This window comes from Sus scrofa, chromosome 4, assembly GCF_000003025.6.
Source record: "Sus scrofa isolate TJ Tabasco breed Duroc chromosome 4, Sscrofa11.1, whole genome shotgun sequence".
Classification (NCBI taxonomy): Eukaryota; Metazoa; Chordata; class Mammalia; order Artiodactyla; family Suidae; genus Sus; species Sus scrofa.
The window spans coordinates 117,092,484-117,632,711 of NC_010446.5; the positions used below are offsets into that span (position 1 = coordinate 117,092,484).

General features: G+C 40.4%; 5 protein-coding genes and 4 long non-coding RNA genes across 14 annotated transcripts; 3 read left to right on the plus strand and 6 right to left on the minus strand.

The window, feature by feature from the left end:
- Positions 6,510-176,501, minus strand: LOC106508363. Of its 4 annotated transcripts, XR_002343568.1 has the most exons (10): positions 176,315-176,501; positions 161,164-161,206; positions 156,843-157,024; positions 114,873-115,118; positions 108,491-108,578; positions 55,557-55,955; positions 55,021-55,088; positions 20,945-21,538; positions 17,916-18,331; positions 6,510-6,691 (listed from the first exon to the last, which is right to left on the minus strand). It is a non-coding gene; the product is annotated as an uncharacterized LOC106508363 (long non-coding RNA). The 4 variants fall into 4 exon arrangements; XR_002343566.1 differs by lacking the exon at positions 156,843-157,024 and having other exon boundaries at positions 55,021-55,955; XR_002343569.1 differs by lacking the exons at positions 156,843-157,024; positions 161,164-161,206 and having other exon boundaries at positions 55,021-55,955.
- On the plus strand, positions 176,547-215,320 carry DPH5 (diphthamide biosynthesis 5). 2 transcript variants are annotated; one of them, NM_001243679.1, is made up of 8 exons: positions 176,547-176,677; positions 176,906-177,063; positions 182,920-183,044; positions 190,302-190,410; positions 201,916-202,036; positions 206,979-207,018; positions 208,518-208,621; positions 210,362-211,240. In NM_001243679.1, exons 2-8 carry the CDS (start codon positions 176,929-176,931, stop codon positions 210,583-210,585), a joined length of 858 nt encoding a protein of 285 aa, NP_001230608.1. In that variant the 5' UTR covers positions 176,547-176,677; positions 176,906-176,928; the 3' UTR covers positions 210,586-211,240. The 2 variants fall into 2 exon arrangements, with proteins under 2 accessions (NP_001230608.1, XP_005655518.1); XM_005655461.3 differs by having other exon boundaries at positions 176,554-176,695; positions 210,362-215,320.
- Positions 227,746-303,900, minus strand: SLC30A7 (solute carrier family 30 member 7). Its single transcript, NM_001136211.1, has 11 exons — positions 303,752-303,900; positions 303,442-303,543; positions 288,573-288,686; positions 284,327-284,414; positions 283,544-283,670; positions 274,766-274,909; positions 271,046-271,096; positions 267,627-267,762; positions 242,444-242,534; positions 236,234-236,383; positions 227,746-227,954 (listed from the first exon to the last, which is right to left on the minus strand). Exons 1-11 carry the CDS (start codon positions 303,829-303,831, stop codon positions 227,907-227,909), a joined length of 1,131 nt encoding a protein of 376 aa, NP_001129683.1. The 5' UTR covers positions 303,832-303,900; the 3' UTR covers positions 227,746-227,906.
- LOC110260373 lies at positions 228,043-232,906 on the minus strand. Its single transcript, XR_002343570.1, has 2 exons — positions 230,242-232,906; positions 228,043-230,205 (listed from the first exon to the last, which is right to left on the minus strand). It is a non-coding gene; the product is annotated as an uncharacterized LOC110260373 (long non-coding RNA).
- EXTL2 (exostosin like glycosyltransferase 2) lies at positions 304,118-328,224 on the plus strand. 2 transcript variants are annotated; one of them, XM_013988168.2, is made up of 6 exons: positions 304,118-304,907; positions 305,125-305,289; positions 307,460-307,537; positions 320,008-320,435; positions 321,555-321,625; positions 324,467-328,224. In XM_013988168.2, the coding sequence occupies exons 3-6, from the start codon at positions 307,533-307,535 to the stop codon at positions 324,953-324,955; spliced, it is 993 nt and encodes a 330-aa protein (XP_013843622.1). In that variant the 5' UTR covers positions 304,118-304,907; positions 305,125-305,289; positions 307,460-307,532; the 3' UTR covers positions 324,956-328,224.
- Positions 404,431-418,728, minus strand: VCAM1 (vascular cell adhesion molecule 1). The gene is given in 8 exon segments (NM_213891.1): positions 404,431-405,365; positions 408,877-409,143; positions 411,099-411,365; positions 413,873-414,139; positions 415,405-415,716; positions 417,738-417,772; positions 417,775-418,015; positions 418,568-418,728. Coding segments are annotated over 8 exon segments (1,614 nt in total). The 5' UTR covers positions 418,632-418,728; the 3' UTR covers positions 404,431-405,204.
- LOC106507457 lies at positions 426,643-433,655 on the plus strand. The gene is made up of 3 exons (XR_001303460.2): positions 426,643-428,213; positions 428,358-428,543; positions 430,689-433,655. It is a non-coding gene; the product is annotated as an uncharacterized LOC106507457 (long non-coding RNA).
- LOC106507458 lies at positions 433,770-459,049 on the minus strand. Its single transcript, XR_002343571.1, has 4 exons — positions 458,844-459,049; positions 457,265-457,363; positions 449,842-450,241; positions 433,770-434,000 (listed from the first exon to the last, which is right to left on the minus strand). It is a non-coding gene; the product is annotated as an uncharacterized LOC106507458 (long non-coding RNA).
- Positions 524,113-531,269, minus strand: GPR88 (G protein-coupled receptor 88). The gene is made up of 2 exons (XM_005663636.3): positions 527,888-531,269; positions 524,113-527,470 (listed from the first exon to the last, which is right to left on the minus strand). The coding sequence occupies exon 2, from the start codon at positions 527,399-527,401 to the stop codon at positions 526,250-526,252; it is 1,152 nt and encodes a 383-aa protein (XP_005663693.2). The 5' UTR covers positions 527,402-527,470; positions 527,888-531,269; the 3' UTR covers positions 524,113-526,249.

Here is a 540,228-nt window from a genome sequence, read left to right on the forward strand (position 1 = left end):
TGTACCATAGCCAATATCTTATGGTCATTAAATGCTCCAAAGATTTTTGTGGTAGAATGTGTTCTTTTGGCTAGCTTAGAGGTCCTTCCCCCCTTTTCCGTCCCTAGCACCCCACTTTTCCTTTGGCAAACCACCCGCTTCATTCCACATGCCAGGACTGCCAATCAACTGACCCAGCTCCCTTGGCCAAGCAGTGTACCTGGGAACTGAGCCAGACCAGGCTGATTCTTCTGGGATTTGAATCTTGAGTGGGGTGACTCAAGGTCAGAAAACATTTGTAGCCAAGACTTTCTGATGGTGGAGCCCTGAAGAAATCATCCATTCTTTCTTGCCATCTAGAACCCCACGCATAACTGAATTATCCCATATATCCTTCCAGTAAAATCCCCTTATATTTAAACGTGCCTGAATTGACTTCAGTTACTTCTGACCAAAGAATCCAATATACTTACCCATATAAATAGATTGGAGAATGTACTGAATAATTACTAGACCTTTAAAAATACATCTGTTGAGACTGGCAAGGATGAGAATTTATTTTTTCTAGAGTCAGGCAAAAGTTGACTCTTTGGGGCACAAAAACACAGTTTAAATGTATATGCAAAAAACATAACATCGCTTAATGCATTGAGAAAAATTGTATTCTTTTTTTTTTTTTTTTTTGTCTTTTTGTCCTTTTTAGGGCCATACCCACGGCATACGAGGCTAGGAGTCTAATCAGAGCTGTAGCCACCGGCCTACACTAGAGCCACAGCAACACCAGATCCGAGCCACGTCTGTGACCTACACTACAGATCACAGCAACACCGGATCCTTAACCCACTGAGCAAGGCCAGGGATCAAACCCACAACCTCATGGTTCCTAGTCAGATTCGTTAACCACTGCGCCACGATGGGAACTCCAAGAAAAATTGTATTCTTAAAAGAAATCATTATTTTAAAAAGGAAGTACAAATAGATTGGTCTTTTTATGTGAAACTATTGATGACCAAATAAATTCTGTAATGCATATAAACTTTTGCCTCTAAAACGACATACTTAGGGCAGAAATAAAGTGAGTCACTGCCATAGTCCCTTCACTAAAAAAGGCCATATACGTATATACATGTATGTATGTATTTATGTGTGTGTGTGTGTGTGTGTGTAGTCACACACACATATTTGCATCTGTACAAAGTTATATCTATGTCTTCTACTTTTAGGCACCCCTTCCTTGAGCACGGACAGCTTAAGTATCATTTCCAGCCCTTCCATTCTGATGACTCCTCAGGGCTGTCGCCATTTCTAACTTACAGGGAGGAAGCAATCCAGATCCTGGTGTGCCTTTTTCAACATAACTCTGATCACTGGCTTCCGATTTTTAAATTTCTGGGTTCCTAGAATGTTTAAATAAATCAGGAAAATTTTACAAACTTCAGAATACAGTGTCAATGGTGAAAATATGGCCAAATAATAAGTAACACTACTTGATGAATTTTTATAGATAGTGCTCTTATAGGTCATTTTCAAGCCTTTTTGCAAATATTATACCCATCAGCTTCTGAGCAAAAAAAAAAAAAAAAAAAAAAAAAAAAAACAGAATTTACTCAGTAGATTCAATAAGAAGAGTTTAATGAAGCGACTACTTACAGAGGTTGTAGCGCAAACAAGGGGAAGCTGAGACAGCCAGAGATTAGCAAGAGCAGAAAACCATTACTGCCCCTAGAACCTAAGGGCTAAAAGATGGGGACAGTGTTACCAGAGCCTCACGAGAAGTTAAGGGTCGAGGAAACGAGGTCACCCAGCTGATGCCAAAGATGTCACAGGGAAGCAATGAGAGAAGGCAGAATTATCTTGCTCCTTCTTTCTTCCCGTTTTCTGATCTACTGAACCCGAAGCCAGATGGCAAGAGGGTCTTGGCAATGCAGTTAGGAGGAGAAAGCAAATCCTCGGGGTACAGAGAAGGCAGGGGAGGAGGGTGCATATGGCTGGGGGAAAACCGGAGAATAACCAGCCACATACGTTAACTCAAAACAGAACAGGCTCCGAGAGATTAAGTGCCTCATTAAATTTACACAACTCATAATCCCTGATCTGACTTAAATACCAGTGTCCAGACCCTTCAAAGCTAGTGCTTTTTCCAGTTAGTTAATGGTTTAGATCACAGCGTGGGTAAGAGCCTGGCCACAGCAGTCAGTCAGCCTGAGTCTGAATCCGGGCTCTCTCACTACCTGGGGTGTTGGGTAATTCCTCTGAGTCTCCATTTACTCATCCACTACTGGGGATAAAACACCTACCTCATAGACTTGACATGAGGACAAAAATCCTGCTTATAAATGCCATGGGTAATGCTTGGCATAGGAATTCTAAGTAACATGAAGAGCTACCATTTATTGGGCTCTTGATACACTACTGCCTCCATAAAAGAACCTTAAAGTGAGTCCTAAGACCTCTCATTTTCCCGATCTGGAGGCTTAGAGAATGATTTGCGTAAGGTCACCATCTAACACCAGTGCTGAGATCTGATTTTTAAATCCCACGCATCTACTCCATCATACAGTTCCAAAATGGGGTTCCAGCATTTTCCTGGTGGGGGCTCAAGCCAGAAGCTTTTAAAAACGTGCCTAAACGCACTTCTTCTTGAACTTTTCTAGGTGGGTGCAACGAGGGGGACACAAGTTTTATACCCTTTTCTGGTTATAGCTCTCACTAGCTTGTTGTATCCGTTGTTGACAGTTCAGAGCTAGGACCAGCGATATTACTGTTTTTTAAATAAAGCCAGAGTGCCCTTGAGGAATATGCCTTTCACCAGGGGATGATTGGTTTGGAATCCCGATGCCATTATTTATCATCACGTGGAGCTGATTTGCAAGGAATATATGGCTTTGATGCTTGAGGATTGGCTTTGCGCCAAGAAGTCATTGTTGGGGATTCTGGCTGTTTGATGTTCAGAGGCAGTCTGCTGGGGAGTTGCCTCGGCCTATTAATAGGAGTTCAAACACAGTGTCACGAGCTCAACTGGGAGGGCCTGGAAAGAGAGGCCCAAATAACAATTCTGAGAGCCAGGAGGTGTTGTTGGACAGGATGGTGTGACCTCCACACCACGATAAGGACTCCTGAAGGCATCTGAAACATGCCAGCGGTTCCTCTGCACACCCAGTCTCGCTCAAATGCCCTTTGGGGCACTGACACAGCATGACACGTCACAACTGGGTGCCCCTCTTTCCCACAGGGTAGAGTTCCTTAGAGGCGGGGATTATTTCATTAATTCAACAAGCATCCCGCGAGGCTCTCCTGCCACTGCCAGACATTGTGTGAGGAGCCAGGAGCCGTATTCATCTTTGTACCCAGCACCTCATCCAGGGGCTTGCACATGGCAGGCATTCAGTAAGTGCCGTGGGTAAAATATGACCCATGGAGGGAACTAAACACAAACACTGTGGTCATGGTCCCTTGAATGTGTTTTTTCAAAGTTTGCTGTACTACTCAGGCTCTTTGAAATAGGAAAATCAACTTATGGCAAATACAACAACTGTTTAATACATTTCCATTTATCTTAGGGTGAAAGCTTAAAGCATTCCGGTGGATTAACTATCCTGATATTTAATAGTCAAGTCTGTATGTGATAATATCAATTAAAAAATAAACTCAATACCTAAACAAAACATAAATCCTTCCTGGAAGATGAAAAGGCAATGTGTCTCTCGCAGGTGTCGTTAAGCAACCATTTACTATTGTACAGGTTCTAACGGTACCTGGGGTTAAGAGCTTGGATGAGTAAATTCTCTTCCTCTTACTGATATCTATTTTTTTATATTCAACTGCTGATACATAATAATGAGGAGACCCCTAGACTACAGTCAACCATTTTAAAAAAAATCATTATGGTAAAAGAAAGGAATCCCATATTAAATGAAAGTTTTTTTGTGAAACAACAGAAACTATGACTAAATAAACATAAAAGAAATTCGTTCGAAAGATAAGGAGGGAGTTCCTGCTGTGGTGCAGTGGATTAAGAACCCGACTGCAGCAGCTTGGGTCCCCGTACAAGTGTGGGTTTGATCCCTGGCCCCGGTGCACTGGGTTAAAGGACCCGGCGTTGCTGTAGCCGCAAGCTACGACAGCTCAGATTCAACCCCTGGAACTTCCATATGCCAGGTAAAGAATGTTTAAATGGTTTCTGTGATATGGAACTGGAGCCCACATGGGTTGAATAAAACATAGAACAACAGCCCAGATGCCAGGGCACAGGTGAAGGAAGGATAAGGTCCCCAGAGATTCTGAAGCAGGAATTTGGGTTTTGCCTCTTGATAAGCCTTATCCACTGAGAGAGTCAAAAGAGACAATGGCCATTAGATATATTGGGTGATTTTAAAACAAATACAAATTATATTGTTTGTTATAATACCTAATTCTAAAAATTTAATGTACAGAAATTCCCATTGTGGCTCTGTAGCAAGGAGCCCAACTAGTATCCACGAGGACGCAGGTTTGATCCCTGGCCTCGCTCCGTGGGTTAAAGATCCAGCATTGCCATGAGCTGTAGTGTAGGTCACAGATGCAGCTCGGATCTGGTGATGCCATGGCTGTGGTGAGGCCGGCAGCTGCAGCTCCCATTCGACCCCTAGCCTTGGAACCTCCACATGCTGTGGGTGCGGCCCTAAAAAGACAATAAATAAATAATAAAATAAATAAATAAAAACATAAGGATCTTGAGACAGAGAGATGAACGTGGATTACTTGAGTGGGCCTAATGGGCCCTTACAGGAAGTGGCAGAGGGATCAGATTCATTACAGGGATATTTGCAGGTGGAAGCAAGAGGTTGGAGAGCTGTGAGGAAAGGGCAGGAGGAGTGCAGACAGCATTTGGAAGCAGGAAAAAGCAGGAAAATTCTCCCCTAGGGCTTTCAGGAAAAACCAATCCTGCTAACACTCGATTTTTGCCCCATAAGACCCAATGTTGGACTTCTGACATATGGAATTATAGAAGAATAAATTGTGTTGGCTTAAGCCACTAAATTTTTGTTCGTTTGTTTGTTTGCCATGCTTGTGGCATGTGGAAGTTCCCAGTCCAGGGGTTGAAACATGCCACAACAGTGACCAGAGCTGCAGTAATGATGATGCCTGATCCTTAACCCACTGGGCCACAGGGAACCCCATTGTTTGTTTGCTTTAAGCCACTAAGTTTTTGGTGACTTATTATAACAGCCATAGGAAACCAATGCAAAGGGGAAAGGGGAATCCTAGCTATTCAAACTTTCTAGTAAAAAACAAAATTCAGATAAATAGGAGACTTCAGAAAAATGGAAGTTAGGACACAAAAACTCTTCATATTTATTGGTTGAAGTTCTAGATCACAAAGACACTTCATATTTATTCACGGTGGTTCTTCAGTATTGTCAATGCAACAGTGGCTTGCTTATTCTATCAGCCAAATTTTTTGATACTGGGATTAACGTGGTGGTATTTCGGACTAACTCAAGAAGGCATGCATTTCTATGATCTAGGACAATGCCTAGTGGGCCTATAAGAAAGAGGGTATATCTATTAACAAATACAAAATAAGGACAAAAATTAGGTAAAAATACTCTGTACTATGATTAACTGTCAACAGGCTTTGATGAACTTTCTTATATTGTTAAACTTCACTCACAGTGGTTGAACTCATGGGAGGTACTAGTTTGAGCATGTAGGAGACACAAAGGAAGAAGATAAACTACTTAAATTTCTGTATTTTAAAATAATTCAAAAAGCCAGAGAAATTAACAATGAAATTGACCATTTAAACAGATGGTCTTTTTTTAAAGTATGTGTTTCAATATTTGTCCTTTAAAACAAGATGTATTTAATAAGCGATTTGGAAGAAAGAATACTTCTCATTCTATTATAAAATTTCTTCCTCTTCTCCCCTTGCCAATCATTACAAGTTGTCTCTCCCAATAAGAATTCCTAGTCATCTTAAGATAGCCAGCTTCCCTACCCCCATCTTCTCAAAGAGAAACCTGTATAATTGTGATTTTTTTAATCCAGTGTGATATCAAAACCCTGTATCAAAATCAGTTGGATCACTGAAGGCAAAACATATTTCTGGATGCCAACTGTCTCCCCTCTTATCCAACGCCCTGGTTATGAGTAAAGACGTCCAAACAGACTTTTGCTACCTAAGGTAGCCAAATTAGGAGTAAACAGTTTAATACTTAAAATAATCAGTGCATTGCAGTGACAATAGAGGGTTTAGTTCTTTTAAATTTGAAAAACTAAATACAAAGAAATACAATATTGTGTCATATGGAGATAAAGGAATGAGAAGCGTGTCAGTTGTACAGATGTATCATATAAAATGAAAATGTGTAGGAGTTCCCTGTAGCCTAGTGGGTTAAGGAACAACGTTGTCACTGTTGTGGCTTGGGTCACTGTACTGGTATGGGTTCGATCTCTGGCCCAGGAACATCCACATGCTGCAAGTGTGGCCAAAAAAAAAAATTAATAAAATAAAATAAAATGAATAAATAAAAAGTTTAGCACTTTCGAAAGAAAAAAAAAGTTGATAGAAAATGTACTTTATTTTACATTAATGAATTTTTGGTGCATATACAAAAGAAAGATCAATTCCAGTTTTGTATTTTCCTTTCCATAATGGGTAGGTGAGATGAGTCAACTTTTTGATATTTACCGAGGCCATATCCTCTTATTTCAGAAACCAATTAGACACCTGATTGAAAGAAAAAGAAATTTAGGTTACATTTGATTGACAAAGTCACATAAAACCCACTGACTTATATAGTGTCTTTAAAGAGTCAAAGGCAAATCGTAAAACACCTAATCACATCATTGAAAAAGTCAGAATTTATGAAGAATACAATAATCATTCTAATTTCTCTGAGCAAAACTTGACTGACCTGTTTTTGCTTTTAGTGAATCTTGGAAGCAAGAGTTTAGCCTTGATGGAATTATTATATATTAATATATTTCAATGGAATGAAAATGATTACTTTCTATGGTAACAAAGTTAACAATTTATAACTCTCATGTGACTCGACAGACTTGAATTTTCTAGAATTAGGAGCAACCTCTGGCTATGCGGATTCTCACTTCCCAGAGTTGAGATTTACTTTTTTTTTTTTTTTTTTTGTCTTTTAGGGCTGCACACACAGCATATGGATGTTCCCAGGCTAGGGGTGGAATAGGAGCAGCGGCTGCGAGCCTATGCCACAGCCATAGCAACGCCAATCGGAGCTGCACCGCAGTTCAGGGCAATGCCAGATCCTTAACCCACTGAGCAAGGCCAGGGATCAAACCCACGTCCTCATGGATAATAGTCGGGTTTGTTACTGCTGAGCCACAACAGGAACTCCTGAGATTTACCCTCTGTTCCAAAATCAACTAACTGGAGGCACGTAGAATAGATTAGGAGCATCAGTTCCATTGAAGGGTGAAGCCTGAAGCTGAGTCTCGCTGTGGATAGTCTGTGTACCTGGTGACCTAGAAGTAGGCCTGGGTGCAGGGAGCCTCTGCATTTATTATTATTATTTGCAGACTTTTAAAAAAATTAATTTTTATCAAAGTAGAGCTGGTTTACAATGTTGTGCCAATTTCTGCTGTCCAGCAGAGTGACCCAGTCAGACATGTACATACATTCTTTTTCCCATATTATTTTCCATTTTAATGCCCTCCTTGCATTAGTGCCTCCCTTTCCTTGCCTAACGCTCCGTCTACCACCTGGGACTAGAGCTAGATCCTGAATATCCACTCTGCAATTACCTATCTCTGATCAATCAATGCTCTCCCTCAATCCTGCCCTCCAGGTCCCCTGGCTATTGAGTTATATCAGGAATGGCCAGAAAGCTGCGATGCTATAGCCCTCCCTGATTTCAGCACTGTGTCCTCCTCATCCTCCTTCATGGAGTTTTAGGAGCTATGACAGAGTCCTGCAGAAGACCCAGTTGGAGTAGAGTAACTTGGGAATTCCTGTTATGGCTCAGAGGTAATGAACCCAACTAGTATCCATGAGGACGTGGGTTCAATCCCTGGCCCTTCTCAGTGGGTTAAGGATCTGGCGTTGCCATGAGTTGTGGTGTAGGTTGCAGACATGGCTCAGATGTGGCATTGCTGTGCCTGTGGTATTGGCCGGCAGCTGCAGTTTCAATTTGATCCCTAGCCTGGGAACTTCCATATGCCACAGGGGCAGCCCTAAAAAGCAAAAAAAATAAAAAATAAAAAAAAAAATAAAGCAGAGTACCTTTACCAACCCAATCAGGGTGTCCCCCCAGAACATTGAATCCCCCCACAATTCAATCTGGGTGAATCGTGTCCCCGCCCCCCAAAGTTCATACATTGAATTCCTAACTCCTAGTACCACAGACTATGACTGCATTTGCAGAGAAGGTCTTTAAAGAGGTAGCTGAGTTAAAATGAGGTCCTTAGTCTGGGCCTTAACCTCACCTGACCAGTGTTCCTATCAGAAGAGGAGATTAGGACACAGAGAGGATGCAAACCCACAAAGAGAAGACCTCGAGGGGGCACAGGAGGCCACCGCCTGTCAAGGAGAGAGGCCTCGGGAAAAACCAAACCTGCCAACACCTGGATCTTGGACTGCAAACCTCCAGAACTGTAGGACCATGAATTTCTGTTGTTTGAGCAATTCCAGTCTCTGGAGTTTTGTGACAGCAGCCCCAGCAAACTCTTGGAATGGGAAAGTTGTAAGAATGACCCAAAGAGAGTTATCGGTAAACCTGCAGAGACAGTAAGTTAAAAGTGGGATTGTTCTGGACAATTCAGGGGGAATAGTCAAACAAATGCTAAGCTCTAGACAGCCCGCCCCGAGGAGAGGATGGGAGAAAGGAAGTGGGAGGAATTCCAGGCTCAGGGAGCTCTTGAGGATCCAGTAACCTGGGTATGTACTAATCCTCATGAGATTTATATTTTCAAAGCCCGCTCTGGTATCATGTGGCAGAGGGACTGCCGAGTATGGAGGGGGAGACCAGAGCATCAGGCTGTTGCAAAGGCCTTGAAAAAAGATGATGAGATCTTGCCTGACATGTGGGAGTTATGGAGGGGTTGGTGGGAGAAGACATGCAAGGAATACTAAGAAAACCGAACTAACAGACCCTGGTCACAGAGTACACAGAGGGGACAAGAGACAGGTCAGGAAAACAGCTTTGGTGTGGAGAACTTAGGCAATGAAGGTGCCATTTACTAAGACAGGAAATAAAGGAGAAAGATCAAGTTTGCAGAGGAGCTTAAAGCCCTTTCAAAAATGGCTAATAGTGATCCTGGGTATATAATTTTTGGGCTCCCATTCTAGACTATGGAATGTAATACAGTTGGGGTTGACTAAAATTAATCATTTGAAATACTTGTTAAAGTGGAATAAATCTCCAACTCCTGTTTGAAAAGATCAGTTAATTTAAACAATCACTTAAAAATGTACCAACTATGACTCTATATGACTCGAAACTACATCCATCAATAGTTGACCTCTTTTTTCTAAGAATTCTCCTCTTCCTTGGCTCCATTAAAAGCCAAGGTTCTCCTCCTGGTGACCCTCTCTGCCTCTCACTAGTTTCTGCTACTCCAACATCCTCAAAGGAAACCATTCCTCAAGTCTCTGCCATCATCCTTCTCTTCTTCTGCACTTTCTACCAGGCCATCTTCTCCACGCCTACATCTTTGACTGTCTTCTCTGTTCAGGAGACTCTGAACATGGATCTTCAAATGACAGATGTTTGTTTCGGTTCAGATGCCCATCTAGCAATTCAGTCTCACGTGTTTCAAAACAAACCTAATCTTTCCTAAGTTCGCCTTCCTGGTGACGTCCCTCTTTTTGTGAATGGCAGCATGATTGTAATGATAACATATATTGAAGCATCTTATTACTCAAGGAACCATAAGAACACATCTCCTCACTGGAAAATGGATGTGGTCTATCCATGGTCAGTGGAGACAATGTTTGGCTGTATTGAGTTTTGGCTGTTTGGGTGGCAGGAAGATTTGGTCGGTCAACCTTGAAACCAGTTGTTGACTGGCTTCTTGGATGATCAGTCATTGAGATCGTCCCTTCGTCGTGAATCATCAGGTTTCAGTAACTTTATCAACAGTCATTGATTCATTGATTCATTCAGTAACTTTATTAATGAGTCATCCATCCATTGATTCAGTCAATAAATAGATGTAAGGAGCCTGTCTGCTACCCAGAAGGCACTGGTAGGTCTGGGGGGACACGAACTAGCCATATGACTATTGTCCTCAAGTTGCTGCGCTTCTGGTGAGGGAACTAACATGAAAACTGATTATTTCAGATGTGTGGCAATTGCCTTAATAGAAGCACCTACAGGGAGCTCCAGCAAATCCTTAGACAAGAAGCAGGCTTACCTCTCACTATCCCAGGCCTACCATATATTCATATTTTATATTCATATTTTAAAGAGTATGTTAATAAATCCTCATATTTCTCAGGGGGAAGGTAAAGATAATGTCTAAAGTTGATTAATTAAGAAGTAACAAAACATATTATTTAAAGATATGGAGCTAACCACTGGAAGAACTAAAAATAGAAAAAATTCCAAATGATTTCCCTGGGAAAATAAGAGATGGGTGAGGGAGCTGGAGCAGGGACTGTGCTTTCATTACATACACTTGGTTCTATCCTTCTATCTGATGCCAGCACTTTCGAAAAATAAGAAAAATGGAAAGCTCGTTTAGGTCTTTCTCTTCGGGCCTTTCTTCTGTCCATGGCTTTCACAACTAGCCCTCAGTTTTTGGAATGGAGAACGAACACATTGACTCAGGAGCTCCCTGGCCCACTGTGTACAATTCTATGCATCTCAATATATTTGTGGCTTGATTTCCACGTGTCAGGCAGGGGGATATGGTGGCGGGTAAGAGGGGCGTGGTCCTCGCTCTTACGGAGATTACACAGGTGGAAAGGGTGAGTAGAAACAAGTTGCTGTTCAATTTTGACCTCCTCTCCTTCTGTATTTAGTCAGCTGAGTAGCATGACGTGCACTAGTGCCAAGGAGTCATCCGAAGTGTGTGAGCAGTTAGGGAGGTTTGAGCCCCAGGATGGAGCACCACCATGATGCTGGAGGAGAAGCCATGAGGATATAATCCTGATCCCTGAATTCTCTTACAGGAATATACACAGTTAACAGTTTCCTGCCTCAGCAGATGGAATCAGGCACAAGTATAGGGGAGTGTTTAAGGGTACAGACTCCAGAGCCAGATTGCCCAGCTCAGAATTTCAGTTCTTTCACTCGTGAGCTGGAAGCATCAGTTACCAAACCTTGATGGGGCTACAATCCCTCCTCTCTGTCAAGAGAATAAAAACCGCAGCTACCTCATGATTGTAAGAAGTCTCTTATCTCAATTATTTAGAAGAATGGCTGGCAGAGTAAATGTCCAATAAAAGTAACATTATTATTGGGTACACCTGGATACTTCAAATGATTAAAGAATGATACTCCAGGAGTTCCCGTTGTGGCGCAGTGGTTAACAAATCCGACTAGGAACCATGAGGTTGCGGGTTCGGTCCCTGCCCTTGCTCAGTGAGTTAACGATCCGGCGTTGCCGTGAGTTGTGGTGTAGGTTGCAGATGCGGCTCGGATCCCGTGTTGTTGTGGCTGTGGCGTAGGCCGGTGACTACAGCTCCGATTCGACCCCTAGCCTGGGAACCTCCATATGCCTAGGGAGCGGCCCAAGAAATAGCAAAAAGACAAAAAAAAAAAAAATGATACTCCATACCATTCTTCATAGTGATTAGCAATGGGATCCTGCTGTGTAGCGCTGGGAACTCTGTGTAGTCCATTATGATGGAACATGTAATGTGAGAAAAAAGAGTGTATACATGTAAGTGTAACTGGGTCACAATGCTGTACAGTAGAAAAAAATATATACATAAATAAAAGATAAAAAAAATTTAAAAAGAATGGTACTGATATGAATATTTTATATCCATGTGTACATTGGTTTTTAATTTTAGGATTCAGCATTCTTATCACAGAGTATATGTTGATTCGTCATTTACAAATGTAACTGTTTGTTTGTAGAGGGTCGCCAAGGCCCAGAAACAGATCTGGAAAGATACACGTGATGTGGTTGATGGTAATCCCCTTGTTGGAGAAGTAGATTGGAAATGGTGAGGAAACCTTTAGATTTTACCAATTGTTTGGTTTCCTTTTTACGATGAAAATATATTCACTAATTTAAAAATAATTTTGTAAAGGTCAGAAAAAAATGTTCTAGTAAAGAAGTGCTGGCAGTGTGTTGGAGATGTGAAAGAAGGTATATTTACATTCAGATAACATTTCTACCTTCACTGGTTGAAAACTCAGTATGCACTAAGCACTGCACTAGGCTCTTTAGTGCAGACAAAGTACATGTAGACTCACTCAGTTTCTTGCAAAGGCTCATTGCCCTCCTTTTGGAGCTGGTATGACATGAATTTGAGCTAGAACTTTGGTTTCAATCAGAGTATTTAATCATGGCGGGCAATATAAGCAAAAGCAAGGGGGAAAGAGAGTGTGGGAAATAGTCATGGAACAGCAAGCAGTTGAGTTTGGACTGATCACAGAGTTTTGGAAAGAGAGTGTTGAGTTAGGCTTGGAGAGGTAGGTTGGACTCAGTGTGCCGAGGGCCAAGGAGAAGGCATTTAGCTTTATTTATTCAAATGGGTGAGAATCACGGAATGATTTTGAGTAGAGGACCAATACAATGTCATAAGAAGAATATTTTTGTATTAGTATGTAGGATGGATTCAAGTGAGCTTCTTCATGGAGTTTAAAATGGTCCATTTAAGAGAGAAGGAGAACCTGACCTAGTGGGTAATAAGGAAAATAGGTAAAAGAGATAGATAGAAATAACGTGCGAGAGATACAAGAAACTAACTGGCTGGAAAAATTCAAATACTGGCAAGACATGTAGAGAGGAGGGATTTACAGGCTATTTCAAAGCTTTCAGGAGTACCTTTTTAGTAAAAACAAAAAGGTTGGTAGATATACAGTTCCCCAATGATACTATTCACAAAAACCAGGAAGTCACCAGGAAAGCAATCTAAGGAGAGTGACGGGTTTGTGTCCAGACGTGTTGAGACTGAATTGCTAGATGGGCATCTGAGCTAAAACAAACATCAGTTGTTTGAAGAGCAATGTCCAGAGCCTCTTGCACAGAGAAGACAGTCAAAGACATTAGCATGGAGAAGATGGCCTGGTAGAAAGTGCAGAAGAGGAGAAGGATGATGGCAGACACTTGAGGAGTGGTTTCCTTTGAGGATGTTGGCATGTTAGAAAAACTAATGAGGAGTTCCCGTCGTGGCGCAGTGGTTAACGAATCCGACTAGGAACCATGAGGTTGCGGGTTCGGTCCCTGCCTTTGCTCAGTGGGTTGACGATCCGGCGTTGCCGTGAGCTGTGGTGTAGGTTGCAGATGCGGCTCGGATCCCGCATTGCTGTGGCTCTGGCGTAGGCCGGTGGCTACAGCTCCGATTCAACCCCTAGCCTGGGAACCTCCATATGCCGCGGGAGCGGCCCAAGAAATAGCAAATAGACAAAAAAAAAAAAAAAAAGAAAAGAAAAACTAATGAGAGACAGAGAGGGCCACTGAGAGAAAAGAGGAGAACCAGTGTCATGCCTGTAACGGAACCAAGAAAGAGAATCCTGGAGAAAAAAAGAGAGAGAGAGAGAGAGAGGTCAACAGTTTCAATGCAGCAAGAGAGTTAAGGAAAATAAGAACTCAGGGGGTTGCTTCCTTCTCTGTCACCAGGAATGCCTTAGTAACAAACAGGCAGTTAGAATAGCCCATGAGCCTGAAGCACACCTGACGCAAGTCCCCACACATCTGTCTTTTTTTTAGGGCCACACCTGCAGCATATGGAAGTTCCCAGCTAGGGGTCGAGTCGGAGCTGCAGCTGCTGGCCTATGCCACAGCCACAGCAATGCAGGATCCGAGTTGGGTCTGCAACCTACATCGCAGCTCATGGCAATGCCAGATCCTTAACCCACTAAGCAAAGTCAGGGATCGAATCTGCATCCTCATGGATACTAGTGGGATTTGTTACCGCAGAGCCACAGTGGGAGCTCACCCACACATTTTCAGGATGGATGGAAAAGTCAAGTCAAGAAGAAAATATGAAGATATAGCTGGAATAGACTCAGAATAAAGATAGAAAAAGGTCTGGAATGAAAACAGGGCCATGGCTACATGAAAATCTGATTACCCAGAGCTGGGACATTTTTCTTTGACCCGTGTCCCATAAGACCTTGTTAGGAAGAATATATTGAAAGCCCTGTATGCCTCAATCTGTGAGTCACATAAACCAATGACTGCAGTGGAATGTTGGGGGCAGGGCAGATTTCCTTTAAAAAGCACAGATTACATCCTTTTCCTACTCCATCACTTTCCATAGCTCTTTGCTGCCTGTATAATACTTTCTAAACTTCTTCTCTTGGCAGTGAAGAGCCCCCATAAATCGGGTCCCTCTCAATATTATTTTTCACTGTTTCTCAGAATAAATCCAGGCTGGTCTACTCACTGTCTTCCCAATTTCTTTTCACACCCACACCTGCACTTTTGCTGATACTATTTCCCTTGCATAGAATAAACCTTCTCTTCTCTGTTCCTTTGGTCTGTTAAATGACTAAGGCTTAAATCAAGTACTCTTCTCTGTGCAGTTTTTGTTTGTTTGCGTGTTCGTTTGTTTGTTTTTTACAATACAATTCCTATGCCATTTATTTTGGGACGACTCACTTGGCACTTGGATGTTATCTGCTAATTTGTTTGCTATTATACTTTCTTTATATTATAAGTTTTGTATTTTTCTTCCTTTTCCTTTTTTGGCTGCATCTGTGGCATGTGGAACTTTCTGACCCCAGGGATCAAACCCCCACCACAGCAGTGACCCAAACACCATTTCAGTGACAAAGTCAGATCCTTAACCACAAGGGAACTCAAGGTTGTAAGTTTCTTGAGGGCAAATTTTTTTCAATTTGAAGAGCATCTAGCATAATATTATTTTCCAAATTCAAGTTGCTTTGTTCTGTTTGCTTTTTAAGGCCACACCCGTGGCATATGGAAGTTCCCAGGCTAGGGGTCAAATCGGAGCTACAGCCACCAGCCTATACCATAGCCCCAGCAATGCTGGATCCAAGCTGTGTCTGTGCCACACCACAGCTCACAGCAACACCAGAATCCTGATGCACTGAGCGAGGCCAGGGATAAAACCCCTATCCTCATGGATACTAGTTGGATTCATTTCCACTGTGCCACAACAGGAACTGCCAAATTCAAGTGTTCTAAAATTGATGTATCTAAGTGTATATTCTGATGAGTATTGAAAAACATATATACCTGTGTCTATGTACCCACTCTCCCAATCAAGATAGACAACATTTCTAGCCATGTCTACTGTCTCAGTAGACATCTGGCTCAGCTTCAGGAGGAAGAGGCAGGACCAGAAGGGTGAATCGTAAGTTTGAGGCCAGCTAAAGGGATTGATTGGATCATCTGATAAAGTGAAAGGCAAATACTAAAGTCAGATGATGCAGTATTTTGTATTGAGCAAGTCTGGGATTGTGCAACCTGTGGATTACTCAGTCAAAGTTCAGTGACTGACAGGCAGCGGTGGAGACCGAGGCCCCAGGGTGGCCATGCCAAAGCCAGCTATGATCCTCTAGCTGGGACAAGCTGACCTCAAAAGAACTCTAGGAAGTTGAGGGTTACAGCACAGGCTGCTCCAACCTGAGGATCCAAGGTGATGAGATTTCTGGGAGCTTCTTTATTAAAAACATTTGCTCAGTGACAGACTGCTGATAAAAGGGATCCCTTGGCTGACTTGAATGTTTGGCTGCTTTATGAGTAAAACATCCCACTCGATTTCCCAAATGGGAATTGCCTTCGACTAAGAACATGCGAAAAGGCTGAGAGACTGATCCCAGCAGAATTAACATTATACTATATTACCTCTACCTTAAAACAGAATTTTTTAAAACATAAATCAGATCAAGCCATTCACCTGTGCAAAACCTTGCACTAGCTTTCCAAATTACAAAAGAAATCCAAAATTCTTAACCATGACCAACAAAGGCCCAAGCTGGTCTGGTTTTGCATCTACGCTCCCAGCACTGGCTTCACTTAAACTGCCCCTTCCTACTGGTTCTTAGACGTGCCAAGTCATTCCAAGACCTTTGCACTTGCTGTCCTCCTTTCCAGGGATGCTATTCCGCAAGCCCTTTGCTTTCAGGCATCCACACTTTGTTCAGCTCTATCAGCTACTTAGAGAAGTCTGGCCCAATATTTCTATCTTTCCCTTGCCCATTTTATTTTTCCTCTTAGTCCTTCTCAGTATCTGAAAATACACTGTAATTTAAATAATTTACCTGTTTATGGTCTGTTTCCCTCACTATAATGTTGGCTTTTATAATCTTTCTGCTTCATTGTTATGTCCCTGTGACTAAAGCAGTATCTGAGCATCTTCAAAACTCAATAAATACTTGTTGGATGAAGGAACGGGTTTTCGTATCTTCCGAATTAAACACCACACATATCATCTAGCCCAACACGCTTGTTTCATAGAGGAAGAGACCTATCACCTGAGGTGAAGGGGTGAAGGTTATCTTGGGACTACTTCTTGCTCTTGCTCCAGAACCCTTCAGCAAACCATGCAGCCAGTCATCTTCCAGCCACACTCTTTTGTGCCTTGATGTGATTGGCAATGCACAGTAACTAAAAGGTATTAGTCAAAGGCCCTTGTCTTTTACTTTCTACCTCTCTGGGGTCTCTCCATCTCCTCTCCCCCTCCTCTCCCTCCGCCTTTCCTTCAGGTAATCCTTTGAGTTACACTCTTGGCCCACCTTCCCCACTGGCCCCCTAGGTAGTCAAGTCCATTGCACCTGTATGCTAATGAATCAATACCTCCAGCCCAGATGCCTCTCCTTATCTCCAACTCACATGCTAACTCCTTACCAGACAGCTCTGTCTAGATGCCTCTGGGCATTACACACTCAGTATTTCCAAAGCAGAATTTATTCCCCATCAAAGCAGCTCTTCCGCCAGTGCTCCCTATCCAATGAATGAGGTTATCCAACCTGGCAAACTTCTCGCACTCTGTTCCCCTCAAATAATCCTAAGGAGGTGTTGATTCCACTTCCCAAATATTTATTGCATCTAATTCTGTCATTTTCACTGCCTCTAATTTTATTTATACTTCTCATCAATTCTTACATGGATGAATATAAAATTGCCTAATTATTTTTCAAGATGCAGTTTGCTACCCTTTAATGAGGCATCAAATCAATTTAGTGGGTCATAACAAGCTTTTTTTTTTTAAATCTCTTATTTCTTTGTACAAGGCAGAAATTAGCAGGATCAAAATTAGTAGGAACACAAAGGCATTTACTGGCAGCTTTTCCTTTTTTGTAAAGGTCAAAGTACTCAAAACATTTCAAACGAGCACAAAGACACATCTAATAGAGAAAGCCTGTTCCCTGCCCCCATTCACTTAAACTGAGTGGAGAAATGTTTTGTATCAACAGCACTCAGTGGATAGCAACATCAAATATAGTGGCGATTTAGTTTTAATGTGATTTGCATATGCATTATGATTGTTTGAAAGACATTTCGTTTCTCTGCAATGTTATTCCCTGAAATTCATATTCATCGTGCTTCCTGACCCAAAGGGGTGAGCTCCTTGGAGTAAATCCTTCTCCCACCCTAACCATTAGCTCTAACCGCCATCTTGGATTTGAAAGTGAAATTCAGTACTCTTGCTTCAGAGTGGTCAGTACAGTTTTATGTTCTACTTCCATGGTCTAGTCAAGAGCTAAATTTTCCACTCATTATAAAATTTTCTCCAGCATCAGTTAGTCCAGTATTCACGTCTCCCTCAAATTTTTCCCCTTTCTGAAGCAAGTTCTGAATTTGGACAGTTGTTCCAAGCCTCGCCCTACCTGCTTTGTAGACCAGAAGGAAACACTCTTCCATTTGTCTCAGTGTCTTCCTGTCCCAAGCACAGCCAGGCAAACAAGCATCTCCAGGAAAGGTATGGACTCCTTGCAGCAGGGGAGCATCCTGTCGTCTCCAGATCTACTTAGCCTGCCAGTCCCAACCTCTGGGCCAGTCCAAGCCTGTGGCCACATGGGGGACTGTCCTCTGCACCCCATGGCCCAGAAAGACCATTAGAATGAGGACCATGACCAGATGAGGAGACTGAGGCCATGGAGAGAAAGGAAGGTGGCTTCACTTTTGTGGTGGAGGTGGGGGGGGGAGGTCCTTGCTCCCAGGTGGCTTGTGCCTGAGGTCTTATGTCCCAAACTTCCCTGTGACATGTCTCCAGCAGCTTGCTCAACTTGCCAGAACTCAAATTCTTAAAAACATGAAACAGAATGAAACAGAGAAGAAAATATCTGAATGCAGCGCATGCAGGGAAGTTCAACCGTTTTGTAGAGTTGTGTATATTCAGGGTGTACAATGTAACACTGAATTGAAGGATTCCATTCTAATTTGTTACCCTGACTTCATACTTGATGCCCTCATATTCACTCAGGTGCAAGAGCTTAAAATCTGGAATCTCTAAGCACTGCATACAAAGACAGACCAAGCTGGGTTGAAAACCTGCCTCTGCTATTTAATGATGTTGTGATGGTGGGAGAGTTATTTTAACATGGACCCCGGGATATTCTCATCTTTAACGTGAGAATAATAACATCATGTATTCAAAGTTGCAGGGCAGCCCCATGCAAGCCTCTTTGAATCATTTATCTCTAATCTTTGCAAGAATCTCAAGTTATTTATTTTTATTCTCATCTTTTTTTTTTTTGTCTTTTTTTTTAAGGTCTACACCCACGGCTTATGGAAGATCCCAGGCTAGGGATCGAATCGGAACTGCAGCTGACAGCCTATGCCCCAGCCACAGCAACAGGAACCTTCATCCTCAAGGATACTAGTTGGATTTGTTTCTGCTGTGCAGCAATGGGAATTCCAAGAAGGGCTTTTAAAAAATTGGGCAATGGGGACCTGCTGTATAGCACAGGGGACTCTGCCCAATATTCGCTGATAATTCACATGGGAAAAGAATCCGAAAGAGAATGGATATATGTGCATGTATAACTGAATCGCTTTGTTGTACCGCAGAAATGTTCACAACATTGTAAATCAACTCTACGGCAATAAAACCTTTTTAAAGAGATTACAAAAATAAAAGATTAAAAATTAAAATAAATAAATAAAATAGAAAATCGTTCTTTAAAGGGCTCACAGGAAGCTGCCTACTTAGTCACCAGAACAAGCCGCTCCCTTCCACGTTTTGTTTACTCTTTCTGCTTTCCCTATTTATTGTTTGAAATTGATTTTCCATTCCTCTAGTGAGCACCATGTTCCAAGCAGACCTGGGAAATTCAGTTTATATACATACTACCTACTTATCAGCTATTTTAATCAGGAGTGACTGGCTGTGAACACGGACGCTCGGCAGGATGGAGAAGCATTCGGTAGGACAAATGAAGGGTGGAGCACCTAGACTTGGAGGGGACAATCCTGAGGGTGCTTTGCATTCAGCAGCCCATCCCTGCAGCGTGGAAGAAGTGGGAGGAGCCATCGCCTCAGACCTTTGCAGTGGTTGATATGAAAGAGTCACACAGGACTTCTCTTTGACGTATTGGAAAAAAAAACCCCAAAAAACAAAAAACAAACCGTGATATGAGCTATAGCATTACCTGGGTTTAACTGATACTTAAAAACTACCCCCTGTTGTTATCATTTCTTGCAACTAAGCTCTATTGTATCTGAGCTACAACCTATGAGAAAACCCTAAGAGGAAATCCCAAGAAGAACAGAGTTTTCAATTTTCTTTCTTTCACCTTCTTTGCTTGTGAATCAAATTAGTATTAAAGGCTCCAGAACAAAACCAGTACTACTCATATCCTGTTTAGGTAAGCCAAATGACATACATGTTTATTCAGAAACCAAAAGTTCCTTTCACTTTTATTATTTTCCACACTAGTATTTCAAAGGATCCTAGACTCTTCCTCAAAGAAATGGGAATTTGACAAATGAAATTCTCTGGTCCATGACCTGAAGGGTTAATTTTTTAAAAAATTCTCTGAAAAATGATCAGATCCAAGACACAATACACAAAAGGGACCTTTAAAAACATCATCACAGTATGAAAACTAGACAAAACATTAGACAAGAAAAAGACAACTTGTGCTGTAACACACAGAAACCTCCCGGCTGCCATAATATCCTCAGCCAGCACAAGATAACAGGATTCTATCTAGTGATGTGTGGGAGTTAATATGTAGAAAAGAAAACAATGGCTTATGGGTAGTGGAGGCACAACGGAAAAATTCATACATCATATCATACTTGACAGGAAGAGACTATGGATCAGGTTTAATCCCCTGTAACTTATTCTAAGGCATATGGTACAGGGACTCTGAAATGAAAAGCGTCCTCTCTTAGGTTATTAAATGTCTGAAATAATAAGCCAGAGATTAAGACATGGAAAATAGTCACCCATTCCTTCGGCAAAATAATTTATAGGACCTCAGCTATGTGGAACCAAAGAAAATGAGGAAAATACAAAAGCACACACATTAAAAAAGTAAAACATATTAATGAACTTGACAAAAATTATCGTCAGATTAAGCACATGCTGCTTTGAAGGAAGTGAAAATATGGCTTGTCAGCCAGGCCAGAGTGAGGTGACATGGCACAGAGAAGACGCAAGGCCAGAGCACCTGAAAAATGTGCACTGAGTGCTCCCTTCGTGTATATCATGGTGCTGTATGTGAAACGATCTTTCTTAAATAGTTAAAAGATGTTATTTTGTAACATTCTTGGGTTTGCATTTTTATATACACAATCAAATAGTTCTGAGATTGGGATATAATAATATTTTAAACTATTTTTAGCTTTAATCCTGTTTAGACATTATAAAGAAAACTAAATGGTAACGTGGAGCAATTGCTGAACTAACCTGGGTTACAAGCAATTTATGGAAGACAAAAGCGTTGTGTTGTATACACGTGTAAATGATTGTACGTGCGTGCACACAGGTGCGTGTGTGTTGAGGGGGGCAGCGTCCAGTCTAAGTGTATTAGAGGAATTCGGCAGATCCCGTCTCGTCGTCTTGTTCAGCATCTCAAAACAGCCACTCTTCAGCTTGGTTTTTCAGGTTATTTGGCCACCTCTTTTGGCAACAGGAGAGCCTTTTATCAAGTGTCTTATTTATATTCCCTTACGTATAAGCTTGTTGGCAGCTAACAGATCATTTGCTTTGTGTTTATAGCTTCAGAGGAAAATGGCTTTGGTTACTAGCAGAGTTTTAGTCTGAGGCACAATGAACAATTATGCTTAAAAAGCTGAGCATCGGTTTCACTGTTGATATACACAAAGCATGTGGTATCACATAATTACATGTGAGGTTTTTTATGTGTAGCAAGTTTGATCACATATAAAATCATATAAACTCTGACTTAATTGAATGTTTCACATCTATTCTCCAAATAATTATGATGAGTAAAGAAGCCAGACAAGGAAGCTCCCTTGTGGGGCAGCGGGATCAGCGTTGCTGCAAAAAAATAAAAATAAAATATAAATAAAAGTAAATGAAAAGCCTACATGCCATTTGACTACATTTGTATACAATTCTAGACAAAGTAACGTCATCTATAGTGACTGAAAGGGGATCATTTGGGGAGAGAGCAGGGAAGGGAGAGAGGGAGGGATTATGAGGGACCCAAAGAAAGTATTGGGGTGCTAGAAAATTTGTTACCTTGATTGTGATGATGGTTTCATCGATATATGCATAGGCTAAAACTTATCAAAACTGTATAGTCTAAATTCTGTGCAGGTTATTGTACATCAGTTATATCTGAATATGGTTTTTTTAAAAAAAACAAACTCCAATCTTTTTTTTTTTTTTTTTTTTTTTTGTCTTTTTGCTATTTCTTGGGCTGCTCCCTCAGCATATGGAGGGGCATATGGAGGTTCCCAGGCTAGGGGTCTAATTGGAGCTGTAGCCACCAGCCTATGCCAGAGCCGCAGCAACGCGGGATCCGAGCGCATCTGCAACCTACGCGCCACGGCTCACGGCAACGCCGGATCGTTAACCCACTGAGCAAGGGCAGGGACCGAACCCGAAACCTCATGGTTCCTAGTCGGATTCGTTAACCATTGCACCACGATGGGAACTCCCACAAACTCCAATCTTAACTGGCAGTCACTCCTTTCTACAATGAACTGTGGCAATGTAACGCCTGTATATCACACCCATCTGGGGATTAAGGTGAAAATTCAAAATAAGAAAGCAGAACCTAGACGTACAGTTGCCAGGAGGACAGGTCCGTCTTCAATGCTGTATCTGGAGGTCCCGTCTCCAGTGACTTACTGCTACACATTTGTCCAGCAACACTGAACAGTCTGCGTTCATCATCACAGAACCAACAACCATCCAAGTCCTCACAGAATACGATTCCCTGTGGTCTCTCAAGAAGCTAACATTAGATCATGTCTCAGAGGATTGTAACTGCATAAACCATGGGGCAGATTTAGTAGCTTTTATTGACACGGGAAATGGGGATGGAAAGAGATGATACAAGGACAGGAAAGGCAGCTTGCTATCTTTATTTTACCATCAATATCTGCAAGAAGGGAAAAGGATTTTGAAAGATAGGAACTTGGTAGTCAAAGCACCCCTGCCGTCCATTGCATATTTCAAAACTATAAATTTGATCATGTCATTCCTGCTTAAATATCTTACGATGGCTTTCCTACTAGCCACTGCCGGTAGGAAAAGCCCTTAGTGTGTTTTACCAGGAGCTCAGGATTTGACCCCTGTCCACTTTTTTAGCCTCAGCACATCTCTCTGTCCCTCACCCCAACTACAGCCGTTCTGAATGCCTTATTCGTCAAAGCTTTTCATGCTGTAATGCACTTTGGGTTCTCCAGGAAGCAGGCTCAGGCAGGGTTTAGTGTTCAGGATGTTTATTAGGGAGTGTTCTTGAGATCAACACCAGTGGAAGGGAGGGGGCGGAAGCAGGATTGGGAAGGAGGCGACATCCAGCCATGACGCAAGCCTGACAGCCTCAGCCAGTCATGTGGGGTGCTATGAAACCAAAATGACCCAACAGAGCTGGCAGGTGTGTGTAGGGAGGATGTGACCTTGGGCAAGGAGGCTCTCTGCAGCTGAGGCAATACCTGAAGACGTGGCCAGCTCTTGTTAGAGCCTGCGGAATCAAGTCCACCCTTAAAGGGCATCTGGGTAGGGCATTTGCATGTTCACCGAAACATAGTATTTACCTTGTGTGAAACCCTCTTCCCTTCCAGTTCACCTAGGTAATTTCTGCTCATCCCTCAGACGTCAGTGTAATTAATTCTCACTTCTTCAGAGAGGGATTCCCAAATTCCCGAACGTGATCGGCTTCTATATCAGGTCACATTTTTTTTCGTACCATCCTTGTCATAATCCTTATTATACTTATTTGTGATTAGTCTCTAATTTCTGTTTTCTTCTATACAGTGGTATCTCCTGGAGGGCAGAGACAACTTCCATAGTATTCACCTCTGAGCCTCAATGCCTACCACAGTGTTGGCACATAGTAGTTGCTCAATAAATATTGACTGAATAAATGGATGATCCAAGGTTTAAAGACCATTGCAAAGATCAAAGGCTCTTACCAACACATCTGTTTTGACACATGCTAAGACTTGCTGCCTTATGATGTCAAGGCGAAAACTTCATTCCAGCTCTATAGCCAAACTGCTCAGTCCTTTAGTCCTAGTTGGATCCCATCCTAGCCATGTGACCCTGGATAAGTTAAGTAAACTCTCTAAGCCTCAATAATAATTATGATAATGATAATAATTATAATCGATAATAATGACAATACTAGCATAATAGTATATTCCCCGTAAGGCTGTTGGGAGGGTTCAATGAAATAATCTATGTAGAGATTTTATCAAAGCCCCTGAAATACAGTGTGGCATCAGTAAAAGTTAGCTGTACTTGCTCTTATTATTATTTAGCTTTTAGCTGTAAGTTGAAAATATACTTTAAAAATGAGAAAAAAATTAGGAATAGATTTTTTATATTTGCTATTAAAAATGCACCCAAATAGTAATTTTTTGAAAATTAGATCTTTGTTAGATTTCCCTACACTTAGCCTGCAGTTTAGAATTGGTTTTTATTTTGTTTTATGTATAGAAGATGGATACCTTCTCATTACTTAGGGTCTTCCAAGGTTTTAAATAAGGCTGTTCCTGTCCTGTCACACAACCTAGGAATTTATAACTCAGTGTGTGCGTGTGTGTGTGTGTGTGTGTGTGTGTGTGTGTGTGTGTGTGTGTGTGTGTGTGAGAGAGAGAGAGAGAGAGAGAGAGAGAGACAGGGGAGGCAGGGAGGGAGAGGGAGATACTTTTGCCTTTGTCTGAAATGCCTCTTCATACCTTAGGAGATTTCTATCCGAATTGACTCATCAGTTCAAGAAACACTTCCTGGACAAAGCTTTCCCCTGCTTCTTCCAGGTTGCTCCTGCTTTTACCACTTTTACCCTAAGCCATTTCCATACCTGGATTTTTATTCTGAACCGCCCCCTGTTACATCTCCTTATTAGATTGTGAGTTTCCTTCCTTTTTTTTTTTATTTTTATTTTTTTAGGACCGTACCTGAGGCCCGTGGAAGTTCCCAGGCTAGGGGTCAAGTCAGAGCTGCAGCTGCTGGCCTACACCACAGCTGTAGAAACACAGGATCCAGGCCTACACCACAGCTCACAGCAAGGCCAGATCCTTAATCCACTGAGTGAGGCCAAGAATTGAACCCACGTCCTCATGGATACTAGTCAGATTTGTTTCCACTGTGCCACAACGGGAACTCCTAGATCCTGAGTTTCTTAAAGGCAGGTCTTCTTCATCTTTTATATCTGGCACATGCAGACACTCAATAAATGTTTGTTAAATTGGTTTGAATTAGAAGAAAAACACCAGATCACTTCAGAAGGATACACATGATGAAGGGGTTTAGATATGCTCAGAAAACATAGAATTTAATAAGCTAGAGATCAAATATTTTCTTTTTAATGTAAATATAACCAATACCCATCTTGGTAGAGTATATTCCAAATGTGAGTTCTTTATTTAATTCTGAGTGTAAAGATTAAGAGAACACAATATATCATGATGGGTCAATAACATAGTAGGAAAGATGATAAATTTAGAGAAAGTGAGGTACTTTTCTGGGTGCCAGGCAAAAGAAACTGAAACCACTGGCAACCACGAAAAGGTTAACAGCAAGAGTTGAACTCAGGATACAAAGGCCACAGTGAAATAAACAATGCTATCCAGAAAGTTTTACAAGTTTATAATTCACTGAAAATGCTATTCATTAGTCAGTTTTGAAGAATGAAAAGTAATAGCGAAAAGAACAAACTGCTTTTCTGGAAATGCCTCATTTCTTTACATGTCACAGTAATTTAACTTTTTCTTTTTTATTATTCTTAACGGTTCTTTCCATTTCTCGAAAATCTCATGCACTTTACAGAACTGGTATTTGCTGAGGTTTGTGATTACAAGACCTTGCACGCAAGGACTCCAAGAGCTTATCTTCAATCTTAATGAGATGCCTCGAATTATACTCTGAACTTAAAAAAATTGTAACGGGATATGTTTGAGCTATTATATATAAGAGATAAAAGACCGATCTGGGGAATTTAGTGCTGAGAATACACAGTGCCTACAATTAATAGGAACAAATTCTGAAATCTGACAGTGCTTGCATAATTTAACAATAGTTCGGTAAATCATTCTTTCCGCTTGGAAAAGATATGAAAGGTGATGCTGTTACAAAAACTCCACTTAGAATAGAAATCTTTTTTTTCCTATGGAAATAGAATTGATTTACAAGGTTGTATTATTTTCCAGTGTATAGCAAAGTGATTTATTTATATGTACATATATATGTATACACATACATATTCTGCTTTATTCTTTTCCATTATGGATTATTACAGGATGCTGAATATAGTTCCCTGTGCTATGCAGTAGTCTCTGTTGTTGATCTATCTTATATATAGTAGTTTGTAACTGCTAATCCCAAACTCCTCATTTATCCCTCTGCCACCTCTTTTCCCCTTTGGTAACCATAAATTTGTTTTCTATGTCTATGAGTCTGTTTCTGTTTTATAAATAAGCTCATTTGCATCATATTTTAGATTCTGCATGTAAATGATATCATATGATATTTGCCTTTCCCTGTCTGACTTAATTCACTTAGCATGATTATCTCTAGGCTCACCCATGTTTCTGCGAATGGTGTTTTTTCATAGAATATAAAACATTGTGTATATTGTGTTTATCCATAGCAGTGTCTGTCTTCCTGATAGATTTTGAGAACATCAAGGAAGAAAATACACCTTATTCATCCACAGCACCTCGAATGGTGCATAAAACATGGAAGATGGGAGTTCCCGTTGTAGCTCATCAGATTAAGAGCCCAACTAGTATCCATGAGGATGTGGGTTGGATCCCTGGCCTCACTCAGTGGGTTAAGGATCTGGTGTTGCTGCAAGCTGCGGTGTAGGTTGCAGATGCAACTGGGATCTGGCCTTGCTGTCTCAGAAGAGAAATGTCTTTGAAATCTCACCCTTCTTCACCATTCTCAATTCTGTGCTACACTCTCAAGGTCAATTGCACCGGCACCCTCACTGGTCCCAATACTTCGATCTAGTCCTGTCTCTCTTCCTTCCTGCCTTCAAGGATTCCTTTCTGCACGGCACAGGGAGAGGAAAATGTTCAGGAGTTAACTATCCCCAAGGACAGTATCGATGATTTAAAATGCACTATCTCTGATACCATATATGGTGGAACTCTATTGCTGTAGTATTACTACATCAGGAGATTAAGGGAGATTTAAAAATTGATTCTAGGAAACATGGCTGTTGCAGTACTGGTGGTGACATTTAAACTCCCCTCTTTCTGACACTGGCTATCTTCACTCACTTGCTGGTCATGTCATCTTTTTGTTGAAAAGATCACTACTGAAAAAAAAGTTTTTATTACCGCCTCTCCCTTTCTTACAGAATAAAATATAAACTCTTTGACTTGACATACAAAGAAAAAGACATCCTTCCCAGTACGCCTCTGCTTTTCCAGGCGTGTTTACTTCTCCTCCTATAGCATATTGTAAACTCCAGCAGGTCTGGACTTCTCACAGTTCCTCAGACTTGCAGGCCATTCCCTGACTCTATGATTTGCATGTGCTTGTTTCTATCTGGAATGACCTTTCTCCTTTTTGGCCTAGCAAGTTCCTATTCGATCGTCAAGGCTCAGCTCATGTGCATGTCAATAGGTTGGAGACTTCCTTGACTTTTCCAGACTGCTAAATTGCTCATCCCACAGAACACGCAAATATAATAACATTCCACACCACGCTACAATCCAGTGGACAGAAATCTTGTGTTTCTGACTCTCTGGCTGTGAGATCTTCAAAGCTGTAAGCCCTGTGTTTATTCAAATTGGTAACTGTCCTGGTCCGTTTGGGCTGCTATAAAAAAAGTGCCAGTGACTGGTAAACGCCAGACATTTATTTCTCACAGTTCTGGAAGCTGGGATGTGCAAGATCAAGATGCCTTTGATTTAGTGCCCGGCAAAAGCTGTTGTCCTGGTTTGCAGCCAGGCGCCCTCCTGCTGTATCCTCACCTGACAGAGAGCGATCGGCTCTCCTACGCCTCCTATGACGTCACTACTCCCATTCATGAGGGCTCTGCCTTCACAACCTCATGACCCCCCAAAAGTCCTACTTCCAAATACCATCACGATGAGGAGTAGGTGTCCGCATGTGAACAGGATACAATCATTTAGTCCACAGCAGCATCTCTGACACACGGTTCTTAATTTTAACTGAAGAAGAGTGGTAGGATTAAATGTGGTCCTGAAAAATGAAATTTTCCTGACCCTCCCCCTTTTTATCCTCCGAATGCAGCTTAGAAACAAGCTTATTGATGCACGCTATCCACTTACATGATTTTAAACATGTGATTGCTTCAAGAGGCACTTAGTAAAATCATTAAGAGGATACAATTAGCAAAGAACGAAAACCATTAAATCCAAATAAACAAAGCAATGGTAATAATAGCTAATATTTATTGCTCAACTACCATGTACTAGGAAGTGTTCTATTCCTTTTATGCGCAAGCTCATTTAATTCTCACAAAAACCCTATTAAGTAGTTATTGCTGTTGTAAGTCCCTTTTAAAATTTAGAAAACCGAGGTGCAGAAAGGTTCCCCAGGACTACACAGAGCTAGTAAGTGGGACAACCCACAACTGTGGGTACAATTTGAACCCAAGTAGTCTTGTTCCAGAGCCGTGTTCTCAACTCCCATACTACATGAATAAAAAGCCATGAAAAAACAGGTGACTAAGATATCTTTTCAGAAAGATTCAATGATCCCATCTCTGTTTTAATTCTTAGGGGAAAGATTCATATCAGAAAGACCTATGTACAAATAACCAATAAAGCTGTTTAAGACTAAATTAAGCCATAGAAAAGTCTATAATGTTTCTGTAGAGTGTGGTTAGGGAGGCCAAGTAAGACTCAGTTGTAACCCTAACACCATACACAAAAATAAACTCCAAATGGATTAAAGACCTAGATATAAGACCAGACACTATCAAACTCTTAGAGGAAAACATAGGCCAAACACTATCTGACATAAACGACAGCAATATCTTCTCAGATCCACCTATCAGAGTATTGACAATAAAAAGAAAAATAAACAAATGGGACCTAATCAAACGTCAAAGTTCCTGCACAGCAAAGGAAACCCTAAACAACACAAAAAGACAACCCACAGAATGGGAGAAAATCTTTGCAAGTGAATCAGCTGACAAGGGATTCATCTCCAAAATTTATAAACACCTTCTGCAGCTCCATACCAAAAAAACAAACAACCCCATCAAAAAATGGGCAGAAGATCTAAACAGACAATTCTCCAAAGAAGATATACAGATGGCCGAGAAACACATGAAAAGATGTTCAACATCACTCATCATTAGAGAAATGCAAATCAAAACCACTATAAGGTACCACCTCACACCAGCCAGAATGGCCATCATCCAAAAGTCTACAAACAGTAAGTGCTGGAGAGGGTGTGGAGAAAAAGGAACCCTAGTACACTGTTGGTGGGATTGTAAATTGGTGCAACCACTGTGGAAAGCAGGATGGAGATTCCTCAGAAAACTCAAAAGAGAACTACCATTTGACCCAGCAATCCCACTCCTGGGCATCTATCCAGAGAAAACCACGACTCGCAAAGACATGTACTCCGATGTTCATTGCAGCACTATTTACAATAGCCAAGACATGGAAACAACCTAAGTGTCCATCAACAGAGGAGTGGATCCAGAAGATGTGGTATATATACACAATGGAATATTACTCAGCCATTAAAAAGAACGAAATACCAGCATTTTTAGCAACATGGATGGACCTAGAAACTGTCATGCTAAGTGAAGTCAGCCATACAATGAGACACCAACATTCAATGCTTTCACTGACATGTGGAATCTGAAAAAAGGACAGACGGAACTTTGCAGAACAGATGCTGACTCACAGACATTGAAAAACGTATAGTCTCTGGAGGAGACAGTTTGGGGAGTGGGGGGATGTGCTTGGGCTGTGGGATGGAAATCCTATGAAATCAGATTGTTATGATCATTATACAACTACAGATGTGATAAATTCATTTGAGTAATAAAAAAAATGAAAAAAAAAGACTCAATTGTAAGAACTGAATTGAAAGAATGTAACAAACACTGATTTATCAAGGAAGCCTCTACAAACTATATGTCTAACACCATGGTACAGGATTTCGGTATATAAAAGAACAATAAAACGGGACTCCTGTCCCAAAGGACACTTATTGCAAAAAAATGTGACCTCTCATACACAAAGTAATTAGAGAATAAATAATAAAATATTTGTGTGTGTGTGTGTGTCTTTTTAGGGCCTCACCCATGGCATATGGAGGTTCTCAAGCTAGGGGCTGAATCAGTGCTGTAGCCGGCCTACGCCAGAGCCAATGAGGGATCCGAGCCATATCTGTGACCTACACCACAGCTCACAGTAATGCTGGATCCTTAACCCGCTGAGCGGAGCCAGGGATCGAACCCCTGTCCTCGTGGATACTAGTCGTGTTCGTTAACTGCTGAGCCATGACGGGAGCTTCCTAGATAATAAAATCTTAAATTTTGTGGTTCAGAAATAAGCAATTATGAGAGTTCCCTGGTGGTGTAGCTGATTAAGGATCCAGCATTTTCACTGCTGTGGCTTGGGTAGCAGCTGTGGTGCAGGTTCAATCCCTCATCCTGGAACTTCTGCATGCAGAGAGTGTAGCTAAATAAATAAATAAATGCAATTACAGAACAGCAAATATATGTTAAATAGTCAAGTTATTTATTTTTAAAAGTAATTTTGAAAGTGAAACTGGGCATTCTTTTTCTCAAATGCTGCCAGAATCATTCCACCAACAGAAGTTTTATAAAATTACTACTACTATAAAATTCCATAGAAATTAAGCTTAAGAGACAAAGAACAAAACTGAAACGCAAAGTTCTAGGTTGAATTTTCATTTAAAAAAAAAAAAAACCCAACAAGCTTTGTTTTAGGGTATGAGTTAAATGGAATAGCATTAGGAAAACTGCCTCAGGAAGTCAGAACACAATATAAATCAGTCAAACTTTCCATACCTTTCTAATCACAGGAAATCTTAAAATATCCCTCCATTCTGTCTGTGTGTGCAGCAAAGCAAAGTCTCTGAGACATTCAAAATATTTTCTAAGGTAGAGATTAAATTTTTTATCACATTAAAGTAACAATCTATACATGAACATTATTTATATATGTCATTCCAAAGAAGGAGTGTACATTATTCAAGATAGAAGAAGTCTTTCTAAAATGTAATGAAAGAAGAAAAAAGCAAGAAAAGTAGAGTTAACTAAAGCAAAGGGAATGAAAGAAAACAAGATCTTTCCTGGCCATTCAGTGCGAAAAAGTTTCAAGCTTGTTGGGCTGATAATTAACTGCAGAAACAGAACTAAATAGCAGATTTTCCATTGGGCAGCTGGACATGTAGAGAAGAGTGGACTTAAGGGGCCAAAGAACTAAGAGAGAGACCAGGGAAAATAGAGGCGGCCTTGAGACTACAAGATTAAAAGAGAGCTTGGCCAAAAATATCCTGGCCCTTAGATCTTGAACTTAGAAATTGAGAGAGATGTCCTGGATTAATTATCTCATGGCCAGAAAGTTTGGCATCACTTGCTTAATTAGGCATCTCAAAAGGGTCAGTGCAGGCATTAGGTCCTCAACCTCTTGAGAAACCTGGCTAAAAATATTTAATATCTTTGAATAGACCTCTATGAGTTAATCTTATTTCCCAAATTAATTACTAAGGTTTTGCCTTTGCATATTGTTTTATACTTGAACACTCTTTATAAAATTATTCTCAAATTGTTTTCATAGGGATATGTTTATTTCTGTGGATGTATGTGTTTATTTTCCCCCAAATAAATCTCTGTAACTTGTTCCCAAGAAGGTGACCATCCAGCTCTTCCTTCCCTGCATCTCCTCCCTTGCATCTGGGCTGGTTTATAACAGCTTTGCCTAATAGACTTCAGTGAAAAGGATGCTGCGTGACTTCCCACACTGCCTCCTAGGCCTTGAAGCTTCTGCTTGGGTCTCTTGGAATGCTCGCTCCTTAAGTTGTCATGTGGTGTGAAGCCCAAGCCAAGCTTACAGAGCACCCGCTTGGAGAAAAGAAAGATGGAAATGCCCAGTAGTCCCCAGCTGTTGCAGATCTTAGCTGAGCAGGAGACATGGGAGTAAAGAAGCTTTCCCAGAACTCCAACCTCAGCTGTCAACTAATTGCAACTGTTTGAAGAACCCCAACTGAGAAATGCCCAGCTCTGTTTGGGCAGAAAAGTGAAATGTAATAACAGATGATTACTTTAACCTACTGAGGTTTTGGAGTGATTTATTTTTTTTATTTATATTTATTTTTTATTACTCAAATGAATTTATCACATCTGTAGTTGTATAATGATCATAACAATCTGATTTCACAGGATTTCTGTCCCACAGGGGGTGATTTATTAACACAGCAATAAATAACTGGAATAGGTAATAAACTTTTGAGGACTGATCTAATACTTCTTGATTTATTTATAATACTTAGTATAAAGTTCAGCACCATCCTATCATTCTGCTATGTAACCAATTCTATATAGCTATCATATATTTAACTGCACAATACCACCATACTCTCTTTATTTCATTGGGCGCAAAAATAAGTTGTTACATTTTGTTGAAATTTGTAAGCACTATAAAATAGTGCAATAAATGTGGTATACACATGAGTAGAATCCAGAAGTTTATGTTAATGAAAAGGGATCATGTATTCTTTTTAAAATGCAGACGTTATTTTTCAGAGCAGTTTAAGGTTCTCAGGAAAACTGAGTGGAGAATACAGAATGTGACCACATACCCTTCCCCCCATATATGCAGAGAACTCTCCCAGGTCAAGATCCCGCATCAGAGAAGTACCTTCGTTACAATGGATGAACCTGCACTGACGTATCATTATCACCCAAAGGCGTAGTTACATTATGATCATCCTTTGTGTTGTACATTCTATGAGTTTGGGCAAATGTATAATGACACGTACTCACCATTAAAGTATCATACCGAATAATTTCATTGCCCTAAAAATCCTCTGTGCTCTGTCTACACATCCCTGCCTCCCCTCTAACCCTTGCTAACAACTCATCTTTTTATGGTCTCCATAATTTCGCCTTTTCCAGAATGCCAGAGAGCTGGAATCATATAAGATAGAGCCTCTTCGCATTGGCTTCTGTCACTTAGTAATATGCATTTAAGATACTTCCAGGTTTTTAAATGGCTTGATTATATATTCTTTTTGGAAGAAAAATAATGTCATATTTTCTGATTCCTCATTTGTTCTTTAATCCTTTAAAATCTAGCTTCTATTCTCACTGCTCGGTGGAACCGTATGTTCTTAAAGGCCTTCTGAGTCACCAACTCCAGCCTTTTCTGTAACACTGAATATTGTTGTCCAATGTCTTCTTAATCCTTTTCCTGTGGCTTTGTAAGATTATTTTTATTCTTCTTCTCTTTTTCTTTCTGCTCATTCCTTCCTACATACTCTTCAAGGGTAGTGCTTCCTCAAAAGGCTATCCTTGGCCTTCTCTATACTCTGTATTACCATCGCCTCATGTTTCTCTCATACTCATTATCTTCTGTCTAAAATATCGAAGCATAATCTTTGATCATCTCTCTTGCTTCTTACCTTAAGCCAGTTACCAAAACCTATCAATTCTCCTTACATCTCACAATTGCCCTTTCTTTCCATTTCTTTAGCCTCTTTCCTGCTTGAGGACCTCATTAACTCTTGTTTAAATAATGGCTTTTTCCATTTTTCAGTCTCTTTTCTACTTGATGACCTCATTAACTCTTGTTCAAATAATGGCCATAGAGTCCTAGCCAATGTATCTCTGCCTTAAGCCTATTTTCTTAGTTCATTCTATTCAGTCCTGCTAGATTAATTTTCCTGGACTGCCTTGCCGATTAATGTCTGCTTCTATGTCATTTGAAATACAAATGGGTACTTATTATTTCATAGTAAAATGCTGGAATAATTAATGATAACTGTTATTTTAGTACATAGTTATTAACAACTTATAAATGGATAAAGAGTTAAATTGAGATCAGATAAAATTAATCAAATGAAACAAAATGACATCATATTGAATAAATTGAATATCCAGAGAAAGTGACTTAGATGACACAAAGAATGCTGTATCTTTTTTGAACCAACAAATATTTATAAAATTATAAATTATAATGCAAGGCAGAATTATAGATGATATATTCTATCAAAACTCTAATCTTTTTAATATGCTTGTGTACTGGCATTCTAATTTTAATAAGAATTTTGTTATCTTATTCCATTTAGGCCATGAGTGTTTTATCAAAAGTCCTTTTTGGTATTATTCACATCTTGAGAGTTTGTTTTATAAAGCAGAATTTTATTCCCTTAAAATTTTCTCAAAATACAGAAAAAGCTACAAACTCATGTACAATGCACATGCTATCTTTGAGCCAAAATAAATCTTAAAAAAAAAAGTTGAGAGAATTAGAAAACCATCAAGTATTCAAAATACATTTACCAATTTTTAAAAGAAGTAAATATCTAATTTGAGTTTGAGGATATGGTAGTTGCCATTTTTATAGACAATGAAGAATATTAGAGTATTTATTTTTTTTTACTTTTTAGGGCCACACCCACGGCATATGGAGGTTCCCAGGCTAGGGGCCAAATTAGAGCTGTAGCTGCTGGCCTACACCACAGCCACAGAAACACCAAATCCTTAACCCACTAATCAAGACCAGGGATGCATCCTCATGCATTCTAGTCAGATTCGTTTCCATTGAGCCCACGATGGGAACTCTGAGATTTTTTTTCCAAGTAGAAGTCTTAAGTACAAAGTTCCTTCTAGAAACTGTATCAATGAAAACTTTGTTTTCTTACTTGTAGTTTGCCTTACCTTACACAAAAAGATTAATGGTAATATTTAATGTTACTTCAGCTTTTTGAGCCTCAGCATTTTGGAATGAAGAACCAACTAGCAACAATTTTTAATAGACAGCATTGTGGATCAAGGATGAATTCAATTGTACAGGGAATATAGCCAATATTTTATAATAGCTTTAATGGAGTATAATCTATAAAAAAAAAATGGGGGGGGGGGAGCATGTGGCATACAGTGGTTTTGGTGGGATCTCAGTTCCCAGACCTTGGGCTTCAGAGGGGAAAACACTGAGTCCTAACTTCTAGACCACCAGGGAATTCCCTAAAAATTTCGCATCACTCTATTGTATACCTGAAACTAATACTGTAAATTAGCTATACCTCAATAAAAAAAGAGTGACCAGACATCTCAATTTGTCCTTGACAGTCCAGGTTTATGCCTATTGTCCTTGTTAGTGGAATCCTTTTTCATTATTAAACGTTTCTTAGTTTAAATAATAAATTATATTGCCACTTGCAGCAACATGGATGTGCCTAGAGATTATCATACTAAGTGAAGTAAGTCAGAAAGAGAAAGACAAATACAATATGACATCGCTTATACATGGAACCTAAAATATAACAGAGATGAACTTATCAGTGAAACAGAAATGGACTAAATGGACACACAGACTCAGAAAACAGACTCGTGGTTGCCTGAGGGGAGAGAGGATGGAAGAGGGATGGAGCAGGAGTTTGGGATTAGCAGATGCAAACTATTATATACATAGAATGGACAACAACAAGGTCCTACTCTATAGCACAGGGACCTCTATTCAATATCCTGTGATAAACTATAATGGAAAAGAATATTTTAAAAAGTTTGTGGAATTCCCACTGTGGCTCAGTGGATTAAGAACCTGACATGCTCTGTCATAAGTACAGTAGGAAAAAGAATTGGGAAATAACAATTAAAAAAAAAAAAAGAACCTGACATAGTATCCATGAGGATATGGCTTCCATTCCCGGCCTGGCTCAGTGGGTCAAGGATCAGGCATTGCCATAAGCTGCAGCATATGTCACAGATGTGGCTAGGATCCAGTGGATCTGGCACTGCTGTGGCTGTGGTGTAAGCCAGCAGCCGCAGCTCCAATTTCAATCCGTAGCCTGAGAACTTCCATATGCTGCAGGTGCGCCTCTAAAAAAAAAAAAAAAAAAAAAAAAATTTAATTTTGAAAAGAATGTAATTTTGCTGTACAGCAGAAATTAACATATTGTAAGGCAACTATACTTCAATTTAAAAAATAAAAATTAAATAAATAAACAATATTGTCACCCTACCCAAGAGACATGTTAATCAAATGACCTATGTTGGCATAGTTTGGATATTGATTCAAAAAAATCAATGGTAATAGAACATTTGAAGGCTGAAAAAATAATCATACAAAAAAGGATGATTTCAATTGCACTTTGCTTTACTTGCTTGCTGAGAGATTTCTCCCTCTCAGTCAACAAATAACAGTGAATTTGACTGAAAGAATACTAATAGCATAAAAAAGCAGTAAAGAAAATTTATCATGCAGTGGTCAACACTGAAACAAATGTAAGCATCATCTGTTAAGCATCATTCTTCCCCATTTATGATCTGAAAATTTCAGAGGCAAAACTAAGAACTATTGTTCCTAGAATCCCCTTCCTAGATGGTTCTGGGTGGAGTCTTCCAGCTGCAGGCACTTAGGTGACACTGGAATGGGGAGGAGCAGAAGCGATGGCTCTCCTAGGGCAGTGACAGACATGCTGGCTGACAGTAGACCCGAGGTTCACAGCAGCCTTTGGATGAGTTCCTGCAAATTACCCTCTTTGGTCCCATAGACAATTGAGATGGCTCGTGGTGGCTACTGGAGAATTATCTGATTTGGTGCTGCAAGCTTATAGGGTTTGTAGGAGCTTGTCCTGGAGAATCTTGAGAGAAACAAAGGCTTCCCAGAAAGTTCTTGAGGCCAATGACCTTGGCAATGCAAACTGAGCTGATCTTTAATTTCCCAATCCTTCCAATGATTGTGGAAGCCTCTAATTCCCATGTTAAAACCCTTCAGATTTAGTGTACATAGAGCAGCTTCTGTTTTTCTACCTGTACTTTGTTTCAAACAATGTGGAGGTTACTATGCATTGTCCACACTGTTTTGATAGGGTGTTCAAAAAAGTCCTGTGCATTGTAATATAGTAATAGAATTATTAGCCAAAACCAAAAAAGCATATTATATATGAGAGATTTTTAGGCTCCCCTGTACTTATGTAACATGTTAAGACAAGATAGAGCTGTAACATTTTAAAAGGATGTTTAAACAAAACAAAGTATTAAAAACTTTTACATAAAAATATTAACATAGCAGCTCTTATAAAACTAAATATTGGCTGCTTTCAGAGAAAGTAACTCATGTGCTCAACTCTTCTGAAGAAATAACAAAACTGATGCACCTCAAGAAAGCGAATGTTTCTTAGATAACATGTGCTAAATATTCTCCTTCATTTTACTGTGGATTTAAACTTTTTAATCTTTCTCGATTTGTACTATAAAGTGCTTTCTAGACAGATTCTAACAACCCACACTGCTACTAACATTGTTTGAGAATGTATTTCACTATATCTTTGCCTATATCATATTTTTAATTTTTTAACTAGTAAGATTTCCATAGCATTTTAAAGAAAGTTGTTTCTCTTGGCCTTTGAGTTGCTGGCATTTGTAATATGTCTTATCTGGGTAAGAAAACACACTTCTAAAAACTAGGAAACATGATATTATTTTTGGTTCTGTTGTGGATTTTTCAGTGGCCAAATATTTGTGTTTTTCAATTTAAAAAAGAAATAAAAAAGGACTGTTCGTCCTGACTCTCCTTTCTCAAAATAGTAGCACTTAAAAAATAAGAGCAGGGAACCCTCTTGCACTGCTGGTGAGAATGTGAACTGGTACAGCCGCTATGGAGAACAGTTTAGAGATACCTTAGAAATCTATACATAGAACTTCCATATGACCCCGCAATCCCACTCTTGGGCATATATCCGGGCAAAACTCTACTTAAAAGAGACACATGCACCCGCATGTTCATTGCAGCCCTATTCACAATAGCCAGGACATGGAAACAACCCAAATGTCCATCGACAGATGATTGGATTCGGAAGAGGTGGTATATATACACAATGGAGTACTACTCAGCCATAAAAAAGAATGACACAATGCCATTTGCAGCAACATGGATGGAACTAGAGACTCTCATCCTGAGTGAAATGAGCCAGAAAGACAAAGACAAATACCATATGATATCACTTATAACTGGAATCTAATATCCAGCACAAATGAACATCTCCTCAGAAAAGAAAATCATGGACTTGGAGAAGAGACTTGTGGCTGCCTGATGGGAGGGGGAGGGATTGGGAGGGATCGGGAGCTTGGGCTTATCAGACACAACTTAGAATAGATTTACAAGCAGACCTTGCTGAGTAGCATTGAGAACTTTGTCTAGATACTCATGTTGCAGCAGAAGAAAGGGTGGGGGAAAAAATGTAATTGTAATGTATACATGTAAGGATAACTTGATCCCCTTGCTGTATAGTGGGGAAATAAATAAATAAATAAATAAATAAATAAATAAATAAATAAATAAAAATAAGAGCAGAGGAGGAAAAAAAGGAGCAGAGAAAGCTGATAAATTTAAATATGCTAAATTGATAGTGAATATTCATTTGTTTATTCCTTGGTTCTACACTTGTTGAGACCCATTAGATGCCAGGCAGGTGTAAAGAATCAGGGCTGATTTCAGAGATGTCACCCTTGTCGGGGGGTGGGGTGGGGGGACACAGACTAGCAATCAGATGACAGTACAGCTCCACAAGTCTATCCAAAGCACTGGGGCCACAAGAGTTTCAGAACCAACATCCTTTGCAGATTTTTAGAAAGGTAAGACAATACATGTTACAGGTAACACATAACACCTCCATGGAGCCTGGGGGAGCTTCCTATAAACAAATATAGCAACATTTCTGTAGTAAAACATTATGAATAAACTCATGCCCGTTCGGTCAGATTTTGCCGCCGGTAGGTTTTGGAACGCGTTATAAAATAAACTTTTGGCTTTCATAACTTTGTGGACTTTTGGAATTGCAGACAAGGGACCATGGACTTGAAAAAGGGCATCTTACTTTCTAGGCTAGAAGTAGGAACAGAGTACTATGGGAGTGCATAGGTATGGCACCAACCCAGTCTGGCAGAGGATGGGGAGGTGAGTGGAGGGAAAATAGAAGTTGGCTCATAGATGCCAATAAAATGCAAATAATTTACTGTATTCTTGTTCCTGGGAGATGTGAGAGAAGTTGAGGAAGGGATTATCTATCACCTGATGATGAACTCCCAGAGACTGCTTTTGAGTTTTCTTCCTTTATTGTCGTGTTGCAAACTGTCAGATACTTCTTGCTATGTTAACAGAGTTAACAATGAAAATGCTATCCTCTGGATTATTCAAATCCCTTATGGGAGTTCCCGTCGTGGCGCAGTGGTTAACGAATCCGACTAGGAACCATGAGGTTGCGGGTTCGGTCCCTGCCCTTGCTCAGTGGGTTAACGATCCGGCGTTGCCGTGAGCTGTGGTGTAGGTTGCAGACGCGGCTCGGATCCCGCGTTGCTGTGGCTCTGGCGTAGGCCGGTGGCTACAGCTCCGATTCGACCCCTAGCCTGGGAACCTCCATATGCCGCGGAAGCGGCCCAAGAAATGGCAGAAAGACAAAAAAAAAAAAAAAATCCCTTATGGATAGAATAAGATATTGCAAACAACATGTGGAAATAGCGGGACTTCCTTTAAACACTCAACTATTTCTTGCATGTCTATGCCATAGTTCAAGGTGTTTGCTTCTTTGTTTGTTTTTTAGGACAGCACCTGTGGCATAGGGAGGTTTCGAGCCTAGGGGGTCAAATTGGAGCTGTAGCCACCAGCCTACACCACAGCCACAGCAATGCCAGATCTGAGGTGTGTCTTTGATTTACACCACAGCTCACGACAATGCCGGATCCTTGACCCACTGACTGAGGCCAGGGATTGAACCTGCATCCTTATGGATACTGGTCAGATTCGTTTCCACTGCGCCATGACAGGAACTCCAGTTCAAGGTGTTTTTATACTTTCTTACACTGTTCTCTCTCTCTCCGGTCTCTCTGGTCCCAGCTCTATCTTACACCACTATACAGAACTGATTATCCCAGTCCCGTGCCTGAAAACCTTTAAGAGCTCCAATGGAAAAAAAAAAAATCTATATTGCTGTCTATGTCTCTCACTCAATGTGTGCTGTATAGACCAGGAATGGGTCATCAACTTACAAAAAAGACTTGGGTAGGACAAATACAAAAAGGCTTTTTGAGGATGGCGAACTCGATGGGAACAGGCCAGAGCAGGCACATGGGATAAATGCCAGCGCTCAGGGGCGAGGTATGAAACGAGCCAAGACAGTCTGGTCAAGAGCTCATGCTGAAGATGCATCTTGAGACTGAAGTGTGTGGAAAGCAGATCTAGTGCTAGAGTCCCTTTAACAGGGGCCTAAAAAATATCTCAACACGAGAACTGTTTGTACGTGAAGAGTCACTTCCAAACATTGACTTGTCTGGTGCTTATTTTAACCTTCCACTTCCCCAATCTTACTTGCACAAATTATTTGCACTATTTCTTCAAGGTAGCTTTTCCTAAATAAATGCAAGTTCAGGACCTGACCAAGTAACACATTAGTCAATCAAAAGTACCATTGAGAATCTATTCCAGAAGTGCCTCATAGAGGAGAGAAATTTTGAGCATAGTCATTAGAAAATAAATTCAGGGGGATTTGCACTGGTATAGTGCAATTTACTATATTGTCTTATCATCCTACTGGGAGAAAATATTTTTAAAAATTCTAGAAACCTATAAAATAATTCAATAAATATACCTTTAAAATATTTAAAAGTTTTAGGGCATTCCTTTGTTTCTGCCCTGCAACATATTTACAAATACAGAGTACAACACATTAGCTATTCACTTGTCCTAGCTGGGACAAAGTTAGGGGACTAAATAGAAAAACCTCAAAAATGGTCATTTGAATTCTATTATGACTATGCAAACCAGAGGAGGCTGGTTAAACATGAAAAATGCAAAATCCATTTCATTTCTTGTTCCAACTCTATCTCTAATATGAGGGCAGGGAGAGAAAGAAAGGCATCTAATAATGTCTTCCCATTTCCTTCTCATGTGCCCTAAAAGATGGCAATGCCTCCCACCTACAATGTTTACCTAATTGGAAATTTATTTCAGTGACAATTTAAAAAAATCTGTTCCATATAGAACCTCATTTTCCTGAGGTAAGACTGATATAAACCTGAGATTGTGAGTATATTGGGGTGGGGGAGGGATAAGGAGGAACCACCCTGCTTTGTGTAACATGGCACTGCACTCCCTGAAATAACCTTATATTTGAAGACTATTATAGCCTTGCAAGATAGGTTTTAAAGATTAGTTAAAAAAAAAAAAAAAGGCTTAGAGGTGGAACTACTAGTCTGCTATGGGAAATGCAGTTCATAGAAGGCCCAGGCAAAACCAGAATTCAGATCCCTGACTCCTTGCACAATTTGCTTTCACACTATATATGATAGGAACTGCATTCTCTCAAAGGCATTCATCCATTCTCTAATGCAGTCACTCAAACAAATCTTTATTCAGAGTTGATTTAGGCTTTATTTAATAGTACCTATTAAATGTCAGACACTGCACAGGAGATACAGCCATTAACAAGTCACACAATAATCCCTGATCTTACAGACTGCAGTAAAGTGGGGGAAGATAGAAAATAGACAAGGGGCATAAGCAAACTATATAATCACTTCAAAGGTGGAAGTACTGTGAAGAAAAATCAAGCAAGAAGGAAGCCAAGACACAAAGCAAAAGGAGACTGTGTATTTAGATAAATTGGTAAGCACAATCACACGGGAAATGGCATTTGAAGAAGGATGTAAAGGAGATGAGAGACTGGATACATGGCCATCCATGAGAAGAGCATTTTGAGAAGGGAAACAGGTGCAGAAGCCCCCATCTGAGACTGTGTTTAGCAGGTTCAAGGAAAACCGGGAGGGCCATGTGGCTGGAGCAGAGGAGGTGAGGCAGAGTGTAGGAGATGAGGCCAGACTGCGTAGGGCTTGTCTGGTTTTCCCTCCAAGTGAGGTTGGAAGCCAGTGGAGAGTTTTGAGCAGAAGACTGACAGGATATAAATTATGTTACAGTTGAATCATGTTGGCTGATCTTGGAGGATAGTCCGGAGATGCCGCGGTGAAAGAAAGAAGGCTTGTTAGGGCTTTTCGACAATAATCAAGATGAAATGTGGGAGAGGCCAGGGTTACAGAAGAGAAAGTGGTGTTACGTGGTTATTTCTAGAGAGATTTTGAAGGCTGAGTCAACAGGATTTCTCCATGGCTTGGGTATGGGTGTGAGAAAGAAGAAGACGCGGCAAGGGTGACTCCAAAGTATTTAGCTGTGCAACTGAATGAAAGCATTTTCATTTACGGAAATGGGGCTGCAGGAGCAACAGAGTCATGAAGAGACCAGTGTGTTCAGTCCTAGACATGCAGAGTTTGAGTGGGCACCCATGACATCCAGGTAGAGACCAAGCCAGGGAGTACATCCAAGTTTGGAGTTCAGGTGGGAGGTCTGGATGGGAGCTGTAACCCGGGGGGTGGGGTAGGGGGGTCGGGAGCATTACATGCTAGTCAAGCTCCGAGGCTGGGAGAGGTCACCAGGGAAGCGATTACAGAGAAGCACCTAGAGAACTGAGCTCCTGAGAGCTCCAATGTCTAGATATTAGAAAAAAGACGAAGAGCAGTCAATGGAATGCAAGAGTCACTATTTCAAATGCTGCTGCTTGCTTAACTGAGATGAGGACAGAAGGCTGGCCACTGCATTTCGCAACGTGAATGGCACTGGTCACCTGATCAAGTGTAATGTCAGTGCAATGTTTGTTTGAGAGGAGTGGGTTCAGGAGTGAGGGGTGGGGGAGAGGATCTAGAAAGGGCCAGCTGTCAGTTCCTACATACTTGCCTTGGATATTTCTGTGTGGTCGTTAGGTACAAGAAATGTTTTAGTAATTAGGACAATAGCCCTTTATATTATAGGCCCTGGACTATGCACTTGCTATATTTCAAAAAGAAGAATTCCTGGCAGCAAACTGTTGTTCACAAACGAGCAAAGTGAAAGAGGTTAAGTAACTTTCCCAAGATCCCATGTGTGGTAAGCAGCAGAGCTGGAATTTGAATTTAGGTCTGTTTGACTTCAAGCTTTCATCCTTCACCACTGTGTGACAATGCCTTTACATAGCCACGTTACGTAGGCAATTACATATGAAGAGGCCACATAAAAGTGATTCTTTCCTGAGGTTACACGCTGGCTTGAAAGAGGAATGCCGAAGGTGAAGGAGGGTCCTCTCTCATTGTTGGTCAAAGCATTCTTCATCTCAGGCGTAACAGGCAGAATTGAACAGAGCTGATCATTTTGGCTGCCTGCAAGCTCTCAGCAGGCCCCTATATAGGAAGCCCTTTTTGCTAGAAAATGGCTTGATGAGCCAATTTGAGCCATATTATTAAATTCAAATGATTCCATTGGAAAGAATTTAGTCTTACGAGCCTCAATGAAAAAGGAGAACCAAGGTATGTCTATAAACCCAATGCACCCAATACAAAGAAAGAGAGTGGGTTTTTGGGTTTTTGGGTTTTTGGTTTTGCTATGTGGTTGTCTATTTGCATGAAGAGCAGTGATATTTACCCCTTAGCAGAGAAGGTCTGCGGTAAACTGGAAGGGACACATCTCATAACACCCTGCAGGCCCACTCCCTGTCCACACCAGCCATTCGCTTCCACTGGGATTCTAATTTACCTTCAGACTCAGCTACTGAACCTTCTGGCTTGGGCCCAGGGGGATATGGGTCACATCAAACAGAAGTGTGATGGAACTCTGTCTGGCTAGCAAGAGAAACACTTGAATATCTTAATTGCCTCTGCTGTGAAAGCCAGAGCTTTAATTTTTGTTGCAGCTTGATCCAATATTAAAGAAAGAAAAAGACGTTAAAAGTATCAAATAGACTTTGCTTGGAACTACTGAAGAAAATATATCAGCTGATTTCGTGTGTGTGTGTGTGTGTGTGTGTGTGTGTGTGTGTGTGTGTGGTATTGGGGGCAAAACACTGCAATTCAATATGACAATCATAGAGGAAGACAAGAAAAACAGAAGAGCTAATGAAAACATTTGGGGAGTTCTCAAGAGTTTACAAATGAATGAGTATTTCCAGGAAAACAAAATCACCCTTGATCACACACTTTTATTTATATCGAGGTTATAGCGTAGAATTAAAACTGAGTCCCCCTAAATCTGTGTTTCTCTGCCAAATTTATCATTAACCTCTGTATCTAACACTTCATCTTCTTTCATGCCCCATTCCTGTTCCCATCAAAGGAATATGAGGACTATCAAAGAAAAGGGGGGGTTGAAACTGAGAAGGACCCTGCAGGGCCCTTCAGGGAACAAAAGTCCCAGTGTGTCCCCTGCGTCTTGTCTGTAGTAAAAGGATTGAGTCTTCTAGGCTTTCCCGAGTTGCAAAGAGCACACTCAAGCAGTTACTAATTAGGGAAGAGATGGGATGCAGGGACAAAAGAAAAGCAGTTAAGTAAGAAAAGTAATAGTATCAGTTCAGCAATAAAGCCGGAATCCTAGTTCCTCCTCAAGGAATATATATAACAACCTGACACGCATCTTGGAGTCGTTCTGCAGGAACTAAGACCCTCACCCGGGGAGATGACAGTGACCACAAGCATGTAGGCTCCAGGCTGGTAAGAAACATCACCCTGTTACCTCACCACCAACCAATCAGAAGAAAGCCATGCACGCTGCACCCTCACCCCTTTTAAAAACCTTGCCCTGGGAGTTCCCGTCGTGGCGCAGTGGTTAACGAATCCGACTAGGAACCATGAGGTTGCGGGTTTGGTCCCTGCCCTTGCTCAGTGGGTTAACGATCCGGCGTTGCCGTGAGCTGTGGTGTAGGTCGCAGACACGGCTCGGATCCTGCGTTGCTGTGGCTCTGGCGTAGGCCGGTGGCTACAGCTCCGATTCGACCCCTAGCCTGGGAACTTCCATATGCCGCGGGAGCGGCCCAAGAAATGGCAAAAAGACAAAAAAATAAAATAAAAATAAAAATAAATAAAATAAAATGTTAAAAAAAATAAAATAAAAACCTTGCCCTGAAACTCACCAGGGAGTTTGGGTCTTTTGATCACGAGCTGCTCATTTTCCTTGCATGGCGCCTTGCAAGTAGAGGCTGTATTTTCTTTCACTGCAACTGGGTATCAGTTAACCGGTTTTGCTGTGTGTCGGGTGAGCAGACTCAGGTTTGGTTCAGTAACAGAATCTACTGATCAGGCACTTGCTTTTAGTTTTATAGAAATAGAGGCTTACCGTAAAACCTTTTGCATTTGTAAAATACTATTCTCGGTTTTACTGTTTTGTTTTGGTTTTAGTTACACACGTATAAGGAAAGAAATTAAAATACTATAACAGGAGTTCCCGTCGTGGCTCAGCAGAAATGAATCTGACTAGCATCCATGAGGACGCGGGTTCGATTCCTGGCCTTGCTCAGTGGGTTAAGGATCTGGCATTGCTGTGAGCTGTGGTGTAGGCCAGCAGCGACAGCTCCCATTAGATCCTCTAACCTGGGAACCTCCATATGCCATGATTCGGCCCTAAAAAAAAAAAAAAAAAAAATTAAATTAAATTAAATTTAAAAATATTATAACAGTGTAAACTGGGAGAAGTCTCCCTGCCTGCTGGGCCCTCAATTCCTTTCCTCAGAAGCAACCAGTTTCTAGTTTCTTATGTATCCTTCCACATATATTTTATGAATATATCCACATTTATTAGCTGTATCTTCAGAATAAAAATAACTGGTTCTGACCTGATATTTTTCCTTTAGTTTTTCACATTTTGTGGAATTTAGTCTAGTATCACACCCCATTCTGAAAAATAAATAGCATGACTTTTTTCTTCTAACAATGTTCAAACAATTCATAAATACTTAAGTTGCACTTTTATCTTAAAACGTTTACTTCACAATCTACCATCCGATATGCCTGACATTGGTAGACATCAGAAATTTGAGATCAGTACTTGCCCAGACAAAATCCTGGAATGTTTACTGAATAGTGTTCTTGCACTCGCTGCATTAAGTGTAAAATCAAAACATGGTGAGAAAACAGTGCTTATTCATTTAACACTGGGCCTGTGATAGAGTCTGCTTTCCTGAATGCACGTAACGGAAGCTGTGTCAGGTGACTTGATGACTTGATGCCTAAGTCTTTCTTTATGTAGTCCTTACATATTTTTATGAATCCAAGGAACAATTTGATATGAACCTGAAATATGCAAAATGGAGGAGAAGAATAAAAATGAAGTTCCCGTATCCTTTGAAACTGAAGTTTCTAGCAGTTTCCAGCGTGGTTCAGTGCAAACGAATCTGACTAGCATCCATGAGGATGCAGGTTCAATCCCTGGCCGCACGTGGTGGGTAAAGGATCCAGCATTGCCGTGAGCTGTGGCATAGGTCACAGACATGGCTCAGATCTGGTGTTGCTGTGGCTGTGGTGTAGGCCAGCAGCTACAGCTGCGGTTTGACCCCTAGCCTGGGAACCTTCACATGCTGTGAGCTCAGCCCTCAAAAGACAAAAAAAAAGAAAAAGTTAAGCTTCCACTTGAGGCGCAGAAATACGTGACACTTTGTTGACCCTTTCATTTTTTCACGGGGTGTCATGAACATGTTTCCCTGACTTACCTGGATGTTCCAGCATGTTCAGGTCTGGCCAGAATTTTTTTCATACTTCTTTGCCAGCTAGAGAACATTTGGATGGTTCGGGACCTTCCCTCTGGCTAATGGTCAGCAGTCTTCCAAAATGTCTTTACTTTTTTAACAATAATCCAACTTTTTTAGGGCCACACCTGCGCATATGGAGGTTCCCAGGCTAGGGATTGAATCGGAGCTGTAGCTGCTGGCCTATGCCACAGCCACAGCAACGCCAGATCCTTAACCACTGAGCAAGGACAGGGATCGAACCTGCAACCTCATGGTTCCTAGTCAGATTCGTTTTCGCTGTGCCACGATGGGAACTCCAACAATAATCCAACTTTTGAGGTCTTGAGAAAGGATGAAATGCGACCTGTTAGGAGGGATCCTTGAAATAGAAAGATTCACCATATATATGTTATTGATTTCATAATATTCATGTGAATTAATTGTGAATTTTTACAAATTTAATGTGAGAAAGGGCAAAACACAGCTCTTGTAATGAGTTAAAATAACAGATTACATTTACACTGAGCTGAGGCATTTCAGGAAAATGTGCACAGAGCCCTTTGACATATAGGACTTCCTCTCACTCCGACGTCCTTGCTACCCCCTCCCTAAAACAAGACGCCATTGACCTCATTTCTTTCTGAAATGGCTCTTTAAAAAAAAAAAATGCAATTGCTTCTCACAGAAAACATATACTATATAGCTACATGATAAAAACTCAACTACCAATGTACATAAAATACACACTGAATTCAACTTAAGAAAATTTCCCCAAATAGTCACATAAGTTGTTTGGGACCAGACAGACAAAACAATAGCTGACTGAATTTTTCCCCTTTCACCTAATCGTTTTTGGTCATGGAAAGACATAGGCAGAGCTCGGCTGAACACCCATCTTTCATTCTCTGCAGCTCCATTCAAGGATTCACCCTGCACAGAGTGTGCTAGAGTAAGGAAGTTCAAATTGACATTAGGAATAATGCTAGTGGCGGTAGCATTTTAGCTGGAAAAAAAGAATTTCTGGGATTCTGGAAAGTTGTCTATAGAACTGAAAAATAGGATGATTTGGCAGCGCATTAGCATATTAGGACGAAAAAAGATCAGGAACACAAACTGAAGTAAAACAAAAAGATGGAACTACTTATAATAAATGAAAGAGAAGAAAAGACAGTCATAACTGAATGAAGATTTCTATTTTCTGGTGTCATATATATAAAATCAAATCTCCCACTTAAATATGCTAGAGGACTAAATAGCTGGTTGGCTTCTGCTCTGCTCTAAATCAAAGACAGTGTACATGGCAAAGGAAAAGCTTGTAATTACTGTTTCCTCTCTTTATAGAGTATGGGTCATTGCATTTCACCTCTCAAGAGAAAAAAGTACCAGATTTATGAGGGCTCTTTCCTCCTCACCTCATCCCTAGACCCAGTTTAAGCCTTAATCCTCATCTCTTCAAAGAGTACAGCATTTCAATTCATTTCAAAGCACTGGGTTGGTGCTGATGAGACTGGGACCAAAATTAAAAAAAAGAGATTAGCTATGCTGAGATAAGTACTGCAAGAGCAGTGAACCGACCAGCCAGCCTATGTAGAAGTTGCCTACTGCTGTTTACAGGAAATTGTACAAAGCACAGTACTGGAACAGAGGAACGGGGCATACGTCATAGGCTTTGAAGATGGAGAAAAAATGTCTGTGTCAAATAAATTAAGGATCCCCCCACCAAAGGAAACAGAAATTAAGACATTCAAATATATATGTTTCACATACACATGCACAAACTGAGCACATAAAAAGAACTCCTTAAAACCTAATTTAAAATAAAAAATAATACAAAGCTATATTACAGCAGTTGTAGCGCTTTATTCCTCTACAAGAGATAATAAACTTTATGCTGTGCCCATGACAGCAATGACAATTAACTGTTCCAAAGACCTGACCACTAAACACTTTTTTGAAAAATATGAAAATAATTACATCAGCATATGGACTCTGGAAAATTTCTTCTCCGGTAATAAGGTCAGATGGACATTTCCTGTTTCACATTTCTAGTACACGTTGTCTCTTAGACAATAATAGTGTGAAACAATAGTTTGGCATGGGTTCAATGCATACTAAGAAATGCCCTGGCCCTTGAAACCTGGGATGAGTTCGACTCAAATGGCAGAGATCTCAGTGACGACAAGAAAGGCAGACTGTCTGGGGCGTGGTGGCCCTAGAGAAGAAGATTCAAGAAGCCCATCTAGACTTCATCTTTGATGTTTCTTGACCAGCGAAGAGTTCTTTTGTTTTGTTTAATGTGTACATTTACACAGATAGCAGTTAGGCTCGTGTCTGCATAACCTGGCTTAAAAAAACTGTGTGCGAGTTCCCGTTGTGCCTCAGCAGGTTACGAACCTGACTAGTATCCATGAGGATGCGGGTTCCAACCCTGGCCCTGTTCAGTGGATTAAGGATCTGTTGGTGCCATGAGCTGTGGTATAGGTCGTAGACGTGGCTCCGATCTGGCATTGCTGTGGTGTGGCATAGGCAGGCAGCTGTAGCTCCAATTCAACCCTTAGCCTGGGAACTTCCATATGACACAGGTGTGGCCCTTAAAAAAAAAAAAAAAATTGTTTGCCAGGCAAAACTGCAATACAGAAAAAGAATGAATGAGCAATTCCTCCTGAATTGCTAACCAAGACTGGCCCCTGCTTCTATTGCTCAACCTCCTGTTCCTGCTCTAAACAATTAATCCAGGTGACATGAGCTCCTTCCTGATCCTCACCAAACTCCGCAACCACTGGAAATCCTGAGCCTATCTATGGGCCTTATCACTCCCTTGAACCCCATGAGACAGAGCCACCCAGTAATGGGCCCCTCCTAAACTTGGTGGTTCAGGCACCCATCTTCTCTGATGCCAAACTGGTATCCTCAATACATTCTGGCATCAAAACCACTTGTGAGAATATTTAGGCCAGTCATTTCCAATGACATCTCTCATCTCTAATCCTCTGCTACTCAGTGATGGACGGTAGGCGGAGAGAACATTCTAAATAGAGCAGAGGATGCAGAGGGGTTAACAGGTGGACCAGCATACAGAATTAGGAGCGGCAGAATCTGAGCCAAGAAGTTACAAAGCAGAAGGACAGTGGGGAGGAGGGTGGCCTTCCACCCAGTGCCAGAGGATGACAGGGATGCAGGGATGGGAAAGCTGGAGGTCATCCTGGACCAGTGCCCCTCTTTCACTCGCCACACACCATTCGTCCCCAAGTCTTCCTCTTTTTTATTACAGGAAATAAGACATCTGCTGTTTTCTCTTTCTTTTCTTCCTTCCTTTGGCTTTTTGGGGCTGCACCCATGGCATATGGAAGTTCCCAGGCTAGGGGTTGCATCAGAGCTGCAGTTGCCGGCCTACACCACAGCCTCAGCAACGGGGGATCTGAGTCGCATCTGCGACCTACACCACAGCTCATGGCAATGCTAGATCCTTAACCCACTGAGCAAGGCCTGGAATTGAACTCTTGCCCTCACGGATACGAGTCAGGTTTGTTTCTGCTGTGCTACAGCGGGAACTCCTCTGCTATTTTCTTTTTTCCCCAAATAATAAAGTTTTATTATTTATAAACAATACATATCTATTTTTAAATTTCAAAACAATATAGAAAGATAGAAAAAGTAAAAATCATCTCCATCCTTATGACCTAGAAATATGCACTGTTATAATATTTTGTTGGAAAGCCTGATAGATAGCTCTGCAGACATGCACACTTCAAAACACACATATAGACAAATTTACAGAATGTGAGGCATGTTACACATGGAGTTTGGTAACATTCAGTTTTCATTTAATAGGTCACAGATAGCTTTCTATTTCAATAATTATCTATACACACAATCATTTTGAATGGTTATATAATATTTCACCAATGAGGATATGCCATAATTTAACAAATCTTTCATTGAAGGAGACTTTTTTTCAGTTTTGACTCTTATGACAGCCCAGTTACTAATACTTTGTACATATATACATGCTATTATGAGAGTTTCTTTACTAATGTAATAATAAAATAGCTCTCGTCTCTTTATTTCTATTTTTTGATCTTCGGTGAGGTTTTAACATTGTGTAGGCCATTTACATTCTTTGATGAATTGCTGTTATTTTTCTTATAGTCATAAGAGCTCTTTAAATATTAGGACTATCAGCCTTCCTATCTTTAATACCATTCATGTGTCACAAACTTTTTTTTTCCAGTTTGTCCCTTGCTTTACAAACTTAATTGTATTATGTTTTTGCTGAATCGTTTAATTTTTACATAGTCAAACTTCTTTCTTGGTTCAGCGCTGCTGGTTTAATCTCCTAACATTCCTCCGAGCACCAGCCTAAATCACATGGTTTATCCCCTTTCACCCAGATAACCATAACAATCTGAATTGGTCTCCTTGACCTCTGCCGCCTAGAATCTATACTCCATACAGCAGTCAGAGAGTTCTTTTTAAAATGAGAATTTGGCCAGGTCCCTTTTCTGTCTAAGACTATTCAATGGTGAGTGTCCCAAGTTAGGTATTCATATAGCTCTTCTAAGAGGCAATCAGATAACAAATAACCATAGCAAATGTTCCTGGGGCATTATTTATTTGTGAAGATTTTTGAAGAAAGAACGTTATTCCTGTTTTAAGAAAAACACAGGAGTTCCCTTGTGGTGCAGTGGGTTAAGGATCTGGCATTGTCACTGCTGTGGCTCTGGTTACAGCTGCAGAGCATTTTTGAGCCTTGGCCCAGGAACTTTCACATGCTACAGGAGCAGCCAAAAAAAAAAAAGAAAAGAAAAAGAAAAAAGAAAAGAAAAGAAAAATATATTATGGAGCAATGTGCAACATTCAAACAAATTTTTCAGATAAACAAGACTATTTCAAAGACATTAGTATTTAGGTGGAAATGTTTAAAAGGCAATGGATATACGGAGGGTAAACCCTTAATGTGTGGGGAAGGGAGTGTCTTGCGTTCATCAAAATTCATTGCCTTTTCCTCCTGATCACATAGATTTCCCAGCCTCCTTTAATGCTTTTTTTTCTTTTTTGTCTCTCTCTCTGGTTTTTTCTTTTTTCCTTTTTTTTGGTCTCTTTAGGGCCACACTGGAGGCATATGGAGGTTCCCAGACTAGGAGTCAAATCGGAGCTGTTGCTGCAGGCCTACACCAGAGCCACAGCAAGGCCAGATCCAAGATGCACCTGCAACCTACACCACAGCTCACGGCAACACCGGATCCTTAACCCACTGAGTGAGGCCAGGGATCGTACCCGCAACCTCATGGTTCCTAATCAGATTCGTTTCCACTGCACCACGACGGGAACTCCCCTTTATGCTTTTTTTTTTCCTTGCAAATTTTTTCCTTATTTAACTTTCCATAAAAATACAGATTCCTAACTGCGTAGTCTCATAATTAAGCAGTGACTACCACACAGGAGGAGCCCAACAAATGTCAAAGCCTTTAGTTTTCAAGTCCCATGTCACAACCATGTCAGTCTGATTCTCTCCTTCTGGACGGAATTCCAAAAACTGGTTTGATTCACATCACTGATTCCTGCCAATCACCATGTGATTGACTTCTGGTCCATGAAGGTGGAAGAAATTACAGTGATCATATGATTTAGTGTCCAAATCAGGACACTGGTAAGAGGGAAAGAGGACACCATTCATTGTCGCTTTAGGAATTAAGGCATAAACTGGGGCATATGGTGATCACTCCGTGAAGCGTGTCACCCCGGGGGTGGGTCCAAACCTAGCTCCCTCCTCTCCTCTCCAGCCTCCTGACAGATGTGGAAGATGCTGGCAGAAGAGTCAGTGCCCTGGATAGAGCCAGTGGACGGAAAGCTTGCACTAAACTATTCCAAGAATGAGAATACCACTTCCAGCATTTCAAACCATTGTAGGTGTCGGCAGTTCTTATCCTGACTAGCACGACGTAAACACAACGCTTTCCATGATATGGCCTTTCTCTAGCTCTCCAACCTTAACTTTCATCATTCTCTAGCTTGAATTTAAGCTGTAGCAAACTGAACTGCTTGCTCAAGTGCTTTTTTTTTTTTTTTTTGCCATTTCTTGGGTCGCCCCTGCAGCATATGGAGGTTCCCATGCTAGGGGTCGAATCGGAGCTGTAGCCACCCGCCTACGCCAGAGCCACAGCAACGGGGAATCTGAGCTGTGTCTGCGACCCACACCACAGCTCACGGCAACACCGGATCCTTAACCCACTGAGCAAGGCCAGGATCGAACCCGCAACCTCATGGTTCCTTGTCAGATTTGCTAACCACTGACCCACTTGGGAACTCCTCAAATGCTTTTAAATACACTTCTATGTGACAGTCTCTCCCACTAATCAGGAGTTCCTTGATGGCAAAAATTAAGTCTTCATTATTTTTGTAGCAAATCACTACCTGGCACATGGTACTTTTCATGAATAGCAGTTGCATGAAGAAATATTTAGCCAAGTAAGAAGTAAATCTTTTAACAGGGGCTACTTCAGGACCGGAATTAAAACCATCAGAACTATACACCACATGGAATATCTTATATCTTTGAAGACGTGTATTCAAATGCAAGATTTTGGAAAAATGAGCGACACATTTTTGTAGCCCTAAAATGCAAATGCAAAAATATTCTTCCTCTTAGCCTTCAGTATGCCTTTATCTTTGCCTCCCACCCCCGCATCCCGTTTCTCCCCACATATACAAACACACAGACATTCGCTCATGTCCTGGGGGAGTTTCTGACTTAATCAACAATAGGAGAATAATTTCAGAGGAAAAGAAAGAATTAAGATTCCAAGTTCAGATCCTCATGCTGGCAAATAATCCCTACACGAGGTGCTTTTGCTCAGCCGGGGGATTTATCACTCCTGCTTCCCAAGATGATTAAGAGTTGATGTACCATTGATGAGGATATACACAAGAGCATGCTATCAGCTCAAGAAAGGGGCTTTGCCTGAATGATTTAATTCACATTAATAGTCGTTAAGCGGCACACAGAGCATAATGCCCTCTCTGCTCTAAGAAAAGGAGGGGCTTTCGCCACCTAGATTATGAAATATTGATTAATTCATGTATGCTGACATCCATCTAAAAATGAAATCATTCAATCTGTCACTCCTTCCCCCATCCACATACAAAGACATAATAGCCGTCCTGAGAAGAACAAAAGCAGAGCTGAGAGGGTGAAAATGAGGAAGGAGTATAAGGATAGAGAAGAAAAATACAGTGCAAGCGAAATATGTCAAAATAGGACCACAGACACACCAAAGTGACGCACAGTCTCTCTCACAGACACACACGCACAATTCTCACATACACGCATAAAACACCCACTCTACTAATTAATGCAGCTTTGCTTTCGTGCCAAATATTGGGGAAACATTCATTAGAGAGAAATCTCGTTAATCCATTTCCCAGTTCATTAATTATGCATCAATGCCAAGTTTTTGTTGGCCTCACATAAGACAATCCTGTTGCAACGAAGATCTGATGCCGCACATTGCACAACAGTTACGGGGCTTTCCTGCCTCTGTGGGAGGGTATTCAGTTCATAGGCTGTATACCTTTGTGTCCTCTAATATGTATTCTGGGATTATGAAATGTCCTTGAAGCTGACTACAGTTGTTTCTTAGCTCATACTGCATCCATTTCTGTTACACACATTAGGAATTCTATTCAGCTAGCAAACAAGCAATGCAACAGTACATTGTGAATGGTCTCAATGCCCCTGAATTGTACCCTTAAAAATGGTTAAAATGGTACATTCAATGAGATGTAAAACTTAATCAGCATTCAAAAAAATTAAAGCAAAGGAGAATACCTATAAACTTTTGAAAAACTTGGTATAGGGAGATTATAGATGTAAAAAAAAAAAGAAGTTTACAAGTTCTCAAACAGCCTCAAAAGACCTCAGAATGTATTTCTTATGTTCAGAGAAAATACTAGGAGATGAACTTCAGAGCCCAGATACTTAAATGTGCTATTTGTAAAAGAAAACAAGGATGTCTGAATGGCCTTGTCAACAAACATTAACTGAGCAACCATAAAATTCTTAGCACTACCTACTAAATTCTTGGAGCTACCTACATCTAATTGTGTCTAGTCTTCTAACATATTCACAGCTCCCTCTGTCCCAAGGACAAGTTAACTTGTTAGACTTGGAGTAGTGAGCAGATAAAAGTTATGGGCTGCTTCCATTGATGGCTAGGTTCACTTTTTTTATAGTGAGTCCGTCTCACTTTTGAAGAGTGCGCCAGATGCATAAATTGCCTCGTACTTATTAAAGAGGTGTTACTCTCTTGGTGAGTACAACGGTAAATGTCAACGGACACGGTACCCTTTTCTCAACCTTTGTATCAAGAAATCCAGGATAATGGGAGAAAAAGAATGTCGATATATGTATCTGTGACTGGGTCACCTTGCTGTACAGCAGAAACTGTCAGAACACTGTAAACCAGCTATAATGGAAAAAAGTAAAAATCATTTAAAAAAGAAATCCAGTATGAAATGTTATCATATCCTATCTTCAAGGTCCAAACTGACTGACGCTAGAGTATGGAAAGGAATTTTCTACTCACCTCTCTGAGTCGTGTGATACGACTGAATTTATTGCAACAGTTGTGCAGCATCAACAGGAGGTAAAATTCTGGCCAGTAAATGAAAATGAGTTTTGAAAGAAAACATACAAAAAGATACAATAAAAACTTGAAGAATTATCAGATTCTTTGTCTACTTTTTCACCGTGGAAATATTAGTAATTGATATTTTTATTTCAACAAAAGTAAATCATTACACTCCAAAGAAGGCTGCACACAACACAACAGATTGTTAAATCCCTTTAGTCACTTTTCCTCAAGCTTCCTTATTTTAAAGTCTTGATTTTATCTAGTATAACTACTGAACACACTGATTGACTGAAATTCTCTTCACTGTATATCTGATTGTGTCTGTATTTATCCAATCAGCCTTCCAGGGGAGGGTGTCTGAGATCAGTCTAGCCTGAAAGAGGCCAGGAAAGAAGACAGGTGTGCCTCTTGCCCAACACCATATAACATGTGGAATGCGAGGCAAAGCATCAAAGGCCATCTGAAGGAGACACTGCTCAGAGAAGTACCTGTCAGTGTCCAAACGTTCATCAAAGAAGGGGACCAAGTTCATTAATGAGATCCTTGCTGGGAAGAAGCTTCACCTGGGTCATTTCAACTGAGCCTTGAATCAGGTAGTTATCAGTGGTATGCACAGTTTACAGATGAAGACAGGACATGAGAATGTGACTCCACTGCAGAAAGAGCATCTGAGGCTTGATCTCCACTCACTGAGTCACCTAGAAGCAAGGTCGTTGGTCCAGATGGAGGAGCCAGTCTACGGATGTATTTATTACCTGCTGACTACGTACAAACCCGGCTCCTCGGAGCAGCAGCAGTAATAGGAGCTGCACTCAGGCTGAGGGGATGATGGGATCCGGGAGGTGTTGGTGAACCTTTTGAGCCATCAATTTCTCCCTGAAGAGGTCCTAGAAGAAAGGCAGTGGGAAGTTATGGTCAAGTATGAAACTCCATTAAGCTTTTCTCTGATAAATCTCCAAATTATTTTTCAGTGAAAGATTACAGAGCAATTTGGGACATGTAACTCAGAAGCAATGAAAAGAGTTCAAGTAAATTTTCATTTAAAAAAAACAAAAAGCCTTCCTTCCAGAGCAACCTAACCTATGTATTTGCCTAGAGCTTCTTAGAATATGCATCTATAAAAATAAAAGCTAGAGGCTTTATTGCTGTTGATCCTATCTCATTCCAGCAAAAAGCAGTAACTATTCATCGATAGTTACAGCAAAAAGCAATAACAATTCATCAATCAATAAATACACAAACTCATTGTAAAACAAAAGCCCCAAAACAACAGAAAAAATAAGTAGAATTTGAAGATGTTAAAGCCTAATTCACTTCACATTTATCTCACTGAGAATGCATTTCTAATAACATTATATTTACAGTTCAGTCAAATAGTATAACTTTTAAAAAATTAACAGTATGTTAAAGGAATTATAATGATGACTTGTTCCAGAAGAAGTTTGTTTACAGGAAATTATTTAAGTTTTAAAGTTCAATTTATATAAATATTTTTGAAGTGAAACATGATAGGGTCATTAATAAAAGATGTTCAAGCATAAACATATATTAGAATAAAATTCCATCGATTGAAATGGGATGGAAACCTAAGTTTAAGAGGGAAAATGATGTAAATATTTATAAAGAAAGGTTATGGTAGGGGTATTAAATTGCGATGGTACATAGATCACACCAGTTATTTTTTAAAAAGTAACATGACACTTTAATTTTTAAATAAAATATTCATATGAGAGAAATCATGACCTTTGCAACTATCTGCACTTACAATAAAAATGTTTAGCTGGAACAATGTGCAAGAAGAACACATTTTTTTTTTTTTCAAAATTCTCTTAGGCTATATGTGAACAGGAGAGTTTAAAGACCACTGTGCTGCAAGAACACTTGCCTAATATTTGTACAGGAAATGTAGACATTTCTAAAATCTCTTGCAGAAGGCAGAACATCATATGCTGAGAGTGCAACATCATAGCAATTTATTCCTAAAGCAAACATAACCTTCTGAAATAGCTGTGTCTCAGCCAACACCTGCTATAGTTGTCTCCCTGGTTCTTCTTCATCTACATCTTAAAACCTACCCACCAGCTCATCATGCACGTCAGGGAAGAAATGAGAATGTGGGAAGCTGATGCAACATAATCCCACAGTTTTTTGTGATTTATAGTGATAAGCCACACTATGATAAATGGTAATTCTTTTATAGAATAAAGGCACACACATACATATGATCACATAATCCTTGACCCCCAGCAAAACTCCCTGGGCTGACATGAAGGATTATATTAATTTTCCAGGAGTTGCTTACAATGACTAATCAGGAAGTTGCTTACCCTCATGGAATGGCATATATACCTAAATAAAATAGGCTGACATTGTACACAGGAACAACAGCACATAAAACAGGAAATGACAATCTCTTGGCATGTTTTCATTTATCTTTGGGGCAAAGTGAAAATAACCCAGCAAAGTTAAAACGGAATTAAATTTTAAGGAAAATTCGGGGGGGTGGGGTGAGTCTTTAAAACAACGTGGCTGGGGCTTTTTAGAACATGCCATTCTGCTACAAAAGTGTTCAGAAAAAGCTTTACAATCTAAACACACTGAAACTCCCTAGTGTAAAACACTCTACGCTAAATTATGGGAAAAGCCAATGTCGTATCAGCACCAAACAATCGCCCGGCATCAGAATGAAAAGAAGGAAATGCTGCTCGGAAGAGCTTGCCAAGGCTCAAGAAAAGTAGAACAGTTGCAGAAGACGGATTGGTTGTGAGTAAAAGACCCAAAGGATGCATTCGAATTTGTGTCGCCACTTAAATTTTGAAATAGATTATTATCTTCAAACTTTGGATAAACATGGCTTCATTAGAGAAAAACACAGAGAAAGAGAGAGAGAGAGAGAGAGAGCAAGGGAGAGAAGAAGGGAAAAAAGGCTTAACAAGGAACAGTGAGACATGCATTTTAATTTTTAGGTCTCTTTCAGTTGATACATCCTATAACCCACTACAGGTGTATGAATGTTTTCCCTGTTTCCTTCTTGCTGGGAGGTAAATACCAGGTTAAGTGTAAACAGTAGATCTGGGCACCCCCATCGTAAATACGTGATTGCCAGTGTGTTTCTTTTGCAGTCTTCAGTAATCCACTGTAATCTTTTGCTTTTAACACCTTGACGGCTTGAGTATACGGTGGAAAATTTTTTAATCACAATTTCTTGACAATTTCATATAATGCTGCGGTTCCCAACCTTTGTGAATATAATGCTTTTTAAGCTTGTCATGAGGGAAACGTTCAAAAAACACAGAGTTAAAAGGAAGGCTCTACTAAAGTACATGTATTCATCGTGTCGCTTGAACAGTCCTCAGCTCATGACCAATCTTATCTCGTCTATAACCCACCCACTCATTCCACCCCATATTATTATTGTTGAAGCCGATCCAAATTAGGAGATGCTCTATTTTTATTTTTAATATGAAATGTCGAAGAGCCCTCCCCTATCACATTTTGGGGGTGCATTCTTAATAATACTTGATTGAAATCTGCATGTACATGCGAATTATTGCCCACCCCACTCCTGCTTCTTTGCGATGGCGCTGCACCACCTTCCCCATCTAAGGTTCTGTGGCCCATGGCAGGGAAACCCTGGGCCCAGTGGAGACACCTGGGGACATCACTAAGAAATGTGCTTATTTACAGCACCTTTACACACACGCACAACACAAATTTTTCACGAATACACTTGTCATTACGGGTTTACAAGCAGATTGGGAAAGAGAGTATTAGAATCCTTAACAGAACTGTGTCTCCCCTTTATCCACTAAACGGAGCATTTCTCTGCTAAAATAGAACAAAAGGCTAACACAGGCCACTGCTTTCCAAAAGTTGTTACTCCCTAACAGCTGTTTAGGGGCTTTTATGACCTTGATGTTACCTAAGAAAAGAAGTCCAGATCCTTGTGGGCTGCGCATCTTTGCACAATACAGCTTGAGAGCTGGCATGCTTGTTGGCAGTCTCCCGCAGAAGCTAAGGAATACATGAGCAACGACTGGCTTCACACACTTGGGAATGACAATTGCACACCGGAGGCTGTGATACACGCGTGCATTTCCTTTGTATAAAAGACCAATATCCAATGCTATGAGCCAGAACTTCTCTTACATATGAAACTCACTTTTGTAGGAAGAAAGAAAAAGAAAAAAGCTTCCTTTTTTCTCTCTGTATAAGAGGGATAATTTCTTTAGTCTTCTTAGTAAAGCCCCCCCACCCCCACCAAATCTTTCTTGATTTCTGCTCAAGGCATACAAGTAGAACTGATTAATGCTTACAGGGTTCACATATTTAAAAAAGAGTGCACTCAGTCTCATGATTATATCATTCAGAGCGTGTGTGACTGGAATTTATTGGTATGAATTTAATCCAGATCAATCTTAAACTCCTAAACTTTAGGGTTTAAACAAACAGAATTATCGCCACTAAATCATGCTTGATGCTGATTGTAGCTATATAAAGAGAAAGTTATAGTAGTGTTACATTTAAACTTTATTAGAGAAAAGTAATCGTTTCCACTTGAATTCTTTTCCTAATTTCATGGACTATCCTGTCTTGTAATTATAAATCTCTGAAAAAATATATCATCACTTAAAGATTCCAATTTTGGCTTTATTTTTCTGAGCATGTCCCTTATGGAGCTAAGCAAATAGAATACAAAAGATAACGAAGTCTTGAGTTTTGCTTACATAGCACAATGTTTTTCTAAAACATAGTTCAAACATGGAATAAGATAATCTAGTTTTCAACCAGGGAAATTATTATCTGCTGCATATGTACCGTACTAATTAGATTAGGCCCAAATCCTAGTAGTTTGCATAATTGTATTTAATTTGCCAGAGGGGTCAAATTAGCACATTGGACCTCTAATAAGAGGTAATGCTGCTTAGTCAGAAAAGCATATCACATTCTAAAGAAACTGAAATGGGTCTGTAAACTTTAGAAGAATAAAATGTAGTCTTCTTTTCAGAGGCCCAATTTGAATAGAACCCCCCCCCAGAAATGCACCTGGCTAAATATATATAATCATGAATATGGTTAAACATTAGTTAGTTGCTCACTTATTTCATCTCCTTCCTCCTTAATGTATTTTTTTATTGTTTAACTAACCTATCATTAAAATGTAAATTTTCAGCCACTGAGCTTTTGCCTCATTCTTCTTTCTTATTGTATTTCCTTCTGGGATTAATATGTTTTCTCTGTATTAAATATTTTTTCTTTTTGATTATGATTTCAATTCTCCTTTGTGCAAGGATGGAAGAAACTTGATCTCTACCACTTTAGGATATTTTTTTCACTTTTCACCTCCACTCCTCAGAAAAAGGGTACTCTATTAACAAAATCGCTATGTCAAAAAAAAACCAAAACCTGTGGAAGAATGCTTAGAATTTATTTATAAGGGAGAGAAGGGGATAATCAAAACTGTGTAAGAAGGAAAAAAACTTTCTGTGCAGGAATCTAAAGATATTTTGATAAAACCACATCCTTCCATATTTCATTGGAAGTTACTTTACTCGAGCAAATTTTGTGGTATTTGGTATTAAGCTCAGCCAATCTGAGCTAGTTGGTATTCCACCAGCCACCCTGAAAATCATGTCAGTTATAAAAAGCCAGGTCTACCACAGAATTCTGGAATATAACAAGTTTGGCCCAGTTCTAGGGTCGTTCTTGGCTGGTATAAACCCTATCTAAGGCAGCGATGCAGTCAAATGTAGATTATCACCAGAATCACTCAAGGCACCATTGACAACATACAGGTTTTCAGAGGACCAACCCAGATCAACTGAATTGGAATCTTATCAATGAGGGTTATGGAGGTCGGCTGAGGCAGAATGTTAGAATCAGAATTTTTTTGGAAGTTCCCCAGAGGATTTGTTTCGGCACATGCACACTTGGGATATGGGATGACTGGCCAATGGGCACCTGCTGTATAGCACAGGGAACTCTGCCCAATATTCTGTGATAATCTATATGGGAAAAGAATCTGCAAAAGAATGGATGTGTGTACATGCATAACCGGAGCGCTTTGTTGTACAGCAGAAATTATCACAACATTGTAAATTGACTATCCTTCCCTAAAACTTGAAAAAAATGAAAAAAAAAGTTCCCCAGAGGATTTTAAAAAGATAGCTTCATTGATAGATAATTTGCCTAGTATACAATTCACCCATTTAAAGAATACAATTCAGTGGTTTGTAATATATTCACAGATTTGTGCAGTCATCATCACTATCAAGCTTATTTCTTTGGGCCGCTCCCGCGGCATATGGAGGTTCCCAGGCTAGGGGTCAAATCGGAGCTGTAGCCGCCGGCCTACGCCAGAGCCGCAGCAACGCGGGATCCTAGCTGCGTCTGCAACCTACACCACAGCTCACGGCAATGCCGGATCGTTAACCCACTGAGCAAGGCCAGGGACCGAACCCGCAACCTCATGGTTCCTAGTTGGATTCGTTAACCACTGCGCCACGACGGGAACTCCAAGCTTAGATCATTTTTATCAACTCTAGAGGAACTCTAGCTACTCTCCTATTCTCCTCCCATCCCCACCATTTCTGGTTCTGTAGATTTCCCCACTATGGACTTTCAAACAAATGGAACCAGACAATATGTAGAATTGTGTGACCGGCTTCTTTCTCTTAGCCAAATGCTTTCAAGGTCCATCTAAATTGTAGCATGTCTTAGTATAGCATTTCTTTCTATGGCCAAGTAATATTCCACTGTATGAATATATCACATTTGCTGATGAACATTTGGGTCCTTAGAAGATTTCATCATTAGCCATGTTTGGTAACTAATCATCAAATGCTGATCTCAGGACAGTTTCAAGCTCTCCTCACAAAGTAGCACTGGGTCCTACCCGCCAGGAGGGAAGAGAAACAGACAGAAAGACAAGGCTTAGGGTGGAATTCTGGCTCGGCACTTTTGGTCATAGGACCTGGGCAGTGTCCCTAAGTCTCTCCACTTCCTTTTCTTCATTTATAAAATAGGAATAATGATTTCTCCTTCATAGAGTTGTTAAGAAGATACATGAGGCAATCTACAGCTACTGTTTTTATTTTCCTTGTCAGACTAATACAAAACAGCCATTTCTATACAGAGTTAGAGAAGTTCAATAGATTATTTCCATCTAGGAAATAGATTATTATACATGATATAAGCTTCTTTTATTATAAATAAAACAAGTTATAAGAAAGTAAAAAGACAGATTGGATGATGCGATTTCTCTGCTTTTTTATTTATTTATTTATTTTTATTTTTATTTTATTTTATTTTTTTTTTTCTTTGTTGTTGTTGTTGTTGCTATTTCTTGGGCCGCTCCCGAGGCATATGGAGGTTCCCAGGCTAGGGGTTGAATCGGAGCTGTAGCCACCGGCCTACGCCAGAGCCACAGCAACGCGGGATCCGAGCCGCATCTGCAACCTACACCACAGCTCACGGCAACGCCGGATCGTTAACCCACTGAGCAAGGGCAGGGACCGAACCTGCAACCTCATGGTTCCTAGTCGGATTCGTTAACCACTGCGCCAGGACGGGAACTCCTCTCTGCTTTTTTAAAACGAGAGTTAAAGTAATAATAGAAGTCTGTGTTTTCATTTGGAAAAAAAATAATTGCTTCTATTTAAGAGTACGAACAGATTTTTATTATTTCATTGCATTTTCAAAATCCACATATTTTGTATACTCTGTGGACCTCTGAACATTCTAACCACGTAAGTGCATGTAAGTATATGTACACACACACACACACACACACACACACATATAATTAACACTTCCTGAACTCTTCACAAATGTCAGACAATGTACTTTCTGTGCATTAATAAACTTAACCCTTCCAACAACCTTACATGGTCAGCTAACGTGGTCAAGAATCCTGATCTGGATCATAAAGCAGGTGAGTAGCATAGCCCAAGTTCTTAACCATGAATGATGCCCGTAGCAGTTTTTCTTTACGTGTTTGTGTGAAAGATAAGGGAATATTGTTCGTGATCTACAGAAGGATGTTTCTTACAGCTTGAAGCAGGCTTTAGCAGCTACTACTGAACTCCTCTTAATTTATGGATGAAAAAGAGAGAGCGAGCAAGGCATTGAAATGACCCAGTACGGTCAGTCCCAGTCCCTGGTTCTCCAGTCTAGTGTCTTTGCATCACCCCACACGGTCCAAGTACCAAGATCCATTTTTGTTTTTAAGAGCAATGTCCTATGAGCACGCCAAGCCTGATCAGGGGAACCTCTGCTGCTGTGTCTACCTTGAGCCCACGCCTCATTCTCTGGCTGGAAAACTACCCATTCTTAAAGTCTGGCTCCAAGGTAGCCTCTTCTGTGACAATTCCTTTCCTTTTATAAAGTTCAGTCCCGGCTCCTTTCTTTTTGTTCTCAAAGTATGTTGCCCACTCTACACTGTTACACGTTGAACACTGTTTAAAGATCAAAACTAAAAAATGTGGCATTGCGACGTTTACTTGTTTTCAAATTGGGTTCTGTGGGGCCCCTTCACCAGACACCCAGGGATTCAGGAAGGAAGGGGCTCTGGGCTTCACACTCTAATTCATCAGAGTAGTTCTGCTTTTATCTATTTGGTTTATTTTCATCTCAACTTTGATCTATTTGGCTTACTTTCATGCCCATAATGAGTTCATTGACAAGAAAGAAAAAATTTTGAAAACCATGGGTAGAGTTTAAAACCTTGAGCTTTGGAGACAGACAGGCCTGATTTTTAATCTCAGTTATATTAGCTCAGCCCAGTGGTACAATCTCGGTTTAAATATTTAGCCCTTCTGGACTTCAGTTTCTGTGTCTGTCATACAAGGAGAGGGCTATCGCCCCTACAGTGCCAAGTAAGGGGTAAATGAAATATGTACAGTAGAAGAGTGCCTGATACATTAAGGTTCTATAAGTTAATTTCTTCCCCATTTATTATAATTATTTCTTTATTATTCTTGTGTTACCCTGTAGGGTCTTTATATTCTTTTTATCTGATACGGGGCCTAGTTCAAAACAGGCACGCAACCCTTACTTACTGAATGGAGGGAAATGTGATGGGTATGAACTCGTTAGGATCAATACTGAGGTTAGAGGCGGATTATAAAGAGCTCTGAATGCTATACCAAAATATTAAACCAAAAGTTTTGAAAGGTAAAGGTGTGATCAGCTTTATTTTTTTTTTCTTTTTAGCAAAACATAATTATAGTACAGTGACTCAACAGAAAATGCTGGGGTGTAGTTTGGCTTAGTAGTTAGCAGTGTGGAATCGAACTTCGAATCACAGCTCTATCACTATGCGGGTGTTGCTGAAAAAGGGAAGCAAATACCATTTTAATGAAATGGCCTATCATTCCAAGAGTGGATCTAGATTTCGTTTTCTAAAGGATTTTCTTGAAATAACATTTGTTGCAACCAAATCTGAACTATAATATTGATTTAGAACCGTAATATCCAGCACGAGGTCATAACTGCCTTGTTTAATGTGGTTGACAGTCCATATGGAATTCTGTCCATTTTTTTTATAAATATTCCATCCTGGATTAGATCTCTGCTTACGATTATTATCTGATCACAGTTTCCATTAGAATTTGTCTGTGTCTGACCCCACAGGACTGCTAAGCCCAGCTTTTCTTTGTTTGTTATCAGATGAAGAGGAACAGCGCACAACTGGGAATCAATTGTATAACTGGATAAGGTCATCTTCCCTTTCTCCGGGCTTCTCTGTCCCCTTCCAGGGGCCCTCGCTGCCTTTTTGTCCTCCAACTCTCTTCCTCCATCAAAACAGGAAAGAGTGTGATATCCTCATTTAGAGATAAAACTGATCCAGATATTTGTATTTTTAAGCTCCTTATCTCTAATTGTGGAATGAAAGGATTTATCAACTTTTTTTTTTTTTTTGCTTTTTTTTTTTTTTAGGCCCACACTCAAGGCATATGGAGGTTCCCAGGCTAGGGGTGAAATTGGAGCTGCAGCTGCCAGCCCACACCACAGCCATAGCAATACAGGATCTGAGCCGCATCTGTGACTTACACCACAGCTCATGGCAATGCTGGATCCTTAACCCACTGAACGAGGCCAGGGATTGAACCTACAACCTCATGGTTCCTAGTTGGATTCATTTCTGCTGAGCCACAATGGGAACTCCTATTAACATTTTTAAGTAATTTTTTTTTTCTTTTAGGTGAACAGAGTTAGTGGAAGAGAAATGTAGGATTAAATGCTGACCCTGAAGGCAAAACAATTTCAGCTGTATTAGGGTGCTGTGTGTTACAGGAGGGGGAAGTTGGGGTGAGAGAGGTTTTCGTGGAGAAAGATGATCAGAAAGATTACCAGGCTATGGAAGAATCTCTCCTTTATTCCCAGTTTTCTCTTCTTTTAAGGCTAATATCTCTCCTTTCATTCTTTGGCTGAGAGTCTCATATTTGGGGGTTCTAGAGTCCATCCATCCATAAAAAGCAGAACCTGAGACATGAGTTAAGTGATCACACTTTGGGGGGGGTGTGATCGCAGGGCAGTGGGAGTGAGGGAAAGGAAAGGTGAGCCTAGAAAGGAGGAGAGGTAGCACGCGGTGACCACGCGGGCCACCGCTTCGCAACAAGCCATGGAGAGACAGACGGATCACTTGTTAGGTTCATCTGTGCAACCACACGGGGAAACTCTGCCTGAGAAGGAATGGGAGGGAGCGAGAGGAGAGAATGGACCTGTCTGGCTCCCTCCGGTTGCTTGGTTTCCATTATTTCAGGTTGACCCCACTAGGAGTTCATCCCTTTGTACTTCTGCACATAACAGCTGACTGATCAGGAAGCCAAATCCTATGCCCTGGGTGAAAGGTTTCATTTGAGCTCATAAACGGCAGAAGCAGCCAGAGACTCTGAGCATGTGGCTGGTTACCTTGCTGCAAGGTGGTAACCAAAGTGGAGGGTCAGTACTTTCAGTGATGCAATAAGTCGGGTCCAGCCAGCAGGACCATGTGAGGCACAGGGTAGGTAATACTATAGAAGCTTTAAAGAAATAGTGATGGCCTAGAACACAAGGTGGGCAAGGCCAGTGGAATCCAAGGGGATATATAAACTATGTCATGTATTTTTTTTTCCTATTTTATAAAGATCATAAATTCCTCTAGGCCTATGTATTTGGTTTTGTTTGTTTGTTTGTTTGTTTTTAGGCTGCACTCGCGGCCTATGGATGTTCCAGCCTAGGGGTCAGATCAGAGCTACAGCTGTCTGCCTATACCACAGCCATAGCAACGTGGGATCCAAGTACTATAATACTACATGCTGTATCGTAGATGAGTTTAACCTCAAGGAGTACTATAATTTCAAAGACAGCTGGCAGGGAAGGGCAAGAAGCAGGATTGAGCAAGACAGAGGAACCGTTCAGCATTCAAACTGAAGGAGCATGTTGAACTAGAGCTTAGTCACAGACACAGCTAAGGGGATCCAATTTGCCTGGGATATGGCAGCGATGAGGATATGAAAAATCAGGTGGCTCCATTGGAAGTGAGTGATATGCAGCATGCCAACCGGAGGCTGATGATGTAGGAGATAAGATCCAGTTCCCAGGAACAGAGAACAGAGGATCAAAGATTCAGCCAACTGGATGGGGGTTCAAAATAGGTGTCCGTTCCAGGCAGGGAACTGGAATAAATGTATGGGAAACCAAGGCAAAAGGACTCATAGCTGGGCTAGATGAACGCAGCAGGAATTTTACAAATGGATATGGTTCTTATTAGTATTTGTATGAATGATAATAATTTGTAGTCAATATTTATTACATACACTAGCTACTTCCCTAAATTATATCGCTTAATTTTCTCAACAGCTCTCTTGGAGGGATACTTTTGTTATTTTCTGTTTTACAGGTAAGGAAATCAAGAGCCAGCAAAGTTAAATAACTTGCCCTTGGTCACACAGCTAATGAACAGGAGACTAGGCTCTAACCAGAGGAGTCTGCTTCAGAGCATATGCATTCAACCACCACTTGAAAGTATTAAATAAAAGAAGCCTGACAAAGTTCTTAGCAGAGTTCTAGTCGTATCGTTAGTGCTCAATGAATATTATCAATTATCATTGTTATTGTTGGGAAGTGTTATAATAGAAGTGGCACTATTAACTCGAGCAATAGCGGTCATTGTCACAGCAGTAGCTTGAACGTGGAACTTGGGGTCAGCTAATGAGACCTATTGCCTGTTTTAGTTCACAGGAAAGAACTGATGAGATGGGAACTGTTCCAGGATATGGAGGCTGAGAGTCAGGTGTGAGGGAGAAGAAGATACAGGGACCCAGAATGCCGAGCAAATTTAACAAATTTAATTGAGAGGTAACATAGTTAAAAGCATGGACCTCAGAATCACAAAGACCCGTGTTCTGTTATGTATTAGCAGTGAGACCTTAGACTCAACAGATGTGAGCTTCAAATAGTCGTACCCAGCCAAGTACATGATATATAGTAATCATTCAATAAATGCTCAATTAACTCACTGCTTCATTTCCATTCTTTTCCACTGAAAAAAAGCCCAAACAAACAAAAACAAAAACTATCCCATTAAGAGATCACGTTGTAGCACAGAGGAGACGAATCCCACTAGCATCCACGAGGATGCGGGTTGGATCCCTGGCTTTGCTCAGTGGGTCAGGAATCCACTGTTGCTGTGAGCTGTAATGTAGGTCGCAGACCTGGCTGGGATCCCACGTTGCTATGGCTGTGGTGTAGGCAGGCAGCTGTAGCTCTGATCTGACCCTCAAAAAATAAATAAATAAATAAAACGTATCCCATTACACAGCTGCTATTAAACTCCTAAAATACCAAGGCAAAGCCATCCCACTGAGTGCAGCTACTTTTATAACGGATATACTTTGTCACCCACATCCACCTAACATTTCAGGAGCCTCCGAATCTGTGCTCAAAAACGGTAGCACGACTAATGAAAAACGTGTGATGTGCTATTCCTGCCATCCCGATTCTATGCTGTTATAGCAGGTATTCCTGTGTTGCTCATTTATCCTTGACAAGGAGGAGGAAAATTTGAAGAAAGGGCTTCTCCCCCCCCCCCCAAAGAAAGTCAGTTTTAAAGAAAACAGTTCTTATTTTAATTAAACATGAAAATAAACATATATTAAAAGGAACAGGTCATCTCTTTCACTGGTACCTTTTCATTAGGAATTTGAATTTTATTTCCTGGGACTCAAAAGGAAATAATGCCGGGATGTATGAAGGAGGGAGGAAGGCACTGACAGAGAGAGGGACGTGGGGGCGGGGAGGAAAAGAGCATTACTGCCACCTCTCGCTCACTTCTCTAGAACTGAGACAGCGTGGAGGAAACTGGGCACTCGCTTGCCAAAGGTTCACGTGGTCTGACTTTTGTTTTTACTTCCATGACCTTTAATGGCTCTCAAGGCAGCCAGACCAGCTTTACATATACAGCGACACTATGGAAACCACACAGATAAGCAGTTTGGGGTTTGCATGCTGTGTTGACTTTGGCCCTTGACAATGATACACATATTTTCCTGTTGGAGCGCCCGAAGGCTTTGTTCTCATCTCGAGTTGCTTTTCTGTTTTATTCAGCTTCCAGATTGCTTCATGATGACGTGAAAAATGCATGTGTTTTTAAACGTTTTGTTTGCTTGTTTGCTAAGTGTTGTTCTATTTTGTTTTGGAGTGCCTTGTGTTGATGTTGCTTTACCGAAGTGGGAAGGGTCCTGTTCAAGCCTGGAAACCCACAGTCTGTCTACTGCTTAGCCTCTTGAGGAATACAGACCGAGGTGTGAGGAAGGCATCTCTGCAGTCACCTGCTTGCAGATGTTTCTATTTCTTTTCACCCAGGGGTTGCAGAGAGCCCTTTGACATCCGTGATTGTCTCTCAACCACTGCCTTGTACCCTTCTGGCAAGAGACCACGTGCTTCAGTTAGTTCACACCCCCTGTATCATTAAGGACAAAGTATATATGCCTGGAACTCTAAAGAGAGACATCTCAAAGACAGCAGTTTAAAAAAATCTGATATATATTCTATTTAAATGGTTGCTATGGACTGAATGTTTATGTCCCCCCAAATTCCTATGTTGAAACCTAAATCACAACTGTGATAGTATGTGGAGATGGGGCTTTGGGGAGGTAATTAGGTCATGAGGCTGGACTCTTGTGAATGGGATTAATGTCTTTTATGAGAGAGAGAGACAGAGAGAGGAGAGAGAGATGGGGGCGGGCTGGGGGGAATCTTTTAGCCATAAGACGATAACAGCAAGAAGGCAACTGTCTACAAGCTAGAAAGCAGGGCTTCGACAGACACCGAATCTGCTGGCCCCTTGATCTTAGACATCCTAGCTTCCAGAACTATGAGAAATCAATACTTATTGTTTAAGCCATCCATTCTATGATATTTTTTTGGCTGCACCCACAGCATATGGAAGTTCCTGGGCAAGGGATCAAACCTGCATCTCAGCAGCAACCCAAGCAGCTACAGAGACAGTGCTGGATCCTTCACCTGCTGGGCTACAGAAGGAACTCCCATTCTATGATACTTCTTTTTTTTTTTTTATGGCAGACTGAGCTAAATAAAACAGTAGCAAAATATATACAACAAAATTTACTATTTAACCGTTTTTAAGGGTTCAGCTCAGTGGCATTAAATACATTTATATTATTGTGAACCATCACCATAATATCTCCAGAACTTTTTCATTATCTTAAAAAGAAACTCTGTCCCAGTAATTAGTAATTACTTTCTAATATCCCTTCTTCCCAGCCCCTGATAACCACCTTTTCGATCTCTGTGAATCGGACTGCCCCAGATACCTCCGATAAGTGGAATCCTACAATCTGTCTTTTCCTGTCTGGCTTATTTCACTTAGCATAGTGTGTTCAAGGTTTATGCTGTACCATGTGTCAGAATTTCATTCATTTTTAAGTCGGAGTAATATTCCATCGAGAGTGTATCCATTCCCCTGTCAATGGACCTTTAAGGTGTTTGCACTTTTTGCCTATTGTGAACAATTCTGCTATGAATGTGGGTGTCCAAATATTTGTTCTAGTCCGTCCTTTCCATTCTTTTGTACATAGACTTAGAAGCACAATTGCTGGATCATATTGGTAATCCTATGTTTAATTTTTTGAGGAACCGCCATAACGTTTTCCATAGCAGCTGTACCATTTTGCATATCTACCAATGGTGGACAAGGATCCCAATTTCTTTTCACCCTCACTAACACTTGCTATTTTCTGCTTTTTTGATCATAGCCAACTTGGTGGGTGTAAAGTATCTCATTGCTATATTTTATTTTATTTTTATTTTTTTGTCTTTTTGCCATTTCTTGGGCTGCTCCTGAGGCATATGGAGGTTCCCAGGCTAGGGGTCGAATGGAATTGGAGCTGTAGCTGCCGGCCTACACCACAGCCACAGCACCGTGGGATCCGAGCCACGTCTGCCATCTACACCACAGCTCAAGGCAAAGCTGGATCCCTGGCCCATTAAGCGAGGCCAGGGATCAAACCTACATCCTCGTAGATACTCGTCAGATTCGTTTCCACTGTGCCACAATAGGAACGCCTATATTTTAATTTTTGATAAAATAAAGTTTCCGGCCTAAATTTCTAGATGTTTTTACAAAAGATTTGGAACTCATGACTGCCAGTTTTATAGCAAAAAAGAACATTTTTACAGAATTGTTAATATGGTGCCATCTTATTTGAGTGAGTGAGTAGCTAAAGAACTATTAGCTAAATAGCTAAAGCACCAAGCAGGATAAATAAGCAAGAGAACTAGGTTTATAGACACACCTTAGTAAAATGTACAGGATGTCATGATGAATTGGTGACATATTGGGTATATTGAGGAGGCAAGAACATAAAATCTTTTCCATGTTTCTAACATGGACAATTGAAAGATGGTAGTTCTGTTTACAAAGATTTGAAAATCAGGGAATTATAATAAAGCGCCAGCCAGCCAGCCAGCCAGCCAGGGCACCATGTTCAGTACGCAACTGAGTCTAGCAAACAAGCAAACGCTGAGGAAAAGGGAGAGATGTTGGTATTTTCAGCTTCTGGAGATGCCGGCAGCCTGGTGACTTCAGCCGTGTGCAGGCTGAGAAGGGACCGCAAAGGACAGGTCGGTGGGATACGCCAGTCGCTGAGGGCGGGCAGAGGAAGAGTAAGAAGGAACAATTCCAGAGTTATAAGAATGGGTCCCCTGGAAACAGGCAGAGAAAGATTTTGGCCAAAAGCATCAAAGCTGTAGACAGATTGGATAAATACATAATGACAACTGCCTGCGGGACTTAGCACCTAAGTAACCGCAGGGCACACCCCACAGGGCAACTTCACAGCCAGGTGAAGGGGGAAGCGGATGAAGCAAGCAGAGCACAGGCTTCCAAGAAGCTTGGGAATGAGGAGAAGGAGAAATTCAGGGTGGCAGCTTGAGAAATGCACTTCTTTGTTTTTTGAATACTGAGATAGAGCTAAGCCTGTTGATAGGCTAAAGGTAAGGAGCTAAAGGAGAGGAAGAGGCTAAAGGCACAGGACAGAGCGCAGCCGATGGATCCAGGTCCTGGAGGAGGTGGGAGGGAATGAGGTCCAGAGCCTGGGTTGGCTGGATTAGGATCAGGGCTTGAAACCTCTCTTTTTGGAATAGGTAAAAGAGGCAAGGTTACAGTACATGCAGTTGTGTTTATGCAGAAGTGGGAGGAAGGGCAGGACCTTAAAAGCACTCATGCTTGATACAGGCTTTGTGAAATAGGAAGTAAAGTCACCTACTAAGAAAAGGTGTTATTTTTGAATAGGGCAGTGTACATTGAATGAGATGAGTTAAAACTATACAAAGGAAACTAACATAATTGTTCAGGTGTGAGTTTATTTGGGACTTAAGTGGAGTGACGGCAATATGGTTGGAAGAGAGATGTGGACATGATACTCCTTTTTCTCACTTAGTATTATTTTTCCTCTGGTGCACAAATCCCAAAAGACAATACCTATGTCATGGGAACTGCCACATGATACTAATGTTTTAAAACATTCAGGAGTTCTGGCTGTAGCACAGTGAGCTAAGAATCCAACTGCAGTGGCTCAGGTGGCTGTAGAGATGTAGGTTTGATCCCTGGCCTGACACAGTGGGTTAAAGTGTCTGGGGTTGCTGCAGCTGTGGCATAGATCACAGCTGTGGCTTGGATTCAATGCCTGGTCCAGGAACTTCCATGTACCTTGGGTGCAACCATTAAAAAAAAAATGAAAAACATAAGCAATAACATGGGTCCCTGACATCAACCTTGGTGATGACTTTTTTTTTTTTTAATCTGCCTCTAAAAGCAAAAATAAATAACTGGGACTATGCACAACTAAAAAGCTTCTGCACAGCAAAGAAAACTATCAACAAAATGAAAAGGTAACCTACCGAATGGGAGAAAATATTTGCAAGTCATATCTGATAAGGAGTTAATATCCAAAATATATAAAGCACTGATACAACTCAATAGCAAGGAAACAATCAGATTTTTTTAAATGGACAGAAGATCTGAATAGACATTGTTCCAAAGAAAACATACAGATGGTCAACAGGTACATGAAAAATGCTCGGGATCTGTAATCAGCAGGAAAATACAAATCAAAACCACAATGAGATTCACCTCACACTTGTTAGAATGGCTATTATCAGAAAGATACGAAATAAGTGTTGGAGAAGAGGAGGGGAAAAAGAAACCTTTATGCAGCGTTGGTGGGAATGTAAATTGGTGCAGCCTCTATGCATAATGGTTCGAAGTCTCAAAAAATTAAAAACACAACTACCTTGTGATCCAGCAATTCCATTTCTGAGTATTAATCTGAAGAAAACAAAGAAAATGAAAGTACTAACTCAAAAAGATGCATCCTCATGTTCACTGCTGCTTTATTTATAATAGATAAGATATGATAATCAAGTCTCCATCCATGGATAAATGGATGAAGAAAATGTGGTCTCTGCAACTGGCCAATAAACACGGGGAAAAATGCTCAGTATCATTAATATATATATAAATAGAACATCCAGAGCTAGAACAAAACATTCTTGGAGCAAGAAGACTCTCTAAAGATATGCTGTTAGACCGCAGAGATGAATATCAATATTAACTTGCCCTACCTATCTCAATCTGTGAGCTATCCATCTTAACATCTTTTTTTGTTTGTTTATTTTTTGTCTTTGGTCTTTTTAGGGCTGCACCCGCGGCATGTGGAGGTTACCAGGCTAAGGGTCAAAACGGAGCTATAGCTGCCGGCCTGAGCCACAGCAACACCGGATCCAAGCTGAGTCTTTGACCTACACCACAGCTCAAAGACTGAATCCTTAACCCACTGAGCAAGGCCAGGGATCGAACCCATGTCCTCATGGATGCCAGTCAGATTCGTTTCTGCTGAACCATGATGGGAACTTTTCCATCTTAACATCTCACACACACACAAACACACACACACACTCTCTCTCTCTCTCATGTGTGTACATACACATGGGAAGCAGAACAATTGACTTGGGAGTAAGGACACAAAGGAGCCTGACCAAAACCTCTTTGTAAACCAGAAATAAAGATCATAATTAAGAAAATATTACTTTTTAAAATACTGTATATGTAATATAAAATTTACCATGTTAACTATTTTAAAATACACAGTTCAGTGGCAGTAAGTACCTTCACATTAATTATGCAACCATCACCACTAGGCATCTCTAGAACTTCTTCATCATCCCAAACTGAAACCCTATACTCATGAAACAATAACGCCTCATTCTCTATCCCCTAGTCCCTGGCAATCTCCACTCTACTTTTTGTCTCTATGAATTAGGCCATTCCAAAGATCTCATTTAAGTAGACGTATACAATATTTGTCTGTTTGTTTCTGGCTTATTTCTCTTAGCATGTCTTCAAGAGTCATCCATTTTGTAGCATGTACCAGAATTTCATTCTCTCACTTTTTTTTTTTCCTTTTGCAGCTGCATCTGTGGCATATGGAAATTCCCAGGCTAGGGGTTGAATTGGAGCTGCAGCTGAGAACTACACCCCAGCCATGGCAACATTGGGTCCAAGCCACATCCACAACCTCCACTGCAGCTTGAAGCAACGCAGAACCTTTAAGCCACTGAGCCAGGCCAGGGATCAAACCTGCATCCTCAGAGACACTATGCTGGGCTCTTAACCCTCTGAGCCACAGTGGGGACTCCAGAATTTCATTCTCTTTAAGGCCGAAGTAAAATTCACATTTATGTGTATAGGCTATTATGAACAATGCTGCTATGAACTGAGTGTACACATATTTATTCTAATCCTTGCTTTCAATTCTTTTGGATGTATTCTAGAATTGGAATTATAGGATCATATGATAATTCCACGTTTAATTTTTTGAGGAACCACCATGCTCTCTTCCGCAACAGATATACCCTATTATATTCCCACCAGCAAACTTTAATTTCTCTGCATATTTGCCAACACCTGTTATTTTCTATTTGTTTTTTTTAATAATAGCCACCCTAATGTGTGTGAAGTGGTATCTTACTGTTTTAGTTTGTTTCGCTAATGATTAGTGACATTGAGCATTTTTTAAGGTGCTTATTGGCCATTTGTACCTTTGCTTTGGGGAAATGTCTATGCAAGTACATTGCCCACTTTAAAACTGGCTTGTTTTAGACATATGCACCCACATGTTCATTGCAGCTCTATTCACAACAGCCAAGACATGGAAACAACACAAATGTCCATCGACGGACGATTGGATAAGATGCTGGTGTATGTACACAATGGAATACTACTCAGCCATAAAAAAGAATGAAATAATGCCACTTTACAGCAACATGGATGGAACTAGAGACTCTCATACTGAGTGAAGTAAGTCAGGAAGAGAAAGAAAAATACCATATGCTATCACTTATATCTGGAATCTAATATAAGGCACAAATGAACCTTTCCACAGAAAAAAAAATCATGGACTTGGAGAATAGACTCATGGTTGCCAAGGGGGAAGGGGAGGGAGTGGGGAGGTTGGAGAGCTTTGGGTTAACAGATACAAACTATTGCCTTTTTAATGGATTAGAAATGAAATCCTGCTGTGTAGTGCTCAGAACTATGTCTAGTCACTTATGATGGAGCATGATAATGTGAAAAAATAGAATGTATGTGTAACTGGGTCCCCATGCTGTACAGTAGAAAAAAAAATTGTATTGGGGAAATAACTATTAAAAATAATAATAATAAAATTGGCTTGTTTGGTATTTTGTTGTCATATTCTGGATATTAATCCCTTATCATATGATTTGCAAATGCTTTCTCTCACTCTGTGGGTTGCCTTTTCGAAAAGCCACTGGCCTATACCACAACCACAGCAACGCCATGTCTGCAGCCAACACCGCATCTCACAGCAACACCAGAACTTTTAACCCACTGAGCGAGGCCAGGGATCAAACCCACCTCCTCAGTTAAGAATCCACTGAGCCACAGCAGGAACTCCTGCCTTTTCAATCTTATCAAGCCTGTAGCCACCATACGTTTATCAAACATCTTCATGATACCAAATTAAAGAAAAGGCACACAGAAAAGGCACTTGAGACTTCTTTTTAATTTTTCATAAAAATATAAAAATAAATTTGCTCTTTCATTCATTAATGTATTCAATAAACATTTATTGAGCCCAAATTTTGCCAGGTCTTTCCTCCCATAAGGCACTGGTGGAAGACTATGAAGGAACCCCTCTAGGGATCTCCTTATTAGGACAGTTTTTCTGCAGTCGACATGCTCTAAACCATTTGTCCCAGACTATTGATGCCTCCAGGCTCTGGCTTCCTGGATCTTCTTGTTCTGATAATGGTATATGGTAGGCTAAAGAGAAAAATGGCCAAGAATCAAAAGAACATAACTGGCTTCTATCATGATAACTCCTGGACAGGAACTTTTGCTGTTGTCAGAAACAGTGACATTCAACTAGCACTGAAAATCAGAGAGAAAACTAGCTTATATGTTCACCCTTGCCACTATCTGACCTAACTGCTTGATAGTCTCTTTACCCTACACAGCTATACTACACTAGGCATGAGCCATGCCCCTTCTTTCCACAATATCAAAAAGTTCCCATAAAAATCTGGGTGTCCAGGGAGTTCCTGCTGTGGCTCAGGGTTAACAAATCTGACCAGCATCTGTGAGGATGCAGGTTCAATCCCTGGCCTTGCTCAGTGGGTTAAGGATCTTGCGTTGCCGTGAGCTGTGGCATAGGTCACAGATGTGGCTTGGATCCCGCATTGCTGTGGCTATGCATAGGCCAGCAGTTACAGCTCCGATTGTATCCCTAGCCTGGGAACCTCCACATGCTGTGGGTGCAGCCCTAATTAAAAAAAAAAAAAAAATCTGGGTGTCCAGCTTCTGTTGAAAAAGTAGGAGATCTAGTGAACCTGGACCCAGGTTCTCACATCTCCAGAGTTGGAACACTTGCTTTAAAGCAATGCTTCCAAACCTTTTAAGGAGAGACCCAAATTAAAAAAAAAAAAAAAAAAAAAGACAACAAGTAAATAGCATACTGGGGTCACCAGAAGAAGCTGCTTGATGGAGGCAATGAATTGGATTTCTGGCTACTTCCTCCCACCAAAGTACCCCCAAAGACTGTTGTTATCAACATCTAGTCACATGGGTCACCCATTCTGGTGAGCTACGAACACTGAATGTTTCTAGGCAGAAGAGTGAAATGACCAGCACTGCATTTAAAAAGAGAGCTCTAGCAGTAGTGTAGAGAGCAGACAAGAGGCATCAGATCAGTTACAAGTTTTCCTAGATGAGTGTAGGGAAATGGCTAGGAAGGCTTGTCACAGAGCATCAGAAAAAGAGGGACAGAAAAGAGGGACTCTAGAGACTTCTAAAGCTAGAATCAAAAGACTTGGTGCCAGTAACAGCTTCAGACTTTCCTTACCGCAGGAGTTTACGGGTATAAGTGAAGTCTAATTGGTGTGTGCCAAGTGAATGACAAAAAAATTTACCTGGAGCTCATGTTGTCTTAGAAACTCAAATGTAAGCATGATAAAAAAGCAGCCAGGTCTTCTATCAACTTTAAATGCTTCAGAAGATGGTAGTCCTATGAGAGGCAACTTGATAAGCAACAGGATTTAAAATGTTTAAAACTTATTAAAAGTCTGATAAACAGATTTTCATTTGAGATGTTTGATGTCTTATATATCTTCATAAACCCTGGCTTATGAATATAGGGCTTTTTTTTTTTCCTCCCTTCATCATCACATTTTAGCCTTATCTGATCAAAAGGGTGGGGTTCATATTCCACAACAACCACTAAGCCTCAGCAGAAGCATGGTGTATAAAAGTGAGTTAGGTATGTGGCAGTGAGTATAAATCAAGCAGGTTGCGTCTTGTGCTCTTGTAGTTGATGCTGTGAACATGAACAACCTAATTAAAATACATTCACTAAATTCTGCTGCTGCATTATGATTTTTGTCACCATGGAGGTAGCCTAGGTGTGACTCTTTTTTTCTAAATAAAACTGCTGAGGGGATTTCCTACCTCTTTCCTCCTTTACTCTCTAAAACAGAAGTTTAGAGATTTTTTTTTCTATAAATGATTACATGGGTACTTTGAATTTTAAACTACCTTTTTCTAATGAAAATCCATATTTCATGAAAATATGGTCAGATTTCCCTGAACTCTGGCAGTTAGGAACTCAGGGGACCGTCAAAGGGCAGACTGCAGCTTAGGAGGAGAAGGACTGGCCACACTCTACTATTCTGTGCTGTGCTGTTATCTGGGACAGGCAGCTGCTTTGAATTTTGTGCACAGTTCATTGGAAGACTACAAAAAACACCCTGAAGTCAGACAGAGAGCACATCCATCAAGAGAAGGGGTTTGATCTACTGCATATCTCACTAGGAGTGGGGAAAAAACAGGCAGGAAAATAGAGTGGTTGCAGAGAGATTCCCACTCCACTTTGGTGCAGGAAGGAAGCCTGGCCCTCAGAGACCCAGAAAGGAAAGCAAGCAGCACTAGGTGGATCCTCGCCCATAGTCTGCCACTGCACACAGAGAAGCAAACTTGCATGGCTATCCAGCACTGCCTCCTCGAATAAAGGCTACTGTGAAGATGTGTTTCTATGCCAGGCTGATTGTGGTGGATCCCCCTGTGATCCATGAATCAGAGAGGAGAGGGGCCCTCCAAAGAGAAGAAAGCATGACGTTGAGCTTCCCCAGCCAAGGCCAATGTCCAGAACAGATGTACTCACGGTCCCCAGAAGCACACATCCTGTCCAAAAGGGGTCTGAAAAATCAATAGGGGCCTTTAAAAATCTAGTACTGATCTAATGATCACGTTTACCCTTGGATTTTCCAAGTGTGCCAAGATGATGCTTTTTATTAAAGTATCCAAACTCAGTCCTAAAATAATTTCATCCAGGCCTCAGGATGGGATTAATTTCTATCAGAAACCTTTGGTACAATAAACTTTCCACACAGATTCCCTTAGAAGGAGTGAGATTTTAGATGCACATTCATAAACAGGGAGTATATAATGAGTGATGCCACAAACTGTCATTGTATCCTAACCAAATAACAATTTCATTGCAATAGGAATTCAAGCTCAGTTTCCCCCTTATTTTTTGGTCTATTTACAGCATGACCTAAAAGCATATTAGACATCATAACCAATAATACAAATAAAGATCTGATTTGAAAAAAAAAAGAGAGAGAGAAATAAGATTTAATTTGCACTTTTTCTTTTTTTTTTTTTTTTTTTTTGGCCTTTTTTAGGGCCACACCCACGGCATATGGAGGTTCCCAGGCAAGGGCCAGTCTACACCACAGCCACAGCAACATGGAATCCAAGCCGCATCTGTGACCTACACCACAGCTCACAGCAACGCTGGATCCTTAACCCACTGAGCGAGGCCAGGGATCAAACCCACAACCTCATGGTTCCTAGTTGGATTCGTTTTGCCTGCACCACGACAGGCACTCCTAGTTTGTACATCTTTAAATTTTTCGTATTGGGCCTTTATATATTAAATCATGGAAGACAATAAGTGTAATTTTTATTAGAAAAATAAGACCTATGATATGAGCAAATTGAGTGATATCTTTTTCCTGATGAATCGAGAATTATCTGTTGCACATTTCACCCAGAAAATTAGGCTATTTCTACTTTTGTTTTGATATGACGCATATAATCTTAAGTTAAACTTGGTTAAAATTATCATGTGTTACTGTATATATACCTTCACTGGTAAGCCTTGTCATTTGTGGTATTTTTGTTTCTAGTTGTGGCCTTTTCTTTTCTGCCTAGAGAAGTTCCTTTAGTATTTGTTGTAAAGCTGGTTTTGTGGTGCTGAATTCTCTTAGCTTTTGCTTATCTGGGAAGCTTTTGATTTCTCCTTCAAATCTGAATGAGAGCCTTGCTGGGTAAAGTAATCTTGGTTGGAGGTTTTTTCCTTTTATCATGTTAAGTAAATCATGCCACTGCCTTCTGGCCTGCAGAGTTTCTGCTGAAAAATCTGCCAATACCCTTATTGGGGTTCCCTTGTATGTCATTTATTTCTTTTCCCTAGCTGTTTTCAATATTTTCTCTTTGTCTTTAATTTTGGTCAGTTTGATTAATATGTGTCCCAGGGTGTTCCTCCTTGGGTTTATTTTATATGGTACTTGTTGTGCTTCCTGGATTTGAGTGAGTGGTTCCTTTCCCGTGCTAGGAAAGTTTTCGGCTATTATCTCTTTGAATATTTTTTCTGTCCCTTTCTCTCTCTCTCTTCTCCTTCTGGCACCCCTATAATACGGATGTCGGTGTGTTTAACATTGTCCCAGAATTCTCTGAGACTCTCTTCATTTGTTTTCAATCTTTTTTCTCTTTTCTGTTCTGCATCAGTGATTTCCACTAATCTGTCCTCCACCTAGCTTATTCATTCTTCTGCCTCCTGTATTCTGCTGTTGACTGCTTCTGATGAATTTTTTATTTCAGTTATTGTATTTTGCATCTCTTCGTGTTTAACTTTTATATCTTGTACCTCTTTTCTCAGTGTTTCCTGTAAATTATCCATCTTTGCCTCCAGTTTATTTCCAATGTCTTGCATCATCTTCAGCATCAACAGTCTAAAGTCTTTTTCCTGGAGGCTGAGAATCTCCTGATCACTTAGCTGTTTTTCTGGGTTTTTTTCTTTCTCCCTTATATGAGTTAGAGCTCTCTGTCTTTTCATTTTTATAGGTTTTTGGTGTGGTGACCTTTTTACAGATAATACAGTTGTAGCCTCTCTTACTTCTGGCATCTGCCCTGCCTTGTGGCTGAAATTGGTACAGGGGCTTGCTGTAGGCTTCCTGATGGGAGGGACTGGTGCCCGCCCACTGGTAGGTGGAGCTGATTCCTATCCCTCTGGTGGGTGAGGCTTTGTCTCTGGGTGAGGTTAGAGGCAGCTGTGTGCCCTGGGGGGGGGGGGGGGTCTTTAGGCAGCCTATTTGTTGATGGGCAGGGCTGTGATCCCACCAGAATTGTTGTTTGGCCTGGAGGTCTCAGCACTGCTGATGGGAGGGGCCAGATTTTCCCAAAATGGCCACCTCCAGAGAAAAAGGCACACTGATGAATATTCCCAAGAGCTTTGCTTCCAACATCCTTCCCCCCAAAACAAGCCACATTCACCCCTGCTTTCCCAGGACGTCCTCCAAGAACCACAGCCAGGTCTGACCCAGATTCCCAAGGATACCCTGCTTTGCCCTGGGACCCAGTGCACATGAAAGTCTGTGTGCGCCTTCCAAGAATGGGATCTCTACTTCCCCCAGTCCTGTGGAGCTCCTGGGCACCAGCCCCACCGGCCTTCAATGCCAGATGCTCCAGGGGCTCTTTCTCCCAGTGCCAGATCCCCACATGTGGGGGTTTGATGTGGGGCTCAGAACTCACTCCTGTAGGTGAGTCTCTGTGATACAGTGACTTTCTAGTCTGTGGGGCTTCCCACCCAGGAGGTATGGGGTTGTTTATATCGTGAAATCACCCCTCCTGCCTCTTGATGTGGCCTCCTCCTTGTCTTCTGGAGTAGGATAAAATTATCATGCATTAGGTAACTCCACAGCTTATAACTGTGGTGACAGTTAGGGGGAAAAAATGACCAAAGGGGAATCTGAAATATTAATGTAAAATGGGAAAACTCTGATTTTTTAAAGTCTGCAAATAAGTCTGAAAACTTTTATTTCAACTAATTATGTCAAGCTTCTTTTTCAATACAGCTAAATTCATAGTTTAAAAAAATAGAAATACACATATTAAGATTTGGTATAAACTTTAAAAACTTTTTTTAACCAGTCTATCTGGGAAACAAGTTGTTCTGATTGAGTTCATTTTCTATTTTAGTGAGAAAAATAAAACATTTTTGTTTTGATCTACATGGCGGAAAACTTAGCTGAAACATGCTAATTTACTATCTTCCCTTAGTAGGAAGCATATGACTACCATAAGTAAACGATTTGCTGAGGGTTTTACTTTTCTCCTTTATTAATTCATTCATTTGACAAATATTTATTGAATATCAGCTATGGGCCAGGTACTGTGTTCTGGGCAAAAGCTCTATTTGATGGTCATTATACTGCTATGGAAATATGAATAACAGGGTTCAATGTGCAGCAATTCTAAGTTATACCTTGGAATGTGCTCTTAAAAATTCCTATCAGCTCGTTTTTGATAATACAGTGATTTTGCTTAAAAGTTTACAATGTCCTTCTTCTGCATGCTCTTAAAATAGAATCTGCGTAACTAAAGTTTCTGGTTAATCACACTTTTATTGCCGTTTAAGATAATCGGTACAGCGACAACCGCAATGTTATGGGAACCAGAGATGGTTGACATGTGCATCCCACTACATAACCAGCAGTCTTTCTTCACTGTCTACATGAAAAGGCTGCTTCAGACAGAAAGCATATGCAGTGTGACACAGAAACAGTACGGCTTCAGGAGCCAGACCAGCTTGGGTCCTTTGGTTAGGGGATAAGTTTCTCCCTTTGGCTTTAGTGCCCTCGACTGAAAAATAAAAATAATGTCCAACCTAGTGTTATTCTGAAGATTGGAGAAGATAATTCATTCATCAAATGTTCCTCAAGTGCCTTATCCTGAGTGCCCTCAAGAATCACAATGGGACCTTAAACAGAAGAATATCACTCTGGCTGCACTATGGAGAATGAATGAGGGTAAGGTTAAGAGTAGAGGGAGGGAAATCAATTAGGGACCTGTTATTATGTAGAAACAAGTGTAGTTTTCATTGAAGGAGAGGCAGTGAGGAGAAAGAGAAGGAAATGAGTTTGAGCATTACTAAGAAATTAAGAAAGTGGTATCAACAGGAGAGGGTGACAGCCGCATGTGGATGGTGAGAGTATAAGATATAAAGGAACACCTAGGTCTCTTACTTGGTTAGGTATCTGAGTGAATGGTGACGCCATTAACCAGGAGAGAGAACAATGGAAAAGCAGCAGATTTTGTGGGGGAAAAAATGGCAGATTCTGTTCTAACCAGGTAAAATCTTCTGAGGTAACTACGGGACACCCCAGTAATGACACACAGCTTGTGGTTAGAAATACAGGTCTAGGAGAAAATGCAGGAGAATACGACACAGGATAGAAGCTCAATGATCAACAGCTGCTACTGAACTGACCTCCAATAGATGAAGCACATCTGCTTCCCCCCCACTGGTCTAGAAACATCCTTAGTCCAGGGACCATGAGCTCTCTTATAGGGCAGTCTAAACAATTCATCACTTGGAAATTATTTGCAACTACTCTAGTGCTACCTGAAGAATCTATCTAGATTCTGTCTCAGGCTCTTCGCTGTCAGAAAGCTGTTCAAGAAGAGCTGCTCTATTGTCCCCTTTACAGTGGTCCATATATGTGCTGATTTGCCACTGTAATTTCTTAGAACTTCAAACTTTTGAATCTGTATTTCAAGATAGGCTTAAGATATGTACGTACACTGGCTCATTTTGGTTTTCCATACAGCTATTGAGTGTAACATGTAGAAGTCACATAGATATACTTCATAATTGGGGAAGAGCATTAGAGCCAGAGAAAAACACATTCAGCCCTGGAGAGAATGAGCTCGGGCCCTTCACGACCAGTGTGGAGTGATGGCACAGTGGTATGAGACAACCCTGAGGAGATGAGCAGGGTCAGATCCTGCAGGGCATGTGCAAAGATCCAGAGGAAAGAGCATCGCTTGCCCAGGAAATTGAAATCGCAGACCTTCCTAGAGTAAAGAGGTGAGCTGCAAAAGCATTGGGCTCATATCTGGAAGGACCTTAGCAGCCACATCAGGAAGTCCAGACTTTATCCTGGCATTAATGGGAAGTTACTGAAGAGTTTCACAGATCACCGTAATTGTCATGTGGAGAATGGATTGGATGAGGCAAGAGTGGTAGCAGCCAGGAGGCTCTTACAAAATGCCAGGAGAGTTATAATGGTGGAGCATAATTGATGCCACAGAAGCAGGGGAAGGAAAGAAGTGGAGACATTCAGGAAATAGTGAGCAGGAATAATTTGCAGACTGGTGAATATCTGGATGTGGAGTGTCGGGAGAGGAAGGAAGTAAGCCTGACTGCCACCCAGGTTCCCGGTGGGGGCAACAAATGGTGGCACCATCCTACTCTTCACTTTTTTTTTTTTTCTTCTACAGATCTTTTCTCTTTTCTTGACCTGGGGTTGCCATTGCTCTATTTTTCTCTGCCATTGCTGTTTTCCATAAAAATACGTATTTGTCACTGGTTGGTTGATAATAAATGTAATATTGAAGAAAACCCAGTTCTGCTCTTGCTGCTGTGTCTTCCACTGATGGAAGAAGTTTTACCCCCAAGGATTCAGTGACAAGTGACAAGTTGAGTCTGGGAAGGAAGTGCATCCACAGCAGCTGCTCCACCTGCAGGGAATAACAATTATCCTCGATAATGAGGGTGGTCTCATTTCGTGTAGGGAACGAATACCAAAGGGACTCAACCTTATTCAATTTTAGTTCCCTACTCCTTCTGCCAAGCTACATAGATTCACTATTTCTTTGAAAGTGATTACGAAGTCTATTTCTTTCATCTTACGACTATAAAAGTTTACAAACTGAGTTGCCATGTAGAGAGACTCACCAATTCTAGGATTTGATTATTTGACATTGTAAGCATTTCTAATTTCTCACACACTGACCACTAGCCTGAGCCACAACTTTCTGTTTAACAGGTAGTTTAAAAGCTATTGTGGCTTACCACAGCACCTTGAAAGGGTTTTTCTATTATTATACTGAAGCCTATCATCTGATATGTTCAGAACTATACCCCCCCTTTTTTTTAAAATGTAAAAGAGTATTAAATTCAGTCATCCTGAAGCTCTTGCTTTTAATTTGTTGGTAATTCTGCTTCAGACAGGATGTACTTCATTTGAAAAGAAAAAGGCAATAAAGGAACTTCCAGGAGTTTATTTCTTAGAAACCATTTTAAGAAGCAATAAAGATTCATTCCTTTTTTTTTCCTAAGAATGCAGAATAGTTTTTAGTAAATGCTATAAAGAAAAGGTGCACCTTTTCTTTGAGTTAAACATCAATTTAAGTTAAAGACAACACAGTACTTCAGGCTCTCTTTGCTAATAACTGATGGTATTTGATCATTTTTAGTGAGGAAGGAAAATATGAAAGGGAGACTTCATGTGAGCCAAGAAATAGAAACAAGTGTATTAAATTAGGCAAGTCTTCCCTGTACAAAAGCGTTTTAAGGAACAACAACAAAATCTATGTTTTTAAGGAGACAGCCTAATTGAAAAGCAGTCTTTTGCTTTCCTATTCAGTTGTGGGAGAAAAACAATGAAAAAAAAACATTTAAGTCCAATATGCTGTGTGTTTTTATTTATTTGTTTATTTCCAGGAAGGATGATGCTAGGGTTGCTGAAACCAGAAAAAAACAAGTTTTTCTTCTGGGCATCTCATGCCTCATCTTTTTCAGGAAGTAGTTTCCATGATGAAAATAGTACATGTTCCAGACTCCCATATCACTGATAGACACAGTCAATACCTAACAGGTTAGCCTCATCATTATTAATGCTTTTTGCACTTTCGGCATTCTCTCTACATGATAGTACCTTGAATGTTTGGTGGATTTTTTTTTTTTTTCTTTTTGGCAATATAAGGCAACACCTTAATGTACTTTACCTCCACTGACAGCAAATATTTTGCTTTCAGAATCCTTCTACTTTTTATCTCTGCTGGGTTACATTGGAACAGAAAATTTCACACTTGCTAAAAGTAACACATAGTGTAAATATCACAAAACGAAGTTCTTTATTTGGCAAAGAAACCTTTCTAAGTGTGCAATAGCTAGGATCCAGTTTAAATATATTATGTTATTTATAGCTTCCATGTCACTTGGCTTTGTCTCCAGAGGATCGAACAGTAGAAAAGTCCATGTGCCCTTAAAATATCTTGTTATAAAGAAATAATTCACAGCCAAAACGATTTCCTCCATTTTAGTTGTTATCATTAGAGTGTATGTTAAAGTGCTATGTACGAATAATTATCATTTTCTTTCTTTTTATGGCCACATCAGAGGCATATGAAGTTCCCAGGCCCGGGGTTGAATCCGAGCAGCAGCTGCCAGCCTACACCACAGCCACAGCAACATGGGATCTGCGCTCTATCTGTGATTTACACTGCAGCTTGTGGCAGCGCTGGATCCTTCACCCACTGAGCAAGGCCAGGAATCGAACCCTCATCCTCTCAGACACTATGTTGGATTCTTAACCCACTGAGCCACAACGGAAACGCCTATCCTTTTCAATAGGGTACTTTCTTTATAGCCTTTTTATTGCTGATACTCAGCAGCGACTAGATGTCTATCTGCTCTTTAGAAACACTGAAGATGGGATCCCTTGCCCTGAAAAGGAGGTTTAACGAGGTAACCTTTACTAACATTCTGCAAAAACATGGAGATTATAAGATTTTCATGTATCATTTTATTTTCCAAACGGTCCTCTGAAGTGGAGGGGCTTTCATCTTATAGCTCCAGAAAAGAGCTGTAACTTTTTCCACATCATATTCCTTGTCAATCTGGAACCTAAACCTTTGTCTTCTGACTTTCCCTCTTTACAGAATAACCAGAGGATCTTATGAACTTGTCTTTCTATTATCTGAACCTTCTTAGCTGACCTCTCACCTCCTAAATTCCTGTTTGTTTGGTTGGTTTTTTCTTTTTCTCTTTTTTTTTTTTTTTTTTTTTTTTTTTTTGGTCTTTCAGGGCCATACCCATGGCATATCGAGGTTCCTAGGCCAGGGGTCGAATCAAAGCTGTGGCTTACACCACAGTCACAACAATGCCAGATCCAAGCCACACCTGCGACCTCCACCACAGCTCACAGCAACTCCAGATCCTTAACCCACTGAGCAAGGCCAGGGATCGAACTTGCATCCTCATGGATGCTAGTCAGATTCATTTCTGCTGAGCCACGACGGGAACTCCCGGTTGGTTTTTTTTCTACTGGCAAGGCTACTTCTATAATATGCTGATAGAGGTATGAAGCTGAGCTAATCATCTGACTGTAGATGAACCATCAAAGCAAGCCAGCGGAAACTATAAAAGATAGAATTTAATCTTCAGTTTAAAATCTGCATGGTTAACGATGCAAGTACATGATTTATCACATTTACTTGTGATCAGTGAATTAAATCCTCATGACAGTTAACACCATACATCCTTTTGATAAAATAGCATTACATGTTGGAGTTCATTACACCAAATTTGAAATTGAAACATGTAAAAAGGGGTTTCCACAATCAAATGAGGAGTAAGGGCATCAAAATACATTGTAGGATGCTGGTTAAATATAGTTTGAGCATAATTGTACGCATGTAAACTACTGAGGAACCGTAAGTTATCTTTCCCAACCTAAACATTATCATAACAAACAGTAGTGCTATTTTAAGCAGAACTTTCCTTGTTAGGAATTAGTTGTTTTACTATCCCAGAGATATATCTGGAACAGGGTCTCGTTCACAATAACTACTCAATAAATATTTGTTTAATGAATAAATAAAGGAGTCTCAAGTTCTGAAGAGAAGTGTGGGAGGCAGACAGAGATTTGAGGATCATAGCTAAAAAGGAGGGAGCTGAATCCATGCCAAACGGATGAAAGAAGAGTGAGGAGTTCTGAAGAATACAGAGAAATAAGTATGAACTTCCGTAGGAAGGGATAAAATTATTACTATGATTATATCATGCCATCTATAATTGGAATTCAGTAGGGTAATCAGAGCAAAAGAAATATATAAACATCGGAGTTCCCGTCATGGCTCAGTGGTTAACCAATCCGACTAGGAACCATGAAGTTGTAGGTTCAAACCCTGGCCTCGCTCAGTGGGTTAAGGATCCGGCATTGCCATGAGCTGTGGTCGCGGACATGGCTTGGATCTGGCATTCCTGTGGCTCCAGCATAGGCCGGCGGCTACAGCTCTGATTAGACCCCTAGCCTGGGAACCTCCGTATGCCATGGGTGTGGTCCTGGAAAATACAAAACAAAAAACAAACAAACAAAAAAAACCTGTCAGACACAAGCAATAATTTAGAAAACGTAAAGGAAATTGTGTTATAGATAATAAAACTATATAAATAAATGGAAATAAATTTTACAAAAATACACAGGACTTCAATGAAAAAAACTACAAATCTCCACTAAAAGACACAAAAGAAAATGTGAAAAATGAAGAGCTAACCCTAAAATAGACGATAAACTTTGCAACCGAAATTCTGACAGCCCACTCCACACCTATTAGAATAACAAAAATCCCAAACACCAACATCACCAAATGCTGGCAAGGATATGGAATAAAAGGGACTCTCATTCATTGCCGGTGGAAATGCAAAATGGTTTATCCACTTTGGAAGACAGATTGGCAGTTTCTTCCAAACTACATAAATTCTTACCATATGATCCAGCAATTAAGCTCCTTGGTATTTACCCAGGGGAGCTGAAAACTTACATCCACACAAAAGCCTGCACACAGATGTTTACAGCAGCTTTATCCATAATTGCTAACACTTGGAAACAATTAAGATGCTCTCCAGTAGGTGAATGGATAAATAAACCGTGATACATCAGACAATGGACTGTTATTCAGGGCCAATAGGAAATGAGCTCTTAAGCCATGAAAAGGCATGGAGAAAACGTAAATGTGTATCAAAAAGTGAAAAAAGGCATCTGAAAGGGCTTATGTACTCCACTATTTCGATAACACGATATTCTGGAAAAAGTAAAACTATGGAGACAGTAAAAAGATCAGTGGTTTTCAGGAATTAGGGGGAGGAGATGAATAGGCAGAATACAGAGAATTTTTAGGGCAGTAAAACTATTCTGTATGATACTGTAATGGTGAATACATCTCACCACGTGTGTGTGTGTGTGTGTGTGTGTGTGTGTGTGTGTGTGTAATCCCATTTGGATTAAAAATATGTATGCACAGACGTGGTTTGAAAAGAGATAGAAATGATTCTCTCTGAACCATGGGATTACAGATGAGCAGGAGGAAAGGGTTCTTACATTGGCCGCTTCACATCCTTCCCCACTTCACACTTGCATAAACTATATTTATAACTTCAAAGATAACTCAAATGACCTTGGGAGTGTTATCTACAGAATCTGATGCGAGATAGATAGGTGCTAGACAGAGTAACAAATTACAAAGCACTAAAAGGTTGATAACACAGGCAAAGCTAGACATAAAAATTCAGATGATGAGCCTAGGTTTTTCCATTCCCCAGTTCACAATAACAAAAAACGTAAAATCTAAGGAACACTGTCCAATGGTGACGATGATGACGACACGAGTGACTGCCACTGAGTGATGGCCTATCCTGTGCCAAGTGTTGTGCCAGATGCTTTACATATTTTATCTCATTTAATCCTCACAATCATTTAAGGCTTTATAAATGAGGAGACTAAAGTTAAGAGAATATAAGTATTTTGCCCAAAGTCACAAGCTTAGTAAGTGCCAGAGCCAGAATTAAAGTTGAAGATAATCAGACTCCAAAGTCCATGTGCTTTTCCTTCCAACAGCAGAGCTGGCTCTCAATAAAACAGAAATAGAAGGAGCCATTAATTAAAAACATACCCTGAAAGAAAACTAGATTTCTGATAGTAAGAAATTTGGCATATCTGGCTGAACAGTATTTAATCTTAACTGTAATAAGCATAGCAAACTCATCTCCTATCATACAATTCAGCCACAGCTTTCCATGTTTCGACTTGAGCTGCACAGCAACTCTTTTCAATAATCTGGCCTCCAGGCCACTGTATCAACTGAAAATGGAAAAGCAACGTAAAATCACTTTCACATCAGCAAAGGGCTCTCAACTGGAAAAAAAGAGAATTATCCTATCCTGCATGCGTGTGAGAAGATTACATATTTGCACTCCTCATTCCTCCAGAAGAGCTAATCCAAGCTTCATTACTGCCAAGCTTCTTAACATTTACATACACGATAGGTTTGTTACCACTTATTACTGGATTCAGCAGATTACACACAAAATGTGCAAAGACATGATTAAAAATCTTTGATCTTTTAATCAAAAGAATAAGCATGATTAACTCATTTTGGCAAGTGTGATACATATACTTTATTATAATACTATTTTGCATTTGAGATTACTATTACTATAATAATTATTCTTCATTAATGTAGGATTGTTGCTATGAAATTTCATTGTGGCTCTAGGCAGTAATATCCTTTCTAGAAAACTGGCTAAATTTGTTGTGAATTTAATTTATAAAATAATCGTATTTTTAATAAAATACACATTTTACCATCATGGTATTTGATTCGGTAAATCTTGTAGACAGAAAAAAAAAAATCACTATGTAAAGTGAAAATCACTTTGTAGAGCGAAAGATCTGCAAAATGAATAAGAAAAAGAATTAAGCTTCAAATTCAAAATCCCGTTGTATTTCTGTTAGTATTAATTTTGGGAAGCAAGCAAGAAAAATACCTCCCATATCTTATTGCTTTCCTGCTCTAATAAGGGAGATAGATTTCTACTTAAATAATTATAACGCAAAGAAGGATGCCCAATAGTGTTGCAACAAAAGAAGAAGCGACATGATAATTATGCCTAGAAGGATCCTGGAAGACTTCATGGGAAAGACGTAATTTGAATGAATCTTTGATGAAGCGGGAAGGAAAGGAAAGGGGTAGAGTAGGATGTAAACGGCGTAGAGCCGTGAATGCCAGCCGGTCTCAATGGCGAATCTGTATTCTGCAATAAACTGAAATCTACCGTATTTTGAGCTCAGAAGCAACATGATGAGGGCTATGATAGGAGTACTCTCGAGGGGGCTGTGAAGGGGACATAATAGTAAAAGAAAATTATGGGTGCAAAACCAGTGGTGAAATGAATTCATGACTGGTCTTTCTATCCCCTCCCAGAGGGTTGTCATGAGCCTCTCCAGGCCAGATAGCATGTCTTGCACAACTTTATATTCCCTAAGCCACACTTATTTCACAAGTGCTGCTGAGTACATGGATGAGAGGGAATGGGTTCTTGTATTATGCAAACAGCCATGGGAATGAAAAATAACAGACAGACAGTAAACTGAGGAGGTGACATTGTGAAGAGTTGTTAACGGGTTGGATGTAGATGCTGAGGGAGACAAAGGAATAAAATCATTACTCAGTTTACCCTGATAAAAATTTACTGGGTACTTACTATGTGCCAGGATGCAGTAGATATTAAATATACAAATACAAATCAATATATGGTTCTTACTACAAAAAAAAAAAAAAAAACCCTAGGGGTAGCAGTTAAGTGAACAGATAATATAGATAAATAATATGAAATAATTTTGTTCATATATATATATACACACATACATACATACGTATATATACATACACACACATACATACGTATATATACATACACACACACAATACTATGTGTACAAAGTTCACAAATAGCAAAGAAAATAAATTCTTTTGCTTGGAGAGAGCGCGAGAGGACTCCACTGAGCAAATGGTGGTTGAGAATAAATAAAACTTTTCAAGGTAAGGAGGTGCAGAAATCCATCTTACACAGGGGAATTAACATTTTTAAGTATGTGGAATCTCAAAAATTTTTTCTCATATGTGTGTCTGTGTGTTTGTATGTGTACATATATGCATACGTATTTTGGTATTGCAACAGCATAAATTACAACACGGAACCGGGAACTAATGGCAAGTGAGTTTGGAGAGCTGGCTGGGGGTAACATATCTCTGCATTGCAAAGTAAGAGCTTGAACGTCATTCTGTGTGTAGACGGGAGTCAGTGAAGGTTTTCAAGCTGCAAAGCAGCTGGTAGGTCCACTCATCAGTGAAAGGCAGATGAGAAGCATGTTGATGAAAGCTCGGCGAAGGAACAGGGAAAGGGGGATGGAGGCGGCGAGAAGACCATGGTATTTATTGGTAAAGAGGTATCTGCAACAGGTCAGATGAAAGATTGTGAAGTCCTACTAAGACAGTGATAACAGAGAAAGAATAGAGTGAAAGAAAAGGATATTTAGGTGATAAAATTGAATAAATTCAGGGACATGGTATGTGAAACAATCAACTCCCAAGTGTTTCTGATTGAATCACCAGGTTGAGTGTTCTGCCACCAAGTGAAGACCCAGTTTGGGATACGCAGAGCCTGAAGCATCTGCGTCCCTGAAGCATCTGCGTCCTACCCGTGGGAATATTTCCGTAGACAGTGAAATTTATGTCTGTGACTTCAGGGAAACATTAGCCCTAGCATTCAAGTTACACAACATGACACTGTTAACCAAGGTATGGAATACAGTTTAGAGATACTTAACAGTTTACAGTGAAAATTATACTTGTCTTTTTTGTTGCGTTTGATTTACTTGGTGGAATAAACCATGTGGATATGTCCATAAGGAATTGAGAAGTATGGCACTTCCATACTGTGAAATACTATGCAGTGTTTTAAAGAATTAGATAGCCCCACATGTGTCAGTTAGGAAAGATACTCATGGCTTGTTAAAAGAAAAAATAGTAGATGTAGAACAATATTTAATGTGATCCAACTTTCATAATAAAATATATGTGTAAATACATATATCTATGTTATATACATACATGTAAATACAAAGAATGTATATGAATACACACATATATACATAGAAAAAATGTATAGGAGAGGGGAAGACAACTGATCTTTTACTGATTAATTCACCATGTTCTTTGTATTGTTATAATGCAGAGTCAATGCTTCTGCTTTAAGTTCTTTTTAGGGTTAATAACAAAAAAGCTGTAGAAGAAAATAAGATTATTAAGGGAGAGTACAGACAGAAGAAAGAAGAGGGCCAAAGGCAGGACCCTGAGAAATGCTCGAAGCACAAATATAATTTGAGAGTCAGATAGAAAGGGGAAAAAAGGACTGAAGGATACCTAAGGGTTAACAGTCAAGAGAAGAGTACTTAGCTAGTTGGTGTTGAAGACTTCAAAAAAAGGTGGACAGAATGATGACCTGAAAGCAGTAAATGGGGTTGGGACATTGACAAGTTTTGATGAAGCAGGTTTTTGAGAGCGGGGTCAGATTGCATTGGTGAAGCAAGAGATTAAAATGAGAACACAGAGGTAGCCATGCAGTCAGTTACCAAGGAGAAACTAGAGCATGCTTGCAATCTAAGGCTGGGAGGCAGCATTTCCAGAGAGGTTGGAAACACAAAAGGGAGACAGAGGAACTGTGCCGTTTCATCAGACATATTTAAATTTCTTTTTTAAAAGAAATAATTCTGTATACACTTTCGTATTTAGTTACAAAATCAAGTGTGCTTTTCTTTACATTGACTTTTGATTATAAAGCATCACATCGAAGGGCTTTTACAACTATGTTTAAAATTCCCAACATTGCCTTTTGACAAAAACAGGAACCGGAAAGAGGTGGCTGGGCAGGCTCTCTGTGGTCTGACGCACGCTGCCTGCCGGCCCAGACAGCCAGAGTATGTGTTGTCTTGGTTCTCATGAAACACGGTTTTCTTAGGTTGGATCAAACAATCTTCACTGTTCAAAGTGATAGCAAGTGTTAGAATAAACCACAACAACGGAACCGTTGGCAGTGATATAACCCCACCCAAAGGTTGGTTCTAAGATATACTTGTGAACACTGCTACTGCATGTAGAGTAGACTTCTTTGCTAGGGTTAGATTATTTTTCTGCAAGTGGTTCACATCTTGACTAACACACACACACACACACACACACACACACACACGAACACTGAAAACAGCCATTTATATAGAACATATCTGGTTATACATGTGGGGTGCATGTAAGAAAATTTTAGTCCTTAGAGAGTTTCCTTCCTCATCATCCAAGAAACTTACCAACATCGTCATGTGTTTAGGAGATGCATGTTAATTTGAAATTTTAGATGGTGACAGCCTAAAAAAGGGAAAACCTATAGCGAGTACCTCTTAGGGGAGATGGTAGAGCAGAAAAGCAAAACCTGCATTCTAAATCTAACTCTAAATGACTTTTAAATTATTTGTGGAACTAAATTTAGATTATTTACCATTTGGGATTATACAGACTGCTGGTAGAAGGTTGACTGTATTTTTTTTTTTTTTATTTTCCCACTGTACAGCAAGGGGGTCAGGTCATCCTTAGATGTATACATTGCAGTTACAGTTTTTTCCCCCACCCTTTCTTCTGTTGCGACATGAGTATCTAGACATAGTTCTCAATGCTATTCAGCAGGATCTCCTTATAAATCTATTCTAGGTTGTGTCTGATAAGCCCAAGCTCCCGATCCCTCCCACTCCCTCCCCCTCCCATCAGGCAACCACAAGTCTCTTCTCCAAGTCCATGATTTTCTTTTCTGAGGAGATGTTCATTTGTGCTGGATATTAGATTCCAGTTATAAGTGATATCAGATGGTATTTGTCTTTGTCTTTCTGGCTGATTTCACTCAGGATGAGATTCTCTAGTTCCATCCATGTTGCTGCAAATGGCATTATGTCATCCTTTTTTATGGCTGAGTAGTATTCCATTGTGTATATATACCACCTCTTCCGAATCCAATCATCTGTCGATGGACATTTGGATTGTTTCCATGTCCTGGCTATTGTGAATAGTGCTGCAATGAACATGCGGGTGCATGTGTCTCTTTTAAGTAGAGCTTTGTCCGGATAGATGCCCAAGAGTGGGATTGCAGGGTCATATGGAAGTTCTATGTATAGATTTCTAAGGTATCTCCAAACTGTTCTCCATAGTGGCTGTACCAGTTTACATTCCCACCAGCAGTGCAGGAGGGTTCCCTTTTCTCCACAGCCCCTCCAGCACTTGTTATTTGTGGATTTATTAATGATGGCCATTCTGACTGGTGTGAGGTGGTATCTCATGGTAGTTTTGATTTGCATTTCTCTTATAATCAGCAATGTTGAGCATTTTTCATGTGTTTGTTGGCCATCTGTATATCTTCCTTGGAGAAATGTCTATTCAGGTCTTTTGCCCATTTTTCCATTGATTGATTGGCTTTTTTGCTGTTGAGTTGTATAAGTTGCTTGTATATTCTAGAGATTAAGCCCTTGTCAGTTGCATCATTTGAAACTATTTTCTCCCATTCTGTAAGTTGTCTTTTTGTTTTCTTTTTGGTTTCCTTTGCTGTGCAAACGCTTTTCAGTTTGATGAGGTCCCATGGGTTTATTTTTGCTCTAATTTCTATTGCTTTGGGAGACTGACCTGAGAAAATATTCATGATGTTGATGTCAGAGAGTGTTTTGCCTATGTTTTCTTCTAGGAGTTTGATGGTGTCCTGTCGTATATTTAAGTCTTTCAGCCATTTGGAGTTTATTTTTGTGCATGGTGTGAGGGTGTGTTCTAGTTTCATTGCTTTGCATACAGCTGAAGGTTGACTGTATTTAACGCAAAGGTATTCTATCAAATTTCCTCCCTAAAACAAATCTTACCTTGAATTATAAGTCTTTTTTTTTTTTTTTTTTTTTTTTTTTGGTCTTTTTTGCCATTTCTTGGGCCACTCCCGCGACATATGGAGGTTCCCAGGCTAGGGGTTGGATGGAGCTGTAGCCGCCAGCCTACGCCAGAGCCACAGCAACGTGGGATCCGAGCTGCATCTGCAACCTACACCACAGCTCACAGCCAATGCCGGATCCTTAACCCACTGAGCAAGGCCAGGGATCGAACCTGCAACCTCATGGTTCCTAGTCAGATTCGCTAACCACTGCACCACGACAGGAACTCCAAATTATAAGTCTTTATAGAAAGCACAAGTTGCTGTCATTGAAGCATTTAGTGTGTACTTAACTATAAAAAAAAATGCCCCCCCAATAAAAACTGTCTAAAATTCCTGATGAATATTTTCTGTGGCAGTCTCACAGATGGCTGGAGTTTAGAGTTTATCATTGCACAAAGAAACAAAATTGGAAAAGATAGAGTGAGGAGGTTATGGAAAATCTTGCAGGAAATATTTAACATTTTGGGGTTTTGACAGGCACTGCTTACCATCTTTAAGGTCGCAGCACACACACACCCCCGTTACTATTGGACTTGTTCGTATTTCTATTAACACATTTATTTTATTATTTTATAATTATCACTCATGGCACTCTCTCTATCCCAGATTATGGCAATCTGAAGAGCACGAAAAATGTCTTTGTTCTCAAATCTTTTCATCCTAGTGCCTAGCACAGTGAGGAAGCTCAATAAGTGCTCAGAGGAGTAAATGAACCGAAGAATACGTGCTGTGTGACCACGTGTGATACCTATGCACAAGACTGTGAAAAGTGGGTTTAAAACAAAGAGATGTTTCCAGATAAAACTGGCAGGGCTGCACTCTGGACTCTCTCCCATGACTCTACTTTTTTTTTTTTTTTTTTTTCTACCTTGAAATTAGGCTGATACGCATTTTGGCATTGCCTAAAACATCCCTATTTTTAGTCCTGACCCCCAAAGCAATTTGGACCATGAGAGCCAACACTGAGGAATGGTCTATGGGTCAAAGGCTGACGCAATGGAACAGCGTGGGCCAGAGGGAATAAACTCTCTGTAAGGAGAAACACTGAGACTCACAGCTGAATCAACCAAAACCGGTGTTAAGCCTTCGAGGCAACTCCTAGGCAAGACGTGGGAGCGAAAGGCAGTTTGTATTCTAGAAAAATGCAATAAGGTAACAAAAACTGGGGAGAGCAAGAGAGAAGAGGGCCCAGAACTTGAGGTGTGATGAGGGCTGCTGTCCTGAAGTTCGGTGCAGCTGGGGTCACAGGCATAACAGGGTCGGCACAAGCACCCTTTCGACTTGGTGTCTAGAGTTGCCTAAGGTCCCATCTTCATTCCGTGAAGCATGCTTCACTCACTTACTAAAGAAACTTGTTTTGTTGCCCATGGTGTTCCAGGAACTCGATGAGTACAGTGAGAAAACACAACTGCGAATGAGCCACAGTCCCTAATCCCGGTCCCCAAAGAAAAGCAGACTTATGAACAAGTAATGTGAGTAAACAATCTAGGGAAGTATGTACAAGTGTTATGGGAGTTCAGAGGAAATGCCTGCATTTACTTGGGGATGGTGATGGCTGGGAGGGAGGGTCTTCAGGAAAAAAAAATCAATAAAACAACATCTGGAAGGCTGGAACAGAAGCACAGCAAGCAACCTAAGAGAACAAGAGTGATAGAAATATGTAGAAAGACTAACTAATTAAAAATCAGCCTAGGAGTTCCTGTCGTGGCGCAGTGGAAACGAATCAGAATACGAACCATGAGGTTATGGGTTCGATCCCTGGCCTTGTTCAGTGGCCTAAGAATTCAGTGTTGCCGTGAGCTGTGGTGTAGGTCGCAGATGCAGCCTGGATCTGATGTTGCTGTAGCTGTGGTGTAGGCCAGAGGTTGTAGCTCCAATTGGACCTCTAGCTTGGGAACCTCCGTATGCCATGGGTGTGGCCCTAAAAAGAAAGAAAAAAAAATCACCCTATTAAAATCTGAGGTACATGAAAAAGCAGGATATATACAGAATTTACCTAGTTCAGGTAAGATGGGGTGAAGCAACAGTGATATATGGCTGAAATAGTAGCCAATGGCCTAAACTTGATAGCCTGTGGGACCTACTAAAATTAATCAAAACTGGACAATAAGTGAGGCAGTAAGAAATACAGAAGTCATGAATTTGAACGGAGACACTGGCAAGGGGGAAGGGAAAGGCATGGATTTAAAAAGCGATTTGGGAGTTCCCGGCATGGTGCAATGGTTAATGAATCCGACCAGGAACCATGAGGTTGCGGGTTTGAATCTTGGCCTCGCTCAGTGGGTTAAGGATCCGGCATTGCCATGAGCTGTGGTGTAGGTCGCAGACGTAGCTCGGATCCCACACTGCTGTGGCTCTGGCATAGGCCGGCAGTAACAGCTCCGGTTAGACCCCTAGCCTAGGAACCTCCATATGCCGCAGGAGCGGCCCTAGAAAAGGCAAAAAGACAAAAAAATAAAAATAAAAAATAATAAAAAATAAAAATTGATTTGGAGGAAGGATGGACAGAGTTTGGAAACCTGATCGCCTGAGTTGGGTGAGGCGTGGGACAGTCATAAAAGTCCTGGGTTTCAGGAGCGGGTGGCTAGATTGGATGGTGAAACACGGATGAAGACTAAGGAAACAGGAGGAACAGAGCAGTGGAAGAGATGAGTTTGGTTTCGGACATGTTCAGTTAGAGTTCAAATTCAGTATGTCCAAAATTAAACTCACGGACATGGAAAGTCATATGAAGAGGCCAGTAAGTACTTGAAATATGATCAGGTCACTCCTTCGACTTCTCTGCTCTGCCAACATCGTGGATGCCTTCATGGCTTTTGATTCTGACAAGCCCAAGTTACACATGGCTCATTCACAAATGTTCATCATATATTTTGCTCTTCAAAGAGAATATGCTGGGTTTTTTTTTTTTTTTTCTTGTTCGATGACTATAGTGTTTGGTGAGAGGAAGCATAAAGTCCCTTCTAAATGTTCTGATCTCTATGTTTGGGTCACATTTATGCCTTTAACAAAATTCTAAAATCCCAAAATAAGAAAATGTGAAAACATATATTGTTGCTTTTCCCAATATAAGTATAAAAGATATTCTTTTTTTTTTTTTTTGGCTTCCCAGTATACTTATCTCCAGGTTCCTTTCTGGGAAGTTAACTGTGTGTAGTTTCAATGTCGGAATTGAGACTTGGGCAGCCTAGCACATAAGCTAGGTTAATCAGATGCTTTCTCTTGGGATTTTGTATTTCAGGAGCAATGCCAGGGTGGGGGGACAAGGGCAGTATTGCGGTGGCACTCTGATCAGTGGTGAATGGATGTGGGGCTGTTTCTGGCTTTTTGACTCTAGTGACCTTTTGATTCCTGTCTCTTTCCACGCTTCCCATGCTCCAGTCTTTTGTTCATCATGTGAGCCTGACATCCTCTCAATAAACCCCCTTTGCGTCAATTAGCCAATTAATTTCTGCCACTTTTGATGAGAAACATCATATTAAGTCATTCAACTAAGAAGAAAATACTGGATATTTATTTCCTAACTAATTGAAATAATGATTGCTACTAATGCCATTGAAATGTAGTCCAGAATCAGAAGAGATCTCAAAGTGAGTTCTTTTGAAAAGAGAACTTTACTAATTTATCTTTAATTCATAGTTAGACACTTTCCTTCCTATCTGTCTAGTTATAGGATCTTTATAGTAAGTCAAACATAGGCAGAATTTTTCTAATAAAATCTAAGTCGATGGAGGAGTAATTTCCATAGTTTTTTTTCATTTAGTTATATATGTGTGTGCGCATATCTATCTATCTATCTATCTATCTATCTATCTATCTATCTATATTTGCTTTTTAAGACCCCACCTGGGGCATATGATATGGAATTTCGCAGGCTATGGGTCAAATCAGTAGGCTACAGCTGCCGGCCTACACCACAGCCACAGCAATGTGGGAACCAAGCTGCGTCTGCAACCTACCCCACAGCTCATGGCAACACCAGATTGCTGGACTGAGGCCAGGGATCGAACCTGCGTCCTCATACATACTAGTCAGATTCATTTCCGCTGGGCCACAACAGGAATGCCTTTTTTTTTTTTTTTTTTCATTTAGTTCTAAGTGGTCAAAGACCTTTTTTCTGCAGGTTATCACCTGAACAGGAAAGATAGATTATTCTTATTAATTTGGTAACATTTTATTGAGTGGTTATTGTATGCACAGCAATGTGCTAAATGTTAAAAGGGTATTTATTCTCTTTCATCCTTTTGTATTGAAAAGCATTCAGCCTGTTGATGCTTAGATAGTAAGTTCCTGTCCTTACAGAGCTTACATTCTAGTGAGAGAGACAGGGAGGAAAAAGATAAAAATAATAACAGTAAGTTACAGTAAATCATAGTAGGTACTAGGAAACACACAGATGAGCCGCTGAGATGAGCCCTACCTCAGATACAGTGGGCAGATAAGGCTACTCAAAGGATGGGGCTGAGACTAGAGGGTGAGAAGAGGCTGCTGCACAGAGTGTGGGGAAGCCCATCCTGGTGTCCTCAATTGCCAACGGTGGGACTTGGGGCAATTTAACCTCTCCGTGTCTTTGTTTCCTCATCCGTGTCTTTGTTTCCTCATCCGTAAAAGGTGAAGCAGGATAGTAGGTATTTCACACCACGGTTGTGGAGGCTAAACGTGTGCGTCTTCAGAGGGTATTTAGAACAGGGCCTAGCATGGAGCAAGAGCAAAATAAATCCTAGTTATTCCTGCTAGTCCAAAAGAGGGACTGGCATGTGCCAAAGCCTGAGGCAGGAAAGATCTTTGGCAGATGAATTAAAGTGAAGCAAGATGAGAGTGGCTAGAGCAGAGAAGGCAAGGAGGTGAGTGGCCCAAGATGAGGCTACAAACATAGATGGGGTCAGATCATGCAGGCCCTTGGGGTTCATAGTAAAGAGTTTGGATTTTTTTTTTTTTTTTCTTAGTGAAATCCGAAGCCACTGAAGAATTTAAGCTGGAGATTGATGTCACTGGATTTGTGTTTTAAGATGATCCCTTTACCTGCTGTGTGGAGAACAGCCTGGAGGGGGCAAGAGTAAAGAGAGAGTGACCGAGCAGACAGGAGGATGCGGTACAGTGGTTGGGGCGGGAGATGGATGATGGTGGCTGGGCTGAGGTGGAGGGAGGGAAATGAGGAGAGTGGTTTCAAGATATACTTTGGAAACAGACTGGGCAGTATTTGTGAATTAAGTGAATTAAGAGGAAAGAGAAAACAGGGGGGAGATCAAGGCAAGGCTGCCGTACACAGCTGTGCAGAATGTTCACGCCTGAGTGTGCTGAGCTGACATGGGCATATGAACGCTGACATCCAGCAGACACTTGGTTCACAAAGTCCTGTCCCCTGGCATGGGTCGCATGTCCTTGCAAGGAGTGCCTTTTTCTGATTTCTACAAAGGCAGTCCGTAGGCTGGGAGCAGTCCCACACTTTAATTCTGGCTTGGGTACTAGGTAAATGATGTTGCCACTATAAGAAATGAGAGCACCGGGAGGGAGGTGAGAAAAAATCAAGAGCTTTGGCCTTGGCGAGGTCTCAGAGGTCCCCGAGATTCCAAGTAGAGATTTTAGATTGGTAGTTGGCTGCTTGATACTGATCTTCTTTGACCTGATCTTGTTATTTCCCATAATTTGCCTGTAGATGGGATTTTACTCAACAAAATCATTATTCACAAATAATGGCAATTTTATTAATTCCTATCCAGTCTCTGTGTGCATATATAATTATATTTTAATATATTATGATTATAATATATAAAAAAATGCATATTCTTTTTGCCTTACTGCACTTGCTCAGGCCTCCAGAGTAAGGTTAAATATAAAGAATGTAGGTGATCATCCTTGCCTTATCCCAGGTCTCAGAGACAAAGTTTTTAGTCTATCTCCATTAAGTATAATGGCTAATTGTTTCTTTGTCAAGACCCTTATCAGATTAACAAAGTTATTTTCTATTCCTAGTTAACTAAAATTTTTTTAATCAAAAAGAATGTTAGGAGTTCCCGTCGTGGCGCAGTGGTTAACGAATCCGACTAGGAACCATGAGGTTGCGGGTTCGGTCCCCGCCCTTGCTCAGTGGGTTAACGATCCGGCGTTGCCGTGAGCTGTGGTGTAGGTTGCAGACGCGGCTCGGATCCCGCGTTGCTGTGGCTCTGGCGTAGGCCGGTGGCTACAGCTCCGATTCAACCCCTAGCCTGGGAACCTCCATATGCCGAGGGAGCGGCCCAAGAAATAGCAACAACAACAACAACAACAAAAAGACAAAAGACAAAAAAAAAAAAAAAAAAAAAAAAAAAAAAAAAAAAAAAAAGAATGTTAAAGAGTAGATCAAGAAGATGTGGTACATATAAAAAACAATGGAATATTACTCAGCCATTAAAAGGAATGAAATACCTTCATTTTTAGCAACATGGATGGACCTAGAAATTATCATGCTGAGTGAAGTCAGTCAGACAATGAGACACCAATATCAAATGCTTTCACCAACACGTGGAATCTGAAAAAAGGACACAATGAACTTCTCTGCAGAACAGATACTGACTCACAGGCTTTGAAAAACTTATGGTTTCCAAAGGAGACAGTTTGGAGGATGGCGGAGGCACTGGGGCTGTGGGATAGAAATCCTATAAAATTGGATTGTGATGATCATTGTACAACTATAAATAAAATAAATTCACTGAGTAATAAAAAAAGAATGTTAAATTTCATCAGATGTTTTTTCTGAATCTATTGAGATAGTCATGTTTTCTCTCATAATTTCCCTTTCTTCCTCATAATATCCTTGAATCTTGCTGAGAGGGTTATGCTGGTATCATGAAGCGGGTCACTCACTTTCCATCCTTTGGGACAAGTTGTATTAGAACTGATTCATCTCTTCCTTAAGTTTTTGATAGAATTTATTGGTGAAGTTATCTGAACCTGGACTTTACTTTGTGGAAAGGATTTTGAATATGGATTCATTTTCTGTAATAGTTATAAGATTATTCGGATTTTTCTATTTTGTCTCTTTCATTACTTTTAGAAAATTACGTTTCCCCAGGAATTTGTCCATTCCATCTAAATTTTCAAATTTATTGACAAAGTTGTTAATGATGATGATGATAATGATATTCTCTTACTATCCCTTTAAAATATGAATTTGTGTCTTCTCTCTCTTTTTTCTTGGTCAGTCTAGTCAGAGGCTTATCCCAAAGAATCATCTTTGGGGCATGACTGCTAATGGTACAGTTTCTTTTTGTGGTTCTGAAAATGTTTGGAAATTAAATACTAGTGATGATGGTACAACTCTATGAATACACTAAAAAATCACTGAATTGTACGTGTTAAAAGGATGAATTTTATGCATTTGAATTATATAATACAGCTGTTATTAATATATATGTAAATATTAATAATAATAAAATGATATGACCAATATAACCTGTATATTGAAGTGAAGTTTACAATGCTTGCCTACATCAGGGCTTCTAATAATATTGTTTGTCTTAGTTTTTTACACTGTAATGTTCTCTCTACCACACAGCTGTTGGCAAATAAACCACATTTAGTATTGTCAAGAAGGTAAGATTTAACGTGACTTCTTTAAAACTTTAACATTTGAAATAATAACTATTAATTTCCAGAGAATACGGGTACAGGTTCTATCCATAGAGACCAAACAAATCTAAGGAAAGTAGGTCACAGAACACAATCTGATTCAAACTTGGCACTAAATGATGCAATGTTTTTTTCTTCACATAATCATGATGTTCTAATCATTCTGTGATTCTGACCTTTAAGTCAGTGGGTAGTCTATTATTACTTGGTAGCTGCTGAATCCAGAGTCAACATTTTGGAAGCTAAAGAATGCCCATCTTCTTTCAAAATTCTTTGGCTTACTAAAAGCTGAGCCTAGCTAAAAGCTCTTGCCAAGGTTTAGTTATTTTATGCATATGAACTAAAACAACAAACAGAATATAATTAGCAGAGGATTAAAAAATAGAGAATATATTTCTTTTCTAACATATTACACATGTAAAACACACTGAATATATTTGACATTTAAAAAAATGATCTTCAAGCATATTGTAATCTTAAATTATAGATCAGATTTTCTTATTTCTCGAAATGTTCTTTCTTTTTTCTACAGATGGTAGACCAAAATACAATTTGTCATATTAGAAATGTAATATTTTAAGAACTCCAATGACAAAGTATCTGTTCTATCTACAGGCTATCAATAAGATACATTTCTTGCTTCTGAAAGATATATACAATCCATTCAGGAGCTATTATTCATTTATATTAGCAATATATAAAGTGTTCAAGTAATTTTAAAATATTATCAGCTTTTCTAGGATATTGATCACCTTTCCTTCACATCCAAAGTTTCTTTTTCTTTTTCTTTTTTTTCAGGGCTGCACTCATGGCATATGGAGGTTCACAGGCTAGGGGTCGAACTGAATCAGAGCTGTAGTTGCTGGCCTACACCACAACCACACACTACCAGCTCCAAGCCGTGTCTTCGACCTACACCACAGTTCTCAGCAATGCCAGATGCTTAATCCACTGAGTGAGGCCAGGGATCAAACCTGCATCCTCATGGATACTAGTTAGATTCATTTCTGCTGAGCCACAATGGGAACACCCAAAGTTTCTTTCTTAACAAAAAAAAAATTCCCAAGAAACATAAAATACCAAGAGATGATTAGAGGTACATATAAAAACCTTTAAGGTGATTTGAAGTCTTGACTCAACTCTAAACAAATGTAATTTCACTTTTACTGACGAATGTGTAGCTTCAATATAGTGATTTACTTGATATAGTAAAATAATATATTTATTTGGTATAGTCTTTGGAAAACTAGATACTCTAAAATGGTCTCCAACGACGATAAGGTTCTTTTTTTCGAGGCATATTGACGTACAATATTATATAAGTTTCAGGTATACAATATGGTGAGTCACACTATTTAACGGTTATACTCCATTTATAGTTATAGGAGTTGCCATCATGACTAAGCAGTTAATGAACCCAACTAGCATCCGTGAGGATGCAGGTTCAATCCCTGGCCTTGCTCAGTAGGTTAAGGAAGTGGCATTGCCGTGAGCTGTGGTGTAGGTCACAGATGTGGCTCAGATCCTGCAATGCTGTGGCTGTGGCGTAGGCCAGCGGCTACAGCTCAGATTGGACCCCAGCCTGGGAACCTCCATATGCCGGGGGTGTGGCTCTAAAAAGGCAAACCAACCAACAAACAAAACCATTTATAGTTATAAGACACTGGCTGTACTCCCTGTGTTGTACAATATATCTTTGCAGCTTATTTATTTTACACATAGTAGTTTGGACTATAAGGTTCTTAACACTTAACAATTTAACACCCTTTGGCTATGAGAATGAAAAGAATTAAGTTCAAACGACTTAAAATGCAGGTGCATGTCGAGGAATGGAAACCCAAAATGACAAATACAATTTCAGATTCAGTAACCTATGTCCTTTAAATAACTTTTGCTGTGAGATGTTAAAGTACTGTGAGAAAATGGAAGTGTGAAAAAATGGTTTATTAAATATTCATTCTTGAAACTATGCCTTCATGCATTCAATGATGCATAAAAAACCTTTAGTGTCAGACCCAAGAGAAAATCCTTCTGACCCCTTACAGACAAATGACTTGTATACCTATTTTATAAAAATTCCTACACATTAGCAAAGAAACGTACACAAATCAATAGAATAATGTGTTTTAGGTATGGGCTGGCAATTCACCAAAGAAGTACAAATACAAAATATACGTATGAAAGAATGCTGAACCAGCTAAAACATATGTTAAAATAAATATGGTATTTTTTTCTGATCGCATTAGAAGAATGTAAAAGAGTGATACCAACAACTGTTGGACAGGTGTGAGGTATGGGGAAATGAGCTTTCTGTTCTGGATGGAAGTATACATTTGTACAAACTTTTGGAGTGTAATGTAATTTTCCTTATTAAAATCTTAAAAGCCTATATCCAATTACTTAGTAACACTACTTCTAGGAATCCATCTTATAGACACGGTTACATGAGAATGTAAAACTAAAATAGAGCGTGGTCATTACATCATTGTTAGTAACAGCTAAAATTTAGGAACAGCTCACATACCTACTGATGAGCGAATGGTTGAGTGAACGAAGAAGCAGACCTAAAACACCTGGAAGCATTTAAAAGAGCACCGCTGGAAATCCAGCGCACTGGCGACACTCTTTTTCTCAGCCTGAGCAGTCGATGCCTGGATGTTCACTACGCACGTATTTATTTGCATATATAACTGTACATGCTTTTGTAAACCATTATCTATTAAGATTTATTTTGTGCTAATAGATAAAACTTTAAGAGTAAACAAGACTGTAGAATTCTTCCTTTCTAGCAAATAAAATTCACTTTGGGAGATGGAAGGCATTCGGGAGTTCCCATTGTGGCTCAGCGGAAACGAATCCGACTAGGAACCATGAGGTTATGGGTTCAATCCTTGGCCCCGCTCAGTGGGTTAAGAATCCAGCATTGCCATGACTCTGGCATAGGTTGGCGGCTACAGCTCTCCTAGCCTGGGAACCTCCGTATGCGGCAGGTGTAGCCCTAAAAAGCAAAAAAGCCAAAAAAAAAAAAAAAAAAAAAAAAAAGATGGAAGGCATTTTAAAAATTCTAGGGTTGCTGTGGCTCTGGCATAGGCTGGCAGCTACAGCTCCAATTAGACCCCTAGCCTGGGAACCTCCATATGCCGCGGGAGCGGCCCAAGAAATGGCAAAAAGACAAAAAAAAAAAAAAAATTCTAGGGAACAATTACAACATTCTACATAAGGAGGGATTAGGATGAGTGTCATAAAATATATGATATTTAACAATTCAGAGAAGGTAGAAACTGTTGGACTATGAAATAATTGCAGGAGTTTTTATGCCTAAAGAAGTCGGGTCTGCAAGAGTGGGAAAGAATCAAGGGATCATAAAAGAGGACCCTTTATTTTTTGTTTTTAACAAATTAAATATAATTAGGATTCTGGAGTTCCCGTCGTGGTGCAGTAGAAACGAATTTGAATAGGAACCATGAGGTTTCAGGTTTGATCCCTGGCCTCAATCAGTGGGTTAAGGATCCGGTGTTGCCATGAGCTGTGGTGTAGGTAGCAGACATGGCTTGAATCTGGTGTGGCTGTGGCTGTGGTGTAGGCTGGCAGCTTAGTTCCAATTAGACCCCTGGCTGGGAATCTCCATGTGCCTCAGGTGTGGCCCTAAAAAAAAAAAAGCAAAAAAAAAAAACCCAACAACTAAAAAATATATATTTAATTATGATTCTATTTTACTTTCTTAGAACTGCTGACAAATCATTATAATTGTCAAGGTAAAATTTTGGAGAGAAAAAATATTTATAACACTCAGTAGAAAGGTTGCTAGTTTTTGTTTTGTTTTTAAACTACTCATGTGATAATTTTGGTTTTTTTGTTGTTTTGTTTTTACTTTTTTAGGGCCACACCCATGGCATATGGAAGTTCCCAGGCTAGGGGTCAAATCGGAGCTACAGCCACAGCAATGCCAGATCCAAGCCGCATCTGCAACCTACACCACAGCTCATGGCAATGCCAGATCCTTAACCCACTGAGTGAGGCCAGGGATCGAACCACAACATCATGGTTCCCAGTCGGATTCGTTTCTGCTGTGCCACAAGGGGAACTCCCACATGCGTTAATTTTGAAAAAATCTTTTTTAATTTTGAAAAACTTTTTTTTAATCCAGGCCAACTGAATGATAAGAATCCTTTCCTTTGGAATTCTTTTATGCAGTAATCACTATTACTTAATTACAACTTCTCTGATTTTAGTTAGACACAAGCCCAAACAAACATACAGATCATGTGATTACTAATTATCTTACATACATTTTTCTAGTAAGAAAGGTAGAGGTCATTGATTGATCAAAGGTTGTCTGGTAACATTCAGGACTTCTGACTTTCATTTCAAAGCTTCATCACACTCAGGTTATCAGAGCATGGAAATACGAAAGTGAAAACGCTAAGAATCCGGACTTCAAATGAATAATGGGACATAGAGAAAGAGCAGGGGACTCCCAATTCCTCAAAATGCAAATATAATTTGCACCAGGAAAAGCCCTTTAAATAAAATACTTCATGCTGTACAAGAGGAAAAGGAAGTTGTATAAAAATTGACTATTAAGGAAAATTTTAGTTAGAGGCAGCTCTAATGATGGAGCTGCAAGGAAGTGGTTTCAGAATATTTCCTTTAAAAAAAAAATAGTGCAGGAGTTCCTGTCATGGCTCAGTGGTTAATGGATCCAACTAGGAACCATGAGGTTGAGGGTTCGATCCCTGGCCTTGCTCAGTGGGTTAAGGATCCAGCGTTGCCACGAGCTGTGGTGTAGGTCACAGACGCGGCTCGGATCCCCCGTTGCTGTGGCTCTGGCCAGTGGCTACAGCTCCAATTAGATCCTTAACCTGGGAACCTCCATATGCCTTGGGAGCAGCCCTAGAAAAAGCAAAAAAATAAAAAAGTAAATAGTACAGCAACTCATTTTATTATCCTTAATAAGTTTCCTGGGCCTTATTTCATGTCTACCCAGAAATCTTCTATGAGTATTTAAATTTGCAGGGATTCTTAAAATCCTGTAAATCCATCCTTCCCACTACATGGCAGGAAAAGAGTGGGTGTATAGCATATTGTGGATAGGAAAGGGTAGGAAAGGGAATAATAGATAGGTTTTAGTGCCAACAGACCGAGAACTTGTTCCAGAATAAATGCCTGGAAGGAATCCAGAATTGCGGTCATCAACATTCAGTCCCTGTTCCACACAAGCAAAAAGGAGCAAACCATACCGTAAGAAAAGCAGACAAATTAAAGGAGAAACTATGAGAGACCCCCTAAAATGATTTCTTTTTAAAGTGCATTGGAGAAGAGCTCAAGGTCAGATTATTTGAAAATATAGATTATCCTTCTGATGGTCTATGGCTGCAGGAAAAGCAATAGAGAGCAGTTACCTAAACAGTAATATAGGAAGTAGAGGAAAAATATTGTTCACTAAGGTTGACCGTATAGGGGTTCCTCAGGAAACTGAATAATACTGAAATTTGGGTGCACTGGGGCATGAACTTCAATGCAAATTGCACACTAAAAAAAATCAGCTTCAACTAGCTAGGACACTCAAAATCGCATTTGGGTCTTTTATGCACGTAGAGTTTTCAATTAGGCTTATAGTGTTTTGGTCAATGATGACTTTTTAGAAGACTGGACATGATACATCCATCATTATCCATTAGCTAGGTCAAGAGTATAGGTAACAACCAGTACTTCTGTTTTCTTGACCCGACAGAGTGTTTTAAGTTAGATATAGTCTTTATCTACTATTTCTTCCAATATTGCCTTCTTCCCAGAGGGAGAAACAGTACCTTATTTAACACACAATAAAATCTTCTCAGCTGCTCATGCTCTTCTCTCAGTTGCGCAGTTGTGGATGTGAAAAGGACATCCTGTGGTCTACAAGACGAAAAAATTATTTATCAAACTTGGCCAATAAAAGGAAAAATAATATGCTTTATGATGAGGCTTAAAATGATGGATCAACAATACGATAAAAATCATAAAGAAAGCCAGGGCCAGGAAACTAGTTCACTCTCTAGTTTTGTGATCTTGTCCAGATGACACTTTCTGGGGCTCAATTTTGTCATTTATGTACTTACTTTAACAGTGGTTTTGAGGAACTGGATGAGATTAATATCTGAAACAAACACAAAACTGTATACGAAAACGGGCTATTACGGACTCTGCGTTCTATCTTATTACTTGTCAGTTAGCATGTAAACGCAGCCTCTTATGAAGACAACTGGACCTAGAACCTGAATTTAAACTTCTCTGGTCCTTATTTTTTTGAACTATAAATAAGGAGCAGTGCCACATGGGGTTGCTTTGGTGAAATGCTATTGATAAGGGCTAGTTATTTGTGGCAAATAACAAGCTTACAGGCACTTTCTTAGAAATTCCAGATTCAATATCTGTATTAGCTAAGATTAGGTTTGGGAGCAAATGACAGAAACAATAGCTTAATAAAGATAGAAATTTATTTTTGCCTCATGGAAATGCTCAGGAAGTGGTTAGTGACTGGCATGATGACCGATGCCTCCAGTAACCCAGGATCCATTCCATTCATCTTGTTCTGTCCTAGAAGGCTTCAACCTCACAGTCCAATATGGCAGCATCACAAACAGAAAAGCAAACAGGGAAGAGGGCAAAAATAAAGGGGTATACACCTTGCTATCTCATGAAAAATATTCATGAAAACTGCCAGAAGACACTTCCACTAGCATGCTAATGGCCATGCCTGGTTGCAAGCTAGAAATAGAGTGTCCAGTGCAATTGGTCACAAATCTGAGCTCCTAAAACCATAGGACAGGGGATAACTATCAGTCTCTGTCATTTTTTCATTTAATTTAGATAGTTATTTTAGTTTAGGAAACTTTTTTCCTTGAATGGGTAGAATGAGCATGGGCTAAGATATATGCCAGAAAAGTGAAAAAAAAAAAAAAAACCTGTTTGATGAGTTTTTATTATTATCTTTTTAATTGTGAAAATTAGGAAGCTCCAGTAACTTAAAAGGTTTGAAATGCTGATTATTTTCTAATCATTTTGTAATTAGGATTCCCATACTTCTGAATATCTAAAATCTTATTTTTGTCTTCACATTGACCTAAAACATACTAAATAAGATGAAAAATAATTTAAGCCTAGATAAGAAGAATATGAAAATTCTCAGCACATATAAAAGAATCGCCAGGGGGAGGCAATGTGAAGTGTGGCAAACTTTATAGACTTTGTAAAGAAAGTCTTGGGATGAAAGCCCATCATTCACTCACTCACTCATTCATTCATTCACTCACTTATTCATTCATTCATAGCAGTTACTGCTGTGATGTGTGTGTGTTTTAGACAGTGTGTTTTAGGCATGGAATGAACAATTTCCTTAGGGGGACAGGAATAAAACCTACAATTTCATAAATAATTCAAATTACAAGTGTGGTAATTCAAAGTAAGAGTTAAGGATACCCTGAACATCTGAAAGCGAGATCTAACAATTAAACAAAATAAGGACAATTTATATTTACTAGTTGAAAGTTCTTTTACACTTAAAAGTTTAGATATACTGTTAGGTGAAAAAAAGTTACAAAATAGTGGTGGGCAGTATGATCCAATTCCAATTAAAAGACTGCACTTCCAAATTGTAACAATATTATTACCCGTATATAAAGCCACAGGAAAAAAATTGTATGACTATACTGTGAACTATCAACAGAAATTATCTCTGGTATTTTTGTTAGGTATTTTTATAATGATTTAATTGTTGGCAATGGGCATATGTATTACTTTTGTGCCCAGAAAAGTAAATAAATAAAAATGCAGTTAAAAAATAAAATTTAGGGGCGTTCCCTTCATGGCTCAGTGGGTATTGAACTCGACTAGGATCCATGAGAACGTGGGTTCGATCCCTGGCCTCGCTCAGTGGGTTAAGGATCCAGCATTTCCATGAGCTGTGGTATAAGATCACAGTTGCGACTCAGATCCTGCATTGCTGTGGCTGTGGTGCAGCTCCGATTTGATCCTAGCCGGGGAACTTCCATATGTTGCAGTTGTGGCCCTAAAAAGCTAAAATAAATAAATAAATAAACAAAATAAAATAAAATTTAGGAATGTAAAACTGACTGCAACATGAGTCTGGCACCTGGAGTTGACCTGCATCTAGTAAATGCTCAGTGAGGGTTTTTATTACATTGATAGAAAAATCTTAACAAACAAACAAAAGAATAAATATTCTTCAAGAAAAAGGAACTTTTAAAATATATTTAGTTTCTTTCTTTCTTTTCTTTTTCTTTTTCTTTTTTTTAATGGCTGTACCTGTGGCATATGGAAGTCCTTAGGCTTAGGGGTTGAATTAGAGCTGTAGCTGCTGGTCTACACCACAGCCTAGGCAACATGGGATCCGAGTCCCTTCTGTGACCTATGCCACAGCAACACTGGATCCTTAACCCACCAAGCAAGGCCAAGGATTGAACCTGTGTTCCTCATGGAAACAGTATCAGCTTCTTAACCCACTGAACCACAATGGGAAATCCTAATTTCTTTTGTAGTAAAAAGTCAAGCTTTGGTATCCAACATTAAAGACAATTATATTTTTCCATTTACAAAACAGAGAAATTCTGATTTCTCTTAGTTTATAGAAATACTGAAGGAATTAAAGATGATTTTGGCTCTCACAAAATAAACATACACACACAGAGTATTTATTATGAGCAAAATACTGCTTAATGCTTTGGGGAAAAATCTCAACAAGAAGTAGTTTACTAATTCAACAAATATACACTGAGTACCTACTCTGTACCAGGTCCAAATTGAAAAAACATAGACCCTGGGCTTCAAAATATTTCTAATTTAGTGATAGACACATAAATTGCTTTCTAAATATACTACTAGAAAAATCAAATAAATGTAGGCAAGTTTTATTTATTTTTTGTCTTTTTAGGGCTGCATCCAGGGCATACGGAAGTTCCCAGTCTAGGGGTGGAATCGGCCTACACCACAGCCACAGCAACGCCAGATCCGAGCTGCATCTGGGACCTACATCACAGCTCACGGCAACGCCGGATCCTTAACCCACTGAGAGAGGCCAGGGATCGAATCCGTGTCTTCACGGCTTCTAGTCGGGTTCATTAACCGCTGAACCACGAAGGGAACTCCAAATGTGGGCAATCTTTAAACCTAGATCGAACTCTAACATGCCAGCACGTGCACATTCTTCGAGAGTGTCACACAGGTAGACACTTTACTATGAGGAACACCAAGGGCAAAAAGCTTGAATGGCTTTCTCCATTATAAAAACACGGAAATACCGAAAAATAAATCTGAGCGGAGGACACCAGACAAAGGAGAAAGACAACTTTTGCTCAAATAGCCATCATACTTATAAAGTGAGACGGCTCTTGTTTAAAAAGTCACTTTCCAATCTTTACGTAATGATCCTGGATTGTGAAATAGTTTAGCTGCCGACAATGTAAACTGTTGCAGAAAAAGTCCTTCTCATATCTCACAAAAGTTCTGCTTTTCTCTTTTTGTCAGTTTTTCTAGTGGTGACTGTGGTAACCAAAGAGAGCCTTAGATCCACCGTGATAAGATGGAGTGGTTATTTTTCTTTATGGGCAATCAGGATGGGCATTTATATGAGAGCTCACTAATAAGCATTTTCATCATCAGTGTAATAAAACTCCTTTGTAAAGGGTTTGGAGACAGAACTAGCTCTCACTAAGACATGCACTCCTTTATCCAACCAACCCTTTTCCATCACCTACAATAGGCCAACTACTTGCTGGGCTCTGACCTATGGGAAATGAGGAAGGCATAAACCAGGCCCTTGAATTTACATAGAGGCTCACTGTATAGGCCACCAATTTCCTATAAGCTGGCATTCTACGGCTAAGAGAATTAGCCATACTGTTGATCATATAATTATTCATTTAATAAATACGTACTGCGCTCCCTCTAAGTACCAAGAACTGTGCTATTCCTAAAACAGTACGTAAAAACAGCTGTGGTCGCTGACCTACAAGAGCACATAGTCTGGTTGAAGCACACCGAGGCAGAAATTATTAGTTTCCTAAATAATTTCCATTCCCTCTTCTTCCTCTCTAAAAGAAGCCTAATTCTTTACAGGGAGCAGTATCTCCAGCCTCCAAGAAAGGATCATGATTAGTTTAAATCAAGGATTCTCAAACTGCATGCTCAGTTTTCAAGGGTGCCAAAGCAAATTCACTGGGGGCACGACATAGTTTAATTTTCAAGGGAAACACAGCGGGACTCAACATCTGTTGGACAGCAAACAGATTACTAGTTTAGGTACAGTTTTCATACTAGATCACTACATTGCTTTAGACTGTGCCATATTATTGCAAAGTTGGGTTTGCAGTGGTTGCTGTGACTAGAAAACAAAGAAACTATGGCAGGAAAAGCATGTAGCACAAGAAACGGCATGCTCGAATCTGATTCCAATGTTTGAGAAGTTGTGGAGCCCCCCAAAAGTAATAACACCCATTAATAAAATGTGATTATTTAAAAATGAAAAAGATACTACTTTTCTTTCACTTTATGGGCACACTTTATTCAACTGGCTACCAAGTCGTAAATGGAACTTTTCTGTGTTTCTTTTGGCACCATGAAAAAAATCTGCCAAGACCCCCAAGGGAGCAGCAAACCAAGAAATTTAGGGAAACATTGGTCAAAGCCAATCATGTAAATCCTGTTTCCTGTTTCCTTGGCTTCCTTACATCTAGAGGTGACCATCTGACTCAATTCTGGCGTATGCAGAAAACTGCTCGAGGGCAGAGGAAGGAAGGTGCCGAGAGCCTTTACGGGAGGATAAGAGGGGACAATGACTAAGACTGGGAGTTGTCCTTCAAAAGTCCAATTCCTTTAGTAATAAAATCCTACAAGGTCCAGCTACAGACCACATGTCGCTCCAGCCTCCTTTCCAGATACATGTGAACAATTGCCTAAGCTCTGGCCAAAGGCACAAGAGCAGAAGTCACGCGTGCAAATTCTGGATCATACTCTAAAAAGGAATTGGGTGTGCCTTCTACTTCTTTTCCCCTTTTCTTGCCAGGGCCCAGAGAATTTAAACAATTGGCCTCAAACACACGTAGGTAATATCGGCAGAACTGAGACGAGACTTGGAGTCTTCCTTATTTCTAATCCACTGTTCTTTCCGTCTGCGACCCTCTGCGACCCTCGCTGAGGTCTTAGGCACCCCTGCTGTAACTCTATGCATGATATGCGATATGTTAGTACAACACAGTCTCTCTGGTATATGATGCTGTATCCTTTTTTTTTTTTTTTTTTTTTTGTCTTTTTGTCTTATTGGGGCATATGGAGGTTCCCAGACGAGGCGTCTAATTGGAGCTGTTGCCCCCGGCCTGCACCACAGCCACAGCAATGCCAGATCTGAGTCGCGTCTGCGACCTACACCACAGCTCACGGCAACGCTGGATCCTTAACCCACTGAGCAAGGCCAGGGGTCGAACTTGCATCCTCATGGATGCTAGTAAGATTCTTTTCTGCTGTGCCAGGACAGGAACTCCAACGTGGTATTCTTGATTCAAAATAATAGAGGATAAATTCACATTATTATAATGCATACACCACGGCACTCTGGTTAATAAGCAAGATTTAGTTTGTGGGTCAACTAAGTTTCTTGACCTTCTTTTTTAACCTTAACCTTTCTAGTTAGGACTAAACCCTCACTCATGGTATCTTCCCTCTTCAAGGTGCAGGTCTGGTGAGACTTGGGTAATTTCTATGATGAGAATCAGCAAAGAGGCAGAGCTTAAGCCGCTGCTCTGTGAATGACGGTTTCTCTTTAATTGAGGCGGAAACATGAAAAAGTGGCATAAAGACAAATGGACATAAAGGCAAAAGGACACTTAAGGATAGACATGAATCACAAGATTACAAAATAGCAAAAGAATTTATAAAAAGATTAACAGGGACTGAGATATCACATCTGGGACAGCTGACTTTGCAACTAAGTCACTGGGAGTTGTATCAGAAAACATCTAAAGGGATTTCAAAACACAATAAAATTGTATTTCTTTAAAAACATATTGTATTTTTCTGCCATCTGCCATGCTCAGAGTCACACTACATTACAAAATTATTTAATCCCCTAAAAATACAAAAAAGAATGGTTGACTCTCCAAAAACAGGATAGTGACGGAAGGTGCCTACAATACATACCTATGTATGTACTCCCAGCCGCCTACAGGACATCAGACAGGACTGTGTAGTGTTGGCAAAGCCATAGCTCCTGAGTTACAATGCTGTGGTGCCCCAGAGATTCTCATGTTTCATGGCACTGCCCTCGATGGCGTCTCCCAAGAGACAGTCATACTCATATCTTTTGGTCATTCCAGTATCATGAGCATCACATTCTTGCAGTGCGTATACCACAGCTTCACTGAAAAAACCACCCTTAGGAGGCACCTTGGAGAACAAAAAAAGGAAGATGATGATCACAACATTTTATGAGAGGGACATTTTTACTGCTGTTTCCTATTAACTTTGAGTCCCTAAAGCCATGTGAATGAGTTCTTTGTGTAATTAAAACTTTTTTTTTTTTTTTTTTTTTTTTTTTTTGCTTTTTAGGGCCGCGCTAGTGGCATGTGGAGGTTCCCAGACTAGGGGCTGAATCGGAGGTATAGCTGCTGGCCTACGCCACAGCCACAGAACTTAGAATCCAAGCCGTGTCTTCGACCTTCACCACAGCTCATGACAACACTGGATCCTTAACCCACTGAGGGAGGCCAGGGATCGAACCCACAACCTCATGGTTCCTAGTCAGATTCATTTCTGCTGTGCCACGATGGGAACTCCCCTAATTAAAACTTTAAAAAAAAAAAAATATGAGGTTGTGGAGCTCCCACTGTGGTGCAGTGGGTTAAGTTTATGGTGGTGTCTCTGAGGCATCCCAGGTTTAATCCCAGGCCTGGCACAGTGGTTAAAGGATTCAGCCTTGCTGCAGCTGTGGTATAGGTCATAGGAGAGGCCTGGATTTGAACTCCAGACTAGAAACTTCCATATGCTATGGGCCCGGCTGAGAAAGAAAAATAAAATGTGAAGTTGAAAATTATGTATGGTGAGTTTATCTAACATCTAACTGAAAAAAATTAGGGACATTCTGCCTATACTGTGTAAGCTAAACATATAAACAAAATAAACATCAGACTCAATGAAAATGTAGGAGAAATACAAAGATGCATGAAAAAGACACTTTAGGAATTCCTGTCATGGCACAGCAGAAACAAATCTGACAAGGAAACATGAGGTTTCGGGTTCGATCCCTTGCCTCGATCCATGGCTTAAGGATCTGGCATTACCGTGAGCTGTGGTATAGGCCGAAGATGCAGCTCAGATCTGGCATTGCTGTGGCTGTGGCATAGGCCGGCAGCTATAGCTCTGATTTGACCCCTAGCCCGGGAACTTCCATATGCTGCCAGGTGCAGCCCTAAAAAGCAAAAAGAAAAAGAGACACTTTAAATGAAAAGCACCTTATTTCATTTCTTTAGGTTATGTCTTAGTTCTGACTCATTTCTGAAAGTGGCTTAGTGTATGCCTACTCATTGTCATAAACTGAAGCAATCCTACTGGAACAAGAAGGAATTCTGAGTGAAGAAATGAAGAAAAGTTTGATAACCAGGCTGAACATCAAGAGCACCAAGAAGCTGGAAATCTGGTCTAAGAATCCTATCACCAATTTTCTGCCCCCTCTAGGTTCCCATTTCACACTTCTTACATTTTGAAAGACAGAGAAGACTCCAGAAAATGGCCTCATTTTCCCCTCAAAAACTGTTCTGCAGCATGTGGTTTGTTTTTTGTCTCTGGTGCCTTTCTTTAGGCTTGCTAAAGTGTTGCACACCCTGTGGCATTCAACATTTGCCAAATGACGTATGAGATGCGTCGGGATATAAGACGGAGGGAAAAAACCCTCTATTTAATGATCAAAGAAAAATAAATACAGCAGTAAAAAATTCTTTACTTGTAATATATCAATGAATATCCTATAATAAGTACCCAGGTAATATAATTTAGTATCAAGAATAAGACAATTATATAATGAGACATGAGATATGGGACTCACCAAAATATTCTATCCTTAAGCTTCTATCATTATCGTTTTTCTTCAAACTCATCCAAGTCTTCAAGCATTGTTTCTTCTACTCTCTCCCTGTTTTTTTTTTTCTACCCTCTTTCCTTTCTTCAGTCCCAATCCATTTCAGAGCCCATGAATTATCAATCCCTCTTTTGCTGGTATCTCAGTTTCTCCTGTCTTATTATGCAGGTTGATAGAGTTACACTTCGGTCGGGCCCCATCTCACCATAGCAAAGCATTGGATGGGTGGATGTTTTACAAATTTAGCAAAGCAAAAGTACATTTTCAGATTTTCAGAGAGAGAGAGAACTCACGTGTGCTCAGATTAAAAAGAGAGCTAGACTCATTTTACAATTGTTCTTATACCCCCCTCCCCAAGGTGGACCTAAATGGAGACCCAGTTTCTCCTGCCCCAGCCCCCTCTGCTGTGTGTCAGGGCTGAGTGTTGTTTGATCTCTGTATGGGGCATATTTGATCTGATTGGTTTCAGGCAGGATACCTTATCTGCATGGGAAACAGGTTACATAGAGGTGGGGTGAGGAGTGGGCGACATTCCTTCCCTACCAGGATGGTCAAGGTGGGGGAAGGGGCATTACGGTGAAACAAGGCCAGAGGCTTTTGGGTTTAATCTCCTTGAAGGGGACTTGAAGCCTCTAACAATGTTACACCCATCTGGCTGTCTATACTGGCCTTCTCTCAGTTCTTCAAATGTGCCACACCCTTTCCCATTTCACGGCCTTTGCACATGTGGCTTGTTCTGCCCAGAACACTCTTTCATGTCCCCAAATTTCTTTAGCACCGCGCCCTGCCCCTCGCCTCCATCTAACTAGTTCTTCATTCTCTAGATCTCTTTGTGCACCTCACTCAGGGAAGCTGTAGTCGACCCTTAGCTTAAGTTATATCCTTTTAAACATGCTGCCCTGACCCTTGTAAAGCCTGTGACACTTGAAATTAGTTATCAAGTCTTCATTAATGTTGGATTATAACCTCTAGTAGGGCGGGTTCCAATTCTGTCCCAGTCATTGCTAGATCCCCAGCACTGTTTTCTCATTTGATCCATGTTAAACATTTGATAAACATTTTTTTCCATGAATAAATAAACAGAAGGAAAAAGAAACCCCATACAGTCAGCTAGAATGATCATTTAAGGATTTACAGTGGAGGCAGACTTGTGAAAGAGGCTTTGAAAAAATGGACACAATAGTGAGAGTAATTGGTGCTGAGGCTTGGAGACAAGAGAGAGCCGGAGGGTGCTCAGGGAAGAGGGTGCTCAGGCAAGAGTGGACCGTTCATGGTGGCTGAACAGTATGGACCATACAGGAGAGTAGGAAAAGATCAGATTGAAAAGGAAGGTCAACATAACAGGGTGACAGAAGGCCTGTCTTAAACACAAATACTTAATTTTTTTTTTATTTTTTATTTTTTTGTCTTTTTAGGGCATATGGAAGTTCCCAGGCTAGGGGTCGAGTTGGAGCTGCAGCTGCAGGCTTATGCTACAGCCACAGCCATGCAGGATCTGAACCACAGCTGTGACCTGCACCACAGCTCATGGCAACCCTGGATCCTTAACCCACTGAGCAAGGCCAGGGATTGGACCTGAGTCCTCATGGATACTAGTCAGATTTGTTACCGTTGAGCCACGATGGGAACTCCTTAATTTTGTCTTTGATGATGAGACAATGACGACTCAGGTACACAGGCTAAATGAAAGGGGGAAGAGAATGCATGAAGGAAACTTCTTCAGGAACTCAGTGAGAGTCCAGGCAAGAAATAACAAACCAGACAGCGGATTGCAGAACACAGGTGGGAAAAGAAAGAGCAGTGATAAAAAGAATTACATGTATAAGGTAGATTCTGAGGAGAAGGACTAAAATGTTGAACTAAAACTTTTGGGGAGAGACAAGGAAAAGAGGTAAGCCAGTGTGCGTCCTGGGTTTCTGTAAGAGTAACTGAAAAAACAGTGAAGCCAGGAAAGTTAGGACAATCTGGTTTGGGGGACGGTGAGGGAAGGAAATGATGAGTTTATTTTTTAACATTATTGAGCTAGTTGTTTTTTGTTTTTTTTTTTTTAAACTCACCTAGAATAAGTAGGTGAGTGAACACTGTAGATTAGTGCCTGAGGATTAATGAAGACCTTCTGTTCTTATGAGATTTTATGATTACAGTTCTGGTAATTTCCTTAGTCTGTTTTGTTTTGTTTTGTTTTTAACATGGTTTTGTACCAGGGGGTGCTTAAAGCCATAGGATAGACATAGTGTGTTGCCTTGGACAAATAACGGTGCAGAAAATTTGAGGCAATAATCACCAACCCACTTCATCCCTTTCCCTGACTTAAACATATTTTTATGTTAAGACAAACAGAAATGTGTTAGAAGAGAAGGCAAAATTCACATGGATTTTTTAAATGACACTCTAAAATTCAAAGAAATGTTATGCTTGGCCAACTGCTTTAGGGTCTATTTTCCTTGCCCCGATCCCCTCACCCCTCATTTAGAGTTTAAGTAAGTTGTTTAAATAGCTTGTCCACATCCATTATAGCTAGTAAGTGGTATGGCAAGAATTTTAAACTAGATCTCTTTCAAGCCTGCACTGTTAAAACTACTTCACTATATACTATTTATTAATTAAATGGTATTTGAGTTTTAGTTAATATTATATTTAGCATCACTCACCAAGCAAATGACAACATAATGCCAAATACTGGAAGTTGGTATTTTTCCACAAGGAATTTGCAGGGTCTCCAAGAATGCAATCAGAGCAAGTGATTTTTCACAGTGCTTGGGAGAGAGTGCAGATGGGCTCATCAAAAGGATTAGTGTGCTCTTTCCTAGCCTGCTGACCATTAATTATATGGGTATGCTAAACATTCTTTTAAGGCTCAAACTATCTTTCAAACTTTTAAAATGTAAAGCTGACATCGTTTTCCCGTTCAGAACCTTCCAAGCCTAGTTTAGAAAGTCTTTCCTAATCTGGTTCCAAACTATCCTTCAACAATGAATCCCCACACAATCAGCCTCAAATACACTAGACTTTCCAACAAATTAAGACAATTGAAAATCTTCCTGGAAAAGTAACTTAAGATTAAGACTTCAAGAGTTAGTAAGAGTTGGATAGCTGAAACATGAGAGCAACCTAAATGTCCACTGACAGATGAATGGAGAAAGAAGATGTAGTAGGTATGTACATATGTATATATCTCTATGTATATCTATAGATACATAAGAATGGAATATTACTCAGCCATAAAAAAGAATGAAATAGGAGTTCCCGTTGTGGCACAGTGGTTAACGAATCCGACTAGGAACCATGAGGTTGCGGGTTCAGTCCCTGCCCTTGCTCAGTGGGTTAACGATCTGGCATTGCCATGAGCTGTGGTGTAGGTTGCAGACGCGGCTTGGATCCTGCGTTGCTGTGGCTCTGGCGTAGGTCAGTGGCTACAGCTCCGATTCGACCCCTAGCCTGGGAACCTCCATATGCTGCGGGAGCAGCCCAAGAAATAGCAAAAAAAAAAAAAAAAAAAAAAAAAAAAAAAAAAAAAAAAAAAAGAAATAATGCCATTTGAGATTATGAACTAGGAAATATCATACTAAGTAAAGTAAGGCAGACAGAGAATGACAAATACCACATGATATCACTTACATGTGGAATCTAAAATATGACACAAATGGAGTTCCCGTCGTGGCGCAGTGGTTAACGAATCCGACTAGGAACCATGAGGTTGCGGGTTCGGTCCCTGCCCTTGCTCAGTGGGTTAACAATCCAGCGTTGCCGTGAGCTGTGGTGTAGGTTGCAGACGCGGCTTGGATCCTGCGTTGCTGTGGCTCTGGCGTAGGCCGGTGGCTGCAGCTCCGATTGGACCCCTAGCCTGGGAACCTCCATATGCCCCGGGAGCGGCCCAAGAAATAGCAACAACAACAACAACAAAAAAAGACAAAAGACAAAAAAAAAAAAAAAAAAAAAAAAAAAACATAAAATATGACACAAATGACCTTATTTACAAAACAGAAAAAGGCTCACAGACATTGAAAACAAACTTATGGTTACCAAAAGGGAAAGAAGTGGGATAGGAAGAAATTAAGAGTTTGAGACGAGCAGATACAAAATACTATATATAAAAAAGATAAACAACAAGGGAACTATTCTTTTTTTTTTTTTTTTTTTTTTTTTTTTTTTTTTTTTTTTTTTTTGTCTTTTTTGTCTTTTGTTGTTGTTTGTTGTTGTTGTTGCTATCTCTTGGGCCGCTTCCGCGGCATATGGAGGTTCCCAGGCTAGGGGTCTAATTGGAGCTGTAGCCGCCGGCCTACGCCAGAGCCACAGCAACGCAGGATCCGAGCCGCGTCTGCAACCTACACCACAGCTCACGGCAACGCCGGATCATCAACCCACTGAGCAAGGGCAGGGATCGAACCCGCAACCTCATGGTTCCTAGTCGGATTCGTTAACCACTGCGCCACGACGGGAACTCCTTGGGAACTATTCTTAATATCTTGTAATAAACCATAATGGAACTATTCTTAATATCTTGTAATAAATCATAATGAAAAGAATATGAAAAAGAATATATGTATATAGTAATATGTATATAGAAATATATATATATATACACACACACACGTACATATCTGAATTGCTTTGCTGTACACCAGAAACTAACACAACATTGTAAAACAACTACGCATCAATAGAAAGAAAAAGTTAGTTTTGGTCAGAATGAAAGGGGCAACGGGGTTGGGAGGGAGAAAGTTCCAGGTAAGAACAGGCAGAAACAACATCATGTGGAAGAAAGAGCCAGGCCCACTGAAGAAAACTCATTGAAGGAAGAATGGTGGAGATGAGACTGAAAAGGCAGATGCCAGAGGCCTAAAAAAGGACATTGTAAGTCACTTGGGACATGGGCCTTCCCTCCAAGAGCAATAGGAAGTCAAAGAAGGGTACTGAGCAAGGAGAGACGTGCTTGTTAGACCTTCACTTAAGAGCGTTCCCTCTAGACAGCACTTGGAAACTGACCTCATACCCCCATCGCTGCTTTCAGATGCACAGCCTCCACTGGCTTCCACAGGTAAATGTGAAAACAGAGTAATGGATTTATCTCACAAAATTGTAGTTAAAATTCTCAACAGATTTGAAAACAGAGTAATTAGAAACACAAAGGTTTTCCTCTCAAAGACTGGGGGGAGGGGTGCGTGTTAGTGTGTTTTTATAAACTTTAGTAACTGTAACAAGAAAATTACTTTGCAGCACTTCATTTTTAAAATGTTGCTCAATGCATGACATGTGATATTGTCAAGCCACTTCATAATCTTTTTTAAAAAGTGCTTGTTTGAATACACAAATATGATCAATGAACACCAAATTATATAATCACCATGAGAAGTTACTAGAGTTTTCATCATGGTCTCTTGGCTTTTCCTCTGCTGATACTGGCACCAAAGAAATTAGGTTATAACTATTGTTTCTTTTTGTGGTTGAAGAAACACTTCCAAGTTCAGAATGAATGGAGTTCATTCAGAGGCCTTGCAAATGGGCTGTGGCCCCTTATTATGCATAATAGGCCCCAGAAAGGATATTTAGAAGAAAACCAACTTTTACTTTTAAACCATTGACAAGGTCCTCCCATTTTAAAGGAGTTCTACACACTGGATTTACTTAGGTTTATCTGTTCTTTAATCACAATTTCTATAGAAGAATATTAAGGATGCGAGAGGAGGCAACTGATTATTTTTTAATTAGAGGGTAAATCACATGTTGTTTGAAACGTAAATTACAGAGGACAGAGGAATTCCCAATAGACTAAGCCTGACACAATGACAGGAAATAATATCTGAGAAGAAAATAAAGAGAAAGAGAGCTTTTGGTGGAGAGGGCAAGTCCCTGTGAAAGGAAAAAAGGTGAAAAAGTCATGCATCTTTCAATAAACCTCATTTTTTTTTTTTTTTCCCATTACTGTTGTCCCTGAATACATCAGGGCTTTGCAAACTTTTTTTTTTTTAACTGATTTTTAAAAGGCAAGACAAGACACTACATCAGTTGGGAGAAGAGGTTGTAACCCGCTTCCTCCACACCCTCTTGATACTCACCATCAATCCTTTGTGTGGTCTTGGCTTATGCAGTATCCTGTCTCATTATGACTGGACTAAGAAGAGTCAAACAACTGTCATCAACAATACAGTGTCACACTGAATGTCTCATATTTTTCTTAAATGTATTCATTTTGTCAACTTCGTCTTTTTTTTTTTTTTTTTTTTTCCCTATTCAACTACAGAACAACCTCTTGGAGCTGCCAAGTTCACAGCTGTCAAATTAGCAGAGAAGAAAACTGTAATCTAATGCAAGGGCTTCAGAAAAAGAGCCAAAAGATTTTAATCTGAGAGCAAAGGAATTTCAAATTGTTTCTACCCCAAGTTCAATATTTAAAGCTTCCCTAGTATTTTTTTTCAGCAAGGGAACTAATTTGTTCCTAGATTGGCTCAGGGGTGGATCTCTCTTGGTCACAAAGTAATTTGCAGGTTGGACTACAAAGAACACACAGAAACCTGATGAAAAGAGAGTAAGGAGATAGAAAGGAGGTGGGTTCTTGGCGTGTGCTAGCAGGGCAGCCTGCATTTCCGAGCATGCATCCAGGGGCTGGCTGAGGAACCTGTGTCCTCTATTTTGCTCACCAGCAGGGGATGGGCAATGCTCTCACACATTGCAATTTTGAAGCATGTAACGGGAACTCTTCTTAATGGAGATACTAAAGATTAAAGAACAATTCTTTGTTTTTTTAACAATGATTGATTGATTGATTGATTGTCTTTTTAGGGTTGCACTGGAGGCATATGGAAGCGCCCAGGCTAGGGGACAAATCAGAGCTGCTGCTGCTAGCATATGCCACAGCCGCAGCCACACCAGATCCGAGCCGCATCTGTGACCTACACCACAGCTCATGGCAACACAGGATCCTTAACCCACTGATCGGGGCCAGGAATTGAACCTGCATCCTCATAGATACTGCTCAGGTTCGTTACTGCTGAGCCAAAACGGGAACTCCTAAAGAAACAATTCTGAAACTGAATCATTTGGGGAAGAAAAAAAAAGAAAGAAAGAAAACTGTTTAAACCAAGTGAAACCACCTCTGCCAGAGCTTGCTGAAAAAAGGAAAGCTCCTTTTTTCCCAAGAGCTCTTCAAGGGCTAAAAGTTGCAGAGAGATAATTGTTAATTAATCCCTTCATGTTTTCATTAAGTAAATATTTATTAAACTTGCCACATATCCAGAGTTGTGTTTTTATTATATAAATGTTATACAATGACTGTGCATGTATTGTAAGCATTTTATTTTAATTTTTTAATTTTTTTTTTTTTGTCTTTTTGCCTTTTCTAGGGCCGCTCCTGCGGCATATGGAGGTTCCCAGGCTAGGCGTCTCATCGGAGCTGTAGCCGCCGGCCTACACCAGAGCCACTGCAACGTGGGATCCGAGCCGCCTCTGCAACTTACACCACAGCTCGCGGCAACTGAGCAAGGTCAGGGATCGAACCCGCAACCTCATGGTTCCTAGTCGGATTCACTAACCCCTGAGCCACGACGGGAACTCCAGCATTTTATTGTATAACAATAATCTATAATTTCAGTAGAAGTAATGGTAGTCTACCTCACTGGGTTGCAGAGCAGATAAAATGAGGTAAGTATAAAGTGCTTATAGCCATATTCCCAGTGCATTATAATTGCTCAGTATATGGTCACTACTGATATTACTGCCACTATGGAAGCTGTTCTTATAAAGCTTTATTTCTACATCCAGCTACACAAAGATCTTTTAAAGGAGAAGCCAGAGGCTAAATAGTAACTGAGATTTGAGTAGGATCTGGGGCGGGGGTGGGGGGTGGGGGTGGGGTGGAATAAACTTTTGATCCAGAGGTATTTATAAGGTCTTGAACCACCCCGAGACTTAGATTTCTTGTAGGTTCCTTAATTCCTGAAGTTTGTGAAGAGACTTGTACTTTCAAGAATTCAGGCTTTGACAGTGAATCAGGGAATTTGAAAACTGGCTCCTTGACTTAATCTGTCTATTCCTTAAGTTCTTTTGTGTGTAAAATAAAACTAATAGTTCTACCTACATCTCAGAGTTGTTGCGAGGAGTTTGCAGATACTCGGCTCTGGAGTATAATTACACATATTCAAAATTCCTTAATACCGTGACCTGTTTGACAGCTCTCCTCCGTCTTTCCCAATTCCTCCTTTATTTGCAAAGGTCTAGGATGACTCACTCTACAGTTACAAGAGCCAAGATGTCCATGCACCTGACTTCAATTCCTGGCATATCCCAGAGCCCACAGTTAATACTTACATGTACCTATTCGTACCCTGTATTGCCCTCTAGAGTCAAAGTGAAAAAAGAGAAAGAGAAGTTGTGGTTTCTGCATTGTTATTAGCAGTTAAACAATAACAACAACATCAACCCAAAATAACTCAAATAGGAGTTCCCATCGTGGCGCAGTGGAAACGAATCTGACTAGGAACAATGAGGTTACGGGTTTGATACTTGGCCTCACTCATTGGGTTAAGGATCCGGTGTTGCCGTGAGCTGTGCTGTAGGTCACAGATGTGGCTCGGATCTGGCGTTGCTGTGGCTGTGGCGTAGGCCAGCAGCAACAGCTCCAATCAGACCCCTAGCCTGGGAACCTCCATATGCTGTGGGTGCGACCTTAAGAAAAGACAAAAAGACAAAAAAAAAAAAAAAAAAAAAAAAAAGAACCTTAGAAAAAAGGTTAAAAATATCATACACACTACTGTATATAAGATAACTAACAAGAACCTACTGTATAGCACAGGGAGGGCTACTCAATTCTATGTGGGGAAAAAGAATGGATATGTGTGTATATATATTTGACTCACTTTGCTGTAAACATGAAGCTAATGCAACATTGTAAATCAACTACACCCCCAATAAATTTTTTTTTAAGTTACTAAAGAAAAGTAATTGGTTCTGGCTTCTGGAACAGAGGAAGGAAGAAAAGTTATGAGACAATAATCTGTTATATTCTACAGGGAGTAGAGATACTTTGGTCAAAGGTAAAGAAAATCGGTTAGATTATTCCCTAGAAAATGACAAGAAAACTGAGGCTCACCAAAGTTAAGTGAAGTAAGGACCAAAACAACAACAGTAATAACGACAAAATCCCCAAAAGACAAACAAAGAGTGAAATGAGAGCTCCACATAGGTATGTGAGGGAATGCTGCTTATTATGCCAACTTTGAGACGGGGGGCGGGGATGTATCGCAATATCCCAAACTGGAAATACGAACATATTTTCTGAGCAAAAATGTGCCTGACGTGGTGACAGTCACTTCAGGACACACGTGGCGTATCCTGTGTGGCAATGTACCACATTCCTTTCCACGTGAAATATCACAGGGAATCACTTTGTTTCAAAGGAGAAGAGCCCGAGAGACAGTTTTAAATAAACCTCTCTGTCTTAGTTTCCTCATCAGTGAAGTGAGCATGATAATAATAGTACTATTAGTAGCACCCCACCCTCTCCTAAGTTCCTCATTGAATGAACTTTCGACTTAAGCAGGTTTAAAATTTACAGAATAGATTCTCATAGGATATCATTCACTTTCCTCTTGTCTCTCTCATGCTCTTTTTTACACACACACACACACACACACACACAAATAGGCTTCATAAATTATTCCCCCCAAACAAGCAAGTTATAATACACACCCAGCACTGAAATAGAAGCTAAAGTGTATTTTATCGGGGAAAAATCAAAGCTCTTTGCTACATAAAATGCATAAGGAAATGCATCGATAGTTTTCATTATAAAAATACATTGTTTTAAAATACCTCTCTTCTCAAATTTTCTGTTAAGGTTAATGGAGCCATGTGACATATAAGTTAAAAGAAAAGCCAAGTATCTTGAGCCATTTAAAGTATAGTGACTTCAGAACAGTGATACTATGATCATTTAAAGAATGTTACATTGTGTGCACATATTCTGCCTTTTGTATTTAGAGGAGAGAGGATAAGCTCAGGCAAGAGGGAAATCTTTCAAATAAATTTGGAAATCAGAGAAAATTGCCTTTATGCCTCTTCTCACATAGATTAGAAGGAACCATTGGAATCTATTTCAAACAAATCCAAAGTCTCCTCATATATTTGTACTGCAAAGACCGAAATGTCTAACTTGTCACCTCAGAGCAGCAGATAGCTTAGGAAAACAAACACATTTATTTTTCAGCTTTGAGTTATAAGTGACAAATAAAAACTGTATCTATTTAGATTATACAACATGATTTTTAAAAGGTGTACAATGTGATAATTTCATATATTATACACTGTGGAATAATGACCATAATCAAGTTAATCAATACATTCATCACCTCACATAGTTACCTTTTGTGTGTGTGTGTGGTGAGAACACAGGTCTACCCTCTTAGCAAATTTCATATGCAATACAGTATCATTGACCATAGTTATCATGCTGAACAATGGAGCCTCAGAACTTACTCATCTTTTAACTGAAACTTTGTACCCTTTCACCACCATCTCCCCACTCTCCCCTAGGTCCTGGCAACCACCATTTCACTCTTTCACTCTATGTATTTGACCTATTTAGATTCCACAAATATGTGAGAGTACACACTCTTTGACTTCCGGTGTCTGGCGCATTTCACTTCGTATAATGCCTCCAAAGTTTATCCATGTTGTTGCAAAAGGTGGAATTCCTTTTTTTTATGGCTGAAAAATCTATCTATCTATCTATCTATCTATCTATCTATCTATCTATCTATCTATCTATCTATGTAGCTAGCTAGCCATCCATCCATCCATCCATCCATCTAATTTTCTTATCTGTTCATTGTCGACAGGCAGAATGTTTCCATATCTTGGCCACCGTGAATAATGTAGCAGTGATCACAGGAGTGCAGATATCTCCTCGGAGACAGATTTCATTTCCCTGTAGACAGACCCAGAAGTGGGATTTCTGCATCACATGCTGGTTCTACTTTTAATTTTTGGAGGAACCTCCCTACTGTTTTCCATAATGGCTGTATCAATCTACCTTTCCAACAGCAGTGCACGAAGGTCCCATTTCTCCACGTTCTCGCCAACGCTTATCCCTGGTATTCTGATAACAGCTATCCTAAAACCTGTGAGGTGACACCTCATCGTGGTTTTGACTTTCATTTTTCTGACAATTACTGACATTGAGCCCCTCTTCATATACCTGTTAGCCATTTGTGTGTTTTTGTCAAAATGTCTATTCAGGTCCTTTGCCAATTTTGAAACCAGGTTATTCATCTTTTTGCTGTTAAGGTGTATGAGTTCCTTGAGTATTTTGGATACCAATCCCTTATCAGATACATAGTTTGCAAAATATTTTTTCCCATTTTGTAGGCTGCCTCTTCATTTTGACTGTTTCCCTTGCTGTACGATTTTTAGCTTGATACACTCCCAATTGTTTATTTTTGTCTTCAATGCCCATGCTTTCTGTGTCATAATAAAAAACAAAAAAATCATTGTCTACACCAATGCCAAGAAGCCTTTTCCTTATGTTTTTTCTTCTAGGAGTTTTATGGTTTCAAGACCTAACATTTAAGTCTTTATATTAAGTTGATATTTGTGAAAGGTGTAAAATAAGGGTCCAATTTCCTTTTTTTGCATGAAATATACATTTCTTTTAGTGTCCATACAATGCGGAATTGAGCCGTGTGGTGCTTAAAAACAAGAACTCTGGTGCCAGACAAGCGTGGGTTCTGGAACTCACTGTGTAAATAGGGATGAGGTTTTTAAACTAAATGCTTAGCATAGTTCCTGGCATTTGGTAAGCGTTCAATAATAGTAACATATATATATCCATATAAATATATGTGCACAACAATGTTAGATTTATAAAATAAAAATCTTCTCAGAAAAGACTTCAGTGAGGAGTTCCCGTCGTGGAACAGTAGAAACTAATCTGACTAGGAACCATAAGGTTGTGGGTTCGGTCCCTGGCCCTGTTCAGTGGGTTGAGGATCTGGCATTGCTGTGAGCTGTGGTGTAGGTCACAGATGCGGCTTGGATCTGTCATTGCTGTGGCTGTGGCATAGGCCAGCAGCAACAGCTCCAATTATACCTCTAGTCTGGGAATCTCCATATGCTGTGGGTGCAGCCATGAAATGACAAAAGACAAAAGACAAAAAAAAGAAAAAGAAAAAAAGAAAAAAAAAGACTTCAGTGATAAAGGAAATAATAAAAATAAGAAGTTATTTATCCCTGAAGTTTCTTTACTAGAGAAACACATAGAGAACCATAAAACTCAGATCTTTTATGCAGCTTTACGAATTAAGACCTGAATCACTTAGGCATACAGAAAGGGCTAGATAAATGCCAGGAAGATGCTACATTGCTAGAGAGTAGTTCTTTATATTATTGTTTAACTATTTTAACTATATTATCCCAACTTCTTATCAGTTCAAATGCAGTATTAAATGTTATGTTTTATCTTGCTCTCCACTTGATTTTAAAGGAATCATAATGCTTAACTGTAGGATTTGGCATTATTTGTTACTTTTTACCATTTTTATATACTTGATGATGAGCCAGACACTCAGTTTAGCTTCAGTTACATGATTGTAAGATTTCTTTTATCACACAATTATTCTTTCAAAATTGAATGTGCATGTACAAATGTCCAGAGTGTAGACAGCTGTGCAAACAAAAAGAATTCTATGTATCAGGACAGGTGCTCTTATTATCCCACAAATCCATAACACAAGTGTTCAGTTATAAAGGATTTGGAGGAAAAAGACTTAGTAAACATAAAAAAATAAATAAATATCTCAGTAGTAAAACGAAGCAATGAATTTCAATTTATTCCATGCACAAGAATCAAAGAAAATTCAACGAAAAGTTTAAAGAAAATTATAGGAGGTGGTTCACTGCTATGGCAACATTTTGATACCACATAGTAATACCTGACTTGGGCTAGCTAAGAAGCCCAAGGTCCTGCTTCAAAGTATTACTCAGAATGACCTGGTATATTTGCAAAACCTAAGACAAGAGCTACTGCAGGGAAAGGACCATCCTACTCATGGTTTTGCCAGTACCTCTCACAAATGAGGCATGCATGAAGGTGCACGACCTACGGAAGCCCTACACCTACTGGAAGAAAAGCCGCACTGCACCATGGTCTATCTGCATCGTCCCACAGGCTTAAAATCAATGACCGGGTGATCAAAAGTAGTGCTTCTCAGGAAGGGGTGATACTGTCCCCTAGGGAACATGTGACACTGTCTGGAGTCTTTTTTGGCTGTCACACTGTGACAGGGGGCTGTCATCTAGAGGGTACATCTTAGGGATGCTGCCAAATATCCTATAATGCACAGGTCAGCTCTACACAACAAAAACATATCTGGCCCAAAATGTCAATACTACTCAGGTTAAGAAACGCTGATCTAGAAGTTAACTGAATATTCATGATAGCATTAGACAGTCATCCAGAGCCAAACCTACCAAACCTTACCTTGTTTAAATAAAAAAAGCTTCATTATACAGTTGAGCAGTCATTTTCCAGAAGAAAAAAAAAAAAAAACCAACTGAAAGGAAAATGTGGAAGTAAAATGAAAAGCCTTCCATTTTCTCTCAACAGAGAGACAAATTTCCAGACATCTTTGTATTTATGACCACATGTGATAGGTAGAAACTGGATGAGCGCAAGGCACCAAGGTATGTTAAGATGTATGGCATCTCATTTGTCCTAGAAAATATACTGACTTTGGTTAGTGAGACATTTACAAAGGTCAGATATGGAAGGGCTGGGGTCACACTCAACACTGGCATAAGAATACTGAACTGGGAAAGGTAAAGGCAATACGACAGTGGAGGTAGTTAACATCTTCTGAGTGCCTCCAGGTGGCCAGGTACTACACTAAGTCGTTTACATGAGTTTTCATTGAACTGGTGAGCTACTGGCTTTAGAAAAGAAGTGTTCTAGGCGTTCCCATTGTGGTTCAGCGGTAATGAACCTGACGAGTATCCATGGCGTAGGCCAGCAGCGTCAGTTCCGATTTGACCCCTAGCCTGGGAACTTCCCTGTGATGCGGGTGAGGCCCTTAAAAAAACAAAAAGAAAGAAAAAGAAATGAAGTGTTTCAGTAAGAACATTATTTGCTCATTTATATATAATTGTGTTATAATTTCTCTTTTACACGTCCCTCTCCTCCTCTAGACTGTCTCCTGGAGTACTGGGTCTCTTGTCTTATTCATCACTGTATCCCCAAGGCCTAGCACATTATCACAAAACTGCATTCACTGGAAGTCTGTGACAGAAGGGTCTCACTGCTCAATAAAACATAAAGCTAAGGAGATGATCTAAAACCCCCCAAATCCTGAGAAGAGAGGTTGTCACAAGTCCAGCCTGTGAGCTCCTCCAAGAGCAGGATATCTTATTTATCTTCGTATTTACAGTTACCAGTGAAGAGTCTATCATATGATAGCACTTGGAATATTTTGAATTGAATTTATCTTGAGATTCTAACTATCTTCAAAAGTTCTTCCAGGACAGGTTAAGGTGATCTACTCCTTTACATGGGTCCTGACTCAGCAAATACAATCACTCCTTTTTCCACCGCTACCTCTTTACTGCTCTTGTGTGGTTCCTGCCTTTTACATGTGTAGTTCTGATAATAACAATTAATGGCACTCAGAAAAGGTCAAGGGAGGAAAGTTGGGCAGTTGCTTTGTTCGGTTATATATTTTTCAGGATGAGATGCAGAGTGGTTATAGAAGTAAAGACAAATATTATTTTCTAAATCTAACACAGATCTCGACAGCCACCCAATTAGATTGCTGCCTTCTCTGGGGAGCCATCCTGTGTGGATACTTGAGGAAAAAGGAAGAAAAGAAGCAGAAGGCAGTTAAATGTGCTAAGGCAGAAACTACACGTCTATTTTGGGCATAACATTCATGCCACCTTCCATCATTCCTTCTGATTTTTTCATCAACAAAGACAAGAATTGTATCTCTTCTGTGCCTTAGCTGCTCCAAAAAGTTCTCACAAAACCTCAAAAATCAAGCATATTGGCATAATAGCAGCAACTATAAAGTATTTTCTCGCAGTTCTTTTGATCGAGAAAAGATGTCTTCTTCTCTCTCTTCATGGACTAATTATGTATGAAATACTTTCATATGCACCCTTGCCTGTCATACACCTCTGAGAAAGTTATAGAGAGAAGTTTCTGCCCTCGGAGCTTTTGTGTATGAGAGGGAATGAGGGAGACCAGACAAGAAGGTTCTCTTCCCACCTTCTAACTGTCACGATCAAAACTGATATATAAATTATTATTGTAACCAAGCGATTCTGACAACAGCATAGGTCCGACCACATTGAATAGAAAATATATGCCCTCAGAATATGGACTGGGTGAGTAAACATAAAATGTAACACCGTCCAACTTCTTTCCAACACAAACCGATTTCTGTGTTTACTTTCCATTTATAGATGGGAAAAATAGGGCCTCTGGGACAGTCTCTGGTCACTCCGAGTTAGTCTCCAACAGCAGAGTCCTTCTCAGTCGGCTGCGCAACGAGTGGAAAGACCCCAACTGGGCTGCCAGCGAGCGGCAACACATGCAAAGCACTTGTAGTCCTTCTTGTTTTCCTATTTTTCCTGTTTTCACTGGCAGAATTTCTCCTCTGCCCAGAACAGAGCTGCAAATGAAAGCAGCTGCCCCAATGGAAGAAGTTCAAAGACCAGGGAAGAAAGAGAAAGGAGGTGGGGTCAAATGAGGAAAACAACTGGGGACAACAAGAAGCCTCTTGGCAACTCTGCTGGGTACAAAACTCTAAAACAGAAAACATACCAACGGACAAATGGGCAGGTGGCAGCCAAGGGCAAAGTGATGTACTCATGGGCTTTCAAGTGACAATAACTGAGTAATATATTTTTACATAGACTCGCAAACTGTTAATGCTCCTAGAGCAAGAAGTATTTCTAAATATTTTCCTCTGAACTTTTGGTGGTCACTTTTTGGGTTCCTGTCATGTAGTCATTCATATTTCTTAATCATGTCACAGATGGAAATTTATTTGAAAGCATTGTCTGAATTTCTTCTTTTGGTCTCATAACTTAAAGGTTATCAAGAAAATATAGGTATGGTTATTTTGGAATCTGACTTCAACAGGTACATTTAGAGAAAATAGTGTATATCCCAGCATTTTTTTTTTAAACTGCAGGGTTTAGTGCTTCATTAGATATTAAACTTTAATCATAAAATTATTATAAGAGGATTATAGTTAAAATATTACAATTAATGACTCTTTTGAGGAAGAACTTGAAGTAAAACAAATAGAACTTTTGGGACATTTCAGAATGTATTTTAAAAAATATCAAGAATATAAAAACACCCCACTGTATTTTAGGATTTTTAGAAAACTTTGTATGCAAAGTAATTTTATATACTTTTAGTGCCAAACATATTTGAATTACAGCATGTTGGAATTCCAAAACAGATTGGAAAACTCGATGGAGTGCACAGATTCTGGGAAGCAGCTTGTTTGAATATATTTGCAAGTTCAAATATCTACATTTTTTAGCATGAAAACATTCCCATTTCTCCTTTAAGGAATATATTTACAAGCAAGAACAACTGTGAAATAGGACGTACAAATATTTAATCTATGTAGAAATTTCAGGAACGTAACTGTAGAACAGCAAACACTTTTTACAGACTGACTGCCAAATCTAGAAGCCTTTTCTTTCAGTCAACACTTTCCCACCATCGTGGGAACCATTGCTCATTAACAACCAAATTGTTTTCAGATGCTGTGCTATAAGGGGTTTCCTTAGAAACCCTTTGGTAAAAGACTGTGGCTTTCTTCCATAGAAATCTCAGCAGTGAAAAGGCAGATTTTCTGGCATAAATCAAACCCAATTTCTAGGGTTCACTAAACCCTTTCTCCTCAAAATAATGTTTTGTGACTTGTTCTTGCAGTTTATAGTACATGCAGGAGAGCTGGTGTGAACCAGTTTTAAATGAATTTTATGCCACTTCTTTTTGTCATTCAGTTGAAATCACTTCCAGGGCCTGTTATACCTTGATGAATATTTGATTGCACAACTGATGAACAAAATAGTATGTTTTACTATATGGTAAAACCTGAAAATGTTTGCCCAGGTGAGTTAATCTTTGCATTGTTAGGATAATATCTTTTCTGATTTCAGAGTTGTTTTTACATATATACCTTTAAGAAAAAGAGATTGAGCAACAGAGTTTGTGTGTGTGTGTGTCTTCTTCTTCTTCTTCTTTTTTTTTTTTTTTTTTTTTTTGGCTGCACCTGCGACCTGCAGCGTATGGAGGTTCCCAGGTCAATACTTCTTACTTTGTGCTACCATCATCTATCAATTCAATAAATATCTAACAAGTAAATGCTAGGTACCAGGCACTTGCCATATCCCAGTACAATTATTTATTTGCGAATCTGCTTCACTTGTTTAACTGTGAGCTCTTTAAGGAAAGAGCATTCATATATCTTTGTTTTCCCAACTTGCACAATTCCTGCAATATAGTGGGCACAAAATATATGTTTGCTGAATAAATGATTGAAGTAAACTAAAATTTCTAGCTAACAGAATAGGCTTTCTGCTGTTTGAAAACTATCTATAACATACCATAGGTTTATAACAGTATTGACCCTGATTTGCTAAAAACTTCAGCACAACATTTTAGAGATGTGTAAGATAAAAATCTGAGGAATGCCAAGCTGTTGTAAGTGTGGCCACGAGAGCCCCTGCCAAGCAAGACTTTCCCAAGATTGACTTAATAAACTTATACAATGATCCACTTAATTTCAAAAAATAATTTAAAACAGCAATCAGTCTACTTAATTAGGTAACAAGAGTCTTGTGGAAATTTGATTTGGGGGTATTTGCATTTAAAAATGCAACCTTTGGAGTTCCCATTGTGGCTCAGTGGTAATAAACCCGACTAGTATCCATGAGGACACAGGTTCGATCCCTGGCCTCACTCAGTGGGTTAAGGATCTGGTGTTGCTATGAGCTGAGGTGTAGGTCCCAGACACAGCTCGGATCCTACGTTGCTGTGGCTGTGGCATAGGCCGGCCCTCCAATTCCACCCCTAGCCTGGGAACCTCCATATGTCACAGGTATGGCCCTAAAAAGAAAAAATAAAATAAACAAAATAAAAATAAAATAAAAATGCAACCCTTTGCTTTCAAAGGTATCTTCCTGGGAATAAACGCCCCAAATCCCTACTTCAACTTGTAAAATCCTATAAGATGTGCCACCCTGCTTGCCCCCCTCTGACCCTCCTGTTTTTCCACCCTTTCTTCCTTTACTCCTGCCAGACCAACCTCTTTGCTTTTCTTTGAACGTCCAAGCAGTTCTGCCTTGGACCTTGGTACCTGTCCACTTTGCTTGGACAGCTCCTCCTTAGACCCCCTCAAGGCAGACCCTCTCTTTCCTTCAGGTCTCTGCTCGAAAGTCATCTTTTCACCGTATCGCCAACAGCAGGCTCACACCCTCCACTCCCAATCACTCCCTGACTTCCTTATCCTCTTCTAAATTATTCATTACACTTATCATGATCTGACACACTGTGCATGGACTTTTTTTTTTCTTTGTCTTTTGGTCTCTCTCCCTACTAGAGGCGAAACTCTACAACCTAGGTATTTTGACTACATCCTCAGTAATAAGAAATAACACCTTACATATCGAAGACACCCTATAAACAGCTGTTGAGTGAGTGGATCTGATCAATCTAACAATAGCTGTATTCAGCATTTACTCTCTATATTATGCTGTGCTTAGGACTATGGATGACAAATAAGGCAATAGAAAGCCCCTAAATTTGCGAGTTCAGAATTTACTATCTTCATGATGTGATATGTACTCTGAAAGGGATTCAAAAGTCCAAGCCGACCTAGTATAACTGTACTGCTATGTTTTTCTGTCCTCCCAAATTGTCTGGCCTCAGAATCGCTCTACTAGAAAAGGCATTTTTGTGAAGACTAGCAGAATTCTAAGTCTTTCATAACTTTCTGTATGAAAGCAGTAGGGGTGAAAGTAGAGACATGATTCCTCCCTCAAGGTAGTTTTAAATTAGTTGGGGATCTCAGAGTGAAAGTACCATTTCCTCCATAGAATAATGCTTGTGAGAAAGTCTCAAGCATAGATAATTATTTCTAAGTGGAAAAAAATTATTTCTAAATTTCCTTTACATTAGGAAACACATTTCATAGATTAGTGAGGAAACTTTTTTAGGACCCCATCTGCAGCATATGATATGGAAATTCCCAGGGTCAAATCAGAGCTGCAGGTGCCGGCCTACACCACAGCCACAGCAATGCCAGATCTGAGCCGCATCTGTAAACTACACCACAGTTCACAGTAATGCTGATCCTTAACTCACAGAGCAGGGCCAACGATTGAACCCATGCCCTCAGGGATACTAGTTGGGTTTGTTACTGCTGATCCACCACAGGAACTCCATGAGGGAAATTTTCATTTTATAAAACCATTTACAGAGAGGAATTAGTGGATGTAGTGTGTTTGGTCTAAGTCATCAAATGCAAGAAAAAACCAATTATTATAAGGTAGCCAAGAAAAAGAATATAAAAAATTCTAAGACATTTAAATCTCATTAAAAGAAATCAGTTGCCCACCTGTTCTAAGTAAAAGCATTTAGCTGCCTTCTTTCTTTCCCTACTTCTGATAATTACACAATGAATCTCAAAATTTCCTGTGAAATATTGATGTATTAAGTTAGAAATAACCAATTATCTGATTTGGGTTTGTATCAGATGTTATCATATACTATAATCTCATAAAAATGTAGTAAAGCTCTCTAATGGCTTGCTTAGTTTATCATAAAAGAGAATAGCCAATTAGTTAATTCTTGAAGTTATTTTTTTTCTTTTCCATTATGGTTTATTGCAAGATATTGAATATTGTTCCCTGTGCTTAACAGTAGGGCCTTGTTGTTTATTTTATTTTATTTGTATTGATTGATTGATTGATGGCCACACCAGTGGCGTGCAGAAGTTCCCAGGCCAGGGACGGAAGCTGTGCCACAGCTATGACCCAAGCCATAACAGTGACAATGCCAGTTCCTTAACCCATTGAGCCATCAAGGAACTTTGATTCACAATGTTTTGATTTCTGCTGTACAGCAAAGCGATTCAATTGTACATATATATATTTTTTTTTAATATTCTTCTGCATTATGGTTTATGACACTGAATATAGTCCTCTGTGCTATACAGTAGGACTTACCCCCTCTATGTATAATAGCTTACATTTGCTAACCCCAACCTTCCACGCCATCCCTCTCCCAACTCCCTCCCCCTTGGCAACCACAAGTCTGTACTCCTTGCCTGTGGGTCTGTTTCTGTATTGTAGATAGGTTCATTTGTGTCATATTTTAGATTCCACATATAAAGGATATCATAGGGTATTTGTCTTTCTGATTTACTTAGTATGATCTCTAGTTGCATCCATGTTGCTGTAAATGGCATTTTTCATTATTTTTTATGACTGAGTAGTATTCCATTGCATATATGTACCTCATCTTCTGTATCCATTCATGCGTTGTTGGACATTTAGGTTTTTTCCATGTCTTAGCTATTGTGAATAGTGCTTCTATGAACATAGGGATGCATGCATCTTTTTGAATTATAGTTTTGTCTGGAAATATGCGCAGGAATGGGACTGCTGATCATATGATAGTTCTATATTTAGTTTTCTGAGAAACCTCCATACTATTTCCATAGTGGTTGCACCAATTTACATTCCTACCAACAGTGCAGGAGGGTTCCCTTTTCTCCACATCCCCTCTAGAATTTATTTGTAGACTCTTTAATGATGGCCATTCTGACCAGTGTGAAGTGATACCTCATTGTAGTTTTGATTTGCATTCTTCTAACAATGAATGATGTTGAGGATGCTTTCATGTGCTTATTGGCTATTTGTATTTCTTCTTCGGAGAAATGTCTATTTAGGTCTTATGCCCACTTTTCTATTGGGGTATTTGGTTTTTCATTATTGAGTTGTATGAGATATTTGTGTATTCTGGAAATCTAACCCTTGTCATTCACTTCATCTGCAAATATTTTCTTCCATTATGTAGGTTGACTTACTGTTTTGTTTATGGGTCCCTTTGCTGTTCTTCAAGTTATTACACTGTTCCTTGCCTGTTAGATCCAGTTATTAACTTAGTTCTCCTGACTTTTCCAGCATTTTTTTTCATAGCATTTAATCTCTCCAAACATACACACAGAGGCATACCTATGCATGTGCTTGCATGCATGTGAACAAATTTGAACATATACACACACTAGAAAAATTATCTTGGTCAAAACCTATTTTTCAGCTTTATCTATGACAGTATATAAACCTGTGATTTAAACCCTTTGGCTTCCTTTCCTAGTCTCTGAATTTCTTTTAAGGGGTGGAGTGTTCTAATTTGCAAACCTAGCATTGCTTATCATTTGAAACTGGCTTGGCATTCTCACTTGGTACTTACTAATATATTTCAAGAACTCAGCATGTGTGTGTATGTGTGTGTGCAGATATGTTGACACTTCAGCAACAAGGGCTAGAGGTATAGGGGAGAGATCTGGACCAGGATGACCAATTCATCCTGCCTCAGCTGGGATTCTCCCAGTACACCACTGAAATTCTCATTTCCAGTAATCCCCTCAGTCTTGGCAAACCAAGACAGATAAACCTCATGGGTGAAAGGCTGAAGGAAAATTAACTGACAAGAGCCTGCTCTTAGGGCAGTCTAGTGAGCTACTTACACCCAAAGGTATGGTCACTACAGATGTGACTCTGAGAAGAGTCCGGGCCAATGAAGTCTAATTTAATCAATGACAGAGGATGGGCAATGCCTATAGACAGAAGTAAGAACTGGAGAAAAAATAAGCTGGACTTGGGTTAATGTGGCTGTATGGGGTATCTATGGAACACAAGGCATAAAGCTGCTTAGGCTCCATTAACTTGGTTATCCTAATGGTATGAAATGTTCTCTGACCTGCTGGCAATGAATTTGCGAGTGAGCTTCCAGTTATACCTGTGAAATACACTGGAAGATAGAGATGGATGAAAGAAGTCTTGAATAGGCTCAGAGTTACATAGTGAGGAAGAGGCTACATTTTAAACCTAGATCTTTCTGATTCCAGGGCTGTTGCTCAGGAGTTTAAGTAAAGGTTATAATATAAATTCTATTCATGAAAAGTCATTGTGTTATAGCAGTTGTGTCCATGTCGTTTCCTGTTTCCCAGACTGCTAAATTCTATAGGGGTAAATGCTGTTACTTATTTATCTTTGTATCTCTTAATGAGCAAAATACTTGTAAGAAAACAAACTTTCGATAACTGTTACTGAATTAAATAGAATTAAATGAGACTTGCATATCCCTATCTTGCTCCTTTCACTCTGTGTGTTTTTGCTTTGCCCAAAGGAATGTCCTTCAAATTCTTTTCAACCTTCAAAGTCCAACTTAAGTTTCTGAATCTTTACTGAGGTCACAGAAATCTCTCTCTTGTCTGAACTCCACCTCAGCATTTTATCTTTTCATGCATTTAAATCTTATTATTCTCAAAGGTATCACTGGCTCCTTTGTATCCTTCATTGTTATGCTTACCTCGGACAGTCAATCAACATTGGTTACTTGAAATCCAGAAGCAAAAAGACTGTCAATACATCTTTACTCTTAATCAATCAACAATTCAAAACAGGAATGAACATTCAAAATAGAAAAAGAATTCTAAACAGCAGCCAGACATTCCTATAGAATGTAGGTATACAAAAGAATTCCTTTTTTTTTTTTTTTTTTTTTTTTTTTGTCTTTTTTCCTTTCTAAAGGAAACCAAATGGGAACTCCCCTTTGGTTCTTTCTGAGGAATTTATTAGCTCCACTACATCTAAAACATAGGGGCTGTCAGAGTATTAATAAACTTTTTTTAAAAAAAGAAAGCATTTACTCATAAAAAGAAATTCTCAGCATTTTCTAAAAGAAAAATATTAATAAACAGCTACTATAAACACAGTTAAAAATAGAATACTTGCAATAAAAATGAAAGAAGACCAATTACTTTTGGGGAGCTACAGTGCAGCAAACCTAGTTATAAAACTCAAGTTCAGAGCCTCATTATTTCTAAGTGAGGGACTGGGGGAAACAGATGAGACAAGAAACATAAGAACCATGCTACTGGAGTTCCCGTCGTGGCGTAGCAGAAACAAGAAACCATGAGGTTGCGGGTTCGAACCCTGGCCTTGCGCAATGGGTTAAGGATCCAGCGTTACCATCAGCTGTGGTGTAGATCACAGACGCGGCTTGGATCTGGCATTGCTATGGCTGTGGCATAGGCTGGTGGCTACAGCTCCAATTAGACCCCTAGGCTGGGAGCCTCCATGTGTTGCAGGTGTGGCCCTAAAAAGACAAAAAATAAAAAATAAAGAACTATACTACTTACTAAGTATAAAAGTAAAAAAAAAAAAAAAATGACAACTTTCTACTTTTGAATCAAGACAAGACTTTTGCTTATTAGTTTTTGTTTTGCAGTCATGAAGATTCTATAATGCAAAAAAGGCTGGATTTTTTTTTTTCTCAAGTCTTTAGTAAATCCATTTTATAAGGCTGGGAAAACTTAGCATGTAACTGATTTTTGTCAGTATCAGATAGCTATGAAAAAGAATCACACCAGATACATGTTCCTGAGTCACCATTTTTAGTGTTTAAAAAACCATTTTTTTCTAGTTCAAGATGATAGTTCTGAATGCTAATTCCAAAACCTTACAGTCTGTATGTGATATGGAATGACTGTGCATTTAAAAAAACAAATGGTAAAAGCAGAGGCAGAATTACTGTGAAGCTAAGGAAGCACAAATTATAAGGCTCCTTTGCACAGTCCTTCTCCAGAGCACTGAGAGGGACTCTGGCAATGAATTCAGTGATCATACATTTTCATACAATTGATAGAAGTAAGACATATTAACTACAATTAGTTAAGACCAGTGTCTTTTCATGATGATTTCTCTATCACCTTACCTCCTGGTTGGTGTGTCAGAGTAGCCACATACATCTTAGAACTCAGTTAAGATGAGGTTGGTCCTGCTGAATAGCATTGAGAACTATGTCTAGATACTCATGTTGCAACAGAAGAAAGGGTGGGGGAAAAACTGTAATTGTAATGTATACATGTAAGGATAACCTGACCCCCTTGCTGTACAGTGGGAAAATAAAAAAAAAAAAAATGAGGTTGGGTTTGGGATATATTTAGCCAGAGTTTAGTGGGATAGGATTACACGGTCTGCAGAGCTTTATGTATAAATATACTATAACCAGCCAAGTAAGTTCAAGACGAGCTTCCAACAATACTCTTATCGCTCAGTGTACTGACTCATCCATAATCATGAACCCTAGATGGAGGTCAAATGTCACATTATGGCATGAACATGTCTTATAATGCCTGGTACTAAAGGTATATAACTAAGTCAAGAAGAAATATGAGAGGTTTTCTCAAATTTGACAACAATCTTAAAAATTTAGAAGACACTATTAACAAGTTTAATAATGAGTTGTAAACTGAAAAAAAAAGTTTTTCTTCTATCAATAATAAAAAAGACTTTTGATTAATTTCAAAGGGTACTGTCCTCCCATTGTAAACACTCAAAAACGAGACAAAGTACATGAAACATGATTTTCAGATATTGCACAAAAAATAGTGCCGAATTGTGATGTCTGAAAGAAGGGTCATGCATTAGTAGTGAGGCTAAATTAGTTCCAAAATAAAGCCCCACCATAATAAAGCTTAAAGGCAAGATTTGAAAGGATAAAATGGATGTGCTTAACTGCACACCAGAACAAATCCATCACTCTTTAAAGAGAGGCAACCAAATCTAGTAACCAACAATAAAATCCAGTACCCAATTATAAAATTCACAAGGCTTAGCATCCAGTCAAAATTACTAGGCATGTAAAGGAGTGAGAGATTATAACCCATAATCAGTAAAAAGAATTAGAAACATACCTAGAAACACAGCACAGACTGGAGGGAAATATTTACATAAGACGTATCAGATGGAGAAATGTTACCCAAAATATACAAAGAACTCCTTAAAAACTCAAGAATAAGAAAAAAATCTAATTTGAAAATTGGCCAAAGACCTTAATAGACACTTGCCAACAATATATATAGACCTAAACAATATTATTTACCAACTTGACCTGACATAGAAACATTAGAATGACACTATCAAATGTGTATTTTTAAAAAAGAAATGAATACAGAAAGAAACTAGAGATGGAAAAAGACTGGAGAAGAGAGATGAGCTGGGCACTTGCTACAATGGTCCAAGCAAGAAGATGATACAGATGGCAGGACTGAAGAAGCGTCAGATTTAAGAGACATTTTTGAAGCAGCAGTTAGTAAGAGTGCTATCAGTATCAGAGGTAAAGGAAGCCAAGGATGAATCCCAGGTTTCTGGATTGGCCAGGGGGAAATAAAGCGGAGCCATTAACACAGAAATAAGTATAAAAGGGAGGCATATATTGTGAAAAAAGAGCAGAGATTTGAACATGTGGAGATAGGTATTTTTGTACATCCATACAGCATTATATAATAGCCAAATATAGACCTTTAAATACTATCATCCTTCCTAAAATATGCTTTGATCGTCACTCCATGTCTTCAAACTTTCCCACAGCTTCTCACTACGTGCAGGACGAAGTCTAAATGTTTCTCTTGTTACTGAAACTTCTCCACAATCTGGATCTAATGTACTCTGTAAGTCTTTACTTCCACTATTCCCGTTATTGCCTGTTATAGTCATTCTCAAAATGTAGTACTTGGACCTGCGGCAGCAGCAGCAGCCCCTAGAAACTTGTTAGAAATGAAATTTCACAAGCACTACCTGAGACCTATACATCAGGGATCAGAAACCATGGGGGTGAGACCCAGCAATCTGTGGTTTTAATAAGCCCTCTTGGTAATTTCAATGCATGCTAAAGTTTAAGAACTACTGATGCATAGAAACTCTAAAATCCAACCAAAATGGGCTACTGGCCATTCACCCAAAATGCTCCTCTACTGTCTCTGACTTACTCTATATTCAATTAAAAGACTTGCATCAGCAGAGCAACTGTCCAGAGACAATAGATTATTAACAGCTGATGAAGCACACATTATTCACTTTGCTAAAAGTACCCATTTTCACATTTATATAATCATTTAGTATTCCATTCAAGTATTATTTAGGTCAAAAACAGTTTTCTGAAAAACTATGTTAGCGAAATCTACACAATACCACATACAAACAAGTCACAGGCATAAAACAGATCTTAATTTAGACGAGTGTGTACCTAGTCAAAGAAATGACAGTACAAAGGATTCCTACAGTCCCTGTGATAGCAGCTGACAGCCTAAGCAGCTCATTTTGGTTAGATAATATAAGAGTGACTTCCCACTAGCTCATACTTACAGCAAATGCCTGAAATGGTTCCAGCCTAAGCATAGATCAAAGAGTTTCTTTTCTTTCCTCTCTTCTTAGTTTCATTGGAATTTGAAAATGACAGAACTTTTCTTTTCATTGGGTTGCTTTAAAAAGAATAAGATAAATTGTGAGTCTGCCCTTTCCAGAAACCGGGAGCATACATAGCAAGTGCACTGTCGCACAGGCAGATGGTCTGGGTTCAAAGCCCAGTGTCATCACTTGCCAGGTGGGTATTCTTGGGTGACTTAACCTCTGGGTGTCCATTTTCTCAGCTTTGAAGTGGTGATTTTAAGAATTCAGTAAAGTAGAGTTCCAGTCCAACATAGCAACAGAGACACCTGAACTCATCTCTTCTTAAGAACGCTCCAAATCTACAGCCACACATGAAGCAATGCTCTCCTTCAGAAATCCAGAAATCAGCTAACTCCTACCCACTGGGCAAATGAGAAAATACCCTAATAAAAATGGGTAGGAAAGGCTGAAACACACCCTTGCCATAAAGCACACCCCAGCACAGTGACATACAATCGAGAGGGATCTCACAACTCCCAGCTTGCTCCTGAAGTGAGGGGTTTGGATCCCATATCTAGTGCTACAATTTTTGAGACTTCCACTCAAGGAAAGGGCCTTTTAAAGACCTAACTCTCTTAACAACTTTCAAATGGATAATACAGTATTGTTAACTACAGTAACCATGCTAGACATACCATCCCCAGGGCTTCTTTATACTATAGGTTTGTACCTTTTGGACACTTTAAAACATTGCATCCACTCACCACCAATCTGTTATCTGTACGAGTTCTTTTTAAAAAATAGATTCTTATAAGTGATATCATACAGTATTTCTCTGACTTATTTCACTGAGAACAATGCCCTCAAGGTCTATCCACGTTGTTGTCACAAATGACAAGATTTCCTTTCTTTTTATGGCTGAATAATATTCCAGAGTGCATGTGCACACACACACACATTTTCTTTATCCATTCATCCCTCAGTGGACACTTAGTTGTTTCCATGTCCTTTTTGGCTATAATTGAAGTGAACATAGGGATACATATATTTTTCTTAGGAATTTACTTTCCTCCAGATAAATACCCAGAAGTAGAATTGCTGGATTATGTGCTAGTTCTATTTTTCTTTTTTGTTTGTTTATTTGAGGAAATTCTATACTGTTTTACATAATTGCTGTATCAATTTATATTACCCTCTCCGACCATACAAAAGCTCCCTTTTTGCATATCCTGACACTATTTGTTATTTCTTGTCTTTTTGATAATAGCCATTCTAACAGGTGTGAGTTGATAGCTCATTGTGGTTTTTTACTTGAATTTCCCAGATGATTAGTGGTTTAGAACATCTTTCCGTGTGTCCGCTAGTCATCTGCAGGTCTCCTTTGAAAAAATGCCTATGTAGGTTTCTGGCCATTTTTAATCAAGTGGGTTTTTTTGTTTGTATATGTTGAATTGTGTAAGTTTGTATATTTTGGATATTAACCCCTTATCAGATGTATCATTTGCAAATATCTTCTCCCATTCAGTAGGCTGTCTTTTCATTTTGTTGATTGTGTCCTTTACTGTTCCAAAGTGTTTTTAGTTTGATTTAACTTCATTTGTTTCTGCTTTTGTTTCCCTTGCATAGGGAGACATATCCAAAAAATATTGCTGAGACCAATGTTAAAGAGTGTGCTGCCTATGTTTTCTTCTAAAAGTTTAATGTTTTTAGGCCTTAACACTTAAGTCTTTAATCAGTTTTTATTTTTGTATATACTAGAAGAAAGTAGTCCAGTTTGATTCTTTTGCATGAATCTGTCCAGTTTTCCCAATACTATTTATCGAATACTATTTATTCCTCATTCTATATTCTTGCCTCCTTTGTTGCAGATTAATTCATCATATAAGTGTGGGTTTATTTCTGGGCACTCTATTCTGTTGATTTAAAAAAAAAAAATTGAGGGGGATCTCCGTGCTGTTCCATTGATCTTTGTGTCTGTTTTTGTGCAGTTTTCATAGTTTTGATTACTGTAGCTTTGTAGCATAGTTTAAAATCATGGAGCATGATATCCCCAGCCTTGTCCTTTTTCAAGATTGCTTTGGCTATTTGGAGGACTTTTGTATTTCCATACAAACTTTAGAATTATTCCTTCTACTGTGAAAAATGCCTTTGGTATTTTGATAGGGATTACACTGAATCTGAAGATTGCCTTGGGTAGTAAAGTCATTTTATAACATTGATTCTTCCAATTCATTAGTACAGTATATCTTTCATAGATATCTATCATCTTCAGTTCTTTTCATCACTATCATAGCTTGCTGAGTACAAACATTTTATCTCCATGATTAGATTTATTCTTAGGTATTTTTCGATGACATTATAAATTGGATTGTTTTCTTAATTTATCATTCTCATAGTTGTATATAGCACTACAACAGATTTGTATGTATTAATTTTGTATCAGGAAACTTTACTGAATTAATTTATTAGTTCTAATAGTTTTTTGTTGGTGTTTTAGGGATATTGTATATACAGTACTATGTCATCTGCAAGCAGTGACACTTTTACTTCTTCCTTTCCAATTTGGATTCCTTTTATTTCTTTTTCTTACCTGATTGCTATGGCTAGGACTTCCAATACTACATTGTATAAATATCACAAAAATGGGCATCCTTTTCTCATGCCTAATCTTAGAGGAAATGGTTTCAGCTTTTTCTCATTGAGTATGATGGTGGCTATAGGTTTGTAATATATGGCTTTTCTCACGTGGAGGGATGTTTCCCCTAATCTCCTTTGCTGACAGATTTTATCATAAGTGGATCTTGAATTTTGTCAAAACCTTTTCTGCATATACTGAGATGATTATATGATTTTTATTCTTCAGTTTGTTAATGTGGCGTATCACAGTGATTGATTTGCAAATATTGAACAATCCTTTTATTCCTGGGATAAATCCCACCTGATCATGGTGTATGATTCTTTCAATGTACTGTTGAATTCAGTTTGCTAATATTTAGTTGAGGATTTTTGCATCGTGTTCATCAGTGATACCGACTTATAATTTTCTTCTTTGTGTGTTTGTCTGATTTTGGTATCAGGATGATACTGGCCTTAAGGAAAAATTCAGAAGAATTTCCCCCATCTTTATTTGTTAGAATAGTTTGAGGAAGATACATGCCAACTGTTTATAAATGTTTGGTAGAATTAAACTGTGCCATCTGGTCCTGGATTTTTGTTCATTGGGAGTTTTTTTTTTTTAATTACTGATTCAATTTCATTACTGATAATCACTCTGTCCATATTATCTACTTCTTCCTGATTTAGTTTTATGATCCTGACTATGTTTCCAGAAATTTATCCATTTCTTTTAGGTTTTCCATTTTATTTGCATATTTGTTCACAGTAATCTCTTACGGTCCTTTGCATTTCTGTACCATCTATTGTAACTTCTCTTTCATTTCCAATTTTTTTTTTTTAATTTAGGCTCTCTCTTTTTTTCTTGATGACTCTGGGTAAAGGTTTATTGATTTTGCTTATCTTTTCAAAGAAACAGCTCCTAGTTTCATTGATATTTTCTACTTTTTTTTTTTTTAAGTCTCTACGTCATTTATTTCTGCTCTAATCTTTACTATTATTTCCTTTCATTAACCTTGGGTTTTGTTTTTCTTTTTTCGAGTTACTTTAAGTGTAAGTTTAGATTGTTTATTTGAGATTTTTGTTTGTTTGCTTCCTGAGGTAGGCTTGTGTTGCTCTAAACTTCTTGATTTCCTTGCTGACCCATTGGTTGTTTAGTAGCATATAATTTAGAATTGTTATAGCTTCCTTTTGGCTTTATCTCTTTATCACTATGTAATGTCTTTATCTCTTGTTACAGTCTTTGTTTTAAAGTCTATTTTTTCTGATACAAGTATTACTGCCCCAGCTTTCTTTTCATTCCATTGCATGGAGTACTTTTTCTATCCTCTTAATTTCAGTTCCAGATGTTGTCTCAGAGATCTTTTAAAGTATCCTTATTTTTTTAAATTATTTTTTCTTTTCTGTTCATTTTCAGTGATTTCCACTACTCTTCCGGTTTACTGACCTGTTCCTCTGTATCATCTAATCTACTACTGATTCCATCTAGCGTATTTTTCATTTCAGTATTTGTATTCTTAAGTTCTGTTTGGTTCTATTTTATATTCTATAACTCTTTGTTAAACTTCTCATTGTGTTCATCCATTCTTCTTCCAAGTTTGTTGAACATCTTTATTTCATTACCTTGAATTCTTTATGAGGTAGGTCGTTCATCTCCATTTCATTTAGTTCTTCTTCTGGAGTTTTGTCTGGTTGCTTCATTTGGAACATATTCCTCTGTCTCCTCATTTTGCCTAATTATGTTTATTTCTACATGTTACGCAGGTCAGTTATATTTCCCAATCTTCAGTAAGTGGCCTTATGCTTGGCTGTGTGGGCCCAGCAGCACACATCCCTTTGGTCATCAGAACTATATGTTCTAAGGATACCCCCTAAGTGAACTGTATGAGCACTACTACTATGGGTGTGCTGGCACGTGGAGCTGGCTCCTGGCTTAGTTGCTTGCTAGGCTCTGACTTATGCAATGGCAGCTGCCTGCTTGTGGATAGGGAAGGGTCCTGGCACAGCTGCCTATGGAGCCATGGTGGCCCAGGGTTGGTACCAGCATGCTGGCAGCCAGGACCAGATTCTGATGTGGCTCACTACATGGCCTGACGGGGATCCAATGCTGGTGCAAGCATGCTAATACATTAGAGGAACTCCGAAATGCTGCTTGCCAGCACCGTAGTAGAACAAGCTCCTTAAAATGGCTGCATCTATCATCTGTATCCCCAGGGGAGATCCTTGTTGCTTCCTGCATCTCCAGAATGTTATCCAAGATCAGCAAATGGGTCTGAATCAGGCTCTTTTCAAATTATTGTCTTTGTGTGAGGACCGGGAACGTGAGATTTTGCAGGCCCCCTTTAAGAGTGGAGTCTCTGTTTCCTGTAACCCTCTAGCTCTCCTTATACAAGCTATGCCAACCTTCAAAGTCAGCTAGTTGAAGTCAGGCTTGTCTTCCAAGTGTAAGACCCCTGGGTCGGGGAGTTCAATGTGGAGCTCTGACCCTTCTCTTTATGGGACAATCTCCTTAATTGTGATTATTTTTCTGTTTGTGAGTTATCTACCTTGGGATATGGGTCTTGACTATTCTCATATCTCCACCCCTCCTACCCATCTCACAATGGTTCCTTCTTTATATCTTTTTTTTTTTTTTTTTTTTTGTCTTTTTGCTATTTCTTGGGCCGCTCCCGCAGCATATGGAGGTTCCCAGGCTAGAGGTCGAATCGGAGCCACCGGCCTACGCCAGAGCCACAGCAACGTGGGATCCGAGTCGAGTCTGCAACCTACACCACAGCTCACGGCAACGCCGGATCCTTAACCCACTGAGCAAGGGCAGGGACCGAACCCGCAACCTCATGGTTCCTAGTCGGATTCGTTAACCACTGCACCACGACGGGAACTCCACTTCTTTATATCTTTAATCTTTTTGTTTGTCTTTCTTTTCTTTCTTTCTTTCTTTTCTTTCTTTTTTTTTTTTTGAGACATTCTTTTTTTGCATATATGACATATATATGAATGATATAAACATGTATAAAATTAATGGATAAAGAAGATTTTATATATACGCATGCACTACTACACAGCCATGAGAAAATAGGAAATCATACTATTTGCAATGGCATGGATGGAACTTAAGGGCATTATGCTAAGGGAAATAAGCCAGACAGGAAAAGACAAATATTGAATAGCATCACTTATATTTGGAACCTAAATAAAAAAGGCAAACTTACAGAAAGTAGAAGAGCGGTTGAAAAGAGCTGGGGAGGTGGTGAGGGAAATAGGGAGAGGGTGGTTAAAAGGTATAAACTTTCAGCTGTAAGATGAATAAGGTCTAAGGATCTAATGTAAAACACGTGACTACAGTTAACACTGTATTCATTATTGAAATTTGCTAAAAAAAACAGAACTTAAATGTTCTCATAAAAAAGTTGAGTAATGTATGTTTTAACTTACCAGGTGTGTGGAGTCCTTTCATAATGTATACATATATCAAATCCCCACAATGTATAAATATTTCATAATTTCATGTTTATTACACATGAAAGCTAAAATTTGAAAGAATTAAATAAGTTAATATATAAAAATGTATGTAACATTTTTTAGAACAGACCCTGGTATATAGGATCCACTATATATTAAAGATAATTATTTTTATTTTGTTGTTTTGGGCTCTGGGTAATCCACTGAACTGCTCTGAGGAGTCATTTCTTAATCTGAAAAAAGGGCACAAATAGATGGCTGCTATGGCCTCTTACTACTCTAAATGTCCATGTTTATGAGTCTTAATATTGCAAAATATAAACCATATGTTATCTCAAGAAACCTATTCTGTTAGATTTTCATTTAAAATTATTGTTATTTAATAAAGCTCAATAAGACTGTAAAACAGTATAAAATATTCTAATTGGAGGATATGGCGTAGTGGTTAACGAATCCGACTGGGAACCATGAGGTTGTGGGTTCTTTCCCTGGCCTTGCTCAGTGGGTTAAGGATTCGGCATTGCCGTGAGCTGTAGTGTGGGTCGCAGACATGTTGCTGCGGCTCTGGTGTAGGCCAGTGGCTACAAGCTCCGATTCGACCCCTAGCCTGGGAACCTCCATATGCCATGGGAGTGGCTCAAGAAAAGGCAAAAAGACAAAAAGACAAAAAAAAAAAAAAAAAAAAAAATTCTAATTGGAAATAGTGTTTTATGGAATTCTTGCCATTGAAAAAAAGTTGAGTAAATCTGTAAAATAAAACCTAGAAAGGGAGTTTTTATAAATAAACGTATAATCTTAATATATTTAGTCTCTATAGGTGTTTGTACATGGATTAATTTGCATAAAGGAATAAAACTAAATCAGGGTCCATAGAAACAAAGCCATTTCACTATCAAGAAACTTCTCTTATTTAAGCTCTCCTCTGTCTTGGGAAGACTCCCACAGAAATGATATTGCACTGAATCTCACCATGTGGAGAAAACTGAAATGGCACTTAACGCTGTCAAAGCTTTGAACTACACTGGCCGTCACAGACATACACATCTTGTTATTGGCTAGGATCCAACCATGTAAGTACAGTTATTAAAATAATTATTTTTCATATGCTTACTCTTAATACAGTAGGAAATTATAGGTTCCAACCGTGATATGCCGAAAAAGGTGTCTCTGTAAGAAAACTCTAGAACAATTTGAATTCAAACATGTTTATGTTGATTACATTCAATTTTAATTACGAGTGATTCTTTTAGCATTTGCTTTGGAAAATGAAGAATCTTTTTGAGAAATATAAAACTGACGTATACAATGAGAAAACAGACAAAACAATGTAAAACAGTGCACACTATTTTAAAGAATGTATGATTAATAACAGTCATTTGTTTCTCAAGCTGTTACTGGAACGGCAAAATAGAGTCTGCTCTCTTATCTCAGAGAAGCAGTTGTCCTGTCATCTTTCCAGCTAACCTCCCACCACTGTACTCGATAACCTTCCTTTCTGACACCCCCACTTAGGCCTAAACACTATTCTTCATTTTTATGTCTACATCTGTTCTGTGGCTATATCTCTATTTCTGACTCTATCTTTATCTAATTTATCACCATGTCTCTCTTTGTCAATGTTGTTTTTGCCTCAAATTACAATTCTATTTTTCTTTTAGCAAGAAATTTCTGGGGTGGGGGAGGGTGATATCCACTTTAAGCACTTACTAACTTATTTCTTTGGGCCTTCGGTATAGCTTCCTACTTTACTTTATCTCCAGAGTAACTAGAGTTCTTTGTACTGGGTTGAATGGTTTCCACCCCCAAATCTCAGGCCCACCCAGTACCTGTGAATACGACCTTATTTGGAAATAGAGTCCTTGCAGATATAATCAAGTGATGGTTGGAATACACTAGATTAGAATCAGGCTTAAATCCAATGACTGATATCCTAATAATCAGAGGGGAATTTGGACATAGAGACACAGACCCTCAAGGGAAAAGGACCATGTGAAGAAGGAGGCAGAAACTGGAGGGATGCAGTGATAAGCCAACAATGCCCAGGACTGCCACTAACCACCTGAATTGGAAGAGACAAGGAAGGATTTTCCCCTAGAATCTTTGGAGGCAGCAGGGCCCTGCTGACACCTTGATTTCAGGCTTTTGTCCTCCAAAACCATGAATATGTTTCGGTTGTGTTAAGCCACCCAGTTTGCAGTAATTTGTTACTAGGAAACTAGTGCATTCTCTTAATTACAAAATCCAGCAGTCTCTAGTCCTCAATTTCCTTGACTCAAGGAAGGCTTACCTGTACCTTTTACAGTAAAATTCCTTCACTGGATCTGAAGAAATCCCACTGACATCTTCATGAGCTCTTTTCCCTCGGTTTTCACCTTACTACGGGCTTGCCTACTATGGGTACCCTCAAACTCTGTCTTTCTTTTCATTTTTTCTCCCACAGAACGGCTCCTACTTTTGTGGTTTCAACTACTGCTTCTATGTAGATAACTTCCAAACCTAAATTTTCAACTCTTCCCTATCTTTTGAGCTTTAAATCTTATATTTTTCAAGATTTGAAAGTCTTGTAATTTTTAAAATATGTATCATTTTTATGGGCATTTTTTATAGTAAGAGTCACACAGCCATTTATATGTGCCAAGCACTTGACATACATCAACTTGCTAATATTCACAATGACCTTATGAAGCCGTTATCATTCCTGTGCCACAATTTAAAGAGGATAAAGCTGTGAGTGGTTAAATAACTTGTCGAAGGTCCCACAGTCAGTAAGTGGTGGAACTGGGATACAAGCCCACACAGTTTCACTCAGTGCAGTGAGTCTTAAGCATTTAGGCAACTCAGGCCCCTTGGAGGATTTAATGAAAACTATGGTCATATTCCACAGAAAAATACACAGATTCCCATAAAATTTTTGTGAGTTCATGCATGTCTTAGAAGGCTATGTGTGGATCCCAAGTTAAGAACACTTGTATTGGAAAGAACTGAATCACTACAAATGTACTAGTAAGAAGGGAAAAAATAACAGGATTCAATAGTCTAATTTGATTTATTAATTTGATTCTCTAGGAAAATATAATTTATGCTAGAGGCAGAAAATTAGTAATTCTTTGTGGTAAAGAAAACGGTGACCAACGTATTCATTCATTCAACACAAACGTAATGAATGACACCCAATCTAGAAGGCAGGGCATAGCATGTAAAAAAATAATTACAATATAATGCAATCGTTATGACAAGAAAAAAAACCTTTGTGGATCCGTGGATAATGACATAGAAGAAAAAGACAGTGGTAAACAAGATTAGGTTAGAAAATCATAATTAGGGGAAAAAAGACAATCTAAGAGATGATTAGAGGTTCTAACCTAAAGAAGTGGAAGAAATAAGAAAGGAGTAGATTCAAGAGTTTCTAAGGAGGGAAGTTCCCTTGTGGCTCAGTGGGCTAAGGATCTGTTGTTGTCACTGCTGTGGGCTCTGGTTACAGTAGTGGCTCAGGTTTGATCCCTGGCCTGGGAACTTCTGCATGCCATGGGCATGGTCAAAAATAAAAAAGGTTCTAGAGAGGAAAAAACTGTCCAAGTTTAGGGACTGATTGATGTATAAGATGAGAGAAAGAGGAATCAAGAGATGGCCTTAACTGAGAGGAAAAAAGGAGAAAGGGGGAGAAAAAAATTTCATCTGAATATGCTTGGTTTAAGACGGGACTAAGGCAACAATGTAGGGATGCCTACCAGTCGGAAAAATAATTGAGTTCAGATAAGAGACTGGGATAAATATTCTGGGGTCAAAAATATATTATGGACCTAGTTGAAGAAGTAAAATGGATGAATTATACAGAACATGAGAAATAAAATGACAAAGGGATCCATAATCAGTCAGAGTCCTCTAGAGAAACTGAATCAGTAGGAGGTGTGTGTGTGTGTGCGTGTGTGTGTTTGTGCATATTAAAGAGATTTATTTCAAGGATGGGCTCATGCGATTGCTGGGGCCTGGCATTCTGACACCTGAAGAGTAGGCAAGTTAGCAATTTTTAGGGCAGGCAGGCCAGCAGGCTGGCAACTCAGAAATTCAGGCAGACATTGATGCTGCAGTCTTGAGCCAGAATTTCTTTTTCTCCAGGAAACCGTTTTTGCTCTTAAGGCCTTCTTACTAATTAGATGAGGCCCAACCACGTTATCTCCTTAAAGTCAACTGATTATAGATGTTAACTACAAAAATACTCAAAATGTACAAAAAAACTCTGACAGTAGCATCTAGATTAGTGTTTGATCAAATAACGGTATATAGCCTAGCCAAGTTTACACATACAACTAACCATCACAGGAGGGAAGACAGCACCAAACAGTCAATGGAAAAACAGGTCTGTAAATACCAACAGGGAGTCAGAGAAGTAGAAGAAAGGAATCACAGAAGCAAAAAAGAAGAGACCATCAAGAAGATGATGAAAAATGCCAAATACTATGCAGGAGTCACATGCCAAAATCTGTTTACAGAACTTGACATTTAATGGTCCACTGTGACCCCGGTAAGACCTGTTCTGGGAGAATTTAGGGAAGGGAGCAAAACTGCAGTGTAGTGAAAAATGAAAGGGAGTTGAGGAAGTAAGCCCTGATTGCAGTACATTAGTAGAAACAATCATTGAACTGCTCCAAAAAACATTTTCCCCTTCCTTGAGCTGGGACCTCCCCACTACGAAATTATTTGGGTCTTCCCCAAGTCTAACCTCACTCCCTGGGGGGCCACCTGGCAACAGGTGCAGTCACGGCTATTTGGATGCCAAGCATTATTGGAAGTTAACTTCGTGTCGCAGATGACAAAGTAGACATTATAATGGAAATTCTGGTACTACTTTTAAGAGATATAAAAGCATCCATAGAAAAATTTTAACTTTTTGTAGAAACATGCAAATGTATTCATTATTAAATATTAACTTAAGAATAAAATTGGTACTCTGAGCTTTTCGGGTAGCAGAAAGGATTCAATCTGTGACACGTCTGCTTTTGTTTATGGTCATACTTTAAAATGTGGCTGTCTAAAGCTAAGTACACATAATAAAGAAGGCACTTATAAGAAATGGGCCCATAGAATTATTTCATTATTATGGTTAAATGGAACTTAAGTTGTTTCTTTATCAAGGCAAGTCTTAGTTTGTCTCTGATGAAGTCAAGGAGGAGCACTGACTTCTAAATACTGGAATTTCTAAGTTACTGGAATTTCACAATTGTTAGAAATTTGGCATATAATTTTCATATGTATTTGATAAAATAATAACCTTATGTGTGTTTCTTTACTAATAATATAAATACAAATTATTTGGGTCTCCGCAAGAGTAAAAGTACTCTCAGCTGGGCTTCTCCCAGTATTCAGGAGAAAGGCTATTGGATATGTAAGTTAAAACCAAAATTTTATAAAACATAGTTTTTAACACTGCTATTGCAACAGAGGATCTACACTTATATACATGGTTTTACTGTTGATGAAGGCTTTAATTCAGTAAACATTTCTGGCATGCCTGATGTGGTGCAAAATGGGATCGGCGGTGTCTCTGCAGTGGCAAGGACCTAAGATCGATCCCTGGCCCAGCTCAGTGGCATGAGGATCCAGCACTGCTGAAGCTGTGGGTATAGGTCACAACTACAGCTCAGATCTGCTCCCTGGCCTAGGAACTCCATATGCCATGGGGCAGACAAAAAAGAAAAAAAAAAAAAAAAAGAAGTAAATATTTCTGCAGACCCAATATATGCAAATGCTTCAGTAAATGCGCTGTCCCTTATTTGTTTCCCATTTAAAAGTAATAGATACATGACTAAATCAAATAAAATTACTTTTAAAAAAAGGAAGAGAAATGTTTTTGAAGGCAACAGTGAAAACAAACACTATCCAAGAGCACAACCAAGAGGAGGCCAAGTGTCCCTGTAATAAAGAACCTGGGAATTCCCACTGTGGCACTGTGGAAACAAACGCAACTGGTGTCCACGAGGATGTGGGTTCGATCCCGGGCCTTGTTCAGTGGGCAAGGATCCGTTGCCGTGAGCTGCGGTAGTGCTGCCATAAGCTGTGGTGTAGGTCAGCAGCTGTAGCTCTGATTTGCCCTGAAAAGTCACTCTTAACCTCAGGCTCTTGGTTATTATCAGTTCCTCCACGTTAAACAAATGGGTTTAAGTGAAAGCTTTGAATTTCTTTCTATCTACCTATCTATCTATCATCTATTTTTCTGCCAAGAAAAGTTGATCATTTTTTTAACCTTTTCTGTTAAACTTTTAACCTTTTTTAACCTTGTCTTACCCATAGTAAGTCAAAAACTGTATGTCTATTATATGTAAAATACCGTGCTATACATGTTGTAAAGAGGGAAGTGTAGTCAGCAGCATGAAAAAAATAAAATATAATCCCGCCCCTTAAGAAAATTATTAATTTGTTTTGTTCCTTTAGCTTGAATTCAGCCAGGTCTAAAATGTGCTTGGCATTGGAGAGGAAGAGAAAAGTAAGACACCAATCTAGTCCTCTGGCTTTCAAAGATTCACACCTAACTCAAGATCTGTTTATTGATCTGACAGAAATGAATTTAAGCACATTAAAGCTGAAGGACCCATAGACAGGCTGGACAACACAGTACTTAAAATCTTCAGCACCAAATGGAGTCAGGGTTCAAATCTAGACCTAAACACTCTGAATTTTAGCTTCCTCATTTCTAAGATAGGCAATATCACATTATCTCATAAGGCTGTATGAGAAAACAATTAAATGAGAAAACTTATTTCAAAGGTTCTAGTATGGCTCCTAGAATAGGACAGAAGATTTTTTAAAGTTAATGACTATTACTACTAAAGCATCTAGTCTAAATCTCTCATTTACTTGATGAAAATGCTGAAACTCCAAAAGAATGCCTAAGGCAAGTGAGCAGACAAGTTACGTCTAAAGCTAAAGCTAGTGATCAGACATGTTAGGGCTGTAATCCAGAATGATTTAACAGAGGGGACAAAGATTCACTCTGAGAGCTAAGCATTTCCAGAAAGCCTGCTAAGGCTTATTTTGCAATAGTCTAAGCATTCAAAATTTTTAATCAGACAGCACTGCTTTTACTAAAATAATAATAAGCCACCATTGTCCTCACTACCTTTTCAAGGCCTGCGTAAATATCGTTTTGCTTAAATGTCAGCACATACCATAATTCTGTATTTTCACTAGAATATAATTTTTTAAAAGCTACACTTACAGTGAAATCCACCTGTTTCAGTATGCTTACAATGTTTTTTTTGTTTGCTTTGGTTTTTTTGGCCACACCCACGGCATGCAAAATTCCTGGGCCAGGGATCAGACTCACTCCATCACACTGACAACTCCAGATCCTTAACAGCTAGGCCATCAGGGAACTCCAATTGCCTTTGATTTACTTTCTCTTCTTTTCTGTTTTTCTCCTCTGTTACTCTTTACCACAATATAGGAACACAGTCCTTTGCCCTGCCTTTGAAGAATGTACTGCACTAACTTACCTTCCCTCTTCCCCCTGGTTCTTCTGTTTTCAGTACTGATGAATCCCATTGGTAGAGCTGCATCTGATCTACTGATCCATGGGCCAGTCCATGACTTTCATAGTACCCAAGGGCAAAAAGGAGCTACAGAGATTCTGGAGGGACCGGAGTCAGGCAGTGGAAGAGTCATCCGAAGGGGCATCCTAGAAGACAAGATGCTGAGGCCTCACGGGAGTGATCATTCCATTAGACTCTGTTGTTCTCCAGCCTGTGAATCTTAACTATGCTGCTCTTCCATCCCTCTCTTGCTGATCTCTGAAATGCGGGTCCTATGGAAAGAGCTTAAGTTTTGGAATCAGTTCAAATCTGGATTCCACAACTTACTAGCTTTGTATCTTTGATTAAACTACTTAGCCTTCCTAAACCTTAACGTACTTCTCTGTAAGAGACCTCATTCTTCTTTACCAGAATTACGGTAAACAGAAATGTTTTCCTCAGTCCTAGTGAGCTGTTCTAACAAATGGTCAAATCCAAGGAGGGAGTTGTGGGAACCTCTGGTTCACAGCCAAGCCAGACAGAAGTCGTTACGTAGTTTTATAATAAGAAATATACTTATCTGGTCTTTGTCCACTGTTTCTGGCACAGAGCCCCTGAAACCTTGCAATTCCTTATATAAGATCCATAAGGGCATCTTTTGCTGTAATATTTGGCTTTTTGTCATCGAGTCCTGAAATAGCTCCAAAACCATAAATGTGACAGGAGTGTCTTGCTATTCCCAAGTCCCTTTCAATCTCACCTGAATTTATGTTAATGAGGTGACTTTTAGAAATCCCCTGAGGATGGGGGCTGCTTGTCAGGGGAGCTACCCATGATCAGGCAGTTGCAACTTTCAAGCCTACCACTTGTTTTCTGCAGAGGGGCTGAAGGTTGGATCAATCACCAATAACCAATGATTTAAACAACTGTGCCCATTTAATGGGGCCTCCACAAAAACCCAAAAGAAGATGATCTGGACAGCTTCTGGGTTTGTGGACACAAGGTGATGGCAGGGGAATAGTAAGCCAAGAGCATGAAGGGCGGTACCCTTCCCATACACCCTGCCCCAGGCATCTCTTCAATCTGGCTGTTTCTCTTATAATAAACCAACCATCTTGTAAGCTCTATGAGCTACTCTAGCAAATTAATCAAACCCAAAGAGAAGGTGGTGAGTGCCTCCAGTCTATAGCCACTTGGACAGCAGCATAGGTAACAACCTGGACTTGTGACCAGCATCTTAAGGGGGGGCAGTCTTGTGGAACTGAGCCCTTAACTGAGCCTTTACCTTATGTCCAGGTAGATAATGTTAGAATTGAGTTAAATTTGTGGGATACCCAGTCGGTATCTGCTGAGAAGTGAAGAACTGCATGGTGTTGGAAAAAACACACACTGTACCTGGGGACCTACTACTTGTGACTGGTGTCTAAAGTTGGGGGCAGCATCACAAGCCTGAGCCCTTATCTTGTGGAGTCTTTGCCAACTATCCAATTAGTTTCAGAATTGAATTGACTTACAAAACACTCTGCTGGCTTTGGAGGATTGTCTGCTGTGGGAAAACCCCCTCAGAGAAAGTGTCAGAAGAACTGAGGTAGTATCGTAAGAGTAAAGTAGAAACAGGGAGTTTTACCTCTTAGTAAGATTTAATTTTTTATTCATATATATATATTTTTTAATATCTTCCCTCAATCTGTAGGTTGACTTTTTTTTTTTTTTTTTTTTTTTTTTTTGTCTTTTGTCTTTTTGCCTTTTCTAGGGTCGCTCCTGTGGCATATGGAGGTTCCCAGGCTAGGGGTCCAGTCGGAGCTGTAGCTGCCAGCCTACACCAGAGCCACAGCAACTCGGGACCCGAGCCAAGTCTGGGACCTACACCACAGCTCACAGCAACGCCAGATCCTTAACCCACTGAGCAAGGCCAGGGATTGAACCCGCAACCTCATGGTTCCTAGTCGGATTCATTAACCACTGAGCCACGACTTTTTATTTTCTTAACAATATCTTTGGATGAGCAGAAAATTGTAATTTTGAAGTTTTGATTTATCAATTGCTTTTAGGTTGGGTTTATATAATTTTTTTAAAAAAGCATTGCAATTGTAGATAGCAGTGATTATTTCTGAAGTAAATCAGCCATCAGACATTTTTATCCAACAAACTTTTATTAAATATATCCCATAGGTACATTCCAGTTGGCGCGATACAAAGAAAATACATAATTCCTGCTGTCAGGGAGTTTACAATTTAGGAAAGACCCAGACACCATTATAGTAGAGTTTATCAGGTTATAAAAGAAACAGGAAACACAGCAATGCCAAATGAGTAGGTGAAGAAGAAAAGCAGAGGCTCTGAAGGAGTGATACCAGGACTGAAGTATGAGAGCTGGGCAGGGAATGGCCGGGAGGAAGGTAGGAAAGGGAGACAGGACAGCATGGAAGGCGGAGAGTGGAGTGCTCGCCGGGACCTGATGCAAAGGTGAAATGCACATGGGTGAGGTAAGAGTTGCAGCTAGGGAGAAACACAGGCCAGAACATAAAATGCCTTACATACATTGTGCTAAGAAGTTTGGATTTTATCTTGACTGTATTGGGGAAGCACTGAAGGATTTCAAGCAGGGGAATAAAATAATAACAGATGTTTCAGGGAAAAAAATTGGAGCAATGTTATAAATAGATTAAATAGATGAGATTGGAATCAGTGATAAGAAGTGATAAGGTGATTCTAAACGAAAATGTTTAAGGGCTTGGAATTAGGATAGAAAGATGGAATTAGAATCAAGAGACACTCAGGAGGTAAAACTAGATTGGATTCCATTGATTTGAGGGGGTAAGCACTTAGGGAGGCATCAGAGTTTGGTCTGGATTGTGCTTCTCTCCATTAAAGGGAATTCAGGAAGAAAAGCATCTATGGTGGGAAGAGTGGAGCTCAGTTTTGCATACACTGAGATGATGAGAAACAACTAAGCATAGCAGACACATGGTTGAATATATGAGATGGCAGGTCAGTAAAGTTACTGCAAGTCTAAACACAGACATGAAGGTCATACTTTAACAATGATTCTGGAGTCAGGGGGATGAATAAGATCAGCCAACTGGAGTTGGAGAACAAGGAAAGAATAAGACCAAGAATCCCCAAAACACCACCATTTGAGGAGTAGAGGGAATTGGAACATAGAATTTTAAGAGAAAATGGTGTTACAAACCAAGGAAGGATCAACAGAGTTGCAGAGAGCTAGCAGCAGAATGTATGCAGGTCCTTAGAGACCATGGTTTCACTTTAGCAGGGATGGAAGTCAGTGAAAATGGATTATGAAAATAGCAGAGATGTGGGATTTGAAATGACCTCTGACTGTCTTTTCAAAATGATGGTGTGCAAAAGGAAGGGAAAGTATTGGGAAATCGCTGGATGGGGCAACAATGAAAGGACAGTTGTTCTGATTACTTTTAAGATGGATACACTCTAATATGCTGAAGGGAAAAAGCCAGCAGTGAGGGAGTAGCTGAAATGATGGACGAGGATAATGGATGAAGCAAGGGCTCTATAAATGGGGGAGAAGAGATCAAAGGAGACTAAGGGAAGGGAGTAGAGGGGTACATGTTCAACAAACAATATGAGAGATACTGTACTCTGAGCGGGAAAAAAATAATGGTAGGAAAGGCAATACAAAGAGAAAACTTAAGTTACAAGTCAAACTACTTACAAGGAAGTACGCCTGGTAATCTGAAAAATGATGCAAAACAAGCCATAATTTATGTACATTCTCTACAGAGGAATGATATATATAATATCAGGCCCAGATAAGTATTATTTCCATGCCTTGTTTCCTTTTCCTGATGAAGCCAGGAATTAACTACTGTAATACATAAGTATTACATACATAATACATAATACATAAGTAGAGATTCTGTTTCTGCTGAGTATGCAGAGGGCACGGATATACTGCAGGGGTGTATTTACATTTTAAACTAGTACTCGCTATTCATTTTTCTCTGAAAAGTTTCATAAAAATAGTCCACAAAAACTGACTGAATTCAAATTTTCAATAGAACTTTGGCAGTTTTCATGGAAAAAACAACAACAAAACACTTTGAAATGATAGTGTTACATAGGTGGCTAGAATCATCACAAGGTGAGTGACTCATTTCTGCCTACCGATGCCACAGGGCACCTGATTCAAGTTCATGTCCAGAAAATAGGCTTCAGTAAGGGAACTTATAAAAATGGGGCTCACAGGAATCCCATTAACTCGAATGCTATGTGCAAGACAGATATTTCCTTATGTCTTCCCAGAATCTAGGTAATAATACCCACTTACCTGTATGGATTGTATGGTCATCGAGTAACTTTCAAGTTGGTATCTGAAAGAAGAGATGTCCTATTTAGGAATAGGTACCCCCTACTTCTCCCCAAACACTAATAAAGTTGACAAAATGACACGCAACATTTTGTATACCAGAAACAGGTAAATGTAGTTAGTATGAGTCCACTGTTAAGAAACTGGTATTCTGGGTAACCTGGAAAATCCAGTTAACATGTTTGCCAGGCTGAAGTTCATCCGCAACAAACTGGGGACAACACCCCACCAATATAGCCCCCTTAATCTGTGACATAAATAAACTGGTTATCTGGTGACCAGTCAAGTGTCCAGAAAGGGTTTCCTTGTGTTACCTAGATATTATAAAAAGAAGAGAATTAGACCAAGCTATTAGAGAATCCAGTTCAATTAATCTCTTTCTCCTCTGTTCTCCCACCATATACTGCCTCTACCTTTATTAGAGCGTGTATCACTGTCTATTATCATTTTATCCCTATGGAACAGAGCTATTTATCTTGGTATTCCCACCTGAATGTAATCTCTAGAGGGTACAGACAGTAACTTACGCTTCTCTTTTTCCCTAAGAATACAGACATTCAATAAGTATTTGCTGCATTGAACCAGGAACAATTAAGATCAATTAGGTAATACAGAGCTTCACATTAGTTGTGAAAGTATTAAGCTAAATCTCTGCAAGTGTGGACACCCAAGAACTTGTAAGAATCTGTCAAAAATGTGATTCAACAGAAATAGGTATGTCTAGCTCTCAGGGGCTTTTGGGGAGAAAGATGTAAAATATTCCAAGTAATTTGGAGAAGTTAGTAATAACCTCAGCTCTCTATGTCTGTTTATTCCTGTGTCCAGCTGGTTACAAAAGGGGAACAAAATATCCCACAGCTCATTCCCTACTTTAGTTGAGTTTAATCAAAACTGCATTGCATGTTTACAATAACTAAGTTATGACAGCCCTGGAAAGAAAAACTAGATGAGAGCTTTTTAAGGATCCATTTCTTTGTGGTTTTAAACATTAAAGAGAATGCAGAGTGCTATTAACTTAGGTCTGAATTTATTTTATTTTCCTGACATTTGACATAAACTTCTTCTTTTTATTTATTTATTTTTTAGTTTCATTTTTTTGTCTTTTTGCCTTTTCTAGGGCCGCTCCCACGGCATATGGAGGTTCCCAGGCTAAAGGTCAAGTCGGAGCTGTAGCCACCGGCCTAGCCAGAGCCACGGCAACTCGGAATCCAAGCCGCATCTGCAACCTACACCACAGCTCACGGCAACACCAGATCCTTAACCCACTGAGCAAGGCCAGGGATCAAACCTGCAACCTCATGGTTCCTAGTCAGATTCGCTAACCACTGAGCGATGACGGGAACTCCAACTTCTTCTTTTTAATGACCACACCTATGGCATATGAAAGTTTCCTGGGTCAGGGGTTGAATCTGAGCCGCAACGGCAGCAACACTGGATCCTTTAACCCACTGTGCGGAGCTGGGGAGCGAACCGTCACCTCTGCAGCGACCCAAGCTGCTGCAGTTGGATCCTTAATCCACTGCGCCACAACAGGAACCCTTGACATAAACTCCTAAAAGCAAGAAACAGGTTCCAGTTTGGATCAACATCAGGTTTTTAATCAATCTCTGTCTTCTCCTCCTCCTTTAATGATGATCATGGTAATCCATGTGGATTTATATAATCAATGCATCTCAACTTATTTTGCCATTGAGGACACTCAAGACTGATTTTTACTTCATGCACAAGTCACTACAATAGTTTACCAAATCACCTCCCTGTTTCTAGCCTCTCCCCTCTCAGTTCCGCTAAGCATATTTACTTAACTGCTCTTGTTAAGCAGCCTTTCATTCTACAAACATTTATCCAGCATCAATTATGAACAAAGCACTGATATGGGTGTTACAGAGGAGATAAAGACAAATAAAACAGTGCCCTTGCCCTTCAAATCTGCAGTCTAACTAAAGAAATAACAAGCAACAGTAGTAAACATTAAAGGATAAGATTCCTACAGAATAAAGTAGAGAAGGAGTATTCCAAGTGGATGTGACAACACTGAGCAATGAGTGGCTGTGAAAGCTGGGCAAGTTAACTGGAAGCAATACAGCAGATGAGACCACATAATTAAAGAGGACTATAAACAGTGGGCAGGAACCTCAGCACATGCTGTCCAATGGAGACCACTCTTTAAAAGTGCTGTTCCAGTACATAATGATATGGCACTTTAAAAGAAAAACAAACAAACAAAAAATCAAGTAACACAAGATCCAGGGTACCTGTCCAAGAAGTGGTACAGCAGGTGGACAATAGTGTAAGAAATAGAGAACTGGTCAATGGACCACTACGTGCAGCTGGGCAGGTCATATGTAGTCCACAGGAATGGTATTTGCTAAAGCTGTTCGGTGCACACCTGTTCAAAAGTACTCAGTGGCCCTGACAGTTTCAGACAGGTAAGTACTTAACTCTGTGTGTGTGTGTGTGTGTGTGTGTGTGTGTGTGTGTGTGTGTGTGTGTATGCGTGTGTGCAGGTGGGAGGGGTGTCTAGTTCTGCAAAAAAGGAGCTCATTTACAGGGAGGTGGGTCTAAGGGCAGGACATGGGTCCCAGGGCAAGAAAGCAAGTCTCTCAGAAGACTGAAATCAGTTGTATAATCCAATCTCTTGAAATAACAAGGCAGAAATACAGGTCCTGATGAACCGGGTATAAGCAAGGAATTCTACTACTGAATTCTAAATACACAGAGTCCACAAAGTAGCCCAGGTAACAGGAAAGTGAAAAAATGATGCAAATATCAAGATTAGTATGACTCTGAGTGTAATTTCTATGTAAGAATGCTTGCAACTTCGCTGAGAAAAGATTGGCCCCAGTCTCATACCATCATGCCCCAGACACCCCCAACTTACTGATGGAGTTTAACTGGCCAGAGAACAAAACTATTAGGAAGTCAAACATGCAATGCATCATAATTCAAGGAAAAATTGTTTGTCTTTATTTTTAAGATATTAATACCACTTTAGCCTCCTTTCATTACAAACAACACTTCAGTTACACTATAAAGTTTTAAAACTTTGAGCTTTAGCCTAGAAATGCATGTTTTCTGAGTACAAACATACAATGGCAAATGTATGTTTTTTGGCAGGGGAGGGGGAAGGGAGAGAAGGACCCTGAAGGGCAGGGACTTGGACACAGAGAAATTGTGCAAAGCAGCTGCCCAGAGAAAATCTTTGGTAACAACACAGCTAATGTTAGTTGTGCCCTACACAGCAGGCCTTCCAATATACACTGTACTTACATTATCACATTTAACCCTCAGGAAACACCTAAAGGTAGTAGTATTTCTAAGAAATGAATGGTGACTACGTACCAAACACTGTTCAGAGCAATTTATACGTGGTTGCACTTCATTTCATACAAAAGGCAGTCCTATGAGATAAGTACCTTTATTATCTGCATTTTACACATAATATATCTGAAGACTCCGTACCTTCCCTAAAGCCACCGTGCTGGTAAGAAGAGCCAGAAGTCAAGTTCTGCAGTCATGACTTCAAAGCCCAGGCTCTTCATCACAGCTTTTAACTGCTTCTGAATTGGTATTCATAGAGTAAACAATATCTTTGATGCTACTGTTAGAATTTCATCGAGTGTGTATTATTTAATGAATGTCCAAAGAGGAGCGATAACCAGAAGCAAAGATAAGATTAAAATAGATTCTATTTGAGTCTGGACCTCAACAAGCCATTATTTTCAGAAAATTTAATGAGCCCTGATAATGAAGTGTTGGAAAATTGCTGAAAAGAAACAATGCCATTCAGTTACAATAGAAAACTTTACTGTTAAACAAGCAAAAAAACCAAATAAACAAAATAAAGTAAAACGTAAGGAAATAAGGTTAGGGTGAATCATATCCTATGCCCGGGATTTAGAAAATGCAAACCAAATCCACTACAAGAAAATAAAGTTTGTGGAAACTCTGCAATTTGATATAGACAGGGGTTTAATTTTGGTTTTAAAAGTTTCTAGATTTATCGTAGAAAAAAACAAACAAACAAAAAGTCTCCAAGTATTCTAAGTGACCATAATACTAAGTCTGAACAACTCAAGGTCTGTGCAGTATATTAGTAGACACATTTAACAACTTCTGTGATTTTTTTTAATTACTTTTTTTTTTTTTTTTTTTTGGCCTTTTTAGGGCCGCACCTGCGGCATATGGAGGTTTCCAGGTTAGGGGTCAAATAGGAGCTGTAGCTGCTGGCCTACACCACAGCTCACAGCATCTCTGTAACCCACTGAGCAAGGCCAGGGATCAAACCTGCGTCCTCATGGATGCTAGTCAGATTTGTTTCCGCTGAGCCTATTCTGGTTATGCGAATTTCCAGGCTTCAGGAATTACTGGATTACTCACTGGGTCATATTAAAATGTGTTAAAGGAGGGTAAGAAAACAGGAGGATGACGGCAAAGGCATTTACTGGAGTTTAGAACCATGAAAACAAAGCAAAGCCCACAATGCAAAGGGCCCAGGTTGATTCCTGGTCTAGTCTTCTATATTCCAACCCACTTCAGGAGAAGTAAGTTTCTGAATTCTACAGTGTGTTTTAGCTAAAAGAATCCATTTCACTATGATAGCAAAACAAGTCCAAATTCACACAGATGCTCAAATAAATGAGCATCCTGACGACAGGGATTCTCTCTGGCATATCAATATTCTTTAGGCACAATAGTCGCATTTATTCCCATTGAAAGAAAGCATCTAAATTTGTAAATGGGTTTACTTATAAGTACCAATTCAGCATTTAAATAACACTGTGATGTTGTTAAAATGTTTTTGCTTTAAAAAAGTAAATTTAGGAGTTCCCATTGTGGAGCAGTGGAAAAGAATCCGACTAGGAACCATGAGGTTGCGGGTTCGATCTCTGACCTTGCTCAGTGGGTTAAGGATCCAGGGACGCCGTGAGCTGTGGTGTAGGTCGCAGACATGGCTCGGATCTGGCATTGCTGTGACTGTGGCATAGGCTGGCAGCTGCAGCTTCTATTAGACCCTTAGCCTGGGAACCTCCATATGCTGTGGGTGCAGCCCTAAAAAGAGAAAAGACAAAAAAAAAAAAAAAATAGTAAATTTACCATACACAAATTTACACAATGTCATGTGACAACCATATCTCAGGAGAGCTGAGGAAATGTTGGTATAAGTAAAGCAAAGAGATTAGAAAAATGATAGTGTTTGCTATTGTTAAAACTAAAAAATAAATTTGCTTAGAAGTGTTTTCAGCTAATACTGACTTTAAAACACGTTCAATCCAAGGTCAGTTCCAAACTGAATCTTCAAGGGTAGGCAGGTAGGTGGGAGTTAGCCAGGTGAGGGAGAGAGGAAGTGGGAGTCCCAGGGGAAAAGAAGAGAAGAAGCTGTTCCAGGCATGTTCAGTATAAGCAAAGAATATCAAAGAGAAACAATACAGTGTGTATGGAGAACGTAGCAAGTCTGGGATCACCAGAGACGAATGCTCAACCTGAGAGATGAGGCTGGGAAATTTATTACTTAAAAGCTGAAACTGAACTACATAAGCTATAAAGGGAATCTATTTTCATCTGTAAAAGAAAGTTCCTCTCTTCTCTTTCAATATGACATTTTCTATTTTTTCATGAGCAAATTATTTTTACCTATTTCAATATTTTAAATCAGCTTTTTACTGAAAGATAGTTTATATACAGTAAAACTCATCAATTTTCAATATACAATTCAGGGAGTTTTGACAAATACATAACCCCCACTACAATCAAGACATAGATGATTTTCATCACTTCCAAAAGTCCCCTCAGCCACTTGCAGTCAGTCCTTTCTCTCATCCTTGGCCCCTGGCCAGCATTGATCTACCTGCCACTAACTTTCCGCCTTTCATAGAATTTTATATAAATGGATCATATGATAAACAAATAAACAACAAACAAAACCCTATTTTCATCCAATGCAAAATTGATATTGTTTATTAATATTAACTAAAACTAAAAAAATGACTCAAGAAAAAATAGATTGCATGAGGTGATACACAATTATAAAGGAACTGCATACTAAACCACGATGAGTTGCCAATACACACCCACTAAAATTCAAAGGCCTCACAATACGAAGTATTGGCAAGGATGGGGAGGGGCATGAACTCTCATCCAGTGCTGATGAGAATGTAAATTGTATAAACACTCTGGAGAACTCTTTGGTATCATCTACTAAAGTAAAACCACATGCATCCTATAACCGAGCAATTCCAATTCCTGGGTATATATGAACAGAAATGAGTGCTTATATCCAAAAAAAGACAGAGGCAACTATGTTCATAGCAGATTTATTCATATTGACCCCAACTGAAAAAAACCCCTTAAATGTGTGATACAATCATACAACAAAGTATCATTTAGCAAGCAAGGACAAAAAGAATTACTGTTACACAAAACAACATGGATGACTCTCATAGAAAATTGAACCAAAGAAGCCATACATAAAGGAATACACACATTATGAGTTCATTTTTACAACAGACAAACTAAAATATGGTACTAAAGGTCAGATAATGGTTACCTTGGGTTGAGGGGGCGGTTAGCTGAGTGGGGACAAAAAGGAAGCCTCCTGGGATGCTGAAAATGCTCCATATCTTGATATGGGTGATGGGTATATGGTTGTTCATGTATGTGAAAATTCATCAATTTGTATATAAACATACAAATTTTGATTTTGAGAACTTTACCGTATGGAGGCTAAACCCAATCTGCCAGGCACTCTTTTACTCAGCTTCCTTTCTGCTGAGCTTATGTTGTTTTATGCAGCAGTAGTTCATTCTTTTAATTGCTGTATAATACAGTATAGTATGAATGTACCACAATTGTCTTTTTAATTGTTATTGGGTATCTAAAATGTTTTAAATTAAGTTTTTAGATCTCAAGTGATTACTTTTTCTGCTCATCAGTAGATTTTGTTTACTAGAATCCTAAGAAACAAAGTCCATCTGTATTGTAGCCATCTTCTACTTGCAGTATTAACATATTGCTTGGCAACATTTATTTGGTGCCAATCAAGTCTACAGTGCTAAACTCAACAACAGAATGACAGAAACAAAGTCAGTTTTTCTCAGAAAGAGTACCTCAGAGTATAGTAATAATGTTTGCTTAGGACAATCTTGTGAATCAATAAAGTAGTCTATCTAGAGGACTGGTCTATGATGAACTGTACAATGATTTCGCAGAACTTTTGTGAGTGAGAAAAAAAACAATGAGAATCACTCTAGGTGAGAGATCAGGCTGATTATCACATTACAAACAGATGGACACTAGAGAGCTATAAAATTAATTTCAAATTCCATATGTGCCATGTTGATTGAGTTTTTACTAATTGTCTGACATGATGCTAAGCCTTTTATAGGTATTCTTTCATTTACCCTCACAATGATCTGATGAGGGACAGTATTTTTTTGGGGGGGGGGCGCTGCCCCATAGCATATGGAGTTCCCAGGCTAGGAATCAGATCCAAGCTGCAGCTGCAACCCAAGCCACAGCTGAGGCAATGCCAGACCAACCTACTGTGCCTGGCTGGGGATCAAACCTGCCGATCCCACTGTGCCACAGTGGGAACTCAAGGGATGGCTTTATTATCTCTATTTCACACGAGACAACTGAGGTTTAGAAAGAGAATGCAGGAGTTCCCGTCGTGGCGCAGTGGTTAACGAATCCGACTAGGAACCATGAGGTTGCAGGTTCGGTCCCTGCCCTTGCTCAGTGGGTTAACGATCCGGCGTTGCCGGGAGCTGTGGTGTAGGTTGCAGACCCGGCTCGGATCCTGCATTGCTGTGGCTCTGGCGTAGGCCGGTGGCTGCAGCTCCGATTCGACCTCTAGCCTGGGAACCTCCATATGCCGCGGGAGCGGCCCAAGAAATAGCAACAACAACAACAACAAAAAAAAAAAAAAGAAAGAAAGAGAATGCACAACTGAAACTGCATCAAGCCCCTGTGTCCCTGTCTTTGGAAGTAAAAGGCTTTTATTGTAGTTTCCCAGGCCTCTTTTTAAGTCTCAAAAAGCTGGCTCAAGAGTTAATGATTAGGAAATGCGAAGATGTTGAAACAAACAACAGTTGTTGGGGTAGGAAAGTGGTAACAATTCAGACTGTAAATCCACCACAGGGCAGAATCAAGGAACTCCCAGTCTCCTGACATATATAAAGGCCTGACACATAGTCCTAAGCTATGTTTTTATGGGAAGCAAACCCCCACCAGATGAATATGCTGACCACAAGCACACAGACCCTAGACTGAAGGAAATCAGAAGGTTGATGACGCTTGAAACTTCTCTTGGATGCCAACCAGTTAAGAACTGGGCCAGAACTGATCACCCTGCAGCTCCCTCCCCTACACTGCCTTCAAAACCGCTTCCCTGAAAGCCATCAGGGAGGCTGGGTGTTTTGAGTGTGAGCTCCCTCTTCTCCTTGCTTGGCCTCCTGCAGTAAACGCTGTATTTTCTTCCACTACAACACAGTGTCAGCAGATTGGCTTTACTGTGAGGGGATGAGCAGATCCAAGTTTGATTTGGTAACACAGTAAACAGAAACACCTAAACTTAAACCAAGATCTGAATAACACCAAAATCTGAGGTTTTTCTTTTCTTTCTTTTTTTTTTTTTTTTTTGGCCTGTGCCCACAGCATGTGGAAGTTTCCAGGCCAGGGGGTCAAACTTGAGCCACAGCAATGATAATGCTGAGTCCTTAACCACTAGGCAACCAGGGAACTCCCCCAAATCTGAGTGTTTAACCATTATGCAAACTTCTCTTTATATAGGTCTTTCCTTATAAGTAACTTAGAACACATGACCATATGTAGATATGTACTCATTCACTCAATATGCATCTATTGAACATATTTGCCAACACCGTTCTGTTTGTTTCACATTAGTAAATTGAACAGAATAGCAAAATTCCTGCCCTTGTGGTGCTTATATTCTAGGAAGACATGAACAATAAAGATAATATGTGAGTAAATTATACAGATCTGTTAGAAGGTCAACATGTGCTATGGGGGGAAAGAGCAAATGAAGTGATTGGAAGGGCCAGCTTTACATAGGGTAGCCTCGCTGAGGAAATAAATTTTGGGCAAAGACTTCAAGAAAGTGGAGCCAGAGCCACACAGATATCTGCGGGGTGTTGACAGTGGGGAGAATAGTAGGAAGTGAGGTCAGAGAAATAGATGAGTAGTTTAGGGAGGGTGTGTGTGGGGATTGATAGACCACGTCTAAAACTTTAACTTTTGAGTAAAAGAGAAACCACCCTCCTTCTACCAAATTTCAGCTAATTGAGATGTTTCCCTCAATAAGTCTTTAAAATTGTATTATACTTGATTTACAACGTTCTATCAATTTCTGCTGTACAACAAAGCAACCCAGTTTCTCTCTCTCTCTCTCTCACACACACACACACACACACACACACACACACACACATACACACACACACACACACACACACACGTATATATACACTCTTTTTCTCTTATTATCCTCCATCATGTTCCATCACAAGTGATTGGATATAGTTCCCTGTGCTATACAGCAGGATTTCATTGCTTATCCATTCTACACGTAATATTTTGCATCTACTAATCCCAAACTCTCAGTCCATCCCACTCCCTCGCCTTCCCCCTTGGCAACCACAAGTCTGTTCTCCATGTCTGAGAGTCTGTTTCTGTTCTAGAGATAGATTCATCTGTGCCATATTTTAGACTCCATATGTAAGTGATAGCATATGGTATTTGTCTTTCTTTTCTGACTTACTTCACTTACTATGAGAATCTCTAGTTCCAACCATGTTGCTGCAAATGGCATTATTTTGTCCTTTATGGATGAATGGTATTCCGTTGTGCATAGGTACCACATCTCCTGAATCCATTCATCTGCTGATGGACATTTAGATTGTTTTCCATGTCTTGGCTATTGTGAATAGTGCTGCAATGAAAACAGGGGTGCACACATCTTTTTGAATGAAAGTTTTGCCCAGGAGTGGGACTGCTAGATCCTATGGTAGTTCCATATTTAGTTTTCTGAGGAAACTCCAAATTGTTTTCCATAGTGGTTGTACCAATTTACATTCCCACCAGCAGCATAGGAGGTTCCCCTTTCTTCACTAAATAAATCTTAAAAGGGCAAGATGTAGTGTTTTAAGCGTAGAAAAAAGAAACTATGTATCCCTGATTCCACATTTTAGCAATAAATTTTGGAGGAAGGAATTGTCAAGTATAAAAATTGGGTTAGAAACAAAGAAGAAAGTTTACACACACAAGAAATATCTTGTGAGCTACTTTACACAAAAACATTGGGCTGTAGGCGACCTTCTTATAATCAGTTCTCACGCTGCTCTTTCAATCTATTAAGGTAGGGTTAAAGACAACAGTAAAAATAATTCCATGTTTTTTCATGGAAAATAGCTATGGATATGAAAGCTTTTTTAAATAATTATGCATTATACATGATCACATAATGCAAATGTATAGATGAATAAATAAGATCACTGACTAAAGAAACAATGACTTTTTTCCCTCAAGTAAGCCAATACACAATAAAGTAACTCAAAATGTTTTCTTAGTAAATATAACTCCTCCTAAAGCAATGCTCTTTAATTATAACATATTTGTGAAATGTTAGAAAACAATGACAATCAATTCAGAGTCTCTGACCTCTATGAATATTTATCATATTTTCCTCTAACAAAGTGGCAATCTCTGGGAATATGTAGCTTAAGAGTCCAGCTTCACAATGAAATAATATTTGCTATTTGCAATAAGATCAGATGGAGTTTACCCAGCCAGTAGTCCTGATGTCTTCTTTTCAATAGACACACAACAAACTCAAGTAGGAAAACTGGAGGATGATTTCTTTCAGATGTAAGGTAATTACAATTTGCTCATAATGTAATTCAGTGACTCAACTATGCTATCATCACCTTAACACAGAGCTACTATATGATGTGTTTATGACAATGGATGGAAAAGCCATCAATATTAACTTCTCGTGATTATCTGCATCTCTTTTTCACATTTTATGACTACCACTTAAGGGCTCAAATTAGATATAAGAAAGAATTTCTAATAGCCAGGGTACTAAAAATAAGAACAAAGGTAATAGAAACATCTTAAAGATCTTTTAGGAAAAGCATGAACATTCACCCTTAGGGATGATTTGATATTATTCTACATGAAAGAAGAAATAGCAGAAAACTATGCAGGCCTCATCTACCCTTGTTCTTTTCTTCTTCTATTTTCTCTCTACAATCATAGTTCTCTATAACCACCACTCTCTCTTGTACTAAGTATAAAATTTCAAATTTGCTACGTTATTAGAAATAAACACGTATTCTACTTGCTCTCATTATTATCAAAATAATGTTACACTGTTGATTGAAAATTAATCTGAAACTGTCTTAAAGCAAAATTCTCAAGGCCCTGTCTAAATTAGGTGAAGAAATGATATTTAATTAGCTATATGCTTAGGTATGTATGCTGTGTTAATCTGTTACCTAAACAAGGGGGTTATCTTTTACGTAAAATGAAATCATGTGTTATTTATGCTTACAACTCCCTTGGAAATGCAACAATAGTAACAACATGGATTAACGGCTGGGTGGATGGATATGTTATTGAGTAAATACAGCAAAAATATTAAAACTGTAAAACCTAGGAGGTGGCTATATGGACATTTATTGTAAAATTGTTTCAACTTTTCTATATTGTTTGAAATTTTTAATGATAGATTGTTGGGGAAAATGCAATCATATTTGAAACATTTTAAATGGCAAGGGAGAAACCAAATCACACAGAATAACTCTGCAGAAAAAGATGAGTCTTCGAGTTACATCTGTTCATCTGTTGAGTTGGAGAGGAAAAAAGATTGCACCTTTACATTATCTACCTCCAGAAAAGTCCTCCAAATTCATCCTCCTACTGCGAAATAAAGGCAAACAGAAAAGTTTAAGAATTCTATAATGAAAGTAAGCTCCTTTGACTAAATTTTGGAAAGTCAAACATGAAATTACTTCTGTATCTAAAAATACAATTCTTTTCTACTCAGAATAACTTCTATTTCAATATAGATTTCCTCAAAGGAGATAAAGCCTTCTTTTGGATTACTAATTATTCTTATTGGAAATGTCCTTTCCCTGTGAAAATCTAAAAACAAAAACATGTTAAAAAAAAAAAATGACCAGTACAGGGAGTTCCCGTCGTGGGGCAGCAGAAATGAATCCGACTAGTATCTGTGAGGATGCAGGTTCGATCCCTGGCCTTGCTCAGTAGGTTAAGGGTCTGGTGTTGCCATGAGCTGTGGTGTAGGTTGCAGATGCGGCTCAGATCCCCAACTGTTGTGGCTGTGGTATAGACAGGCAGCTGTAGCTACAATTCAACCCCTAGCCTGGGAACTTTCATATGCTGCAAATGCAGCACTAAAAAGCAATTAAAAAAAAAAAAAAAAACAGTACGTTGGAAAATTCACCTGCTAAATAGTATGCATGGAAGTATATGTGATGTGTGTCATAAGGCTTTCAACATAAATGACTTTCTAAAGTGTGCTAAGCAAGGCATGTTTATGTTTGATAATCCTGTCAACGATTTTTCGGTAATCATCCAGAGCATACCACTCCCTGCATTTCATAAAGACAGAAAAAGACATCATAAGAAATCACCTAGCTATTAATGGGTAAATAATGGTCTAGTTAACATTTATTGAATACCTGCTATGTGCTGAAAACTGTGCTAAGCCTTAAGGATGAGAATATGAGTAAAATACAGTTCCTAATTCCATTAAATTGATGGTTTTGTAAAGAGAACATACGTAAAAGAATTACAAAATACTTAAATTGATGATAAGTCCATGTATGAAGTGTTACTGTAATGAAAAGAAGATACCTAACCTAGCCTGGGGATCTCTAGGGCTGCTTCCTGAGTTTAGTCTTCAAGAATGATAGCAGTAATTTAGGCAGGAGAGAATGGGAGCGGGTATTCCATGTTGAAGTGGCTGCCTGACTAAAGGCAGCGAGGCACAGAGCAGCATGCGTGGGCGCAGGGGTGAACTGCTAGAGGAAAAGCTCATGGGATGTATTGGAGACAGTTGTCACATCATGGGTGATTTTGTGGGATATGTTAAAGGAGCCTGGACCTTCTCTTGGCCTCAAAAGGATTTAGAAGGGGAATGACATTTTCAGATTGTTTCTGAGCTAGATCTCCCTGGCTCCTGAAAGAGGGATGTATGTGAGGGAGACATGCTGACAAGCTGCAGGAGTGACATAACAGGACCTGAACCAAGACCGTGATGGCAGGTGTGGTTTCTACCAAGAAAAAAACAGCATGATTGTCAAATTAAAATGTGAGGTGACTTCCAGGTATCTGGCCTGGATAAGCGCCTAGAGATGACAGTGTCTTCCAATCAAAGCAGATAACAGAGGAAAAAGCCAAGTTGAAAGGTTAAAAGATGGATTCAGCTTTGGATGTGTTAGATTTGACATGCCTCCAGGTTATCCAGATGCTTTCCAGCAGAAAGTTAAATACAGGATGTTGAGGAGGGGTCTGAATGGGAGGTTGAAATTTGAGTCTGCAAACTATTAAAGGTAACTGAAATCATGAAAGTGAATAGTCAAAGCTTTGTTTTTGTTTCTGACTTTAGCCATTCTAATAGGTGTGTAGTAGTTATCTCATTGTGGTTTTGATTTTGATTTCTCTAATGTCTAATGATGTTTGGCATCTTTTCAAATGCTTATTTTTCTATTCATGTATCTTCTTTAGGGATGTGCTCAATTTTTTTTCACATTTAAAAAATTGGGTGTTTTCTTGTTATTGTGTTTTGAGAGTACTTTATATAGTCTCGATGTAAGTGCTTTATCACACATATGCTTTGCAAATATTTTCTCCCAGTGTATGGCTTCAGTGTTTTTTTGAAGACCATAGCTTTTATCTTGTTGGGGTACAATCTTATCATTTTTTTTTCTTGCATCATGCTTTTGTATTGCACTTCAGAAATATTTGGAAGTAGGTCACCAATATTTTCCCCTGTTTTCTTCTGGAAGTTTTATGTTTTCCACTTACATCTATGAGACATTTTGAGTTTAATTATGTACATTGTGTGAGGAATGGGTCAATATAATGATATTGGATAGAACGGATCATTAAGAGTGTACGGAACAGGAGTTCCCCTCCTGGCCCAGCAGAAACAAATACGACTAGGAACCATGAGGTCGCAGGTTTGATCCCTGGCCTCGCTCAGTGGGTTAAGGATCCTGCATTGCCATGAGCTGTGGTGTAGGTCGCAGATGAGGTTCCGATCTGGCACTGCTGTGGCTGTGATGTAGGCTGGCAGCTGTAGCTCGGGTTCAACCCCTAGCCCGGGAACCTCCATATGTCGAGGGTGCGGCCCTAAAAAGAAAAAAAAAAAAAAAGAAAGAAAAAAAGAGTTTATAGAACAATAAAGTCAAAGACTGGACGGAATTCGGGAAGAAGAGATAAAGCCAAGGCCAAAGGAAGCAGAGTTGAGCAAACAAGACACAAGCCATTGTCGGAGAAACACAAGGAACACTGAGTAATCAACGCTATCTTGGATGAGGTCACTAGTGACCTCAGGAAAAGCATATTCAGTCAAAACAAATAATTTCGATATTGGAACTACTTCTAACCAACCACTTTAAGAATTCCCCGTGGAAGCACTAGGTCTACATTTGAAATCCCTTAGCATTCTTAAAGGTCACTTCTCTGGGCACAGGAGGGTCTGGGCTTCCCGGCACTGACAGTGAGGATGACTGAGGCAGATTCCAGTCACGCCACTTGGGGCACTCCAGAATGAGGGCCTGGGGACAAACCCAAGGAATCACTGCCCCGCTGGGAAATCAGAACCGACACTCATCACCAGGTCTTCCAGGCTGTCACCTCACCAGGGAGGCAGCTGGTTAAAATACAGTCGAATGAAAAGGCGAGGATGGGAATGTGTGCACTTGGGCAATCCCGGAGAAAATTAGGGAAATTCCTTCCTCCCGCCCCCCCTCCTGCGTCTGGAGGAGACGCGGAAGGCGTGTGGGCTCCTCGGCCCAACCTCGCGGGCGGCTCTTCAAGGGTAAAGAGCTTCTGCACTTACCGGTCCCAGGCTGGGCATGTTTAAGCTAGGGGGATAGTGGGCCGGCCTCGTCCCTTCCCAAAGGCCATGCTGAGGTCACTGATCAGACTCCCCCCGTCCGGCTGACCTTACGCCTTCTCACCCCAGCAGCCTACGTACGGGTCATTCCTAGGCGCGGCGAGTCTCCCCGCCCAGAGCCTGTGGGAGCCACCCTCCCAGCTAGTCGTAAAGTGCCGCGAAGCGCCGGCGCTTTACGGCACCGTAGGTGAGGGCGACGGCGTGGATCCCTGCTCAGCGCACATCCTCTGCCTGGGCACTGCTTCTGGGGAGCAGCGGCTATTAGGGAGTTGGGAAGACAGGGCCCCAGCTACGATTCTCCCAACGGTAACCATCTGTCCCTAGGTTTGTGTAACAAGAGAGAAGGCGGTTAGGGTTGTTTAAAAACACTCCAATCCTTATTTAAAAGGCGTGAGATTAGGTTCTTAAACCTCCCTCCTGTGATAGGCGGTCCCTCCCCGAGCTGTTTGGGTTTTCGTCTTGGTGTTCACCTCTAGATTTTTGGTATCGTCGGTGTAGCTGGCACTTGATTTTCTTGTTCATTTCGTCCTGCAGTCGCCCTCCCCCTGGACTTGGAAATGCTTTACATGATCGGTTTGGGCCTGGGAGATGCCAAGGACATCACAGTCAAGGGCCTGGAAGTTGTAAGACGCTGCAGTCGAGTGTATCTGGAAGCCTATACCTCAATCCTGACTGTAGGGAAGGAAGTGCTGGTAGGTGCCCAAGGCTTTCCAGCCTTCTAGGAAGAACGATATCTAACAGCTGAGTTTTAGTATGCTACGCCGTACCGACTTTTTCACGTCTGTTGGTTTAAACCGATTAAAACACATCCCGTACTCGTTACGAATCTGGGTATTACAAAATTGGGAGTCATACACCAACCAAGTGATTTGGAAAAGGAAAGGGACCTTTTTTTACTCTACAAGTCTAATTGTGTGGCTTTTTCCATTAAATAGGAAAGGAGAATTGCTTTACACTCCTGGGGATGGTTATCAGAATCCGCTATTTCATGAGATAGCCAAGAAATCCTTTCTGAGTTGAATGCTAATGAGGTGCTTATTCAGCCTTAATGAGTTGGTTATGTATTCAGGAATCGAGCTGAAAGCTTATCCCTTTGAAGTATTTCCATAGAGAACGGTAATCTCCTTTCTGTCTGTATCCTATCCTGAGAGAACTTACCTTTAAATAGACATCTCCCAGTTAAGGCTTATACCCATACACTTGGGTGTATTGAGTGAGCCTGGATCTTAGTAACCAGGGAATTTGCTAGTGTATCAAACATTTACCTGGTTCTGGTTAAGGGCTCAGTAAATTTTGGAGGAAGGGTCAAGTTCAGGTTCATTGTCAAATTTCTTACAGGATTTTAGCATAGTGTCTGGCACAAAAGTGTTCAGAAACATGGTTCGTTAATAGATATATTTCCAAACATCACTATATCTCAGTTTCTTCATTTGTCAAATGGAGATAATAGCTAGTTGGAAGGCTATTAATATTATATCATTTCTTAAGGTGATGTATTTGAAAGTGCTTTGCAAATTGAAGTGCTAACTAAATGTTAATTTTGGTTAAGACTTTTTAAAGTATTTTTTTCCCCAAAAACATACTTGTAGAATTATTACCTAAAGGGTCAGGATCTAGGGCTGGGCCCAACCTCACCTACAAGTAGATTATGTGTACTTTGTTAAAGTGCTAGAATTCTGGAGTTCCCTTCGTGGCTCAGAAGTTAACCAACCTGACTAGAATCCATGAGGATGCAGGTTCAATCCCTGGCCTCACTCAGTGGGTTGGGGATCCCGCTTTGCTGTGAGCTGTGGTGTAGGTCACAGATGCAGTTTGGATGCCGCATTGCAGTGGCTGTGGCTGGCCTTAGCACAAGGCTGTGAATTCTACCCTTAGCCTGAAAACTTGCATATGCCTCAGGTGCGGCGCTAAAAAGCAAAAAAAAAAAAAAAAAGTGCTAGAATTCTGTTCCTCCACAATAATAAGTGCTAATGTTTTTTGAACACTTCCTATGTACTGTTTTAAATCCTTCACGTGTAGAACAGGTTTATTTTTCTGTAAGTATTGTTCACATTCCTATAGGCACAGAGAAACTTACCCCAGGTTATACAGATAGTGAGTGATACAGCCAGAGTATGAACCAAAGCAGTCCTCAGTTGAGAGCCACCACTTGTGACCCATCTGTGTCTCTGTACTCTTAGGGATAGATAATAGCTTCACAAAATAAGACCTCACAGAACACCCACAGAGAAGTTAGCATTCAGGTAAAGTGGTTCAGTCCTGGGTGTTAAGGTATAAACAAGTACAGACATGCCTTATGTAACTCCGTGAACTCTCAGAACCCCTTTATATTCAGCTACTTCCTTTTTGCCTTTAATTTCTAACTTTTTTTTAGACAAATTAATGTTAAAAATTGTTGAGAGGCGCTCATACAGTCTGGTCTTAATAACTTTGGATCATTATTACAGAGTGGAAAACGATGGGAAAATTCTGTTTTCTGTAATGAATATATACTTTTATCACTAATTACACAAAATAACTTTTTATATAGACGGCACAGATGGATGTTGCTAAAAAAATTTAGAATTCATTTGTTCTTATATTGAAAGTTATTATTTTCAAATTGCCAAAAAGGTGGTATTATTTGTATGTTCTCTATTATTCAAAACTGCTGTGTTCTCTATCATTCAAAACTGTTATGTTCTCTATTATTCAAAACTGCTTAGGATTGTGATTGGAGGGACAGGAGAGGACAGTAAAGAACTTTGCATTGAGAAAAACCAGGCCATCAGCTCTGACCTTCATTAACTTCATATTTACCCTTACCCTAAATCTGAGTCTGTCTTCCCTCCAGTCTTAGAAAATGACTTGTAAGATGAGGTTTTCCCTCTGTTCAAGTCTAACACCATTTAGATGGGTTTTTCCCAAATTTCTTCTCTTTTCCTCTAGAATTTTACTCCTATCAATTAGTCTTTCTTCTTTATGTTTGATTTATATTAACATCCTTCTCCTCTCCTCCTAAAACCTCATTCAGATACAGTTGATCCTTCAATAACTTGGATTTGAGCTGCACAGATCCACTTGTATGCAGATTTTTTTTCCAGTAGTAAATACTATAGAACCACTTGATCTGGGGTTGGTTGAATCTGCAGATGTGGAGGAACCACAGATAGAGAGGGCTGACTCTAAGTTATACTTAGATTTTTGATTTTGATGAGAGTTGGCACCCCTGACCCCTGCAGTGTTCATAGTCAACTGTATTGTCCATTCTGAAAACTCTTTTCATCCTCTTTCCCCCATAGTTATTATCATTTCTATCTCTTTTTACAAAGCTTTTTGAAATAGCAGTATACTTCATTGTTCCCCACTTCCGCTCAAGTCTCAAGACTCCTACAAGCTGACTTCCATTCCTCTGAAACATGTCTCTGTTTGTTGAACAGTTATCTAGTAGCTGAGAACCCCAGAGGATAATTTTGAATTCTTATCTATTTTACTTATTTTGATATGGTTGACTACTTCTTGAAACTGGCTTTCAAGACATGACTTTCTCTTGGTTTTAGTCCTACTTTTTTTTTTTAATTCTCCTTTGTAAGTTCCTTGTTTCCGCATTCCTACTTTATTATTACTATTTTTTTTTTTCCTTTGGCTGTGCCTGTGGCATGTGGAAGTTCTCAAGCCAGTGATTGAACCCAAGGCAAAGCAGTGACAACCCCATATTCTTAACCACTAGACCACCAGGGAACTCTTCCCCATATCTACTTTTTGTTTTGTTTTTAAGATTTTGTTCTTGCATTTGTTTCTATATGCTACTTTGAACCTCTGTTCTTCTGTGTTTTGACTAGGTAATATATTAAATAGTTCGAAATTCAAAAGATTCTAGAAGGTATATACATCACAAGATTTCTATCTCAATTCTTTCTGGAGGCAGTTATTTCTAATTTCTTGTATATCCTTCCAGAAATAGCCAAAACTAATTTTAGCTTTTAGTTTTTACCCTCTTTCCCCATATATAAACTCCACAAACTTAAAACCAAGATTGAAATGTCTTCATTTTCACAAAAGGAGAAGATTAGGGCTGAGATTGTACAAAAACTGCCTAGTCAGTTATTGAATAATATATAGTATAAGTTTAAAATCATTTGTGAAATGGTGGTGCCTGATTTTGTGTTTTGGCTTTTTTTTTTTTTTTTAATCTCCTTTTTTTTTCTCTTAAGGGCCACACCTGCGGCTTATGGAGGTTGCCAGGCCAAGGGTCAAATCAGAGCTGTAGCTGTTGGCCTATGCCACAGCCACAGCAGCACAGGATCCCAGCCATGTCTGTGATCTACACCACAGCTCATGGCTATGCCAGATCTTTAACCCTCTGAGTGAGGCCAGGGATCTAACCTGCAACCTGACATGGTTCCTAGTCGGATTTGTTTCTGCTGTGCCATGACAGGAACTCCCTTAATCTCTTTTCTTGACCCTGCCTAGCTTCCATGTTCGCATAGCACATTCGGTGTGGTAGTTAATTCCTCATGAGACAACATCTCCATAGGGCAGAGTCATGTGTGTCTCTTTCACCACTGTTTGCCAGCATCATGCATAGACCTTGGCATGGCGGTTGTGCACAGAAGTATTTTTCAACTGAGTGAGTGAACAAGTAAATAAATAAATAAGTAGTTAAATTAAAAATAGGGTGGTACCCATCTCTTACTGCTTTTATTATCTCTTCCCTTTTTCAAACATTTGATTATATTGAGGTGTTCTCTTTAAGGAAGATTTTATTTTTTATTTTTTAATATATAATATTATAACTTCCTACCCAACAATAATAGCATAAATATTCTTCTCAAGTGTACAGGGGACATTTTCCAGAATAGAGCACATATTAGAGCACAGATTGAGTCTCAACAGGTTTAAAAATATGTCTCATATAAATTACCTTTTCTGAACACAACAAGTGAAGTTAAGAATCAACAATAGAAATAAAACTAGAAAATTCACGAATTTGTAAAAATTTATAAACAACCCAGAGTCTACTCTTAAATTACCAATTGATCAATAAAGGAAGCTTTTTTAAAAATAAATATTCTGTCATATCAATTAGATAGTGAAATACTTTTCTTGGGTTAGGATAAGTGATAAATGTGGAGTGATGCATGATACAGGTCTTGAAGAGAGCGGATTTTCTGTTGTTAAGTCATTTATAAAATATTGGTTACGACTGCTGCTAGCATTAAGCTGGTAGCATGTGACTCCTTGATCTTTAAGAAATGTTAAAAGTTCAGAAGAAAACGTCGTTTTTTCTGATGTTTGATTTTCACAGTAATCATGTGTGTGCTCTTACGTATGTGAGTATGAATATTCTGCAACTGTTAGGTCAGCTGGGACAAAATTAAAGCAAGGTATATAAAAATGAATGATTAAGAAAAGCTTTGTAGTAAAGTGAAAATAAAACATTTTTCATCTGTAAGAACATTGTCACTGAGACATTCTGGGACATTATCTCTAAGAACATATGCAGAGAAAAGGAAAGGATCTTTTTTCACATTTGGGGAAGTTTCTGGTTAAGTATTTGTAAATAATTATCACAGTTAGAACTATAGCCTTTATCTTCAAATGCTTAATTTTTTGTTGATTTACTCATTTGCTTGACAAATATTATTAAGTAGCATATACTCTTCCATTATAGCAGTCTTCATAGCTTTTGAATATGACATAATCCTTAGGACTAAAATAAGCTCAAGTATGTAAGAGATAGTGTTATTTATTCGTGCATCCACTTTTACCTTATTTGAATTATATATTACTGAATAGGAAATCAGTTATAAGATTCATGATCTTGCTTAATGGCTTACCACATGACCCTTCGCACACTAGCTCACTCTTACTTATGTGCTGCTGCTCCAGTTAAGGTCAGCCTCTTGGGTTTGATCTTTAGAGTTGAACTTCTGGGGATTTGTTCACAAACCGGTTTGTATGGAGACTTCCTATATATTGAGAATTCTTTTCTTTCTCCTGCCTTTTTTTAGCAGGAACTAGGAAATACAGTTTTAAATGAGTCTTTCCTGCAATTATAGAGATAAGTTTTCTGGGTCTGTAAACAGCTATATCTTAATTTTCTATTATTTCTCATTGAAATTACTTTTATTTTAGTGAGAAACCCATAGGTTTTTCTCAAGGAAAACTTAATAAAACCAGTTACCAAGTATGTTTATAAATATTGTTTAATATGTTTATTTTGTACTGTTGTGTTTCTGAAATAAGGCTCAAGCATACATGTTCTCTCTTCATCCTTCAGTGTTAAGCCCCATTCTGTTAGACCCAAATTTAAAGCTTAATTTAAAATGCAAAAAGCCTCAGATGTTAGGAGGTCTACCTTCTCTTGGGATATTAAGATAGCCCCACAGACCGAGTTTAATTACAACATGATACAGAATGTTAGCTCACTGATGAGTCCTATTCCATGGTCTGTGTTTGGATGGTTGCCAAGATTTGCAGCAGCCCCAGACAATGGTGGTTTTGTGTGTGAGTGTGTTGAAATGGTCACCTGCTGTCTCATTTTTATATTGGACTTAAATCTATAGGAAGAGTTTTATGGAAGAAAATTGATTCTTGCCGATAGAGAAGAAGTGGAACAGGAAGCAGATAATATTTTAAAGGATGCTGATATCGGCGATGTTGCATTCCTTGTAGTTGGTGATCCATTTGGGTGAGTCAAAGCAGATATTTTGAGCTTTAATTTATTTACTTTTTTAATCATTAAGAATTATTTTATTACATTTAAAACTTTATTTTCTAGGTTCTGATAGAGGCCTCTGTTTACCTAGGCTCTGTCTAAAATTTTGTAGTTTAAGCCTATGTTGTCTGAGATTAATGAAGAAAATTGGCTTGGAAAGGTTGTCGTAGTCATCATGTATCACTTACATTGGTTATCAAGTGTCAACTCTAAAGTTTATATTGTTGCTTCTGCCTTTTTTTTTTGTTAGAAAGTCACTTAGGGCACTAAATAACTTAACAAGCGTATCATTATTACATTAGCAAGACTCGAACCTGCTATTTATTTTGCAGGTAAATGCAAGTGCTTTGTCCTAGGGTTTTTTCTTTTTACTTTTTTAATCATCTACTATTTCACAATACTGTTGAAACTTTACTTGCCTTGAATTTATTATTTTTATCATTTCTCAAGCCTCAGATTTCAGTTTCTTATGTCCATTGGGGGCTCCGTTCTTCCCTATTACTAAAATGATGGGCTCCTGCTTGTCTCATCAGGCATCATCAGTCTCTCATGTCAAGCCAAACAGAAGAATTCTTTGTCTCCAGCTGCTGACCCAAGATTTATGTCACATATTTAAGAAACATAAGGGCAATTAAATCACTATGAGCCCACCACCAAGGATATTTTTCAAAACAATGGAGTTACATGTGCATATGTCTGTCAGAAAGAAAGTAGTTTTATATCAATATGAGGTGCCAGAGATTATGTATCATTATTACACTTGGTTGCAAATGGTATCCAGTCACTGACAAAGTCCAATAGACCAATGCTGCTTGCAGGCTGGTGCCAGCCCACACACTTACTAGTCCATGATGCAGTAACAATGGAAATTGAGGTTAAGCATTTAGAAACTTTTATAGCAATTTTACAAAGTACTTTTGTCTCTGCTGAAACTAATAATAAGAATTTGGAGCTTGTATTTTGTGTTATTTTGTATTTTATTTTCTAATAGTTTTTTTTTTTTTGCATTTTACATGACAATTAAAACTTAAAAAAAATTGTCGTTTTGCTACATTTTGAGAAGCACTAATATGTTTTTTGTTTTTTTAAATTAGAGTATAGTTGTTTTACAATGTTGTGCAATTTCTGTGGGTCAGCAAAATGACCCATTCATACATATATATATATATATATATGTATATATATCTGTATATATATACATATCTGCCCCAAGAAACTGGATATGGTTCATTGCTTATCATTCTAAATGTAATAGTTTGCCTCTACTAACCCCAAACTCCTAGTCCATCCCCCTTCCTCCCCTCTCAAGTCTGTTCTCTATGTCTGTGAGTCTGTTTCTGTTTTATAGATAGGTTCATTTGAAAAGCGCTGTTATTGATTTTTCTTTTACCAAGCTCTTCATTTATTTCCTTTTCTTTCCACTCTGGCAGCCACTATTCTACTTAATCCAAGCTCTCATTATAATAGTTTAATATAGTAGCCTTTTACCTGGTCCAAGAGAGTGTCTTAACTCATTATCTATGTTGTGGTCAAACTCATATTTGTAAATCCATAATTTAAAAATCTTACCCAGGGTCAAAATTAGACTGTTATTGGCTCCTTTATTGGCCAGACCTGAAAAATACTGTCCAGTCTGCTCTTTTGCTGGGGTCCTGCCACCCTTGTACTGAAACCCACATTCACATCACCCAGTTGGCAGCACCCCAGTCATCATGCTTTCTTACCATCACACATTTGTTCACACTGTTTCTTTCATCTGTAATACCCTTTGCCCTACTTCTGTCAGAAACCAAACTATTTTTCAGAGCCCAACTCAAACATCACATTCTGTGTGAGCTAGTTCCTAATTACCCCAGTCAGAAGTTACAGCTCTCCCTAACTGCTGACATGCCATTCATATTAGTTTTTATATATTACCTCACAAAGTATTTTTATGTGTATATTTCCTCTTTAGATTTGTAGGCTGTCCTTCATGTTTTTATCTCCCTGGCTTTCTTCACAATTTTTGGCTTAGAGTAGACATCAATTAAGTATTAAGTGAAAAAGTTGTTAATATTTTGCCTGAGGTTGTGACCGAAGAAGACCAGGTGTCTTCTTGACTGACGTTTATCCATTTAGCTAATGTCTTGTGAACACCTATCTCATGGCCAGCATTCCTACATGCTGAATATGTATTAGATGACTAGATGTGGGGTTTACAGTTTAGTAAGGGAGGCTGACATCAGCTGAAGGAAAAAATAATAAATTTATATCAGCTGAAGAAAAAAAATTTTAAAAGATATGTCTGTAAAGAGAAAAAATAGGGACTATAGGGGACAGATTTATTTATGCAGAGTCACATGGAAAATTCTTTATGTGGAGGTGACATTCAAGCAGGTATCTGAAAAGGAAAAGCAGAAGGAAGAGCATCCTAAGCAGAGGGAACAGCAAGTATTCTACAGAGGGAACAATAGTAATTACAGACCCGAAAGGCCAGAGTGATCGGAACACAGTGAGTGTAGGCAAAGGGGACATGAGGAGCAGTGAAAGAGGTAGGTGGGAGCGAGACATCTGAGGCCTTGGAGGGAGTAGGGATTTTGTTTGAAGTACAGTGGTAAACTTTGAGAGGATTCGAAGCAGCAAATAGTCACAACCTCATTGACATTCTTAAAAGTTCACTCTAAATGCTTGGGCGAATGGATTTCTAGGGTGGCTCTGGTGAAAGCGAGAAAAAGACAAACTGGGAAAAATTTAGAAGGAAAAATGCTGGTAGATAAGGAGAAGGAAAGAGGTAAGTCTTCAGGGATTCTGGCTTCATAACTAAGTAGTTGATGGTGCCATTTCTTGAAATGATGAAAGCTAGCAGGGAAAAAGGCTGGGAGAAACGAGAATTGGTTTTGGACCTGTTTTAAACTTAGGATGTCATACAGACGATTTGGTATCTGTTACTGGAGTTCAAGGGAGGATTGATCCTGGTTATATGACTTTTTAAGTCATCAATATATAGATAGTATTTAAAGCTAGAGGAATGGAGAGAATCACTTTAGTTAAAGAACAAGAGCAAGAAAAGAGGACCTAAGATGGATCAGTCTCTAGGAAACTGGCATTTCATGGTCTCTCAAGAACAGAGGAGGAGGAAAACCAATAGAGTGTGCTGTCACTGAAGCTGAGAGGAGAATGTTTCAGGAAAAGAGTGCTCAGGGGAGTTCCCATTGTGACTCAATGGAAACAAATCCCACTAGTATCCATGCGGATGCAGGTTTGATCCCTGGCCTTGCTCAGTGGGTTAAGGGTCTGGCGTTGCCCTGAGCTGTGTGGTGTAGGTTGCAGACGCGGCTCGGATCCCTCGTTGCTGTGGGTCTGGCGTAGGCCGGTGGCTACAGCTCCGATTCGACCCCTAGCCTGGGAACCTCCATATGCCGCGGGAGCGGCCCAAGAAATAGCAAAAAGACAAAAAAAAAAAAAAAAAAAAAAGAAAGAAAATGAGGATAGAAAAGTGTATAAATTTAAGGGCACCATGTTTGGAGTTAGTTTTGGCTTTATGGAGGAGTTGGTGCTTGAGCAAGGTCTGGCTTAACACATGAAGATTGTAGGGTAGGCTGAGGGGGTAAGGGGTGGAAGGGAAACCTCAATGTAAATGAAAAAACTGAGGCCCCAAAAAAATGCCAAGATACTCAGAATCCTTCAGTGATTGCAAGGCCTTAAATTTTTTAAGTTTATCTACTTTTTCCTTCTTTTTGACTATGGCTGTACCAAGTTGTAAAGCTTCTCCATTTGTAAATGTTTTGCAGTATTCATTCTTCATCTCTTTGCTCATGCTTTTTCCTTAAAGCAGACTGTTTTTCCCAGTTTCTGTTTCATGAAATAGATTCTGTAAGACCCAGCTCAGATGCCACTTCTTCCACGAATCCTCCCATATTTTTTTCACGAGTAAGTGCTTTTTTAAAAAAAAAAATAAACTTCTAAACAATTAATTTTCCCTATGTTAGTGACTAATCATATATAACCTTGTATTCAGATTCATGTAATATTTATTATACTTTAGTTTTTTTTATCCCCCCGGATTACTGTTGGGATATAGAAGTTGGAGCCAGTGTGGTAAGAAATACGTAAATTTTAATTGGGCCTTAAGGAATTAAAATTTGGATTAATTAAATTGGTAAACCAGGAAGGGAATAACACCAGAATGCAACAAGGCACTGATAGTCTTCCTTACATATGACCCAAAAATGTACTTTGTTTAATTTTAATAAAAAATTACCTTATTTGAATAAAAGAATCAAAAAGAAGGGAAAACTGTTTAGTCAGTCTTTTTTTTCTAATTTTTAAAATCTTCTAATATTTTAAAATTTAATGTTTTTAAATTTTTATTTTAAAAATATTTAAAATTTGTAAAATGTACCATTTTTGAATGCACAGTTCAGTGGCAGTAAGGGCCTGTATCACATTGTTTGCTATGCATCCTTCAGCATCATTCATCTTCATGAGGAAGATAACTGAAAGCGAGTTAAGTCAGTTGATGTAGGTTTCATCTTTTCCCTTTTATCTAGGTTATTAAAAGGAATGTGGGAGTTAATCACATAAAGAATGTAAATGACTAAAAAAAATACTGCATCAGATCTGATTGTCATGTGAGAGATGAAAGTCTTTCTATCCCCATAAAGAGCAATTGAACAGGGTCATCATTAAACAAATTCCTTCTAAAGATGGTTCTGTTTTGATTCCATTCTATATTTTAATATGCTCTGTAACTATATGTATTTTATAATAAATGAACACATAATTTTTTTAATATTTATGTTGTGTGCCTTTTCCTTCATGGCATATACGCACATACACACGGATGGACTTTTAGTCAGCTTTCTCCTATATGCCTTAATATGGGTCATTTGATTGCTTCCATTCCATGTAATTAATGTCTTTGAACAATATCCAGTAAGTGTCAGCATTATTATCATTAGTACATTTCCCCCTTCCTATCATTTTCCCGTTCCCCTATTTTGGACTATATTCTAATGGTAGAATCTCCAATATAGGTTTATGATATCAAAAAATAATCAAAAATTTGGACATAGACATTATCACGCATGTATTGTCAAAGTACTGTTCAAAAGGATTGTACCAGTTTATAGTGTTTCCATTAGTTCATGGGAACACCAGTTTTGCCATTTTTCTTGCAAATATTAGTGAATTTTCAGATCAGCAGCTATACTTCTGTCAAATATGGAGGTACCATACCTGCAAATTAATGTCGTAAAATAAAATTTGAAAATAAATATACTAAACCTTATACATTTAGATTGGTCACCCTTATGTACTTTATTGATTCCATTCATCAAAGCATTCTTTTTTTTTTTTTTTTTTTTTTTTTGTCTTTTTTAGGGCTGCACCTGTGTCACATGGAGGTTCCCAGGCTAGGGGTCTAATCAGAGCTACAGCCGCCAGCCTACGCCACAGCCACAGCAACATCAGATCCTTAACCCACTGAGCGAGCCAAGGGATCGAACCCACAACCTCATGGTTCCTAGTTGGATTTGTTTCTGCTGCGCCACAATGGGAACTCCCATGAAAACATTCTTGAATTTCAGAGCAACTCCAAGAATGTTATTAAGAAACATTTATTGCTATTTCTGGGCATGTGACACTAGAAACATGTGGGTGTGTATAAGTATATGTGATTTCAGGTAGAATCACATCCCTGGAAATAGTAATAAATTCGTTTTTATACATGTCAGTATGTGCACACACACGCACACACATTTTCCCTGTCACTAGAATGAAGCATCTTCATGAGCCGTGGACTGGGAAGAGTGCCTGGGGTGAGAGCGTTCAGCCCGTGTTTCATACTCATTTCTTTCTTTTTTTATGAAGCAGTGTAATCTAGGTGATTGTGATGATAAAATAACAATTTGTCACAATTTTTATAGAAATCCGAGGGGCTCATTTAATCACATTTATAGCAGTTTCACAAAATCAAATCACTTTGCCGGGTCATTAAGTCTTCGTAGTACACCAACCACATCTGGTCATTTTAAATGAACTTGTGATAAAAAGAGATGTAATTTTAAACCAGGTTTTGTTTTGTTTTTTCCTGGTCATCTATTTAAATAACTCATCAAGTAACTAATTCAGTTTTTCTTAACTCACCAAGTAACTAATTCACTTTTCCTTCAGTATTAAGTAGTAAGATTCTGTTGAAAGTGATATTAAAAACCTTTACAGCTGGCATTTGCATTATTTTTTAAAAGCTTACTCTAAATCAAATTGATGATTGTTTTTATAGTAGTTTTTATGTTATGTGTGAGATTAAAAACAGACTTCCCTGGTGGGCATTTGTCAATCTGTTTCTGAATGCCTCTTGGGCTGAAAGCCCTTGATCTTCCTACTTTGTATGCATCGACCAGTTGACAGGTTCTGCTTGTTTGTTATAGTATCTCAAACATGCTAATGTTGCTTTCCCCAGTAGAGCCTGCAGCTTTCATCAAGAGGGAAAAAGGCCTTTAATAATGCAGTTCTAAATTGATGTGGGGTTCCATTTCACAGTATCCATATTTATATTTACATGTGTTCTCTCTTTACTTCATCTATCTAATTATAATCATTAGCTCTATCTCAAAAAAGGGAAGGCAGCAGGCAGAATAGGCAGGTACATACGTATACACACCGTAATTATAACCAGACTGAAACAGTTATAAATGAAATGGCTCCCAGACAGATGTAAAATCCAGTTAGGATTATATCGGCCAGAACACTATTGTAAAGACAAATATCGACAGGCAGTGAACATGTTCTATAAATTCTGCCTTATACAGAAACAATGCCTTTAAAATAGAGCAGAAATCAAGGAGCAGGTCTCCTTGTGCCATAATTTGGAACTCTACAACAGTAACATTAAGGTTTAAAGGAAACCTAAGAGCAAAAAGTTTGAGAATTGATACTCCAGTTCAATTGCTGAGCTTATACAGATGTCTTGCTGGTATGAACAAGAAAAAAAGCGAATTAAATCTTCTTTTTTCTGTAGCTGCCAAGGCTGCTTTAAGAGTGTTTGAGGTGCAGTTCAGCATTGTGAAGGGCATATGTAAATTTACACTTTTCTTGCCAAAGAGCCCAGATGAAAACCTTGGTCAGGTATCCCAAAGTATTTGAGGAAAAGCTTGACCCTTTGACTTGCGCTCATGAGACGTTACAGCTTTACAGTCTGAGAAAGTCAGCCTTCGTTAGTTAATCCAGCCTGACCGTTTCTCACTGCAGGGCTACAACACACAGTGATCTTATTCTGAGAGCAACGAAACTGGGAATCCCTTACCGAGTTATTCACAATGCTTCCATAATGAATGCTGTGGGCTGCTGTGGTTTACAGGTAATATTGCAGAAGAATGGTATTTTTTTTAGTGACATTTAGCAAAAATGTTTTATTTTCCTGCAAATTCCCATAGGTTTTATTGTATTTCATGAATTATAAGGCAGTATTATTTTATGTAAGACTGTATGTTAAGTTTTTTAACAGTGTATTTTTTATATTAATTTTCCTGTAGCTTAGAATTTTTTCCCCCCTCATTGGAATACATCGTTGAAATTTAGAGAAAGCTTTTAAAATTGTATCCAACTTGTCATACAGAAAAAGGGACTATAGCCCAATTAAATTGGTTAAGTATTCCTAAAATCTTTTTTCTTTATTCCAAATGACTTACTCTGTGTTGCTGAGGCCCGTGTTTTTCTACCCAGTATTGTTTTCTGGGCCATCAAGAGCAGTGTGATATAGCAGTCTTAAAGCAGTCTCTTAAAGATCTAAAAGCCAGTGGTATTGGCTTTTAAGCCAGCTTTGCAATTACTGATGTGTAAAGTTAGTTGTTTTTAACCCAAAAATCTTAGTTCTGAGGAGTTAAAAGAGTTCCCTATAGTTGTGCCAAGATTTTCCTCCAAGCTGTTGGCATTCACTTTCCACATTTGATGTTTGTGTTCTGATACTCACACATGTACAATCCATGACAATTATGCCTGCTTTATGGCCACCAGTTTTTAAGACTTCATTGACTGTTAAGATCTATTCCTATTTCATATATATCATAATAGATAAACAATTTACGTCTTAGAACTTGCATAATAAGATATTTTCCAATGTCTTCCTGGAATACATAATTTAAAATAACTGTTTACAGCAAAAAGCTACATTTATCATTGGTACCCAATGCTGCATCTGTGGCTTTAGAGGGATCCATATTTTCTTTATTGCCTGAGACGGGTAGCTCACTTTAATTCTCTAGTCATGGCCAATCATCTCAGAAATTACTGCCTTTGGTTCTCAAGAACCAGAGAGAAAGTATAAATGATTGACCTTTCAGTATTTATTACTTACTCTTAGTTGTAACTATGTTTAGATTGGCAAAGAAATTTGCCATCGATTTTGTCTTTTAATAAAATGCAAATGCATACTTTAAAAAAAACCTTGCCAATTCAGATCTTTTTTACACTTAAAATTGTTTCTGAATGTTTCAGTGTGATAATAAATTGAAGTCTTGACCCTCAGATTCTCAATTGATTCTTAGTCCAGTATTCTTTCCTCTAGATAATGCTACCTTTCACCATAAGAATGATTGCCAGGAGAAAGGAAAAAAGAGAGGAATAAATTATTTTATAGACTAAAATATTTTAACCTTTAATTAATGGACTGTATTTACTTTTTCGTGTTAGTTTTATTTTTATTTCTGGTGAAGAACATTTCCGTCATGTTTTGTTCTATGTTACGATAATTATCGAGTATTTAAAGTCTTTTGCTTTTTAAGCATTAAAATTTTAAAAAGATCCTTATCTTCATTATGTAAATCTATTATCCAGACTGGCTCACGCTAGACTAGGGTGACACTGTCCCGATGATCCTACATTGATAGAAGGTATAGTTTATTGCTCTCATGTTTAAAATGGATGAAGGTATTCGAAAGAGAATTTATATGAAAAGTGAGTCTCCATACATATAAGCCCCTAAGACCATACCTACATTTGCATATTTTTTTGGGCTTTTTTTCAGCTTCGTATGGATTTCTTTAAGCAGCCACAAAAGTATTGTTTTCCCATCTTGGTTCTCTTCTCTGATCTGGATATGACTTACCCCTTGTTTGAAAAACAGGAAGTGCCTTTCTGTTTTTTGTCTTCTATATTTATGAAATCTATAAAAGCATAATTCTTGTACCACTCAAGTTATACCTATCCCAGAAGAAGGAGGTAATTTTTTTTTTGTCTTTTTGCTATTTCTTGGGCCGCTCCCGTGGCAAATGGAGGTTCCCAGGCTAGGGGTCGAATCGGAGCTGTAGCCACCGGCCTACGCCAGAGCCACAACAACGCGGGATCCAAGCCGCGTCTGCAACCTACACCACAGCTCACGGCAACGCCAGATCATTAACCCACTGAGCAAGGCCAGGGACCGAACCCGCAACCTCATAGTTCCAAGTCAGATTCATTAACCCTTGCACCACAACGGGAACTCCAGAAGAAGGAGGTAATTTTTATTTTTTTGTATCATTTTCTAAGAAAGAAGGCGTTAAAAATGATCATATGTGTGGCACACTTAAATTTTAAAATAAATGTTTGGGTATCCTGCATAATGCAGAAATTTTGACCAAGTGTTCTTCCTTATAATAGTCTTTTTCTCTTTACTATTTGGACTAGCTTTTATGGAAAAAAATAATAACCTATACCAGTGGTTCTCAGACTTTGGTATTCATCAGAATCACCTAGAGGGATTATTAAAAGTTTGCTGGGCCTTCCTTTCAGATTTTCTGACATAGTAGATTTGGGATAGGGGTCTGAGCATTTGCATTTCTCACATATTCTCAGGTGATGCTGAAGCTGCTGGTTCAGGCACCACACTTTGAGGACCACCAACCTAGACAGATAAGAAAATTCTTAGAAAGTTAAAAACTGTACTGTCATTCTTTTAGTATGGCAGAATTGGAAAGGTAGATTTTAGTTCCCAGAAATATGCTTGCTAAATGTAGAATGTTAACAGCCTACCTTGCCATACTCTCTGACGCAATTTTCTAAAAGGGAAGTGGGCACCACTTTGAAAGGCGTTCTGTCACCTCTGTGAAAAGCTTTCCCTTGGGTTCAGAAACAACTATCCAGTTATTGAACAAAATCTTACTCTGGGTAAGGTGACAGATCTGAACAGTATATTCTTTTCAACATCTTCACCTTAGGTTAAAGGGCACTAGTTTGAAATTCCTAACTTGAAAATGGGTGCAAATGTAACTATCAGTTTATCGGTCCTTTTAAGCTGTCTTTTTGTTTTTGTTGTTTTCTAACTCAGCATAGAGAGTTTAGAATTGACCATTGAGTATTTTTTATTAACTAAAAAATTTAGTTTATTTAGTAATTTAGTATGGTTTCTTAACCAGCAGAAAACTCTTGATTATCAGTATTAATGAAGGTAAGTAGTTACATAGACTAACAGTTCTACACACATACAAACATACATGCATACATACATCCAATTGGTATGCATTCTGTTATAGGCATGCTGTAAAATATAGTTCCTTAACCACAACCCCCAGGTACCTAATGAAATTTTTGTTGTTGCTGTTAAATGAAGGCTGCCAAGTTGGAAATTGTAATGAGGAGTGATGATCCATTTATTTAACAAATACTGTTTGCCTTCTTATTGTTTGCCTACTAAGTTCCTTTGAATACAGTGATAAACCTGACCAAAGAGCTTACATTCTAGTAGGAACGAGAGGAAATAACAAATTAAAAAAATATATGTCAGATAGTGGTAAGTATAAGAAATTTAAGTAGACTGCTAGGTTAGAGAGTAACTTGGTCACTACTGTAGTTGGTGGTCAGGGGAGGTCTCTCAGGGGTGACAGCACTTAAGATTAGATATGAGTCAAGAAGGGACAACCATATCCCAGTCAAAGGGAGCAGTTCGTGCAAAGATCCTAAAGCGGAAGTGAGCTTGGCTTGTTGAAGGAACCAAAGGAGAGCTTACTGAAGAGCAGCAGACAGGGAAAGAGTGATCTGCCCTTGGACAGGTGGGTGTAGTTGGATCACCAGGCCGTCTAACCCAACATCGTGAGTTTGGATTTTATTCTAAGTGGTGTGGACTAACTGTATTTAGAGGAGTTTAAAAAGTGCAAATATTTGATCTGATAAGTGTTTTAAAAAGATGTATATCTGGGAGTTCCCACTGTGGCTCAGCAGAAACGAATCTAACTAGTATCCATGAGGATGTGGGTTCGATCCCTGGCCCCCTCAGTGGATTAAGGATCTGGTGTTGCCACAAGCTGTGGCATAGGTCACAGATGTGGCTCAGATCTAGCATTGCAGTGGCTGTGATGTAAGCTGGCAGCTGCAGCTCCATTTCGACCCCCTGCCTAGGAACTTCCATATGCTGTGGGTGCAGCCCTAAAAAGACAAAAAAAAAAAAAAAAAAAATCTCTGGCAGGTATGTGGAGATTGACTTACTGCTGCCAAACAAGACTGGAAATGAGGAAATCAATTAGTAGCTTACTGCAGTCTTTTAGAGAAGAGATGCTGAGAGCATCTGCATGAGAGGATGGGGTATAAGAGAAGAGCCAAAGAAGTGGAGCAGTGCCTGTGAGAGAATTGACATTTAGGGAGATGCAGAGAACCCTTCGTGCCTTACTGATAATCCTAGGAAAGGAAGGGGGCTCTGTATGCTAGTAGATGCTTTCCTCCCATCCCCACTACCACAGTTATCACATCCTCACCCCATGGACTTCTCCGTGGGTCTGGACTCAACACCACTGCCCAAGTGTTTTCTTCTTGTGGGTGGAAAGAAGTTTTTAGAGAAGTTGCCTCCTCTCCTAAGAACCCTGGGCCTTCAGGACCATCATCAATCAGAGTCGATTATGTAGGAGAGCGGGATTGGGTTTGTCTTACTCCCAGACTCTTGAAGGCATGGGTGTTTCCCTGAAGCCTTTCCTTTTGTCTTGTAAAGAATTAGTAGTGCCAGCATAGACATTAAATGTGTGTACATTAAGTGAAAGAAATGAGGCACAGAAGACCACATATTTTACGATTCTTTTTACATGATGTGGCCAGAAAAATCTGTAGAATCAGAAGGCAAATAGTGGTTGGCAGGGGCTGGCAGTGAGAACAAGGATTAACTGTAAATGGACAATAAGGGATCTGATTGGAGTGATAAAATTTTTCTAAAAATGTGTATGATGATGGTTGCACGACTTTGTGGATTTGCTAAAAATCATTGCATGTACACTTAAAATGAGTGAATGTTATGATATGTAAAATGTGCCTCTATTAAGTGGTTTAAAAAAGAAATTATAAGAAGTTTGCTAGATGGCCAGGAAGGTAAAAGACTTTCCCAACAGAGAGACATGTACAGGTAAAGCCAAGAGTCTTGGAAGCACTTTGAGGAATCTGCAAGGTGTTAACAGAAGCACGGGTGAATCCCTGCATACATACCATGGGAACCTTGGCTATCTAGAGATTAGGTGACACAGGTCTTACATGTTTATGTTGGGTAAAAACTGATTACATACTGGAAAGAATTAGTAAAGGAAAACATAATGGCTATAAGAGAAAAGGTTTAGAGTTTAACTGCAAAGTAAAAGGTAGTATTTTACTTTTTGCTCAGCAGGTAACTAAGGCATTCATCTAACTTTTCTGGATCTTAAGTTTCTTAACTCCAAGAGGATGAGGGGAGAACAGGGAGTAATGCTTTCAAAACTAGTGGTTTTCAGAGTGCACCATGACTTATGAAGATGCTTTAAGGTCCTGCAGATAAGGAAGTAATTGACACCAAAACACAAAAAATAACCCCAAAGAGCCCAATCATATTTACTCATAAACGTCAGTGATATTCTGTGTAAAAATACATTTGGAAAAAGTTTTGACACTAAAATGTATGAAAAATACTAAACTAGATAAGTTCTAATATCCTGTAGATTTGGAAGCTAAAAAAATACTGGCCTGTTTTCCAACTTTAGGCAAAGGTTACCTAGACCAAGATATATTAGATACTCAAATTTTCATTGAGTTAATTTTAGAATTTACCACTAATAATATTAGTTATTAACTTGTATACCCTAAAATCGTGTCATTTGAAAATTTCTAAGTAACGAATATTTCTAACACTTGGTTATATTTTGAAGGTTTTTCTTTATCTTTTTTTTTTTTTTTTTTTTTTTTTTTTTGGTCTTTTTGCTATTTCTTTGGGCCGCTCCCGCAGCATATGGAGGTTCCCAAGCTAGGGGTCGAATCGGAGCCGTAGCCACCAGCCTACGCCAGAGCCACAGCAACGTGGGATCCGAGTCGAGTCTGTGACCTACACCACAGCTCGGCAACGCCAGATCGTTAACCCACTGAGCAAGGGCAGGGACCGAACCCGCAACCTCATGGTTCCTAGTCGGACTCGTTAACCACTGCGCCACGGCGGGAACTCCCTGAAGGTTTTTCTAACCAAAGAAAAATCCGTTTATTGGTGGTGGTATTTTGACATTCTTCATAATATAAAATCAGGATTTTTCTCAGTACCTAAAAGACAAGAGGAACAACTCCTTTTCTTGAAATCTTCAAGTTAAGCATTTAGCAGCTTAATCATGGAAAATCAGAATTGCTTTTATTTATTATTGTTTCTGCTTTTGAAGAGCCATTTAAAAATAGCATTTTTTTCTTGATGATGAATGACGTATATACTCAAAAAGTTAGGAAAATACGCTAAGTGTAAAGAAGAAAATAAAAGCATCCATCGTCTCACCACTTGAAGGTAACCATTTTGGTATAATTTCTTTTAATCTTTTTACTTATCTCTTACTATGTGGACATTCTCCTGAATCTGTCAGGTGTTAAACAGATCCTAAAATACTTTTTTTGGTCTGGTATTATTGTTCATCATTTGTGTGACAGAATATATTAATTATTTTCTAAAAATTTGGTGACTGAAATGATTTTGAGCCATTTTAAAGAAAAGTAAGACACTTTGATGAAACCAGGTACTAATGATTTCTTGGTTGACTTCAGGGAAGAAGTTGTCTAATTTTCTCATCATTATGAAATGCTTCTACTTTCTCTGGCTGTTGCATGAGTGATCTTGATTATTGCCATATGTTCCTCTGTTTATATAGTGCATTTCTACTTTGGGGAAAAAAATGTATATTACTTTCAAAAAGTAACAACTCATTTCCTTCCTTTTTTAAATGACACAACACTTATTGTGGTAGTCAGCGTTTTTGACCTTGTAGTAGTCCTTACTGTTAGTTTTCAAAAGCATTAAATTGGTTTTATTGTTGTCCAGGTACTATTGTAGAAACGATAAAACCTAATGATTACAAAGAACATTAAACTAGGTAATAAGGGTATCAGAGCTCTAAATTACTGTGTAATCTTAGAACAACTCCTCAATTAAGTTCTCTATTCTTTTAGTCACTTTGGAATTATTTTTGACGACTTGTTAAATCGTAGGCATATTATAAATTTTCTTCTTTCCATTTCCTTTTCTAGTCACTGTCTTAATAGTTACCTTACCATCATTCTCTTCCACTTTATAGTTTTCTGCTCGAATAGTATATGTCATTGTGCCATTCTTCTACTCAAACAGCTGTGGTAAATCTCCATCCTATAAGAGTGGTCAATTACTTGTATATGTTTGTGTGCTTACCATACTGTAAGCTCCTTAATTTACTCATCTTCACATCTTCCATGGTATTTTTGCAGTGCCATGCATGTAATCAATATGTAACATTTGCTGAGTTGAATGCTCATTTATTTATCTCCCCTCCCCACCTCCCACCCCTAGTTGAATCTTATCTTTGTAATTGTATGCTTTAAATTGTAATTCTTTCACTTAATTCATATGTGGGTTCTCTCATTTATACGTGAAAATACAAAGCCTGCAGCTCTCCTGTCTACATGGTCATTCAGCTTTATCTGTGTACCTAGTGAGTAGCCATGTGTATAATCTTTCTTACTGTCAGCAAAAATCAATGTTAAGCAAAATGCATGTGAAGATTAAAAACAAGTATTCTGTATAAAAGAGAAAACCAGTAACTCTTGATTATATGGTTTTGTGGTACATTTTTTTTACAACTCTGCTGGCTCAGCTTTGTTTTAACGCACAGATTTAACTGATCTGATTAGTATATAAAAGACACATGTGAGGCTTAATAGAGTTCTTAGCAAGTTAAATTTGCTGATTTTTTCATATCCAGAAAATAATATTTTTTGACTTAAAAATCACAAAATATTTTTATTTGAACAAAAATACCAAAAGCACTAAAACCTAATTATAAAATAGAGTTTACAAAGCATCTGTTCCTCCAAAAGAAAGGAAATATTGGCAGTGAGATGAGTCAAAAGACTATTAAGGTCACTCAGTCAAGTGATATTGAGAGCTCAAACTAAGGAGGGAAGAAAAGAAATAGTTTCTCCATAATTATAGAGCTAGAATCGACAGGAATTGGTACACAGGAGCATGTCAGGAATTACAGATGCTTGTTAGAGGCAAGTCAGGCAGTACCTGTTTGTAGATAGTTGCTTAATGCCATTCTAAACATTGCCCAAGATTTCCCATCTCTCTTATTTTGTTTACATCATCTCAGTCTTGCTGTGTTCAGCTTCTCCAGTCTTACCCATCCCTCTTATATCCTGTCTATTTGGAAGTTACATTCAGTTGCTCACTAGGTGGGGGGAATGCTGAATTCTTATAGTACTTCCAATATATACCTATTTTTTATAATTATTATTTATTGCCAGGTATTTTTCTTTCTTGTACATCTCTTCACTCTTAACTAGTGCCTTATGTATAACTAAGAAGATCAGTTTGAACTGAGTTTTTGTCTTCAATAGATAAAAACATGATCCAATATCAAGTTAGATAAACTACTCTCTCTATAACTTATGGAGGTTATAGGTTAAAACAAAAAAAGGCCAGTATTTGCCTACTGTTCTTGACAACAGCTCTTGTTATAATCTAAATGTAGATCTGCATCAATAATGGTTTGGGGAAATCACAGCACAAAGGCTTACATTTTTAGGATGGTAGGTTCTTAGACTTCTGCAATCTCTGTTCTCGTCACTGTATGATTTTGTTCCAGTTTCTTTTTATAGTTTACTGGTAAGTCCTTGAATTGTGAAACACAAAAGGACTGGTTCTTCTGTTCTTTGAGGTACTGGCATTTAAATGGTGAAACTCTTTGCATAATGTCCCAGAATTCATTGAAGAAGTTTGCACCACAGCCATGGAAATGGTTACAGTCTATAAATCAGGGTCCTAGAAAGAGATGCTTATGTGAGGTTTTCCTTAATCCCTCAAATTAGACAATTCAAAGACGGTTTTACACAGAGTGTTTCAGCTAGTGTTTATATGTGACTAGCATCTCAATTCTCTTTTAAATGATCCATCCTCTTCCTTTTGAGTGAAGAATTTGCCTCCGTGACTGTATTTCCATAACTGTTAAATATTGGAAACATATTTAAAACATTTATATATAGTTATATATACAATTTTCTTTAATGGTTTTCCCTTAAAGTTTTTTTTTATTAAATCAAGTAATGTTAATATTTCCAAATCTCATCAGAAGTGCTAAAAATTCTTTTTAGGATGTAAGCAGTTGAACTTGTCAGAATTAAATCATAGATGTAGTTTAAAATATTTGGTAATGTTTTTGAGCTCACTCCAGTAGGGAAAGCAGTTGGATTGTAGCAGAGCATTTTAGAACATCTTCATATCATCATTACAGACATTGTTGTTATATCATCAACTCCCTAACATTTATCGAGTCTTTACTATGGCACTAGGCATTCTACATATAGTGTCACTTAATCCTTAACGCAACACATTATTAGGTTTCTAATTATTATACCTATTTTGCTGGGGAGTTTCTCCTGAAAGTCACCCAGCTAGTTACCATGATCATCCAACTAGTAGGGACCAGAGACTTGACTCTAGAGCTTCTGCCTGCTAGTAAGGGCGTCAGTGAGGCTGCCTGCTTCCCCAGGGCCAGAGCTTTGCTTTGCTTCTCACTTTACACCTGTGCATAGCATAATGCCTGGCACATAGTGGATGGTTTATAATCAGTATTTGTTAGATAAGTTTGCCCTTTAAGAGCAATAACAGTAACAGGAAGCTGCCAACAGAACTAGGCTTATTCCTTATAGCCCAGGTGAATGTCTTGGAGGCATCTCACATTGGAACTCTAAATACATTTTAGCAGAGAAACCACGTTAGGTGTGGTTGGAAGATTCATACTGAATTCTTAGAGTTACATGGGTCTTTGCACACTAATCTGTGAATTTGATTGCCACTGGGCAGCATGGCTTCTATGGGAAAATACCTTTTCAGACAATTTTCAAGTGGACTTTGGGTATAAAGCCTATTACAAGGTAGGTTGAAGGTTGTGGCCATATGAGGAATATGATGACCCTTCCCTTGGGAACCCAAAGTCACCTTTATGAGTATTGGTGACAGTTTTTAGGATCTCAGTATATAAAAATTGGGAGAAGTTCAGCTTCTCAAGGGCTGGAGGACCCCAAATGCCCCCGCTTCTCTGTTTCCTTCCTATATGCCTCTTACAGCAGCTTCGGGACACTGAGAAGCTTGACAATGATAATCCCTTCTCTAGGCCAGTTTCTTTATTTTTAAAATTAAGAACTTTAGGCTTTAGCAAAGTCAGATGATTTCCTGAAGTCACGCAGCTGTTTCAATCACACAGTTAATTTGTAGCAGAACTCAGGATGTGATTTCCAGCATCTAGTGCTTTCCAGCACTATTAAAAATTCTTTCAGGCACTCTTTAAATTGAACAATTAAATCTTTACATAGCAACCTTAGAGTTATGTTTTACCATATATTAAATCTTTGAAACTAAAATGCTTTGTTCAGTGCCTAGGTAAGAACTAATATTAACATATCATTCACAGTTTAAATAACTTTTTACATGTTATTTGAGTCACACAACCCTGTGGGTAGGAAGGGCAATATGTTATCCCTGTGATGGAACATTATAGAAGATAGTATGAGAAAAAGAATGTATGTATATGTATGACTGGGTCACTTTGCCATATAGCAAAAATTGACACAACATTGTAAATCAGCTATTCTTTAATAAAAAAAATTTTTTTTAAGAGTAATGGCACACAGCTAACATGTTGCAGAACCAAAATTCAAAAGTAGATTTTTCTTAGCCTGAGATTTGGAGTTGGACTTATCTAAGTGAATTGGGCAGCCAGCCTGGAACCAGGCAAGCATCTTGATGGTGCAGCAGTCAAGCAGCCTGGCTGAGCCACTTGGGGGACAGAGGCCCTTCTGCTTGGACTCCATGGTGAGGGAACAGATAGTGGGTACAGTGAGGGGGTAGGTTTTGAGACATGGCTGCAGTGGGTAGACAGTATGTGAATTTTACTGAGACGTGTGGTGGACGGGGCCGCTTCCTGAGACCAAGATGGAGTTTCTTTCTCACTTCTAATTAGCCGTGTGACTTGGGCAACTCAGTTGATCTTTCTGAGCCTTGGTTTTTCATCTATAAAGTGAGGATAATATTAACCTTGTGAAACCTGCTATGATTGCCCAAAAGTCTTTTTTTTTTTTTTTTTTTTTTTTTGGCTTCTTTGTGCATTCTTTGTATTTTGGTATTTTTAGCAGCTACCTAGCTAAATCATAAACTAGATACATGTGTTCTTATACTGAATGCAGAAATACTAGACTCCTTCTGCTGAAGACATCAGAATGACTCCAGTTGCTGTGGATCAAAGAGAACTTTTTGCACCCTTTTTTGTGATAGATTTGGTCCCCAGTCCACCTCAAGTTTCATTCTCACTTTTTATTTTGGTTGTTATCTGTGAAATAGTAGTTAGCGAATCGTTAAGTCATTAACTTATGTTTTTATTTTTTCTAGTTGTATAAATTTGGAGAGACTGTGTCTATTGTTTTTTGGACAGACACTTGGAGACCAGAAAGCTTCTTTGACAAAGTGAAGAAGAACAGACTAAACGGCATGCACACGCTCTGCTTGCTGGGTAAAGGCCTTTGGCGTTTCCTCGGGGTCACAATGTGGGGTTGTCATATTGTTCTCTTTTTGATTTTGTGTGAAGGTGAACTTCTTCTGTGGGCAGCTAGCTAGAGATAAGAAAGGATACTTTATGTATGCCATGCTCTTTCCCCAAATACCACATGGCTATTCCTGTGTACATGCTATAGTTCATGCTGCAGCCCACTTATGCCCTTATGGAGCCCCTCCAGGTTCCATCTCTTACCTGTTTGTCCACTGAGATCCTGTTCCGGTCCATATACAGCAATTCAACAGACTTGTATGGAGCATTTATTCTTACCCATCCCATGTCTCCCTCGAGGTGTCCTTTGAATATGCAGTATTGATGCCATCAGATTATTGATGCTGTCATAGATGTGAAAGAGACCCTGGAGATCATCTTATTGAAGCCTGTTTTATAGATGAAGTTGAGGCCCAGAGATATTGAGTCATTTTCAGACGCTCAGAATTGGTTGCAAAATTGGTAGAATCCAAATAGCCTGCTAGTCACAGCTTTTTTCACCGTATTATGCTGCCAAATCCTATTTCCTGACAAGGGTGGAAAGAGCTTGGATTGCTGTCTTCACATACCAAAATGATGGTACTAACGGAGCTGCAGACGCAGTGGGCTGCTTTTGCCAGCAGAGGTACTGGAATTGTACTGATTCACATTCACTACAGTTCCTGCTCTACGGTATGTGTTACAAAGATCCTGTAGTCAAAGCTTTCATCTGTGACTCATGAACAGAGAAGAGCTAACTGGCATTTTTGATGACTTTGAAACAATATTTACACTTGGAATCAGAAGACAAAAATCTGAGTTCTGTATACTAGCTAGAGAGTGTTGTGAACCGTCTTTACTTTACCTTCATTTTTGTCAAATAGGAATAGTCTTTTCTTGCCTCAGGGTAGTGTTTAGAGCGGTATTTCTCAAATTATGTGTGGTGAAGGACTAGGTTTTGTTCTTTTATATATATGTGTGTGTGTGTGTGTGTGTGTAATATATATACACATATATAAAAGTATATATGTGTATATATATGTATACACAATAAACACATACTTATTTATTTCAAAATTTCCAATCTTCTGTGTCAAAGTCAAATTACTCTAAGTGTTTCTAAACTCTCATTCCTGTAGTTGCTTCACCGTTTTCTGGTAGCAGAATTGTCTCATACTGGCATCAGTCCTCGGATCACACATTGAATTGCACCATTTTAGTGGTACTGTGTGTGCAAGCCATCCAGTAGAGTGTCTGCCACATAATACAGAGTCAGGACAGAGTGAACCCATGATTTTGGCCTCTTTAGTAAGTACAGATATCTAGAACATTAGATAAGATTCCTCCTAGCTGAAAACATTTAGGTTATTTGTATAATATAACCAGTTCTCTGTTATTCAGTAATATATATAATTTTTGTATTACCAGAACGCTAATCTATATGTCTCTTTTAAAAGAAGACTATTAAAAAGTTTTACTCAGGGTTAGCATTTCTTATAGGATAGAAATTGGAGATTATCTAGAGCAGGGGTTAGTAAACTAGCCCCCATGGATCAAATCCAGCCTACTGCCTGTTTTATAAACAAAGTGTAATTGGAGCACATCCATGCTGCTTCATTTATGTGTCATCTGTGGCTGCTTTCATGCTACAATGGCAGTGATAATTATGAGAGAGACCTTGTGGCCCTCAGAACCTAAGATATTTGCTACCTGGCCCTTTATAGAAGTTTGCCAACTCCTGATCTAAAGTGAAGTTTTTCGTAATCTGACGTGGTACACCCTGTGTTCCCCAGCGCTTCTCTTCCCCATTGTCTTGCATTATTTCCTTTCAGTCTTACCATCCATGTGAATTGCTTTATCAACTGGTTGGTTTTCTTCCCTGCTTCATAAGAGCAAGGACTTTGTCATGCTCTTATCTCTCTTCCAAATGTCTAGAAGTCTGGCACAGTGTAGCTGCTCATTAGTGTTTAATGGAAGTTAATTGGTTGAAGTTTATTTTTAGTTTATTTTCTCAGACTTGATCTTACTACCCATTGGCACAGAAAATCTTCAACTTTTGCTAGTTCATTCAGTTCCAGCCAGAATATATTCCTTTTACTCCAATAACATTGACACCTGATTAATTCTAGATCGAGATCAGTCCATGAATGCTTCTCTAATATTGTTTTGGCTTATGCCTATATCTCACAATTAACTGGTACGAAAATATTTTCTTCTTTTAGCTTATTGTCAGTGTAATTTAGTAATTCATAATTAATGAATTGACTTTCTAGTTTTGTCTTTGGATTTTTCCATGTGGAAAGGTACTGGTCTTCCTTTTTTGTAGTTCTTACTGGCAAGCAGACTGTAACACACTTGTTAATTCACGTGGAATATGCCATTACATATATCCATCCTGTTACCTTGAACTTGGATCCAATGAAGGACAGCCATTAGGACTTTTATTAAAGGCAGAAGTAGAAGTATATGCAACTGAGGGACTGAGGGACTGAGGGGTAGATTCGTTGGAGCTCAGATTCTAAAGTGTGTGTGTGTTTTACAGCAGAACTGAGAGGCTTTAAAACAGAATGGAAAGAAAGGCCTTTTAAGAACTAAGCTACCTCTTAACTTCTTCCTGTAACATAAAAAATAGGGGAAGGGGGGAAAAATAGGATTTATTTTTTGGAAGCTTTGGAAAGGCGGTTAGAAGATCAATTTACAGGTATTTACTTAGTGTTTATGCCCACTGTGGAGTTAGGTTCTTCTGAAATACTAAGGAAGCATTAGACATGGGTCCTGCCCTCAGGGTTTTGAAATCTAGTTGGAACTAACATGCTGGTGTACTTGAAAGTTTATAGAACAATTAAGTTCTATTGTATGGAGAGGCAGGAAGGACAAACCAGAACTTTGGCTCTTGAACTCTAAGAGCTGCCCCTTTTCTTGGCTTTCCTGGGAAAAGACAAACAAGGTTAAACAATATATCTTCCTTGCTCCATTAACAAAAACAGGAACAAGGTGTGAAGTATAAGATATCATGATTCCAAATTCTCATCATTTAATCACCTGGAAATTCTCCTTATTTAAATTAGTATGTATTTATTGAATGCTTGCTATGGGCCAAGCCCTATAAGGGATTAGTGAGAATATGTCATGGTAAGAAACCATAGAGAAATTAAAATTTTCTTGCAAAGACAAGACTGATATATGTGATGTAATTGGAGATTAATAAGATATAGTATTAATAATATGGATATTTCAAAGAATAAAAAGGACTCGAAGGGAAGCCAGTAAAGGCTTTCTGAAGGAGTTGGGACTTACTCTACTTAAGGGGTAGATTAGTTAGGATGGGCTGATGGATGGAGGGTGGGTAGTAGAGCCATGTGAAAAAATTTGTTCAGTAGATATTTACGGAGTATCTACTGGGTACCTTGCATTATGATAGGTGCATAAAATAGGAGAATCTTATATTCTAGCAAGCAGAAATAGAAAGGAGTGATTATGGCCTGTGTGAAGACCAAGGAAAAGTATTAAGATCAGTCTGGCTTGATATTAAGTCACTAATGCAGTCTTATGTTCAGTTAAAAAGTATTTGCGTGTGAAAATTCTCCCCAACCCTCTTCATTTTTAAAAATCAAATTCTGTACAATGTATCATTTAAAAATGTAAAAAAAAAAAAAAACCTTGAAAATATCAAGTTAGAAACTTAACAATCACAAATAGCATTTCAGAAGCTCAAAGCAAATGAATTTATAAATGCGTTTAATTTTTAAAAAATACTGTAGCTATCATGTAATAGAAATCTGAGTTGACTTATATACCATTAATTGTGTCACAGGCCACATTTCAATAACATATAACTTTCTTTTTCCCCTTCTATATGCCAGACAAGTGGAAATATTAAATAATCAGTGATATTTTGAACCTGAAAAATATATTCACTGCTGGTTCTAAGAACATTTAGAAATGCAAATAAAGAATTATCTCTGGAATATCTCCCAAGCAAACTCTTTAGCATCCTTTAGAAGGAAAACTTTTATAGTCACTTAGGAAAGCTATAGATGTCTATCAAAAAGACCCCTAAGTTGCGCTATATTTATTTTTGCAAAAAGAAACTTTGGCTGAACCATTTGTTTTCAGTATATAGAACAGGAAGCAGCTGTTGCTCTTGCTGCTGTGTCCTGAGTTCCTGGGAGGATGTAAAGTGATTCTGCTTTTTTACCTTCTACCAGATCGTACCAGCATCAGTGATTAAAAAGTATAAGGAATCCAGTCTTTGTGATGCTTGCATTGTCAAGCTTTCTGAGAGCAGAGACTCTATGTGTTTCGGCTGCCCTGGTAGCCCCATGTCTGGCAGTCAGTGCTCAGGAAATTCCTGTTTAAGTATGAATATTGGTGTTAAAGTGTTTATTCATAGGTTACTAGGCATGTCTTATCAGTTACAAGAAAGCAAAAGTCTTTGCAAAATGTCGTGAGAATTTTCTTCTACTTGTGGTACAAACATCGAAGCTTATATTCCAGTGCCTGGAAAATATAGGTGAGAATAGGAGCATAACAAGACTTTTCATTGGGTCTATGCAGTTACCAGCAGATAGAAATGAACACAAAGACCCTCGATGAGCTGTGAGGTAGTGTATATGCGCATATTTACCTAACTCTTTCCTGTATCTTCTTTTCCAAGAGGAAACTGCAATTCTTCCAGGATGGTTTCAGGGCCAACATCATGTTTGTGTTCTAACTAATGACCTTTATACAACCACAGGCTTCCATTCTTCTCTGTTTCCATTACAAAGTGGCCAGATACACATGTGAGGGAAGGCTGTCACCAACTCTCAAATTAGCCATTTTGGAGACTTGAGAAAAATACTTACCAAAAATTTAGGCAACTCAGCTGAAGTTTACAATATGAATAAAGTGGTTACTTTAAAAAGATCTAATTTTCTACTTCCTACAGACATCAAAGTAAAGGAGCAGTCTTTGGAAAATCTAATCAAGTAAGTTCTTGTTCTGAGAATGCATGCATCTATTTTAATTGCTTGAACAATAAATTCTGTTTAAATGACAGGAGTTCTAACGATTGTTGAAAATCAGCTTTCATGGCTTCTTAGCCTTTTGGCGAAGATCAAGTGAAAACCAGTCAGCTTTCAGTAACTGCAAAACTAAACACTTTCAGTCTAATGAAATGATAGGCAGTCTGATAGAGTGTAAGTAGTAATAGACTTCATAGGTTCCGGACTCAGAATAGTGGTTGGCACCTAATAGGCATTCAGTAAATATTCGTGGGATGAGTTCATTGAGAGTCAGAAGACGTGGGTTCGAATCTTAGGTTGGCCTCTCTGGTTATGTTCTCTTGAGCAAGTTACATCCATTTCTGAGCCTTATTTTCTTCCTGTGTATAATGGGAGTAATAACCCTTTTTTTGCTTATAGATGCAGTGTCTTGTACAGTAGCTACTACCCACATGTGCCTAATGAGCGCTTTAAGTACTTATAGCTAATGTAACTCAGAAACTGGATTTATAATTTAAATTAATTTAAAACTAATACACAACTTAGTTATTAGAAAACATTTAAGTATATTTAGAACAATTCAATATGTAAATCTACTTTTACAAGTGTGAATTTTATGAAATCCGAGTACAGATCAAGTATTTCCAGTGAGAAGTTAGCATTTGAATCAAGATGTACCAAAATATAAAATACATTCCAGATTTTAAAGACTTTAATACAAAAATAATCTTTAATGATTTTTATAGGAATAAATGTTGAAATATAACATTCTGGATATATTGGGTTAAATATAATTAAAATTAATTTTGTCTCTTCTGTTATTGTGGATACTATGGAAAATTTTAAATTATGTTTATGGCTTGCGTTGTATCTCTCTTGAACAATGCCGACTGGCAGAATTGTTCTGAGAGACAATAACATAATCTATATGAACTCTTTTGTAAACTGTAAAAGCAGTGTTTTTATTGTGATCATTGGGTAAATGCGGTAGCCTTTTGAGACCTATGAAAGTACACGTATCTTACCCTCCAAGATTTTGAGATACTTACCACTTTAACTTTTCTTAGAAGGTGCGAAAAGAGGAATGAATCTGTGGTTTAAACGTGGTAGTAAAAATGAACACTGTATAACCTGATTAAGCTAGGGCGTAGAACAAGTTGCCACTTATTTTGAATTATTTTTGCCTAAGATAGCACTTTGAATAAAGGTAACTTTGACTTAAACATTTATCTTTAAGTTGTTGGGCTTTTATTTCTGCCAATATCTCAGTGAGGTGAGAGGCCATCTGAAGTAGAACAGTGAGAAAAGCTTAAGAAACTTCAGGTAAACAATCGCTGTATCTGTGCTTCAGTGTGTACTTGAAATGGGTAACGTGAAAGCAGCTTCACACAGAATGTACCATGGAAGCTGAGTGTACCTGGGGGAGCAATAGCGGTAAAAATGTGTCATGGCGAAGCAGAGTGGCATCCAGTTTTAACTTACAGGGGAAGGAAGATCTACGAACCGCCTCGGTATATGAGTGTGAACCAAGCAGCACAGCAGCTTCTGGAGATCGTTCAGAACCAGCGAATGAGAGGAGAAGAGCCAGGTACTTTGGGCCCTGCTTGACTCTCATGCTCCCCTGTGGCTGCGCTGGGATGGTACCACATCTGGCCCGCGCATGTGTTTGCCAGCCCCACTGGGGCCAGTAGTGTGTTCTCACTGTATTTTTTTCCTATCAATTTTTTTTACAACTTGACCTTAAATCTCATAGGCCAAAAGTTATACTGAAAGAAAATCAATGGAGTTCTTTCTAGTGAAATTAATATCATTCTAGAACGTGAGGATTTTTTTTTTTTTTTTTTTTTTTTTACGAACTAACTATTGGTCAGATTTTAAAAGCTGTTAATATTTTTACCAGATATTTTAGTAGAATATAAAACTTCCATTTTAGTCCAAATCTATGGTGAGCTCTATCCTGCCAAATTATACTTATTTTGCTTGTCCTCACCCTCAACATTGAAAGACCAGCTATGGTGTTCTTCAAGAGAAAGACAAGAGGATTTACCCTTATATCCTAGTATCTAGACACAGTGGATGTAGTATGTAATAAAATGTCCATTGTCAGTACATTTTTATTGAGAGGTTCTTAAAAATGAATCTGTCATTATATTCTGCTGTAAGGCATTGACTGGCTTCCTGCTTTGAGCACCTATTTATTGATAGAAGAGATATGGGAAGAGATTTTTTGTTTTTGTTTTTGTTTTTTTACAGCCACACCTGTGGCATATGGAAGTTCCCAGGCAAAGAGTCAAATTGGAGCTGCAGCTGTTCGCTGGCCTGCACCACAGTCACAGCAACACCTGATCTGAGCTGCATCCTCGACCTAAGCCACAGCTTGCGCCAACGCCAGATCCTCAACCCACTCAGTGAGGCGCCCTCACAGATGCTATGTCAGATTCTTCACACACTGAGCCACAGCGGGAACTCCCATGAAGAGATTATTGAGTGACCATTGATGATTTTGGTCTCAGTGGGTCTTGCTAACGTTGTGATCAAATAATCTGCACGGGTGCTTGGTATCCTAACTTTGTTCAGAGTTCCTTACATGCCTGCATGTCAATCAGGACAGCTTTCCCAACTAAACAAAACCACAAAAAGATTAGCCCTTCAGCTGTCAGACCAGAGTGAGTAATACTAAAGTTCACTAATGTTGGTTATTTTGAACTTAAAAAATGTAAGTAATGTCATAATGCCTATTACTTGGTAAGGGCTCTTTAGTTGACTAAATACTTTCATATCTGTAACTTTAGCCCTTAAACCACTATCTCTCTCACCATTTCTGAGAGATAGTATTCCATTTTTTTTAAAAAATGAAAAAACCGAAGTTTGTCACATAGCCACATGGCTAAGTACAGCTCAAATCTGTGCATTTATCCCATAATCCTCTGGTTTTTCCAATATATCTTGGTCGATGTGAACATATCTCAAACATTTTATTTAAAATATAAGTAATAAATATCATTCACTCAGAATGCTATGCAATAGGGTATGGATACAGGTAATTATTCATCAAGTCCTGAAAACTTAAACTAAGGTGAGCCTTTGAAATTCTGAAAGGGTAAAGTTAGGAAGTACTACTTCACTTTATATGTCATATAGAGCAAATAACTTAGAAAAGCCCAGGATAAATCAGTAGATAGTCTGTACTAAGTGATCAAGGAGATTTAAAGTATTTGAGCTTCTTTAAATACACTTTGGGTACTAGCATTGGTTTGAATGGATTCAGGACAGTGCATTTGCAGAACTGAATGGCAATGTCTTTTTTTTTATTTTTTATTTTTAATAGCAGTCACCGAGGAGACACTCTGTGTCGGCTTAGCCAGAGTTGGAGCTGAGGACCAGAAAATTGCAGCAGGCACTTTGCAGCAGATGTGTACAGTGGACCTGGGAGGACCATTACATTCCTTGATCATCACAGGAGGCAGCTTGCATCCACTGGAGATGGAGATGCTACGTCTGTTTTCCATACCAGAAGATAGCTCAGAATCCCAAAGCACCGATGCACTCTGAACTAGACATTTTCCACAGTTAGATGTTAATTTCAGTCATATATGCGTATACACATATTTGTACAACAACTCAAACAGGTCTTTTGGTTTACCTAATAAGTATAAAACAACTGACCAAGAAGAAAAATGTTGACTCAACAGTGCTTGGTTTCCTGTGGCAATGAGTTTTTTCCCTATGATATCACCAGCTGTTGCTGTTATTTTGGCAGTGTTTCAAGGAGCAGACCAAGTTGGAAAACTTGGAGATAGACATCCTAGACAGAATCATTTAGAAGCAGTTTTTGTTTATGAAACCAGTTTATATGAGGTGGAACTTTCTTAAAAAGACAGATGCCTTGACTACAAGGTAAGTTTTCTTGACAGCGTTTGGTGTTATTGCATATAAAGAGAGGTAGGAGGAATAAGCCCACACCCAGCAGTCCTGCTTACTTAAAGCTCAGCTGAGTACATACTACAAAATGACATCCTTTTGAATTAGCTTGTCTTGTTAAACTGACATCCTAATTATGTGCCTCATGTTCTGCTGTATTTCGGAGGTTTGTAAATGTTCAGCCAGCATGTACAGTTGCTCTTTGGTTTTAATTAGCATCTTTCTCATCCAAGCTGACAGATGGAAAAGTTGCTGACTACAAAATAAAACTTAAGTTTGAAGACAACAATGGATTAGTTAGATTTTGTCATAGCACTTAACAGTTAACATGCCTCTGTGTGTGTGCCAGTAGCCACATTCCTCTTTCTAGTTGTAAATCACACTCCATTTCTTATATTTCATGACAGTTTAAAGTTTTGTACTTTTTATCAGTTTGTGTAAGAAATAGCTTTGCTACATGTTAGTTTAATTGGTCTAACTCTGAGTAAAATCAACCCTTGAAAACACATTTGAACTGTGCAGGTCCACTTATGTATAGATTTTTTTTTTTCACGAAGTATATACTCCAGTACTCCACAGCCTGTGGTTGGTGGAATCCATGGATGCAGAACTGCAGATGTTTTCAACTGCATGGAGGGTCAGTCCCCCTGACCCCCCCATGGTGTTAAAAGTCCATCAACTGTGCTTCCGTGGTCCAATCAACTTATCTGACCTTTTTGTTCTGTAAATTTGTTGCAGGTTGAGCAAATATTCATCTGCTCTCTGGGAGCATCACTTAAGATTATTTTGAGTTATTTCATTTCATCTGAGATAAAAGAGATTTTTAATATATGTGAAATATTCTCCTTTCAATCTGTTGAACGCAGGGACAGAGGCAAACATTGAAGAATTATGAAATGAAAGCCTTTTAGTTTTGGTAGTGGTGAAATAGCTTGTAATGTATAAGCCCTCCCAATTATAAACTCTGGAAAAATATAATAAAGAACTGTCTGAAGGCATTGGCAGAATGACCATCGGCAGCCTGAGAACTGTGCTTAACATGACTCTTTCCCCAGGGCGTTCATCAGTCTGTCTGGTGAGACGGTGGCTAGAACTCAAGAGAAAGTTGCAGTCCTGATGACTTGAGGTGCTGGAGGAATTGGCTGCTAGAGGAGCTATAAATTGAAGGAGGAAACCCTAGACGTGAAGGTAGCACTGAGGGAGGAGCCTTTCAATCTGTGTATAATTTACTCGTAACTCTGCCTGACTCCTGCATTGTGCGTGTGCAGGGAAGACTCCAGTGAACCTGGCAGGAAGCCAGAGCTCGAAGGCTGAAAAGGCTGGGCAGAGATTGTGGCTCTCTGTTGCAAGAGAAAACAGAGTTTGAATCACAAGTTAGAAGGCTTGATAAGTGCCTTAGGCTTTCCATCAAATCCCTAGAGTGGTTGTGTATTAGCAGTAAAGGCTATGCCCAGGACCAAGGATTTGTGCTAAAACTAAAGACCAGATCTTTAACATAATGTAAAATCAAGCCTCCATAAAATCAAAGTGACTGTCCAATGATTTACCTGCCTGCTAGGACAAAGCTTATCTCTTCAAGTGCGTGATAACAAAATGAAGCAAATCTCAACAATGCCTAGAATATTATAAAATATTATGAGATATGCAGTGAAGTAGGAAAATATGACTTAACAGTCAAAAGGAGAAAAGCACACAGTGAAAAGAGATGCTGACATAATCCAAATACTGGAATTAGCAGACAAACTGTGTTTGAGGGTAAAAAGGAGAAGTGGTTGTAATGAACTGATATAAATGGGTCTCTCAACAGAGGATTGGGAACAAACAAAAACCCAAACAGTCAGACTTAACAACAGAATATGGATGACAAATGAATAGAAATTATCCTGTCTGAGGAATAGAGAAAAAAAGATTGAAGGGAAGAAAAAAAAGCACAGAAATTCAATGCCATGTGGGGCAATATCAAGCAGTTCAACGTATATATAATTGTATCTTCAGAAGAACAGAAGAACGTAGGGCAGAAAAAATAAGAGTAAGTAAAGGCCAAAATATTCCCAAGTTTAGTGATACTTTGAATGTACAGATTCAATATGTTCAGTGAACTCCACACAGAATAATTACAGAGAAAACCACACCTGACATATATATATGTATATATATGTATATATGTCATAGTTAAAACTGATGAAAACCAAAGGTTGGAGAAAATCTTAAAAGCCACCATGAGGGGTATTGGGGAACCCACAACATACAGGGCAGCAGTACAAATGGACTCTTTCTCATCAGAAACAGTGGGGGTCATGAGGCAGTAGAAAGACAAAAATCTTTACAGGAATTCAAAAGCAAAACAAAACCATCAATCCAGTGTTGCATATCCAGTAAAGATATCCTTTGAAAATGAGGACAAAATAATCTCCATAACAAGACAGTTTGCTGCTAACAGACGTGCACTCACTGCAAGGAAAGGTGAGGAAGGGCTGAAGTAAATGCCATCAGGGAGAAGGAAGGAAATGAGAGAGATGCAAGTATAAATGACTCTCGGGTTTCCTTGGCTTCATGTGTTTAAAAGACGTCTGAAAATTTAATATGGTGTTGTGACATGTATTTAACTAAAATATATGCCAACAATAACAAGTTGGATTCAAGGGAATTAAACAGTTTCAGGATTCTTATGTCATTTGAAGTAGGAGAATACTAACAATAAGTAGACTGATAAATTAAGGATGTGTACTTTAATACCTTGTCAACCACTATTTAAAAAAAAAAAAAAAACACATGCAGAATGAAAAAAGATAAAAAAAGTAGAGTTCCCTTTGTGGCTCAGCGGTTAACGAACCCGACTAGTATCCATGAGGATGTAGGTTCAGTCCCTGGCCTCACAGGTTAAGGATCCAGAGTTGCTGTGAGCTGTGGTGTAGGTTGCAGGCATGGCTCGGATCCCACATTGCTGTGGCTCTGGCGTAGGCCAGCAGCTGCAGCTCTGCTTCGACCCCTAGCCTGGGAACCTCCATATCCCTCGGGTGCAGCCCCCCCCCAAAAAAAAAATAAAAAAAGATAGAGGAATTGGAATTGCTGAGAAATATATGATTAACCAAAAGAGGGCAGGAAGGAAATAAATCTCAAGAAACAGGCCAAACAAAACAAATAGAATGGTAGATTTAAATTCAATCAAATCAATAATTGCTTAAATGTACATTAAGCAGTCCAATTAAAAGGACTAGATTTTTTTAAAAGCCTAACTATATGTTGTATACAAGAGTTAGACTTTAAATATAAAGACAGAGTGAAAGTAATTCTTTTGAGTGGAGACAAAACAGACCAAACAAACAGCATAAGCAAACAAGTGGCTATGTTAACATAAGACAAAAAAAAGACTTTGAAAGGAGTATGCTGGAGATAAAGAGGGGCTTTTCATTAAGAAGAAAGGGGCAGTTCATTCAGAAGACGTATCCTAAATGTGTGTGCTTTAAATGAATACCAGCTTGAAAATATTATGAAGCAAAAATGGACAGAACTGGAGATGTAGACAAATCCACCAAGTTGGAGATTTTAACCATCTTCTCTCAGCAACGGAAAGAAAAAAGCATCAGTAAAAATATTGATTTGGACACCACCAACCGCTTGGGTCAATTGATATTGATAGATCACTACAGCCAACAGTGGTGGAATAAACATTATTTTCAAGCACATATGAAAAATTCACCAAAGTAGACTATATGCTTGGCTGTTGATGACAATGGAATTAAGTTAAAAATTGCTGACAAAAAAAGATGTCTAGAAAAATCCCCTATATCTGGAAATAAAATAATACATTTTTGTTTTGTTTTTTGTCTTTTTAGGGCCTCACCCACAGCATAAGGAGGTTCCCAGGCTAGGGGTTGAATCAGAACTACAGCTGCCTGCCTACACCACAGCCACAGCAACACAGGATCTGAGCCACATCTGCAAGCTGCACCACAGCTCAAGGCAATGTGGGATCCTTAACCCACTGAGGGAGGCCAGGGATCGAACCTTCGTCCTCATGGATACTGCATCCTTGGGTTCATTACCACTGAACTCTGCACATTTATTTCTAATTGAATAAAAAAAAACACAAAATGTGAAGAATTTTAAGATGCACATTTATTTTTAATTGAATAAAAACAACACAAAATGTGAAGAATTTTAAGATGCACATGTAGCAGTGCTTTGAAATTTACAGCTTTAGAATAGAAAAGATTTTAAAATCAACAATCTGTTTTCATCTTAGAAAACTAGAAATAGAAGAGCATATAAAATACTAAGCATAAAACTGCCCATGAGCTAGCAAAACCAGTCCTAGGTATTGACTCAAAAGAAATGAAGACATACTGCCAAAAAAAAAAAAAAATAGTCCCTAAATGTTTATAACTTTGTACATTCATAGCCCTAAACTGAAACCAAGCCATGTGGCCATTACAGGAGAATAGATTTTAAAATTGTAGATTGACTGGACTATTACTTAGCAGTAAAACTGAGCTATTGACTAATTCAACAACATGAGTGTATTTCAAAAACATGTTACGTGAAAGAAACCAGACAAAAAAGTGTATTGTACAGTTCCAATTATATGAAGTATTGCAACTGGCAACAGTAATAAAAAGAAAATAGCGGTTACCTATGGAGAGAATGAAGAGTGACTAAGGGAACAGAAGGGATCCAGGGTAGTGGAACAGGGTCTGTATCTTGATGAGGTGTTTGTTGTGCAGAATTCATTCAGCTATATAGATTTAGGACCTGTACATTTTTCTGTGTTAGTATTGACAGATAAAATAGGGTATGCATTTCAGTTGACTTTCAGATAAACAATATTTAATACAAGTATGTCATTATTTGGGATGCATTTACACTAATTTTTTTAAAAAAAAGTTTATTTGAAGTTGAAATTTGAGTTCCTGTATTTTTATTTGCTAAATCTGGTGAGTCTAATCTGTATGTTATTTAACCTCAACTTAAATGAAATTGTAAAGTGAAAAATGTGCACCATTCATCAGCAGAAAAAGGATAAATAATACTGTTTTTGGTCTACTATCATGAAATCCCAGTGTTTTGCCAGTTAGATTAGAAACACTTAAACACTTCGTGCATTTGTTTGTTTGGTAGTTGTTATTCCTTTGGTATTATTATTTTTAATGCCATTTTAAACTATTGTAGAATGAAACCACTCTCATAATGTAGACACAGAATAGTCTATCACCCACAAAACTCCCTCACACTATCCCTTTATATTCACCCTCTGTGTACGTATTATCCCTGGTAACCACCGATGGATTTTTCTCTATAGTTCTGTCTCTTTGAAAATGTCAAATAAATGAGACTGGCTTCTTTCAGCAAAATGCTCTTTAAAATTCATCCAAGTTGCTGCATGTATCAAAAATCCACACTTTTATTGCTATAAGTGGTATTCTCGTGTATAGATACACTACAGTTTATCCATTCACTGAGAGAGATTGGGGTTGTTTCCAATTTTTAGCAATTACATATAGAGTTAGTAAAATATTCACCTATAGGTCTTGGTGTGAACGTAAGTTTTTATTTCTCTGGAGTAGATACCCAGGAGTGTGATTGCTGGGATCATAAGGTAAATGTACATTTAATTTTGTAAGAAATTGCCAAAATGATTTCCAGAGTGGCTGGGCCATTTTGCATTCCTGTGAGCAGTGTAAGAGTTCCCATTGCTCTGTATCTTTGCCAGCACTTCATGTTGGCAGTATTTTCTAATATTAGCTATTCTGATAGGTATGTTGTGGTGTGTCATCATAAGTTTTAATCTGTTTTCCTAATGACTAACATTTTTTATGTGCTTATTTACTATTTTTACATCCTGTTTAATGAAGCATCTGTTCATACCTTCTGCCCACTTGTAATTTAATTTGAATTGTTTGTTTTCTTATGGTTAAGTTTTGAGTATTCTTTACATATTCTGGATACAAGTTCTTTGTCCGATTGTGATTTTCCAATATTTCCTCCCAATCTTTGGCTTGTCCTTGTATTTCCTTTAACTGTGTCTTTGACAAAGCTAAAGTTTTTCTTTTCTTTTGAACATTAAAATTTTATTGACGTATAGTTGATTTACAATGTTATGTTAATTTCTGCGGTACAACAAAGTGTACTGAACTGAATCACTTTGTTGTAAAAAGTTTTTCACTTTGATGAAATCCAGTTGATCAATTTTTTTTCTTATATGGATCATGTTTCTATCACCCTGTGTAAGAACCTGTTACCAAACTCAAGGACATGGAGATTTGATCCCATGTTTTCTTCTAAAATATTTTAAGTTTTGCAGATTTACATTTAGATCTGTAATACAGTCTGTCAGTTTTTCTATGAAGTGTGTGTTTTAAATGGAGTTTCTTTTTTTTTTGGTCTTTTCTAGGCCCGCACCCGCGGCATATGGAAGTTCCCAGGCTAGGGGTCTAATCGGAGCTGTAGCTGCCAGCCTACACTAGATACACAGCAACTTGGCATCGGAGATGCATCTGCGACCTGCACCACATCTCACAGCAACGCTAGATCCTTAACCCACTGAGCAAGGCCAGGGATCGAACCCTCAACCTCATGGATCTTAGTCGGATTCGTTAACCACTGAGCCATGACCGGAACTCTGGTTCTTTTTTCTTTTTTGCATGTAGATATTCAATTGCTCCAACACTGTTTGTTTAAAAAGACTATCTCTATTGAATTGTCTCTGTACCATTGGCAAAAATGAGTTGGCTGTATTTGTGTTGGCTGTATTCGTGTGGATCTATTTCTGAACTCTTTGCTGTTCTGTTGCTCTATGTCTCTTTCCTTTCTATAATACCACACTGTCTTGATTACTTTAGCTGTGTGGTAAATCTTAGTTCCCACCGTGTTGCAGTAGGTTAAGAATCCGACTGCAGCAGCTAGAGCATGGGTTGCGGCTATGGCTCGGATTCAATCCCTGGCCTGGGAACTTCCATACTCAGTGAGTGCAGCCATAAAAACAAAAACAAAAAGAAAACGAAAAACAAGTAGTGTAATTCCTCTAATTTTATTCTATTTTCAAAATTGTATCTAATGTAGTTCCTTTGCCTTTCTGTATAAACATTAGAATGAGCTGTTGACATCTACATAAAGCTTGCAAATTTTGATTGTAATTATTTGATTATGTTGTGTGTACATGTAGATATTTTAGGGTTTATTCTTTTTGGAGTTTACTCAGCTTCTTGAATCTGTAGGTTTATGTCACCAGATTTGGGAGGTTACTAAAACCAGGCGTTGTTTCTTCAAATATTTTTTCAGCACTGTATGCTTCATCTTCATCACTGTATGCAGAGTCCTCTCTGGGACTCTGATAACAAAATGTTAAAATCTTTCTATTGTTCCACAGGTCTCTGAGCTCTGTTCATTTTTTTTTAAATCTATTCTCTCTGTTATTTAGTGTGGATAATTTTTATTGATATGTATTCCAGTTAATTGACTCTTTCCTCGGTCTTCTCCCTTCTGCTGTTGAGTTCATTTTTTTATATTTTTATTTTGATTATTGTTCTAAAATTTACATTTGGTTCCTTTTCATATCTTTAATTTTTGGTTAAACATTTAACATGTTAATTTTCTGTTTTACTATTTGTTGCAAGATTATTTGTGGTTGCTTGTTCAAGCATTTTTGTAATAGCTGCTTTAAAGTCTTTGTCAGATAATTCCAACATGGAAAAATGACAGATATCAAAGCTGGACGTTGAAAATTTTGTGGCACTTTGCCAAGTAATTTTGGCGTGCAGTTGGACATTTGAATTTTATGAGAGTCCGGGTCTTGTTTAGAGTCTATGATGAATAGCAATCTTTTTGTTTTAGCAGGCAGTGAACCTGATTAGGTGCAGGATGCAATTACCAGTTCACCTTCTGTGGACTATGGTTCCAGTGTTAGTTCAGTTTTCAAGGATTGCAGTTCTCTTTGAATCTATCTCAGATTTATGGGACCCAGTCTGGGACCTAGGCAATCTGGATAGTTTAGTTCTCAATCTTTTGTTATGCCAAGTAGGAGCAGATCCAAGTCATAGAGACTTAAGAGTGAATCTTGCGGTTCAAATTTATGGGGTTGCTTTCCTGAGCTCCTCCGTCTCCATGATCTCATGACTTCCTGCTTCCCTCGGCTCCCTTTTTATATCCTCTGGCCACAAACTTGGCTCTCTTTACTCTTCTCTGTTGCTGTGTCTCACACCTTCATGACTGGGCCTACATCCTGACCCATGTGGAGAAGGGGACAGAGGAAAAAAGCAACAGGGGTTTGTTCTGCCCTTTTGAAATCATAACTATCAGAGAAAAGTTCTCCTCTCTCAGTGACGGTCCTTGTGGGTTTCTATAGTTGCTGGGCACCATTACAGGGTTGTCCGGGGGAAGTCTTTGGAAGCCAGTGGGAAGTCTTTGCTCCAGCTACAAAAACTGCAGTTGTAGCAGCTTTGTCTTGTTTTGAAGTTATGAGGAAATCAGTATGTCCTGCACACAGGTTATTGCTCAAGGGGAAGTAGTGTGATGCACATACAGGACAGATAACCCCGGCAAAGTTGAACAACGATCTGATATAACTTAACGCCTAGGGTGGGAAAATAGTGATGGTGAATCAGACCTTATTTTCAATTTTCGAAGTGATTTCAATGTTTTCAAAAGTCCAGGCAAATGGCAGGGTTCTAATTGCCGTGAAACTGTACCTAGCTTAGATGCGAATTTTACCTCTGGTTTACTCACTCAGTGTTGCCCTTTAAAATACTACATTACCAGTCAAGAAATACTTTGGGGGATCCTTTATTTTCATATTTTTTTAATCCTTTGTCTTTAGTTACGACTATTGTACAAAGAGTGCAGTTTATTTTAAAAATCCATCCAGGAGTCCCTGTCACGGCTCAGTGGTAATGAACCCGACTAGTGTCCATGAGGACGTGGGTTCAATCCCTGGCCTCCCTCAGTGGGTTAAGGGATCTGGCGTTGCCATGAGCTGTGGTGTAGGTTGCAGACGAGGCCCGGATCTGGTGTTGCTGTGGCCGTGGCACAGGCCAGCGGCTACAGCTCCAATTTGACTCCTAGCCTGGGAATTTCCATATGCCGGGGGTGCAGCCCTAAAAAGACAAAAAACAGGCAGAACCATTTTCCAAAGAGGGGCTAAACTTCATGTTAAAAGCATAATTCATCTTTTTTTTTTTTTTTTTTTTTTTTGGCTTTTTAGGGCCGCACCCACGGCATGTGGAGGTTCCCAGGCTAGGGGTCAAATCGGAGCTGTAGCCACTGGCCTATACCACAGCCACAACAACACTGGATCCCTGACCCACTGAGCAAGGCCCGGGATCGAACCCGCATCCTCACAGAGACTAACCGCTGAGCCACCACATGAACTCCATCATCTGTTTTTTTTCAGCGAAGTTTGATTGCTTCAACTGTGCCAGACTCCATCCCTTTGATTATTATCACATAATACCCTCGTCACTCCCAGTGGTTTTAGGAATTTTTTAGACACAGTTGAATTGTTCATTTACATGTGCTAAGCATGAACATCATGGTAGATTTTGTTACATCCAGAAATAGAGCTGGAAAAGCTGACAGATTGTTTGAAAGAACTAGAATCCTATTAAAGCGGTGTTTTTTTCTATATAGAACGAAAATTACTAAATTGTCATTCTGTCTACATCTGCTGGACCTCCTTGCTCCTCGTAATGAAGTTTGCTTATGGCCGTATCGTGAGTAAGGAGATTGAACGAGGAGAGAAGAACAAGCGCTATGAGTTGCTGAAGTTGTTCAGAGGCGTCTGCATTTGATGAGCACTTGGAGAAGCACTCAGGATTCCTGAGCTGAAGGAGTAAAGGTGGAAACTGGGAAGCGTATTTTGTTAGTGTAACGGGAAAGGCTTCTGGGGGGTGGGGGGAGGGGGAGGAAGCAAAAACTAGATAAAGACTGGGTAGTGAACTCTTAGATTAAGTAACTTGCCTAAACCTGTATGTAAACAGAACCTATCTAGGGCATGTTGATAGGCCACTGTAGACTTGGATTAGGCCAGAGGCGAATTCCTGGGAACACAGGAAAGTCTGGGCTGGGAGTCCCTGGCAGGTGCTCTAGCTCTCACAGGTCAAAGTCCACTATGCAGAAGGGCCAGCAGAAGGTAATCAGGAAACCAGGGGAGGGGAAATGTTTTTAAAAAGGCCTGGACAAGGGTCTGATTCAGCAGAATTCCTTGTACTTCCTGCCCAAGACCAGAATTGTTTTTGTGGTGTGTTGAGGGTGTGTGTGTGCTGAAATGGAGGTCGCTAGAGCTGGGCTTGGAATAGAGGGGAAGCTCGACAGCTCCTCAGTGACGCTGCAGACAGCGATCAATGGAGCCCTGGAGCAGGGCAGTGGGAATGTACAGGTGAATATAAAAGACTTCCACGGAATGAGGAGGACTTTGTGAGAGGGGATTCAGGAAATGGGAGGTAGAAAAGGCCATTAGAGTTCTAAGAAGTCTGTAAGGAATTAAGATAGAAATTGGTAGTTGAAAAGAGAATTGGGAGTTCCCATCGTGGCTCAAGTGGTAACCAATCTGACTAGCATCCGTGAGGACGCAAGTTCGATCCCGGCCTTGCTCAGTGGATTAAGGATCAGACATTGCTGTGAGCTCTGGTGTAGGTCGCAGACACAGCTGGGAATCCTGTGTTGCTGTGGCTGTGGCTGGCAGCTACAGCTCCAATTCGACCCCTAGCCTAGGAACTTCCATATGCCACAGGCCAAAAAAAAAAAAAAAAAAAATTGCATGGGAAATATTTTCTCTTCGTTGATTTTGAGATGCTGGCAGTTCTGCCATGGTTGTGACAAGAAGTAAGCCATTGATGGCCTTTGATTAATGCACAAACTAGGGAGGCGAGAAACCCTATAACTAGGAGCTACAGAAATGTTAGGTTAGAAGCACATGTAAACCACGTGTGTATGACGCTAGACACTGTCTCAGGGAGGATAAAGCCCTCTGTGGCAGATGGAGAGTAAACTAGATTATGTTTGAGAAGGTGGGAGGGGGGATCTGGGGTTTTGTGGAGGATTTATTTAAAACAATTTCTTCCGATTAGAGGGAAAAAATTTGGAAGGATAATTGAGGGAAGCTCATGTCAGATGTTTTTGGTCTTCATTTCCTATAAGCTGAGATCATAGAGAATGAGGTGAGAGAATAATTTGGGGTTAATGGAAAGATCTGGAAATAAATACGTTGAGACTTGGACCCACAATGAAGCTCTCCCCCAGGTGAAGACCTTTCCAGGTCTCACACCATCTCTTCTCTCCGGATAAGTTTTGCTGTTTCTAGGGCCTGAGAATCATTCTTTCCCTCACATTCTGTATGTCTTCTAGAATCTATTCCAATAACTATTCAAATTCACAGTGTTCTTTTTCAGTTCATCAACCTAATGGACACAATTCAGGTAAAGATTTTTAAACAAATTTTATTGGAAGAATTTTGACACAATTTTTTATTCTTTTTAAATACATCTGAGGTTAAGCAAAATATATACATGAATGTCTTCAAGTAGAAAAGAGTGAAATATACATTTATGGGTTTGTGGTTAGGCAAATCATAATTGCTCTCTTTAGCACATCCAAACCAAATTACGACATGGTTGTTGACATTCAACCTAGCGTTGTCCTCAAACATTTGCTTATAAATGTTTTGATGCCATAATCTTCAATAAAGGAATCAAACCCAAATTCAAACTTGGCCATGTTTCAAAACCTTTAAAGACAGGGAGGTATAGTATCGTAGGGGTGTCTAGAATATTCTAAGAAGGGATTTGGCATTTTTCATTCACAGTATTTCTGATATGAAAGACCCCATTCTGTTTACTGATCACTTTCACAAAAGTTGGGGCAAAATATCACTTTGGCAGAAATATCACTGAACTTGCTGCTATTAGCGGAAAGCATCGAGATTGCTTGGCAAACTCTTGAAAGGACAGGTGTAGCTCAAAACAGAAGCTTCACTGAGTCTAATTAATGCATGATATGTGATACATAAAATTCAAATACTAAAATTCGAAAAAGCTTTTTTTTCTTCACTAGTAAAAATGGGAAGTTTTACATTGGTAGCAGCAATGAAAAAGAGATAGAAAATAAGTAAAGAAATATAGAAAAGCTTTACCAAAATTTAATATTTAGAGAGGCGGAAGATAAAAGCTATCCTAGGAATATTTAAATCACTTAATTAATACATGTAGTGTTGTTTTTATAGAAGCACCTTCAAAATACACCTTTGAAAGTTTTGGATAAAAATACATCTAGGATAAATGCAAAAGAAAGCATGTCACACACAAGTCCTTAAAGTAATAGGAATACGGCAATTTTCCATAGAACATAGTTTTTCATTTGGCGATACAAAAATATAAAAATCCAAGTGACCCAGGTCTCACAGTCCCAGATCTACGAAATTCTTGTCCAACAGCATGCAAAATGGAAAACATGTCTACACTCCCACTATTCCTGTATTAAAATAAAGGAGAAACTTATAGGGCTACTTTAAGGGAAAAAAAAGGCCAAAGTGAACATAAAGTCACTTATTTGTGCAAAAAAAGGCAAAGAAGAGCTGAGATAAACAATAAATTATAGGGTTTACCTATCCCAAGCTTCTGCTGGTATATCCACTGCTGTCTACAATACTGACCCACTGGTTAACCCTTTACTGAGCATGTAGGTGTCCATTCATGCTAACTTTAGTCAAGAGGATATATGAGACAAGACATTCTTTTTTTTACAGATTTTCCACCATGATCAAAATGATGAATAATAAATTTTCAAAGCCATGGAAAGAGTTCAAACTTAAGTATTATTAAGTTTAAGCACAGAGTACTAAGTATGAAATATATTTTTTCCTTTGAAAAAGTATCTATAAAATGTAGTGTTGTAAATCAAATCCTATGTATCCTTCTCAGGCAGCACAAAATTATGTATACTTCCTGGAAGACAGTTCTCTTCTAAGGGAATGTCTCTAGGCCAGTTCAGTTTCTCTTCACTCAAACTGGCACTGACGCCATGGGGTCAGTCCTTTTTAAGCAGCTTGCCCTGTGAGTGCCAAGAAAACTTTTTCCTGCTTTTTCTTTTTAAAGGTCTTACAAGTGCTTAAAGGAGCCCTGAACGCTCTTTTGAGCCTGCACAGGATACGCTGAACGGCCAAGGTAGTAACCTAAGAGAGCATCCAAAGAAGCAATGCGTCTGAACAATGTGTATCCAACAGCTCTTCCCTCCATCAGCTTTGTGCTGCTGCTTGTTCATGACTTTGTAGGAGAGTGTGTTTATATCTGATCTTTAAATCACTGTAGAATGACATACGAAAAAGGTCAGCTGTCACCCAAAAGTTCTGGATTTAGAGGCAGTGCTCTTCCACCTCTCCATCCCAGTCAAGTCATTTATATTCTCTCAAAACAGCTTCCTCCTCTGTAAAATGGGGTCAAGAAGTACTTCCTCACAAGACCGTTAGGAGAACCAGAGGATAAAATATGTATGAAAAAGACCTAGACATCAAAATCACAAAAAACCCTTTCTTTGCAGAAACAGGAGGATTTTAAATGTGGTAACATGAAAAAGGCCATGCAGAGAGCCAATACATACCTAAAAGTGAAACCCGCTCTTTCTTTCTTTCTGTATAATAAGTAGTTAGGAAATGGTTACACAAATCAAGACACACTCATCAAAGACACACATCCACTTGGCCTTTAAACAGAATTCCATTTCTCTCCAAATACTTTTTTTGATACCTAATTGTTCACTCCCTTGATTCTGTGGTAGAGAGCTGGATCACTAAGATCTTGGGGGATCCTGTCTTGAAACAGTCTCCTCTGAATGAAACTTTCATTGAATGTTCTTCAAAAAAATAATTTCCTTTTTTGCCAAAGTTCTTGTGAATTGGAAAATAGTTCCTGTTTCGAAGATAAATGACAGAAAGAAAAAAAAAGTAACTTTCTTAAGGTAATGCTTTTAATGAAAAGTTGAAAGTAGCAGTTTTTCACTTGCAGTTCTAATAAGACTTCAAAATTTTACCCTATTAAAATTTTTGTTTTGTTCTATACAACATTTAATGCCCAGTTTTACGCAGCTCTGAGAATAATGTTAAGAATTAAAGAGCTTTCCAGTAACTGAAAACTTAACGTAGCAGGAATGAAATAATACGACCTGTGAATTCGCTTGGTTTCTAAAAAGTACCAATTCACAGAATTTAAACACAGAAAGTAAGCAATCCTTAAATTGGATTTAGTCTTGGGCAATTAACAGAAAAACTTACAAGTTAAAAAAGTATCCAATGCACAGATGTCACCATTTTTAAAAAAAAATTAGGAACTGGTTGCGCAAGAGTAAAAAAGTAAAAAGAAGTAAAAAAATTAATTATATCATCCATAAAGAATACTCTGGAAATAATATACAAACTGTATATTTGGAGAAGTCTCCTTAGCAAGGTAAACATTCCTTGAGCAATAAAAACATGTCCTCCAGAAAATATTTTGTTTTTTAAAATATTAGAGATTTTTTTTTTCCCTTAAGAGTTGGCCCAACAATGGAGACATTCTAAATTTATTTTATAAGAATAATCAAAGAGTATCTCTCAGTGAAATGATCTACTTTAGCAATACATCTGTGCCAACAATATTGATAAAGTATTTCCTAAAAAAGAGATAGAAGTTGCTTTTTTTCCCCTTCTGCAAACAAAGGATTGAGAACATTTGATTAAAACATACATGTTAATGCCAACCTCCTAAAAAATTAAGAGTCTCATATTGCTCAAATGTTCTATATGTATTACTCTATCCCTTACCAAAGGAAAAACAACCATACTTAATGCACTTGTATATTGAGAGTGTAGTTAAATAAAGTGATGCATATTTTGATGAAAAACTTCACTTGGAATGGAGGGCTCAGTGAAAGGCAGAACTGGATCTGCAGTATGCACTGGTAAATTTTAGAGGCCAGCGCTCACATTATCTCTGTATGTGAAATGTCAATACAATTTCACATAATCAGATTTTAAGGGCACACATCCCAAATCCCTGCTTTCATCTAGATCTGTCATTTTCCACAAGATGCCAAAATCTACAGCGTATCCCAGGCTTCGATCAGGCTTGGTAGTGGAGTAGAAGTGACTACTCACACTTACAATGACAAAGCAGTACCATTATCAGGACACTTCCTTTTCCATCTCCCTCCTAAAACATCTTCACACTTGTTTCAGTTAAACACTTCCTATTGTAGGAATTCTTAGCTTTACAACTACCTGGCAGTAAGTAAAAATGTTTTGAAAATACTACTTAATCTGCAAAAAGGACTATCAGCAGTTCATGGCAATCTGCAGTGGTTTAGAAGAGCATGAAGAAAGAAGTCTATAGTTTTCCTAATACAGTATATTTCATAAATTGCAGATCAGAAACAGGGGGAAGGGTACTTTGAAACTTAAGACAAAATCAAGTGATTTCTGCCACATGTGAAAAAGTGCTTATTATTATTATTGATCTACATTCTTAACATTCATTTCCGTCCTGGAGGGTTTTCCCCCCAACAACTTTTTCCTTTCAGTTAAAAGGGAATATACATTGTGATTTTTAAAATGAAGTAAATGGGAAAATGTCTATTCAGATCACTCTTTCTTCATAAAATACAGACTATTTAAGCAGAATGTTTGAGCATTTGTCATCTCAAGTTGCAATTTTATTTTTCAAACACACAAGGACCTAGAAATCGACTTAGTTATTAACTCCCAAGATACCTGGGTTAGGAAGAGTTCTATATTACCACATTTACTCTGTACCTCAATACTTCAAACTCAATAAAATGCTGCTTTAGGACTCCTGAAAGCAACAGTATTTGTGTAATGCTTACGCAGGAAAACAAACTGTATGACTTGGCATTTGAAGAATGAGAAAGCAAAATAACATTATCATGACCCTTCTGCCTTCACTGTACATGCCTTTTCCTTTCATTAATAGAATCTATAAAAAAAAAAAAAAAAAAAGCAAGGATATAGGAAAGTTTATCATAGACCCAGTAGTTTTTGTAGAAATTTGGAATTTAGCAGATGTTTTAATTAAGTCAAAACACCTGTCTCTATAAAAAGCACTGGCAAAGTTTTGAAAACATAGTCCACAAAATAATTTAATGTAATAACTGAGTTTGATTTAAAAAGCAAAATAACACCTTTTATTTTTTTTGATGAGATAAAGCAATAAAAGGCAAATTTTTATATATCTAAACCTGTGCTGGAGGTACACAAAAAGACATGTGTATACACTACTAACAAGAGTCTTATTTTGTATAGATTACAGAATATCCATTAAAAAAAAAACATACGTGACCTTTGATGGTACATTTCTATGCTGGCAAATACATTTTCTGATACAAAGGCACTTTGAAAACCCAATATGGTTTGGTTCATAAGTTTGCAAGGTACAAACAATTTTACAAACATAGGATTATACTGAAGAACGTCAACAAGTGTGACATTACATACAAAACAGATTTCCATTTCTTTTTTTTTTTCTTTTAAATAACACTGGTTTTGTGGGAATGAAAGCAGTGGTTTCCAGCAGCTTCAGCGAAGACATTCCAGGTGATTAGAGGCCCACAGACTGAATTTCCTACTGGCTAGGATGAGGGCTGGGAGTGAGGGCATTTGAAATGAAAACAAACAAAAAACAAACAAGCAAACAGAAAATGAGGCCCTGGAACAAACTAGAAACCTCAGAAATCAAAATGGTTTGGAGGGAAGCACGCAAAAGACAAGACCAAAAGTCTAGGAGAGGTCCTCTTAATTCTGATCCCTTAGCTGTAAACTCCTGGCAGAGCACAAATGGCCGACTCTACCTGGTCTGCTGGGTGCTGGGGCGTTGTAGTGATGATTTCTTTATTTTAAAAATCTAGGTACAATGTTTTGGATTGTACAGTACCAGAAAAATTAGGTTTCCCCCCAAAAAAGCATCATTTCTTTTCATTTGTTACAGGGCTGCAAAGTCAATCTGTACATAAAGTTGTCTCACTCCGGCCTGAAAAGTTAAAAAAAAAAAAAAAAATTAGAAAATCAAACAAACCAATAACAGACTATACACTTCAGAAAAGTATTAAGAAAAATACTTTTTTTTTTTTTTTGAGAAAGGGAAGAATTATTTTTTCTATCTCTGGGAAAGAATTCTCCATTTTTATCATAAAGTGCTAATAATTTTATTTTGGAAACAAATATATTAATAAGTTGCAAAAGACGATTTTCCACTTAGCTCTACCCAAGAAAGCTATGCTACTAATTACCTGCCCTGCTCAAGTGAATTTTGGAAAAGTGAAGGTTATCCATCTACCATTATTTTGCTAAAGAACTCCACCACAGTGCTTGACTAGTTGGCTACATAAATCAATCCAGAATGAATTTATAGTCCAACTCCTCTCTTCATTTTTGGATATGAACTTGCTATTCCAGGACACTGCTCTCAAAATCATCCCCATTGCCCCCATAATATCAATTTTTCTATATTTGCTGTCTATAATTCCTTTACTTTCTCTTCTCTCTTTTTTGGAGAGTGGGGTATGCATGCAGCATGCAGAAGGCCCCAGGCCAAGGATCAAACCTTAGCCACTGAGGTTAAGGACACTGTATCCTTAACCCACCGAGCCACCAGGGAACTCTTTCTTTTCTCTTGAACCCATTTCAACCAAACTTTTGCTACCAACCGCTTCCCCAAACTGTCAAGGTCACCTCTAAATTGCTAGACCAGTGCTCAATTCTCAGTCCTCATATTAGTACTTTGTCTAAGCAGCAAGGTCACACGTGATCGCTTCCTCCTACTGAAACACTTCCTTTCTTGGCTTCCACTGGTTGCCCTTCTCACTTACCAATCTTTCTCAGTCTCTGTTGCTGGTCCTTCTCCTGTCTTTGAACAATGAACACAAAAATACCCAAAGGCTCGGTCCCCAGATCCCTTCTTTGTCTGCTCTTGTTCCCTAATGATCTCACCCGAATGCAGACATGCAGTACCATCTATATGCTCACACCTTTTGCGGACGGAACCTATCTACCAACTACTTGACAGCTGTACTTAGACGTTGGATCACTTCACAACACAGCCAAACTGATCACTATTTCCTCCCCTCGACCCTGTTGATTTTGTAGCTTCTACAGCCCAATTTCTTCCTTAACATTGCAATTTGAAGGCCTTTCTTTTCATCCAACCCATTAGCAAAACCTGTTCGCCTTATCTTCAAAATAATGTAAGTCCAGAATCTGCTCACTTTCCATCACCTCCACTGTTAGGCCCTGGCCCAAGTCACTCTCATCTCTTGCCGACATTTTTGTAATGGCCTTTGCTCTAGTTTTCACTCTTTTACCTTTGCGGTCTGTTTCCAGAAGAGCTACTATAGTGATGGCACTCCGTCACTCAAACCCTACAACAGCTCAGCTTCCTTGGCCTTTAGCCCAGGGTCCTCCCAATGGCCTTCAAAGCCTTCCCATGATCTGGCCCCCTTACCTCTCTGACCTCCTCTAACTCCTCCCTTTGTTCACTCTGTTCCAGCCACACTGGCCCTTCTGCCCGGAACAGTGTTGCTGGGACAGAATGCCACATGACATACTCCCTCTCTTGCCACATCTCTACTCAGATGTCAGTGAGTGAGATGATGAGAGATACATTATCTATCTATCTATCTATCTATCTATGTACAAGAAATGGTAAATGCCACAACACACCCATTCTCCCCACCCTGATCTCCCAATCTGTAACACACACCACTTTCTAATCTAAAACTAATTTGTTGTAATGCTGTTCATTATCACTCCAATGACAATGTCCTCTCTCCAAGATAAAAGGATTTTGCCTGTTTTTTCGCTGCTGATTCCTAGAACCTTAAGTACTGCTCAGCAGACAGTAAATGATCGATAAACATTTGTAGGATGAACTAAAATTCTACTGACATTCTTCTTTTAAGTAAAAAAAAAAAAAATAAAGTATACAGTTACAATAAGCACCTTCTTGTCAATAACCTAGATGAAAGGTAAATTAGAATATTTAAGAGAAAGGAAAATACAGAGTGAGGGATAAAATAATAATACCACCTTCTTACAGTAATTTCTGGGCTCCCCAAAGCATTACTTTCTTTTTAAATTTTTTTAAAAATTATAGTTGATTTATAGTGTCCCGTCAATTTCTGCTGTACAGCAACCAAACCATTACTTTCTAGCATTCAAGTCGGAGGGCTCTGCTCAACACTAATGAATGCCTGAGTCAGGAACTGCTTTAATGCACTGAAAAGCTGCATAGGCTCTAGCAGCTTTCCAGCGCAGAAAACATATTAGCTTTTTGGCCTCATTTAAAAAAAATAAATCCTTGCTATGGTAAAATTAAAATGCTCTGAAAATACATTTATTAGCACACACATTTTCAAGAGTCTTGTGGCAGAAAAAGGAACTTAAATAGCTGTATGATTTTTAAGCTAAAAATTGAAATCAAATGTTTTCCTAATTTTAAAAGTATTGATAAATACCAACCCTACTTATCCCACATAACTGTTATATATTATTCATCCAGTAATTGATGCATATTTAATAAATTCTTATGACACAGCAGGCACTATTATAAGGATCATGTGTGAATATATGAGAAAGGATTTTAAATGCTATAAAACACTATAAAAAACAAATTATTATGATTGCTTACAATTATACTTGATTTACTCAATCTAGATGGCTTCTGAAATAACTATACTTAGGAAGCCTCTGAAAAATTCTTGTGTATCTAATGTTAAGAGAAAACAACTATTGATCCAATAAATTGGCTTAATTTATTTTTTCTTTAACAAAATTGTAAATGAAAGTAAGATGGAAAAAATGGGTTGGGCTCCCATTATTATCTCTGCCACTCTCTTAACCCCAGCCCACAACAGTGAGGATGGTAATAAGAAAGGAGGTAGCCCAAGGCAATAAAAAAAAAAAAGGAGGAAAAACAAAGAGGCTAGGTAAATTATCTTTGCATAATCATGAGTTAATTACTCAAGCTGATGTCTTTCCCCTGAGGGCCTACTGCTTCATACAAAAGCTCAGTCCAACCGAAAAAGTCATTTTGCTTCATCCATCTGGCTCAATGGGTCAGCTTCAAGTTTTGCAGCTTCCCATTTTCCTTTCTCAATTTCCTTCAATGTGGAGAGAAAAATGGAATTTCCAAAGACTCCTTCAGTAAGTCATCTACTGCCTGAATGCAAATTATGTTTTCTACACAGTGTATTCACAGGACAGAGACGTGACAAATACTCTAGCAAATCAAAACAGTGCTTGGTTCCATTAAATATTTTACCACTGGGATGCCAGGATTCAGAGGCTGGCTGAGGGCTGTCCTCGAAAAAAGTGAAAACCATACGATACTTGTATCTCATGTCCTGAGAGTAATGTATAAACCGTAATAATTCAGTTAACACTTTTTAAAATTGGAAGACAGCTAGTTATTTTTAACACCTATGCTTCTAAGAAAATCTTGGTGTTGACCTGATGCCTCAGACTTAGAATGTGCTCAATGAATAATCACTGGTGTGGAAAGGAAAACCAATCAGCAGTAAAAACTTTAGAAAAATAAGCAGGAATGTGACTATAGAAAATTACTGGTCGGTCTGTATTCTCTACCAATTCTTAAAAACTACAGAAACTTTCTACTTTAGTTTTTGACTGAATGTATAATACGGATTTTTATCTCTTAAAAATGACGTCTTGAAAAACTGCCTACTCTTCCATGTGAAGACAGAATCATCTCAGAATGAGTGAAGAAGTGACTGAATATGATGAAATTATAAGTCATGAACAGTAACTTGGGTCTGGGTTCCTTTTTCTATAAACTGGGGGTAATATCCCCCCTGTCTGGTGACGGCAGATTAACATGTCAGGCGCCCATCACGGTGCTTGGAGGTGGGAGCTGTCAATGAAGCCGAGCTGCCGCTGTTATCATCTCCACCTCCATCACCCAACAGTGGACACGTAGACCTTGCAGATTAATTACAAACTGTCAGTACTTAGAAAATATTAAAACCCCCTACAAATAGGAAAGAAAACAGGGTGGAAAACCAGCCAGCCACCTGGAAAGGCACAGACAGCTTCTCCCACGCCCTCCCGCCCCCCTCGGCAGAACGAACCAGGGGGGTGAGGGCTGGGGTCAGAGACAGGAAGGGATTATGAACGCAGGCCAGGGTGGAGCTGGAAGGGTCTCAGGCTTGGGGAACTCCCACCTGGGCTAGTGAGGAGGCTTTGGGGTTCCTTCCTGGGCATCAGCGTTAACTTCTATTTTGAGGCTAGAGAACAGAGTGCAGTAAAACGGAAGCAGGAAGCAGGGGGTTTAGGACTTAGCGCGCACACCAGAAATTGGCAGAAAGGGAGAAAAGGTGACAGATATCAAGGTAGATGTTCTATCGGGGAGTAAACAACAGGTTAGTAGGCTGGACTGTCTTCTGGGCTTTGTGGAGCTGAAGAGGCTAACGAATCCCAGGAGTATTTAGATTTTTCTTCAAACATTGTTTCTAATAAGTGTATTCAAAAATTAACAGATGATATCAGCCAGTTTAAAACAAGAAACAGAAAATAATACATCGCCTTCTGAATCCAGACATCCATGTTCTCTTTCTGTAAATGATAAATCATTTTTAAAAAGCTAGTGCAAGTGGTGAAAGGGAGAAGGGACTTTGTCTATGCCAACAAAAAATAGTTGTAGTTTAAAAATAATCTTAGGAGTTCCCGTTGTGGCGCAGTGGTTAAGGAATCTGACTAGGAACCATGAGGCCTTGCTCAGTGGGTTAAGGATCCGGCGTTGCCATGAGCTGTAGTGTAGGTCACAGATGTGGCTCGGATCCTGCGTTGCTGTGGCTGTGGTGTAGGCCAGTGGCCACAGCTCCAATTTGACCCCTAGCCTGGGAACCTCCATATGCCACGGGAGCGGCCCTAGAAAAGGCAAAAAGACAAAAAAAAAAAAAAAAAAAAAAAAAAAAAAATCTTAAATTAAGGAATCTAAGTACCAAAGAGACTTACACCAATTCACAAGTATTGCTCTATATTCCTGACAGCAAGCCAACTGCCCTAGCCATTAATGATTAAGTGATTAACTATGGAAAATAAGAATAAAAAGACATGCCTAATGTATAGTTCTAAAACAGTCATAAAGGGTATAGCTTTATAAACAAAACAAAAAGTTATGATTCTCAAACTTACATTAATTTTTTCATGTAATCCCCATGTAAATTTTAACAAAAACAACTTTTTAACCAAAAAAATTCTTTAAATTCTCATTTAAGATCAGCTGTAAGAAAAACACTTTAAAATATCATGGAACCATAAAGTATAACTTGTTATTGAAAAAAATCCATCTTTTGGTCTTTGGGAACTAAGGCTACCAGTATTTCAAGTCTTTCTACAAGAATCAGTGTAATTTTTTTTTTCCTGAAAAATGGAGCAATTTGAGTTTTATTACTTCTCATAAGTAAAATCTATGATTAAGATGTAATTTTAAAATGTTTAAATATAAAAATGTAAAAAAAAATTTTAACTTAATTTTATGACTTGAAAATGTTACTGCAAAACCCCAGGATATTACTTATAGCATAATGAAGATGCCTGACTAGGGCATAAGCAGGAAAGGAAAATAAATTTTAATAAAAATTTTCAATTTTGCGTATGTTAGAACTAAAACAACTACCACGAAACAAGTTTACCGTCATTACATGTGTGGAATGAAAGTCATGAGTAGGGTGGCCCCCTTCTTCCCGCTGGGAAAAATGGGTTAAACCATTTCCACTGCACGCCTGAAAGGAGTCCCTGGTCTCTCCAAGGAATGAAACAGAGTTGGCCTGACCTCAGCCGATAAAAAGGCTTAAAATATTTTTTAGAGCTTAAAATTTTCAAAACCCAAATACAGTTTCCAAAGCCAAAGAAGCAGCTGAATAAACTTTCAACTTCAGCCATTTTCAAAGCCAAGATTTCTAAGGTTACCAGAAGAATCTCCCTCCACCTACTTCAATTACAACCTCAGCAGTTCTAAGCACAGACACAGCTGCCTGGGCATTTCTTAACCTAGAAATCGCATCCTTTTCAGAGGGAAAACTGGCACTAAGTGCCAACGTCTTAGGCGAGCATGAGGAATCCTAAAGGGAACAGCAGCTCACACTGTGAGGGTGCAAGGACAGGGTATAACTAGGAGAAAATCAGGGTGAAAGGAGAGATAAGAATCTAGAAACGACAGTGAAAAGCAAGGTTATTGTTAGCCACACTTTCCTTTCTGCCTCTGAAAAAGGGAGGAGGTGTGAGAATGATTCAGACTTACTGTGACAGTTTTGCATGCCGGTACAGACGTCTTATAGGGTCTACTAAGAAAAGACTTAATTCTTAAAAGTTCAGAGTAAATAGCGGTACCAAACATACTGTTTTGTAGTAGAGTAAGTCTTCTTGTTGCCTACGTTGTATGATTATTTCATTAATTATTCCAAAGGAACATAACCGTATATTTCTCTTTATTAGAAAGATCACTTAACTTATGCTAAGGTCCTGAATTTAATCTCTCTCTCTGTATATATATATATGGTCCTGAATTTAATCTTTCTTGATGGGTCTGGTGTATGAAGTACATGGCCATGGATGTATAGCAGGAGAGAGACTTGGCAGAAAGTTTAGGGTTTATGGAGTTCCCGTCATGGCGCAGGCGTTAACGAATCCAACTAGGAACCATGAGGTTGCGGGTTCGATCCCTGACCTTGCTCAGTGGGTTAAGGATCTGGCATTGCCGTGAGCTGTGGTGTAGGTTGCAGATACAGCTTGGATCCCGTGTTGGTGTGGCTGTGGTGTAGGCCAGTGGCTACAGCTCTATTTTGACCCCTAGCCTGGGAACCTCCATATGCCGTGGGAGCGGCCCTAGAAAAGGCAAAAAGACAAAAAAAAAAAAAAAAAAAAAAAAAAAAAGAAAGTTTGGGGTTTATTCTGGGGCAATGAGGAGCCATCAAAATTTTGACTTTTTAACTTTTTATTTTGAAAAGATTTCAAGTCAAAAGAATAGCTCAACAAATACTTATCTGTCCGTCACCTCTCTAAACCAATAGCTAACATTTTGCCTCATTTGCTTTATTTCTCTACATGTATATTTATTTGTAATCTTTTTACTTTTGCTAAAACATCTGAAAATTAGACATCCTCATACATTCCCACTAAATCCTTCAGCATGTATCTCCTAAGAATAAGGGCATTCTTCTATATCCACAGCACCGCTGTGATAACCAAGAAGTTTAAAACCTAGACAATTATATGAACTATTATGGAGTCCATATTCAAATGTCCTGATTACCCAGTGGTTTCCCAGTCCAAGAGCCAATCAAGGATCCTACACTGCATTTGACTGTGAAGTCTCCTCTCATCTGGAAGAATTCCCCACTGTTTCTCTTTTTCGTTTCATGACATTAACTGTTTGTGAGAAGCCAGGGTAAGAGTCCGCAAGCAGGCGTGTCGGGTTGTTTGCTAGGGACTGGATTCACGTTAAGCATTTGTGGCAAGAGTCACCACATAGGGATGCTTGCCTCTGCACCCCACCAGGAAGCATGGGTCAGTACAGACTTTGAAGGCATGGAGTTAGTTTCCTTATTAGCTTTATGTGTTACGTTGTTTGGGCAGCAGTGTGGACATCTAGATTTTTTTTTTGCCAAATATTTCTGGCGAACTAGACAAAAAAAAAAAAAATTGTGGTATCTCTCTCTCCTCAGATGTGCTTGAGATGACGTTTTTATTCTCCCACTATGTACACAATAACGTAATAAAGAGTCACTTATGCTTTATCAGTCACTGACTAGGCCTACTTAGGATGACATCCACAGTACTTAATATAATTTAGATACAGACATGCACTAATTCATGATTCCATATACAGAATTAGGAGAAACTCAACAGCATATTAAGCCATTAAATCACAAAGAAGTAGCTATGCCTCTGCTATCAACAAAAACGTTACTATAGCTTGCTTTTAGCTAAAGCCACTGACCAGGCGTTAGTCTTATTTTATTTAGAACTTCTAGCTTTAAATAGCATGTAACACATCTTATAAGGAGTTTCCTAAAGGAGCTCACATCCGTACAAAGACAGGCCAATAGGACTATCTTCATTAAAATAAGGATCTCCCAGATTTGATGCTGTGGTTGAAAAAAACCTTTTATGCTTACCTCACAGTGGAAGATACATACACGCAATATGTTAAATAGTAAATATTTTTAAAACTAGTAGATATGATAAATTCTAAGACCCTTAAAAATACTAAAAAAAAAAAAAAAATCATACCTGAGTAAAAATATTATGTGTTTGGCTTAAAATCCACCTGGCATCAGCATCAGGTGCTACTACTAATTTCAAGGTCCCAACATAAACATCAGAACATAAGGTCCAGAAGTGCTGTTCTTGTAAACTGTACACTCCTTGCAACTGCTGCACCTGAAATATCAAGAGCAGATGTTAACATCAAGTAAGTGCCAATTATTATGCAACATGGATTCCACCCCCCAGTGAGAAAAGCACACGGGGAGGGAGTGGGTTTGAAATGAACAACAAATACCCACTGGATACTTGTTCTGTGCTGGTCCCAAACGGAAACGAGCACACGAGGGCACTGCGGAGAGAGCGCGCCCAAGAGAAATTCACATTTTCAAATACAGCTGACCCATGAACAATGCAGGAGTTAGGGACACCAACCCTCCTCTCAGGTGAAATCCAAATCCAAGGATTCAGCCAACCATGGATCAGGCAGCACTGCAGTATTTTTTACTACTGGAAAAAATCCGCGTATAAGCAGAATGTGCAATTCAAACCTGCATTGTTCAAGGGTCAACCTTACCATCGATCAGAGGACAAATGTAAACACAAATGAGCTAACAAAGTAGGAAAAGAACAACAAAGTCAATTCAAAGACATAAAAAAAGGAAGGGACTAAAGGATGGAAATCAGTGATCCAGAGTTTGTGAAATGACACAATTTACAATATCAAAAAACTAGTTCTCTGAAAAGATTAATGAGCTAGAGGAGTCAGTGTCTCGTAAATATGGGGGCATATTTTAGACAGGACGATTCTTTGTAGTGTACAACTATCAGAAACTACAGGACCTTTGCATCCCCAGGACCCACGGAACTAAATGCCAACATGTACCCTTCCCCAACTCGTGTGACAATCAAAAAGGGAGCGATGTCGTTAAGTTTTTCCAGTGGCTTTCCACTGGAAACTTTCCCACAGCCTTAGGTTGCGAACCACTAGCAAGACAAACTCTGATGGAGGTAAAAAAAAAAAAATTCCATTAAACATAGTACAAGATGAAAAAGAAGAACAACTGTAAGTGACAGATTTTAAAAACCATAAAAGGGAATACTATATGAATGTATCAATATACAAAACATTACAACTGAGGAATCCAACCAACTTCTCACCATCTCTACTACTGTCAGCCTGGAGGAAGCCAGCATTATGTCTAGTGTGAATTAGTATCATACCTGATTAACTGGTCTATCTATTTCTAGCCTTGCACTTCTTCATCTTTTCTCAAGATAGCAGCCCAAAGAGGTCCTGTTACTTTAGGACCTCTTTGGTCCTAAAGATGCTTTCACTCCTCCGTCCAAAATCCTCCAGCAGCTTCCCATCTTAATCTGAACAAAACCCGCTCCTTCACAACGACTGACAAGGACCCGTGTCAGGTGGCTCCGTAAAATATATGGAGTTCCCATCATGGCACAGCAGAAGTGAATCCGACCAGGAACCATGAGGTTGCAGATTCGATCCTTGGCCTCGCTCAGTGGGTTAAGGATCCGGCATCGCCATGAGCTGTGGTGTAGGTCACAGATGCGGCTCGGATCTGGTGTTGCTGTGGCTCTGGCGTAGGCCAGCGGCTACAGCTCCGATTGGACCCCTAGCCTGGGAACCTCCATATGCTGCGGGTGTGGCCCTAAATAGACAAAAGACAAAAAATATATATATATACATATATTATATATATAATGATAAATATTATATGGTATATACATACTATATATAATGAATAAATACTATATTATATATATATAATGAATAAAAACAATTCTGGTGTTTACTTTGGCAGCACACATACTAAAATTGGAATGATACAGTAAGACTCTTGTGCAAGAATGACACGCAAATCCATGAAGTGTTCCATATTTCTGTGGTCATCATTTCACAATGTGTATGTACATCAAAGCATCACATTGCACACTTTAAATATGTACACTTTTTATTTATCAATGTTGCCTCCTTAAAGCTGGAAAAAAAAAATAAGGGAAGCTGGAAAAACAACAACAAAAACACAATTTCAAAAACCCGGACAAAAATGAACACATTTCTGTAAATACCGAGAATGCCATAATACAAGAGTAAAACTAGAAAATGTGAAAGGGCCTTAAAAACTGAAGAGGTAATAAAAATTATCTTTCATAAAGCCCCAGCCCTAAAGGGCAAACTTCTAAGAAGTGTAACATAAACTCTAAGTTTTTCCAGAAAACAGAAGAGAGATGCTACCTTATGTAAGAAATAATCTTGATCCCCAACCAGATAAAGATAGTAAATTATAAGCTAATGTCTCTTATGAATTAAATAAGCTAAATCCAACAGTTAATTAAAAAATAACATATCATGACTAAGTTGGGTTTATCTTAAGAGGGAAAAAATAAACATCAGAGACTCCATTACTGTTATTCTTTAATTAATGAAGGAAGCAAAGGAGAAAAATCGCATCGTCATTTCAGTAAAAACATTACAATTTTTTAATAAAATCCAACCCAATTTATGATTAGAAGGCCATGTCCTTAACTTAATAAATGCTATTTACCAAAAGTTTACAGAAAACATTTAAGGAAAAAAATGTTAGATGCATTCCCTTGAAGATCAGGAAAATCTTTACCAAGACGCCCAAATTGCTGTTGTTGTGGAATACTCTGCACTGATTTGGAGGAGCGGATCTGAGATCAGCACCCAGAGGTTAAAGACTCAGTGTAAAAAGATGTTTGCACCAGTGATGGCAACTTAAAAGAGAAAGAGGTTACTCTGTGCAGGCGTTAACTGCCGTCCCTGGAAATGGTGAAGAAGCTGGTGACTACCTGAATGTTGCGGAGGAGGAGATTCTTGCAACGGACAGAAGTCTGGACCAAGGGAACAGTAAGGTCTATTTGCATCCTGTGAGTCTCTGATCCTTAAGTAATCTATTTGGGATGTTAATCCCAAATAAGAAAAATGTGAACTTAGATCTATCAAAAATATGTACCTTTATCAGAAATGTGATGAATGTAGGATTACTTTCTGTACACTCTAAGACACTTGGTGGGAAATTTGAGACAACACCCACTGTTCCTTTTAAAATAACTGCTTTCACTGGGGAAAGAGGTCAAAAGGACTTTCTCTTCCTCCTTCAGGACTCCCAGGACACAGTGGTTTGAACCTGATGTCCTTCCACGTTTTTCGAAAGAGCATTCTCCTGGAAGGTGTGCTGGGAGTGAAACAACCACCTCACTGAATAGGTATCTTCTTCCTCTACAGAAATAGCAGCACAAGTACATTCTTGCAGTTACGCTAACGCACAGGTTGAAGAATGATTCCCATGGAAACTGGCTTTAACTTTCCTCAAATTAAAAACTGTGGCGTGTAGACAGAGATGAAAATCTGTGCTGCATTTCCCTCTCTGACAGTGTGGGGTAGTGGAAAGAGCATGAGCTTTAACGTCAGAGTGAGAGGGATTAGGATCCCAGCTCAGCCGCTAGCTTGGATGAGTTACTTAAGTTCTCTGAGCCTCAACTTTACTCAGTTTTCCTAAGGAAGGGAAGATGAAACCTACCCTGTATGGTTAATGTGAAGAACAGACACAATGGATGTAAATCCCCTAGTATAGGCGCCAGCTTACAAGAGGCATTCAATAAATGGCCCCTTTCTCTTCCACAATTGTGCTGACTGGTGCGACCGTAAAACCATAACCACGAATGTGAAATGGGCCACACTTGACTTTCCGTATCTCAAAAAAACTGTGCTACACCTTCTCTTCTTTCCTCTGGTCTCCGAATTTCTCTGCAGGATTACACCAGCCTCGTAAATCACAGAGAAAACAGAAGTAAACGGAAAATCCCTTATCCTACACCACCAGGCCCACGAGTCAAGCCTCGTCCATTTCGGCACTTTCTGCCTCTCTCAGGGAATACAGGACCCCTGGCTCCTGTCTACACGGTGCTTTGGGTTCTATCCTTTTTATCGTCTCAAGGAATTCATTCCTTCCACACCTAACCTCCTTCACTACCACAGCATCACTTTCTTCCTTTCAGTTGGACTGTTCCCATCAGTCACATACTCCAGGACTGCCCTGCGCGATACAGAGGTCCCTCGACACATGACGAAATACATGAAAAGGAAATGAAGTTTAAAAATCAGTTGCGCTGAGCCATACTTTACCTGCTCAACAGCCACGTGTTCCTTGGGACTCCCAGATTGGAAAATGTAAATTATTGAACATTTCCATTATTGGGGAAAGTTCTTTGGGATGCTGTTTCGTTTTGTTTTGAATTTAACTTTGTGGGAGTATAGCTGACTTAGAGGGATGTATCCGTTTCAGGTGTACAGCAAAGTGAATCAGTCGCACATATAAAGGTACCCATTCTTCCTCCCTCCCCGTATAGATGGTGACAAACTATTGAGTACATTTTCCTGTGCTACACAGTGGGTTCTCGTTAATCATCTCTTTTATACAGTACTAGTGTGTATGCATTATTTCCACCCGCCCAGTTCTTCCCTCCGCCCAATGGCTGGATGCCGTTTTAAAGTATTTGATTTTAAAAACAGATTCCCTCACTCTTGTTGCTACATTCATAGCCAAGCTAGCAGCTCACGTCTCTGCTCCCTTTAACAAAAACACTTCCTTAAAGAACTGTCTGTAACCACTATCTCTATTTTCCCAATCCCTTTCCCCCTTAGTTTACTCAAATCATGCCTTCTCCAAACTCTACTGAACAGGCTCTTATCAAGGCCATTCATGACAGTCATGATGCCAGCCACAGATCACTTCTCTGTTCCCACTTGGACTGCCTCACAGAAACATCTGGCACAGTTGATGACTTCCCCCTTTTTTAACTTCTTAGTGGTTTTCCAGCTCCCTTTCCCTGTCTCTCCCACCTGTGCTCTAAGTCTGGAGTTGAAAGTTGAGCTAAAGAATAGAGCTTAATTCCTCCAGGGTAATCTCTACAGTCCTAATGTTTTAAATGCTATTCATGTATTGCTGACTCTAAACTCCCTCTAGTTCTAATCTGTCCCTAAAATTCCAGATTTGCAAATCCAACTATTTAAGGGACCTTTCCCCTAGAGGTGGAGTAGGCTTTTCATTTTTAACACATGCAGAAGAGAGGTTTGGATTTGGGAGGATTTTCTACCCTTACACCTGCATCACACTCAACAAATGGTATTAGCACCTACCTAGCTGTTTTTTCTTAACACTTTTCCTTCTCCCTGCTAATATAACCCACCTCCAAACCCACATCCAAAATATCTACTTTGCTCCATGGTCACTGTTACCCCTGTAGTCCAAGCCATGATGTTTCCATGTAGATGATAACGGCCTCTTAACCGGTTTTCTTTGCTTTCATTCTCCCTAGAATTTCTTCTCTAATAGCAAGCAGAATAAATTTTAAAAAACAAATTTTATGACACTCTCCCTGCCTAAAAGCTCTGAATGCTTCCCATTGAATTAGAATTAAATCTAAACCTCTTAGTAAGACCAAAACCTCTATCTGACCTGGCCTCTGCCGCTTTGCCAACCTTTCCAGCCACTCTTCCCTTTATTTATTATGCTTTAGCCACAATGGTTTTTTTTTTTTCCTCCTGTTTTTCAAACACTAAATTAGTTCCAGCCACAGAACTTTTTGCATTAGCATTATTCTCTGCCTGGAACACTCTTCTCCAAGATTTTCATAGGTCTGGATCCTTCTTGACAATAAGAATTCAGTTTCCTTGAATATGACTACTTGCTAAATCGAATGTAATCATCCATGTCTACCACAGCACTTAGTTTTATTTCTATTATAGGAATCGTCACTGATATTTTCTTATGTATTTATTGTTTACTGCCTGGTTTTCCCACCAGAGCATAAATTCTTTGAGAACAGACCGTCTATCCTGTTCACTATTACACCCCTGTTACCTTAGAAGAATGTATGGCCTAAAGGCGGAGCTCACAAAACATATGTTGAATAAATGCTTACATCATCTGCTACTCATATTTATATTTTAAAAGAGCTGCTTGATTTCTAGACGAGGACAAAAAATTTCGACCACATTTTCTTTAGTGAAGTTCAATATTTTCCGATGATTTTATTCTGGTTTGTATAAATGGCATTCATGGTCAGCATTCAATCTTAGAAGAAATACTAAATTATATACACATGCTACCCATATTTGTAAAAGTTAAAACCCCTAATAGCTTGGAAACAACTAAAACCCAATGGTTTGGAAGCTTTGAAACTTACCCTCTGATAGCACTGAGGCAGAATATTTTCCAAAAGGGGAGGAGTTCTCTGCATTAATATTCCAACAGACTCTCTTAAAAGAGGAATAACACTATAGAAAAGGAAGACAACGCATTTATTAAGGTCGCATTCTGATCATTCCCATCCTGCAAGGAAGTAATACTATACCTCCTGACAGTAGAATATAATAAAGATTTATCAGAACAATGTAAGGAAAAAGGATCCAGTCATTGTTCCATACTTTCCATGTGACAAATGAGTTATTATTTATAGTAAAAGAGCTAGATACAATGTATCAATGCATGAAACACTAAACTTATATGACTGAATAGTATTGGAACATCTAAAAATCTAAACACAGTAGTTGTTCAACTGTCATTTAAAATATGACCTCAACCCAGCGCTGCCATGAACGGTGGTGTAGGTTGCAGACGTGGCTCGGATATGGCATTGCTGTGGCTGTGGCCTAGGCCTGCAGCTACAGCTCAGATTAGACCCCTAGCCTGGGAACCTCCATGTGCCGTGGGTGTGGCCCTAAAAAGACAAAAAGACAAAAAACTAAAAAATTTTTAAAAATTTAAAAAATAAAAAATGACCTCAAATGGTTTATTTCATTTCCATGAAATAAATTATTATTTATAGATATATTCATAGATAGATTATTATATTCTATATTATACAATCTATTCATAATAGATTACTCATCCCAGATAATCTACAAAGCATATTATGACGGGTCCTTAACATTTATCAAATATGTAAATGCATTTATCTGAACAGTACTGTTAAGGAAAATATTAAAAAATTAATACAGTATATAAGTCCATTTGCCCCAATATTTTTCCAATCAGATTATATATCAGTCTCCTTTGAATATTTAAAAACCATAGAAGCCTGGATAGAACCACAGATCTAGTGAATCAGCACCTCTAGTGGGCCCTAAAGTCTGTATGAACTGATGTAATTAGGGCTCTACTGGAATTTAGAAATTACCGCTTTTGGCTGTTTGGATGATTAAATGCACACGAAACAACAGTGTTATAGGGAGGGCGACTCTACTGCAATAGTTTTCTAAACAAGCTAGAGTCTTGGTTGTTTTCATTTCTGACCTAGCAAATGAGAATCTCTGAGAAAGTTGAGGCATCTCCGTTTTTAACAAGCTCTCCAGGGGAGGGTGGAGGCACTGTGCTATGCTAGGAGCAGAATGAGACGGAAGCCAGCAAGAGCTTCGTTCTACTTAACTAACATAACAGCTTAAGCCAGGACTCTCTTTTAAACTTGTAGAAATCTCAAAATCTCCAAAGTAGAACCCCTCCTGCCTATAGGGACAGGAGAGAGAGAGCAAAACAAAACATATACATTTGAAGGGAGGCAGAAGTTGAAATGTACCTTAAAAGATGAGCGGTACTTCTGCCAGATGGAAAGGAAAGAGAAGATACTGATGAAGACTCAAAGGACCAGGGATGATGCTTGTCTTGTCCACTATTATAGTCCCCAGGAGGCCTACTGAAGTGCTGGTCACAAAGTGGGCCCACAATCAATGTCTGTGGGTTAAACGAATGATATGATAGTAGATGGTTTAGACTTTAAAGAAAGGAAGGGCCACAGGGAAGAAACTGGGAGACAGTTCCCATACTTTGTGTCCTGTGCTAAGTACTTGGATAAGGAGGGTATAAATAGGAACAGAGACAAATAGGAAAACTAAACAGATAGTGAATGATATTGCGATAGTGAGAAACTGCTTTCCGGCTGGATACAATGAAGAAACAGTGAAGCAACACCAAGGGCAAGCCTAGAAAACTGACAGTACCAGGACATGGTGGTAATGAAGATAAAAGCTCAGTGTGGACAAGAGTTTAAGTCACGTTCAAACGAAACTATTCTTTGGTCAAATAGTGATTTACAAACCAAGAATAATTAGACACCATTCTTCTTTCTTCAAATGACCACAGCCACAGCATATGGAAGTTCCTGGGCCAGAGATTGCATCCGAGCTGCAGCTTCGACCTATGCTGCAGCTGCAGCACTGCCAGATCCTTGAACCCACTGTGCCAGGCCAGGGATCAAACCCATGCCTCGGCAGCATCCCAAGCTGCTGCAGTTGGATTCTTATTTTAACCACTGTGCCACAGAAGGAACTCCAGATACCGTTCTTAATTGCTTTTTCTCCCTGAAAACCCTCATGCTCTAAATCACCAAGTTCTCATGATTTCCCATTCTAAATATGTCTTGGCTCCATCCCTCCCCTTCATTCTATTACACAGGAGATTATTACAATAATCTCCAGACTTACTTGGATTATGACAGTCGCCTCCTAAGTGGTCCCTTGACCTATAGCCTTATTTTCGTAAGTCTACTGTGATAAGCAGCTTCAAAGGTGGATCCCAATGAGCCCTGCGTTCCTAATATTCATATGCTTGTATAATCCCCTCCCCTCTGGTGTGAGCTGACCTGCCCACTAGACTTGCTCCTAGTGAATAAAGTGTGGCCAAGGTGACAAGATCTCACTTCGCAGTTAAATGACTCTGGCTCCCATCTCGTTCGCCCTCATTTCCTGCTCTCGCCCTTGCTTGTTCAAAGCTGCCATTCTGCGAACTGCCCTATGGAGAGTCCCAGGGCAAGAATCAGAGAGACGTTTCTGGAGAGGAACTGAGACCCTCAGTGCAACAGCCCCAAAGAATACAATACTGTCCACATCCGATTCAGTGACCTTGGAAGGGGATTCTCCCCCAGATGAGCCTTGCAATGAAGACAGCCCTGGCTGACACCTGGACTGCCGTCTTGTGAGAGACCCCAGTTAGCCATGCCCGGGTTCCTGAACCAAGGCAAAGATAGTAATGTGTTATCTTAACTATGGGGTCCTGTGTAAGCTGCTTCACATCCATGGATATCTAATATAACCATTCTTTATAAAGCCACTAGACTAACCTATCTAAAATCGGTATCTGACTCTATCCCTTTCTCATTAAAAAAAAAAAAAAAAAAAAAAAAAAAAAATCTGTTAGGCATTCCCACTGTGGCTGAGCGGCAATGAACCCAACTAGTATCCAAGAGGATGTGGGTTTGATTCCTGGCCTCGCTCAGTGGGTTAAGGATCCGGCATTGCCATGAGCTGTGGTGTAGGTTGCGGAGGTGGCTCAGATCCCGTGTTGCTGTGGCTGTGATGTAGGCCAGCAGCTGTAGCTGTGATTTGACCCCTAGCCTGGGAACTTACATTCGCCGCAGGCGTGGCCCTAAAAAAAAGCAAAAAAAAAAAAAAAACAACAAAAAAAAAACTGTTGGGAGTTCCCGTCGTGGCGAAGTGGTTAACGAATCCGACTAGGAACCATGAGGTTGCGGGTTCGGTCCCTGCCCTTGCTCAGTGGGTTGACGATCCGGCGTTGCCGTGAGCTGTGGTGTAGGTTGCAGACGCGGCTCGGATCCCGCGTTGCTGTGGCTCTGGCGTAGGCCGGTGGCTACAGCTCCGATTCGACCCCTAGCCTGGGAACCTCCATATGCCGCGGGAGCGGCCCAAGAAATAGCAACAACAACAACAACAAAAGACAAAAAGACAAAAAAAAAAAAAAAACTGTTAAAAACTCCCTACTGCCCAAGGGATTAAGTGTAAACTCTTTCACATGGTATATTTTTTGATCTGCTCTCCTCTAGCTTCACATGTTAAGTCCTCTAGAGCAAACATATTTGCTGTTTCTTCCTCACAGTTTGGCTCATACCGTAGCCTCTGACTAGAACGTCCCTAAACTGCCCTTAAGTCTGGCTTCTAGTTCCTTCTTTAAAATAAATCTCAAGTGTCACCCCTTTCAGGGTACAAGCTATCGTCTCTGATCCCAAACTGTCCCCTGAACTGTACGAAATGTGTTCTCTGTGCTCCTGTAAAAAATGTGTGATACCTACAATAAGGTTGGAGGAAAAACGGGTGGAAGGCACTTAGAAACAGTGCTAAGGATTTTGACAGTGAAAGAACCCTAATTATTCCTTCATCTAACCTGAAGGGTAATGTCTGTTTCTATCTACCGTGCTGCTATTAAATAGGTGGTGACTCCCTAGATTTACAAAAAATGCAAAGAAAAACATCGTGGTAAAACAATAAGGCACAATTCAACTATTATGCCATTTTTCTTTCCTTCCTCCCTCCTTGTTTCTCAGGAAAAAGAAAGGATCGCTCATTGAATGTTTTTATATATTTAGCTTCAGTGGTTTTTATGTTTTCCTACTTTCCTTATTGTACTTAGAAAATGAGGCACAAAAATGGTTCCCCTAGAATAACTAAGAACAAAAAAAAAGTATTCTTTTCCTTGTGCCTACTACATTTAGCTATTTTGATAATTTCTTTTTCAATCTTTTATCTCAAGAAACGGCTAATAATGCCTGGAAATATCTGAGGTGGAAAAAAAAAAATCACTCGATTGGAAATCATGAGACTTGGGTTCTAATTCTGCCATTAAATAGCTTTAAACAAATAGTCTAACCTTCTGAGCATCAATCTTCTCATTTACAAAATGAGGAAGTGGATTAAATATCTAGGCAATTTCTTTCATCTTGATTTTCATTCAATAAGAAAAAAATAGCCAAGCTACAAGGAATGCTAGAGAGAGAAGAGACTTGGAAATGAAAGAAAATAGAAGTTGCTTTTTTTTTTTGGTCTTTTTTTGTCTTTTTACCATTTCTAGGGTCGTTCCCGCGGCATATGGAGGTTCCCAGGCTAGGGGTGTAATCAGAGCTGTAGTCACCGGCCTACGCCACAGCAACGCGGGATCCGAGCCACATCTGCAACCTACCCCACAGCTCACGGCAACACTGGATCCTTAACCCACTGAGCAAGGCCAGGGATCGAACCCGCAACCTCATGGTTCCTAGTTAGGTTCGTTAACCACTGAACCACGATGGGAACTCCAGAAGTTGCTTTTATATACTCCACAACAAGAACACAGGACAGCATCACCAAATGAGATATACTTTGCAAACCAATTTAATCCATTACTAATCAGATAATCCTGCAAATGACTTTTATTATGCAGTCAATACAAATACGCAATTATTCAGCACTATAATGCTTTGCTTGGCACCAGATTTTCTAGAATCAGATGGACTCTTACTCGAGTTGTGGAAATGGAGGGCTAGTGCACCAAAGTTAGCTAAGGACATAGCTAGTGAATAGAAAGGCTAGAATAATTAAAAACAGGTTTTTTGACTCCAATTTTGATAAGTAAAGTCAACAAACATTTACTGTCTGCCTACCATGTGCCAGGCACCAGAAATAAAAGGATAAATAATACACAACGCCTTACTTCAAAGGAATTCAAAACCACTGAAAAAGCCTGTAGAGGTCAATGGAAATCAGGCAACAAACACTTCAGAACCCACCATTTAGAAGAAAGCCCATAGGGAGTCAAAACAAGTGTCAATGAAGCTTACACTATTTTCATTTTCCATGAACTTTTGATGAACAGGTTTTTTTATTAGTATGTTGACAACTTACTTTTAAACATACTTCTTTTTTAGGCAAGAAATAGATTTATTAAGATAGAACACTTGTGAGAGATGCAAGTGGGCAGGTAAGAAGGCCTCTAAAGATACCTTTAAAAATAAAGACTAGATCTTGAAAAATAAAGTGGGGGAAAGGAATAGAAGAGAACATGGACTCGAAAGCAAGAGCAGGCACACAACTGAGCAATGTTTTACTTAAGCCACAGTGGTAAAATTCCACTTGGCAAATAACTTCAAATGTTTGTTTTGGATTACCAAGGGCTAGTCTAACTTTGCCCCCAAAGAGCTAAAACACAATAAATACAAGATAGTTGAGTCCAATCTATAATAATCCTTAAGGAGATGCTTTAAAACATTAAGGATGCTCCCTTACTGCAGTGTCTTAATAAGCTACCCCAAACAACCTTTGTTCAAATTTTTACATGTGTAACCCATGTGCGTCCCCTCTCAAAGTCTACTACTCTCTTTGTAAAAACAACAATAACAACGAGTACTTCCCTTTTTCTCCTAAAATTTACTTTCACATGTGGCTCTTAGTTTGAGGATTCTAGAACTGGGGAAATTCCATGATCACAGATATTGCACTATTAGAATTAATGGAGAATTTAAGAGATCATCCATTTTAACACTCAATTCCAAAAATGTGAGACAGATAAGTATTTTAATAAACATAATGTCAGAAGCAAGCATTTATTTAAAAATAACTAAATAAAAGATATAATTGATAATAAAGAAATAATATAGAGAGAGTGTACCAACTGAGGTTTTTTTCTGATTTTTTTGGAATGGTTGCTTACTTAGGTAGAATTATAATAAAATGTTTATATTCAACAGCAGCAAGCATTTCACCAAAGCACATGGAAGCATTACGCTAATTTTCTCCAATAATAATTTTAAAATATTGTTGAGAATTTTAGCGGTTGGAGCTATAACTAAGTCATGGAACTCAGGTGGGGAGAAAAAGATGCTTGCTAAATCACATGTGATAAGCAATTTAGAACAAAAGTCAATTTCTAGAATAATTTCATAGGTTATATAGTTTTATAGGTTATAAAAGTGTAAAAGAAACCTGTAGAAACTCTCTTTTTGCCTTTTAAAATTGTGTTTAGCTCAGGAGTTTGCACCCATATTTTTCTGATTATCTATCGTAATAGGGGATCATAAAACAGATTTTAGCATGGATCTATCTAGCCATAATGAAAGGATATGGGGAAAAAGACAAACTTAGCAAATTCCTGACTGAGCTAAGACTTAGAGCTGCATCCAAACCCAAAAAGTAAGCATTTGGAAACAATTAGAGGTTCACTTCTGGTTGACTAACTCAATTCTAGCTTTAACAATGAAATACCATTTTCCTAGCATACATAAAAAGAATGAGTCATTAGGCACATGAGTTTACCAGTAAAACATGGTAATAGCTTTATTCCTCAAAAGCTAAAGGTAAATCAAATTTATAATCATATAATCAGAAACATAAAAATTAATACGAAAGCTTAAATGCTACCAGGTTAAATAAGCAGCAGTTGGTTATTACTCCCTATTGCCAGGAACTTTGCAAAGGGAAATATATTCAAATCTTACTTCAAAAGCAGCATTTAGTGAGAGCTGCACTATTTCAACAGTAAATAAAATGATCTAGCAACAATTATAAACAAACCAAAAAGGGTATCTATTATGAAAGCTCTGGAAGAACAGACTAGTGATAATCGTTATGATTAACATTTTTATTAACAATAAAAAAGTTTCACCGTGTTGAAACTCTTTAGATTGAGAATAAATGTCTATTAATATTAATTAAAACATAAGTAGTGATTCAACTTTTTTGAACTGCCTTATGGGCTACGTCCTCCTACATATTATCAGCAGTTCTTACAAACCACAAACATAAAGATAGCTGTACTTTATAAGAGAACCCATAAATTTGAAGGTCTAGTGTATGTAATATACTCAAAAATGTTCAGCAGACAAAAAAGCCAAAGAAAATTGACCCTTAAAAGTAATATAGTCTATATTTAGACATGGGGATCCTAAGGCAAGTTGTAAATATGCAGTCATATTTGCACAAATACCATTATTCCATAGTAAAGAACAATTGCCCAGAATTTCATAAGCCTGCTATAGAACAGATAACCCAAAATCACAGGGATGGTGGCTTACCTTATAATTACACTGAGTTTCTGAAACGTATGGTTTAAATAAATCCATATTTACAGAATACCTACTTTACTCAATAATGGAGATGATAAGATACCCGAAAATACCCTTAGAACTTGGAGCTGAAGTCATGAAAAGGTCACCATTTTCCTTAAACTTCTGGAACTTAGTTATAACACTTAATGCATCTGGTCTTTGGACCAAGAGCATGAGTAAATAATGTCAAATTAGTAAATAGTGATGTTTTTGTTTAGACAACACTTAATTTTTAAAGTATTTTAATAAATGTTTTCGAATTTGATCCGCACAACAACCTTAAGTAACTAAGAAAATGTTGGAATCACAGATGTAGACAAGACCATAAGCGATCATTTAGGCCAATTCCTTCACATTACAGAGGAGAAAACTGTCTCAGAGAGATTAAGACAACCTGCTCTTTGTTAGACACTGGTGAGCAGCAGAGCTGGATGCCGGAATGCTAAGGCTCTCTGCACTACACCGCAGTGTCTCCTCAGGACTGAGTCCTCTGGATCAGAGACCACGTCATATCCTTTTATTTCCAGGGCCCAGCACAGTGCCCCGTGGAATATATTAAAGCTCTTGACACACGTCTGCTGAATAATCCATTTTAAAACTGCGAACATTAGTGGAAGATTATTAAAATGTAGAACAGCTCATGTTGACATGACTTTCAACCCTTAACAACTAAATAACAACAGTAAAAGAGCCCCTTAGTTCAGTCATTCCCCCAAAAAGCATCTCTAAAAAACAGAAGCAAAAGTATCTTATCCTCTATTCAAGTATAAGTTAGGAAGAATTACACGTAGGCAGGAGCAAGCAGCATTCCTAACTCTTGATGTGCAATTTACGATCTGAATAAAGTCTCTTCATTCTCATGAATAAGAAACGAAAATCATACCAGCAACATAAGCGAAAAAAATTACGAAGTGATATTACATATCCATGGAGAACAAAGGTGCAAAGAAATAAGAAAAATTAAGGGGATTCATGATACCACCCTGTCAAGAGGGAGGGAAATGGGGAGAGACGATGGAATTGAAAAAGTAAGAGAGTAAGGATCTCCACGAGATACACACGCCGTGTTTTGAGAGAAGTTTGGAATAAATCTTATTATTCTTATTAAATACGGTAACATTTGTATTGAAAGATAATGAGTCCTGGAGGAACCTCCCCACTACCTCACTGCAAACAGTGCGTAGGCTGAGACCGACAAAGGCAGGAGATGAAGGTCTGTACAGAGACTGGCATGTTTTAAAAGTATAGCAGTGAAGAAACAGGACTTCATTTGGGAAAAACGGATCAGATGGCAAGAAATATTTGTCAGTATTATCCAAATCAACCTAATTATCTGCTTCAGTGATCACAGCTTTTAACTCAGAACAAAAAGGCCTTAAGATCAGGAAAAATCCAAGAGGGATGGGACCAAAGTGCTGAAAAATATCTAGGTTTTTTAACAAGATTATAAGGAACCTGATCTAGACTGGGTCTGTTTAGTTATAAGTCCAGCAATTAACACTTAATACAATGCTTGCCATGGGGCAGGTCTGCTCTAGCCTTGAGGTATCTTACCCTATTTAATCTAATATAACAAACTATGAGGTAGGTATTGATCAGCCCCATTTTAAAGATGGAAAACTGAAGCTCAGGGATGTGCTCAAGGTCACACAGCTAAATGGTAAAAACAGGATTTGAACCCAAGGCAGTTTTGCTCCACAATGAATCCTCTTAACTGCTCTGCAAGACTTCTTGCAGTTAAGGCATCGCGGTGCTTTGTTAGTGCTGCCAAAGCACCTTGGCCTAAAGGAGAGTTCTGACGTTAGGAGAAGCTGATCTTGAGAGGGTGCAGGAAGCCTGGACCACAAAAAAAAATTTGAAAAGCTCAGCAGAAGATGAACAGTTATAAGAATATGAACGTTTTCTGCTCTCTGAGAGCTAACTGGTACAGTCTAAAGTTGAGGAGTTCCTGTGGTGGCTCAGGAGGTTACAAACCCAACTAGTATCCATGAGGATGCAGGTTCGATCTCTGCAGCTGCAGCTCCGACTGTACCCCTAGCCTGGGAACTTTCATGTGCCGCAAGTGTGGCCCTAAAAAGCAGGCAAGCAAGCAAGCTGAATAGAAGCAAACCCCTGACACCTAGTTTCTGTTCTAGGCCCATCCTCAATGATAATTTCCAAAGTTACATGTTTGTGAGAAGCAAACCTAACACAGGAAAAGCAAAGCAAAGGAAAAGGTGCTGTTGTTTGTTTACCCAAATTAAACTTAAAATATCACTGTGAGATTTTTTTATTGTAATATCATGAAGTAGTTTTCTAAGTATTACATTCATTGGATGCTGACTACATTAAAATATTGAGTAACAAACAAGTGCAGGCTATACCTAGCGTGGAGCATTTCAAATTAATTACACACAAATTAACAATGAACATTAAAAATGAATAATTGCAAGGGACTAGTTTTTTCTTTGGCAGAATAAATTAAATTAAAAAAGCTAAAATGCTTTCCACATTTTATTTATTTATTTATTTATTTATTTTAAGGGCTGCACCTGTGTCACATGGAGGTTCCTAGACTAGGGGTCTAATCAGAGCTACAGCTGCCAGCCTAGCCACAGCCACACCAGATCCAAGCCACGTCTGGAACTTACACCACAGCTCACGGCAACGCCAGATCCTTAACCCACTGAGCAAGGCCAGGGATCGAACCCTCAACCTCATGGTTCCTAGTCAGATTCGTTAACCACTGAGCCACGACGGGAACTCCTATACCACACTTTTTTCATCCATTCATCTATCGATGGACATCTGGGTTACTTCTACCTCTTGCGAATAATGAAGTGAACTGTGAATAATGCTGCAATGCCCATGGATATACAAATCTCTCCTCGTGATCCTGCTCTGAGTTCTTTCAGATATGTACTCAGAAGTGGAATTACCACATCACATGTATTTTTAATTTTCTGAGGCACATCCATACTATTTTCAATAAAGGCTGCACCATTTTACATTCCCAGCAACGGTGCACAAAAGTTCCAAATTCTCCATATCGCTGCCAACACTTATTATCTATTCTTTTTTATTTTATTTGGCTTTTTAGGGCTGCACTGCAGCATATGGAGGTTCCCAGCTAGGGGTCAAATTGGAGCTACAGCTGTGGGCCTACACCACAGCCACAGCAATGTGGGATCTGAACCGTGTCTGTGACCTACACCACAGCTCATGGCAATGCAGGATTCTTAACCCACTGAGCGAGGTCAGGGATCGAACCTGCATCCTCATGGATTCGTTAACCACTGAGCCACGACGGGAACTCCCTGTCTATTCTTTTGATAGTGGACACCCTGATGGGTGTAAAGTGAAGTCTTGCCATTTTTGATTTACACTTCCCTAGGGATTAGCAATACTGAGCATCTTCTCACATGCTTATTGGCCAGTTGTATACCTTCTTTGGAGAAATGTCTATTAGAATTCTGTGCCTATGCTTAAATTGGGTTATTTGGATTTGTCGTCGTTGAGTTGTACACCTTTCTTATATATTCTGAACATCAACCTCTTACAAGATATTTGATTTCCAATTATTTGCTCCAACTCCATAGGTTGCCTTTTAACTCTGTTGGTTTTTTTCTTTTGATGATCAGAAGGTTCCTAAGTTGGTAAAGTCCCATTTGTCTATTTTTTATTTTGCTGCTTATCTTTTTTGATTCATATCTAAGAAATCATTCCCCACCCCAACATCCTGAAATGTTTTTCCTATGTGTTTGTCTAGAAGTTTAATAGTTTTAGATGATACATGCAAGGCCCTTAATGCGTTTTGAGTTAATTTTTTTGTATGCAGGGTAAGGTAAGGGTCCATTTTCTTTTTTTTTTTTTTTTTTTTGCATGTGGATATCCAGTTTTCCAAAAGCCACTTGCTGAAGAAACTGCATTTTCCTCATGTGTACCTACGCACCTTTGTCAAAAATTATTTGGCTCCACACACACAAATGTTTGTTTCTGGGCGCTCTGTTCAGTTCCACTGGTTTATAGATTTATCTTTATGACAGAACCATACCACCTCAATTACGGTTGCTTTGTAGTATGTTTTGAAATTAGGGAGTGTGAGGCCTTCAACTTTGCTCTCCTTTTTTAAGACTGTTTTGGCTACTCGTGGTCCCTCCATATTCCATACAAGTTTTAGGATTTTTTTCTATTACCTCAAAAAAAAAAAAAAAAAAAAAAGAATTCCATTGGAATTTTGATAGGGATTGCATTGAATCTGTAGATCACTTTAGGCACCATACACATTTTAACAGTATTTAAGTCTTCTGATCTGTGACCATGAAATGTCTTTCCAGTCAGTGATATTTCCTTCGATTTCTTTTAGCAGTGTTTTATAGTTTTCAATGTACATGTCTTTTATCTCCTTGGTGGAATTTACTCCTAAATATTTTATCTTTTTTGATGACTATGGTTAATGGGATTGTTTTTAAAGTATCCTTTCATGATTGGTCATTATTAGTGTATAGGAATATGAGTTTTAAGTGTTGATTTTGTATTCTGCAACTTTGCCAAATTATTTTATTAGTTCTAACGGGTTTTACCCCCCCGCCCCAGTGGAATCTTTAGGGTTTTCTAAATATAATATAATATATATGTAAACTGGGATAATTATAATTCTTCTTTTCTAATTTATGTGCCTTTTATTTTTTTCCTGTCTAATTGCTCTGCCCAGAACTTTCAGTACTATGGCAAACGGTAGAGTTGATCTTTTCAAAAAACAAATTCCAGGTTTTATTGATTTTTTTTTCTATTTCTATTCTCTATTTCATTTATTTCTGCTCCAAATTTTACTTCTTTCCCTCACTGATTTTAGTCTGTTCTTCTCTTTCTAGTTCTTTGGGTTGTAAGGTTGGGTTGTTGACCTCTTTTTTTTTTCTTTTTTTTTTTTTAATGTACACATTTATTACTATGAACTTCCCTTTTCACACTGCTTTTGTTGAATCCCATACATCTTGGAATGCTACGTTTTTGTTTTCATTTGTCTCCAGACATTTTCTAAATTCTCTGGTGATTTCTCCTTCTTCTTCTTTTTTTTGGCTTTTTAAGACTGTGCTTGTGGCATATGGAAGCTCCCAGGCTACAGGTCAAATCGGAGCTACAGCCACCGGCCTACACCACAGCCCCAGCAATGCTGAATCCAAGCCACATTTGCAATCGACACCACAGCTCACAGCAACACCAGATCCCCAACCCACTGAGTGAGGCCAGGGATCGAACCCACATCTTCATAGATACTAGTGGGGTTCATAATCCATTGAACCACAATGGGAACTCCTGATCCACTGGTTGTTAAAGAGCATGTTGCTTAATTTCCACATAGTTTGGATTTTCATATTTTCCTTCTGCTATTGACTTTTAGCTTCATTCTATTGTGGTCGAAAAAAAATATTTTGTATACTTTAAACTTCTAAATTTTCTTAGGGCCTCTTTTGTGACATAAAATGTTATCTTTCTGGGAGAATGTTCCATGTGTACTTGAGAAGAATATATGTTCAGCTGTTGTTGGCTTAGGCCCAATGGGTTTATAGTGTTAAAATCTCTTTTTTTTTTTTTACTGAGCCTCCAATGATTGATTGGTATCTTTGTTGCTCTAAGGTAGAATATTGAAGTCTCCTACTATTACTGTGTTGCTGTCTCTTTCTCTCTTCCTTTCATGTCAAAGTTTGCTTCATATATTTGGGTGCTCTCATGTTAGCAGAATATATATTTATGATTGTTACACCTTCCTGGTGAACTGGTCCTTTTATCTTTATATAATGTTTTTCTTTGTGACAGTTTTTATCTTCAAGTCTATCTTGGCTGATGGAAGTACTATACATCACTGCTATATTCAGGTTGTTTGTATGAAGTATCTTTTCCACTTGTTCACTCTTAGTCTATGTGAGTCCTTAAAGTGAATCTCTTATAGGCAGCGTAAAGATAAATCTTAGTTTTTATAAATTCATTCAGCCAGTCTATGTCTTTGAATTGGTAAGTTTAATCCCTTTACATATAAAGTAATTACAGGTATGGAAGGACTTACTATTGCCATTTTGTTTAGTTTTCTGTCTATCCTGTAGCTTTTTGTCTCTTTTCCCCTCTTTCCCTCTCTTGCTGTCTTTGTGTTTTATTGATTTTTTTGGTAATGATATATTTTGATTCCTTTCTTACTTCCCTTTGTGTATATGCTATAGAGATTTCCTTTATGGTTACCATTGCATGTGACAAGCCGATTCTTTGTTGTTTTTTTTTTTTTTTTTTTTTTTTTTTTTTTGCTGCCTTCAAAATTCTCACTTTATGTATAACTTCTGACATTTTGACTATGATGTATCTCAGTGTGGGTTTCTTTAAATTTATCCTAGCCAAAGTTCTTTAAGTTTTCCAAAAGTGTATATCCACTTTTCTTCTCAGATTTGGGGAAGTTTGGGCCAATGTTTCCTTAAATAGCTACTCTGCCCATTTCTCTCTTTTTTTTTTTTTTTTTTTTAATTTTATTTTCCCACTGTACAGCAAGGGGGTCAGGTTATCCTTAGATGTATACATTGCAGTTACAGTTTTTTCCCCCACCCTTTCTTCTGTTGCAACATGAGTATCTAGACATAGTTCTCAATGCTATTCAGCGGGATCTCCTTGTAAATCTATTCTAGGTTGTGTCTGATAAGCCCAAGCTCCCGATCCCTCCCACTCCCTCCCCCTCCCATCCCATTTCTCTCTTTCTTTACTTTCTGGGACTCCTAACATGCATACATATGTTGCTCTGCTTGTCCACAAATCCCTCAGCCTCTCCTTATTTTTCTTCTTCTTTTTTTTTGCTCCTCTGCCTCAATAATTTTAAGTCTTGCTCCAAGTCCACTGATTATTTTGCCTGGTCAAATCTGCTGTTGAGTCCCTCCCATGAAACTTTCAATTCAGTTTTTGTTCTTCCTTTGTCTAGCTTTTCTCCATAGTTTCTCTCTTTTTGATGATATTCCCATTTTGCTCATGCACTATTTTCCTAATTTTATTTAGTGTCTATCTGTGCTTTCTTTTAATTAATTGGGTATCCTTATGATGGTAATTTTGAATTCTTTGCCTGGTAATTCACATATCCCCCTTTTTTAGGTCTGGTTTCTGGATATCTAATTGTTTCCATGGTTGGCTGTTTCTTTGTATGTCTTATTTTTTGTTGTTGGGATTTCAGTATCTGAGGAATCAGCCAACTCTCCAGACTCTGTGGTTTGGTTTTAAGCAGGGAGAGCTTTCTCTACATGGCCTGGCTGATGATTTGGGAGACCTCTGAAGTCTTTTCTGGACACGTGCCCCCTCTGAGCTTGTGCATGCAATTTCCTATTAGAAAAATTTGCAGGGCTTCTACTCGGGAGCTCCTCCTGGTGTCTATCTGCAATATTGCTGTCCTCTGGAGCTGTAGTAAATCACAGTCCTGGGGTTCCACCTAGTGTCTGTCTGTGGTACTGCAGACTATAATGCACAACTGATGACTGTTCTCAAGGATGCCCAAACAGCACTCTACCCTGTCAGTACTTGAATACAAGCAAGACAAATCTCTCAGGTACAAGCCTTCCCCTACTCGCCACAACAGCTCACTTTAAGGTATGTTAAACTTCTTTCCCTCCCCAGGAAGAAGATGGGAGTTGGGGGTTTCCTCTCAAATAGTCAACCATGTGCAGGCTTGGGGGGAAGTTGCAGTGGCTATAATGAGAGAAAGTCAGTGTCATGAATTTCCTACCAGGCTTCCATGTGGTTGGCTTCCCATTAGCCCAGTTTCTGGACTTCCCACAGAGGTGTTTGGTCAGTTTGTTGTGTTAAATCTCTATCTGCATGGAAGAAAGAGCGTCTAGGGCTTCTTATTCTTTTTTTTTTTTTTTTTTTTTTGTCTTTTTTTTGTCTTTTTGTCTGTTGTTGTTGTTGCTATTTCTTGGGCCGCTCCCGCGGCATATGGAGGTTCCCAGGCTAGGGGTTGAATCGGAGCTGTAGCCACCGGCCTACGCCAGAGCCACAGCAATGCAGGATCCGAGCCACGTCTGCAACCTACACCACAGCTCATGGCAATGCCGGATCGTTAACCTACTGAGCAAGGGCAAGGACCGAACCCGCAACCTCATGGTTCCTAGTCGGATTCGTTAACCACTGCGCCACGCCAGGAACTCCCTGCATTTCTTTTTTTGACTTATTTCTTTTCCTCTGAACTAAATGAACTTATACTTCTGCCCATTTTTTTCTATTAGGCTTTTAATTTTTTAAATTTACTTTTCATTTTTGAGATCTTTCTACACTAGGAAGGTTAGCCCTTTATGATATAAGCAGCAACTATTTATCCCAGTTTATTATGTTTTTTGACTTCTCTTACGGTGCTCTTTTCTCTATGCCAAAGTTCATTTTTTTTAATGTAACTTAATTCATCAATCTTTTTTCTCACTGATTCAAGGTTTTGAACCATACCTGTTCCCATAATAGTCCCATGTTGTAAAAATAATTCAGGCATGCTTTCTCCTAGTATTCTCCCATTTGTTAGTTCATGTTTTACTTTTAGAGCTCTAATCCATTTGGAATTTACCCAGGTATATAGTATGAAGTACAGTTCCAAATTCACTTCTCCACATGTTTATCCAGTTATTAGAAAGCACATCTTGCCCCCACTGATTCAAAATGCTGCCTTTATACCTATACAATTTCTATTTGCATATAAATCTCTTTCTGGAATTTCTAATCTGCTCCATTAGTATTTGCTTTTTCAGGCATATCATTATTTCAATTATAAAGGCTTTGTAGTTTTTAATCTTCTTTTTCCTTATCTCTAAAATTTACTTTTATTATCCCCTCTTTAAAAACAAAACAAAACAAAACAACAAAAAAAAACACCTGTTGGTATTTTTATTAACATAGTTTTAAATATATAAATGAGACAGCATGTTTGTAATGTTGATTCTTCAGAAACATGATAATTGACAAAAATGCCTCTTTTCAAGCCTACTTTTGTGTTAGAAGTGTTTAAATTTTTCCTCCTGTAAGTTTTACACATTTCATCTCTAGATTGTCTTTATTATTGCTACTGAAAAGATGTCATCTTTTTAAACTGTATCACTCAACTGGATTAAACCTATTATAAAGGGTACCAATTTTGTACATTAATTTTGTATTTGTAACTTTACTAAGTTATCTGTTTGTCATAGTTTTTCCACTAATTCTTAGGGGGATTAAAGAAATACAATAATATATTTTACAAGTTTTAAGCCTTAAATACTTTTTCTTATCTAATGTAACCATTTTATGATCACTAATACATTGTTCACAGAACTCGAACAAAATATTTTAAAGTTTGTTTGGAAGCACAAAAGACCCAGAATAGCCAAAGACATCCTGAAAAAGAAAAATGGATCTGGAGGAATCAGGCTCCCAAACTTCAGACTATACTACAAAGCAGCAATCATCCAAACCACATGGTACTGGCACAAAGAAATAGAAATCAGTGGAACAGAATAGAAAGCTCAGAATTAAACCCACACACCTACAGCCAACTCATCTATGACAAAGGAAGCAAGACTATACAATGGAGAAAGGACAGCTTGTTCAATAAGTGGTGCTGGGAAAACTGGACAGCCACATGGAAAAGAATGAAATTAGAACACTCCCTAACACCATACACAAAAATAAACTCCAAATGGATTAAAGACCTAGATATAAGACCAGACACTATCAAACTCCTAGAGGAAAACATAGGCCAAACACTCTATGACATAAATGACAGCAACATCTTCTCAGATCCACCTATCAAGAGTATTGACAATAAAAAGAAAAATAAACAAATGGGACCTAATCAAACTTCAAAGTTCCTGCACAGCAAAGGAAATCCTAAACAAAATGAAAAGACAACCCACAGAATGGGAGAAAATCTTTGCAAGTGAATCAGCTGACAAGGGATTCATCTCCAAAATTTATAAACACCTTCTGCAGCTCCATACCAAAAACACAAACAACCCCATCAAAAAATGGGCAGAAGATCTAAACAGACAATTCTCCAAAGAAGATATACAGATGGCCGAGAAACACATGAAAAGATGTTCAACATCACTCATCATTAGAGAAATGCAAACCAAAACCACTATAAGGTACCACCTCACACCAGCCAAAATGGCCATCATCCAAAAGTCTACAAACAATAAGTGCTGGAAAGGGTGTGGAGAAAAAGGAACCCTAGTACACTGTTGGTGGGATTGTAAATTAGTGCAACCACTGTGGAAAACAGGATGGAGATTCCTCAGAAAACTCAAAATAGAACTACCATTTGATCCAGCAATCCCACTCCTGGGCATCTATCCAGAGAAAACCACGATTTGCAAAGACATATGTACTCCGATGTTCATTGCAGCGCTATTTGCAGTAGCCAAGACATGGAAACCACCTAAATGTCCATCGACAGAGGAGTGGATCAAGAAGATATGGTACATATACACAATGAAATATTACTCAGCCATTAAAAGAAATGAAATACTGGCATTTTTAGCAACATGGATGGACCTGGAAATTATCATGCTAAGTGAAGTCAGCCATACAATGAGACACCAACATCCAATGCTTTCACTGACATGTGGAATCTGAAAAAAGGACAGACTGAACTTCTTTGCAGAACAGATGCTGACTCACAGACATTGAAAAACTTATGGTCTCCGGAGGAGACAGTTTGGGGGGTGGGGGGATGTGCTTGGGTTGTGAGATGGAAATCCTGTGAAATCAGATTGTTATGATCATTACACAACTACAGATGCGATAAATTCATTTGAGCAATGAAAAAAAGAAAGAAATACAATAATATATTTTATATAAAAGAAAAATCTCTTCTTTCCAAGTTTTAAGCCTTAAATACTTTTTCTTATCTAATGTAACTGGCTTATGATCACTAATATATTACCACACTTGCTGTGTTCCTTCTAATATTTCTAAGACTGTCTGCCAGCCCTTTCTTAACTAGGGATCCTCTTCTGAACCCCGAACACACAAAATGATCTGAGTGATTATTTCTCAATTCCCCTTAGTACAACCAGTACTTTCCTAGATGCAAAGGTGAAAAGTTAATAATTACACACAACTGCATGCCTGAGGGCATTAGGGTATTCTCTCCCAGGATGCTGGTTGAGAAAAGCTGTTAGTCTAAACAGTACTGATAAATGCTCTTACTAAAGATGACAGTTTTACATATGATTAAAAAATACAATTACTAATGCAATAATACTTCCATATGTTTAGTCTTAACAATACGGATACAAACACCTTAGGAATCTGTTAAAATCTTGGGAAATTGTTTACCTTTATCTTAGTCTCCAAAAGTATAGTTCGTAAATTATAACTACTTGAAAGGTAAAACCACAAAGGAAACTGTTAGGCAACACCCAAAACCATTTTTGAAAAAAAAAAAAAATACATAATTTCTCATATTTGTACCTATTTGAAGACATGGTAGCTTCTTGTTAAAACAATGTTTAACTTAATATAGGCTACAAATAATTATCCATTTAGCCACAAAGTCAACAAGACTTATCAAAGTTAGTATCTGATCCAATTCCTGAATTCATGAACAATGACAGTCACCTATGATCTAGAATATCAAGTTTATAATTTTGTTTCATTACATATTCTTTCCACTTCATACCTCAATTTATGCCCATTATCTGGCATTTATAAAGCCTGTACCTTAGTTTGCGTCAAAAAAAAAGTGGGCTATTTTTTTCTTCCATATGATAAGAAATAAACATATTATTTGAATAACTTTGCCCCTAACAAAAAGACAGTTTCTTAAAAAAAAAAAAAAAAAAGGTTTTCTTTGTATTTACAAATGATTACAGTGAAGGGTACAGAGCACCATAACACCATAAGAATATAACTTATGAGTTGAAGAAAACTGATTTAAAACAAAACAAAACAAAACAAAACAAAACCTCCAGCAAGGTTTCAGAAATGCCACACCAGTAACAAAGCTTATTTCTGCATCCTGTTTATATATTTCTTCCCATCATGCACAGGTACCTTTTATAAGTGAATCAAAAATCTATGTAACTTTTAAATCACAGTACAAAGTTACAAGTAATTGTTCAGATTTCTGTACTCTTAAGTTATCAATCCACTTTCCATTCCAATTCAACTTACTAATGGGGAAAAGAGGAGCAAAATTACATTGAAATCTGCTGTATTTTCAGATGATAAAAAATTATACTCTCACTATTATACTCAATATCCTGCTTTTCATTAGGAAACAAAATTCATCATGCTACAACCCAGTTTCATACAGAAGTTGATATCACCCTTTGCCTGTGTTAGAAAACGAGAGGGGGGAAAAAAAGTCTTTTTCTAGGAAATTATTGCCACTTGAATGTGATAATGCAACACTGGGCAGCCAAGAAGGGCTAGAGCTCTATTGCCATGGCATGTTCTCAACTGAGGAACATTTAGATCTAGAGAATGTTTATGTCTCTTGTTTGAGTGAATTGCAAATATATATAAAAAGCAATGGTAAAGAAAATTACTTCTCTATACTCCATTTTGTTGAGTGCTTGAAAGTTTTCATCTATTTCCTAAAATCAGCTTTGGCTAATTAGGCAAACTCTTAACCAATTTTATAAGCATCTCAAAGTCATCTCCTGACAAATATTTCATTATAATGTGAATATTTAAGTAAAATTAAATTTGCTTTCTTAACAAAAAACAGACAACTGGAATATCGTTATTTTGTACTTTGGCGCTACCTTGCTTTTTTACTGCCTTCCACTTAAGAAAATATGCTTTTTGTAAAGGCAAAGTCAGACTTGTTGATTTACCTCAGAAATACATGAGATACGAATCCTTTCCAATAATGACTCACTCTCCTGTGTGGCCCTGTATCATCTTGTCATGTATAGACCTGAATTAAGACCGAGCTACCTGATAAATCATCCCCAAACTTTACTGACTTAAAACAATAACTGTACCATTATCGTTCATGGAGAACCTGTGAAGGCTCTACTACCGACCAAGCTGAATAATCAGCACATGTAGTAGAAACTCAATAATGGGGGGGAAAAAAAAAAAAGAGAGACTGTAAAGAAATACCGTTAAAGTAATAATGGAACCTCTGGGTGTTGAGATCCTAACTGATCTTACTTCTTTACACTTTTCATCATTTCCCAAGTTTTCTATAATGACTATATATTTATTATTAGAAAAAGCTAAAAAAATCTTTTCTTACTCAGAATATAAATTTGTAGACATAATACAGATAAAAATGCTATATATGGAAATTATATATATATATGTATATATATATATATATATATATATATATGAAAAGAGGCTCGGAAGAGAAAATTTCAAATGCATAAAAATTTTAACATGGTTCTCTTGGCTGGTAGGACCACGTGTAATTTTTTCCCTTGTCCTTTTTCATACTTTACCAAGTTTCTTCATCAATGTAACTCTTTCCATAATTTTAAAAAACTACGTTTAGGTCTGCAATTTTGATTAAAGCCTTAGCCTCTCCTCTGAAGAGCCTGCATGAGAACGGGCTGCCCCGAGGACACCCCCCCACAGTATCCCCCCCCCCAACTCCCTGAACACTGGGACCTGCGGTGAGGTCAGGTCCTGCCGCCTCATCACTACCACTCTTCCTCCCACTTCCTCCCAGCGCGGCTCCTTTAAGGCCCATGATGCCAGATCATTCCACTCGCTCCCTGCCCTGTCCTAACTACCGGCAATGCAGTTCTTGATGGCCCCCTTGAGTCGCCAAAGGGTTTAGCGACAGGCTTATTCTCTCTCCGCCTCTCTCGTTTTCATTACTCTTCATTTAAATACCCATGTGGACAATCCACCCAACATGTGGCCTCTATGTGATGACCTTTTCCTGGCTCCACCCCTGTGATCAGACACTGGACCTAAAGATCTCAGTTTCAAGCCTCTCGCATAGCTGCCTGCGTCTAGATTTCTTCCCCCAATCCTTCTACCCTAACACGTCTCCCGGAACGCCATCCAGTCCACTAACCTCATCACTTTTCTTTTTCAGAGTCTATTTTCACCTCTAAATCTTAGTTTCCCACGACTGTCGTGCCTGACTTGCTCCCTGCTCATGCTGTCTGTACTCACCTAACAAGGCCCCAAACCTTTTAAATCCAGTGCTCTGCCTATTCTATACCTTTTACCAAGTAGCTGAACAAGACGAGGAAAATAAACTCACACCTGTACCGGTTGTTTTCACTTTAACTTCATGACCACAAACCTCAAAGTGAACCCTCGGTGTTGCCAGCGGTCACGCCGCTCCCCACTACAGCGAAAGGCCTTGAAAAGGAGCTGACTACAGTCAGCTCCTTTTCTCCCCCTCCCATTTTCTATTTTTTTAATTAAAAAATTTTTATTGACGCATCGCTGATTACAATGTTGCATTCATTTCTGCTGTACAGCAAAGGGATTCAGTTATACACGTACCTTGGCCATTCTTTTTCAGACTCTCTTCCCATATAGGTTATTGCAGGACATTAAGCAGTGTCCTGCACTCTACAGCGGGTCCCCGTTGACCATCCATTCCACATAGAATAGTGGGCATATTTCTCTCTGGAAGCTACTGTGATCAGGCTTTCATTCTCATCACTTCATCATCCTTCTGGGCATCTTACCTAAGTCACCAATTACTGGCCCAACAGCATTTACTGCGGTTGATTATTCCTTCCTGTTTGAAACACTTTCTTTATGGGGCTCCTAAAACAAGGCCTGCTTGTCTTTCCTCCCCCTCACTGGCCACTCCACTTTACTCTCCTCTGCTGGAATTGCTTCTTACGCCCCACGTCCCCTAACACTCAGGCTAGGGGACTCTCTAGATAGACAGACTCTCTCTATCAATCAATCCTCATTCTCTCGGCAAACTCAGCCAATCTCACGGCGTTAAACGCACACATAGCTGAGAGCACCCACATTCACATCTTTCATCCCAAGCCCTTCCCTTGTCACCTCATCTCAAGTGGCATCTCAGTCACTATCTTATCTATATTAACCCTCTGCACAATAACAGAGGCTTGATAGCCGAGCGGTTTATTGCTTAATTTGTTTGTGTCTCTCTCCTACTATAACGTAAGATCAAACCAGTGAGTACCTTGTCCTTTCGGCACCCTGGTGAAAAGATCTACTTGATAAATATTTGTTGAAAATGATTGGTGTAGTTTTTTTTTTTTTCTTTCTTTTCCTTTTTAAGGCAAAACTCGTGGCACATGGAAGTTCCCAGGCTGGGGGTTGAAATGGAGCTGCAGGTGCCCGGCTACGCCACAGTCACAGCTAGTTAGGAGCTGCATCTGTGATTCTTAACCCACTGAGGGAGGCCAGGGATTGAACCCACATTCTCATGGACACTATGTCAGATTCTTAACCCACTGAGCCACAATGGGAACTCCTGATGTGTGTAGTTTATAATGATATATTCCAGTAAAAAAAATTCTCTTGTTCTCTGTGTGTGTGCATCTTTATTTTTATTTATTTTTATTTTTTATTATTTTGTTTATTATTCATTCAGTCAGTCACTCTTTGTAGAACAGATGAGTGGGAATAGAACTAAGTAAGAATTCCTGATTTGGAATTAGAGGAAGTCGTTCTCTGAGGCTGAAAAAATATGAATTCACTTTAATTCAAACACAAAATTTATGAACTTTTGGCCTGGCAGAGTCACCTGCTGATTTTACAACAACTGAAGAACAGTTTTGCCTCACGAAGCTTAAGGGACACCATAAGACAGGCTCTTTCAAATAGAGGAAGTAAATGCCAGGAGACGACTAGCAGAGGGTGCTATAGGTATACTTAACCCAGGCAAAGAGGTGAAGAATCAGAAAATTCTTCCTCAAGGAAGTGCCATTTAAACTGAAACCTGACCTCAAGGATGAGCGGTTGTGATCTATGCACTTGCGGAGGTCAAGGGGAAGGAGAAGGACAGTTGGTGGAAGAGTAGTTTATTTTGGAGAGGAAACATGAGCAAAGCCCAGAATCCAGAGAGTTCAAAACATATTTTTGGGGAACTGGAAGTTACTTACTGTAGCTGGAGAGCAGACTATAAATTAAGAAGAGGTGAGAGAAAGACTGAAAGTAAGTGGCTATCAAGAGGAAACCCTAGTAAGAACTTCACACGTTATCCTGAAGGTAAGAAAGCCATGGAAGGCTTTAGAGCAAGATAATTTTTCCATGTACCTTCATCTTCATTAAAGAAAGATCACTTTGGCCACAGCGTGGAAAAGAATTTAGAGGGAGACAGAGAGTCCAACCTCTTCAAGCAACAAATCATAGGAGAATTAGATAGCTAATGACAGTGGAGACAAAACCAGAGGAAGACCTTACTCTAAGAAGTATTAGAAGCAACCAAGGATTATAACACGAAATAAAATGAACACTGAACATTGTTCATAAAGAGGCACAGATGTACGTTACCTAATCTCTCAGGGTTAAATTCATAGACTATGCAATATCTAAGGTGATTTTTCAAACAAGGATAGTAAGATTTCCGAAGATGAAGAAAAGAGATTCCGAGCTTCATAAAAGGCTTTTACATAGCAGAGTTGCTTCCTAGTACACATAATTTAAAGAAAATTTTAAAACAAGCTGCACATTTAATATGCATATTCTATTTTTAAGAAAAAACTCAAAAGCCTACATTTATGACGAATTTATGATTTATAAGATTTTAATTTCATTGTAATTTATTACGTCTGTTCTAGTCTATTCAACTACAAGCTATAAAAATCATCACCATCTGCTCTCGAGCAGGTCTTTGCTATCATTACCAAGACAGCTTTACTAGCAGTAAAATCACAGATAAATGCAACAAAAACAGTCCAACCAAGGCACAGGGACATACATAATTCAAGACCGATGATTAGTCTGGTAAAAATGAAAGTAATAATAAAATAAACTGACCTAAGTTTAAGCGACGGTAACTATCTATTAATTCAGAAGAGACTTATTGAGAATTTACACACAGCCACACTTACACTTTTTCATACACATTAGTACTGTGACAGGCAACACAGAGCCAAAGCACTCAAGACAGATCCTTCCTCAAGAAGTTACAATCTAGATAGGTGGATGGTCATGCATGTACTTCAGGAAGCAGTTTTACTAGACTTTATAAACTAAAAATAGCTCTAGGACAGATTTTAATATTCTTTTGCATTTGAGAGTGCAAAATACAGATCTCAAAGGAATAATATTAATTCTAACATTAATATAGTTTATATTTCCAGTGCTCGGCTCTATAGATATAGTGTTGGATTCAAGAAACTTCCTAGCGATGTGAATTACGGACAAAAAAGATTAATTACTAAATATCAAAAAGAAACATCAAAACCTAGGTAAACAGAAAAAAAATAGGAAGCTGAAAGGAAAAAAAGTCTAGGTAGGAATTTGTTAAAGATTAAAAAAAAAAAAGCCAACATAATAATCATTTAGATCTGTAGCTTAAGAAGCGTATTTATCACCTTTCATTTTTAATACTTAAAAGTAACATACCAACACTTACCTTACAACTATGAGGATGGCTATCAGAATTGAACAAATAGGATCCGCTATCATCAGACCAAAATTTTGCATCATGATGGCAGAGGCAATTACACCAATACTCCCAAGTGTATCTGCTAGAATGTGTAAAAATACACCTAGAAATAAAGCATAATGAGAATCAAAATAACATTTTCTGATCAATTGAAGATGCAAATGTATCTTAAAACTATATTCTTGATTTTATATATATAAAAAAACAAATACCAGTTTGAAAATCAGTAAGAATGCAGATTCACTGCTTAGTAAAGAAATAATAGTACCTCTGGGAATTGAAATAATCTTTTCCTTTTGAGAAAACAGCAGGGATTAAAATATTTCACTCATAAATTAAACTCACTCTTAATGATCCTTGATATTTTGCTCTAATACAAATGAAGAAGTAGGAGTTCCCACTGTGGCACAGTGGAAACAAATCCGACTAGGAGCCATGAGGTCGTGGGTTCGATCTCGCTCAGTGGGTTAATGATCCGGTGTTGCCATGAACGGTGGCGTAGGTCGCAGACACAGCTTGGATCCCTCACTGCCGTGGCTCTGGTGTAGGCCGGCAGCTGTAGCTCTGATTGGACCCATAGCCTGGGAACCTCCATAGGCTGCAGATGTAGCCCTAAAAAGACAAAAGACAATAAATAAATAAATAAATAAGTAGAGAAATAATCGACTTCAAAATGGTTTTGTGCACATTCATCTCCGGTTAAGAGTCCAGAAGTTAATTAGTAATTTGTTCGAAGAAAACCACATTAGCCTGAAAGAATCAGTCAAGAAAACATGGCTTATAACTACAAATATATGTATACACAGAGCCCTCTGCTGGTAATTAAAATGAGTACATTTTGAGACTAGAGTTTCCTATGGACCACAACTAATCCTGAGATACTTATTAATTATCCTGAACATACTGTTACCTAAAGTTGCATATTAAATTCAAATCTGATATGAAAGAAAGTAGATATTTGATTATTTTAAAGTGATGTAAATATATTTTGCACTTTTAATAATTAGATATTGACTTGGTAGGATACTGATATTCTAATTGCTCAAAAACCTAGATATATTAAACATTTAGTAATTGACACTTGACTAGAAAACCATTAAAAGAGTCAAAAAGTTTAGTAAACAATATTTTAAGAAATTAACTGACAAATTATTCAATATTTAGATATTTAAGATGTAAAATTTACCATACAGCAAAGCATTGTCTCAAACTTCATGTATCACTAAAAATAGAACATTATTCAACAGCAACACCTATTCTATCTAAAAAGAAATATCTAATATGTAAAAACTATCTACTTTAGAAATACTTGGTTTTTATATTATTATTCACTGGGCAATTAAAGGTAAACCAATTATTATGTTTTAAGTATAAAACATAGATTTATTCAAACTTGAAAATACTTTCTAATAATTTTAAAATGGACTACTAAAGAGTCCTTAATTGAATCTTAATACACTTGAATTGACTTTTAATACATCCTAGGAAAATATGATCCAATCAATCTGCTAATGTGGAATTTTATATCATGTATTAATACCAAATATAATTCATTCCTCAGTACCTAATACACTCTTTCATTTGCATAAGGTATCAACTTTTATAACAATTTCTCAAAAAGCTAATGGCTCTTTTTTTCTATAACAAAAATACATTATGTTAGAAGCATACTTGTAGAAAAAAATACTCCATTTCTCCATGGCATTTCAAATAGCAAAGAATTAAACAAATCAATAAGTGTCAGGACCAATTTAAATTTTAAAAATAAAACTGGAAAGAGATACACATGGAAGTGGATTGAGGGTCCCTAAGCTTCAAAACTCTCAAGGGATATTCAAACCTTTATATTCTTAATGTTTTGGTAGGATGAGAAATGAAAACAGCTCAAAACACTGAAAGGAAAAAGAAAATCCTTTGCTCTTGATTTTCCTTTGACTGGCAAGTCCCTGGCTTCATCTTATTTGCTGACTTGAAAACTGGTTTCATTTGCAACTATCATTAACTAACCCCTCTTACTTTCTAGTAACTAAGAAAATCACTAAAGAAACAAATCTAAATTAACACGTTTAACTTACATAAAAGCTGAAAGCCTTAAGGACTTAGTAGAACCTACAAAGTCTAAAAAACACATTTAAGCTTCCTGAAATAAGCTCCTCAGTATGGAGGAACACATTCACAGTGAAAAAATAAAAAGCAATAGCTATATCAAAAGATAGTGGAAAAAAATAAGTACAGTCAAAATTGGATCACAAACTGGTGAGAAAGTCAGACTGAAAAAGTTAATAAAGTTAATAAAAGCAGGGAGCTGGGAATTAGGAAACTTTGACAATGGAAACCCAGGGCCAAAGATGGGTTCACATTCCCCAAAAGAAACTACTACAGTTCATAAACAAGACTGATTTTTCCCTGGCCTGTAAAATTCTGTAATACATCATTTCATATGTAAGTGGCTGTTTAGGTGTCATTATTTGATGCCTATGGATATGAGATCTCACTTCTCATGACATTAAAAAAAAAAAAAAAGAAAGAAACTTTATTTTTGAGAGCGGTTTTAGATGTACAGCAAAACGAAGTAGAAGACACAGATTTCTCTTACAGCCACTGTCCCAACTCAAGCACAGCTTTACTCATCATCCTCCACCAGTGGTGTGTTTGTTACAACTGACACATCATTATGACCCAAAGTCCTCAGTTTACATTTGGGTTCATTCTTGGTGTTATACCTTCTTTGGGTGTGGATGCATTACATTTTAGCACTAAAGTTTTCCAAAACATAAACATATATTAAATATTATTCTCGGAAGAATTATTTAGTAATCCCACAAAGGCAAACATACTACTGTGGTGTTACTAGAGTTACTGACATGGGTATTTAATTATATTTAAGTAGTACAGTTTCAGAATATTTTAATCTTCTTATTAAATCTGAGAAAACAGCCCGGTGACAGTTAAAAGAATGTCTGCTAATAAACTTAATTTTAACATTTTAAACACAAACATTTTAAACACAAATATTGTTTTGGAAGTTCCTGCCATAGCTCAGGGGAAACAAATCTGACTAGCATCCATGAGGATGCAGGTTCAATCCCTGGCCTCACTCAGTGGGTTAAGGATCTGGCATTGCAGTGAGCTGTGGTGTAGGTCGCGGACGCGGCTTGGATCCCTTGTTGCTGTGGCTGCAGTGTAGGCTGGCAGCTACAGCTCCAGTTAGACCCCTAGCCTCGGAACCTCCATATGCCATGGCTGTAGGCCTAAAAAAGACCAAACAAACAAACACAACCCACAAACACCATTTTATATATTTTTCTTAAAGGAAAACTTCAGATAGACCAAAACTATGAAACCAGTTTCATAAAACTGAGAAATATACAAATTGCTTATCATACCTTGTAAAATCTGTCTACTGGGTCCTGTTGTTTCTTTTAAGGAAGGGCCATCTGTAGAGAGTTAAGTTAAATTATTTTAAAACATGTCTTCAATTCCTGATTCAATTTTTGCAATTCAGAGTACTTTTCATTCAAATGTATCGGGAAGGATGCATGACTATATAGCCACATCAGACCTACAAAATCATTTTTAAAATTTAATATGGTAATTAAATGAAGATAGACAGGAAATATCAAGATGCATCAACATTACAAAGTATTTATGAAATTATTATATTAAGAAAGGTGGTTAAAAAAACACAGTAAATTAAAAACATATCAGTCTTCTAATATTCATAACATATGTTATAGCATTTGCTACACCAATTTTACAACTGGAAAATCCAGAAAAAAAAAAAAAAAGACTGTTTGATATTCTAAGAAGACCAAGAAATGAAGCCAGGATGGCACCCAGGAAAACTGGACTATGGCAACAGTAGTTTCCCAATAGATTCCAGATGAATGTGGCCAGCTTTTCACACAGAGGAGATAAAGATATTTTTCCATTTTGCCTTTATTATGAAGAAATGAAAAATACGCAGTTTTTATACTTGAACCCTTGGAAGGTTATTAATCAACTTTAATCTCAATGGAGAAAATACAAGTGAGCAAGGTAAAGAGAGGTGTTAAACACAGCATGTGTTAAAAGGATCATCAGGAGGCCGACGCACTTTCTGATCATGACCAACGGAGCCACAGTTCTTGGCTCACAGCACCAAGGAGTGGACGGACCCTTACGACGGCAGCTTTGACAGAGCACTGTAACAACGCCAGAAGGAGTACAAACGCATAAGGCTACACAATGCTTTCTGTCTGAACATGGCACTGAGGTGTGGAGAGAAAGACAGAGCTGCCTTGAAAAGCCTGCTGGTAATCAGAAGTGTAACTGTTCTAAAAATCCAGCAACACCCCAGACTTGTCTTTACAAGGTTGGTTGGTCCAGATGAAGACAGTCATTAGTTTTTCTTTTCCATTACGGCTTTTTACAGGATACTGAAGACCGTTCCCTGTGCTGTACAGTGGGACCTTGCTGTTTATCTAGTTTATATATAGGAGTCTGTATCTCGTAATCCCAAACTCCCAGTTTATCCCTCCCTGATTCCCCCCCTTGGTAACGAAAAGTCTATTCTCTGCGTCTGTGAATCTGTTTCTGTTCTGCAAGTAAGTTCATTTGTATCTCTTTTTAGATTCCACATATAAGTGCTCGCATACGATGCTTGCTTTTCGCTGTCTGGCTAACTTCGCTTATTATGATGATCTCTAGGTCCATCCAGCTTAGTGCAAATGGTATTGTTTCATTCTTTCTGATGGATGAGCAGTATTCCATTGCGTGTATATACCATGTCTTCTTAATCTATTCCTCTAAAGATGGACATTTAGGAGTCTTTCATGTCTTGGCTAATGTGCTACAGTGAACACTGGGGTGCATGTATCTTTTTGGAGTTTTCTCCAGATATATGCCCAGAAATGGGATTGCTGGATCATGTGGCAACCCTATTTTTAGTTTTTTAAGGAACCTCCATACTATTTCCAGAGCGGCTGCACCAATTTGCATTCCCACCAACAGTAGGAGGGCTCCCTTTTCTCTGCACCCTCTGCAGCACTTGTCATTTGCACACTTTTCAGTGATGGCCATTCGGACCAGTGGTACCTCACTGCAGTTAGGATTTCTATTTCTCAGTTAGTACTGATGTTGGCATCTTTTCATGTGCCTATTGGCCATCTGTATGTCTTCTTTGGAGAATGTCTATTTAGGTCTCTGTCCGTTTTTTTGTTTTTGTTTTTGTTTTAAATTTCTTCTTTTCTGCCCATTTTTTTGGATTGGGTTGTTTTGGGGTTTTTTGTAATTGAGCTGTATGAACGGTTTGCATATTTTGGAAATTAAGCCCTTGTCAGTCATATTGTTTGCAAATATTTTCTCCTCATCCACAGTCTGTCTTTTCATTTTGCTTATGGTTCCCTTTGCTATGTAAAAGCTTGTCAGTTTGATTAGGCTCCATTTGTTTATTTTTGCTTTTATTTCTATTGCTTTGGGAGATGGACCTAAGAAACACTGGTAGATCTGCCTATGTTCTCTTCCAGGAGTTTTACAGTGTCACCTTTTATATTTAGGTCTTTAAGCCACTTGGAGTTAATTTTTGTGTGTGGTGTGAGGCTGTGCTCTCACTTCACTGATTTACATGCAGCTGTCCAGCTGTCTCAACATCACTTGCTGAAGAGACAAGACAGTCATTTTTGACATAATCATTTTGAAAGATATATTCTTCTTTTCCACCTACTTCTCCCTCTTGACCACAGAAGGGCTCCTTTTCACCTATCTTAAAGTTTATTTGTCCATAAACGAACAGAAAAAAAGAGTTCTAATCATCTCATTAAGATACGTATTAAATAAAATGCCTCTTTTTAATGATTATGTATATTATCAAAGATCAAAAAAGAACTATTTTGATTCGCTTTATACTAGGAAGTTATAATAACTCCATCCAAAAGAAATGTTTAAATGCTCTCTGTGTTCCTAAGAAATTAAAAAATTTAATTTATATTCATATTTTATTGCCAAGAAATGTAACAGATGATCAATTAAAGACAAGACAAATATACTCCATTTTGTAAATTTCTGGAAAGAAGAAATCAAAATAAGACTTCAAGGAAAAACAGGATGCTATAAAATATATAACTTTATATATTTTTGAATGGGTGATAGTGTGGATTCAAACCACTAAGGTACTTAGAGTCTATTGACCATATGCAATAGAGTAATACTGAAGTTCCATTCTAAAATATAACCTATACATTATCAGAAATTATATTCTTTGCAATTATTTAAACAAATAATTTTTTTAAGAAATCATCCTGAAAATGTGAGAAATACAGTTTTTCAAAATTATTTTGGGAGGCATGTCAACAAAAACTTAGGAAAGGTTTTAAAGCATACCCATGTAATAGTTACAAAAATACAGCACATTTTAGAGACCGAAAAAAATTAGGGGCTTAATAGTCAATCTCTAAGGCCTCTTTCATATGTTCAAATTGAAAGCTTTAAGATTCTGCCGATGTGGCAAATACTAGCAATGTTTATGCATGTAATTGATTTAAAGATCAATCAAACTATATCACCTAAGCAGCTTCTGTCTATTAATCTATACTCTAAACTGTTTAAATATAATTTTAAAATAAAATGTTAAGTTGATAAATACCTTATAACAGTACCCAATGCTATGTAAGTTATCATATCATAAAAATATATCATATATCATAAAGATTTCTAAGGGCAGATGAAGGTAAATATCAGCTGAAATCTATTAAAATTAAAATTAAAAATGTGAAAAAATAAAAAACCTCTATCATGTTTTTACAAGCCTATATATGTATGACACAAAAGGCCCCGCCACACTTAATTTTCATTTGCTAAAATGTAACTGTTCCTCATTCACTGACACTCATTTAAAATAGTGGTATTTTATGGTATTTTATTATCATATACTCACTGAAGACGCCTTATGCCAAGCGAATTTCATTATAGGCTAAAAATAAGCTAGCCCTGGGAACTAATTGGTCTGATTCACTAGAAAGGAAGCTGCCTGCAATATTTTTAACAGACTGTTTCAAGCAGGAAAATTAATCTACGTAATTTGTTTGTTTAGAATGCTGTCCATTTGAAAGTATTTAGGCTGTACTCACCATGAGCATGAAAGTGTCCGTGTCCATGAGTGTGGTCATGGCCATGTCCAGCACCATGTTTCAGTTCATGACCGTGGCAATGATCTCCGTGGCCATGCGCCTGCTCGAGAGCACCGTTAAAGAGGGAATGACTATGTCCATGGCCTAAAAACAGAGTGTCAGAACACAACATATGTAAAAATATATTATCCAAAGGTTACAATAATACTAATACTAGTGAAAAGAACTAGCTCTAAAACCAGATTCAATTCAATATACATTTACTTTAAAAAGTGCTAAAGGAATTCCCGTCCAGGCTCGGCAGTAGTGAACTCAACTAGTACCCATGAGGACGCAGGTTTGATCCCTGGCCTCACTCAGTGGGTTAAGGATCCGGCCTTGCTGTGAGCTGTGGTGTAGGTCGCAGAAGCGACTAGGATCCTGTGTTGCTGTGGCTGTGGTGGAGGCCAGCAGCTACAGCTCCGATTGGACCCCTAGCCTGGGAACTTCCATATGTGTGGGGGTGGCCCTAAAGACAAAAGATTAAAAAACTTAAAAAAAATAAATAAAAAGTGCTATAGATTCATTATAATACTGAGTTCCTAGTGTAGAGTACGGGAAGGAAATGAAAGCACAGAAGGAAGTAGTAGACTTACTGGAGATGGAAATAAGTGAGTAGTACACAGAAATATTTAAAGAGATTAAGTAAAGTTGTTCATTCATTCAAGTAGTCTTATTTGGAACATACTATGTTGCAGTACCATTCTAGGCACTGGCGATAAAGAAGTGAACACAGACAGATATCTTGACTAAAACACTGCTAAGTACTATTATATATACTAACAAAGATAAAACAATGAATGCATTTGGTCACCTTAAGGCAGAGGCAGGGACGGGGCTCCATTTGGAAAATGATCAGTAAAATTATACTAAAGCAGGAAGAATCCTTAGGAAAAGTACAAAATGGTGCAGAATCTTTTCTCCACAGAACTAAAAACTACTAAACCATCCAAACAAATAGATAAAAAAAAACTTCTACAAACCATTCCAAAGCACAGAAAAAGACTGGATGTTACCTAATTCAAAAATATCACTTATATTTACGAAACTCCTAAATACCAGGAAATCAAATTCAAATCAAATTCAGCATTGAATTATACAAGAAATCATGAATAATGAGGAGTCAACTTCCAAAATGATCAGGGGATGTTGGCGAACTAGTTCTCCTAAAGCAACAAAAATGTGGGGAACAACTAAAAAATTTCAGAATTCTAGTAATTAACCAAAACCACAAAACAAAGTGAAAATCATCTACCCAAGAAACTACCAAACCTCAGTAAGATAACAGGGTCTTGGAGTTCCCTTGCGGCACAGCAGGTTAAAGATCTGGTGTTGCCACTGCAGCAGCTTGGGTTGCTGCTGTGGTGCAGGTTGAGTCCCTGGCTAGGAACCAGGGGTGCAGCCAAAAACCAAAAACCAACCCAAACAAAAACAAACAAAAAGATAGCAGGGTCTTAATGTTTTTAACTTAGAGCTATTTCCATTCCACTTCCTGCCTCAGCTCAGTTGAAACTAGCCAAAAGCACCAGCTTTCCAGATATTATTCCTTTTGAAGCTCTGTTAAAAGCACCATCTCCAGGAATTTCCGTTGTGGCTCAGCGGAAACAAATCTGACTAGCATCCACGAGGATGCAGGTTTGATCCCTGGCCTTGCTTAGTGGCTTAAGGATCCAGCATTGCTGTGAGCTTTGGTGTAGTGGCAGACGTGCCCGGATCCTGTGTTGCTGTGGTGTATGCCCTCGGCTACAGCTCTGATTTGACCCCTAGTCTGGGAACCCCCATATGCCGTGGATGCAGCCCTAAAAAGACAAAAACAAAAAACAAAAACAAAAAAAAAACAAAACCCCACCATCTCCAGAATACATTCAAGGTTTTGTCCGAACTTGGAGTTCCCTGAAAAATATCTCTATTTTCAGTGTGGTAACTATCAGACTTGGAGCTCAGCTCTGAGAATTCAATGGCCACACATAGCAGAAAATGAATTAGTCCAAGGAAGTCGTACAACAGGGGGAAAACAAACAATCAAACAAACAAAAAACAATATCAGGAACAACAAAGTTTGAGAGAAGAGGGGGAAATAATCTGATACCAGAGCTGTATTAATATAAACTGGACAATTTTCAATAATAAGAAAAAATAAGACATGCAAAGAAAGAGGAAAGTATGCCACATATACAGGAAAAAAAACTAGCCAATAGCCTTCAGCCAGTCTGAAAGGGACTCAGATTTTGGACTTGATAGACAAAAACTTTAGATCAGCTATTACAAATATGGTCAAAGAACTAAAGGAAACCATGTCTAAAAAAGAATGTATAATAAGACTCACCAAATAGAGGAAACTAATAAAGAGACAGAAATTATAAAAAAGAACTAAACAGAAATTTTGGAGTTAAAAAAATATATTAACTAAAATAAAATATCCATTTTAGAAGGGCTCAACCACAGATCGGAGCTGCAATAACAGCAAACTTGAAAATGGATCAACAGAGATTATCCACTTTGAGGAGCAGAGGAAAGAAAAGAAAATTAAGAAAAATGAACAGAACCTTACAGACCTGTGGAAACATCAAGTATTCCAAATTGAGTATAAAAGGAGTCCCAAAAAAGGGAAAAGAAAGAAAAAATTTGAAGAAATAATTGCTGGAAGCTCCCCAAATTGGATGAAAAATATTAACATACACATTCAAGAAGCTCAGGAAACCCAAGTAGAATAAACTCAAATAAAGCCATATTTGGGGACATCACAATCAAATGGTTGAACACCAGAGAGAAATTTTTAAAGTTGTATAGCACGATAAAATGACTTACCATGTTCAGGGGACCTTGAATAAGAGTAAATGCTAACATCCCCACAAAAACCACAGAGACTGAAAGACGATGAGATAGCAAAATTAAAATAGGAAAAGAATCAACCAAGAACTCCATATTCAACCAAAGTCTCCTTTAAATATGAAGTAAAAAATTAGACATTTCCACATAAACAAAAGCATTCCCTACAAATAAAACAAAAGACAATAAACAGTAACTCAAATCCACACAAAGACAATAAACAGTAACTCAAATCCACAAAAAATAAAGAGCACCAGTAAAGGTAGAGAGGATAAATGTATTTTTTTTTTATTTGTACCTTCTTTCTTCTCCTGTATGTTTTAAAAGACAACTGCATAAAGCAATAATTATAAAACTGTATTGAGTGGCTTATAACATGAAAATGTGTAATTTGTCTGACAATAATAGTACAAAGATGGGAAGTGGGAATGGAGGTATATTAGAGCAAAGTTTTTGTGTACTATGAAGTTACAAATGATCTGAACTACATTGTTTTAAGATGCTACTTATAATCCCCAGGGCAACAATTAAGAAAACAAATAAAAAATATACAGTGAAAGAAACAAGAGAATGAAAAAGATACACTAGAAAATATCTATTTAATTTAAATGACAAGAATTGAGGAACAGAGTCATGATAAGGACAGGAGATATAGATAATATATATTAAAATGGCAGGTGTAAATCCTACCTTAGTAGTAATTACAGGAAATGTAAATTGTTTAAACATCCCAATCAAAAGGTAGAGATTTTCAGAATGGATGAAAAAAAAGCTCAGCTATATTCTATCTACAAGAGGTAAATGCTAGATTTAAAGGCACAAATGAGTTGCAAGTAAAAGGACAGAAAACAAAATATACCAATACCCCGCAAGCAATAAAGAAAATGGGGGGAGGGACCTGGAATGGCTATCATAATACTATAAGCCAGAAATTATTGTGAGAGGAAAAGAATATCTTATAGTACAGGTTCAATCCCTCCAGAAGATATAATGATTATAAAAATATACACACTGAACAATGTAGCTCTAAAATACATAATGTGAAAACTGGAGTTCCTATCATGGCTCAATAGTTAACAAGCCCAGCTAGTATCCATGAGGACACAGGTTTGATCCCTGGCTTTGCTCAATGGATTAAGGATCTGGCATTGCCATGAGCTGTGTGTCATGTAGGTCACAAGCTGTGGCTTGGATCTGGCATTGCTATGGGATAGGCACAGCAACTCTGCAGCTCTGATTAGAACCTCAGCCTGGGAACCTCCATATGCCATGGGTGTGGCCCTCAAAAGACAAAAAAATAAATAAATAAAATAAAATAAAATATAGAAGGTGAAAAGTAAAAAAAAATGGAAAAATAAACAATAATAGTTGCAGATTTCTCTTTTTTTAAATAATTTTTATCTTTTAGTTGGAGATTTCAATACCCCACTTTCAATATTGGATAGACAACAAGAGAGAAGACCAACATGGAAACAGAAGATTAAACACCTGTGAACAAATTAGACATCTACAGAACACTCCACCCATAAACAGCAGAATATATATTCTTCTCACATGCACACTGAAGAGTCTCTAGGAGAAATGAAACGCTTGGTCATAAAACAAGACTCAATAAATTTGAAATAATAAAAAGTATATCATTTCATCATGATGGAATTAAATCAGAAATCAACAACAGAAGAAAATTATAGAAATTCATATATATGAGAAAATCAAAAGATACAATCCTAAATAACAAATGGGTCAAAGAAGAAATCACAAGGGAAACTTAAAAATACTTTGAGATGAACAAAAATGAAAACATGACACTCCAAACTTTGGGTTTCTTTCTTTCTTTTTTTTCTTTTTTAGCCATACCCATGGCATACGGAAGTTCCCAGGCCAGGCATCAAGTCTAAGTCACAGCTGTGACCTACACCACAGCTGCAGCAACACTGAATCCTTAACCCACTGCATCCGAGTGGGAATTCCAAACTTCAGGTTACATTATAGCCATGCTTAGGAAAAAACTTATAGCTGTTATGCCTTCATTAAAAAATAAAATGAAATAAAATAAACAAAAACAAAAAACCCTCCAAAAAAACCTCAACTCAATAATCTAAAATAATCGAATTTTTTCCACCTTAAGAAATTAAAAAAAGATGAAAAAATGAAACCCAAAAGAAAGGATAAGAAAGTACATAATAAATATTATAGCAGAAAGAAAACGAAAAAGATGAGAAAAGTAATAGAGAAAAACCAATAAAACCAAAAGGGGAGGTTCTCTGGAAAAAATAACTATTCTGACCAAGAAAAAAATGAGAGAAGACAAAAATAACTAAAATCACTGCTGACTTTGTAGAAATTAAAAAAAGAAAAAATGGTGTATTTTTTAATGCATATCTATAAACAGTAGATGAAACGGACACATTCCTAGAAACACACAAAGTGCTGACACTGACTCAAAAGGAAAGGGAAATGAGACCAGACCTATGACAAGCAAAAAAACTGAATGAATAATTTTAAAACTGCCAACAAAGTAAAGCCAAGGCTTCACAGGTGAATTCTGCCAAACATTCAGGAAGTATCAGTACTTCACAAACCCTCCCTTTACCATGCCCCCCAAAAAAACAGAAGAGGAAGGAACATTTACCAACTCATTGTGTAAAGCCAGTTATTACTCTATCTGATACTGACACCAGCCAAAGATATTAACAGAAAACTACAGACCAATATCCTTTAAGAATATAGACACAAAAGTCTTTAACAAAATACCAGCAAACCAAGCCCAGCAATATAGCAATATATCAAAAGGATTATAAGCCATGGCCAAATGGGATTTATCCTAAAAATGCAGAGACGGTTTAATATCTGAAAATCAAGGAATGTAATATACCATATTAATAGAATATAAGATAAAACCAACTAACTGAGCATCTGATGAAGAAAAAAGTCATGAATAAAATCCAATTTCCTTTCATGATGACAATACCCAGTAAACCAGGAACAGAAAGAAAACTTCCTCAATCTCAAGCCTTAAGGGCATTTCTGGAAAACCCATAGCTAGCACAGCTAACATCATATTTAATGAAGAAAGACGGAATACTTTCACTCTAAAAAGAGGAAAAATGAAAAGAATGTCCACTCTTACTACTACTTCTATTTAACATTATAGGACCTGGCCAGGGCAATTAGGCAAGAGAAAAAATAGGCATTCAGACTGGCATTCACCATAGCCTTTAGTAGGTCACAGCAGTAACATCAAAGACCATCGATCACAGATTACCATAACAAACATAATAATAATGTAAAAGTTGGATATATTGTGAGAATTACCAAAATATGACAGAGATGTGAAGTGAGCAAATGCTGTTGGAAAAATTGTGCTGACAGACTTGTTGATGCAAGATTGTCACAAATCATCAATGTGTAAAAAACACAAAATCTGCAAAGTACAATAAAATAAGATAATGCTTGTATTTAGAAAATTCTAAAGAATACACTAAAAGCCTAGTAGAATAAGGAACAATTTTAGCAATGAGGCAGGACACAAGATTGATACATAAAAATGAGCTGTATTCCCATACTAGCAATGAGCAATCCAAAAATGAAGTTAAGAAAACAACCTCAAGTATAATGGCAGCCAAAAAAAAAAAAAAAAAGCCCTATGAGAAAAATTAACAAAATAAGTGTGACACATGTACCCTAATAACTACAAAACATTGTTGCAAGAAACTACAGAAGCTAAAAATAAATGGAAAGGCATCATCCCAGGTTCATGGATCAGGATACTTAACATTATTAAGATGACAGTAATTCCTAAACTGTTTCAGTACAATTTCTATCAAAATCCCAATTGCCTTGTTTGAGCAGATATTGACAAACTGATCCTAAAATTTACATGGAAATGCAAGAAGAGTCCCAGAACAGGCTAAATAACCTTTAAAAGCAATAAAGTTGGACAGTTCTCATGTTCTGATTTCAAAATCTATCTCAAAGCTACATTAATCAAGACTGCATGGTACTGCCATAAGGACAGACATACAGATCCAAGGACAGAAATCCAGGTCTTATTTTGGACTCTTAATTCACTGATGACAAGGGTGCCAAGACAATTCAAAGGAGAAAACTAATCTTTTTAATAAATACTGTGGAGGCAATAGATATTTATATACAAGAAAATGATACTGGGCCCTTATCTGACACCATTCACAAAAACTGACACAAAATGATCACAGACCTAAATTTTAACCCTTAAATTTAAGAATGGTTCCTCATGAGGAAATCCTTCAATGTAATTACTAACTAAAAAAAAAAAAAAAAAAAAAGATTACTTCAATAGACGCAAGAAAAAAAGACATATCCTCCACTTGATAAAGCAGTTTTGCCAGAAACAGACCACAAACATCTGATGCAGTGGTAAAACTTGAGTAGCATTCTTTTGTTAAAGCAATGGTTCTGAACCTCTACTGCACATTAAAGCTGACTGGAAGCTTCAAAACGTGCTGACGTTTGGGTCTCTTCCTCCAGAGATTCTGATGTAAACGTTCTGGCATTAGACCTGGGCATCAGTGTTTCTTTAAAAGTTATCCCGGCGATTGTCCAGGTTGACACAATGATACAAGCTCTAAGTATTTCTAATCAACATTGTGCTAGAGGTCTTAGCTATATAAATAAGACAAGCAGGAATAATAGTTTTCATTCTTAATAGTAAGAAAAACTTCTCAAATACCTAAAAATGAACCCAATGAAAAACATAAAGATCTTTATTCACGTGCCTAAGACAACTTAATAAAGGACACAAAACTTAATATGTCAATTCTCCACCATTGTCCACATAAGGACAATGCATTACCAATCAAAATCCCAAAACGACCTTTTCACAACACTTGACTTGCTAATGAAAAATATGAAATGAGTGAGATAGCCCAAACAACTGTAGGGGTTTTAAAAAAAAAAAAAAAAAAAAAGGGTAAGAGAGATGGGACTAACTCTATCAGATCCTAAAACATTAAGTTTGTGGAAATTATTCCAGAGTGATAGTGGGGCAGCCAAAGATAAACAGACTAGATCTGATACATAAGGCAATTTAATATAGGGTATGAGTATCCTCTTCTATGAATGAGGAAAAGAACAGATTAATAAATGGTGCTTATTTACACTGAGATGAAAAAAAGTCCTAACTTAAACCATTACGAAAATAATTACATATAGACAAAAGACCAGTGTAGACAGGAAAAAAATCATAAAGTCAAAAATTTCACAATATTAAATTATAAGAGAATGTGTTTATAACCCAGGGATGGGAAACTCCTTAAAGCAGAAAACATACCACAAAATATGTAAGACAGAAAAACCACACTCTTCCAAATTAAAAACTCTGGCATAAAAGTTTAAAGACAAGCCATAGACTGAGAAAAGATATTTGCAACACATAAAGCAAAGAATTAGTACACAAAAATATTAAAAATGTGTATAAATGGACTAACAGCAAGACAATAGAAAAACAGGCAAACAAACACGAAGGGGACAATTCCAGAGGAGGAAAAATCTTAACAGCCTAGAGACATACAGAAAGATTTTCAATCTCACTAGTAGTCAAAGAAATAACAAATAAAATAACATTTTTATCAAAATATCAGCAAAATGGTTTTAAACCCCAAATAGTTAAGTTTCAGTTTGGGTGACAGAATATTAGTACTTGCATTTTTTGCTGGGGGAAATGTGAATGAGTCATTTGGTGCAAATTGCTCATGTCAGCATAAAATAAAAACTACATATCCTGTGTTCCAGCAGTTCTACATACTGCAGCACATTGCAATTCAAAGCACTTTCTGTGATGATGGATCATGTAAAAATGCTCAATTTTCAAAAGTGAGTAATTATGACAGAAACTGGAAATGAAGAAACAAAGGGTTCTAACCATCATACCAGAGCCATGAGAATGTCCATGACCTCCATGCTTGAAAACAAATATTCCTACTAGGTTTACCACAAACCCAAGAATTGAAACAAGAAGCAGTCTCTCATGATGCACATCTGGAGGGGCTAAGGCTCTCTAGAAAACACACAAGACAAACAAGTGCATGGGTATACTTTTTGGCCAATCAACTGGTAAAAACAGAAAGCAGTTTTTTTACACGTTTAGTTTTTTTCAGAATTAAAATCACTCCAAAACAGTTAACAGGAAATAGAATCAGTACTTACATATGGCAGAAAAGGTTAACAATTGCTATTTTTAAATAAATACAAACATTTAAAAGCTTGCAGATCGGGACTAAAACCACCCTTCTTTGGAATCTTAAGATAGTGCCATGAATTTTAAGTCGATTAATCTTTAAATTTTCTCTTCACTTGTTTTAATGTACCAAATATTAAAGATTCACGAGCAATATCCTCAGACACTGGTTTAAGAACTCTTTCCAACAGACTTCACTCCCGGAATTGTCTACCGTTCACAAAGTGTCAATATTTTATTCACAGCTCATAAAACACTATTATTTAAGTGTTTTCAATTTCAAGTAGTTTCATATATAATTTTTCAACTATTTTATGTTCCTCCTGTACATACATAATATTTTATCTAATCCAAGACTGTCTTCAAATAAATACTTCGTGATAGTGTGAAAAAAGCTCTATTACATGTATCTTTAGTTAGTAAACATGTTCATTACAGAAATGTAATTTACTGACTCTAATTATTATCTACTATACCTCGACTCCTTCTGAGAAAATAAAAAAAGCAGTGAAGATCAAAAACAGGCCATTGACAAAGCCAGCCAGAACTTCCGCTCTAACATACCTAAAGAAGAGCAAAGTAAACAACTGAATTAGTAAGTTACTTCTTAAAAATCGAAGCATAAATTTACATATATTCAGAGGTTCTGAACCATATTATATGGTTATGAATGGCCAACAAAGTCCCAGTGTTCATAGTATAAGATGTTTTATTGTATATATATATATATATATATATATATATATATCGTACAATTGAGGAAATTAATTTACTTATGAGTTACGCTTAACAGCAGAATGCCATATAACACATGGGTTTCTACAAGCCAATCAAAAGTTCTTTTTAGAGTAAGGAGGTTTAGAGACACCTTTCACAGAAATGTAAATCTCAAGTTGCCACTGAAGAAGGAAGAATAATAGGACCAGAGACGTGGCAAAGAAGGAAGGACACAGAGACAAAAAGTAGAAGAAAAGAGCTTGATAAAGGCTTTTTAAATAACTTATTACTTCTTTCTTCTCTAAGAACTCCTTCTGCTTTCTACTTTGTACCTTTCAGCTTTCAAATCTTTGGGCAAGTGGAGGTGTGATCTGAAGGAAAGTAAAATTAATTCTGAATTATCCCAGAGACAACTTGAGATTTATATTTCTACCACTCTTCTGAGATTAATACATTTAACAAAAACTTTTCAATTACCTATTTTTATAATCAATTCTAGCTTCACATAATTCTAATTAAACTATTTAAAAAATACCTGTCTTTTTCTCCATGGACTTCTGAAGCTTTCTGCTTCCTACCTGTGTGAAGCATTGGGGAAAGATTTTATTTTTCCATGAGGTATACGTGGCTTAGTTAAAGTCATTAGAAACAACTTTAACTTGGCAGTTTTACATGTTCAGACATTATTCAAAGGGTGCTGTCAGCAGTTAACCACTCTGGCCCTTAAAAAATGTAACAGGAACATCAAAAACATGGCTTCTTCCAGCCTTTTGTTAATTTTTAGATAATACAATTTTTACTGTAAAAATATTTTTAAAGTAAAGAGAACAAACTCTTTAAAAACATACTCTACACAGTTACGTTGGAGCTTACCCTGTCAAGTACATTCCAACATAAGTATGTTATTTCTACACTGAGAAACAATGCATACTTCTAATGCATATACGTGAATTAAATCAACATATTATTTGTTAGAGCATATACTAAATTCCAGCGAATTCACTGCCTGCTTTCCATAATCCACACTTAGGAATTAATCTAGTAGATCAGTAGGGTTACTGCCCCCCAAATAAAAAGCACTTTCTTTTAACCTACCCTTCTAATCCCGCAGCTAATACTTGATTGAAAACCTTTTGTCCTTGAGTTCCACTAGATTTCAAGATCAAAGGCAGGAAGGTTTTTCAGGCATCTTTTTGTCCTTAATACTTAAGTTTAGTAGGTGCTCCACATATTCAATAAATTGTTGGGGATTTAATTAAATTTAATATATTTGCTAAATGTGGCTGCAGTATTAAAATGAAAAACCTGAGATCTTAAGACACAACTGCTTTTACAAATGACTATGTTTACTTGAATGGAATGAATCCTGAAATTAAAATGTATGATCCATTAATGTGCTACTGCCTATTTAAGTATGATAGCATCTGGATTCTTTAGCCAGGGCAAAGAAAAGATACAAGTATAGATACATACATATATAAGCATGTACCCAGGTATCATCTACCTATCAGCTGTCTACCACTTTTATTCTGGCTTTGGTATTTCAAAACTAGGAGTATGACAAGTCACAAGGATGACTTCACATAAAGAAATACCAAAAAGTCTCTGCTGCTTCTCAGATTCCTCCTATTATTTCTTCTATTGTGGTCAGTCTGCTATTGTGATCAGTCTGCTATTGAACTGAGGGTTTGGGGATTCACGAGGCTTATCCTATTCAGTGTCATTCTGATATACTGGCAGGTGTATTTTACTACTGTTGCTATGTACTACTATAGCAATTACTAACAGTTTCAAATGTTACATCAGCTTTTATTCCCTAATTCTTTTCTCCTCAAAGGAAAAAAAAAGCAAATAAGGAGAAGACAGGATAAACAAATTAAAAGGTGGCAAGAACTTACTCTCATATATTTTATTTAAAGTTCAATTAGTAAAACTTGCTATGGTACTGAAGGTATTCTAAGCTATTCCTAAAAACCATCTTAAACCAGGAAGTTATGCATTCTAAATAAAAAATAATAAATACCCTAAGAATTAAGGAACTGAGGAGAATTTTTATAATTGGTTACTGTTTATCCAGAAAGATTGCTTAATAAGATATTCTAAATAGATTTTTTATATACAATATGTATGAATTACTAATCTTCTAAGACAATATTATAACTTCATAAACAATCTTTCTTTAAAAATTCAAAATATACTTTAGAATCTTGATTATATAGTACCATGGAATAGGTTCTCTTCTGAGCTTTCAAGCTGTCTGGATTTACACAAAAACAGTATCTCCTGCTTTATACTATAAAAATAATATAATTAGTATTTTTTTCTCACTTTTTATAATTTTACAAGTAACTTTACCACTTTGGTTATACCCCCAAATCAGCAAGTTGTCACAGAATTTCACAAATCTCTTTTTTAGCAGTTGTCACAATGTATAGTTATCATGGTATTTTTACAGAACTGTTTCCCTATTGGAGCACAAGTTCCTCCAAAGTAGAAGCCACATCTTATTCATTTTTATACCATTAGAAGTAGCAAAGTATTCAAATCATAGTGGTTCCTTGATAAACATCCGAAGACACACGCATGTACAAGAAGCAGAGGGTGTGTGCTTGCTCGAGAACAAATGCAAAGCTAGGAAGAAAGAGGAAGGAGGTGGGGAGCACAAGTAGAAGAGAAAACCAGGGGCATAAGAGACAATGTGTTTAAGAGAATGGATGTGAAAAGAAGGGGGAGAGAGTGCGAGGAACAGGAATGGGAGCATCAAGGAAGGAGAATCAGTGAAAGAAGAGAGCCTGGTAAAGGGCAAAAAAAAAGGAACCACAACTGAAGAAGTTAAGGGGCAGAAGCAGGGGATAAGAAAGACCCCAAGGGATACAGTGGTACAGCATAGAGGGAGCAGAAGGGAAAGAATAAAAGATGAAGGGAGGGAGAAAGAGAGGATGTGGAAAGCAGAAGGGAGAGGAGAAAAAAAGAACATGGGCACAGACCCCAGTTAACTAGAAAGAACAAGAAAGGGGGGAAGGGAGTTAGGAGAGATGAGAGGGGGAAAATGAGCATGAGGATGGGGACCAGAAGGAAAGATGGAGTCCAAGTAGGAAAGATGCTAAGAAGGGAGAGAAGGCAAGAGCACACTGACAAGGGTGGGGGCAGGGGGAAGACAGAGGGCAGGAGTCAATTAGTAAGCAGGTGAGAGGGGAGCAGGAAAGGGAAAGTGGGTAGGAGAGAGAGAAGGAGGATACTAGTTCTAAGTTTTGCTTACAGAAAAATATAATTACACTGTAAAATATTCTATGAGCTGAAAACACTCAGGCAGAGTATACCAAATAATTGAAACTCCATTGCTTCCCCCGATCAGACTCTGTCTCTAAGGGTACTAGGACCACAGGTGAGACCAGATGTTCTGATAAGGTCCCTTCAGCATAAAAACACTCTCCAAATATTTGGTTAATTGTCCAAATTCATCAAGAGTATGAAAAGAAGTATTTTACATAAAAGAAGAGCTGAAGTGGTTAAGTAATATAAAATGATACTAGGAAATAATGATTTTATGTAAATTAACAGTGAAATATCATCCCAAAAAGAAAAAAGAGAAATATGAAACTTTTCATATATGAAACTTTTCCTTTCTCTTTCTCTTCTTCTTTAAAAAAAAAAAATAGGTTCAGGGTTGATAAATTCCCCTATCTAGTAATAAAACAATCTCACCCATAATTTTTTTGTAAAATAAAGGTGCAAAAGAACTTAGATGCAAAAAAAAAAGTATATACTGCATATTCCAATCATATATGTTCCCAAAACAGGTAAAACTAACCTGTGGATTTAGGAAAGTGGCTACTCTTGGGAAGGTGAATGGGAAAGAAAAGGAGGCATGAGGGGGTTGGTTTCAAGGGTTCAAGTTACACAAGCACAAGTACAAGTACATTCAATTGTGAAAATTCATTGAGCTTGAGATTATTATTTTCTGTATTTCTTATATTCCATAAGAACATTTTTAAAAAGGCTTACCCATAAGAGAAAGCATCATTATCTCTCCATTTTGAAATAACAGATGCTGCCAATCCAGCCAAAATGGCAGTGCTATCGAAAAACATGTGAAAAGAGTCGGAAATCAAGCCTAAGCTGGAAAAGAACAAACAGATTGGCATATTATAATAATAACCAAATAGTAGTCATCCTTCTCTGAAAATCTAAGATCCAGCCTGTGCTCATCAGGAACTAATCTTCTAAAAAGACAAACTGAAATATGATAGATAGAAAGATATTAAGGACAATTTTTAAGCATCTAAGAAGAAACCTTCATACCCTTGCCTAATGAAAAGCCCAGCAACTACTCAAAGAAGGGTTGAATAAAGCCATTGACTGCTGGGTGAGGGGAAGGAATCTGCCCACCCTCTGGTGACTAGCAAAGGTCAGCTGTCACTGAAGGAGAAACAGAAAAACAGCATCTACTACTGGAAGCAAAGCTGAAGCCAGCTTGGCTTACAAAGCAAAATCTGCTGTAGGAAGAGGAACAGTACCTTTGTGCCTTCTCTTGATATATGACTGTGGTGAGGGATGGGAAAGGAGACAGGAACATTAATAACACCCACTCTGACACTCAGGGGAAAGGGCCTATCTAGTACTGACGCTGCAACAGAAGAACAAAACACTATCCCCTGTTCCCCCAACCAAAGCCTTGATTAAAGTACAAAACAATACCAGTCCATCACTAAGAACCAAGCAAGGGTAGAGGGAAACTCCCTTGTGGCACAGATATACAGAGGGGCCTGTTAAAAGCTGAGTGTGAAGCAAGAACACTGAAAAAACCCTCCAGCACTCTAAATCTTAAGTTTAAGATGGCAAAAATCCACTGGAAAAATTTGAAATCTGTGGCTTGTTGAAATTAGTAATACCAAAACACAAAAATCCATTTCAACTATTGACCATATCAGTTCAAAACCCTCACACTGATGGCCTGACCAAAAAAAAAAAAGTGCACATTTTTGGGCATAAATACCATCAACCTCAGTCTCTACTGTTCTTTTAAACATAGTACCCACTACTCAATAAATATTTATAAGGCACACAAAAAGACCAAGGAAAAAAAATAATAAGACCCATTGTCAAGAGCTAAAACAGTCAACAGAATCAGAAGTAGAAAAGGCTCAGAGATTAGAGTATAATAGGGACTTTAAAACAAATATGATTAATATGTTAAAGAATGTGGTACAAAGTTAGAGAAAATTTATGAACAAATGGAGACTTTACAAAGAGCTAGAAACTACAAAATAATCACTTAGAAATGATAAATTTAAAAAAATCACAATACTGAAGATAAAGAATAACATACTTGGGCTTCTGAGCTGACAGGACACAGAAAAAAATCCATTAGGTCAAAACAAATTACCTAAAGTAAAAGTAAAACACAAAGAAGAAAAATAAAAACAAACAAAAAACAAAACAAAAACAGATCAGAGCATTCAAAACCTGCCAAAGCATCAAACAGACTGAAATACATATAGCTGGAGTCTCAGTAACAGAGAAGAATAGGGTAGAAAAAAACAGAGAAAATTCTTGAGAGTTTGTTTAAATTAATAAAAAACAAAACAAAACAAATGCAAATCACATATCCAAGGAGCTTAATGATGTCCAAACAAGGGACAAACCCTACATACCTCACAAATTGCTAAATACCAAACAAAAAGAAAATCTTTAAAATAGCCAAAAGAAAAATTGGATACAGAAAAACAAAGATAAGATTAATAGCATATTTCGCATCAGAAACTACTCAAGGCATGATGCAAGGAAGCAATGTCTTTAAAGTATTCAGAGAAAAAAAAGAAGAAAAATGGTGTCAATCTAAAATTCTATATCTAGCAAAATATCTTTCAAAAATGAAGGCAAAATATGGAGTTCCCATCGTGATGCAGAGGAAATGAATCCAACTAGGAACCATAAGGTTGCAGGTTCAGTACCTGGCCTCACTCAGTGGGTTAAGGATCCGGCATTGCCATGAGCTGTGGTGTAGGCTGGCAGCTGCAGACACAGCTCAGATCTGGCATTGCTGTGGCTGTCGTGTAGGCCAGCAGCTGTAGCTCCAATTTGACCCCTAGTCTGAAATTTCCAGGTGCCATGGGTGCAACCCTAAAAAGCAAAAAAAAAAAAAAAAAGGAAAAAGAAAAAAAGAAAATCAGACTTTTCCAGACAACAGCAAATGACAGAATTCTTATAATTCTGAATTATAAGAATAAGCCCTTTAAATACAAATAAGATAACAGATGGAAACTTAGAATTATATTAAAAAAAATTAAGATCACTGAAAATGATAAATATGTGGGAAAATATTAAGAATAGTTTTCCGGGAGTTCCCGTCGTGGCGCAGTGGTTAACGAATCCGACTAGGAACCATGAGGTTGCGGGTTCGGTCCCTGCGCTTGCTCTGTGGGTTGACGATCTGGCGTTGCGTGAGCTGTGGTGTAGGTTGCAGACGCGGCTCGGATCCTGTGTTGCTGTGGCTCTGGCGTAGCCCGGTGGCTACAGCTCCGATTGGACCCCTAGCCTGGGAACCTCCATATGCCGTGGGAGCGGCCCAAAGAAATAGCAAAAAGACAAAAAAAAAAAAAAAAAAAAAAAAAAGAATAGTTTTTCCAACTTTTAATACCTTTAATTGACCAAGAAAAAAAGACTCAAATTACTAAACTCAGCAATGAAAGTGAGACACTACTACTGACTTTACAGAAATAAGGACTGTAACAAAATACTATGAATAACTAAATATGAGCCAACAAATTAGATAACTTAGCTGAAACAGACAAATTCCTAGAAACAATTTAGCAAAATAGAGTAAAAAAATCAAAATAGATTTATAACAAGAAAACAGAATTAGTAATTTTAAAACTTACAACAAAGAAAACCATAGGCCCAGGTGCCTTCACTGGTAAATCCTACCAAATATTTAAAGAATAATAAATATCACACACACACACACACACACACACAAAACACCTTCATGGTTCAGTGGTTAACGAATCCGACTAGGAACCATGAGGTTATGGGTTTGATCCCTGGCCTTGCTCAGTGGGTTAAGGATCTGGCATTGCCATGAGCTGTGGTGTAGGTTACAGACGAGGCTCGGATCTCATGTTGCCGTGGCTCTCACGTAGGCTGGCAGCTACAGCTCTGATTAGACCCCTAGCCTGGGAACCTCCATATGACGCAGGAGCGGCCCTAGAAAAGGCAAAAAGACAAAAAATAAATAAATAAATAGATAAATAAATAAATAAATATCAACCCTTTACAAACTCTTCCAAAAAACAGAATACTTTCCAATTCATTTTATAAAGACACCAAAATCAGTCAAATGACATTACAAGAAAAGAAACTATAGACCATTATTTTTTGCAAACATACACATAAAAGCTTCAACAAAATACAGGCAAAACAAATTCAGCAATATATAAAAAAGAGTATACACCACAATCAAGTTGGATTTATTCCAACAATGCAAGTTTGGTTTACTACATTAAAATCAATCAATATAATACATAATACCAATGGAATAAAGCACAAAAACCACACAATCATCTTAGATGCAGAAAAGCATTTGACAAAAACCTAATACTTCTATGGTAAAAACACTCAACAAACTTACAGTAGAGGGTACTTCGGGAATTGATAAATGGCATCTACAAAAAAACTCACAGCTTAACATTAGCATCATTAATGGCCAAAGAGTGAATGCTTTCCCATAAGATCAGGTACAAGATTTTAAAAACTATGTCCCCTCACCACTTCTATTTCACATTGTATTAGAGGGTGTAACAATTAGGCAGAAAGTGAAATAAAAGGTACCCAGACTGGAAGGGAAGGAGTAAAACTCTATTTGCAAATGGCATGATCTTGTGTATGCAAAATCTTAAAGACTCTACTAAAAAATTATTAGCACTAACAAATGAGTTCAGCAAGGTTGCAGGATACAAGATCAACATACAAAAATGAATTATATTCCTATACATTAGTGATGAACAAAATGAAATTTTAAAATTTCCATTTACAATAACATCAAAAAGAATAAAATATTTAGGAATAAATTTAACAAAAAAGTACAAAAGTTATACTCTGGAAAATACAAAATACTGTTAAAAAAATTGAAATAAATGGAAAAACATCCATGTTTATGGATCAGAAGACAAAACTGTTAAGATGGCAATACTACCCCAATTAATCTACAGGTTCAATTCACTCCCATCAAAATCCCAGCTGACTTCTTTGGAGAAACTGACAAGCTGACCTCAACATTCGTTTGGAAAAGCAAGGCTCTAGACTAGCCAAAACAACACCGAAAAAGAAAAGTTGGAGGATTCACATTTTCCAATTTAAAATTTATTATAAAGCTACAGTAATCAAAATAGTGTGGTACCAGCATAAGAATAAACATAAGGATCAATGGAATAGAATTTACAGTTCAGACATAACCCTCACATTTACGGTCAACTGTTTGTTGACAAGGATGTCAAGACAATTCAGTATTGGAAAGAATAGTATTTGCAACAAATGGTGCTGATACAACTGAATATACACATGCAAAAAGTAAATAACCTAAAATGGATCAAAAACCTAAACATAAAAGCTAAAATATTCACAACCTCGGATTAGGCAATGGTTTCTCATATATGACATCAAAATCACAAGCAACGAAAGAAAAAAGAGTAACACAGAAGACATCATTAAAATTTTAAATTTTAAGATATCAAGCAAATGAAAAAACAATGCCCAAGTGGGAGAAAATATCTGCCAATCATATATCTGACAAGAATGTATGAAGAATTCTAAAAATGCTTCAAAAAGATAAATCATCCAATTTTTAAAATGAACAAAGGATCTGAACGGACATTTCTCCAAAGAAGACATACAAATGGCCAATAAGCACATGAAAAGGTAGTCAACATTATTAACTACCATGTGGGGAAATGCAAATCAAAATGACAGTGAGAAAGAGCTTCACACCCACTCTGATGACTATAATCAAAAAGACTGATAATCACAAGTGTTGGTGGAGAAACTGGAACCCTCAAACACTGCTGGAGTATTATTTGGCAATAAAAATAAGTAGATGCAGAGTATTGCCTTTGGAATGGATTAGCAATGAGATCCTGCTGTGTAGCACTGGGAACTATGTCTAGTCACTTACGAGGGAGCATGATAATGTGAGAAAAAAGAATGTATACATGTATGTGTAACTGGATCACCATGCTGCATAGTAGAAAAAAAAAATAATGTATTGGGGAAATTTAAAAAAATAAAAATAATAAATAAATAAATGAAACAGTAACATATATGGAACATGGATGACCCTTGAAACCTTTATGCTAAGTGAAATAAAACAGTCACAAAGGATCATACACACACACACACACACACACACACATACACAAAAACCAAAGGATCATACACAAATGATTCCGTTTATATGAAGTGTTCAGAATAGGCAGGTACACAGGGACAGAAGCAGATTAGCGACTGTCTAGAACTGGGATGGAGCAGGAGATGAAGGAATTGGAGGGGCATGGCTAAGGGTACAGGTTTCCTTCTGGGGTAATAAAAATGTTTTTAAATGAATTGTTGTGATGGTTTTACAACTCTGTGAATATACTAAAAGCCATTCAATTGTGTGCCATAAAAGGGCGAACTTCAAAGTGCACAAATCATATATCGCTAAAGCTATTTTTAAAAAAGACATCTGATTATCCAAGGTAGGATCAGTAGGCTCTGGCCCACAGGTCAAATCTGGACCACCCTCCATTTCTGTAAGTAAAGTTTTTCTGAAACACAGTTATTCTCATCTGTTTATATACTTCTAAGGCCACTTCTGTGCCACAACAGTAGAATGGAGAAACTGTGACAGAGACCTTATGACCCTTAAAGCCTACAATATTTACTATCTGCTGTCAGTGGAAAAGGTCTGTTAACCTCTGGCATAAAGCAAAAATAGGAACGCTGTGTTGTGGGGTTTACATATAAGGAAAATATATGACAATAACAGCATACAGGATAGAAGAAGAAAATGGAAGTATATTATAAAGTGCACCTTATAAAATACATGAAGCGACCTAGTACTGGTGATGTTAAAGATTCATATTATACATGCCTTTTTTAAAAAGCCACTGAGAGGGGAGGGTGGGCAGGAAATCCTATTGGATCCTGTACCAACGCAAAGCAGATGTTCTGCTATTACTAAAGGAGCAGGAAACTCTTACCCAAGACTTCCACATATATGTGACAGACAATGGCTGTCATGGAAGGAAGGGTAAAAACGTAGAAAACCACACAGCCCTGAGACCCAGGCTCACAGGGCCTGCCTAAGACTGAGGCTTAGTCAAGTTAATGAATTCCGCTCTTACCACTAACCTCATAATGAGTAATAATCAACAGCAGTCCACAGCTTGGTGGGGGGAGGGTGCCATGAGCATGAAGAGAGAGAGAGAGCTTCTGTAACACATGCAGACAGAATACTGGAAGCAAAAGGCCTAACCAACTAATGGCCTGACAGAAGAAATATGCCTAATTTTAGTCATAAATACTATTTCCTCAATATTTACTGCTCTTTACTCACAATGTCCAGCCTCTGATCCAAAATTTCCAGAAGCATACAAAAAAAGAGCAAGAAAAACAACTTATTATGAAGAGATAAAGAAGTCAACAGAACCAGACCATGAACTGGCCCAGACATTGTAACTTTCATTAACTATAATTAATATGTTAAAGGATCTATGGAAAAGGTGGGAAAAAATACATGAATTCATGAGAAATTTCAGCAGAGAAATGGGAAGTATATAAATATAAAAAAGATTAAGTGGAAACGCTGAAAACAAAAAATAAGATGTCAGAGATAAAGAATTCTTCCAACTGGCTGATCAGCAGACTGGACACAGCTGAAGAAAGAAATCGTAAACTTCCAGAAGGGTCAACAGAAATATTCTGAAAGGAAGCCCATCAGCAGCTCAATCTCTAAAAACAAGAAGCATAAGAATGGTTAAGAGCACTGCTTTTTTGCTTTTGTTTTTTTTTACTTTTTTAGGGCTACACCCATGGCATATGGAGGTTCCCAGGCTAGAGGTCCCATTGGAGCTACAGCTGCTGGCCACAGCCACAGCCACACGGGATCCAAGCCATGTCTGTGACCTACTCCACAGCTCATGGCAACACCGGATCCTTAACCCACTGAGCGAGGCCAGGGATCAAACTTGCAACCTCATGGCTCCTAGTCAGATTTGTTTCCGCTGCACCACAATGGGAACTCCAAGAGCAGTACTTCTGAAGTCAGAGTATCCAGGTTCAAATTCCAGTTCTACCATTCACTAATTTTGTGACTACCAAGTTAATTATTTTGTACCTTAATTTAGCCATCATCTAAACAGAGTAACAGTAAAATGTCATAAACATTAGAGTGACTGAGTTAATATATGTACAACACTTATCACAGTGCTTGCCACATTAAGGCCACATCAATATTTCTATTATTCCAATTATTAATAAATTACTATATTATTATTAATATCTTGAAATATCAAGTGTTCCTAGCATGACCAATAGTTCTTAATATACAGTTAGTTCTATGCTAGTGCTTCCTTCAATTTTAAGTGCTACAAACTAAAAGTCAAAAACATTCTTCACCAAAGTAGAAAAAGCAGTTTTAAAATTTCCTCCTAATTTAGGATAATTATAAAAGTAGAAACTGACATAAAGCACATTACTCACCCATACAACAAAGAACAGTAATTTATAAATTTCTCAAAAATAACTACAAAGTAGTTTGAAAAATGTCTTAAGTTTTATTTTGTGAAGCTTATATATTTTATTCAAATATATATAGATGCATCAGATAGTTTAAGTACTGTTTATACTTATCTGATACCCAACCTAAAGCAGAATGAGTGAATAAATGAAAAGGCTGAATAAGAAAGTTGATACCTTAGGAGGACAAAGCTCTTGATATTCTAGCAATTTTCTCAGATTTATGGCTATTTTAAGATTTTTTTTTTTCTTGGATAGTTAGATTACCATAAAACTATACACTTGGCCCTGACAGGTATGTAACACTGAAAATAATAATTTAATTATATTTTGCAGTGTGAAAGATCCATTTGAAGAATATCTATGCGATGTGTTATGGAACCAATAAAGAAGTTTATGATTTTGTTTTCTATGCTCTGATAAAGGACTAATATGGTAAGCTATTTTTATAGTTTGGTATCAGAAACCTATCTCTCTATTCTGATAAAATGATAGAGGTGTGTTGCTGTGTAAAACCTGACAATGAGAATTTGTACCCATGCTGCCGTGATTTCATGAAATTTTATAACTAAATTTAAAAGGCAATTTCCATAACATTAGTCTACATATTTAATAGGTTTAGTTTTTCCTCTCTATATATGATTTTTAATGTTTTATTTCTTAATTGGAGGGTTTCATTGTAGGTACAACTTTTACCTTAAATAACTACATTATTATGGAATTGTTGTAGAAGAAAGCAAGATATTCATGCTAAATAATATAAATTTAAAAATTCACTGACTTATTGATTTACACATATATTTAGTAAAACCTGTTATGAGCTGAATTGTATCCTCCCCCAAATTCTTAAGTTGAAGCCCTATATCTCCAGTAGTTCAGAAGGGGACCTTACTTGGAAATCGGGCCACTGCAGACATATTTTGTTCAGATTAAGTCACTGAGGTGGGCCCAAATCCAATGTCTGCTATCCTTTTAAAAGGGGAAACATGGAGGCAGACATGTATACAGGAAGACCACCAAGTGAAGATAAGACAGATCAGGTGGTGCTTCTACAAGCCAAGGAACACAAGAGTGCCGGCAAAGCAACTGACCTCACAGACCTCAGAAGGAACCAACCCTGCCAATACCTTAATCTCAGACATTTAGCCTCCAAAACCAAACAAATTTCTGTAAAGTCACTCAGTTTGTGGTACTTTGTTAGAGCAGCCCTAGCAAATTAACATGCACTACTTTTTTTTTACAGCAGATTTATTTTATATACATTCAATGTTTTATAAACATTGCCTTAACAGTAGGAAAAAAAATGGTAAACTTCTTCTGTATATTACGGCAACCAAATTCCCTTTCGAAGAGGTTTAGATATAGCATGGCAATTTTACTACACACCGAAATGAGATTTTTTTATTTTACTTAAATTTTAAGTAAATTTAGGTTTCATTAAAATGTTATTTTATTTTTACTATATCATAAAGTATGATCCTACCTGAAAAAATACTTCCTCTTCTAAGGTGGAGAAATACATGTTCTCTCAAGGCCTTGTAATATGAGATCTCTTCACTTAAAACTGCCATCATGATTTGAAAATTACTTAGTTGCAACTATGTAGGCAAACTCATATGAAAAAGTCTACTTCTAGTACTCTGCTCACCTGTTACATATCAAAATAGTGTGTTCAGGTGGAATGTCAATTTTACTGCTCATCTTCAATATTAGCAAATGTTTCTGATTATGAATTATCGACTATATGCCAAAAATTTCCTTAGAAAATAAAGGTAGCATAGAGAATACTTAAGGTATATGATTTACAAACCAAATGTAACCTGATAAAATAAAATTATTTGCTAAAAGCGGCATACTTGTTTTCGGCTCTTATACTTAAACACTAAATACTAAAATGTATTTTTAAAGTTTCTTTTAAGTGAACACTTTCTAAAGTCACTTTAATAAGGAAAACTTCTCAGGATACAAAAAAGAAACTTGATCACTGGAGCAAAATACAATAAAGGGTTACGGAACGTTTGGCAAAAGAAACTTCTGAAAGGGATTTAACTTAAGGTCTACTGAAGGCAAAACAAAGAAAAGGAAGAAGAGCCTATAAATTGAGACTTAACAGATATATCAACCAAATACTATAGATCTTACTTTGAGTCTGATTTGTAAAACCAGCTTCAAAATGAATTTATGAGACAATAAGGGACATCTGAACACTGGACATATGATAGTAATAAATTGTTAATTTTATAAGTGAGAATGGCATCAGATTATGTTAAAGGGGGGGCTCTTATCTTTTAGAGACTCATACTGAAGCAGTAATGGAAGAAATTATACTATATCTGGTACCTGCATTAAAACAATTCAATGGTGGGACAGGTATAAGAAAAGATACCGCAATGCAAATAAATGTTAAAGCTGGGTGATGGAGACACGAGATCCATTAAACTCTCTACTTTTACATACATTTTCCATAATGAAAAATTTTTCAAAGTCTATTGGTAACTAAGCTAATAGCATATTTATAGTGTTTGTTAGACATTAATGCAAAATTAAAGATAGGGAATCATCAACTTGGGTTCCATGAGATAGAAAGAGGGAAAGAACCAATTAACAACTAATTAGCAAGATATTAGAAAATCTTTAGAATCCTGCTATTTGTATAAACTGTTAAATTATTGAAGAGTTACAGTAAAAAACCCACAACTCCACTATATTCCATATAATCCCTTAATTAAGAAAAAAACTCAGCAAAATAGAAATCTACATTTTTTCAAGTTAAAAAAAAAAACTATAGAAAAACAAAATCATTGCCATAACCTGGTAAGCAATGTCTTTTGAGAAGGGAAAAGTTGATAAAAAGTCCAAGATATTTAAAACTTTTAATTCTATAGGAAATTATGTGACTAATAGAAGCATTTTTCTTTACCAAGGAATTGTTTTACAAACATATGCTATGACATTGTATATGGAAGTAGGACCAAATCAGTGACTGGTACGGCCTAAAACATTTCTTGAACAAATATATACTTTGCTAATACAAAGACATTTACCTTTAGAATTGAATGAGCTTCCTTTATGTCTAAGAGGGAAGTGGTTACAACAGCTTTGGCAGAAAATATCACTGAAATGAAAGTTTTTAACAGACAGTGAAGTAAACATAAAATAGGAGAGCATAAAAACAAGAAAAGCATATTACATTAAGATGCTAGGAGAAAAGATCATGGAATGGTGGGAAAAACTTGGATAACAGGTGCTTCAAGGCTTTCCTGCTACTCTGCAAAGTAAAAACCTCCCTGGGCCTTCTATACTTTTCCACCTGTAGAAGAGGTCAGACTGGCTTATCTTTCTCTAGTGCCACTTCCTGAGCTTACATATTCCCTTTCTACATTAGTGAAACATCCTTCACATTCAGCAGAATACCTGGTTGACTGGAACAAAGAAGACATTTACAACTACGCATGACCATGTGATAAAGGTTTAGCCACTGAAGTATCAGTGACAAGTGCTGTGTGTTAAGGGTCTAGATAAATCTGAAGACACTGTAGGATTTCCTTTGTGGTGCAGTGGGTTAAGGATCAGGCGTTGTCACTGCAGCTGCCTGTGTTGCCACTGGGGCACGGGTTCAATCCCTGGCCCAGGAGCTTCATGTGCTGCAGGCAGGGCAAAAAAAAAAAAAAAGACACTGTATACACTTTTTGGCTTTTTTCTCTCCATTCTGAGCATTCTGCTGCTAGGGATAAGAGCCATTATGGAAATAAAGTGTTATGTTGTTTAAGCAATCACTACTTTAGGGTTTTTCTGTAACTTGAAAAAGAATGTAATCCTAGACGGTATAAAACCACATAGTTATATATACTATATTACCTCAAAATTACTTAACAATAAATAAGTAAATGAAAATAAAATGCTAGAAGGAAAAGACCCCTAGAAGACTGATCACATGAGGTTTTCCTACCATTTTCCTCCTAACTTCTAAGAATAAGAGAAAAGAGGGGCTTGATGTCTCCCCCACCCTGCCCCAAATGGGGGTAATTAGCATGGTTACTATAGGTAGAGTAATTTCATATATTCTTTATTCTTTCATTCTTTTATTCAGCAAACATGTGTTAACCATATAGTGTGCCATGTACTAAAGTGCTTGAGTAAGACAGAAAAGCTCCCACTTTAATAAAGCTTACATTCTAGTGGAAAGGTAAAAGCATTGAATATTTAATGAGGGAAATACACAAAGAGCTTAGTGATTCTCCACTGATGACAAAATCTCACCATCAAAAATATAAATCAACTGTAATTGAGTTCTTGTTTAAAATGAAGGTGCTGAATAAGAACCAAAACTACTTAACATGTGTTGCAACTAGATCAACTGTTTCTATGAACCTTAAGAGAGAGTATGTTTTATCTACCTTTTAATTCCACAATGGAAAAATATTCTTGAGATTTCATAACATCTTGAAACTTAACTTTTACAGAATAAAAAGGAACACAGAAATGACTATGCCAAAAAAAAAAAAGTTTTGATAAGAAATTTACTCACAGAACTTAAAATGTAATTGAATCTTCAGGAACAAAGATAATGTAGTCACCTAAAGAAACTGATGATCAGTCAACAAAGGGGCTCAAAATTTGTGGTGTCCAAAAAAGACAAAAAGCCAGATAATGAAAAGGCCCAAGCAATTTCTAAGTCTGCCAAGACTTCAGCAGAACACATGTGTATTCCCAATCAGCCAATCAAAATTAATATTGGAGAAAAAGTGATTGCGGATCTGCGGATTAACATAATAATGAATACCCACTAATTAATCTAGGCATGATAGTAGTTCAGAGATAGATTGCAAAATCTGAAAGATACAACACAAGGAAAGGGAGAAAACTGAAGGAGGAAAAGCCTAAAGTCAAAAGAAACAGGCCACCTGAAGGCAGAACAAGTCATGTATCACTGATGTTTTCCTCAGGTACTGGGGAATATTTACAAATGACTTGGAGAACAATAGTTTTAGTAATTTCCTCAATAGATCCCTATAGATCCAAAGAATTACTATATACCCAACTTTCTATAAAGAGATGGTTTAGGCACTTCAAATATGAACTCCTTCAAGACATTTCATATAGTAATTTACGCAATGGAAAGCCATAGTGAAACATAAGACATTGGAATATAAAGTAACTGTAGCAAAACCGTACACAGGCAAACCAAGATATAGTCCTGATGCAGTCAGCACCTATGCCACAATATAGCATAATTTAGGAAGAGGACAATATAAAATGAAAATCTGGTATATTTGTAATAAAGTATGATTATTTCAATACAAGCTAAAACAATACAGTGCTTTTCACATGTACAATACATTATAGGGTGTTACTATTATAGGACACATATACCTGATTCCCAGAGGATTATAAATGGTTATTACATATATTGAGATTTTTATTATGTTTCAATATGCCTTTTACACTCAAATGGTGACTAAACCAATAACCTTCACAATCAGCTGAGAATTTCTGATAAAACTGAAGTGACATTTGAATTGAAAGGTCCTTTTTCAGATGAAGGTATACATGTCTCAGAAACTGGTGGTATCACCTGAGGTCATTGTTCAAACTCAACAGAGATAAAGATCAAGAACAGCAATTCTCTCTGAAAATGCACTTAAAGAACAGAGACTAAGTGTATTTAATTCTTAGGAAATAAAGCATAGATGGCATAGTTTTTGGGTTTTTTTGTTTTTTTTTCTGGTTTGTTTGGGGTTTTTTTGCTTTTTAGGGCCGCTCTGTTGGCATATGGAGGTTCCCAGGCTAGGGGTCGAATTGGAGCTACAGCTGCCGGCCTACACCACAGCTCACAGCAACCAGGGATCCCCGACGCACTGAGCTAGGCCAGGGATTGAAACGGCATCCTCATGGATTCGTTTCAGATTCGTTTTCAATGCCTCACGATGGGAACTCCAGATGGCATAGTTCTTAATTTGGGGTCCAAGATCTACTTCAAGGAACCCAAGAAAAAACTTAAGTTTTATATAATTTTTTTTCTTTTTAGGGCCGCACCCACGGCATATGGAGGTTCCCAGGCTAGGGGTCGAAATAAGCTGTAGCGTGGCCTAAGCACCAGAGCCACAGCAACGCCAGATCTGAGCAGCCTCTGAGACCTACACCACAGCTCACGGTAACGACGGATCCTTAACCCCCTGAGCGAGGCCAGGGATCGAACCCTCAACCTCAACCTCATGGTTCCTGGTTGGATTTGTTTCCGCTGAGCCAGAACAGGAACCCCCAGATAAAATTTTGAAGTGTTGGCTTTATAAGATTCTCAAATGTGTATGATATTTAAAGATGCATCAGTATACCTCCAAGTGAGATGATCTTATTGTTAGCCAATTTTACAAGATCTTACATTATTCAACAGCAAACACCCGGATAACAGTACAGTTATATTGGATATACCTCTTCGCAAAGCAGTTAAAAAACAAAACCAAAACAACCAAATGTGACACCAAAAACCATCAACTCAAAAGATGTAAAGCTTTCAGAAAACTACACGGGATTTTCTACCGCAGTCAAGACCGGAGGAAAATCATGAGACAGTTTCAGCCTAATGCCAAGAAAAAAAAGAGCATCAAAAGGGATATAAAGATATCCCTTTTAAAAACCTCTTCCTCATTCCAAGATCTAATAACATATTAAGTAGAACATGTGATATTCCCTCCCGGACTTTTAAGGGAGAATCTAAATGCCACTCCCCCACAGAGAGGCAGGAAACGTGTTTCTCCCAGTTCCAAGAAAGTGGGGCAAAGCTAACGCGTGTAAAGACAAAAGACTGTCTCCATGTGTCAAACTGAAGAAGGGTCTTGGCACTCGCGTTTATCGGACTAGGGGGTGGTGGTGGAAGGAGGGAGCGGGGACCTAAATTTTAACTGCTGCATGTGATGGCCCAGAATTTTAAGAAACGTAAGCATGCCAGACCAGTGTGGATATGAGAAAGCAACTCTGCAGCAGAGGTGGTGGCAAAGGCAAGACCTGAACCTCCCGGTGAGCAGCTACGTGGCACTAAGCAAACAGTGTTTCGTCTCCCCCACCCTCTGCTTCCGCCCCAACCCTTTTTCCCTTTGGTTACCAGTTGCTCCAGATGCCGTAGAGTAGTTCGACAAAAGCGAAAGAGAGGTTCAGGCACAGGAAGAAAAACAGGTTCCGAGACGTCTTGTCCGACAGGATGGACCTAGGCATGACACAAGTGGGGAAGAGCCGGGAAAGTCAAAGCGGGCCGGGACCCGGAGGCTGGGTTCTCCTTTCAAGACCCTCCCAGTCCACACTTTCAAAACGAGGGTGTCCCCGACGCTCCCTCCCTGGACCTCGAGCCATCCTTAGGTTTGGGCCTTCTCCCCTTCTGCCAGACATCCCCATCCCGCAAACACAGCACCCCGCACCTAAACCAGCCCGAGATCTTGCCGAACAGATTGAACTTGGGTGGTTTGTATTCATCGTCCTTGATGGACAGGGGCAACATCTTCTCTGCCCGGCGAAGGGCCGGGTCTACACCCCACTAGTAGCGGCTCCGTGGGTGATGGTAGTGACAGTGGTGACGCCTCAGATGGGAAGCCCCGGAGCTTGTCCCGGGCCGCGCGCCGCTTCCAGACACAGACTCAGACACAGACTCAGACACACACACCCGGGAACCCGCCGACTTCCGGCCCGGGCCGCGCAACGCGTCCTGGGACGGGAAAGGGGGAAGGCGGGGCCGAGGGCGGGACTTGCGCGGTGGGGCGGGGCTTACGACAGGGGGCGGGGCTGCGCGGGTTTTTCTGCGAGTTAAAGGTGGTTGCAACGACTCGGTGTTCCAAAGGGCCGACCTGGGGTGGAGTCCCGCCACCTGGACTGAGGAGGAAAGTCCTGAGCTGGCCCTCTCACGGCCTGGGCTGGGTGGGAAGTTGAGAGCCCGCACTCGTCCACCCTGACCGCCTACCGCCGATGTTCCCGGATGCGCTGGCGTCCAGCGCCAGCCCTTTCGCCCTTACCCCTGTTATCATTAAGACCTGATGCCCTGGGCAGCAGTGCTTAAGAACCTAGGCCGCACGTTCTCTCGCCTTCACTCCACAGGAAGCGCAAATGATGGTTTTGCTGGGTGAACCCTGGACACCCACATCCTAACAATCCACCCCGCCCCGCCCCCCGAAAACAGCGCCTGACCTCTCCGTACTGCCACGCTGGAGGCAATCAATAAAGGTCTTCCGAAAGAATTTTAAATGTATTTAAGAGAACCCTTTAAAAGGAGCGCCGACGAGACTGGGTTGGAATGCAGGTTTGGTTAAGGCATTGCTTCCACGACAATTCTCAATCCGCAGATAACCCAAAACTCGAGTTCCTACACGTCCCCTTCACTTCCAGGTCATCCCGGAGGCCGCAGTCGCGGCTCTAACGCTCGTCAGAACCCCACTGCCCATCGCGAGGAAGTGCAGGAAAAACAGGCTCTTTGGTGGGACGCAGGGACGTGCGGAGCTCGGGGAGGCTAGCCCGACGGGCCTGTCCTGGGCACCCACGGTCGTTGGAACTCGTCTTCGGGCGTCTTTCCGGGAAATTGCTTGGGTAAGGTCAGGTGGTCCATCACCTGAATGAGTACAAGGTGTTGTCTTGGGGGAGAAATGGGGATAAAGGACGACCGGCTTTTGGAGGTGGGCTGGAAACTACAAAACCGAGCTTCTTGGGAACAGCCTTATAGTCTAACAGGAAGTGGAGCGTCACCGAAAGGGAGGGGTGGCCGCCCGGGACGGCCCCCTGCTTCAGGCTCTCTCTTTGCGGTCAGCGTTTCATCCAGGTTATCCATCCAGCGAGTGACGCCAAGTCCTTGCACGCTACTGGGTTTGGAAAAAAACAAAAAATGAGCAAGCGAGACGCCCCTTCCGTTTTATGATCACCAAGCTGCAAGCAAATAAATCGGCTGGTCCCACTGCAATCTTCTGCACTCGAGGTAAGGAAATACCAAAATGCTCTCATGTTAAAAATGTTCTGCAGTGAGCATATATGTGTTTTGCTCTCCTTGGAACTTTGTGAGTATGTGGGGTGGTGATTAGGTGGTTTTATTTTTAAAAACATAATTTATGTACTCTGCAATTTTTTTTAAATGTCCATGTTAATTAAAACTGCTTTATAAAAACAGCTAGATTCCAGAAATTAAGTTCTGGAAAGAGTACTTTGCCTTTCTAGGCATATATTTCATTATTTTAACTTAAAGAAATATTTTCAATTAGTAGCATTTATTTATATTTTTAGGAAGCTTTTATATTAGCCATAGACTGAATTTTATTCAACTGCACTGCCAGGGAAACATCAGTGGGTACAAACTGGGTTCAAGATAAATATTTCCATGGCAATTGAGTTTTTCTCCAAAGCTGCTTTATTTCAATATGATGTAACTTTGCTGGGGGGGGGGAGGTGAGGGTATATGGAAGTAACTAAATGTCAGCAACTGATTTGCAGCGTTCCCTTAACTCATCAAGGTCAGCTGGAATTTGAGCTTGTGTTTTTGTATTCTGCCTTTGAAGATAAATTCTGCATTTTATCTTATATTGCTTTGGATGAGAAATTGCTCAGCTGGTTTATAGAGAAATCTGCAATACCCTTTTTCATAATAGCTTTTAAATAAGTTGGAAAAATTGAAGTTTAATTTCAGTTGTATTGGTCCTGGGACTCCTAAGTCCCCACTCCTCACCCCCAAAATATAAGATAGCTATTCCCATGAGGGCCTTCTTTCAAAAGGCGGCAATGCCACTTCACATCTTTCATCCTTAAGTGGCAAAATTACCAACTGCAATACGAAAAGCATTTTACTAGAAATGGTAATTGGACACTTTAAATCACGAAAAGTTCTCTGAGTGGAAAATGTTTGATGTGTCTCACTTCTTTTATCTTCTTGAAATGATTGCCCCATATATGTTAACCAATATGTATTGTCATATCAAAGCTAAAGTTACTTTCTTTCATTCATTCAACAGTCATTCAGTGAACATCTACCATGTACTAGGCTCTGTGCTGGGCAGAGGTGGGGGAAGGGAAGTGGGTTACAAAACCTGACAAGTCAAGGTTCTTTCCCTGGAGGAATTTTATGGAAAGAAGCTAGATGTGAGGAGAGGGCAAATCAGGCCAGGATTTTAGAACTGCATAATATTTAAGATGTGCACAAGAGTGCTTTTGATGTAGCAGGGAGGAACAACTGTCACTCGAGTTTAGATACATGTTAAGCCTTCCTTTTGCCCCTTCCATAACATGTATCATGAAAGAATATGATTTGGGAAAATCAAAAATGATTCTTCAGCTGTATGCAGGTGGTCATTACAGCTGCAGTATCCTACAAGTCTCCAATCAGTTCTGAATTCCTTCATATGATATAAGATTCAGTGGGTTTATAAGATTACATAATAGAAATATGTATCTATCTATCTATATATCTGCATTAGGGTAACTATGCAAACTATATGGGGGAAAAAACTCAGCCTTTTAGATGTGCGATTAAGGGCTGTGAGAAATGAAAGCAGAGAAGATGAAGGGGCAGAAGCTCGTCTCCAGCCAAAGTTCCAGCTCCTTGGGTTCAAGGTTCCAGTTCCAATAGTCAGTAGGGAATAAGAAGGATGCCATTTGTCATTCCTCAGTAATCAATCCTCACATTTATCTGCAATCCTATTTTAGACCCTGTGGATTTTTAGTACTTCAAATTGAATGCCCTATGAACCTTTAGTGAAAAAAAGAGGTTTTGATGGTAGATAAAACTACAGATGCTAAAAAGCATCTAGAAATTGAATACAAGTGCAGGTTGCTAATGCATAAGAGGTCTTACCCCATGGCATATATGTTCTGGTTTCACATGTGTAAACACATTAGATTATCGGGATTGTGTGAGTTTCTTCTACTTCCGGATACTTAAGAGAAAGAGAAAAACAAAAATATAGCAGTGTTGGTACCAACTTCACAGGAAGCTGTTATCTACCTAATTGCCTAAATGTAATTTTTAGTACACATTATAGCAAATTTTAATTTCTAAAAATAATTCAAAGCCTATGGCCAATAGCATAAAAATTCATTTTTAAAAAATTTCCTGCTGGTTGACAAAAACATCACAAAAATTTTCTGATTTTCCTTAATAGTGCCAAGAGAGCCTGTTCCTATGAATTACTGAAGCCATAAAGAAAAAAATTTTTAAATTAAAACTTTACCATAATGAGGTAAGTACCAGTTGTTGTTGTTGTTGTTGTTTATTTTTTAAAAACTGGGGTAAAATATAGCTAATATCTGCCATCTTAACCATTTTTAAGTGTATAGCTCATAGTGTTAAATGTATTTACATTGTTGAGCAGCCAATCTGGAGAACTTTTTCATCCTGCAAAACTGAGAGTCTATAACCATTAAACAACAACTCTATTTCTCTGTTCCCCAAACCCCCGGCAACCACCATTTTACTTTCTGTTACTATTATTTTGACTACTCTAGATTCCTCATGTAAGTGAAATCGTAGAATATTTGTCCTTTTGTAAACTGGCTTATTTCACTGGGCATGATGTCCTCAAAGTCCATCCATGTTGTACCAAGTATCAGAATTTCCTTCTTTTTCTTCCTTTTAACGGCTGAATAATATTCCATTGTATGTCTCTACCACATTTTGTTTATCCATTCATCTGTCCATGGACATTTGGGTTGCTTCCAACCTTTTGACTGTTGTGAATAATGCTACTATGGATATAAATGAAGTACCGGTATTTTTATCTGAGAAAAATTGTTTCCTACAAAGGGATTTTTGTTCCTTTGGAAAGAGGACTTTTCACTTGAACCAGAGTCTGTGAGAAAATACAGTAATGTCTCTTTTGATCTTATCCATTGAAATAGTAGTCCAGATCACAGAATGACGTCAATACCTCCAGAGTTGAAATACTCTCATAGACAAGAACAAAGCTGAAAACAGAGACTATGCAAAAGATACTGCAGATACAAAGCAGGTCAAGTGTGAGAGTCGGGAGTTTGTTCAAACCCACCCCTCTCTCTGTGCTCAGGAAAAGTCATTTCATATTCAAGTCTCAGCTATCCCATCTACTAAATGGGGTGGATATATTTTAATTCCCGCCTCTCTAAAGGTTTGAAACATCACCGATTTGAGAGGTTAGGTAATGACAGAAAGAGAGAAGAGGTCTGACAGCTTTCATTGCTAAGCTTCCTGGGGGCAAAATTGGTGAGCTTGCTCATTACGGTTCCTAGCGTCTGACAGTGCTGGACACGTGTAAGCATCTAGGAAGGTCTGTGGACTGGCTGAATTCTACCCTGGATATTCTGACCTTCCTCAGATACAATCAGGAAGCTCAGATGAATTGCTATCATTTCCCTGTTAATTTTGATATCCAAAACTCTTTACAAATCATAATTCATACATACGAAATCTTTTTCTCTTAGAGAGGGATTTGGGCATGTGACTGAATTGCTGGAAACCAGTACTGCCTAAAAGGGAGAGGGCTCCATAGAATGGTCCAGGGATCTGGTGCCCAATAGTCTTGCCTCCCCTCCATCGTCCTGTGACTGAAACAGAGAGCAGGTCAAATGAAACGCTGCAGTATCAGCGTAACAGTAATATATTTGCAGATGTACTTGGATTCTTTTTGACCCATTTCTGGAACTAATTTTGCAAGGCACTGTACTAAGCTAAAAATGCTTTTCTATTTCTAGGCTTTCTTCTCAGGAGGCTTTGACTCTTTGGATCCTTATAAGGGGGGATGTTCCTCTTAGAAAAAAGCCATTCCTACTCCTGCCCCCGACATATGCCCATAAGTTTGGTCATCTGCAAACATCATCACTGTCATTGTCATCATAATAGCTACAATTAATTGGCAATTCCAGGAGAAAGATGCATGGCTAGGAGGAACTTTTATCTAGCGTAGTTCAGATCTGTGCACTCTGAAGGTGGAGGGGACCTCACTGTCTCAGTAAGAAATAGCTGGGTGGAAGGAGGCAGTGCTTTAAGAAGACTTCATGCATAATGTTTATGCTATTGCCTCTTCGATCAATGATGATAAAGCAAATCTAGCTAATGAGAATAGCTGTCTGAGAAGTATTGAGAAACAATGTGACACTTTGTAAGGATGCTTGCTTAGGAGGGGGAGAAATATGCCAGGACTGAGGAGCATCCTTTGCTGCTGATAACAGGTGAGATTGGGGAGGGAGGTGGAGACACAGGTACTTAGCATCTGCTCTCCATGTGGTAAATGCTGCCCTTGGTATTTATTCAAACCCAATTTACCTGTAAAGAAATGGCTCACCCAGCCCGGCTGCCAAGAGGAGGACTTGATCTTTAGTGGGACCAGTACAGAAAGTCTTTCCTTATAGCTCACAGCGAGACGTGACCTGTTGCAGCAGCTTCTACTTTTCAAATATGGTATTGTAGTAGCTGTAGCTATTTATCAATATAGTTTAGCAATTCTGTTTCAGAACGATAGTCTCGAAATGTAGTAAGGGTGGTCCCAAGTCTTCTAATGACAGGATTTACATTGGCTGTGGATGCTCATGTGTGTGTTGTAACCAGTTGTACTGTCAGTAGAAAGTATGAATCACTTTAACCCTGAGAGCGGGTCCGTGGCAGAGTAGATCCAGATTATAGGCATCCGAAGATCCTTTCAGATCACTGCCTCAGCAAGTGATCATTAACACAGGAAGGTCACAAGATGAATCTGTGACACTATGTGGACCTTTTTATTATTTGGTAAGTCTATTCCATTACTGCCTTTCTTATTCCTAAATAAACAATATTATTAACACAAAATAACTTATGTTGATGTATCTAGATTTGTGAAAAAAAGTACTGGGAGCTAAGAACCATAAAAAAATAGGAGTTCCCATTGTGGCTCAGCAGGCTAAGAACCTGACATAGTGTCTCTGAGGATGCAGGTTCGATCCATAGCCTTGCTCAGTGGGTTAGGGATCCAGCGTTGCTGCAAGTTGCAGCATAGGTCACAGATTCAGCTTGGATCTGGTGTTGCTGTGGCTGTGGTGTAAACTTGCAGGTGCAGCTCTGATTCATCCCCTAGCCCAGGAACTTCCATATGCCACAGGTGCAACCATAAAAAAAAAAAAAAAAAAAAAAAAAAAAAAAAAAAAAAGATAGGTCTTTAGGGGGATACGTAAGGAGAATTCATTTACAAAGGAGAGGATAGCATTGGTTGAAAATGAGAAGAGCTGTATGGCATTTCTAAAATAACAGTGAAAAGAATGAATTTCCTGAATACGGGAAAATACAAGGCAAAAACTCTTCTTAGAATACTGTCTAGCACCTGGCAAGACTCATAAAGAAAAGTGACCTTTCATGTACTATTTTTGACATTCTGTATTTTGCAGTGAAGTAAATTCTAGCATGTGCTGCTTAAAAATTTCCGGGAAGAGGCTTATTCTAAGCAGTAGTGAACTGACTTGGGCGGGCAGCGTTCCGACTTTGTTTTCTGTTTCTGCCAGTTGTCCGAAGTCTCTGTAGGTTTTGTCAGTTTCTGGACACAACTAAACGCTCATTTCTTAACTAGATAAGATTTTATCATCTGTCTGTTGAAATCATATATGCTGCCAGATTAAGAACATAGCTTCTGGAGTTCTGGCTGTGGTGCAGTGGGATTGACAGCATCTTGGGAGAGGTGGGACACAGGTTCAATCCCCGGCCTAGCACAGTGGGTTAAGGATCTAGCGTGGCTGTACCTGCAGCTTGGATCTGATCCCTGGCCTGGTAACTCCACATGCCTCAGAGAGGCCAAAAACAACAACCGCAAAAAAAATAATAATAATAAAATGAACACAGCTTCTGGTTATTGTTGCCAGAATTCACAAGGATGATTGTATCTAATAAGGGATGATTTTCTCCCATAGCAAACCAGTTCATTCTCCAAGTGCTTCCATAGAATCAGGGATATTCAAACATATTTTAATGCAGAATATCTTTGGAAGAATCAGAGTTCTAGGACATCTCTTATTAAGTAGTTCGGCCACAGAACTAAGAGTAGAAAGGTGGCTTGTGTGGCCTGAGCTTGAGACGACATGTCATGACTTGCTCTCCTCGTCCCCAGATGCGGGATAATCCAGGTCTTTAATAGAAGGAATGGTTGGTTTCTTGAGTACTGTCAAGGCTTCACTGGGTCTTGGAGTTCCTACTGTAGCACAGTGGGTTAAGAATCTGACTACGAGAGTTCCCGTTGTGGCTCAGTGGGTTACGAATTCAAGTAGTATCCATGCGAACATGGGTTCAATCCCTGGCCCCGCTCAGTGGGTTAAGAATCTGGCATTGCTGCGACTGTGGCGTAGGCCTGCAGCTGAGGCTCTGATTTGACCCCTAGCCTGGGAACTTCCATATGCCACAGGTTGGGATCACTGCAGAGGCACTTGGTTTGCTCCTCTGCCAGCCCAGTGGGTCAAAGGATCTGGCATTCCTGCAGGTGTAGCGCACAGGTCACAGCTGCAGGTCAGATTCAGTGTCTGGCCCAGGAACGTCCATGTGCCGTGGGTGCGGTCATAAAATTAAAATTAACGATGCCTGAATTTGAGTTTATTCTTTTAAAGTTTGGGTATTTCTTATTCATTGTGAAGTTGAAGACCCCCTAAGCATAGATTTCCTCACTCCTTTCAACCACAGAGAGTTGTAAGCTCTTAAAAAATGGCCAGTGGACTACAGTGGATTACAAAGACTAACAGAAACAGCCCTCAAGCTACTGTCAGACTCCAAAAGGAGCTGGAGGTGCAAACATCAATGGTCGGAATACCGGGAAACCAAGTCTCACAGTACTGTGTTGCCAGTTTCCGGGAGCACTGAGGATGGAGGGTGGCGAGAGAAACATCCCGAGCGAGCGGAGGGGATGCTTGAAAAAGACTGGGGAGGGGGAAAGAGGAGGAAAGGGAATAGGAGGGTCCCAGGCGGAGAGAGGGAAGGGCTTTGTGCTGGAGAAGAGAGCAAGTACCGTCACAGGGAGCCCTGCAGGTCCCGGAAGAGGAAAGTCCTTTCGGAATTGGGTACCACATGCGCCTTTGGCTCTGTCTGAACAGTGTTTGTTATTTACGTCCTGGAACCCTGGCCAGAAACTGCGCAGCAGGTGCGTGGGCACAAGGTTGCCTCTTCTGACTCTTGCATCTTCATTGAAGAGAGGCCCAGATGCAGAATTATCCCGTTTCCACCCTGGAATGTTTTAAATCTCATGGCAGCTGAGGGCGTCTTTCTGAGCATCTATAATACTACAATCATCAGTTTGGAGGCAAGCCCATATTTTAGCTAATGAGCCAGAGGAGAAGACAGTTCTGTACAATATGAGGCAGATCTGGTAGTGAAATGGCAGAATGGTTATTATTCTTCCACCATCTGTGGCATTAAAATGAAAATGACAGCTTCTCAGTGTTTGACGTGACGCTGCTCATTGCTTTTCTACCTTATGAGTCAGAGGACATAACTAATCTTTGTTCATGCTATGCTCTGGCTATTTGTTTTCAGCTTTTGTCCAGATAATTATTGCTTTTCCTTCTGTAAGAACTAGCCTGGAGAAAAGAATTCTTCATTCAACAGTGGTCCTTCTAAGGAACTTTGATAGATGATGTAGTAAGTAGCTGAAAAGCAGGTGTTTGAAAATTCAAAGTGCCTAGTCCCTTTAAAAACATGCAGGCATTAGAGAATTTGCAACTGTTGCTTCATTGTATTATTTGCTTTCCTACTCTGTCTTATGTCCACATTTTAGAAAATTCCTTAAAACGTCAAATAAATTGCTTTTCCAAAAGCTACCTCAATTCTCAGATATTTAAAAATTCTGATAGAGTGACCCAGCCATTCCACTCCTAGGTATATACCCAAGTGAAATGAAAACATATGTTTAGATAAAAAAACTGGTACATGAATTTTCATAACAGTATCATTTGTGAGAGCAAAATGTGGAAGCAAGCCACATGTCCAGCAACTGAAATGAAAACATGTTTAAATAAAAAACTTGTATGTGAATTTTCATAACAGTATTTTTCGTGAGAGCAAAATGTGGAGGCAACCCACATGTCCAGCAACTGATGAACAGATAAATAAAATGTGGTGTAGCTGTACAATAGAATGTTATTTAGCAATTAAAGAAAAGAATGAGGTGCTGATACATATATTCTATGACATGGATGAACCTTGAAGACATTGTGCTAAGTGAAAGAAGCCAGACACAAAAGCCACATAATGTGTGATTCCATTTCTGTGAAATGTTCAGAATAGGCAAATCTATGGAGACGGAGAGAAGATTAGTGTTTGCTGAACACTGGGGTGGAAAGTGAGAAGAAACGGGAATGAGGAAGCCACTGCTAATGAATAGGTCTGAGGTTTCTTTCTAGAGTGTTAAAAATGTTGTAAAATTAGATTTGGTTGCACAATTCAGTAAATACGCTAAAAGCTACTGAGTTGTATACTTTAAATGGGTGAAATTTATGCTATGTGAAATAAATCTTAATAAAGTAAAAAATTAATAAAAAACTCATACCTATATGACTGTTTACATTATCTGACAGGTTGACACATCCTTGCAGAATTGACCATAATACAGTGGAAGGAGTCATGGACTCCGTGCCATCAGGTTCTTGCTCTGGCTCTGCTGCTGGTTAGCTGCATGCAGCTGCAGGAGTTCAGGCAAATTCCTTATGCCTGCACCTCGAGTTCTTTATCTGTGAAGCAAGGAAGTTGGCTTAGAAGGGCTCTGAGCTCTCAGTTTTCTGAGTTTATGCTTTTATATAATAAGGCATATGAATATTGGGGCCATTTTGGAGACATTACTTTATCCCTCGTTGTTTGAATAACAGTGAAGATTTCAGAGGCCACCTGGCTAGCAGTCCATCCCACTCTCGTTCAAGGTAAAATATATGTGGAGCAGAGCTTCTCAACCTCGGCATTATTGGCACATTGGGCTGGATAATTCTTGGCTCTGGGGGCCATCCTTTCCATCGTGGAACATATAGTGGCAACCCTGGCATCTCCCACACCAGATTGCAATCACGACAATCAAAAATGTCTCCAGGGATTCCTGGCATGGCTAAGCAGAAATGAATCTGATTAGCATCCATGAGGACGCAGGTTCGATCCCTGGCCTCGCTTGGTAGGTTAAAGTGCTATGACTGGCATAGGCCAGCAGCTACAGCTCTGATTCGACCTCTAGCTTGGGAATCCATATGCTGCAGGTGCGGTCCTAAAAAGACAAAAAAAAAAGTCTCCAGACTTTGCCAAATATCCCCCAGAGAGCAAAATCGTCCCTGGTTGAAAATCCCTGGTCTATAAAACGTGAAATAACAATATCAAAATAACTAAAATGATGGGCCCTCTACCCATGAAGAGCTAATTAACATATGTGCAAAAAAGTATCATTTGAGGATCTTTGATTTTTCAGGTTAGGAGAAAAAGAATTTTTGTTTGGTTTTGCTGACATTTGCTGTGTTACGTCAGGCCGTATTTGATCTGCTCCCGTCATGGAAAGGGGTTAGAAAGAGAATAGACTAAAAGCTATCAGATCCTTTTTGGAATGAGGTAGGGTGCCAGGGAATGTACACAGACATAATTTCAACTTAAATAATTTTCATGCTTGGTTCTAAGTAAGATGTAGGTTTTGCAGATGTATTCTTTGTCACATCCCCCATTCAAAGTTCAAAGCAATGAGTTAGACGATATAGGCTTTTGTCTAGATGAGGAACGAAAGAAAGCTACACCCTGAAGCCAGAGAGCTATGAAGTCATCCGTATTCTCCAAACTGTTCTCAGGCGCTTTCCAGTGGGCCTGCAATCGCCTTCCAGACTTCAGCTCTTCTCACAGGACAGAGACACCACTTGCACTGCAGCCTATACCGTTCTTGCTCTTCTTGCTTTTCCAGATAGACTGCAAATTTCACGTAATTTTATTGGGCTGCATCATTTAAGACATGAAATATTTACACTGTCTTTCTGAAGATGTAAATTATTCATATCTCCCAGACATTTTTGATACAGTTAAAATAGGAGATTAGAAGCTATCTGAAAGAGGAAGTCGTTGTGGAGGACATGGAGGGACACTCCCTCTTAAAAATATAGACAAGGCATTCCCCTTGTGGCTCAGTGGAAACAAACCCACCAGGATCCATGAGGATGTGGGCTCCATCCCTGGCCTCACTCATGGGTTAAGGATCTGGCATGGCTGTGGCTGTGGTGTAGGTCATCATTTTGGCAGCTCCATTCGACCCCTCGCCTGGGAATCCTGCGTTGCTGTGGCAGTGGCATAGGCCAGCGCTACAGCTCTGATTCACCTCTAGCCTGGGAATCCATATGCTGCGGAGTGGCCCTAAAAAAATAAAATAAATAAAAATCCATCTGCTGCAGGAGTGGCCCTAAAAACATAAAAATAAATAAAAATTCATAAAAATAAAAACAGATAAAACAGAAACAGGCATTCCTGATTATCTTTGACAACGTATATATGTAGTAGGCTATAGAGATGACTTTTCATTACTTTTTCTCCATTAAAGCTGCCAGGTAGTTATCAGTGTTTGCTTTAGAGACCAAAGACATTGCAGTGGAAGTTTTCCAATATGTTCTTCCCACTCATCTGTAGAATATGAACATAAAGATCTTAATCAGGAGTTCCCGTCGTGGCGCAGTGGTTAACGAATCCGACTAGGAACCATGAGGTTGCGGGTTCGGTCCCTGCCCTTGCTCAGTGGGTTAAGGATCCGGCGTTGCCGGGAGCTGTGGTGTAGGTTGCAGACGCGGCTCAGATCCGAGTTGCTGTGGCTCTGGCATAGGCCAGTGGCTACAGCTCCGATTGGACCCCTAGCCTGGGAACCTCCATATGCCGTGGGAGCGGCCCAAAGAAATAGCAAAAAAAAAAAAAAATTTTCGAGGGTTTTGAACCGAGATTAGCAATTCACAATGGTTTCTCTTTGGTTTACCACAGTGACAGTATGTGTTGTTTTGGTCACAGGGTGTACACGATGAAACCACTGTACTCTCCAGCCTTAAATTACTGCCCTTGAAAAGTAATCACGGTAAAGCTGAGGTTACTTCAAAAATAATTCGTTGTATTCATATCTTAGAATGAGGCTGTGATCAAAGTGGAAACACAAAATTGCTTTTCGTAACAGAACAGGCTGCAGAGAAAGTCCAGGGGAGAATATCATTGAAAGCGCCCCGAAAAGATTACTACCAGGAAACGTTGCTTTTCATCTGGACTTTCGAAAAGTGAGAGCTGCCACATGGCCGTGACCATTCCCTCGTCCTTATGAAGAAGCTTTTCCTTTGCTTGCTCATGCCTCAGGGCATTAGCACGCCCGGAGAGTGTTCCCCTGCCTGCCTTGCAATTCTCCAGGCCCCACTCAGGAACCTCAAAGGGAGGCGTTAAAGGCAGAGTCTATATGGACTTTTTGTGTCCTTGCTGAACTAGATAAAGAAAAAAATGGTGTCTGCCTCACACCATGAAACAAGATCAGGGGACGTGATTGTCACTTTAACTCCACCATTGCCACGTCTCCTCGATGAGAAACAGAAGATTAATTCGACATTATTTGAATAGTGGCGTGAGATTTTGTTTGGAATCTCATCTGTTAGAAGGGGGAATTTGGACTCCAGTAGTCTTAGGATTGCCTATAGAACAATGGCCTAGATGCAACAGCCCAACTTAAACACAAGGTGCAAAATCAAGAGCCTATATATATATATAATATGTATATTTTATATATATTATATATTTATAATATGTATATTTTATATATATTATATATTTATATGCATACATACGCATATACACACAGTGCACTTTTCCATGAAGGAAACCAAAGTAAACCGTCTTTTCTGCTTTATCATATTTGTCTATATTAAGAAATAGATAAGAATATCTGTCCATTGTGTAGCCTGAGAAGAAAAATTGTATCAGAAATAGTAAGAGTGGATAGACTAGAAATCAATTAAAGTCATCAAGAATAGGAGTTCCTGCTGCGGTACAGCAGGTTAAGGATCCGGTATTGTCTCTGCAGCAACACAGGTTCAATCCCTGGTCTGGGAACTTCCGTATTCCCCAGGTGTGGCCAAAAAAGAAAAGTCCTCAAGAGTAACATCCTCATTCTTTCTGGTTCTAAGAGATTTTTTTTTTCTTAAAGATATTTTTAAGTGTTTAGAAACTCTTGGTTGAGTTTTGTTTTCAGTCTTCCGATAAGTACTTTCTTTGAACATTCTTCTTCCTCATTTCAGTCTTTTCTACTTGAATAGAGTAGTAGAATCGACCCAGGAAAAGTGCTGAGATGTATACAAAGGCTCAGCTGCCACAATACAAAATAAGGACATAGCTAAAAAGCTTGTGGAGGCTTGTGGAGGAGTAAGTAAAGTAGGTAAATCAAATGCAGAAATAGAAGAATTATATTTAAAAAAAAAAAAAAACACAAAACAGCAACAATTGAAAGCCAACTGTATTCTAGAAGGAGCCAGTAGAGGTGATAATGAAACTGTTCTGGAAGCCAAGAAATCAGAGTTCTGGCTCTCGGTTAAACTGTATATGATTTAACCTTTCCTTACATTTGTCACTGAGAGTGTTGATCAGATGAATTTTTTTTTTTTTTTAAGAGCTGAACCTCGGGCATATGGAAGGTCCCAGGGTAGGGGTCCAATCTGAGCTGCAGCTGCCGGCCTATGCCACAGCCACAGCAACAACAGATTTGAACTGTGTCTACAACCTACACCACAGCTCACAGCAACACCAGATCCTTAAACCCACTGAGCAGGGCCAGGGATCGAACCTGCCTCCTCATGGATGGTAGTCAGGTTTGTTTCTGTTGCGCCACAGTGGGAACTCACAGATGAAAATTTTTGAGCAATGAATCTCTAGGGCACATGCATCAGTATTTGTTCACTTACCTCTCTGCAGCCATTCTCGGGCAGCTCCTGTAGGTACAGTGAGGAACAGTAGGGCACATGGCTGATGACAATCCTCCTGTGCCATGAGAGCGGGCACTTTGGAAGCACAAGAGCCCTACCTCTGCGCAACCTGGGTGGACTCTGGCAGTGGACTCCCCAGCGCATGGTGATGAACGCCTGGGCTCTGGCAGCAGTTCTTCCTGGAAATTAATCCTAGATCCGTTCCTTAAGTTGCTTCGGAATCTTGAGAATGTTATTTAACCTCTGTAAGCCTCCAAGCTTTGAAATGGAGATAAGCATAATAGTCAAAGATAAACAAGATTCAGTCACTTCCCTGGTCAAAACCCTCCAGTGGCTTCCCATCGCCCTTAGAATAAAATCCAGACCCCTTACTCAGTCCGACCCGATCCCCCATAATATGGCCCTTGCTTATCATGTCACTCTGATTTCTCCTCTTCAGTACCGCTATCCTAAATTAACCTCCAGTTGATTTATTTTGTTGTCTGTCTCTCGCTTCTGTTTCCTCTGCTACTAACAGCAGAGACCTTGTCTGTCTCGTTCATTGGTGTATTTGCAGAACTTAAAACAGCCGGGTAGAACAAGTGCTCAGTAATTGTTGAATTTCTTGAGGAAATTAACACATACCATGACATGCAAAGCACATAGTACAAGGCCTAATAAGTAATAAACCCTCTTAATTGTTGCTGCTACTGCTGCCATTACTGTATGTTTTGGTGATTAGGGTTCTGCTTATGATTTTATTTGGAAACAAGTTTACTACCAAAAAGGAAGTTTAAAGTTAATATTCTGAAATATAGGAGTTCCCGTTGTGGCGCAGTGGTTAACGAACCTAACTAGGAACCATGAGGTTGCGGGTTCAATCCCTGGCCTTGCTCAGTGGGTTAAGGATCTGGCGTTGCCGTGAGCTGTGGTGTGGGTTGCAGACACAGCTCAGATCCCGTGTTGCTGTGGCTCTGGCGTAGGCCGGCGGCTGCAGCTCCAATTGGACCCCCAGCCTGGGAACCTCCATATGCCATGGGAGCAGCCCTAGAAAAGGCAAAAAGACCAAAAAAAAAAAAAAAATTCTGAAGTACATACATATATATAAGTGTGTGTGTGTATATACATATATATCAGAACATCAAGTTGTGTACCTTAAATATATATAATTCTTAAGTATCAATGGTATCGCAATAAAGCTGCTTAAAGGATTAGTATACTACTAAGAGAAATATAATCGTGTTTAAGAAAAACACTCTCAGTTCCAAATTTTGAGTAGTAAAATACGAGCAAACATTAATAGACATTGCTAAATTCTTGCTGTTTGCGTGTAGCTGGTCTTTGGCTGCACCTTCACAGCAAGCAGGCTCAGAGGGAAGATAGATTCACTGTATGTTTTCTCTTTAGGCCAAATCACCTTATCAAAGAGGGAGAACCAAACTTGAACCAACTAAGGGAAGATTAACCTCTCTCCTGAAAAAAGCAAAAGCAGGGAGTTCCCGTCGTGGCTCAGCAGAAACAAATCAGACTAGTATCCATGAAGGTGCAGGTGTGATCCCTGGCCTCAACTCAGTGGGTTAAGAATCTGGCGTGGCCCTTGAGCTGTGGTGTAGGTCACAGACAAGGCTCAGATTCCACATCCCTGTGGCTGTGGTGTATACCGGCAGCTACAGCTCCAATCCCATCCCTAGCTGGGAGCCTCCATATGCCGCGGGAGCAGCCCTAGAAAAGGCAAAAAAAAATTAAAACCAAAACGAGGTAACTAGTAAGAATGCTAAGATTCCGCATTTAATTTCTGTTTCTCCCCCAGGTGTTACCACATCTGCAAAGTCCCTGGAAGAGTGATGGGGATTCGAGTGCTTCGTTTCTCCCTGGTGGTCATCCTTGTGTTACTGCTGGTGGCTGGGGCTCTGACCACTTTGCTTCCTAATATCAAAGAAGACAAGATGCTCGCTTTGCGAAGGGAGATCAAATCCCAGGGCAAGTCCCCGCTGGATTCCTTCACTCTCATAATGCAGACGTACAACAGGACAGACCTCCTGCTGAGACTTTTAAATCACTACCAGGCAGTACCGAACCTGCACAAAGTGATCGTGGTGTGGAACAACGTCGGGGAGAAGGGGCCGGATGAGCTGTGGAATTCCCTAGGGCCTCACCCTGTCCCCGTCATCTTCAAACCGCAGACAGCAAACAGGATGAGAAATCGACTGCAGGTCTTTCCTGAACTGGAAACCAGTGGTGAGTTGCAGCTGGGTTCTTAGCCTGACAGGGCTGCAGCTGGCCAGACCTGGGGGCTGGTGCGTGGCTTTGGGGCTGTCTCCTTGTCCTCATTGTCTGGAGAACACAGGGAGATTGAATCCTAAGAAAGCAAAAGAAAGAAAAAAAAAAAAAAAAGAAAGAAAGCATTTTGAAAAACCGAAAGGACAGTTTCTTCTAAGCTCCTGGGAAGACTGTCCTCATGCAACAGTGACAAGAGGTTAATGTTGTGAAAGCAAATATGCCATGATTACATGTTATTGCATGACCGGAAGGTGGTAAAATGCCACTGAACTGAAGCCGAATTTTTTGCCGCCTCCTTTTTCTCCCATTCATAGCAGTTATATGAGGGTGTAATTTAAAAGATCCTTGGGGGAGTTCCCATTGTGATGCAGCAGAAACAAATCTGACTGGTATCCATGAGAATGCGGGTTCAATCCCTGGCCCTGCTCAGTGGGTTAAGAATCTGGCGTTGCCGTGAGTGGTGGTGTAGAGGTTGTAGACAGGGCTCAGATCCCGAGTGGCTGCAGCGTAGGCTGGTGGCTTCAGCTCCAATTTGACCCTGGCCTGAGAACCTCCATATGCTGCTGGTGAGGCTCTAAAAAAAGAGAAGAAAAGAAAATATCTTTAGTTTTATTTCATGAATTTCTAGGATAATAGATGTTACCTATATGATAATTTCCCCTCAGGAAATTATAAAATCAATTATGATTTAAGCAAAAAAATTTTTCTTCTAGACAAATCTCTTCAAGAATACACTTTTTTTTTTTTTTTCTTTTTAGGGCCACACCCATAGCACATGGAGGTTCCCAGGCTAGGGGTTGGATTGGAGTTACAGCTGCTGGCCACGCCACAGCTGACCACAATGCCAGATCGTTCGCCCACTGAGCAAGGCCAGGGATCGAACCCACATCCTCATGGATCCTAGTCAGGTTCTTTCACCACTGAGCTACAGAGGGAACTCCAAGAACACACTTTCTAATGTGCTGATTGCATTCAGAAAATCTTTCCCTTGAAGATCTGCCAAGACCACCACCACTGCGTCTTCCTGGTTTTGTTTCCATTTCCAAACTGATTTAAAATGTTTTCCTTTCGTTTCAGCGGTGCTAATGGTGGACGATGACATGCTAATTAGCGCCCAAGACCTTGTTTTTGCTTTCTCTGTTTGGCAGGTAATGTTACCATATCCTTTATGAACTCATAATGTCTGCGCTGGTGTCAGCACGGTTTAATGTGGGAGTCACCCAAACCAGTGTAGACGGTAGCTTCCTAAAAGGTAGATGAATTTGTCATAAGGTCATCAGAGTTCTTGAGCTCAGTTGAGCTAACGTGATGGTGATGGTATCTTTTATCTATGTTCGGCTTACATTCAGTAGATTGTGGAGAAGTAGAACCGCCTTTCAAAGAACCATGAGAAAATGATCTAGCACATGGTAGAGCAAAGACTAAAATCCAGAGACACTTGCCACAAGGCCATAGACCTGTATCTCAAGCAAGTAGGGTCTTTCTGTGTTAATATTGTATAGACCTTTCTTTGAAAGGAAGCATTTGTTATATCCACAAAATTGAATTCTGATTCTGAGACCATTGTTTAAAAATTAATAATATTAATAGTACTTCTGTGTGCACCATCGTGATAGTTTTTTTCCCCTTTAAATCCCAGCTGGGATAAACAGACATAAATTGCCCAATATTCTATAAAAACACCTCTTGTCTATTGAATATGTATTCATAATTGCTGGTTTTTACAAGTTGCCCTACAACTACCTGGAACTGCAATTGCACACACATACTCTGTTGCCCTGTGAAATAATTAAACACTGTGCTACCCAGTAAATGGTCTAATTTACACTATAGTAGCTCTGCTTAATTGGCGACTTGGGATCTAGTAACATTAGCTATTAATGGTAAAGGCTCACAGCTCTCTGCAGAGACCAGCCTTCTCAAAACTTCCGTTTTCAACTTCATGCCTAGTGTACTGATGAACACATTTTTTCCATATCAGCTGTTTTTCCAGCCCCATAAATACAAGCTTCTTAGGCAAAAAGTTCTAATGCATTCGTCCAGCTGTGAGATTTCTATTTCAGGTTAAAAAAAAAAATCAAGGTAGTGAAAATATTAGGGTTGGGGGGGAAATATGAGAACTGTGGTTAATCAGAGCAGTCCAAGTAAGTCATAATTAAAGACAGATAAATACAATTTTCAGTGTTATTCATAAAAATATCAAAACAATTGCAGTCCATCGCCCACGATAATCTGACTCCTGAGTTCAGTGCCATGCGTGCTGACCTCGTGTGGTGACGTGGGGCATGGAAAGAAGCAAGAATAAAGCAGACGTGGACCTGCGCCTCGGCCCTCGCCCTTCCCCTCTCTCGCAACGCTCTCCCTTTTCCTCCTCTAGTCTTCCGTGAAACGTCTTTCATCCTCCTGGACTGTGGAGTGCTGCATCCTCTCTGAAGCCCCCCAGCCTTTGCCCCAACCCCTGATGATCCCCTTTGCCTCTGGGCAAACAGTTGTCATTTGTCCTCAGTGCTCCCATGAGAACTACTCAACTGCATTTACGGCTTTCTCAGTGTGCTAATTCCTGGTTCGCCTGTCTGTGCATACCCGTTCCAGACCATGAGTTTTTTGAAATGGGATTCAACCCAGCCGATTGTGTGTGTGGATGTGTGTGTTCTTTGGCCATGCCTGCCCATAGCATGTGGGAGTTCCTGGGCCAGGGATCAAACTAGACAATGCTGAATCCTTAACTTGGTCACTGGGGAACTCCCTAACCCAACCTGATTTTTGTGTGTCCCTAGTTTAGTGTCTGTTTAGTAGATGCATGAAACAAGTTATGAGATTGAACTAAACCTTTTAACTCTTTTAAGTTCATGCCTCTTTTCCATAATTTCCTGGTTTTCCTTGTTAACTGATTTTTTTTTTTTCTTTTTACAGCCCCACCTGCAGCATGTGGAAGTTCCCAGGCTAGGGGTCCAATGGGAGCTGAAGCTGAGGCCTGTGCCACAGCCACCGCAATGCAGGGTCTAAGCTGCATCTGCAACCTATGCCTCAGCTTGCGGCAACACCGGACCCTTAACCCACTGAGTGAGGCCAGGGATCGAACTCTCATCCTCACAGAGAAAACAATGGGTCCTTAAGCCATGAGCCACAATGGGAGCTCTTGATTTTTGTTTTATTTTTAGTCACTCTCATCCTACTGTTATTGTTTTGCTATTGTCTTTTCTTCAAAGATCCTGCCAAATCTCCTTATATATATTGACCCTTTAACAACACAGGTTTGATCTGCACAGGTTCACTTTTACTCGGATTTTTTTTCAGTAAATACATACCACAGTGCTACATGGTCCATAGTTGCTTGAATCTGCAGATGCAGAATGGAGGGCCAGCTGTAAAATTAGACGGGAATTTTTCATTATGCTGGGGGTCAGTGCCCTTAACCCCTGCATTGTTGAAGGGTCAACTGTGTGTGTGTGTGTGGTGTGTGTGTGTGTGTGTGTGTGTGTATTTTCATATTTTTTAAAAGGAGACACTCAAGCTGAAAGGGAATAAAAATGTAACATTGTTTAAAATCAACAGTAAAATTATATACATAGATCTATAATTTTATATACTCCTAAAAGTTTAGAACAGTTTTGCCAAATAATCATATTATATCTTTTTACTCTCCTTTAATGAATGTGTCCACTTTTCTTACAGCCAACTCGGAAAAACCAGTCTCTTTAGTGACTAGAATTTGTTAACTTTGGCTAATATTTGAATTCAGAAAATATTTGCAAGGTTAAAAATTGTGTTAGAGATTTGGGTTATGACGGAATTTGACCTTTCAAGTCACCAGGACATAGATTTATGAGGTTGCCTGGAGTTAAAGGAAATTGAGATGTAGACGCCGGGAATAAAATAAATAACATTGACAGATCAGTTTAATTCTTTCTGCAATAAATCATGGCCTTTTCCGCCATGTCAGCTCTAAAGAAATGCCACACTTCATTGTTCTTTTTCCATCTTTTCAGCAATTTCCTGATCAAATCGTAGGATTTGTTCCAAGAAAGCATGTCGCTACTGCCTCCGGGGTCTACAGTTACGGAGGTTTTGAGCTGCACACACCAGGGTTTGGAAACGGTGACCATTACTCTCTGGTCCTGATTGGAGCGTCATTCTTCAACAGCAAATACCTTGACCTCTTTCAGAGGCAACCTGCCGCCGTCCACGCTTTGTTAGATGAAACACAGAACTGTGATGACATCGCCATGAATTTTCTCATCGCCAAGCACACTGGGAAGACCTCAGGAGTGTTTGTGAAACCTGTGAACATGTACAATTTAGAAAAAGAAACCAACGGTGGCTATTCCGGAATGTGGCATCGAGCCGAGCACTTTCTGCAGAGGTCTTACTGTATTAATAAGCTCGTTCACATCTATGACAGCATGCCCTTAAGATACTCCAATATTATGATTTCTCAGTTTGGTTTTCCATATGCCAACCACAAAAGTAAAATGTGAAAGGAAAAACAAACAAAAACGAACCTCCGAACTGCTTAGCATTTGAGTAGCTCCTTCAGGCTATGGTTGGTTTTTTAATTTTTAAATTTTTTTTTTTTTAAGCAACGTCATGAATGTTTTTTTCCACGCCAGAAGTCTCTACAAAGGGAAAAAAAAATGCATAAGGCTTCTAGGATGTAAAATATACATGAAACCCAAGAAGCTGGTGTTATCCAGATAGGCCTTCTTGTGAAACGTTTTCACCCACGGATATAATTCCTTGGTCAGCGATTTTATTGTTTACATTCTGAGACTGTGCAGTGTTTTTTTTTTTTTTTGGACTCCTGGCACTTGCCTTAAGGATGTTTAGCAAGCTGTTTCCAGGATCAGAAACCACAGAGAAGTATCTCTGAGCTTTTTCATTGAAGGGTGGATTGTTTTCACTCGAAGCCTGAAATGCCTCTTTAGCAAAAGCCTGTGGTATAGGGAAAAGCCATGTGAGGAGAGAAGAGCCTAGATCCCATATAAAAACAAGTGGAAAATTTGTGACTTCCCTCTTGGTCCTTCCAGCCAACCCTCTCCAGGACAAACTCATCCCAGCATGGTTTTGATGCAGCCGTCAGTGTTGTTATTTCTGTTAAGTCTACTGTGAGTGGAAGGGTTAATTTTAGTAGCTGAAGGATGTCTAGTTGTTTGCTTGATTTTTGTGAACATTTACTGCATGGATCACAAAAAAAAAAAAAATGCAACTTATGTGTTTTATGTGCAACTTGTGTGCAGCAAGGAGTAAACGTGTTCCTAGTTTCAGGTCGTGCATCGTATCACTGAGTCTGACTTTGTACGTTAACGCTTCTATTTTACATAACGTATGTCTTGTTTAAGAAGCATGTATAAAATAACTCTGCTGAGAGAGTAATTCCTTAGGCATGGACTGGCAGAAGTTAAAACCTTTAGTATCAGATGATCTTTATTGTTTGAAAAGCATAGGTTATCTCATGCTGTGAGATACCCAGGGGCTGTGTGTAATACACCCAAAGTCAGTCTCTTGCATTTGGAACGTCTTCTCCCCACAAAAAACAGTCCAAAGGTCATAATGCAATTTCAATTACATACGTGCCTATATACATACATACAGGAAAAAAATAAGAGACCCGAATCATAGCAGAGGAATTCCGCAGGGAGTCTGCATCAGTTAGTTGTTAAATGGTCCACTCTCTGTTGTGTAAATGGTTATCTGTTTCATGCAATATCTGTAGGTGGTCCTTGTTCGCTAAAGGAATACTTAATTAGCCCTCTGTCGACCACCTTCTCCTCTTCCTGTTCTACCCCCCCCCCCATTATGCCATCATATTCTCACAGTTGCAAAGCTAAGGAAATAATCATGATTAACGTCCAACAATGAGGTCTCTGTGCAATTAGCCAGTTGATGTTCCCTCACACTGGCATGTGTGTGGGTCTTAATGCAAGTACAGTATGCCACCAATAGAACTCACAACCTCAGTAAAAATCCGTAGTGTTACGTATCTGCGTTGTCGACCCTTCGTAGTGATTTTTTGGCCTCTTGAGAGTCTACCGGCAGATACATCAAAGAAACTTTCACCATCCAGATGTCCTATGTTAATTAAGCTTTGGTGGTCGGTGTTTATACACATCTCCAAATATTAATATATTGCTCAAAGGAAGGGAGTGTTATTAGCTACATTCCCTGTGGGAAATTGTTCTTGTGGGAAAGTATTTTCAGATTTTATATCTCATCTTGTGTTCTTAAACTTAGATTCAGCATCACTTAAGTTACTCATATCATATCTTTCCGACATTGTAGAGCAAATATGAAAACAAAGTGAAGGTACAAAGACTCCTGTGTTGATTGAGGCTAGACTTCTACTAAAACTTCTTTTTCCCTGCACACCTCTTCTTGCTCCAAAAGATTTGGAGAAGAGATGATGCTCAGGCTTAAAACTGAACTGAAGCAACGTAGCTTAGGGGTTACATATACCGCGGAGAACTTGTGCTCCAGTCCTTCCTGGATCTCATATTTACCGAACCTCTTGGAGCTTCAGTGTCCTTGTCCTCCAAAATGAGAATAATATCTACATCAGGTTTGTTTTAAGGAATAAGGAAGTTGGATGGTATAAGTATGTGAAATGGTCAATAAAAGAAAGCTGTTGGGATGTGTCATTGACAACAAGGACATTTAATTCTTCCAAACTCACCTCTCAAGAATTAGAAAGGCCTTGGACCCATCATGTGAGATATTCAGGAAATTGTTTCCATATAACAATGTTTCTACACAGCCATGGCAATTTTCGTCTCGTTTTCTTTATTTCAAATGTCCCTTTCCTTGTGTTATTAAAACAATACCTATTCACTCTGGCAATGGTGGCATATTCAGAACAGTTAACAATGGCCACGTTAACAATGGCCAAACATTTTTGTGTCTATTCCTCCTGTTTTTGAGGCATATATTTTATTTATTTTTTTCTTTGTTTACAGCCGCACACATAGCATATGGAAGTTCCCAGACTAGGGGACCAATCAGAGCCACAGCTGAGGCCTTCGATGCAGCTGCAGCCTACGCCACAGCCACGGCAACACCACAACTTGTGACAACATGGGATCTTTAACCCACTGCGTGAGGCCAGGGATGGAACCTTTGTCCTCATGGCACTATGTCAGGTTCATAACTTGCTGAGCCACAATGGGAAGTCCCTAGGCATGTATTTCAATAGCATGATTTGTTTGGTGTTTCATTGGATGGATACACCATAGTTTATAGAACCAATCATGTTGCTATTCTGTCTGATAATTTCTTATGATTGTCTAACAACATCTGGGTAAGCGCCCTTGCCTTGAGCAGGTAGCTTTGAGCATATCTGTAATAATTTCTTTAAAATCAGGTTCAAGAAGTCCAATACCTGGATCTATCTAGTATTTTTAGGGTTTTTAATACATGTTGCTATATGCCCCCAGAAGCATTGCCATAGCTGTGACATTACCACATCTGACAGCTCCTGTTTACCATCAGATTTCCCAGCATTGCATATTATTTAAAATTTTCTTAATTTCTTTGCCCATGTACAAAATTCTCAAGCGCCACAGGATTTGGAAAGGCTCAGACTATATTAAGAACTCCATGTTGAGAAGGCTGACAAACAGGCAGTCAACTGTCAGGTAAGATTCCAGGGAAGATTCAAGAAGTTTTTGCAGTGCTTCTTTGCTCTCGGGCTTGAGTATAGGCAATGAATTACTGACTCTTTGCTGGTCCCAGGAATAAAAAACTTGGAAGCAAGAAAACAATGCTTACACTTATTCCTTTTGTCTGTGTGTCTGTGTGTCTGTGTGTCTTTTTAGGGCTGCACCTGCAGCATATTGAAGTTTCCAGGCTAGGGGTCAAATCAGAGCTGCAGCTGCCAGCCACAGCCACGGCCACAGCAACGTGGCATCCTGTGACCCACACTGCAGCTCACTGCCATGCCAGATCCTTAACCCACTGAGTGAGGCCAGGGATCGAACCAGAGTCCTCATGGATAACTAGTCGGGTTCGTTACCACTGGGTCACAATGGAAATTGCAACACTTGTTCCTCCTAAAAAGACCCAGGGCTTTGGCCACAAGGTCAGGGGTGTGTGTGTGTGTGTGTTGCTATGTTTGGCAATGGGGGGAGGTAGAGGGAGTGGGAAGGAGTGGCTGAGAGGAGGACAGCGCCGTGATGGAGGAGGAGGATGGAGGTGCCACATCTCACTGGTCGCCACGGGGGCTTAAATGGTGAGGTCTGATTATCCTCTTCCTCATACTCTTGCTAAACAAGTTTTTTTTTTTTAATATATTTTTTTTATTTTTCCACTGTATAGCAAGGGGGTCAGGTTATCCTAAACCAGTTTTTATTGTTCTGCTGGCCTTCCTCCAACTTTCTCCCCCGCTCCTTTCATGAGGGCTCTCTCAATATAAAACCCAAATATGTTCAAAAATATGCTTATTGTGGATGAAATACAAAGAACATTGGATATGTAGGAAACATCACTGCGTCATCCTGGTACCACTAAGTTTCCTGATCGGCAGGATGGGATTGAAAATACCTGCCCTAAAATTTCGCTGGTCGCTTTTGGTTTCAAAAGAAACAATAGGTAAGAAGAACTTTATGATATCAAGAAAATGAAAGATTTTTTTTTCCAGTTTCTTCTTCTTTTTCTTTTTTAATGGCCACACTCACAGCATATGGAGGTTCCCAGGCCAAGGATGGAATCCCAGCCACTGCTCCAGATCCCTTAACCCACTGCACCAGGCCAGGGATCAGACATGTGCTTCTGACTGACCTGAGTCCCTGCAGTTAGATTCTCAACCCACTGTGCCCACAGGGAACTCTGGAAACAACTTTTTTTTTTTTTTTTTTTAAGCCAGTACAGATAAAGAAAGTGCAGCTTGGCCAAGAGTGAAAGAAACTTTGTTGTAAATTAGTAGCTGTGTCAAAATTATACCTTAGAGCATAAAAAGAAGCGAGGATAAATATGCAAATATGGAAAACAATTTAAGGAACCCACTCTATTTATTAGCTCTGGCTCGGGATGAAATATTTAAACTAGGGGATGACTCAAGGCGCTTTCTCTTTTTTAATGTCAATATGTCTTTTATTTGAAAAGAAAAAGAATCAAGTTTTGTTTGTTTTTCTTTTTGGCCAAGCGCAAGGCATATGGAAATTCCAGGGCCAGGGATCCAACCTGCGCCACAGCAGTGATGACACTGGGTCCCTAACCCACTGCACCACCAGGGAACTACAAAAATCAAATTCAGGATCACAGCACTATAAATAAATAGTTAAAAAAAAAATCTGAAGGAAGCAGCTTTAGATGATAGCAGTGTTTCCTCACTTGGGCTGATTATCCCCCCAGGGGTCATTAGCAATGTCTGGAGACACATTTGTTTGTTACACTTGGGAGCAGTCTATTGATATGTGGGGAAGGAGCTCGGCGTGAACCCTTCCCCAAAGAATTAACTCTCCCAAAATGTCAATAGTGCTGAATTGAGAAAAAAAAATGTGCATGACATTATAGTATAGAATATTTGATTGGTCATGTAGCTCTATCACTAGCACTTTATGGCGATGAAAGTTGCACTGCTGTTTTATCTTATATAATAGTGCCTACTGGAACAGAATTATGGGAGGGGGGAAACGTGTCTATATTCCAATTGAGGCATCTGGTGCATGATTCTGTGACCCCAAATCTGATAAAAGAGCTAGAAATCTGCCTGGTTAAGGTTTATTTGCCTTTTTGTTTTCTGACCCATTTGCCTTTTTTTCTATTTTCACATCCGAAGCAATAGACAAAGGAGGTTCAGTTTCTGGGAAGGTTGGGTGAAGAAAGATAGATTCCTGAAGCACTACAGAGCAATATTAGGTAATACTGTGTGTCTTTTCACAATGCATCTCTAGTTAGAGAAAGTCAGGATGGTTAAGTTTAAGTACCACGAATTTTCAAATAATCACATTTATGTATGTTGAAGTATTTTTGGTTTAAATAATAAACAGCTAGTGAAGCCAATTTGTATAGAATACTGGAATGAGAGAATTAGGAAACATTTTTCTCGTATCAGCTAGAAGGTGAGTTACATAAATTCATCTGGGTCTCAGTTTCCACATTTACAAAAATAGAGATAGCCTCAATGGTTAGCAGATTTCTTTCCATTTGTAAAATTCTGTGACCCTAAATTAGCAGTACATTGGTGGGTATTAAAGGAGCCAAGTTGTACTTTCTGACAAGAAAAAGCAATCCCCTCTATAGACTTTAGCTCTGCTAGAGCTTACAATCTTTCCGACACCCTAAGCCTATCTCCCTGGAAATCTCTCCCAGTGATAACTAACTTCAGAAATATCATTACTGCTGTACTGCTTTAGGGTCAAAGGACATAGTCATGATGAGATGATGATAAAAAAAGTTAATGATGTCATGGTTCAGTGGCAAAAACTGACTAGAAGAGGTTAAGACTTAAAAGATGGTTTACTTCTTATCCAAGCATCTGTGGCCACGGGCCTTTAGGGAGATCCCAAAGCAGGTTGCTTCCGGCTAACAAACCACTTGAATTAACTCGAAGCGTGAATTAGAAATAATCAGATACAGCCGCTAATTTGCTAAGCCCAGAATGCAAAAGCGAGCTTTAAAGAATAAACTGTTTGCTTCTATTAAAATTCATAAAACACACTTTTTATGGGATTTACCATCCAACCAGCAGATGTCAGTGCAGCCTAATTAACTGAGTGACATTTTTTTTTTCAGATTAACTACCTGCCAGTATCCCAAGTGAAAACAGCCTTAAAATAGCTGTTAAAAAGCTACTGTCAATGTATTTGATTAAGAATATCTTCTTAAGTGGCACTATAGAAAAATATAATCCTTCAAAAGTTATCAAGCTAAAATGGGCTCTTGCCTAGGTAAATCATATTACATAAGTTATAACACGTTGTTATTATCGTCTTAATTTATGTGACAATAGCATTTCTCAGTGACATGGAAAAGACATGACCTTAATTAAGTACAAAGTGCTAATCTGGGGTAAAGTGTAAGAATAGCAGTATTTTAAAAATTCACACATCACAGGCACTAGAGCCAAAGGAAACTCATTTGTCTCTGGGTGACATATTTACAGCCCTTGAAGAAACAGATTAATTCCTAATGAATCCCAAAATATCTACAGTGTGATACCATCTGTTTTCTAGAAAGTAGCCTTTTTTTTTTTTTTTTTCCCCCTGCATTCGCAGCATATAGAAGTTCCTGGACCAGGGATCGAATCGAGCCACAGCTGCACCACTGCAACAACACCAGATGTTTTAACCCACTGCACCAGGGGGTTATCGAACCTGAGCCTCTACAGTGATCCAAGCCACTTCAGTCAGATTCTTAACCCACTGTGCCACAGTGGGAATTCCAGTTGACTTACTGTTAAAGAAATTGCATTAAATATTTAAATTTTTTAAGCCTTTTTGAGCTTCTCAAGCCAAAAGACACAAAAACCAAAAAGATTTACCACTCCAAAATCTCTCCCACTTTCTGTTGCTTAAAGGAAATCTAGTATATAATTCCTAGGAAGAGAAGTAGCGTTAATATCGGCTTTATTACTCACCACTCCTTTGGAGAGGGAAATTCTATAATTTGGCCAGCAGGTGGCAGGCATTCTTCTATGAAAACCTGAAAACTCTTGGTATCCAAAGGCTTTCTTAATTAATATTTGCGTAATATTTTCATCCGTAGTGATTATGAACATTGTTTCTCTACGTAAATGCTTAAGGGCAGGAAGATGTTTAAAATAATCAATCTTTTTCCTCATTTTTTTCTCGGCCATAATCAAATATGGTAATTAAACCTATATATCAAGGTAAAAGAAATCTCTTATTCCAGATGTTTAACCTGTCAAAGATTTTTAAGAAAGAGAGTAGCAACCTCCCAAACATTACTTGTTTGGTTTTGGGAAACTCAGTCCTTTAATGGCATTCTCTTTATTCTCAATGTCACCTCTTGCAAGAAGCCTTCCTCTGGGATCTCATATACCCTAAAATGGTATATGTCCCACATAAAGCAACTTTCTCATTGTCTTGCAACTGCTTATGTATAAGTCTCTCTTCTCTTTTGATCCCTCCCCAAACTAAATTCCAGATGTTTAATTTGGAATTAAACTACATCCCCAGGTAGTAACAGAGCATCTTGTGCTCAATAATGCTTATTGATGGTAAGCAAATACGTGAATGAATGCTTGAATCGGTTTTGCCATTTCCAAGCAGGTGCTGTTTCAATGACCAGGTGAAAAATGAAAGGATCAATTGATTAGTGGGATCAACTGAAAAACACATAGAGAAACATGGTATTTTTGCTGGAGGAATATTTGGGACAATTGTGTCTTATTGAAATAAGGGCAGCAGCATATAGAAATAAAAATCAGGGATAATGGAGTAGGTACAGCCTTTTGTAATGGACTAGCAGGAAGTCTTAACCTTTCTGTCCCAAAGATTCTTTGACATCTGGGGAAGCCTATGGATCTTGTCTTAGAGAAGCTTTTTTTTTTTTTTGTCTTTTTAGGGCTGCACCCATGGTATATAGAAGTGACCAGGCTAGGGGTCGAATCAGATCTGAACAGCCACAGCCACAGCAACACAGGATCCTTAACCCACTGAGCAAGGCCAGGGATGTAACCCGCATCCCATGGATACTAGTCATGTTTGTTATTGCTGAGCCATGACAGGACCTCCCAGAAAAGCTTTTTTAAAAAACGTAAAATAAAATGCATAAGATTACAAATAAAACTAAATACCTTAAACTAATATGTTCAAACAATTTATTGAACAATATGTTCAAACAATTTATTATTAAGATTTAGCAGTAGGTTTGATAACTACTATAATTTCATAAAAGCGATGAGTATAAATGATATTTTGAGAACTGTGACAACTGTAATATGATATGAAAATATATTTTTGACAGTCACAGGTACTGCTAATCTTTTGTGGGTTTTGCCTACATTCATAGGTGTTGAAAATGCTAAATTTCGGGCCAGTAAAATTAAAGCTGTACTTTTTTCTCCTTTCTAAATACATAGGCCCCTTAAATTCTATTCATGAACCACTTGAAGGGTCTATGAACCCAAGGTTAAGACCTGCCAGATGACGGGGAAGTGAGGCTGGTGGAAATTAAGGAATTGGGAAGGAAGAGGGAGCAAAGGAAGGTTCTTGACAGGTGGTCTTTTCTCTCTCTTCCTTCCGAAAGCTCAGAGTGTTCACTTCCTCGCCTCTCATTCATTCCTTACCACTTATGGTGGTAGGTCTGTACCCCTGTCACTCCAGGAAACCATCCTTCCCCCGGTCGAGCCTGGTGACCAGGCAGGACATTGTCCAATGAGGGGACCTCTGTCCTTACCTTATTTGATTCCTCTTTGGCTTTTGTGCTATGACTCCTCTCTTTTAAAACGTCTTTCCGGAGTTCCCGTCGTGGCTCAGGGGTTAACAAATCCGACTAGGAACCATGAGGTTGTGGGTTCGATCCCTGCCCTTGCTCAGTGGGTTAAGGATCAGGCGTTGCCGTGAGCTGTGGTGTAGGTCGCAGACGCGGCTCGGATCCCGCATTGCTGTGGCTGTGGCTGTGGCCAATGGCTACAGCTCTGATTTGACCCCTAGCCTGGGAACCTCCATGGGCTGCGGGAGCAGCCCAAGAAATGGCAAAAAGAAAAAAAAAAAAGAAAAAAAAAACTTCTTTCCTCCCTTGGCCTCTTTCTCTTTGGCTTCTTTTGAGCCTCCCTTCCTATTTCCTCTTCTGCCTGCGGATGGGTCCCTGGAGTTCTACTTCCCCGATACTTCTCTCCTCACCCTGTGTACTTTCTCTGGTTAATCTCATCAATCTCATCTATTATCTCTAGCCCAGCTAGGTCCCTATATTTAACCATCTACACCACAACTCTTCATAAACATACCAGGAATCCCTCAAATTCAATATATCCCAAATTAAATCTAACCTCTTCCCCCTCTGCTGCTTCTCTTGTATTCCCCATCTGAATGACACCACAATCCAAAGTTTCCCACATCAAAATTCTGGAAGCTCTTTTTGATTTCTTCGTCTTCCCTTTTGCCCCCAAACACAAAAATAACTGCCAAAGCTCTGGGAGTCATCAGGCTGGAGGCCATCCCAGGAATGGAATTGTTCATAAAACTCTGCCTTGTTCTTCCCAGCAGCAGTGCTTTCCTACTCTTCTCAAACCAAAGGGACTGTGCCGGGAAGGGTATCTCCCACCACCCCTCAACCCATGATAGACTTTTAGAAAATAAAACGTTAAGACTAGCCGCTAACAGGCATGCTCATGGTCTTACTATGGAACACTAAAGAGCCAGCCAGGAAAGAGTAGAGCATCGTTGACGTTATAAAGAGAGGATTTAAAACACCGAGGTTATATGTCATCTTTAAGGAAGAGTTTTTTTTAAAAGGAGAGATTCTTTTTCTATTATTAGTCCTGAAACTTTTTCTCTTCGGTTCAAAAATCATTCCTTAAAGAAGTCTGCAGGTGAAAATATAAGGTCACATATATTTTAAAGTCAAATCAGTGAGCTCTCTCTCCACTAGAGGTCTCTTATTTGAAAAGGTTTTTGACTATAATCAAAAGTTCTTAGGGGAGTTCCCGTCATGGCATAACGGAAATGAATCCGACTAGGAACCATGAGGTTGCGGGTTCGATCCCCGGCCTCAGTGGGTTAAGGATCTGGCGTTGCTGTGATCTGTCGTCTAGTTCTCAGACATGGCTCTGATCTGATGCTGCTGTGGCTCTGGTGTAGGCTGGCAGCTGTAACTCCAATTGGAGCCCTAGCCTGGGAACCTCCATATGCCGCAATGTGGCTCTAAAAAGTGGGGGGGGGGGGGAGTTCTTAGAATGGGAGAAACCAGATATTTCTTTGTGTTGGCACTCCACTCACCAAATCATTCAAAACCTTCAGCTGGAGAGGGATTTCTTTTGGTTTTGTTTCTGTCCCTGAAAGAAGTGGTAGAAGAGGAGTCAGTATAAAGCTATGTCAGTGTGGTTCCAAGAGGGGAGAAAAAAAAAATTTGACCATTCGTTTCAGGCGAGGCAACTACCAGGTTTAGAGGAGATTAAGCTGTTACCCTCTAAGGAATATCCAGTCAAAGATGTGGGAGTGGGGATTGTCAGGCAATACCAGCTGTGTTTGAATTTTCAATGTAAATGGTGAAGAATGGACTCAATTATGCAAACAGACTGAAAATCTAGACATACATCCTCTGATATGCAATTAGAGATATTTCATAGATCACGAGCATTATATGTGTACAAAAGTTAACATTAGGCTGCGGCAGCGGCAGAGTAACCATTAAATACCAAGGCTCTATTGGGGAAATGCACGGCAAACGGACTGTACCTGGCTGTCATCTTACGGCCCCAGCAGAGCAAAATGTAATCATGTCACATTAATTCTGTTACACAGTGTGGTATTTTTTTTTATACTAACCATTTCTTAGGGAAAGCAGGTCCTCTGGGATGCGCCTCTCGCCAGCCCGTCACAGGCTCTGCGTGTCACACGCAGCCAGTGTGGACTGAGAAGAATTGCTTTGTAGATATATCTTCAGTAAAGAAACAAAATTTCGTTTCACATTAAAAAAATAATAATAATAACTGCCAAATTTCCAGGGTATTTATAAGATCGCTCAAGCTTGCCCCTTTTTGCCAGTCCTACTATTAGTGTCTTAGATATACATACATTTATACATATATATGTATGTATGTATATATATTTGTCTTTTTCTTTTAGGGCTGCACCTACGGCGTAGGGAACTTCCCAGGTTAGGGGTCCAATTGGAGCGCTAGCCACCAGCCTATGTCACAGCCACAGCAACGTGGGATCCAAGCCAGTCTGAGACCTACCCCAGCGCTCACTGCCAGGGATCGAACTAGTCGGGTTACTGCCGAGCCCCGACAGGAACTCCCTACGGCCTTACATATTTTAATAGCTCCCAACCATTCGTTGCTTATAATGTGTTAGGTACTAGGCCAGTTGTCTTATACACACGATTTGATTTAATCCTCATATCACCCCGCAGGGTAAGAATTACTACGTCAAACATTACAAATGAGGAAATAGAAGCAAAGGAGGAGGAAGAACTTGCTGACGGTCACCCGGCTTTTAAAGGCAGAGCCAGGATCGTCTGTGGGACTCCAAAGCCGTATGCCTTCGTGTTGCTCCGTGGGTCTCTGGGATTGGCCGCCTAAACGCTAATCATTATGGTTCCGCCAGAGCTCTCTCTCTGCAAGGCGAATCTATCACCTTTTCAGCTGGCCTGTGCTTCCTAGTGTTCCTGAGACCCTCCCCGCGGAGCTCGCCCTCCTCAGCTGGACTCCAAGAGCTCACCCTGCTTGCACCCACACTCAGATTCTTTCCTTCCCATGCGCACACTTCGCGCCCCCATGGCACAGGACCGGTTTGTCCTAACAAAGTACCACACAAGCAGGGTGGCTTGAACAACGTATATTTATCACCGTTCCAGAGGCTGGAGACCGGAGATCGAGGTGTTGGCAGAGCTCTTTGTTCTGAAGCCTCTCTCCTTGGCTTGCAGGTGGCCGTCTTCTCCCTGATCTTCCCTAGGGGTCTCCCCCCCCCACCCCCGGGGGGGGGGGCAAATTGTCTCCTTTCCTGTAAGGACATCAGTCAGATTGGATTGAAGCCCACCCTACTGGCCCAACATTACCTTAATCAACTCTGTAAAGGCCCATCTCCAAACACAATCCCATCAGAGGAGGTAGGAAAGGTAGGGCTTCGCCATGTGAATTTCAAGGACATAATTCAGTCCGTAACACCTACTCCTGCAGCTAATTCTGACTCTCCCCTTCCAATGCATTCTTTCATGGTACCCACTCTGGGAAGTCTTCGCTGGCTCCAGGTCTGAGGCAAGGGCCTCTGCCACGAATACTATTACAGCCCTTGGGCTTCCTCCTGCTACAGCACTTACCATTCTGTATCACAATTGCGTTTTTACCTCTCTGACACCTCCATTGGACCAAACGCCCTGAGGGCAGGAACTGCGACTCCTTATTCATTTCTCTAGGCACAGCCCCAAACCCAGTACCTGGATCACCTGTGTAATTAATCAGCCAATCAGTCAGCTAATAGTTAATGTTTTCTGAAAGCTGATTTGGGTCAGGCACTTTTCCAGAAATTAAGCACACCATGGCGGAAAAAAAACAAAGAAAGCTCCTCCTATTGTAGAACTGACATTTTAGCATGCAGCCAATAAATCAGTGAATGTAAATAATACACCAACAACAAGTAAATAAATAGTATCATCTAGGTAATGATAAAGAAAATAAAATGGAATAATTTGGTGGAAATTAGCTTTAGGGGCCTTCTTTGGCTGGAGGTTCAGGGAAAGCTGGAGGGGGCATTTGAGATGTGGCTTGAAGGGTCAGATGCAACCATCATGTAAGATCTATAAGAAGAGAGCTTTGGGAGTTCCCACTGGGACTCAGTGGTAATGAACCCAACCCAGGGATGCGGGTTCCATCCCTGGCCTCACTCAGTGGGTTAAGGACCTGGCGTTGCCGTGAGCTGAGGTGTAGGTCCCAGAGGCAGCTCAGATCCCACATTGCGGTGGCTGAGGCGTAGCCTGGCTGCTATAACTCCTATTGGACCCCTAGACTGGGAACTTCCATATGCCGTGGGTGCGGGGTGCGGCCCTAAAAAAAAGGAAGAAAAGGAAAGGAAAAAAAAAAAAAGAAGAAGAGAGTATTAAGCAGGATACATCAAAAGCAAAGACTCTGAGGTGGGAATTAACTTGGGCAAGTTCGAGAAACAATAAGAATGCCAGAGAGACGGCAGGGTGATGACTGAGGGGAGAGTAAAAGGAAATAATTTCAGGGCTTGAACTGATTTCTAAGTGCAAAGGAAGTCATTGCAATGTTTTATAGCAGGGCTGGATCTGATACGACTTATGTCCTTAATAATATCTTTCCGGAGGCCGTGTGGGGTGTAGATTTTAGAAGGGCAGTGGTGGAGCTGGGGCCCTTGAGAAGAGACTGCTCTCAGGAACAGACCAAGGGGTGTCAATCAGGGGTGATTTGTATCCCCTGACTCTCAGAGGACATTTGGTGATGTCTGGAGAGATTTTGGTTTTCACAACTGAGAAATAGGAGTCCTATGGAGAGAGTGCTGAAAAAAATCACCTAAGGTTCATTAAACATGCATATATTTGGAGTTCCGGTTGTCACTCAGCAGGTTATGAACCTGACTAGTATCCACGAGGATGCAGGTTTGATCCCTGGCCTCTGGGAACTTCCATATGTCACAGGTGTGACCCTAAAAAGACCAAAAAAAAAAAAAAAAAAGCCTCTCCTGGAGGTTTTCTTACATCCAATTGTTCTGTTTATCCAAATGGGCTTCAGGAGACCCTCCAGAGGGGACAGCAGGGGACAGGGCATAATTTGCCCTCAGCCTCCAACTGTCTCTCATGGGACAGTCTCGGGTTCTGAAAAAGGATTAAAATGACTTATACCAAGGAAACATCCCACTTTCCCCCGTGCCCCCACTTGTGGTTGAAATGGAGACATGAGGGTTGAGAAAGAGGTTCTCTAAAACCTCAGGAGGTTCTCTGAAGAGAAGGGAGATTTGACTCTGTCATTTGACCCCTCCTGCACACTCAGCTCTTTACACATCCCAGGCAGTGGTTCCTTACAGGAGCTCAGTTACAGCTTAAATGCAAACTATGCCAGGTCTTTCCAGGCAGAACCATCAAAGCAAAATGCCCCATTGAGTTTCTCTCAATTTAAACAGCTGTCAGCCATGCTCTTTAGTTCCTTCCCTCCAACAATTAAAATATTTTAGGGCCTCTCTTTTTTTTTTTTTTTAAGTGGGTGGAGAGGGGTCGAGGACAGAACGACTCAATGCCAGACCTGATGAATTTGCATATAGCATTATTGATATAAATGAATATCCCATGGAAAGTCAAGTTTATCCTGTATCCCTCTATTTCGTTTATTTACCTACCACTTGTCATTAACCATGCTGGTGTTGCCCTATTCTCAAAAAGCTGTTTTTAAAAATAACTTTTTGGGAGTTCCCATCATGGCTCAGTGGTTAACGAATCCGACTAGGAACCATGAGGTTGCGGGTTCGATCCCTGGCCTTGCTCAGTGGGTTAAGGATCTGGAGTTGCCACGAGCTGTGGTGTAGGTCGCAGATGCGGCTCAGATCCCGCGCTGCTGTGGCTCTGGTGTAGGCCGGCAGCTACAGCTCCAATTACACCCCTAGCCTGGAACTCCGTGTGCTGCAGGTGCAGCCCTAGAAAAGACAAAAACAAAACAACTTTTTGAATACCTTTGTTTAAGAACGATCAGTTAAAATGCAGCATTTATTTATAGAGCTATCTGTTTCATTAATTTTTTTCTCTGAGCCAGTTTCAAGCAAGAGTATCAGTCATGATGAAACTCATTGGTTAGGACTGGGCACCCCACTTGACTCTGGGCGAGTTATCTCTCTTATATATGCACTGGGTTAAGCCTTTGTGCCTTTGGTCCTTCCGCTCTAGGAAAGAGTTGCAGCAATCATTTAGCAGTCCACGAACACTGCTGAAGTGCCTACTGCCTAGCACAGGGTTAGGTGCTCAAGATACAAAGAAGGCCAAGAAATGATCATTGTTCTCAGGGAATGGAAAGAGAGGGTCTATCAAGCGGGAAAAAGAAAAAATAGCTTTATCTGAAGGGTGGTGTGGAGTAAAAGGAAGAAACATACCACGCACAGAACATTCTGGCCTTTCTATCCTAAGACAATGCCACTGACCATGTCTCACTCCAACCCCCCATGACCAACAGAGCTCTGCAGAGACTATCAGCGGATACCATCTGCCACCAGAAAACCAAGGCTTGGGACTCAGATAGACTCGGTTCAAATTACATATCCATCACTTGGAGGGATGTGAACTCGGCAAGTTTTTTTATCCTCACTGATCCCAAATTTCTTTATCCTCAAACATGTCCATTGCACGAGAGGCAAGATTGTAAATGCATAAGGGATAAAGCGTTGCAGCTAGGCTGCCAGGATTCAGCCAGGTGACTTGGGCAAGTTATTCAATCTCTCAGATTACAAGAATAAGATGATTCTAATCTTTGCAAACCCTTTCTGTCCTTCATTTGTAAAGTGGGGACAATAACGTTACCTATCTCATCATTCTGGCAGTGGATTAAATGATTAAAGTGTATAGAACAGTGCCTGGTACATTGTAACTGGTCAATAAATATTAACTATCATTATTATTATTATTAATATTATATCTGCCTCATAGAGCAGTTGAAAATTAAATGAAATAATATGTGCACAGTAGCTAGCACAGTTCTGAACACCTAGCAATCACTAAGTGCAACAAATTGAAATGAAATGAACTAAAGGCAGCATTCTCACTTTTCTTTCATCAAATCTCTAACCCTGACCTCAACAGAGGGAGCTTTTAAAAAGTTAAATCAGGAGTTCCCGTCATCGTGGCACACCGGAAACGAATCTGACTAGTATCCATGAGGATGCAGCTTCGATCCCTGGCCTCGCTCAGTGGATTAAGGATCTTGTGTTGCCCTGAGCTGTGGTGTAGGTTGCAGACATGGCTCAGACCTGGCATTGCTGTGGCTGTGGTATAGGCTGGTGGCTACAACTCCAATTCTACCCTTAGCCTGGGAACCTCCATATGCTGTGGGTATGGCCCTGGAAAAAAAAAAAAAAAAAAAAAAAAAAAAGCACAAATCACAGTTGTGCTCACAGTTTTCCAGTGGCTTTTTGGCTCATTCAAAGCCAAAGTCCTCTGGGAAACCTACACATCCCTAAATAATCCTGTCCCACCCACCCTCCCTGACCTCATGGTTTAGCACTGGTGCCTCACAGCCACAACAGGATCCGGCTGTTCTTTGGCTACACCAAGCTGACTTTAAACTCTGATCCTGGATGTTTCCTCTGCCTGGAAGGCCACTCTGTCCCCAAATACTGGCCCAGGTGGCCTCCTCTCCTTGCTCAGTTTACCTGGCCAGTGAGGCTATCTTTCATCCTACTGGCCCCTTAGTCTGGTTATTTTCTGCTTAGGACATCTGCCATACCATATATCTCACCTGGCTATTTATCTAGCTCTCTCTTCCTTCACTAGAGGGTAAAGTAACTTTAACTTGTGTATGAAACATCTAAAACTGCTGGACATATCCGTTCAAATACTTATCAGTGGTTACTTATAAAAACTGACTACAATCTGGACCTTGAAGAAAAGCTTGACAAATTTCACACTGTTCTCACACGAAACATGTTCTCTAAGCACAAGTTAAAAGTAAAAGTCAATAATAAAAGACAAGCCCCCCCCAAAAGTCTCATTTACTTGGAAAGAAGAAATTAAATTGTACATGAAAATATTTATCACTAGCAATATTTAAAATATTACACACCAGAATATGAGGAGACCAGCAAAAGCAGTTTTTAGAAAAAAGTGTATAGCTTTCAACGCGTGTTTTAGGAACGAATAAATGAGCTGTACCTGCAACCTGAAAACTTAGAACAAAATTTAAGGAAGAATAAAATAAAAAGCAAAATGGTTTAGAAAATAGAAAATATAATAAATAGGATCTACAAAGTCAAAAGTTGGTTCTTTGAAAAGACTGTTAAAATAGATAAACTGTTAGCAAAACTGATAAAGTTAGAGAAGCACAAATAAATAGTGCTAGCAATGAACAAGGAAAATAACTTTGAATCCAGTGAAATTTATAAAACATAATGAAATAGTACTTTGGTTCATTTTATGCCACCAAATCTGAAAACTTAAAAAAAATATATATACAAATCTTTGAAAGTAGTTCAACCCCTATTAAAAATAGTGACAAAGTAACCGAACATCTTCCCACAAAGAAAACACCAGTCTCAGAAGCGCTCCAGGCTTCTTATCAGATGAACATTAAAATGGCCTTAGAGAGATAATCACAACAACGGAATTTTCAGACATAAGAATGTTACATATACACACACACCCCCACACCCACATACACACACATATTTTTTTGTTTTCTGTCTTTTCTTGGACCACACTGGTGGCATATGGAGGTTCCCAGGCTAGGGGTCTAATCAGAGCTGTAGCCACCGGCCTACACCACAGCCATAGCAACACGGGATCCGAGCTGCATCTGAGACCTACACCACAGCTCATGGCAACACCGGACCCTTAATCCACTGAGTGAGGCCAGGGATCAAACCTGCAACCTCATGTTTCCTAGTCAGATTCACTAACCCCTGAACCACGATGGGAACTCCTGAGTCGTCTTTTTTTTTTTTTTTTTTTTTTAAGGTAAACTAAAATAATATAATTTAATTTATGAGCAAGCAGAGACTGTATCTTGTGCTTTTCTATATGCCTCGGAGGGCCTAATGCAGGCCTGCAAATACGGTACATACACTATACTTGGGTGAATGGGAAAAAGGGGCATCACTAATGCATCTAGATACTGTAGCCAGTGGCTTGGGGACATATGCTGGCTCTATTACTCTCTAGCAAGTGATATAAACTCTCCGAGCGCCAGTTTCTCAGTCATTAACTGTGGATAATAATTATATTCATCTCAAAAATTTCGTGAGCATTAAATGAATTAATACATATAAGTATTCAAAATCCTACCCAATACATCATAAGCCTTCAATTAGCATTAGCTATTATTATTCAGAACAGATATGCTAAGATGGAGCCTTGTCTTTTAATACTTTGTATAGAGATATCTTCTAAAGCTATTACTCCAAAGTAATCTGCACAGAATGAACTGTTCAATGAGGTGTTTTTTTTTTCTTTTTTTTTTCTTTTTTTTTTTTTTTTGTCTTTTTGCCTTTTCTAGGGCCACTCCTGCAGCATATGGAGGTTCCCAGGCTGGGGGTCAAATCGGCTGCCGGCCTACACCAGGGCCACAGCAACTCGGGATCCTAGCTGCATCTGCAACCTACACCACAGCTCACGGCAACACCTGATCCTTAACCCACTGAGCAAGGCCAGGGATCGAACCGGCAACCTCATGGTTCCTAGTTGGATTCGTTAACCACTGAGCCATGACGGGAACTCCTTCAATGAGGTTCTTAATGCTGTTTGCGTTAAGTGAACGTTAAAGCTCTAGTTCAGCTCCTGAGACAGCAGCTCTTCTCCCTTTTTCTCCCCTGACTACCAAGTCCTTCACCTCATGTCTCTTTCTGACAACTTCTATTCTTGTTGTTGTATTATGAATGATTTTTTGGCGTTGCTAATCACACAGCTTTGATCTCAAGACATCTATTATTTGTTGGATCTCTCTTTTTCATTTAGAAGAAAACCTTGATTCTGTAATCAGACAAAACTGAATTTGAACTTTGGCTCCACCTCCTCAGGCTTTATTTGCTCATCTGCAAAATGGTCCTTTTAATCTACATTCCGGGGTTGTTGGAGGATTAGGGCAAATATATGCTCTGTAACTATTATAATGCCTGGCACATAGTAGGCGATCAACATATCTTACTGTAGTCCCTTCTCTCCATGAACTGATTTTCTTCATCTTATGTTTTCTGCATTACTTTATTTCTTTAAAGAGTGAAAGAAAACAAATAGACTTTTATCCATCCTTTTCACAGCATTTCAAATTTTCATTTTCCAAAAGAACTGAACCAGTTTTAAATCTTCTGGCTTCTTTAAGGACGCTGCTAGGGCCAACACAGAATACAAAATTCTGTAAAACATCCGTGTGCCCCTTAGAATGAACCTGTAACTTCTACTTTTCATGTAAATTACTATTTGGGAGCATTAGCATCTAATTTCTTACATATATTGAGCAGGGAATATGAAGTTCTCAGGTCACACATCTGAGAAGTTGAGAAATAATTTGGTTTTTCTGAAGCAACTTAGTTTCTGTCTCAAATATCCCTTTCCTTCTCAATAGCCAACAAAGCAATCTTGTCAATTCTGGGTAAATCAGCCAAGTTGAGTTGTTTTCTCCATTACCTTTTTTCTGATGTAGAATTTGATTTCCAGAGGCTTGTGGTACTGCGGCTTCAGACAGGGATGGTTGAAGGGCATCTGGCCCGCGATTGGCAGCTGTCCTTCGTATTGGTGCCCATGGAGACATACTAGCCTTTGAGTCATGCACAGACCTCCACGTTGGCATCCACAGAGGTGCCCCTGCTCCCTCCTGCACCACAGTGTGTGATCCCTGCTGCTCTGCTTCTCTATGGCATCCTCTTCCTTATGTCTGTGGAACTCCTCACCAATGTCCTGGCTTGTTTTTGGACCCTTTTCTAGGACATTAGACAATTAAGTCCTCTTAAGCATTGCTATGGGGCTTCAGGCAACCCCATGAGAGCATCTCAGGCTCTAATTGCCCTCATCTATTTCCACAACCACCTCTGTTACTGCACCCACTCCATGATAGTAGAGGGAATTCCTGGGGACAATGTCACCTTCAAGAACCCCCCTGATCTTGCTTTTCAAAGTTAGGACTGCAGACCCGGCAGCACTGGGATCATCTGGGAACTTGTTAGAAATGTCCCATCTTGGGCCCCATCCAGAACTACTCCGTCGGAAATTCGTGGTCCCAAAACCTCCAGGTGACTTGCATGCGTCTTAAAATTGCCAAAGCCTTTATCTCTGAGATACAGGACAGAGCTTCCACCTATTCTCAGTACCCTGATCCATCTAAGTGTTCTATGGCTTTTCTCTCCCTAAGAGCTAATGGTTGCCAGGGAGGTAAGAGAAAGTAGGGCCTGGGAACTCTCCTAGAGATCTTCACCAGTCTCAATCGAGTTTCCCTCCCATTCCAACACTTCCTTTCCTTACTCCAGATAAAGTTTTAAACTGTTCCGCTCTGGGAAGGGAAACTGCCCAGGAAATACTTGATTTAATCCTTATATCATCTAACTGGGCATTTTTAATTGAAAGGTCAAGAACTTGATATCTTTATTGTTTGGATGGTGCTACAACTCCCTCCCCTCCCTCACCTGGCTTCTTGGGACAATGGAACAATTTAGTCTAGTGGCTGGATAGGGGAGGTTCCGGCAGAGGAAATACTTCGCAATATTTCCCCATGACGCAGGGATTTTATTTGGATTTTAAAAATACATCAATCTCAATTGGATTTGGGTCTACTAGAAATCCAAAGTATCTTTCTGAGGCTGCAGTTCGTGCCATCATATAGACATTCATTTTTTTAGCCTTGGTTTTCTGACAGAGGCTTTACAATAGAATTTTGGGGTTCAGATAGTAAATATTGGGCAAGCGACCTCATGGAAGGACTTCAGCCTTTTTGGTCTTCCATAATCTGGTTCACTATAACACGTGATGTTTCACATTATATGTTCTTTCCTCCCAAGTCTTTCCTGACTCTTCGAGAGTGACCCCTGCTGTTTCAGAATCCCATGTATTTACTTCTACAATAGCATTTAACACACTGGTCACTATACTCCTTATTAGACTATAAGCTTATCAAGGTCAGGGTCAGTGTCTATTTCACTGGTGCTTCCCCGTTGCCTAGCCCAGTACCTGGCTTATAGGAAAAGCACAAAAACCGCTCAGATGAAAAAAATGAACAAATTCACTATTATTCAAACCTTTCCTCAGCTACCCCCAAAACATGAGAGGAAGAGAATAAGTATAAAAAGTATTATAGAGGTCTTTTAGTTCAATCACTGACTCAAAGTAAGAATCCTATATATAGCATCTCTACAGAGAGTCAAGCTTTTGCTAAAATATTTCCAGAAGAGGGGATAAAATTAGCTTTTTCCATTTATGGGTAGCTCATATTTTTAGAAAGTTCTTCTTAAAATCGAATCACCATCTGCCTCTTTGATTCTATCTGCCTTTCAGAGTTCTATAGATTTGCATTTCTATAGTATACTTCTCCATATGTGTTAAAAAGACTCAAAATTGAAAATATTTAAAAAGTGGTAAGGACAGTTTATTTTGTACAGAAGCCACCAGCAGCTGGAATGTCTGCTTTTTACTCCAATAAAACATACAGACCTTGGAGTTCCTACCATGGCTCAGCAGGTTAAGACCCAACACAGTGTCCATGAGGATATGGATTCAATCCCTGGCCAGGTTCAGTGGGCTTAGGATCCGGCATTGCTACAAGCTGTGGTGTAGATCACAGACGTGGCTGAGATGTGGTGTTGCCATGGCTGTGGCATAGGCCAGCTGCTGCAGCCCTGATTTGACCCCTAGCCTGGAAACTTCCATATGCCCCACAGGGGGAAAAAAACCTACGCACAAAACAAAACATACAAATCTTTTGAATGAAGAAATGGAGCAGGACAGGAATACTCGTATGTTGGGCTACTACATTCAAGGAGAGAAAATTGCCTTGAGTTTTAGCCTGGTCTTTGCTGTTCGAGAAGCATTGCTTAGGTATTTTAGGATACTCGTCATACAGCATGACATGAGGACTCACGTCTGGCTGTGACATCTCTATGTCCTTTTGCTCTGTTCTCATATGGCCACTGCCTGTTGTCATCGTCACCACAAATCCTATATGCGAAAGGCCAAAATTACCTGCTTTTCTTAAGCAACATCTTCTACCAATTACTCTGTCATGGACCCCACTGTCCCACAGCCTTATGAAACATGAGGTTGGCTTATTCTTCTCCTCCCCCTGTCCCATCAGCTATCCAGGGTGCTCATTTCTCCTTCGTAGAGGTTCTCCATCTTCTTCTTCCTCTCCAAGGATGCTGACAAATGGCCCTCATGGGCCACATGATTCAATTTCTGCTTCCCTTCCTCACTGGAGCCTCTCTCCCATTTAAATTCAAAAGGCACACCACAGCCACACGAATTTTCCTTAAAACCCCCTGTTATGAGTATGTCGCCTAATGTAAAGCCTGCAATGTATTGATATTCTACTGCATCAGAGGTTAAATTCCTCTGCCTCCACCTCAAAGTCCTTCTTCAAACCCTCCAGTCCTTCAGACTGTCCAGCTTTATTTTAGCTACTGCACCTCCCCATTTACTCACCCCCCCCTTCAAATTCTAGGTCCACTCTTGTGGGCACCCTTTCTTCCCCCAGCTCACCTGCACTCCCACCAGCTCACCTGGCCGCCATGCTCCATTTGCATTTGTAGGATCTGCTCTCTCCTCTGGGCCAATTCTAAGCCCCACCCTAAGTCTATTCCTCCACAAATTTTTATCCCAATTATTCCAGGCTTTATTCATCTCCTTCCCCCTCTCTCCTCTATTATTTTTATTGTGAATCACAAACAAAAGTAAATAAAACTTAAGTGCACAATTTAACAAATGTCCTAAAGACAACACCCAGGTCACCACCACTCAATGGGAAATAGAATATTCTGGAACCCTGGGAGCCCTTCCCAATCAATTTTACAGTACTAATAGTCTGTACCCCATAATTTAGCACTTACAGTAATTAAGTACCATCTTGCTTTGCCTTGTGGCTTAAGGGTGTTCATTTTATTCCTCCTACTCAACTGTAGGCTTTTGAAGGGTGGGAATCTACAGATAATTCTTCAGAAACCCCGCAGTGTCCCAAGCAGGGCTAAGCATATACAAGTCTTTAATAGATATTTGCTCATTGATTATAGACTAAGAAAAAGCAATAGTGAGGACAAAGAGTGGTGTCTTTATGCCCAAGAGTGAACATTGTGACAATCTCCCAAACTCGGCTAACCTTTAGAACACCGCACCGTTCTATTTTGTCAGGTTCTTGGCCCATCTAATACACTCTTTGGTTTCAGTTTTCTTTTCCTTTCTACAGCGCTCAGCTTTCTTGGAGATTCCTCAAGGGATTTCCAATCTGGCAAAAGAGGAAGGTAGAGAAATGCCTGGTCGATGAATAGAAATCCCTGGCCACGATGCAGAGACACCAGCCACTCTCCCCCCTATTTCAGTCAAAGAGCTGAAAGCACATAGCCTTCTCTCCTCCACGGCACAGCGCTTCCACTCCTGAAAAAACTTTGCATTGTCTCCACGGATCTTTAGGACTAAATGCTTTAGCAAATGTTAGTAATATTTCCTATCTTGGTTTCATCGCTCAGGACTTCTAAGAAAGTCACATCAGGACTTCTTCCACATCAGGAATAGAGAGGAAAAGGTGTATGTAAAATAAGCAAATGAGGAAATCAGAAACATACAGAACACACATTAACAAAAAATAATCTCTGAAGGAGCTTTCTGTGTAAGGAAAACATTTGACTCAAGGAAATGACGCAGTGTAAACATAAAAGCTATGTCAAGTATGCCATGATGGTAGTGATGGAGAAAAATCGGGTGTGTATTACAAGACCATAACAATTCTAGAAGTTGGTGAGACCTATGAACAACGAAGGTGTTGGGTTAAATGAATATTTCTGCATGGGAGAATCTGAGACTTCGCAACAGAAGGAAGGAAATCCACCTTTTTGTCTTATCCTCGAACACTTATGACTGGGGAAAAAGTCATTGTATTGCAGAATTATTTCTGGCTTGAGACCGTGGAGATAAGCAGGAAGGAAATTCACACTTATGGAAATGGTTTTATTTACAAGAGCTTAGTTTATGCCTAGGCCGGTGAAATATCTATATCGGGCAGGATAGAAAGCTACAAAAAAATTGCCCCTGACAATCCACACTCAATCAATAAAGCAACTACACTTAACTGCCAAACTTCAGATACGAAGCGTAGGACAAAAACTACTCTGAAGTCTCAGATTTTCACTTATTCAGTTTACAAATATTTGTTGTTCTGCTCCCATGTGCCAGACCCTCTCGTGGTCCCTTTGGCTATGTCACAGAACAGACGAGATTGGGCGCGTTCAGGGTGGTGTGGCTATAGACCTGTCATTGAACAAAACAGATCAAAATCCTTGCTCACGCTGCATCCACAATCTGGGGAAGACAGGCTGAAGGTGATTCGATTTGTATAGCATGATAGGAATCTGTGACTAAGAATTCACTCTTGCGAATTTCAAAAACAAAAATATACATTGCTTATTTTGTGGTGAAACCACAGAAAGACTGACGGAAGCCTCAAGACGGCAGTTGATTCTAGGCGAGGAAGAGTCGGGGCAACAGGATCAGCGGGGACCCAACAGCTTGAATGACATAGAAGTTCTGAGCTTGGGTGATAGATTGATAGGTGCTTGTTTTCTTTTTTTTTCCCAGGGCTGAACCCGAGGCATATGGAAGTTCCCAGACTAGGGGTTGAATCCGCCCTGCAGCTGCCAGCCTACACCACAGCCACAGCAACGCCAGATCTGAGCTGCATTTGTGACCTACACCACAGCACATAAGAAATTATGTTATTCTTATTTAGACTGTAAAGCAAAATAAGAAGGGCGTTCTATGGCGGCTCAGAGGAAACAAACCCGACTAGGATCCATGAGGACATGGGTTTGATCCTCGGCCTTGCTCAGCGCATTAAGGATCTGGCGTTGCCATGAGCAGTGGTGTAGGTCCCAGACACAGCTCGGGTCTTGCATGGCTGAGGCTGTGGCGTAGGCTGGCAGCTGCAGCTCCGATTCGACCCCTAGCCTGGGAACTTCCATATGCCTCATGTACAGCCCTAAAAACAAAAAAAATTATATATATATATATATATATATGTATATATAAACTTGTTGTAGTGCCTGATTTATACATGCAATAAATGGTAGCAACTATTATTACTAAGTTAATAACTTGTATACTTTCTGAAACAAGATTGAGTATATACAAATAAACAATCAGATGTCTCCACTAGTTCATAGAATAAAACATTGAGAAGTTTTCGGTACCTATAGATATCAGTGCCTTGGAAGTGTTCTGAATTATCGTCCCAATTTTCACACAGGTGTCTGAGGTGGCAAATGGATTTAATCTCAATTTCCAACTAAGAGCAATGGGCAGTAGCTGCTGAGAATGTCGTGTTAGGAAACCTTCTAAGGGGATTTCTACTTCCAGTTAAAAGAGAGCTAGATGTGGCAGAAGCTAGATGTTGGTTCCTATGGTAACAACAAAGAAAAAGCCCAAGCAAAACAAAAGCCCATACTTTGGGAAAAGAAAGAGGAACGAAAGGAAGCCTTTACGAATGAAAGGATAGAGAGAGATGAGCGCATCTATTTGGGTGGGGGTGGAGGTGCCTGTCGTGTGTTCAAATGGATGGAGGGCTGCCTGTCGTAGATGGAGAAAGAGGATAAAAAAGGAGAAATCATCTAAGCCTTTGCCATAAATGACAGAACTCACTAATGAAACAGAATACCACCTGCAAGAGCCCGATGTACTAAGCACACTGCCAGGCCTGATAATTCGCTGTAACCTCACTCTGAATTTGTGCTGAGAACACAGTAGGTGTCGAGGCAGTGAAAGCATAGTCCTTACCATTCTTGTGGTCATTACATCCCGGAGCTCTGCCCCATTAAGTCCGAAAAGTGAACCAAATACTTCTTAACATGCAGCACAACTGACTGCAGCTCAGCCATCAATAAAACAAAAAAGACAAGAGGGCAGCATGGGCAGGATGAAATCCCAAATCACATGTGAACTTTAAAGGAAGACCCAAAACAAACCCTGGGCACTTCTCGAACTGAAACATGCGAGATTCAAAATTAAAATTTCATTGAACATGAAATGACGGCAGAAGCAGCACCCACCATTGCATAAGGTCACATCCTTGGCACAAATACAAATATCTACAAAGCCGCCCAGTGGTTCTGCTGTTCTGCTTGACCCCTGACGGATACAAGCATTGAGCGAGTTTTCATAGGTGTTACTCACCTGGGAAGCTCTGGGCAAGACAGGAAGTTAGAGGCACAAAGGGGAAGGCTATCAGTTTGCACCTGCGCACAACTGGCTGCTATTGCAAATATTGGACTGGTAGCTGCAGCAGAGCCGGAATCAGAGGCGAGGCTGAAAGAATTTAAAGCAGCACACAAGAAGTGTCTGACACAGTGTTTATAATAAAAAAAATCATGGGGAGTTCCCACTGTGGCTCAGTGGGTTAAGAACACGACATAGCGTCCCTGAAGATGCGAGTTTGACCCCTGGCCTCACTCAGTGGGTTAAGGATCCGGCGTTGCCACAAGCGGTGTCACAGGTCACAGATGCAGCTCGGATCTGATGTGGCTGTGGCGTAGGCCAGCAGTTGCAGTTCCAATTCGACCATTCGCCTGGGAAATTCCATACGCCAAGGGTGCGGCCCTAAAAACCAAAAAAAAAAAGGAAAAAAAAAAGTATTGGATACTAGGGGGCTACTCAATTCAATTGAGGGGGTGCATGTCAAGGGAAGGATTCAGGGGTCTTCAACCTTAGAGAACAGTACCCTCAAATAAAAGTCATCACCCTGTCACAGTACTTGTAACATTCTGTTTTTATCATTAAAGCCTTGTTCCTTGTCTTAGTCTTGGATTCTTTCAGGTTTCAATTGAATATCCATATCTGACAAGGAAACAGATGCTTCTGCTGCTATAAAAAGTGCAACGTGTCAACGTGAAGCTGGAAAGAGTTCAAATGCTCCTTGTTGCAGGTGTGAAACACCAAATCTATAAAGTCAATCTATAAAATCAAGGGCGTGAAACCTGTTGGAGTCTTTACAAATAGGATGCCTTTTTCGTGCTCTGGACAGGTTCCCAGCACTTCTTCCCGAAATGCAGGTTTTAGCACTGTATTTCTTTCTAACTTTCACCTCTCCTTTCCTTTCTTAACTTCTCTTTAGCAACAAGAGGCGATTTTTTTGGAGCTGTAACCAAATTGTAACTAAAAAAAGTAGACTGGGCTTAGTACATATTTATAGTTATGTGTGCAATGTTTGCAGCATTCTTGCTAATGATTTTGCCGGAACATAAACATTTATTTATTTATTTATTTATTCATTTTTGCTTTTTTTTTTTTTTTTTTTTTTTAGGGCCACACTCACAGCATATGGAGGTTCCCATGCTAGGGGTCGAATGGAAGCTGCAGCTGCCGGCCTACACCACAGCTCATGGCAACGCCGGATCCTTAACCCAGTGAGCAAGGCCAGGGATCAAACCCGCATCCTCATGGTTCCTAGTCGGATTGTTTCCACTGCGCCATGACAGGAGCTCCTGAATGTAAACATTTATAACATAAACCAGTGCCTATTGTAAACAGCCATTTGTATACTATTAAAAAGAAACCATGAAGTCAGGCTTTCAGTAACTAGCTTTGTGTCTTTAGGCAAACAGTGTAAACTCCGGGCTTCACTTTTTATATAACACACACACCAAAATATGTATATATATATATGGATATATAAATATTAAAATATAAAATAAAATACATAACATATATTACATAATTATAAATAAATTTATAATTAGAAAATATATACAAAATATATATATACAATAAGATGTTTTGGTTAAATAAATTTTCTTCTATTTCAAAAATTCTATTATTTAGACTTTCATTTTGCAGTGCAATTTCCAGTTAACAGAGAAACTCTCCCAAAAATCAGGAAAAGTAACATTATTTCAATTATTATTGTTACTGAGTTTCGAATCTAATATGTGCTAATAGTTTGATTTGATTGCACCTTATTAATGGAATTGTTTATTCTCTTAACAGAGGAAAAGTAGAATACAAAATGTTTTTTATACTGGACATGTTGTCTTTAGATTTTTATCACTTAAAAGTGGCAGAAAAAAATTCCCTTGCCTATCGTCTAAAGGAAATTAAACAATTCACTTTTAATAGCAATAAATCATGCTCAGAGAAAAGCTCTACACACCACACCCCTTGAAGGACACCATGAAAGAAAGATCAAAACCCTTTAAAAATCCTTGTAGCCTTGAAAACTCCCATTTTCTTGGGAAGTTCCCCTGATTCCTGAAATTCAAAAAGTCTCAAGAATCGGATCTAATGAAAACTGAAAGAAAAATCCCCTAACAATTGTGTTTGGCGAATCTTTAAAAGAACAAAGTTTAAAATCTTACTGAGTGAGTTGGACCGGACGTGAGGCATTCTAAGACCCTCTTCTTGGACCTGATCGCTATCAGATATAAAAATAAATCCAATCCAGTAGCCAGGAAGGATTGTACTTCTCTGCATAAAAATGAAACCTAATCAGACCCTCTAGCAGTAATGAAACAGAAGAATGAAAAATAAGGAAGGCGCAGAGGAGGAAAAGAAGCCTCTAAATCTTAGAAACAAGAAAAAGAAATTTGCCCAGTGGGCTGCTTGTGACAACCCTGGCCACCAGTGGCACCATCGTTTTATAAAACTTGTATTTCCCCACACTCCATTGAATACTTTATACACACGATACGATATGTGATGGAAGGGCCCTCAGCTGGAGGCCAGGTGCATCCGCTTAAGCAGTTCAGTTGGGCAAATCTATTTTCATAAAGATGCTAAGGATCCTCCTGAAAAGCAGGTAACCACTAAGAAAAAGAAAGAACCAGCTATCACTTGCCTATCCCAGGATCAAAGCTTTAGTCATCAGAAAAGAGGAGCAAGGAGACTTTACTCACTCCTCAAGTGACTTGTGCGACACTTAAATTTACGCCTTTGCTCATGGGCCCTGAGTCAGGGAGAGAGAGCCAGGTGAGACTCTGCCCTGAAAGGGCATTTCCGCTAAAACTGTAAAGCATCGGTGCTCCTGTAATGCAGTGTAACACAGATGAGGGAGAGAGACACGTCCCCTCTTCGTCACAGTCCTGCAAAGAGTTTTAGCACCCTGAGGGACAAGTGTGGAGCCTGTGACTCTCTAGAGCCCTTCTCGTGGGAGGTCGTGGATATGGAAGCAGCAGCCATGGGATCTGCTGGATGTCCCAGGATAACTGAAGATACATTTGCTAGCACGTCTAGAAATTCACTGTTACTTCCAGAAAGTTCGTAGGCAAAAGGATGGGTGTATTCGTTAGGAGAGGCTATGTGGTCATAACAAACAGGTCACTGCTGTTTACAAACCCATGATCAGAAGAAGGCCTCTAGCCCTGACTAACAGCAAATGGGCAATCTGGAGGAGCAGATGGTGTGTCTGCCACCATAAAGGGTGGATGCTGTAAGAAGCAGGTTGGTGAGGGCAAAAGCTAGGAAAATATTCTCTTAATTTGACCTTGTGAGAGAGGCCGGCACCTGGCACCTAGGACTTCTTGCTGCAGTGGCTGCAATGCTTGCATCTGGACAAATATCTTGAGCGACAAAATACAAAGAAACTATGAGGGACTAAAAATAACCACATGCATGGGCAGTTGGGGCAAATCAGGGACAGTAAAATACAAAGAAAAAAAAAAACAAAACAAAAACCAACTGCTCCTTCTCCAGAGCACAAGCAGGGCATCTGGAGCAAAAGCAGGTTACTAGACATGCCTCCTGCACATAATGCCACCATATGCCACCCCTGTGGCCTGACCCCTGGGCCCACCCGTACCCATGCCTACATAGGGAACCAGCTTGCTCCTCTTACCAGCAAGCAAGCAAGCATGGGAAACTGTTGTTTGGTTTTGCTCTCCTCTGCTACAGCAGTGGTCCCAACAAAACCTTGCCTGAATTTTCCTGCCTGGACTATTACAAATTTCCATTAATTAAGAAGGCCAAGGACCCCAGGATGATAACCTCCCCACCTACCAGCAAGACCCAGGAAAACAGTCCATATACATAATACTTTTATTTTATCCTCATGACAGTCAGAGGAAGCAGATTCAGAGGAGCCAGTGACTTAACTAGAAGTCACACAGCTATGCAGTTCTCCTTGACTCCAAAATTGTCTTTTATTTTTCCATGTTTGCCACAAAGCTGTATGTTTTTTTGCACCCCCCCCCCACCCAAATCCAAAGATTTCTTGAGTTCCTGTTCCATTCTTTATTTGCTCATTGAGTTTTTTCACAACAGCCCAGTGTGGTAAGATTGGTACTAGCCTCAACAGGCTCAGAGAGGTTAAGTAACTTGATTTGTCACAAAGCCTTCAAGAGGAGATGTAGCTTGAGCCCCATCTTGTGTCATTTACTGGAGAGCTATTTCTATTGACTCTTTCAAACAGTTGTCCCTAGAAAGTTTAAGAACTTGCCCAAGGTCACACAATTAACAAACAACAGACTGGAATTTGAAATCAGATCACACAGCTCCCAGCCTAATTCTTTTTGCATCACAATGCCTCTCTTTAGTGACGCACTCTTCAATTATATCTATTCTCAATGCCGTCAATTGCAGGCTGTAAACTTAGTTCATTGCAAACTACTGGTTCATTTGTGACTGCTCCTCTGGAGAATAATTGCTTCTTTTTAATTTAAAATTTATTTTTCATTTGAACAAGTCATTGAACTTCTCTAAAGCATAGATTCCTTTGTTCTTCACAAATTGAACAAAAATAACTTTTCCATTAATTGTGTAGACATTGAACATTCAAGATGAATGCTTAATTCTAACTCAAGGGATGTTTTCAAGGCAGGATCTATAAAGAAAAACTGAAACAATGTCAGTTGACATAAGTTGATAAGGAAAGCAGATGAAAGACTGTCAGAAAAAAAAAAAAGAGAGAGTTTAAGGGAAATAGATACTAAATACTGACCAAAGACTGAACCTAATTATTTTTTCTAAATGTGCGTCATGAGGCAGATCCTATGCTATGTACTAGGATGTAGATAGAATCAAAGTAAGGATGAAAAAACAAGAGAAAGTCAAAAGAGCTGTTTGAATATCAGCTAATTTACAGGTTATTTCTCATCTGTAAAATACAGCGCTGTGTAGATAGGATTTGAAATCTGTCTCAAGTAGATTAAATTTTTTTATCTGCAAATAGACTGATTTCTGCATCCAGACACTCAACTACATTCTTTATTTAAAAATAGCCTTTATAGAAGTTCCCTTGTGGCTCAGAGGAAGTGAACCCAACTAGCATCCGTGAGGATGCTGGTTCAATCCTTGGCCTCATTCACTGGGTTAAGGATCCGGTGTTGCCGTGAGCTGTGGTGTAGGTTGCAGACATGTCTCGGATCCAGCATTGCCTGGGAACCTAGCCTGGGAACTTCCATATGCCCTAGGTGCAGCCCTAAAAATTATATACCCTGCTTCAGGGTCTCAACTCTGAATCACTTGACTCAATAAACACTGCCAGTAGACCCTGCCTACCGAGATTCTATTTAATTAGAGTAGGGTGGGGCCAAGCAATTATGTCTAATTAAAAATTATCCCCAGGTAGTCTGACATTTCATCTATAGCCTTCCACTACCAGTCCTGCATCTTGTACATTTTTTGGAATAATCAGTCAGCCCACCCAAAAAACATAACTCATGCCCTAACTTTTGGGAGATTAGCCATGTCCTGCTAATGAGTTATTAGTATGTTTTTTAGTTTAATAGTGTAGTTATTAATGTAGTCTCAGCATATCATGTGTGGCGATGAATCACATTTTTAAAATGAGAAATCATAACAAGTTGGTATTAAATCTTTTACCTTAATGAACGTGGCTAAATTTAATGCTTTATCTTCAGTAATTCTCTCTGTTCATTTCTGTGAACAGCTTTCCTTGCACACAGATTGATGGCGCTCGGCATGTCTGCTGTCTTTGTTCTTATATTCCTCTATTCCTTTGTGATGCGGTAATTAGTTTTAAGATAAAAGCCAATCCTGGCTGTGAGAGTACTGAGCTATTATTACTGCCAGCTAATGCTGGAAGACCGTGCACAGTAAGAAGAAAAAAAGGTTTTTCTTCTGTTCTCTCATTGGTTTATTATTACAATTAGGGAAACAGAGTGCAAAATTTATGTCTTAAGCATCAATGAGAGGAGAGTTGGATAAAAAGGCCAGGAATATGAAGATGAGAAAGAGTGAGTTTTCAGGGAGCAATTACTAAGCCTAAATCGTTTTATGTCCTGGTGGAGCAGGGGCTTCAGCATCAAACCCTAATCTTATGGTGGAGGGGAGTTTCTAAAATTCCATATGTCCTCCGAAAGACAAGCAAACTAACGTGTGTGTGTGTGTGTGTGTGTGTGTGTGTAGTTTTTGGGAGATAGATGACCTTAAACTTTACAAAAGCCTTACCAGTGAGGCATCTACAAACTGGTTTGAAGAAATATTCTCCCTTCCAAACGTATCTTTCTTACCAGTGACCAGTACTGACTTTTGACCATTCTTCTCTTAGGATCTCTTTGCTGGTACAAGCTGTAAGCACCCAATACATTTCTTCAGTGTGTCCTTGCAAGAATTCTTAATGAACAAATACTGGAATCAGGCACGCCTGTTGTGTACAAAGGCTGCTAGGGCCAGGACCTTAATTTCCTGCACAACAATTGCTGCCACTTCTCCTCTCCCTTTGCTGCCAAGATGGCCTTTATGATACTGTCTTCATCTTCTTTTTCCAGACTTTTGCGTGTCTGTTTGCTTGGTACGTAGACCTGCTAGAAGTTACCATTGAGGCTGATCACCTAACGAGATCCATGCTCTCTCTTGCGCTGTGGAGGGGCAGGAGAGCCTCCTCTATCCCGAGCAGGCCTCAGCTCTCCTGAGTGAGTAAGAAGGTAGAAGACAGGGTCCCCAGCTTATTATTTCTTCACATTGGGTCAAGGTCTCCCTGTTTATTCATTCAAAGCTCTAGCCTCTTGCCTAGAGAACTCTCCAGCCTATCTCAGTTTTGTTGGAATGCATTGGTGAGTGTGGGTGTGTGCCTTTGTGTAAGGGGGGTGGTTATGGGCCTATAATACCGTTCTCTGATCATCAACCTCAAAGCCAGACTGTTTACACAAAGATCCCTGAAACTTAAAGCAAGCTGTAGCCTTTAGCTCTACACATCAGGGGCCTGATGCCATCGGCCATATTAATAATACTGCTCATATTTATTGAGACACTGCCTAGCAAGCATGTAATTTATATTATCTCATTTAATCGCCACAATAGTCCTCTTAGATAGGTCCAATTATTATTTCAGATTATTATCTACTGATAATAAAAGAAAGATTGAGTGTAACCAAATAATGTGAGTGTCACACAGCTAGGAACTAGTTGAGTTGGAACTCAAACAGAGGTCTGTCTGACTCCAGACCTTCATGCTCGTCAAAATTAACTCCATGTCATCTGGAAGGATCTAGAATCTCTGGAGTAGGTAGTCACAATCAGAGAGAGGATAATAATTGCCAGCTTGAGGTCTTGGAAATACTGCGTTCGTTATATGTTTCTCAGCAATATTTAAGAAGTAACTTCCTGTATCAAGAACATTGAAATTAGTGTGTTTTGATGTGAGTTTAGACATCATCAAAACAACGACAGCAACAATACTTTTAATCACTATAGACTTTGAAAACATCTCACTGTCCCCTTTATTGATTTGGCTGCACCTGTGGCACGTGAAGCTTCCAGGGCCGGGAGTTACTGCTTCGGGCCAGGGCTCGAACCCATGCCTCAGCAGCAACCAGAGCCACTCCAGAGACACCCCTGGATCTTTACCTGCTGTGCAACAGCAGGAACTCCTCACTGTCCCTTTTAGAATATCCACAATTATTTATCTGCTCATCACGGTTTACAGTGACTTTTTCTCAAGGAAGAGCTTTTTCAAATTAAATCCAATCACTCTTTATCTGCTTAGTCATATCAGCAAATGTCAGCATACCCTTACTTTCCTATATTTAGATAACTCTGTTCTGTCACTGATAATGTGAGTGCCCAGCTATGTCAGACATTGTATCTATTTTAGCTAAGATATGATATAAAATTATTGAATGTCTCTTTACTTTGCTATCCATAAACTATATGTCACATCTGCCACCAGATTGTAAACTTGATCTTCTATAATCAGTAAAAAGGAGCTACTAGGTGCTGAAATAACTTTTGCCATAATTTTAATATTGTAATAATAACTCACTAATTTGAACCATCATTCATTAACTTTTTATTTTGCTTCTCTCTCTCTTTGGTGTGAGCCAGCTACTATAGAAGATAGGAGACAAAGACTTCATAATTTTTCCATTTCAAATCTAGTCTCTTATGTTGGAGCCTGATAAGGTGAGAAAAAAGAATGTATACATGTATGTGTAACTGGGTGTCCTTGCTGTACAGTAGAAAATTGACAGATCACTTGTAAACCAGCTATAATGGAAAAAATAAAAATCGTTATTAAAAAAAAAGGCTTCATACTTTTTTCTACGGGAAGTAAATGACAGACTTTTGACATCCTGGAATATTTCCCAGGGTACATTTGATTATCTAGTAAAGTTTATTTTAGGAACATTGATTTTACTGCTCAAAATAAGACATCTAATTACCTAATACATTTATAATTCAGTACTAGCAATCCATACTTTTATTATCCGTAATTGACTGAAAAAAGGGAGAAGTGAGTGTGAAGTCTGAGTGACATAAGAGAACATATAATAGTTTCTTGAGAAATCAAACAGCCTGTCTTATCAATGAGCGATCTTGTTGACACAGTAGTGCCCAACACCTTTTTATTTTGATGAAGAAATTATATTTTCGTCAAATATACAAAGTATACACATCTTTTTATGCAGCAGCCTATGCATGAGAAAATCAGCCCAGAATACAGTCTGAGCTATCATAAAACAAGACATTTCTTTTTAGGCTGAGAACTTTCAGCTCTTCTCTATCCCTGCTTCCCTAGAAGAATCATCTTTTTTGAGACCTTCTTACAATAAAATTCCTCTTCTCATTTCCTACAGTTAGACTCCTCAAAGGGCACTTGGGGAGATCCTGACTCTCCCACATGAACAAGGATCATCAGTCCTGAATCACTGGAATTCCATCCAATTGTGCAAAATAGCCCTGAAATTATAAGCCAGAATAGAGCTATGGGTGCTCAACCTTTTGTGACAGACTGATTACTGCCTTCACACTTCTGAAATAGAGTCACAGCCTATATTCCTACAAATACCCACCAATTTAAATAATTAAACCTATGAGCTCTTTCTGAAAGTTTTCCCCATAAGTCCTTTTTCATAAGCATCAGCAATCTGTTAAAATCCATGGTTTCTGCTTCTTTCCCTGTTGTTATAGCAACCATCATACCATAGGCATATGCAAAGAAAAGAACACCCCCTAACCAGTAACATCAAATTGTCAGGACAATTGCTATGTTAAACACAAAATGACAAACCAATTTCTAACTGCCGAAGCATAAAATCAAGATAAAACCATACTTTCAGATCTCTTTTAGCAAATATATGTAATGGTGATGGTGGTGGTATTGGTAAGAGGTGATGGCACTGGGAAGGGGAGATGGGAAGAGCTAAGAGAAGAACCATATTAGACACCTATGCAAGGTGAGTTTAATTGGGTAAAAATTAAAATTCATTGTTAACTAAGACTAGCCAGACATTGAGAGAGACTTCATCATAGCGTGGCCGGCTCCTAGGCAAGTATAAGATATGAGTCATGTTTTACCCATGTAATAAAAAAGCTCACTTCTTTTATAGTCTTTTTTTAAAAAAATATTATTTTCATGATGATCTCTCCCAGGAGACTGGATAAAATTCGCTGTGCTATACAGTAGGATCTTATTGTCTATCAACTTTTTTGTTGTTGTTGTTGTTGTTGTTGTTGTTATTTCTTGGGCCGCTCCCGCGGCATATGGAGGTTCCCAGGCTAGGGGTCGAATTGGAGCTGTAGCCACCGGCCTACGCCAGAGCCACAGCAACGTGGGATCCGAGCCGCGTCTGCAACCTACACCACAGCTCACGGCAACGCCGGATCGTTAACCCACTGAGCAAGGGCAGGGATCGAACCCGCAACCTCATGGTTCCTAGTCGGATTCGTTAACCACTGCGCCACGACGGAACTCCATTGTCTATCAACTTTAAATGTCATAGTTTGCATCTATTAACCCCAGACTCCCAGTTCCTCCCACTACCTCGTCCCCTCATCCACCACCAACTAACCACAAGTTCATTCTCCATGTCTATGACTGTTTCTGTTTTGTAGACAGGTTTATATGTGCCATATTTTAGATTCCACATATAATCATACAGTATTTGTCCTTCTCTTTCTGACTTACTTCATTTAGTATGATAATCTCTAGTTGCACCCATGTTCTGCCAATGGTGTTATTGCATGCTTTTGATGGCTGAATAGTGTTCCACTGTATATATGCACCACATCTTCTTAATCCATTTATCTGTTGACAGACTCTTAGGTTGTTACTATATCTTAGCTATTGTGACTAGTGCTGCAATGAACACAGGGGCACATGTATCTTTTTTGAATTTGTCTGGATATATGCCCAGGAGTGGGATTTCTGGTCCATGTGGTAGTTGTATATTTAGTCTTCTGAGGAACCCCCATACTGCTTTCCATAGTGGTTGTACCAATTTACAATTCCCACCAACAGTGTAGAAGGGTTCCTTTTTCTCGACACCTTCTTCAGCATTTGTTATTTGTAGACTACATAATGATGGCTAATCTGACCAGCACGAGGTGGTACTTCATGGTAAAAAGCTCCATTTTATATAGAAAAAGATGAAAGAGATGTCTGTTAAATATCCCTTACAGCTAGTGTGATGAGTTGTTCCACTAAATCTGGGAGGATCTTAATGCAGAGCCCTAGGATTTTAGAGCAAGTTCCTGCCACGAGCAGGGGAGAATCATACACCATTCAGAAAACAGCTCTTGGCTTGTTACCAGGAACACTTGTAAAGACAAAGGATGGTGAGGCAATAAGTAACCATCTGGTTAGAGCTGTTCGTACTAAGTTGGATTTTGCCAGACTCACCAAGTCATAAGGTCAAGTGGGCTCAGCAAGAATTCACTTTAAGATGGAAATGGAATATCTGGATGCAGGCATGAGCACAGACCAGAGGTCACAAGTAAGCTACATGAGTAAGTATCCCAGACTCTCATATCACTAAACACTTGCATGGGCCATCCTCACCTTACATTGACAGCCATGGGAGTGGAGTGGCAGGGTATTCCCTTGATGATGAACTGGTGGAGGATGAAAAAGACCAAGACCTATGGATAGGTCTTCTCAATGTGTGGGTGCAAGCTAAAAAAAGATTGCTGCACACTATAATCCTATCAAGGGGCCAGACAAAACTTTCATTCAAAAAGATACATGCACCCCTATGTCCATTGCAGCACTCTTCACAATAACCAAGACATGGAAAAAATCTAAATGTCCATTGACAGATGAATGGATTAAGATGATGTGGTACATATATATATACAATGGACTACTACTCAGCCATAAAAAAGAACAAGTAATGCCATTTGCAGCAACATGGATGGAACTAGAGATTTTCATAGTAAGTGAAGTAAGTCAGAAAGGGAAAGACAGCTACCATATAATATCGCTTATAAGTGGAATCTAAAACATGGCACAGATGAACCTATCTACAAAACAGAAACACATTCACAGACATGGAGACAGACTTATGATTGCCAAGGGGAGGGGGAGGGAGTGGGATGGACTGGGAGTTTGGGGTTAATAGATGCACACTGTTCCATTTAGAATGAATAGACAATGAGTTCCTGCTGTATAGCACAGGGAACTATGTTCAGTCAGTTGTAATGGACACGACAAAAGATAATATGAAAAGAGAGTGTGTATAGATGCATGACTGGGTCAATTTTCTGTTTTTTGTTTTGTTTTGTTTTGTTTTTTGTCTTTTTGCCTTATCTAGAGCCACTCCTGAGGCATATGGAGGTTCCCACGCTAGGGGTTGAATCGGAGCTGCAGCTGCCAGCTTACGCCAGAGCCACAGCAACGCAGGATCCGAGCCGCGTCTGCAACCTACACCACAGCTCATGGCAATGCCAGATCCTTAACCCACTGAGCAAGGCAGGGACTGAACCGCAACCTCATGGTTCCTAGTCGGATTCGTTAACCACTGCGCCACGACGGGAACTCCTGGGTCAATTTTCCGTACAGCACACATTGACAGAACAATGCCAATCAACCATAATAAAAATTTTTAAATATTTGCTATTAAAAAAGTATATGCATAGACTCAGGGATAATGGTAACTGGCTTAGCTGCATATTTAAAGGGCCTATAAGGAGTTCCATGTGGCCAAGTGGGTTAAGGATCTGGAGTTGTCACTACTGTGGTATGAGTTAGATCCCTGGCTCAGGAACTTCCTCATGCCACAAGTGAGGCCCAAAAGAAAAGGGGATGGGGGTGCTGTGTAAGAAGAAATCCTTGAACATCAGGAATAAGAGAGTCTGAAGAAGAGGCATATGGATGACTTAAGGAGGTGGACATAAAATATGAAGTTCGTTCCCCCAACAGAACTCACCTATCATGGAAAAGGCACTAAACCCACCAAGGACACGGAATGATTCAGCCCGTTGACATCATCCTGCCTCTGTCTACAGCCATTCCTCTGCTAGCAGAGTGGACTCTTGCAGTAGACATGTGGACAGTGGTAAAGACTTAGGGCAGGGCTTATGTGTCTCCCATTCACTACGGCTGGTCTAGCCACTGCTGCTGTCAAATGCTCAACCTGCCAGCACCCGAGCCCCATAAACAGCCACAACCCTTGAACAGACCAATCAGCCACTTGGAATGAACTTGAAAGCAACAGGTTCAATTGGAAGATCACAGAGTGTCCTTTAGAAACCTATCACAGGATCAGGTTATTACACTGGGCTTATACTTGGAAGTTTTTGTTTCCATCTGATAGTCCGATGTTAGAGACATTTATTTAAACCTTTCCTATTAAAAATTAATATCTAGCTTGATGGTTTTTGCCAAATAAAATGCTGCGGAGTCTTGCTCACTAAAACAGAAAACGTCCAAATTGAAATCAGTCATCCGTCAGTCCTCCCTGTGACTAACTCATTTTGGTGAGATCTGGGTATTAATGAGACTGAAGTTGAAGGCATTGACCTTTTTCAAAATTTTTATTTTAAGAAGGCATATTTTATTTTTAGGATATGTGTGCAGCAGAAGCTATCGGGTACAAGCCATCCATCTTCCGCTTGCCATGCCAATCCTCACACTGGTATCAGGTAAAATGGCTTTTGTGTTTCCTCCTCCTTCTAGCCCCAGGGTACGGAGCTCTTAAGCTATTCCTTGGTGATCTGTATTTCTGAAGTTGAACTCAGACTAGGCCAGCGGCTACCACTCTTAAGTTCAACCTAATACCACTGTGCTGTGATAGAAGCAGCCCTTAGATACATCAAGCACTCAAAATTTCTGTTGAGGAGTTCCCGTCGTGGCGCAGTGGTTAACGAATCCGACTAGGAACCATGAGGTTGCGGGTTCGGTCCCTGACCTTGCTCAGTGGGTTAACGATCCGGCGTTGCCGTGAGCTGTGGTGTAGGTTGCAGACGCGGCTCGGATCCCGCGTTGCTATGGCTCTGGCGTAGGCCAGTGGCTACAGCTCTGATTCGACCCCTAGCCTGGGAACCTCCATATGCCGCGGGAGCGGCCCAAGAAATAGCAAAAAGGCAAAAATAAATAAATAAATAAATTTCTGTTGAATGAGTTAATTTGAATGAATAATTTCACAAAATAATTTCTCAGAACTACAGAGTGTTTGTAGGGGTTTCAGAAAATATTGTAAAATCATCTGTGTCCCTGTGTTCCACACTCAATCATTCTTTGACTTCTCAAATATATCCATCTGCAATCCATCTACTTCTCTTCACGTCCACAGCCACCACCCTAGTCTTGACTTGTCATCTGTTGCTTGTCATCTATTGCGTACTGCTGACTGGTCTTGGGTCCCTTCCAGGGTACTTTTTTTTTTTTTTTTTTTTTTTTTATGGCTGCACTTGGGGCATATGGAAGTTCCTGGACTTCCACAGGGGTCGAATTGGAGCTGCAGCTGCAGTCCTACGTCACAACCGCAGCAACACCAGATCCAAGCTGCATCTGTGACCTACACCACAGCTCATGGCAATATCAGATCCTTAACCTATTGAGCTAGGCCAGGGATTGAACCTGTGTCCCCATGGTTACTAGTCGGGTTCATTACCACTGAGCCACGACAGGAACTTCCCTGTGTATCTTTTACAGAGCAGTTAAGTGATTTTAAAGTGAAAAGCTGATTGCCTCACACCATTCCTTAAAACACTTTAAAGGGTGCTCATTGCTCTTAGGATAAAGACCGAAATATTTACAGAGCTTTGGGATCCTCCAGACTAGTCCCCTCCCCACCTCTCTGGCAGTGGTGTTTCTAGAGTTCTGTTAGGGCCAGTGGCCTGGCAAGTGAGGCCTGGAGGCTTCTCTAGAAGCTGTGATTAAGCAGCAAACACTCTGCTTTTCCTCTTGATGCGGGGCCACTTCTGGAGCTATCCATGCCCCTTAGGAAGCAGCTGCTTTCCACGTCCATGCTTCTACTCCTCCTCGTTCTCACTCTGCTCCCTCTTTGCTATCTCTCTTTCTGTTCTCAGGAGGTCCCAAGTGCCTTCCATCTCAGAGCCTTTTCATTTGTTGCTCTTTCTACCTACAGCCTGTGTTGCACTAAATATTATTCGTCCTTCAATTCTCAGATTAGAAGTCATTTCTTCGTGGAAAACTTCCTTGGACTAGGATGGTTCCCCAAACCATGGGTTTTGTTCTTCAAACGTGTAGCCCGGTCTCTCCCATTAGACCATAAGCCTTGCGGAGGCAGGGACAGTGTTTGTTCTGTTCACTGCAGTCTTCCCAGTGCCTAGTGATTCACTCCACTCATGCTGGTTGAATGAATGAACTCCATGGCAGTTTGCATTGCAGCTGGAAGAGACTTTACTGATAATGACATGGGGTCATACGATGGTTGCTAGTATTCTCATGGTCTTATAGCTAATTAACAGCAATATCAGAAGTGGAGTGCTATAAAGAACATTGATTCTGGGGAGTTCCCATCCTGGCTCAGTGGTTAACGAATCCAACTAGAAACCATGAGGTTGCAGGTTCGATCCCTGGCCTTGCTCAGTGGGTTAAGGATCCGGCATTGGCCGTGAGCTGTAGCGTAGGTCGCAGACATGGCTCAGATCCTGAGTTCCTGTGTCTCTGGCACAGGCCAGTGACTACAGCTCTGATTAGACCCCTAGACTGGGAACCTCCATATGCCACAGGAGCGGCCCTAGAAAAGGCAAAAAGACAAAACAAACAAACAAACAAACAAAAAAAACGAACATTGATTCTGGGCCCAGAAAGGGTTATACCTCTGAACTCATTTAATTCCCCCCAATGCTACATGCAGTAGACACCATTAAGGTAACTTACCCCAGGTCATACAGTGATGTCTGCTGATTGCCTCTGGCTGTTGATCAATCTTGCCTCAGTTTAACAAATTCATTTCATTAGTATGATTGTCTGTATATTTGTCTACTCTTTGAATTCCTCTTTGAATCCGTTGCAACATCTTACTGGTTTCCTTACAAACTAGTTTATTTGAATAAAATCTTTGACACTTAAAAATTAATTTTTGAGAGCTCCTGCTGTGGTGCAATGGGATTGGTGGCATCTCTGGAACACTGGGACATAGGTTCAACCTCTGGCCCAGCACAGTGGGTTAAGGATCCGGAATTGCCACAGCTGCAGCATAGGTTGCAACTGAGGCTCGGATCTGATCCCTGGCTCTGGAATTCCATATGCCAATGCATGGCCAAAAAAGAAAAAAATTAATTTTTGAGAGTTCCCGCTGTGGCACAGTAGGTTAAATGATCCAGCTTGTCTCTGTGGTGACACAGGTTCAATCCCTGGCTTGGGATAGATGGATTGAGGATCCTGTGCTGCTGCAGCTGTGGCATAAGTCACAGCTGCAGGTGGAATTCGATCCCTGGCCCAGGAACTTCCACATGCTGTAGGTGCAGTCCAAAAATTAAAACGAATTATTTTTTTCTACAAGTTCTTTATTAATCAAATAAAGTATAGAACAACAAGGTTCCCCAAATGACCCATATGATGAAAAGTGCAAATTTACTCCGACTTGAAGTAGAAAATAAATGGCAGGCCTCAACAATTTGCACCATAGAAATGTGCTGTGATTAAAATGCTTTTAAACACACAACTGATTGCTGACCCGTTTCTGATTAACTCTTTGGTTTCTGTGATTGGAACACAGCTTATGCTATGACTGCAGCCTATAGACTGCATCATAATACACAGTTTGGGGTCAGAATACACATCAAAAATAACACCAGACTAAGAGCAACGTTTTAACATCAAGTGACTGAATCAAGGCACATTTTTTAGAAGCAAAATGTGCTGAAAATATTCCTCAATATCTGATACTTTAAAAACAAAGTTATATATAACTTAGCTGCACATTTTAGTCTATTTTTTTTGTTTACATGATAGCATGTTCTTCACCCTCTGCCAGCTTATGCTTGCTTTATCTCCATTAAATTATGTGCCATGTAGGTGTAAAAAAAATAATAGTAGTGTCTAAGTATAAGATGCAATTTTTCAAAAATTGACAAGCACCTTGGTGATCATACTGAATTTTCTTCCTCTTAAAGGACAATGGAATTGCAAGGCATTCCATGCACAGATATTATAGAAACCTTATACACATGACCCCCAAAGTCTGTACTAGATTAGGCCACTTTACCAAATCATTAAAATTAAAAGTAATAAAAAAAAACAGTATTATATAGAGCAATAAAAGTCTGAGGCACTCTGGAAGAAAGATGTTTTCATAGAAGTATAACATGTCTGAGGTATCAAATTATTTTACAAGAAAGTAACCAGATACCCAAGTAATCAAGCATGTTGTAATGACAATGACTTTGGTCTGACATGACTTCACTGGATCCACTCCCATTTTCACTGAAATCTTGAAAGAAACATGGATACTGGGCAGCCGACATGGGCCTGTCCTCCTCTTTGGTGCTATATTTGTAATTTAGGAAAATTAGTCTGAGTTGCTTATTGTGAATTATTATGTTCCTAAGGCCATCAATTCTCTTTACAAACTGCTATTTCGACATAATTTGACAAAACTCTCAAGTGACTGTAGCCAACAGTTCTTCTAATAGCAAACATTCTGTTTCTAGCTTGGAATGAGAGAGGAATGGAAAATGTAAACCAGCTTAGCTGTCTTTATGTAACTGAGTTGCAAACACCAAAGTCTCAACCTGAGCATTTGTTGTTATAAATAATACACAAACTTCCCCGTCCTGATGAATTACCAGGTTGCCTCCACAGCACTGCTCATTCTCTCACCAGCACTGTGTTCTATTTGCTTTATTCTGGCTGTTCTGTGGTTCTAAGAGGATCTACTTAGAAGAATCTTGGCATTCATCGTTTCAATATCTAGGAACATCAGAGTTCCTGTTGTGACTCAGCAGAAACGAATCTGACTAGCAGCCATGAAGATGCAGGTTTGATCCCTGACCTCACTCAGTGGGTTAAGGATCTGGTGTTGCCGTGACCTGTGGTGTAGGTAACGACACAGCTCGGATCCCACTTTGCTGTGGCTGTGGTGTAGGCTGGCGATAGCTTCGATTCGACCCCTAGCCTGGGAACTTCTGTATGCTGTGGGTGCGGGCCCCCCAAAAATATATCTAGGGGCATGAAAAGCTATGGAAACTATTGATAAGCAGGTGTTAGTGACAATGGAAATATTTAGAGTCATCAGATATTCCTTTACGTATCATATTCAGTGAATGCACAGCAGACAGTGTTTTATTTCCTGGCTTGTCACCTGCAGAATTTTTCCTGGGAAGATAACGTCAGTTCTCTGCACTATGTCACCATTAAAGGAGCACTGAGAGAACATGGGTAAATAATTACTGGTCTGCTCATTTCAAGGGGGGGTCTCATTTCTCTGTCTTACATTCAAAGTCTTTCAAAAGTCTGTTTACTTAACCAATGTCAGGAATGCATAGCATCATGCAAACTATTGAAGAGAGAGATTCTCGTAAGTGGCCAAACTTAGTTCATTATCCCAAGGGGATTAATTCTATTTCAGGCTCAACCATAGCCGAAGTCATTTGCGTCCTTTGCCAAATATTCTTGTGTCTGCCCCCATCTGGGCACATGGTAAGCTCATGCTTCTATGCCTTTTAGCTAGGAAGGGAACCATGGAGCCAATTTTGTGCAGAGGGTTATAAGTAAAATGATGTGGGTCACTTCTGGGTTTGAACATACGGTTTTCACAGTGTGACCCTCCAGCTCTTTCTCTTTCCTTCTGCGAGGTGATGGATAATATTAAGAGAAGATAATGGCTGTTGCATCAACCTGGGTCCCTGAGTGACTGAGATGAATGGAATCCCCCAACCCTGCCCTGCTGCCTCCAAATGGACTTGAAACATGAGCAAGGCATAAGTCTTTGTTCTTTTAAGCCACTGAGCTTCTCGAGTTGATTGGTACCCTAGGCCATTCTAACCTACCTTCACTGATGTCTCTACTCATGCAGAAGTGAAGTTATAAATTACTAGTTGGAGATAACAGGTGAAGGAAAACACCTCAGGACAGTGTCTATCTGACCACAGAGATTGTTGGACAACTTGCCTCCAACCTCACAATCTTTTCTTGGTTCAAACTCACATTAAGAGTCCTTGAATAGTGACATACTTCAGCACTGTGTGCCATTAATAACCTGCTACTCAGATAGCTTCCCCATGGGGCTCTAGGCATGAGATAACACAGAAAGCCTAAAAAGAATGTGGTTAAAATATGTTGATGCTTTAACCTGAGCTCTCTGCGATTTCTAAATTTAATTCAACTCATCACACTGTCACTTTGCAACCTCGGTGGCAGGGTGGGGGGTGGGGCGGGGGAGCTTGCCAGATGTAACCAGAAACTGGTCCTGGTATTCTGTCCTCCTCCGAAGGCAGATCAAGACCTAAGATGGGGGCAGATCACTCCAGACTGGTAGGTGGTGGGTTTAATAAAATATGAGAGCTTACACACAAGGCTTAGGCTTGTCTTAGGTGGCCACACCCACTGTCAGAATCTTAAAAAGTTTATGTAGAGGACTTAATGGGGTTCAGTCACATACACAGTCCACATGGCCTCATCACCACGTTAGTATCTCAATGCTGCATCCTGGGGGCAGCATCTCGGGGTGGAGAAGGCAAGCAGAACACACACTCCAAGGACAGGGATGAGGAGTCTCCGATGTCTGGATCCAGCTTGCAGGTCAAGCCAGGAATCCCATCTCTCTCTCTCTCTTTTTTTTTTTAAGGGCCGCACCTGCGGCATATGGATGTTTCCAAGCTAGGGGTCCAATTGGAGCCACAGCTGCTGGCCTATGCCACAGCCACAGCAACGCTGGGTCCTTAACCCACTGAGAAAGGCCGGGGATCGAACCTGCAACCTCATGGTTCCTAGTCGGATTTGTTAACCACTGAGCCATGATGGGAACTCCGAGGAATCCCATCTCTTGATGAGCTCCCTCAACCCTCACTCAGCACAATGATGGAGACAAACATCATGTAAAATACACCATTTTACTCAAAAGCTCAAGTTTGTGGGTGAAAAAGATCCACTTATTTTTTTAAGTATATCGTGCTATGGACTGAAAGAGGTTTTCTCAATGACGTCTTAAAACTTTCTGATGAATCTGGCATTGTGATCTCTAGGAACTGGTGGTGTGGACAGTTTACTGTTTTTATGTACAAGGTATAATCATTCCAGGTGCTTTAGATACATGAAGAAGAAGCAGAGACTCAGAGAATTTAAGAAAGTTTTCCGAAGACACACATGAGGAAGTGTCAGTAGTGGAACTCTTGCTCAGGTCCAGGTTCAAAGCCTGTAATGGCTCAATATTGTGATGCACGCTGTGAAGGGCTTATGCTTGTTAGGAATTGAGCATCAGTTGGGAGGATGACAAACAGACATTTTCTGATAGGACACTGAAAACTTCCGGCAAAGCTAAGTAAACATAGCCAGTAAATTCCTTTTATACAAAACAGTTTCTTTGAGATTATCCCCATTGTCCCTCAGCTGCAATCTCAGCATCTATTCCGTGATATGAAAAGTCATTAACCTTATTTAACAAGCAATTATTACACACTAACTACGGGCCAGGTATCTTCCTCCCTTTTTCTGTGCACTAGATCTCAGCAGCTCTTGCATCCACTTATGACCCCCTCTTAATTCAGCATCTTTTCATCTTTCCATCTCATATCCACTTGTATCTGAGACTGAGAATGGAGTCAGAAGAGAATATTTTTTGGTGGTTTAGAAAGGACATCATTTCATCTTTACTTGGAGGTGATTATTCCTCCTAACTTAATTGGACCTAATCAATGTAAGGAGGCAACTGGAGAAGTTCAGACATGATGAAATTGAATTCATTTTATTTTATTTTAGTCTTTTTAGGGCTGCACCTGCAGCATATAGAAGTTCCCAGGCTAGGGGCCCAATGGGAACTGCAGCTGCTGGCCTACACCATAGCCACAGCAATGTAGGATCCAAGCCGCGTCTGCGACCTACACCACAGCTCATGGCAACACCAGATCCTTAACCCACCAAGCGAGGCCAGGGATCCAACCCTCATCCTCATGGATACCTGTGGGGTTTGTTATCACCAAGCCAGGACAGGAACTGCCGAAACTGAACTTGGAATGTAGACTTGGGAGGTGCTAGGGAGATAAAGGCGGAAGAGGGCATCCCTGACCTGGGTCACTTCTTTGTGTTTATGTTCAGCTTTCTGTCATGTGTTTCCTAAATATGTCTCTTCCTTTAAGTACATCGCTTTGCAACTACCTCTGCTTTCTCAGGTTGGGTCGTTTCTCTGTTCTCATCACCATTTGCTTAACTCCAGCCTTCACGGTCTCCACCCTATCTGAACCTCTTCCCTCCAGTTCCTTTTCCACGTCACAGTCTGAACTGGCATCCTAAAACAGAAATCTAGCCCTATTTATTTCATCCTTAAAATATGCGGTGGATTCCTATTACCCACAGAGGGGAAATAATCCAGCATCGCAGCCTGACATGCAAGACACTTTGCCACTCACCTCAGTCCCAGCTTTCTTCTCGATCCTCCTTTTCTGACATTTCCTTCTGAACTTCTTTCCTTCCCACATTCCCACCTTCCCACTGCCACCTGGCAGGTTAATCACAGAACACCTCGTTCTTCCAAACCCAGACTTGTGGTTTGAAAGCTGGCTGGGATGCCTTGCCTTTGACGTCTCCATCTAGAAAAGTCACGCTTACTCTTCAAACCCAGTATCAATGTCAGTCAGCTCTTTGGGGTAGCCTTTCCCAGCTGCCCTAGGAATTGTTCATCAACCTCTTTATGGGACCAAACAAGCACTTTGTTCCCATTGAGAACGTGAACTTCATTATGTTATAACTCATCTGTTGATGACATACAACTCATATGTCTCTTTTCTACTCAACTGGGAGGAGACCTTATAATATCCTAGGCATCGTTGTAGTTCCTGTGACTTGTATAATGCTTGGTGCATTGTAGATGCTCAACATTGTTTGCTGAATAAAAGGAGAGAGTGTTCTCCCTCAGTATATAAATCACCAGTCCAAAATGATAAGTCAGTCATAAAAGACAGACACAGTAGTCTCAGTGCAATATACATGTGCCCCTGATAATGGACTCTTAGCAGGTGTTCCACTGAAACAAAGCAGTTCTCCTGTAGGAGTCTGACACAAATACCTAGGAAAGCAGCCTTGCTATTTCGGGCATTCTGTCATCTCCCACTTGTCTCTAGAGCAGCTGTAGAATGAGCTTTGGGCTGGCACTGACGTCTTAGGAATGGAAGCTCTGTGAGCTGCCACTGCTGTTTGTCTCCCTGTCACCTGCAGTCCTCCAAGCAGGCCCTCTGCATTGTGTGATGTGTCTGGATGCAGGGCACACCAAGATAGACGGCCTGGTCCTCATGCAGGATTTTGAAAGATAAGCTTCCTAGCTCCAGGTTAACAGGACACTCAGCCCTTGGCGGCTGCATATTCAGTAACGTCAACACTCACACATAATGTCTGTTCAGAAGAAAGAAATACACAGCAAGAATGAGAAAACTACACACATCTCCAGTCATTTACTTTGGATGTGTTCCTAGAAAAATTTGCTTCCATATATTATCCTTTTCCCATCCATAAAGGACCAACCTAACATCTAGCTGGTTCAGGAAGCTTGCTCCACTGCGCAGCCACAGTTGCTGTATGAGATAGATTCCGAGTTGCTCTTTCAAAGGCTTAACCACTGTCAATATTTTCCCCAGTGACTGCCAATTATGCTAATGTGCCACTGCCAAATTTCATTTATCAGTTTTCCCCCCTGTAGACACGTCTGTTTATAGGCTCATATTCCAGTGACAAAGAACATATGGGCTGACTCATCCTGCTGTAGCAGTGCAGAATCAACAGTTTGCTTTAACTTAGCTAATTAAACTTTAAAATGAGAGAGCTGATTATATTCTCTGCGCACATGGCCAGAGTATTTGGGAACATGTTATTATCGCAATCCCAACAGCTCTTCTAGTTTATTTTATGTTTATGGCTCTTCATGCCTACACTTGCAGTTTGAAATAACAAGCATGGTTGGAGGTCATTTCATCAGCTCGGCATGTAAAAATGTGCCCCCAAACTGCTGACTCATCAGCATTTTCATGTTACAGCACACACACGCATATAATCACAGTTTGAGTTCTTTGCCGAGTAAAATTAGGAGAAGCCGAGATTTTGCACTCTTAAGAGTGTTTTAATGTGCATAGTGAAAAAAAGAGGAAGGACATGGTGGGCTTTTTTGGTCTAATAAAATTCGTATCATATCTTTGTGTATAGTTTAGATTCTCAAAACTGTCACAGTGGAAACAATTTTTATATTAAAATAATAGTAGTGGACTGGGAGTCAGTGTGCCTACATTTAGGCTCAGGGAGGGTAGATGGTGAGATTTCGAAATCTGCAGCTTTCCAAAATTTCATTTTCGTAGCTTTAAAATGAGGGAATTGGACCCAAATAGTGTTTAACTTCTTATTTTCTCATCTCTTCCTCTTCCTCTTCTCTTTCCTCTTCTCCTCCCTCTTCATTTTGCAGTGGAGCCAGAGAACAGAATTCACTCAAATTATCCCTGGGGGTGCTGCATGCAAGGCCCCCAAATGCATATTTTCTCCCTTCAGCTCACAGAGTGTGAAGACGCCTTGCCTGGAAATGTTAGATGGTCTAAAATGGTGAAAACTGTAACTTCACAGTTTCTGCCAAGTCTTTGATAGGTAAATAGATTTGCAAAAGCTGAGAAACCAGAGGATGAACAGAAGGGCCCGCAAGTGGTGCAACTAACACCTTTGCTCAGGACAGAAACACACGCAGACTTTGAAAAACGTAGGGTTACCAGAAGGGACAGGAGAGGGGGAGGGGTGGCCTGGGGGGCTGGGGTGGGCATATGCACACTGAGGTATATGGAAGGACTGGCCAGCAGGAATCTGCTGTAGAGCACAGAGAACCCTACCCAGTATTCTGCGATAATCTATGTGGGACAAGAATCTGAAAAAGAACGGATGTGTGTATACATATAGCAGACTCCCTTTGCTGTACAGCAGGAATGATCACAACTTTGTAAATCAACTCTCCATCGATAAAACTTCTAAAAATTAAAAAAAAAAAAAAACAAAAAAAACCAAAAAAAAAAAACCCACTTTGCCCATATGGTGAAGGGCTGTCCCGTTTATAGGCAGGGGTCTGCCACGAGTCTCTTGCATGTTGGGCAAATGTTTCTCCTTAAAATATGAAACTAGGTTACGTTGTTTCCAAGAAGAAGTATGTGTCTTTGGGAGACTTTATTGCATGTGCATTTGATTCACTGACCCAGACTGGGTGACCTGTATGGCTTGTTCTTTTATCTCCCACGAGGGGAGATTTTAAAGGGATCATGCTCTCGGCCAACTTACTAAAGCTCCACCAGTAGGTTAAGCTGCACGGAATAAATCAATCTTTGGAAATCACAAGGGAAGAGATTTTATACCCCATAAATTGTCGTGTGGGGCGAGAGCTGAATTCTGACGCCAGTAAATGCTTGTCTCTGAAATCTCCATAATTGGGGGGGGGCAGGCAATTTAACCTTTGCTCTTCCTGTGTAACTTCCCTCCAAACCCCATTATCTCAGGCATGGGGAGCGCTGTCATGTGTAGAGCGTGTGTGGGAGGGACCTTATTTGGGTCTGGTTGGTCATCTGTCCACTCAAATGATGCTGGGACTCCCCCACGCTTTACCCTACAGTCCCACCAGGTCTCTCCTAATCCCACACCGCAGTTCCGGGAAAGAAATCTTTGTTCAGCTGCTCCCACCTTCCTGTGCGTTGCTGGAAACCAGACCTGGGGTCCTCCTGCCTGGGAACACAGCTCTCTGCTTGGGTTCCCTCTCCTCCTCCTCTCCCCTCTTTCTCCTGCTTCTGTCTCTTTCTCTGCCCTCGTACCCTTTCTCTTTCCTTCCTCCCCCATCCAGGGGAACCTTCTGGTGTGACTGCACTGGCAAGAACCCACTTGACAGCTTCGCTCAGATATTCCACAGACATCTTAAGCGTCACACATGCAAATCTAGGCTCCCTCAAGCTGCTGCTTCTTCAGTGTTTCCTGCCTCAGAAAATGGCACTGCCTCACCTTCAGAAGCTCCAGACTTGGGAGTCATCCTTGATTCTCCTCTTTTCTTCACCCTTCTTATGCCAAGTCTTCCCCTCAAATCCAAGTCATCCCTTTCCCTGTTTTGTGCTGTGGCACAGAGCCACTGACTTCCGCAGGTTACTTCCCAGCGTCCCCTGGCAGCCACCTGTCAGCGTTGGCAGCAGATTGGAGGGCAGGAAAGAGAGAAAAACCAGGGTACTTGCCTCCTCCCCATGCATAAGCCTCAGTGATGGCTACATCTCCAGCCTCCCCAAGGGACTGCTTCCTCCCCCTGCACCCTCTCCCTGCACCCTCCCCCTCCCCCCCACCTCCTACCCCTACCCCCACCCTCTTGTTTCAGCTTCTGCCCCCAAACCTGGCTTCTGAGCTATAACAGTATCCCTTCATCCCCCCGCACAGAGACAACAGTGCTTTCTGCTCTTACTAGCTTCTGGGATGTCTCGCTCTCCCTGGATGGCTCCCTGGCTGTTCCATCACCTGTATAAATAATTCCTCCTTAAACTCCCTCTGTTGCTTCTTTTCGGTCAGGGCGATACCAAATGCTCACGCTGAAGCACTTCAGTGAGAGGAATGGAAGGAACACAGTTGGCTTATATGAATCCACCTTCATCCTCTGGGACTGGGGAAGAGCCTTGGAGCTTGGAATTGCTCAATGTTTATTTCCCCATTAAACATATTCATCCCCAGCAGCTGTTTCCACTATTTCTTAATCAAAAGAGGAAAACGATAAAGATACTCAACTCTGTTTATTTCTCTACATATTTGGAGGTCTTAGTAAGTATTCTGAGAATTTTTCCTACTCCGCTGAAAGACTTCTGGGGGTGGCAGTGAGATGAGAAACAGACTTGCTCTGCTTTTGCATTTCGCTAGAGAATTTTATTTTCTTTCCCTTGGTTGTCATTTTTTTGAAATGTATTCCTTCAGGCTATGCACTGATTTGATTGTTGGGGGTGCCCCAAATGGCTATTTTTAAAATGATTTTTCTCATTTTTGCTTGGGAAAGAGAAATTCTGTGAGGAAATTTCTATTGATCATCTTAATGCAAAAGTCAAATGATATTTACATAAGTTTAAGCACATGTGACATTAAACTATATTGTTTAGGGATGAACTGCTAAGAGGAAAAACTATAAAGAAAATTGAGGAAGTGAACACTCCAAGGGTCAGGATGATGCTTAATTACTCTTTGGGAAGAGAAACATCTTGCTCTGGAAGGACCATGTGCTCCAGAGCTGCTGGAAATTGGCAACATTCTATCTCCTGACCTGGGAGTGGGTATATGACCTTCGATTTATAATATGCATGTGCTTTAAGCATTTTTCCTAAATGTGTTATATTTCAGAAAAACGTTTAGAAATCAACCTTAGTTACAAGCTGTGGGATCTCACTCCTTAAAAGAAAATCAGGTCCTGCCACTCACACACTGAATAATCTCCAAGAATTATTTCCCAACGCAATTAAAATCAGATCCAAATTCCTCACTCTAATGAGGAATTACCCCCAAGGCTTTGTAAGATCTGATGTCCATTCACCTCTCCAACTTCTCCTATGCGGTCTCTTGCTCTCTAAGCTCCACCCACTCTAGCCTTAAATCCTTTCAATAGGTCAAACTCATACCCACCTCAAGTGTTTGTTCTTGCTGGTTCCTCTGCTTAGAATGTTCCTTTCCAACCTCTTCACAAAGATGTGCTACCTCAAATGTATATTTTATCATCACTCAGATGCTTTCCCTCAATATCTGAGCTACACAACCCTCCTGCCCCACCAGCCACGCCATCCTCTCCCCACCATCACTCTAGTCTATTGCCTTGCTTTGTTTCACATACTCATCCCTAGATGAAATTATGAATATTTAATATTATTCCATATACTGATGACTACTTGAAAGTATCTTGTTACTGTGTTTACCTGACTGGGGCCACCCCCTGCTAGAATAGAAATGTTTCTATCTTACTAATTATTTTTATCCCCAGCACCAAAACCCAACGGGCAGATAGCAAATGCTTACTGACTGACTATTTGTTGAACAGATAATGTTGCTTTATAGCAGCCTCTGCCTATGAATGTAAAAGATCTTTTCTTAAGGTCCCTCTCTCAGGGCCATCTGGTATATCCCCTTAGTGGGTTTAAACCAGGAGTCAAGCAATGCTGACAAGTGACATAAGTGCGTCAAGGGAGGAATCGTGCTGGGAATGATGGCGAACTGGGAAGAATAGTGGTGGATGCAGAACTGGAGGAACTGAGACACACCTAAGGTTACAGCCTCTACTCAGACACATGAAAACAGTCCACTGTGTCTAGACCTTCTATTTTTTTTTTTTTTCTCTTTCTTTTAGGGCCACACCCATGGCATATGGAGGTCCCTAGGCTAGGGTCTAATCAGAGCTATAGCTGCAGGCCTCCTCCAAGCCACAGCAACACAGGATCTGAGCCGCATCTGAGACCTACATCACAGCTCACGGCAACGCCAGATCCTTAACCCACTGACCGAGGCCAGGGATCGAACCTGCAACCTCATGGTTCCTAGTCATGTGGTTTCTGCTGCGCCACGACAGGAACTCCAGGACCTTCTAATTTTTAAGAGAAGTCAGAAATTCAGATTCGTCTGTGAAATGTTTCACATTCTTCAATGCTGGCTCAAGTTTTTTAAAATTCCTCATGAACCTAGTAAAACCTATCAGTGGACCACATGTAATTCCGGAGGGGCTTCGGTTTGAGAGCTGGTTTAGGAAATAGGAAAGAAAACCTCCTCTGGGGCAAAGAAAAAATAGTGCCTGTTATCAGAGGAATGGAGGGACGAGAAAGAGGAAAATATGAACAAAATCAAAGTTGGATGGATATCTCAATATTTTCCTGCCACAGGGTCTTCCTGAGTGGATAGTCCACATGATCTTTGGTTACATCATGGTTTTAAAGAGAGGAGCAAACGGCAGAGTTTTATTTGGGTTTTGGGGATAAAATAAGCCAAAAAGGTATCTTGAGGGAGAGAGGATAAATGGAAATTGAGGGGCTTTTTCCTTATACAGCCTGTCTCCGCTATCTTTATGGTAAAAGGAACACCATGTAATAAGGATCAGAAATCCATTAGAGACAGCTGAAGCTTTTGAAGGGTAAAGAGGCAAAGAGGGTAGGAACTGGGTTAGTTTGGATGTACACACACACAGACTGGTATAGCTGCATGGGCAACCGGTCAAAGACCGAAATTGCAAAAGAAAACACTTGGCTTTTTTAAACCAGTGACTGTTTTGATTAATTATTGAAGTCTTGATCTGCACGTGAGGCACAGACTATATCTATTCAATAAATATCAAGTAGCAATCTACTTTGCATATTATCGAGCAGAACAAAATAAGCGGTCTTCATAAGTCTAAATAAACCTCAGCTCTTTCAGACAATGAATGAAGAAATTCAGCTCTGCTCCTGGGAGTGCATCCTGAAATTGCTTTCTAGTTATCAGATGACTACAAGTTATTTCATCTGATGGTGAGAAGAACCTGCCATAGCCAAACCTAGCATCCAACAATAACCAAGGGTATTTGATTTTAGCCATAGCCCAATAATATAAACACTTTCAATAACATTGGAATATTAGAGAAGGGAATTTATACAAAAAGAGTGAGGTTAATGAGGAGGAGGACTCAGTGGTTAAGAACAAGAATAAAAATAAACCACAGAGCGGAGTTTCTGTATCCATAAGTCCTGAGACCAGCTCAGCACGTGAGGGTTGAAGAACAACAGGTGCTGTGAAACTTAAGAAAAAGGTAACATAAAACAAGACACAGAGACATTTATCTTAATTAAAGGTGGGAACTGGGGGACTCGAGGTCTCAGGGACCAAGAGCCCTGCCTCAAGAAACCACACTGCTTTTATTGTGCTCTTTAGGATGCCCTCAAGTGAGGAGGGGGTTGTAAGTGCAGGATACAGTTCTTTTATTATTTTAAAAGTCACATAGCTGGTAGCTGGTTAGGCTTTTATTCTGACCTTTAGGCATTTAACAATCATTAGCATTGAGGAAGCCTGGCGTTAGCTGTCTATGAATAGCATCTGGAGAATCATCATTGTGCTTCCGCAAATGGCATGCATATCTGCAGCAACCCGGGGTGCCTAGGTTTGCACCTCATTCTCCTTGCTGATGCATATTCTGCTAACAACCCCTCATAACCCCCCTGGAGCCATGAGGTTCCTCTTTCTCTTATCAGGACATATCATGTTGTGCAAATGGTGTGCCTATCTGCACAGGTACGGAGTGCCTAGACCAATGTATTAGGTCCTCATTCAGTTGACCCCATGAATAACTTATGCCTTTAGGTCTTTGTTCTTAAGCTCAAGTTATTTACCAGCACTGTGACTGTTTTTCAAGCAGAAATATGGGATAAAGTAAAGCAGGACAAGATGGAGTCTTTAGCATAGAAAATAGAAGCAGAGAGGACAAGAAAAGATTGTAGAAACATGTCTCCTGACACATAAGGATGTGGGTTCAATTCCTGGCCTCGCTCTGTGGGTTAAGGATCCGCTGTTTCCACAAGCTGCTTCATGGAAACAGATCCGTGCAGCTCGGATCTGGTGTTGCTGAGTCTGTGGCATAGGCCAGCAGCTGCAGCTCTGATTTGACCCCTAGCCCAGGAACTTCCCTATGCCATAGGTGCAGCCTGAAAGAAAAAGAAAGAAAGAAAGAAGAAAGGAAGGAAGGAAGGAAGGAAGGAAGGAAGGAAGGAAGGAAGAAAGAAAGAAAGAAAGAAAGAAAGAAAGAAAGAAAGAAAGAAAGAAAGAAAGAAAGAAAGAAAGAAAGAAAGAAAAGTCAAGGGGAGAAATCTGAGAGGGAAGAATAACTTGGAGATAGAGGTTGGAGAATAGAAGGAAAAGATAACACCAAATTTAAAACAAACCAACAAAACACAGGGTAAAGGAAACTATGGGAAAGGAGAACACAAGAGAAGCAGGATAGGAAAGATTATAATAGTGGCGGGAAAATGTTTTCCCTTAGATGTGAGAAGTCTCATAAATTTTGCAATGAGACACACCACTGGAGAAACAGGAGGTCGCTCTGCAGAATGTATCGTTAAAACAGAGTTGTCTTTCTCATGATCTAATGCTGACTTCTGAGCTCTGCTGCCTTTTTACTGTGACTTCTGTTCTAGCTAAGGAATAGTTACTCATAGGTCTGTGTGCCCTGGTTTCAATTTTCTAAGTGGAGCTTGGGCAAGTGAGAGGACCTGCTCTTTACAGGACCTCGGGGCTCTGTGGTCATTAGAGCACAACCAAAACCCATCAATTATCATCACAAATGTCCACTTCTTAAACTCTTTCTCATTTAGTCCTGCTTTGCTGATATGGCTTTTCAATACAGTGTTTGACAAACCCCAGATGGTATTTTACTGCAGTTTTTTTCTTTCCACCGACAGAAAGCTGGCCCCCTAAACATAAATACACACTAACAATCTGATCGGTAGGGAAAGCTTAAATGTGCTGCAAGAAATCACCAAGAAAAATAAAGGTACCACACAAAAGACTTGAGTAAATAAAAAGTGAGCTTAAGAGGAAGACAACAAGCTGAGGGGAAAATATGTTTAAACTTATTACATACTTCTGAATTGCCAAAGTAGTAAATGCTTTTCATAAAAGCAACACAGAAGAGATAGATGGGAAATTGAAAGTGATGTCCTTTCCCTCATCATGACCTGGTCTCCCTCTGTTAACAGTTTTTTAACAGTTCTTCACACACATAAAGCTCTTTTCCCTGCGCAAATGCACCCCAAGGATCTCCATCAGCTCCACACCAACCCTCTCCCATCTCCAAAGGGTGACCTCTCACCAGCATATCTAGGGGAAAAGGAGGTTTTCCTAATGAAGGTTTTCCTAGAGAAAGAGCTAGTCAGCAGCGTATCTTAATGTCTGTGCTCCCCCTGGAACCTGCAGACAACCTTCAAAAGGATGCTCTTTGCTCTCCATGCATGAACCACAAAAGGACTAACGTGGATAGCTGCATTTCCTTTTAATCCCTCAGTTCCTTGTCTTCCAGGGTGCCATCACAGGGTTGGGGATTTTACAAAGTGGTGACGTTAGAGGGAAAGCAGAATGCCATATGCTTTCTTTAAGTAAAAAATGACTTTCCACAAGGTTTAGGGAAAACGAAAACCAAGGAGTTGGAATTGCCATCCATAGGCAAGATTAATGCCCCTTAGGCGTCATATTTTAGTGCTCTTGAAAGTGTCTTCTAGGGAGTTCCCATTGTGGCTCAGCAGATTAAGAACCTAACACAGTGTCCGTGAGGATGTGGGTTTGATCCCCAGCCTCCCTCAGTGTGTTAAGGATCCAGCATTGCTGCAAGCTGCAGTGTAGGTGGCAGATGCTGTTCAGATCTGACGTTGCTATGGCCATGGCATAGGTCAATAGCTGCACCTCTGATTCGACACCTAGCCCAGGAACTTCCGTATGCCACAGGTGTGACCCTAAAAAGAAAAGGAATAAAAGAAAGAAAGAAAGAGGAGTTCCTATTGTGGCTCAGCCAAAATGCATCTGATTAGTATCCATGAGGATACAGTTCAATCCCTGACCTTGCTCAGTGAGTTAAGGATCCAGCATTGCAGTGAGCTGTGGTGTGGGTGGCAGATGTGGTTTGGACCCCGAGTTGCTGTGGCTGTGTAGGCCAGAGGCTACAGCTCCAACATAACCCCTAGCCTAGAAACCTCTACAGGCTTTGGGTGTGGCCCTCAAAAAAAAAAAAAAAAAGAAAGAAAATGACTTTTTCTAAACTTTGCCATGGATTTTTTTTTTTTTTTAGGAAAACACATACTATTATCATAAAGATGGCCTTATGACTATTCCCAGGATGCCTCAGTAAGACAATCAGTGATAGCTGTTGATATACAGAGTCCCGCAAAACAACCAGGTGGAATGAGAATAGTCAGATGCTCCAAATTTAGTCCCTTCAAGATTTTCCTGACCAATGTGACTTGGACATCTGTTTATTCTCATGAATGTATAGTAAGTATTCAGCTATGTGCACGCACACACACACACACACACACACACACACACACACACATTCAAAGTAAAATACTAATTCTCAGAGAAAAATAACCCCTAATATTTAAAAACAATGAGCAGAGTTAATATACCAGATAGAAGCAAAATATCAACAACAGAGAGAAAAAGGTGAAAATACGATCTGATCTAAGGTTCATATTATGGTTCAGTGGGTTAAGAACCTGACTAGCATCCATGAGGATGTTGGTTCGATCCCTGGCCTTGCTCAGTGGGTTAAAGGATCTGGTGTTGCTGAGAGCTGTGATGTAGGTTGCAGATGCAGCTCAGATCTGGCATTGCTGTGGGCTGTCATGAAAGCCTGCAGCTACAGCTAATTCAGCACCTAGCCTGGGAACTTCCATATGCTATGGGTGCAGTCCTAAAAAGAGAAAAAAACAAACAAACAAAAAAACAAACATCCCAGCTAAGTGCTAAAGCCAAAATGTTTTCAACACACAGGCACTATAATCTGAAATCTTATATACTCTTGAGTAAACTACGTAAATTTCATCTGTAGACTGCATTGAAAAACCTTGGAGTGTTATTTTGTTAGTGCAATTACCCATGTTGAAAAAAAAAAAAAAGAGTACCCATCCATGTTACTTTATGGTTTACTTAGAAAAGTAACATATCCTCAAAGCTTGGTGAATTAGGCATTTATATTTAGAATAATATCACACTATTATAAAAAAAGCTAGTGTCTACCTTTATAATTTCAATTAATACTGAGGTATATATTAAGTTCACCGGCAAAAAAGTAGTTCACAACCTCAGAAAGTTTTGTAATTATAAATTAAATTCAATACTATGAAATTAAGTAAAATAAATCCCTTAGGAAGGGACCATATAATGATTCCGATTTAGATAAATTAATTACAGCTTCCTATGGGGAGTTTTCACACTGAGTAGACTTGAAAACCCCTATTTAATAATATCTAAAAATCTTGTAATAAATCCACTGGTTAGGCAGTTAGCCTAGTAATGCTCAGCAAGCAGACTTCAGGATGAATTCAGCATTTTTAAAAACAAGAAGTTCAGCGTGCACTGGGGAAGCAAAAAATCCCTATGTCTTCTCATTCAAAATAAAGAGATTCATGTACATGCTCCTTGACATTAGCATTCTCTACAGAAAGCAAAAAAGACTTCACAGGGTTATTCCTGAAGGTAAATGGGTTAGTTCTTCAAGATGTGTCCCAATACCGTTCAGCAGTTGAGAATGTAAAATGCAGCAAAATCCTAGTAGAATGTAGCATGCCACACCTACTAAAATGGTCATAATTTTTTTTTTAAAAAATAACACATGTTGATGAAACTGTGAAGAAACTGGAAGACTTGCACTTTGCTATTGGGAATGCAAAATGGTGTGGCTGCTGTGAAAAACAGCTTGGCCTTTCCTCAGAAAGCTAAACACAGGCTATGATCTAGCTAGTCCATTTTTAGGTATATACCTCGAAGAATTGGAAACAGGGATTCAAAGGGACATTTGTACACCAGTATTAATTGTGGCATTATTCACAATAGCCAAAAGATGGAAACAACCCAAGTCTCTCAATGGATGAATGGATAAACAAAAAGTGATTACATAATACAACAAAATATTATTCAGTCATAAAAAGAATGAGATTCTAATATGCTATAAACATGGATGAACCTTGAAAACATTATATTAAGTGAAATAAGCCAGACAAAAAGGACAAATATTATATGGTTTCACTTTTATGAAATAGGTATGATAGACAAAATCATAGAGACAAAAAGTACATTAGAGGTTACTTGGGGCTATAAGGGTAGAAGTTATTGCATAATCATTGGCTACAGAGTTTTTTTTAGGGGGATGATGAAAGTTTTGGAAATAGGAGTTCCCATAATGCGCAGTGAAAACGACTCTGACTAGGAACCATGAGGTTTCCGGTTCAATCCTTGGCCTCGCTCAGTGGGTTAAGGATCTGGCATTGCTGTGAGCTGTGGTATAGGTCGCAGATGCGGCTCGGATCTGGTGTTGCTGTGGCTATGGCATAGGCCGGCAGCTGTAGCTCGGATTAGACCCCTAGCCTGGGAACTTCCATATGCTGTGGGTGCAGCTCTAAAAAGGACAAAAGACAAAAAAAAAAAAAAAAAAAAAAAAGAAAAGAAAAGAAAGTTTTGGAAATAAACTGGTGATAGTTGTACATCACAGATGTAATTAATACCACTGAATTATATACTTAAGTTGGTTAAATTGTCAAGTTTTACGTTACACATATTTTATCACAATAAAAAATCTAAGTAATATTTTTAAAAGCAAATAAAGACATTTCAGATCATCAAAAACAGATTTACAATGTTGTCAGCATCTCTGTGTTACAAGAAATGTCAAAGGAAGCTTTTCATCCTGAAAGGAAATGATATAAAATGGAAATCTTGATTGAAAGGAAGGAAGGGAAAGAACAGGAAATTGTAAATATATGAGTAAATATAAAGGTCCACCTTTCTCTTCTTAATTTTTTTAAAAGTGAACTGGCTAAAGCAAAAATAATAACAATGTATTTGGGGTTTAAAAGATTTTGGGGAGTTAAACATACAGTGTAAAATGTATGACAATAAAAGCAGAAGTGACAGGAAGGAATAGAAGTGAAATCATGCTGTTGTAAGGTTCTTATGTTCTGTCTCTAGTGGTATAATATTAATTCTAGGTAGATTGTAATGAGTCAAGTATGCATATCATAATCCTAGAGAAAGCACTAAATATAATAATAGAAAGAGATAGTTTAAAACATAAGGAGAAGATATAGACTTAAATTCTAAACAATACTCAACTGAAGAGAAGACAGGAGGGGAAAAAACCCACAAAACAAAGCAGACAAATAGAAAACAAAGAGATGATAGATTTAAACCCCATTCTTCTTAAGAATTACCTCAACTGTAAATGAATCAATATAGTTAAAAAGCAGAGACAGAGATCTAGTTAAAAAGCAAGACCTAGTTATAAACAGTCTCAAAGAGGTGCCCTTTAAATATAAAGACACAGACAGTTTGAAAATAAAAGGGTAGAAAAATATGCAGTGAAAACACCATGGGGAGTTCCCATTTTGGTGCAGCAGAAAAGAATCTGACCAGTATTCATGAGGATGTGGGTTTGATCCCTGGTATCATTCAGTAGCTTGGGGACCCAGTGTTGCTGTGAGCTGTGGTGTAGGTCACAGATGTGGCTCAGATCTCCTGTTACTGTGGCTGTGGTATAGGATGGCTGGTGGAACTCTGATTCAACCACTAGCCTGGGAACCTCCAAATGCTACAGGTGTGGCCCTAAAAAGCAAAACAAAAACAAAAACGAAAAAAACCCCACTACATATGAGGAGTTCCCACTGTGGCACAGCGGGTTAAGAATCCAATGGCAGTGGCTCAGGTCACTGCAGAGGTGTGGATTTGATCCCTGGCCTGGCACAGTGGATTAAAGTATCGGCCATTGCTACAGCTTCAATGTAGTTTGCAGCTGTGGCTCAGATTTAGTCCCTTGCCTGAGAACTTCCATGTGCTGCAGGCACAGCCATAAAATTAAAAAAAAAAAAAAAAGCACTATGTGTGATATAGTCACGCTAGTTTGCTACTTATGTCAAGTTACAAGAAACGTTTAAAAGAGAAAGGAGATTTAAAGAACAAACAAATCAAGATACATAGCACTATATCTGAAATGAAAAATACACTAGAAGGAATCAATAGCAGGATAATGGAGACAGAAGAACAAATAAGTGAGGTGGAAGACAGAGTGGTGGAAATCACTGTCACAGAAAAGAAGAAAAAAGAATGAAAAGAAAAAAAAAAGAATGAAAAGAACTGAGGAGAGGCTAAGAGATTTCTGGGACATTAAAAGTACCAAGATTTATATCATAGGGGTTCCAGAAGGAGAAGAGAAAGAGCAGGGGCCAGAGAAAATATTTGAAGCAGTTATAGCCAAAAACTTCCCTAATATGGGAAAGGAAACACTCACTTAGGTTGAGGAAGCATGAAAAATCCCACACAGGATAAACCCAAGGAGAACACAGACACATACTAATAAAACTGACAAAAATTAAATGCAAAGAAAAAATATCAAAAGGGACCCCCCATAAGGATAACAGCTGATTTTTCAGCAGAAACTCTGCCAGCTAGAAGGGAGTGGAAAGCTATATTTAAGGTAATGAAGGGGAGGAACCTAGGACCAAGAATACTCTACCCAGAAAGGCTCTCATTCAGATTTGATGAAGAGATCAACAGTTTTTTAGACAAGTGAAAGCTAAGAGAATGCAGCATCTCCAGATTAGCTCTACAACAACTACTAAGGAAACTTCTCTAGGCAGAAAAGAAAAAGGCACAATTAAAAATAAGAAAATTACACATAAGAAAGCTCACTGGTAAAGGCAAAGACAACATAAAAGTAGGAAATCACCCATACTGACAAATATATCAAAACTAGCAAGCATGAGAAGAGGAGAGGACAAACGCAAACATTGAAAGTGCATTTGAAATCAAGACACCAACAACCAAAACCAATTGTGTACACAGATAAGTGGTTATATGAATATTTAATTGGAACAACAAACCAAAAAACTGTAATGGACACACACACACAAAAAGAAAAAGCAATCTAAACACAACATTAAAGGTAGTCATCAAATCACAAGAGGAGGAAAAAATAGGAAGGTAAGAAAAAAACCTAAAATAACAAATCCAAAGCAATTAAGAAAATGGCAACAAGTTCATACTTATCCATAATTACACTGAAGGTAAATGGATTAAATATCCAGCCAGAAGACACAGACTGGTTGAATGGATTAAAAAACAAGACCCATATATTTGCTATTTACAAGAGACCCACTTCAGACCTAATATCAAGGATAGGAGTCTTCAAGAAAATCATCAGGACGAAGTTATTTTATAAAATATTCAATTCATCAAGAAGATCTAATAATTCTAAATGTTTACTTTCCTAATAACAGAGTTTAAAAATATATGAAGCAAAAATGGGACAGAACTAAATGGAGAAACAGAAAAATAGATTTGTTTTTATGTGTTGCTGATTTTGATTTGGTAAACATTCTTGCTGTATGGACACATAAATTGGAAGACTCAGTATTGTTACCTTGTCAGTTCCTCTCCCCACAAATAGATGTACAGATCCGAAGCAATTCTTTTTAAATTCTAAGCAGGGTTTTGTTTGTTTGTTTGTTTTTTGTTAAGGCTGAGATACTAATTCTAAAATTTACATGAGAATGAAAAGGACCTAGAATGTAATCTTTTTTTTGTGTGTGTGTGTCTTTTTGCCATTTCTTGGGCCGCTCCCAAGCATATGGAGGTTCCCAGGCTAGGGTTAGTTTGATATGAACAATAGGACTAAACCAAAAAACTAAAACTATAAAGCTTCTGGGAAAAACAGGAAAACACCACGATTTTGTTAGAGATTTCTTAGAAATCTAAATGCACTAATTATAATGTAAAATTTATAAAGTACAATTTGTAACTATTAATAACTTATGCTCTTAATGAAACACTGATAATAAATCAAAAATGTAAGGCACAGACTATGAGAAAAGGTTTGCAATATGTATATCTGACAAAGGACTTGTTTCTAGGTCATGTAAAGACCTCCCACACTAAATCATCACCATCTCTACGCCATCATCCAAACAACCTGGTTTTTAACATGGGCAGAAGATTTAAAAAACAGTTCATACAGAACACTGTAAGTCAGCTACAATGGGAAAAACAGCATGATACATAAAAAAAGTTCATAAAAGAAAATATATGTGAACAGTCACTAAACATTTAAAAGCCTCTGGACATCAGGGAAATGCAAATCAAACCACCATGTTATGCCACTCCCTGCCTCCTGGAATGGTTAAAATTTTAAAAACCAACAATACCAAGTGTTGACAAGGATGTGGAGCAAGAGGAGCCCTCCTACTTTGGTGGTGGCCATGTGAAGGGTATGACCACTTTGGAAACAGTTTGACAGTTTGAAAGTTCAATGTACACCCATCCTATGACCCAGGAACTTCACTTTTTGTGTTTTAACCCAAGAGAAATGAAAAAACACTGGGTGGTTTTACTTCTGAACTTTTAAATGACATTTTTCATAAACAAATTTTCTAAAAGATTGAAGCATACTTCCTCTCTCCATTTCCTTACCTCTCATTTTTTCCTCCAATCACTATTGCCAAGCATCATTCTCTTGACTTCCCTGAAATCACTTGGGCAAAGCTCACCAGTGACCTCCCAGTTACCAAAGGCAACAGTCACTCTTGAGTCATTGTTTTACTCAGTTTCATGGCAACCTATGGCATCACTGAGCACTTCCTCTTCTTGAAATCTTCCTCCTCAGGTTTACTGATTATGTTCTGACCTCTCCAGTTTTCTGACCATTTATTTTATTCCCCCTTGTATTCATTTATTCTACCGTCCTTCATCATTAAATACTGGTGTTCTTAAAATTTACCTTTTTTTAAAATCTTATCTTTTATATGTTACCTTGATGATCTCATGAATTTCTCTAACTTTAATCACCATCTTTTCCCAGTGATTCCCAGTGTTATATCTTCAGCTCTGGCTTCTTTTCCTAATCTTCATTTATAGAATGGATATGTTTATTTCTCTATTCCCTGATACTCGTCATTAAATCTCATTTAATTCATATCTTAGCCCTTATTATCCCTATATTCCCATATCTGAGACCCTGAGAATTTTCCTTTAACTTCCCCCATTGCTCTTCCACCAAGTTCTATCCAATTTACTTTCTAAAGTTTCTAATATCCATCCCTTTATCTCTGTCTGTACTACTATCGCAGTAGTGTAAGACCTCACCATTTTTAAATTATATTACTGAAATAACTTCTTAACTAGAATATCTGTTTTCAGTTTCCCGTAACAGAATCATTTATAATTTCCTGAATGTGACTTTGGAACAGACAGAAACAGAGGGGCTCACTCAAAATTCCTTCAGAGACCAGGTATGTTTCCCACCATAGTTAAATATCAGCCGAGAAGAACTTGCCTCCCTGTTTCAGAATAGTAGTAAGAGAAGAATTGGCCTGGATCAATTAGATTAATTTGATACCTCCCCTAAGAATTTTCAAACTAAATTCAAAGCAAGGGAGTGCCTTTCCTCTCAGGTCAGAAGTTAATAAGCCATTGGCCCAGAGCGTCTGTCAACCTGGCCTCCTATCTTGTGAAGAATCTCATCTAAGAATAGGAATTTGGCCAATACAGAGAAGCAGAGATGAAAGACGGAGAAAAAAAAAAAAAATCCTGACTTTGTAGTTCCAATGGTCTATCCTTACTCTTTCCAAGGTTTAGTTAGGTAGGTTCAAAGAAATCTCCTTTTATCAAATTGGATTGGTTTTCTATCATGTGTGCTACAGCCTTGTTTTTACCCATCCATTTCACTTGGATAAGACTTTAGCCATCTTTCAAGACCCAAGCCAGGCGGCGCTATCTCTGGGACACTTTGCCTGGAATCTCTGATAGGCTGTGAAGGACCCAAGGGAAAAGACCCTTTTATTTCTTAATATAACATATAGTTAGTTGAATAAATACAAGGGGGAATGAATCGATTAGTCTCTGCTCTTTAGTGGATGAAACCTGATCAGCTCAGAATCCACTAAAATTTAAAATTTCACTTTCTGGCGTTCCCATTATGGCTTAGTGGTTAATGACACCGAATATCATCCATGAGGATGCAGGTTCAATCCCTGGCCTCACTCGCAGACACAGCTCGTATCCTGAGTTGCTGTGGCTGAGGCATAGACCAGTAGCTATAGCTCTGATTCAGCCCCTAGCCTGGGAACGTCTATATGCTGCAGATGCAGCCCTAAAAAGATTAAAAAAAAAAAATTCACTTTCTTCTTGATGAAGAAAGAAGTCATGAAAAGAACTAAAGTCTTGTATCTCAAGTGCTTGAAACGTCAGTCATGAGAGACGCTCCCTGGGCATAAGACCCGCTGGAGTGAATGGTATATAATGGGGCTGGTTATTCTCAACCTGCCGTCATACCCTGAATTAGGGTAACTACATTATGGTATATCTTTTTGTTGATCATATTGACTCTATACACAGCCAGCTCTGTGACTTATTTTATTTTATTTTATTTATTTATTTATTTTGGCTTTTCTAGGGCCGAACTCACAGCATATGGAGGTTCCCAAGCTAGGGGTCTAATCGGAGCTGTAGTCGCCGGCCTACACCACAGCCACAGCAACTCGGGATCCGAGCCGCATCTGCAACCTACACCACAGCTCATGGCAACGCTGGATCCTTAACCCACTGAGCAAGGCCAGGGATCGAACCTGCAACCGCCTGGTTCCTAGTCGGATTCATTAACCACTGTGCTACGACGGGAACTCCATGCCTGTGATTTAATTAGGCAAGGAGACCTTTCCTCCTGGAGACTGTCTCACACCCCCCATTCCTGACCTACCACCCCCTAGTTAAGGCCTCTATTACTTCCTTTTTATTTTAGCAAGAAGTCTCACCTAACAACCCTGCCTCCTCTCTTATAATCCCCATCTACTCTTCACAATGCTGAGTGAGCAATGTTCCTGAAGCACATCCCCATTCAAACAACCTGTTTCCTTTTACCTGCAGAATAACATCCATACTCTTAGGGTTGACATTCAAGATCTGCCATGACCTGGTCCTGATTTAGCATGCTCTGGTCATTTTAAATACTTGATTCCGTTTCAGCTGATCAGGGAAAATTTGCAAATAAAAATACCTCATTTTCTTAAGGGTTTTCTCTGTGCCAAGCACAAATTATTCTTAGCATGATAGTCACAAGATTTGATGTAAAGTAATCCTTGTCCTAACTTAATTCTTGCTCCATCATTTTGTCCTCTCCCTCTTTAGTCCCTCTGATTGTGGCATCCTGATTCTTTTGGCTTCTCTAGTTGCCTCTGCCATCGTTTGCTTTGAGCTCTGTCTTCTCATCACCATGATGTTAGTCCAGCTTTCCTGTTTGTTAACTGACACTTTGGCTTGTCCCCTGGATGCCCTCCTTAGAATTACCACTCCAGGAAGCTTGGTTGGCACGCGCCTTGGTAATTTAGGCTCTATTCTATTCTTCGGATTTGATACCAGAGGGGTGGGCCCTAGGCATTCCAAACCTAGCCTTCCTGGTTTATTATAAAATCATGCTGTAGATTTCCTAGAAGCTCAGGTTTAAAAGACATCCTAAAGTCCTAACTGAGTGGGGGAAAAACCCCCCAGAAACCTATGTTCTTTCTATTATTTTACCATTCCTCAAATACTTCAAGTATTTGATGGCATATTTCATATACTTAAGTGTCCTCTTTCTAATCTAAATATCCTAGTTCTTTTAGTCACTGTCTCCAGCTTGATTGCTTTCCTGGAAATTAGCTTTTTATTACTGCCCCTTTTACGATGACTGGCAGAAAGACCTTTTTTTTTTTAATGTCCCAATTATCTTCTGACCAGTTTGGGCTAGATGAAGTCTTTTAATTATTTCTATTAACTTTCACCTAGTTTTCCCATGAGACAGACTAGGATCGTTTAAAATCCCTGTTCTGGAATCAGTGTATTAATTACTTCCTGTTTAGCTTCAACCTCATCTCAGATCCTAGCCATGAAGCTGGGCTCAGGAGGGCTATGCCTCTTCCCAGAGAGCAGCAGGTTGCACTAGGTTCTCAGCAGCAGTGTCCAGATACGGATCTGCATGTTTGAGGGCCATGCAGAGTTCTCTTCTGCCAGTAGGAACTCCCACTCTTCTCCTATTCACTGAAACCATCCGAATGCCAGCGAGGGAGACGATACCCCATGGCGAACACTGAATCCATGCTGATTTACTTTTTAGCATGCAAAGCAAGTTCCTTTCCACACACAACCGACAAACACATCTGTGTGCCTATCACAGATGAGATTTCCTGTATGATAATTCCTCTAGGCAACTGAACTGTTCACCCAGTACACTTGTGTAATCACTTAATTGGTTATTCTAACGGTGCTGCGTCCTCCCCAAACAATTAAAGAAGCTTTATCAAACCCCTGCCAAAATTCTGACTTCATCACGTCTATTGCCTTTCCTCTTATTTTAGAGACTTCAAGGAAAATGAAAACTAGTTAGGCATAACTTTCTTTCTCCTTTCTTTTTTTTTTTAAGATTTTTATTTTTTGACAGTGTTCTGTTAATTTCTGCTGTACAGCAAAATAGACCCAGTTATACATATATATAGATTCTTTTTCTCGTATTATCCTCCATCGTGTTCCATCACAAGTGATTAGATATAATTCCCTGTGCTATACAGCAGGATCTCATTGCTTATCCACTCCAAATGGAATTGTTGCATTGACTAACGCAAACTTCCAATACCATTTTTATTTTAAAGGTTTTAGAACCTTAACAAGGTCCATGTCAAGCTCCCCTTTCTGTGTTGCGTGGCAACCTACCTCCATTCACTGGGATTAGTCAAGAATTAGCAGGGGTTTTTTCCTTTGTAATTGGGATGTGATTCTCTGAAGGGAGCACTCTGCACCCCCACTCCCACGCTTTCCTGTCCACCTGGCTCCTGCTCTCCCCCCCTTTTGCTCAGGGTCCCTGGTCTGAAACATCCTGTTCTGTTTTGTCAGGTAACTGTGCCTGTATGCTTGGCTCCTCAGCTGCAACCAGAGTTTTCTGCAGGTGGGAGCCCTTTACTTCACAGTGTCTGGTACAGAACAAAGCACCAAAAAGTTCAGGAAGGCACACGCTCTGCATGTATGAATGAGAACACATTACACATATAGTTTTACCTTTTTACACCATGAAGATGCTGCAACAAATATTCTGGCATATCTGCCTTCTTGGGTACTGATGCTTTTATATCTATAGTAGAGAGTCCCAAGAGTGAAGTTATTTGTATTAGGAAAAAAAAAAGATGTCTCTAGATTCCTTTCCCCAAAGGTTTTAATATGCATTTCTCCCAGCCACCTATGGGGAGTACTGCTTTTCTCACATTTAGCATTAAGTATTTTGTGTCCCATTTTAATCTTTGATGAGCTGAAAATGGTACCTCATTATCACATATCTGAGATAACCTTACTATTAAATTTGTACATATTCTCATATTTTTTGTCTTTTTGATTTTAACTTCTGTGAAATTGTTCTCCATGTGAATTTTCACATGCTTTGCCCATATTCCTTTTTGGTTCTATGTCTCTTCTTATCACCTTATAAACTTTTCTGTGTATTATTTATATTTATTTTCTGCTTTATCTTAGCATTCCAAAAACACATTGCAAATATATTGTTTGTCATGCAGCATTGGTGGTATAGTGGTGGGCATAGCTGCCTTCCAAATAAATTGTATTTTTACTATGTTTATTGTATACTTTTCTTTCTTTCTTTCTCTCTCTCTCTTTCTTTCTTTCTTCCCTTCCTTCCTTCTTTTTTTGTCTTTTTGGAGCTGCACCTGTGTCATATGGAGGTTCCCAGGCTGTAGGTCAAATCAGAGCTGTAGCTGCTGGCCTACACCTCAGCCACAGCAATGCCAGATCTGAGCTGCACCTGTGACCTACACCCCAGCTCATGGCAATGCCAGATCTTTAACCGACTGAACGGGCCAGGGATTGAACCTGCATCCTCATGGATACTAGTCAGATTCGTTTCCACCGAACCACGATGGGAACTCCAATTGTATACTTTTCAATGTTTTACTTTATGTCTTTCAATAAGATTTTCTAGTTTTCTTTATAAACTGTAAAGACAAATTTTCCCTAATGATTTTGTAGTATTTTTCAATTTTGAAAATATTCTCATTTCCATTTGTATTTTTCTTGTTTCCATTTATTATTAAAATTTTTACAAGTTACTAATATTTAAATATTTATCTTGTATACAACTATTTTGCCATCAATGCTGGTTATTGTTGTGGATATTACTCAAATCCATTGGGTATTGTAGGGTTTTGATCATACCATCAGCAAAAGCAGATAACTCAATCTCACCTTTTTGAAAGCAGTTATTTCATGTTATTGTTGTTTTGCATTATCTAGACCAACGAAGACAGTGGATACTGTTTAAATGTGGCATGAACCAAAATTTGGAATTCCTTGGAAATTAAGACTGATGCTTCTAGATAATTTTTGGATCAAACAGAAATCAAAAGTGAAAAAACAAACCTACCTAGGAAGAAGGGAAGAAGAGAGATTCTACCAAAACCTATAGACCATAGTGAACAATGAAGTCAGAAGAAAACATATACATATTCTTAAAAGACTTTTTATTAAAGAAAGAAAATAGAAATAAAACCAAGGTGGGGGGGATGAAGAATTTAGTATCCATTTAAAGGATTTAGGAAAGAAAGAGAAACTAAGATGGAATTAATTTTAAATTTTTTAAAATTATGATTCTGAACCCATCTCCCTGTCATTAGGACTTCTGATTACATTGGACTTACTTCAGTAATCCAGGATAATCTCCCCATCTCAAGATCCTTAATCATACCCACAAAATGCCTTTTTACCATATAAGGCAGTACATTCACAGCTTCCAGGGTTTAGGACATAGACACTTTTTTTTTGGAAGGGGTCCTTATTTGACAGACTATGCAAAAACTGGAGCTAAGCTTCTCTTTTCCAAAATGATCAGTTTTAGCTAAACCCACATTAACTAGATTTTCTTTCCTATCGGTATCTTATTGCCTTTTTGTTCGTTTGGAGCAATAGCACCAAATTGGTGTCAGGCTGGGTCTTTGGGGGCCGCTTTATTTCTTCCTTTCTTACTCTCACTAGCACAGAACACCATAAAGCATTCATTTTGCCTTTAAATTCATTCCTCCCCCTGCCCCCGCCATTTTCCTTCTTGCTGACTTTTAACCTCTTTCTTTCAAAGTTTCCAAATCCAAAAAGTACAAATATACATAAAGATCAAACATGAGCTGTATTTCAGGTCCAAAGCAATTTCCTCAAGAATTCACTCATGATGGCAGATGGCCGTTTAAACACAGTAACCCATGTGTTTCTTTTAAATTGAACAGAAAGATGATAAGTGTCCAGTGAACAACTTGGATACTTGGATATTTAGCATAAGTAATCTGTGCTTTTTATGCTCTTCAGAAAACACACAGCAAAAACTTATCTGAACAATATTATCAGCCTTTCTTTCTTCCCATAACAAATGGAGGACCCAAGATAAATTTCTTTTTTAAGGTTGCTTGCCATCTGTCCTTCAAAGATGTCTAAGCCTGTGTAAGTCTATTTCATGTGTGTGAATTAAGAATAACATCATGTTGAGAATAACGGTGCAGATTCTAGAATCAGACAAACCATGGCCAACCATAGCTCCATCAATTACTGACCTTTGGAAAATTACTTAAGCTTTCTAGTTTAGTTTTCCTATCAGTCAGATAACAGTACTTAGCTGGATTGATGTGAGTATTAAATAAAATAATTCATGCAAAGCACTTAATCCAGGAGAGGCATGCAGTAAATTCTCAATAAATATTAGTTATCAGGTTTTTTTTTTTAATACAGTCTCATTAAAAATGTGCCAGACACATCAAACAGAGATTTGTTCCCCAACTTTGATGAACCTGAAAAACAGATACGGCCTGACCCTGGAAGCAATGGGACCACTGCTGAGAGAAAACTTGCGAGGTCCTTCTTTCCTTCTGCACGTCATTAATGTTGGCCTCATTTATTGATGAAAAAATAACAAGTTGGTTTATGCTATCATTACCCTAAGATTCTGAGGATGTATTTCTTCAAAAGGAAACAGGAAAAAGAACGATCTAATCCTCTAGAATTTCTCTGTTGCTATTAGACGTTTCTCCTTGCTCTTCCTGACAAAGTTATAAAAATCCTTTTTAAAAGACTCTTGGAGTTCCCTGGTGGCTCAGTGGGTTAAGGACCCAGCATTATCACTGCTATGGCACAGGTTCGATCCCTGGTTAAGTAAGGTTCGATCTCTTAACTTTAGAAAGCTTGAAAACTTAGGATTACTCTTATTCAGATAAATCCTAAAGGAGTCCATGTCCCATTTACATGGCAGAAAGAAGGGTCAAAGAGCAGATTTTGGTTAGCAAGGGTGAAACTGGAAGAGACGTCCAGCAGAATAATTTTCTTATATCAAAAATGTAGGCAAAACTGCTGAGCTACTTGTTTGAAAATTTCTGATGGAATCAAATGAATTAATAGATTCAGTTGCTCAAATACAGTGATTTCAAATAATTGTAGACAGCCTGTATCTTTTTCTAGGATTTCCTTAAATCCTTCTATATTGGAGTTCCCAACATGGCCCAGTAGGTTGAGAATCCCACTGCAGGAGCTAGGGTTGCTGTGGAGGCGAGGGTTCAATCCCTGGCCTGTTGCAGTGGGTTAAAGGATCCAGCATTGCCGCAGCTGGGGCACAGGTCACAGCCGTGGCTCAGATTCAATCCCTGGCCTGGGAACATCCATATGCCATGCGTGGGGCCATAAAATTAAAAAACAACAACAAAACTTCTTTATCTGATTAAGTATTATCAAATTGCCATAGCAGTAACTTATGCCAAACTGGGAAAGAGTGAACCAATGATTCCTGAGGCACAAAGTCAACCTTTGCCTGAGGCACCTGCGGAGAGCTGGGGAAACCATCACGGTACCTTCGCATCAGCGTGTCGGGGCCGTTCGGACTCCAAGGCCCCTGAGAGTGTGGAGTGATGCTGTGCAGGCTCTTCCCTCCTTCCAAGGCTTTATTTAGAAATTCCAGAGGCGGTTTAGTGGTGAAAAGTTGGTCAAGTACTTTCCCCTCCTTTTTCTTCTCTTCGGAGCCAACAGTCAAATGTGCAGAAAGCCAAAGCAGCTGGCTCACTCTCTGTCTGCATCACAAACCCCTAAATATTTATAGGTCTTTGAGAATTTCACGTCTCAAGTTCAGGTTGGAGGCTATTTTTACTTGGTCACTGTTTGACTTACTGGCGATGGTTCCCACACCAGAAAATGACTTTTCTGACTATAACTGTGATGCATTCCAATTTGGAAAATGGAGAATGGCATAAATAAAATAAAAATGCCCACACCACCGCTGCCAGTGTCAACACTTGCATTTCTTTTCCTCTCTGCATGTAGAGGCATAAAGACACACACCATTCAGATTTTTACGATGCTTTCAAATTGTATATACAGTTCTCATTCTGTTTTTATTAACTTATTATTTTACTGTTTCATTAGTGGAACATAGGCATGTCCCCAGGCCAATAAATATATATTTTTTGAAAATGTTATTCCAATAGCTAATTAATACTCGTTACATACACATATCACATAAGAAAAAGGGTTCTCCCACTTCTCACTACTGTGGCAGCCCTGGAACTAAATAATTTGTTAATTAGCTTGATTTGATAATCTTTTTTTGTTGCTTATTTGTTTGTTTGAATGATTTTTGTTTTTTCCATTATAGTTGGTTTACCATGTTTTGTCAATTTTCTACAGCACAGCAAATTGACCCAGTCACACATACATATATACATACTTTTTCTCACATTATCAGGCTCCATCATAAGTGACTAGATAGAGTTCCCAGTGCTACACAGCAGGATCTCATTGCTTACTTCATTTGATAATTTTTTTTTTTTTTTGGTCTTTTCAGGGCTATACCTACAGCATAGGGACGTTCCCAGGTTAGGTGTCAAATCAGAGCTGCAGGTGCTGGCCTACACCACAGCCACAGCTATGCCAATTCCGAACTGCATCTGCAACCTACATCCCAGCTCACAGCAATGCAGGATCCTTAACCCACTGAGCGAGGCCAGGGATCAAATCTGTGTCCTCATGGATGCTATCAGATTTGTTTCCACTGAGCCATGATGGGAACTCCTGATTTGATAATCATTTTACAATGTATGCACACACTAAGAGATCACATTGTACACCTTAAATACAATTTTTATTTGTCAATTATGCCTCAATAAAACTGAAAACCAAATGAAAAGAAAAATAAAAGAAATTACCATTCAAGGCAGAAGGGTGGGAGAAGCGTCTCTGGGCATAGTCAGGGGATAAAGATATAGACAGAAAATATCAGACGAACACGAGGCGCAGATCTCCTGAAGCACTGTCCTGATCCTGTTGGTCCCTTTGGATGACTTACTCCAGAACAAAGCGCAGACTCCCCAGTTGAGCATTTAGGGCCTCCCACAATTTGTTACAGCTCATTTTTCCAACTTCAGTTCCTGCGGTACCCTTTTGCATTCTCCCATATTTCTGCCAAACGCACCAGTTGCCTCTTCTCCACCTAGAAGTCAAAGGTCTTTCCTCCCTCCCTCCGTCCCTGTGCTCGCTCTTTCCCCTTCACTTTGAAGGTCTCTGCCCTTCCTTATGGTGACTTCTTAGGCATTGATTCGCGATGCACTTGAATAGCACCTCCTTCATGGAGCCAAGCCTAAATCTTTCAGTATCTCCTGGCCAGAGCCAGTGTCTTTCCCCTCTCAGTTCCACCTTTACCTATGCATCAACTTTCTTTTGAATTATAGCTATTTGGGCACATGTCTTATGACTCCTTTGAAATTATGAATCAAAATTTTTGGACATTTTCTTATCACAGTATCTTTTTGAGCATTAGATTTTTTTTATGGCTGCATCCATGGCATATGGAAGCTCCAGGGCCAGGGGTTGAACACAAGCTGCAGCTGCAACCTACACGACAGTTGTAGAAATGCTGGATCCTTTTAAGCCACCTCGCTGAGCCGAGGATCAAATCTGAACCTCCAAAGAGACCTGAGCCACCACAGTTGGATTCCTAACCCACTGCACCACAGCAGGAACTCCTTGGGCATTATAATTCTTACGGCACACACTAAGGAATTAAAAGCATCCACAGTTATACTACTCACTTATCACGGTGTGTCCTTATTTGGGAAAAATCGCCCAGACTCATCTGTCTTATATTCTTTGGAGAAATGCTTTTTTGTGGTAGCTGGTCCCCAAAGATGGCCCCAGCATTTCCTCTTCACTCTGTAGATAATGTTCCCACACACGTCAAGACAGGGAGCTACCTCTCACCCCCAACCCTCAGAATCTGGGCTGGCCTTGTGAATTGGCTTTGACAAAGAGAATGCTGTGGAAACAATAGTCTGGACATGTCCAAGCCCAGAACATGTGAGAAACCCTTACTACAAAGCAAAGAGCCAAGGTTGTCTTTGCAGCCACAGCTGAGCTCCCAGTTGACCGCCAACAGTAACTATCAGCCATGCGGGTGAATCTCTTGAACATTCCAACCTCATCAACCCCCTGGACAACCAGCCAAACCCATGCAGAAGAAGAACCCAAACCCATGCATCTGACCCTACTCGACCTGAGAATCATTAAACATAATAAATAAAATGGTTGTCATTTTAAGCCATAGAATTTTGAGGTGGTGCATTATACCACATATAAACCTAAAATTAATATACAAGTTAAACCCTCTGAATTGCTGATATTGGACAGGTTTTAACTGGCAACTTCATGTAGCTCAACCTAATGGGAATAATGCCTTGATATCACTTTATTGCTCTTACCTCCTAGTCTAAGCAATTACAACCCTCTTGTCTCAGAACCCACGCAGCCAAAAGTGGCAGAAAGTTATCACCATAACAGTAAATAAAAATAAATAAATATTATGTATTGAGCAAAATTCTTTAGTCCAACCGAGAAGCGTGTGCTGTAAATACTAGTGCTCTCTACACGATATTAGAGAGAATAAATAGCTTTTCTGGACATCAGTTCTTTACCCGCCTTTGTGATTTAGGACATTTTTGCTATATGATTATCCATGATGTTTTCACTTGAAAAAAATCATTCTAATGCAACATTATCTCCCCCTTGTAAATGGACTTTTTAAAATCCTCAGCAAAGAAGCTCAAAGTAATAGGATGTTCCTGGCCCTTTTTGAAGCTTCTCTGTTAAGACAGATGCATTTATATGCCCACATGTGCTGGTTAGATCATCAGACACACAAGCAACACAGTGTCTATCATCAAACACAAAAGATCTGTGTTCTTTCTCAGCAATGACATGAAAAAACCAAGGCTTTCCTTCAGCTCCAAATTCCCTTTCACTGTATACTTATCATTCTTCAAAGTACAATCTGAGGCATCAATTTCTGCCCAGTGCCCCAAATATGACCTGTCTACTCTACTTGATCTAGAACCCTTCTCCATGGACAACACCTAAGTTCTAGAGATTTTGTCTTTTCCAAACACATTTATCCTATTCACCAATTCCATAGGTCTTGTTCTCCAATAGGGAGTAGTAAGTTAACATAAAGAATTCATCTAAGGGTGAATGTTGTGGCTCAGCTGAAACAAATCCAACTTGCATCAGTGAAGATGTGGGTTCGATCCCTGGCCTCGCTTGGTGGGTGGGGGAATCTGGCATTGCCGTGAGCTGTGGTGTAGGTTGCAGATGAGGCTTGGATCCCACGTTGCTGTGGCTGTGGTGTAGGCCAGCAGCTGCAGCTCTGATTCAACCCCTCGCCTGGGAAATTCCATATGCCACAGGTGCAGCCCTAAAAAGCAAAAAATAAAAATACAATAAAATTTTAAAAAATAATTCATCTAGGAGTTCCTCTGTGATGCAGCAGGTTGATGATCCAGCACGTCTCTGCAGCACCTTGGGTTTGTTCCCCAGCCTAGGAACTTCCTGCTTGCATGCTGCAGACGTGGCCAAAAAGAAAAAAATAAAAGAAAGGAATTATATAGCCTATTTTGTTCATGCTTTGCTTCCAAGATACCATTTTGGTGCCAAATACTTGACTTTTGGTTTTATTTCCTTATATTCCGAACTTTCCATAAAATATTTGTGGCATCTTACATGCAAATGTTTAATAAAATATAAATATCAGGAAAAGACATAAAAGCCAGAAAAAAAAATGCAAACTAGCATAGATGGAACCAAGGGGGAAAATAGTACTCAAAAAAAAAAAAAAAAAAAGGCCATAAAATATCACACAGATGCTACAGTTAAGATATAGAAATTTGACTAAGACTCTCTTGGATGATCAATGAAGAAAGAGAAATAGGCGTCCTTAGTCATGATTTAGAAGAAAATGAATTTCTGAAGGTAAATGTGATTTCCTGCATTATATTCTAAAATTAATCTCTTATATGGATCCTCATAATGTGGAACAGAGAAATGTAAAATATAAAAACATTCCTACAACAAATAGCGAGGTAATTTCTAGAGGGTGTTTCTCATAGTACCTTTGATTAAAACTGAGTTCGGGAGTTCTCTTATGACACAGTGGGTTAAGAATCTGGCATTAGCTCAGGTCACTGCTGTGGTGTAAGTTCAATCCCTGACCCAGAAACTTCTGTGTGTTGTGGGTGCAGCCAAAAAAAAAAAAAAAAAAGGCAAGTTCTGACTTCTACTTCTAGCCACCATAAGGGGTTGGATTTGCCATTACAGTCAAAACAATAAAAAATCCAGAGAAAAATATATGAAACAATAAACATAAGAGAAGAGGTTCAAGCTCTCTATTAATCAGGGAAATGCAAATTTAAACCATTATGGGAAATAATTTTATACCCATAAGGTATAAAATTGAAAATGCTAAATTTTGAGTAAGCTGTTTAGCAATGAGAATTCTTAGTCACTGCTGGCAGGGGTATATATTATTTCAACCACTTCAGAAACTAGTTTGGCTTTCCTTACAAACTTGAAAGCGTACATTTCCTACAACCCAGCAATTTCATTAGAATGTATACACTCTGGAGGAATTGTTGCACCCTAAGTTAATTCTTACCCATGTTAGTCAGGGGCGTGTAAAATACTGTTCATAGAAGCTTTGTTCATTAAATTACCTAAATGTCCATCAACAGATGAATGGATCAAAGAGACATGTAATATAGGAGTTCCCCTTGTGGCTCTCTGGTTAACAAACCAGACTAGCATCCATGAGGATGCGGGTTCGATCCCTGGCTTCACTCAGTGGTTTAAGGATCTGGCATTGCTGTGAGCTGTGGTGTAGGTCACAGAACACGTCTTGGATCCCACGTTGCTGTGGCTGTGGCTTAGGCCAGTGGATACAGCTCTGATTGGACCCCTAGTTTGGGAACCTCCATATGTTGTGGGTGCGGCCCTAAAAAGACAGAAAAAAAAAGGTGTAATATATACAATGGAGTACTACTCAGCCATAAAAATAACAAAGTAATGCCATTTGCAGCAACATGGATGCAACTAGAGATTCTCATGCTAAGTGAAGTAAGTCTGAAAGAGAAAGACAAATACCATATGCTATTACTTATGTATAGACTAAAATACGGCAGAAAGGAACCTATCTACAAATCAGAAACAGACTCACAGATGTAGAGAACAGACTTGTGGTTGCCGCGGGGGAGTCGGGAGACAGTAGGATGGACTGGGAGTTTTGAATTGGTAGATGCAAACTATTACGTTTAGAATGGATAAGCGATGAGGTCCTACTCCATAGCACAGGGAACTACATCCAGTCTCCTGGGACAGACCATGATGGAAGATAATATAAGAAAAAGAATGTATTTATATATGTATGACTGGGCCACTTTGCTGTACAGAAGAAAATGGCACAACATTGTAAGTCAACTATCCTTTAATGAAAAATATTTTTTAAAAAAGAAGCTTTATTATTTCAGAAACTGGAAATAACCCAAATATCCATCAACAGTAGAAAGGATAAATAAGTTGTGGCAAAATCTTATAATGGAATATACGCAGCTAACTATAATATGGATTAGTTATGCAAAAAAATTTTAGTGAAAAAATAAAGTTACAAATATACCATTGGATTATATTTATGCAAAATTCAAAACCTGGCAAAGAAAAGAATTTTTACTTAGGGTTACCTATATAAGTTAAAAATCTCCAAAGAAAGAAAAGGAATGGTTAATGTATAGTTCAAGATAGTGTCTATGCCTCAGTGAGAGTTGTGGTCAGCAAATGGCATCTAAGAGGCCCTGAAGGATAGTAATGCCCTGTCTCTTGGCCTCAGTGGTACCCACAGGTGTTCATTTGTTGCCCTTGACCATGAGCGTGTTCATCTACATTCACTCTTTTTGGGTTTTATATATATATATATATATATATATATATTTTTTTTTTTTTTTGCTATTTCTTGGGCCGATCCCGTGGCATATGCAGGTTCCCAGGCTAGGGGTCGAATTGGAGCTGCAGCCACCAGCCTACGCCAGAGCCACAGCAACGCGGGATCCGAGCTGCCTCTGCAACCTACACCACAGCTCACGGCAACGCCAGATCGTCAACCCACTGAGGACGGGCAGGGACCGAACCCTCAACCTCATGGTTCCTAGTCGGATTCGTTAACAACTGCACCACGACCGGAACTCCCTGGGTAAAACATATTAAAAAAAATTTTAAACCACAGACTCTAAGGTCACAAAACCAGATATTTCAATTCCATAGGGTAGGATGGCCCCAAGAAATATGAATGTTTTTCAGGTTCCCATTTCAGGTCCTCTGATAAAAGTAATCTGAGGACCACACTTCAAAATCTTTATCCAGATATCCAGATATCCAGTCAAGTATCAAATATCCAAGACTGATGGGTTTGAATGCATCAGTCTTGGAACTTGACCTTTTGAAAAGAACTACAACATGATTAAAGGAGGCAATTTATAGTAAATAAACACACAATTCTTTCAATTTCAGAAATTATCACTTTACTATACAAAAAAAACCCTAAACATTTACAAAAGAAAATCGAAAGAGGTTGTACTTTTAGACCACATAGAGAAAGTTACACAAGAGTCTGATGAACAAACAACATCATAAAAAAACTCCGTACCATGGCAGTACCATCCGGAGAAATCCAGTCAACCATTACACCATAGGTTGAAGTGCTTAGTACCTGAAAGTCAACCCAGTTCTTTCTTGGTTTATCATTTGCCTGTAACAATCTAAAACCCTGGCATCTTTACAAAACATGAAATTGTTGTCCATGACCTTTATAGGAATCAAATATTGTTAAAGGAAATAAAATATTGAAAAGTCGTAACAAAATATTAAAAAGATGACATAAAATATTAAAAAGTGCCAGTCATATTAAGATGCATTAAGTTATAACGATCAGTCCAAGCAACACTGATAATTTTAGAAATGTGACTATGGAGGGCTGATATTGCAGGCGATCTTCCTATGGCATAATTTTATTTTACATATATACAAATCACGTTATTGTACATACACTTCATGACACCACCCCAGTCACCATATCTCAGGGGTAGTGCCTATTTTTGAGAAAGCCGTTTTCCTTTGGCTTCGTGCACACCGCAAGGGCATAGGCAGCCATGTCTTTCCAAGAGTTCACTGCATTCAAAGTCTGGACTCCCAGCTTGTTGTTTTCCTTGTGGAATGATGAGCAGTATTGAGGATTTGAACTGATAAATAATGTCTCTGGTTGAACACTTCAAACATCAGCTACACTTTTGATTTTTGAGCGTCTACAAGACTATATGACCCTCTCATGTTGGCTTTTCTAGCAAAGTAAATAATCACCCCGATGGCAGGTATTATTAAGGAGGATGCACAATAGAGCACGAGAAGTTCAGAAGAAAAATAGTCCTTGTTACTTTCTCTTCCTGGAAAATAACAAAATTGATGCAATTAGTGTCTGGTACAAAAAGAATTTGTTTAATAATAATAGTTACATGTTTTAACAGTACAACTAGTTCTCTAAAGAGAAGTGAATCAAAGCAATGATAAGGACCAACAAGACCCCAAATGCATATTTCTTTGAATTATCCAAATAATCAGTTAGTAGTTGCTGTGGGTCTGAAGATGACAGTTGTTGACTTGCACAAACTTGGATTCACATAGATTGAGGTTCAACTGCAGATTAGAAGGAAGGGTGCGTTTTTAGGGTTTATTTGCAAGAGGTAGAATTGGAGACGAGTGTTTGTTTTAGGAAACATAAATATATACTAAAGAACTAGGACTCTGATCACTATGAATTCAAGTAACTAACCAGTTCTCTAAGAAAATCCTTGTAACTCTTAGAGTGTAATCATTATAGTCAAACACTACATATAAAAGGAAAGAAAAGAATTCTTACTGACAGCTCTTTCAGGTACATAAAGAAAACTTTGTATTCTATATCTCTGAAATAGGATATCTTAACATACATCATTCCCCTTCATTTATATCATCTCTCGATAATAGTTCTTGGGCTAGCATTATATTTTAGCTTAAATGTTACTCAGAGACGCATTCTCTGATACACATTTCCCCAGTCTAAATTAGGAACTGTAATGTTCCTTTATAACCTACTACATTTTCCCTCTACAGCTCTTATCACAGCTTATAATTAAATACTTGTTTGTATGATTATCTATTAAAACTGATTTCCTCCCTCAGACTGTATATTACTTAAAGACATGTATCTATTTTCTTTTTGATCCACTACTGAAGAGCTAGTGCCTGGCTCACTGCTTGAAGTAGCTTGCACCTGATAAATATTTTTTGAATACATTTTTTTTCTTTCTACATCCTGTCATTTTTGTCATTTAGTTGTAAAGTGGGTCTAGAAAGTATACCAAAAAAATGTAAAACCAGTACTCTTCCTATTCTATGAAATATCATCTGAAAACTCCAATACCTATTTAACATCTTAACCTTATAAGAACGTCTGAAGAAGATGGCATGGTGTTCACTGGACATTCACCTCTGTTTACACTTATATTTGCACAGTATCATAGGACCGCAAAAATATTATTTCCTCAAGTGGTGTATCTATATATATTGTCTCAGTGCTTGACAAATGATTTGATTTTGGTGATTATTGCCTTCCCCTCTAGAAGTTTCTAATCATTAGAGGTCAATCAAGAAGAAAAGAATCACTAGGGTCAGAGGATGGGAAGTTCATTTATTTGAATTACTGAAGTTAAAAACATTGCACTCTAAGCATAATGATAATTGCCTTATTTTTCTACTTTCCTCTGCTAGAGTAGGACTAGTCAGAGTATAAGGATAGTATTTTAATGGGATATCCATTATCATAATTATGGTTGAGCATCAAAATTGATTACATGCTGGGCAGTGGTACTTCTGCTCCTATTGTTTTCATCTCAATTTGATAAATATTATCTTTTGCCTTTGGTTTTCCCCTCAGGCATCACAGTAAAATGCAAATTTGCTGTTGAGTTGGTTCCCAGGGAAACCTTCAAATGCAGTTTTCTATTAGCTGTATAAACACTGAAAATTCTAAAGACTCCCAACCAGTTCTATCATTGGAATACATTCAAGCAAGTATATTTGTAAAACAAAATAAAATTAATTTTAAAAGTCAACTAAATAAAAGGATAATAGTTCAAAGTTCCCAGAAAAAATGTCAAATTTTTGTCTCTGTTCACCTCTAGTTTTTTAACCACATTTAATTTGGGAGTCTGAATTTCTAGCTGAGTGCCTAATGTGTTTTAATTATTCATTTACGCAATTGAGTGAAAAATGCCAAATATATAAGCTACTTATCTTCATAAAGCAATTAAAATAGGCGATAGAGTATGAAAAGAGTTAAAAAGTGGAGAAGCAGCTTTAAAAGAGAATTATAAAATGTTAGGAGGGAGTTCCCATTGTGGCTCAGTGGGTTACGAACCTGGCTAGTATCCATGAGGATGCAGGTTTGATCCCTGGCCTCACTCAGTGGGTTAAGGATCTGGCATTGCTGTGGCTGTGGCGTCAGCTGGCCGCTGCAGCTCTGATTCAACCCCTAGCCTGGGAACTTCCATATGCTGCAGGTGCAGCCCTAAAAGGCAAAAAATAAATAAATAAATAAATAAAATGTCAGGAGTCCAAGTTCCTGGGGCTAGGCTTAATTAAAGGCGGCCTGGAGGCATCGAGGATTAAACAGGAATAAATTAATGTCGACCTACTCGTCACTGAGATCTCAGTCCATCCAGAAACATCCCCAACCTCATTAGAAGCCCTGATTATACACCCTCCCTATGTCATTTTGAGTGACGTGATACAAGGTAAATATTCCATTCTTTGAGCACATAGTCACTCCATTGGCCAGATCACCTCTTTTCAGGATAACCATTCCAGGTGGATGACTAAATGTTTTACATGTAGTTGTGATATTTTCCCCTTCTTTAACGTTTCTCGAGAGGTCTATTGATATTTTCATGTTTTGAGGAGCTACCGTGAAGACAGAAAACATGATAAGGCTTGTAAGCTTGAGTAATTTGGTCAAATGAGTAAAATTTTTACCTATTTTCTGTCCTAGGTTTAAGTTTTCTCTACTGATAAGTGGTGGCTAACACTGAGAGTCCAGTGCCAGAGGCTCTTTAGAGCTGATATTTGTTTGCAGTCTTGTTCACTCCCGGTTTGGCTTCCAACACACAGTGGGAGCTCCTTAGCCCTCAAGGAGTGGGAAACAGAGTAGTGACGGCTGACGTATTCCGGTTCTGCTGATAGAAGCCACAGATCCTTCCGTGCACTCCAAGAGGGGTTAGGAGATTAAGAGGGTCCTGAAGTTTCCCTGCTGGGGCCACTGCCCCCTCCCTCTCTGCCCCCATCAGAATAGGGTAGGATGGACAAGAGGCTTGGGTTTTCTAAGGAGGCCATTCTGTAGTCTAGAGATTCCTTTGTGTGCTTCAGCATTAAGATTGCCTTTCTCAATTATCACCATGAAAAGTGTCAGTCCAGAAGATGGGCAGTTACTCCGTGTCCAGAGAGTGGCACCCTCTTCGGATAGGAAGGAAAAGGACCTGGATAGAAACTTCCTTTTTCCGTGTGCCAATTCTACGTCTTTAGTTTCTTAAAATCCCCAGGAAAAGGAAGGGTTTGAAAATATGTTTAAATGCTTAGGAAACACAAGACCTCAGAGACCAATGATGAATTGTCAACATTTAAAAAAGCAAATGGGAATTCTACACTGACCCGTGATTAATGTCAACTTCCTGGCTAAACTCCATAGGATACAGCAGCTGTGCAGGATTATTCCAGGAACCACTAAGAAATAACCATAATCAAGATGGGATTCGGCTCCATTTTTGGCCAACTCAATTTATCTAGTCCTTGAAATTCTTTACAATCCACCAAACCTCTGACCTATTATAAAAAATAATTTAAACACACACACAACTAACTCACCTTTCACGTCAAGCGTTATACTTCTTAATTGCAAGCCAATTTCATTCTTGGATTCACATTCGTATACACCTGCATCCGCTAGCCGGGCCCTGTGGATGGTATATGCACCATCGGTAGACTTTAGCACCGTGTCGCCTGTCTCTGCTTTTTTCTTCAGGATTATCAAAGTCGGGGGGACATTTCCACATGTACAGGAGATAATGACAGTGTCCCCTTCCTTGACGCTCTCAGAAGGAAAAGCTGTAAGTTGTAGATCTTTTGGAGCAGCTGTAGAGAGAATTTAAAGACACCTCTGATTGTGTGAACTCTAAACCAATTCCTTATTAGTTTAATGACAGAAACAATAACTGTCCAGATGGTGTCTGCACTGACTGTTGGCATTAAATGCTTCAAGGGGCCAGGAAAGAAGTTATTTGCTGGGTGGTTGTAAATGATCGTGCTTTTCATAAACAAAGACATCTCTCATGGTTCTCTCATATCCCTTAATATAATTCTTTATATTAATACCATTCTTTATCTTCTCGCCTAGCCAAAGAATAGGTGTTTTAAAATAGTTATAGATTTCAGACTGGACAAGAATTGGTTTTTCTGGTCACACTGTTGTGCAAATATTTCTTTAAGAATAAAGGACTTTACAGGCTTCTGAGTTTTGAGCTGGACTATCCCAGGTGAAGAAATTAAGCTGTGCAGAGATGGTTCTGTCTTGGGAGTTCCCGTCATGGCTCAGTGGTTAACGAATCTGACTAGGAACCGTGAGGTTGCGGGTTCAATCCCTGCCCTTGCCTAGTGGGTTAAGGATCCGGCGTTGCTGTGAGCTGTGGTGTAGGTTGCAGATGTGGCTCGGATGTTGCTGTGGCTCTGGTGTAGGCTGGCATCTACAGCTCTGACTAGAGCCCTAGCCTGGGAACCTCCATATACCAAGAGAGCGGCCCGAGAAAAGGCAAAAAGACAAAAAAAAAAAAAAAAAAAAATAGAGATGGTTCTGTCTTTAACAGCATCAATTACCATTTATTAAGTGCCAGGCCCTGGCCTAAGTACCTGACATACAACCTTGGTGTTAGCACGGAACCCATGAAAGAAGGTACTGCGTCAGCCTTTTATCATGAGATGCCCATTAAGTTCATCTGTTTTATGACCTCATTTGACACTCTTCCCCCACTCAGAGCTACATCCTGAGGGCTTCCTTTCAGGTAGTGCATTTGCCCTTCAAGATTCTCCCTTTAAAATACAAATTGTTATTATTATTATTTTTAAATTTTATTGGTGTATCGTTGACCTAGAGCGTTGTGTTAGTTTCAGGTGTACAGCAAAGTGAATCAGTGATACAATATATCCATTCTTTTCCAGATTCTTTTCCCATAGAGATTATTAGAGTATCGAGTAGAGTTCTTTATGTTATTCAGTAGGTCCTTGTTCCGTAATCTGTTTTATATATAGCAGCGTAAAATACAAATTATTATTGAGACGAGGTAACTAGAAAATCACGAATACCTTTGCAGAAATAATACCAAAGGGTAAGAGAGGAACAGATAGCCATAGTGAAAACAAGGCCTTGAACCTCAAGAGAGAAGGAATGAGGGAAGTCCAACTTGATTACTACATGATTTTGCTCCCAACTGCCTACAGCTTCAACTGGTCACCTGGGAATTGTGTGGTTTTTGTTGTTGTTGTTTGTTTTGTTTTGTTCTCTTCTCAGTCTTGCCTCTCCATCCTGGAAAGAATGAGTCTGGAAATGCTAACTTAATCCACTCTAGTGGTTCTATGCTATTAAACTGATAAACCAGAGGGCACAGGTCACTGCTACTCAGTCTTAGAATTTATAAAAAGCTTAAGTGCTTTCTTAGCTTCTAAGTCAATACTACCAGGCATCTTGTGAGCTAGATAAGGTGGCTTTAATTTTAAGCAATTTCCAAATACATCTTTATCCTTTCTATCCTTATTTCAACACCACAATCATTGCCTAAGTGTGACTGGAACTCTTGGCACAGTTCTAGGAGCTAACATTCCACTTGAGGTTGAGAGAATTTTAGGATAAGTGACTTAGAATGGTTCATGAAAACCATTGGGCGTTTTCCATGCAAAGGAACTATCATGAGCTCTTCAAAACAGCTCATTGTGTTTTGTTTCAGTGAAAAGTTCGTGTTCAAAGAGGATTTGTTCAAAGCCAATAACACAATCAAAATAAGACTAGGAACAGTAACTCATTTAACTGCTTAGCTTACCTTGGATAATTAATTCAACTTCTTTTCTGTTTATTCCAGCCTGGTTAATCCCTTCACACACATAAATACCGGAATCTTCCATTTTTGTAGATGTCAAGGTGAGAGTTGTATTCTCAGAAAGAGGCTCTAGATTCCCATCCCTCAGCTTCTTGCTCCAGAGGATTTTCGGAGCTGGAAAGCCATCACTAGAGCAGGTCATGTTCACAGAACTGCCCTCCTCCAGGGTGGAGGAGGGGTTGACGGAGATGGTCGTATCCCTGGGAGCAACTGAAAAGGCAGGGACCCTTGTTAGCTTGACCCTTTAAACCCTGAGTTCCAAAGAGTTTAAAAAATATTTCAAAATGGGGCTATGCATTCAGGCATTAGAGCAGTTCATAAACCTTGACAATTTCACCAAAGGAGGTTTCTGTCCCCATTTACTTTGGCAGATACAGAGTGAAGTCAAATATGCACATATCATGGATATTTTCTAAGGAAACAAATTCTAAAGAAACGCTTTTGCTACCAAAGAACGGACGGTCAATGATAGTGTGTACTGACATTTATAGTCCATTAAACATGATCACGAACCATGTGAATTGCTTATGAAGAAGGGGAGTCGAGAGCTCGCTCTGTGGTGCAGCAGGTTAAGGATGCAGCATTGTCTCTACAGCGACACGGGCTTGGCCCCCAACCTGCACCGTGGGTTAAGAATGCTTTCCTCAAATTACCTAATAAACTGAGGTACTATCAGATTTTGAAAGAGAAAGATCATTCACAACAGCAAGCAGACTTTCTAAATTCTTTCTATGCTGGTGTGAGAATGGAGGGTTTGGAAAACAGATCTACTTCCCACCTAAGAGTTTTCAGATGTCCGTGTGTGTCACCATGTGACTTGTGACAAAGGTCCATTGAAAGTTCAACTGTCTCTTCAGGGCTTAAGGTTGTTAGTATCTTGTGATGCAAAATGCAAAACAGCAACTCCCTAACCCTACAGCGCATTTCCTTTCCACACGCAATGGGACGCGGCCCATTATGGGGTGGAGTTATTCCAGGATGAAAGATGAGCTTTACATGCTTTTATTAGTGTAATATTTTTTCCTGGTTTCCTGAGAATGCTGCCTAACACCCAACTGGTTCATCATTGAGACTGAGTTTCAATTGTATTTTTGCTGTCCTCCAAGTTTAAACTCCATGTTTTCATATATTAAAAATTTGTTTTGCTCATGTTTGCAATTTATTCATTCAGTATCTACTAAGCACCCATGATGTGCCAGGCAGCCAAGTATTAAAACATACACACACATAGTCCTTGACTTGAAGGAGCTTACAGTTTAAAGGAGAGACACTAAATAGGTATATTATTTTGGCTCTTATTAAAGAATGTCTACATTATCTATTTACGTATCTGTTATCTCTAGATTAGGAATTCCTCCAGGGCAAACCCATAACTTTTTATGTCTGTCCCCTCGCCACAAGCACAATTCTTGGATCTCGGCAAGGGCTCCTAATTAATACATGCTAAACTGAACAGGAGTGCATACAAGTCCATGAGAAGTGCTGGATGTACATGAAGGGATCAACAACCAGCTTTGCCTGACTCAATCTGAATTGGGAGGCTGACATCAGGTTGATCTTGATTCTGAGCTGAAGGAACAGCAGAAGCAGAAGCATGAGTTCACCAAACAGAAGTTTCTAACTAAACTGTGAAGAGTTTTTTGGTAACTACTTTAAGAAATGTGAATTTTAATTGATTTGCAACTAGGATTTGGTTGAAGTCATAGAAAATGTGCATCTTTTTGTGGTTCAGGTAGATAACTGTGGTAGCAGCGCATATGATTATGTTGGGGACAGAATGATAACAGGGTGATCACTTAAAGACAATTAGCTGTAGTTGAAAAATCAGATTTGGGGGTTAGATGGGCCTATGTTGAAGTTATAGTAAATGCCACTAGTGAGCTATGTGACTCTAGGCAAATTGTGAACTATTCTGAGTCTGAATTTTTATTCACCTTGTAAGGCACTAGTAAGGACTAAAAGACAACATTTTTAAAGGGGAAAGCAAATTCTTGGCAAATAATAGACATACAATAAACAAGAGTTCTTATTAATGTCAGTGAGACACTATTTCTCATCTGTAAAACAGATATAAAATGCTTACTCTTGAGTTATTTCTTGAAGACTACAAGTAACATGTGTAAAGTACCTGGAACATAGCTGCTGTTGAATGAATGTTATTAAGAACATCTTTCAAGAGTCCACATGAGAGATTATGAAATAAGGCAACGGCAAGAATGTTGAAGAAAAGAGAAGCAGGGTCATGGAAACTTTGGCGGGAAAGATTTTCAAGAAACGCGAGTAAAATAAATATGTAATTGTGCTAAAATACATGACTATCAGATGGATCATCTATAAAGCTTAACAGGAGTTCCCTTGCTGACTCAGCAGTTAACAGACCCAACTAGGATCCATGAGGATGCGGGTTTGATCCCTGGCCTTGCTCAGTGGCTTGGGGATCCTGTCATGATGTGAGCTGTGGTGTAGGTTGCAGACTCGGCTCAAATCCAGCGTTGCTGTGGCTGTGGTGTAGGCCAGCGGCTATAGCTCCAATTGGACCCTTAGCCTGGGAACTTCCCAATGCCACAGGTGCAGCCCTAAAAAGCAAAAAAATTTAATTTAATTTAATTTAATTAAAAAATAAACCTTAACAAAGTAATTTTGGTATTGAAGCTAATTCGCTATGGCTCAAATCTGAAAGATAGAAATTTATCAGTCCTTTTTCATGTTCTCCTTACCTTGAACAGTTAATTCCACCTCTTTTCTGTTTGTCCCAACCGGATTAACTCCCTCGCACACGTAAATTCCAGAATCTTCCATCCTCATAGCAATTAAAGTGAGAGTTGCATTCCCAGAAAGGAGCTGTTGATCTCCATTATCTAATTTCTTGCTCCAGGAAATCTGTGGAGCTGGTAGACCTTCACTGGTACATGTCATCATCACGGAGTCACCTTCTTGTAGGCTTGTGGAGGGATTCACAGATATAACTGGGTCCTTGGGTGAGACTGAGAAGATGGCACAATATGAGCAATTGCTAAGCATCATCTTGATCCCACAGCACTACTGTATTTCTCTCACAGAATGTATTTACATGCTTTCATGAATTAGTCTAAATTACCTGCCGAACTAGAGGAAACAAAGAATGGCTGAGTTATAAAAATAAGTCAATCCAGTTTCTGACTAACTTGGTGGAGCTACTTCTTTTGATGTTTGGCCATAAATACTCAGAAGTTAAGAAAGACCCTTGGAATAATGTGCGTCAATCTCCCAGGGAAGGTTGAAGTTGGGGCTCAATATCCTTGCCAAGTGCTTGTGAAAGTCAACTTCAACACTTATGGTGGGAGGCAACCCACAGCCTTACGATAAACACAGTCCATTTGATTTTTGGAGAGCTCTAAGTATTAGAACACATTCTCCCAATTGAGCTGAAATCTTCCTCTTTGTAACTAAATTTGACACAATGGCCAGAGTTCAGTCCTCTACTGCTAAAGAATAAATTAAACCCCACTTCCACATGAATGTCTTTCAAATCCTTAATTATAGCTCTTGTTTCCGAGTTTTATCTTCCTTAGGGAAAATATCTCCTATTTTGACTATTCTTCTCAAAACATTAATAAAAGCCTTTCCATCTCCCTCCCTTTCAGCTAAACCTGCTACAGCAGGCAATGCTCCTTTGAAGTAGGGGGTTTGGAGCAGACCATAGCATTTTAGTCTAGAACAAAGCACCATGAGTCCACTCCTACACAATTTGGGGATTATAAGACTACCCCAAATCCCCCAGGAGTTTCAGGGAGCATGGCAAAATCAAACCTCACCTCCCCTCTCCTACATCATGCCGTGGGTACAGGTGAGCCTATGCATATGCGCACACACACACACACACACACACACACACACACATACGCAGAATAAGTCCGCATCTTGTAAAACCTCTATACTTCAATATTTCAAGCCATATTATAAGAGTTTACAAAACATGATTAAAAACATTTTGTCAGTTGAGCCTAGTAGGAAACTACTGCCCAATCAGATAGAATTATTCCCTTTTGATAGACTGAGAAATTAAGTGACTCACGTACACAGTTAAAGGAGCTGGAGCTTAAGCAAAGTCTGTGCTCTTTTTATTGCATTATGAGGTTGACACTATTATGTTCTCAATGACTCAAAATAGTGTAAAAACTACAAACAAGTTCCTTCTTGACTTTAGCTGCTGAGTTTTTTGCTGTATGCATCCAAACCAAATCCTCATAGACCACACATAAGTACTTACTGTAGACTTGCATTTTTTCTGGTGTTGTCTTTACTGAGGGCTGACCATCAATGATTAATGTAGCTTGACAAACAATAGCTTTCCCAATATCCTCTTCGGTAGGAGTAAAGGTAAATTCCAAACTCTTCGTTTCCTTGGACTTTATGTCTATAAGCTCCAGAAAGTTCTGGGACACCATGGAATGGTTGTCCTTCAGTAATTCTATCTCCAACTTTTCAACCGGGTAAACGTCAGGCACCAGACACCTGACTGTAACTGGCTTCCCAACTTCTGGAAGGCTACTCCAGTGAATCTCTGGGTCCTTGGGGAAAGCTGCAAAGTCAAATGAATATATACAAGTGGACTTTTTGTTCATGTTGTACAATGTCCCTCACCAATTTAATGCAATGTGAACTAAATCTATTATTCTTGTAACTACAGTCTTAACACTGCCTCCCCAAATGCCTAATTCAGTGTCCTAACTGATACTCCACTTGCACTTTTTAGTGTTAGGGAACCCACTAGTTCAGTCTTCGCAAGGCTACTTTTCACTGCAAATCTTCACAGTGGTAACATGTTGGCTTGATTCAAGACTGTGAACTAAGAAGAATACAAAGGTCTCAACTCTAAAGAATATTACAATCAAATATGGAATGGAGAAGGGACTGTGAAACATAATGAAAGACAGATATTCTCGAAAAAAAAATTTTTGGCAAGATATTTAAAGCCAGAAGGGTCTTCATTTATCTTTTTTAAATCTTCAACTATTTGGTACTTGTGAGGAGAGGCAAAGGAACTGGAAATGTTTTGCCATGTGAAGACAGAGAGAGTTTTTCATTTTTCCACCAATAATTCTCTCCCTTATATTCTGTAAGAAATGCACCTATGACCCACATAGTTTGCCGTCAGGTATTATAAGAACTCTCTACTTTCCCTTGTATTTACATAAGGGGGCCTTTCAAGGAGCTCAGGAGGCTACACAGACATAAACTATGCATGTTCAACCAGCATAATTGAAAGCAGTCGGCCAGGCACAATTTCTTGGGAAGCATTAGCAGCATATGAGCTTGTTGAAGAATCAGTGAAAGTTAGTGAACAAAGTTGGGCTCCTACAGCAGAAGCAAAGCAACAAAGTTATAAAAGACAATCAATTGAGGTTTTCATGAAGAGATGGCTATAAAGGATTCCAGGTTTTTTTTGAAAGAGCAGTGATTTATTTCAGGTTGTTTTTTTTCACTCCTCCTGCTGCCTTTCTTTGCTGGAATGAGAATGGTTTGGGATACATGTTGGTAGGCTGGTAAACTAGGGGTATTTATTCATTCACATTCACAAAGCAAATCTAGTTCATTATACAAAGATCCTTGAGGTTGAGTGGTTGAGCCTTAAGATTTAATGGCACAAAAAAACACAAAAAACAAAACTTCCTAAATTCATCTCTGCCAAAGTCAAATGAGGGAACTATTTGCAGATATTTTCCTTCTGTCTAATGGGAAAATGCTTGTACAGAAGCTCATTAATTTAGACCTCTTGCTTAATCTTTAGACTCATTTTAAGCACCAAATTGCATAAGAATAGATAAATGGAAAATCCCTGAAGGATGGGATTCATGACTCATTTAGACACACGGACAAGTAATATGTAAAGATATAATCCACAGTTTCTACTGTGGCACAGTGGGTTAAGAATCCATATGTGGCGGTTTGGCTTACTGTAGAGGTGCAGGTTTGATCCTCTGTGGCGAGGGCTAAAAGATTTGGATTCAATCACTGGCCCAGGAACTTCCATATGCCTTGGGTGACGCCATTTAACAAAATATAGAAATAATCAAATAGAATTTTTTTTTTTTTATTTTTAGGGCTGCATTCATGGCATATGGAAGTTCCCAGGCTAGGGCTGAATCAGAGCTATAGACACCGGCCTACAGCACAGCTCACAGCAACACCGGATCCTTAACCCACTGAGCAAGGCCAGGGATCGAACCTGCGTCCTCATGGATATTAGTCAGATTTGTTTCCACTGCACCACCAGGGGAGCTCTAGAAAAAATTTTGATAAAATAAAAAGAACCTTGAAGAACGTCATTTTATGGCTAAGAAAACTGAAGCCCAGGGAGGTTGAGTCTTACAGTTGGCCACCATGTTTATGGCAGAGTTGGAAACAGAAGCCAAGATTTGGGTTTCTGGTCTAGTGCAAGATTCACTCGCTTTCTCGGTGCACTTTGTCCTCTAACCAAGAATCTGGACATGAATACCATACTTAATTGTTATTCTTTTAAAACCTTACTTTAAAAAAAAAAAAAAAAACGTATTTTAAAGCAAAATGGGGAGAAAATCAAATAATCTCTAAAGTACTCACAGTAGATCTCCACTTGGATTCCTCTTTCCCCTTTCAATTCCCGCAGGAGACTGTGCACAGATAGGAGTGTTCATTCTCAAAACTAACGGGATTCATGACCAGCGTGGATCTGGTCCCGTTAGTTTTCACTTTTCCATTCAGAGGACTGTCTATCTGAGTTCTCCAAGAGAAAGACAGGGAGGACTCGCAGTCCGGTGCGCTGCAAGTCAGGGAAGCGGAGTCACCAATCTGCGCAATCATTTTGTCTTCAGGGAAGATCTCGACTTTAACATTTTGAGCTGCAGAGGCAAAAAGAGAAACCCAAACGTACCACGGGTTTGTTTACGGTCCTATTGCTTCTTCTCTGTTCCAGTAGAACACTCAAAATACAACCTGGCTGATCGCCTTCCTAAAACTGCTTTGGACCAACACAAGGCAGCATTGGAGCTGCTGCCAAAAGAAGGTGTTGAAATCACCTTCACTTAAGAGAACTCTCACTTCTGACCTCGATACCCATTGCTCAGAGTTGTTTTGTCACTAGCCAAGTCCAATGTCATTATCGAGTACAGGAAACTAAAGAGATAGACCTTCCTAGAGATGGACTCCAATTACTCACTCATTTGACATGGAAAAAAAAAGGTTACAAAAAGCATCAACTTTGCAGCTTCAACTATGACAGTGAACCAGTAGATAGCAATACTCAGTGGCACAGTGAAAGTTAGGTTAAATTAAGTCCTCTTGCTCTTTAAAAACCCTAGTGCCTTTCTTCACCACCATAGCAAAACTGACCGAAGCCAAAATCAGGGCTAAAATGCAATGCTAGCATTTGGAACAGATCAAGGAGAACTTACAAACGGCAAACACCATCCAAAGTATATTTGAGGCTCCAAAGATCACGACGATATTCCTCGGCATTTTAAGTTGCTGTGTGACGAGGAAACAATGGTTCCAAAACCCTTCTTTGTGTCCTCCCTGAAAGTGCTCAGGAAGAGTCTTGAGCTCCAAAAGCCAGTGAGGTTCAGTGAGGAATGAAATAGAAAGTCTGCTCTTTATAAAGGGTCTTGTTGCAGAAGCGCAGAGGCGGAGGGAAATCCCTTCAAGGGGAAACCCGGACAGAGCCAGAAAAAAAGTTTAACTGACAGCCAGCCAAGGCCAGTATTAACCCCTTCCTTTGCTCTCAGTACTGAAACTCCTGTCTCTGTCCCAGAAAAAGAAAAAACACTCCCAAGTCTATAAAATTCAATCTTTTCCTGATTTTCCTTCCCAAAGCATATCTTTGCAAGAAAGATATGAAGTAATGCTTGCTGCAGAATGAGGCTTTCTGAATCCAATGAGGGGAAAGAGAGAGAAAGAAATAGAAACTTACACTCGAGTGTTGGAAGAGGCTGAACAGTACCATATCATTTGAATGATTGTTCTCCATTATGAAGATATATTTGCAATCCTACAACAGAGATTAAATGTTCTCTTGCAAGAAAAGGGAAGAGATCCCTTCTTTTGATGAGTTGTTTTTTTGTTTTTTGTTTTTTTTTTTTCTAAGGGAGACAGCATGGCTTTTTACTTTTAATTCACAAAAATCGTTCTTTTGACAACAAATACCAACTTTCTGAAATGATGATCTTGAGCAGAGGAAGGAAGTAAAGAAATGCTACCAAAACAAGAGAGGTCATTTTTCTCTTTTGTTTTAGAAAAGTTACCGATTCTTTGATTCAGTGGCTAGCTAGGTAATTGGAAGTCTTTTGCAGACTTAGATTCAAATATATGGAATTCATCTCAGGTGGTAAATCTCTTGGACTCTGTGAGACTTACTCACAAACACAGTTAAAATACGAACAATACTTTGGGTTTGGTATGGGGGGATGCTGACAACAACTGCATGCTCTTTTTCCCCTCCTAGGAAATGACTTTTAAAAGGTATTTTTAAATGGCTGTTTTCGCCTTGTGCACACATGCTCAAGTCTTTGCAAAATGCTTGGCCATCAAATAGAAACCGGAATAGCCACTTCCTTATAGTCTACATGTGCAGTTCTTCCTCCCCCATTGGATCATCCATTCCTGTCATGGTCCCAGACAAGTTCCTGTTCCTCATTGTATCCGCCTCTGCCTTCTCAATATGTAATGCATGGTTTTACACTTCGCGGAGGCACAGGTTCAATCCTTGGCCCAGGAACTTCTGCATGCCATGGGCACAGCCAAAAAGAATTTTAAAGAGGTATTGATAAGCTCCAAGTGCACTCACAGCTTTCTACCTTCTCATCATCTGAGGCCATGGTCTCCAAGACCATATTGGGATGTTGGGAACAGAAGTGTCTGATTCAAGGTTATAGTCCTTGTGAGAGAGACTGACAAAGCAGAGGGTGTCCAGAAGATAATGATGAGGATGGTAGATGACTCCAAACCCCCTGATCTGGTAGGAGCTGCGGAAAGAATGGGATGTTGAATTTGGATAAGGAGCATCCATGAAGCCCTGTGATCATTGAATGATGGACGTGCCTAGGAAGGATATACTTGCTGCTCTGTATTATACCAATGGTTAAAAGTAGGGCTTATTGATAGGTAGTTACTAGATTATTAGCTCTATGAAGGCCAGGAGCATGTGTGTCCTGTTCACCACTATAGCCTCAGCACTTAATGTAGAGACCAGTAGATAGTAAGGGTTCAAAAAGTCAACACTGAATGAACAAATACCAATCTGAAAAATAGTGTGACTCATATCCCAATCGTCCTGAATTCAAATCCAGCTACTCTGCCTAGGAATCACGCAACCTTTCCCAGGTATAGATAGCCTCTCTGGGCTTGCTTATACACGCTCACATAGGGGTAACAGTATCATTTCAAGTGATTCACATGATTTTTATGACTCTCAAATCAAAAGCGATTGTGTGAAATCTCTTTAAATATAGCAATGTGCTGTAGAAATGGCATGTAATGCTATTAAGATACAACTCTATTAAGTTCATTGTGAAGAAGGGCATTCCAGTTATTAAAATCATTTCAGTGATGGAATGGGTCCCCTTATGAATTTACCAGCACCTAGTCACTGGATGTTCTTGAGCAAAGTTGGAGGAAACTTCCTAAAAATGTTGTAGAGGTCAAGTTGAGAGATCCAACTGGATGTCTGCTCAGGTGCCCTCCAATGTGAAGCCTTAGTTATTGTGTTATCCATCCTTTCTAGCCTAACTCCACCAATCCCCTCACTGTCACCTTCGAAATTCTGAGCATCTCCTGATCCTGCTCTGGTTGGACCCTGAGAGGTCTCAGGCATACTTCTTTCAGCTTATTTAAAAACCACCAAGTTTGTAGCAACTTTAACTCTTTTAGGACTTCCAAGGAAACAATGTATTACGGGCCTCCCTGGAGTAACACTTTCTACCTTTTTCTTGAGTGTGTTAACACCTCTAAGACAAGTGACATCCCCAGTGGTAAGAGGGGCTCATTATGGCAGCCCTTCTCAGCAAAGTGAGAGGAAGAGACATTCTTTTTATGGAGGTTATGTCAGAATGGGGTAGGGAAAGTGACAGACCCCCCTTTGGTAGATTCTACAATGTCAGTTCACCCCCACTTTGAGAATGACTGCTCCGGATAGATCCCAAAAAGTCTATGAATATGACTCCATTACACTCTATGTAAGAGAAATCTTTCTATTGTGACTTAACTGATAGGAGATTCAAGGGTAAGCAGTTCAAGGTTGGTTCAGCTACTTGACGCAAACATGGAGAACAAGATTGATTCCAGTTTCGCATTTGTCATCCACATGGCATGTTGCTCACTCTCCTGATCCAAAGATGGCTACTTTATCTCCAAACATTACTCTGCATTTTGGGAAAGAAAAAAAAAAAAAAAAACAGAAAAGCAAAGAGCATAATGACAAAGCCATTGGAGATTGTCTCCTTTCAAAGAGATTTCCAAGAAGTCCCATGTAGCGACTTCCACTTATATCTCATTGAAAAGGTAGGAGATTGTCGTACTGTATAGCACAGGGAACTATATCCAATCTTTTATGATACAACATGATGGAAGATAATATGAGAAAAAGAAAATATAGTATATATTATTATCATATAAATATATATGTACACATTCTTTTTCACTGGGTCATGTTGCTATATACAGCATAAATTGACACAGCATTGTAAATCAACTATACTTTAATTTAAAATTTTTAAAAATTTTTTTAAAAGATGGGAGATTGAATATTTTACTTGAATACATTGTTGCTCCAAATAAATCAGGTTTTATCCATAAGAAAAAGAGAATGGATGATAAGCAGGCAAGTAGAGTGTCTGTCACAATTTCCCAATTCAGCTCAATGCATAAAATTTTTATTGAGAAACTACTAAACAGGTGCTGTGCTAGCCATAGGAATTTATAAACAAAAGTGAACACAGTTCTTATGTCAGAATGAGGAATTACTGCACAGAAGAGGCTGCTTGATTATCTCTGGTCTATAATTAGAAAATTAAATGTATTTTAGCAAGTTGGAAATTTTCTGGAAAGCAAGAAGGATCATTGCTTAAAATCCTCTTCAACCATGGATTTATTGCAACTTACTTATCATTAAGAGTAAAAATGTCTATTTAATAAAACATTAAATAAGAGTGACTTACCAAATTTTTTATTTGGCACTAAATTATAGAAAATAATAATAGGAAGAAGATTGCCGATACAAAATTGTTTCTCCTTCTCCTGTAATAAACTTATTTCACAGAATTTAGACTTTAATTATTCATGCTTTAACTATCTCATGTATTGAAGTCCCACATTTCCCATGGACAAACGTGTCTTTGTGTCTTCCAGTTTTGTGGTTTGGAATGCCTTTCCCCTACACTCTGTTAATCCCCACCCCTGGCCGTCTTAAAAAACACTTGGCCTTGACATTTTTCCATTACTTATTCCAGCGTGAGCTTTACTTTCTCAGCAGATCTTAACTCTTTGGGTATAGAAGTCTCGCCTGTTTTTAACCTGTCACCCCATCTGATGCTCTGTCTGCCCCAAGTGCTCGTGAAGTGATATGAAATAAGTGCATGCCTTCTGAGCTGCTGGGTGCTTTCACATCATTAGATAATTACTGAGGCAACCATTCAGGACTTTTTTTTTTTTCAGGTATTAAGAACACATTTGTGTAACTCCGCTAAATCGTTTTCCAAACTGTCTCGAGATTTTTGCCCATGAGCCTCCCAGCAACCCTATCTTTCATATTGGTAAGGTGGGTGGTCTTATTTTCACAGTTCATCAAGAAAGTGAGGCTCAGAGAACTTTAGTTGAGCAAGACCATCTAGACAGCCAGCCAGTCTTAAACCCAGCTCTTCTCATATCCACTTCACTCCATGGTGCACTACACCAAGTCGCCTTAGATTCAGTGTTCATTGGAGAGACACCCCTCCCACTAATGCTGTCACTCAGAGGACCCAGAAGCCCAGGAGCTTTAACTCTAATCTGACACTACGAATATAACAGACAATCCAGGAGAATGCACCCACTTCTCCAGTTGATAACGATCAGCTTCCCGATGCCACATCAACGGCTGTTTTTGAAGTTTAAATATTAGGGCAGTTTAGGCTGAGCATTTACAATCTGCTGCAAGTGCACAAGAACCAGATGCAGCGCAGACAGTATGGGAACATGTGGTCTGGGTTCACTCTCCTTTATTTTCTATTAAGGTGTAATTGATATATAACATATTAATTTCAAATGTGCAGCATAATGATTCCATATATGTTATGAAATTATCACCAAAATATGTCTAGTTAATATCCATCACCATACCTAGTTAGGAAATTCCTTTTCTTGTGATAAGGACTTTAAAGATCTACTCATTTAGGGAGTTCCCATTGTGGCTCAGTGGGTTAAGAACCCAACTAGCATCCATGAGGATGAAGGTTTGATCCTTGGCCTGGCTCAGTGGGTTAAGGATCCAGCATTGCTGTGAGCTGTGGTGTAGATTGCAGATGTGGCTCAGAGCCAGTGTTTCTGTGACTGTGGTATAGGCCAGCAGTTGCAGCTTTGATTCAACCCCTAGCCTGGGAACTCCCATATGCCACAGGAGCAGCCCTAGAAAGAAAAAACAAAAAAACAAAGAAACTACTCATTTAGCAACTTTCAAATATACAGTAGAGTATTAACTAGTCACCATGCTGTACATTGCATCTCCATGACTGCTTCTATAACTGGATGTTTGAATCTTTGGGTTCCTCTTTGTCCACTCTTCACCCCCTCAGATGCACTCTTATGGACATAAGACTAACTCCAAAAAAGGAATTCCTTTTGCCTTTTGTTGGAGCTTAGAAAGAAAATTAGTAGAGCCCCTGAGCATCAAAACACACTCCTATCCATTCTTGGAACTGCTTCCCATCAGCCTTAAGTGGGATTTCCTTGGAAACCAGCCCCAAGAGACCATCCCACTGACTTCCTGGCCCCAAATGATTCCAACTCCATTCTTCATTTGCAACATGAGCAATACCAAGGAACGGCAGAGATGAAAATATTCAGGCCCCCTTCTGCTCTAAAATGATTGCGAAATATCTGTTTACATTGTGAGAGAAAACTTGGAGAGGACATTTCACAAGCTTGTGGTAGAGGCAAATCAATACACGAGAAAGAAAAAAGAAGCAAATGCCATGAAAGAAAATCTCTTTAGTGCAAAATGTGTTAGCTTTATTAATAAGCTGCTTATTTAAATTGGGAATGGCTTTATGATTTACAATGACCAGAGTTTTGTATAGAAAAAATAAATAGATTTTTTTTGCCATTTTCCTGCAACATAAGACACTCCCCCCCCCAAAGCACAATACCTTTGGAAATCTCCTTTAAAACATGATAATTGTTGGAGCTCCCACTGTGGTGAGGTGGGTTAAGGATCCGGCATTGTCTCTGTGGTGGCTCGGGTTCGATCCCCTACACAACCCAGTGGGTTAAAGGATCTGGCATTGCTGCAGTCATGGGGTAGGTCACAGCTGCAACTCAGATTTCATCCCTGGTCTGGGCAATTCCATATGACTTGAGGATGCAAAAAAAAATAATAATAAAAAAATAAAAGTGTAATTGTTTATATTTATGTTCTAAATTAAAGTTCTGATATTCAAAACAAAACCTAAGTTTTTTTTTTTTTTTTTTTTTTTTTTTGTAACCTAGATCCATTTGAAGAACTGTAGCTTAGCATTGCACTGAACTGTTTAGGAGGACATTTTGACATTTGTAGGACGCCATGTAGAAAAAAGTAGTAGTTAGCGTAAGGACACCTGGGTTTTGCCCCCCTCTATAAATAAATGCATAATCTAGAGCAAAAGCTTTCACTTCTAGGATCCAAGATTTGTATCTGCAAGGCAGAAGGGAGCAGGACAGATGCTCTGCAAAGTCCTCCCCTTCCATCATTACGGTTTCTGTGCTAATGATGAGGAGCTGAAGATCCACAATAAATTTGCCAATCCCTGTCTGTCCAGGTGTTACGACTCTAGCAAACCAACCAGGCTGCTTAGCGAGGCACATATTCCTTTGCAGAAACTTCATGGAAATCCAGCAGCATGTTTTGTTTTGTTTTTGTTTTGAAAGCATGCTGATGTTTTTTATGCTTCAGAACAGACCTTCTGCTGTTGGCTGAGGCTCTGGGCTTCCGTATTTATTCTGCACGTCCCACTGTTTCTATTGAATCCTGGGACATGAACACATCTATTTCCCTCCACAGCTAAGGTTGGTCACAAAATGAATATTCACTGAGTTCCTCCAGTGTGCCAAGCACTGCTCTAGGTGGTTAAAAATACAGAGATAACAAAACAATATCTCTGCTTTCATGGAGTTTATATTCTAAACAAAGAAATACGAAGAGCAAATAAACTGGCAGAGGGAAGGGAAGTCAGAAAAGGCAGGGAAGCCAAGCAAATCCCAGTGGAAGTACAACATGCTTGAATAGGAGAATGATGAGTTTCTTTTCTTTTCTTTCTTTTTTTTTTTTTTTTTTTTTTTTTTGTATTTTTAGGGCCACACCCACAACATATGGAGGTTCCCAGGCTAGGGGTCCAATCAGAGCTACAGCTGCCAGCCTACACCACAGCCACAGCAATGCAGGATCTGAGCCGAGCTGCAACCAGCACCACAGCCACAGCAACACCAGATCCTTAACCCACTGAGTGAGGCCAGGGATCAAACCCGAAACCTCATGGTTCCTAGTCAGGTTCATTTCTGCTGTGCCACAACGGGAACTCCTCTCATTTCCCCTTTTATCAGTCCTTAAAAAAAAAAAAGTTGTTAGTCACCTGATTATAGAATAACGTGCAAAGTAAAATCATGTACCTAAAAGACTCATCAATTTTGTCCCAGCCAGGTTTAGCTCCAGCAGTGCAGATTCTGCATGGGGTAATACTGGATTAGCCAAAGCTGGGAGTTAACCAAAGTTGCCAGATAAGGACAATGGAGGAAAATAGGAGCACAGGAGGTGAAAGTGAATCTGGGACATGGTTTATGTAAAAGCCAGACAGAATCAAAGATTGTGAAAGGGTAAGTGAACTGAAAAAAATAAGGAGGTGGTAGTCAGATGATAGGAATCTTGATAAGAAAATTTCAATTAGGAATATTATGGGTGATGACAAATTTTAGAGAATGTCCACGAGAAGGAATGACTAAGGTTGGGTAGAGGCGATGATTAATATAAGGAAAGAGGTCAAGGAGGAGTTCCCATTGTGGCTCAGTGGAAAAGAATCTGACTAGTATCCATGAGGATGCAGGTTCAATCCCTGGCCTCAGTCAGTGGGTTCAGGATCCTGCATTGCTGCGAGCTGTGGTGAAGGTTGCAGATGAGGCTTGGATCCCGAATTGCTGTGACTGTGACTGTAGCTGTGGCTGTGGCTGACAGCTGAGATTCGACCCCTAGCCTGGGAACTTTCATATGCTGTGGGTCAGCCCTGAAAAGCAAAAAAAAAAAAAAAAAAAAGATTTTGTAGATAACCAATCTTAAATTCTAGAGAGCACCATGAAAGTCTTGGAAGACCTAGCATGGGCACAGAATAAGCAATGTACAACAGCGTTATTGACAATGAGTTCAGAAGCTCGGACTTGTCCAGAGGGACAGAAGGAAAGATGGGATTCATCCTGATGCTCTCTTAGAGGAAGGTCTGGGACCAGACCAAATCGTCACCATCTTCCGGATCTGGCTTCACAGGCAATTTGTGGTGCTTAGACTAAGGTGAGCAGGGGAGGGGTGGTCTTTCCAGGACCTCGCTGAACTTTGGAAGAAGAGCAGAATGGAGGAAGGAGGTCTTAACGGGAGTTAGCTCAATAGTCGTCCCTTAAATCCTGTCGCAGAATCATTAGTATTTGCTGATCCTGCTCCAAAGAAATAGTCAGATAGACTCGAGGCATCCAGTTAATCCTACCGCCTCCCACCATTGAAACACCACACTGTCAAAGGTTAATTGAATTATAGAAAGATGTTATAAAGATCTCTCATATTTGGGAACTGCTTTAAAAATGTTTAAATTCTTTCCTCTATTTTGTTTCACATGAGCTTCCTAACAATCTTTGGAAGTACTCAGGGCAAGGATTTTTTATCTCCATTGGATGGGGGGAGAAATGGGGACCAGGAGGGTGAACTGATCTGCTCCACAGCACACGGCTCGGTGATAGGAAAACTAGTTCCAGAAGTGACGTTTTCTGATGCCACCTTTGGCGCACTTTCCGCTCCAGCACTGTGCCTACTTTCAAAGCAGTCTCGGTTCAGCTCAACCCCCGACCTTTTTCAGCCTTCCTGTGCCGGTGGCTGTCCAGGAAAGCCTTGCCGATAACCTAGGCATTGCTTTTTCCTGGGATGTCAGATGTAAACCATTTTTATCTTTTTTGCTTCTGATTTCACAAACACAGCCTTCCATTTCCAAATCACACGTAAAATCCACTGCCCCGTGAAGCTGATATGTTTGTAAGGAGCAATGTGAAGTAAATCAACTGAAATCAAAATTTCCATCTGTGTATTTTTGTTGGCTCAGAACAAAGCTGTGGAAATTCCAAGACTCCCATAGAAAAAAACGGGAAAATCTTGCCCGTGATTTGCCACAGTGCCGCTAAAATAGGACTTGAAGAAAATATCCTGTTGGTGAAGTTTTGGTGCCAGGAGAAACAGGGTAAATACTAAAGGGATTAAAATGTTGGAAAAGGAAGTTATAACAAAAATTGCAAAGGCCTTATGGAGATTAAAAATATTTTCTAAACATTTTCCGGGCAGCCTTTTAAGACTCCCCAAGGGAAGCACATAAATAAGGGAGAAATGCTGAAGGTCCAAACGAAAGCAGACAGCTTTGACCTAAAACATTTCCCACTTGAAGGATTCAGGCACCTAAGAATCAGTGGATTCCGTTATTTCCTCCAAACCGAGATGCAGGCCACCTGCCGATGAGAATAACCTTCCTAAGCCAGACGACACAGGGCAGCCTGACGTGGTCTATGCCTCTCTGGATTCTGCAGGAGTAGAGGTGGAGCCAGCAATTTTACCTTCTTCTCAGGGGTGCTGTTCAGGTTTGTCAAGGAATTGCTACAACACCCCTCCTTTGTAAATTTTTAAAAATTAAAGCATAGTTGCTTTCCACGTTGTGTCAATTTCTGCTGTACAGCAAAGTGACCCAGTCATAGATATATTTGTATACACCCTTTCTTTTTCAGATTGGCAAACTGGACAAAACTTAGTAATTGGGCTGAGTAACGCATCTTCAAAGCAGTGAATCCAGAAAGCCCACTGCGAAGGTCTCTTGGCCCAGTGTTTCCAGACCGTAAATGAGATGTTTGTGTTGGAAGAGATCTGAAGAGCATCCAGTCTTGCGGTTCTCAACCCCAGAGAGGTGGTCAGATGTAAGTGAAATGATTTACTTTTAAAAAATAAATCAGATGGCAGATAATTCCCCTGAGAGTCATCAGGCTTACTCACTGGTATTCTGAAATGCTTTCCTGATTGGGAATAAAGAGGTGGGGCTACAGCCAGCTTCCTGCGAATTGCTCATAACCTTCAGTCTATCTTATCTACCACATAGGGAGTAAAATAACATTCCGTTAATTATTGTAGTTGTTGCAAATAGGAAAAAAAAAAAAGTCTGCAGTCATATTTGTTTTGCATCCTAGCAAAGTATTGAAGGGTTTCACCCAAGTCTGGGTTTGTGAAAGTGAAAATCATCCATCCTGCACTGTGGTGGAGAAAAATTTGAGGCCTTTGGACAGAGCCCAGCACCATTGTAAATGCAGCAATCAGTGACCACCAGAATTCCAGGGAGCTGCAGCAGGGCTGGGGCCGGAATTCGAATCCTGAGAGAGTTCTTTCCCCTAATCTCCAGTGACACCAGGACATCTGCCTTTAGGGTTGGTTACACAGTAAAAATAAAAGAACTTGTGAGTGGTTCCATTGAGTTTCAGCAAAGGAAAAAGAATGCATGACTATTTGAGGAAAAGGACATAAAAATAATTCTTTAAAGATAATAAATTTATAGCATGTAGCATTTGATTTGCTGTGATAAAATGAGTAGCATCTAAAATACTTCCAAAAGTAATGTCTTGTAGTAAAATATTTTCTTCCTCTGCGGCATTTAAGAAGTCTGTGATTTTATTCATTCTCCCATTACCCTTGGGAGGAAGGCCCATTTTACAGGATGTAAACAGTAAGGAGAGTGTTTCCAGGATTATCTCTTTGGAGGCAGGATGGTACTGAAAATCCTGGTTCCAGCACTTCTTTTCTGAGCAACTGCAAGGAAGTTAACTTTATTCTCTAGGTCTTGGTGTCCCCACCTATAAAAGTAGGGGAAAAATAATACCCATCTAATAGGATGGTCTCAGGGTTACAATGAGATCATAGCAAATAGAGTTAGTAACATTTTTCATGGTAAACAAAATATTCAATAAATATCAGCTACTCAGAGGGAAGGAGAATGTGTCTGAGCTCTGATTTGGGCTCTGTTTCTATTAGATTCTGCTGAAAACTGCTGAGGCGCCACCCAAAAGATACTAATCTTTTTATAATTTTTTGCTGATCAAATAAAGCTGATTGTCTACCATTTTGAACCACGGAGAGAGGAAGAATGGGGATGTAGAGTGACTGTATATGAATTTGCCGTACTCTCTGTTTCCTGTGTGGCTGTGTGTGTGTGTGTGTGTGTGTGTATTACTAGAAGACAGAGTCTTTTCGAATCCAAAATATTAGGTCATGGTATCATCTCAAAGGCTGCCCATCTCATACTGGAACCTGGGGATCAGGATGATATGGAGAGATTCAGATCACTTAACACTGGACATATGATGCCCTAGAGAAGTGGTTCTCCTAAATGTGATCCCAGACCAGTAGCAAAAGCATCACCTGAAACTTGTTACAAATTTTCACACCCTGCCCCAGACTGACTGAATCAGCAATTCTAGTGGGTGGAGCCCAGCAATCTCTGATTGTGCTGCCCCTAAAGTACGAAAACCACTGCTCTCCAAAGAGCCCTCCCCAGGAGATCCCCTTGTCTTCCTAGGCTGTTGAAAAACATGCCTGGGACTAATCTGCTTCTTAGCACAGAGCCTCCATATGTGTTCACAGCTTTGCTCCAGAGAATATTAAATCATGGAAAGAGGTATCAAGATGAAATAAAACACTCGATCCAAAAAATTAAAAAGCGAGGGCAATCAGAGGCCTAATATTCTAAGTGCCTATTGTAGTTTGCTTTTTCCTCTGGGTGGAAGAGCTTAACAACTTAGGAACTGGACGAGACCTTGGCCTTTGTCTAGTCCAACTAAAGCCTAGAAGAGCCTTCATGTTCCCGAATACATACGGCTGTTTACAGCAGAGAGCATAATTTCAACCCAGGGCTCTGGCCTAAAATTAGCTCACTGATTTTTCCAGTGGACTAATACACCGTGCTAGTTTTTGCAAAGTAAAATGTCATAGCAATTGAAGGAAATGAAGAGACTCTCTTCTCCAAAAATTCTAATCTGGCCTACCACAACCCCAGATTCCTAATGCTTATTTTACAGGCTCTGTATGAGACCTTCGCTCAAGTGACTGGCGGCATAGCTATTGACTACAAGGGCTGATTGTCCAAAAAGCCATGGAGGAAATTTTCCTAAAAGTCATAGGGTTAGATGGTGGATGGAAGGATCAAAACCCACTACAGTACGGAATCACAGTCTCTTAGGAAAGGCTCACAGGATTTAAAAAGTCCACTCCCTAGACAGACACACCTGCATCCCAGGAGCATCTAAGAGAAGTCTCTCCCCGCCCCCCTTCTTCCAAGCTGAGATCCCATCCTTGCTCTTGAAGAAGTAAGCTTCCACAGTGAGCTCAAAGACAGGGTCTCCCTTGTAAGAGGATGCTTTGATTTAGATTTGAAGTTCAAAGCCCCCATAAAAGATAGAAATGTCCACGTAAGAATGTCTGGAATGGCTGTATCAGGCTTTCTTGAGGACTGAGAACCTCTTGTTGATAAGAGAGGTATTGCAATGTGGTCCCTGGGACTGCCGTGTGACAGGATCGGAAGAATGTGACAGCTTCGTGTGGAATGACATTAAAAATCAGCAAATGTATACAAAATGACTAAGTGAATTACAAAATATAATTGTTCTAATGCTCAGATTGTCATTAAGTTTTTATAAAATATTTTTGAGGCAGCTCAAAATAAGATGGCTTTACTCTATTTTCTTTTCCCAGCAGATTTAAATCGAGCTTTCCTCTTTGCAAGCCCCTGGTGCCAAGCCTTCCATATGTCTCACATATCAGGGGTACCAATGAAAAGCTTTATTGCCCTTTCCTAGACCTATCCTCAGGAGCTAGTCGTCTTTCTGGAAATTTACCGTAAGACCTGTGCCAGCAAGTTTCATGCATTGGATGGTCCCTGATTTTAGTCAGGAGGTCCTATTTCCAGTACACCAGGAAACAGTTCAATGATATCACCTAGAGTTATCTTCGGCCAACAGGGAACTTGTATATCCCCCTTCACTATCTTTGCTAATTACCCTGCCTTCACAATGGAGGGAGTGATTAGAAAAGCCCACAGGAACTGTACTACAACAAATCTAACCCACTTTCCAGTTGCAGAATAGGACAAGCTTGTGGGGCAACGTGACTCAGTGACCATAGACCTCTCAGTGTCTGATCTCTCCATTTTTTTTCACCTCTTAAACGGTGATGATAATGACAGCTTTACGTATAAGAAAAAGTGGCCAACCCCTCTCCCCCAGACCAGAGGATTTTAAATATGTTCTAGTCTTATCAGCAGTTCTACTCCTGGATCAGAATTATAATCATGAGTCCAATGAAAGAGGTTCTTAAGGGTCATATCCATGGAAATCGACTTTAGCATATTTTGGAGTAAGGTAACTTGAGGTACTGGGTCCACAACACTGGGAGAGTGTGAAGAGAAGGTTAGTTATTTTCACATAAATGTACCGTAGGGGGAATGTACACTTTATGTAGTAAAGGGACTAAATGTACACACAGAACATGGATGAATCTTAACTACATGGTCCTAAGGAAAAGAAAATTTTAAAGTAAATAGAAATATAAAACATGATATTATTTTTGTAAATTAAATGTGGACAAAGATATATGCATTTTGCAAGACACACATGAACAAAAAGACACACGTTGACCACATTAGAATGGCTACTGGTTGGGAGCTGAAATGGGAATGAGCGACACAAATAAAACGGAAAAAATTTAAACATAAAAGTGGAGTCTTGCTTTGGCCAGTGTTGATAATGTGCCACTAACTGAGGGAACCATGAGCTTAACCTTCTGCCTCTGATGTCCAGAAGGGACAGAAAAATATCATATGAATGGTAGTTGTTAAGAAGGTAATTGTTATCACCCACTCCAAACTCTTCATCTCCTTCTTTTGACTCTTCATTGAAGAAAGAATTTGCTTTCCTCTGATCCATGTTCATTCACTATATAATGAGTCTTCCATTAGCGAAACATATGAATAACTCATTTATATTGTTTTTTGGATCTCGTTGTCTTAATCACTAATATTCTTTTTTATTACTGGATGGAAAGAAAGGCTTAAAATAAAAGGCTCGCTCCTTTATGGTGGAATTTAATGCCAAGGCAAATGGGCAGACTCTTGGAAGGTAGGGTGGGACCTCCACTGGCACCAGGTCACAGAGGTCAGAGATCATCAGAGATCTGTGACTGAAGATTGAACATTGATTAAGATCTCATGTAATTCAAGGAAAATACCACACATCGCTAATTATTCTCTTCTCTCTTTGAAAGGTGGCTTCAATTAGAAAATTTCCGGTCAAAGTGGTCCCTCCACCATTCTTCCCCAACACACACACACACACCACACACACACACCCCCAATTATTCAGTGAATGTGTCTACTTTGACCTATTAACACCTTCGTGATTTTGTGAGCAGAATGATACAGGAGAAATGAAAGAGTTGAATAACTCGACCTTGGAGATAACACATGAAAGACTGATTTAGGTAAAATACAGTTTACTGGATGCACTGTCCAGTTTCTTGCCCAATAAAATCTCTCCCACCAGGCACCCTCGCACTGCCAAGTCATGTGGTCTACCCCCACGAAGGCAGGGAAGGAGTTAGAATGAGAGGCTTTTATGTATTAACAAAAGGGCAGGTGTTTGTAGGTGTACTGCGGAGGTGGCTCCTGACGTTTCTTATTCCGTGGATTATGTTTAACTTGTCACCTTGTCATCTTTCTTTTGTGTTTCTTATATTCCCCCTTTAACATCTTCACCTTGTTTTACTGACTCTTTTGTTCTATGCGATGTTAGGGTCATCAAGGTTTCATAGCCATTGTCAAGACTCTGTCATTTTTTTTTTTTTTCAGGAAAATTCAGTCACTGTACTTGTCCCCTTCTACCTGGTAACTTCTTTGTGAAGTTTAAAGTGTTGCAGACACACTTCTTGCTCTTTGCTCAATTTCGATTACTCAGTCTCCCAGATGTTCTAAGGCAATGAAGGAGCATAATATCCGGTTTTCCCCCAAGAGGTTTCTCTTCCAAAATAGCTTCCAAAAATAGTTTACAGCGAGAGCATTGACAAATAAGAACATTAATGTCTCTTGTCTTTCTTTCTTTCTTTTTTTCTTTTTTGGCCACCCTGCTACATACAGAAGTTCTCAGACCAGGAATTAGATCTGAACTGCATTTGCAACCCACATCATAGAGGCAGCAAAACCCAATTCTTAACCTCCTGTGCTGGACAGGGGATCAAACCTGCATCTCAATGCCAGTTCCGTTGCCACAGCAGGAACCCTTCTCTTTCTCTTGTTGACTGGACTTGGAGCATTTCTGTAATCACTGTTTCACCAGCAAGTTCTGTGACGTCCAAGAAAGATTGAAAGATTAAGGAAAATAGGCAACTGAAAGTAAATAACTGTTACTTCTGGTATACTGAGTTAAGTAGATGAATTTAGTTTTAGTCATTTGTGGAGTTTAAATTCGGTTCTGGTGTCCAAATAAGAATAACATTTCATCTATCTTGTTGGCCTGGGTTTCCTGTGGCCTCGTAATGTAGGGCACTGGAAAATTCAACACAGAAATGCGTTGGCCAGGCTAGATGCTGCCAATTGCTCTCACCAGTCACAAGCCAGATTAGAAATCAAAGGCAAAGGAAGCTTGATTTTTTTTTCCCTCTTGGTCTCTAAGGAAATGCTGCTATAATTTATGGGCCCAAAAGGAAGAATGAGGTAGATGACTGATATTTCGTAATAGTAAGAGCAGGTGTTAGTCATGGTATAGCCTTCTCTTGTCAACTTTAGGAGCAATTCAGACAATCAGCTTTCCTTAAATCCATTTCTACTCTGGTGCCTGGACCAAAATATACAATGAATAACCCTTTAAAAATCCTATGATCCTAGCATAATCTCTTTTTCTTTTTTTGGCCACGCCTATGGCAAGCAGAAGTTCCCAAGCCAGGGATCGAGATGCCACAGCAGCCACCCAAGCCACAACGAGGACAAGTCCTTAATCCCTAGGCCACCAGGGAACTCCCTAAAGCATAATCTTAATGGTCTTTCCCTTCAGAATGATTTGTCAGAAGAGAACTCGATCAAATAAATCTCCAGAAAAGCTAAACAACGTAACCAATAAAGTCAGTCACTTCTTTGAGCCTTTTCTTTACGTTACCTTAATCATTTCTTACAGGAAGACCCAAAATCTACATTTCAAATGTTCTTACAGCTGATATGAGAGCAAACACCTGGTTTGCTGGCTTTACCCCACCAGTCTGTTGTCACCATCTATGTGCTGGGGAAGAAGACGGGGCTAAAACACTAATGTAAGAACTGGAAGGAGGTGAGCTGGAAGGAGTTGTGTTTGGTTCATGGAGACGGAGATGTGGGGGACAGAGTGGGAAAGCGGCATTCAAGCGTGAAAGAGAAACGGAAACCATGGCCAAGAAGTAAGCTGGGGGAGAGATTTGGACTTGTGCTCTTTTCTCTCCATTCTTCTTGCCTTGGAAGGGCTATTCCTGTTTGCTGTATTGCCACTACAGGACGGGAAACCAGCCAGGAAAACGCAGAAACAACAGAGCAGAGCCAGAGGCCAGCTAGAGGGGAAGGGGTAATAACACACAGACAGAAAGAACAGCCGTCCCTGAGAGTTCCTGCTACCCTTTCCTCCTCACTGGCTATATGCTGAGGTTGTGCTGGCTTTGCAAAGTGTTGCATTGACTAGTAGGAACTACATTTCCAAGAATTCATTTCTCTGTATTTCCAGGTGAAGACGTTTGTGCTCTATTGCCGAAGAGAAGTGAAGCAGCACTCAGGCTATTTGTTTGTTTGGCTGGTTGGCTGGTTAGTTGGTTTCTGGTTTTGGGGGGGATGGGGGAGAGGGTTGTTTTGTTTTGGTTTTGTTCCGAATGTCGGAACAAAATAACCAGGAATCTTTAAAGCTCATGCATGTTGTCACCTTGCTGGCTTACTTCATGGACATGCCCTTCAGCCAAATTCTCCTGGAATTTTATCTAATTCATGAACTAGATGTGCTTGGGTCCATGATGAAGGGTTCCGGCATCTCACTGCCTTGAGGTTGAAAGCAGTGAGCACTGATGTGGGTTCCAGTCTATCATTGCAGGTTCCGATTCACACTTCCAAATTCCAGTTTTTCCTTGCTATCTCTGACTGTATGTCCATCTTTCCTTTCTGATGGACTTCCCTGCAGACTTCAAACTCCAGCATCAGGGAGTTCCCGTCGTGGTGCAGTGGTTAACAAATCCGACTAGGAACCATGAGGTTGCCGGTTTGGTCCCTGCCTTGCTCAGTGGGTTAAGGATCCAGCGTTGCGTGAGCTGTGGTGTAGGTTGCAGACGCGGCTCGGATCCCATGTTGCTGTGGCTCTGGTGTAGGCTGGCAGCTACAGCTCCAATTCGACCCCTAGCCTGGGAACCTCCATATGCCGCGGGAGCGGCCAAAGAAATGGCAAAAAGACAAAAAAAAAAAAAAAAAAAAAAAAAAAAAAACACAAAACACTCCAGCATCAGAAATAGAGGCACAGCCTTGCAGAGACTGTTTAACCAGCTCTTCCACTATGTAGATTTGAATCACCATAAAAAATCCCTTAATACAGAAAAACAGAAGCATTTTCTTCAAGAGATGCTCCCTAGATGGATACAGAGATCTACCGTGTTTCATGCAATGGAAAAAGCTTTCAGAAAGGACAGTCCCATAGGTGAAGGCCTGACAAAATTTGTCAGGGAACAAGGTCAACTATGGGGAAGAGGAATGGCAAAGAGATAATGGAAGAGTCTTGGTTCCCTCCTGGGGTTACTTCCCCACCTACCCACGAGGGTCACAGTTAGCCTAGCCTTTAGCCCTTTCATGAAAGTTAGTCAATACTCCCAGTGGAGTAAGGGCTCATAGGTCCAAGATATCCAAATCCAGCATTAAAAAACAAACTGAAAAACCTACACCTAAAAAAGAAGATTTAGTTAACCAGAGAGACAAATGATTTAACATAGGCACTAGAATCATCTTCAAAAAGAGGAGAGAGATTTTAGTGACATAAAGAAAGAGCCAGTTGACACATGGAATAACCAAGTGAAAATACTGTAGCAGAAATACAAAATTTGAAATAAAGAACCCAAGGAGTTCCTATCGGGCTTAGAGGTAATGAACCTAACTAGCATCCACGAGGACGCAGGTTTGATCCCTGGACTCACTCAATGAGTTATGGATGCCCTCGTTGCCATGAGCTGTGGTGCAGGTCGCTGATGCAGGTAGGAGTCCCTCAGAGCCTGCACTGTTGTGGCTGTGGTGTAAGCCAGTAGCTGTAGCTCCTAGTGGGCCCCTCACCTAAGTCTACAAAGGCACTAGGAAAACATAAAGTAGAAAATATAAATGAAAACTTATAGATGTGAAAACAAGACGCGAAGAACAGAATTAGAAGACCCTTTAGAACCCTCCTGCATTGCTGGTGGGAATGTAGACTGGTACAGCCACTATGGAGAACAGTTTGGAGATACCTTAGAAATCTATACATAGAACTTCCATATGACCCGCAATCCCACTCTTGGGCATCTATCCGGACAAAGCTCTACTTAAAAGAGACACATGCACCCGCATGTTCATTGCAGCACTATTCACAATAGCCAGGACATGGAAACAACCCAAAAGTCCACCAACAGATGATTGGATTCGGAAGAGGTGGTATATATACACAATGGAATACTACTCAGCCATAAAAAAGGATGACATAATGCCATTTGCAGCAACATGGATGGAGCTAGAGAATCTCATCCTGAGTGAAATGAGCCAGAAAGACAAAGACAAATACCATATGATATCACTTATAACTGGAATCTAATATCCAGCACAAATGAACATCTCCTCAGAAAAGAAAATCATGGACTTGGAGAAGAGACTTGTGGTTGCCTGATGGGAGGGGGAGGGAGTGGGAGGGATCGGGAGCTTGGGCTTATCAGACACAACCTAGAATAGATTTACAAGGAGATCCCGCTGAATAGCATTGAGAACTATGTCTAGATACTCATGTTGCAACAGAAGAAAGGGTGGGGGAAAAAACTGTAATTGCAATGTATACTTATAAGGATAACCTGACCCCCTTGCTGTACAGTGGGAAAAAAAAAAAAAGAAGACCCTTTATATGAGAGTCACAGAAAAAAAGGAGAAAAAAAAAAGCAAAGGGATATTTGAAGGAATGAAGACCAAGCATTTCCAAGAATTAGGGAAAGATGTAAACCCTGGAATGAAAGGGCTCACAAAGTATAAAATGACATAAACAAGAAAAAAAACCTGTACTTAAACATCTCATAATAACATACCAAAAAATTAAAAGAAACAAATCTAAAATGTTGCTGGGAGGAACTGCAATGAAGAAGTAAGCATAGGAGTTCCCGTCGTGGCGCAGTGGAAACAAATCGGACTAGGAACCATGAGGTTGCGGGTTCAATCCCTGGCCTTGCTCAGTGGGTTAAGGATCTGGCTTTGCTGTGGCTGTGGTGTAGGTCAGCATCTGTAGCTCCAATTCCACCCCTAGCCTGGGAACCTCCACATGCTGTGGGTGCAGCCCTAAAAAGCAAAAAAAGAAAAAAAAAAAAAAAGAAAAACTAGCATCAGATTTCACAACAGTAACCTGAGTGTAAGAAAACAATAGATAATGTTTTGAAAGAAAACAATGATGCTTTGAAAGAACTTTGTTTTTGTACTTTCACAGTCCGCAAAGCTATTATGGAAATGTGATAGAAAAATAAATTTCTTTGGGGGCATATGAAGTCTCAGAAGTTTACTACACCAGAATATTTTTAAAACCTTTTGGAGAAAGTACTTAAGTAAATAGAGCAAGAAATTCAGAAGGAAGCTATAAAATACATAATATTTCAGCTACCCAATACTGCTTAATGAATCACCCCAAAACTTAGTGCTTTAAAATCATAGCATTTCTTTTGCCCACTAATCTGCTTTAGCTGCTCCACTTAGCAGGATGGTTCAAAGGCTTGTGTTGAGAATAATCTGAAGATTCACTCACTCACATGACTGGCAGCTAGGCTGAGAAGACTCAATCATCTAAAGACTGGAACAGCTGGAACTCCTTCAGTACTGCAAACGTCATGTGGACTTTCCACATGATCTTTTCAGCACAGGAGCTTCAAGGTAGCCAAACATATAACATACTGATTCAGGACTCCCAAGGCATGTGCCTCAAGAGAGAAAACAAAGAAATTGTATGGCTTTTCAACCTAGCCTATTCCATCTTGTCTGTCAAGAGCTGGGATGAAAATGAGATTTCACATTGCTTACAAGCTAACAAGTTAGCCTGCCTCTTACTCATGGATGCTGGCAGAAGACACAAGACTCTTGGATCAAAGACAAGTTCATTGCTTGCAGCAATAGCAGTAGATAGAAAATAAGCATTTTTTTCCACTAATGCCTTGAGCCCCAAATCCCACAGGGTGATGCATAGCGGGTCAAATGATAACTCCTCACATACTAGGTTGCATTACAAAAAAGGAGCATTGAGCTTAGGGAACCCAAATATATTTTACTGGACAGTAAGCAGGCTCGTCCTTTGATCTAGAGAGAGACACGATCTCTATTCCTCAAAACTTTAAGCAAATCTTCCCTTTGCTCCAGAGAGAAATACTATTTTATGTTCTAAGTCAATTTACTATATAAATATTCTTCAGGGAGTTTCTGTTGTGGCTCAGCGGGTTAAGAATCTGACTAGTATCCATGAGGACATGGGCTCCATCCCTGGCCTCGCTCAGTGGGGTAAGGATCCAGCATGGCTGCAAGCTGTGGCGTAGGCCACAGATGGGCAAGAATCTGGAGTTGCTGTGGCTGTGGTGTAGGCCAGCAGCTGCAGCTGCAATTTGATCCCCACCTGGAAACTTCCATGTGCCACAGGTGTGGTCTTAGAAAGAAAAAAAAATTTTTAATAAAATAAATAATAAATATCTTTCAAAAGTTACTCTAGAATAAATGTGGTCAGTGTCTCTGCTTGGAAGACAAGATGAAATGCAAGAGACCTACAGAGAGTTGTCTCTCAGGAGTCTCATTTCTGCTACATTCCTTTTGTTAGAAGGATAAACATTTACTAAAGGAGATTGAGGCACAAAGACCTCAGCTTCCAACGAAGATGGAGTAACAAGGATCAGATTTACTCTCCAGTCGGAAACCCAAAACTGGACAAAATATATGAAACCATGGTTTTCAAGACATTGGGATTGACAGTGAGAGTCACCCCTGGGGATGGAAAACAAACTGTGGAAACCCTCTGTTGGCTCCAGCTGCTGACTTGAGAAAGTTTTCAAGCCTTGACACAGGAAGAGGGAACCCGCACAGAGCCCAGAAAATTCCCTGAGGCAGAGCTGAGGGTCCAGGGAGACCATGGTGGTTAAAATTTCCAGAGCAGAGAAGAGGAGAGTGAAGAGCTGCATCCAGAGGGAAAACCACTGGGCTAATAAACTTACTAAAATTTACTGCTATCTTTAAAAAAAAGAACCAAAAAAAAAAATCCAATTTTCAAGATCATTTATATCAACCCAGAATGGAAACTTCAGAAAATAACAACAGGCAAGGACTAGAAATAGGGGACAAAAAAATTTTTTTTCAAAGGAGATAAGAATGTGTCAAGATGCTTGTCTGCTTGTGTAGGAGAAATATGAAGGGTAATAAATTGATGGAAGAAAGTATGTGCAAGTAACCCATACAAAAAGAAAAATGATATAATTTTTAAACGGCCAGAATATAATTGAATCTACTCAAATGGAGGCTGGAAAGGACTGTTTTTAAGGAAAAACAAGGTAATTAGAATATATGAAATGAGTTACCAGAAATAAGTTTTCATATGAGTAATTAAATAGGAATATATAGATTAACTTGGTGATCAAAAGAAGAGATTCTTAGTTTATGTTCGTAAAACCAGGAGTAAGCAGTTTACAATAATTTCCCAGTTACAAGAAAATGATATATCGAGTTGAAACTAAAGGGAGAAAAGACGGAGTTCCCATCATGACTCAGCAGTAACGAACCCAACTAGTATCCATGAGGATGCACGATGTGGATTCGATCCCCAGCCTTTCTCAGTGGGTTAAGGATCAGGCACTGCTGTGAGCTGTGGTGTAGTTTGCAGACTTGGCTTGGATCCTACGTTGCTGTGGCTGTGGCATAGGTCAGCAGCTACAGTTACAATTTGACCTTAGCCTGGGAAATTCCATATGCCTCTAGTGTGGCTCTAAAAAAGCAAAAAAAAAAAAAAAAAAAAAAAAAAAAAAAATCAGAAATAGTCAAAAATTTATTTCCAAAGACAATAAGTGGAAAGAAGCCAAGATTCTTAATTTATATGCTATGTTTCAATTATGTAAGGAATTCAGAAAAAAATAATTTAATAAAATATCCTATTGTATGTACTTTACAAATAAATACATATTATCTTAATAACCAGAAAAAAATTAAAAACTGAAGGGAAAGAAAATGAGCATTGGGTATTCTGATAGCATTTCTATTTCTTCCCAGGAGAAAAGAAGGAAAGTTGCTTACTACAAAATTTGTTCTGTGTGAGACTTATAACAAAAAATCATATGTCTGGGGGCATTTACACATTTTGTGTGGTATGATATTTCATGATTTGTTAGATTTAGATGACTTAAAAGTCTGGATCTTTGCAGTTCCCTTGTGGCTCAGCACGTAAGGGATCCAGCATTGTCACCTCTGTGCTGTGGTCACTGCTGTGATGGGAGTTGGATCCCTGGCACAGGAATTTTTGCATGCCATGGGTACAGCCAAAAAAAAGTCTCGAGCCTCGAATTTTTAATTTTAGGGAAAAATTTTTTTGAAGCTTTTTATTGTTATTATTTAACTCTGTTTTTCCAACACCAGCACCTCATTGGTTAAATTTACCCTGTTAGACATTGTCTTCCTGGATGAGGAAGTTTTTTTCAATGTCCTTGTTAAAGATGGTATTAGTCAGCTTTTTATTATCTCTTGCAAATAATTGTCGGATACAAATAATGGCAAATGATTGCTTGGACACAAATAATTGCAAATAATTGCTTGGATAAATAAATGTCAGTAAACCTTTATTTATCCAAAAATCCAACAGAGACTATATGCTGCTAATTAACAGTTGTATAATAAGAACACCACAATAATTCCTTCTAAGAGGACTCCTACGTCCAATTCAATACCGCCTCAGCATGGGACGGTCTCCCAGAGGTCTTCGGCTGTTTCTTATTTTCCCTGCCTCTCAGCCTCATCTCCAGTCTTGAAACATTTGTTTTTGCTTACATATTCCTTAAACAACAGCAACAAAACACAGCCCTCCTCAACGTGTGCCTTTGATATCAGAATGGAAACAACCAGTTAAAATTGATACGAAATGTCTATACTGTGTGTCTTCTATATTTCAATACTTCTTTCTTATTGCATTTCCTGTTTCATGTATTTATACTCTGGGCATTTTCTTTAGGTCTGGTGATATAGTGCCTGTCATTCCTGTCCTCAAGTGTCTTGTAGGCTAGTTAGGGTGTAGGGCTTGGGGCAGATACATTATCAGCAGTTAATAGTTTAAGGTGAAGCATGCATCCAGTAGAAGTTTAATGAGTGTGTGTCATTAGCCAGAGAGAGTTCTGGGCTTTGGGATATAGTGAGGGAGAAGGCGTGACCTTTGCTCCCTGAAAAGGAGGGTAACTAGACACGGTGAGAGCACGGAAGAGAGGTGGGCTTCCATTGACTGTGGATCCACAACACTCTCAGTTTCTTTCCCCTCACCTCATATTTTTATTCCTCAACTCCAGCCAGCTGGGTTTCTCATTCAGTAGGTCAGGAGTGAGAACCAGAACTTGATTTGTTTTTAAAGCTCTCCTTGATAATTCTGATCCATCATTTGGGAACCATCTTGTGACCAAATAGCCATAATGATATCACATGGAAGTAGGTGAAATTGTTGAAAGGCAGCAGAAAAACATTTCCTTGAATCATCTTTTCTCATAACATCTTGCTACTGTTAGAATTTTGGTTTAGAATATGAAATCATTAATGAGATTGTCTTTAAATCTGCTCAACTACAGAGATAAGACTTTGCTGTGCTCCAAGACATGGAAGCAACCTAAATGTCCATTGACAGAGGAGTGGATCAAGAAGATGTGGTACATATACACAATGGAATATTACTCAGCCATTAAAAGGAATGAAATACCAGCATTTTCAGCAACATGGATGGACGTAGAAATTATCATGCTAAGTGAAGTCAGCCATACAATGAGACACCAACATCAACATCACTGACATGTGGAATCTGAAAACAGGACAGACTTAACTTCCTCACAGAACAGATGCTGACTCACAGACTTTGAAAAACTTACGGTCTCCGGAGGAGACAGTTTGGGGGGTGAGGGGATGTGCTTGGGTTATGGGATGGAAATCCTGTGAAATTGGATTGTTATGATCATTATACAACTACAGATGTGATAAATTCATTTGAGTAATAAAAAAAATTTTTTTAAAAAGACTTTGCTGTGCTTCTCTAGATGATGGTTAGCTTTATCAGATCATCAGATTAATAGTCAACTGAAGTTATCTCTTTTGTTCTCATTTGAAATTATCTTATAAAAGTGAGGGAGTTCCCTTTGTGGTTTAGCTGTTAATGAACCCGATTAGGATCCTTGAGCATGGGGGTTCGATCGCTGGCCTCACTCAGTGTGTTAAAGATCTGTCGCTGCTGTGAGCTGTGATATAGGTCAAAGATGTGGCTCAGATCCCGAGTTGCTGTGACTGTGGCATAGGCCAGCAGCTGCAGCTCTGATTCAGCTCTTAGCCTGGGAACCTCCATGTGCTGAGGGCACGGCCCTGAAAAATAAAAAAATTAAAAAAGTGCTGTGATCTGGAGTCCTACTGTTCTTCTGGCTGGTGCAATGCTGTGACTCTCAGATTTTCACAGGTGTGCCATGTGCTTTCTTACTACTCTCCTTTGATCATGCTATTCCCTTTCCTATTCATTGGTTCATTTATAATAAGATACTAGTGTGAAAAAAATATTAACTTTTATAAATATAGGATTTCAAAAGATGTAACTTCCATGCGTCCTGTCATAGAAAGCTATTGAGGTTGACTAAACCTAGATAGAGGAAGAAAAGACAGCTAGCTAAGAAATAGCAACCAAGGGAAGGAAGTCCCCCGAAGGATGCTGTGCAGAAGGATGCAGAAATCCAGAGGCAAGAACTCTAGGGGAGGGAGCTCCTGTTGTGGCTCAGTGGTTAACAAATCCGACTAGGAACCACGAGGTTGTGGGTTCGATCCCTGGCCTTGCTCAGTGGGTTAAGGATCCGGCCTTGCCCTGAGCTGTGGTGTAGGTCGCAGACGTGGCTTGGATCCCATGTTGCTGTGGCTTAGGTCTGCGGCTACAGCTCTGATTTGACCCCAGCCTGGGAACCTCCATATGCCATGGGAGTGGCCCTAGAAAAAAAAAGACCAAAAAAAAAAAAAAAAAGAACTCTAGGGGAAAGAAAAGAGTGTTTGAAAAATAGCATAGACACATATTTAATGCATGTGGTAAATAACAAGTCACATATAAAACTTGGCAAATGATAAAAGAAAGCCAAACAGAAGGCTGTCAATAAGGAGAAATGTAATTCTTGCGTATCTGGCTCCGTAGTAAGTAACGTTTACATTACCTCTGCAACATCGCCAGTGATTATTTTTACCATTGGGATATGATTTTATTGGGACAAGAGGAGAAGAAGACTGAGGGTGTGAGCAGAGGTTCTAAAGCCTTAAATCCTCTGCTGAGGCAAAAAGGCAAGAGGGAAGGTGTAAATTTGATAAATCAAGAAATAGCATGTCCATGGGAAAGTAACATAACAAAAATACCAGCAAAAATGGTGATGAGAATTCAAAGTAGCTGCCTAACTAAGTCAGGGATGGCTGGGGGCTAGGGGATGTGTGCCAGGGGTTGAGCTATTGTTTTTTTTTTCTACGGAAGTCTTTAAAATATTTAAAATAATGTTTATCATTGTATATGAAAAGTATATATATTTCTTTTTTGTCAGTTTTTTAAAAATTTTTATTGTACCATTGACTTATAAAGTCATGTTAGTTTCAAGTGTACAAGAAAGTAAATCAGGTATATAAACACATACAAACATTCCTTTTCAGATTCTTTTCCCATATAGGTTATTACACAGTATTAAGTTACCCTGTGCTATATAGTAGATCATTGTTACCTATTTAATATATATATATATATGTACAGGATATATATGTGTATATACATGGGATGTATATGTTAATCCCAGCCTCCTACTTTATCTTTCCCTCTCCCCATGTTTCCCTTTTGATAACCATACATTTAGCTTTGAAATCTTTGGATCTGTTTCTGTTTTGTGAATAAGAGTTTTTTGGTGTCATTTTTTTAAGATCCCACACATTAGTGACCTCATATGACATCTGTCTTTGTCTGACTTAATTCACTTAGTATGATATCTGTAAGTCCATCCATGTTGCTGCCAATGGCGTTATTTCATTCTTTTTTATGGCCTTGTAATATTCCACTGTACCACATCATCTTTATCCAATCCTCTGTTAATGGACATTGTGGTTGCTTCCAGATCTTGGCTATTTTTTTAAAAACTTTATTTATTTATGCATTTATTTTTGTCTTTTTTTGGCAATTTCTTGGGCCGCTCCCTCGGCATATGGAGGTTCCCAGGCTAGGGGTCTAATCAGAGCTGTAGCTACCGGCCTACACTAGAGCCACAGCAACGCGGGATCCGAGCCAAGTCTGTGACCTACACCACAGCTCACAGCAACGCTGGATCCTCAACCCACTGAGCAAGGCCAGGGATCGAACCCACAACCTCGTGGTCCCTAGTCGGATTCGTTAACCACTGCGCCATGACAGGAACTCCTAGATCTTGGCTGTTGTAAATAGTGCTGCAGTGAACATTAGGGTGCATGTATCTAGAAAAGTATGTATATTTCTTTGATCAAAAAACAAATGAATCAACATGTTAAGAAACTACGACTTGCCTGGCAGAGAGTTGAACTCTGCCCATGATATAGGAGAAGCGAGAAAACATGGTTCTGACCCTTCGGGGCTCAAAGTCACGTTGGAGGAGGTAAGCTACTACCCAGACATAAAAAACAATGGAAGAAAAAGGTGGGACCCCATCCGAGAACTGCAAGAAGTTTTGTATTTAAATGATATGCACTTTAATCTTTGTAAAAGTGTATACAAATACAAAATAAAAAGTGGCTGTTGAATTTATAATTCCTTTCCTTATTCAAAGGGCTATGTAAATGCATCACTCTACCTCAGGCTCTTCCCTAAGGAGTTACACATTTGGTCCTGTTGAAGCCTCTCCCAGAGCAGGACGATATTGAAGAATTAGCTAAACTCTGCGTTTGTACTGCAATGGCTACTCCACTGTCTTCAATCTTGGCTCTTTAAAAAAAGTTCTTAGAAGATGAGCCCTGGGGTTCGTGTTCTCTTTTGCCCAATAACTGCCTTAAAAGATGCTGCAGAGACACCTGGAGAAGGACGAACACGTAAGAAAATCAAAACAAGAGGATCCGAAGAGGAGGGCCAAAAGGAAAAAAGAGCACAGACACTGTGTGGTCGGAACTTTGGGGGAAGTCTCACAAGTGCATTTCTTGCCATTGTTGCACATTTTACTTGGACGGCCTCTCACTTCCTCTGTGCCCTTTGGGATGGATCCTATTTGTGAAGAAGGTTAAAGGCACTGAGGAAGTTTTTTATGTGCCACGTTCCTTGACCAGAGATTTAGCTTCTGGTCCTCTGAGAAGTGTTAAGTTATAGCAGACAATTAAGCCTACTCAAGTCAGAAGGTGTCAAATGTTCTTGAATAAAGAAAAAGAAAGAAAGAAATCATTGGAGGGAAGGCGTATCTCCCGATCCACCACTGCATACATTCTGGAAGTTTTTCCCCAAAGTTAACAAAACCAATAGTCTCAGAGCATGAGAATTATCTACCTCTTAGACTAGTAAGTTTTAAAGGTAATACCTGCTCATTAAAAACGTTTTGGAGGAGTTCCCTTCATGGCTCAGCGGTTGGCGAACTCGACTAGGATCCATGAGGATGTGGGTTTAATCCCTGGCCTCACTCAGTGGGTTAAGGCTCCAGTGTTGCTGTGAGCTGTGGTGTAGGTCACAGAAGCGGTTTGGATCCCAAGTTGCTGTGGCTGTGTCGTAGGCTGGCGACTACAGTTCTGATTGGAACCCTGGCCTGGGAATATCCATATGCCATGGGCGCGGCCCTAAAAAGACAAAAAAGAAAGAAAGACCAAAAACCAAAACCAAAACCAACCAAACAAAAAAGCCTGTTTGAAAAAAAAAAAGAAAAAAAATTTGGAGAAAGAAGGCAAGTAGACAAAAGAAAGCAACCATCTCTGTAATCACACTGCTTAGATTGCCGTTAATATTTTTAGTGATATATATTAATGTGAAAAAGTACCATATTGTACATATACGCTTTGCTCTCATACTGTCTTCTACTGATATTCTGGCCCTTTTTGTGTGCTAGATCATATTGCTGAGAATTTGGGGTATATTCCCAGGCCTGATAGGAACGAGGCAAAAGAAACCCAGCTGCTTTTCACCTAGATTGTGAAAACCTGTGAGATTCAGTCTCTACTAGCGTTGAAAGTCAGCCTGGAGACAAATTATTCTGTGGCTATTCATTCAATTAAAGTAGATAATACATATATTTTTTTAAGTTATGAATTTTCTATTTATATGGGACTTTTTCCTGGAAGGGTTCCTGCCTGGCAAATATTAGACATTGGATATTTTTATACAGGGCTAAAAGAACTTTGTGAAAAGTTTGAAACATTTTTATTGTGGTAAAGTATACATAACATAAAATTTACCATTTTAACCTTTTTTTTTTTTTTTTCTTTTTATGGTTGCACCTGCAGCACATGGAATTTCCCAGGCTGGGGGTTGAATCAAAGCTGCAGCTGCAGGTCTACACCACAGCCAGAGCCACATCAGATATGAGCCACATCTGCGCCCTACACCACAGCTTGCAGCAACGCTGGATGTTTAACTCACTGAGTAAGGCCAGGGATCGAACCCGCATCCTCATGGAGACTACGTCAGATCCTAACCCTGCTGAGCTACAAAAGGCACTCCCATTTTAACCATTTTTAAGTGCACAGTTCTATAGCATTAAGTACCTTCACGCTATTGTACAAATATCATCACCCTCCACCTCCAGAATTTTTTCATTGTCCCCACAACTCTGAAACTCATTAAAAAACAACTCCTTAGATTCTCCTTGTGGCACAGTGGGTTAAGGATCTGGTGTTGTCATTGCCACGGCTTGGGTCACTGCTGTCACGTGGGTTCAATCTCGAGCCTGGGACCATGCACGTGCCATGGGCACAGCCAAAAACAGCCACAACAAAATAAAACAAACTAAACAAAACCAAAAAAAAAAAAAAATTCCTTACTCACCTTCCCCATAGCTCCTGCCAGCCACCAGTCTGCTTTCTGTCTATAATTCGACTATTCCACGTACTTCATATAAGGGGAAACATAGAATATTTGTCCTTTTGTGTCGAGACTATTTTATTCAGCGTAATGTTTTTAAGGTTCAGTCATGCTTTGGTATGTGTCAGAATTCCCTTCCTTTTTAAGGCTGGACAATATTCCATATTACGTATATACCACATTTTGTCTAGCCATTCATTGGCTGAATGACAAAAGACTATTATCAATGACTGTTGGAATTTTGTTTCCCCTTGGTGTCTGGGGCAGAGCTGGCTGGGAGCTGACCGCGTTGGGGGTCCCCGTCCATGGTGTAGAAGTCCCTCGTAGCAGCGCTCAGACAGAGATTACGTGTCCTAGTCCCCCTTATGTCTAGTTATTGCCAACGGCATGGGAAGAAGTGAGACGTCACTTCTGAACGGGGGGTGCACAAGCCTCTTAACACCTGCTGGCAGGCTCACACCATAACATCTTTAAAACCATGAGTTGGCAGAGCCACAGGTGGAAATTGCCTGAGTCACCAATTTGAAGGGAGACTCCCAGGAGGGCCTCCCTTTGGGGAATTACCTTGGATTTTGCATGACTGGGACTTTTGTACCTGTATGTGACACCTCTGTGATTTGGGGACTGTTATTCAACTCCAGTACAGTCTCTAAGACCCATCTATTCCAAGTTTCTTTTCCTGCCTTTCCACCTCTTCTTTCTCTCCGTCTGTGGATGACTTTTTCCTCTGTCTTATCTCCTGCTTTTCAGTCACCAGATCCCATTCTAGTTTTTTTTTGTTCTTTTTTTCCTTTTCCGGCTCCCCCCCACCCCTGCCATGGCATGCGAAGTTTCCAGGCCAGGGATCGGATTTGAGCTGTAGTTGCGACCTATGCCATAGCTGTGGCAACACTGAACCCTCTGTACCAGTCTGGGGATCTAACCTGTGTTCCAGTGCTCCAGAGATGCCACCAATTTTGTTGTGCTACGGCAGGGACTCCACACTCTCCTTTTCAGGAGATATTCCTACCTAAATATCCTGTTTAAGCAGAGACAGACCAAGGGGTATGTCAAGGCAGCTGAAAGCCTGGAATGCTAACCTCTAAGGAGGACCGAAGGGCCGCTGGAAATTTCGTTCATGCCAATAGTCTTCTAAGGAGGTTCCTGCACTGGCTGGAGTGACACCTGAGACCTGCAGCGAACCTGCTTCAGTAATGGCAGGCGGTCTCTAAACTACCTTGGGAAACGGGTGGGTTTGGGGTAAGGCAGGGAGCTGTGTTTGCCGAGCTGGGATTAGCACCTAAACCCTTCTCTAAACAAATGTGGAGCAAAGTATGCGAAAACATGTTTGAAGAGGCAAATAATTAGCCAGCTCAGGTTCTCTACGTATCTTAGTTTGGCCTTGAGTTCAGGCCAGCAACTTTTCTTGCTATTCCTGGGCTATTCCACTTAATTCCAAATGGTTCTTCTGCCGTTTACCCTCCTCCCTGCTCCCTGAGTGAACTTTCTGAGGCACAACTCTGATCCTGCTGTCTTGACCTTATAACTCTGAGGTAGCTCATTGCCGAGGGTAGAACCCCCCAGGATGGATCTGGCACCCCAGGCACAGGGAAGAGGGCAGGAGAGAAAAACCACATAAATAGTGCAGGCTATGCTGTCATCACCCCAAATCACGAGCTCAAGCCAGAGAACAGGCCTGGCTGTTGCTCACCTCTGAATCTTTGCTCAGAAGCCTCCTTCTTCCAGAATTCCAGGAGAACATCCATTCATCTTGCAAATCTCAGCCAAGGGGATATACTTTCTATGGCATCTTTCCTGGCAAGATTCTCACCCCCATTATCTTTTCCTTTCTGTCTTTCCTTCTTCTCCAAATCCAGGCAGTGGCGGAGGCAGAAAAGCTTAGATATTTCCGGCATGTCATCTGGTCCCATGGCAGTGTAAGACTAGTTACTGCAGCAGTGTCGTTTTAAAGGAAGCTTATATTCTGGTAACACCGAGGGTGTTTGGTGGTTGCCGAGTGCTCCATGTTTTATGCACATGCACATGGTTAGTGCTTGTTCCCTGTTGGATCCCAAGACTGCAGCGCATGGAAGATAGAGACCAGACCTGTCCTGTGAGCGAAACAAGAGTTTGAATGCTCCTTGGGGCGGAGGAATGACCATTTATCTTTCCCTCTCCCTGCATCTCCTTCTTCATGGGGATGCAATCAATCATCTTTTTGTTAGGAAAAATATGAAGTGTCTTCTAATGAGTTTCCTTTGCAATTGAAGTAAAGATAGAGGAACATTATTCTGTACAGAAAATTTCTTCCCCTTTCAAAACGTGACCCCCAAAGACCTACTAACCTGAAAGTGGTTGGTCTGAGCTTTGTTCCCAAAATAGTTATTTTTTTTTTTTAAAAAAATGCCTTTGGCGAGCACGCTTCAAGTATATTATCACCTGCTGCCATCGCTATTGCTTAATTAATAGTCTCCAGGGCTCAGGCCAGTGAGGTTGAACCACTAAGTGCTGAAGATGGAGGGAGGATGAAATTAATCACAGTTTTGAGAAGCTGCGTTTGATTTTAGTGAATGTTCATTATGAAACTATGGTCTTATTGAAGCTTTATAACCAAAAATGACAGCTGCGAATAAAGCTCCCAAATGGTCTTTCTCGCTTTGGGTTCCAGCACTGGCTCTGATTTTTCACCCATGCTCCCTTGTTGTTAAACAAACAACTGCATAACTTACACTCAAATTTGTCTTTCTTTTTTTTTTTTTTGTCTTTTGTCTTTTGTTGTTGTTGTTTGTTGTTGTTGTTGTTGCTATCTCTTGGGCCGCTTCCGCGGCATATGGAGGTTCCCAGGCTAGGGGTTGAATCGGAGCTGTAGCCACCGGCCTACGCCAGAGCCACAGCAACGCGGGATCCGAGCCGCGTCTGCAACCTACACCACAGCTCACGGCAACGCCGGATCGTTAACCCACTGAGCAAGGGCAGGGACCGAACCTGCGACCTCATGGTTCCTAGTCGGATTCGTTAACCACTGCGCCACGACGGGAACTCCATACACTCAAATTTGGTACGAAAAAGAGATGTTTATTCGCCTGTTTGAGGGGTTTTGTCTCTTTGGGTTTCATTTTGGTTTTGTTTTGGTAGAAGTGGTCAGACATGGAGGGATCATGGCCAAATGGTTTTCTCCTTTTTTTAAAAGACTTTATTTTTTTCATATAAAATTGAGAGGAAGGTATAAGTCTCTCCCATAACCCTGTCCACTTGCGCAGGCATAATAGCCTCCCCCTTATCAACGTCACCTGTCAGGAATGGTCCATTTTTAGCCTCAGATGAACCTACACTGACACATCATAATTGTCTAAAGTCCTGAGGGCTCCCTCTCGGTGTTGTGTATTCAGTGGGTTTGGAGAACTGTATAATGACATATATGCATCATTATGGTGTCACACAGAGTATTGGCAGTCCCCTAAAAATCCTTTATGCTCTGCCTTTTTTTTTTTCTTTTTTGCACCCAAGGCACATGGAAGTTTCCAGGCTAGGGGTCAAATTGGAGCTGCAGTTGCCAGCCACAGCCATAGCCATGCCAGATCCAAGCAGTGTCTGTGACCCACACCACAGCTCACAGCAATGCTGGATCCTTAACCCACTGATCAAGGCCAGGGATCAGACCCGAGTCCTCATGGGTTCTAGTCGGGTTCGTAACCCACTGAGCCACAACAGGAACTCTCTGGGCTATGCCTTTTTATCTCTCCCTGTGCCCACCCTTTGCAGCCACTGATTCTGTTACTGTCTCCAGAGGTTCTCCTGCCCCAGAATGCTATCGGGTTCGAATTATGCGGTATATAGCCTATTCGGATTGGCTTCTTTCACTTAGGAATATGCAAGTTTCCTGCTTATCTTTTCACGGCTTGATACTTTGCTTCCCTTCAGTGCTGAGTAATAGTCCATCATCTGAATATATCTCCTTTTATCCAGACATCTACTCAAGGATGTCTGGGTTGCTTCCAAGTTTTGGCAATTATAAATAAAGCTGCTAGGAATATCCCTCTGCAGGTTTTTTGTCTGCACATACGTTTTCAACTCCTTTGGCTCAATACCAAGGAGCCTAATTGCTGGATCATGTAGTAAGAGTATTTCGTTTTCTAAGAAATGGCCAAACTCTTTTCCAAAGTGGCTGTACCGTTTTGCATTCCCACCAGGAATGCATGAAAGTTCCTGCTGCTCCACACCCTTGCTGTACCTTGATAGCTAGAAATGAGTTAAAGGAACTGCTGTAAACAGGCGCTTCGTAGTATGGGGGTGAGGTGGGGGAGAAGAGATGTGTAGTCCTACGATTGGGTCTTGGTCTTTAGTGAGCCTGTGCCTCTGGACTGAGAACTTTGGAAGCGTTTCTGACTTTTATTACCCAATGGCTAGAATAGGCTGGGGCTGAGTCTTATCCTACATGCACACAGAAGGCTAGAGCTGACGGGAGTTAGATGGTTTCTCGCCTCAGATCAGTTCAGCTCTGATGATGCCCCAGCAGGTTAGGTTCTGCTTAACCAGCTTCCCCTGAGAAGTTCATCATGGGGGTGCCTTTTATGGTTAAAGGTTTAAAAGCGCCAAGACCACATTTATTCTCAAGTCTTACCTTCTGCTGGAAGGGCTAAGGCTCAAGTGTGGTATTTAATTATAAAATCTCAATCTGTGATTGTTTTCCTCCTAACACTGGTTTAATTATTTCTGGTCAAAAAAGAGCAGAGCTGCATGCTTCAGTGGGAAAAGATTTTAATTTCCTCCTTGTGGTCAGTAAAACAGCCCACTTACCCGTGATGGGAATTTTTTTCCTCTCCGCACTGACAAGGTAGCCACAAAATTTCCTTTCTCAAAATGCTCAGCTAGCAAATGGTGCAGTTTGGAGCTTGCAGCTGCCAAGTGCAAAGGGAATTGCCCGCTCCTTTGCCCTGCAGCCCTGGGAACAAGTCAGCACTTCAGCCCTGAGATTTCATAGGCCTGGAAGGATGCTCAGCTTCTTCCAGCCAAACCTCCTCATTCTCCTCTCAGTTTGCCTTGATGAATCGACTGAGTTTCTCAGTTAACAACTGGAGGTGAAGCTTGAAGAGCAAGTGCCCCTGGAACAAAAGCTCTTGTTCTTAGCCCTAGGTGTAAATGATTAAAAAGAGATCTATAGCCAGAGCAATGAGGAAGCCAGAGAAAGCTGGCCAGTAAGGGGAAAGAGAAATGGAGTTTCCCAGCAAGAAGATTCTGAAGCATGGGATGGGGCAGGAAGAGGACCTGCAGTAGCGGCTTCACAATTTTAACCGAGCCTTGCCTTTTTCTAACTCCGAGAGGACATCCTTGACAGATGCCTAGGGCATCTTCCAGACAACTCCGCCACAGAGACAGTTCTTAGCCTCTTGTCTCCACTGCACATGGATGGCTCTTCCCTGCCTAGACGGGCCGTGGGTTCCTGGATGCTGCAGACACAGGAGAGAAGAACACAGCCGGGGGCTTTCAACTGGTTCCACCTCAGCTAAGGAAGGTCATTCCTTTGTTTCAGCATCTGGTTTCATTTTGTGCTTTCCGAGAAAACACCATGTGCAGGAGAGAAAAACATCTCCATACATTTCCTCTGACATAGAGCAAGGTGTGGAATGGTTGACAGGACCAGGGCTTTCTGTGCTACCACTGGCCACGGGCTCAGGGAACTAGACGCTTCGCTGCGTTGATGATACTGCAGCTTTTCTCACGCTCGGAGGTGCAATGAAAACTGACCACTTCTCTAATGACTTCCGTAAGCCTCCACACCTCTTTAAGGACTAAGGGGCCGTTTCCTCTTCTAGGTTTAACTCCTTCCAGTGTGTCTATTCACTGTCGGATTAGAACGTATGTCATGAATATTATACTTGGCGAATATAGTGTTGTATTTTAATCGTGCTGTCAAGACGATATGAGTTCAACACAGGCTCTGTCGTTTTCTAGCTGGATGACCCTTGTCAAGCTTCATGGCCTCTTAGAATTACATTAGCTTTACAATGTGTTTATCAATATCTAACTTTTTGCATGGTGAAAAAACAGTGTGAAAATATATGTATTCTGTATATATACATGACTGTATTATTACACTGACATGTTCTAATTTTTAAAACAGTACAGCCCAACAGTGAGCATATTGTTGCTATAATGACAGGACAACAGTCATAATATTTATAGGCCATCACATCTCACCAAACACTTTACATACTTTTTTTTTAAATTTCAGGCTTATCACCTGGTGAGTTTGGCATAGCTAATATTTTTAAATATTTACTTTAGAAATTGGAGATTGGGAATCAGAGAGGCAAATTTAAAGTCACACAGTTGATCCTATTGTTGAGAGGAGGATACTGACTGCCCCCCGAAAAGTAACTTGTTGAAAGGAGGAAAACTAGTAAATAGAGATGAAAATTGGCACCCAATAGAGATGAGATAAATTTGAACCGACATCAAATCTCATGCTCTTTTCATCACGGCTAATTAATTTTAATTCTTAATAAATTTTCTGGTTCATATATCACTTTCTGAGAGAGATGTGTTAATATTTCCAATTACCATTTGAGACATCTTGAGCTGTTCTTTATTTTCTCAGCATTAGAAAACATCCCTCTTCAAATTTTATGATGTTTTTATTTGCAAGTGTATTTTGGTATTAGAAGTTCCATCATGGCTTTCTTTTGGCTCATATTTGTCTGCTCATCCCTCATTAATTTTGGGGGGGCCCCCACACCCACAGCATATGGAAGTTCCCAGGCTAGGGGTCAAATCTCAGCTATAGCTGCTGGCCTACACCACAGCAAGGTGGATCCAAGCTGCATCTGGGACCTACATCATAGCTCACGGCATGGCCCAGGATTGAACCCACATCCTCGTGGATACTAGTCAGGCTTGTTACCACTGAGCCACAGTGGGACCTTCCTCATAACATATGCTTAAAAGAATAAACAGGGTGTGACCTCTTTAAGAATTTTAATGTATATAACCAAATCACTTTCCAGAAATTTTGTGCCAATTTACTGACCAGCATTTGATGACAAGGGTTCCTGGTGGCCTAGAAGTTAAGGACTTGACATTGCCACTGCTGCAGTTTGGATTACTGCTGTGGCTCAGGTTGGATCCCTGACCTGTGAACTTCTACAGGCCAGGGACATGGCCAAAAAAATTTTGATGAGATTTCACTCCAGTGATTTCACTCTAATAATTTTCTAAAAATTATTTTTTGCTAATGTGAAAGATAGAAATGTTGTTTCCTTTCTGGTTTAATTTACATTTATTTGAGTACCGGTAAGATTGTTTATATATGCTAGCTAGTTACATTTTTCTTATGCCCATTTGCCTCTCAAGGTCTTACTCCATTTATTACAGTTTTTTATGAGTTCTTAATATGCTATTTCAAACTATCTATTACATTTCTAACAAATACCACACTTTCTGATGCTAAGTTGCCTTTGATGAGAAGACACAGCATTACTGTAGTAATGTGATAGACTGTAATCTTGGACTAGATACTAACTTCCCGAAAATAACCTCAATTTCCGTCATTTATAAAACAGGCTGTATAATACTACCCAGCAGTGTTGTGTGAGGAAAAAAATGAGATAAGACTCGGCATACGGTCAGCACATGATAATTATCAGTAGTGATTCTAATTTTCTTTTGGGTGGAGGTCACATCTTACCTCTCTCACTTTGGTATTCGATGTAAATCTGAATTGAGAAGATACTTATCAGCTAGCGGTGCCTGATTTCTCTTAAGAGGACTACCGACACCAAACAAAAATTTGAACTGAAATTAGACAAGCTGTACTATGAGGAAGTCCTGTGGCCATCCTGTTGCTGTATAGGCAGTGATGCTAACAGGCAGGGTCACAGGAGCCTTTGGGACTGTCATAGCCAGGAAGCCCGGGTGCCAAACAGGCTCCAGAGAGCCTGCTTTCCCACCCATGACGGGAGCTGTGGACAAGAGAGTTATGAATAAGGATGGAATCTCCTCATTGGACCGAATTCAAAATGTGCAGTAGCAACTAGAGTTAGGGTATCTTTGCCAAAAAGAAATCAAGAAAAACAATGGACTTTGGAATTTTCTCTTGAAATCTACTTCCCATAGGGACTTTTTTTTTTTTTTTGCTGGCTTGCTCTCCTGTTACCTATAAATTTCTCCATTCACAGAAAAGGGTTAGTAACAGAGAAAAAGAATACTGCAATAGTCCCTCATGTCTCAATGGCAATTTATAGAAGAGGAGAGAAAATAAGAGAATTAACTTTTTGTTTCAATTTTCCAAAAAGATTTACATCCTGGAGTATGGACTCATGGAGTCATTGAGCTTAAAGCCATGAGAGACCTCTGAAAGCACTCAGACAACGACTCTTCCTCTTTCCTCTCCTCCTCCTCCTTCTCCTCCAACTTCTTTTCTGCTTCTCCTTCTTCTATTTCTCCTGCTTCTCCTCCTCCTTCTCCTTCTCCTTCCTCTTCTTCTTCTTCTGCAGATGAAGAAACTAAAGTCTCGAAAAGAAAGAGAAGCTAAGTCCCCTGACTCCTGTACTAGTGCTTAGTCTGTACAATTCTTCACCTGGCATACGTTGCCCAGTCTTCCTTCAGAGTTCTGCCGTTGTACAAAAGCCTTGCAATGACCTTCACCCTGTCCAAAAACTTTATAGCAGGACACTCACCAAAAAACCGTACTATTTGTAAATTCCAATTTCTTCTTAGGCTGAAAGTATTTCAAGTGGAAAGCATCAAGCCATGGTTTTGAAACCAGCACCAAGGTCCCTTTCAAAGGGATGAGCATTACATCTAGTTGCTTATGGCCGGGACCCCAGACAGACATCTGTTCTTATTATTTGGAGCCTTGGGCCCTCGGAGTTAAGATTTGTGTCTTGGTAGAACTCAGAGAGAAGGAGAAGCAGCTGCGAAGGCACTGCAGCCAAGGAGATTATCTTTGAAGACACTTATGAGACCCTGCGTGAAATAAAACCCAGAGAAATTATGCTGTTACCCTTCTTTATGCAAGAACCCAATGAACATATCTGCCACACACTGGGTACAAACTGGAGAATCAAAGATGGTGCCCCAAAGGAAGCCAAACATGCAAGAGTCTGTAATGCAATCTGAGAAGCACGGTAACTCACTTGGATTTGAGAAGTCAGGAACGGCTACAGTGATGGCAATGGGTGACCCCAGTTTTGCAGGAGGAGTAAGTTTAGGTGAGCAAGAAGGGAAGGGTGTTCCTGGCAAAGGAAACAGTAAATTGTGAGTTTCGTTCATCAGGGCAGTGACCTGTGGCCAAATTGTGAAGGATGAGTAGGACTATGGAGACAAGATAGGAACGAACAATCCGGGCAAAGGAAGCAGAGTAGATCTTGACAGTTTCTCTCCAGTTTCGATAAGCTCCTGAAGGGCAGGGGCCATGTGCTGCTCAGTTTTACAGCCCTAAGCCTGGCAGAGAGGGAGATATGTGGAGCAAATGACTGTTGAGTTGATGAGTGGATGGATGTGGGGAGCAGATACCCTCATCTTCAGTCTGCAGAACCCAACAATCTCTCCCAAATGGGGCCAGAACCTACGCCTTTCTCCAAGCTCCCCTGAACACCTGCATGGGACATTTGCCAGACACTATGACCCTGGGTAACATCTGGCAGCAGCTGCTTGGCTATGTGAGACACACCAGTCTGAAGAGGAAGGTACTGTTTTTTAGTTTGGGAGATCTGCTGGGAAATGAAGTAAATCTTCATAAAGAGATTACAATAAGCTGCAGGATAAATCAAATTGTCCCTTAATAAAAAACATGGACTGAAGGGGAATGGGTGAGGGGTAATGAACATATTAAATTCCCCTTCGAGAGCAGACAGTCTTCCTTTGATGCTGCTTTTTAAATTAAGGATTGCTTTGTAGTATTGGGACCAAGTCAGCTGTCCTTCTAGCTACGTGGCTGATGAAATTCAAGATGAATGTGGCTAAAGCTGCCCAGATCCCTGGTCTCTGAAGCCTTCTCCCGCTTCTGGAAACTAAAGTTTGGGCTAACAAGCCTGTGGTTGTGAGAGCATTTGGGCAAATCACTTTCATCATGTTGGATTTTTTCATATAAAAATAAGACAAACAAATAGTCTTTTTTTTTTTTTCCAACAGAACAACAGGGTAGCACGATCAAGCAGTATTCCTAATTGGTGGACCTGGGCGAAAGTAAATGGGCAAGGGGGCTCATTCCATCCTTCTTTCTACCTGTGGGTGATTACCATTTTCCGTAACAAAATATATTTTTAAAAAGAGTTTCGATGAGTCGTTCGTGGTCTGTATCTCTTCGTTCTCCAATTCCACTCTCCAGAGTTAGACAGGATAACGACAGCCTGGTTATTGTTGGTCCCCAACCGAGATGCAAACCCCATTGGCTACTGATACTCCATCTTCCCCTCTCACCCCAACTCCCCCTTCCTCGTCTCCCCCCTAAATCTCTCCTCGGAGTCTTCCCTGTCATCCCACGACATCTTCGTGGAGCCTTTGCTCTTTGCCTTAAGAGGCATTTGACTCTTTCCCGAGACAATCAGCGGCCACTTGAATGACAGTGGCTCCTTTTCCCACATCCCAGCTGAAACCGTCTAGTCTGAAGATTATGTCAAGATGCTCTTTACTCCCTCCTGTTGCTTTCAGACCATTTCTTCTCCACACCTTTGAAAAATCTTTGATTTCCTGTCACCAAACCTACAAACTTACCTGCAGCTGGGTCCTTCACTTCTGCTCTCTTTTCTCCTGTTTCAATATTCCTTCCTGTCCAGGGTTGACCTCTCCACTTGTGCTCTTGGCCTCATTCCCCTCTCACCTTGGGAGGTACTTTTTTCTCTTATGTTGCCTCCCTCTCCTGTCCCTTTAAATGCTTCTTCTCCACAATGGCTCCTTCCCACCCACGTAGCCTGCTGAACACAGCAAGGGACCCAGTGGGCAATGATTAACAACATAGACTCGGGGCAGGGAACCAGGGACAATTCCTGACTTCACCCTTTATAGCCACGTGGCCGTAAAAGGGAGATCACACGAATATCTCCCTTTATGGGGATTAAATTAATGAATATGTGTAAAGCATTCAGAACAGTGCCCGGCCCATAGCAAGTCTTATGGAAGCATTTGCTTAATGATTCAACCTTTTAAAACACGTCTCTCCTTTGAGGCACAAACCAAACATGCAAACGGTATGCTGTTCCCAGTTTCCACTTTCCCTTCCAGTCACCACCCTGAGCAGCCATGCAGCCATGCGTGTGGGGCTTTGCGACACTTCCCATCTTCGCGTTCTCAACTTACTGCAGATGGAATTCACGAAATCTATTCTCACCGAGGGCGATATTCACAGCTTCCGAGTGGAATCCGAGAGCTGCTTTTCAGCGTTTATTGATTCGTCGCTAGTGTTTGAGGTCACCAATCGTCACCCCCCTTGAAAGGCTCCCTTCTGGCTCTAGGACACCATCAACCTCTTCTGTTTCTCCTCCTAACCATCCAGCCACTCTGCCTTGGCCCTTTTCCCTTCCCTTTCTTTGGTGCAGTCCCTTACACGTGATGTCCTCAAGGTTCTGCTCCAGGCTCCCTGGTGACCGCAGGCGCTAGCAAAGCTTTGGTTATCATGGCTATGCGGGTAATTTTCAACTCTCAATCTTCCTTCCAGATCTGGGCTGAGACATGGAGAGCCAGCTGCCTCCCGGAGATCATCACTTGGATAAGGAGCTTAAACTAGTAAGTTCAAGTGTGTAAGTTCGTGTCCTCCCAGACCTTCCGGACTCTCTGGGGTGCCTGTTTTAGAGAACGGCGCCAGAGCCCACCCTGTCCTCAAGCCCAGATCCCAGACTTAACTTCTTGGATGCTCTCCCGCTCTAATCTGGTGAATCATCTGCTGCTCTAAAATCTTCGAAGTCCCGACTGTTGCTCCCTCCATGGAATTTCTCTTAATTTCTAACCTGCGTGAATGCACGTGCCTCCCTTGCCTCGTCCCTCCTCCCTGAAGCCAGAGCGATCTTTCTAAAACACTGATCCAATACTCTGTCCCCCTGGCTGAAAGCATGCCAATGGCAATCTGTTGCTCTTCACCCAGCCACCAGGAAGTCACCTGCAGGTCACTTGCACCTGCCACAGAGTTGATTTTTAAAAATCCAGGAATTTTGCAGGCCAGTTATTAAACTGGGGGCAGCTGAAATCCGCCAGGATGGAAACAGTCATGTTATAGAAACTGGTCAACCCCCTCCCCCGCCAGAGCTGGTTTACCAGCTCCCTTCACCTACCAGCCTCATCCCTTAAAACTGCCAAGCTGCAGCTCTGCTCCCCAACCACCCCGAGCTCCTGCCAATTCCCTCTCACTTCTGCACCCCTGTAGCACCACTGCCTCAGAGGGAACCCCCTCCTCTTCTACAGGCTCTCTCCTCCTCATTCTGTTTGTAGGTCTTACACAAGTGTTCACCTCCTCAAGGGGACCTTTCTTGATGTTCTGCCCTCAGATTGACTGATGTATCCTTTCTATGTGTTCCCACAGCACCCTGTCCTTCATAAGCCTGTGTCTACCTCTCGGACTTCACATCAAAAGAGGGCTTGCTATTTGCCACACAATGAAAAAAAAAAAAAGTTGAAATGCACGATCTCATTTAACCCTCGTGATAACCAATCACATGAGATGTGTACTATCTTTGATGAAGAAATTCTTAGAGCAGTTCCCTAAGCTCCATGAGATTAGAGACTGCCTTGTTCTGCTGGTGCTTCAACTTGATGGGTGTGCAACACAAGCAGATACTGAATAAATTCATTCTAAACCGCTAAAACAACAGCTGACAAAATTCTATATTATGATGTTTATAGCTTTTTGTCCCCACATCTTACTAAGAGTCATGCATTCGCTAGAAACTTTCAAATAATGCTTCCGGAAAAGCTTACCCAGGACCCTCCATAACGAGCTGGTACAAGACTCCTTTTTCAGGCAGCAGCAACCAAGAGAGCACCCTGAATTGCTGTTCATTGGACCCCAACCCCACACTACCAAGTTTCCATCTACCTGTCAAGCCTCAGGGTCTGTGCCTTCTCCCTTAAAAGCACTGGCTTCCAGATGGTAAGGTGCTCAGGTGCTTTGTACTATTTCAGTGTTTTGCTTTTAAGTTGTGATTGCTCCACGACCACTGCTATGATTCAACTGACTTTTCTCATAGTTTCCAAACAGCAGCCAAGGAGCTGGGTTTTGAACTTGAAGCAGAGACAAAGCTTATGAACCTGGGTGCTCCCAGGTTGATTAGGGCACAGCTTCCAAAGACTTCTACCCAGGAGCAAACAGCGTCCCCCAGCGAAACACTATTCATTTGAGACGGAAACTGTTCCCATGTGACTTTACCTCTTGGACCACTCTGGCATCCAGGAGGAGTCTCTGCAGCATCCTAGCGGGACCTCACCTACCAATGGCCTCTGCAGTGCTCTCAGTCACCCCACTAGGTATTGGTTCCTTAACTGGATTCAAAATTCCTAAATGCAAGAGAGCGTCTCTTCCTTGGAATGGAAACATGTGCTTCCTGTAAGTAGAGAAATGGTTTATTTGAACCATGAAGAAAAATCACCCAAATCAAGCTTAAGGACTTCTCAAAAAGTCAAGTGATTAAAAATTGTTTCTTTTTTTGTGTGTGTGTGTGATGCCTAAAGCTAAAATTTTATTGATGACTCCTGAAGATTAACTATCAGAATCAGAGAAACACTCAAGAGAGGTTGCTCTATTTGAAGAAAACTGAAGTAAAACAATTCTATGAGCAAGGTTCAAGCTCCCTCTTCTCTAATCTCCTTTGGCAAAATATTTGCTAACACAGTAAAGCAGACGGAAATAAACTTTGTTATGAGAGTTTCATAAAAGGAGCTACTTACCCGGTTCAGGTTTCTATACTTCACCGTACTTTAAAGGGGATCCTTTAAATCCAAGACAGTAAGAAATGACGAAAAATATTGTTGACAATAAATGAACCCATACTCTGTACTGTGTATTACATGCACCACACACAGTGGTTGGTATCATTACTATTGATTCCAATATGTATAGAAAAGCTATTTTGAGCCAAAATTTCCTTTTATGCTGCTGACTTTTCTAAAATTTGGGCCACAAACTATATTCACAGAGAGTTCCTGGATACAGCCATCATGATATCATCATTCTATCACCAAGGTAGAGTTGGTGTCTTGAGTAGAAGCTTAAATTTGGAGGTCTCCAAATCTAAACGTCTGACAAGGCTCCTTTTCCTCCTAAGTTGTTTAAAATTGAGTAGATTATACACACAGTAAACTGCTTAAATCTTAAGTACCCAGCTTAATTATTTTTGTATACCTACACATCCATGGAACTATCATGGAGACAAGACGTAAACTATTTCCAGCCTTCTAGAAGCCTTCCTGGTGCCCATTTGCAGTCCCCCTTCTTCTATCACTATTCACTATTAATAAGATAATCACTATTCTTCTATCACCGTGAGTTAGTTTTAACTATCTGTAAACTTTGTATAAAATGGAATCATAATTATATTCTTTTGTGCCTATTTCCTTTTCTGCCCCCCTTTTTTCTATTTACAGCCTCACCTGAGGCATATGGAAGTTCCCAGGCTAGGGCTCGAATCAGAGCTTCAGCTGCCGGCCTACGCCACAGCCACAGCAAAGCAGGATCTGAGCCCCATCTGTGACCTACGCCAAAGCTTGCAGCAACACCAGATCCTTAACCCCCTGAGCGGAGCCGGGGATTGAACCTGCATCCTCATGGAGATGTGTTGGGTTCTTAACCCACTGAACCACAACAGGAACTCCCCTGTCTTCTTTCACTCAACATGATTTCTGTGAGTTTCATCCATGTTGCTCCCTGTGACAACAGCTGGCTCTTTTCCAGTGTTTTGTAATATTCTATTGTTGATGGACATTGGAGTTTGTTAAAATCTTTGGTTATTATGAATAAAGCTACTGTGAACATTCTTGTATATCTTTGAGGTGGACCTGTTTCTCCTGGGTACGTATCTAGAAGCGGAGGGTAGAGGTGGCTATGTTTGGAATATTTATCTTCAGCTAATTGAAAAAAGTGGTGGTGGGGAGAGAAAAATTACCTCCTACTGGTATCTATTTGTGTTACCTGACCTTCTTAGAGAGTATTTTATAGTTTCAGTTGACCAAATGAAATAGATGTGCTTCGAGATAAAATCTCAAGGAGCAGCTGGGTAAAGTCAGAGAGCACTTGAACTGCGTAACTAATCCATTGTATATGGGCCACGTGAGATTTACTTGTGTGTTTTATTTGAGCCTCTCAAGAAAAGCCAAAGTTCCCAATTTTCTTGTCATTCAAAATTGGAGGGAAGATGAGAGGCTCTAATTAGATTCAACTATAAGTGCAACAATGCAACACAAAGCTACCTCTGGACCCCAAGTCATCGCTGAGGAATTAAACAATGCTCTCATCCAGCTGAATTTTTTCCACTGGTCACTGTGGAGTTTGGAACTTCCACTTGGAAGTCATCAGTGAGAATAAAAATATTTTTATTTATTATTCTACCCACAGCACCCACCTTCAAATAAAATGTCCCCTCTTTCAGGGTTTTTCCTAGGTTTGAGTTAATTCTTTGTGTGGGGACTAAATCGGGTGCCAAGTACAAGTTAATAATTATGTAATGCTTATCCTCTGGGGAAGCTGAAGTCTGATCAACTTCCTCCACATTGTAGAACTGTTTCTTCTTTCCCTTGAATGTTTCCTTGCCCACCCCTACGCTCCCCCCTGAAACCCGGCACACAAATGAGTTGCCTTTACCTTTTCTCTCCTAGTCTCCATTTGCACATCGCTTTATTCTCTGTAAACCCCCCTTGATAATGCGGCTCTCCCACTGTCTCTTCTCATATCCCATTGGCGTTAGATCAACTGTGCAAAGGTTATCTTGAGGTTTTGTCTAGACTTTTAAAAAAAGCATCCTGGGAATAGTTCCAGGCTTTTTGATTAACTGGGTAGTTCTGGAAAGTAAGTCTGCTTTTGCCATTTCTCACTTGAATTACGGTATTCAACAGTGGCCCTCTGCTTCAGGGTGTGCTGATGAGCGTTTCTGCTAATACAGGATGTGACAGCTTGGATTCTCATGAAAGCGTTCATTCTGAGGTCATTTCATCTTCATATATAATCTTTATTTAGATTTCTTCATAAATGAGAGAGGCGATGTTTGGCCTTTTCTGAAAATTTCTACCAAGTCCTTATCATAGAGATGTTTTGGGCCCGTGAATCTTTTCCTTCTCATCGTCTTAACTTCTTTTGGTTCAATTTAACCTTGTTTCAAAGGAACTTGGATCAGAGCAGACTCTTTTATACGCCATGTAGGCAACTACTTTTCATGATTATCCAATTTGTTCCTACGTTGAAATCGACACGTACCATTCAGAGAATTATGGTGACTCGGATTCTATTCAAAGTGATCAGTAGCGTGTGGCGACATGGGTGATATCAACCAACTGAGAATCGTCTACATATTCAGCTGCAGCTTCAATTCAGCCCCTGGCCTGGGAACTTCCACATGCCACCTGTGCGGCCGTAGAAGGAAAAAGAAAAAAAAAGCAGGAAATAATTTGCAAATTGGGCACTAAATGTATTTTTTAAGTCAAAGAGAAATAAAGGCAGTCACAATAGGGAGAACAAAAGAATAGTCACATATTGATCACAAAACCAAATCAGCACTACCCTCATGATGTGGGGCCAGGAGTTGCCTCTTGCTAAAGGAAAAGCAGGGGAGGAATAAACATGCATTGAGTGCTACATGACAAACACTTTGCAAACATTTTATGTGAGTTAAATGAAAGTCATGATCACAGGAGGGTGTGAGACAACTCTTCATAACAACAAGAATGGGGAATTCCTAAACCTACGGCGTTATGGATTTTTCAGATTCTTGTCCAGCCTGAAGGAAATTTCCTTAGGGATGACTGGAAGGGGTTGAGCAGCTGAGTTGCAAAGACTTCCCTGTCTTGCATAATTATGGGTGCACCTCAAAGGTGTATTTTCTCAATTGCTGCTTCCTGCTCTCTTAGCTTTGTTCTATCTCTGTCTTATTAAGTATTTAAAGCAGCTTGTTAATAACTTGCTTGTCTGTTTCTGTTGCTATTAGCTGCTACCCTAGGGATGGAACGTCTCCTGGGTTAGCTCAGTTCTTATGTTGGCTCTTATCCTGCTTGGGCTGCTTGCCCTTCCCACTTTTTTGGAATCTCCTGGCGACTTCCCCGGTTGGCTTCTGATTCTACACCTGCCAACTCTTGCTGACTCCTCACTCCTGGTCAGTGCTGGACTTGATCCACCTCAAACTGGTACCGCCTTGTTTGGCTTCCCATGCTTGTACAACTGCACTCTAGGTCTGATACATAAGACTGACAAAGGCACACATGGTTGTCCATATCTGTGGACCTTGGTGCAGTTAAAATAGATACATCTCATTGACCAAAAGTTATGACCAGGCTGATTCTGGAAATTATTCTTTCCATTGGCCTGCAGATCTAGGCTTAAAAATAAAATCAGAGTATTCCAAATGGTTGATCTCCAGCAAAAAGTTGCAGGAGAATCCAAATCTGCTTATCTATTTTCTTAAGGAAAAGCATCTAATGGTTTGATAACGCGGTAATGAACTGCATGTCAAAGTCATATTCTGCTGCCAGATAAGTTTTAGAAGATATACCACAATTGGAAATCTCTGACTTTCTGACTATAGAATAGAGTCTAGAGCTAAGTTGATTTCAAAAAAATTAATATTTAAAGAAAATAATCTTTTGTAAAAGGCTTGGCAATTCCTAGATGAGAGGGAAAGTGATCACAAGCTAATTAAATGGAGTTTATCTCCCAAAGGGCTGTCGCCAATTCTTTCCCTCCTTCTCCACGCATACAACGCCTTTGCCGAAAGGTGGAGTCGATTCCTTCACCACCTGGAATCTGGGATGTCCCCTGACGACTTCAACCAACAGAATATTGCGGAAATGACATTGCGTTAGTTTTGAGTTTGGGCTTTGTGAAGAGTGGACATTTCCACGTCCTGCTGCTTGGTGCTCCGAGCTGCCGTGTCAGAAGTCCAAGATACTTTGCTAGACAGAAAGGCCACAGAGCACAGAGATGCCAGACATGCGATGAAGAAGCCGTACTGGACCACCAGCAGCCCCGGTGGTCCTTCACAGGACGGCAGCCCAGCAGCTCTACAACTGCAGCTGCATGAGACCCCAAGGGAAGTCTACCCGGATAAGCCTAGTCAGCCCATCAAACGAGAAGAGACAATTACAAACTGTTGTCTTAAGCCACTAAGCATCGATATGTTTGATTACTAACAAACATATAGTAGATAGCTAAGACAAATGAGATAACTAAGACAAATGAGTCCCCAGGTTCAGAATAAGGCAAGAATCCAAACCAAGTACTTCCCATTCAAAAATTTTTATCCCTGAATTTCCCTCCCCACATTCAACTCAGTTGGCCTTTCTCCAGTTGTTTTATCCATAATTCTAGTAATGAATGTGATGATTAATGTTAAGCCTAAGTCTTATATGTGTGTATGTACATATATATTTATAAAGCTTGATCAAATCAAATCAAATTATATTGATTTGTTAATTTACTATATAAATACACAATTCACAAAAGCAATGGGCGCATCACAAAGTCAGGTGGTAGAATTGATGGTGGGGAATCCCAGCGGAGAGCACCAAATTTTACTTTTCGGTGATTTATTGGGCAACAAGGATACATCATACATGCTCTTATTCTTTTTCCATAAAAGGATACTAGTGGAAGCCATTTTAAGGCCCATTAAAATGATCCAACACGATACTTTATTCTCTGGCTTCCTGGAGAAAATATCCTGTATGATCCTTTGCTTTCTGGCTTCCAGAAGAAATTAATCCTCTGCCATAACCAAGAGACTTTTCCAGCCTCCCAGAAAGAAGAAATATAAAACTTCCGAGAGCCACAGTTCTGCTTCTGAACATCAGTTCAGTCTTCCTGCTGAAACTCTCTGGCTATATTCCTAATGTCAGTAACTGAACCTATGATTTGCCTATCCTGTCCAGAAATAGAGAGTGAGTATTATGTAGGGGAAAAAGAGTCAATATATTTTCCATGTACAGCAGAGTAGGCACTTTCTATGTGCTTATAGCTCCTAGTCCTGGGATATAGGTACTTTTCTTCTCAGTTCTCTGCGTCTCCCAAGATGTCACCAGTGTCCATCAAGTTGCTTAGTCCCTAGGCCAAGTGAAAGCCTTGCTGCTCCTCTTCCCTCATTCTTAGACTCAGCTCCATTATCGAGTTCCATCATATCTGTCTGCAAAACCACTGAATTTTACACTTGAAACAGGCACAATTAAACCAAATGTTATGGTATGTTACGGTATGTGAATTACACCTCAATAAAGCAATTATTTTAAAAATTAAAAATGTATCTGGGAGTTCCCGTCGTGGCGCAGTGGTTAACGAATCCGACTAGGAACCATGAGGTTGCGGGTTCGGTTCCTGGCCTTGGTCAGTGGGTTAAGGATCTGGCGTTGCCATGAGCTGTGGTGTAGGTCGCAGACGCGGCTCGGATTCCGAGTTGCTGTGGCTCTGGCGTAGGCCGGTGGCTACAGCTCCGATTTTACCCCTAGCCTGGGAACCTCCATATGCCGTGGGAGCAGCCCAAGAAATAGCAAAAAGACAAAAAATAAAAATAAAAAATAAAAACAAATAATAAATAAATAAATAAATTAAAATATATCTGGAATCTTACCACCTCTCCTTGTCACCACCACTGTCACCTTTATTCAAACGTCCATCTTCTCTTGCCTGGATTACTGTAGCAGCTTCCTAACTGGTTTCCTTACTTCCGGTCTTGCCCTTTTTTGACCGCTATATCCACATAGCGGTCAAAGCAATCCTCTAAGACATGGTAGAGTCAGTTGTACAGGTTCACAAGTGCTTATTGCTAACTTTACAGGAATTTCCTAAGCCAGTACTTAAATACAGACATCATTAAAAATTAAATCTTGTAGGAGTTCCTGCTGCAGCACAGTGGGTTTAGGATCCACCATAGTCTTTGTAGCAACTCAGGTCACTGCTGAGGCATGGGTTCAATCCCTGGAGAGACACAGTGGGTTAAGGATCCAGCATCGCCACAGATGGGGCATCGGTCATAAATGCAGCTGAGATTCAACCCCTGGCCCAGGAACTTCTATACGCAGTGTGCCAAAAAAAATAAAATAAAAAATAAACTTTGTAAATGTGTAATTAAATAAATTTTAACAAAACAAAACAATACTAAAAAAAGAAAAAAGGAAAAAGCTAGCAATTTAAAAGTGATCCTCTAAACACATAATCCCTAACATGTTGCTTTTTCCGCTCCAAACCCATCCAACATGACCAGAAAAGCCTTCAAGTTCCCACATGATCTGCACTTTCCTTCTCCATGATCTGCACTTTACCTCTCTCCACCTGCTCTTTTTACTCTCCCCACAGACTTTGCTCTTCCTAAAATGTGCCAAGTCCAGTCCTGGCTCAAGAATGAATGGTCTTAGCATCCGGTGTTCACCCTGCCTAGGACATGCTTCCGCTAGATCTTTCAGATCTCTGTTAAGGGTTTTCTCATCAGAGACCTTCCAAGGCAGTTCTGTAGGAAACAGTGGTCCCTCCTTTGTAACATTTATCATCACGTGACATTATGTAACACTGTTATTTGTTCACAGCGATGTAGTCTCCAGGAGGGGAGAGGGTGGACCTGTCTCTGGCAATAGTACCAGACTCACAGCAGGTGCATAGTAAATATGGTGGAAGGTTGAATGCGTGTGTGATGAATGAAGGAATGGAAAAATAAATATTATTAATATCCCTTTTTATTAAGTTCACCAGTTCTTCCTGCCTCAGGACATTGTCCTGGTATCACAGACACAACGTAATGGAACATAATTATGCTCTGATTGGCTCTCACCAACTCCCCCACCCCCAGAGCTTTGGGGTTGCAAATGTCCTAGTCACTTTGAAGAAATACCTGCAATCTCAAACTGGTAGGAAGAAAAGGGCTCTAGTATTCCCTCATAAAAAGTCTAAAATGACCATCTCCCACTGAAAGGACCCTTAGACCAATTAAGGTAACAAACATATTTTCCTAAAATTATCCAAAGCCCAATAATATATTCCTCCCACTACTTATTGCATATGAAGATAGGGCAAGCCCTTGCTAGACATTGAATACGTAAAAATAAATTCAATATAGTCATTTGAAAGATCCCTTGACTAGTTTTACATACATGGTTTAAAAACAATAACTGATTTTTTAGTAACACATAATTATTTTTAAATTTCAAAGAGTCGCCATTTTTCTTTTCACTACTCAGGTAAGAGCCACCTTAGAAATCACTGCTTCCGGTTGATGGTTGCCCCTCTTGGTGCGCATCTGCCTTCTGCCCTCCCTTTGTGGCTTACGCGCATCTTCTTTCAGAGGGTAGCGCACTCACGGTCCTCCTGACTTCACCTCTTCCCGTTATCCTTCCGTCATTCACTGTCTGTAATCTTCGTTCTCACCTCTCTCAGAGAACATCCTCATCCTTCTCTGAACTTGTTTCCGTATCTACCACCACTAATCCCCTTGGCTAAGCCCAGTACCACTTTCTAACTGCTCTGCCTCCTCTCCAGAGTATGGGGCAGGGTTGGCCTCTCGCTCCTCCTCAGACCCTCCTCTGGCTCAGCCCAGTGCTCCTACCCTACCCTGACCTCTTCCCCCCGTTAGTGTTTCTCAAGCTCCCTCCCAGGTTTATCTACGTGGTCACACACCCTGCACAAGCGGAGCCCCCAAGGCTCTGCTTCTTAGCCATATTCCCTTTAGATACTCTCACCTGCAGGCATGGTTTCAACTGTCACCTCTTTAGGAGGTTCCACGGATCTACACCTTCAATCACAACCACAATCCTAAACTCTGTTCCCATAAATCCCTAGGCCTGCAAACATTCCTGTCTGAAATTCCTCAAACCTCGGATAGCTAGAATAAAACGTGTTAGTTCCCCCATGCCACAAGTCAGCCCTTTTTTAGTTTTCTACTTCCATGAATGATTCCACCACTATTCTGTCGTCTTCAACTCTTCTCTCCGTCTCTCCCTCTCACTATCTTATTCCCTCTCTCCCATACCCTCTCCCCCGCAAACCATTAAGTTTTCAAGCTTTGTTGATTTCCTTTGCCTGTTGCCTACACATGTTCTGTCTTTTTCCTTATCCCTGTCACTGCCCTGGCTCTCTCTTCAACATCTCCTGCCTGGACTCTTCAAGTAGTCTTGTAAATGTCTTTGGCTTCTCTCCAATCCCTTCTTCAGTTAGGTTCCAACACCTTCAAAGGCCTGCCATCATTTGCTGAAGAGGCTCTAAATCCTTTCATCTGAAATGTAATGCACTCTTGCTTATCTACGGGGCATCATAACCCACCACCAAAAGTCTACTATTCACTTTTCACCTCTTGTTTAAGCATCTTCATATGGTTCCTAACACTCTTCTATTCACCTAGAACAACTTTGCCCATTTCCTTCTCACAAAATCTTACGTTTTAGGTCCCGTCTAAAGGACTCATCCTCTATTAAGCCTTGTATAACTAACTCCAGTCAGCAGAAATCTCTCCTTCCTCTTACATCTAACACGTGTTGCTTCCACTTCATTTTTTACATTGTGATTGTCGCTGGTTTACTTTCTCAGCCGTATTCCAAACTCCTTCAAAGTAAGGGTGACTGCTCTGGTCGATTAGCTTATTAGTCTCAAAGATTTTCTCTTCTTTGCGGGAGAATCATGCTTGTGTGCCCTTTGTGGGAGATTTAGCTACATGGCGAACTTTGACCAATTAAATTTGAGCAGAAGTAACATATGCCATTTCCGGTCCATTTTGCCACACGATAGGCTTGTCCCAGTTAATAGCTGCTTCTCCTGCCCAGAGACCAGAATTAAAAACATGGGAAGGAGTTCCCATTGTGGCTCAGTGGTTAACGATCCAACTAGGAACCATGAGGTTGTGGGTTCGATCCCTGGCCTCGCTCAGTGGGTTAAGCCTCAGGCGTTGCCGTGAGCTGTGGCGTAGGTTGCAGACGCAACTTGGATCCCATGTTACTGTGGCTCTGGCCTAGGCTGGTGGCTACAGTTCCAATTGGACCCCTAGCCTGGGTGCGGCCTGAGAAAAGACAAAAAGACAAAAAAAAAGAAAAAACCATGGGAAGTAGAGGTATATATAACTCTCAGTGGACATTAACACAGATGAATGATAAAACATTGTGTCCTGAGTTACTGAAATCTTGGGGTCGTTTGATAAGGTAGCATAATTTAACCTACTCTGAATTAGCTTTGTATCCAATGCAACTAATATTGAGTCATTCATTCCAAAATCCTGAGGATACACGCTATGCCAAGACTATTTTAAGTACCATGGACGTTACAGAAATTTGTTAGGCGTTATATCTGTCTTTGATTGTCTTAGTTCTGAATAATAAGATAAGACGTGTTTTCTGATTGCTACAATACAATGCAAAATGTCAAAAGTCTATTTGGAGACTTGCAAACAAAGAGCTCCTGGGTTTCAGGAAAGGGAGCACTAACATTACACAGGATGAATCCGAAAAAGTTGTATCCAGGGAGCACTCTTTGCATCCCGCACCGCATCTAGCACACAGGAGCGTTTAGAGATGTGTTGAGTAGAGAAATAAATGAATTAATAATAAAGCAAAAATACAGGGACACATAGCTGTAGTCAGTAAAGGCCGACATTTCTGTGTTAATCACTTAATTTGCCACATCAGGGCAAGTGAAATGTTTCAGGGTAAAAGCTAATGGCACTTAAGAACCCGTGAGTGGGTGAATTTGCTTTAACTAGATCCTTTGATGAAAGAAATCTTACTCATCAACACTGGCATCTTTTAAGCACCAATTATTTCTGGTTAGTCATGTGGCTTTTCATGTGATCTGCTGCTGCTGGCAGGCTGCTCAAGCAAGTTTATCTCCCAGTCAGCAACCAAAGGGTTCCTATTTTCGGTTTTACCCTTGATGGAAACCATCAAGCAGAACCTCGTGGGCCAGAACTTTCGAGTTCACTGGGGCCCGGAGAACAGTCCGGGGCTCAGCAAGGCACATATGAGTCTCAAAGTGGACAACGACGGTCACCTTCAGTAGCCTAGAACAGAGGTTTCAGAAGAAATCTGTCTGTCCCAAACCCTGACACACACTTTTGGGGTGAGTCAAAGGATAAATGCCCTTTGCCTGGGTTAAGAAATTACAAATTCAGGAATTGGTTCAACAGCTTGATCATGCACCCAATGCCACAAACAGGAAATGTTGGGTATGGGTGGACGGGGGTTGGGGGGGTGAGTCCTTGCCCCAGCTTTCCCCCCGACCTAGACTGAGTCATAGGATGACGATTCTGACTCTCAGGTCTCTTCAGCTCTGAAACTGTGCATCTATGAAACTATGCATGTTCAGAAAGACTTGCCCCTGGGAAGCTGAGAGCCTGCTCTCACTGGACAGTTTTCCAAACGGGGAAGGATGGAGGCTCCTTCTCCCGCCCAGTGGTCTCTAACTAAGCAGGGTAAGCAGATGTCCTGAAATGCTGGTCACCACAGAGTGACAAGAGAAACCTCACTAGCCTATGCCTGAATCCAAGCGCCCCACCCTGGAATAACATCTTTGCATATTGCCCACATGATGACACGCCCGCACGGCTGCAAAGCTATGAAAGTGGACTCGCCTTTCCAACCCTCTAACAATAAAGCAACAATGCCAAGGGTGCTGAGTCTATGACAGAGGGCCTGAGAGAAGCATGTCACGCTCTCCAACCTGAGAGAATTCAACCTGAGAATGTCGGCTTCAACCTGAGCTCAACAACATAGCCGTCCCTGACTTTAGACAAGTTGCTGACTCTCTATGCACCTCGGTTTTCAGGTCTGTCTGGCCACCACTTTGCAGGGCTCTGATGAGGTCATCTTGTGGGTGTGAAAGTTCCCAGGGCCCCCACAGGCCCTCACATGAACTTAATGCCTGTTCTCTTTCTTCCGCTCAGCAGGTCCCCTTACCCCATTTTCACTTCCTATCTGGAATCTGTTTTCATTAGCTTTTTTTTCTTTATCTTTTAGTTAAATATTGCTTTCACCTATGTTTCATATGCTTCACAGTAAGCTGAGAAACCACAAACACACACACACACACACACACACACACACAAAATTGTCTAATTCAGGATGAAAAACAGTGTCAAATCATCCGGTGTAAAACCATCATCTGCCTTGAGGCTGACTAACAAAATCTGAGATCTCTCATTGTTCCACAAAAATTCCTTTGGCCCATAGCCACTTGAGTTGGAAAATTCCCTAAATAGTAACCAGAGCTATCTCCTGGCTCATTTCTGATAATTACACCATCTGGAAGCTGGCCGTCTTATCTTTCACCCTAACTCCCTCCTCAGCTCCCTCAGATTCCTGTATCCACCAGATACTCACCTTGGCTTCCACCAACAAATTTTTTTTTTTTTTTTTTTTTTTTTTTTTGTCTTTTTGCCATTTCTTGGGCCGCTCCCGTGGCATATGGAGATTCCCAGGCTAGAGGTCTAACCCGAGCTGTAGCCTCTGGCCTACGCCAAAGCCACAACAACGTGGGATCTGAGCCACGTCTGCAACCTACACCACAACTCATGGCAATGCTGGATCCTTAACCCACTGAGCAAGGCCAGGGACCAAACCCTCAACCTCATGGTTCCTAGTCGGATTCATTAACCACTGCGCCACGACGGGAACTCCCAACAAATGTTCTTTCCAGCTGCCCACTCTCAGAATTCCCAAGAGCAACCATCACCACCCTCTCACAGCTGAATGAATGGAAAAGGGTTTTCTACTCTTCCTTTTTTTGCTGTCTCCATCGTTGGGTATTTTCAGGACTAATCGGCCATGTGCTTTGCAACTGAACAATCTTCAGTTGACAGAGGAGGAAACTAAAGGACAGGAAAACGAAAGACTTAATGCCAAGAAGTTACCAGGTCCATGTTAAATGTTAATGTCAAAACTGAGCTCCCTCCCTCTTCTTACTCACAGGGCCTCTGGTGCCGAGAAGGCTCTTCATAAACATGTATGAAATAGGTGTTACATGAATGGATGCTCTGCTTCCTCTGCTGTAAATTGAGGGTGACTCTAACTCTTTGCTAACATTGGTGCAACCCTTATTGTCTTCAGGATTAAGTGCTGGGATTTTCCTTAGAGCCCAGATGTCTGTGTTTAGCTCTGTTGCTTCAACTTGATAAGACACGGTAATGTATACACAACACACACACACACACACACACACACACACACACACACACACACACCTTTCAGATATTCATCAGCTAAGACAGAAAACAAAAGAGAGTCTGTTAGAGTCTCATTCGATGAGGAGATGAGGAAGGAAGATGATTGAATCATAGGTCGGTGTGTTCGTGTCACAATTCCTTACGGGTTTTCATAAACCTTAGGTCAACGGGACCTTCACATTAACGTTCACAAAGTAGACCCTCTGTGACATTTAATAAGTCATATTATTTAGATGAATAAAAATAACGTTTTTATAAACATGAAAATATCATTTTAAGAAGCAGCAGCTATATTTAGCCAAGTGACTTTTCCAAGATATTGACCAGTAAGTTCCCTGGTCACATAACCTGAACAAGATTGAAAAGTTCCTTTATTCTTTCTTTCTTTCTTCCTTTCTTCCTTTCTTTCAGGGGCAGGTGCACCAGGGCCCACACCTAGTGCCTATGGAAGTTCCCGGGCCGGGGACAGAATCTGAGCCGCAGCAGCTACTTTCGCCACAGCTTGGGCAACCCCAAGTGTGCCAGGCAGGAGATCCAACCCACGCCTCAGCAGCGACCCGAGCCACTGCAGAAGCAATGCCAGATCTTTAATCCTCTGTGCCACAGAAGGCACTCCACGTCCCATCACCTTGGAGCAAAAACTTTTACGAGGGAAATTTATCCATTTTAAGAGAATTTGTATTAAGTCTTTCTAAATATAAAGATCCCCGATTTGCCAAATGATGAAAAATATGTTCTCTTCTAAACTCTGAGATTAGAAACTTTATCCTCCTCCCCCCCCCATGATACCCCTATTGGAAAATGTTTCCCTGTTATTAGCCAGGGGTTGGTTCCAGCCAGAAAGCTCCTTTTCATTTTCAGAAGGTAGGGCATGTTTACAGAAGAATCTTCATCATTAATAACAATAATATTTATGGGGAGCTCCTGTCATGGTTTAGAGGAAACGAATCTGACTAGTATCCAGGAGGACGCAGGTTTGATCCCTGGACTCACTCCGTGGGTTTAAGGAATCGGCACTGCTGTGAGCTGCGGTGAAGGTCACAGTCACAGCTCAGATCCTGCACTGCTGTGGCTGTGGCGTAGGCCAGCAACTATAGCTCCAATTCGATCCTAGCCTGGGACTCTCCATATGCTGCAGGTGCGGCCCTAAAAAAGATAAATAAACAAATAAATAAATAAATATTTATGGAGTGTCCGATGTGTGCTATGATTTTTGTGCACTGTCTCATTTAATTCTTAACCCACTTAAGATCTTCTTAGCCCAGAGTAACACTTGGCATAGGGAATATTATTATTTTAATAAGAGTAATTTCTAGTAATGATAATAATACAGTTAAGGAGACTGAATCTTAGCGATCACATAGCTGCTAAGCATCAGAAGTGAGATTTGATCCTAGGTTTTGATCCTTGGAATCTAACAGTTACACCATACGCTTTGTGTTGCTGTGGACGGTGGCAGATGGACGTCACAATAGGAGAAGTTAGCTTCAATTTCCTTTTGAAAACCTGATGGATCAATTTATTGACGGAGATAGGAATAAGCTTAACTCATCCACATACCTAATTTTCTTTTATATAAAGAATCTTTATTTCAACATTCTCTCCAATAGTGTACAAAACTATAAGATACCACCTCACACCCCTTAAGATGGCTACTATTAAAAAAAAAAAAAAAGAAAGAAAATAGCAAGTGTTGATGAGGATTGAGGAGCATTTGAAACTCTTGTGCACCGTTTTGGGAATGTTAATGGTAGGGACACTGTGGAAAACAGAATGATGGTCCCTCAAAAAATTAAAAATAGGATTACCATATGATCCAGTAATTTCCTTTCTGTGTATATATCCAAAAGTATTGAAAGCATCATCTCAAAGTGGCATTTGTACACCCATGATCATATATTATTCACAGTGGCTAAAATACGGAAGCAATTCAAGCATCCATTAATAGATGCCTGGTGTCCATATGATGGAATATTATTCAGCCTTAAAAAGGAAGGAAATTCTGGCACAGAATTGGAGAATTGAACCTTGGAGACATTATGTTAAATGAAATAAGCCAGTCACAGAAAGAAAAATATTGTTGGATTCCACTTCCATGAGATACGCAGAGCAGTCAAACCATAGAAACAGAAAGACGGCCAGGAGCTGGGCGGAGGGAAACAACATGGAGTTATTGTTTAATGAGTATCGCGTTTTCAGTTTCACAAAATGAGACAGTTCTGGAGACCGACTCTGAGGAGGCGGCCCAGCCTTATGAACCTATTTAAAAATGGTTAACTTTAGAAATGGTTAAGATGGTAAATTCTATGCCGTGCATGTGTGACCACAATTTTTTAAATGGCAAATAAGAGTTGAGTAACTGCCAATTTATGGTCATTGTGAACAACCAATCCAAATATGTTAGGTTAAGAAGTAGAGTCACACACACACACAAACAAGGAACACACGAGAGTCATATTCGGAAAAGGCCTGTTTGTTTTTATTTACCTGCAACAGATAATGGGATGTGTGATTAAAAGGTAATCCAGGTGTGCAGGGCCACAGAGGAAACAGCCAGCAGGGGAAGGCTGGGGGAGGGGAGGCAGGGAAGGGGAAGGCAGTGGGGGAGGGTAAGGCAGGGGAGGGGGAGGGGGAGAGGGGAGGGAGGGGAAGGCAGGAGAGAGGGAGGTGGGGGAGGGGGGAGGGGAAGGCATTGGGGAGGAGAGGAAAGCTGGGGAGGGGGGTGGGGGGAGTGGAGGGGGATGGGGGAGGGGGCGGGGGAGGGGGGAGGCAGTGGGGGAGGGGGCAGGGGAGGGGAGGCAGGGGAAGAGGAGGCAGTGGGGGGGAGTGGGGGGAGTGGGGACAGGGGGAGCTCTGGCAGCGAGGGGGCTCCTTCTTCACAGTAAGGAAGGCAGCCTCTCCAGAAGGTGGAAAGGAGGTGAGGGGCTCTCTAGGAAAGTTACAGCAAACGCGCCCCAGCCCTCTGTGCTCTCCTCCGAGGGTCATTTCATTTGTAATGATTCATCTTAATCTTTAAAATTCTGGGAAGCAGATGATACATCAGGCAGGAGGTACCACATTTCTAAGCTGCCAGACTTTGGTACGGAAACAAATCCTTTCCAGGTGCCCACACTTTGTCTGAAAACAGCGGGACAGGCTGCAGAGTTATGCTCGGATTGTTTATTCAAAACACCCCTGACAAACTGAATCAGAACACAAACTGGATCCAGACAGCCAAAGTGAAAACTTATTTTGATGACCTTCAGAAGGGACAAAATGTATCCTAAAGTTTTACCAAATTTTGCTTTTTGAAATGAAATTCTCTCACTTCATATTAAATACCTCCAGAGATTTCGCCTTCACCGCTACGCTTGTATTTCTGTCATGTCCACAGCTTTGGGTCTTACTGTCAGTGGAAAAGGAATCCGGTGCATCATATCTCTAAAATTCTTTTTGTACTTTGCTCTAAGTTATTCCAGCCCCCTTTCCTACCCTTTGAACCTCCTCCCTGCAGACAATAATGACTGACAGTGGCTTGTCCAGAGGCCGCTCACTGTAAGGCAGAGAGTTTCAAGTGACACGCCACCTGGCCTGTACAGGGACCAAGGCTGTGACTTCCCATCAGCAGCATTGAACTTTTCTTCCTGCAGGAGCACTAATTCCTCCAGGTCCCTGACGTATTTAAGAAACACTATTTGTCTGCGACAGTGTTTGCAGGGGCAGGGGGTGCACAGACAAGCCCACAGAAATGGAGACCCATTAGATACCTAGGAAGTTACTGCACAAAGTCATTGAACGGCGGAGGAAAAGTTTATTCTAATGCTGGTTCCACTATCCATGCATTCATTTTTTATTTACACATTCAGCAAGTCACTATTGAAAGGCTGCTAGGTGCCGGCCATGAGAAATATCATGGCAAATGAGACAGAGATGGTCCCCACTGTCACAGAACATACAGAGAAGTTGAGGGGTACAGGGAAGTTGAGGGGTACAGGGAAGTTGAGAAGAAATCACAGTAGCATGTGTTTTGTTTTGTTTTGTTTTCCCACAGTAGCTTATATTAAAGTCATCAAAAGGGAACACTATAGTGTACTGTTGAGACCACAAGGAGGGGTAACTAATGCAGGTAGGGTGTGTGTGTGTGTGTGTGTGTGTGTGTGTGTGTGTGTGTGAGAGAGAGAGAGAGAGAGAGAGAGAGAGAGAAGAGAGAGAATCAAAAGAGCTCACGGGATTAAATAGTAGTTGCTACTGTAACACATAGGTTTTGGTTAGCTAGATAGAGGTGGGGTAGGAAGCGGAGGAACCAACACGTGCCAAGGTCCAGAGGCTAGAAAGAAAAATACCGTTAATTCCATAATGTTCTGGCAAACTTCCCACATGTTCTTTTCTTCTCTGTGACAGAGCCAGTGTTCCGGCCAAATAATTGGGAACGTTGCCGAAAGCTGCTGCCCGTAAAAGTTGTTTTCTCTCTTTAAAACGGTTAAGCTGTTGGAATATGTCATGTATTGCATTCCCACTTAAAAATGGGACCAACTCGCAGACAGGGAGCAGAGCTCATTCTATTTCCCAGAACCCAGGGCAGCACTCTGTACACATTGGAAGCTTAAGAAATTCTTGTGCTAAACAAATAGATAGACAGCAAAGAAAGGTCAGCAACCAAGCTGGAACTCCCAGAATTTTCAAGGGAGCGGCAATGTTTATCCAACAAGGTTTTGTAGCCAGCATTACTTGCTTAAGTTTCAACATTGGGAGCTTAGTCACAAAGGACCTCATTAAATAGTATCTCACTAATTCAAATAGTCCTTGCCATTCAGGTTGTTTCCATGTCTTGGCTGTTGTGAATAGTGCTGCAATGAACATAGGAGGGCATGTATCTTTTTCAATGCAAGTTTTGTCGGGATGTATGCCCAGGAGTGGGATTTCTGGATCGTAGGGTAGTTCTATATTTCATTTTCTGAGGTACCTCCACACTGTTTTCTATAATAGTCGTACCAGTTTACGTTCCCACCTTGAATGGATTAAGAAGATGTGGTACATACACACAATGAAATACTACTCAGCCATAAAAAAGAACAAAAGAATGCCATTCGCAACAACATGGATGAAACTAGAGATTCTCATACTAAGTGACGTGAAGTCAAAAAGAGAAAGACAGGGAGTTCCCGTCGTGGCGCAGTGGTTAACGAATCCGACTAGGAACCATGAGGTTGCGGGTTCGGTCCTGCCTTGCTCAGTGGGTTAACGATCTGGCGTTGCGTGAGCTGTGGTGTAGGTTGCAGACGCGGTCGGATCGGTTGCTGTGGTCTGGTGTAGGCGGTGGCTAAGTCGATTGGACCTAGCCTGGGAACTCATATGCGCAGGAGCGCCAGAAATAGCAACAACAACAACAACAAAAGACAAAAAAAAAAAAAAAAGAGAAAGACAAATACCATGTGATATCATTCGTATGTGAAATCTAAAATATGGCACAAATGAAGCTATTTGCATAATAGGAAGAAACTCATGGACATAGAGAACAGACATGTGGTTGCCAAGGGGAAGGGGAAGGGAGTGGGATGGATGGGGAGTGTGGGGTTAGTAGATGCAAACTATTGCTTTGGGGATGGATAAGCAATACGGTCCTGCAGTCCGCGGTCAAGCCAATCACTTGTGATGGAACATGGTAGAAAATAACATGAGGAAAAGAATGTGTGTGTGTATATATACATATACATATATATACACACACACACATATCTGGATCACTTGCTGAACAGCTGAAATTGACAGAACGTTGTAAACCAACCATAATTTTTAAAATTTAAAAAAATGTATTTGTTGCCCCTCTGACTTGAACAGTTGACTTGGTTGATTCAGGAGGCCAAGATCAGGAGCTTCAAGACCCAGGAAAGATTAGTTTACTTCAGGGAGAGAAAGAAGATCCATTTCCTTGTCTCACGCCTCAGCCACACCCCGAGCTCTGACCAGGCAGAGGGAAACAGCGCTGCCTCCGTGCGTGGTGTGTGGCCCCTCTTACGGGCTCAGCCCTCTACTGGGTGCTGTTTCCATGAACATAAACAAGAAGTGGTTCCTGCCCTTGAGGTGGACCAGGCACACAGTAGTTGTTCAGTACATATTCATTTAGAAACTGAGTGAACACATACACTCCTATCTATGTAAAGAAATAGTATGAAAAACGTGTTGCAGTTTTGTCTTTATTGTGGGACTCTTACCTAGGCCGTGGAACGTTTCCTATCCTGTGGACTCTTGTCTGCCCTGGTTTCTTCTGTTTGAGCCCCTGTCCCATACCAGGCACTGAGAGTAGGCTCCAGAGTTTCTGTCTAGTCATGAAATATGTGAAGCCTAGGCTGACAAGGATAATAAAAAGATATCTACAAAGCATGGGGACAGGGAGGGAAGGGCCTATGTCCAGAACTCAGCCAGAGCAGTTCCTGATAACTTCGCTAAAAGTCAGACACTGGAATGGAGTCTTGCAGGACACAAGGGAGTTTCGGGGTGCATAAGTGGGGGAAGAGCTTCCAGTGGCCAAGGACCCAATTCCAGGGAAAGAGAAGTAGTAGCGGCAGCCACACTGACTGATGTGCTAGGCCCAGATCATCTTTACAATGCCTCAAACACGTTCTATGCTCTTTACCTGTGTTAAGGCTTTTGAATCCTCCCAAGAACCAGACAAGAGAGTCTCCATTTTATTTCCATTCTGGCAAGTGATACACAGAGAGACCAAGTAAACTGACCAAACCACACAGCCTCGATAGTGACGAAGCCACAGGGAGAACCAGAGCCTGAGCTTTTCATCACACAAGGGAGCCTACGGAAACACAGATGCCAAGGTCCAGGGAGGCGACAGAGTCGTCGTGAGGGAGCATCAGAAGCAAACGAAAGTGGAGAGAGAGAATGGTCAGGAGGAGAGAGAGTCTATGCACCCGGCTGAAGTCCTTACTTAACTTTGAGAGCAGGTGGGGCCGTGAAAGGCTTTTACCCCAAATCAGATCTACGTTCCAGGAAGAGGACCAACAGCAGAGCAGAAAAGGGATGGCAGAGGAGGCTGCGAAGACAGTGATATAACTGAAAAGGTGAGAAACGGGGAGGGGCCCGACAAAGGGGATAGGAACACGGAGCTGGGAAGGGAGAACCTCAGGAGCCAAGAGAACAGGATTCGGAAGTGGATCCAGAGGCAAAGGGAAGGGTGACTTCTCGGTTCAGGAGAGAGCAGCGGCTATGACATGACCCAGAAGAGGGAACGTAAGGAGGGTGCCTGGTTTAGGAAAGAGACAGTTTGTTCAACTTGGGAATATGACATTTGAGACGCCTGTTCCCGCTATCTATTGCTACATAACAAGCCATCCTAAAAGTTAGTGGTTTAAAATAATAATTTGTGACTGCTGTTCACGATTCTATGAGTCAGCTGGGTTCAGCTGGGCAATTCTTGCTTGCAGGCTCTCAGATAATTACTGTCAGATGCTGGCTGGGCTGCAGTCTTCTGAAGGCTCAGCTGGGCTGGTTGTCCAAGATGGCACACTCAGGTGGGCGGCCGTCGTTGCTGGTTTTGGAGTGGAGTTCAGCGGGGGTTTTCCATCTACATGTGGCTTCTCCATGGGGCTTGAACTTCTCACAGCAGAAGAGCTGGGTGACAAAGAGATAGAGTCCAAAGAGGAGGCATTTTAAGGGGCCTGGGCAAAAGCTGCAAGGTCTCTAATGACATAGCCTTGGGAATCATATTGTGGTTAAGAGTGCATCACAGGGTCATCCGAGATTCAAGGAGGAGGGACTCCACAGGGCTCAAAGGTGGAGCCCATCTTTGTAGTCTCCACAGTTCCTTTGGGACATGCAACCGGAGAAGTTTAATAGGTATTCAAGTTATGCGTCTCTGGTTCAGGGAGAGATCTGGGTTGGGGAATCTAGCTGAGAAGACAACCAATACCCAAGTGGTGATTGAAGCCATGGCTGTCGATGAGCTGTCCAAGGAGAACGTGCAGAGGGCAAGAATAAGACCTGAGGAGGAACCTTGAAACCCCAACATCTGAAGGGTTAACAATGAACTAATGAGCCCCTATAAGCGACCAAGAATGTGGGGCTACAATTGCAGAGAAAACCATGAAAGGATATGCGTATATAAGCCAAATGCAACATGGCAAGAAAAGGAAAAACACAACAGTGCCGAATATGGCAGAGAGGCAAAGTCATGCAGGGCCTGAAAACTATTTTCACCAGATTTGACAATTAGGTGGTGTCGATAGGCATAGTTTCAGGGATCAGGAAATGCAAAGCAAAAAATAAAACAGGCTAAAGTGAAATAGGCAGTGAATGGCAGCAAAGAGAGAAAAGGCAAGGAGCTATCACAAGACATACAGTTGACGGAAGGTTTGTGTTTTAAGATGCTTAGGGCAAGGGTTCTGAGTCAGATTGCCTGTTTGCATGGATTTGCATCTTGGCCCTTCCAGCTGGGAGACTTAACCTAATGCTCAGTTTTCTCTGAAAAATAATAGTTAAGCCGACCCCAGATGGATGAGCAAGAATCAGTTAGGCAATGAGTTGGGAGGATAGAGTTCTTGGCTGGGGTAAGGGCAAGGAGGCAAGTGAGTTTGGGAGTGCGCATGGCTTGTGCCAGGAATAGCCTGGCGTGGGACAAGCTGGCTGGGGAGGTGGAAAGGGGAATGTGCGCAGGGAAGTAGCCTGAGATTAAGGAGGAAGGAGTCTGATCATTCTGGGCTTTATACTTGGTGTGTGTGTGAGAGAGAGAGAGTGGGGGCAGGGATTTCATTCTAAGATTAATGAAAGTCATTGGAAAACTGTAAACAGAGGAGTGACATTATTTGACACTTTTTTAAAAGGTCACTCTGTTTTAAAAATAAACATACTCCTACCTAGCAATTCAACTCCTAGGTATTCACCCAAAACAAATGAAAACGTGTGTTCACAAAGAAACGTTCGGGTCAGGAATATTGGCTACAATAAAGTTAAAATCATAATAGCCACAAACTGGAAACAGTCTACATATCCATCAATTTAAAAATTATAAACACGTTGTAATATATTCCTAAGTGGGTTATTACTCAGAAATAAAAAAAAAGAAATGAATTACTGATCCTGCAACAACATATGATTCCATTTATATGCTATTCTAGAACAGGCAAAGCTAATCCTCAATGGAAAAAACTTAGGGCAGTGGTTTCCTCTGGGATGGGAGTGGGAGCAGGGATCGCCTGGGAAGAGTATAAGGCAACTTTTCTTTTTCTTTCTTTCTTTCTTTCAATCTTTCTTTCTTTCTTTCTTTCTTCCTTCCTTCCTTCCTTCCTTCCTTCCTTCCTTCCTTCCTTTCTTTCTCTCCTTCTTTTTTAGGGTCAAGGCATTGGGAGGTTCCCAGGCCAGGGGTCAAATTGGAGCTGCAGCTGCCAACCCACAACCACAGCCACAGCAACGTGGGATCCGAGCCATGTCTGCAACCTGCACCCACATCTCACAGTAATGCTAGATCCTTAACCCACTGAGCGAGGCCAGGGATCAAATCCCCTGGATACTAGTTGGTTCATTTCCCCTGCACTGCAGTGGGAATTCCCTCTTTTTTTAAGGCAACTTTCTGAAGGCATGGGTAATGTTATACTTGATAAGGATGAGGGTGACACAGTTGTCAAAACTCAGCACAAGTAAATTTAGAATTAAATTTTACCTTAAAAACAAACAAGACAAGAAAACCAGGCCGACATGGAACACCTGTTAACTCTACGTATATGGAAGTGATTAGAGGGATGGATACTGACATCTGCAATTTCTCTGAAATGCGCCCAAGTTAAGACGGATTAATGGATGACTAGAGGCATAGATGGAGAGAGTGACACCTAGTAAATTAAGTAGACGTGTTATGGGCGGAATTGTGTCACCTCAAAAGTCATGTGTTGAAGTCCTCACCTTGAGCGCCTCAGCATGTGACTTTATCTGGAGACAGGACCTTTAAAGAGGCAGCTAAGATAGTATAGGGGCAGACGGGGGTCGGGAGGGATGCTTCATTCAATCCGAGTGGCACCTTCCACAAGGAGGAGATGAGAAAACAGACATCGCAGGCTGAGGGTCAACCCCGTGAATACAGAGAGGAGACGAAGGCAGCCACCTGCAAGCCTCCCAACAAACCAAAGCTGCCCACACCTGGGGTTGTAGATCCCTGGCCTCCGAAACTGTGAGAAAATACATTTTTTTGTGGTTTATGCCACCCGGTCTGTGGTCTTTTGTTATGGCTGCGCCAGCAAACTAATGCATATAAGGAAAGTGTTAAAGGCGGATTCTGGATGGTTGGAGTTCTCTTGTGGGACTGAGGATGAGGATCCTTCATTGTTGCTGCAGCTGCCTAGGTCGTGGGCAGTGGTGCAGGTTCGATCCCTGACCTGGGAACTTCTGCACGCCTTGGGTGCAGCTGAAAAAAGAAAAGAATAGAATCCAGGTGGTAAATATGAATGTTTGCTACAAAATTAGCCAACTTTGCTGCATTTTTCAAACCACTCTGATCTCTGGATGTTGGATTTAGGGAACAACTATGCAGGTTGTTACGATGGCCCAAGTAGCAGCTCGGACTAAAATGGTGAGGGTGGATTTGGGGAGAAATTGGCAGGTTCTATGTTTATGCTGGCGATAGAAACAGCAGGACTGTCTGAGAGATTGGCTATCGGTATGAATGTAATGACAGAATCAAGGTTATCTGCTGTGCATTCTGACAAGTGAGTGGCCAGTAGTATTTATTAAGATGGAAAATATCAGAGTTACATAAGATTTCTTTTGTGCTTGTAAAGTTTGAAAAAAAAAAAAAAAAGAAAAGGAGTTCCCATTGTGGCGCAGCGGAAACAAACCTGACTAGTATCCATGAGGATGTGGGTTCAAGCCCTGGCCTTACTCGGTGGGCTAAGAATCCAGCATTGCCGAGAAATGCAGTGTTGATCGCAGATGTGGCTTGGATCTGGCGTGCTATGGCTGAGGCGTAGGCCAGCAGCTCTGATTTGACCCCTAGCCTGGAAACTTCCATATGCTGCAGGTGCAGTTCTAAAAATATATATTTTTATGTGTATGCATATATGGTTAAATCTAAGCTGTTATGTGAAATGATTAATATAAAGCATCTGAAAGAGCTCCTGCGCTAAGACAGGGCTGAGAGAAAGCTTGGTCTATCCTGTGTTCTCACCCACCCCTCAGGCAACGTCATTTCTCCAGCTCACCTTGGAGAAATGAGAATTTAGTCTCCATTAAATAACTCATTCTAATGTTTAATAACTGCGGCAGTCACTTGTTATGTTTTCAATTTGAATTTGTCTAAATATAATGAGAGCTCGAATTATTGGCCCCAAAATGCAGCTCCTTAAAATCCTAAATGTAGTATTAACTAAGTTTACATTTACCTGATATGCCTGGAGATCATTTGCAATGCAAATGGATTTGCAATGCAATATTCTTGGATGCAAAAAACGTACTTCATTTTAGACGTCTTTGTTAGAATTTTCTATTCTTCATCAGATACAACACACAGATAGAGCCCCTAGATTAACTATGTAGGCAGGAAAATTGAGAGAAAAATGAAAACCTGTCATCGCTGTCATCATTTCAGCACTAACTCTTTAGGGAGCAGGAGAAGTGTCGCTCAGAGCATTCCTGCAATTGCCTGAGCTGCATCAGTATTACCAGCCACCTGACACCGTCATTTGGAGCTTGCTGAAGCTCTCGTGTTTTCTCCCCCATCCATGCATCCTCTCCATCTCCTTGGTGGAAACAAGACCAGTGTTTGTTTAAACTCCATGGAAAATCATAGCAAACACAACCGTGGTTTGTTTTTTCCTTTTCACAGGGACAGCTAACAACTCACTGGAGAGCTTGACAAAGTGCCAGGCACCACGCAAAGCATCATTTCATTCAACCTTCCTAGCAACGGCCCCATGAGGTGGTACCTATTATTATCCACATTTTACAGATGAGGTTAAGTTATCTGCACCACTGATAAGCAAGGGAATTGGAGTTCACGGTGAAGTCAGATGGTCGACAGAGAAAAACCTCCTGACGGCTGTGTCTTCGGCATCACGACAGGAGGGACTCGGGAGCCCAGAGAATACGGAGGGTCGGCTGATCTTGAATCGTCAACAACAGCCATGCAGCTTCATGGCTTCTGTTCTGCTCAGGGGGCACAGCTGAATGAGCAGCTCCTGCCCTGGGTAAATTCGGAGGCACCCCTGGCAAGTCCTCCTCCCGCTCTTGTCTGTAGTGCTTTAACCAGGGCATAAACCTTCGCATCTTCCCATGAAGATGAAGCTGAATACAAACCCCTCTTCGAAAAGGAAGCGTGCCATAAATTCACACTCAGCTAGGCATGACATGTGTTGGTTAGATTCAGCTATTAGCGATTGCAGAGAAAAGGAGAAAGAGCAGCTAACTCTAAAGCAGCATGAAGGGACCAGGAAAATATTCAGAAATAAACATATAGGCTCCGAAGTCAAACTTCACCTACCAAGTTGCCGATGGTCGCTCAAGCCATTTCAAAAAAGAATGAAAGGTGTTGCACGCTGGCCCCTAACCTCTGCTTTCCACTCTGGAGCCTCACCTAGTGGAGGGGACTTCACACCTAAAACCAAAGACCCAGCCTGCTGATTGTCCCTCTTGCTGCTATTATTATACAATTTCTATTGAAAAGCTTGTTATGTGGAAAATTGAATCCATTTCTTGGCAAAATCTACAGGTTCTTCCCCAGGCTCCCATGCTGCTCGGCTATGCACAGAGGGAGCAGCATTCTCCATGTGGCGTGGAGAGTGATCTCAGGCAGGCCACTCAGTCCCACTGGCCTCATTTGGACCTTATATGTGCGTAGGGAGAGGTGGTAGAGGAATTCTGATCAGGTAAGAAAAAATTACTTATTCTTAAAGTTGCACAAATACTTGGGGGCAACTCAGTGCACTTTCAAAAATTTGTTCTAGGAGTTCCCTGACGGCCTAGCAGTTAAGGATTCAGCACTGTCACTGTGGAGAGGGTTCCATCCCTTGCCTGGGAACACCCATGTGCCACAGGAGCAGCCAAAAAAAAAAAAAAAAAAGGAAGAATTTGTTTGTTCTTATGTTCCCCAAGTCCCATTCTATTACACGTTATTTCTTGCATATTATAATCAGAAAGGGGTGACTTTCCTTCATGAGCACCTGCACTGTGGGTTCTTCAATTAATACACTTCACCAAAATAAAGAATTTAACACTGTCATCAGATTCAGACAGATTATTCTGTCCTTGAATTAGTTGAATTGGCATGTCTTTAAACATCTCTTAGCAAAACATTCGTGTTTGTAAAAACCTTTGTGTTTGAAAATCAGAAAAACCTACCACCAAAAAAGAATCTGTTTTCGCCTCCCATAAAAAATCAGCTTGAAAAAATTGCAGCAAAACGCATCTAGGTAGTAACTAGTTCATCACGAGGTGTTTCACTGAATTCAACTATTTTTTTCCCAAGCTTATGCATGTATGTAGATTTAGCCCTCCCAAGCTAAATCTAGATCCTTTTAGATTTACAGTAAAATTTCTATCCCTAAGTATTTCCAAAAACTAAACAGTTAAGACATGGTTCAAATGGCCTGAATTTGATCCTTGGAATCTCCCTAAAAGTGTTTTCCCTAGGGCAGAAATTCCCTGAAAAAAAAGAACAAAAGAAATGAAGTCAAACTCTACTTTGGAATTTTTGTATGGGTAAGGACAGGGAGCTATTAATCACAGAAAAATGTGTCTTAAAGTTGAACTTTCTAAAGCAGCACTGCCTGGTACATGTACATTTAAAATACAGACAGCAAGCAAGCCTTTGACAGTGGAATGAGTGATTTGGAACCTTCACATTAGTCATTTTATTTGATTTTGGAAGGGACCAGCTGTAAGAGGCACATCACAGTTACTGCCTTACGTTCTGAACAGGTGACACTGGATCTGTCTCAAGCAAACATGACACAGGAGCCAACACCCCGGAACTACTGGAGCTAAGAATTCTTTCCGGCAAGAAAAATCACATGCCCATCTCCGTGTGTTGACACAAAGGGAAACCACGACTGCATTTATAAAACCGTGTACGAAATAAGACCTAATCTGGGGTAAAATATCGAGCTAGCGTGCAAATGTCTATGCAGGCCAAAGAAGTCTAGAAAAATAGATACACTAAAATGCTATCAGTGCTGAATTGTAAGAGCGTGAATGATCCTTGTTTTCCTCTTGTATCTGAGTATGGTTTCTGAATTTTTCTAATAGGACTTTTTAAAAACTTTTTCAAAGACATCCATAAACATACCTTTTCTCTTTCCCGCTGGAATTCCCTTTCTCTTTAGAGTCTGAACACTCTATAAGGGCAACACTTAATATCATCCCTTCCACTATTTGTGGCTAAGTGGAAAGAATTCAGACTCTTAAGGAGAAACAACAACAGCAACATCGGGGTGACATGGTGTCTAATGGTGACTAGGATCGATTAGAAAAAACTAAAATTCCATTTTTGCCCCCAAAAGAATTTTTAAAGGCCCTTTAAGGTTTAAATAGCAATCTGGCTATACATGAAATTGTTGTATTTACAGTATCTGTTATCTTTGGTAGTTATAAACATAACTCGATTTTTGTCCACCAGAAAGGAAAGCATGCAGGGTTCTCTGCTTAATTCACATAACCAAACGCCTTGAAGTCTCCTAGAACTGATAATGTTTATCAGAGGCCCTCTAATAGGAATGAGGGGAAGTTTATGCATGTAACAGGCATATGTTCTCATACTGGGAAGAATTTCCAGTGGGTTGGGTATTTTTTTTTTTTCCATTGTGGAATAGAGCGATTTCTGGCAACAGCAAAACTTCAATATGCATTGACCTTGGTGGTGCAAGAGCCATGGGATCCTGGCAGTCACAAGAGAAAAATACACTCTTTGCAGGCCGTCGACTGCTTCTTCTCTGGGCGTGGGACACCCGCATCAGGCACCCAGCTGCCCGAGGGATGGGGGTGCACAAAGCAGGGGGACAGGGAAACCACCACATAACCAACCAGAGTTAACTGGACCATGTCCCAGACACTGAAAAAGTCACTGGATGCAGAAAATCACAATGTGGGGATTGAGAAGACGGGTTCTAGGGAAGTGAGTCAACAGGTATGTGCCTAGAAATCACCCCAAGAGCCAGAGTGTGCCTAAGGGTGTGCCTTGGTCACAAGTGCACAGGTGTGGCTGACACTGCTGGTCTGTGGGTCACACTCTGAGAATAAAGAGGCAGATGCCCTGGCCTCAAGCACTATTTCCACCGTTTATGGACAGCAGGTCAGTAAACGAGCCAAGAAGCTAATGCCTCCCCAGCTCAGTCAAATCTGTAAAATGGGTTAATAAGAGCCCCTGCCTGGCAGAGCTGTTGTCAACCAGGAGCATCTTCTAAAGCTTATGGCAAAACATTCGATCAACGTGAGCTCTTGTTATTAGGACAGTGTATCTAAATTTCCTGATTTCACGTTGAGGAAACTAAGGCCCCAAGCGATTGAGTGATGCTCGCACCGTCCCAGAGCCAATGACCACTGAGACAACGATGTGGCTTCCAGGCTCTCTCACGACACCAGACGGAGTGTGACCTGGGGCTTGGTGCAGAGGGTGAATGTTTTCGGCCAGTTTCAAAACCCGTGATCTTCGTGGTGGAAATAAATACAAAAACAAGCCTCCAAAGGACACAAGCATCTAATAGACTAACAACCACCACCTAGCAACACTTCTGCCGAACTGAAAGAGAACACGCTGTCCTGGGTTATCAAAACGGGAAACCAAGGTCGTGCTCAATGAGGAAACGGTTGCAGTCCTAATAGCGGAGGTGCTGGCATTGCCCTCTTTCTGGAGAAGAGGAGGAGTCTGGCTGACATTAACACACATCCCTGGGGAGGTCCCGTCGTGGCTCTGCAGTTAACAAACCCGACTGGTATCCATGAGGACAGGGCTTCGATCTCTGACCTCGCTCAGTGGGTTGAGGATCCGGTGTGGCTGTGAGCTGGGGTGCGGGTCACAGACACGGCTCGGATCCCACGTGGCTGTGGCTCTGGCTCTGGCCTAGGCTGGTGGCTGCAGCTCCGATTTGACCCCTAGCCTGGGAATTTCCATATGCTGCGTGTGCGGCCCCTAAAAAGGAAAAAAAAAGAAACAACACCGTTGACCCCCAGGCACATGTAAGGGGCAATTACGGTCACACTAGGCCTCCAATAGGACACCTGGGGTAACAGAAAGTGGTTGCCAGGGCATGGCCTGCCTTGCGCCTGCCCAGAAAGAAAGAATTCCTTAACTTTGGCTTTAATAAAGTGCACGATTGTGCATTTTTTAAAAGAACAGAACAAAGCTCCTTCTCCCAGCCAGTAGAATGTGATGTGCTTTTCAATAAAGCTGCTGAGACAAGCAAGAAAGTCTCGCCTGATTGTAAGACTAGGTCTGCTCTGAAAAACAAGAAACATGACGCTCCTTCTGCTTGGAGAAATTGGGACACAAGAGGGAAACGGAGATCCTTAAAACATTTCCAAGGAAGATCTGAAAGGAATACTTTAAGATTCGAAGGTTTCCAGTAATCGTTACATGATGTCAGAAAATTGCTTTGACGTTTACCGAATTGACAGTGTACTCCGTAAAGTTGTTATTATGATTAATTTGATTAACACAGACCCTGGCCCACAGTAAGTGCTCTGCAAGTATTTACTACCACAATTAGGAATTACTGCGAAAATTTGGTATTGTCGTAAAGCCACGGGGTTTACAGACTGGTTCAGATCTCTGTGACTCCCATGACTGTGGAGGTAAAGAAATTTGCTCCCCTAATAGGATAACATAGAGAATGAGTAGAAAATAATTTTTTTTTTTTTTTTTTTTTTTTTTTTAGGGCCGCACCCATGGCATAAGGAAATTCCCAGGCTAGGGGTGGCATCGGAGCTACCGCTGCTGGCCTACGCCAGAGCCACAGCAACGCCAGATCCGAGCCACCTCTGTGACCTACACCACAGCTCACAGCAAGGCTGGATCCTTAACCCACGGAGGAAGGTCAGGGGTCGCGCCCCCATCCTCATGGGTACTAGTCGGGCTCATAACCCTCTGATTCACAAGGGGAACTCCTGGCCAGGGTTTTTGACCTCTGTAATCAATAGAAATGGATGAAGAGGTCAGACAGGAAAATTCAGGCAAGGCTTTATTCAGGGCCCCTGCTGCGGGGGCGGGGGGGGGGGGGGGGGGGGGCAAAACAAACAACAGTTCTCCTTGCTTGTTTGGACTTCGGTCACTGGGAAGGGGACAAGCTTGTTCCTTTTATGGTGCAGAGGGCATACTTAGTACCCTGCTTTTGCTTCCAAAACCCTGCTTTTTCTCTAGGCTCTTCAGAAGTGGCAGTTGAATTTTTTTCTTTGTTTTTTGTACTTCTTTCCCATAATTTGCTCCAACTGCTCATGTAAGCAGTGATTTTTAGTCCCTGATAGTTTCTTTGTATTTTGTTGTTTGAGAGGTATTTGTCCAGGTGCAAGCATTGTGGCCACCGCAGCAAAATAACCCAGGTCCCAGGTCCCAGGTCCCAGCCTGTCTCTCTACTGACCCCAAACACACTTGTTCATGGCCCATAACAGCCCAGGACTTCCTGCAAGGGGTGACTGTGAAATTGAAGCATTAGGCAGGATGGTGGCTAAATGTTTTGCTGGATCTTAACTTAGGTAACACAATTTCAACAATGGTTAAGTACACAAGAGAAACATTAGAGGCAGGGGGGTGAAGTTTCTGGTTTGGTTTGGTTTTGTTTTTTCTTTTCAGGGCCTCATCCGCAGCATGTGGAAGTTCCCAGGCTGGGGATCAAATTGGAGCTACAACTGCTGGCCTACACCCCAACCACAGCAATGAGGGATCCAAACCGCGTCTGTTACCTACACCACAGCCCCTGGCAACGCTGGATCCTTGACCCACTGAGCGAGGCCGGGAATCAAACCCGCATCTTCATGGATACTAGTCAGATTTGTTTCCACTGCGCCACAACGGGACTCCGGGTAAAGTTTTAATCTAAACTACAACCCCCTGGAAAAGAGGGCTACATTAGATAAGCCTGCTCAGCATTCTCCACCATACTGCCTCCACAGCAAATGTATGTCTTCAACCAGCATGTTCTATTCATTAAGGGTGGCTAGACACATTTCTGTTCCCCTCTGCTATAGAAGCAAGCACATTATGTTTGAAGCCTGCTGACTGGCTCCATCAGGTATAAAGTGTTATTAATTTAGTTCTCAATGCTACTTTTCTCGGGAAGAAAAACTTTGAGGAAATCAAAACAGCAGCAGGTTATCTAGGCAAATACTTATTTAGCTGTCATTAGCTCTCGGTGGGAGTCCTAAATTCTGCCACCAAGGGCAAAAGAAAGCCTTTATTTCTCGATTTCATCTTTTGGATTCTCACTAAGGAACAAAGGGGACGTTTTTACTCTTCATTAAAGCTTAGAAAGAGAGAGTGATATATCTTTGATCACTATCATGCTTTACTTAAAGAATACAGGGAGGAATTTCTCCAATAGCAAAATACAATGTGCGCTTCATCTTCCAATAGAATTATGTCCTTCAAAGCAAAAGTCAGGCAGATCAGCTAGCTCATTCTGGGTCAGATCACGCTGATTCATTCCATACACATTCACAAAAGGAACAAATTTTCTTTCTCTCCAAGGCTTCCAGGCCATCTCTGTCAAGGCTCCACTAATAGCAGTGTATTCATCAGAAGGTAATTAAAACCAATGATGCGCTAGACGCTGGAGGACCAGCGGCTGGGCAGTAATGTAGTGCCACCTAGCTTCCCTCCTGAGGGATATTTGTCAGTCACGAAAATGCCTCAAAAAACTAGACTGGGTTCAACCATGGGCTAAGGCTTTGGGAGGCGGAAGTAGAGAGGGGAGACATATTTTTCCTTCCGTGTTGAGGCCAAGACAAGGGAACGGTGGGCGGACCCCGGACTTGGGCAAGAGCTTCTGCCATCGCGTCTCTCGACCCTGCGTCGGCTTTTCCCACCCATCACCCCAGGCTCTGCAGGAGGAGGATCTGTATTGCAGCCTACGCAGCCTATGGCCTCGACGTCCCACTTCCCGCGTTCCTCCCAGCCACCCCCAAGCGCCATCCGTATCCCCATCTCTACTGTCAAGGCTTTTTCCAGCTTAACATCTCCTGGCCATTCATTCTCCCTTTCAAATCCTACCAAGTCTTCAAGTCCCACTTCGTTTATGCAGCCGTCCCTAGCTGCACCACACTCCAATCACAACTTCCCGTCTGGGTTGCATCGTGGGTTCTGTTCTTCGCTGCATCTCTCCTGACTCTGCATGCGCTGACCCGCCCCTTCCAGTCCTGTACCTGGAGTTTCCGACCCAGCCTCAGGACGCAGCCCTGCCATCTTCGCTCTTCTTAACCGCATACTCCCTCCTTCAGACAAACTGAGATGCTGCCCCCTTCATGCACCTACCAAGATTAGGGAACTCTTTTTTTTTTTTTTTCTTTTTAGGGCTGCCACCTGCGGCATATGGAAGTTCTCAGGCCAGGGGTTAAATCAGAGCAACACTGGATCCCTAACCCACTGAGTGAGGCCAGGGATCAAACCTGCATCCTCATGGATGCTATGTCAGGTTCTTAACCCATTGAGCCACAAAGGGAATGTGAAGGGAACTGATTTGATTTTTTTCCTCACCTTAGGAGACCCTAAGCAGGGGCTGCGTTTTTGTCTTCTGCTTTAAAAGAATCAAGGATACATTGCTGCTGTGTTAGTAAATGACTGAAAGAACAAAATATCGCCTTTTAATTACTTCCTGTGTTACTCTTTTCCTGCGTTTCCCCACCTAATCTACACTTCTTGGGGAAAGACTGTATGTTTTCTTTCCACGGCCACAATCCTGAAAACAATGATTGGTCCCTGGCTAATCCCTTGTGACCTCATCAAAACCAAAGACCCTACCTTTCCCTCGTGGAGGGACTCTCCCACTCTCTGAAGCAAGCTTTCGTCTCTTTGAGCCCATCAACGCACCCAGTTTCATTCCTTAGTAAAGACTTTGATTCTTATTTCACTGAAAATTAGAAGCAATCAGGGTTTCTGGCAGTGCAGTTGACCAGAAATTGTGACATCTTCCATCTATATAATGATATCTACAAATGCTCAATAAAGTATTAAAAAGAAAGAAAGAAAACGACCTTCCACAAATCATTGGTGAAATAGCAGGAAAATTAGAGAACGGAGCTGAGGAAGGAAATAAGATGAGGTGACAAAGGAGGCATTGAAGCCCCCAAAACGGGCAGGGCCTGGTGTTCTGGCTCCACTGCCGAGGAGAGGCTGAGCTGGAGCCTACAGTCAGCCTGAGCCCCGGGAGCAGGGGGGCGTCTGCCCACTGAAATCCAAGACACGGATTATTCTTAACTCGTTAGCCAGCATGAGGATTTTAGAGTGTCACCCAATTGCTCACCATCTTCCAAGGACTCCTACTTCCTTGAGCATAAAATGGCAAAGCCCTTCAAGGCTCTCCGTGACCTGAGGCTCTTCCTTCCTTGACCTCCCTCTGCCTCCACGCCTGCCACACAGGCCTTCTTCCTCTCCCGTCCCTGCTGATACCCCTGGCATAAACAGCCACACTACCTCCCACCTCGGGTGGGTCCCGAACACTTTCTCTGTCCCTTTCCAGTTCCACCAACATCATGTGCCGAATCCCTCACCTCCTTCAGCTCAGGGCTCCGGAAACATCCTCAGAAAGGCCTTGCCCCATCGCAGTATAAAAATAGACGCCTGGCCCCTCATTCTCCATCCCTTCCCAGCTTTATCGTGCTACGGGGCACTAGTTGCTGAAACTACGCTTCAAGTTTTATTAAATGTGTATTGCCGGTCTTTCCCCTGAATGTGAACATCACGAGGGAAGGAATTTTCTTTTTCTTGTTCAGATCAATAAGCCAGTCTTAGACGGGGGTGGAAGAGATGGGCCCTTTATTCACACGTGCCTTTGGAGAGCTGTACACGCTCGAAGAAAGGGCGCACCAAGGGAGAGGTATTAGTCATCGGGAAATAGCTGTTATGGTAAACAGCCCCAAGGACCTGGCACAGTCAAGGTTTATGCCTTTCCCAGACCCTGGTCCTGGTGGGTGTTCTTAGTCAGGTGGCCCAACCGGTGAGCAGGCTCTCTCAATCCAGGGGCTCTGCTCTCCCCAGCTGGGTACCCCCCTTTTTTTTTAAGCTGCCCCTGAGGCAGAGGGAAGTTCCTGGGCTAGGGGTAGTACTCGTGCCACAGCTATAACAGAGCCACAGAGCAGTGACAATGCCAGATCCTTAACATGCTGAGCCACAAGGGAGCTCCTCCACTCCACTGGATCCTTTGCATCTGATCAGAGGGGAAACCAAGGAGAGCATTGAGTATTACCAGGGAGGTTTGAGGGTTCCGGTCTGGAAGTCACTGTCAGCCACATCCCTTTCATCAGAACTCAGTCGCGAGGGCATACCTAACTTTGAGGGGGTCTGGGGAAAAAAAGTCTGATTCCAGGGGGACAAGGAGGTGGGGTTTGGTGAACACATAGCATCGTAGGGTCTGTCAAGAGATGGAACCAGCAGGTAATGTATGCTGATGGACAAAGAATGAGAAACTTACCCTGGAATAGTGTTCTAGGGGAAGGGAACAGCAGATGCAAAGGCAAAGAGATGTGAAAAAATAGTGGCACATTTTAGGAACTTGAGGTTGTAGGTATGACTATATCCATTGTAATTGTACAGTGGGAAATGAAAAGGTGTAAGGCGGAGGAAATAGGCAGACTCTAGACTGTGAGGGATTCTTTTTCTGTGTGTTTTTAGGGCCACACCCACGTCATGTGGAGGTTCCCAGGCTAGGGGTCAACTGGAGCTGTAGCAGCTGGCCTGCACCACAGCCACAGCAACGTACAATCTTAGCCGCATCTGCAGCCTACACCACAGCCCACAGCAACGCCAGATCCTTAACCCACTGAGTGAGGCCAGGAATTGAACCTGCGTCCTCATGGATGCTAGTCAGATTTGTTTCGCTGAGCCACACCAGAAACTCCCCGAGAAGGATTCTGTATGCCATGACAGAGGGTTCAGACTTATCCTGAGGGTAAGAGAGACCCATCGAGGGATATTAGAAGCAAGGGGTGGAGAATAATATAATCAAATGAGTGTTATTGAAAGCCCGCTCGAATGGCTTTATGGAGCGTGAATTGGGGATAAAGAGAAGGAAGACAAAAAAAATTAGATAGCTGTTGCAAAAGTGTATCAAGAAACATTGAGGGGTAGGAATCAAAACTCAGACAGTCGTGAAGAATGTAAGTATACGGATGACTGAGACTCTTTGCTGCACAGCAGATATAGACGCTACATTGTAAATCAACCCTATTTTAATTTAAAAAATAAAACATTTAAAAACTAAGACAATAGTTATATGTGCTTGTTAAATCCTCTTTCTTTCTGGAAAGTCTCGTGACCAGGTTTATAGTCTTTGATGACTCCTGACATCGATCTTGGCAATTAATTTTAGACTTGACACCAAAAGCTGGAAACAAAAAGAAAAGGAAACATGTGGGACTGCATCAATCTAAAAAGCTTCACGGCACAGCGCAAAAATCAACAACAGGAAAAGCAACCAACCTATGGGATGGGAAAAATATTTGCAAACCCTATGTCTAAAAGATGGTTAATATCCAAAATATTCTTCTTTGGAATGATTAGGTGTGCATTCCAGATATTTTAATGCCATCAGAAGAAGAAGAGGGAGTTCCCATCGTGGCTCAGCAGAAACAAATCCAACTAGTATCCATGAGGATACAGGTTCGATACCTGGCCTCACTCAGTGGGTTAAGGATCCAGTGTTGTGGTGAGCTGTGGTGTAGATCACAGATGCAGCTCAGATCCCGAGTTGCTGTGGCTGTGGTGTAGGCCGCAGCTGTAGCTCCGATTTGACCCCTAGCCTAGGAACCTCCATATGCCGAGGGTACAGCCCTAAAAAGCTAATAATAATAATAATAATTTTTAAAAAAAAGAAGAAGAGAAGGAAAACCTGCGTGAGTTTCTTCCCTATTCTGAAAAAAAAAAAATAGTAGGGTTCTAGAAAGGAGAAGGAAAATTAAAGCATCAGCAATACTTTTTAAAAGACATCTTTACAAATCTAAAATCACTTTGTTTGATAATACTTATTATATTGAAATGGCAGAATTATGGGTGAGTGACTTGTTTTTCTCCATCGAATTCTCTGTGTAAGTGCATTACTAGTATAATAAAAAATGAATAAAGATAGACGCGCTTTGACAAGTTAATCTGCCGATACAATTGTTAGGGATTCCCGAGTTCAAATCTCTACCACTTGTGTGACAACCAGCACGTTGGCGTCATGATTATTATTATTAACATCATCATTGCCATTGGTGTTATTAGGTAGCATTCAGCATGTATTATGCGCCAGTCATTCTTTTAAGCAGTTCATATACATTATCTCGAGTTAGTGAATCTTTCAAAATACACTTCTTCACCTATTCAAAAACGGATAACAACACTGACTTTGAGGACAACTTGAAGAAGAGATGAGAGTGTACGTGAAAACCATGTTGTAAACTGTATAACAACATGCATGTGTTGCGTTCAATCTTCATGTATGCTGATTATAAAGACCGTTCAGGTAATGAATATGCATTTACTCGTGCCTTGCTTTTGAAAATCAATGGAAGGATTTTCCTATCACTGAACTTTCAGGAATTGGCCTCTTTGAGCGGTAATAATTTCTGACAAGCAGACATCATGTTAAGAAATGAAGCAAAAACTGTTATTTGGGTTTTAGGGCTCATATTTTCCACAGTTCAAAAGCTGCTGAAAGCACTTATTGCCAGAAAAGTGTTAGGAGAGTGGAAGAAGGGGAAAGCTTCCAAAGTCCTTGAATACAGAACAGCAGACTCCTGCTCTGAGCCGTCTCCATTGGTCACTATTGTTTCTCATGCTTCGCTTTCAAGCTCTTCAGGGTCGGACAGAAATGACTGATATTCACGGTGAGACAAGCTTCTCTCCCTTTTCTTTGCTAGGTGAACTTAAGATATAAAATATGCAAATTCCTTTTCAGACGGCAATCAATGAAGGGAAGAAAGAAGGTGGCCTTTGTCCAGAAAAGGCCTTAGCCCATGATGCTGGAAAGGTTGACTTAGCAGAATCCTGGAATGTATTTTTGGTTCAAAGGTTGGCCTATGTGTCATGCTGTGTCCCCTCAGAAAAGGTAATATGGTCATTAATTGCTTAAGCTAAAAATTAAGAACTACGCCTCAGGGAGTTCCCGTCGTGGCGCAGTGGTTAACGAATCTGACTAGGAACCATGAGGTTGCAGGTTCGGTCCCTGCCCTTGCTCAGTGGGTTAACGATCCGGCGTTGCCGTGAGCTGTGGTGTAGGTTGCAGATGCGGCTCGGATCCCGCGTTGCTGTGGCTCTGGCGTAGGCCGGTGGCTACAGCTCCGATTCGACCCCTAGCCTGGGAACCTCCATATGCCGCGGGAGCGGCCCAAGAAATAGTAACAACAACAACAACAAAAAGACAAACGACAAAAAAAAAAAAAAAAAAAAGAACTACGCCTCAGCCCTCTACTTCCTGATCCTCCACATCTGTCAACAGAGGCCGTATTTTTCTCCCTACGGCATCTTGCCTCCCATTCATCATTTCTATTGCTGCCCACTGCTGCCTGTCTCATCGGGACTTCTGCCATAGCCTGTGACTCTTCCTCTCTTCTTTCGCCCCTGAGAGAACATTTGTCTCCTTGGTATTTTTATCTCCCACTTTTACTCCATTCAGAGATAATTCCTTAAATTCGATTCAGCTTCCTAGATCTACACAGTCCAGTATGGTAACCACTGGCCACATGTGGAGACTGAGCCCTAGAAACATAGTTGGTCTGGAATGAGATATGCTGTCAGTACAAAATACACACTGGTGCTCACACACTTAGAGTGAAAAAAAAAGAACGCCAATATCTCATTCATAATTGTTTACATAGGGAGTTCCCGCTGTGGCACAGTGGGTTAAGGATCCAGCTGTTGCTGCAGCTGTAGCATAAGTCACAGCAGCGGTTTGGATTCGATCCCTAGCCCAGGAACTTCCATATGCCTCGGGTGCGGCCAAGAAAATAAAATAATTGTTTATTTTGATTATTTTTGAAAATGATAATATTTGGGGCTAGAGAAAATATATTGTTAAAATCAATTTCATGCAATTTTTACTTTCGTATGTGGCTACTAGAAAAAAAATAAATTATATATGTGGTTTGCATTGCATTTCTATAGGCTAGACCCGTTCTCTGTTGTCACTTCAGTTGTCAGCTGTTCCAGTCAATCTTTCTACTGCGGGTCATGGGCTACTTGGGAAATCAACTTTGGGGGGGCTTTTTTGCGTTCTTTATAATAGTTTTTTTGTGGTCGAAGTATAGTTCATTTACAACATTGTCTTAGTTTCAGATGTACAGCAAAGTGACTCAGAGGTATATATATATATCCTTTTCCTATTCTTTTCCATTATTGTTTATTACAAAATATTGACTATGGTTCCCTGTGCTATACAGCAGCTTCCTCTTGTTTATCTGTTTTATATACAGTGGTGTGTATATGTCAATCCCAAACTCCTAATTTATCCTTTTGCCCCACTTTTCTCCTTAGGTAACATAAGTTTGGTTTCTATGTCTGTGAGTCTATTTCTGTTTTGTAATTAAGTTCATTTGAATCCTTTTTCAGATGACACATATAAATGATATCATATAATATTTGTCTTTCTCTGACTTATTTCACAAGTATGATCATCTCTAGGTCCATCCACGTTGCTGCACATGGCACTATTTCATCCTTTCTTATGCTGAGCAATTTGGAAATTAAGTTGTAAATTCCCTAAAGCTCTTGAGTGTTCTCAAGGTGCTTCTATTTTGTAGCAACTACTCTTAGGAGTTTGAAATCTCCAAATCTTTTTGGAGATAAATAGAATGTATTAAATTCCTATATCCTGTACTAACTGTTGCCTCAGGATTTACTTTCTCCATTTCCCCCCATTTTGAAGCCTCTCTTTCATGTTGCCGGTTTCTCCTGCAGTGGTTTTGACTCTTGGCTACCCATGTCTAAAATGAGTCTTTGTATCAGTTATTGGCTGCATTCTATTTCCTCAGCCCAAGCAAAACGACATTTCCCTTAGTCTAGTGGTGAGCAGAGGGCAGGCACGTGTGGCCTGGCTGGCTACCTTTTCTTTTTTTTTTTTTTGGTCTATTTGTCTTTTTAGGGCTGCATCCAAGACATATGGAGGTTCCCAGGCTAGGGGTCTAATTGGAGCTGTCGCCACCGGCCTACACCACAGCCACAGCAACACCAGATCTGAGCCGTGTCTGTGACCTCCACCACATCTCATGGCAATGCCGGATCCTTAACCCACTGAGCGAGGCCAGGGATTGAACCTGAATCCTCATGGATGCTAGGTGGGTTTGCTAACTGCTGAGCCACAACAGGAACTCCCTGGCTGGCTTCTTTTTGGGGCACAAGAAGAACTTGCCTTTTGGGACAGAGCCTCCTTTTGATAATAGCCGGGGCACTGGCCGAATTTTGTCTCTGGCCCCAGCAGCTACCTTGGAGCTCCTCTAAGTACATCATTCATTCCATTTAAAGTTCTCAGCTTTTTACAAGAAATCATTTGAACCTAAGGAATGGAAACCAAGACCTGTTGCAGAACCATATAGTCACAGGGTCAGTAGAAGAAAAGAGAAGAAAAGCTTGCAGACTTACCGGGCAGTTAGAGCTGTGCCCAGAACCTGCGAGAAGATGAGATAAGGTACAGGTGGGGGACATCAACCGTTGAGATCTCAGATGACAGAGGTCTCATCCCTGAACCTACCCCCAAATGAGCTGGGCTGTCTTGGAGTTCTCCTCATCGGATAACTTGGCACTGGATAAATCAGAGAAAAAAAACAAAGTCACACGTTTTCAACTCATGATTGCTAAAGTCTAGTCTAGGCAAGTATCAAGAAGAACATCCTGGGGTGTATCAGAAATAACACTGACCTGGAAATCTTGGCATAAAGTCCCAGTGCTGCCAGGAACTGACTGTACAGCTCAGGAAAAATCTCTTTTAACGTCTCTGGGCCTTAATTGTGAGCAAACAGTTTATCTTTCCCAGAGACAGCCTGCCTGGTTACAACGGACTTCCTTTTGGCTCAGCTGCCTCATCTATAACAGGACTTGGTAAACGTTTCCTATAAAGGACCAGATGGTAAGTGATTTAGGTTTTGCAAAACTTAATACTGTTTCTGTAGCATTTTCTTCTTCTCTCTCTCTCTTGCACGATGTTCTCAAAATGTAAAAAACATTCTTAGCTCATGGGCCCTACAAAAACAGGCCACAGGCCATAGTTTGCCTAGCCCTAATCTTTAGAGATAATAAGAATATTACTGTGGGAGTTCCTGTCATGGCTCGGTGGGTAACGATCCCAACTGGTAACCATGAGAATTCTGGTTGGATGCCTGGACTTGCTCAGTGCATTAAGGATCCGGCATTGCCTGTGAGCTGCAGTGTAGTTTGCAGACGCCTTTTGGATCCCATGTGGCTGTGGCTGTGTGTAGGCTGGAGGCTACAGCTCCGATGCAACCCCTAGCCTGGGAACCTCCATATGCCACAGTTGTGGCCCTAAAAAAAAAACAGACACACACACACAAAAAGAGTACTACTGCGTAGGCCTGTGGTGGCTGTTGAAAGAGTGAAATGTGACTGGAGCACTGGGTAGTACATAGGAAGCTCTCAATAAATATTAAGTGGCCTGGTTACTGCTATAATCGTTATATCCTCAGCATCTAGCTTAGCTTTGAGAACCTATCATGACTTTGATAAGTGGTTCCTAATTACATAAATATGTAAAGGAAGGGGTGTGTACGCGATAGTATCTACACTCTCTTCAAGCTCTGCAGTTCTATAAACTTCACATTTCACGATGCATGTCACCACCAGGTACGTTGTATCTTGGCCCAGTGCTTGAGGGAAAGTCTGCTGAGAGTTGGAAGTGGTACAAAGTAAGGCTGGCAAAAAATATCCACTTGTTACTGTACTTAAAATAGATAAGCAGAGTTCCCATCACGGCTGAGTGGTAAGGAATCTGACTAGCATCCATGAGGATGCAGGTCCAATCCCTGGCCTCCCTCAGTGGGTTAAGGATCCGGCATTGCTGTGAGCTGTGGTGTAGGTCAAAGATGTGGCTCAGATCTGATGTTGCTGTGACTGTGGCATAGACCGATGGCTACAGCTCTGATGTGACCCCTAGCCTGGGAACCTCCATATGCTTCAGGCACTAAAAAGACAAAAAAATAAAAAATAATCAACAAGGACCTACTGTGTGGCACAGGGAACTATACTCAGTATTTTATAATAAACTACAGGGAAGAAGAATCTGATTCAGGTATATATATACACACACATATATATGCTATACACCTGAAATTAATGTGATATTATAAATCAACTATACTTCACTAAAAACAAAATATTGACTTGCTTAAAAATGTTTCAATGTATAAAACTGAAAGAACAATTTGAAAAGCCAAACTCCTAGAAAGATACTTAACAAACTAGAGTATGGTTTTTTTATATATATTCATACAAACTGCATGTTGCCAATTTATTTTATCTGTTCTAGTGAGATGAGCTACCCCCTGGAGGCTTTTGATATTATCTTATGAAAAATTTCATGAATTTACATGACCTAATTTTTATCCTCAAGTGACAGAAATCAAAGATCCGAAGGGGAGGGGCAATTAGATTAAAGGTGGTTAAAAGGTGCAAATTTCCAATTATAAGATAAATATGTACTAGGGATATCGCATACAACACAATGGCAATAGTTAACCCTGGTGTATGATGTATCTGAGAATTGTTAAGAGTGTGGATCCTGAGGTCTCGTCACACGAAAAAAATTAGAACATTGCCAATCAACTGTACTTTAAATAAACAAATAAATAAATAGGTATTTCAACTCAAAACTTTTTTGTAGCTACATAAGATGATGGAGGCTTACTCAATTTACTGTAATAATCATTTCATGATATTTGTAAGTCAAATTATGCTGAAACTTATTCATTGCTGTATGTCAGTTACATCCCAACAAAACTGCAGGAAAAAAAAAGTGAAGGTGCATTGAGTTTCCAGAAATACTTTCTCTTTCTCCATCTAAGGTTGTACCAACAATTCAAGATGACATCGATCAATTATTAAGCTATTAAATGTCAGTTAACATCTTTGGAAACTGAATGTAAAATGAACCAACTAAAAGTGCCTTGTTATAACCCCATTGTGTATAAATTAGGTACATAGGCTTAATGAATCTATGAAAATATAATTTCCAAGTTATTACTCTTGTAGAGATGATTAATAATCATATTACTCACTTTTTTAAAAAGAGGAGAAAAAGAAAGACTGTCTTCTTTCTAAGCTAGTGATGCTCAAAGTGCAGAGACCTCAAAGGAGCAGCAACAATAGCACCTAGAAATTTGTTAGAAATACAGACTTTTTCTTCCCTGCCTGGACCACTTGCATCAGAAATTCTGGGAGTGGGGCCAGCAATCTCTGTGTTAAGAAGTCATGTTGGAGTTCCCGTCGTGGCGCAATGGTTAACGAATCTGACTAGGAACCATGAGGTTGCAGGTTCGGTCCCTGCCCTTGCTCAGTGGGTTAAGGATCCGGCGTTGCCGTGAGCTGTGGTGTAGGTTGCAGACGTGGCTCGGATCCTGCGTTGCTGTGGCTCTGGTGTAGGCTGGTGGCTACGGCTCCGATTAGACCCCTAGCCTGGGAACCTCCATATGCCGAGGGAGCTGCCCAAGAAATAGCAAAAAGACAAAAAAAAAAAAAAGAAGTCATGTTAAGAAGCCAAATGATCAAGTTTGAGATTCATCAGTTTAAGCCCTCCCCTTCCTCAACCATCTTCATGTTCAATTCAAGCTGCTATAACAAAAATATCACAGACTGGGTGGCTTCAACAGCCACATTTATTTCTCACAGTTCTGAGACCAAGAAGTCCAAGACTGGGAATTTCCATTGTGGATCAGCAGCAATGAACCCAACTAGTATCCATGAGGACACAGGCTCGATCCCTGGCTTTGCTCAGTGGGTTAAGGATCCTGTGTTGCCATGAGCTATGGTGTTGGTTACAGATGTGGCTCTGATCTGGTGTGGCTGTGGCTATGGCATAGGCCCGCAGATACAGCTCTAATTTGACCTCTGGCCTGGGAACCTCCATATGCCACAGGTGTGGCCCTAAAAAATAAAAAAGCAAAACAATTTAAAAATAAAAAAATAAAATTGGTAGAATTTAGACGATAAGAGATGGTGCATAGAAGGTTATTTTTTTAATGAATAAGTTCTGAGGATCTAATGTACAGCGTGAAAGCTATATTCCATAACACAAAATTGTACACTTGGGATTTGCTGAGGGTAAACGGTAAGCAGTAATAGAAAGTAAATGGTAACCCCTTAAGGATGCTTAAGGGAGGCTTATCTTTTTACCAAACGTAGAAGAGCCCATTATCCCCAAATGCAGCCAAGATACTGTACTATTATAGTATAAAATATGTAAAATTAGGAGTTCCCATCATAGCTCAGTGGAGACAAATCTGACTAGTATCCATGAGGACGCAGGTTCGATCCCTGGCCTCGCTCAATGGGTTGAGCGTCTGGCGTTGCCATGAGCTGTAGTGTAGGTTGTAGAGATGGCTCAGCTCCTGAGTTGCTATGACTGTGGTGTAGATCAGCAGCTTCAGCTTCGATTTGACCCCTAGCCTGGGAATTATCATATGCCGCAGCTTCGGCCCTAAAAAGCAAAAAAAAAAAAAAAAAAAAAAAAAAAAGAGAGAGAGATAGAGATTGTTCTAAAATTTCTAGCATAAGTAATAAATCAGGTGCTTTGGTTTATCTAGGTAAGAAAAACTGGTTGAGATGGGAAAGAGGCTTTAGAGGTAAAAAGGCAAAGGTTTTGATTTAGCTATCTTAAGTTGGACATATCAAGTAAATATCAACGAATCTAGAGTTCAGGGGTTCAGGGGCTGGATATAAAAATGTATCAGTGAGAGTGGACAAGGCAACCTAGGAGGAAAGCTCAGAGCATCCTTCCTTCTTTCCCTGTGGGAAACGAAGAGGGCCTGAAACTGACTCTGAGAAGCAGATTAGAGATGGACACGTCCGAGGAAACTGAGAAATGGAGAAAGCCATAAAGTATGACAACAGAAAATCCAGGAAAGGAGAGGGTTTTATTAAAAAAAGGGAGTTGTTGGAGCTCCCCGGTGGCTCAATGGGTTAAGGATCTGACGTTACCACTGCTGTGGCATGGATTCAATTCCTGGCCCTGGAACTTCCGCATGCTGGGACGGTGGCCAAAAATTTTTTAATTAATTTTTTTTTAAATGGAGTTGTTAATATGTCAGATGTTGCTGAGAGGTCAAATAACAGGGGTGAGTGAGGTCACCAAAGCCGCTTCATTCCAGGGACTCCAGGAGGCTTTCACCTGTTAAAGACCCTCCCACCCCGTTCCCACATGTGGGAAATTCGTCTGCAGTTACACCTTCATTCCTTTTCTGATGCCATTCAAAGCCCGTCAGTGAAATATCACAGGGAATTCTTTCCAGCCCCTGGAGGGAATAAGTTTCAGATGATTTCTGGGTACCGGACATTTAATAAGGAAGAGGAAAAAGAGAGGTGTGCGGGGCGGGGGGTGGGGTACTTTCAAAGGAGGGGAGAGGGAAAAGCAGAAATGATGGGAGACATCAAATAGCACAAAGAACAGCCCAGGGCCTGAGCCCTGCACACGGTCACTTCTGTTTAAAATGGTATGCTGGCTGACGTTTGATTTGATAAATGACTATAACATCACCCTTACATTTCCTCAGGGCGTAAACAAGTGTTCCCTTTATATGTGATACCCTATGGGTAATGAGGTCCTTTTTGTTCTTCATCATTTTTTAAAGTTTTATGGAAGTAGAGTTGATTGACAATGTTGGGGTCATTTCTGCTGTGTAACGACATGATTCAGTTATACGCGTACACACAGCCATTCTCTTTCAGGTTCTTTTCCCGTCTAGGTTATCACAGAAGAGGTTCTTTTCTTTCTTTTTAGGGCCGCACCTACGGCACATGGAAATTCCCAGGGTAGGGTCCAATTGCAGCTGCAGCTGCCACCCAGCCACCGCCACAGCCACTCAGGATCCGAGCTGCATCTGCAGCCTACACCGGAGCTCAGGGCAACACCAGATCCTTCACCCACTGAGCGAGGCCAGGGATCGAACCTGCATCCTCATGGATACGAGTCGGGTTCGTCACCCACTGAGCCACCATGGGAACTCCCGCAGAAGACGTTCTTAACATGCTCTGTTTACAGTCTTTATACCTCCGTCCTCCCCGAGGAGGTATTAGGGTCATAATTAAGAACAAAACTCCTGTTAACATGTCAACACTACTTGCTGCGACCCTTTGGCTCGTGGAGATGTGGGGAATGAGAAACACACAGCTGGTGACGTGTGTCTTTGGACCAACCCACACCCCTCAGGAGTGTGCATTTGCCAGAAGGAGGGCTCCCTTCCTAGGCGAGCACTGGATCAACGTGGATTCTAACCAACGCACTTCAGCCTGAACCCACTGGAGGTCCACGGCCTCATGCTCTTAAATCTCCTTTGATCTTTCACGGATCCTGAGGGGACACTAAGCCGGAAAACTGGTTCACCTTTAGTGTCAAACGTTTCCACAGTTACGTGGGTTCCAACCATCTGATGGGGAGGAGAAACGTCATTCATCAGAGGACTTAATTCTTTAGAAACCCTGCGTGCACGGGTCTTTAGAGGAACAAAACACAGGAAGTCAGCATCCTCTCCCCTACTTGTGGTTAGAAAAACAATGATGTCAGATAGCAAATGTTTCTTAACAGAAAATTCCACTCAGATGAATGAATAAACAATGAATGAAGGAGCAAAATAATGAATGAAAGAAAAGGGACATGTTATAAATTGATTATAGGAGTTCCTGTTGTGGTGCAGTGGAAACGAATCCGACTAGGAACCATGAGGTTGCGGGTTCGATCCCTGGCCTCGCTCGGTGGGTTAAGGATCTGGCATGGCCGTGAGCTGTGGTGCAGGTCACAGACGTGGCTCAAATCCCGAGTTGCTGTGGCTCTAGGGTGGGCCGGCAGCAACAGCTCCAATTAGACCCCTAGCCTGGGAACCTCCCTATGCCTCGAGTGCAGCCCTAGAAAAGACAAAAGACTAAATAAATAAATAAATAAAAATTGATTATAGCTTACTCCAGATATTGTTTGGGAGGGGGGTGTGTGTGTGCTGTGACTCCTTCCAGACTCAAACAGGCATGAGATGGGGACAGATAGGACAGGAATGCAGGAAAAAGATACAGAAAGTATAAACAAAGAGACCTTGGCCCCTGGGTAGTGGTGCTGACTATTCTGGACCTTCGTCCTTGTGGAGTCTTTTAGGCGATCACAGCCAACTCCTCTCAAATCCCTTATCTGAGGATGGAACTTCCCTGACTGTGCAAAAAGGAGACAGCTGATGTCCTCCCTAAGGAGGCATTTTTGAAAAGCAAGCATTTCCCCTGTTCAGGGCAAGCCCCTCCAGAGAAGGTTTGCTTTCCTGAGGAGGCTCCAAACATCCAGCCAGACTCTCTGGCCCTGGAGTCTAAACAAGGAGAAAAGTCAACCCGATTCCCTTACAAAACAAAACACACACACACAATCCCCAAAACCCTTTCACTTGGAGCCTAGAGGATGACAAAGCAGGGGTGGTCAATACACGCGAGGACCAGCGAAGAGCCGGGAGCCTCGGAGCCCCCCTAATGTGACAGTGAAGCCAGAACTGTGATTTGGCTCTCGGGTGATGTGCCAGGCAGAAGTGCCCTCATTTCTTAATTAATCAGTGGTATTTTGACTTCATCAGCAGCATTTCCTATGGAAGCGCTAGATTGCCCCTCCATTGTCGAAGTGGTAACATACATCCTGTTGTTTGACGGGTCTCCCTCTTGGAAATCGTGCCTTGATGAGATTCCGTGAGCAGAAGTGAGAACACGGCGTCCTGACCCATGACTTTCTCCTTGTTCTTTCCTCACCGGCAAGAGCGAGGACCTGCTACTGCCTCCACTATGAAAAAGGGACGCCTTGTCCAGAATTATCATCCATCCCTAGTACATTGAAGCAGCGAGGAGAAAAGAGCACACACATCAAATAAAACCGGCTTAGCATCCCAGCTCACTAGTCGTTCATTATCTGTGTGATCCCAGATAAGTTTAACTCCCCAGAGCCTCTGATTCCTGACACTCGAAAAGGACCAGTGAATACGCCCTGCAGAGGACAACTGTACGGATCCCACGCCACCACACAGGCACGCTCACGTCACCCTGTTGGCACTTGGTGAGCAGTCAGTAAACGCTGGTTCCCTTCCCAACACGATGCTTGCTCCAAGCAGAAATGACCCTCCCTTTCCTCCCTGCTCACAGCGTGTTTCTGATTTATCTATTTCCAGAATGCCTATCACTTCCCGATTTATGCTCACTCTCCACTGTGCTGGCAGCTTCTTCACATAGCCTGTACAGTGTGCATTTCATCATTCTACTCCCAGCACCCACCTTCACATGAAAAGCACTCCTTGAACACTAGTTAAATAAACAAATCTTCCTCTTTTACCAGAACAGATCAGTAAGTAACCTTTCTTCAAGTCCTCGGCATTTACAAGTCTTTACAAAGAGAAGGGATTCAAGAAGTCGCTAAAATATATGAGAAGAGGGAGGAAGGCTCTAGTATTTACTGAGTGCCTCCTACAGGCGAGGGTTTTCACTTTAAGATCTGATGTATTTCTCACGTCATACCTCCTTTAACCCCAACTTGCAAAAATATAAATCGTTTGCCCAGGATTTCACAGATTATAACAGCATTTCAATTACCTTAGTTGAAATATTTCTCATTCTTTGCACTTTTTAAAAATCGAAGTAGAGTGGATTTACAATATTGTGTTTGTTTCAAGTGCACAGCATAGCGATACAGACATATTTCTCTTCTTCAGATTTTTCTTCTCTCATAGATTATTAGAAAGTATTGAGTATGGTTCCCTTGTTAGCTATCTATTTATATATAGTAGCTAATTGAGGTATTTCTAGGCGAAATTAAAAGTGATTGAGAAAGAGACAACTGGTTGGGTGGGTCCAGAGCCTCTGGGGTTCAGATCATTAGGTTTTTTTGTTTTGTTTGTCCTTTCAGGGCCACACCCATGGGATGTGGAAGTTCCCAGGCTAGGGGTCGAATCAGGGCTGCAGCTGCTTAGGCCACAGTCACAGAAGCGCAGGATCAGAGGCACATCTGTAACCTACACCACAGCTCACGGCAACGCCAGATCCTTAACCCACTGAGCAAGGCCAGGGATCCAACCCACGTCCTCATGGATGCTAAGCCGCTTTGTTACCACTGAGCCACAATGGGGACTCCTTAGGTCATTAGTTTTAATCAACAATCTTTTGCCTGATACTACCCACAGGCGAAAATAACCAAGTGACAATCATAATAAAGATTTGGCTAACAACTTGGTGAATTTATAAAAGCCATCCAGTGTCTTCTTAAAAAAAAAAAAATGAAAAAACTAAAAAAGCAGCTTCCTGGAATCCACAAGCCCTCTATTTATTGCAGTTCGAAATCCCTTGGTTTCCTTTTGTCTCATTCCAAAATGCAAGGCCCTTCACCCAGTTGAGCGATGTTATTTTAAAGGCTGAACTTTGCGTGCTCAGCAGTCTTGCCCGAGAATCAGGAACAGACTGTTCCACAGAAGTCCCTGGCACTTCACCCTCCAAACCAACAAGGGGCTTGGGATCACGGACCCATCAAGGAGGGAAGGGCCCAGAGAGCCACAGAGGCAGCACAGTCCTACCTACTGTCTTTCTTCACCACAGGGCTTTCTCTCCAGAGTGTCTGCCTTTCAAATCCCTGATTTACGTCAGAGAAAAAAAACCCACATTTTTAAGTTCTATTTGTCTATTTCTTCCTCCCAAACAGAGATTAAACATCGGTTCAACACAGTAGGAGACATGGGAGGGGTGGATAGCAAGGCCCAGGGAGGGGTAGGGGCGAGGAGGCAGGGGTGAGGTAAGAGGAGGAGCCAGGATCCAGGAGGAAGCGTAGAGATTATTTTGAACAAGCCTAGAATCTATAAATCTAGGAATTCAGGCTCCCTCGAGTGATATAGTTATTATATCTAGAGGCATTGCACAGGGTTGAAGCCTTGTGGTTACTACAGATGCCATCCAGGGTTTAGAGCGTTTACTAGTCATTCTCTTCCATTCCCTCCTTGTGGCCTGGCCCCCAGCTCTTCTTGGCCAGCCTTCTTGGAACCCCCAGACTCTCTCCTCCTCTCCTCCCCTTTTCCTGTTCAACGCCATCCTTGCATTCCTATCACATGCCTGGTGTGGCGGGGGTGGGGGTGGGGGGGTTGGGTCGGGGTCGGGGTCGGGAGGTGGGGCGGGGTCCCGCCTCACTTCATTGTTTCATTCCACCTGTCGGCCTCACAAAACTCGCCCTATATTCCTCATGGCTCTATGGGCCTGTTTGAATTTCAGATAAATATGTGATTTTACACATACAGTATTTTACACAATGGTTCCAGTCCACAGGAAATCTGCCCTCAATAGCAACTATGTTTTTAAGGAAAAGACTCATATTTCTATAGATCACCTCTGGATTTAGCCCTGGACCCATTGGCAGGTTTTAGGAGCAGAAATTCTCCCACAAGAAAGTCTGAAAGATGGTCCTAGCTTTGTACACTCATAGAGGTCAAACAACGTCAAAGCCAGGTCACCACACGGCCATTTGTATTATTGACAAGAGTTTAACAATCACACAATGGAAGTCATACAGAGATTAGGTTCCGAAAGAGTGCAAGTTAATTAGCAGATAATAGATCCGTAACAGGATATGAAAAAAAAAGAAAAGAGGTTAAGGATCCGGCGTTGCCGTGAGCTGTGGTGTCGCTTTCAGGCACGGCTCTGATCCTGTGTGGCTGTAGCTGTGGTGTAGACTGGTGGCCACAGCTCCAATTTGACCCCTAGCCTGGGAACGTCCATATGCTGCAAGTGCAGCCCTAAAAAAGCCAACAAACAAACAAAACCCAACTAAAAAAAAAAAAAGGACCAAAAAAAGAAAAGAAAAATGTTATACTTCATCTAGATAAATAACGTCTTATTTATTTATTCTAAATAGATATCTGATAATCACTTTAATGGATTCTGCAGGTGAAAATTCCAAAACACAATGTCTCCCCTTTAAAAACACTTGAGAACGTTACTTTTACTCACATGATAAAATTCAACAAAATCATAGTCATGTGCATGAAATCTCACATGTCTATAGGCAGCAGTAAAAAGTCATCATTTCTATATTAGAGGAAGTGAGTGTTCTTAAATCCCAGCAGATCTGGTATAGGAAATTGCTCAATCTGCTTTAATCTAGGACAGCCTCTGTGTGTGTGTGTATGTGGGGTGTGTGTGTGTGCAGCGATCTTCTATCCTTTGTTCAGAGGTCCTTCCTCTGCACAGCGAATCTGACTAACCTCCTACATTCTTCAAAGCTACAAGCTAATGTCTATTTTTATACACCAGTAAACGCACAAGTTTTTTCTCCCTAAAGTGTGAAGATTAGTAGAGGCACTTTGCTGCCAAGGCTGCATGTAAAACAAGTCTTGTGATACACAGCACATTTGGGGGGAAATTATTAAGGAGAGTATGGCTACCTTTGAAATCAAAAAAAAAAAAAAGGGAAGTAAACTGTTTCTCCCTCCAAGGGACAGATCTGGAGCCTCTCCTACTACTATCTCAAATAACCTACTTGCAAATTTCAAAACAAAAGACACAAGGAAATTACAGACTGTCACTTTTATTTACAACTTCCTTCCAATGAGAGGCTGTACTTACAGGGCTACATCTGCAACTAATTTGTGTGGGATGGACTCAGAGGGGTGGCCAGGCAGCTGGCACATTGCTGCCAGATCAGCGGATGCCACAGCCTCTAATAGGTATGTGACCTTGGTCAAGTAACCCAAGGCATCTACCTGAAGGAAGCGATGGTGCAGAAGATGGGGGGCGCTGGGAGAGAAGCAGGGAAGAGGAGAAAATTGTGCAAATACATTTGGAAAAACACAAAGTGCAATTGAAACTCCAGTCTTAATCAAAAACAGTAACGGGCTCTGCGAAATACCCACAAAGCCCTGCTAAAAATAGGTGAAGTTCATCCAGAGTTCAACTCTTCTCAAAATTACTTTTACTTCCCAGTTTAGGCCTATCAAAGCTGCCATGAAGCCCTTAGTTTTTTAAGTTAGAAAACAAACTGTCCATGCAGACGAATCAGCATGTGCTTGCATCACAAAATGAAACCAGGAGTGAAAGAAACTTGACAAATCTTTCCTCACCATTTTACCGAAGCGCCCTGAGCCCTGAGTTTGGAGTCGGCAAAACATGAATTGGAACTTATTAGCATCTTGACAACCTCACCGAGCTTCGAAGTTCTTAACCTTTAACGTGGATTATGCGTCATAGGCCCTTATACTGCCTGGAATGGAAACAATTCAAAACTGCTTTCTTTCCACTGTGACATGACTGATTCAGATCATGTGTAAATCTGGAAATCCTCTCTATGGTCAGACTTGGGCTGAAGGGGAACCCTAGATGCTTCCCACTGACCCACAGCATGTGAAAGCGAGGAAAGTGTCTAATTTGGAAACCAAATGTCTTTGAGAAGAGTAATCCAGATGTAAACTGAAATCCCCGCTGGCCTCTGAAATTGATGTGAAACTGAGGAGCCCTCCCCTCTTTCAGGGGGAAGTTCCCAGTTGCTCTACCTAGGAGTCCTCAAAATCTCAGCGGCTTGTGTTTTTGTCTGAGTCTGCTTCCACCACACATGGAAATTCACCTGAGGTTTGCCTCCTCTTCTCCTCCCCACCCCTCCCAGTGAAGCCACCCACACTCCCCCATTCATGGGGTTCTTCAACCAAACCAGTTGTAAACAGTGGATGGGAAACGTTAGGAAGGTTTGAAGTGGCAGAAAATTTTTACAATGACAAATGCAATTGAATGGACACTATGAGGCTTCCTGTACTTAAAAGCATCTTGCCCCTACCTTTCTCCAGGGCATCCAGCCCTGTCCCTACAGCCCAGGGCCCTCCGTCTCCTTACCCTCTGGCTCACCAGATTTGCAGGAGGCTTACCTCTCTACAACCCACTGGGCACTAAGCCTCCCTCGGCCCATCCAGAGACACACTCTGTGCTCTGCTAGGCAGAGAGCTATTTGCCTGGAGCCCCGGTGAACTCTCAGAGGCTCTGAAATGTATTCTTTCCCGCTCTGCATTGCCCACTCTGGCAATCTCTGTAAAAAGAAGGACATAGGATAGAGATTTATTTTCCCACTAATGTAAGTTATTATTCCCCAAGCACCCAAGACAGAGCTGACAATTTCAGGATTTTTTTTTTTTTTTTTTTGTCTTTTGCGGGCCGCACTCGCGGCATATGGAGGTTCCCAGGCTAGGGGTTGAATTGGAGCTGTAGCCACCAGCCTACACCACAACCACAGCAACTCAGGGTCAGATCCACGTCTGTGACCTACACCACAGCTAATGGCAACATCGGATCCTTAACCCACTGAGCAAAGCCAGGGATGAAACCTGCAACCTCATGGTTACTAGTCAGCTTCGTTAATCACTGAGCCACGACAGGAACTCCTCTGGATGTTTTCTAAATTAAAGTACAGTTGGGAGTTCCCGTTGTGGCTCAGGGGAAACCAATCTGACTAGTATCCATGAGAACACAGGTTCGATCCCTGGCCACACTCAGTGGGTTAAGGATCCTGCATTGCCATGAGCTGTGGTGTAGGTCGCAGGCATGGCTCAAATCCCACGTTGCTATGGCTGTGATGCAGGCTGGCAGCTGTAGCTACAATTCGACCCCTCGCCTGGGAACTCCATGTGCTCCAAGTAAATATGTATATATATTCCATCAGCTGGAGGTACAGCAAGTTTTTCTACTTACCTAAGGACATCTAAGTTGTTTCCAGGTTTTGGCAGTTATGAGTAAATCTGCTATAAACATTCACGTGCAGGTTTTTGCATGGACACAGGTTTTCAACTCGCCTGGATATATACCAGGGTGTGATGGATGGATCATGTCGGTAGAGTATGAATCACAATGACGTGGCCACTTGGGAAGACAGTTTGGTTATTTCTTACAAAACCAAACATACATACTCTTATCATACAATCCAGAAATTACACTCCTACGTATTTCCCCAAAGGAGATGAGAGCTTATGTCCACACAAAACCTGCACCCAGGAGTTCCCGTCGTGGCGCAGTGGTTAACGAATCTGACTAGGAACCATGAGGTCGAGAGTTCGATCCCTGGCCTTGCTCAGTGGGTTAAGGATCCGTGGTATAAGTTGCAGATGCGGCTGTGGTGTAGGTTGCAGACACGGCTCAGATCCCGCGTTGCTGTGGCTCTGGCATAGGCTGGCTGCTACAGCTCTGATTTGATCCCTAGCCTGGGAAACTCCATATGCTGCGGGAGCAGCCCAGGAAATGGCAAAAAGCCAAAAGGCCAAAAAAAACCTGCACCCAGATGTTGATAAGGAGATTTACTGATCATTGACAAAACTTGGAAGCAACTAAGATGTCCTTTGGTAGATTAAAAAACAAAAACAAACAAACAAACAAAAAAAAAAACGGTGGTACATCCAGACAGCAGAATATTATTTAGCACTAAAAATAAATGAGCTATAAAGCCATGGAACGACATGGGAAAAGCTTAAATGCATATTGCTAAGGGAAAGGAGCAAATATTAGAACACATACTGTATGATTCCAACTACACGATATTCTGGAAAAGGCAAAACTATGGAGTCAGTAAAGAGATTAGCAGTTGCCAGGAATTGGGGGATGGAGTAGATGAATGAATAGACAGAGCACAGAGGTGTTTTAGGGCAGTAAAAATACTCTGTATGACACTGAAGTGATAGGTACACATTACACATTTTTCCAAACCCACAGAATGTACGATACCAGGAGAGAATTCTAATATAAGCCATTGACTACGGGTGATTTCGTAATAAAGGCACTAACTACTGTGCGGCAGGGGAGAGGAGGTTGATAGTGGGGGGGACGTATGCCTGTGTTGGGGTAGGAGGTATGCAGGACCCCTCTCTCCCTTCCCTCTAATTTTGCCATAAACAAATGGAAATGCCCATTTTTATTTTCTCAGATGACACTTTTGGCTCAATTGAACTAACCTTCTGAAACTAAAAGGACTGTCAAGCCTGTGGCTGGGATGCTTTGTCAAACTTTCCTTGACTGTGTCATTCCATTTAGGTACAGTCAATGCCTTAAGATGTTGTCCCTAGAAAATTGAGTTATAATAGCCACCAGTTACTTAGTGCTTATGATATGTCAGGCACTGGATAAAATTCTCAAAAATTATTAAAAAAAAAAAATCCCATGAACTACTGGTCATTAGAAAAGAAGGCTCAGACACATGAAGTAACTTCCCCAAGGTGACACAGCTAGTAAGTGGCGATGTTGGTGACTGTGGGACTCAAAAGCCAGTGCTGTTAACACCATCCCACCTGTCCTTTTTCTTTAGACACTGACTCAGAAGAAAGGAAAATGGTTTTCTCAAATTAGATTTTATTTGCATTTGATACAAAAGCATTCTATGTTAATTATCTTCATTGTCAGAAATGGTGTCTCCATGTGCTGAGGCAGCGCCTGCTAATTTGTATCAAAGGGAATAAATGATGGCAACTTTGTTCAACAAAATACAATTTTCTGGTCACCGGCGCAAAGAACCCTCAGAGATGAACAACTAAATTAATGTACATGAGTCTTAACGCCTCAGAAGAGGTTATGTTTGAAATTTAACCCACTGTCTGCGGGGTAGAAAGCATACAAGACTTAAACGCCACATTAAGTCAAACCACAATTAAAGCACATTAAATGAGAATTTCAAATTCAATAATAAGTATGAGTGATAAATGAGAGTGGATGGCTGTAAATAAAGAAAGCCCTCTGGTTTTGACTCCACTTCATGCCACCTGCTTCGTTCAACCAGAGGCCTCCCATCATCTCTGTCGTTAATTCGTGAGAGCAAATTTATGCTGCACTATTTATCATTGGCTGTAGCGTTTGCTCATGGCTGGCTTGGTTCCTCCTTTGGCCTTTGTTTTCCTACTTCTCAGGCATTATTTGGCAGAGACGGTCTGGGAAGGGTGTGCCCAGTCCAATCTGGTGTCTGAGGATCTTCGTCTACAGGGCCCATCCGTGACCATGGAGACTCTGACAAGAACAGGGTCAGAGGAAGGGCTGAGGTCAGATTGGAAAGGGTTAGGATAATGAATTAATTATTTAATTAAAAAGTTCAGCTGTGAAGGACCCAAGCATGTTAAAAGTCAGTAAAGAGAGAGCAATCAAAAGCAAGGGAGTGAGGGAGTTCCCACTGTGGCTCTGTGGGTAAAGAACCTGACTAGTATCCATGAGGGTGCGGGTTCAATCCCTGGTCTCACTCAGTGGATTAAAGATCTGGTGTTGCTGTGACCTGTGGTGTAGGTCACAGACGTGGCTCAGATCCCATGTTGCTGTGGCTGTGGCGTAGGCTGGCACCTGTAGCTGCTATTCAACCCTTACCCTGGGAACTTCCATATGCTGCAGGTGCAGTCCTAAGGACAAAAAAAGAAAAAGAAAAAAAAAAGTAAAGGAGTAAGAAAAAAATAGCCGACAGCTCCTGGGGTCCAAGGCAGTGAGAGGGACTAGGATTGTGGGGAAAAGTCATTGCAGCTGGGGAAGGTTATAGGAAAACTCTCTTCTCCGGGGAATGGGAAGGAATACGTGATAGAGCTAGAACTACAACTGGGGAGGGGGTGGGGGCCTGGAAAGGAGCCAGCCCCAAGACCCAGGGACTTGGTATCTGCTGAGACAGAAGCTTCATCAGAAGAGCAGAAAACTCCCCTCACCTCCTCTACAAGGCTGGTAAATATTGAGTAGCAAGGAGCAGAGATACTGTTGGAAAAGTTGCAAGAGCACAGAAACGGGCCCTCTGTGAGTACAGCCCACAGGGGAGACCCAAAGCAGAGGCTGGAACAGATGCTGTGAAACCCCTCTTGACAAACCAGCCTCACCAGAAACACAAGGTATCCCTGGGGGCATCTGAAGCCTGGTGCAGAGGGTAACTACAGCGAGAGTACACCCCAAACCTTAATTCCTGACCAGGCTAATTCCAGTCCTCACACTACCAGCCTAGCGGAAGGAAATATACACCAATTTCCAGGTCTAAAGCTCTCTGCCTGGGAGTTCCTGTCGTGGCTCAGCAGTAACGAACCTGACTAGTATCCAAGAGGACATGAGTTCGATCCCCAGCTTTGCTCAGTGGGTTAAGGATCCAGCATTGCCGTGAGCTGTGCTGTAGGTCACAAACACACGCCTCGGATCTAGTGTTGCTGTGGCTGTGGCGTAAGCCAGCAACTGTGGCTCCAATGTGACCCCTAGCCTGGGAACGTCCACATGCCACGGGTATGGTCCTAAAAATACAAAAACGAAACAAAACAAAACAAAACAAAAAAGCAAACAAAAAAAACTTCTCTGCCTCAGCATCTTCTGTCTTATAGCTTTCAACCCAAAAAAGTATGGAAAAGGTGAGAAAAAAACAACACACTGCCAAGAGACAAAGCCCAACCGGAACTGGAAATGGGCTGATTAAGAGGTGAAGGCCTCTGCTGGAAAAGATGGGCAGCATACGAAATCAGCTGGGTACTTCATTCAAAAGGCGGAAACTATAAAAAAGAAAGGAGACAATTCCAGGCTGGGGGGAATACATCTTGGAGACCGTTTGTGATAATAAAAGTAAAGGGTGACGAAGAGCGAGGGGTCAGGTGACTGTGCTAACTGTTTACCGAGACAGAAGGCACAGGAAAGCTGGTTTGGGGAGGAACGTCCAGCATTTGAGATTAGAACAATTGAGTGTAAGGGATTGGTGGAACAGCCCAGAGAGTATCTTCGATATCAATGGTAGCAATTTCAAGTTCAGGAGAGACAGGTGCGCTAGGATCAGCAGGCTGCAGAGGGTTATTTGATCATTGCTGATATTTCCTCAAAGAGATTGTGTGCCCTGAGAATGGGAGAGAACCAAAACTGAAAACACCAGGAAAACCTTTGAAGGGTGGGCAGAGGAAGAAGAGCCCACCACGGAGACCACAAAGGAGCAGGAAGAACAGCTACAAAGGACGTCCACAGTGCAAAACGCTGCCGAGACATCAGTGAGATGAGAGTCGTCTGTATTTGGCAACAATGGTGTCACTGAGAAGCTAGAGACGGAGGTAAAATGAGAGACAGAAAGTGGGTTGGGTGAACAAAAGTAGGTAGAGACAGCAAGAGAGAGAGTACCTCTTTCAAGAAGCTAAAGGTAGGAGATCCTGTCGTGGCTCAGCAGTTAACGAACCCGACTGGTATCCATGAGGATGCAGGTTCGATCCCTGGCCTCACTCAATGGGTTAAGGATCTGGCGTTGCTGCGAGCTGTGGTGTAGGTCACAGATGTGGCTCAGATCCCACATTGCTGTGGCTGTGGTGTAGGCCAGCAGCTATAGCTCCAAATGGATCCCTAGCTTGGGAACCTCCATATGCCTCAGGGGTGGCCCTAAAAAGATGACCCCCCCAAAAAAAAACTGAAGGTAAAGAAGCTAAAAGTAAGAAGAGCAATAAGGCAGCACCTGGGTGGAGACTGCTAATCAAGGGAGGATTTCTTTACAGTGGACTCAGCTTGAACATACTATAGTGCTATTGTGAAGAATTTAGATTGAAGGAAGGAGAGAGAGAAAGAAACTTCACTGATAAAATGGCTTCGCGCAGGGAATCAGTGTCCCACTGTCAACTGAGTCTGGCAGGCTCAGCATCTACCTGGTGTCGATGATGTGACAGGAGATGTGTCATATTGAACAAGACACAGCCCTTGTCATCAAGGACTCTACGGCCTAGAGAGGCGTAGAAACCACTCATCAAATAAAACAATTGCTACATAGCACGATAGGAGCTATAGGTCAATCACAAAGCACTGTAAGCGTGTGCAGCGAAAGTACCTAATTCAGTTTTCGGGGGTCAATTTCCTAACGCCAGAAAAATGCAAGGTGGCAAGAAGGAATCACCTGCTTCCTAAACAAATGATACTGTTTGGAAGTTCAAGAGGCTACGGAGAACCCTGATCATTCTAGAAAATGCATTTAGCTCTTGTTTTTATAAATGTTTATGGCACTTACCCCTTTTGCTTCTGGCCACTTATCCCGATTATAGTGAAAGAACAACCGTGTGTGATTATTTGTGTTGTGTTTCTCTCTCCTCCTGGACCTAAGGCCTCTCAAGGCAGGGACGACACTCTATGGTTTGCACAGGTACATAGAGCTGTCTTGTGATAAAGGATTGGAACCAAAAGCGTAATAATTACGCCTCCCCTTTCCTCTGTGGGGAAAGTCAGAGAAGGCATCCCTGGAATGTGCTGGGCTTAGAAGGAAAACATGTTAAAACCGACGCTCTCTGATTCTTGGCTGCAGGCTCTGACGGGGGTCTCTTTGCCAATGAAGCCTGGACACGCTGCTTACGACCCGCCCTCGAGATGCAAATGCATCAAGCTGGGCTCTATTTTTAGCCACAGCAAATTGCCTTCGTTGGTGCTTTTAGAGGCTCATCTCTGCCAATGAGGTCTCTTGTTCTTACATTTTGCAGCGTTGAGACAGCTTACTTTCATGAAGAACAAGGACAGTCTTTAAGACAAAAAGCATCTCTCCTTTAATCTCCACTCCAGCTCGAAGGTTCAAAGGGCCTCTTGGGGGCTGCTTGCTGCGATTTCTGAGAATAGGGATGGTTCTTTGTGCTTTTGGTCATGACACTGCAGAGTCAGACCTGGGTGGGGGAAACTCCGTCCAAAGAAGACAAATGAAAATTTGACTGTGAGTCTCGTCGGGGCTGTGGTATTACACGCAAATCCATACAATTGGTTATGAAGAAGCCGACATTGTAGAATTATAGGGTTTTGTTTTTTTTACTATATTTGTAAATACAATTCTGTCATATAAAAATGAGCTACAGGCTCTCGTAAACAAGCCACAGTTTATATAATGTCTCAAAGAGGACGCTGTGCTTCAACGTCAGGTAGTTTGGGTTAATAAATGATGTAGACAAGGTCAAAGCTGTCGGCTTAAGTGTGGTGTCAGCACAGAGGAGAAATTCTGTGCTGAATCTTTTTTTTTTTTTTTTTTTTGTCTTTTTTTAGGGCCCCACCTGCAGCACATGGAGGTTCCCAGGCCAGGGGTCTAATCGGAGCTACGCTGCCAGCCTAGGCCAGAGCCACAGCAACAGAGGATCCGAGCCACATCTGTGACCTACAGCACAGCTCACGGCAATGCTGGATCCTTAACCCACTGCAACCCACAACCTCAGGGTTCCTAGTCGGATTCGTTTCTGCTGCACCACGACGGGAACTCCCTGTGCTGAATCTTCTCCATGGTGGGGAACAGGTGACAACGGGGTAGGGTGGTGGTGGCGCTGTGCTGGGTATCAAGTAGGCTGAAGTGGGAAAAGAAGTGTAGCTTTTTAAGTATCTTTGAGGTATGATTTTATATTTTTAAGAGTATTGTTTTGCCATACAAACACTAAAAATTAAAACTTGGTATACATTCTTTTTTTTTTTTTCTTTTTACCAATGCACCTGTTATGGTTGGCATATGCAGGTTCCCACACCAGGGATTGAGTCAGAGCTGCAGCTGCAGCCTATGCCACCATCTCGGCAACATCAGATCCAAGCACATCCGCAGTGTACCCTGAAGCTTTTGGCAACACTGGATCCTTAACCCAATGAGCAAGACCAGGGATGGGACGCACATCCTCACAGAAACATCAGGTCCTTAACCTGCTGAGCAAGCCCTAGCAGGAACTCCAAAACTTGATATACATTTCTTAATTAGTAAGGATACAAAGAAAAAGTTTCTAAATCACTAAGCCTTTTGTGTTTAGTCTAGAAGGACAGAGGCCTCAAAAAACTCATAAAACTGGCTCTAAGAAAATATGTTTGGATCAATACCATCTTCCCTTCCCACCTTACTTTATCTCTTTTTCCATCTTTTAACTTGTTTTCTTTGCAGTCAAACACACCATACACAGTCTTGCTTCTGTGTCTGAGGCAGGTGGAATAAAGCCCCCCCCCCCACTCCCCAAAGGATGTCATGTTTTAATTCCCAGAACCTGTGGTCATGTTCAGATTTTGGAAGGCATCCTATGGTCTCTCATAGAGTCTTCTCTTCCCCAAGCCAAGCATCTTCTTCAATGGTACATAGAACATGGCAAAAATTATTCTTGCCTGGATCTGGATACTCCGCTTTGTTTATGGCTTGAGTCTGCCCATAAGGTCTAGTGTAAAAGATGCCTGGCTGACACTCCCTGATACAACTGGCAGTGACCTAGTCCCAGAAACCAGGAGGCATTTCCCCAATAGATAAAACCGGTGATGAGATGCGAGAAGACTCCAAGAAGGTCCCTGAATGAAGGAGGCTCCGATACAGAACGCGGGCCATGTTTAGAAGGCAGTGCAGGGACCAACGTGGCTACAGGGAAGGATGCAAGCAGGGGCGAGAAGATTGGGGAACTTAGGAGGGGATTCCACACCTGACAAAAAACTCTGATTTTATTGCACAGTGCAGTACTTCTCGTGCTCTGGAGTCAGACAGAGCTTCGAGTCTCAGCTCCTGCATTTAAGTTGCTACACGATGTCAGGCACATGACTTTTCTTTCTTTCATTTTTTTCTCTTCCTTGCTTCCTTCTTTCTTCCCTCCCCCAACTGCCCACTGACCCGTTTAGCTTCACTTTTTTTTAACTTTTCATTATAAAAAGTTTGTGTAAAAGATACACATGAAACTTTGCAAGAGAACCATGCAGTACTTCCCCTGTCCCATCATTCCCCTTCCATAGCCTTCGACATCCCACCTCCCTCGTTTCACGTACACGCTTCCCACCCCAACCCACCAACCTCCCCATCTACAGCATCAGGCCTGATGTGGTCACGTACCTGAGGAAACCCGATACGTGGCACCTGTTTCAGGACTCCCTTGAGGTGTGAGGAGCTAGGGAACAGGATGCATGTGAAGGCAGCACAGCCTATAGGCTCAAGATACTGGGGTCCCCACCTGGGTCTCTGTGCTTTAAAGGGGCTGCTCCCACCTTCCTCTGGCCGCCCCCCTCCTCACAGAAGGGGGTCCCAAGGAAATGTGCACACCCAGAGCTCACGGCTCCTTCCAAGGCCGTGGTACCGGATGCCCAGAATGGCCTGCCTAAATGGCCCAAGGTCACTTCCAGGACATGCTCTACCTAAATGGCCCAAGGTCACTTCCAGGACATGCTCTACCCCTGCCTGTGGACTGCTAGATCCTGGAGGCAGACAAGGTGGTGCGTTAAGAAGTGGACGTGGGCAGAGCTTGGACCTGTGGGCTGAGTCCAGGCACGCGCGTGGCGGCCCCTCAGGGTACTGAGTGCGAGCTGAAAGGCAAAAAGGGTCCACCCCGGACCTTGTTCCTGTAGACCACGAGCTTCCATCTAGAGAGGCGTCCTTGCCCCACACCCCACAAACATTAAGGGCAGCCCTCTGATAGCAAGGGACACCTCCAGGTTTTCTCAACACTCTTGAATTTAAGTATGTGTCACTGATGCCCTTTGTCAAGTCAGCTCCTAGGACTGCCAAAGAGCCAGGTAAGCCACGTCCAAGTCCCTGGGAGGATGGAATGAGGGTCCCCCATGACGATGACATCGGCCGATGTGTTTGTCTTCAGAAGAGTAGGGTTGCACTGAACCCAGACGCCATGGCAGACCAAAGGTCCTTGGTGAGCAAATCTTTTCAAGGGCTTTCTCTATCAGAGAGTGAAACCCCACAGGCTTTAAAACAAAAACCACGTGCAGGTGTCTCAGTACAAAACAGCATCCTTGTTTACGCACATAACTTCATTTTGGCAGCAGGGAAGTGCTAAGATGAGTCACGCTTATTACAGCCCACCATTTAGCCATTCAAGTCCCACGGGGAGAGGGTGCTATATGTCTTAACAGGCATACACCTAAAGAAAAACAGTAGAAAAGCCAAAGTAGGGCAGCCCACAACAGCAGTTAGGATTTTTTCATTCCTGAGTGGATAATAGGTAGTTTCATTTAAATAGGAACCCAATCTTCATTAACTTAATTTGTTACAGCAGTAACTCCAACTCGCAGCTATTGCCCAAGTAAGGCATTTTTAGACACCTCATTGCTGCTTCAAAATTAAAAGTGAATCAGTCCTGTGGAGTTAATTACCAGTAAATATAACCTGAAGTAGGTCTCCCACGTGGCACCAAGCCTGCAGAAGGTGGTTCTCAGTGTTATAGCCAGGAACACTGCAAGATATCAGGTAATTGAAAAGCTAAGTTGATATGCTTGGCAAATGTTTATAGGAAGAGCAAGGAAGAGCGTTTGTAGCATCCAGAGAGAGAAACAAGGGTAAAGAGCTAATTAAATGAAGACCCTTTTGATAGAGATTTAGAGAAGCATCCCCCCAAAAAAGGAACATTCAGCTCTCTGTTGTTACAGTCTATTCCCCCAGATCGATTATACTTACAGAAAGGAAATTATATCTATTTCTTTTAATGCTGGTATACAGGGTCTATTGAGTTATAAAAGGTAAAAACAGTTTTACAAGCTAAAAGTAATATTAAATAAATAAAGCCAGAGCAAAGACATTACTTTCATCACCAGTGCTTTTAGGTACACTGTTAAGGTTATAGTGTTCTCAAGGAGATATGCAAGAAGACCAGAGACAGAAGGAAAAAACTCGGAGGAATAGTTGTCTGAACTTTAATTGATTATTTGAATGGAGAAAAATGAGAACAGATGAAACCTTAATAAGAGAGAAACGGTGCATGCACAAAGGGAAGAGATTAATAAAATGACTGCTGATCTATCGTTAGTGATGAACACTGTTGTTTGGTTTTATTTTTCTACAAACATGTCAAAGTTTCCTGCAACTCCCGTAATTATTCAAATGCACAAGTGTTCCCACTAGCCTGGCTTGCAACAAAGCAAGCTGGTTTTTTTCCTGAATTCCACAGTTAACCGAGGCTGGTCAGCCCCAGATTTAATGCGCAGTCGGAATTGCTGATAGATGATTATTTTGTTTCTTTACTCCCACTTTAATTGTATAAAGTCATTTTCAACAATTTTGCATTCCAATTATTTCTAAATAAATTTAGTAAACTGAAGACAAAAATGGAAAGCCTCAGATCATACATTTTAGAACCGCTTCCCACTTGAACTGCTCATTTTATTATAACTTGAGTTTACTACACATTCTTTTAACAGATACGATATTAATGTTAAGTGTCATGGTAATACATTTGAACTACATAAAAAAAGTGTCACTTTCCAATGTGTGGCTTGTCTAAAGCCTAAAAGAGCACACAGATGGCTTTGCAGAGCCAAACCATATTATTGATCCATCTTGACTGCAGTTCCATTTGTAAGATAAAGTCCCACTTGGGAGTTTTCTCCTAAATTGGGTCAAGACAAGAAGAACGCTAGGCAGCCAGAGGTGTCTCTGTGTCTCTTTTCAAATAATTGATGGCCACTTCTTGATGGCTACTTCTTCTGGTGTCTGGAAGAAGCAAAATGTCCTTGTCAAATGGGTATTGCTTTAGTATACCACATGCCCGATAAGTTCTAGAATCTAGGAGCATGCAATAGAGGTTAATATCAGCTATGCAGGCATGGTATTATTAGTGTTTAATTATGTCATGTGCATTGAGATATTTTAAATGTTAAAACAGAAGGACTTAATTCTCCTTAGCAACCATTATGGTAGAGGATGTTCACAGCTGCAATCACATTCATAAGGCAAGTATATTGATGATAGAATGAGGGTAGCAACAAGTGTGCATGCTGTAGAAAACCTGAAACTGGTCCCTAAAATAGATAACCTCTTATTTATTTTTTTTTCCCAAATCCCACTGCTGGCTCAGACCATCAATCAGCAAATGGAAATTTGTCACGTTATTATTCAATACCATTGTCAGTCTTACAGGTGCAAAAAGGAGTATAAGATACTAAACTGGGGTGTTTTCTTTCTCCTGCACTGGCTAAGATTCTATCTCATCCAGGAATAATTTTACTTCATAAAAACCCTTTTAAGAATAAAGGGCTTGAGGTCTTGACGGCAACTCCTACTGATGCGCACATTTGCGGCTTCGTTCTTCAGGTTAATACACAAACGCTCAATTATAGCAGAAGCATCCTCAAAGATAGGTTACTTTCTAAAACGCTTCATAAATACTGTTTCTTTCATCAATATTATTTCCTTTGATTCCTGCTCACTCAAGGCGCTTCATATATATTATAAGACGATGGAAGTGGGAATGGAAACAACGTTATCAAAGCTGTTTTCCAAAAAGAGTGTTGAAATAAATTAGCCGGTTCTTTCAAAACGTCAGTATCCAAGTTCCTGACGTTTCCAGTGTTTTGACTTCAAGATTTCTCTGAAACACGGAAACAAAGGGTAAAAATCAGGTAGCCGTCGAAAATGACTTCGAGAACCCTGTGCTGGGAGAAACCCTGGTCCGGGGAGCCCACTGGGGCCGAAGGCGGAATCGTCGCACACATCTGTTCGGGAGCTTCGCCCGCGGGAGGCTTCGTTCAGGCAGGGGATGCTTTACAGGGGCAGGAGGACGTGATGACCAAGGACGTTGGAAGCCGGGGATCTCCGCTTCCCGGGCGTCTGGGTCGGGTCACCAGTGCTGGCCGGCGGCGCGGGTGCCCAGCTGCGCCTGGGACACCGCGGGCACAGCGGTGGCGGCGGCGGCAGCCGCTGCCGCGTCGCCGACGCCGGGCAGGACGGAGCGCACGGAGCGGCGGAACTCCTCGTTCCTCCACGTGTAGAGCAGCGGGTTGAGCGCGGACAGGGCGCAGCACAGGAGCCAGCTGGCCGCCTGCACGCCCCAGGGCACCGGCAGCGAGAAGCCGCTGGCCAGGCTCACCCACACCAGCGGCTGCGTGGCCAGCAGGAAGACGCAGCAGAGCAGCAGCACCGACAGGCCGCTGAGACGCCGCTGCGCCCGCCGCGGGTGCAGCGCGGGGGGCAGGGGCTGGGCCTGCGCCGGGTGCGCCGCCCCACCTGGGCCCGGCGCGTGCGGGGCGCCCGGGAAGGCGGCGGCGGCGGCCGCGCAGCCGGGCAGCTGGTGCAGCAGGTGGAAGTTGAGGACGCTGACCCGCTTGACGCTGACGCGCACGCGGCGCACGATGCCCAGGTAGCAGTGCAGCAGCAGCGCCGTCTGCGCCAGCAGCGCCGCGGCGGCCAGCAGCGCCGGGTAGTGGACGCGCGGGGGCGCGGCTCCGGGCCGCGGGGCCCAGGGCGGGAGCAGCAGCACGAGGCCCAGGGCGAGCGCCCAGGACAGCGCCAGCATGCCCGCCGTGTGGCGCCGCTGGTACAGCGCCTGGTAGGTGGCGGGCGCCCGGGTGATGAGCAGGTAGCGGTTCAGGGCCACCAGGCAGTGGGACATAAGGGACACGGTGAGCCCGAGGCCCAGCAGCCCGCCCCGCAGCAGGCGGTAGCTGCCCCCGGCGCCGTCCCAGTCCCCGGGGGGCTCCGCGGAGCCGGCAGGCAGGAGCCCGAGCACCGCCTCCTGTGGCATCCAGAGGGCGCAGACGCTGAGGTCCGCGGCGCAGCCGTTCACGATGAAGGCGTTGCTGGTAGTCTGCAGCTTGCGGAAGGACGACACGAGATAGATGACCATGCCGTTGGCCAGCGTGCCCCCGATGGCCAGGCCCGAGTACAGGAGGGACACGGGGATGCGCCGGCCCGCCCACGACTCCTCTTCCTCGCAGAGTAGCAGCAGCGACCCCCCGGTGGTGGAGGAAGTGGACGTGGAAGAGTTGGTCATTCTGGCCAACTCTTCGCACCTCGCTGGCTAGCGTCGGCTTCTCATTGCGCGGCCCATCCTGACACCCGCCTGCGGGGAGGGCAGAGACATCCCTTCAGCCCTCTGCCACCGACACAAAAGACTGGAGCAGAATAATGGGCGGGGGGAGGGGGAGAGAGGGAGCTAGAGGAGAACGGGGGTGGCTGGTGACAGGTGCCTGCTTCGGGAAAGTCTCCAGGGCCGGGGAAAGGCCTTTTTGCATTCAGCAGGCACAGGGAAGCCCTGGGACAGAGGGATGCAAAGAACGGTCTCCCCTTCTCCCCCTAAACATACACACACGTACACACAAACACAGAGGAATATTGCCAGATGGAGCCCCTTAGTTTCCAGGAAAAAGCAGAGACATCCCGCCTGGGGAAAATACCCGGGGAAAGAGGTTGGGGGGTATCTTATTCCGGGGCTGGTCCTTCGCTGGTGGTAGCAATGGGAAAAATGCCAGGAACATACCTCCTCAGCAGCAGCATCTGTGGTCCCGGAATCAACAGGAGAAACTCAGCTGGGATCAGTGCCAGGAGCAAGTGCCTCCTTCTCCAGCGCAGCATCCACACACATGGCCCTAAGCAGAAACCAGCAGCTGCAGGGAGACTTCTTCTCAGCTGGCAGCAGGGCTGGCGAAAGTAAAGCGGCGGGCTGCAAGCCCCGCCGGTGGGCAGGTAGGCAGGCACCAGCCACCAGGATGCTTGGCTGCAAAAGCAGAAGCTGAGCTCAAGAGGAGAGCAGCACCCTGTGCTCAGAAGCACGAGTGGTGGCTGATGTGGTGAACCCACTCGAAGCTCTCTGCTGCTCAGTTATACATCACCCAGGGAAAAGGCAGCCTTTCCACGCTTGCATGAATTATTCAATAGCTTCTAACTTGTGAAAGGAAGAAAAATATCTTGCTCAGAAAGTCCTGTAATTAACAAGTTTCTCTGTCTTTTCTCTGTCTCTCAACTGTCCTGTTTTTCACCTTGCTTCATTTTTCTTTCCTTCCTTTTTTTTTTCTTCCTCCCATCAGTGCTAGAATAAAATTTCATATACCCCTAATGTATTTCATCACCGTCTTGTGCGTTCTGGGGGTGAGATTTTTCGGAGAGATAAATATATTCCTAATATCCAGGACTCATCTCTTCCATCCCACGGTTTCAGGGAGAATTGCTTTACATTCTAATTGAAATTCACTTTTTCTCTGGTAAAGTGGGACATGGGTAATTATCCACAGAAAATCCCCAGGTCTCAAATCATAATTTGAACTTTTTTCTCATCACGAAACTCCTTTCCAGAGCGGCTTCTGTTTCAGCAGTGAAGTAGCTAGGGGGTAAAAATGGCATGATCCGAAGGTTACGTGCAAGTTTGTGTCCAGGGGAAAGCAAGGGGCCTGGATGATCTCCAGGGTAAACCAGAAAGTGTCCTCCTCAGTGCTGAGCTTGGTACCCCATGGTCTGTCTGAGATGGAGATTTGCAATTTGATGTTGGAAGCTTCCGAATGGGAAACTTTTCATAAAAAGTAGTCACCCTCTTGCAAATCATTTTTCAATGGCAAAAAATCCCTTATTTGAAAACCTAATGCCATACAGAATATGGTGACATGGCATCCTGGAGAAAATGCTAGGTGGGGTTTCAGGACCCCTGAGTCCTAAGCTGGCCATCCACCAATGGCCCTGTGATGGATCGTTCTCATCTTGTCAAATACGTTTCACTCAGTGACGTCCAAGGCCCTTTCTGTTTGAACGTTCTATGAATCCCCAAGCATAAACTTGACATTGCTCCAACCTAGTCTGACACTTGAAATACTCCTACTCTGTCTAACGTGTAATGTGGTCCGTCTCAGGTTAGGTGGGAATTTTTGCCAATCTGTCCCCAAGTGTGCCTCGTCAGGGCAAAGCACACATTCACCTCCTCTGCTTCCCTCTGTCTCTTTCAAAACCAGTGCTCATTAATGACTGTTAACGCTAAGCAGGACTTGATGGATTTGGTCCATTTAGGTGATGTCCAAATGGAATTAATTGAGTAGCAGGGTTTTCTTTTGCCAGGGTCTCTGCCTGTTATCTGTCTTTCTTGAGGCTTTGAGGACATCAAGTATAGAAAGCTTGCAAGAGATCCCGCTAAACATTTGTAGTTAGGACTTGTTGTTGCAATAAAGATCTCTTCTCACATCTGTGGGGTGTTCAAATTCCAGGTCCTTAGTCCAGGCTCCTGCTTTACATGAGAACCAGACAAAGTCCCTGCCGGGGGAACTCCAGTGCCTTGCAGTCACATGCACAGTCGCACGTGCTTCTGCCAAGACCCTGCCTTCTTTAGCCCTGGCCTGGCAGGGGCCAAAGTTTTGTTTGTTTTGTTTTAAGCTACTGAACTTACATAATATAGGGTGGGGATTTTTTCTGTCTTCTTCTCAGCATCAGAGCACTACTTGATTAGAATTAACATACTATTGAATTAACAAATGGATGCATGTATAAATGATTGCATGTGTTTTTTCCATAGTGAAACCGTGAATAATTTTCATTAGCATCTCTTTCCGCCTCTCCTCGTAGGAACTCACTCAGTGAACTGCCCCCTCTGATGCATCTCCAGTCTCTCTACTCTCTGCTGCTTGCTTTCCACTGGCCACAAAAATGCCGATTTCCCTGCAATCCAGTACCTCTTTCCTGCACTTGCCCTCCTTCTCAAAGTGCCTACACAGCTTTTCCCTTTCCTGGCAAAAGTGCTCTCTTTCTGCTTCTACTTCCCTTCCTCCCACTGAATGCCCACCCCACGCTGCTTTTGGCTTTTGCCCCTGAGATACTTTCCAACTGGCCAAAGGTTGGCCCATGGATAAAACTGCCTACTGGACAACTCCACCTAGGTGTTCTGTGGGCATCTAAACCCCAAATGTCCAAAACTGATCCCTCGTCTTCTTTCCAAATCAGTCCCTCCTTCTCCTATGGTGTGAATCTCAGTGACCCGGCATCGCCAGGACCCTGGTGCCCCAGTCGGAATCCCAGCCATCACCCCTAATTCCTTCTTCTCTCTCTTACTCCCAAGTGTCGTCATTCTACTGTGTTAATTTTTTTTATCTTTTCGCTGATCTCTGGTCATTCTGGCATACCTGGCATCTGACAACCGTCATCTCGTCTTTGAATTACCACCAACAAGCTCCTGACTCTACTTGCAATCTTACCTCTCCCCAGCCGCTGCGATCTTTCTAAAACCAAACGACATCACTTGGCATATTATATAGTTTTATTTTTGTCTATTTTCCCACCCTCCGCTCCAATATACATTCCTTGGAAATAGGAGCTTTACTTTTCTCACGACTGTTATTGGCAGAACAATGCCAGGCACATTGTAGACCCTTAATCAATATTTGTAGGGAAAATAGTGAGTATCTGTCACTATCCTGCTGAAAACTTTTCTCTAGGTCCCTGTGGCCCTCAGAAGAATCATTGTGTCATCATTACTCATGAAACACACACACCATGTGTACCAAGCACTGTTGTGAGTATTTTTCATCTCTTTTTTATTTAGTCCTCATACCAGGCTTGCAAGGTAGCCAGGCCTGATTGGGCCTAAATTTGCAGGCCAGGGCAAGAGTCTGAATAGAAGTCCATATGCCCTATTTCTAAATATTTTAAAATCATAGATCAAGCTATTAAGCTCTTAAATAAAATATGTTCTATTCTCCTATCTTGATATACACTGAAAAGCCAGATTCAAATTTAGAATTCTCAGATTTATAGAGTGTCCCATGCCACTGGAATATGACGACTTACCAAGCTTGCCTCTGGCCCACAGTTCACCCCCTTTTCTCTCACCCTCTATCCTGCCATCACATGCCAGAGGGGCCTCATTTTAACACAGGACATGCCAGCCTTCCCATCCAAGTGTCATTCATCTCCTTGTCACACAGCTACTCCTTGGCAACATCTCAGACCTAGGGTCCTGCCTGGAAGACACAGTCAGTCATCAAAGGGCAAAAACAGCTCACGGGAGTGTGCTCATGGCCACCAGACATAGGATTCTGTGATCTTGGCAATGAACACGATCTAGAAAGGGGATGTGAGGCCTGGGGGACCCTGACCCCTTAAATCCATTTAATAGATGAGAAAACAGGGTCACCAAGAGATAAGGATATGAACTGAAAATTTCACCTATCACTTCCGCACACATCCCAGTGGCCCAAACTTTAGTCCCATGCTGTTCCGTGCTGCAAGACAGGCTGGGTCACTCTAGCCGAGTGCCCACATGCCCTGCTAAGACTCGGGAGGGACGGGAGAAAGGAGAGCATGGACACTGGCTGCTGGAGGGGGGCGGTTATCAGATTTATGCCAGTTTAACCTACAAGTTTAAAACAAAGCGTTATGATCAGGGGCGTAGGAGCACTGGCTCAGTGCCTAGAGCATTCTGGCTCTTCAATACCCTTAGAAGATTTTTTACCTGAAAAAAGAAAGAAAGAAAGAAAGAAAGAAAGAAAGAAAGAAAGAAAGAAAGAAAGAAAGAAAGAAAGAAAAGAAAAAAGAATTACTGGCTCTGAAATACAAAAAGAAAGCTTTGGGAGTTCCCGTTGTGGCTCAGCAGGTTAAGGACCCAGCATGGTGTCCGTGAGGTTACAGGTTCCATTCCTGGCCTTCCTCGGTGGGCTAAGGATCTGGTGCTGCCACGAGCTTTGTTATAGGTCGCAGGTGTGGCTCCAAGCGTGGCTGTGGCTCTGGCGCAGGTCAGCAGCTATGGTTCTGATTCAGACCCCTAGCCTGGGAACTTCCGTATGCCAAAGGTGCAGCCCTAAAAAGAAAAGAAAACTTTTTTTAATTTTATTTTTTTAATTGTTATTTTCCCACTACAATTTCTTTTCCTACCGTACAACATGCTCCCTCCCCTTCCCCCTTGGCAACCACAAGGCTTATTCTCAAAGTCCGTGATTTAAGAAAAGAAAACTTTGAGATAGAAACTAACATCCTATTAAATAGCTAATAGCAACTCAATTAAATGGAGGTTTTGGGGTTCTTTTATTGTTTATTGCCTATCTTTGGCATCCTCAACTCACTGTTAATTACAAGTGAGTTTCAGGTGGGTTCAGGATACATTTTCACGTTTGATATGATGTGTGAGGGAGCCTCCAGAAGTCTGAGGTCTGCAGGAGTCTTAAAACAGCCTTGTCTAAGGCCTCACCTCACCTCTTTTGTCCTCACCTCTCCGCCCCATCTCTCAGTCCTCCAGCCGTGCTGACGGCTTGCCCTCCTCCCCCCGCCATCCAGGCATCTCCATTTGTCAGTGCCTGTTATTCCCACAGCTGTCTCCCCACAGGCTGCCCCACTTCCGCCCAGCTAAGTCCTGCTCAGCTTCCAGCTCAGACATCACCTCATGCACGGGGTGGTCTTTCTTGCTCTCCATGACCAACTGTCCAGCCTGCGGGGGGGCCCCCCAAGCACTGGAGTGTGTCACTGCCGCAGCCAGGCTTCCCGGCAATGGGTAGTCCTTCTCCAAAGGGGACGCTAGTCGAGGGCCAGGCTCTGTTTTTAATCAGAATACCTGACACACTGTAAATACTTAAACATTTGTTCACTGAATTGGTCCCTCGGGAACCTTTGATATGTGGAGTGGAGATTTCAAGCATGATTTTCTTCTCAAGGGATACGACCAGCATCAGCCACGCTGCCAAGCATTGTGGTTTTTCTCAATACTTTGAAAGCTTTGTGTCACCCCTCTTCGTGCTGTATGCCACCAGAGTATTTTTAAATAGAGCTTTTGTTCATGGTAGCATCCTCCTCATATAACCTCACACCCATTCCTGACAGGATCCAGTGTGGACATTCCTAGTACTCAATTTCATAATCCACCAGAAAAGATCTAGCAACTGTCACACATACTTGGGGAAACCAAAGGATAGTGGCAGCAGTGACAAATGGCCCGTTTCCTGTGCCTTCCGGTCTGCTGTTAGCCAAGCCACAGAGCAGCCTCCCTAAAGCACAATTCTAAGAGCGTCTAAAATCCCATTTTCAACTCCCAGCTGTATTTCCTCAGATCCTGGTCTCCCAGAAGTCACACAACTGGGAATCGTGTTGGCATGGGCCAGTCTGGACTGTGGAAGAGGTTTTTCAAAGGAGTGACAGCTTTTGTCATTTACAGCCAAATTTCGGACTAAGTCAGCTGCATGAGAATGTTTACCAAAAAAAAGTGCCATGGTCGAGTTTTTAGAAATCCAGAACTTAAGAGAATCACGAAGCTGGAAATGACCCACGGTTTCTTCCGTCCAGAAGCCCGTCACCTGGGGTACCTGAGAGCTGTAATGATGGTCCCCAACCTTTCTCCTGCCCTCAGAGGGGGTCCCTGCTTCTCCTCCTCCAGTGACTGCAGTATAACGCGACCACGGAGCGGGGCGCTCAACTGAGAGCAAGTCCCCCCACCCCCACCCGCTGCCACCACCCCCGCCCCCGACCTGGGTACCTTGGGCAATATCTAGAGACATTTTTGGTTGCCGCAGCCTGGGTGGCTGTTATTGGCATCTAATGGGTACAGGCCAGTGATGCTGCTAACCACCTCCCAAGGGACAGACAGACCCCTCACCCCAATAAAGATTTATCCAGCTGGAGAGGTTAAGAGCTCAGGGTCAAATCCAGAGCCTGTTTGCTCTTGGCATGTGACCTCAGGCAATTCTTTCACCTGGACAGACCTCAGTTTTCTCATTTGTAACTTGAAGATCCCGTCACCTACCTCTGAGGAGTCTTATCACGATTACATTTATGGAAACAGCTTCTCCACATGACCAGCGTGTGTGTGTCACACCTATTGGTGACCAAAGTGATTCCTCAAGGGGAATAGAGCAGAGGATGCCCCTGAAGGAAACAAATCTGAGAGGGAGGTGGTGCGACACATAGTTTAGATAAGCCAGTTCTCCAGCTCTGAGGCACAGCCGCAGGATGTCCCTATAAGCATGTTAAGGAATCTGTGACCCCTCCACCCCAATTTGTGTGCAATAGCGTATGTGTATATTTGTGTATTTTTCTGAAATTCTTCCAATAAAGATGGAAGAATTTCATTAGTTGCTCAAAGGAGAATAGAATCTCAAAAAAAAAGTTAAGAACCATTGATGGCACCCCACCCTCTCTCTTTACAAAAAAAGAAAATTGAAACCCAAAGGCAATGAATGACCTACCTGAAGTCACACACAGAGTGATGGGTCTATGCCTCGAGCCAGGTTGTCCCAAGACAGGAATACAGGTGGCCCCACTGAGGGCAGCCAAAGAGACGTCATGTTTACCGCACAGCGAAATAGGTGCATAGCAAAATACTTCATAACAAAATGCTTCACAACGAAATAACCTAATAGGAGATCTCTGATGGCTCAGCGGGTTGAGGATCCCGTGTTGTCACCTCTGTGGCTGGGGTTCGATCCCTGGCCTGGGAGCTTCCACATGCCATGGGCGTGTCCATAAAAAACACAATTCTTCACTCTAGTCCTGTCAACCTATAAATCTCTAGCTTTGTCTTTTCAGTTAACTGAACAGTGATCTTCAAACCTCCTGTGCCAACCCCACCCAGGTCTGGGTCAGAGCTACTGTCCAGGCCCGGAAATCTGCATTTTAACAAGCTCCCCAGGAGCTTTTTTCCTATACTAGCTTTTGAGAATTGTTGCAGTGGAGGACGCGTGGACTGATCTTGTTCGTTTTTGCGTGTTGATCTGCAAAGTTCTTTTCTCAACTGCATTTTTCAGCTTTTCTAGGAAAACCAATTTGAACTAAAATTGCTTTGGCTTGGTCTCAATCCAGAAGTGACTTTTTCCCAGTAAGGGGTTTAATAATAGTTTATTTTTCAAAATCTGCTTTAAAACTATTTCTGTCTGATAGAGATAGGCACTGGATGGAGAGAGTTTCACGTTGGCAAGTGTCTAGGAATTATTTTAGGTAATTTAAGAGATGAGATTAAATTACCTTAAGAGTAGTAGATGTGTGTTCAGATATCACCGATAAGAAGAAGATCACACGTTTTGGGGGGCAAGATCACAATTTTCATTGTCCTTAATTCGAGGCAAGCGGGATTGACTGGATCACGAGTGAAATAATGAGAAAAATCTAAGAAAATTTGTAAATTTAAAGTCTAAATTCGATTGATTAGGGAAAAAATGAAACAACCAGAAGATAGCAGAAGTTTCTACCTCATCCAGGCCATCAGAGATGGTTAGAAAAACTGGAATTTTCATTCTCCTCATCTCAGAAATAAGGTGCTTGATCCCTGTCCATTTCCAGAAGCCTTTGTCTCAGCATAGTCCTTTATTTTTTTAATCCTTGGAAGAGTGTCTCTGGATTCGGGGCCAGCCCTGTGTGCCTGGTGAAGGCAACGCTGAGAAAGAGGCACTGGAAGTCTCCCTGTCGTGGAATTTAAGAGTTGAGGCTGCTGCCACCGCCCCCTTTCTGACTGTACCATAGTCATCTCCACTTAGGTGCCCCCCCCAACTCCAGAGAGAAAATTTATCCCTCCCCTCCCCCCCCCCCCCAGGGCTTGTGCTTCTTGGATATGGAGGCGGTGGAGAGTCTCTGGGTGCTAAGCACCCATGTCTTCCCATCCAGCTCCACACCCTACAAGCGTCTGCACAGCCCCAACCCTGCACAGAGGCTGCTCTGAAGGTCCAGTGTTTCTTCGGGGCAGGTGCAGGGGCACCAATTTTCTGTACTGTTCCTTTGGCCGTTACTTCTGCACCACGCTCTTCTCCAGGCCTGTCCTCTAATATTGTGTCCTGCTGTTGGAGTGTAGTGGGTGCTGGTTTTGACGGCCCAGCAATGCCCCCTGCCCCACTCCACACACTTTTCTGAGATTAGAACATTGGTTATTTAGAAAACCACTCTTCTTTGCTTGATTTCAAAAGGAGGTGACCTTGGCAGTTCCTGTGTGGCTCAGTGGTCATGAACCTGACTAATATCCATGAGTGTGCGGGTTCGATTCCTGGCCTCGCTCAATGGGTTAAGGATCTGGCATTGCCATGAGCTGTGGTGTAGGTTGCAGAGGTGGCTCGGATCCCCTAGCCTGGAAACTTCCATATGTCTTGGGTGTGGCCATAAAAAAGACCATAAAAGGAGTGGGGGGAGGGGGGGACCTGTTCTTTTGTGAGCCCAATCCCAACCCTCTAGATACAGTTTTAAGTCCAGGAGTGAACGTGAGTAGACTTGTGTCTGAGGCTGCCAGTGTCTCTCCTGGTGACGGAAGCTTCAGTCTCAACAAGCAGCAGCTGCCATTAGCCCTGCCGTCCACGGTTCAGAGAAAGAGCTAGAGCGTGCCTGCTGGCTTCCAGAACCCTGTTCCTGCTGAACTTGAAGTTCAGCCACTTCCTATTCCTTGGATTCTACAAGCTCCTTCTTCCCTTAGCTGGTTAAAGTCAGGCATCTCTCATAGTCAAAACAAAAACAAAAACAAAAACAAAACTCAACCTGCGCACGATTAGCTAATTTCCCCAGCTGGGTTGTGAACTCAGAGACCTAGAGGACGACGTGGAGAAAATACCTTCTCCTCCTTATCCCTTCTTATTATTCCTTTATTCCCTTGGGTTTCTAGCACAGTCTCTTGAGCAAGATATTTGTCATCTGATAGAACCTGTAATTTCTCAATAGAAATCTTGATTTTGAAAGCCACCCTGGACAATGAAAAATCTTATTTTCAAAAGACAATGTTAAATGGCTGGAAACGTTGGCTTTCTCCCTCAATTTCTTAACCCTATACTGTGCACCCGGGATTAATGACGAAGTGTTTTGATTAAAAGCCTAAAAAGGTAATGGCAGGCCTTACGCCCCACTTTCTGGTATAATCACTGCAAGGGAGGACATTGGCGTCACAATTTTTAAAACACAAATTTTAAAACAATCATCTGGGGACAGATGATTTTCATGCAGCCAAAAGTTGGAATCAGAGTCCCATATGAATCTCACGGTACAATTGTTTCAATGTGAAATTGACATACAACCTTTAAACTGGTCGGTTGAGGAAATTGTCAGGAAAGTCTCCTTGTGACAAAGTTACCCCTGTTTCTCAGTCCTCTGTGACCGCCTGCATCACACAACCCTCCCCCAGCCCCTCTAGTCAACTTTGTCCCTTTGGAGAAAAGCAGTTGAGATGGAGCAGGCAGTTCATTCATCTTGCAAACCGCCTCTTCTCCTTTAGTTTAGAAGTTTGGACCCTGCTAGGGCAGAGAGCCTGGGGGCGCCACCGCCCATCTGCTGGTCTCAGGATGGTTGTTCCAGCTAATTACTTGCTGGGTGAACACACTCAGGTTTTCAGTTGGGGAAAAAATACCAGCCTTTACTCCTACACCTCCTGCTGTCTTCAAAACCACCCCAGCAAATGCTGGCTCCTCTGGGCAGTCTCCTCTGCCCACATGCTCTCCTCCAGTTCTGTCCACTCTCTCTCCTCGGGACCGCCAGCCTCCGGGGAAAAATGTGTCATCAGATCGGGGTCTGTGCTCCTCACAAAACTGTGAGCTTGAACACAGGGGCTTTTACTTTATATCCATAGCATCTCAGCATCCTCTCCTAAATGTTGCTGAATGCATGAATGAATGAAATGTTTATCCAGAGTCAACTTTCCAATCTGTGGGTCAATCGGAGTTCTCTTCTTTGATGCCTTTCCCAGTGTCTCCATTCTTTCGAGACCAGCGAAGCAGCCCGTTAAACTTGCCCAAATCCTTTCTGGGAAAGCCTCTTCAAAGTTCTGCTCCCTGCAGGAAGCGGTCCTGAACCAGCGGTCCCTCAGACTGCTAGACCTAAAAACGCAGTCTCCCCCAAGAATGTGCAATCTGTGTAGCACTTAATTTCTGAAGCCCTCAGAGAAAATATGAAAAAAAAAGAAAAGTGAAGTGAAACAAAAGGGCCCCACGTCTACACCTTACAATAGGAGTCAGGTGCCTGGGATGGAAAACCAAGGGCATGCAGCCGTAATGAAGGATGTCACAGCCCAGGGAGGGGAAAACACTGGCACGTCACCAAATCCAAAGGAGGACAAGGCTTTCTGAACAAGGTGGAACGTATGCTGACCACTGAAAGGGTTGACTTCAGGTGGCACATAAAAATATGTAAGAAGAAATCTTAAGGCCTGACTCCCAAGAGGCGACAGGGTCTATTTTTATCCAGTACACTTTTGGAACACCGAGCCTACTTGTGCAGGAACAAGAAAACACATAACATTTTGGGTGTTCAGATAGAGTCATTATTTAAGTACAGAACATGCTTTAGAAAAAAAATCCTGGAAGTCCAATCAGCACAATTACATCAGGTCAGCAGATTGGAAGGAAAGGAGGATTGGAATCTTTTACTCGATACAGCTCTGATTTTCCTTCTAAGAATATTACTTTTTAGAATAAAAATAACATGCTTAATTAAAATCACAACATATGCTTTTAATGAAATATTTTGTTAAATAGGATTCTCCTTATGATATGTCGGGTACATTAATGCCCATATTGGAGCCCATGGAACCCAAGAGAACATTACAACTTGGAAAAGAATTGCCCAGGGTTTATTTTTAGGACAATGTTAAAATTTATGGGGTTCCCACTGTGGATCAGTGAGTTAAGAACACAAGTAGTGTCCACGAGGATGCAGGTTTGGTCCCTGGCCTCGCTCAGTGGGTTAAGGATCCAGCGTTACCATGAGCTGTGGTGTAGGCCAGCAGCTGTGGTTCTGATTCGACCCCTAGTCTGGGAACCTCCATGTGCCACACGTGAGGCCCTCAAAAAACAAACAAAGAAACAAACAAAAAACCGGAAACCAGAACTCCGGCCCCATCTGGAGCAGTGGAGACTCAGAATGATAGCGTGCCTGTCTCCTGGATCACAGCACCTCTCCTCCTCGAAGAAGTCTGAAAACGGGGACTTTGGGTCAACGTCATAAGGTAAAACTAACCAAGCATTAATTTAAGTGGGTTTTAGTTACTACAATCCATCGCCTGAGATACAGAGTGTGCCAATAGAAGGGTTTGCGTAACAGGCCTGAAAACAGTGGCCTTAGAAAAACCTGCTTCCAAGGTCAGCCTTGGCTCGCACCTGGGAACTTGACTGGTAAACACATCCCTGTGCTGTTATCAGACTTTTCCTATTGATGAGGGTGGGTCCCTGTCCCTAGCCTGTGCAAACAATAAGGTTCCTGCAAAATATCTGCTTTCCTTCTGGAATTTGGGTTCCTGCTGGGTAGAGGGTGCTTACCTAACCAGCCCCCAATGAAATAAGCCCTGGGTGCTTAGTCCTGATGAGCCCCACAAGCACACAGCACTTCCCAGGTGTGGTCACGCTGGGTTGCTGGAGAATGAAGCACGACTTCTTCGATTTTCTGGAAGAGGAAGCTTGAGCCTGGTTTCCTCCAGACTTCACTCCATGCAGCTGTTCCCTTGGCTGATTTTGCTTTGCATCCAGCTGCATTAAGTCTTAACTGTGAGTGCAACCATGTGCTGAGTCTCGCACGTCCTTCTAGCAAATCATCAAACCTGGGGCGTCTTTCCACCTGCAGCCTGGCTGATAACTAACTAGTTCCTGACTTTTCTCGCTCCTCCAGACCAGATGGTGAACCTTTCTCTTTGGTTTCCCTTAAAAATTAACAACCACCTGTCCCTTAAACATTCATTTAATCCTTAAATTAATTATGGATAATTTCGCCCCAACAGATTTGACTTTAAAAGGGATCAAGGGATTCTAAAGTCTCAGTTTGTCAGTACTTCCACTTTTTGTCAGGGCAGCACAGCGATCTTGGGGCCAGCATCCTTCATCCAACCTCTGGCGTGGTATCTGAGAAAGCAAACGGCAAGACGGTGCCCTGCGGCCAGAGGACAGGAGAGCCTCCCAGCCCAGTGATGCTGCCACC

Bases quoted from the DNA above. Each gene is read 5' to 3' on its own strand.
- DPH5 (NM_001243679.1), top strand. From the start codon at position 176,929: ATGCTTTACATGATCGGTTTGGGCCTGGGAGATGCCAAGGACATCACA. The intron at 190,411-201,915 runs GTAATATTGCAG...TATTTTTTCTAG, and splicing joins TGGGCTGCTGTGGTTTACAG to TTGTATAAATTTGGAGAGAC. The intron at 208,622-210,361 runs GTACTTTGGGCC...TATTTTTAATAG, and splicing joins AATGAGAGGAGAAGAGCCAG to CAGTCACCGAGGAGACACTC.
- SLC30A7 (NM_001136211.1), bottom strand. From the start codon at position 303,831: ATGTTGCCCCTGTCCATCAAGGACGATGAATACAAACCACCCAAGTTC. The intron at 288,687-303,441 runs GTAACCAAAGGG...GTTCTTTTCCAG, and splicing joins TACGGCATCTGGAGCAACTG to CTTAGGCTTGATTTCCGACT. The intron at 267,763-271,045 runs GTATGATAAGCA...CTTTATTTCTAG, and splicing joins CAGTAGACAGATTTTACAAG to GTGTATTTTTACACATTCTA.
- EXTL2 (XM_013988168.2), top strand. The intron at 320,436-321,554 runs GTGAGTTGCAGC...CTTTCGTTTCAG, and splicing joins TCCTGAACTGGAAACCAGTG to CGGTGCTAATGGTGGACGAT. The intron at 321,626-324,466 runs GTAATGTTACCA...CCATCTTTTCAG, and splicing joins TTGCTTTCTCTGTTTGGCAG to CAATTTCCTGATCAAATCGT.
- GPR88 (XM_005663636.3), bottom strand. From the start codon at position 527,401: ATGACCAACTCTTCCACGTCCACTTCCTCCACCACCGGGGGGTCGCTG.